The sequence below is a fragment of the Hesperophylax consimilis genome, chromosome 3 (assembly GCF_061612785.1).
Source record: "Hesperophylax consimilis isolate HC1 chromosome 3, BYU_Hcon_1.0, whole genome shotgun sequence".
NCBI lineage: Eukaryota > Metazoa > Arthropoda > Insecta > Trichoptera > Limnephilidae > Hesperophylax > Hesperophylax consimilis.
In genome coordinates this window covers 31,743,222-32,305,144 of record NC_142838.1, presented here as the reverse complement: position 1 = coordinate 32,305,144, position 561,923 = coordinate 31,743,222, and the positions used below count along the sequence as shown (strand labels likewise).

Genomic DNA, 561,923 nt, shown 5'->3' with positions numbered 1-561,923 from the left:
TTCTAGCCAGCTTCTAGTAGAGATGATTATGGAATATTTGTAAGTGTAGATTAAAATTTAATAGTAATTTCTAGTACCTACATTACAAAATATATTATCTAAAATAAGCTTAGCAAACAAAATACAATATGTCATTTTTTACTTAAGAGGCCACGTTCCTATCTCATCAGGAGGCAGAGCGGCGATTGGCTGGAAAGTCGTTATATGGCTTGAAGTCTATTTTCCACTGGGAGATTCGAATTCAATCCATTTACAAAGATTTTTTTATAATACGTTGGTAAAACTATATTAAAACTAGTGTTCGGAATAAAAGGAAAAACTCTCAGTTTGAAGTGTAACTTATGCATTGATGATTTAGAATCAAGGTTATTAGCGCCTCGTATATATTGCCTTAGGAGACATTCAAATTTTCAAATTGAAAGTCTCATTTAGAAAACTATCATGACATATGACATGGAAAATGTTGAAAATTATTATATTCATACAGAGAGTCGCTCATGGTGGTAGATACTCTCAGCATCGCCTTGTTGAAAGTCCACCGTTCGATCATTCGGAATCGAAGCGTTGCTTGAAATGGCTTTAGCCGTATTTGGTGACCATATTTGAATAACCAGGTGCTTCCTTACCTTCCTCTTCCCCATTCCCTTACCCTCCCCATAGCGAAATAGCTCTTTTCACTACAGCTAAATAGAATAATACAATTTGTTTATAATGCAACACAATTATACAAAAATAAGACAAATTTCAACATGTAAAAAGAAACAAGTATTTTTTAACACCTACTCCAGGAAAATAAATCCCTCGGGACTTATGTCATCTTTGGGGTTGCTGTGCAAGTGGCTTTTTGAGAAGATTATGTTGATTATGATGAAAATGGGTCTTGAAGAGACCCATATTATAGAAAGGAGGAAACAAGAAAATCTTTCCTCGGCTGAACTGTTGAACTCAAGAACGAGTCTTATGAACGAGTTCTTATGAGATAAATAAAATAAACTAGGGGGAGGGGGGGGCACATTGATTCACGGGGCACATTGGTACATTCTAATTCCGTTGAATAATGCACGTGTGTACCTATATTGGCGCACTTTTACAATCACAACGAAATGGCACGGCACCATTCGTCTCATTTTTAACTATTATTATTTAGTGTGTGCGAAAGAGCGAAGACGCTTTTCGACATACTTGCTTATAACAGCTGTTGGACACAAAAAGTAATGCCAATGACAGTGATGTAGTATGTAAATTTATAATTTTTTTGTTTTTAATTGAAAAAAAAATGCTACCGGACAGCAAAAAGGCCCATAACATTTTTTACTCCAAATGTGCTAAGGAATAGCTGGTTAAAGTTTGTCGGATTAGTGCCGATACACCCTGTATTGCCAGACGGGTTCTCAAACTTTGACAAAGGATAAAACATTGGTGACATGTGGTGAAAATATGAATGGTAAATTTTTTAATAAAAAAAAAATGTTACCGGACAGCAAAGTGCCCATAACATTTTTTACTCCAAATGTGCTAAGGAATAGCTGGTTAAAGTTTGTCGGGTACGTGCCGATACACCCTATATAATAATATTTGGATGATTTATATAGCGCCGTTTTTGTGCAAAATCACCTCAAGGGCGCATGGTTCATTTCATAGGCCTAATCTTACCATACATAAGTATTTGTTTCACTTGATCGCGCCATGTCTTCCCCAGACGTTCCCGACTTGTTCACTACTGTACACCATATTGTTACTGTTTAAAAAAATGCATTACATTGACTATAATTGGACTCCGTTTATCATTTCAGTGCACAGATAATGCGTTAAGTCTTCCTAGGGCGTCCCCGGCTTTTTCTACCATTCACTACTGATTATTAAAAACATTTTATCGTATTTAATTCGACTCGTATCCACAAACATAAGTACGAGGAAATAAACTTAGATTTACCAAGAAATAATATTATATAGCTAATGAAAAGCTATGTCACGAGCTTGCGAGCGGCCCGATGCGGTTTTTTACGTGAAGTGCCTGTATGGGCGAACTTTGTTAAATGCCTTTTCTACGAACCTTAGTACAAAAATCACAATATTGCATAAAGCAATAAAGTTACTGTTGGGAAGTAAGAGCTTCATAGATGCACGCACAGATGGCAGTGCATAGAGCTTGCGTGGAAGTCCGCAAGATGGAGCCAGTGACCGGTAGTCGTCAGGGCCATTGGCAAGGCTCTCGGAGAAACTTACTATTTCGGATTCCAATTAGCCAGCTACTAGTCGACTATCGAGTCACTTTTATAATACGCGAAGTATTAATAAATCCCTGATTAATCTAAAAGAACCACTTATTTAGTAACTCCTTCCAAGACGAGTTGGAGACCTGTTTGTACGAAACTAAGTAAAGTGGATATTTAAACTTTACAAATTACGAAAATTAAATATTATGATACACGTATTTCATATCTTCTTTTTTTAAATTTGAACACGTTTTTCTCTAAATTGGACGGTACCTTTTTATTAAAATATCTCCAATGTTATATAACTTTATATGGCAATGAATTCTGTGTTTTTGACTTATTTTTAGCTGAAAGAAAACCTATCACATTTAAGTACCACCACTTTTTGTAACACTAATACGTTTAGATCCCTTAACGTATTTTTAATTTTAGAATATTTTTCATAAAAAATTCTCGTGGCTTTGTTTTGCTTATTCTTCTTAACTCCTCTTTTACAAAGAACAAAAAACTGCTGCAACAATTAATATAACTAACTGTAATGTTGATTTTTTTAATGTAACTAACTTTAAAACAAGGGCGTAGCTACAGAGTGCCTACGAGTACCATTCTCTTTTCTCCTATGTAGCCAATGGAGGTGGCAGGGCCGGCTCTATGTGAGCGCAATTAGAGCTGCCCGCCCCGGCGCGAGATTACCTAACACATCGCCCTTATGACTATCTCTCATAAAATTGGCGCTACACATCAATACAAACCATCTAATATTATTGATTACAGTAATTACCAACTTAGGCATCTGCTGGTTGGATAAAGGGCGCTAAAATCTTAATCGCGCCAGATGCCGCTTGACTCGGACCGGCCCTGGGAGGGGCAGTTTGAACTCCCCCTCCTCCCTTGTATACGCTTTAAGAACAATATATACTATTTAAATTAACAGCTTTAAATATGGCCAACATAATGAATGAATGCCATAAATAATGAAGAAAAAAAAACTATTTAATAAATCCTTCGTTTTTTGAAGGCATATACTAAACATCCAATGTGTTCATTCCTACGACTACGTTGAAACGCAACGGACTAGTTATTGCAAAATATGATTTTATATACTACTTTGTTATTATATACCAGTGGCGGGCCGTGAATTTTCAATGAGCTAGAATGGGTAAGATTGAATTATTGATGTTGTTTTTTTTCATTATTTCTTGGCCATCATTTAAAATTATGGAGAAATGAAAGGTGAATTTACATATAAATTTTATTTAAATAGGAAAATTTCAAAATTATAATGAAAATTGGAGTTCAGACTTCGAAGAGATGAGATGTTGAATGGAGGGGAGGCAATTTTAGATAAGACTTGATAGAAGAGAGGATGTTTGTTTAGAGAGGGACAGCCAAAAAAATTGTGATCTAAAGTTCCCACTTCTAGACCATAGAATATACAATCTGGGGAGTCAAGAACGTGAATTTTAAAAAGGTGGGAGAACAATGTCCGATCCTCATTCGAATAAGTGAAGAAATTTTATTTTTTCGAAAAATGGAGATATTTTTGAAACCACGGCTTTGATGGGATAGTCCTTTGTATTGAGGCATAGCAGGCTCCATCGCAGATGAAAATATAATAAAAAATTTCAATTATGAAATTTGAAAAAAAAAAATCCAAAAATCAGCTACATTGTTCAAATCCATTAATTGCAACACACCCGATAGAAAAGTGCACATGTGAAAAGTGACGTTATTAGGTACGAACCTTCATCGATTCAACGAAAACACACTGTTAGCCCAATGCATGAAAAAGTTACACCAATCGTATGTAGTTGAAGCCGAATAATAATAACATAGCATTTATATAGCGCAGTTTAGTATCATTTCACTTCAAGTGCGCTTTACTTTACCAAACTTAAGAGATTATAAATCATAAAAAAATATCTATGTATATTTCAATGCATTACACAAATGTGACAATATTTTTGTAAGGCGGCTGAGACGATAGTCATCGACGACTTTTAATCCAGGTATCAAATACTATTTCCTGATAAAATATTAGTCATTCAAAATATGTCTGAACACGTGTTCACGCAGGTAACCTTGTCCTAATAAATATAATAGACGATATGCAAAAGTATTATAATTTCTAAGAACACGTATTCCGACTTCCTCATAACATATTCGTGCTTTAGTGATCGTTTGTTATGAAATTTGTCAATTCATTCGTAATAGGCCTGCATTCCCGTTTTTAACAGGAAAACGAATAATTTTACCAAATTTTTATTAAATCAACGATATTTTATATCAGTAAGTTTTCTGTGTGTATCTTTTAAAGACATACCAAAAATGTCTGTTATAAAAATATCATAACAACAGAAATCAGCAAAATAAACAAGTAGCTTACAGAAAACATCTGCCAATTTAATAAAAACAATGCCCTCCTTATTCGCACCACAATAGATATATCCGAGATGATAAGACAATGCAGTTCCTTAATCAAAACGAATACAACGGAGAAGTCTGCGAATTAATTATAATATGGCGTTACTAAATCTTAGCCGAGGGTGAAATACGTATGTAATTTTTAATCCCATCTGTTATTAAAAGGTTCATAAAACTTCAGACAAAGAGCTTTTTCTCTTTGAAAATTGCTACCACAAACCTGCTGCAGGATAATTAGATTGTTCTTTGTGTAGTGATATAAATTAATTGAATAAAGTACTGTTTGAACCAACAATCATCTTAGTTTTTCAGTAGGGAGTGCCAAATATATATTTGTTCAGTTTAGTTGTAGATATATTAGTGATTATCGCTGTTGTTAGTGTTGTGAAGATAATTTGTTTTTATATATTGTCATTTATTTGTGTTTTTATGTCTTATTTTATTACTTATTTAATATTTTAATTTTGAAATTATGTAAATATTTTAGCCCACAGGTCAGTACCTACCCTACTAAAAAAAGTATGGGTCCAGTCCGTTAGATTTTGTTTGTTATAATTTGATGTTTATGTGAAAATCTCTCATTAGATTTTATTTGTATTTTTTTTTAACTTCCTATTTTATTGTCCGGGTTAAATCTTCCCCATAGGAAAAACTAAACCCCTCCACACACTTTTCCACAAATGTTCATCTAGTCAATCAACATTATGCAAGTGCATTATACACGGTGTCCGGAAACTCGGAGTACAAGCGGGAAACTGGAGAATCTACACCACATGGGGAACCCAAAAAAACATAAAGTTTTTTGATTTGAACATTTTCAAAAAAAAAAAAAATATATATATATTTTTCGGCTATTTTAGGGTTAAAGTTTTTTCTGGTGTTTAGGGTTGAATAACAGATGTTTTAACACTGCAGAGCAGAAATATTTTATGATTACACCGGGTTAAATGAAGGGTGATTTCAAAATAATGCTTCAAATCCGAGTTTCTTCATTTGTTTTACTTTCAAATAGTTTTAATTAGTTGGGTACTTTGATCTTCAGTAATAATTTATAAGAATTTGATTTTAGAAAAAAAATAAAAAAAAAATCAACTTCAAACTCGATTTACTCGATAACGAAAGCTCAAATAAAAAAAAATATACTACAAAATCGACTCCAAATGTGATGTAGATTCACCAGTTTCCCGCTTGTACTACGAGTTTCCGGACACCCTGTATAAGCAAAATAAATACAAAACAATTTTTTTATTTTTTTTTATTATATAAGTACATTTTTGTTTATTTGTTACAATATATGATCAAATATTTCAAGACCCCTCTTCCATAGAAGCATTAGCTTGTGGCTGGAAATGGAGTGTACATTGTTTTATTACAGTATGTAGGTAATTAAAAATAAAATGATTTTAAACTTATTTGAAGAATGGAATATTACTTAAGGAAACTAATTGAGATGAGTTATTCTAATACAATATAAGAAAAACACGTCAACTCACCAGAGATCAAATGGGAAAATAATTCACCGACTCCAGATATTTTCATATCAGAGGGTTCGGCTAGGTAGAACTTCTAACAGGGCCTATAAATCCTACTGATCCCTTAACATAAATATTTAAAAAATCTTACGTTATCCTACATGTATTCAAAATGACTATTTGTATTGTTAATATGTTTATTTTTTATAGATGTAAAAAATATTTCGGTTTTCCTAAATAAATAAATATGAAATTAGTAACAGATCATACATCCATGCATGGTGGTTCAAAATAAAATTCAACTTTTTTTTATTTGACTGGCGCCTAAATATAAAAATATAGGCAATTTACAGTGCAGGTAGACCAGGTCGATATGTTGAACTACAGGGTTCTCCAATAAGAGGTGTTATTTTGATATTCAATCGTAAAAGATCAATGGTTTTGTTGCTTGTGTGGCACGTAGCGCTGTTTTGTTGAAAGTAAACGTTGTCTAGATCAATACCATCCAATTCTGGCCATAAAAAATCATTTATCATCTCTCGATAGCGCAATCCATTCACCGTAACTGTTACTCCAGCCTCATTTTCGAAAAAGTAAAATCCAATAACTCCGCCGGACCATAAACCGCACCAAACAGTCACACGTTGAGAATAGAGAGGCTTTTCAACAATAACTCTTGGGTTTTCCGAGCCCCAGATGCGACAATTTTGCTTGTTGACGAAGCCACCGAGTTGGAAATGGGCCTCATCACTCAAGATGATTTGCATTTGATTCAATCAAGTGAATTTTAATAATTTCAATGTGTTGTTGAAGCGTGTATTGTTCCATTTTTATTAATGGAGTAGTTTTTACTTGTCAAATGTCAAAAAATAACAGCTTCAAAAGTAACATCTACTGAAATAGCGGGCTATTCAAATAACACCTCTTATTGGAAAACCCTGTACAACCTAAATATCTTTCCAAATCTTAATGTCAAATAATTATTATCTGGAAACGACATGAGAAAGTATAATGTTACCAAATAATTCATCAAATTTCGTAAAAGCTATAAGGACAGGTTGTTTCAGAGAATTTGAACGTTTCTTCAAATTTCAAAGTTAATTTTAAAGTTCTGTTATTATTTCAGTTCTGTCTAGTAACTGGCCTATAATAAAATATTAACAGAACTTGAATAGGACATTCACGGAACTCGCAAATGAACGTTGAAATTTGATAAATTTTTCAATTTATATGAAACAAACCCGACCTATCAGGTAAGTATGGTACTGTATATTATCTTCATATATCGTTAGTAATAACATAGATCATTGCAGAAATGTATTATTGTATCACTTTGAGGTGATTTTGCAAAAAAAACTGCGCAATAAAAATCATCCAATTATTATTATTATTATTATCGTTAGTTAGCTATACCTCCGATGTATTTCAATCATGGTTTTAGGAACTTATAACTTTTTATTTTTTATAGTTAATTCTGTTTGTTTTTTTTAATGTGAATACCTACCGCACAAGAGTCCAACTGTTCCCAACCGTCTGGAGCCAGTGGAACCAGACTATGGCATCCCCAATAATTGTAATATGTTGTTAGGCTGGAGGTAGTGGGGAGGGGAAGGAGACGAAGGGGAGGAAGGTGTGGAAGTACCTGGATATTCAGACCTGGTCACCAAACATGGCTAAGGCCATTTCACACAATGTTTCGGATAATTGTCTTTCACCTGGGCAATACTGACAATGTCTGATCCATTTTAAAGTGTACTTGCTGACGTGTACCCTGGAGTAAAGTTTTGAGGTTTTGAACTGTACCTGAAAGCTGAGTAAAAAAATCTATTAAAAAACTACAATATGTCGTGACTCATTCCATTGCAGAAATAATACGTTAAGTCTTCCTCGGACGTCTCAGACTTTTTCTACCATTCAAACTTTCTAAACACTCCTGACACTAATAAGAACAAACTTTAAAAAAAATTATAGGGACAAACAAAAAATCATTCATTTTTATATAAATCGCGATAAATTAGCGAAATCGGTCCAGTAGTTTTTGAGTCTAGGGACAAACAAACAAATATTCATTTTTATATTAATCGGATAGATTAGCGAAATCGGTCCACTGGTCTTTGGGTTTAGGGACAAACAAACAATTATTCATTTTTATATAAATCGCGAGAGATTAGCGAAATCGTTCCAATAGTTTGTGAGTCTAGAGACAAACAAACAATCATTCATTTTTAAATAAATCGGATAGATTAGCGAAATCGGTCCACTAGTCTTTGAGTCTAGGGACAAACAAACAATCATTCTATGATTTATAAAAATCGCGATAGATTAGCGAACTCGGTCCAGTAGTTTTTAGTCTAGGGACAAACCAACAATCATTCATTTTTATATAAATCGCGATAGATTAGCGAAATCGGTTCAGTAGTTTTTGAGTCTATATGGAAAATAAAATACTAATTTATATATATAGAAGATTTTTCGACGTATTTCTTTTCTTCTTTCAAATAATATATTTTCTACATTTCTTATACAAATGAAATGAACATTAGATTATTTGATAGTTAAGGAGGACCCTTATATTGTACACATTGGCGGAATGTCAGTGATGCGCGTTTGAAGTCGTATATCACAGATCTGTCAGCGCGCTGCATGAATTCCTGAAAGAGTTTTTTACTCTGAAACTATATCTCGGCAAAACGTTTGTAACATTCCTCCTCCGCACGTCTATCACAATCCCGTGGTGACTAAAATATGGAGGCGGACTTGCTAGCCATTTTTATTTTTTAAAGAATGCATAAACTATTATTGTATGCTCTCATTTTTTAATAAGCCTATAAATCCTTTAACCGCCCACCCATTAGAATCGGCATTTAATGGTGCATATGTACAGGACAAAAAAGCACGGACCAAACCACGAATTACAAGAAATTTTCTCCTGTTTATATGCAGTATTACGGGGACCTTTCAACTGTCAAAAAACAAAATGGCGCTGAGTGTCCATTTGAATTTCTGTGAAACAAACCGTCGTTATTAGAAGTTATAATAGCTTTTCAAAAAAATTGTCGCTAATCCTTAATATATAAAAATCATTCCCGACCGATTTCAAAGAAAGTTTGTGAATGCGTATGGTTGGTTCCAGCTTGAAATATAGGATAATTTTGGACCCCAAAAAAATTTTTTTTTCAACGTTTTTTTTCTGATTTCTCATCAAAAAATATATACAACCACACATTTTAACTTCCCTACATAGAATGCGGTCTTTAGCAGGACAACATCTTATATTATAAAATGCATTCCAAATGGTTGAGTTAAATTCTAACTGGTTTCTAAATCTTAATATATAAAAATTCAGCCTGCAAATATTTGTTCTCGCAAAACTCAAAAATTAGTCGACCGATATCGTTGAAAATTTCAAAATTTGTTGTTATTAGTGCCAGGAATGTTTAGAGATGTTTGAATAGTGAAGAAGTCGGAGACGCCCCAGAAATACTTAACGCAATAAACAAAGTTGTTTAACAGTAACATTGTGGTATACTGCAGTGAATGGTAGAAGTAGTCAGATGCGCCCGAGAAAGATATTAGCAATAGCGAAGCATTGTTTATAATGATATTTATATATTATCATTGGGGATCCAATGAAAATACATAAATTTCCCAAGTATTGTATAGTACTACCGCAGACCCGTAAAAAAATCACGGAGATATCATTATATTATTATTATACAGGGTTTTCCAATAAGAGGTGTTATTTTGATATTCAAAGAAAAATGCCATTTTTTAATATAAATGATTAAATGTTTATTTCATTATAAAGAAGAAGATTTGCCGTTAATAGTGAAAAATAACATCGTTCAAATGACCACCACGACCAGGACCATATCCTTTTCATGAAATTTTCCATAACCAAATCGCAAAGTGGCTGCCTTATGTCCTCGATAGCCTCACGAATTCCATCTTTGAGGTCTTGAATCGACGCTGGGCTGTTGGCGTAGACTTTCTCTTTAACGTGGCTCCAAAGGAAGAAGTCGCAAGGAATTAAATCACAAGATCTCGGTGGCCAATTGTGATCACCTCTTCGAGAGATAACACGGCCCAGAAACTTTTCCCATAAAAGATCAATAGTTTCGTTGCTTGTGTGGCACGTAGCGCCGTCTTGTTGAAAGCAAACGTTGTCCAGATCAATACCATCCAATTCCGGCCATAAAAATCATTTATCATCTATCGATAGCTCTTTGAATATCAAAATAACACCTCTTATTGGAAAACCCTGTATTGTTAAATATTATTATTGTATAGGAGTTGTGAAGCCGAAAGTATTTATAAAAAATTATTTACCTCAGGATCGTTGCATTTCAAAGGACGGCGTTATTAAAAATGAAAATGATGATATCTGTCAAACATTTTAACAACAGAAATACACACATAAAATACAGAATTATTAAAATCTTAATTCATCCATGAATTAATTAAGATAAAATAAGTTGGTACATACTTTATCACTTGTCTGAATTGTTCCCATAATCAGTTCCAATTTTGAAATAAATTCAAAGCTAATCCAATAAATTATTGAAGAGACATAATCCACCCGAAATTAGTATTATGTCGTGTTTCTCTCCAATTCTCCACAATGGACGGCGCTGCGCAAGACCCGGACATTGTTTTTATATGTACCAATCATTTTTCTAAATCGGTTTATTATTTCCACGAATAACCAAAAATAATAAAACTTATAAATAACAAAATTGGACGTTTGTTCTGAATATATTTTTAAATTGTCTTTTTTTCTCTCGATTACCTACCTTACGTTATGCTTATTGTGACGACTGGGGTATTAGATTTTCCAAATAAAGTGTGGTGTTTTCTTAAAGACTACTGATATATAATAAATAAAAATGGACTGATGGCCCCGCCAACTGATTGAGTAAAGCGTGTCTCATTTCATCTTTTAGGGAGGAATGCGCGATGTTTAGTGCCCCCGACTACTGAAGCCCATAGAGAGGTGTTGAAGCATAATTCCCTACGTTTAAATGCTGATTACGAACTAAATAACGGAAAACGAACAGCCATAAAAAATCTGTAAAGAACAGAAGGTTCCTACTTATGTATAAAAAAAAACATTGCAGAAGGAGGATTTAGAAGCATTTGCATGTGGATATTACCAAGGTATGCATGTATGTTTAATACTATGTACAATCGGTGTTCATATTTTGCTATTGGAATATAATTTTAGATAACTGAATGTTCAACAATATCTACACCAGATATGTGCTTTATTTCAAATAAATCCATTTCAAATGGAAATGCAAAATGCAAAATGGGTATTTTCCATTTTGCATTTTAAATGCTTTTCTCAATGCATTTTCCATTTTAAATGCTTTTTTTGCAACATTCTTCCTACTATCTCCAGTCATCTTTTTTTCATAAGCCCCAAATATCAGTCGGTCCTCAACCTCGCTATGGGAGATAATTTACATTTGTCAAGTTTCTCCCTGGTATAATATCATACTGATGGAGCCATGACGCTGTAATATTAAATGTTAGATAGCAGTTTCTATGTTTTTACGTTGGCAACATTAGTCCCGCGCAAATTCTTTGTGGTTTCATAATCTGTAGTCGTGGTGTTTTTGGGTTTACCATCATGTAATATGTTTGTTCTACATTGATGTCCATTATTAAATGACAAAATTGTTTAAAAATTCTATCATTATTTTGATTGTTTGACTTGAGAAACCATTTTGCATTTTCAATGCATTTTGAAAATAGGTATTTTGCATTTTGCATTTGAAATGCTTTTCTAAAAACCATTTTGCATTTTGCATTTTCAAATGGAAAAGTTTAGACCCATTTCCATTTTGCATTTAAAATGGTTTTGGATACCCATTTTGCTCATCTCTGATCTACACTTACTAGTAGTTTTATATTAGACCTCAATATATTTCATAATTATCTATTATATTTATTTCTAATTATATATTATTTAATAAATCTAAACAACAATTTCCTCTGAAATCATAAGATTTGTAAGTAGGTACTTAACATTTTTTAAATCTATATGAATACAAAAAGTAAATGCTCGTTTGTTCAAAATGTTAAATCTCCCAAAGTTCTTCACTGATTGCTGTGAAATTTCGACACAACGATGCATTCGAATACGCGTGCGTTTTTTCACCTATATTATCTAGATGTCACCTGTAAAACAGCGATGTAAGAGCAACGCGTGATATTGTTTCTCTATTTGCAAAGACAGACTGAGCCACAACAACGCATGGCGGAATACAGCTAGTTCCAAATAAGGATACAGTTTGTCCAAAGAAACATCATAATCTCAATAACAATATTCCTTTTTCAAACATTCTCGATGTAGGTAGGTACCGTAGAAAAAAGTCTAAATAAACACGACGATTTCACATTTGAAAAAATAATCTTTACTGAATTATTAAAACGGCCACCATCTTGAATCGGAAAAGGAGCGTTCGAACGAATTTACAGAAATGCAAAACCGAAATATGTAGGTAACACAGAAGGAAAGTCCAAATAAACACAGACATTTGAAAAAAATAATATTTACTGAATCATTAAAATGACCACCATCTTGAATGGGAAACGGAGCGTGACAGAGAGACGAATTTACCGAAATGCAAAACGGTCGAGTTAAAATGAGGCTTCACTAAACTCGGTCAAAACAAAAGAGTACCTAAATATAAAAATGAGAATTTGAATGTGAATGAAGCAGGGAGTGCGTGCCATGACAGTTGTATAGCGGTTCATCTTATCTGCCTACCCCTGCGGAGAAACGGAGTGGCGATTAGTCAATTAATTAGTTACCTACCTAATTACCTAAATATTTTATTGAAGAATCGATCACCTGCCTACTACAGCCAACTTTGTGCGTAAAAATCTTTTTTGTGGGGAATTAAATGACAGTTTTTTTTTTTACTTTTGACATCACTCAACTCATATGTTACTTCGTTGTAATAATTTCTGATTATTAGAAAACATTTAAAATCGTTACAGACTGTCATTCGAGAGTGAGTTTCGGGAGTCTTGTAGATATGAAGTGGAATCTGTTCCCTCGGCAAAAGTGACAGGAAGATGTTGTACAGATTACAGACAAACCGAATAAGTGAAATACATAAATGTATTCGACCGGAGTGTAGTGTTAATGGAGATTAGGGGCTCCGATGTTACTTGATGATTTGGGACACTTTTACTTTCAAACATATTGTGCTTTCCTAAGTAAGTACCTTTCTTCTATAACAGTGATGTCTATCAGCTGATTCACCAGAACGGGTTATTCATAAATAAACCACTCACGGTTCTTACATTTAGAAATTGATAAAACCTTTTTTTTAATATTTGTTAATTTAAGCTTAAAAATGAACATTCGTAGGTTATTAACAGTGGCGTGTAATGATCTATGACCAAAGGTAGGCTGTGTGTAGTTTTTCTAGTTCGTGACGTTCGGGTTGTGATGAAAAACATTGTACCAAGATACTGCAGCGCCACGGAAAAGGGACGAGTGCACTCTTTTAGAAGATTTCTTCGCCACTGCATGAGAAGTTTATGGCTCAGATTATGCCAATCCAAGAATACCATCATCACTGCCATGGCTGTCTGGAGTCCCCCTGATGACCCTCTGGTGCCGGGAGACAGTCGAAATGCTCCGTATACAATTATTTGCATAATTTATATTTAATATTGATTCACTTCTTTTTCTGTTTTTATTCTATGCATTGCATTGACCTAAAAAGCCCTTTTTAGGTCAATGATGGATTGCTTAGACATAGACATTCAAATTTAGATGTCTATTTATATTTTACTTATTTCATCTATTTTGTTGCTCTCAAATGTGGAATATATCGCATAGCGCTACCCCTGTATACCTTCCGAAATATGGAATATATCGCATTGTACTATCCCTGCATACCTTTTGAAATATGGAATATATCGCATTGTACTACCCCCGCATACCTTCTGAAATATGGAATATATAGCATTGCGCTACCCCTGTATACATTCGGAAATATGGAATATATCGCGTTGTACTACCCCTGCATACCTTCTGAAATATGGAATATATAGCATTGCGCTACCCCTGTATACATTCGGAAATATGGAATATATCGCATTGCACTACCCCTGTAAAACTTCTTAAATATGGAATATATCGCACTGCCACCCCCTGCATACCTAAACCTGCATACCATAAAATAACTGCTGTTCATAAACCTACAAGTTAAAAATTCTAATACATAATTGTGATTTATTTCCTTTGCTTTAAAAGTAAAATATCTATAACCGTTCCAGATTCCGTAAAAGATGTCCACCCTCTTAGCTACTAGCTGTAGTGGTTACACGGCCGCTGGCTGCGACACCAGGACATGTGTTTCTATCTCCATCACCATTGTCAGTATTGTCACATTCAGCATTTATCATCTCGGAATATCCGATGAGTTGAAGACGCGCCCTGTCACTCCTTCGGTTACTGTCTCAAAATATTGTTATTTATATTCGTCTCGTTTGTGCTTTGTGGACATTCCTAAAATAAGTGTTCCTCTTGACATTCTTCAAAAATGTATTTATTTTATCTTTTTTAAAACATTGATTTACATTTTTTAAGACTAGATTCTCAAATGGGTACCTACTTACTTGCCTAATTAAGTTCGTATTTTTCATTCGATTTCTCTCTATAAAACTAACGTTGCTAGGAAGTCAATGTACTACGATTTTTCTTCTGTTTTCCAGAACAAAAACATTTTCGTTGGTATACCAGACTCATAATTTTATATAACGTATATTTTTTTTAGATTTCGACTATTCGTAAAGTTAGTCGCGCATATTTATCAGATTTTGTTCTTTCATTTTCTAGGTAGGTACCTAATCTAGGTAGGTAGTGCGTTTATTGAATATGTACCTACCTACAATCACTTTTAAGATAGGAAAATGCAGGTAAATACAGGCAAATCATTTACAGAAGACGTTTTAATGTATTTGTGCATACCGATATTATCTGACGAAAGTCTCATTTATAAAAGGATTTTCGAACTAGTTTGGAATACCCGCCCGCAGTCCTCTCTTACAAATGTCCAAATATACTTGGTGCAATTCAGTTTACATTTAAACTGACGATTTAATTCGACAATGTTATTTTTGTGCTTTTTTGTTTCATTCTTCAGCTTCCTAAGAAAACAAAATTAAAAATTATTTTGTATCCTTTCAGTACACCACTTAGGCAAGGGTTTCTGTAAAATGATTTACCATAAATGGATTAACAAAATCCTAAATTATTACAAATCTTGTATTTATCGTTGTACCTACGTATTTACGACTGCAAACGATTAAAATTACTAATACCTATAGAATATTATGATAATGATTAAAGCTAATTTATTAAGAATCTCTTCAAATTATTCGTAATCAAAACCGGGATTGCCGGCCCTTAACGAATAAATTGATAGGTTTTCTTAATAAACTTTTAGTAAAATATGAATCTATTATCACGATTTCGAAAAAGGTTTTCATAAAAAACTCAATATTTCCGCTTTTCATCATTGTATATTATCAAGACAAATGCAGATGTAAGAAAACGTGTTCTTATATAGGTACTGGGAATTTACTAAAAGTTTTCCAGGAAACGCCCTTCAATCCCGTTTTCAACCGGATTACCAATCATTTAGAGAGATTTTTAATAAACTAGCAATACTCACTTTTATCCGTGCAGGATGCCAGTCAATAGAGAAACTAAAGAAAACAAAATAAATATATACCTATGTAGGTACTTATCCACAATAGATATCTCCAGTTGCCGGTTTCGGGCGGTTGGATCTCTTCTGTTGAATTCACATAAAAAGGTATTTTGTGCGTGGTTACAAGAAAGAATTACCTACATAAAACTTTTTCGAGCATAATTCTTTTTGTTAATGAAGAAACTGACGAAATTTTATTTAATGCACCAAAATGATTGGGGAGCAAGATCTTGAAACAATATATGTATTATTTATATAATAATGCATAAGAATTAATCTAAGAATTGTGGGTACAAAATGTAATTTACTCGATATAAAACGTAACGGAATTACACGGGTTCTGTTTGTCGAAGAACAGGGGTATTGTGTGTCGTTAATTTGAAACTGATATCGAAAAAAAGATTCGCACAATAAAAATAGTTTATGATTGTTTCCTAGGGGGTGGCAACTCAGGTCACTGATCGGTGACCACCGTGTCCAGTCTCCCCGTGCCCCCGGGTAGGTACTGAGCAGGTACTGGGTAGGTACTGTAGGTACTGGGTAGGTACTGAGAAGGTAGGTACTCGGGGTGGGAGTGAACTGGTCAGCAGAGATACATTTCCCATCGAAGGGGGATCAGATTATTAATCTCATTTGGTGTCAATTTCACGTCTCCAACACCCGAGGCTATGCTACAGAGAGGTGCTGATTCAATGATCAGCGACATTTTTGATACAAAAAAGATAATGAATTGTTTTATTTGAAGTAGTTACTAGGTACCTACCTACTTTACATTTTGAATGAATTTTGTGAAATCAGTAAGCATACCCGAAAATATATGGACTAATTATAAAAACCTTGTTTATAGTTAACCAACTAAAAATATGGGATGCTATATATTACAATCTAGATAGTTAGAAAATAACGCTTTCTTGTACATTGAAAAGTTGTCACCCTTGAAAAATTGCGAAATCCGACTTTACTTGTCAAGATTAACACTAATAAATTTAATCAAAAAATACGCATTTCAAATATAGAACTTAAATGTTTTCCTGGTGAAACAAAATATTACCTACATTATAGGTAGGTACTTTATCGCTTCTCTGAATTCTTCATCAGTTTCAATATTAAAAAGGAAAAAAAAATTCTCTCAAAATATTATATTATTGGTTGTTACTTTATCGCTTTATATAGGTGATACAAAAATAAAACAGGAAAAATATAATTAGGTAGCTAGGTATCTACCTATCCAGGTTTTTTTAAATTAACCTCACAATAGTGCCTCTGTCTGCATAGCGTAAATTCAAAGGAACTCTATCACCACCCGGTTGGGCAGTATTGTGAGGCGGGTTATGGTAGGGGCTGCATGGAGGAATTTATTAATGTGGGTCTTGAAAAGGCTCGGAATATATGAAGAAGGAAAAACAGATGCCGGTAGCTCGTTTCACATACGAGCCGACTTACACAAAACAAGTCGAAGAAACTACCCGTTCTTATGAAACCAACATCAATGGTGATTGACTTAGCAATGAATGATTTTATTTTAACCACAATTAATAGCTTGTTCTTCTTCCATTACAATTTTTTTATAACAACAATATGACGTTTTCTAACTAGACCGCCCTTCCACGCGCCGACCAATCGGAAGGCGTGTTTTCCTTTCAGCACGCCCACGGAGTTTTTTTTCCCGCTCCGCCCAACAGATCATCTCGCATTATGTCAAGTAGCCAGTAGCTACCCAACTCAAGTCAAACACTAATCCCGACGCTCAGTGAACCACTGCGACCGCCGAGATAACGAATAACTTCAAACGAACTATTCTAAATAAATTCAAAATTGTTCGATTTGCATAGATACTTTTTGAATATAGATTGGTAAATTATTATTAAATAAATAGTGATGAAATTTAAAAATACAGTAAAAGTATTATTTAGTACTTGCCTTCGAGTTCCTGCAGTACGCGAAAAAGACGATTCGATGTACATTACTGTGCTTTACATTCATGTGCTTTAATATGAATAGATTAGTAATGAAACAATACTACAAAAATCTATATCCGACGCTGAAATAGAAGCGTATTGATAGGGTGTATTACAAATTGTTCACGAGTGAATTAAAATGTCTTCGGAGCCCCGTTCTCGGAGGCTTTTGCGAACCCCAAAGTGCGCCCGCTGCCGAAACCATGGGGTGATCTCCTGCCTCAAGGGTCACAAGAGGGTCTGCAGGTGGAGGGATTGTGCCTGCGCTAGCTGCAGACTGGTGGTCGAGAGGCAGAGGGTTATGGCCGCACAGGTAATAATATTCGATTATTTTTATTATAAAAAATGCATAAATCTCTCCTCATACATTTCGACAGATATTCAAGGATATAGGTACCTATATAAAGATAAGGACGACCAACGGAGACCAAATTTAACCATGACAACCATGTATGGTATATCGACGTACCTGTATGGGCTATTGTAGATTCGAGATGGTCATATTGGTCATCGCCGCATCTGACATAATAAATGTGCTTTACATTTGTTTTTAGTTCAGTTATGAATTTTATTTTGTGGGTAGATCAGGGTAGTAGTACATAGGAAGGTAACTACTAACATTTATGGTTTATGGACTAATTTATTTTTATTGTAAATAAATATCAAAACGTATGTAGGTAATACATGGTTTTCAGAATAAAAAATAAGTGATTTACGCAAAGTTTCATTTTCATTGCTTACAATTTTAAAATATTTTGATAGTATTTACAAATTATTTTACTGATGAAGATTAGATTACGTTCAAAGCTAGATACAGTTAAGTCTAGTCAATAAGTAAAATCGTTGGAAGCGAAAGTACCCACTTACATCCCACTTTAAAAGATTTTATTAACGAAGTCATTAAAACCGATGATGCAGCTCTTTCAAATCAAAATAATTTCAATCGTACTGTAAATCGTTGGCTAGATCATCTAGGCTAAGCAGAAGAGACTCCAACTGTAGGAACAAATTGGCATCTATTATTATGTCATCTAGGCTAAGCAGGAGCGACCTCAACTGGAACAGGAACAAATTGGCATCTAAGGTAATCAGGAGAGACCTCCAACTGTAGGAACAAATTGGCATCTGTTATTATGTCATCTAGGGTAAGCAGGAGAGACCCCCAAGTGTAGGAACAAATTAGTATCTGTTATTATGTTATCTACGGTAAGCAAGAGAGACCTCAACTGTAGGAATAAATTAGCATCTGTTATTATGTCATCTAGGGTAAGCAGGAGAGATTTCACAATTAAATTAAAGTAATTATTTTTATCGTAAATATAACATACATCAATCCTTTACCAAAAACAAAAATTCAAGTTTTAGTAATAAAAAATATTAAGTCACGATGAAAAGTGGCGTCCCTCCTCCAATGTGTGGATTAGACGCCGTGACTTGGAAGTGATGTCGGAAGCCTTTTTTCCCCGTTGCTGCAGTATCGGAAGAACATAATTCACATCAGGTTGAGTTATATTCCCGGAAAGAAACAAAACTCAGTAACATTTCTAAAATGTCAGCGAGTATTAGATTCCAATTAGTGACTTATACAATCAAATAATACCTGTGTTATTTAATCATTAGTAGCTAATAAACTAATGTTTCATACCTTTCTCTGTCAGGTGGCCCTCCGCAGACAGCAGTGTTCCCAGGAAGGACTGGCGGCACTCCTGGCACAGAAGAGGCATTACCAGAAGCAACTGAGATCCCTGCAGCAGGCCAACCTTGCCAACGACATTATCAATGGTTAGTTAAAGCCTCCATCACAGTAAATGCGTTCATATTTTATCAATTAACATCATCACTTACTACACATTACTGCAGTAATACGAGGTAAATGGGTGATTTTTATGTTTTCTTAGAACTGGAAAATGACCCAAATTTTTTTTGTCACAAAATTGGACACAAATGGAATTCACAAGATCTAAATTTTAATAGATTGACAAAAATCAAGGTAAAGGTGGAATAAAATCCATAAAATTTCAAAAAACTTTAAAAAGAAAACGAAATTTCACTGATAATCTTCCTACATTGAAGAAGAGTCTTTCCTTGCCCGGAAAAGCCTTTCCTTGAGAGATACACGACAAACTAAGCTAGCTAATAATACCTTTCAGTTAATTTTAGTTGACCAACTTTTATTGAACGACAAGATTTCTAATAAAAAAACTTTGTTTGAAAGAAAGTTGTCACAATATGCTTTAAGGTGTCGAGTTGATCAACTAAAATCAAAACGTCTGAAACCTCTATAAGAAAATAGCTGTTAGTTGAACCAGGGTATGCGGTAAGGTTGCTAGGTTTCAAAATATACTGGGCGTTGTAGATTTTTGTTCACAATCACACACAATTATCGTAACTCAGCGAAATGGCCATTTTTTAAAGGATTTTGTGGATAAAACGAAAGAAAAATTTTGCGGTATTTTCAACACCAAACCTGTAAGTGGCTAAGCTATAATATATTATGCTGATAACACCAGGAGGGGGATTTGCAAAAATGCAGTTATGGCAATCTTATTTTTCAGTTTTTTTAAAAAGGTTTTTTACATAAAAAAGTTATGCATACCAACTAATGTGACCGGCTTTAACAATATCGTAACACATTGCTAGCAGAGAAGCTGCTATTTCGTTTATCATTATTTTACGACAGAAAACAGCGTGAAAAAGTCATAAGTAAATCGCATAAATAGCATAAAGTAGGTAGTCACAATGGTGATGAAAAGTATTGAAAATTTGACTTTTAGGTTTTTCGGTTATGAAAATATGTACTTTTTCGTAGGTAGAAAAAGTACATTTTTTTAAATACCTATTATTTTTAAAAAAATTGAAAATATCGCTTTTGCGTACTTTTGACGACAAAAACGCTATTTCAAACGAAGATGAATTATTAATGGAGTGAAGATATGTTACTAAGTCAACGTGCGTGATTTCACTGAAATAGCTCCAGTGGACATACTTTAAACTTTCAGAGGACTATTTTATTCGTGCACATGGGTGCTGAATATTTCGTATTCTTTGAATGGCTATCCTTAAAAGTACGAATATAACATGTCTTTTATTTTATAATATCAAAGCAGTTTTTATAGAGCTATTTTTTTTTATTTCATTACGTCTTATGGACATGAGGATGATATTTTTTTCATTTATAGTTGCAGTCACAGATGTTATAGTCATAGATCATAATATTAATCGATTTTTAAAAAGTTAAGATTAGACCACTCCAGCGGTAGTAATCTCTACCTAATTATATTTTGAAAGAATAAATATAGTATTAAGACGTTATCTATTGCTAATAATTTCTGTCGCTAATTTATATTTTGAAAGATGGCGCAAGATTTAGGGTTGGTGTCGTGCCGTCGCGACGCTAAACGCAGCAACAACTCGGAAACTTTGACACACAAAATCATCATTGTAAAACCAAGATGACTTCACAAAAAATATTTTTTTTTAAACTTCTCACTCTACTCACCTCAAACGAAATTACATAAATCAAATCTGAGAAAACTAATAAAGGGTATAATAGTAGTTCTTTGATCAGTAGACTTCACGTCCAAAAAATGTTGTTTCTAATTTGCTCTTGTTGATGAAACACCACTATCTCAATGACAATTATTTTTTAAACTTTCTTCAGGCAGGTAAGCACCATAATAATTAAAGGCCCTGTCAAAGTAAGTCACATAATGGAAGTTAGCCATCTAGTCAAAGTAAGGCGCACTTGAATAATAAATAGGATTCAGCAGATTTTCGAAAACGGAACATGAAGGCACAAACAAATTTATGGACTGATGAAATGCCAATCGAATTAATATTGGACATCGCTACGCTCAGTCAATACGTGATTGATTCACCCACCTCAAAAGAAGGGTAGGTACCATCCAGATTATTTATAATTATTAATTTGGATTACTCTTCAAAAGAATATTTCGTCAAGTTCGTGATTTTTTCGCGTGTTAAAAAACGAATGGATATATATGTCTAATTGAATCACAGAATATATTTTTGCTTTGCCCGTGTTTTACTACCAATAAAAATAACATTTTTGACTACTGCTCAAAGAAAGTGTACAACGCCAAATTGTTGGAAACAATGATATATCTAGGTTGTTTCATTTGAAGAAACATGCAAAGCGACGGGAATGCTATAAAACAAGAATAAAGCATAGAATTTAATTGTTAATCGGCAATAAATCACCGGGATTGAGTTTGCTGGCATTACATGTATCGATTTCACAAAAGGCAAATGGTTTTATAGTTGTGTAAACACTGCCACGGAATAAGTATTAGTTGTGTTGAGTAAACAAGGCGAGAGAGGAACAACTTGTCTTTTATTACCGACATTTCCATTCTGTCTTCTTCGCAGTGCCAACAAACACAAAAGGCAGGGGAGGATTCCACCTAAAAATTATAACTAAACACGTAACAAGTTAATATTTTGTCGACATTTGGGTAAATAATGTTGCCTCCGAGGTAATGTTGTGTCCAAATAATGTGTTTGTGTTTGTGGCGGCCGGATGTCGCGACGTGCGCTCCGCTCAAAGTGAACCAACGATTATCAACTTTCCGGATTCGACACGTATCCGTAAAAGGGATCATATCTTAGAGACTAATTATTCGATCCGAGTGAACTTAGTGTTGATTTGAAGAGGAATCTATTAAAATTTGAGTAAAATTTTCAAAACTTCTTATAATGTCGCGAAAACTTGTACAAATTTGTCATTTGCAAGAGGTATTAAAATAATGTCAAAGCCATAATAATATGTATCCTACTTCTCATAGCACTACCCAGTACCCAGTATTCAATAAACGTAAGTTGCAAATGAATTAGACAACTCAAAGTAAAAATGTTACATAATTTATATTGCAAAAATTTATACGCATCGACCTAGAACCTGGACTGATGACGTTTTCACTGCCCATAATATTTTTATCACAGTTGCGATACGCAAATAGTCTTATAATAATGTAATAGAATATTTTCATAAAAATCAATTTCTTACATCCAGGGTTATAATAGTTAAGAGATATTTTTTAAAAGCCTATTCTATTCTGTCCAATGATTTTGCAAGCTCCCATTCTTCACAAAGACAAAATTCAATCTGACTTAATATTTAACTGCTTGACTGGATGTATCTTTTAATAATTTCATATTTAACGTACCTAACCAAAATATACAGATGGAGGAAGCGTGCTTCGGAAACCGATCGACGGATTAAATAAATAATGTATTGGTTAAATAAATAATTATTCATTTGCTTTGCCGATTTGATGATAATAATTATTATATGAATGGCCATTATAAAATATTCATCGGTATGAAGAATTTAAAAAGGGGTTTGAAATAATGAACGCAAATAAACAATAGTCATCATTAACTCCTAGCTGCAAAAATATATTTTTTTTTAAATAATTCGTTACAATGATTAGCAATAGGAAACCAAAAACTGATTCATCGATCAATCCCGCGTGAAAAATAATCAAACAGACTACTTTCGATTGTCTGTACTATGCGTTGGTCCTGCGTGAAATATGGTTCAATCAACTCAAATTTGATTTGAATTTAAGGGCCATTTTCAATATTAGAACAGACTGTTTCAAGAATTCAGACTAGCGTTACCGGTAACGATTCAGATAACGATTCCTAAAATATAATATTTTAACAGAAAATTATTTTAATTCTGTTCTATATTTGAAGAGTGCATGCATTACGTAAGAATTCAGACAAGTGATAAATCAAATCAAATCAAAAATTATTTATTGTAAAATTAAAATTACAAAAGGTATAGCTTATGGGTAGACCCCATTTCTTCCAGCTAACCACATTTATTTAATTACAATGTTTATACAGATAAAATAACAATATACCAATGAAAAAATAAAAAATACAAATATATATACCAATAAAAATAGGTGTTTCATTTACGTGAGGTATTCACTCAACGTGTAGTGACATTTATTAACAAGGAAAGTGTTTAGTAACGATTTGAATTTGTGTGTATCTTGTATTTGTTTAATGTTATGTGGAAGGTTGTTATATACTTTAATGGCCATGTAGTATGGTCCTTTTTGGAATATTGTTTTGTTTGCTTTTGGTATTAGTAAGTTTTCTGTGAGCCTTGTAGCGTATTTATGTGTTGAGTTTTTTTAGCGGGAACTTGTCTGTAGATGATCGCACTAACATGCATAACTCCAATATATATATGTCTATGACTGTCAGAATTTTCAGATTTTTAAACATAGGTCTACATGAATCTAAACGATCAGAGTTTGTAATTTTTCTTATGCATCTCTTTTGTATGATGAAAACATCTTTAGCGTTTACCGAGTTTCCCCAAAAAATAATACCGTATTTTATTATTGAGTATACATAACCATAGTATGCGGCTATTACTGATTCGGTGTTTAATATTTTTCTTAAGGTACCCAGAACATAAGAAAAACTACTGGTTTTTGCTACAATTTTTGAGACATGTTCTTTCCAGTTTATGTTTATATCTAATTCCATTCCCAGTAGTGAACAGGTTTGGGAAGGTTCGATAATATTATTATTAATGTTTACATTTATATTCATAGGTGTAGCTTGCACTGGACAAAATTTTAAAATTTGGGTTTTGTTTGTGTTGAGATTGTTGATAAAGTAGGTCCTTACCAATAATACAATATTTTTAATACGTCTTCTAAATTGAAACTGATTTGTCAAGATTTCAGACCATCCCATGATTTTTCATGAGCCTGCGCTGGTAAAATAATAAAAAAATCTAAAAGAATCACAAATCTTTACAGCAAAATAATTCAATTTTCGAATCAAGCTCATGAAATAAAGGCTGAAATATTTCCTTTCGAGCTGGTCCAGTGCGCGCCTGCCGCACCGGCTGCAAACACCTGCTCGGCAGTCATATACACCACTCCACATAGCCCAACCAACTCTACTCAAGCGGGGCTCAATAAAAAATCCATTACATCAAACAAACTAAAGATACATTAATGCGATTTTAAATTCTACATTAGTTGAGTAACAGAAGTTGAGAGTCGATTGGTGAATTTCTACGGAGCACAGAAATAAAGTCTTCATTCTCTAGGTACTCGGATAGTGTTATTTCTTAGGAATAGTCGCTACGAATACGATGACTTTACTTTTGTATTGGCCCTCGATACTAATGACCTAATTATTAATCTTAATTTTGTAAAAATATTTTTATATTTTTACAAAATTAAAAATTTATAAATATTTTTTATGCCGATTTCAGTGTTAATTTAATGTTTTTACATGTTGGAAAAACTATCCCTAAGCTAGCATACAAACTTAATGAATCACCTCTAAAAGCAGAGACCACAACAAGACCCAGGAGTTAACCAACTAACTAACCATCACGCCGTTTCCCCGCGGGGGTAGGCAAAGAGGACGAACCGCTAAAAAAACTCGGTCTTGGCACACACTCCTTGCCTCATTCACATTCATACATCGTATCATACATACTCTTCTATTATTCTAACTCTTAACATGGCCCGACTCAAGTATCTGATTTACTTGGTCGTGCCATGTCTTCCTCGGGCGTCCCCGACTTCTGCTACCATTCACATTTGCATATATCATAAGACTTGAAATGAATGTGAATGAGGCAAGAAGTGTGTGCCAAGACCGAGTTGTTTGGCGGTCCGTCCTCTCTGCCTACCCCTGCGGGGAAACGGCGTGATAGTTAGTTAGTTAGTTGTTCTAATCGATAGGCGTACTACGCGAAGTAGGTACCTTGTAAAATACTTATAAATACTATAAAAAAATTATCGATGGAAGCGATAGAAAATGTTAGGAAAATCTTTTTTCAACTTATTTTGAAGTCTTTTTTTTTTTTTTTAATATCAATATAAAGTTTTTTTACAGTTTTTTTTTTCGATGTCTGTCTCACTGATAAACCAGTGTCGAGACAGACGTATTTGATACATACATTAATGTTTACATATTTTTTGATACATAAAATATTTCATTACATTAAATGACATTGTGAAAAAGATAAAAAATAATAAATAATAATAATAAATGATAAATTTGTTAATCAGCATCTAGTTGGAGTACATACTTATGAGGGGATTTTTATAAAATTTTTGATCATGGATCTGTCTTGGCTGATGATCCAAGACTTGATGTCTGTTTTATATTTCAAAAAAAATTCGTTCAGTCTACCCATCAATTTAATATATTATTGAAGTAGAAAATAATACAAATAATAGAAGATAATTCTAATACTAATAATGACCGGTCGGTGGCTGAGTTGACATCGCATTTGGGTCCCACTTAGGCGTAGTTTGTTCAAGTCCTCTATCACAACACAAGAAACATTTTCCGCTTCGTGTAGTAGGAGATCTTCAAATATTTTCAGGTTATTTGTAACCCGGGAATAAAAAAAGTAAATTAAATAAAAAATAAAAATCAAATGAAAAAAGTCTTTCTTTAAAAAATCTTATGATAAATCTAATAAAAATATCTTTAATTCAAAAATTGAAATGTGAGATCAGGTCACAATGGCCGAGTGCTTAGAGACGTTGTGGGTTATCCTGGGTTAGATTCCCAGTTGCCACCGTTACCTTTTTATTTTCTATGTCTTGTTCTGTTTCATCTTTCGTTTAGATTTACTAGTATTATGTTCCTCTTCAATGATTAAGTATTTATCTTGGGTTAGCCGAGGTAAATTACCGATTTTTACGATGTGTAGCAAAGAAGCAGTTTGAAATAGATATTTTGAGTTAGGTATGGCAGTAAAGTTGAGGTAGTGCGATCTACTCATTATGTTGTGTCAAAAGTCACATCAAAACAAAAACTCACATTTAAATGTCACGCAAAAATTTAAATGCGGGTAGATTTCTTCGCCAACATTTGAACCCAAAAACAATATCATTTGTTATTTCTAGCCACCCGATAGTGACATCCCCGCTCCAGTACAACAGCTCCCGGTACAGGGTGTCCCATGGTTCTCATTTACAAACCCAACACCCATTCATATTATATTTTTGTTTACTCTACTCCGCGTGGTGTCGGATATCCTATCAAAACAATGTTAGTCCCAAATAGAAGTCCCGAACTGACCAAATGCTTATAGTTAAATTGAGCCAACGAGTCAAAAGAGACGTAACGATTATCGAAAGCTTAATTAAACACTTATTGGTAGTGAACCCTTTTTATAAAGTTCGATTGTACTAGGGTAGTTTTTCAGGAATTTCAGGAGCTATTTTGAGACTTGGAGCATTTATTTTTGTTTTTGTTTGGAGAAGTGATTGAAGCTCGTTTGTCTTATGATAGAATAAAACTCAACAGTTGGTTTATTTCCTTTACTTTTTAGTGCAAAGTGCAATATTGTGATTGTTAGTGATAGTGGACTGGAACATTTTATAAAGAGACGAAAGAGAATAAAAGTTTAAGTTAAACAACAGTTTATTTATTATGTTATTTAGTAATACCTATCTACTAGTCCATGGTTTTCCAAACTATGATCGCGACCCCAAAAGTTTTTCAAGTTCAATAAAATTGTATATATATAGGATCGGACATTGTTCCGTTCCTTCCCATCTTTTTAAAATTCACATCGTTGACTCCCCAGATTGTACATTCTGTGGTCTAGAAGTGGGAACTTTAGATCACATATTTTTTGGTTGTCCCTCTCTAAACAAATATCCTCTCTTCTATCAAGCCTTATCTAAAATTGCCTCCCCTCCATTCAACATCTCATCTCTTCTAAGTCTGAACTCGATTCCAATTTTCATTATAATTTTGAAATTTGCCAATTTAAATAAAATTAATATTTAAATTCACCTTTCGTTTCTCAATAATTTTAAATGATGGCCAAGAACACCCTTGAAGGGTGAAAGTCAGAAATAATGGAAAAAAAAAATTGTAATGAAAAACATATTTTCAATGTGTTTTTTTATCATATTTAAATACATCATGGTTGTAGATCACTTGATTTCTATAAAATTTAATTGAGCTTTCGTACTGGTGACTTTGACTTGATGTTTCGTTCCCTGTCCTGGCAGTCGTTGTCCCAAACCAGTACTAATAATAATTGTCAATCGTTTTAAATCTATTTGCACCTGCATGTTTTTGTCTCGGGTCATTTGGCTTCTTTAAAATGGAGTCGCGACCCGAAAGAAGTTGGTAACCACTGTAACTGGTAAGTTTTCAGTAAGACAGGTTACCGTTGTAAAACTATACAAACAGTCCTGCATAATTTAAATAGAAAATTAGCAAACTACCTACTAACATGACACGCATAAATAAACTACTCACATGACATGTCATTTAGTATAGTCGTGTTATTTTAACGTGAACGTTTAATTTACCTATATTCTATTTTTATTGCACTTTATATTTAATTATTTCTACTTGTTGTTTATCATACCTACATAGTGAAAGATAAATCGTAATCCATGTATTCTGTAAAAACATGAAACTGGATTATTAAAATTTACGCACATTTCAATGCTAATTTTATAACTACCTATTTATAGCATGTTAATACTCTGTAAACTTTATAAACAAAAAATAAATCACTTGGACCGATAAATCATTAGGGGAGAATAACTTTACTGGACATAAAAAATGGTGGGTATAAATGTGTACAACATTACCAATATGCAATAGGTGGGTAATACAGATCATGCACTTGTGCCATTACGTTTTCATGCATTTGGGTTATTGTGCTTAAATGTTAATAATCCTCTACACAATATGAATAATAATTCTTTGTGTTTTTCTATTTCAATTTATTGAAAGTTATTTATCGCGTAATAATGAATACGATATAGTAAATTAATTTATTTTACCCAATGATACACATAATATAATTGGTTTTACGGATTTTAAAAATCTTTCTATTCCTACCTATTTTTCATCGATCAAATCTACTCCTTCAGCTAAATGGGTTTTGTAAAAACCAGTAGGTATATATTTTTTATTTATATAAATCACCATTCCAGATATCAGCAACACATTCGCTGTCTCTTAACAAATTCCTGTTACAAATTCCACAGGGGGAGGAATGTCTCACCAAAAACCTATATTTTCATTGCGAATGTTGAAAAAAAGCCCCAAGACCCCAGACTGCTTGGCTCCGAACTCATTAAGGACCGAAGAAACATTATTTTTTGCTGCAAATGTTTGTCGCTTCAAATTTCTTGACACTTCGGCCCATTTCTCAATGGTTCGAGTTACGTTTCAGGGAGTTGAGGAAGTATCTAGTTACGTGTCTCTTCCTAGGTAAATTTGAAATATTTTGCTATTATTTACATCGTGCTTTGAAGAAATGTCAGCCCAGGTCGAAGTACAGACTAAAACAATGAAAAACTATACTGAAAATGCCTTAGCCCTCCATACTAGCGACCTCGATTCAATATAAGATATTATAAGCTAAGGGCCGTCCTCTGCCTAACGGCGCCTGGCGCCTGGCGCAAGTAACACTATGGCGCCCCTTATCAAAACCAGTAGACGCCTAGGTATAGTAGGAGATTATCTTTATTCCAAGCAAAGTACGGGTGTAACAGAAAAATATATTTTTATTCAATCTTTTATTACGCCGCAAAGGGGAAGACTCATCGACCAATACATCAATGGCCGGCCCTGTATAAGCTATCGAGAGTTAATCTACTTTAGATATCATCGGCAGTTCTGCAGTGGTTTGGTGTAATAATAATTGTTCCATATAATAGATAAGAGGTAAATATAAATATTCTCAAAGGATGTTCCCACCTAAAGCATGAGCTTGTTTTTAAGGTTACCAAAGATGGGTCCCCCTGACAGGAAACCCCGAAATGAATGAGCGCCTCCGCAAGAGGAGGACGTTCGCAGACAGCGCCCTGGAGTCGGTGCCCGCCCTTCCCGCCCTGCCCTTGGCCCCGCTGCGCGCCCACACCGCCGCCCTGCTGCGCTCCCGCCTGCTTCAGGACTGCGGCGCCCCGGCAGCCGCCCCCTCCCCCGCCCCCGCCTTCCTGCACCAAAACCTCAACAACCTCGCTGTCAGCTCCTTCGTCAGAGACTTCATCATCAGAACGGAACAAATGAGAATGTTGCCATACGAAAACGCCTTTTCCATCTACAAAACGGATCACTTAAATTTCTCTGGGGGGTTGAGGGAAAACACATACGTGCACAAGTCTTTTGGATTGAGGGAGGACTTGGAAGAAGACAGAGAGACGAATGCCAGAGACCTCGAGCTGGAATCAGGCAAACTTTCCATTTGTGAAATAAATAGTTTGCCCAGTGGATGCGACCGACAAACCTCAGACGGGGCGGCAAAGAATAAAATTTCGTTTTCTATAGATTCCATTATAGGCTTCAAGTAAAACTTACATGTACACGGAGAAAAATGATTACTGCTGATTAATTAAAATCCTGTATAGTGACAGCATGCCATTTCCCAATAAACTATCAGTACCTTCATAAAATATCGGAACACGTGTTCACACAGCTGCGCTTATCCTGTTATTATGTAATGACGAAATACGAAAATATTAATATTTTTATGACACGTGTTCCCTAGTACATTCGTGTTAATTCGTGGAAATCTATCAATTAATTCATTAAAGATATGTAGTTTTTAACAGGAATACGAATAAATTGAAGAGATTTTCAAAAAATTTGTAATATTTTTTATCAGATAGTTTTCTCCGTGTATTAAATAATTGTGTGCTAGCCTCCTATATTTTCTCAAAATACATGTAATTGTTTATAAAATGTAAATAAAAATCAGCCCCTTGAAAAAAATTGTAATGTACCCATTATTTATTAAGGTAAGTGATAAGTAAGGTATAACAAAGGTTATTATTGATACTTATTAAAAATTCAATTCTTATCAATATTTATTCATAAAAACTCAAGTGCAATAAAATGAATTCAATTAAAAACAATTATTTATTTATCCAAGCAAAAGCTAAAATATTATAATGAAGCAGTTTTGTTCGGGAGCGTAGGCAAATAAAGCCTGTGACAGACATATCATATGCAACATATCGCTCGCCATACATTCCCATTGGTAGTATGTGACCAAGCCATGATGCGTACAGTGCAACGTGTCGCCTACCTTATACGCATAAGTTACGAGTGCGATACAAAACCTTGCAATGTAGAAAAAAGTCAACTCAACAACTGGGGAATATTTTTATATCGTTGATATACTTCTGTGAAAACTTGGAATCGGTTATTCTGGCCGTCTACGGCGCTTGTTGGCGAAATTCATTTTGAAGTTGTTACACCTTCGTGATGATTATCTCATTTTGAAGACATAACCTTTTACCATGAATCTAAAGACATGCATAATTCATAGCATAGCTATAGGGTGCATGGTGCAAGCATTATTGTTGTATTTTCCAGGAATGTAATCTACTAGTAATTTAATATAATGTCTACGTTTTGCCAAAAAAAGATTAAAATATTTCTTCAACATTTGATTCCAGATCAAAACGGCTATTCTGGTTTTCCGGCATTTCAATTTTGTAATCAGCCCTCTTGTCCCCTGCCAAACTCAAACTGCACTTCACTTTCTTGTGGATAGCTGAATCTAATGTTAAATGCAATCCCCTTTTAAAGATATGTGCATCAACAACCATTGACCCGGATAAATTCAGAGTGAGATCATTTGTTATATCTAAAGCTAGATCAAATTTAGAAAGTGGGGATTCTCTGTTATCAGCGGTGACGTTAAATTTCGGCACCAACAGTATTGAAGCGTTTGCACCTATCTCTATCGGGAACCCGGTAGATGTGGGAAATGTGTAGGATTCCTTTGCGTTTATTAAAGCATGAGTTTCTATGAAGGTTCCAGATTCTAAAGTTCTCCTCAAATCTAAGTCTTCGTTAAATCGTTTCATGTCTGCAAATAAATCATTAATATCATATGCGTAGAGTTCGTTTCCGAAAATCCTCACAGAGAGTTGTGCTTCTAGTTGTTTAGTTGACTTAATTCGCTTTTGTTTAGTGTCCTCATCGTCTGTTATGATATTATTTTCGTGATCTTCTTGCGACTTGTCTGAGTGAGTCTCAGGGCTGAATTTCTTGAGAACGTTTTTACGACCAAATGTTGCTTGTATCAGAGAATTGATGTCTTTCAAGTGACTGTGGAATTCTAAAATCTCAGTCTTATTGGAAAACATCGAGAGTTCAACATTGAATGCGGCGGCCCATGGGAGTCTGTTCTTGTTGATGATCTTCCTACCGGCAGCAAGGTGAGTGTGTAAAGTGGGGAATGACGTGTTCATGCCTTTGAAGGATGCGGAGTTGCCGATATCTAGCTGGTACTTGGAGCGGAAGAATTCGTCATGGAATAGTTCTGTGATGTTTTCCCTCAAGAATTCTGGAAGTTGTGAGAGAGTCTGGGCTAGATGATTCCACATGAAGGATGTCACTGAAAAGGAACATAATATTTGTCACTGTGCTTAATTGTTTGTAATCATAAATACGTAAATTGTTACTCCAAGACCTTGAAATATTAAGTATTTATCTCAGTGAGCAACAGGTACCTACCTACAGGTATGTGGTAATAAAGATATGAACTCTGTTATTTGACAAAGCGAAAATTACTTTATTTTATCGTGATTTATTTTTGGGGTATTATGTCATGCTGCGCAACATCTTACTTTGGCCAACGTTGTGTAATTACACTTTTGCCCTGATGATGGACACTGTAATGCTGTCCGAAACTTTAGTTAAAGAAGGAAGTGGTGCAACACGGCATAATACCCAAAAAATAAATCACAATAAAACTGAAAATCTTAAATCAAATCGTTACCTTCATTTGTTTCTTCGTATTGCAGTTGGAATCTTATTATCTCGAGCAGATTGGTAGGCTTGCAGTTGAGTGCTATAAGATACGAGGCTATGCGGACTTCAACGTCGTCATTCTAAAAAATACAAGCAAATTCATTAGATATAATTTTAAAATTTCTAATTAGAAATTTGATACATATTTTGAGGAATTAAAGTGACTTACTCCTTGCAAGAGTTTAGAGAGGTCTTCACAAGCCATTTGGATAATGTTTGGCATTCTCCTTAGAGATTCCATCGCCGCAATACGCACTTTTCCCGGCAATTGACGGTCCTGTAAGAAGGAGAATAATTTAATAAACGATTCAGGTACAATATTATTCATTTATTTGGATCATTAACGCCCTTTGTCTTTTACATAACATAACTGTAAGTATAACCTGACCGGTTCTGAGCCAAACGGCGCCCGGGACTAGTATAAACCTCAAGGACAGGGGCGGATCGGTCAGCATTTCAGAAAATAGGATACTAAGTTTCCGAAAAATAAAAATCGAAAGCATTTTTTTGCCCTCCGACTTCGAAATTTTTTCGTCTGCCTTTGGGAATGTAATAATTCATATTCCATTCCATTCACCCACACCGCACAAGAATGGGTACCCCAATTGAGGATACAATGTAAAAAAAATCCATGTCATTGTGGAGTTAGGTATAACATATTTTCTACTCACTGCGCATCACGCACCGCGCACAAAAAATATAAAAATCAACCCACGCACTGCTAATTTATAATATGTTCTAAAATACCCAATTTCTAGTGATAGTGTGCAATGCATATAGCAAAATGCTTGACGAAGACATGGTTAAAGTCTACAGTAAAAGTACACTAAAATAAGCATTGGGTAATTCCTATTCGTTATGATTTAAAAAAAGCTTTATACACCGTGAACATTTTTTTATATTTTTTTTTTTTTATTATTTTAATATACATCATATGGGTTACATTAATACATACATATTTTGCAAAATATAATATTAAGGTTCATAATTGGTCATGTATACCTTATCAGAAAAGAGGAGCTCTTGTGCCTGATAAGGGAGCCACGATTCTTACTTAGATTCATAATTCATAATGATATATAATAATAATAATATAATAATATATATTATAATAATAATAATAATAATTTTTGTTTAATATAAGTTTTTTTGGAAAAAAAATTTGATTTTATTTATTTGTTCTTGTTGGTTCGTAATACAGCGCAATTCGGAAGGGAGATTATTGTAGTTTTTTATGGCTTGGTAAATATAATGGTTTTGCATTTGAGTTGTTTTAAAGATTGGCGTAATAAATTGATTTCCATTTCTCATGAGTTTGTAAAATTCTTGATATTCTGTGTTATTTTTTTCTTTACACATTTTTATAATGGAAGTTTGCTTAAATATATCATCAATATTTGGTACTGGAAACAATTTAAAAAGCAATTTTGTTGGGAAAGTAGAGTTTTTTTTTAAGTATTACTTTTATAATATTTTTTTGCGAGACTTTTACTGAGTTTAGGTTGTTTTTATAAGATCCTCCCCAACCTATGATTCCGTAAATAAGCAGGGAGTGGACAAGAGCATAATATACATTTTTTAGTATTTTCACATTTAAAATATTTCTTAACCTAACAAATATATATATACATTTCCTTATTCTCTTTACTAACTCCCTAATATGGCTTTTCCATTTCAGATTTTCATCGATGATCACACCAAGATATTTGATTTCAGAAGAAGAGTTGATTACAGTACACATAGAATTAAGTAGTTTACAGTTGACATTGTCACAATTTTCATCATGGATTATGATATTTACTTCGTGTTTAGGTATTTTTTGTAGTGAAAATAATACATATGTTGTTTTTTTAGCATTAAGTGTGAGTAGGTTATTATCAAACCATGATTTTAAGATATTAATACATTCATTTGCAAGTTTGTTAACTAGTTCCCATGTTTGACCTTTTATTAATAAAACAGTATCATCAGCATAAGAGATTAATTCACCTTTGATTTTCTGTTGGAAAATGTCATTTACATATATTAAAAATAGTAATGGTCCGAGGACCGGCCTTGAGGAATGCCAAATGTACTTGTTAGTGGTGTACTAAAAGTTTGGTTTAATTTTACAATTTGAGGTCTCTCTGTTAAGTAGCTTTCTATCCATTTAAGGGCTAAGTGGTCAATGCCATTTTCTTTTAATTTTAATATAAGTTTTTCATGGGAAATGCTGTCAAATGCTTTCTTTAAGTCAATAAAAATTCCTATACATTTATTTGATTTGTCCAGGGTACTCTGAATACTAGATGAAATTTTTGCAATGGCATCTTGGGTACTTTTTCCCTCTGTGAAACCGAATTGATTTTCATTTATAATTTTGTTTTTATTTAAGAATGCAGTTAGTCTTTTTTTAGCAATTTTTTCAAAAATTTTCGATATATTAGATAAGAGTGAAATGGGTCTATAGTTAGAAATGTCCTCCGGGCTACCGGACTTAAATATTGGAGAGATTATGGTTTTCTTATACGTGCTCGGGAAAACTCCTGTCTTAAAGCTATTGTTTATAATATGAGAGATTGGTGTAGAAACATAATTTTTAATGATTTTTAGTGTTTTTACGGTGAGACCGTCAAATCCCGGAGCAGAACCACCTCGCATTTTTGATATAATTTGTACAATTTCAGACGGATTGGTTGGTTCGAAGAGTTCAAGTTTAGTTTCTATATTCGGAATATTTTCAATATACATATTATTTATTTTTTTTCACGGTAATTTTTTCTGCTAGACTCTTTCCTATATTTGCAAAGAAATCATTAAAAGCGTTTGCTCCTTTTTTAGGTTCTTCTTTTTTTTTTTTAAACTTCCGATTTAGTTGTCCGGGTTAAGTCTTCCCCAAAGGAAAAACTTAACCCTTCCACTCACTTTTCCACAAATGATCATCTAGTCAATCAACATTATGTAAGTGCATTATATAAGCAAAATAAATACAAAACAATACAAGAACAACACGTCAAATCACCAGAGATCAAATGGGAAAATAATTCACCGTCTCCAGATATTTTCATATCAGAGGGTTCGGCTCGGTAGAACTTCTAACAGGGCCTATAAATCCTACTGATCCCTCAACATAAATATTTAAAAAATCTTTTGTTATCCTACATGTATTCAAAATGACCGACTTTTGCATCTTTATATATAATTTTTTTGATAGATCTAATACGCCTAAATTTTTAATTAGAGAGCTAGGTATAATGCCAGTAGCCGAAATAACGAATGGTAATATTTTTATAGTCTGAGAATGCCAAATTCTTTTTATTTCATTTCCTAAATCTGTGTATTTTCTTATTTTTTCACTAACAGATTTTTGAATATTACAGGAATTTGGAATAGCGACATCAATGATATAAGTTATTTTTTTAATTTTGTCATGTAAAACTATATCGGGTCTATTATGACTAATCGCTCGGTCTGTTAGTATAGTTTTATCATAATATATTTTATAAAATTCGTTTTCTAAAAATGAATTTGGTTCGTATTCATAATATGGTACTACATTACGGCAGTCAATCAAGTTATGTTTAATTACCAAATTTTGGTGAATTATTTTTAAAACTTGATTGTGCCTAAATGTATACTCGGACGGTGCTAATATAGAACATCCCGATATAATATGTTCTATAGTTTCCGGAAAAGCCAAACATTTTCTACACAAATCATCAATTTGATTTGTATCTTTGATTATATGCTTTCTATAATTTTTAGTATTAACGACTCTATCCTGAATGGCAAGCATAAATCCTTCTATTTCTGCGCTCAACTCTCCAATACTCAACCATTTGTTTGACGAAATTTTGTCAACATACGTTTGGTTATTATTATTATTATCTTTTTATTGTTTTGTATTACACTCTTAATAGTATTACTTTTGGTTTTTTGTTTATTTTCCATGATTTCATTGATTATATTCCAAACTTTTTTACTGTCATTTTCAGAATCATCAAGTTTGTTTTTATAATAAATTTCTTTCGTGTTTTTTATGAGCGTGGTTAATTTATTTTTGTATTCTCTAAAATGAACATTTAATTTATTGTCTAGTGGTTTTTTTTTGTTTCTTTATAAAGCCATTCTTTGTGTCTTATGGACACAACAAGCCCATGTGTTATCCACGGTTTGATTTTACGAAATTTTGCTGTATTTCCTTTTGGAATAATTTTTTTTGAATCATTTATAAAGTTTGTTAATCTATTTTCAAATATTTTACAGCACTCGTTGACGTTTTCACTTCGGAGAATATCTAACCATAATTCCGATGACAATTTATTTTTCAAAGATTCGATATTAACAATAGATATTTCTTTCTTATTATTAGCAGTTTGTCCGCAATGTTGGTTTAACGCCTGAGGTATTATTGAATTGTAATGTAGCAAAGTCATGTAATGGTCGGTAATTGAGGTTTTTATAATTCCCGAGTTTAAATTATTTATATCCTTGATATTTGTGAAAATGTGATCAATGCATGATGGACGTTGCCCATTGACGTTTCTGGTGTAAGAGTTAATACACGATACATAATTCAATTCCGCCATCATATTTAAGTAATTATCTTTATCGTTCGATGTATAATCGTGCGATATATTTAAACTAATGTCACCTAAAACTATTTTATTCGCGTTTCTGTAGTTTAATAACACAAGTCTTAATTCTTCTATAAACAAACATACAGTAGACGAGTGCGTTCTGTATAGAGAGATAATATCAATTTTTTTGTTATAACACTTCATTTGTACATGTAAGCAGTTTGTTCCATTCACATTAATTTCTTCCTCGCACAATATGTCACAATTATTTTGTAGGAACATAACGATTCCACTGTTTTTGTTAATTCGGTTTGTAGTAGATACACAGGTATATCCCGGTATATAGTACGCCACTTCGCCACTTGAATGTGTTTCCGTTAACACAATGCAAGCGGGCTTCCTGAGATCATTATTTACTGTTGTCAAAAATTCATCCATGTTTCGTTCCAAACTTCTTATATTCATGTGTAGAATTAAAGGACTGAGATTGAGGTCGTTTTGGTGGGTACGATATTCTTGATAGCTGCTATATGTTTTTTCGTCAATATTATTTTTTTCGTCTAGTGCGTTATATAAAAATTCTGTCATTTTTCTTCGAAGTCTATTCTGTCTCTTGCTACTTTCAGCATTTTATTTTTGTAGGGACATAAGTTGCTGAAAGCTGTGTGGTCTGTTTTATTTTTCTCGCCATATTTCTTATTTTGCGATGTGCAATTTGCACAAACCGGTGTTTTTTCTCTTTCAGGGCATTTAGCAAAAGTATGATCACCCGTGCAATGCGGGCACACCGATAGATTCATTCGATTTAGGGGGTATTTCACTATCTCTGATTATGTTCTGACCAAGCACTAATCCGCGGAATAGTCATTTTTTCGTTTTCACTATATCTGAATAACGCTAACGCTCGGGTTAAAGTTAGATTTGACTAATCAGTGCTCGAACCAGACGTTAGGCGCTATTTCTCGAATCAAAGATGGCGTCAAAACATTCCGAGTTTAACAGCTGAGAAGTGAGTCGAATTTTGTAGAATGAATTTGAACGCTTGTATGATCCATCCTGAATTATTTGATTGTGTTCAAAATAAGAAACAATGTATTAATTCGACACGAATCTATCTAAAATGACCTGATAATCAACATAACATAACCAAACAAATGCACACTTCGCGGTGTGCGGACTGTGACGCATGACAGCCGTGGCAGTAGATGAAGTAACTCAAACATTTTGCGATGTTGCCAGACTATTTCGAGTGTTATCTATCCGGAAGCTAAAAAAAATGGTGAAACGGTCGCCGTTGAATAACGAAGTTATTCTGATCTTTAAATCTAGCCAACGGATAGCTAGTCAGATATTTAGCCCGACATAGTGAAATACCCCCTTAGGCATCTGGCGGCTGTGTGCATGAATTTGCAGCAGTGGTAGCACTGGGTTAAAGGATCACAATCCACTATGTTAACCCTTTGGTACTGGATATTTATCTTTTCTAAGGATAGCAAATTTTTTCGTGTTGTACCGCCGGTTTCCACGACATAGTTCGAGAATTTGTTTTGTTCTTCATCTTCTTGATCCCGAGTACCACGTTGGTATTTCTTAGAATGTTTGTATTTTATTTCAGTAATCAAATTTATTTTATTTTCTTCGTTTTTCGTTACAATGTCTTGAATCCCTTCGTTTTGTGTGAGTATCCCATTTACTATTTCCTCTTCCGTCAAGTTCGATTTGAGTCCTTTCAAAATTAATTTGGGTTTTTTCTTTTTTATTTCATTTATTTCTAAGTTATAATTGAGTTTTTTAATTTCCTCCGTAAGAGTGTTGGTATATTCTTTTTTTGGGCAGGATATGATTACTTGCTCTTTATTTGTTTTTCTTAATCCATTTATTCCAATTTTAAGTTGGTCTAGTTTGATGTCTTTCTGTATCTTATCACATATTTCTGCAGCTTTTGTTGTTTTTTTAGTTGATGATATTATTATAGAGAACCTCTCTTCTTTTGAAATTTCTTTTTTATTTGCTGTTAGAACTTGCGTGTAAGATGGTATTTTATTGTTTTTTTCTACGACTTTTTCAATTTTCTTCGTAAGTTCTTCGTAATTTTCGATAATTTTTTTTTGTAGTTTGATTATTTCTTTTTGGTGTTTAATTTTTTCAGTTTTCCAAAGCTCCTCTAATATATAAACATTTTGTTCTAGGTTCGTTTTTGCTTTCGAATCTTTCACTGTTGTAATTTTTTGTATTTCAGTTTTTATATTATCAATGGCCGTGTCCATAATGTGTTAAATCGCTGCGCTCGGCGCAAATCGCTCGGCGCTCGGCAGCGCTTGCAATTTTTGCGACAATACTTTACTTCGCTGCGCGCGACCGTTCACGTTGATTATAGAACTAATACTACATGTAAAAATAATTTTCAAATTTATTGTAAAAAATATGTGATTTAAAATTTTAAATAAATAAAGAGCCCTGATTAACGTGTACAAAAGCAAAATATATTAAATAAGTTTTGTTAAGAATATGTGTAAATTCTAAATAATAAAGCAAAACGAGATCCTGTCTAAGTAATACAATATTGGAATGATAAACAAAATTATATTTACATGATTTTCCAATAAGAGGTGTTATTTTGATATTCAATCGTAAAAGATCAATGGTTTCGTTGTTTGTGTGGCACGTATCGCCGTCTTGTTGAAAGTAAACGTTGTCCAGATCAATAACATCCAATTCCGGCCATAAAAAATCATTAATCATCTCTCGATGGCGATCCATTCACCGTAACTGTTGCTCCAGCCTCATTTTTGAAAAATTAAGGTCCAATGACTCCGCCGGACTATAAACCACACCAAACAGTCACACGGTGAAGATAGAGAGGCTTATCAACAATAACTCTTGGGTTTTCCGAGCCCCAGATGCGACAATTTTGCTTGTTTAGCCACCGAGGTGGAAATGGGCCTCATCATTCAAGATGATTTGCATTTGATTCACTCAAGTGAATTTTAATAATTTCAATGCGTTGTTGAAGCGTGTATCGTTCCATTTTTATTAATAACGTAGTTTTCACTTGACAAATGTCAAAAAATGACAGCTTCAAAAGTAACATCTACCGAAATAGCGGGCTATTCAAAATAACACCTCTTATTGGAAAACCCTGTATGTACCTAACTGACAAAGACGAGGTACATAGTAAATGCTTGTGGGTAGGTTTATAATACGTAAAATATATTTCAAGTTGATAAAATGTCTACATATTATAAGGAATGAACCTAATTTTCAATGAATGTATAAAATACCAAAGAAAAAATTTAAGAAAATATCTGTGAACAGCAATGGAAGTATAGCGCCTATTACAGGTCCCTATGTAAAATTGCTTCTAACCAAATAATAACCGTCTGTTTTATATTTTGATTTATAAAACTATGTAAACATAATTACATATTTCAATGTAATCACCGCTTGTTATATTATTTCTAAAATTCTAAATTAGATAGTTATATTTTTACCTGAATAATATCCATGATGGTATTCAAGTTATTGGTAACTCCAGCATTTCCCACAGCTTTGAGGGAAAGCATTATCTCATCATAGTCGTCGGAATTCTCGTAGGGCGCGGCGGACCCCCAATGTACTTTATTCCTCAGTCTAAAGATAATAAACATTGAACCATTAAATCGATATTTTAACTAATAATTGTAATGTAAACAACTAAAATATGACTAGGTATTGTCGCCTTGTCCTCAAAATATTAAGATAGTTCATAAAATAAAATGATGCCACGAGCCATGCGAACCGCTGCGTCCGGAATACTCCATTTTACATTGTTTTTCGACTAGTAAACGTCATCGAGCATGGCATAACCAGATCTCCGTGGTCAGGTACTTTCTCCACCTTGATCTTCCCCATCTCCTTTCCTCCACACTACCTTCAGCCTCGCATTTGGGATGCCGTAGTCTCACCGAATTCAGACGGTTTCCCAACCGCATTTGGGATTTGTGCGGTATTCGCATTTAAAAAATCAGCTAAGAGTGACGATGACTTACCGCATGGATGTAGCCCTGCGGGAGAGCGGAGCCTCCCAGCGTCCTACGAGCGCAGCCACCGCTGGCTCACGGGAACAAGCGTCTCTACCTGCGCAGTAAGTGTACACCATGCCTGAGACGCCAAGGAAGGCCGAATTCTTGCAGGCTTCGATGTTAAGCGCAGGCTGTAATTAGTCAAAGACACACAACATGAGGCTGCAATATACGAATCAAATTTTGGGTAAATACACAAAAAATACGGATACGCTTAAAATGCATTTAAAAAGACACTTTGTAGTAGTTAGATAATAATGAGAAGTAAGTATTTGTTTCCTGAAATAAAAAAATAATGTATTTTGATAGTTATTTCTTTAAAATTAAAATCGGTTGTTAACTTTGCGGCCATTGTTATTGACGTGAAAGTTTTCAGATGAATATATTTCTTCGCTTGCTTAAACCAAAATATTAACATGATCCTAAAATAGGTTTTTAGTTTGGGTTTCACTAAAAAAATAAATAATGGAAAAACCAGCAAAAAAAAACTATTTTAATATTATTTTGTCAATACATTTTCAGTTTTTTGACAAAATAGCTAATAAAATGCACTGTTTTCCATTTCCGGAAACTGAAATACTTACTTCTCGTGATTATCTAACTGATACAAAGTGTGTTATTTTTTATAAAATTTGAATATTAAACTTGTCAAAATGTTTTCCCATATTTCAACAGGATTTCTTATTTATTTATTCACATCTATTCTCTTACATTCAGTTTACATAATAAGTACAAAAAATGTTAGTAATCAACTGAAGTAACTGCGGGGTTGTGTAAATGTTTTTTTTTAAATTTAATAATATTACAAATAACTTATATCATTGATGTCGCTATTCCAAATTCCTGTAATATTCAAAAATCTGTTAGTGAAAAAATAAGAAAATACACAGATTTAGGAAATGAAATAAAAAGAATTTGGCATTCTCAGACAATAAAAATATTACCATTCGTTATTTCGGCTACTGGCATTGTACCTAGCTCTCTAATTAAAAGTTTAGGCGTATTAGATCTATCAAAAATATTATATATAAAGATGCAAAAGTCGGTCATTTTGAATACATGTAGGATAACAAAAGATTTTTTAAATATTTATGTTGAGGGATCAGTAGGATTTATAGGCCCTGTTAGAAGTTCTACCGAGCCGAACCCTTTGATATGAAAATATCTGGAGTCGGTGAATTATTTTCCCATTTGATCTCTGGTGAGTTGACGTGTTGTTCTTGTATTGTTTTGTATTTATTTTGCTTATATAATGCACTTACATAATGTTGATTGACTAGATGATCATTTGTGGAAAAGTGAGTGGAAGGGTTAAGTTTTTCCTTTGTGGAAGATTTAACCCGGACAACTAAATCAGAAGTTAAAAAATATAAAAGAAAAACAAAAATTTAAAATGGACAATAAAAACTGTACTGAGATGTTTTCATGTTTTAGGTAAATTATGTATATTTATTGTAACTTACCCCATTTTCTTTTCTCGTTTTTCAGCATCACAAGAGTCCCAACTCTCCGATGCCCGAAAAGATTATAAATGAATGTATTTAGGAATTCTGCATTACCTGTAAGTTGTCGATCATTTCGATGGTGGGGTTTCTCACGAAGGGGAGAGATTTGAGCCAAGAGTTCAGCATGGGCGCATCGTCTTCCTGATTTGTAGCCGCCAATACAAACTTGATGCTCGCTTCTGTCTTTATGAGGAAAAAGATTTCCAGCAATTCCCTGAAAGCAAACAATTGTTAGAGCATACTTTTTGGTCGAACCTCGTGCTGGCACTGTTGGTGGACGCGGTGGTCTCTTTCGTTGCAGCAGCTGGTCCAGTTTCTTCACCACCTAGGATTCTTGCTGCAGAGTCTCCATCTTCTATCTTCGTGTCACCTGTTCCTATACTTCATTTTACTTAACTTAACTTCACTTTATTTTTGCAATATTTATATTTTTGTAAAACCTACATCAACAAAGCGCCCCCTCATATCTCACAAAAGCAGTGCTATACAAATTGTCTAATAAATAAATAATTAATATTATTTTTATATAGGTGCTATATTATCCGAGATCCAGAGTCCGTTTCAACATAGCGCCCTAATATTAATATTCCACTAAAATCTAACATCAGTGTTTAGTAGTTAGTTGTTAGTTGTAATTTATATTTTATACCAATACCATCGATGTGTCTAATATTAGCAGAGATGTGCTTTATTTCAAATAAATCCATTTCAAATGGAAATGCAAAATGCAAAATGGGTATTTTCCATTTTGCATTTTAAATGCTTTTCTAAAAACCATTTTGCATTTTGCATTTTAAATGCTTTTCTCAATGCATTTTCCATTTTAAATGCTTTTTGCAACATTATTCCTACTATCTCCACTCATCTTTTATTCAAAAGCCCCAAATATCAGTCGGTCCTCAACCTCGCTATGAGAGATAATTTACATTTGTCAAGTTGCTCCCTGGTAGGAGCCCTGGCAATTGAGTGATACCATTACAAAAAATACTGATTCAAACACTGGACATGGGGCCATGACGCACAGTGGGCTAAAAATCGCCTTTCATAGACATAAAGACTTGAGTTTTCAATGGTATTTTTTTGGCTAGAAATGGATTCTGCTGATCATTACTATGCTATAAAATTTCATACGAAGCAATTGCGTGTACAAATGAAGGAGTTATCATTTTTTTAAGAAAAAATTGTATGGCACTGACATTAAAAATGAGGCTATCTCTGGAATCATAAGGTTGACCATTCTATCCTTACACACAGATATACTACTATTTATTTGTATTTTTTGACATACTTCGTATTGTGGCGCAACTTGCGATTTTTTTGAAGTGAAACTTCTTTAGGCGCGTAATGGATTTTCGTGGACGGAGTAAAACCGAGTCAGGATCGACACGAAAATGCGGGTACCCCCACCACCGCTCACCGTTCACCGTTCACTGTTTTCAGTAAAAGCAACAAATCATTAGCATGCGCATAAAAGTTTTTATGTGTTTTATTTAAGTACTTTTTTACTCGGTAGTATAATTTTGTTTGGCGCATGCCTTAGCTGTGGTACAGACGTGGACAGGGCTTTCCTGTACCGTCCGTCCGCGGTTCAGTCTGGTTTAGTCGTCCGTCGAGAGCGCTCGCGTCGCGCGCTTTGCCGTTCCATTCGTATTCCAGTATATAAATATTGTTTACTGTCGAGGAAGTTGTTATAAACTTTAAAAAATATGTTTAAAATGCCGTGTAAATATACGTGTTGTGCGTTCAGCTTGCTGCTGCTGGTTTTAGTGAGTAGTGCTGCCTCCAAAAATGTGGATAATTCCGATAGAACCTTCGAGGAAAGCAATTGCAGTAAGGTGAGACAGTTCCTCGAGACCAGGAACATCTCGGCTGTACCGGCTCGAGGCGCAGACGACAAAGGTAAGAAACCGACAAACCAACAGAACCCACATTCATAAATTGTGGTTCATACGGTTTGGTACAGAATTTCAGTGTTAAAAATGAGTAGTGACGAGATATTTAATTGTAATATTGTTATTTATGTAATATTGTATACTTGTGAATAAATTGAAAATTTTTGGAACTATACATTAATCGAACGTCATTCATCTATAAGAAAATATTAGAAAAAGCAAATCCATGCTTCGTCGTTGAATTATTTAACCTCTAATTTTCAAACTAACCTAAGAGAGAAAATAGAGATGATGAAATGAAAATAGAGAGAGAGGAATACTAGAAGTTTCACTTCTGTCTTGCGTAGGCTTGACACACCCATTTTTTTTTTAAATCCTTAAGTTCAAATTTTTTTCTTTCTATGTTGATGATTCATTTTAATGCTTATATGCTTTACATATGAGTATGCTTTGTCTAGTTTACAATATTTTATTTACACTGCAAGCCAAAACACTGTGCACAGTGGGCTGAAAATCGCTTTGTTAATAATGATAATAAAAATGTTAGATAGCAGTTTCTATGTTTTTACGTTGGCAACATTAGTCCCGCGCAAATTTTTTGTGGTTTCATAATCTGTAGTCGGGGTGTTTTTGGATTTACCATCATGTAATATGTTTGTTCTACATTGATGTTGATTAAATGACAAAATTGTTTAAAAATTATATAATTATTTTGATTGTTTGACCTGAGAAACCATTTTGCATTTTCAATGCATTTTGAAAATAGGTATTTTGCATTTTGCATTTGAAATGCTTTTCTAAAAACCATTTTGCATTTTACATTTTCAAATGGAAAAGTTTTGACCCATTTCCATTTTGCATTTCAAATGGTTTTGGGTACCCATTTTGCACATCTCTGAATATTAGTCTATGACAAATACGCATGTCGCATTCCAAATCTGTGCTGAAATAGACAAACCGATGCTATAAGACATAATAATAAAACTCAACATTCGGGGGTTCTTGCTGATTGTTATATTTAGGTTAATAAATGCTAAGAAAGAGAACCGGACCGGCTGCGCCAATGTTATGTTACAGATAAGAGTGTAGGAAGTATATATACTTTTCTGTGGGTTAACAATAACTTAATACAATGGATGTTACCGAGACTGCCGTCTGTCTATACTAGCTGAGATTCAGAGATGTGCAAAATGGGTACCCATTTGAAATGCCAAATGGAAATGGGTCAAAAGTTTTCCATTTGAAAATGCAAAATGCAAAATGGTTTTTAGAAAAGAATTTCAAATGCAAAATGCAAAATACCTATTTTCAAAATGCTTTGAAAATGCAAAATGGTTTCTCAGGTCAAACAATAAAAATAATTATAGAATTTTTAAACAATTTTGTCATTTAATTATGGACATCAATGTAGAACAAACATATTACTTGATGGTAAATACAAAAACTGAAAAAAAAATGGTGGTCGACTACAGATTATGAAACCAGTTGCCAACGTAAAAACATAGAAACTGCTCTCTAACATTTAATATTACAGCGTCATGGCCCCACCCCATGTTCAGTTTTTGAATCAGTATTTTTTGTAATGGTATCACTCAATTGCAAGGGCTCCTACCAGGGAGCAACAAGTTAATAATAATTAATATTTAACATTTGTAATATTAATAATTAACATTTGTCAAGACAAATGGAAATTATCTCTCATAGCGAGGTTGAGGTCCGACTAATATTTGGGGTTAGTGAAAAAAAAATGAGTGAAGATAGTAGGAAGAATGTTGCAAAAAAGCATTTAAAATGGAAAATGCATTGAGAAAAGCATTTAAAATGCAAAATGCAAAATGGTTTATAGAAAAGCATTTAAAATGCAAAATGGAAAATACCCATTTTGCATTTTGCATTTCCATTAGAAATGGATTTATTTGAAATAAAGCACATCTCTGCTGAGATTTGGGATGAGAGAAGAAAACTTGAGCAATTGCAACTACTTCTTTACGGTAAACTCTTTCTGTCTCAATCTAACACTACTCAAGTCAAATTAACATTTTAATAATCACACAAATATAATTTCAGTTGTGTCGTGTAACATGTATAACATTCTAAATTTAAAAAAAAATAATACTTACTATTTGCAGAACACACGATAAATGATAAATTTATGCGGCCGCTCGCACAATATGTGTTTTTATTTTCAAAAATATATATTTTTTTTTAATCTTATGTCCCGTGCTTTTTCACGGTAGAGTAATATATATTTGAAAATATACAAAGTTATTATGACCATGGTAAGGTTCTGTATATATATATATATTTTTTTTTTTTATTTGGTACAATATTTTTTTACATTTCAAAGTTTTCCAGTAATGTTGGCCTCACTGGGTGACTTGCCCGTGCTGAGACCTTCATTTTATAATATGAAAATATAATCTAAATACAATCTACAACATAAGATAAAATAATACATTTAATATATAATCTTGTGTGTTTGTGAGTGATGTGTGTTTATATTGGTTTTGTGTGTTACGTGTAGGTATTATTTTTATTTTATGCTATGGCATTTTGGTAATATTGTCTTTTTTGTTCTTTAATCCATTTTGTGTGTGAATTTATTTTTATTTTCCTCAATTTTAATTTCAATTTTTACACTGTTGAAAGCTTTTATAGCATGGTATTGGTAGTGTCTTTGTCCAAAGCTTGAATTTACATACCTCAATTTTTATCAATTTTTATTAATATAAATACCACACAAGAGTCTAACCAGCTCCCTACAAACTGTAGACAATTGGATAATGAGCCAGTATTTTGAGAGGAAAAGAAGATGAGTAAGAGGAAGGTAAGGAAGTACAATTTGATCTAACTTAAGAATAATAAATAAATATAAACAAACCATCTAGCTGCGGTATTAGAGTAGAAGGCGTGTGCAAGCTCTTCGTAGGTTGCATTCCTAAAGAGTGCCATGACGTTTGGTGAAGTGAGAAAAGAGTGTTTCAGTGTACCATCGACAGTTTTCAACTGCGCCACTAAATCATTTAGACTCTCCAATCTGATTAATTGTCCATTTTGATTTTCCATCTCGAAAAACAGACTTTCTTTTCTTAATTCATCTGAAAAATGAAATGGGCTCACATTTATTAGATACTTCATTTCAGATTATTGTTAAGTACCTACAGTTGAGTTTGATGGTCTCTGTGGCCGAGTGGTTATGTACAATTGTTAAGTTAAATTGTCAAGTACAATTGTTAAGTACAGTTGAGTTTGATGGTCTATGTGGTCGAGTGGTTATGTACAATTGTTATGTTAAATTGTCAAGTACAATTGTTAAGTACAGTTGAGTTTGATGGTCTATGTGGCCGAGTGGTTATGTACAATTGTTAAGTTAAATTGTCAAGTACAATTGTTAAGTACAGTTGAGTTTGATGGTCTATGTGGTCGAGTGGTTATGTACAATTGTTATGTTAAATTGTCAAGTACAATTGTTAAGTACAGTTGAGTTTGATGGTCTATGTGGCCGAGTGGTTATGTACAATTGTTAAGTTAAATTGTCAAGTACAATTGTTAAGTACAGTTGTGTTTGATGGTCTCTGTGGCCGAGAGGTTAAGGTCTTCTTCTTCGGTTTCAGATCCAAAGACCGGAGGTTTGAAACCCGATGTGCATAAATAAATTTTATTCAATACTAGCTGTACCTCACCACGCGTTGCTTTGGCTCAGTCTGTGCAGATAAAGAAACAATTTGATGACTGTTTTTAAAAAAAAAACATGTTTGTCCGACAGATGGCGCAGTTTTTCATAAAAGCATGGTTTTACCTATCGCAGGTAATATCTATATTATATATGTAAATAAAAACACCCTTGTATTTGAATCTAAAGTTTTGTCAAAATTTCAAAGCAATCAGTGAATAACTTTCGGAGATTTATGATTTTGAACAAACGAACATTTACATTTTTATTTATATAGGTAAGTTTTCATTTTCGCGGGACGCTCCAAAGTGGTAGATGCTCTTAGGGGGTATTTCAGTATCTCTGATTATGTTCTGACTAAGCACTAATCCGCGGATTAGTCATTTTTTCGTTTTCACTATATCTGAATAACGCTAACGCTCGGGTTAAAGTTCGATTTGACTAATCAGTGCTCGAACCTCACGTTAGGCGCTATTCATCGAATCAAAGATGGCGTCAAAACATTCCGAGTTTGACAGCGGAGAAGTGAGTCGAATTTTGTTGCGAATTATTATGGATACCGAGGTTTTTGATTTACAGAAGCAGGTGAAAGGGCGGCGATGCGAAGGCCGCGAGTTTTGAGAGCTCGAATGAATTTGAATGCTTGTATGATCCATCCTGAATTATTTGATTGTGTTCAAAATAAGAAACAATGTATTAATTCGACACGAATCTATCTAAAATGACCTGATAATCAACATAACATAACCAAAAAAATGCACACTTTGCGGTGTGCGGACTGTGACGCATGACAGCCGTGGCAGTAGATGGAGTAACTGCAAACATTTTGCGATGTTGCCAGACTATTTCGAGTATCTATCCGGAAGCTCGGAAACAATGGGGAAACGGTCGCCGTTGAATAACGAAGTTATTCTGATCTTTAAAGCCAGACAACGGATAGCTAGTCAGATATTTAGCCCGACATAGTGAAATACCCCCTTAGTGTCGCCTCGGCAAAAGATCACCACTCAAAAATGTTGCTTCAAATGACTTTAGCCATGTTGAGTGACTAGATCTGAACCAATACACCTATGTTGTGAGGCTGAAGAGAGAGAGCAAGGGAAAGAAATGGGGTAGAGGAAGGTAGGGAAATAGCTATTCAGATCTGGTCATCATATTTATAAAATAGTAAACAATCATATGTTTTCAAACATTGTTATTTTTAAATTATATAAAAATTAAATAATCGTATTTTGTTGTACCTTTAAAAGCAGGCATTTCTTTCAGGATGACTCTATCCAAAGACAATATCTGGTTGATACTGGTCACAAACATACTCCAGGCCGTGTAAACTGGCAAGAACCTGTGTCTCTCTTTGCACGTGATCATGACGGGCTGCTGTGTGTCTCCCAGCACATATTTACATACCCGAGAACTCCTAAGAAACCAATGGAACTAATAAGTATAGAAAGTAAATAACTTAATATTGTAATGTAAAAATAATCTTCTAGTAAAACATATTATGGGTATCGCAACTAGAGTTGACTCGAACTCGGTACCATTGCGTTGCTTGCATACAGCCTGTTTTAATCTTTAAAAACACAAACTCATATATTCGAATACATGCACTTTATCACTGGAAACAATAAGCAGGTGCATATACGAAAAAATGTCATTTCTCAGTGAAGTTTGTCAAGGAAATAACTTTCAGAAGTGAATACAATTCGCACAATCATATGTGCGTGTTTTAGGGCAACTTTAAGAGCTTATAAAAAGGTCTGACATTCAGGAAATTCTTTTTCTTTTGTTGCAAAGGTTGTTAGATAATTTTGTTATCTTACTTGAATAAATCCAACGGATAAATGTTAGTACTGTATCGCTTTTTATTAGTCATGTAAACATTGGGGCCTCCTCTGTTGAGGCACCTACTGAGGTCACTTCTCTTCTTTACTATTCTCCAACCATCCACTTCCTTGCTAGTGTACCGCTGCTGACAAGTTCCTTGAATATCGCTCTGTAACATTTAATATTCATCATTGGTCATTGGACATAAAGAAGTGTGTGCAAACTGAACCAATTTATTTCCTTAAAAATCTAAAAATACAGCTGTCCACCAACACAATGCACACAATAAAACTGAACTAAATAGGTACATTAAACAAAGAAATTAAATATATAGATGAAAACATATTATTATGCGATAATGTACAAAAGAAAAATAAAAATATTAAGTTTAGGTGTATCCCACCGTGAACATAAATATGATATAAGAAGTAATTTAACATAAAAATATTGTGAGAAACAAAAGAAAATAAATGAAAAACGATTTCTTTATACATAAATGAAATACTTTGTTAATACCACCAATAATAATACATATTTCAAAGCCAGTGGCTTCTTCGTCAGGATTATTTTTCCGACTTTAAGTCTGGGTTAAATCTTCCCCACAGGAAAAACTAAACCATTCCACACACCTTTTCCACAAATGATCATCTAGTCAATCCACATTATGCAAATGCACTATATAAGCATAATAAATACAAAATAATACAAAAACAACACCTCAAATCACCAAAGATCAAATGGGAAAATAATTAACCGACTCCAGATATTCTATCGGTAGAACTTCTAATTGGACCTATAAATCTACTGATCCCTCAATATAAATATTTAAAAAATCTTTCGCAATCCTACATGTATTTAAAATGACTATATTATATACTATATACCGACTTTATGTCCGGGTTAAATCTTCCCCACAGGAAAAACTAAGCCCTTCCACACACTTTTCCACAAATGATCATCTAGTCAATCTACATTATGCAAGTGCACTATATAAGCATAATAAATACAAAATAATACAAAAACAACACGTCAAATCAAAGATCAAATGGGAAAATAATTCACCGACTCCAGATATTTTATCGGTAGAACTCCTAATTGGACCAATAAATCCTACTGATCCCTCAATATAAATATTTTAAAAATATTTCGTGATCCTACATGTATTTAAAATGACTATATTATATGCTATATACCGACTTTATGTCCGGGTTAAATCTTCCCCACAGGAAAAACTAAACCCTTCGAGACACTTTTCCACAAATATTAGATTATTATTTATATGTACATATTTTATTTTAATAAATGAAAAATTACACGTCACTGTGTTCGTACACGTTAATCTCCGAAACCGCCCAACCGATTTCAATGATTTTTTTAGTTTGTATGGTTGATTGCAGCTTGAATTATAGGATAGTTTTGAACCCTAAAAAAAACTTTTTAAAAAATCCTTTTTTTTATTTTCAGGTGTCTCATCCAAAAAAACAAAATTTTTAAAATACAAACACAAATTTTAACTTACCTACTTAGAAGGCGGTCTGTGGCAATACAACATCTTATATTATAAAATGTATTCTAAATGGTTGAATTAAATTCTAACTGGTTCTTAATATATAAAAAATCAGCCTGCGAATGTTAGTGCTCGCAAAACTATAAAATTAGTAAACCGTTGTTATTAGTGCCAGGAGTGTTTAGATGCTTAAATGGTAGAAGAAGTGTGGGATGTCCGAGGAATACTTAATGCAATATCTCTGCACCGTAATGAGATACGGAGTCGAATTAATGTCGATGTAAAGTAGTTTTTTTGAACAGTAACATTGTGGTATACAGTAGTGAATGGAGGAAGGAGGCGGAGGCGCCCGAGAAAGACATTTGCAATAGCGAAGAATTGCGGCGGATCAACAAGTAATATATATAATAATAATATTGGATGACTTGTATAGCGCCGTTTTTGTGCAAAATCACCTCAAGGGCGCTGTGAATCAAATATATATATAATCAAAATTAATATACCTAATCAAAAAGACGCCACACAAAGTAATTTTCCAACTATTGAAGAAGGTATTTCTTTCAATTACTTTCAGTTATGAGAGATTTGCTAAAGAAAACATAGTTTTTTAGCTCTCCTTGTACATTTAGTATTTGGAGTTGCATCCGTATGCTTCTCGGGTGCAGATAGTGAAAACGCATTTTGATAGTGCGACCGAGCGTCGAGAAAAGCACTGAGAAGTTTGCACATCAATACAGCACCTTTAAAGAAAATGGTCTAAGATTGGTACCTACTTCAACAACAGTGTAATTAGCATCCTCCGAGCTATACTGCAGAAGAGACACAATACCTCTCTTCACATTGAGGACCCAAGATGGTTCTGAATCTCTGACACATATCTCTGGAATGCTTCCATTGCTGTAATGTATATGAACACTATTCTTTGTCAATGCATCTGAAAAATCTTTCGCTTCAGTGTCATCTCTGTTCACTGCGCCTGAAGTGTTTGTGCAGCTTTGCAAGTTTGCATTTTCAATCTAAAAAGTCAGAAAGAAATAATCTGTAAATCTCTATATTAGATTTATAATAATAATCGGATAATTTGTACAAAGCCGTTTTTGTGAAAAATCTCCTCAATTGCGCTGAAACAAATATGACTACCTACCGACCAAAAACATCCCAACCAAGGCCAAGACACTGAATCAAATTGGCGTGCTATTTATATGTATAAGATCGTCCTATTTAATTCGACGTACCCGAAGAACCATGTCAGAGATGTGCAAATTTGTAGTTTTGCAGTAGAGCTGTTTAAAGTTTCGTCTCTGCATTTTTATTTGAGTTAAAGCAAAATATCAAACACTATATTTCTTGATCTCAAAAAAAGTAAAGATTCAGAAACGAAATTAGAGCAAAACTACAAATTTGCACATCCGACATTGTTCTTCGGATCCGCCAAATTATTTTATTACGAGTCATTCTACTTTATATACCTAACTGTGTACTTCATTTAAAGATCTAAGGATCTTGCATAAACAGCAGGTCAGGGTTGAGGTGCTTTTGGTCTAACTCATAGTTCTGGTAAGGTAGTAATGTGAACCACTTATAAGACTCCAATAAGGGGGGTTTTAATGTATTACTAAAATTTCAAAGGTTTCTAGAGGGATCCCTACGGATGTAAGTTATTTATATTAAAGATTAATAAAAAAACGACTTTACAACAAAAATATTTTTTGGAAAGCGGTTTGAAAAAATTTATAAAACGTTTTTCATCTATAAAATAAACGGTAAGCACCTGCTTTATTTTTCTAGACGACGAATTAGTAACTTCCCGGGGGATCCCTCTAGAAACATTTGAGATTTTAGTAATACGTTCATCAGAAATAATTCAAATAAACTCCACGGAAAGATATATTTTCTAGAGTGACCGGACAAATCATCACATATTTAAAAAGTCATGGAAAGTGATGAAACAAAAACTTTATTAACTGAGTTAAGTAGGTTAGGTTAAAAAAAATTTCATCGTTTCTAATGACTTTATATCACTTTTTAAAAGTGTGTTAAATTGTCACTGTGTTCAGTTATCATAGAACCATTTTCTAGGCCTGCTAGGGCAAAGTCGACCGTAGGTCCATCCACGACGCCGGCCCGCGAATGATACGAGTATATGTCAATACATCAGGACCGCGCATCGCATATTCTTGTGCACGGCTGCTTCACTTACGTCGTTAAGGTTCTGGGTTTATTTTAGGGTATTGTCTCGTCTTAATCATAAAACTATAGTCACTTAAAAATGATTAGCGTGTACATTCAATTTAATTTTAAGAGAAACTTTTATGGTGATGTTGCACACAAAGAGTAAAATTAGTGCACAATTTTCTGACAAGCAGCTTTAAAACTCACTGATAATTGCAACCACGTGCAACAAACAAAAAGCATTGACACAAACAAGGTCAAATATCCCTCACAAACATATAAGTACAGTAACTTATTATAAATATATGTATATACTTACTTTCATGATAAGTTCACATGGTGATAGAATGTATATTTCAACATCAGAAGTAAAGGTGAACCCTGAGTCTTTGTTTTGGGTGGCATCGTCAGATATGTTAACAGAGGTGATGACGTCACTGGCGTATGCATACACATAAGTATGTCCAACTTTAAACACAGTCTGCTGCGAGGGATCGCATGTTCCTGAGCATGGATATTCCTTCCCAGATAAAACTAAGAAAACAGAAGAATATGAAAGAGTTTCATTCGGAACGGTCCATTTGTCCTCACCTTGGTAGGTATTATGTCAAATGTGCTAGCTAAATCTCCAGCATCGCACAAGCAATGTTTTCTGCTTATTTTGATGAGAGCAGGATGAATTCAAATATTGTCACGTTATTCTTACTCTGGGTGTTTGTCTTTCTTTTTAAAGAAAAAAAATATATTTTGAAAAAAGTTCCATTAAAATATAGAGTAATATGTACTCTGTATTTCTTGACTGTCCTAATATTTGAAAAATTTCATAATTAGACGGTCAAAACAGTTTCATGACAGTATTAATAATTGTCAAAACATTCAGCCTCAAAAGAGCACACACAAGAAATGGAGAGATTGGCAACACATTGTTATCAATGACAGTAAAAATGCTCCCCCCAATACTGCAAATAAAAGAATTACCAAGCAAACCAAAGCTGCGGAGAATATAAAAAGTGGTGAACGAATAAACGGCATTAAAAAAGTGTACTATGCTTTGTGTTAATCACTAATAGAGTACAGGATAACTATAAAGGTCTGCCTTGAGCACTCACATAGAGCGGCTCAAGATAGCCCAAAAAGTAGTACTAAAGACAATTCTAAAAGTTCCGGTTAGAACTCCAAACGAATGACATTGGGGAACAGTGTCACTAACGGTGCCTCCAGGATATAGGGCCTAATCTCCCAATATTTAGACCTTACCCCAGCACTCAGGGCTGTGACACTCGTAGGATCAAAAATGAACCATTCAAACAAAAAACCAGGGGACTTCGGGGAACTTTAGGGTAGTAAGGAAGAGAGCTGAAGCCACTTCGTTGGACTTTCAGGGCATCCAAACACTTGCCTCGTGGGGCTTTCAGGGCATCCAAACAAAGAAGGAATTCCGATGAGAAAACCCTTACCCCTACAGAAAACTCCGAGGGATCCATTCGCGTGAAATCACAGACCCTCACAGGACATGGAAACCATCTTATAGTAATGAGGTGAAATAGGAGATAGGCACAATGGCCCTTGATCTGAGTGCTCAAGTAAATTATCCGTGTACTCTGAATGTTATAATATATGTGTGAACTATAAATAGGGTACTATTGGGAAAGAAGTTTGCGACCAACATATCACACGCAAAGACCAAACCAAAATTGCCAAGAAAACTGCAAAGGGATCTGCAAGCGAACATTTCATTATACGAACAGCCGTACCATATAAAAAATGTCCACTGTGACTTCTTTTTAAATTATGAAACATTAAACACAAATTTAAAACCTTTTAGAACGGGAAAAAAAGTAGGGGATCCTTTTGTCAACAATATACTTTACAAATTAGATCGGTAGAAGAATTGATTAGAGTTGCTTCAACGCCGCATGAATGGCGGCTATGTAACTCGATTGCCTTTGTATACCATACCCTTTTACTTGTCTAATTCCAAATTCAGGCATTTGCAATAATTAAAACTTGTGATAGACAAAGATCATCACCCTTTTTATGATGCATTATCATATTTGTAGGAATCGTAGACGCAAAATCATTATTTAATTTTTGTTGTACTGAGAATTGTGTTCCAATTGATAATATCAATTTTGTTTAAGAGAATTTATTTTCAAGGGAGATATGTAAATTATTATAATATGATATACGAATGTTAGAGGGAGCGTGCTAATTTTAAAAAACGATAGTAATTAAGCGAAAATATTTAATAAAATACGACTCATTTGAAATAGAGCAAAAATCTGTAGATAATTGCTTTAGTTGCATTTAAAGATACATTGTGAATTTTTTCATGCCTATAGCATATTAAATAACAGAACAAAACGTGTTTTTAATAATTTTCGGAGATCACTTTGCGATTTTTTTCTATCTAGGGAACTTCATATAATTAACGTTTCGGTATAACAAATGTACAGATATTATAATCAAAAATAACTTTTGTTTTTGGACCTTAAAAACTTAAAGAGTTAACGCGAAGCTTTTTATAAATCGTTAGAAATTAGGTATGCGGGGGCTTAAAAGATACGAAATTCGGTTGTGGAACGTTAAAAACAATTCAGATTAAATATAAATAGAAGTATTATTTTCACTTTCGATATTTTTTTTTAAACAGTTTTTTTCGATTTTCTTAGAATGTACTCAGAGTCACATAGCCCATATTTGATGTGCAGCGGTGATATTATATATTTGTGCAGCGCCTTTACAGTACATCCAAAAATTATTATTGTGAACAGCACTTTATAGGGATATCCAAACAAAACCATCACGACCGCAACCTCCGAAACTGCGGCCCTCATGATATATTACTTGAAATGATAACACCGTGCAAATATAATTTTTACACTGCGTCAGGAATTGAACTCACATCCCCAAGACTCAAAGTTGTTTGAACCATTGTACTACAAAGTACCACTACTATCCAAAGTTGTTTGGACTATTGTACTACAAAGTACCAACTACTATCCAAAGTTGTTTGGACCATTGTACTACAAAGTACCAACTACTATCCAAAGTTGTTTGGACTATTGTACTACAAAGTACCACTACTATCCAAAGTTGTTTGGACCATTATACTACAAAGTACCATCTACCATCTAAAGTTGTTTGGACCATTGTACTACAAAGTACCACTACTATCCAAAGTTGTTTAAACCATTGTACTAAAAAGTACCAACTACTATCCAAAGTTTTTTGGACCATTGTACTACAAAGTACCATCTACAATCCAAAGTTGTTTGGTCCATTGCACTACAAAGTCCCATCTACCATCCTATAAGTATTATTATTTTTATATTAAGAACACACTGGAAGCCCTATGAAAAATCGTTTCCCTTTAGACCTGTAAATTATTTTTAAAATACTTGTTGATAAGTACATAATTATATTCCCTTCATCCTTTTCACTGTCAAAATATAATGAAGACTTACCAGATTTGATAAACAGAATAACGACAAACAATTCAAAATACAGAGCTCCCATGATACGTGTCATCTTCACCTTTGTGTTCACAACACACTACGCTTTATGTTTGCAAAAAGATATTACGCCTTGATCCTTGATCGCTAACAGCTAAGATGACCCTCAATTTACCAATTTAATCTTTATTGAATAATAAGACGAATACATCACGGTAATGCAAGTGAATACTCTGCAGCAATGATATATTTATAAAGTGATATTTATTGCAAGTGTCAACTAAACAAGTTCACAAAGAAATAAAAGACTTGTTTTAAATAATAAATCCATTTCCTCAGCTTAACGAAAACCTTGTCAATATTATTAACAAAGTTAAAAAGTTAAAGGAACATTTGATTGTTTGATTATATCATGGAATGTAATGCAATATTATTAACAAAGTTATCATCGAACATTGGATTGTTTGATTATATCATGGAATGTTATGAATGTATTGGAATTATATTTTTACGTTAGCTCCAAGCAGGAGACCCTGAGGACAATAATTTCCCTCAGGGCCCATGTCATCTTTGGGGATGCTGTGTAGAGGGTATTTTTAGTAAATAAAGAAGAGGATGTTCTGGGAAGGAAAAAGGTAGAAGGGGTGGATAGGAATCTGCGGGTCTTGTGTCCAGGATTGACAGACTTTTGAATCCATCCCTCCCACTAAGGGATGTTCTAACCCCATGAACCCAGGAGCTCCTGCCAAATCACCAAACATAGCAAGCCACGATGACCTGGGGTGACCTATGGTAGAGGTATTGGTTTTGATGTTGGTTTTCCAATCAATTTTTCCCTGGGCGGCGGTACACATACCCGCCTCCTAAATTGTGTCCATGTAATATTTCTTTATTTAATAATTTACCTAATCTACACACATAATTTCTTCCTTCTTATTGATATTACTTAAGTTATGAAGCCTTCTTATTCCAGACAAAATTAGATATCTTACAGACAAGTATTTATTGTTATCAAGTTTAATTTGTAGAACTCCATTTTAAATTTTTTTTATATATTCAATAATATTGTTATTGGGTTTATAAAAACAGTTTATTTTTAAACAAGTTCTGCTGTGTAATTATTATTACGCGTGACAGATGAAAAAGAAAAAAAAACTTACAGACAATTTTAGAATAATAGGTACTATAACCTTGTAAACTTAGTATATCTAAACCTATCTTATAATTAGTAACAACCTGTTTACCTATGTAAATAAATATGAAACTTTGAACATTCGTAGAAAATTGTGGATGATGAAATAATTAAGACATTTTGTTGATAATACTGATGATAAACAAATCACTGACGGCCTCCGTGGTCAACCATTTAAAATGCTCAACTAATAATAAGGTTGCAGGTTCGAATAACGGGGCGTGGGCAACCAAATTTTATTTAATTAGTGACATCCCCAATTGGTGTATGTTGTGAGGCTGAAGGTTATGGGGAGGGGAAAAAGATGAAAAAAGGGAGAAGAAGTTGGGGAAATATCTGGCTATTCAGATCTGGTATATATCTGTTATTGTTTTGTATTTGAAATACATACATATGACAGATTTACAGAAGAAAAACATTTGGTTCTAAAACAAATTACAATAAAATATTTTCTTTTTAACGCAACTACCCAATTCAATAAAGAAAAACGTTTCTCGTGTTTGAATTGGGGAGTAGTACCATTATAGCAGAGATGTGCAAAATGGGTACCCAAGACCATTTCAAATGCAAAATGGAAATGGGTCAAAACTTTTCCATTTGAAAATGCAAAATGCAAAATGGTTTTTAGAAAAGCATTTCAAATGCAAAATGCAAAATACCTATTTTCATAATGCATTGAAAATGCAAAATGGTTTCTCACGTCAAACAATTAAAATAATTATTGAATTTTTAAACAGTTTTGTCATTTAATAATGGACATCAATGTAAAACAAACATATTACATGATGGTAAATCAAAAAATGCCACGACTACGGATTATGAACCACAAAAAATTTGCGCGGGACAAATGTTGCCAACGTAAAAACATAAAAACTGCTATCTAACATTTAATATTACAGCATCATGGCCCCATGTTCAGTATTTTTTGTAATGGTATCACTCAATTGCCAGGGCTTCTACCAGGGAGCAACTTGACAAATGTAAATTATCTCTCATAGCGAGGTTGAGGACCGACTGATATTTGGGGCTTATGAAAAAAGATGAGTGGAGATAGTAGGAAGAATGTTGCAAAAAAGCATTTAAAATGGAAAATGCATTGAGAAAAGCATTTAAAATGCAAAATGGAAAATACCCATTTTGCATTTCCATTTGAAATAAAGTACATCTCTGTATTACAGTATACATAAGGTAAAGAAAAGAAAGAAAGTTTTTATTTATAAAGTAAGAAATAAACAAATTTATATGCATGATAACAAAAGTATATTTAATGAAATAGACTAATATAGCAGTTACTAAGTTAGATACACAGTAAATGTAAATAAATTTAAGAATATGGATGTAGTAAAATAAAAATAATATTCTTACATTCGATTAATAAGTAGGTACATGGAGTTATTCTATTCAGTTGGAATAGAGCATTATCCTACCACTCTCGATATAAGTTTGGGAAACACTTTGTTTAAATCTTGTATATATTAATTTATGACGATACCTAACAGCTATATAGTCATTAGCACGTACATGAAGTTCGTGTGATCATAGATAGATGCAGATAGTTTCTCCATTCTATTGAATTAACTTTTTTTCGAATAAGTAGTACTAACGTATTTTCGTGCAAGTATTAGCAAAAAAACTAATTCAAAAGATTGCAAAACCCTTCTGAACGGCTGAAAATCCCATTTAAAAGACCATAATCGAAATATCCGAGATGGTTCAATAAAGAACTTGTTCAATAAACTGCCCTTAAAAAAGTTTTACATAAGAAATATAAAGAAGACAGGTCTTTATCAAATTATATTGAATTTAAAAACGTTAGAAAAGATTGTAAAATCTTATCAAAAACGTGCTAAAATTCTTTTATTAATAATGTTGAAACTTCAATAAATCATAATGTAAAGTATTTTTGGAACTATGCAAAATCAATGAAAAATAACAACTTTGGTATACCCGCCAACTTGGAATATGCAGTTACAAAGGCCAAAGACACTCAAAATATCGCTGACCTTTTTGCTGATTTTTTAAAAGCGTTTATGAATGTGAGCCACCAGTTTCTGCTAGTACAGTATCAAATTTTACTACTGATCATAATCTTAATTTATCTTTTATCCACATAGAATATAATGATATATTGACTGAACTAAAATTACTAGATCAAAGCAAAAGTGGTGGACCAGATAAAATACCTCCTGTATTTTTGAATAATTGTGCTACCAATCTGGCGTATCCTTTATATTTGCTGTTTAATCAGTCTTTACGAACAGGATGTTTTCCTACTAAATGGAAATTCAGCTTTCTTAGGCCTTTTTTTAATAAAGGCGATAAACACGAGGTGATTAATTGCAGACCGGTGTGCCTTTTATCAACAATTCCTAAAGTTTTTGAAAAAATTCTTCTTAAAAAAGTTATTTTCCAATTAAACCACGTAATTTCTCCTAAACAACATGGTTTCTCTACTGTAAAATCTACCCTTACTAACTTGTTAACCTATCAAAACTATATATATGATTCCATGTCTAGTAAATGTCAAATTGAATCTATTTATACCGATTTTAGCAAGGCGTTCGATAAAGTCAATCATGAGTTATTGCTGAATAAACTCCATAAATTCGGTATAGGTGGTTCACTATATAAGTGGTTTAATAGTTACTTGACCAACAGATTACTGGCTGTTAAAATTGATGGTACATTTTCATACATATTCACTGCTACGAGTGGTGTTCCCCAGGGGTCACACTTAGGTCCAATCCTGTTTTTATTATTTATAAATGATGTATTGTATATTTTCAATGATGTTCAAGTGTTAATGTTTGCAGACGACCTGAAATTATTCAAAGCAATCAGAAACATTAACGATTGCCATATATTGTCAAATAACTTGTCAAGATTAATTATATGGTGTCGTGATAACCGCTTGCAACTTAACATAACCAAATGCCAAATTATGAGGTTTCATTGAATAAAGAATCCAATATTTTTTTATTATTCCATTAACAATATGTCGTTAGTATCTGTCTCGGAAATTAATGACTTAGGTATTTGGTTTGACACGAAACTTAACTTTATTAAGCATATTGAAATAATAACCAATAAAGCTTTGAAAATGTTGGGATTTATTTTAAGGGTACCTAGTGATTTCAATAATATAAATACTGTAAAAACATTATATATGTCACTAGTAAGGAGTCATGTAGAATACAATTCCACGGTTTGGTCCCCAAATTATGAGTTTCATTCACATGCGATTGAAAGGATCCAAAATAAATTTTTAAGATATGTAAATTTTAAAATGGGCATTCTTAGAGAAAACCTAAATTACGATAACGTACTTTGTTCATTAAGTTTAATAAAATTATCTGATCGCAGAATTATTTCCGATTTAACCTGTTTGTATAAAATTATTAATTCAATGTTTGATACCCCTGATTTATTATATGTAATCTCTTTTCATACTCCAAGCAGGTCGGTTACAAGACAGTACCTACCATATTATTGTAGCAATTCTATATCAACGTCCCAATATCACACTCCTATGCGACGGATTCAACAGCTAGGAAACAAATACTACGATGTTGTTGATATATTTAGTACATCAATTTCAATATATAAGCATACCCTATTGAAGTTTTTTTCATCAAGTAGTGGAATATTTTAATAAAGGTATTTAATTTGATTTGACTAACACATAATAATTTTGTCAACTGAAACAGAAAAAAATATTTTGTATTTTTTATGTTTTGTGCCTGCATGCTGTGTGATCAAGTTCAGTGATATTTTGACTTTATATTTATTTTTCTGCAATTGTTTTAAATAGTCGTTTCCTGCACTATTTACATGTATAATTTCGTAAATATTTTTTTTATATATATGTATGTAAAAGCCTTAATAGGCGTGAAATAAATAAATAATAAGTGTGGCAAAGTTCATATCACATATTAAAAAAAAATATGCCCTTGGACCATTGTGCTTTTTTAAATTTAGGTACAACCATTTTCCTGTGGGCTATTAATTTTATAATAAAACATTTTAAATGTTCAAATCAAATGAGCTCTCTCAATTTTTCCGCCCATCGTGACACGGTAAGCGAATCCCGTTACCGCTCATTAAACATTTTATTTTGTTGTGTTCGATTAATACTTACATATTTTGATTATTTTATCCAAATACACAATATTTAGTATGATACGGTATTCGTTTTACCTAATACATTAACGGCCCTCGCTATTAAATGTTTCCAGCGCGAATTCGAATATTCAACTCACTGCGTCTGCAGCTGGCCAGTGCGTTCCATTCAATACAAGACACGCACAGAGCAAAACAAATTATTATCAATTAAAGATATTGTGATTATGAAAATTATCTTAAAATATATTTTAGAATGTTCGTGGAGGAGGTTCTCAGTAACAACATTTAATATAACGTTTTATTTGGATTTATTTTTTTTGATAAATACAATTATAAAGAGTTACAAAAGGCTTCCCTTTGTTCCAGCCTGGTTTCGCAGTGCGGCGGGGCACTGTTAATACTAAATTTTATAGTTTAATTTGAGGTCACGGGTTCAAAAGCCGGCGAGGACAAAACAAATTTAATTTAATTTATATAAGTATGTCATATTATAGAATTAAAATAAATTTTATATAGTTACATATAATGAATCTGTACCTCGTTCAAAAGTGGAAGATACGTTCAGTATCACCCTGGTGAGAGACCATAATTCAGGATTGAAAGTTGCTTGAGAACGGCGTAGATATGTTTAGTGACTAGATCTGAATAGCCAGGAACTTTCCAACCCTCCTTTTCCCTATCTCTAAAAATGTAGACCACATACATAAGGAATATAAATGAAATTTCTTTTGAAGACACTTCAATGAAAATGTTATTGATTTCTTCTTAACAATTCCTTCTCACATGTTTTGGTTTTAGCTGAAACCAATTTTACTTTATTTCTTTTCGCTATTATGCACTTTTCTAAATACTCAGGATTTCTAATAGGCATGCAGCGATTATGTCGAGGATCAATTAATTCGGGTAGCATGCAAAAATTGTAAAAGCGTTTCAGCTGTTCAACCATATTAGTTTGCCAAAATTCGTCATCCCTTAAAATTTTTTCGATTTTTATTCCGAGTTCAGTCCATACAACAAACATACAAATAGCTTTTTTTGTTACATGTAATTGGCCCTGAACCTGGTAAAACCAATCGTGGGATGTATTTACCAGCATTTCTCCATTTTTGTTAAGTTTCCAAAAGGTATTTTTTTGGATTTTACTGCTTCATATATGAGCATACTGCGTGCTGCGAAAGGACATTTAATTTCAATCACGGTGTCTTCAGAAGAAATTCCATCTGGGGTCGCACCCATATAAGTATACTCTTCATCTATGAAAATACCACACTTTTCTATGGTAATGCTTTCTAGTTCTGCAAGCTCCTTCAGGACATTGTATTCATGTTTTTGTCCGTGTTGAATTGAAGGAATATTTGATAAGGATTGCTGGTACAGTATATTTTTGACTAATGGAGCGCAACTGATATTTTGCCGCCGTTTCCACACTTTTCCAAACCACGATGTCGTAATCATATTGCGGCGCATCTCGATCCACTTTCCACTAGATGCTTGAAGTACTGTCGCCCTTTCAATTGCTTGCCTATCTTTGGCTATGGTAAAAAGCCTTTCCAAAAAATCATCTTTAGCTGCCTCATACGATGCTTGGTCCATATCAGGTTTTTCTGCATTGGGACCATAATGCTGATCTTTTGCTGGAGCGAGCTGCAGGGTTTTTCTTTTCTTTTTTTTACTTAATGCTTGTTGATTATTTTTCTGCAATCTTTTTATTTCTAATTGCTTTATGAGTTTTCCGGGACTATTACCGGTTGAAAATTTATGCAAATAATAGTGTGGACGATTGGTGTTGAACGCCACTACTGCTGCAGCGCACCTTCCATTGTAGGACCGTTTCAAAGAATAGTTAATACGCTTTCCACCAACAAATTAAGCCACAACATTATTATAGCACTCCACAATATTGCTATCTACATCATGTATTAAACTTCGAGCATTAGATGCCAAAAGTCGAACGTGCTGCATGATTCTGGACATTATCAAGCTCGAAGTCATATTGGGTACGTAATTAGTGTCGCCAGTATCGCGTTTGCAAAAGTATGCCCGTTCCTTGCATAGTGAGTGGTCTCCAAATACATGTTTTGGACCATTCAATATATCCAAATATAGCTGCTTTATTTTTTCCTCTAGACTACAATTCATAGCCTTCCGGTACGTTATTGCACAACGTACAGCCGTTCTCAGGCATAAAATACGGCTTGACACAATCTTCCTCAATGCTAAGGGATACTTTGTATCTTCTGACAGTGATCTAAGTTTTTTGCAATAATTTCGAAGTAAGTGATTTCGGCATTCGATCTTTTCGACTGAAACATTTTTATACGATGTGTTTCTTTTATTTTATTGTAAGTGCTGGAATATTTTATATACTTTTATATTTTAAAAACATCAAATTGTTTATTACTTTATTTATTAGAAACCCGAAAAAAAGTTAACAATAAATTAATTCTTAATAATATCAAATTTTTTATTACCTAGAAACCCGAAAAAATGTTAAAAATATATTAATTCTTAATAATACCAAATTGTTTATTACCTAGAAACCCAAAAAAATGTTAACAATAAATTAATTCTTGATAATACTATTTGACACTACACAGCTTCGACGGAAACGCGCAGATGAAACATAAAAAAGGCGACACACTATTATAGTCCCTACGCGCAACGCATAGAGTGGAATATTGTTGAAACGTCACATGGAAGTGTAATAATTACGCGGACTTTCGAACTTTGAAAAAAGATTGAAACGACGGACCGTAGGAAGCGTGCATTCACGGCCACCTCATAGAGCCGAATGAGTAGGAGAATTCTTAGATGTTCATTATATAGTATTTAACGAAAATAAATTGTTAGTAAAAACATATATCTCGACAGAAAAATGTATTTATGATAGCCTAGCGTGGCTACATTGTAGATATTTTCACGATTAATAACTTAGATTGTCGTTTGAATCTGACAATTCATGATTCTCCATACAACGATTGAGATCGCTAGTAAGGAAGGCCCTTAACGCATTGTTGAGGACCACTTGAACTCTGTGTTTAGTATATTTACAGAGATGGCGTGAAATCAGTTGATAGCACCGACAAGAAAGGGTTAAACCACCATTGGTTCGATGGGTTAAACCAGTGGTCGGCAAACTTATTGGCCAAAGAGACAAATATGTAAAGTACAACGATTCAAAAAAAAATCTGAGAGCCAAATCTGTTTTTTAATTTAGTAAACCTCTGTTATAATTTTAGACCTTCATTAAATTACGGGTACACTGAATAAAACTTGATTTCACCCTTAATAAAAATTTATCCGTTGATAGACAATAATATTAAAGTAAGGTACCTATCCATAAATTTAAATTATGTCAATGACTGACAAACACTTAATGCGAACAACGTCCTTGTATCTTCTTGGAAAATGTCAGTAAGTCAGGTTTTTATGTTGTTGTTTTTAATTTGAAGCATGATTCCAAGTTCTCATCAATAAGACGACTTCTCAGTTTACTCTTGATAAAGTTCATGCTTGAAAAAGATTGTTCGCATGCATATGTAGAATTGAAAAGGGAAAAAACAACAAACGCGAGTTTTTTCAGCTGATCGTAAGAGTCAGGAATACTATTCCAGACGTTAAAAATGATCATGTCTTCCTTCTCCAGGTCTTTCAAAACAGACCACTTGTGTTGTGAACTAAGATCACATTTGTTCTTCTCCAATATTTCCAAATCAATACAAAGACGTTGAAATTTAGAGCTCCATATTTCCTTGTTTTTAAAATCCTTCAATTGTATTTCAAATTTACCCATGTAAATAAGAAGATTTTTGACGAATGCTAAGGTAGCTCTGCGGTTTTTAAACTTCTGAAACCTGCTGAGAAATGCTTCCCTCATATTTAAAATTGTTGTTTTGAATGGTGTTTGTCAATAGAGGAATTATTTCAGGAGTTTAAAAACAGCAGAGCGACCTTAGCATTTGTGCCAGAACCGCACTCATGGAGCCAAAGAGTCGCATGCGGCTCCGGAGCCGCACTTTGCCGACCACTGGGTTAAACGAAACAAAAGGAACCGGTTCCTAGTAATAATATCCTGCAATCCAGTTGTTATAACTATACTCAAGGGAGTTAAATAATTAATACTATTCAAGCTAAAGAAAAGGAGGAACGAGTACAAGAAAAAGAAGTTACTTAGTTACAAAACACTCTTAAAATTTATTTAATAAAAAATGTATAAAGAAGGGTTAGTCTTAATCTAGGCGTAATTTATAGTTCTTATCTTGAACCGCGGATCTCCACGTTCGCACTTATCACCGACATCACACAAGCGGCAACTTGGGTTGGATCCGAAGGGCGGAATTAGTTCAGCCTGGGCCAAGGCTCCGAAGGGCGGAGTCGGCAGGCAGCGACTCCTGAGAGGGCAGCTTCCTCGTAGGGATATCCTCAGCGCCGCTCCAAGGGGGAGAGCAGGAAGTTTCTCGGCGGAGGCGAGACGGTAACTTCTGCTAGGGCAGCTCCCTGGTCGGGAGAGCCTCGGTGCCGCTCCAAAGGGGGAGAGCAGGAAGTTTCTCGGCGGAGGCGAGACGGTAACTTCTGCTAGGGCAGTTCCCTGGTGGGCAGCTGCCTCGGCGCCGCTCCAAGGGGGAGAGCAGGATGATGACTCCCAAGATGATGACTGTCGAGTGCGGAAATGTGAACTGTCGAGAACTAGGCGAGATCGTGACCGCCGAGAGGGCAGCCTCCTGGGCGGAGGCGCCTCGGCGGCCGCCCCAAGGGGAGGCGAGATGATCACTGTCGGGTGCCAAAAAAAATCAACTGTCAACTGTTTGACTCGGGACTGTTGGTTGCGGAATCTGTCTTCAGCTGTTGAGGCGAGATGAGAACTGCCGAGAGGGCAGCTTCCTCGGCGACCGCCCCAAGGGGCGGGCGAGATGATCACTCTCTGACTGGGTACTGTTAACTGTTTTTGGTTGCGGAATCTGTTGAGCTGCGCAATCCGGCGACCGTAACGCGCCTGTCGTGGGGTGCTGGAACTAAAGTGGTTCCGCTTTACACCACTTCGCAGTGCATTTTCTCGAGTCCGTGGCGCTGGCATCGCCATTCTCACCGTAGTCGTTATTATTATTTTAAAAGATGCTAAAATGACATTTGTACAAAAGACCTTCAAACAATTACAATATAGCCTAGCCTTGGGCGAAGGTTTTTATTGCCGGGTCGCTGGTTTAACAATACACCCATTCGGATTACGACTTGATGGGTCTAGAGCTAAATCTGCCGACTAATTAGTGTATTTCTAAGTTGGCTTTCTATTTTTTTTTTTGCGATTTCCGGCGAAACTATTGACAAAATATTTAGGGTCTAATAAAATCTGAACTGCCGCCTCCATCTGCGTGTAAAATCACAGAGACAAATGCTGGAGCACGTGTTCACTTTGGTCTTTCTGTGAATTCAAGTCATGTATATACCTAGGGACATATCACAGTGATAGCAAAGTTACAGGGACAAAGTAACCGGGAAAGAAATATTGAATATATCTATATTCTCTAGTTTCTCATCAGTGATGTCATTCCTACCAAAATTTCGGTAGATCTTCCGATATTCACAGAAAATGGACCTATTGTAGGGATTTTATATATATGTACTTATTAAATTTTACCTATACTGTAGATCTTTGGCGTATCTTATATCTAATTAAAATCTATTCTAGTATTTACGCTTCACCTCTAGTTAGTTTATGATCATATGTTTATTTGTGATCATATCTATGAGTGGTTTATTTATGTATCTATGGTTCAAACTTCAAACCGCTTCAAACGTATTTATTTGTTATTTATCTTCAAACGTCAACTCATCGTCAGCTCAGCTGTTTAATTTATTGTAATCTCACTGATTTCGATAATTCACTTTTTTTAAATGATAATAAGGTTTGTCCATATTTTAAAATTTTGTGCGAACCATTTTCTGTAAATTTAATAATATTGTACAGGTATGCAATCCATCTGTCAACTAGAAATGTCATCTAGTGTGTAAACATAACCTATGTGATATAAAATGGTTTATAATTTAAATAACAAAACGTTTAATTTAAATAACGAAACATTTAATTTATATAGCGACACATTTAAAGAAATTGTTCAAAGGCCCAAAGGGCAAATGCTGTTTAAAAAAACAACACTTGATTTCAACTTAAATATCGAATGGAGACATATTTAAGTTGGGATTTGTAAACATTCACAAAATAGGTTTTTAGGGTTTATTTTGGGTAATTTTTCATCGGTAAGTAGAGTTATACCATATTCAGTAGTTGTGTAAATTAATTTTTAATGTTAAAAACTCGTGGAGCATTTGCGTGGCCTTCTATGTAACTTCTATTTATACATAGCTCAATGTCTAAATGCGCTTAAATTACAAAATTAACCCAACTAATAACCAATTTTGTGCACGTTACTAGTTTCTTGTAGTAGTTAAGGAAATAATTACCCGTTTTTGTTATAATGTACATTACGGTACATCTTTGAATAGGCATAAACAGTTTTTATTTTTTCATTTGAGAGTACCTACTATCACTTGAACCCTCAGATCATAAATTCTCAGATCAAAGATTCTTAAAATAAAGGCACTAAAATGGTGTGTACTGTTTCCTGGTCAGTTTCAACCTCTCAAAAACCCAAGCGTGTCTGATTTCGGCAAAGGGGGAGTTCATTGTCTGGTGCAATTTGATGGGAGAACCCTCCCCAATAAAGACTCCATTGAAATGCTTGGAGGAAGTATCTCAGACCCGCTCAAGTATCGAGACTTCGTAGAAGCCCGAGTAAATCTGGCTTCCACGAAACTGGGCATCTTGTACATAGCTAGCAGATTCTTCAATAGTTACCAGCTGCTAACTTTTACTTTTACTTTTGCTTTAGCTGGTACTTTTGGTCGGAAATTGAAGTCTGTTTTCTTATAAAAAAAAATAAAATGTGTACTTACTTCATTCACTATACTCTTTAAGTACTTTTTATGATTTATCTCTAAACTTGTATAAAAAATATTTGTACACTTTTATTAGACACTGAGCATTATCTATATACAAAATAATTTTCTTTTATACTTTTTCCTTATTTACATGTAAAAAAATATTTTAATTTGTTATCTACCCAGTCAATCTGTGAGAAATAGTTAGGATACAGGCGAATTCTCAAGTTATTGTTTTACAAAATTATCTTTTAATTTCTGTCTGTATCTGTGTTTTCTCCTTAAATAAATAAAATAACTCTGTACAAATCTCAAGTACGTCCAAAAATTGAATTTAAGGGCCACATCCGGGCTGGATTCTGCCAGGAGGCCGATCCGTTGTTAACAGACCGATTGCCATTTCTAATGAACATGTCTGTTCTGGATTTCAATGGAGCTTCTCAAAGCACCGTTGCACCCTGTGCACCGGTGTGCACAGGGTGCACATGTGCGCGAGATGTCTGCTTCAAGAGAAGTATAGTTTCTTCATCACATTTTTATGTAATATATGGAATGAGCTACCGGTGTCTGTTTTTCCTCCTTCATATAAAGTTCCTGCCTTAACCCGCCTCACAATGCTGCCCAACGTGGTGATATAGTTCGCCTGTCTTTAGACAGACAGGGGCGCTCTTGTAAGGTGTCATGTTTAAAAATACAATGTAAACATGCTCATGAAATCGATAGATTTGTTCTAAATAATAATTTTCTTTTTCAGATAAAGTGCCACGATGACTTCCACTAAATCATTCTTCTATTTTGCTTATGGCAGCAACTTACTAGAAAAAAGAATACGAATTCAAAATTCATCAGCCACTCGCAAAAATATTGGGCAACTGAAAGTAGGTTCCTAGTTAACACAAAAATTCTCCTGAAATCGACAGCTACTACACAGGTCTTAATTATTTATGAAATCCCTATTGGTTCCCTATTTATTCACCCGCAGTTCTCGGTGGTGGGAATGCATATAACTTCTTTTTTTTTTAACCCCTAGGATTAAACTGGACTTTAAATTGCACAATGACCCCCCCAAAATTATAGGAATAATTTAATAAATATATTAATATGATTATTTTAATTATAATTATTTTAATATGAATAATTATAACTTAAATTTATAATTATTATGCATATAAAATATTATACAAAAAATCTGATCAAATTGTAAATTGAAATTTAAAAGCTATATTGACAGGTGGCAAGTAGCGACATCTAACATTTCAGTTTGAAGCCATACCCATTCTATATGTACTTATGCTCGGTCAAAAAGTCCGCTGACCCAACTCCTGTATCAATAAGCACCATACAATAAACGAGATGAGACTATGGCCTAATATTATGCTTATGAAATTTCGCTAACTGGATGTTTGGGTCATGTCCGAGACGGTGACCACCCGTCAAAATGACAATTCAACACACCTCCAAAAAGTGATATAAAGTCATCCAAAGTGATGAAACAAACACTAAGTCAATTAGGTTACATATGTAACTATTAAATCTAGTTTTTGTTTCATCAATTTTTAGAGGTGTGTTGAGTTTTCATTTTGATGAAATATCAGGGAACCGTCCGAGACAGACTAACAGAGGCAATACGATGAATATAATTATGTGTTTAAAAACGTAGGTCGGTTAGTTAAATATAGTGTTAATGTTTTGAATTTGAACAGTTTTTAATATCTTGCCGTTGTCTATAATTCGTGACGAATCATATTTTTAGAAACCAGTTGATGTCATATTAAAAGAAAAAGATTAATTTAACCAAGTTTATGTCACTAACCACTTCTCAGCAGTTACATATGGAATAATGGCTTCATTTAAAATATGTTTTCTTTGGTTTTTACTATTCTTTATTTGTATAAATATTGCAGATACAATAAATATAATATATTGCATAAAATTATTGGTAAATGATTTTTTTTGTGGTTTACAAATAAATATTACAGGGTATATTAAAGGTAACTCTGCATTCCTTATTCCTAGTAGGTAATTAATTATTACTCACACAGAGTTAAAACCAATGCTAAGTGACTTATTTATTAATGAAAATGTTAAATTATGTTTAAAAATATATAAAGCATAATTTGAGTTCCGTATTCATGAGGTTCCTACAAATTCATTGGAATATCAATTAAAGATTCGTTACAAATATATTTTTTTATGACCTTCGTCGTCGGACCCCAAGAGCCGCCTCTGGTTGATGGTGATGTCGGTGGGTTCATTTAAAAACTGCTCATAATTATTTGTTTTCAGGATCATAAATTGGAATTTTTTGGCTTCAGTCAACGCTGGGGGGGGGCTTCTGCTACCATAGTACCGAGTGTGGGCCACGAAGTCTGGGGTGCAATATGGGAAATAGGCATGGAAAATATGGCGGACCTAGACAAGTAAAAAATGTTTAAATCCTTTTTGAAGCTTGACATTGTTAACTTTACTGGCGTCCAAAAGTGGAGCTAAGGACACCATATTTTTTTCTTATTCGGCTCTCAATAAGATAGAAAAAAAACTATGATAAGTGAAGCATGGAGCATTACTCTGATGGTTTTGGCATTCATTGACTTTGAAAACTTATAAAAAGTCATGTAGAGAGTGACCGGGTGTGTCATCAAAATGACAAGGCCATTTTTTCTTATGGGTCCTATTTTATAAAGAACTAGCTGAAGTCCCTTTTGTTGCCAGGGCTTTATGCAGAGTTCTCAAAATCTCATCTAGACATTGACCTTCCTCATGTTTTGATGGTCATGGGTGCAAAATTCCATCAATCTTGGAATAAAACTGTAGATTAGTATAAAAATCAGATCCACGCTGCCCGCCTGGAGTCCGCCCACCACAGGCACTTCTTTAAGAAGATTAACATTAAGAGATTGTACATCATATTATCGAAAAACATTAAATTGTTTTGTTTGTTTCAGTCAAGAAGGTGTTGCAGAAAATATATACTTTCCCAAGACTGTAGAGGTGGAACTGGCTGATGGTGGCAACCTGCAGTGCCGAGTTTACCAGCGTGCCGTGGATCCCTCTCTGGTGAACCCCAACAACAACCTCGCACCAGATAAGCCCTCGCTCCTCTACAAGGAAACCATACTTCAGGGAGCCGTAGAAAGCAATTTACCAATAGCCTACTTGGAAAAGTTAAAGGCTATATCCCACAATGGGTACCAAGGACAGGCGCAAATGGGACATGTCCTTAACATTATGTAATATGAGGATGATTATGACCATGTTATTATCTTTTTTAGGGTTGACTTCTTAATTATGTTATTTATTCATTAAACAACCAAATAAATCCCTTATTTTTCTTCTTAAACTAGGTGATTTCATTTGTTTTTAATGTTACCTAATCATTATCTTAATATATCCACTAATGGGAGGTAATATAATTTAATTTGTAATAATGTACCTTTTTACACGCCGAAAAAGTATACTTTGGACAGATATACTTTTTATACAGTTTGGATCTCATCGGACCTAACTCCCTCAGAAAAAAAAGGTCAACACAAAAAATTCAAACAAAGCAAATCCATAGCTGATTATACAAACTTTAGGGAAACTAGGAAAAAATGTAAAGATCTTTCTAAACATTGCTACAAAATGTACATAACTACCATTGAGAATAATGTTTTTAAATCCAAAAATCCCTGGAAATTTCTTAAAAAAATAAACAATGAAAACACGGATTACCCACCAATAATGCAAATGAATGGAATCAGTGCAAACAATACACAGGACATAGTAAACCTTTTTTTCAGATTTCTTCAAAAACGTATTAGATGACGAAACCCCCGATGATAAAATACCCGAATACAAATTTAGTAATACTACACACTTAACAAATTGCCATATCACACAAAAATCTTGCGAACAGAAATTACTTTCCTTAGACACTGACAAATCTGCTGGCCCAGACGACATTCCACCAATATTCCTTAAAAAATGATCCAATGCATTATCTAAACAGCTTACAGTACTATTCAACAGCCTCTTGTTCCTTGGATATTTTCCAAGCCGCTGGAAATCGAGCTTCATTACACCCATCCTCAAAAAAGGAGACGACACTGACATAGCCAATTATCGCCCCATTTGTATACAGTCAGTACTTCCTAAGCTTTTTGAATCACTGATCCTTGATGAAATCTATCCCAAATTAATAAAACTAATTGACCAAAAACAACACGGTTTTATCAAAGGTAGATCAACCGCAACTGACGTAACAATATTTCAAAACTTTATATTAGATATAGAATCTTTTGCAAAAAATAAACAAGTCGACTGCATATATACAGACTTTTCGAAAGCATTCGACAAAGTATCCCATAAACTACTAACCCGAAAACTATTTGCCCTAGGAATAAGAGATAACATGCTAAAATGGTTTACTAGCTATTTATCAAATCGTAAACTATTTGTTAAAATAAAATCTTTGCTATCGAAAGCTTTCTGTGCGACCAGTGGCCTACCGCAAGGAGATCGAAGTCACCTTGGTCCGGTTTTGTTTCTCATTTTCATTAACGATATAACAAATTGCTTCGACGATGTCGAGGTATTGCTCTTTGCTGGTGACATCAAGCTATACAAAAAAATAACTGATGTAAATCATTGCCAAATACTACAGTAAAATATTAATAAGTTTAAAGATTGGTGCGTACAAAATAATCTGTTTTTAAATGTAGACAAATGCAAAACTCTGACTTTCTGCAGAAATAAAAATCCTATTTTATTTCAATATTCCATTAACAATACAGCTTTAGAAAGAGTCACGGAAATGAGAGATCTCGGAATTATTTTGGATGAAAAACTAAGTTTCGCCAATCATATCCACCAAATTGTAAACAAAGGCATGAAAACACTAGGCTTCGTATTAAGAACAACTAAAAACTTTAACTTCATACAGTAAACTGTTATACATATCTCTAGTTAGAAGCATAATTGAATACAACTCAGTAGTTTGGTCTCCCTCTTATAAAATTCACATTAATAACCAGAGATGTGCTTTATTTCAAATAAATCCATTTCAAATGGAAATGCAAAATGCAAAATGGGTATTTTCCATTTTGCATTTTAAATGCTTTTCTAAAAACCATTTTGCATTTTGCATTTTAAATGCTTTTCTCAATGCATTTTCCATTTTAAATGCTTTTTTGCAACATTCTTCCTGTTATCTCCACTCATCTTTTTTTCGTAGGCCCCGTATATGAGTCGGTCCTCAACCTAACTATTAGAGATAATTTACGTCTGTCAAGTTGCTACCTGGTAGAAGCCCTGGAAATTAAGTGATACCATTAAAAAAAATACAGATTCAAATAGTGAACACGGGGCCATGACGCTGAAATATTAAATTTTAGATAGGAGTTTCTATTTTTTTACGTTGCCAACATTAGTCCCGCGCAATTTTTTTTGTGTTTTCAATGGTTTCATAATCTGTGGTCGTGGTGTTTTTGGATTTACAATCATGTAAGTACTGTAATTAATATTATTATATCTCACATCGAACTATCTACCTATGCACGCTTCCTAAAGAAAACCAATATATTATGCTAGAATTGTAGAATGCTATTTTAGTATTTATTTATTTATGTCTATTCTTGGATACACGTTTTACAAATGATTACAGTGGTTTATATTGTAGTACAGAGAAAAAGTACAGAAAAAATGTATAAAAAATAAAAAATATAGGTTGATATAGGTAAAACTGTGTGTGGGTGATATTGTATGTAACGTGAACACCTCACTAGGAGAACCTGTGCTGAAGTGTTAACGTGTTTGAGATTATGGGTGACGGGTATATGTTATGTGTTGTGGTAGAAAGTTATTATTATTAATTTTTTTTTCACAGACATATATTGAAACATGAAATCACACTTTTATATGTGAGTGTATGTATTTTTAGATAATTCTTGAAGAACGTGTATAATATTTAATTTTACTCATCATATTTTGGTTATGTTGGGTTTGGAATTATAATCTTTTGAATAAAGTGAATATCTTGATTTTTTAACCAGGCAACGATATGTTTTTTGAGAAAGTTTGAAGATGTGTTTGTAGTCAATAATTGTTTCAAAGTAATGGGCATACTGTTAAAAAGTTTGGTTGCATAACTGCATTTTAACCAAATATATTTTTCTTTCAGGGTTGTGAGAGATTTCACAATACATTACCACAAAAATGAAGTATTTCCTTCAAAGATGTTGGAAATGTTCCCGCCACTTACTCAACTTGTTCAAAGGTTTTAAAAGGAAACATGGTCGCTACTACAAGTACAATTTGCGCTACAGTGTCGTATCCATTTTTTAAAATGAAGTGGACACCTAAAGAACAGAAGGACATAGTCCGTTCACTGTTTTTACTACAAATAAGGAAATTAAAAGAAAATACCAAAAAATGTTATGTAAATCCACAAATTGGAACTAATAGTCTTGTACAGGATGAATCTTATTTTTTTCGAAGATAATGAAGATTCATCTGATTCTTCCGCAGCAACAGCAGGAACTCCAGATTTAGAAGCCTTGCAATACCTTCAAGACAAATTAACCGATTTTGAAATGTTCCATGACTACTCTACTGTTAGGCACATGTTCATCAAATGCAATACTTGTCTTCCGAGTTCAGCACCATTTGAATGTCTCTTTTCAAATGGAGGTATAATCACGAAACCTCATAGAAGAAAAATGAGTGATGATGTTTTTGAGAAGCTCGTTCTTCTAAAATCTAATAATGGCTAAGGCTACATAATATAGAATATATATTGGTTTTCTCAAAGTTGTATCATATTATCTGTGGGTTTTCTAGTGCGCCTGCTTAGAGTTTTCTGTGACAATCTATGATCAAATATTGGGTGCGCACTAGAAAACAACATTTTATATTGTCTGATTGTCTCACTGTCCTGTATTTCTTTACTGTTCACTGGTGGATGTCCCCTCACTAGAGGGTTACTACACAAATTAAAAAATCATTAAAAATGACAATTTTTAGTTAATTATAGATTCTATTATATTCCACTCAAATTCAATTGTTTTTTACACAGTACATATCAGTATGTATGATTTGTTATTCCACAAGTTGTTCTACATTGATGTCCATTATTAAATGACAAAGTTGTTTAAAAATTCTATAATTATTTTAAACCTGAGAAACCATTTTGCATTTTCAATGCATTTTGAAAATAGGTATTTTGCATTTTGCATTTTAAATGCTTTTCTAAAAACCATTTTGCATTTTGCATTTTCAAATGGAAAAGTTTTGACCCATTTCCATTTTGCATTTCAAATGGTTTTTGGTACCCATTTTGCACATCTCTGTTAATAACATTGAGCGAATACAAAAAAAATTTCTACGTTTTATAAATTTTAAATTAAATATCCGACTAGAAGACTTACAATATAATTTCTTATTAAATACTATAAAAATACACACATTGGAAGACAGGCGTAAAATAGATGACTTAACTTTTTTATTCAAGATTCTAAACTCTAAATTCGACTGTTGCGAACTTCTACAACTCATAAACTTACGAATACCTACAATAACAACACGACAAAATACACTATTCTACTGCAACACACATAAGCGCAAATAAATACAACGGTTTCACGCTATGGGAAACCAATACTTAGGTGATGTTGATATATTTATATAACTTTGCGAATTTCGTGGATCACATAAAAGACTTATTTCAATACTATTCCTAAATGGAAGTTATATTTTTGTTAACCAGTCAAATCGCTGTATTTTTTAATTTATGTTCATGTTATTTTTAATTTTGTTTCTTGCATATATTATTTTTTAATGTAATTTTATTTTCACTATTTCTTTCTCATGTTTCAAAACTGTCTGTCATTAAAATTGTACCACCTACATGTAAAAGCCCTCTGGGCGTTAAATAAATAAAAACATATAAATTTATATTGCAACAGCTATCTTACATTATTATATTCACAATGAGCTAGACAATATTATTTAACCCAGATGTGCCCACCAATGTCTAATCTCTAAATAGTATAAAACAAAATCGCTATAGACATCTGTCTGTTTGTACGCTTACTTCTTCTAAACTACGCAACGAATTTTGATAGTGTTTTCACTATCATTTAGAGAATTTTTTCCGGAAGGTTTATATATATATATATATATATATATATATATATATATATATATATATATATATATATAATACATGCATATTTTATTTATAGAAAGTAGAGGAAAGTCGAGTAAAGCCGGGTACACGTCAGTTAGTAAATATATATGTTATAAAATATGGGATAAAATGTTAAGTATATCAACTGTGATGCATGTATAATTTTATGCAAAAGCAATAAATCAGAAATTTTTCTCAAAATCATTCTCAACCCCAAGTAACGACGTGTACCTACATGTCAGCTAGTAAATATTTATGTTATAAAATATTATATGTTTTAAAATATTATTGTTGGTTGTACATCAGTTGGTACACCTAACTGCACACTGCGCTCGCGGGTGGAGCGCAGTGTGCTCACCATAGCGAGCACTAAGGGCGGATCCGGGAGGTCGTAGCTGGATACGCGGTTACCGTGGACGAGCCGTACCCACTTGCAGATTGATACAATATCAGATACGTTACATGCTACACTCTTGGTGAGTACCCTGCTTAACATTTTATCCCAAATTAACATCCATCAAGAAAATCTTTAAGGAGGATGATTTCAATATTAAAGCCTACCACACAAATTCAGAATATTTCTCCCTTGTACCTAGAACATTAAGAAATTATAAAACTATACACTGCTCCAATAATGAAATAGACATTTTTAATGATCAATTTAATCACTTTAAAAAAAAAGTTTAACATTTTCATATCAAGCATTTTGATGAAGCCCTTTATTTGAAGACAGACAATATTGTACCTACTAAATCAGTACAGATGACTATCAAGGTTCATAGAAAATGTATTTATCGAGGTTGGCTCATACATTGGCCGTTCGCCAGCTCGTGACGTAGATCGATGTCCAGTTGGAGTCCGAAAGGAACGATCTCTTTCACTTTTCACTAGGTATATAATTTAATTTTTTGGTAAATCTAAGTCAATTTTCCCGCACTTATGTTTGTACACGCGAGCCGAATTAATGTGTATAAAATGTTGTTTTTTAACAGTAAAAATGTTGTAATCAGTAGTGAATGGTAGAAAAAGTTGGGGACGCCCGAGGAAGACATGGCGCGATCAAGGGAAACAAATACTTATGTATGGTTAAATTAGGAGTGTGTAATGATCGAAGAACAGGGAGTGAGGAGAATGTATGACGGGGAAGTGAATGGTAGAAGACGTAAAGGACACCCGAGAAAGACATGGGACGATCAAGTGAAACAAATACTTTAAAAAGTATACACCAGCTATTACATATAATTTATATACTTTTAATACTTGAAAAACACCCTTGACTCGGTACAGAAACGTGTGGTCCGTTTAATAGATCAAACGGATTGGATTCTCTAGAGCTCAGTCGTCAGGTGGGAATGGTGTCCTTGTTCTACCGGTATTTTAATGGAAAATGCTCTGAGGAACTAGTAGCATTTATCCCTTCGGTATCGGTACATAGTCGGAGAAATATGACAAACATTTATACTTGGTTAACTTTAATTATCTCAGGAAAACGGGTCATTTCTACGACTCGTTCTGGAGTTCAACAGTTTGGCTGTGGAAAGATTTTCGCGTTTCCTCCCTCTACAACATGGATTCATCTTCTCCAAAAAATCCTCCGCACAGCATCCCCAAAGATGACATAGGCCCTGAGGAATTTATTTTAGCTGTGATAAAAAGAGTATGGGGAAGGGAAGATAATGAGGAAAAGAAAGTGGGGAAGTACATGGCAATTCACATACGGCCACCAAATACGGCTAAAGCCATTTCAAGCATGCTTCGATTCCGAATGGTGGTCTTTCACGACTTTCACCAAGGCGATGCTAAGAGCATCATCTACCACCATGTTCGACTCTTTGTATTAATACAATTATTTTCAACACTTTCCCTGTAATATCCTTGTCATGATAGTTTTCTAAATGAGAATTTCCATTGGAAATTTTGAATATCTTTATAGGCGCTAATAAATAACTTCGATTCTACGACATCAATGTATAAGTAACACTGCAAACATTCCTGGGATTTTTTCATTTTATTCCGAACATTAGTTTTAATATAATAATTAGTATAATGTTACCAACGCGTTATAAATAAATCATCGCGAATGCATTCTGAGTCGCTTGACGCCACTTGTTTTGCAATAAATTCATATATCCCAGTGGGCTTCTAGCTACGTCACGATTTTCTAGCCAATCACCGCTCTACCCTTCTCACACAAAAAATATTTACAAAATAGCACTTATTTTATCTGTAATTGGAGACTATTTTGGTATAAAAATAATCGCCTTTGATTTGATTTTATTTTGATTATGATTCATTGAAAAAGTTAATATTTTACTGATTTTATCAAAAATTTACACAAACACAATTGCGCCTGTATTTTCCTCATTAAATTATTTGATAATATAATTAGCATCGATATTATATCATCGTCAACAAATATATTTCGATATAATAAAAGAACTATCCTAATTTTTTTCTAGCTTCTCTTTTAAATACGTCCATGTGATTGGTTTATTTTTGACGTCCATTTTCATTACCATTTTGTTCCACGTGCGCACGTGCGTCAGTGATTTGTTTATCTGCCAAAATAAAGATCTGATCAAGGCGACTGGCGAACTATTTTGAGGGTCTAGGTTTATCCTAATGTTCGAGCGCGGCAGTAAAAATCACATCATCAGTAAACCGATACTTTTCTTACTGCCGATTGCCGAATGGAGACTGAGCGTGCTAGACAGAATCTGCCGGATAAGGTCGTTGTTTTGAAATTTGACGTTTCATTGAGCGCATTCAGCTGTCAAACCCACATGAAGCGTAGATGACAAGAAAGCAGAAATGTCATGTTTTGACTCTCTCCGGTTTGTTAATAGGAATAATATTCATCGTAAACATCTACTTCCTTCATGTAATAAGCAACGAACCCGTGAGCGCGAGAAAGTCCTCGACCCAACATAATCAAACCCCAATAAAGACAATTAGTGAAAAGTTCATTCCAGCGTACTCAAACGTAAATACTCATTTTTATTCGATATTTTATGAATTAAAAAGACAGTTAACATCGAAAAAAACCGAAAACATTTCCATTTCCACTATATGGACGGCAGCCAAACAGGTAATGATTTTTTCTAGAGTATTGTCTTTTTATTAACATGGATAATTATTAATGATACGCGTCGATTAATTGCAGTGGCCTTTGGACGGGTTTATATATTCCACAATCGACCCACTCTTTGCCAATGTCCTGGACGCCCTCAGGACCTCGAAAATAATTCACGCTGAGAATTCACAGAAAGGAACTCAACTTAAGTTGTTGCTTACACTCGAGGTACGTCCACTTATTGCACTAATTGGTCAGACATCATAATAATAATATATTATGTCTAATCAGATTCACTGCATTCTTACTACATTCAAAATTAGAACCGCCCTTAACAAAAACAGTCCATCTTGTGTTATCCTCAGTCATTGCGTAAAAATGATAATGTTATCGACAATCATTATTTAGAAGAGTAATAAAATATGCATTATTATGTATCACCTAAATGTCGCTTGTAAAACTTTTTGAAGGATTCTATAACGGAGCCGACAATACATAGCTATATCACACGTTCATACTCGACGGTTTGGCTTTATCGAACATGTTGACTTAGAAGAACCGTGCCTATCATTACATCTACACGCTCAAGCAGCTCGACACAAGATGGCATTCCAGCCTTTACCCGGCACCACCAAGACGCTCAGTCAAATTAAATAGTTTAATTTCTGTTGAACATTGAGCAAGAATTATGGACATTGAATCTTTATCGCATCGAACGAGACGGTACATGCATTGAGACATGTTTGAAAGGGCGTAAAATCACTGAGCATGAACGAGAATAATAAGAATGCCTTATTTAATGGGCCCATATCTCTGAAAAGTTCTCTTCCAAGCATCAATGAAATACATCGCTACTTAACCTTTAGGCTGCGTTCAAATGTATGGGTGATTTCACCTCCACGCTACACATTTTTTCATCTCGTTTCGCTGGCCAATAATACTTTTTAAAACTAATTAAATATATTTCACATGATCATTCTTTATGTAAACCTTGCTAAAATTACGCATCCATATCTTAACTAATCATAAATAACTTAAAATAATTGCTTTGGCGTGATGTTTATATTACTGAATATCAACGCCAGCCGGGCCATACCGCCTGGTGCTTACGTCTGCTTGCATTTGAATTTTTAAGTCACATTACTTGATCTATGCGCCGATTTGTTTATTATTTGTTAACTTATTTACCACATGTATGCAATCTTTCAAACATTTTTCGTTTTAAACTTCGAGAGTAAAGATGATTTTTTTTGTCTTATAACGATAGAATAATCATATTTTTACAAATATTAATCAATTTAAAATTCAGTTATTTAAAATACTTATTAAATTTTTTGTACAGGATATACATATTATAATTTTATATAAATAAATTAAAATATTATATTTAAATTAAAACACATTGTGTTCCAAAACATAAATTCTCTAAAACACGAAAAAGGAAACACGGCTTCCGTGGTGGTTGAGGGGTAATGCTCTCGACTAACAATCCAAAGATCGTGGGTTCAATCCCCGGCGTGCTCAAATAAATTTTATTTGATTCATTTGAGCTCATTTAAAAAAATATATGGTATATTTGCTGCACGTTCCAGAGTGGATACTCTCAGTACTAGTAAGACTACCATTCTGAATTGAGACATTGCTTGAAATGTCTTTAGACATATTTGGTGACCAGATCTGAATAGCCAGGCACTTCCCCACCATTCTATTCCCCTTCTCCTTCCCCTCCCCACTACCTCCAGCCTCTCAACATACCTCAACTGGAGATGCCATAGTCTCACTGGCTCCAGATGGTCTGGAGCAGTTGGGACTCGTAGTATACTCGGAGTGCGGTATTCACATTAAAAAATATATGGAAAGTAACATACACTGCTTGCAAATCTCAAAAAAAATAAAAAAATTTAAGTTTAACAGCTCTAATACCTAAATTAAACATTTTCTTAAAATATCTATTTTTATTCCAGCGAAATGAGATTGTCAAATGAAATTCCTAAATTCACAATTGCTGAAAAACCATCACAAAATCAGCCTAAAATGATAAACAGCGAACGATTCCACTGATGTCGCACTAATCGTCTATTGCGCATGCGCGCCTAACAAGACCGTTTGAACCGGCGCAGCAAATTTGAAACATGCTGAAGGGGAAAAACTGTCTCGTGTGCTTGAAATCCTTACCCACGATAAACAAATTAATTTGTAGAACATACTTCTAGAGATATGAAAGGGGAATTTTTTTAAATGAATTTCGGTTATGTATCGCGCTTTTGTAAGTGAGTATTCAAACCTAGAAATAAGTGGTTCCTGCGTGAGAGGCAAGCGCGATAAAATTAGTGTAGATGCTTCCCGCCGGCTGGGGGTTAATAGGTCTCAAATTTTAGTTCACACAAACGGAGCAAATTTGAACGACTCGGATTCAAATATGATTTAAGATTTTCACGGCCAAAAGTATTTTTGTTATTTGTTTTTGGGGTATTATGCCGTGTTGCGCTAACTCCTTCTTTAGCCAACGTTTCGGACAGCATTGCAGTGTCCATCATCAGGGCAGATGTCTTATTTGAGGTTGTGTTAAAATGTGAGCTTAAGTATGAGGTTGTGATACCGTGTTGCCAGCTCCAACCCTCTGAGCTAACATTAACGTATCATTTTTTTATTTAAAGTGGTTTTCTTCGTTTAGCTCTGGTGTATCCGTCAATTACCGGATACCAAGAACTATTAAGCTTAGCTCCATCGTCTCTATTAATGTTTACGGGATTTTTATGAATTTCAATGGCCTCCGTAATCAGCCGTGCTCTATAAGTTTTCGGTCTCCCCAGGATTTCAGGAACAAATCCAAAGTAATGCCCGGTGTCAATCAAATGCTCGGCAATTGCCTAGGGCATACTGTATATAGGAAACCAACCCATACGAATCGGTACTTACACGCTGATTCGCACCACCACCCAGCGCAGAAGAGAGGACTTATCCATACATTGGTGACCCGAGCGACCAGAATATGCGAAGAACATAAAATCGGAGCGGAACTTACGAAGCTGACCGATGCACTGGAGCGTAACGGCTACCCAGCAAGTCAGACAAGGCAAATCATAAGAGCCAAATCTGCACCAAACGAAGACAAAGTTGAACAAGAGTCGAAAGGCTGTGCCTTCCTGCCTTATGTGCACAATGTGACAGACAAAATTGCCAAGCTTTTGAGAAAGGAAAATATCAAGACTGTCTTCGGAACAACAACAAAGATACAGGACTTACTGAGGTCTGCAAAGACTAAGTTTCCTCTGGAAACAGATGGAGTGTATAAACTCAGCTGTTCCGGATGTGACAAGGTCTATGTAGGCCAGACAGAGCGGACTATCTCCAAAAGAATTTCGGAACACTTCAGAGCTTGTAAACTCGGCCACCCTGACAAATCGGCAATTGCCGAGCATTTGATTGACACCGGGCATTACTTTGGATTTGTTCCTGAAATCCTGGGGAGACCGAAAACTTATAGAGCACGGCTGATTACGGAGGCCATTGAAATTCATAAAAATCCCGTAAACATTAATAGAGACGATGGAGCTAAGCTTAATAGTTCTTGGTATCCGGTAATTGACGGATACACCAGAGCTAAACGAAGAAAACCACTTTAAATAAAAAAATGATACGTTAATGTTAGCTCAGAGGGTTGGAGCTGGCAACACGGTATCACAACCTCATACTTAAGCTCACATTTTAACACAACCTCAAATAAGACATCTGCCCTGATGATGGACACTGCAATGCTGTCCGAAACGTTGGCTAAAGAAGGAGTTAGCGCAACACGGCATAATACCCCAAAAACAAATAACAAAAAAAGACTCGGATTCAAGTTACGCGCAAACCACGGGTTAATTGAACATACATCCAATAAATATTTCTAAAAACAGCATCAGTCCCCACAGAAACTATTTACCTATTGGTTCCTTGTAGTATTATTATTTAAAATAAAACAATAACTTCTTCAGATCACTTTAAATCATATTTTTACATATGGGTCACTTATTGTTTATACATAGCACATACACATCTTATAACTCTCAGCATGGGAGATCCCAGTGAGGATATCATTATCTCTATATGTTACTAAGAAAAGAAGACAATAAATCATTATTATTATTATTATAAGCACCATTAATTTTAACCATGAGATTTTCACAACATAAACTCTCTTTACAATTCACCAAACGAGAATAATGAACCTAGGAATTATACTTACACTATTTTACGGACTTTTCACGTGATTATCTATACGAGGAGCGAAATAACAAGCACTTTAAACAACAACGAAAATATAAACCCTAATACAAATGACACTAGCGTCGGTCTTCTTTTTTCAGATTTTCTTTCTTCCAAGGTAAGACTATTAGGAATGGGACAAAAAGCATGGGAAAAGGCAATTTGAGTAGGTACTGGATTTGGAATAATCATAAAACTCTTCCAATGTTAAACACCTGTCTTTTACAGGGTGGGCAGAATGTGCTCTTCAAGCCGCAGTGGTACGCTCGAGATTTTGTCATCCGAGGCTCCGTGTACTCGGGGAAGGACCGGCACAATGCGGAGGTGGTGGCGTCCTACCTGTCCATGCTGCTGGATATCCGATGGGTGCCGCTGGCCGTGCTGAGAAGACTTAACGCCCGGACAGACATCTACGACGTAGCCACGCCGCAGCTGAAGCAAACCATGTTCACTAAAGGTGGCCTATTAACTTCATACTTAATAATGCCATACACACATGTGTATATTGTAATTTCTGTGTGATTAAGTATTCCATGAGTAATGGTCTTGATTTGTCCAGAGAACGGGACCATGTGCCTGTACGGCAAATGTTTCTACTGCCGTCGTAACGAAACAGTGTGCGGAGATCAACGTGGTGAGGTAGAGGGCGCCGTGATTCTGGTTGTGGAGCAGCCCTTCAAGAAGTACCGCTCTCCGTGGCAGAGGACCTACAATGCCCAGAAGCAGGCAGACTGGGAACATAACACTGAATACTGTAGGTTGGTAATAATAATATGGCTACATAATCAAATTACTTGAAAATTGGGTTAAAGTGCTAAAATATTAGAATTCTTCATAAAACAATAACTTGGTAACCACCACTTTTATTTTGTTATACTACAATGGCAGCTTCTTCAGGGCTGTATAATACAGTATTAACCAAAGCAAGAAGCTACGGCTGTAGCGACACCCGTTCGGCATTAAGTATAAAAAATTAAAGTGGTGTTTACTAAGTTATTTTTTTATTTTAAATTATCACATCACAAAGTATCGGCTTATGAACAAATAAGAATTCTTCTCTTATCCCTTTTTATTAAGCATGGGTCTGTGGTTTTTATCAGATTATTGCTTTAGTCTTGTATATTAACGAGGCTTCTTACTAACGAAAAATGTTCAAGAAACACCAACTATAATTGTAAATGAATCAATTATCTGTCAAATGAGAACTTTAGTAAGAAACAATATAACTGGCACACTAATCAAATAATAAACAAAACAGTTAAAATACCTGGATCAAAAACAAGAAATACAAAAGACTTAACAAACATTGTCAAATCGAACAACTATACTTTGCATATGCATGAAGACATTAAGAGTTTGCATCGACTATGCGGTTTGCATTTATGCATTACATATTATAATATATTATATAAACAAAATTAAATCGATTCAAAAAAATAAATCATGAAATCCATTTCTTACAAATTGCACAATCGATCTTATAATTATCATCTTGCAACTGTGATTTTCAAAAATTGATTCATTGTGTGTACATAAACAGTTTTCTGATTTCGCATGGACATAATCAGACAGACAGAAAAGTAGTTTTAGCCATTGTAAAAAAATATATTTTTTTAGTGAATACCGCACAAGAGCCCCATCTGCACCCAAACATCTAGAGCCAGTAAGACTATGGCATCCCAAATTAGGATATATATTTTTATTTATTTTGGTACAATATTTTATATTTCTTAGTACAATTTAGTAATGTTGACCTCACTGGGTGGCTTACCTGTGGTGAGGCCTCCGTTTTATATAGGCTGAAGGTAGTACGAGGGTAAGAGGAAAGTGGGGGAGTACCTGGCTATTCAAATCTGGTCACCAAACACGGCTGAAGCCATTTCAAGCAATGTTTCATTCTGAATGGTGGTCTTACACCAAGGCAATAGTGAGAGTAACTTCCACTCTGGAACATGCCGCAAGTATACTATATATAATTAAAAATTGTGAAATAACACAAAGTTATTTTTTTATTATTATATTATATATTATTTTGTTATGTCTTAGCTAAGCACATCCGATAGCCACGGTGACTCCACTATCGCTATTCAAGAACAGAGTCAAAAATTCCTTGAATTCCTTGAATTTTTGACTCTGTGTATCTATCATAAGCGACACAGTAGTCATTACGATAATTTTACAGATCCCTACAATGTTCTGCCTAAACAAAATTTTAGACCACTCTAATATACGAAAAACGTGTACAGGGACACAGAATCCAATTTTGGCGTGATAATTTGGTATTCTCATTTAGGACGCTTATAATTTAACCTTACGATACAATCTTTTGGTAATCATGGCTATGTACGTTATTACTATAGCAAACAATATAAATTAAAACATTGAAATCCATATAAAAATGTATTTATGTACAGGTAGGTAGTGCTGCAATTTCGATTTATTTGCAATTTACAGCAGGTTGTCGCACACGCCTCACCCAGGCACCAAATCAGCATCACCTCAGCTCGAGCCGTTCAGATTTCTCTGTATGAATGTCCATACTGCAACGCACACTAATCAATATTGTAAGGCATCACCCAGCCTCGGGACAACCTAGTGAAATAAGGCAAGGCGGTGCCGATCCGATGCCAAGATGAAATGTGTGCGAACATTAAGTCTTCATTTGAATCATAGATTGTGAGGTACAAAGCGCCCTTGGGGTGATTTTTCACGAAAAATTATTACATATTTTATTGTGAATTTGGTGGCTAGTATGTGATGGAGTACTGTTAAAATAATTGAATATTTAGTTTATTGAGATATTTATTAGATTATTTTTCATTCTATTGACAGCATAGTGAAGAAAACGCACACCCTGTCCCGAGTGTTGGACCTGGTGGATGCGGCTATATTCGACTTCTTGCTGCAGAATGGGGACCGTCACCATTATGAGACTTACCTGGACCGCATTGTTCTCCTGGACAACGGAAAAGGCTTTGGAAATCCTAATAAAGATTTCACCGACATTCTTGCTCCGCTCTACCAGTGCTGTGTGTGAGTTATTTTTTTTTTTTTTAATTTTTATTCCAGATCTCGGGGAGGGTGGTGCAATCCCATGAGCTCCATATTATACATAGAATATATATAAAGTAAATATAACAAAATATTGTAAGATAATACATACACAATAAACGAAAACATAAGATAATAATAATAATAACACAAAAAACATAATGAGATTAAAGTTTTTTAAAAAGAAAAAATATTTAAAAAAAATATATATATATTTTATCTATAACATCAGGATTTGGCTCCATCGCTTTTAAATAGGTCCCTGCCAGAAGTGCAGTGCTGCCATCACAAGACCGTTTAATAATCGCATTATATTATATTTTTTGTCAATGGGTGCTTTTAACGTTGAAGAAAAACTTATTTTACTTAGTTAGTTTAAGGGAGATATGTACATATATATAACATAGACGTAAATGTGCATACATATATTATGCAATTTATACAAATACATAATGTCAATAAGGAACTGCAATGAAAAATATTATGGTTTAAAAAAATATACATTCATATCCCCTCGAGTGGTCACGTTTATAACTGGAATATGAGTTAAGTGATAGGCGTTCGAGTTGGACACTTCTCACCTTCATTTAAAATAAATCATACCTCTGAATTTTAATACAGAGACATATAAACTTTTATTGTATTATTTATGTTCTTTTACAGTAAAGTTAATTCGTTGTATTTTCCATATTTTTGGATTACACACTCCCTCAAATAATACCTTTATATTAATATTTGCAATATATGCATTTAGATTGAGGAGATCAACCTGGGAGCGACTCCTGTTACTCCCCGGGGGCTCCCTGTCGGAGGCCCTGAGTTCCCTGTCCACATTGCCAGGGGCCCAGGGGCCTCTGCTAGCCCCCGCACACCTGGAAGCCCTAGATCGGCGGCTCCTGACAATCTACTCCACCGTCGATACCTGTGTTCAGAAGTACGGAAAGTATGTTTTAAAAAATAAGTGAATATGTATTGTATTCCAGATATTTTTTTTTAAATATATTATAGTATTTATTTTTATCTGAATGTGGTGTTTTATTATCAAACATTATAATGTTTATTATCTTGTATACAAGGTAAATCAATACATGTTTAAAAAAATAATAATTGTCCATACCTAATTGGGGTATGTTGTGAGGCTGAACGTAATTGGGGAGGGGAAGTATTTGGCCATTTAAATCTTGTCATTAAATATGGCAAAAGCCATTTCAAGCAACATTTCAATTATTCTGGACTTTCATCAGGGATCGTTCCACTCTGGACCGAGCCACAAATCTTAATACATAAAAATTCAGCCTGCGTATGTTTGCGCTTGCAAAACTCGAAAAGTATTCGACCGATATCGCTGAAAATTTCAAAGTTTGTTCTCATTAATGCCAGGAGTGTTTAGAGAGTATTTGAATGGTAGAGAAAGTCAGGGAAGTCCAAGGAAAGCTTAACGCAATATCTCTGCACAGGAATGAGATACGGGGTAGAATTAAAGTTGATGTAATGTAGTTTTTTATCAGTAACATTGTGGTATACAGTTGTGAATTATGGAAGAAACTTCCAATAAAGACATTAGCAAAAGCAAAGCATTGCGTCATTGGTCCACTTGTATACTAAATATCATGTTATTCTAAATTACTTAAATGTGAAATAACACAAATTAATCTGTGTTAAGTCGTTGGCGTCCGAATTGTTGAGCTAAAAATTGGCCCTCACTAGTGGCGGCTCTTCTAAGAAGGTCATTTGGTCAATGACCTCCCAAAAATATGCTGCAAAATAGTATTAATATAAAAAAAGGATTTAACAATCTACCCGATTATTAATTTAGTTTTATTCATACGTTTTTTCAATTCGTTCCAGTGTCCAATTTAGAAGCTATTGCATGTCCTAGCGTGGGTCACTTTCTTTCTCTTTGCTATAGAGACAAAGGAGGTAAACACTATCATGTCTGACGCATGCTTAGTATCATACAAAATTTATTTTTAAGAGTCTTTCGGACATGACCGCGGTGAAATAGATCTATGACCATAATATTAAGGTATTAGAAGAAGGTGTGAAAAAATGTCAGTCGAAAGTTTTTGTGTAATAAACGATAGCCATCTTGAACTTGAATATTAGTTTGCGAAATTATGTTTATCATAATTGACGTAATTTGCATGGAATAATTTAAAATGTCAAATTCTGTGGATGTCATTGTGAAAGAAATTGCAAACAATTCATTGAATGATGACAAACATATTCAAATAAAGTGACAACTAGTTTATTTTACAAGAGAGGTTAAAAATAATATTACAAAATGAAAAGTTATAATTTTTGTCAGTGTTTTGCGGGTGCAATAAAATGAATGTATAGGTACTTTTTTATTTATTTATTTTTATTTATTTATTCTTTAATATATTTGTTAAACAATGGTATAGTATATTGTCCTCCACGCTAGGAGTTCACCTGTGCTGTGTTCACCACTTTTGCTTTCATTGTTTACTTTTTCAATCTACTTATAAACAATGGACTGAGGTTGGAGTTAGTTATTTAAAAACTTTTAGGAGGAAAAGATCTTTCAAAAGAAAAAAAACATCAATTAGTTATATGTGTAAATAATTAGATAAATCATCTTAAATTAAACAATATTGTACTACCGGTTTCAGAATATGTGAGTATTGCATTAATATTTCTTATTCTTTTTTTTATTGACCTTCTACTTCTGGACTCCTAGAGCCGCCTCTGGCCCTCACATCTGAATTAATTTTGTATCAAATTGTTTAAATCTGCAGTAGTTTACTAAATCTAATATAACTTTTAAACCCTATGTTAAACGTAATAAAAAAATTATAATAATGTGAGTAAATGAAGATATGAAAATAACTATTTTTTTTACTCAAAAAAGTTGAACGTTATTTACGTGTATAATATATGTATAATGAAAAATTTAATTTGGTATGATAGTCCTCAAAGCATCACCATAACTTTTTCGATCAATGTTAACGATACCAGAACCACTCGCCATTTTGAAAAATCACTATGATGCTGATCGCTAACGAAACTTAATTTGTAATTATCAGGAAAAAACTTTACCGACTTATTATTGCCAACAATACTCAATGAATGCTTCATTATCTTTAGAGCGATTCGCATTTAAAATTTGAAACTCAGATGTCACCTGTTCGACCGTTTTTAAGCTGACATACTTCAGACCCGCCGTGCCGGCGTGGTTGGAGTTTAAGACATAGCGATACACCATGGTTTGATGCCAATGGGTTAAAGGGATTTGAATCCGGAAACTCTGGATTCGTAGTCGGGAGCCTTACCCCTTAACCACGGAGACGGTCAAAAATTAGAAAAAAACTAGAAGATAAAATGTGTTCAACTAACGGTGTTTCTATTTGCATAAAATGGCTAACCTCAGTGCTCAGAATGCAGCAAAACATTTTAATATTATAAAATATTTTAGTCAAGAGTTGCAAAACCCGTTGTGAAATCTCTAAATAGTATAAAATAAAGTCACTATCCGCGTCTGTCTATTTGTGCGCTTTATTCTTTGAAACTGCGCAACGGATTTTGATAGGGTTTTCACTGTCATTTAGGGCATTTCCTCCAGAAGGATTATAGGGTAAACCACCCTATCATTGGCACTCCACCAATTTATTGGCATGCTCTAGTTTTTAAAAAAAATTAAGATTTTTTGTAGCCAGATCTTATATTTTTTAGTAGAAATTAAACAGTAGTATCATTTATTACTCAACTGGCAACACACGTTTTAATTTTTTTCAAACATGGCGGCGCATTTACCATCTGTTTGACAAGCCGCAACCTGTGCGACAAAAACAATCAAAATATTCGTTTTTTACTAAGGTAAGAGCTATCGTAATCTTTTAAAAATTGCAAATCTATTTTGTTTTTCTTATACCTAATCATTTTGTTTTATTATTGAATATATTAACTCCCTTTTTAAAACATTATTTTATAATTTAACCGCCAACTTTTAGTTATTTGTGGGGTGCCAACATTTGGTATGCGTAAAATCGGTTTATCCATTTTATTGGCACACATGCCAATAAAAGGGTATTTAAAATAATTTGAGTTTATTAAAAATTATACCTTGTTTGTCTCAAAATTCAGTTTAAATTGCATTGAAAATATTTTCTAACGTTTTGAACACACCAATCCAAAAGTTGGCCCACTGCCAATTATATAAAATCCATTTATTGACACGGGTGTCAAACATTGGGTAAAAACGTGCCAATAAAAATATTGTCTTTTCAGCCACTTTCAAAATGAAGCCTAGTCAGAAGAAGTCTAGAGAAAAAAATAGTAAAAAATGTTTTTAACGGAAAATTTATACCTACAAAAAGCTCTCCACGAAATATCAAAAGGCATGAGCAAAAAACTTGCTGCAAAAACCTTCAGCGTACCACGGTCTACTATACAATTCAGATTGGAACATCCTGATCATCGCTCTAAGCCCGGTCCGTCCACAATTTTAACTGACGAAGAAGAACAGCTTTTTGTTGACTGGATAAAAATCAGTAGCAAAAAAGGGTTTCCAAAGAGGAAAGAAGATTTGATAAAGAGTGTTTCAGACTTTATCAATAAATCGGGGAGAGCCAGCAGTTTTAAGAATGGTGAGAAGTGGTTTAAATTGTTTTTAGCTAGACATCCAACAGTTACATTTCGAACACCAGAAGCCGTAACAGCTGCCACCTCCACAGTCTCTGCATCTGATGTAAGAGGCCACAGAGAGATGGCCACAAATGGCACTTGACGTATGCTACCAGTGAATTATGTACTAATTTAGGTATAATTCTCATAGCGTTATACCCTAACTGCACTAGGCTCCTTCAACCTGCAGACGTCGCCGCATTTCATGTCGAGACTTGTCAACTCACTGTCAAGTCAAAGCATTGAATTTTGTGGTATATGCCTAAATGACTTTCGACAGTCAATACGCAATGTCTAATTTCTAATGCCCTTTGAACCATCTTCATGCTTTGACTTATTATTATCTCCCATTCTTACTTTTATATTATTATTGTCATTGTTATTGTCTTCGCTCCTCATTTATATATGCTCTCCTTTCACTGTCATCTCTGTTTATAAAACTTATTCGTGTAATTAATATGTTGTTAATGGACTAATTGTCCGTAAATAAATAAATAAATTTCAACCATTCAAAACACAATGGCAGAAAACTGTCCTAATCCATCTCAAGCGTTAACGAAAGATGTTTCACAAGATGTTGAGGAAATAGTCCAATGCTCTGAATTAAATTATTTTATAGAAGATACATCAACCCTACAAGAACCTATTCCAGAAACAGTTAGCCAACAACCACACAATCATCTTTCACCCACTCAACAAGCATTCATTCAGCCAGAATCCATAGAGCAAGTATCCTCCCAAAAAGCCTCTACTTCCTTACAGCATGCTTCGATCTTACAGCCATCATTCACTTACGTACCAAGCAACAAACAACCATCCACACAACAAACATTTGTTCAACAAACATCTATCTACGAAGCGTCCGTTAGCAGTCAGCAGCAATCATCAATATATTCAACTCCCCAAAAACCGTCTATCAGAGTAACTGGAGATGTCAAAATAGGTGCAGATCAAAATAATTTTATGCAACTGAAAGTACCACTGGTTAAGGAAGATAATATATTAAAATTACAAGATATTTTGGTACTTCCTAAAACGCCACAAAGAAAAGGGATAAAAAATACCAAGAAGACGCCTTTTGTACTAACATCTGCCGAATGGAAAGCTCAGGAAAATGAAAAAAATAAAATTAAAGAAGAGAAAGCAGAAGGTGTTAAAAAGAGAAAAGAAGAAAGAGAACAAAAGAAATTGGAAAAAGAGAAACAAATGGTAAAGAAAAACAAAAAACAAACTAAAGACAATGTGTCTAAAATTTTGTTTCCGGATGATTTCTATAAACTTGAAAATGGCAAATTGAAAGCTGCACTTAAAAATAATAACAAAGAAAACCAAAAAGCAAGTGGGTACTAGCAAAAATTGCAGTGCTGCTGAGATAGAAAAAATGTTGACTGAGGATTCAGATGACTAACGTGACTTAAGAATTACTTATGATCTTAATCAATTAGATTGTGATTTAATTAAATATAATTAAGGAAATTAAATAGTCTTAAGCTAAAATTGTTCTATTTTTCGTTCAAGCCTAGGTAGAAGGCTTTTTTGGTTTTGTTTTAATACTTTATGGAAAGTTTATTTAACTATAAGCGTTTCAACTGATATGGGATGTTCCTATATAAATAAATGTTACTTTTCTCAACAAAGGATTTTATTTTGTTTATTTCTATTAAGAATTATCTTAAAATAGGTACCAACATAGACGATGTATAATACATTTTAAAACCCCTACATAAGACCTAGCAGCCATTTTTCAGTCTCGGGAGAACAGTGACAATAATAGGTAATAATCACTGCCAATGAAAGGTTTGGCTATGCCAGAAACTGGTATTTGAGGTATTTTTTTAAAAGGTACACTATATTGAAGAAAACGAAATAATTTATTAATGATAAGTACTTTATAATATTCTGCAGAGATTAGAAGACCAATATAAATGCTTTTCTCTTTGTTAAAACATATTTTTACATGCAAATTTTACCGGTTTTGTGAAGTAGCTGCTTAAAGTGCCAATAATTAGGTGGTTTACCCTATATAAATAATACATGTGTATTATATTTGTAGAAAGTAGAGAAAAGTCAATGTTTATCCTAGAATTCACAACGTCAAAACTTTACTCCAAATCATTTGCAACCCCGAGCAATGCCTGGTCAGCTAGTAATAATATATATCGAATTTCATTTATTTACTCCCGTAAAAGGCTGTTACATATTATACATTTACATAATTTATATAATCTACTCATAAACAGTGCAGTGGATAAGGATGACTGATGTAAAAATATTGCAAAATATTTTACTAAAAAAGATAAAAATTTATATATACAAAATACAGGGTGTCCGGAAACTCGTAGTACAAGCGGGAAACTGGTGAATCTACATCACATTTGGAGTCGATTTTGTAGTATATTTTTTTTTTATTTGAGCTTTCGTTATCGAGTAAATCGAGTTAGAAGTTGATTTTTTTTTTTTTTTTTTTTTTAATCAAATTCTTATAAATTATTACTGAAGATCAAAGTACCCAACTAATTAAAACTATTTGAAAGTAAAACAAATGAAGAAACTCTGATTTGAAGCATTATTTTCAAATCACCCTTCATTTAATCCGGTGTAATCATAAAATATTTCTGCTCTGCAGGGTTAAAACATCTGTTGTTCAACCCTAAACACCAGAAAAAACTATAACCCTAAAATAGCCGAAAAATATTTTTTTGTTTTTTTTTTTTTTTTTGTGAAAATGCTCAAATCAAAAAACTTTATGTTTATTTGGGTTCCCCATGTGGTGTAGATTCTCCAGTTTCCCGCTTGTACTAAGTTTCCGGACACCGTGTATAGTATATTTGCAGCACATCCCAATGCAGGAACTTCAACACCATTCAACTTCCCCACCTTCCTCTTCACCATCTCCTTCCCCCCCCCCCCACTACCTTCAGCCTCACAACATTCCCCAATTGGGGATACCAGTCTCACTGGCTCCAGACAGTTGTGAGCAGTTGGGACTCTTGTGCGGTTAAACATTTTTTTTTAAATGTTAAATAGTATAATTAACAAATTGTGTAGATTCTCCAGTTTCCCGCTTGTACTACGAGTTTCCGGACACCGTGTATAAGTAATATAATAAAAGTATCAATATAATTGGACACTTTCAGCTATTGAACTAACTTTCCTTTAGACAACTAGAGTTAAATAAATTTAGGGATAGCCGCGAAAAACTGCTGTGACTTTTTTTATGATGTATTTGTAATATTTATATCTAAAAAGATTTTTAGCCGTGGTAAAATCCTAGGTAGATTTGGCAAAGATAGGACTGCTCATACGAAATATGAATGGTAAGTAAGCAGCACATCTTTCTCGGCCACTATAACACTGTTTTAACGACTGGCCATGACATACACAAGGCTGAAGAATGAGGCCAACCACTAATTGAACTCAACTTTCTTTAAATTACAGGAAAAGCAGAGGAAAACTTACTCCATTGTCCTTGACCTCTTTTTCACTTGTACTAGAAAAGCTACAATATTATAAAAACTGGCCTTGGCCCGAAATTAGATTTTTTTTCAATAAATTTATTAAAAAGGATATCTACAAACATTTATGTATGACCCAATAACATTTTACTTCCACGACTGACTTGTAAAATTTATCTGTGATAATATGAAACCTTATAACTCAAGCATTACAAGAGATGGTACCGAATGCTCGCCAACTAGCTTGCCGGTTTTTTTGTGAATCGCCTAATTCAAGGTTTTGTGAATCGCCTAATTCTAGGGCACGGAGCGGCCAAACCGTATATTTACGGGGCAGCTCCTGGCCCGGCACGTTACGGCAGGAGTGGGGAAAGAATTACAACATCGCTTGACTAGCAGATCTAGGAATGCAAACTAGGACTTGCCCAAACTAATTAAATTAGTCATGTGCGGCGACCATACAGCAAGCGATATCATGTCACACCCACATGCATTTTCATATTATGATCTGTAAAGGGCTTAAAAGTTTTCACAAATGATCAATTCTATTTAGGTAGCATTAAATATTAAATTACATACATGTATGCTATACAATCAACGAATTTTTATGCAAAGCAAAAATCAAACTTCTAATCCCATGTAAGTCAATACATACAGTTTCACTATGAAAGCTGTTTTCAGTGCAGTAAAGGGTGACAGAAAATAATGATGAAATCTGTCTATTTAGGTCGAAAATTAGTTTTGAATGCCATCGTGCGCATTTTCACAATACGAATGAAAGATGTATTCGGTTTTGGAAAGATCCCTGCACCTGTAGATAAATGAAAGAGAAATATATGCCACCTAAGGTCAGGATCAGGGGTCCACATGCCAGTACAAGACCAAAAAACCCCTCCACCCGCTACTTGCTGAAGGTCGTCTCTTCAGGACATTGAACAGGCGGCAACCAGATTCTTTGTATTTTCTAAGAACAGTTTTTCTACTTTAAAAAATAATGCAAACTTCTATTTTCTGAAACAAAAGGTATACTATAAATTTAAAACAATATTATCAATACATATAAACTAGTGTAATATAAAATACTGCATAAAATAAATAAAAACTGATCTTGACCATTATCCTTGTCACCCCGTTTTCAAGGTCAACAGAATAAACCCACTTAGGGAAGATGGGTGTGCACTATATAATGAAAGGCAATGGTAAAGTAAAATTATTTGTACTTTATTAAATTAAAAAAATTATAACAAAAGATATTCGATCATTGGTAGGAATGATAATGAGAACAAAAAAAACCTTAAAAGCTAAAATGTACCGCTATAACGAGGCTTTCATACATCATACCCATGTAAATACTGACTAGTGGTACATGCGTAATCAAAAGCCTAATCAACTTCTTCCATTCTGGAAGCATCCTCAGCATCTCCGACTAGTGGGGGTACATCCCCAGGAGCGGCTTCTTCAGCCACCATGGGTTCCTCCTCGTCAATGCCCAAACCCAGCTTGATCATCCTATAGATGCGGGCAGCATGAACCTGAGGCTCATCCAGGGTGAATCCAGAAGAAAGTAGAGCAGTCTCAAATAGCAGGATAACCAGATCCTTTACGGCTTTGTCGTTCTTATCAGCATCAGCCTTCTGTCGGAGAGTCTCGATAACTGAATGGTCGGGATTGATTTCCAAGTGCTTCTTGGCGGCCATGTATCCCATGGTTGAAGTGTCTCTGAGAGCTTGGGCCTTCATGATACGCTCCATGTTGGCAGTCCAACCGTACTGCGAGGTGACGATGCAGCAGGGGGATTCCACGAGCCTGTTGCTGACAACAACCTTTTCTACCTTATTGTCCAAGATGTTCTTCATCACCTTGCACAGACCCTCGAACTTGGTCTTATCTTCTTCACGCTTCTTCTTCTCCTCCTCATCTTCGGGCAGCTCCAGTCCTTCTTTGGTCACTGATACTAGCTGCTTGCCATCGTATTCTTTCATCTGTTGCACAACATACTCATCGATGGGCTCAGTCATGTAGATGACCTCGAAGCCACGCTTCTTGACCCTCTCTACAAAGGAAGAATTGGCAACTTGCTCCTTGTTCTCTCCAGTAATGTAGTAGATGTGTTTCTGGTTCTCCTTCATGCGAGTGACGTAATCCTTGAGGGAACACGCCTCATCTCCGGATGCAGAGGTGTGGAAGCGAAGGAGTTCGGCCAGCTTGGACCTGTTGGCAGAATCTTCATGGATACCCAGCTTCAGGTTCTTGCTGAACTGTTCGTAGAACTTCTTATATCCCTCCTTGTCTTCGCAGAGCTCATCGAAGAGTTCCATGCATTTCTTCACCAAGTTCTTCCTGATGACCTTAAGGATCTTGTTCTGTTGGAGCATCTCACGAGAGATGTTGAGGGGTAGATCCTCACTGTCTACAACTCCCTTCATGAAGTTGAGGTACTCTGGAATGAGGTCCTCGCAGTTGTCCATGATGAATACCCTCCTAACGTAGAGCTTGATGTTGTTCTTGCGCTTCTTGTTTTCAAAGAGATCGAAGGGGACCCTGCGGGGCACAAAGAGCAGGGCGCGGAACTCTAGCTGACCCTCAACGGAGAAGTGCTTGACGGCAAGGTGGTCTTCCCAGTCGTTAGAAAGGGACTTGTAGAACTCTCCGTACTCTTCCTGGGTGATGTCATCAGCATTCCTTGTCCAGATGGGCTTTGTCTTGTTGAGTTCCTCATCCTCAGTATACTTTTCCTTGATGGTCTTCTTCTTCTTTTTCTTGTCTTCCTTATCTTCGTCCTCATCCTCTCCTACATCCTCAATCTTGGGCTTGCTCTCATCTTCCTCTTCTTCTTTCTTCTCCTCCTCTTCATCATCCGAAAGTTCCTTCTCGCGCTCTTTCTCTACCAGCAGCTTGATGGGGTAACCAATGAACTGAGAATGTTTCTTGACAATCTCCTTGATCTTGCTTTCTTCCAAGAACTCTGCCTGGTCCTCCTTGATGTGGAGGGTGATCTGGGTTCCACGGCCCAGGGGTGCCCCGGTGTCGACAGCTACGGTGAAGGAGCCTCCAGCAGAGGACTCCCAGATGTACTGCTCGTCATCATTGTGCTTGGAGATGACGGTAACCTTATCAGCGACCAGGTAAGATGAGTAGAAACCTACACCAAACTGCCCAATCATGCTGATGTCAGCACCGGCTTGTAGGGCCTCCATGAAAGCCTTGGTGCCGGACTTGGCGATGGTTCCCAGGTTGTTGACAAGGTCTGCCTTGGTCATGCCATTACCGGTGTCGATGATGGTCAGTGTGCCCTCGCTCTTGTTGGGGATGAGCTTGATGAATAGATCCTTGCCGCTCTCCAACTTTGATGGGTCTGTCAGAGATTCATAGCGGATCTTATCTAATGCCTAATGAAAACAAAATTGTTTATTAGTATATATTCACAAAAGAAATCAAGCTTAAACATTAGATCGATTGAATTTAATGCAGTAGTTATTTAAACTAGAGAGTAAATGTAGAAATAGACTTGTGTTTTGAACACATGCAAACTCATTCTACTCGTGTATTTTTCTTGGAAGCACACGAATTTATTCATACTAAACAAATCAGAATAATAACATTAATTAAAAATAATGATTCCGAACATTCCGAACAATAGACCTGAACACAAGAGCTCAGATTTCAGCCGGGAACAAAAGAAAAAATATAGGTACTTACATCAGAAGAGTTGGAAATCAATTCTCTAAGGAAAATTTCTTTGTTGGAGTAGAATGTGTTGATGATCAAGCTCATGAGCTGGGCGATCTCGGCCTGGAAGGCGAAGGTCTCCACCTCGGCATTTTGAGTTTCTTCAGGCATCTGAAAAAATATTATACATTATTATTGAGTCAAATCGTACGAAAAAAACAAGCATGTACAAGAGGATGTTGTCAGAAAACGATGGTTATATGAATCTATCCAACAACGCCTGTATTGGCGAAGGCTAATCAAAGGCGCAATTGCAGAATTCCTTCGAACGGAAAAATGCATTTCCCAAATTTTGTAAAAAATCGGTAAAATATAAAGCGGGGGACCACTTTAACGGAGACACTGGAGTAAAATCAAAGAGATGCACGATATAACACACACCTTTTAATAGTATTTGTTCACTTTTTAGATACAAACGCCTTAAGCCGGCTTGCTTCGGGTACAGAGAGAAACTAACAACCTCTCAGGGCTAGCACAATATTCAAATGACAACATGTGCGCGCCGAAATCCGCTTTTATATAGACATGGACGGATTCTCCAGAACAATCCAGCGTATTCTAGAAGGTACTGTTTGACTTCCGGACAATTGGCTATTTGTTTAATAGATATTGTAAATAATTCCTCTAGGGTAGGTAAAGAAATTATTCCAAAAAATGTTTTTTTATTAAATACTTTGTTTTTCTTATTTTTTTTAACTATGTACAATAGTTTTAAAAAATAAGACAACTAGTTGTTTTGAAGTAAACATTCTAGAAAATACCCGACATTTCTCGGTGTTGCTACTGTGCAGAATTATTATATGGTTGCGTCAAATAGGTAGATACTAACATCGATTTTGGTGTTTTCAAGATTATTCTAGAATATTTTTCAGTGTAACTACCAATTGCATGCGTTTCACTTTATATAATTTTATTGTATCTAGATATTTTTTTTAAATATGTCTTCGATAGTTTGATACATTTTTATTACTTCAAACCTATCAACCGATTTTTACATTAATAGTATTTTTTACGTTGCATTTGAAGTAACATTTTACATTGCTTTTCATTTTTTAATATTTTTTGCTGTAGGTTGCTATAATATGCTTTACATAATTTTTGGGGATTTATTCATCACAACTAAAAGATTTTTTTGTTGACTGTAATTTTCTGTAAGTTCAACATTCGATTGATTGTCAAAAATCATTGTGACGTTTGTGCATTAGTAAAATATTATTGTCATGCCGCTGTCAGTTTATTTTTAATAAATTTATATCTTAATCCGTGGAAACATTTCTTAAAAACATGTTAGACTTGCATTCACCATGTGTTGTGGTTGTTAGTGATTTTACAAATCCAGCCTCCATTGTGAAACGTAATTTTGATATTATTTGTTTGCTTATGTTCTATAATAATTTTGCTTATTTTCCTAATTGACTGGCATTCTTCATAGTTTAATATTTTACAGAAATTCTTAAATGTGATGATTTGCCAGAGCCCGTTTGCCTAGCAGAAAATGTCGAGGGATATTCCTGGGAAATTGACACAAAGTATTACAAAGCATGTGTCAACATTTGTCCGTTGAAAAATGATGATGTGCTCCCCGAAAAATTGTGTAATTCCACGGAAGGACTTATCCTATACTTTGACAGTCAAAATGTAAGAAACATAGAAAATATTAAATTTTTATATTAGGCGGCTACCTCATGGGTTGGTCCTTACCATCATTTAGGTATATAAATAGAAGGTTAATTATGTACCTAACCGCCGCAATTTAGGCACTGATTATAGAAATTACACTTTCTTTCAACAGTTACTACAAGAAACAACTATTCACATGCACAAAATAGGTTGTTAGTTTAAGTTAATTAAGTAATTTATGCATATTTAGATTAAACGAGATTTTAATCCATGCTAAAAAAATACTGAATTTCAGCAAAGTGATTGTTTTGTAAGGGAAATTATCTTTGATTGAATACAGATGGAAACATAATGCATCTTTTTTCATCTCTCTGAAAATAAATGGTCGTTTCTTGTAGGAGTAATTAAGTTGAAACGAAGTTTAATTTCCATAATCTGTGCTTATGAAAAGTGCAACTATTTTGTAAATATTTTCAAAATTGTGTCTACCTTCCTTGCAAAATGTGTGTATAATATTATTACCACAGGGAAAGTAGGAAAGGGGCTGAGACTATCTTTTCCAGAGTGACTTGTGCAGTATCTTAGACCCGTACCCGGCGAGCGCTTGTGGGCTTGTTGACTGAAGCCCATCTTATCTCTATGTAGCCAATTAGCCCAAAGTTGTTCATGCCCATAGATACCTCAATGTAAGGAATCGACATAAACCGTGTGCAGTTAGAAATCATGATACTGAGAGTCCTCCGTTCCATATATGTATTTCTATTGGTGCCTGTACGCCGGGCGATGCAACGTGGTAGCGCTCTTGCATATTTCCAATCCCCGCATTCTTACTGCCCCTGGTTTATGTTGATTGCTTACCGACTCGTGAGGGAGTGGGTTAAGTCACTACCTGCATTGGAATATTTGTGATGAAGAGGAAGATAGAAAAGTTTTATCTATTTTCGCTAATTGTTATCCTTCAACTGGGAATAAAAATAACATTCCCGTGATAATGAAAAGTAATCAGAAATGCTTAGCAATCAAATTAATTTTTGTGAATAACTCTTTAAAAAAAAAGTGAACTGAAAAAGTTTGTAATTTTTTTTATTATAAAAAAGTAATAATTTTCAAATAAATTCCAAAATGTCCTAGATATAATGTTGTTGTTTTTATACAGAATTTGTGGTTTTTGTGAAGCACACGGAACTATTTCTGTTAAAACCATAATACAATCACAGTTCTGGATATGTCTGGAAATAATTATTATTTTTCTTCATTAACATATAAGTTTCTTTGTGGTGATATTTCACAAAATGGCACTATTTATACTAATTAGCAAGTATTATTATTTCAAGTGTTATTCCAGTGTTGTGTAAACAATAATATTACATAATTGAAATATGAAACAGTCCTGCACGGGCTTTACACAGCATTTTTTAAAATTATATGTAGACAGTAATTTTCCTCTTAACACAATGTTTGCGGGGTTTTTTTTAATCAATCTACGCCGTAAAGCGGGCATTTTTTATCGTGTTCGCGCGCAAAATTACGTTTCATGTAAAATAGCTATAACTGCTGAACTATTGATCAAATTTAAATAAAATTTTCAGTATTTTACCTTATTTGAAATCTTTCATTACGATCAGGTCACAAATTTTTATATTTTTGAATAAACAATTACGATATTTAAGTTTAAATTAAAAAAAATGCACTTTTGTCGTATTGTCGATTTAGTCATTTTATGCACATTCAAGGTGGTATATATATTTTGTAAAATACACACCACTAAACACTAATATTGTTTGAAAGTATGAAATCGTTGGATACAATTCCCTTTATGTAAAGGTACATCACAGAATTTACATATGTACCGGGTTTCGCTACGTATTTTGTGTACCGCGCACACACGACATCGCCTTCGTAGATTCTTATTTTTACCAGGGCCTTCAATCTTTTTCATTATATGTTTTCTCATATCCATCGATAGTCTTCCTGGAGGATCAGATTTTTAAGATTTTTTTCGGATACCAGATGTTGATGGTGTTGATTCCGGGTCTTGACTATTATCTGACGAAATCTGATCAGCCACCCAGTGTTCTGCGATTTCCTTAAAAAAATTATATTTTATTTTCCTTTCTTTTACGGAGTTGTACACAACAAATGAGTTGAATAATGCACAATTTATTGTATACATCTCTAGCCTTTTTGTCCATTTAGTGGTTTTTCGTAAAATAGAATAATACGAAAGATATTGGTCTGCTCGGTGAACGCTTTTCATATATTTATTGTAATCGATTATCATTACCGTAGTCCATTTTTTATAGGGTATTTTTTATGAAAAAATATCCCTTTATTATGTAACAAATAACTAACAAATATGTAACAAATAACTTTTCGAGCACAGCACACAAATACTTTGTAAGAAATTTTTAAAGCGGAATGTAGGCAGAAAAGAAAAGAAAGAACGTCTTGAACGAAACAATATCGCTTTAACACTGAAGAAATGTAAAGATTTAAAAAAAAAACGAAACATTTATCTTACAGTTATTTTATTTCAAGTGCATGTTTTATGACCACAGTCGGCTGGTTACCCGACCCTAATTCCACGAATTGCCAGGAACGTAGTACACGTCTCACGAGAGCTGACGCATAATTTTTACTTCACAGAGTAACCAACATCATACGTTACTCGTAATATATTGTTACTCTAAGTGTACCTACAACGCATTTTGGAGTCTTCCGCGCTTTACCAATAGTGTACAAATACGAAAAACGCTTTTAAGCGTCTCCCGCTCTCTACCAACAGTACGCAAAAGACGCTTTTAAGCGTCTCCCGCAAACAATGTGTTAATAAGAAGTAAATAAAAATCATAATTATTGGATAACTTGTATAGCGCCGCTTTTGTGAAAAATCACCTAAAGGTGTGTGTCAGCTCAAGCTCAGATTAAAATAAGATTTTTATAAAAAACAAAGCCACGCCACCACAGACAATCTAGCTGAAGTCCCCGGTGTTGCCCAGACTTACTTACACAGCTTTTCGAAATCTATTTTAGTGAGTGACCTTTCCCTTGTTTTGAGGATCAAGTTGGCAAAATTTCATCAGTATCTGTATAAAACTGTAGGTTTATATACATATTAAATCCACGCCGCCCGCCCGCCACAAACACAGACACTCTCTTTTATATACCACTTGGCATATATTGGCTGTTGCACGCGTTGGCTGCCAATGTTGGCCGGCCAACCTGATTATTGTCGGTCTTTCAGTATTCACACGCTCAACGTGTCCTAGGGGCTTAATACAATTGTATTATTAAGGGTTAAACAATAAGGAGGCTAAAATAAATTGTTACAGTAGCCCATACTTTCTTTTTATATTCTAGGCAGACTCATTTGAGAAGGTTAAAAAATGGAGTGATTCTATGAAAGAGGATCCAGAAATTCTACTGCTGATCTGCGACAGTTTTGAAGACATTTGTGCGCACGGAGTTAGTAAATCGGTGGCTCTGAATTGGTGTTTGGAGAATGGCTATGAGCTAATAGAGCTTCAGGACACTGATACGGAAGGCCAGGAATATAATGACATCATTCCTGACAAGAAGGGGGTGGACAGAATCATCGAGGCTTTGGAGGCACACACCTGGTCCAACTTGGAGATGAAAACAACTGGCAAATCTAACGGAACCCATCCCTCAGGTTATTATTATTATCAATACATATATTTTTTTTTATCGATTAAAAACCTTTTTAACTTTCTGACCGTTCAAGCCGGACAATTTTTAACATTTTAACGGGCATCTTCAGACTGGTACAATTATAACATCTGTAAATAGTAAGTAATAACATAGATCACTGTAGAAATTTATTTTAAATTTGTACAGCGCCCTTGAGGTGATTTTGCACAAAAACGGCGCTATACAAGTCATCCAATTATTATTTTTATTATTATGTATGTCAGGAATGAGCAGTAAGAAATGAATGCATTTAAAATTTTTTTAAATCATTGTGTACCACCACCAAAAGGTGGCTGAAGAACATGCTCTCAGGCCGGATATTTACGGTGACAAGGGGTGAGGTGAACATCAGAGTACTGGTGACACGGGGGTGTCCACAGGGAGGGGTCTTGTCACCCTTGCTGTGGAGCCTAGTGGTGGACAACCTCATCCGGAAACTCAACAACAGGGACCTCTATACACAAGGGTATGCGGATGACATTGCGACCATAATAAGGTGTTGGGATGTAGACACAACCAGAGGCCTCATACAATCAACACTGGCAACAGTGGAAGAATGGTGTGAAGAAACAGGGCTGTCGGTCAATCCAGACAAGACAGAACTAGTAATGTTCACACGCAAAAGAAAACTAGAGGGATAGAACAATCCATCCTTCTATGGAAAGGAGTTAGACCACCATTCAGAATCGAAACGAAATGGCTTTAGTTGTGTTTGGTGACCAGTTCTGAATAGGCAGGTACTTCCCCATCCCTCCCCCTCCCCACTACCCAACATAATGGAAAAATGGAAAAATTAGAACACTTGGGAATAAGAGGCAACTTACTCGAATGGCTTAGAAGTTACTTATCATACAGAAAATTATCTGTAAAAATTACCTCCACAACTTCTTACACTTTTTTTGCCTTATGTGGGGTCCCCCAAGGTTCCCACCTAGGACCAATTCTTTTCCTACTATTTATTAATGACATTTCACTAATTTTCGATAATATTCACTTTCTTCTATTCGCCGACGATCTAAAGATGTTTAAATCGATCGGTAATTCTTCTGATTGTTTAACTCTACAAATGAACTTAAATAAACTTTATGAATGGTGCATCGTAAACAAATTACATCTTAATATCAACAAATGCCAAACGATCAGTTTCCATAGATCTAAAACCCCTTTATTATTCGACTACTTAATTAACAATGACAATCTAAAAAGAGTTTTTGAATTCAATGACCTTGGAGTTATCTTTGACTCCAAATTACGCTTCTTGAATCACATTAATAGCATTACCAGTAAGGGATTACAAATGCTTGGATTTATTCTCAGAATCGCTAAAGACTTTAATAACATAAAAACTATAAAATTACTATACACGTCTCTGGTTAGAAGTCAGGTTGAATACAATGCAACCATTTGTTGTCCTCATTTCAACTCTCATTGTTTACAAATTGAAAAAATTCAAAATAAATTTTTACGTTTTATTAATTTCAAAATTGGTATTCCTATTATTGAAATCAATTATGTCAATTTACTCAGTAAACTTAACTTATTGAAATTATCTGTAGGGCGAAAAATATTTGATCTCCTTTTATTATATAAAATTGTTCATTCAAGGTTAGACTGCACTGACACTATATACTTGCTATCTTTACATATACCTCCAAAATATACTAGACGGAATATTTTATTCTACAACAATAACTTCGCTACGAATTCTGTGTTAGAAAGAATACATAGGTTGGGCAATGAACTAAGCGATGTCGCTGACATATTTAATTTAAACTTCTATACATTTAAAGCCAAATTAGTCCACCACTTTTTAAATGTAAATAATGTATGAGAAATCATACATATTTTTTTTATTTATATTTTATTTCGATTTTCTATTGTTTGTTTTATACTGTTGTTAAAAATGAAATTTGTAATTTTTATGTACTTAAAAGCCCAATAGCGCGTCAATAAATAAATAAATAAATAACCCAATTGGGGATTCCTGTTGACAAGGAGCAGTAGGGACCATTGTGCGGATTCACATGATGATAATTGAACTGTTCCAGATCTGAATATAGAGGGAGACAACGCAGACTTCACAGAGCTGTTCTCCCAGCTGCAGTCCATGAAGGAAAGTATCCAGTCCCTGCCGGCGCGGGACCGGCGGAACTGTGCCGAGCAGGTGGTCGCCACCTTCTGGAAGGCCATCGGGGGGGATGATGATGAAATTGATGATATCTTACCTTAAACTGCTACTTACCAATAACCTTCCTTTCCTTTTAATAAAATTAGATAATCTATTATTTAGATGGTGTTTTTATTTTATTTTAAAGCCCAAGGCCTACAGGCATCAATAATAATATAAACTACTTGTCACAAATTTTCAAGGTGAATGTGGACCATCTGTGGAGTAATTTCATAACTCAGCTCCCTATCTAATTCCGTTGCCTTGCTTCGAAAGACTAGATCTTTTAACACTTCTTTCCAAAATAACACAGATCAAAATTAACCCAAAATCATACAATATAATTTTATTTTTGAAGTGAAACTTCTTTAGGCGCGTAATGGATTTTCGGGGACGGAGTAAAACCGAGTCAGGATCGACACGAAAATGCGGGTACCCCCACCACCGCTCACCGTTCACTGTCCCTCTCTCACCATATGCGCTTGTTGAGGTGGGGGAGCCGCTCACGAACGTTCTCTCTCTTCTCTTCTTTCCTCTCTCTCAGACACCAGCGAACTGCGCCACGCCAAGCATCAGCTGCTTGGTTAGTATACTGCGTCGTGAGTGTAATACGAGTGAAATACGTAATTGATTGTGGTTCATACGGTTTGGTACAGAATTTCAGTGTTAAAAATGAGTAGTGACGAGATAGAGGTGATGAACACATCATTGTCATTGTAATTTCTTTGTAATTTTTAATTGTAATATTGTTATTTATGTAATATTGTATACTTGTGAATAAATTGAAAATTTTTGGAACTATACATTAATCGAACGTCATTCATCTATAAGAAAATATTAGAAAAAGCAAATCCATGCTTCGTCGTTGAATTATTTAACCTCTAATTTTCAAACTAACCTAAGAGAGAAAATAGAGATGATGAAATGAAAATAGAGAGAGAGGAATACTAGAAGTTTCACTTCTGTCTTGCGTAGGCTTGACACACCCACTTTTTTTTTTGTGCATTACAGATTGATTCAATCCTATTACAATACACATGAAATTTACAAAGATTTAAATGAAACATTTTACAATAACCGATATTTTAGAGTTCTTGCCTAAAATGACTATTGAAATCTTTAAGGAAATGTTGAAAATGTCAAGGGACCTAGAGGTATCATTTAGCAGCACCATACCTCTTGTCATGCTATGCTGGGTCATAATGTCCGTTCTTCCGTGTGGAATACAGAGCAAGTCGTGGCGTCGACCCTGACGGTAGTTACAGACGGTAGACGGTTAGACGGTACAAACAATTTATAGCATTCCAAGAGGTATGGGCTGTCAATGTAATCGAGTCAATCAATCTTAATCTGAGCAGTTTAAGATCGTCAGCAAAAAGCAAGCAAGTGGTACTTTGGATGCATTCTTGAATATCATCTGTTAATATCAAGAATAGTAGAGGTCCCAAGTTTGACCCCTGTGGTATTCCTGAAAATGCCGGGAATTCCCTGGACTCATGGCCACCTATGAATACATGTTGTGTTCTGTTTTTTAAATATGTTGCAAGAAATTGTATTAGAGGTCGGTCAAAGCCTATTCTACAGATCTTTCGTAAGAGTACGTCGTGATCTACACGGTTGAATGCTTTTGCAAAGTCAGTGTAAATCACGTCAGTTTGATATTGTGCGTCTAATACTTTTACTTCTTAATGTGAAAGTTCGAGGAGATTGGAAACAGTATATTTTTTGACAGAAAACCATGCTGATTTCCTCCTAAGAATGGTTTTATTTTATTTGTCAGTTTTTCACAAATTGTGTTTCAAAAATTTTTGGAAAAGATGATAAGACCGCTACCGGTCTATAATCATGTACCTCAGTTTTGCAACCCAATATCTCTCTCTCTGGTTTCAATCCTGGGATTGGTTTGCAGCAATTTCATCTAATCTCCTCTTCCATTCTTCCCTGTCTTGTGCGGCTCTTTTGACTTCTGCATATGATGAGCAGTGCACGTCCACCAGCAGGTCCTCCAGGTACTCTCGGCGTGGGCGTCCCCTAGAGTTGGTCCCCTCGGTCATACCCTCCATTATGAAATGCAAGAGGCCTTCTTGTCGTATAACATGGCCGATCCATCTTGCACGCCTTTCGGACAAGGTCCTGAGCAGGTGCCTTCCTCCTTCGATTCTTTGGAGAACCTCCTCATTTGTAATATGGTCTCTCCAGGAAATTTCTAACAGTCTTCTATAGGACCACATCTCAAAAGCCTCTAGTCTCCGTTTATCTCTTTCGGATAAAAAAGATAAATAGATGATAAATATAGCCCAATATACGACTTGTATATTGGGCTCACCTTGGTGAGTTTTCATTTTTGGGGAAAGGTGGAAGTAGCAATACTGAAAATTATGTAGCATAAAGGTTTGTATAAATATTCCCCTAACATGATAATTACATGAGGTGGAATTCCATCCGGTCCCGTAACCTTGTCGGGTTTTTGGTTATGAATGCATATTTTTACTTCCTTGGGTCTAAATTTTTTAAGAGAGATTGAATCTATAAATTTCGGCACCTCTTGCCGGAGACTTTCCGCACCTAAGTTGGGACATACTTGGTTGTCGACCGATTTAAAGTATTCCGCAAATTTCTGAGACACTAGTTGGGGATACTGGATGATTTCATCCGCGTCCATGAGTTCTATAGAAGTACCCCGACTTGATTTTTGTGACCTGATATATTGCCAAAAGTTTTTGACATTGCTTTTAATCCCATTTTTAACATTAGTCAAGTAAAGTTTCTTTTTTAAAAACATGTCTTTTTTTAGTTCAGATCTTTTTGCAAAGAATAATGAGTAATCTAAATTGCTTTTAGTTGCTTTATATTTTCTGCGAAGAGATACCTTGAATTTAATTTTTATCAATTATACATTTGTCAAACCACACCGGATAGTTGACATTTACTTTGAGTGGTTTTTTTATGGTTGCACACAGATCAAAAATACTACTCAATACCGAGTAAAAATATTCCACTGTATCATCAACAGATTTTATGTCATGTAAATATTTCCAGTCAAAAATATTTGTTTACACAGGTTAATGTTTAAATTTTAATTTGTTGAAGTGAATTCTTTCCAGAAAAGGTTTTTGATTTGCGTAGTTTGTCGATAGATGGCTCCGCTAGTCCGGCCGGGCGTGAGCGAAGAGCGTTGCGCCTGACAATGGCCTGGCATTTCGACGGCCGTACGTTGATTTTGATAGTTTTATTCGTATATCTAATGTAGGGTGGTATTTATCTTCTAGAACTAAAGGCTCATCACTTCGACTGACGTCACAAATATTTGAGTTGTTTAAAACAAGATCGAGTATATTGTTGAAATAATTTTTTATAGCATTATATTGTCGGAGACCATTTGAGCTTAGGAAATATGAATGTTCACATATGATCCCCTTGGGCATTTGTCATTTTATACATAATATTATTCATTTGTCAGCCGATAGTAAGCCAGATAGGTACTCGTCGCAAAGATGATACTTAACAATCCAACAAACTTGGATTTGATACGGATAGATTCTAGGGTACAAAAAATGTATTTATATTTTTAAATACATATATCTATTTATATGTATTTAAAAATATATGTATTTAAGTCATAATACAAGACATGCAAAAAAAACCCAACAGTTCCGCCCACCACTTCCTCATCTTTAGCACAGAGACAATTCTCATACTTAGGCCCTAAACTGCTCAATCTCATACCTGATGCATGGAAGGCAAAGAGTACTAATATTCTGCGTATGCAGGTAAACAATTGGCTTCTGGTCTTGGGGAGAGTTGAATGCGAGAATATGCTAAAAAACAGTAATTAAATTGTAAATTTTGTTTTTCTTTACATTCTTCTTTACATTTTAACTTATATTGGTATTATATTAGCATTACAGGAATTGTATTTTTACATAAAGAAAGTTCGAAAATTGTTCAATTCTTCGTGATATTTCTCCTTAAAGGAAAAGTTCCTTCTTTACTTTCATTTTTTATTTTTTGTTATTTTTCATTTCCTTTTTTTATATATTAATATTTCTTTAGTTTAATATATCAGCTAAACAATAGTAAAAAAAAAAAATGAATATACATTTGTATTACTTTACCAACAGAATTTCTTCAATTCAGTTTCATTTTCAAATTCATTTTCTTGTTTTTATCTATTAATTCAGCTTATGTTATGTTAATTCAGTTATTATGTCAGCTAAATAATAGTAAAATATGTCGTGATATAACTGGAAGTATTCTAGAATATGAATATACATATGTATTTTTTTTTTAACAACAGAATAGTCAACACTATAATGTACCATAATTTACATGTAAAAACATTATCATATTGGAATGTCCTAAAACGGGCAATCGCCTAGTTGAACATTTTAAGTTCATTAATTGTATTATGTAATATTTACAAACAAACAATAAATAAATAAATAAATATTTGAAATTCAATTTTGTTTTCGTGAATGAATGAATGCAAACTTACCGACATCCAATCGAGCTGAAACTCAGCAGATAGACTCGTTGTCGATGACAATGTAATCTATCAACTTTTCGTGACCATGCATATATGCGTGTGGATAAATACGCATTTCTCTGAAATTGGATGACATTACAGCAGTTAGCACAATGTTTGCGGAAGACGCTTAAATGCGTTTTTTTCATACTGTTCGTAGAAAGCGGGAGACGCTTGAAAGCGTTTTCTGTATTTAGATACTATCGGTAGATGGCGGCTAACATGTTGTTACGTTGTTGTAACGAGTTGTAAGTAAAAATTATGCTTGAGATCTGAGACGTGTACTAGGTACCCGGCAATGGCAGACCGTGCATGTATGAACTTGCACATGAAACAGCGGTAACATTTTGTTTTTATGGCAACATTCTTCGGTTCTCTGTTTTTGTTAAGACATTCTCTATTTTTGTTTCGGCCTCCATTCCGCTGTTACAAATTACCATAAACAATTTTTAAAGGACACCGCAGTTCACTGGGTGACCGATCAGATTTGGGCGGATAATATTCATGACCCGGAACAAACACCATCAACATCTGGTATCCAAAAAAAAACATAAAAATCAGATTATCCAGGAAGACTTTCTATGGATATGAGAAAACATATGTTGGAAAAGATTGAAGGCACTGCTAACAAATAATAATATACCAAGGAGATGTAGTGTGTGATCGGCCCACAAACTAGGTAGCAAAACACAATATATATGTAAATTCTGTGATGTACCATTACATAAAAGGAACTGTTTCCAACGATATCATACTTTGAAATAGTATTAGAGTTAATCCTTTTATATTTTACAAAATACATATTATGTTGAACGTGCATAGAATGTATAATTGTTAGACAATATGAGAAAAGTGTAGTTATTTCAAAATTTTTAAATTTCACATAATGAATATCATAATTTTATATGCGAAAATATAAAAAATTGTAACAAGATATAATAAAAAATTTCATTTGTAAGATACTGAAAATTTTATTCAAATACAATCAATACTTCAGAAGTTATAGATATTTAATGTGAAACGTAATTTTGCTTGAAAATCTGAAAAAATCGCCCGCTTTATGGAGGCGCTTGATAAAAAAACTAGCGGCAAATATTGTGTTAATATATGAAACAAATTTCGGTCCTACCCAATCGGTATTTAACTCTAGTCCCTGTGGAAGAAGGTTTAATCCTCGTTCAAACCATTTTTTATTTTTTTTTTTACACAATGCAAATTAATGCAAAATTGTGTATTTTGGTTTGAAAATCTGATCACTCGGAAATATTATAGACGTTTTAAGTAAATACTGCAAGTAAAACACTTCTTGGCCTTAATAATCGAGTATCTTTTTAAGTCTAGAAAAAATAAAGTATCAGACCTATAAAAAATACTTTTGAAGTTCAAAATTTCCTACTTACAAATCACTTTTCTATTGTAATTTTATTGTATAATGTGGTAAATTAAGTTCTTAACAAATTAACGAAATAATGGAAAAACATTTTATTATTTGTGCCTGAATTTCATAAAATAAAATAAAACGTCCATTTTGGCAATGTTTTTTTGTAATGAATTAACACAAACGGCACACAACGAATTTGTAATTACGAATTTAAACCTTATGCCACCTACCGAATTGGCCCAATCAGTCAGTTGTTCGACGACATTTGTGAAGTTGTGTTTCATTGCAAATCCTTACCCGAGGTACCCCCGAGAGGAAACCGGCATTTTACAGTCAATGTCACTGGCGTAGGTGTCCAGTACACATATAATGTAAAATGTGCTAAAAAAAGTAATTAGATATGTTTTAATTTTTGCCCTTTTGACTGCTAAAAAAAATTATTTGTAGGTTGGTAACTGCCTCAAACACTAGGAGCGTGGTGTGTGTGTACGTATAGGGCTAATATGATTTAAGATTTTCACGGCCAAAAGTATTTTTGTTATTTGTTTTTGGGGTGTTATGCCGTGTTGCGCTAACTCCTTCTTTAGCCAACGTTAGAGCAACACGGCATAACACATAGGGCTATTCACATTCATGCATCGTCTTATGTATAATCTTCTTTGAGTGTTTAGGGGCTTTGGACTTTCTAGCAATGTTACTTGTAAATATGTGTTAACCTAATTATACTAACTCGGAAGATACTTCTGTAGATGTAATGAAGGACGCTGCTGCTGAAGAGCTTGATTGGATCTTTGGATTGAAATGGTGTTTTTTTTTAAATATATTTTATTTAGTTATTATAATTATTATATTATAATATTTACCATGACCCCCACCCCCACTATCTTTCGCGGAGTTACTTTGGACAGGAGCTTGAACTACCGGCAACACATGGAAACAGTGGGAAAAAAAACTAGGACATGGCTTAACTTGGTTGATAAGCTAGCTGGAACTAGTTGGGGATGTGACGCCAACACGCTCAGAACAGCATCCATTGCCCTGGTTTTCTCAACGGCTGAATAATGTGCTCCAGTAAATAAATGCTAGAAACGCCCACACTTCAATGGTAGACGTTCAGCTTAATGCCACAATGCGAACCATCAGCAGGACTTTAAAATTTACTCCTCTCCCTTGGCTCCCCGTACTTGCAAACATAACCCCGCCAAAAATCAGGTGAGAAATTGCAACACTGAGGGAATACAAGAAGGCGCTGCAAAAAAGCGCAATACCTTTGCACGAAGATGTCGTCTCCCACCCGGCATGCCACTTGAAGTCCCGAAAGTCCTTCTGGGCGATACCCCAGAAGATAGGTGGAAACTTGAGTGGCAAACGGCCAACGTGGGAAATGCCTATCTCATACAGGACCCCACCGAGAGACAGCCTGGGTTCTCATTGCCTCGCTAAACCTGGTCCGCCATCAATAGGTTAAGGTACTCCCATAGCCGCTATGCCCACATGATGCACAGATGGGGCCTTAAAGAGTCGACGATGAGTGAATGTGGTACGGTGCAGGCCACCGAACATGTGGTCAACGAATGCCCGCTCCATTCATTCCCCGGCGGGATTGATGAGGTCCACATGGGGACTCCTGAGGCCCTAGACTGGCTTGCAGACCTAGATGTCCCCCTCTGACCCACCCACCATACGAAAGAAGAAGATTTAGTTATAGAATTTAGTCCTATTAAATCTAGTATTTTCCATTTATTAATCTACTACAACAGTGTATAATCACTTATTCCCTTTTCCTACCAATATTACCTGTGTACTAAAAATTTTACTTCACAACATCCCAAGGCTTTCAGCTTTTTTCAGATTTATCCAGATTAGTAATGATCGATGTCATTGCAGACGGCTTAAGGGGAATCATTCCAATGTCAACAGACCTATTGCCATATCTAATGCACAGCCAAAATGTAGGAATGCTCAGTCTCTAGTTAGTTAGTAGTCTAGCTCTTAGTCTCAGGCTCAGTTTTACAGGTATTTCAATGGAACCTGCTCTAAGGAACTAGCAGTATTCACCTGTGCACAGGCAAACGTGCATAAAACTCGACAGATGTGAGTGGAATACCCGTTTAACCTTAACCCGTCCCACGACGCTGCCCAACCGGTGGCGATACAGCTCCCCCGTCATTACACTGTATAGACAGAGGCATTCTTGTGAGGTGTCGCATAAAAATTTTAAAAGCTATTCAGATTTGAAGATAATGAAGATTTCTTAAATCGTTTTTTAGTGAGAATACAACTAGACCATTTCATTCCTTAATATTTATTATAATAAAACCTTATTAAAATACATCCCTTGAGTTCCGGGATACAGAAAATTTTATAAAAAAAAAAACATGCAAAAACACCAAATAAGTATCTATCAAATTACTACGATGAACCGAATGTACATTGTTTCTTTTGCTCTTTTATTTAAAAGAAACAGTTTTTTGTTATCTGTCTTACTTACTTACAACTGTCGGGTTCACTCGTTGTTGTAAGACTTTTTACAAGGTTAGTTAGCGGCCAGGCAATGTCGGTTGGTCAATTACACTTTCCAGTGTTCGGTAAATATGTTTGCATGTTGTTGCGAGACTTTCTACGAGGTTAGTTACCGGCCAGGCAATGTCGGTTGGTTAGTTACTCTTTCCAGTGTTCAGTAAATATGGAAGAAAACAATAAAAATACAGAAATATATTTTATATTTATTCAGAAATGTACATTATTTGTTTGTGGTACAAAATATAATAATTAGGTAGTAGGTACTTAGTTTAGGATACATTACACATGATGATAATTGAAATTCACGCTTGCTATACAGTATTATAAATAATAATAATAATAATAGGTACTCATTGCAAATGATTGCTGCGTGGGGTGGTTGGTTGATTGATTGTTTGATTGATTGATTGATTGGTTGGGATTGGTGGTTGTTGGTTGCGTGGTTACAGAGGAACTATGATCAGACTGGGGTGCTGGGATAGGGCTCCACTACCCCCGCACTGCTCGGTATGCCGTATGTTGCTCTCCGACACACAGACAATATGTATGACAAACTCCGTGGCGCCCGGTCACTACCCATTATACTAAGACTAGTCTAAATGAATTTCTTTACCACTTGTAGCGTTCGCACAACGCCTCGTCCTAACCTAAAAGTTCACAAATTAAGAGAGAAAATTATAATTTAATCAACACACATAAAATGTACAATTATCTTATATTCAATGTTTCATCACAGTCGCAAACTCTTATGCGTTATATATGTTTACTGATAAGTATTTCAAAATGGCTAATTAGCACGGAGAAAAGGCACATCACTCTTTCCTTTCTCTTCTAATCTTTCCAAAATTCTGCTATTTGCTATTTGCTATCTGCCATCCATGCCAGAGTTGTACGTCTATAGCTATAGCTACATCAACATCGACGTTGGCACAATCATACTACATATCAATATAACAAACAAGTACATAAACGTAATCCATAAGTCCTATCCAAGTCGTCCCCTCTTTCTCTGGCAATTCACTTTAATTATATAAACCATACATCCAAATCGGTATAATTTCTATCAAAATAAATTGTGATGTAATAAATTGCAATAATTTAACTAAAATAATAATATAGAACACGCGGATTACGGATTTTGTCAAAGTATAAAATAAAAAGATTGTAAAAGTAGTTAAAAAAGCTTCATTATTAATTGTGACATAAAAATAAAACATTGGCTTTTCATTCCATTCTATTAGCACTTCCTTATTGAATATTTCAATATGTATTACAAATTCATTATTGTGGTAATATAACAGACTTAAATAGGAATATACATTTTTCTTCGTTGAACTTATTTATTCGTAAATTTAGTGTAAAAATATTTCACGTAATATGCAATATACAGTAAACAATTAAAATGCATAATTAAATATACAAAGAAATGAATAATATTCTAAAAGTGTAAATTTGAATAGTTAACAAACAAGCGTCAGCTAGGATCTGCCACTACTCGACGTACTTGTCAATAGAGAAGTTTGCCTCTGAAAATTCACATTGAACACAACACATCTCCTACTACATTCAGGATTCAGACTCATCAAGACATCAGATACCCGGTTTAGACTTACACATTAGAATTACACACCGCATGCACCCACACACACATGCACACACGCACACACATTCAGGCTCCTGCAAATCTTATTTAAATAATAATAGTGGTTTTGATTTTTCAATGAGGTAATATGTTAAGGATATTCTTTTTCAATATTTACTCGAGTATATCCGACGAGCGCATCACTTTTCATTTCTCTAAATTGTCTATTCACTGGCGATAAGTAATAAAATAATCGCACTGTTATCGCGAGTGAATAAAAGCATAATTTGTACATCCGGTTTTATAAATATAACGATTCGTCAAACTTATCCACGACAATAGCTTAAATTAAATAAAAAATATTATTTATTAAATTAGGCATTCTTTATTGTTGTTCCGCCGAGATTTTTCTTTATGCGTTTTTCGACTGACGCGGAATATAATTTCACAGAAAAACACCGAACACTGCACTGCACTGGCACTGACAGCGGTGGCTGACGGTGATCAAAGTTAGTGTTTGTTAGAGCACTTAAAGTCACGGCTCGGCGCGGGGCTAACAGCGCGAAGTGCTGAGCGAGGAGGGGTTGCCGTTGTTGCTGGCGCGGGGAAGGTAGCCGTTGGGGGCGCTCTGCGGCGGAGACACCTTGGGCGCTTGGGGCGGGGGCACCGACTGCGAGAGTCCTACGAGGGCCTCCGTCTCGCAAGGGTCGGCGCGCTCCCAGTCCTCACAGGGGACCAAGCTGATCATATCCCGGTAGGGCGAGTGTCGTGTGGAGGCGGCCGGAGACACGGCGGGGGAGCTGTCTATGTCGGCGGAGAGGGGTCCTCGGGCCCACGAGTTCAGCTGATTGCCCGAGGCCGACGGCTCTGGCTCTTCCACCACTCCTGCTAATTTATAGACAAACACACATATTATTATATACTATCAGTTGGATTGCAGTTAAAGTACCATTTAATGGAGATGATGTGTTGTAAGGAAAGGTGCATTATACAATCTGGCCGTGCATGCAAAACTATTTTAATTTACTTACATATTAACTCTATTCTTCTGCCGCATTTAAACAGTGTTTTTATTACTTATGATGTACATAAACGATCCAAAACAATTCACATCAAATTCTATACCTAAGTTAACTAGGTCTACTATCATCTCGTTATGTTCTATCTAAGTATTGACTCTTCAGGCCTCAGTCATATTTTGACGGAAGGTCGGAATATTTACGCTTAGCAATAACCAATATTTCTGAACGTATCCGAAAACTAAAAACTGTTTTTGAAAGGTGATGAAATACGCTTTCAAATATTGTTATTAGAAATAAACATATATTTTTTGAAATGTTAAAATTTTGAAGGCAGAAAATTTTGAAAATGTTAAAGAAAATAAAAATACAACTTAAGTTTTTTGTAACTAAAAAAAATTAAAAACAAACATTTTATTAGACAAATATACTACAAACGTTTTTGTCACCTTACTTTTTAGTAATTTCATATAAAAATAATTAATTAAATATTCATTAAGTATCATAATTTTTTTTTCAAATTGCATTCGGAATCCTTGGTTTCATAGAGGTGTAATTTTTAATTCTTCTGTGGTTAACTTCTAGATTTGAATTTAAAGCGTGATGTTTTCTCTCTAATACAGTTTAGATTATATCTGTCACCATGACAATAAGGGAAATATAACGATTTCTGTGAGACCATGTGAGTTGTTCCCTAAAGCGAATTAGCCTGAAGGGTAAGGGTGAAAGAAACTGTGCTGTGAATTAACATAGCTCCTACAGATAGGAAGGGATAAGAAATTTTTTTCTTTTTTTTGATACTGAATCAACTCAAATGCGTTTGTTGTGGTTAGTAGTACCTGATTGTGGTTGAGCAGCGTGCAGCAAGTCTTGGCCCTGCGTACTAAAGTAGAAGGAGTTCATGCGGAAGACGGCGTTGGCGTCGGCGACCAGAAATGCCACGAGCTGCAGGAAGGAGGGTCGGGTCAGGGGGCGGTGCTGCCAGGTGAGCTGCATGAGCTGGTAGAGGCGGTCGGGGCAGTTCTCGGGCCGCTCCATCACACCTCCATCTATCACGTAACGGAGGACTTGGTCGTTACTCAGACCCTGCAAGAATAAACAAGGTTAATACATCAATCCAGCTAAACTCCTTTCCTTGTTAATCATGTTGTTTTGAATCATAATTACTTGATATGGTTGTGAAGCTAATGTAGCCATTTCCCACAGAACAACACCATAACTCCACACGTCGCTGCTACTTGTGAAGACCTGGGAACAGAAATCATTTATAATAATGTCTACCAAAATTAGACAAATAAAGCAAATAAGAAAAAATTAACCAGACATTGGATTTTTATTTGCATAGTGTATATTATAGTACATAGTACATAGTGTATATTTCTGATAATTAGAGATTGCCGAGTGAAACAGAAAAAGTATTCGCGTCACAATCGACGAGTTTTAATAACTATTAACACATTTCTGTCGGGTATTTTTTGCGCTGGCGCTACACAGTCTCTGGGCGAAAATAAAGGTCCCATGCGAATTTGTTTTAAATGGCTATATTTACGAAAATAATTAAAATATTTTGATGAAAATGTCAACGTAGTAACTCAGCATAACCAAGCTATAAAAGTACTAAACGAAAATCGAATATTATTTGAAATGCAACTCAATTAATCTTGTAATATGTTTATTACGGTCTGCATATCGGTATTTGCCCATACCTGCTTTCTTTCTCAATACGCCCGATATCTCTCGCTCGCTTGCACATAGGTTGAGTGGGATAGAGATTCGAATCGAATTTCACATTCATAAAATCCCTCATTCCAGGAATCGAATTATTACCATAACAAAATATGTTATCTAAATAATATACTATCCTTTTGTTGAAATACCGATGTAAAATATAAAAAGATTTCGATTTAATAATTATGTACATATAGTTGGGACCTTTACAAAGAAATTGGTATATAATATTCATATAAAAACATTGAATAATTCCACCTTTTCTGCCATTGAAATGAGGCCGGCGCAAAAGGTAGAACTACTCTTCCCGGCGTTAAGCATCAATTGACCGAACGGGTAGAACTACCTTTCCCGGCCTAAGTGTGTTAATAAATATAACACGAGTAATATGTAGACCTGAAATTTTCGCATTGCAATAATGCGATTTTTTATGCAAAATATGTTATCTTTTGCGAATTGGCGTTTTCAAATGAATAATGTGAAATTGGTGGTTTCAGATAAATAATGCGAAATTTTCATATGTAAAAAAAAGCAATAGTATAATATATGTTCTAAATATTTCTTTGTTTCGACAAACTTGAATACCAATAAAATGAAACGCGGCTAACTTTAAAACTGTCGCAAACTATAGTTATTTTTTTAATTAAAATAAAAAACATTACACCACTTGTTTGTTCAAAAATATCAAGATGTTAACCAAAAATAATGTGAATTTTGCCAATATTAACACCAACGTCCAAAGTAATGTGCCACAATTTGATAAAAGGGTTGATTTGTATGAATTTGTACACCGGAGCTTGCAATGCTACTTCCCTTATGAGGAATAAAAATTGTTTAAACCTTTTACTCTCAAGGATTTACTACGGTACATAATTCTATAATGTATATGGTCGCTGGACATATATGTGAAAAAAACTTCAATTTGAAGATTTTAAAAATAAACCAATATTATAAATAAATACATAATAACTATTAATATCTAAAGAATAATCTCACCCCGTCCTTTAAACTCTCGGGGCTCATCCAGCGCACAGGCAGCAGCCCCTTAGAACCCTTCCTGTAGTAGTCCGTCTCGTAGATGTCCCGCGTCATGCCAAAGTCGCCCACCTTCACAGTGAGGTCGTGCGACACCATGCAGTTGCGTGCGGCTAAGTCACGGTGCACAAACTTCTTAGCCGAGAGGTACGCCATGCCGTCCGCTATCTCCATGGCCATCTGAACAATTATCAACCCATTCATTAAAAACATTCTATTGACTGTTAAAAAGATGTGAATGAAAAACAAATTGGAAAAAAACTTGTATGTTCCAAATTAGGTTACTTTTAAATTAAAATTTTTAAGGCACTAAAAAATAAAATATCATGGGCATGAAAATTCATGTAGGAACCCCATAAAGGTGGCGATCGAGCATTTGCGCGATGTGAGCAAGTTACAACACAAATATTCGCCCCGTCAGTAAAACGAGTCGAGCTTCTCAGTGTAGGCTCAAACTTTTTTAAGCAAATACCTATTCGGCGCATGTTAATCACTATACGAGCGCCTCGCGCGCAGGAGTATTTTTATTGGTGAAAGTTACTTTTTTTATTCATGGATAAATACCACGACCATCCACTACTGAGGGAGTATAAATAGCAGTATCGTATTAGAGGGAACGCAGCACACACAACCAGCATGTCCGCCATTTTAACTCTAGTGGAATATTCATTGCATTATATAATAGCATTGCTCAAGACAAGCAAATATTCAATTCTAGGTATGTTACAGCCTTGGATATAAACAGAGTTAAGACTTTATTTTATCTGTATTATGTGACTGTAAAAGCCCTATGGGCGTTCAATACATAAATATATATGTATACTATTCCTCCATGGTTTCAGTTTTCTATCAAATAGTAATAAGCTGATAAGCTTAAGAACATGATAGTTCTCCTCTTGCTGATCACAATTTAGTTCAAAAGCTGAAACGGACTTAGAATCGGAATTTAACGGGAACCTTTTAACTTTCAAAAAACCAAAATGGCGCTGAATGGCCATTTTATGACAATGTTACATTTGGATTTCCGCGAAACAACTGGGCCTAAACTCAGATGATTTGGAGACGAACGGATGCAGGGATAAAGCAGTTTCAGGAAGGATGAAGGAAGGGTCAAGTGGATGGAAAAGAAGAAGCCAGGGGAGATATGGCACCTCCAAAGATTATGTAAGACTATGGATGAAGAAAGTAATAGCTGGCAGAAGAAGAACTAATTGAGTTAGTACCTGCAGTATTCTCGAGAGGGAAGGAGGTTGAGCCTGACGGGGCTTGTCTGTGTCGGGGCGGTGTGATCGCAGGTAGCTCTTGAGATCTCCATTAGCCATCAGCTCCATGACCACGAGGGTTGGCTGGCCGCGCGACACCACGCCCAGCAGCCGCACCACGTGCGCCGTGTCAAATGCCTTCATCACGCTGGCCTCGTTCAAAAAGTCTATTCTCTCCCTGAAAGAAACCAATTTCATTATCACAATCATCAAACATTAACAACAAACATTATCAGTCACAGTAAATTGGACAGTTAAATAAATGATGAGAGAATAAGAATGTAGTTTTACCTATCTGTGGCGTGTTCGTTCACAGTCTTCACCGCGCATCGTATTTCAGTATCATGCTTTCCCAAACCTTGCGCTATTCCTTCGTACACCTGAAGCATAAAACTTGTATTATACAATCTGCAATATTGGCGAATAGATGACGCACGCAATGAAAGTTTTCATTGCGTGCAGCATCAATCATGGTAGTCAAGCGTATGAATGGTTAGTGAACATTCAGTAACATACACCCTAATAAATAAAATCTGTATTTTGACACACCGATCGGAATAAACTTAAACTTGGCGTTACAACCCAACCCAACCGCCCGTGTATAATAATCAAATGTGCGTGGCGAACCAACTACGTCGGCAGTGTTTGATTGTTCTAAAATTAAATAACCGCAACTGGGGTGGGGATACTGCGGCCCGCGAGGTCGTTTGGTGTGGCCCGCAAACACTTTTGGTGCAGTCTGCTGAAAGCATGGCTAACAAAAAAACATTCAGAACTTCACGGTGTGTCAGATGCATTTTTAAGGAAGTTATAATAATAAAATTTGGCTAATTTATATAGTGCCGTTTTCATGAGAAATCACCTCAAGGGCGCTGTACAAATATATTTCTTAAATAGTTAATACTAGAACTACTGACTTATCTCTAAGACTTATATCTAGTGACTTACGACTAAGGCCTATAACTACTATCTTAATGACAAATATACGAGTATTTACATATTTAGCAACTTACAACTAAAATTAACATTAACAATCTAATCTTACTAGCCAGAAGAAGAAGGAAGTTCTATTATATTAGGGTGTTTTTATTGTTAGCTGGATATATATGTTAAATGAATGAAATTAATGAATAAAATCAATCGTCAATCTTAAACGCATTTAGATGATTCATCTGCCAACAATTAAACCGATTGACTTGTTATGTTCCCGCTGATATTGTCCATTGTCCATTGGTAGGCAAGTCAATAGCAAAATTGAATGAACTAGATCTGTAATTTAAATCGCTAGTTAATTATAGTTAACCGTTATAGTTGACCGCCGTTAGTTATAGTTGACCGCCACAACTGTTTTACGAAAAGTACCGACGAACTTATCTTGTATATAGCTCAGAAAAAGATCCAAGAAAATTTGATGCATAATTTGAACATTAGATAGTATCGCCCTGCCGCTGAGAAAGAGTTACTTTGTAAGGCTATATAATCCAACAAGAATTGTAGAAGCCTTACCATGCCGAAAGAACCTTGCCCCAGCTCCTTGATCAGGTTGATGCTGTCTCGCGTGACTTCCCACTCGTCCGGCACGTACACGGAGCTGACATACTCGGGGTTGACGCTGGCGATGAGCTTGGTGGGTGGCGGAGGCGGGGGCGGCATGCACTTGCGCTGCACGTACAGCGCCACAAGGATGAGCCCCACCATCACGATCACCGCTCCTAATACGCCCCCCACTATCTCCTGGGTGGTCGCTCCTCCACCTGAATCCTGCAAATTTATTAAAAAATTAATAAAAGTTTGAGTTGAATTACATACACATTGTCTCGGAATCTGTCAATGGAGACTTATTAGTATAATTTATTAAACACCACCTCAAGGACATCAAATCCATAGAATCCTGCAAATTTAATATAAAATAATAAATGTATCGAAGTTCTCTGTCTCACAATTTGACAGTGGAGACTTATTATCTGCTAAACACCATATGAAGAACAATCAATTTTTTTAAATAAGAATGACCTTGTAACAGATTTATCTTAATATGTTTACATTTCCAACGCCCAATAGCCCCTTTAGGCGGTGCCAATGCAATTCTAATGCTGTTTGGTGAAGGCGATAAGGGATAAGGAATGACGTAAGTTCGGGAGTACTCAACAATTCAAATCTAGTCACTAAACCATCTAAACATAGCTTTAGCCATTTCAAGGATAGTTTTAGATATAGCATATACCAATACTTACTGCTACCTGTGTGTTGGTATAGTTTTATTTTGAATAATTTAGCCACAAATAATAATCTATTCCGAAATGAAAATTATGCTTTGTTTGTTTTCTAAAAATTTTTTCTATCCATTTATTTATCTTAATTTTGTTTAAATAGTTTCATTCTATGTATATTATTTGTGATGAAAAAACACATCAAAAACAACTACCAATAATGTATGTATTTGCAAATACTATCCCAACTAATTTTTTATACTTATCATATGCAGGGTGATTGTAAACAACCCGAAAAACTTATTTCAAATGTTGGTAGAGTTTGGGGAAAAATTATATTTCTTTGGGAAGAGAAAACTTTAAGAGCACAAAGCAAATCACATCCGTGCTTTCTTTACTAAATCAAGCAAATAAAAATTAATGCAAGAAATGCAAAAAGGTTTTTTCAGTAAATAAAGTTTTAAAAAGTAGCCTGTCAACTTGCGCAAATTAAATATTTTTTGTTTCTATTATCTATAAGTCATTTGATACTCTGTAAAGTTAGAGTATCAAATGACTTATAGTTCTTAAATTCATTTAAATATAAAATGTTTAGTTCGGAAAAAGAAGTGTTAAAATGCTACGAAATCTAAATTCTACTGGGAAGCACTTTCAGTTTTTCGGGAAGTTCAACAAAAACTTCGCATTGGGATAATGTATTATTTTCAAAGCATATTCAGAAATAATAAAGAAAACACAAAATCACAAATAAATAAAATATTTTTTATTATTTATTTACATATTCACAAAAAAGAATCCATCTTGCAATTTAGCAAGAAGAGTACCAAGTAGTGGTAATTATAAGTCTGCCCCTGCCGCTGCTATTGAAGTAATATATCATCATTATGGTCCAGGCTGTCCACGTCCAACCTATGTCGTACTGTACCTCGGGAAGGGGTAAGAAGAGCAATTAGAAGTGTGTGGCCAGCAGTGTGTACGGTCTGTCTCTGCTACTGCTATTGAAGTAATATATCATCATTGTGGTCCAGACTGTCCACATCCAACCTATCTCGTACTGTACCTCGGGAAGAGGTGGATGCTAAACGTCGGTTTATCCACCTTTTTATGTGAACCCTTTTAGTACTTTTTCCATTTCCGTGTATTTTCAAAGGCAAATAAAACACGGGCAAATCCTTGTCTGCAGGGTGATCTCCAGTAAAAGTATTGTATTCAACTTTGTCTATAACTCTACTTAGCATATTATTTTCAACAATTTTCTTGTTTGACATGGTTTTATTTGACATTTTCTGTAAAAAAAAAAATATTATATGATAATACATCTAACTAACCAAAAAAAAAATATTCATACAACCTAAAGGGTGGTCCCATCGGGTACGCAGGATTTAAATTTCCCTCCATTTTTTTTGTATTTAAGCTGGCAACTCTAATGTTTGATAGTTGTCATCTGCTGTTATAGAGGTTAAAAAATGAGTGACTATTCAAAAGAACAACGTCTTGTTATTGTTAAAACGATTTAATTTCTAAATTAAATCCGGCGTATCTGATGGACCATCCTATATTAGGTACTGCAGAATGGATTGAGAATTTTTTGAGGTTCCTTCCAAATTTCTAAATTTATCTCTATGTGTCAAGTTATATGAACTTATTAACTGGTATTACATTTGAATAAACGCTGGAAGGTTAATAAACAATATGTGACATTTCCGAACCTTCTCCTTGTGGTCATATACTGAATAATACAATACAAGCCTTGCTAGGCAATACAGCTGATTTACAAACAATTATTAAACTAACTAGTGATAAATAATGGGAAAGATGACACTGTAAAAGTTGACACAACCACTATCGATATTTTAACATTCTTAAAGTAACATTATTACTAATAGGGTACATGCAGTGTATGTAATATAGTGTTTTAAAAGCATTTAATATATTTAAAGAATCTAACTAAACGTGAATATCGTACTTAAAACCCCAAAAAGTTTTAAATAAATTATTTCACTTTTAAAGTTGTTTGAAAATTTAAATACCAATAAACGAGTCATTATTGGCTAGCAAAATTGTGACATCACAACCTCCTCAAGTTAACTTGCTTTTAGGTATTTTTGTTCCCGAAGCTGATTTGATTGCTATAAAAGTTTAGTTACGCATTCTAAACCGATTTGCTTTTGTAAAACATAAGTGAATACCTGCCATCATGACGGACAGTGATTTTCTACAAGGACAGTCTGATGATTTGCCAACAATCGACGCAATTATCTCACAAATTGATTTTTTGGTACACTTTTAAAGTACCGTTTTTAATACGCATTTTTTAAAAACAAACCTTTTGTTCACACTTAATGACAATTACAGATGAGAGATGATGGAAAATAGTGCTATTTAATATTATTATTATTATTAATTAATGCACGCAGAAGCTGATCGGTGTTAGGTTCAATAGGCAGGTACTGCCAATCTAAAAAATAACTTAACCAGGGGTTATAAATGCAGGATCTCCGTATCTCGAAATTAGGTGCGAAAATATAAATATAATAAAGGATAATAATAAATGTTTTATAGGTCCAGTTAGGAGTTCTACCGAGCCGAACCCTCTGATATGAAAATATCTGGAGTCGGTGAATTATTTTTCCATTTGATCTCTGGTGATTTGACGTGTTGTTCTTGTTTTGTTTTGTATTTATAATGCTTATATAATGTGGATTGACTAGATGATCATTTGTGGAAAAGTGTGTGGAAGGGTTTAGTTTTTTCTGTGGAGAAGATTTAACCCGGACATAAAGTCGGAAAAAATAAAAATAGCAAACAAACCTCTACTCAAAATAACTCTAAAATTATGTAAATAAAAAAAAGATGATATAAATAAATTATGCATATTATTATAATGAATTACCCCTGGTTTTTCATATGAATAAATTACATGTATTATTAAAAAAATGCTTTATTGTAATACATATTATTTATTTATATTATTTGGGAGGCGGATATGGGCACTGCCGCCCCAGAAACTATTCATTGGATAACCAACACCTCTGCCACACTTCAGGTCACTCCAAGTTGTTGGCTACGTTTGGTGAGTTAGCATGGTGCGCGGGTTCATGGGGTGAGGATTGTCTATGTCTTGGGAACGGATGCTTCTGCCCACCTGGAGAGACTGGTTGAGGGATACCTTTTTGCAGCAGGACTCTCTCGACCCATCGCCGCACTGCAATGGGAGGGATGAATTCAAACGTCCATCACTGCCGGACACTCCTCAAATATGACATAGACCCTGAGGGAAAATATTTTCCTCCAGGAATATGTTTAATGTATTTATAACATTTTTTTCTTTGGTTATTTTATTTACGTATTTGAGAGAGATTTTTAGTAAACATTTTCGTACCTTATTTCAAACTAGGGGGACCCTGCGTTTATAGCCACTGGTTAAGTGATTTTTAGATTGGCAGTACCTACCTGTCGAACCTCACATTGATCGGCTTCCACAATGTTTTGTCAAAAATAAGGTTTTAGGCGTATATTAATATTTACGAAAATAAAATTAAATAGCACTATTTTCCAAAATTGTAAATGCAGATAGTCACATATTACTGTCATTAAGGACGGGTTGTTTCGGAAAATTTGAACAATTCATCACATTTCAACGTTCATTTTCGGGTTCTGTGAAAGTCCTATTCAAGTTCTGATATTATATCATTGTAGGCTAGTTGCTTGACAAAACTTAAATAAAAACAGAACTTGAAAAAATCATTCACAGAACTTGAAAATGAACGTTGAAATTTGATGAATTGTTCAAATTCTCCGAAACAACCCGTCCTTAGTTAAATTAAAGTTTTGTTTTTGAAAAAAGTGCCTTAAAACAGTAGTTGTAAGTAAAAGTTTACTCAATTATGTAGTGTAGGCGGTTGAAAGAAGTAAATACAGGCACAGTGATGTCATAAGCAGCCATTTTCGGGCCTAATTTGAAATGTGAATATTCAAAACGTTGTTGAAAGACTATTCCAGAAGTAAATTTTTTTGTTTGTTTGTATATTCCAGTTTCTAACTCTTTACTTTAATTTTTGGTAAAAAGAGGTTCGTCTAGGTCTTGGCGGCGGATGCATCCACTCCACCAGCTGCGAGGCGGGCCGGATCAGGAGAGGTCGAGGGAGACCCTTTGACTTCTCCAGCCAGACTCTCTCAATACATTGCCTTGCACCGCAGTGGGAGGGACGGATTCATACGTCCGGCATTCTGGATACTCCTCTCGTTCTTTACCTTAAAAAGACCCTCCACACAGCGCCCTCGAATATATCATAGGCCTTGAGGGAAAGTATTTTTCAATCTTAGCACTCTAGCTCACTTAAAAGTCAACTATGTATACATGTTTAAAATATTGTCCTTCTGGTACCCTCACTTGTCCAAGGATTAACCGGGAAACCATTACCCAGACTTTGCGGGCTCCAGCTGGAAAAGTTGAACTCACTAGTACAAAGCCATGATAGTGTTTTAGACACTTAACTTTTTAATAATGCACTTTAGTGTTTGCCCCAGAATTAGATGTAACTAACAAGTAATTCTCTCAACTTCGTTTTCATTTAAATTTGTACATCGTTCGCTGTGATGTTTTTTTAAAATTGATTAGTTAATATTTAATAATACAAATATATGGTGAGATCTCACACTCCAGTGAAAAGTTTTTAACTTTTTACTTACGAGGCATCATGTTGTCAACCCTCCGTATAAGACTACTTTATAACGAGGAATTCAAATTGAATTACAAAAAAAATTACAATATTCACAGATTATTATGCCAGTTTTATTTTTAAATTTAATGCAGATTTTAAAAATCCTTCAAAAGGGTCCTTTTTTTCTGGATAACGTTGCATAGTAGTCGTTAATATTGTATGCGATGGTATGGCAGTATCGGATAAACTCAGAGCCGAACTGGAGTATTTAGGTATGGCGGTTTTCAATATTTTTTTCAAAATCACTGTTTAATAAATGGCCTCAGCACGGGTAAGCCACCCAGTGAGGCCAACATTGTACTAAGAAATGTAAAAGATTGTATCAAAATAAATAAATAAATAATAAAATTATTTTACAAATAATCTTATTCAATAAAAGTTCATAAATTCAAAACGGGGTTCATAATATGAAAATTAATTTTTTTAAAGCCATAATTTTTTTTCATTGAAATTCCTCATTACAATATTGATGTAAAACATAATGTGTATAAAGAAAATAAATATTTAGGAATTATTTGACTTGTAATTAATCTGTAATTTGTATATTATTTGTAATCTGTATGTATGTATTATGAATAAAATGATACAAGTCTGCAAAACATCTACGTATTTAAGCAATAAACAAAGATAACTTACCAGTTTTTCCAGAAACTGCCAACACGGGTTCATGTCCCATATATTCATGATAGTAGGATTTATTCTAAATAAATATTGCATATGAATATGTATAACCTTTATTAAAAGTGGCATGAATGTACAATGGCCAATACCCCGAGTTTAACCTCTTGATGAGTGAGTTTTTGCAAACAAAACTGCATATCATAGAAGTCGTTTTTAATTCAATATATATTTACTTATCTGCAGTATCATTGTTATCAAAACAAAAAACAATGTTTTTATTATGACATTTTTATTATGGGTATACCTAATGTGTACATTACAAACACATTATTTTATATAGTTAAGTTTTATTTACATGCATAAAATTTTGTATTTTTTTTTTGCTAAATCTAAAAGCAATCATCACCTAAATGATGCGAACGAACCTTCATTTCATTTGAACAAATTTTTTCTTTTGAAAAGTATATTATATTATTTGACATATTTAATATAAGTTTATCATTATATAAGACATACCTCAACGATTATACCATGATATTATTATTTAGGAGCATAGCATATGAGCGATAATTTTTTTTTTTCATTCAGTTTTTATAGTAAATTACTTGTATTCACTAGTAAATTACGTATTATAAACCTGTACTATTTTAATTTATATTATTTTTATGTCATCTGCACTTTTTACACCATTTTTTTTCTTCTTTCATTATATTATGTACATTTAAATGAAAAATTATGTGTACATATGCTATGTTCATTTTTTAAATTTTGGTTTGTTTATTTTGCTGTTTTTATTCTCTGTTGTTGTTTTAAAAATAAAAACCTTTTGTTGTCACTGTTTTATGCAGTAAATCTTGTAAAATATGTACTGAAGAGTCCCGTTAATTTGAAAAAACGCGTAATTCGAAACATTCGCTAAAAAAATATCCCCAGTAAATTTTTTTCATACAAAATGGGTTTTTAATTCGATATTTATTTTTGTCCGTGCACGAAAATTTATTCATGTAATTCGAAAAAATTCGATTATTGCGAAAAAAATCATAAAATTTCTTAAATCTGAAATTGAAAGACAGCCGTGGCGGTAAAACGCCGAAAAATGTATTTTTACGTGGTTATTATTTTGAAAATCTGAAACGATTGACACTGAAAGGTTGTTTTTATTTCAAATATCCGAGTTCGAAGGGCCGACAAAAATCGTTTTATGCGGAAATATGTCGTATTTTTACAAATTTACAATGTGAATTTAAACGGCCGCGAAAATTAAACTTAAGCAGACTTTTACAAAATTTACTTCGAATATCTGAGTTTGAAGAACCGGCGCGACGGAAATCGACTGTGGAATCTCGATTTATGCGGAAATATTAATAGAACTGAACTTAAAGGGCCGACCGCGACAGTAATCGGCTGCGAAAATAAAATGGATGAATAATTTGTATTATTACAAATTTACTCCAAAGATACTACCCGAATTTGAAGGTGCAGCCGAGGAACTTGATTCTTGGCGATTTTTTTTTTTAGTAAAATTTCGAACTAAGGACGGGTTGTTTCACAGAATTTGAACAATTCATCAAATTTCAAAGGTGATTTTCAAGTTCCGTGAAAGTTCTGTTATTATTTCAGTTTTGTGAAACAACTGGCCAATAATGATATAATAAAAAAACACGAATAGAACCTTCACAGAACTTGAAAATCAGCTGTTTAACTGTTATGATGAATTATTCAAATTCTGTGAAACAACCCATCCTTAGTGGGAATTCGTTAATTCGAAATTTTATTTGTGATTTTCTGTGGATTTCGAATTAACGAGGTTCTACTGTATCATGTAAAAGCCTATCAGGGCGTTTAAATGAATAAATAAATAAAAAATAAAATAAATAAATTTAATTTTTTATGCATGCCAAGAGGTTAAGTACTGTCCCATTGTCCCAAATCAGGTAAAAAAGGAAAACAATGTTTTATAGTAGAAGAAGCTAAGGAATCACATAGAAAGAGTCGGGAAAGCTTGAAACTAAAAGTAGTGAGATTCCACTACAAGTGACATTGCCAATTACTGGGCCTGCAGCGTCTATCTGATATCTCCAAAGTTCTTTAGTACCATGCCTAGTTCACTACAGTTAGAATGCTCCTTCTGGTAGCTAGCTGGTAGCCGTTCTCTCTGCCCAGAAAAAGTGTTGTTACCCTTAAACTGCATCAGTTGCAGTCACAGCCGCTGATCATGCAAGAGGCGCCAATGGAGCGTCACGGAGTACTGCATACTGACTGTGGGCAAGTACAAACCTGGGCACATATTAGTATTGATGCATCTTCACTACATCAGTTCCCCTAGGGCAGCTCTGCATCCCAATGTGAAACAGAGATAGTCCAGGGTGAAAGTAATGGATGGTTTGGGGAGAGGTAAAGACGTATGAAATAGTACAAACCTCGATGAAAAAGTACTTGAGAGCCGTGTAGTTGCCATTGCCTGCGAGAGAAGTGGCCATCACCCTGACACTGTAGTTGCCGGCATTCAGGCCCTTGATGGTGTAGGAACCCCCACCCATCATGAACTGTTGCCGCGTTATGCATTCTGTGGTCGGACTATGCTGCAAGTCCAGAGAGAACACTGATTATAACACTGATGTTATTACAGATAACCCTACACAGTGATATAGCGTAGAAACAACAACAATGATTGCGTGACTTCTTGTTCTATTTGTAAATTGATTACTAACTTAACGATTGTGTTGAATGTATTAATAAATAGTAAGATAAATAAATAGCACTCACATTCTCAATATCGATCCTCTTGTATTGTATGTGAAAAGTGACGACGAGGCCGTTGGGCTTGGGTGGCTCCAGCCAGTCCAGGCGCACCACCCCCAATGACTGGTTGGCCTGCTGGACCTTCACGTTGATGTCAGTGATGTTATCTGCTCCCTCTGCCACAACAAACAAACATGTTAAACCAAAATTCTATTTTAAACATTCCAGATAAACATATTAAAGAAGACCTGCTTGTCTGTAATGGAAAAAATCTGTAACTGATTGATTCAAAGTGCAACGGGTTCAATCTAATTTAGGCAGCTAGATCGTACAAAACCTAAAGTACCTTTCAGATGAAGGGAGATTTTCTCTCTAATTTGGGCAGCTCGGACGCTAGAATGGGCTAGAAATAGGCAGTCGTTTGATAGATTCCTCTATCTTAACAAACGGATTGTAAACTTTACACAGCAGCGGCACAGTCTTCAGGCAGGAATGCTGAACTTGTTCTACTAGTATTTCAATGGAAAGGCACCGGTGCATAGTCGGGAAACATGCCAAATGCGTACCCAAGATTTGAACACGGTTGACATTTGTAACATGAGAATGGATTGTTTCTACGACTCGTTCTTGAGTTCAACAACTCAAAAGACTAAAAAGACCCTCCACACAGCGTCCCCAAATATGATATAGGCCATGAGGAAAATTATTTTCTTCGGGCCCTCCTTTGGAGTTATGTCATAAAAAGGCTAGATAGAAAGAAAGTTTAATGAGAACCTCTAGAATCATCGAGGTTTTCACTCGGCAGCAGGTCAGACCCTTGAATACACTCAATAGAGAGAAAGTTTCACGAGTGTGCCAAGAACCTATAGAATCATCGAGGTCTTCACTCGGCAGAGAGAGTATATGTAGTATGACGACGAGTGTGTAATGTTACCCAGTTTCATGGTGCGAGCCGTGACGATGGACTTGATGCTGCAGTTGCTGGTGTCGATGTTGGGGTCATTGAGGTCCAGTTCCTCTTTCTCCATCTCTCGACAGGCGCACACGCTGATGGAGTGAGAGGCGTAGTGGCGCAGGTCACTGATGTTCAGCGCAGTCTTCTCCACCACCTTGAAGTACATATTGTAGGTACCTAAATAATAAAATATAATGTAAGGATATGTATATTAACAGTACAAATAACTGCAAGAATTCAAACAAGGTTAACCTCTAAAGCCTCTGTCAGAAAACAGATTCTGTGGAAAATATTTTCGCATTACAATTGATTCCAGGTAAATTGGCTGTTTTCGAAAGTATTTCAAAATAAATATAAAAAGTTCTTGAAAGCAGATGAAAGACTCTAGAGATTTTAGTATTGCAAATCGACATATGCAATTAAAATATTAAAATTTTTATCGCAAAGAAAGATAAAGTTTTTGAAGTCTATTGTCCACTGATGGTTTTTAACGTATAAACTGTAATTACTAATTTACACGAAACAAAAAAAAAAATTTGACACTTTTTCGTTTTATATAAAAATATTTATTTAGGACGGGTTGTTTCGGAGAATTTGAACAATTCATCAAATTTAAACTTTCATTTTCAAGTTCTGTGAAAGACTTATTCAAGTTCTGTTTTTATATCATTGTAGGCTAGTTGCTTGACAAAACTGAAATAAAAACAGAACTTGAAAAAGTCTTTCACAGAACTTGAAAATGAACGTTGAAATTTGATGAATTGTTCAGATTCTTCGAAACAACCCGTCCTTAATGTTTTTGCAAATCTTGTCTAATATTTTTTGAATGCTAAATGTTGTTTCATAGAATTATTTCAAATTAGGTGATGTGTACCCGGAGTTTCTGGGGGTTATCCTTAGGAGATAGATATATAAAGTAGGCCTATTCAAGATGTACATTTCTATAGTACATTATTTTGGTGAAATCTTATAAGATTTAGCCAGCGTTGGCAATGTAAGCGCCCGAAAAATATTTTTTACGGCTTGATTACAAAACATTGACTTTTCTCTAGTGTCTATAAATATAATTTACATGCATTATATATATAAACGTTCCGGAAGATATTCTCTAAATGATAGTGAAAACCCTATCAAAATCAGTTACTTAATTTAGACAAACTAAGCGCACAAACAGACAGACACGGATGGCGACTTTATTTTATACCATTTAGATATTTTTCGAGAGCATTTATGGTAATTTTTTAATGCAAACTGAAAGTTTGAATCATATTTCTCAGTGTAATACAAAATGAGGTAGCATAACTTTTGTGATACTGTTCAGGCTGGGAGACAAATCTCCCAAAAATACTCTACGTTTGTTTGGGTCTGTAAAAAATATCTTTGCCCAAAATTGCCCAAAAGGGGTTAAGAAGAATAAGAATAAGGTGCTGGGTGATAGAGACTATTTAAGATGAAGAAGAGGTTCAAAGAGAGGAAGAACTAACCATTAACTTTGATGATCTGCATGTCTTGGGGGCTCTGAACCTGGGCATTAAGGTTGCCTTCGGGGAAGGGGTGAGTGCCATAGCGTTCTTTGGTGGCCTCCACGTCGCGCCGCCGCCGGTTGTCATCCAACACCACGCGCTTTGCATAAACCTGCGCAACACAATAGTTAATCACTAATTTATTAATCATCCATTATACAGGGTGTCCGGGGGTAAAGTGCACCGTCCTGGGCCTAAACGCTGCCGTTTTGTCAGTCTACTCAATTGCCGTGCCTCGTGTCGATAACTTTAATTTTTATTTCCAATGGATCTGATAATTTAATGTATCTAGCAGTGTTTAACTTTAAAAACTTGATTGTTTTAATCAAAACTTGTTAATGTATTATGTCTTTATCTTAATGTGCATTTATTAAGACCTACTTGAAAGAACATATTTATTCAGTGCATGTTTTCTCCGAAGACTTACTTTTAACATTGTGTTAATTTGTACATAATTTTAATTACTGTGACAATATCTGGCTTCACCCACTAAGAATGGGAAAGAGGACATTTTGGAAATTCATTAAATTACTCAAAAGCAGTTAATTGATTAATAGTTAAATAATTTTATAATTCAAAGTGTACCTATATTTTGTTAATTTTAGTACAGTTCCCTTATTGAATTTGGTTTAAAACATATAAAATGTTGCATAATTGTAAACGTCAAACTCTCGGCCTAATGTTATTGTTTACATGTGGTTTCACAACGTTGCCACCTCGTTCTCGGCAAGCTCACAAGCGTAAGTATTCGCTAAACTCAATACAACAACGGCACAACACCATTGCACATATGCAGCTATTAAATGTTTTAACAAACTTCATAAAGATATACAAGCTGAAAAAATTAAGAAAATTTTAAGAATGAACTTAAAATATACCTTACCTATGACTAATTTGGTTATTATAAAAAATCAGTGTTAAAAATATATGTATAAATACACAGACAGGAATTAAAAAAAAATATATATTTTGTGGAAAATATTTTTTCTATGTTTGCAATATTTAGCGTATTATTTGTAGCGTGTTATTCTGTGCACCTATGTTCATAATTTTAAAGTTTATATGTATGGTAGTATTCCTAAAATGATTCAATGTTAAAACCTTAAAACGACACTCCCTCGCTAAACACAAGTTATTCTCAATTAGAGAGGTATTAATTAACAGCTTGGAACATATACTATATACTTACCCTTATGTAGATCATTTGAAATAACGTACTGTTGTTCACCATCATTGGACGGTTGGTATATATATTTTATTATTACTTTGCAATTTTCTTAATACTAACCCTTTGTCTGCTGTACACTTACTGATGTTCTTACTTACTTCTATCAATATTTATTATTTGTTATCTTATATTAGTAAAAAAAAATTTTGTACCTCACACAAAGGATTTTTAGTAGGTATGTCTTTTTGTGTGTGAAAAAAAAGTTATATATCTTTTTTACTCCTACCATCATGTAGAATCACCTCCCAAAGTTAGTGCACTACACCCCCTATTATTTAAAAATAATATTGTATTATTACGCTAACGTCTGTCGTGCACACTCTCCACGTGCTAGCTACAAATGGAAATGCTGCCATCTATAATATAAGTTTTCCTTGCATTTACTTCTATTAATTATTATGTTAATTACAGACTCTAGTGAGGCGGGTAAAGAAAATTATGTATTTATAATTTAATACAGTAGAACCCCGTTAATTCGAACCCCGATAATTCGAAAAAACGCGTAATTCGAAATTTTCGCCAAAAAAATTTCCGCAGAAAAAATTTTTCATACAAATTTTTTTTTAATTCGAAATTCGTTAATTCGTAATTCGAAATTTATTTTTGTCTGCGCGCGAAAATTTGTTCTTGTAATTCGAAAAAATTTGATTTTTGCGAAAATAAATCATAATATTTCGTAAATCTGAATCTAAAAGTCAGCTGTGGCGGTAAAACGCCGAAAAATGTATTTTTACGTGGTTATACAACGTCCTAATTAGTATTATTATTTTGTAAATCTGAATCGATTTACACTGGAATGTTGTATTTTTTCAAATTTATTTCGAATATCCGAGTTTGAAGGGCCGAGAAAATACGTTTTACGCGGATATATATCGTAGTTTTACGAATTTACACCAAATATCTGTATTTAAAGGGTCGGCCGCGACGAAACTCGGCCGCGAAATTTCGATTTACGCGTAAATGTATCGTATATTTACGAATTTATTTCGAATATTTGAATTTAAATGGCCCGCTGCGACGGAAATCGGCGGCGAAATCTCGATTTACGCGTAAATATATCGTATTTTTACGAATTTATTGCGAATATCTGAATTTAAAGGGCCCGCCGCTACGGTAATCGGCCGCGAAATTTCAATTTACGCAGAAATATATCGTATTTTTACTAACTTTACTTCGAATATCCGAGATAAAAAATACGGCGCGACGGAAATCGGCCAAAAAATTTCGATTCACGCCGAAATATGACATATTTTTACGAATTTATTTCAAATATCTGAACTTAAAAGGCCGGCCGCCACGAAAAACTGCCGATAAAATTCGATTTACGCGGAAATATTTCATATTTTTACGAATTTACATCAAATATCTTAATTTAAAGGGTCGGCCGCGACGGAAATCGGCCGCGCATTCTCGATTTACACGGAAATATATCGTATTTATTTCGAATATCTGCATTTAAAGAGCCGGCCGCGACGGAATACGGCCACGAATTCTCGTTTAACGCGGAAATATATCGTATTTTTACGAATATCTCAATTTAAAGGGTAGGCCGCGACCGAAATCGGCAGCGAAATCACGATTTACGCGTAAATATATAGCATTTTTACGAATTTATTGCGAATATCTGAATTTAAAGGGCCCGCCGCTACGGTAATCGGCCGCGAAAATAAAGAAATAATTGGTATTATTACGAATTTACAGCTAAAATACCACCCGGATTTGAAGTGGCGGCCGAGAAAATCGATTTTCGGCGTTTTTTTTTTTCATAAAATTTCGAATTACGTGGGAATTCGTTAATTCGAAATTTGATTTTTGATGTCCCGTGGATTTCGAATTAACGAGGTTCTACTGTACACACCCGGGTTTCCGACATTGAAACTGAATTTAATAATTTATTTATTTATTCACTTATATTCTCTTACATACAGTTTACATAATAAGTACCAGTTATACAAACAATGTTAATATCTGTATGGGTTAGTAGTAGTGTTTTGTGAACACTTCACTAGGAGAACATGTGCATTAATTACTCCGCAGGTTTCCGCTATCAGATTCTAGAGTGCTAAGTGAAATATAGAGAAATGAAATGAATGGTACTGAAACTAATTACTACTTCAGATTTCCATTTGTGTTGGATGGATTACAAAGGTCTAAGCTTAGGTGGCTGAATGGTTTGGAGGCAAAAACCGCACCTTAAGCAGTTATACAAACTGGGGTAAATAGTAGGAGAGCGGTAGGAGTGGAGACATTTCCTGGAGGAAACCAAGACTCTACGAGGGTTGTAGCGCCGATGATGCAAGGTGGATTACAGTAATCGATTAGTAATACTGTAATGAATAGTTTTACAATTAATGTCATTTGTACCTGATTTTGTAAATTGTCCTCAAAGGTGATCTGGCCAATAACTTCTTCATCATTCCACACCTTGTTGTCGCACTGGCAATTCTCCTCCTTCTTGGCCTTCTCCTCCTTCTCCTTGGGAGTCTCCTCTTGAGGTTCAAACGGCTTGATCACGGTGGCCACCAGTGCTGGAATTTATGTTAGTTAAGAAAACGTTAAGCTGCCTTTACACTTGGAAGTTTTTTCCTGTAAGTTGCTCACGTAAGCGACTTACGACAAATTTACCAATGTAAACGACACCATAAGTCACTTACCGTAATTTTTACCAAGTTAGGGGAGTTTTTTTTACGTAAGTTTTTGACAGGTCTAATCGCTCACGCGGGAATTTACGGCTCTCTCACAGCTTATCAAAACAGATTGATAAGTTGAGACGCTTACGGTAAGTTTTGACGTCACTGTCTGGATGGTAAAACAGAAATCTGACAGGTCTTTCTGCCGATGCTCCTCGGGACTTGTTTATTTGTCGCCATGAACAGCTTTATGAAATAATACACTGCAATAATCTATGGAGACTAACATAACATTATTTATCATTAACACAATGTCATGTTTAAATGCCTGTGTAAATGTGTGATAATGATTCTAGTATTCGACTTCACGAACTGATGGATCAGCTATCAAACTTCAAAACAAATTAATATTTCCAGTGAATACATACACAAATGCAATATGAATACACAGAATACATTACCTGACGCAAAAATCGAAGAGTCACCATTAATTTTTTTAACTAACTAACCATCACGCCGTTTCCCCGCAGGGGTAGGCTGAGAGGACGGACAGCCAAACAACTCGGTCTTGGCACACACTTATTGCCTCATTCACATTCATACATCGTCTAATACATACTCTTCTATTATTATGACTGTTGACATGGCCCGATTCAAGTATCTGATTCACTTGGTCGTGCCATGTCTTCCTTGGGCGTCCCCGACTTCTGCTACCATTCACATTTGCATCGTATATTCTCCTTACACTCCTTTCTTTGCTCATTCGCTCTACATGCCCAAACCATCTAAGCGTCCCTTTCTTGATCTTACTCATTACGCTTACATCAGCCTTGTACTCTTTGCGGATCTCCGCATTTCTCACACGATCGTACATGGTGTTACACACATACGCCTCAGGAATCTCATTAATTTTTCAGCTGGCGAAATAGCATTCCGAAAACGAGTATCATTCTTTTTAATTAGCGGTCCAACCATTTCCAAAGTTAGAAGTCAGTTTCTCTAATTTGGATAAAATTAAGTAATTTTCGTTGACCCTCAATTCTTAATTCTGCCGTTAAATCCCCATCAGTACTTTTTCTTTGAAGCCAACTCCTAGTCCAATACTCTGCGGGCCCTTACGTTTTTGTTTGACAAAATTGTGCATATTATCGCAGCGGCAATCCGTTGTGTGCGGAAATGGGTACTATATGGGGATCCATGATCTAACCGTAAATAAACAAATCCCTTATCAAATATTACTAACTGACAGCTGTCAAAGTCGGCGGCAACGCGTTGTTGTCAGGAAGCCATCTTACCAAAAATAGAATTATTGGTGTAGCGGTCTCTGTGAGAAGTTCGTAAGTTAAACTTCCAAACAACTTCCGTGAGCATTATTTACGATAAGTTGGATGCATATGTAATCGCTCCCGTGAGTAACTTATCAAAAATTTACGAAAGTCGTAAATTTTACTTACAAGTGTAAACCTAGCCTTATACTTATTTGTGCATACTTACACAATAAACAAAAATATCTCAATACTTTTTGGGTACACATATATTTATGTAATATATGTGTATGCCTAGTAGGCACCTAGTATGTACCTCTATATATGTACAGCGTTATGTGAAAAAGTGATATTTGAGATATGGGGCTGTTAAACATTTCATTTGACTGTAGTGAGCGTATATATATTGAAAGTCAAATAAATTTATATGTAATAAGGTATTTCAATTAACATTTTACAACATATTAACAAATAACATAATGCGGAAGTAAAACATTATCACCATAATAATGGCATATGCCAAGCGCAGATCGCACAAACAGTCAGTCTCAATTAAGTAATGGCCAACTTGTATTGAGAGCGCGCTACTACTGTACATACTATCATTGTGGTTGAGATTATAAAACGATTTTTGCTGTGAATGTAGTTCGATGTATGGCGTATATTTTTAATGGATCTGCACAAAACAGCGTTGTTTTTCCACATAAGGGCTCGATTATAATGTACATTTGCTCGATATAATCCTTATTTGTGCATATAGTTTGAAGAGTTAGGAAAGAACGTACATAAGCTGTTTCAAAATAAATTGCAGCAAGTTTGTCCCACAGCATCATTGAATTTTACAACTTTTATCAAATTCATATTACATTATATAATTCACAAGATAAATATAATATCTATTAATATACTCACGTTCGTTGCAGTAGTTCCTCTGCATAAAGAAATCCTCTTTATCCTCCTCCCACTTGACAGAAACCCGGTACTGTGTCACGTTTCCATGAGGCGACGCTGGGGGCTCCCACTTCAGGATGAGAGAACCGGGGCTCAGAGAAATGGCTTGGGTTATACGAGGCGAAGAGGGCTCTGAAAACCAATCATTTGTTTTGATATTGTTTTTAATTATAAATCCATCTCATTATTTGTAATTGTAATGATTTTGCAAATTATTGCAACTGCGGGAGGGTGGAATTGGCAATATCATTTGAAATCTTTTCTATGGGCTACGTACTGTTTCCAGAATTCTCTACGAATCGTATAAGAGAAGCTTTAATTTAACCCTGTCGTTTAACCAGTGGAATGTTTATCCGTTCCACTTTATATAACCGTGTTTGGCGCTTGCGCACTTGTGTGAGCTTTAGTACCATCCACACTAATTTTAACTCTTATGCTTTGAAAATGTATAAAGGAAAAAATCAAAATCACTTGAGCTGGAGATTCTACTGTTTATTTCATGAATGTAAACCTCTTGTCAGAGCTTATAAAATAATTTGTCTATGAATGTCAAAATTCAAAGTAAAACGGTGTCGTAAAAATGAGTTTTCAAAGCAGTATAAAAGTCATTATTCTTTGAAAACACCTTTTGATAATTGTTTTTTTTTGTAGTGTATGTATTAAGGTATACGTAGAAATAATAAAACCGGTTTTTTTTTTCCAATGTTAGGTATTCTGGGGAAACGTCGTATGATTTTGCAAACATGAAACAAATATAAATAATAAGATACATTATCTGGTAAACAAAAAACTCGTCAAGGCTATTTGCGCGTATTTTCAAAAATTCTCACCTGACAGTTGGGGGTATTTTGACCTAAAAAAACAATTATCAAAACATTCCACTTTTTCCTACTCCTAACCTTGGTTAGATAGTTGAGCAATCAAAAGCATCAAGTTCCCACCAAGCATCAAGCGTCGAGGGTTCAACATTTTCCGCTTGTTGTGATGGAAGTACGAGAAATAAAAATATTGCCAGGTTATTCGTAACCTACGAATGTATGTATTTCTTCAAAACAATAAATAAAAAAATAACCTACTGATGAAAAGAAAGTGGCTTGCTGCATAGTTCTCAGGTAAAAAGTATTCTTGTTGTGTTTAATCTCTTGTGCGCCGCGCGGTTAAATAGCATTTCAAAATATAATTTAAAAAATCATTTCTCTGAATATAAGAAGCTTTTCTGGGGAAACTACGTATGGTAGATTATATACTATTTTTATAAATACATAAACAACTTATCTGGTAAAAAATGGTAAAAAACGAATATTTCATTTTCATAATAACGAAGTTATTATGAAAATAGAATATGCAGGCGCATGACAAAAATTTAGAGTCAGCACACAAAGAGCTAAATTACGTGGCTTTTTACAGTAAATAATGTTACAAAAATCATTATAGGTAAACTTACGTCCAGGCAGTGTCCGCACATACATCATTTGACTCTGAGCGCCGACACGCTCGGTGGCTATAGTGTACGTCTTGACGTAGATGGCGTATTGCGTGTAGGGCTTCAGATGTGTTAGCAGATGGAACACTTTCTCTTCCTTTTGGGAGGCCTGGATGTCGTCCAAATGCCACCTGTAAAAATTTAAAAGATTACGTTGATGATTCTGATAATACTGGTTTTCAAAAAAATTATACAGATTTTTTAATTATTTTACTCAGGGAGTTGGAAAGTTCCGCTTCACCTCCACTCTAGTAACAAAATATCTGCACCATGCTTAACCTGACGGCATCACCCGTTGCCAGGAAATTAAAAAAATTATTAGTGTCAAGCTTTCCTTCACAAATCTTTCATTAGATGTCGAACACTGCGCATTTTACACAATCCATCGTGAATGAACACAGCACATTGAATTATGCATGCAGTTTAGATAAATAAATAAATTAAAATTATTAATCAAAAACACTGTTTTTATAGATAAAAGTTTTTTCTTTTGCAATTAAAATGACCCCATATGTAGTGGTGCGATTCTCAACAATTTGTAATATTTTTTTTTAAATACCAAAATAATTAATTTAATTGAATATCGACAGTGTTTTTTGGATTTTTTTTTTTTCTCAAATTATGTTGTTAAATGATGTCTCCATCAAATAATTATTTTTTTTAACTCTAACCTATCAGAATAGTAGATCTTTTGTTTTGTAGTAATATTTATTTCTTTAAAAATAAAATCTATCATTCGAATGATGCTGCCAAAAAAAATATGTACCATAGAAAGTTGAACCAAAACTAAAAAGATCTGCAATTTAAGCTGATTCCAGCGAGGTCACTCTCTAATGAATGATTATTTTTTTAACTACTCTACTTTAGTCTACTCGTGTTGGCACGGTAATATGGAATACTAACCCATCGCCTCCGCAAGCGTCCCTGCCTTCGTACAAGGAGATGTTCTGGTGCTCCGACTCGATGCTGTGCACCACGTAGCCCAGCAGCGAACGAGAGTCATCATGCACAAACGCCTCCCACGACAAAAGCATGCTCACTTGCATGCGCTTCTCAACCGTCACGTTAAGCAGGGTCACATTGCCTGCAATACACAATAGAACACATTAACAAAGTTAAAATTGTAACTTATTAACCTTTTTGCACGGGATCGTGTAAAACATGTGGTGCAGCAAGAAATTAGCATTCACACTTAGAGACTCCTGGTAGTCTCTTGGAAATATCCCACTCCTCGTCTCACGTCTCTCGCTGTCTCTTTCCTACTCTGTCCCGCCACCTAAGTTTAGGCACCCCAACGCTATGTCATTTTGCAAGCTGATGGATGATAGAGCAGCCTCTTTGGTGAAGGTCTATTTGACTATATGAATGTTTTCCAAAGGGGCAATATTCCACAATGTAATTTTGCTACAAAATAAGTTCTTTTATTAAATGATGCAAAATTGTTAAATTGTACTAGCTTCACAAAGCAGAAAACTCCAATATCTTGGACTTATTACGAAAAGTGCCAAATTTAAAATTGTCCACTCGAACAATGGGGTATTTACAAAATAAATGCCTTGAGCAATGGAGATTCCCGGTCATTCCGTTTTGGATTCGGCCGCATTCATTCAAAAAATTATACCTCCGAATATTAATATGGAAATAAACAAACTGCTCACTGTGTTTAAAGCCAATGTATCCACCTATATTTCATCGTTTATCAAAGAAATTCGAATAAATCGTTTACCTAAATTTAGGTAGCAATCGTTCAAGGCCTAGAGCGATGAGACCTAAATATGGGTAGGCATCATTCAACTGGCTAATGATAAACCGGGGAGAGTTTGATGGCAGACAATCTGCCGATTAGGCAGATTACCCTGATGGTAGGACAAAGATAATAGGGAGATAGGAAAGAATGATAATACGTACATGCCACCTTGTCCCCGTTGGAGTTCCTGGCGACCTCCAGCTCAGTGAATTGGGACTCGCGTGCCATCTTCTGCAGCGGTTCAATCTTCTCGATGCACAGCTTGGGGTTGAAGTGGAAGAATAGCTTGCCATGCATTATTTCAATGGGGCCATGCATCGTCCAGTCCCACAGCTCCTGCAGGTTCTGGTTGTCCGTCACCGTCAGGGCATTTCTACAAAGAAACATATAGGCCCATTTAAATTAATGCTTATCCACTTTATAACAGAACTACAAGTTAATACCCCTCCGGCTTCAACCTAATAGGAAAATATATATTTTCAGTATTTAACGATAAAAAAATTGAACTAGCAACATGGAGTGTTGACTTATTTCAGTAGCTCATGGTTGAAAATATTACTTTGGAACAGCAATCACGCATGTCTTCAAAAAGTGAAATGGCTCTCATCAATTAGAATAATTGGAGATTGTATTCAATTTAAAACTGTATCTTGAATAGATTGATTTGAATTTTACTTGCATTTCATTTAGTTATTCCACTGGTTAAATGACACTGTGTCCAAGAAATAATGTTTTTGCAGAATAAATTGTATAAATGATTGCGACATTGCGCAGTAATTTCATTTAATTTTCCTTGTTATCGTACCCAGTGGTGTAAATATTTTTCAATGTTTACAACATTGACCGGTGCCATTCTGCATACTTTCTACAGATGTCTTAGCGACGCTTAAGCCGCTCGGCAATCAGTTGGCGCCGCATGCTTGCTTTTATTGGTATTAGTTGAGAACTTTGACAAAAAAAGGATTTTTATTAATGTGCCAATCATTATTATTTGTAAATTTATAAAATTACATTTTGATAAATGTCTCGTGATAACAGAGTTCCTAAGGAAATACCTCAGATTTTGTTGCTTTTCTGAATTCATTTTTAAAGAATTTTTAGACCTTTTCGTTTCTATTTTATAAAGTTTTATTGACATATTAAGCTTTGTACATTAAAGTTTTTTTTTTTTTAAGTTTTCATAATATTAAAAATATACTTGACGTCCGGGAACTCGTAATACAGTCAGGAAACTGTTCTAATCTATATGTAAAAATCTACCAAAAAAATTAAAAAAGCCAATCTTATCATTTCAATTTAAAAACAAAAAAATGACTTTTTCAATTTTGGCAAGAAAAGGGTTAAAAAAAACTTTTGGAGTCGGGCCTAGGCTTCGACTCATTTTAAAGAGATTAAACAGCTGAGAACCTTCTAGTGAAAGTCAATCTCTTTGTAAAGGTCCCAACTATATGTACATAATTATTGAATCAAAATCTTTTTATATTTATCTTCGTGCCTTTCGTTTACATCGGTATTTCAACAAAAGGATAGTATATTATTCAGAAAACATATTTTTTTATGGTAATAATTCAATTCCTGGAATGAGGGTTTTTATGAACGTGAAACCCGATTAGAATCTCTATCTCTGTTCCGCACCCACTCAACTCCTATGTGCAAGCAAGCGAGAGATGTCGGGCGTATTTAACCTGTTAACCGGGGATTCCATTTTGAATTACGCAGCATATAACAGGCGCGAACTATTTCACTAGGACGTGTCAGTTATGTCACGCCCGGAGGACATAATTTCATATTATTATTTTTTTTATTTATGCATTATAAAAATGGATACATTGAATTAAAAAATTAGAAATTTTACAAACAATTATAAAGATTACAAAAAATATAAAAAAGGTAACAATTACAGAACAATAAACAAAAGCACACAAATAAAATAGAAACATTGAGTTTAAAAAATTAAAATATGTAAAAATTCAAAACTCAATTTCAGTGTGATATGCTCGGAAATATATGTACGTCCCGCCCGTTCCAGGGTGCAACATATATTTCAAGGACGTATTCATATATCCTACCCGTACCCGATACTGTTTAAGTTTAACGTATTTATACGTACCGCTCGGTTAACAGGTTAAAGAAAGCAGGTATGGGCAAATACCGATATGCAGACCGTAATAAACATATTACAAGGTTAATTGAGTTGCATTTCAAATAATATTCGATTTTCGTTTAGTACTTTATAGCTTGGGTATGTTGAATAACTAGGCAGAAAATTTTAACGAAATATTTTAATTATTTTCGAAGATTAAAAATTTAATTTTATCCATTTAAACAAATTAAAGAAATTTGCACGGGACCTTTATTTTAGCCAGACAGCGTAGACACTAGTTAAGAGGAAGCTACAAGCCAAAAATGTGTATATTATTGGTATACCTTATATTGTAGGTAATAGGTATTAGATCTCTTGACAAACGGAGTCTAGAAACGTTCGATTTCAAGCACAAAAATGGTTTTTATTTATTTTGTAAATAATTTTATAAGAAAGCAAGAAAGTTAATCAAGTGAAACTGTCACAGATAATCTTAGCTATAATAGTATTTTTTTAAAGTAGTTTCATTTATGCGTTCATTTCTATTGAAAAAATTTTTTTTTTAGTAGTTTACATTTATTATTAATTTATTTTTTTATTTGTATTCTACTCAAGCAAAACGATAGGAAAACCTTCAATTTATCGAAAGCATATTTTTTGGTATTTATAATGTACACCAATTCGTTATAAAGATTAATCAAAATAGTGATTTAGCATTAAGCATTCGCCTTAAACTCTTTTTTCAACCTCCTCAGTATTTTTCTAAAAATTTAACAAAACTAAGAGGCTGAGAGCCAGTAATTTCTGTTCCTGATGCTGGCTTCGCGGAGAACAATATTTATATCAAAACACATTAATTGCCAGTTTGGCCAATACTCACTGATAGAATTCAGTCCTCTCGGAGCCGTACTTCTGCTCGCCCCTGATCACCTTGAGGCTTTTGAGGAAGTTGAGGGAGACGAGAGGGTACGAGCGTGCCACCTTCAGAGAGCCGGTGATCTCCTGGATGAGGCCGAGGCCCTCCTCCAGCTCCCTGACGATGCTGCCGCCTCCTCGGATGCTGATCTCCAGGGAGCCGATGATGTGTGTACAGCCCTTGAGCTTCTCGATAGCCTGGATGGAGTCCACATTCATGCTGGGACATTCCTTGCGACAGGCGCCCTTGCACTCCACGCAGCGGTACACACCATCCTTGCCTCGCTCCTGGAAACCAACACACAACAAATTCATTATAAAGGTTTCACATTTTTTATATCACTCTTTTCTTGATACATGCATAATCTGTTTAATTACTACGTTATTTTTATTCTACTTTGTTTTAAGAATAGTATAAAAGTACAAAACATTTTATTTTTTTCATTTGTGATTTTATTATAACAATATATGTAAAATATTTAAATGTTTGAAATCAAAGCCTTTTGAAATATTTTTTTTTAGATTAGTGCTCCATGATTATTTTACCCTTATATAATACTATTATATTAACAAAATATTAGTGATAAAATTTTTTATTTCTTTAAACATATCATTTCGTATAAAGAATAAGATTCATCCGATAGGGTATTTTCACCGTTTTTTTTTATTCTCGAAAAAAATTACGGTAATGTAGGTATATTTTCTATAACGATTTGAAATGTGCCATTTTCGATTTGCTTGCCAAAACGACATGTTCGTTTTTATTTGTAAATATTGGCGGCGTTGACGTCACGCCGGGCAATATTGGTGACAGCCATCTTACTAGCCACTGGCGTTTTCTACAACATAATAACTTTGTAGCCAGTTGGAATCGTTTCAGCATGTGCGTTTTTATATCGTTTTTGAAATCAATAATATTATGGATGAAAATATTAAAATGACGTAATTTTTGGGATGATAATCATAATCAGAAAAATAAACTTTAAATCTTCCAAACATTTTTAACGGCATTAATAGTTTGAGAAAACATACCATTCAGTCGACTCTCCCATAGCCGGGAAACGTAAAGAAGTTCATAGAGTATTTTTGTAAACATAAATAAGAAATGGGTAAGTATTAATTTATTTTTTGCGATAAATAATGTATATCTTCGATTGAAACATAAATTTAGTAAAACTTTAATAAGAATTTGGTGGCTAGTTTGGAGGACAGTTAAAGGTATTAGGTGCATTATATAATAAGAGTGTTACCTCGTCAAAGTTAGGTGGACACTGCAGCATGCAGGTGCCGTTGATGGGCTTGTAGGGGCGCTCCTGCTTGTCGGCCCCAAACTCTCTCGGGGGCGGCAGCTTGCGGCACTCCTCCTCGGAGATGCATCGCCTTTCCTGGTGCTGAAACCAAACATTCAACAAAAACATAAGTATCTTTATATTAATTATACAATAAATTGTCCAAAGAGGCGTTTAATAGTAGCTTCGTCTTAAAAGCAAAAATAGAGTCTTGACGTGAGAACCGATAGAGGGACCCATATGATACTAAAAACTCCTGATGTATGGCAGTGAGGCATGGAACTGCCAGTGGAAGGACAAAAGTAGAATGAATGCTGTGAAATCATATATTACCGTGTGAAAACTGCGGAGGAATGCTAGGCTGATGTAAGCGTAGTGAGTAAGATTCATAAAGGAAAGTTTAGATGGTGTGGGCATGTAGAGCAGATGAACGAAGAAAGAAGTGTAAGGATAATATACAATGCAAATTTGCTAGAAGAACGCCCGATGAAGATATCAAGTGAATCAATTACTGTGATATTAACTTTGTGTTTTACATATTTTCTGTAAACACGTATCTTATTCTTTTTCAGGGTATTCCCCGAACACAATTTTTCAATAAATACTGTGTAAAACTGTCTTAAAAAAAAAACCTGTGATTAGCCAATACAGATTCTCCTGGTAAGGTGCTCGCGAAACACTATAATATATATATTTTTTAATCAGTTACACACATCATCAGTCTGTATTTTGTTGCTTTCTTTCTTATAATATTATTTAACCTAATAATATAATCAAAGCACAACAATACTACCTGCAAAAATACGGGAACACCTCAGAACGGGTTCTCCTAGTGACGTGTTCACGAAACAATATAATATTTATATAAGTTACAGTATAAATCATTCTTACTTTAATATAACATTAGGTATACAAAATCTATGTACATATATCGTCGCTGTTAAATCAAACCGGCATATGTGCAAAAATGGAGCTTTTGAGTTATTGGTGTCAAAAAATTTCTTTTTTTCCCTTCTATTTTTATGTCGAACCGGCATGTCGTATAGTTGAATAAAAATCTGTCAGATGGCGTTGGGCCGGTATGCATTTACGCGGGAATCGCCATTTTTTTTAGCAGAAGACAGACCTATTCCGCAATACGCCAGTTGCTTCAAAACTTTCAAGGGGGAAAGGCGTCCATCATGTAAGTAAAACTGAATTATCTCACAATAGTACATTTTTATTATTACCCAGATATGACTTATTGGCAGATAATCCGGTTTGCACTTAACAAAAGCGTTTATAGCAGCCTCAACTAAAACAAACCGGCATATATGCCAAAATGTCTGACCCGGGTAAAATATCTCCCGGTTAAAAAAATAAATTAAAATAGGCAAATTTAATAAAAATAACTTTAGCAAACTGAAAGATGCGAAACTGCGGTGAGGAATACGAGTCTAAAACCCGTGGAAGAGTGAACCAACGAAGCATGAAGCCTCCTTGCCACAACTGTAAACTCAAGTGTTCCTAGTCATTACTACAGATCTCAAAGTTCTCGGGAGTATATCGATGGTGGAAAATCTATCGCCGATCACAGAGATTATCTAAAAGAAAGAAAGGAGTGAAACCTTGCAGGAATCAGCTACAACCAGTACAGAGGTTTTTTCAAGTCATACAAACTTTCACGCCGAAGAAAGATCAGAGTGATGTTTGTCTCATTTACCAAAATACGAAACAAAATACGACAGAATATGAGAATCATATTCTAGAAAAGGACTTGTCCAGACTGGAAAAGGAGAATGACAATAAAAGCACAAATTCAACCGTCGTAGCAGTATAGGACCTACAGGCAGTGCTGTCATATCCGCAGGGGGAGGCGTTTTCCTACTACTACATTTCAAAACTAGCCGTTTATAATTTAACAATTGCTCGACTGAAAGGCGACAAAACAGTAAATTTTTACACTTAGGATGAGACACAGGGAAAAAGAAGCGTTATTGAGATTGGGAGCTGTGTGCTGAAATGACTGCAACATTTAAATGACAGAGCTGACTGTCCAATAGACGTTGTCTTTTACAACGATAATTATTGTGGACAACAAAAAAATAACTTTATGATGGCAATGTACAAATATGCTGTTACAACATTAAAAAAACATAAAATCTATCACACACAAATTTTTAGTAAAGGGCCACACCCAAAACAAGGTGGATTCGGCTCACTCAACCATTGAAAAATAAGTTAAAAGAGCACTCCGAAGCAGACCGATATACTTACTTTCCCACTACGCCATGGCCATGAAAACGGCAAAGAAAAGTGGCAAGCCTTACCTGGTTCATGAGTCGAGTCACGAGGACTTTTTGATATAAAAGCTCTGAAGGACCCCCAGGTAATTTTACCCATTTTGGACATTCGAATGTTTAAAATAATTAAAGACGACGGCAACTTTTACTTCAAAACATCCTACGGATCACATGCCTGGGAGGAGGCGAAGAAAAGGAATAAACGGGGCAATCGGGGAATCCTGTTCTGATGCAAGCTTATTCCAAGAGACCATTGATGAGAAGAAGAAAAATGGTATCCTAAAGTTAGTCAGATTGTGAAACTTTGAAGTTACCAGCAAAGGGAAGAGCAGTATTATATAAAAAAATTGTGAAGCAATAAATTATTTTTTCATTGACAACATTATCTTTTTTTTATACCTAAAACAGGTTCCAAAAGAAGAAGCCACAAATGCAAATATTACACTGATTTTAAATCATACTATCATACTGGCATATCTGCATTTTACTCTTAATTTAAGTAATTTTCGATTTATTTGCAACTACTACTTCAATAAGCAGTATTCGTCTAAATTTTATTCATTAATAAGGTGGCTTTGAGGTGAACCAAACGGACGTTAAAAGGAAAATATCATATGCGAAATCTTTAAAGCGCTCTGGTGAAAAACAAGCATTTTGCAGATATGCCGGTTTGATTTCACAGCGACGATATGTATAAGGAAATATTTTTTTTTATTATTATTGTTATGTAATTGAAACAATTTCAGTATAAATAAAATAATATGCAATAAATAAAAATAAATAATTAACTTGAGTCGGGTCACGTCAAGAGTCAGAATAACATAAGGGTATGTTGAGACGATGCATGAATGTTGAAAGACCGAGTTGTTTGGCGGTCCGTCCTCTTTGTCTACCTCTCCGGCGAAAGCAGGGGTAAGCAGAGGGGATGACGAAACGTACGTCAGTTTTCAAATCAGCGACCTCTGGATCCGAAGTACACTCGGCCATTGAGGCCCTTGTCTCCCAGTGCCGACAGTCCTCAGTGGAAATGTAGTGTTTGTTACCTTGAAGGTGTTGTTGGGGCAGTCCTTGATACACTTGCGGTCTCGCAGGTCCCCGATGGAGAGGTCCCGGCACACGGTGCAGTTGAGCAGGCCCGAGCAGCCGCCCAGGCAGCTGTTATCGCAGCACTCGCCGCTGGCCGAGCACGTTCTAGTCCCGCAGATTGGCGCGCACACCTTCTGACAGTGATACTTGTCCCAGCACACGTGCCGCTTGTTGGCCAACGGGCAAGACAGCTCGAAGGGGCACACACTGCACTCGTTCTCTGGTTTGTTTTCCTGCAAACAACACACAAACACGCACTTTTAATAACATTCTTTGAAACGTGTTTAATATCGAACACCTTATACTCTTCACAGAAAAGTCGGACACGAAGTGGCTTAAATTTACGACTTCCTCACATCTCCTTGCAATTCCAGAAGGAAGACGCCGAGTTGATCGCCCTAGACAAAGTTGGACAAATCAACCCTAGAGGTTGTGTGAGAATATTGGGCCTGCAATGGTGAAAGTAGTAGCCTGTGACAGGAACGCCTGCAGGCACCTTGCTGTGGAAAAGGGATCCCAAAAGAAGATGATTAAAAAAAGCACTCAAAGTGGCTTGAATTTACGACTTTCTCACATCTAGTTCGAATTTTAGAAGGAAGACGCCCAGTTGACCGCCCTAGACAAAGTTGGGCAAATCAACCCGAGGCTGTGTGAGAAGATTGGGCCTGCAATGGCGACGGTAGTAGCCTGTGACAAGAACGCCTGCAGGCGCCTTGTCGAAGCGATGGATCCCAAAGAAGATGATACATTCTATAAATGGAGTGTAGTAGTGAAGAATACAGTCGATGACCAAGTTCCGGAGAAAACATTTTATTCAGTGATGATAACAGATTGAACTAAAATACAAAACTCTTTAACAAACCTAACCCATAAATCCCATTAAAGCACTCCACCCACGGACAATTATTACATTAAATTTAATAACTGTAAAAAAAGCTGCATAACATCTACCTTTAAAGAATCTGAAGATAATTTACCAACACGCAAACAAAAAATAAATAGATCAGAAGACTGGATAAAAATTAAAGGTACTACCTACATAATTTTTCCAAAACCTTTATTTAAAAACATTTTATTCACCCCAAATCAAACAACACAATTTAATAAATATTTAAATTATATAATTAGATCTACTTATAAATAGATTATTATTGTATAAAGAGTTGACAATGTTTTAAAATCTGGCATTAATACTGCCATCTTTGATTTGTTTTATTCTCTATTAGTCTAAACTGCGTCAGTAATGAAGTGTCATTTTCTTTTCTTTTCATTGCATTGTATCTATTTAAAATTATAATGTATCTGCTACTAACCTAATATAGAATACTGCCGCCATCGAGAGAGCCTCAAGTAGGATAGTGCGTTTTTACTTACGACGGCAGAATAACACTTCATCTAAACCAGGAGTGGGGAACCTTTTCGCCGTCAGGGGCCATTTGGATGTTTGTAGTATCACCCGCGGGCTGCACAAAGATTTTGCTGGTGGGGGGGGATGGGGTGGAATTCTCGATATATATTATCAGCAACTGAATATAGATATGATTCTGCAACTGCACACAGTCTGCATCTTGGATTTTAAAAACTGCACTTGAAACATGATAATGTTTTCCTTCAAAATGCGTCCGCAGATGAATCCAAAATTGGAATTTTATCGTTATATTCTGAATACCATACTGGTTTTAATTTAAGAGTTACTCCCTTGGCGAGTTCCCAAGAATGATTAACCTTTAACTATGGACGTCGGGTCTCAGAGGCCCAACCCCTTCTTCAATTTCTCGGAATAAACACCTTCCCCGCGCGTGCCATCCCCGCGCGTCTCAGTAGCTTCAGTTTTGGTTGTGTTATGACGAAGGAGGGAGAAGGTCGCGTCATCCGGCACTTATTACGTGAGTAATAATCATTTAAAATTTGATCAGGGCCTGGGAGACCCGTTGACTATAATTTCCATACAAATATACTCGGGCCTATGTGACCCGTCTACTATAATTTTCTTACATTTTAGTATTATAATCTTTTTTAATTTGTTCTAGATTTAAGTGGAGTAAATGCTTACACCTTGTTCAATCAGGAACAGGAAAAGAAAATAGAAAGAGGTGATTTTTTGAAAACTTTAGCGCGGTCTCTAGTCCTGCCACATGCTCAAAGACGAGTTTAATGCACAAAGTTGCCTAGAGAATTGAGGTTTACAATTACTCGAATATTAGGTGCAGATGTGCCCCAAGCGGCAATACAGGCTGAAGAAGTTGGTCCTAAAAATCGTAAAAGATGTAGATTTTGCCCATCAAAGCTCTCTAGAAAGACAACCCATGCCTGTATTAACTGCAAGAAGCCAGTTTGTCTTCAGTGTTCCAAGCCTCTATGTTCTGAGTGCCAGTAATTTTACATAAGTTTGATCCTTGTGAGAATTTTTATTTTATTTCTTTCAGAAGTTTTTTTTATGACCTTTTGTTACTGTTTCTTTTATTAGCTAGGAAAAATGATTGGTTTTGATTTTTGTAATACCTACTATAATTAAGGAGCCTTAATATGATCTCAAGTCGATTAAGACTGAAAACTGACTAGGTTTGTTAAATTTGGAGATAATTATTAAAATATGAATAAAAGTTGATTATTTTTATTACTCGATCTTTTATTTATAAATACTTTATACATATAAACTCCTTGCTAAAGTCAGATTGGTCCAGGTTTGAAAATTAGAAGAATTTTATGAAGGGGTCTGTGTGACCCGACGTCCATGGGAGTGTGATTTTTTTTCACGTCCATAGTTAAAGGTTAAAACTACACCCAGAACACGAAAACGGTTTCTTCCGATTTTTGCAGCACATGTATGCAACAAAAAACTTACTGCACTACAAACACGAGAATGGCTTCAGGGGCGTCGCCAGAATCTAAGCTAGGGGCAGCTTAATTTATTTATAGAGCTTATAGGGAAGGTACAAGGATATAGTCAGAATAAACTAGGAATATTTACGTACCCGGCGAGGCTTGTGGTTATGCACAGGGCCGTTTTAAGCCATGTAGGAGCACAAAATATTCTTTTGCATTTGGAATGGTCAAATAAAAATGAAATGTATTTTTTGTTCCAACTCCCTAATAATCTCGGAGCCCTGTGGAACTATGACATCCCTAATTGGAGTAAGTGAAAAGAGCCAAGTGAGTGGAAAATTAGTAACTCTCCCAAATACGTGGAAAAGCACCGAAGGCGTAATTCCCTCCATGGTATTCCATGGGGTAGGTATGAGATGTGGGTGAAGGGAGCGGAATATGAATTGCTATATTCACAAACACACAGAAAAAGCACCACAGGTGACATCTATATAATATAGGTACATAAAAACACACGTGTATTCGAATGCAATGTTGTGTCAAAATTTCAAAGCAAAATCGTTGAGGAACTTCGGAGATTTAAGATTTTGAACAAAAGAACATTTACATTTTTATTTAATTCAAGTGATAAATATGCTTTGTTTTATTTTATTTTCAACTTAATATCATGTAATTTATTTTGATGTACGCTTTTACATGGCATACAGAGTATTGCACTCGCACCGCTGTGTTCAGCTGAAATAATATTCTAAAATGAAAAAATTATTAACATTATTTATATAGATATCGAAGACGGGTCATTTTATGTAGCGATGACCAAGGTAAAAAACGGATTATTTTATTATTAAAAAACTATTAATTTCTATATTGTTAAGTAACATTTTCGTAATCTTAGCAGGAAGATTTTTTCATGTCATTATAAAATGCATGCAAGTGGCCTATTGTGCATAAAAATGCGGTACAACGCGCACCGCGCACCATCACCAGTTGAATTTGAGCAGCCGTCGGAGTTGTGTCTCGCTCGCTCTAACGCAATCGAATTCCGAAACACAATTGGGATATTATGATATATGATAATATTTTTCAAAAATGCACGAAAAGCACTTAAATTGGATTTGCTATCAGTAGCCACCACCGCTGCTAGTGTTTTGTTTTTATGAAACTTGAAGAAACAGCAGCAAGAAGAATAGTTTTTATTGAACCTACATATTCCAGGAGAAGTATATTCAGTCATTCTGAATTGACAACATCGGCAGTACCTACCACAGAACAGTAGTTTGAAGACAAATAATATCAACCAAAAACGGGGTGAACTACTTGACTCGTTATCAAGTGTATGTGAATGTACTGGTTATGTTATCATCGGTAGTAAGGAAGAATAACGATGTTATTGTACTATTATTTTGTAAGTTTGTCGTAACATGTGATTCTAGGAATTCGGCGGCTTCTAGCGGAAGTGCGACGTACGCGGCGGCCGTGGGGCACACCGTCCCATCCGGAATCAGTTGATAACCGGTTGTACATATATATGTCGGTATGCCGGTAGCGTCATGGAAGCGGATATTCCCCATTCTCTGTGTTATTTATTTATATTTGCGACGTTATTCACAAAAGGTTATCATATCATTCATCATTCATCACCGTGAATACGCACTTCGCTTTATACATCTGTACCTGTACCTATAGCTACAGGCGCGCTAACGAATTTGGACTTGCGATCCGAACTCTGATAAGAGTACGAAAATTGTACGTAATTTTTTAGTAAAGTTTTGAGTCCTCTTTCGTTTCTTATAACTACGATAACTCTATCGTATCAACGTAGTATATATACACACAGAGTGGCGTGCACATATTTTATCAGGAAAGGCAGTAGAAAGTAAGTTTTCGCTAAGGGCTTTAGCCGATGTTGGTTTGGATTATCTGAGCCCCTGTATTGTACAAATATCCAAATAACCGCTTCATTTATGCGTATTACAACCCAAATACTACATTATTAAATCTGCATATTTTTTCTACCGCACAATTGCATGAAAGAAAGCCAACATAACGTGATAATCATTTCGTTAGTAGAGTTGTACTAATCAATAGAGGTACCAACAGATGCCACTGACTGCCAAATTTTGTGATTTGTACCGAAAGGCACCGCAAAACAACGACAACACAAACGAGACTTCCCTTGAAAGAGCATGGCGCACCAATGTAGATTTTTGTCTCGAATGATGACAACGACTGAATATATGTGCGTCATTTTGCATAATTAGTTCCTGCCTACGATACTTTATGGTAGAACGATCGGAGCCGCGCTGTGATTATAATGTTTACTTGCGTATTTTTTTAAGTGTAAATTAATTTCTGGCAATAATTTTCCAAATTTTTATTTTATTTTCATACTAAGGTAGGGTAGGCAGTGCTTATATGGACCGCACTCCCCTTTATTCAAAAATGGCTCATCCAACCAAAGACACATCTCATGTTTCTATTTATATGAAAAATAAATTCATTATTGAAACGATCAAACTACTCTCGCGATAAATTTTATTTTAGAACTCATCACATTTTGCGCAAAGAACACGGATATAATAATACATTAGTAGTTATGTGTCCACCTGTTTGTAAACAGGCGAAAAACCATAAAAACGATTATAGTTAATAAATAAGATACTCAATTAAAAAAGGTTTAGCAATCGTGCATTAAATTTCATGACCAAATAAACATCAAGTCATCTCTCGAACTAAGTCGTAATCTCTTCAATAAAGTTTCATTAATCTTATTTCAACAAACTTCCGCTGCGACCTTCCATTCCTGTCCGCTTTCTTGGTTTGCCAAAGGAAATCTGCCGACTGCCAGTGGCGCGGTTTCCTTGAAGATGAGACTTGATTTTAATGTCACAGAAAAGGCACGAAAATATCAAATAACACGCGTGTATGTGCATCTGGTACTCGAGCTATGCTAGAGACGTGGGTGTGAAAATGGTTGGATTGTTAATCATTATCCTTTCATTCATTACTAAGTTAATACATAAACTTTCACTTAATTTCCCCGCAAATAGACAAAATAGAACGTAACCCAAGTTTGTTTTTGTAAAATACTCATATTGGTCATATTGTACATCGATACACTCATAATAACATACGTTATTATTGTTTAGTTGTACCGACTCTTGACATGACCCGACTCGAGCATTTGATTTAATCAATCGTACCATATTTTCGTAAAGCCGCCCTTGACTTATTTTTCCGTTCACTCATTCACTGGCATTCACTCAAAACTAAAGCTCCAAACTTTGATAATTCTCGTTATGTAGAGGTTAATTAAGAGATTGGGTCGGCGCGCGGCAACTGTAAGGTAAAACCAAGTTTGATCGTGTGAGAAATGTGGAGATTTGCAAAGATTGCTAGAATAAGAAAGGAACGCTTAGATGTTTGGACATGTAGAGTGAATGAACGGAGAAACGAGTGTAAGGAGAATATATTCTACGGATGTGAATGGTAGAAGAAGTAGGTGTCGCCCGAGGAAGACATGTTGCGATCAAGTGAACCAAATACTTAGAATATATAAGAGATGATGTATGAATGTGAATGAGGCAAGGTGGGTGTGCCAATACCGAGTTGTTTATCGGGCCGTCCTCTCTGGCTGCCCCTGCGGAAAACAGCATGATGATTATATAGTTAACGACGGAAAGATTGGGTGCCTACGCCACTGCATACTATTATCTACACGGTGTGTAAAAACATATAAACATTATATTCTCCTTAATAACAAAATCATTAGTCGGAAAACGGTGAAGATGAATGGGGTATGATGACACCGCGCGCAACAATACTCGTAAACCGAGCTAATGAAACGTAAGGTCACTGATTGCTCTAAGCAAGCGCTGCGCTGTAAACAAACCGCGTGAAGGTCTGCCGTAGTGCCGTGGCCACGTGGCGAAGGTACCGCCCACCTATGGCCATAGTACTGTTTCTACAGCCCGTTACTTAGGTCAGGAGCTTTCGAGGGCCTGAGATGAATGTATCTTGGACCGTTTGCAGTAAAGTAAGAGACCCGGCTTGATTGATAATCAAAAATACTGATTTCGGTTGTTTGTCTGTCAGTGATATTAATCGGATTTGTTTAGAATTTGGATATGCGCTAGTAAATAATAACAGTACTTTATTAATGTAGCAGAAATATAAATAGCAACAGTAAATGATTTTAGAAAATAAATACGGGATTCGTATTGTTGTTATTTTTAAATTAATTATATTGTGGTGTGTAGTTTGTGTAATTGTTTTTTGCAAGCTGCAAGAAAAACAATGTTGAAACTGGTGACAAATGTCTTGAAAAGAAAAAGAGCACAACATGCTTGAGCTTGATTGTAGATTCTCAGCTCTCGTGGGATAATAATAATAATATTAGACAATTTTTATAGCGCCGCTTTTGTGAGTTATCACCTCAGGGGCGCTTTACAGTTGATGCAGGTATTACAAAAATTATAAATATTACCAAAATAAAGTGAAGTTAAGTAAAGTAAAATGAAGAACAGGAACAGGTGACATGAAGATAGAAGATGGAGACTCTGCAGCAAGAATCCTAGGTGGTGAAGAAACTGGACCAGCTGCTGCAGCGAGAGAGACTATCTTGCCCACCAACAGTGCCAGCACGAGGTTCGTCATCCGTTCAGGTATGTGTCTGCTGCTAATAAAGCGCTGACACCATATCCTCACATAGATAACAGACCTTGGCAGCACCGCTGTGACGATGTGATCTCCAAACAAATCGTCCAAAGGAGAAAATTACCACATAATTGGTGAACTATATAGGCTTCAAGGATTAATACCCATTTTTTAACAAATTTCCTGGTCCAAAACCGAGCTCTCAGAAATGTTCTTGGTCTTCCATAGGACAGTGTCAGGAACATCTATTCAGTTTCCAGTATCCTTCCAATCACAATTCCTAAACATGAAATCAAAAGCACCATCCTACAAATTACTCAGTAATCAACACACACTAAAATCAAGCCACTTCACAATCAAGACATCCACAGCCAATTGTGGTATTGACTCGAAATAACAATAGAATTCCTCTAATGGTACATATACATTTGCGAACTTAAGAGGAAGCTACAAGCCAAAAATGTGTATATTCTTGGTATACCTTATATCGTAGGTAATAGGTATTAAAATCGCTTGACAAACGGAGTCTAGAAACGTTCGATTTCAAGCAAAAAACTGGCTTTTACTTATTTTGTAAATAATTTTATAAGAAAGCAAAAAAGTTAATCAAGTGAAACTGTCACAGATAATCTTAGCTATTAAACTGTATTTTTTTAAAGTTGTTTCCTTTATGCGTTTATACATTTCTATTGAAAAGATATTTTTTGTAGTAGTTTGCATTTATATTTTTTATTGAGTAATTTATTTATTTATTTGTATTCTACTCAAGCGAAGCGATAAGAAAACCTTCAATTTAACTAAAGCATATTTTTGGTTTTCATAATGTACACCAATTCGTTATAAAGATTAATCAAAATAGTGATTTGCCATTAAGCTTCGCCTTAAACGCGAACCGAGCCACGAATTACGGGAAAGGAATGAAGCAACTGCATGCTGCGTTTCGCGCCATTTGCGGTTGCTTCGTCCCTTTCCCATAAGTTCTATAAGTGGTTCAGTTCGGCAGTTCGGCTCGCGTTTGATTGAACATTTACCACAAAATGTTCAATCAAATCTCTGAACTTCTATTGCCTACACACAACATTATATAAATCTCTTCCAGATATATGAAAACAGCCATCGTAATGAACCGGTTCCATGCTAACTCAACACAGTGACTATTCAACATACTAAAAAGTGATATAGTCATTAAAAACGATAATTTTTTTTTAACTTAACCTAACCTACTTAATCCAGAATAAAGTTTTTGTTTCATCACTTTCCATGACTTTATATAACTTTTTAAAGATGTGATAAATTATCATTTTGATGATTTATCCGGTCACCAATGAACCATATCAAAGTAATTCTTTAATTTTCTTGCCCTTTTTTGTTTGTATTGTTTTTTTTTCTCTCCTTTTATTTTCTCTGTATTTGTATTCATCCATAATTTATTTTTACCTATGTGCAAGGAGATAAATGAGTTTTGCTAATTTATTAAGAATCTCTTCAAATTATTCGTAATCCGGTTAAAAACGGGATTGCAGGCCCTTAGCGAATGAATTGATGGGTATCCTTTCAATCATAATATTTTCGCATTATATATTATCAAAGCAAACGCAGGTGCATGAAAACGTGTTCCGAAATATGAGGAATTTACTAAAAGTTAATCAGTAAACGACCTACAATCCCGTTTTTAACCGGATTAAGAAAAATATTGAGAGATAATAAATCAGCAATATCCATTATTAACGTGTGTGACTGGATATGCAACTTTCGGTAAATTCCTACTTTGGGTTGGTGCTCATTATACTATATTATGTAATTGCATTCTTGTATTGTTTCACTTTTTTGTTTTCTCTTGTTTGTTCTAATTAAACTCTATTTTGTATTGTACGTGAAACATATATTTTTGATATCAAAATACCTATGTTAAATTGTATATATTGCCTCCCACTTATATATTGTTCATTTCTCCCGTCCTGAAATGAATTTTATAACTCGTCGAAATTACTACTCGAGCAATAAAAAAAGAATTTTATAACTCATCGAAATTACTACTCTAGCAATAAAAAAAGAATTTTATAAACCATCGAAATTACTACTCTAGCAATAAAAAAAATAATTTTATAACTCATCGAAATTACTACTCTAGCAATAAAAAATGAATTTTATAACTCATCGAATTAATAATAATATTTGGATGATTTTTATAGCGCCGTTTTTATGAAAAATCACCTCAAGGGCGCTGTACAAGTATATAATACATTTCTACTATGTTATTACTAACTATGTATGGAGATAATAATCGAAATTACTACTCTAGCAATAGAAAAAAATTGGGCGTGAAGCGAAGGAAACATACTTCAACGAAGAATCCGATCAAGGACTGTTTTAGCGAATAGGCGTTCCACACGTCCAATCTAGTTTAAGGCGATGCCATACGTAGTAATGCAAAATCATGTGTTTTTGGTTTGAAAATTTAATCGCCTAAAAATGTTTCAGATGCTTTAATTAAATACTGCGAGTAGAAAACATCTTGGCCTTTGAAATAATCGAGTATTTTTTAGATAAGTCTTTTTATAAGGCCAGAAAAAAATAATGTAAAGGTCTATGAAAACTGCTTTATAATGATAATAAATAATAATAATAATACCTGGATGACTTTTATAGCGCCGTTTTTGTGCAAAAACACCTCAAGGGCGCTGTACAAACTTATAATACATTTCTACAGTGTTATTACTTAACTATTTATGGAGAAAATATACAGTACAATACTTACCTGGTAGGTCACTTGAGATTAACACTTAAAATTAACATTATCTAATTGTTTATTGGCGAAATTTAGATACAGGGTTTAGGACTTTATTGAAAAATTGAATATAACTGGACTTTCTCTTAGGATTCGTATATTTAATAGGGTACGACAACTTAAAAAGGTAAGTTTTTAGTTTTAGTTCAAAATCTCCTACTTACGAACCCATTTTTGGTTATAATTTTATTGTATAATGTGGCAGATTAAGTTATTTATAAAATGATCGAAAAAAAAAATTATGCCTGAAAATCCACAAAATAAAATAAAAGGCACCTTTTGGTCATGTTTCTTTCTTGCATAAATCAAAACAGGCGGATGGTGTTAAGCGGGAATTTAAACCTTGTCGCCATCTACGTAAGGGTTTTTATTGATAGAAATAACGCTCAATTTAAAATATTACACGACGTAGTGCATCACCTTAATACGTCATAATAAAGGTAGGTATAGTAAGTTAAGTAGGTAGTCCGCGAGTAGGTGTTAAATGGTGTTGGTTCGAGTGGCGACTAAAGTAAAGATGAATCAGGGGGTTTGCATGTTTGCCGAAGTAAACCATCAATCTGTACACCTTTTACTGCAATTTGGCGAAAATAGAAGTCAAGAAGGGTGTACATATATCAACAATAATTGTCTGTATAAATTTTCTACACCAATTTTCTTTCTAAATATTTTTTCTTTAATTTAATTTTTGGTATTCTAAAATATCTAGTTAGGTGTACTTATTTATTTGTCAACAATTTATTTATTATAATTCATGTATTTGCAAGTGCGTTTATATGAATCACTGTTGTTGACCTTGGAGGAAGAATATAATGTGCTGTTGACAGACCAGCATACACTGTTATTGAAATGACGTAAACTTCAAGTAAAATTAAATAGTAAATATTGTTTTATGATTTAATATTTTATTTTAAGCTGCCCATGAAGTATTTTCAAAAATCCCAAAAACCATGTTCAGAGATTTTTCTGCTCTATAATAATAAAAATAAACCATAAATAGTAAAAAAAAAAGTTTGGATAAAGCATCCATACTTATCTATATTGAAGTAATAATGTAGGTATTATAAATAGAGTAGGAATAGTAACATTGATGAATGGTTTCGGGCAACAGTAATAAGTAATAAGAATAAGAAGTACTTATGTATTATAAATAAGGAATGATAACTGGGACAAGTGGAATGCAGCTACACCCTTGCTAATGAGCGCGAAAGAAAAGACAATTTCCGGCGAATAACGACCGCGCACATGCGATATTACAAACACATCTGTTCCGAGAAGCCTGGTTCAAAGAAGGAGTTGTTTTAGCGCGATGCTATTTTCCCCCACATTTCGTACCTACGGAATCTAACGGGAGTGTTCTCAGGCGGTAGTTAATAAGCAGAGTTATTTATTTTATTGTGGTATTTTAAATAGAAAATAAAATATATTAATAAAAATCTGACGGCTTGAAGGGTAATGCTCTCGACTAGCAAGCTGGATGTCGCGGGTTCGAATACCGGCGTTAGCGCACGTGAAATCAACTCGTTGGAGAAGGGACGCTACTCCCTCCATCTTTCACGTCCCATGTCGATCTTGATATCCCAGATCGGCGAAGCGATGAAAGCGTGGGTTTGCGTTGCGCGTGACAAGTATGTTTCTAAAGCGTCTATTTCCATACAAAATGTATGGATTGTAATTATTTCAGATATCGTAATGCATTGATTACTTAACGTACGTCGACCCAGTGTGTTTCTACCTTAATAATGCTCGTGTTATCGATGAAGCCACTACCGCTCCCCTGGATTTCTCAGGCAACCTCAAGGGTGCTAGCGATATCGCAAACTTTGAGAATCATTGCTCTAGAGAGGCTGAAGTTAGCTACAGTCCAAGTATGTGACTTAATATTTATTAATAATACATGTTTTTTATCAATTTTATGCGGATAATTTAAAAAAAATGTTTAAATTTAAAAGTAAACAAATACTGTGGAATTTGATCGTATTGGCAATCCAACTCTTCGCCCGTTCTAAAGTCCACTATTAAACATAAACATCGTATTCAAGAATTCAAAAATTGCTAGTGCTATGATTGCTAAGTGAGAGAATGGTCGATCACCGACGTACTAGTGAAAAAGCTGGGATCGGAACTTTTTACTCCCGATTTGAAAGCAGCTTTATACAGAAAACATATTGTTTTGTTATCAAAATAGGCGAAAAAAAAATAATAGGCACATATTATAATATGAAGTAGCCTCCGGCATTGCGATACTGCCCGCCCTGTCAATGAGGTGATCACATTAATGAAAAGATGGCGCGATGAATGACACCGAAAACGTGGACCAAACAAAATAAAAAAAGTTAAAAGAATAATAAATAGATGTTTCCCTAGAGGCGGCGAGAAGCGATCTAACGAATAACGAGTTACATCTAACGCGGCGTATTAATAGGGAGTTATAAATAGGGTGAGTAATATATTGTTTACACGAGAGAAGCATAAAAAGTCGGATGATCAATCGATGGAATAGTTCCAAGTTGCGGAATGCGGATGTGGAGAGGAGTCAGTGAACGGGGCCCGCGGCCACCTAGACCAGGGGTCGGCAGACTTTCAAGAGAGAAGACCCATACAATCTGGGAGGGAAAAATAAACCAGTTATACAAATCAACAGTTTTCGAAACCACCCCAATCTCCTTTTCCCACCCCTTAAAGCAAAATTTTGATACTTCCTAGTGAAATTTTGCACACCTTGACGTTCAAAATAAGAAAAAAATTACCGTTAGTACTAATTTAGAAAAATTCTGCACAAAGCCCGGACAACGACGGGGACTTCAGCTAGTTCTGAGATAAAAAAAAAAACAAAGATTTTAATAGAAATAACCTTGGAATTATCATTTTTGTACTACTTGAATGAGTTCAGTATAAAATAAAGTGCTAGAATATCTGAGCTAAACGAGCTGAGTTGGCAACAATAATGTTGTTAAAAAATAAAATTTCGTTCGGCGGCTCCGTCTCATGGCGGCTGGTTGAGTGGAGGTGAAATTGGTGTTGATGTGTGAAGAGCTGAAAAGCCTATGCAAAGAGCCGCATACGGCTCGCGAGCCGCGATCGTGCAATCCCTGAACTAGAATCTACAATCAGTGCCACTATACCACCATACCGCCGTACTACCCCCACCGTACCACCGCGCACCGCCGCGTCAGCCTCCAAACGGTCCCCGCTCTCAAATCCCTACTCTGCGGTACTACAGCTGCGGTATACACTAGACACAGACACATAGACAGCAGTGGCCACTGTCCTCTCAGCTCCCTGACTGGCTACAGCCGTACTAGGGATTGCAATCAATGATTATGTAGATAGGAGAAAAGGCACTGAATGAGGCTCCGAGTTAGTTTCCCTTCTTTATTTATTATCTGAGTACCGCATAAGAGTCCCAACACAACTGTTCCCAACCGTCTGGAGCCAGTGAGATTATTGCATTCCCAATTGGGGTATCCTGCGAGGCTCACGGTAGTGAAAGTCAAAACATGGCTAAATCCATTTCAAGGATGAAATGTGAAATAACACAAATTAACAAAATTTACTTGCTCACGCTGGAATTTCAATCCACGACCTATGGATTCGCAGGTAAGGATTGTAACCATTCAACCACGGAGGTCAAAAACATTTTAATCGCGCGCAAAGACTAAAAAGCTGCATTATTTAGAACAAAGACGTTTAAAAGCTACCTAGGTATAGGTAATCGAATCATTTCAATGTTCGGTAATGGAATCCTAAGCATGAGATTTGGTGGATAGAGAATAGCTACGAATTGCTGATAAAGCAATATATGCAACTGCACGATAACAAATATAGGAATGTGCTTAAATTGTCGGAGAGAAAGATTTGGTATATCTACATAAAATTATATATGATTCATTAGATAGTCCAGAATTGCTCGCACTGATAAGTTTTCAGATTCCACTACGTAATAATAGAAGTCCGGATTTATTTCAGTGCAGAAATTCTGGGACTAACTACCATATGCATTCCTAATATAATAATAATCGAGTTAAATAATTATACTGAGTGAGTGGACATCTTCAATGTATCACTAAACAATTAACAGGATTTTAATAAATCAGCAATACTCATTTTTCTCCATGTAACAATACTTGGATAATAACAGAAGATAATAGGAATATGTGTGTACGATTGTCTTGTTCTGTTTCATGTTTCGCTTATATTTATTAGCATTATCTTCTTATTAAGTATTTAATTAATTAAAGCATATAATATAACGATTTCCACAGAAGTCGTGGGTTGGTTCACACAGAGTCAATCTTTTCTTTCCAATACTCTGATCTTTTGTAATTTATTTTACTCGTATACTGTTTTTGAGTAAGGATCCACTCGTCTCTTGAAGTTACAGAAGAGTTTTTTTTTCCTATAGGACCTCTCTAATTTCCGCATAAGTCTCTTTTGGTTTAGGCATTCATCGTCAAACCAGTCGTCAGACTTTCGAACTTTTCATGTTTTTGATGTTGTTGGGGCATATTTATTTAACAGAAATGAACAATATGTCTCGACAATTTCTACCTTGTCTTGCATTGCCTTAGTGCGGAGTTGTGGATATATTCAAGGTTATAATCATGTCCAGAAGTTAGATTCCTGTAGTAGCCACACAGAGGCCACATGAACTTTCTGTCGAATATATTATGTTGACAGGTATATACAAACACATGCCCGCGAAATAAAGCTGTTTTGATTCGTGCTTTTTACCTTTGACATTCTGCGGTTTTGTTTACAAAGATTTAGGAAAATAATATGTCTAAGTAAACGTCCAATCTGCAACCGTTGGTAAGGAGTGAACAAGATAGGCGTTTTGACATCGAAAATACGAATCAGGACGACAAAAATTGAAAATAGACGTTAACAGAATAGTTTTGATTTTAATCTGTTAAAACAAGTTTTAGAAGCTAGAAGCCGTTACAAAAAAACGTGGGAAAAATTAAATATCAATACTTTCAGATTGTGTCGAAAAAATTAATAGTTCATCGTACGCTCAATTAAATTAGCAATTACAGAAAATTGCGATTTTACAGGGATGATGATCCGCAACCTCCACCTTAACTCGACTAGTGCGATGAGGTGCGGTGCGGTGCGGTGCGGTGCGGTGCGGTGCGTTGCGGTGCGGTGCGGTGCGGTGCGGTGCGGTGCGGTGCGGTGCGGTGCGGTGCGGTGCGGTGCGGTGCGGTGCGGTGCGGTGCGGTGCGGTGCGGTGCGTTGCGGTGCGGTGCGGTGCGGTGCGGTGCGGTGCGGTGCGGTGCGGTGCGGTGCGGTGCGGTGCGGTGCGGTGCGGTGCGGTGCGGTGCGGTGCGGTGCGGTGCGGTGCGGTGCGGTGCGGTGCGGTGCGGTTCGGCGAGGTTCGGTTCGGTGCGGTGGGGACTATTTGTAAAGGGGTGAGCAGCAATAGAATGTATTTCATCCCTGTCTAAATCTATTTCATATATAGAAGGTTAATTAAATCAATCTGTTTTTACTGGTTTTCGTGTTCCTAACAACCCACTTTTTGAAGCAGAAAAAATCATAATAAAGAAAAAATGGTTGCAGTTACGCGCGGTACAAATTATGTCATCCGTAGGTAGATAATAAAATATAATATAATGAAGTAGCGAATTTTCAAATCGATGTGAAGTGGGAATGTGGGAACCAGGCGCGGGCGAAGGGATTCCAAGAGCTAGACACAATAATCATTAGGAATAAGCTGACCACAAACCACGCTTGTAATTCACAATTCGACAGTCATTACTACTGCCAGTACTGCCGCTGGAAATGATCTCGGGTTACGAGTTCTGTCGACGTATTCACATTATTACAACTACTATAATCCGAGAGTTACAGTGAACATTTAGTGCTTGGTATGATAGTGTCGCGGAATAGGAACTCGTCAGCATGAGTTGATTCAAGATTAATGTTTCTGACGCTTACAACTAGTAGGATTTTAAAGATATATTCATTTACTAGCTGAAGTGAACCCGGAGTTGCTCAGAGTTATTAATGGTTAGGTTAGGTTATGTTTTGAGATTGTGAATTCTAGTAAACTAGGTGTAGTTTTAATGTGGAAATAATAATATTTATTCCGCCACATTACATGACAAAAATTACGTACAATTACATTTCACGAAAAATAAATTTAAATATAAAAATAATAGGTAATGATTATTTAAAATATGTAAATAAATTAAATACAAATTAAGAGTAAGCTACAAGCAAAAAATATGTATATTCTTGGTATGCCTTATATTGTAGGTAATAGGCATTAAACTTGCTTGACAAACGGAGTCTAGAAACGTTCGATTTGAAGCACAAAAGTGGTTATTATTTATTTTGTAAATAATTTTATAAGAAAGCAAAAAAGTTAATCAAGGGAAACTGTCACAGATAATCTTAGCTATAATACTGTATTTTTTAAAAGTTGTTTCCTTTACACGTTCATACATTTCTATTAAAAAAAATGTAGTTTACATTTATATTTTATATTGAGTAATTTATTTATTTCAAGGGAAACGACAGGAAAATCTTCAATTTATCTAAAGCATATTTTTGGTATTCATAATGTACACCAATTCATAATCTATTAATAAATATAATAATTAACAGAAAAAAAATTCTGATTAAATAATTCAGGAACCGAATGGAGTTTTCTCATTAACCAAGCTCCATCGGCCCGAAGAACCAAAGAACCAAAGAACCAAAGAGCAGAAATCATAACGGGCTATAACGGGCTCACTTGGTGATCTCTCAGTTAATTAAAGGTTACAATTACATTCTTAATTGATTTATAAATTACGGAAGAGATTGACTCTATTAAATAAACTGTTTTAACCAGTAAAATTTTAATCGATTAAAGCTATTATTAATCGTCGGAGTTTAGAAAGTGTTCGATTCGGGATAAGTTTCATTTAACTTAAGCCTGACTTATTCGTTATTTATTAAATCATAAATAAATAAATTTGGTTAAAAGATGAGATATTTTATTTGCAGGTTCCTTAATGTTAAAAGATGAAATATTGTATTTGCAGGTTCCTTAATGTTAAAAGATGAGATATCGTACTTGCAGGTAGGTTGCTATGTTAAAAGATAAGATATTGTATTTGCAGGTTCCTTCAGGTTAAAAGATAAGATATTGTATTTGCAGGTTCCTTAATGTTAAAGGATGAGATATTGTATTTGCAGGTTCCTTCATGTTAATAGATGAGATATTATATTTACAGGTTCCTTCATGTTAAAAGACGAGGTATTGTATTTGCAGGTTCCTTAACATTAGAAGATTGCTTCCTTCTTTAGTCAATTTTTCACCTTACAGAGGATATGGAGAATATTGCGATTTAGCAAAGACCAATCTCGTGAATTATAAATCAATGCATTCACACAAAGTAACAAAGTACAGAGTGAACCACGCCAGAGCGATGTTCAACCCAACAATTATTTATTTTAGTCAAGAGTGGGTGGGGGGGAGGTGATCTGTCCTGAGCGAAAATATCAAAACATCACGTGACGTGGGAGGGAGAGGAGGATTGTTGATGTTCTCTCGTCATAGGTCAGGGGGCGTTATGTTTGTTTCTGTTACAAATATACTGCTTGCTCTAAGCAAGACATAAGACAGTCTCTCGATAAATGATTGGATGAATTCGCATTATTATGTGTAAAGATAAAAACATTATTACTAATACACGGCTCAGCTAACCGAACCACACCACAGTACTGTCAACCTAAGAGCACAAGGAACACGATAAATATTTTTATACTGGAATAACTTGATGACTAAAACCTAAAATTGTAATATTTAACCATTGCATAATCAATAAAGATAGCAGCAAAAAATGTCACGCTCTCAGTTGAAGTACGATACAGTTATACGATACGGTCGAATTAGCTCAGTGTACAGAGCACTTCTCGGGCAAGGGAGAGGTCCTGGAATCAATTCCTAGTTGCGACTGAATCTTTTTCTGTATTTTCTGCTATTCATCTTTCGTTTAAGAGTTGTTAATATTGTCTTCAATGAAAAGACGAAAAATATTTTTGACAAAAAGAGATTCTAGACATTTATCCAACAAAAAATGAGTCTTAAGGTGGAAACACATTATTAAAACCCGACGCGACCCGATGAAACGCGATGCGTGTTGAGTCGAATCAAATGTATTGTTTTCTTATGACCAGAATCACACTATGAACATCCGACGCGACGCCATGTCGGGTGTTCATAGTGTGATTCTGGTCATAAGAAAACAATACATTTGATTCGACTCAACACGTATCGCGTTTCATCGGGTGGCGTCGGGTTTTAATAATGTGTTTCCCGCTTTAATCTTCTTAACTCAGTAAAAGTAGACTCAGTGACGTATGAAGCGTATGAAGCGTATGAAGCGTATGAGCCATGAGCATACTGTGCTCGCCCTATCGGCTCCCCCGCTACGGAATTCCCCCGATACGGCTCCCAGCTACCCAGCGTAAGCGTATGAATGATCGTACGACTCTTGGTACGCAGGTGTAGAAACATATGTTCTAATCCAGATGTCGTACTAGCAGACGCCGTTTACGTCTCTGAGTATGTAATAACACTAATAACAATCATTACTTGGATAATTTTAATGGTGCTATTTTTCCAAAATATCTCTCGAAAAAAAGTGTTAACGTTCAATTGAGCCGTGGTTCTGTTCACGTGAAGTCGTACGAATACGGCGCATGTAGCGAGCTCAATTATGCGGCTCGTTCATGAACGACTCATCGCTAGAGGGTACCTATTTAAGAACGATGTAAAACAGTGGGAAATGTCCAACCCAAGACAAGATCGAGATCGGTTGACAGCGACATGGCCGACATGCGACGCGCTGCGGGCTGCGGCTGCGTTCACACAGGAACAGGGAGAGGAAACAGGCACTGTACGTACCTACAACCTACTCGTGTGAACGTTGGACAATCATGTATCGTACTGCGCAGAAGCCGCCACGTGTAGGACGGCGCACTTCCGGAAAACGTGTTTATCCGCCATTCGGGAAAGTGGCACCACTGGTAACCGATAGCATGTTTACATTTTGACGTTGGTTGGTATGCAAGTCAACTTATGTTTGTGCATTGTAGCGGTTGGACATACTATTATACTACGTGTACCTACAGAAGAGTAGCTAAACAAACAAAAACACTGTAACATATTATTACATTGAATAAATATGTAGAAGCCCTTTTCGAACAACTCCTATGTTCTAATAGAAATCGATGTATCTCCCTTTCTGTCATGGTGAGAAATATGATCTAAATGGAGTGATAATTAACATTTGTCTTACCAAAGGTGTCTTTCTTTCCTTAAGAGTAATTTTAGTAACATAAAACGTAAGAAAAATATTTCTAATAATAATTCAATTTAAATCGGTGATTTAGGCTAGTATTTGTATGCTTTTCTTGAAAAAAATATTTACGTACGAAACATAATATTGAGTGTGTACGGGCGCAAACAAATAATAAGTCTTAATATTTTAAAACATAACTTGTAAAAGTGTATTTTCATAAAATAATTAAATTAACGCCATCTGTTAACGCATAGATTATAAATTATAACATATGGAAAAAATACTTAAACGGTGGAAAAGCGAGATTTAACTTTTTTTTAAAACCTTTCATATTTTTATTTTAACATTATTTTATAATGGGTCCTAGACATTGGACAGCCACTTTGTTGGTGAATACGCCATTAGGCGTAATGTTTACGAGGCGTCATATTTCCAGATAACAAAACTCCATTCAACATGGCCAACAGGACGTAATAATGTGGCTAATATCGCGTACGGCCAAAAATCATTCATAAAAACGGCAGCGGTGCGTCATCAGTGAGCGTGGCGTCTTATCGGCACATTCAACCTCACGGGGAACATCCTTCAGTCGTCATTGGGACTTGGGACTTGAGTTGGAGGTTGGAGCCTTCGGCGACCTCCAAACAAACGACAACACACAACACAACTATGTGTGTTATCCTTATAAAATAAGGTTCTCATTCTAATTATTGCTTGGGGAGGAGCAACAAACTCGGCTATCAATTACATAGAAACCGCACAGAAAACGATCTTAAAGGTAATACTAAAAAAACATAGACTGACTGATACAGACCAAATATTCAACAGCTGTGACGTACTAGATATACGCCAATTATACGTTAAAACACTACTAAACTACATTTTTGACAAAAAAATAAATTTCAACATACACAAAATAACACTAACAGACCAGTTAGACAAGCGTACAAAGAAAACATAAAAAACTCCGACAATAAATTCAAGCTTTGGACAAAGACACTACCAATACCATGCTATAAAAGCTTTCAACAGTTTAAAAATTGAGGAAAATAAAAATAAATTCACACACAAAATTACAAAATGGATTAAAGAACAAAAAAGACAATATTACCAAAATGTCATAGCATAAAATAAAAATAAAACCTACACGTAACGCAGAAAACCAATATAAACACACATCACAATTTGTTATTTACAAATCACATTAATTAGATAATGGTGAGGGCAGAACTTTTAGAAATTTGTTATTTACAAATCACATTAATTAGATAATGATGAGGGCAGAACTTTTAGAAATTAATTATTTACAAATCACGTTAATTAGATAATGATGAGGGCAGAACTTTTAGAAATTTTGGAAAGTATCGAATAGGACCGAAGATATTATAAGCCGTCAAAACGTAGATATATAGAAAAGCGTGTGATATCACGGGGTATGCCATTTGAATTATGAATTGGACTATGTGTGCCATCCCGAGACGACACAATTGCACACGTATTAACAAATTTATCTCTGGAAGCTCATAACTTCGCCATATGTAGAGATATCGAAAAACTAAATTTACTATCGTTATTTTAACTCTATGAATACGTACATTTTTTTATCAAAATTTAAAAAATGTAGATATCCTCACTCTGTCATGCAGTCATAAATTAGTAGACATCCTCACTCTGTCTTACAGTCATAGTGATGGGAAATCAGTAGATATCCTCACTCTATCATGCAGGAATAGTCATGGGAAATTAGTAGACATCCAAACTCTGTGTTGCAGTCATAGTAGACATTAGCAGACATCCTCACTGTGTACTGCAGACATAGTCATGGGAAATCAGTAGACATCCTCACTCTGTCATGCAGGCATAGTCATGGGAAATTAGTAGACATCCTCACTCTGTATTGCAGTCATAGTAGACATCCTCACTCTGTATTGCAGTCATAGTAGACATCCTCACTCTGTATTGCAGTCATAGTAGACATTAGTAGACATCCTCACCTATACTGCAGTCATAGTCATGGGAAATTAGTAGACATCCTCACTCTGTATTGCAGTCATAGTAGACATTAGTAGACATCCTCACCTGTACTGCAGTCATAGTCATGGGAAATTAGTAGACATCCTCACTCTGTCATGCAGGCATAGTCATGGGAAATTAGTAGACATCCTCACTCTGTCATGCAGGCATAGTCATGGTAAATTAGTAGACATCCTCACTCTGTCATGCAGGTATAGTCATGGGAAATTAGTAGACATCCTCACTCTGTATTGCAGTCATAGTAGACATTAGTAGACATCCTCACCTGTACTGCAGTCATAGTCATGGGAAATTAGTAGACATCCTCACTCTGTATTGCAGTCATAGTAGACATTAGTAGACTTCCTCACCTGTACTGCAGTCATAGTCATGGGAAATTAGTAGACATCCTCACTCTGTATTGCAGTCATAGTAGACATTAGTAGACATCCTCACCTGTACTGCAGTCATAGTCATGGGAAATTAGTAGACATTCTCACTCTGTCATGCAGGCATAGTCATGGGAAATTAGTAGACATCCTCACTCTGTATTGCAGTCATAGTAGACATCCTCACCTGTACTGCAGTCATAGTCATGGGAAATTAGTAGACATCCTCACTCTGTCATGCAGGCATAGTCATGGGAAATTAGTAGACATCCTCACTCTGTATTGCAGTCATAGTAGACATTAGTAGACATCCTCACCTGTACTGCAGTCATAGTCATGGGAAATTAGTAAACATCCTCACTCTGTCATGCAGGCATAGTCATGGGAAAGTGTCTTTAATGAGACTGATACATATATTCTTATTACTATTGACAATAATATTGGGATGATTTATATAGCGCCGTTTTTGTGCAAAATCACCTCAAGGGCGAATGACAAAATAGTTGAAAATCGTCGGTTCAACCTATAAATAAATGTCAAACTTCATGACGCCAGAGCTCCTTTACAGGAAAGATATGATTTTATTTTCACTCAATAAAAAGGTACGATATTTTTTATATTATTTTTTAAGTCCTTTTAAAAAAAACGAGTCCTTCAAATGAAGAGGTTCTTTTGTAGAATAAGAAGGGATCCAAGAAATTTTGAAGTCACATTTTCATGTGAGTCCTCGTCTTGGCCCCAGGTCCCGGTCGGGAGCCCCTGACGTACGCCTATCGACCCACTGGAGAGTGGAGACATGTCTGACCTTCGGGCGAATAGGCGTGGGCAACACTTTCTGAACATTTCATTTCATTATTGGTTCTATTCAAAACAACAACTCTATTGAGATAGGCAGGCCTGACTTCTTTTTGTATCTATGATAACTTTTATGACTTTTATGACTTTTACAACATCTATGACTTTTTGTATCTTTTGTATCTATATAAATAAAGGCACAGAATGAACTGAGTATAATTAAAACACATATTTAAAAATCAGAATCTCTCTTATATCAATCTTCTCAAATAATATTTTATTTATTATTTAAATTATCTAGTTTTAGTAGGATTATTCGAAAAAATTGTTACCGCAGTGGGAGTGGGAAAGTATCGATTAGGAGGCGGTTATGGGTACCGCCACCCCGGGAACCATTCATTGGTTAACCAACACATCTGCCATCAGGATGTGTCTGGGAGGGGTCGGTTAGGTAGATCCTTTGACCTCTTCCCCGCAGTGGGAGGGATGGATTCATATATTCCTCTGCATACATTGACCCCACCTTCTTCTTACTCTAGTCACTCTCACTCTCACTCTCACTCTCCACTCAACCACTCTCCTCCTTATCCAAAAAGACTCCACACAGAGGGAAATTATTTTCCTCGGGGCCACCTGTGTGGAGTTAATGTAAAATAAAAATCTGGACACTAAACACCACTAAAGCCATTTCAAGCAATGTTTCTATTCTGAATGTTGGTCTTCCAACAGGGTGACACTGAAAGTATCTCATAATGTATCTAGCACTCGTTAGTTGGAAAAGTATAATGTTAACTGGTTTCATTAATTTCATAGACTCATAACCTCTTATTGACCAGCGTATTCGTAAGCATATTATAGATAGATTAATATGATAGATTATATACTATTTTTTGTAAATATAAACATATTATCTGGTAAAAAGACACAATTAATTAACAAAAACATAATTATGAAAAAATCAAGTAAGTTATGACGAAAATAAGATCAGCACGGTGAAAATTCTTCGTCGGCGATGAAAAAGTTAATCGAGAACCTTCATTATTATGAATTATCATGGTCATAGACACAGAAATAGAATAGCAAGTAAATAAATTTTAATAATCACACATCTAGGACACAAATTCCAAAGCGGTGACATATCCAATCAGGCGAATCACTGAGGAATGCGGTGATGAGATGATGCTGACTGCTGACTACTTCTAGGAATGATCCTAATAAACCGCTGTCAGTAGGAATTTCAAATGCTCGTTTTATTGATGAATTGAACTGACAACCGACGAACAACAATTTATTGAATTTAAAATTGGTTAGCAATTCAATTTCTCCCGCATCCATAGTATGTCATTCAGTCACACAAGACTCGTACTTGTCTGCGAATTATAAACAACAAAGACGTAGTCAAAGCGAACCAAGGGACTGAACTGTGCTCATGTATGAATGTACTTCAGACAGGTGAACCAAACCTCAATTGAAAGTCAAACTAAATCAAAAGCGCAATAACAGTCGGCTATATTGGCTGAGGGACCAGGAGTAAGAGCAGAGATTCAAAGGGTCAAGTCAATGACTAAAGAAAATACCTTAAGCATTGTTATTCTATATTCAATGGGGTAAAGCATTGTTGCATTGTGATTTGTTCTTGTTGGTAGCCCACCACTGGAGCAGACGCGCCGGCCTGGCGCGTAGTTTGTAGCTTGTGGGGATTGGTGAGGGGTGGGGGGGGGGGGTTGAAGGGGTCTGTCTGGCCACTGATCCCCCCCGAGGAATTCTATCACTTATTATTGTATGGCACCCAAAAAATCAAGACGAATCAAGCCCTCTGCGCCCCTGTCTAGTGTTCTGTGTTTGCAGCGTTCCTGTCGTGTTTACGTTTCACCTGCCAATAACTCCGTCGTATCAGAAATCTTCATATCGCTGCATTGACAGAAGCGCGATCTGCGGTTATTTGGCAGCGGAGCGATGACCTTTTGGCCGTTTTGAATTTTTGCGAACACAAACAGGGAAATCATTATTATATAGGGTTTTCCAATAAGAGGTGTTATTTTGAATAGCCCGCTATTTCGGTAGATGTTACTTTTGAAGCTGTCATTTTTTGACATTTGACAAGTAGAAACTACGCCATCAATAAAAATGGAACGATACATACACGCTTCAACAACGCATTGAAATTATTAAAATTCACTTGAGTGAATCAAATGCAAATCATCTTGAGTGATGAGGCCCATTTCCACCTCGGTGGCTTCGTCAACAAGCGAAATTGTCGCATCTGGGGCTCGGAAAACGTTAGTTTTCGAAAAACCAAGAGTTATTTTTGAAAAGCCTCTCTATCCTCAACGTGTGACTGTTTGGTGCGGTTTATGGTCCGGCGGAGTCACTGGACCTTACTTTTTCGAAAATGAGGCTGGAGCAACAGTTACGGTGAATGGATTGCGCTATAGAGAGATGATTAATGATTTTTTATGGCCGGAATTGGATGGTATTGATCTGGACAACGTTTACTTTCAACAAGACGGCGCTACGTGCCACACAAGCAACGAAACCATTGATATTTTTACGATTGAATATCAAAATAACACCTCTTATTGGAAAACCCCGTAGTAAAACCTAAACAAAGCTTCAATTTACGAGTCGGGAAATTTTTTACGCAGACCCGTTTTACGCAGCATAAAACGCTCTATCGCGGCTGAAGCAACTCGCCCCACATCCATCAGTATCGGTGACATTCATCGGGATGAATTCGACGCCTGCCCGATGACCTTGACGTCCTCTTTAGCGACCTTGACGTCACGTGACCTTGCCACCGCAGCGGCCTTGCGTACAATAGACGAAACATGCCCACTCGGCGCGCCGCTGTCCAGTCCCAGTCCACTCTCCACACTCCGCGCAGTGGTAGCGCGCACTGTCAAATCAGCTGCACTAATCGGTACATTGGGTTAGCGAAGTCCGCCAAATGCCATACGGATTATCTGTTATAAATATGAATGGACGAAGCCGCACAGTCTAGCGGGACCTTAATCGCTACGTTTTTTCAAAGTGTATATTAAATAACACCGGAACACCGAATTTTGAAGAATGATCGTTGAATTAGATGCATTCAAGTCACCGAAATTAAAATTTTAATGTTCATTTAAAATAAATCAATCATCTTCAAAAGAAGTTATGTTGATTAGTTATGAGCATTTACGCTACATCATTTTAATACTGAATATAGCTGACGTGAACCCGGCGTTGCGGGGGGTTATCCTTAGGAAATAGACATGTACCGTAGAGGATTTTTCTGTAGGCCTTTTTAAGATATACAATTCCGTAGTACATTATTTTGATGTATCTCATATCTTAACCTTTAAGCCAGCGTTAGCAATGTAACCTTACCTTTCTCTACTTTCTATAAATGTAATATGCATGTATTGATGTATGATGATGATGATGAACTATGTAATGGATTTTGAAAACCCTGTCGAAATCCTTTGCATAGTTTAGAAGAACTAAGCGCACAAACGGACTTTAGTTTTTACTATTTATAGAAAATATATATTCTCGTTTAACTTCAATTAAAATGCAGTCTCGCAGTAAGTGCTGCTAATACGGATTTATGTTCTGTCCTCATTGACAAACAAATAAAATGGTTAAATCGAATAATCCTAGACATAAAACAACAGCAACAATATTAATGGTGTGGATTAAAATACAAACCTTGATGTAGTGTGCTTCCTTCCCGTTAGCGGCTATGATGTCCCAGTCGACAGTGCTGACGTAGCACATCTTAAAATTCTTCTCAATCCTCACTGAGCCTCTGGTGATGTCCGTCAAGGAATAGAGCCCGATTTCCTGAAAAGACATTCACTTTATTCTTTGTCGCTTACGGAACACTGAACATTCTCGAAAGCTCCGAGTCTGAAGACCGCATGAATGATTCATACAAGATCAAACCGTAATGTCATCTAAAAGGGAATTTTTAGATTTTGGATCTTAATCAATCTTCCGTCAAACGGCGTTCTGTAGATGAGTTTAAATCACTCAATAAGCTACTGAACACATTCATCATAGATTATTCGAAGAAACTTAAAAATTACAGGTTATAATTTTTACTGACCAAATTTACACATGGGACTACTAGTAGGTATTAGATTTTTAAGTGGGTTGGGTACAAATGCAAACAGATATGGATTTATCGTGAATTTTATGCACCCTGGCCGCAGTCGACAAATGAACGAGATAACAACATAAGCACGCCGGTGTTATCGAGGGAACGAGGAGAGAGTTATTAGTGACTAATGTCGGAGGGTATAAAGCATGCGTCGCCAATGATTGTGTTGTTTTCGCCAAATCCGCCAAAGGCAGACGAAGTTTTCATACCAAGGTTAAAACGAAAAAAATGTCGTCTAGACACTGAAGATTATGTTTGCGGTTAATTCATATAGATACCTAGATTTAGTAAAAACGTCACAATAAGATAATTTTCACAAAATACTCTATGAATAAGGAGGAGCCCATCATTTAAATGAAACCTGAAACCTAGTCCGTCAAATTGATATCGCGGAAGACGTTTCTGTAACGCCAAAAAAACACAAAATATTACAGAGATAATTATTCTTAATTATTTTAGCAATTGCTCCCCATTAACGAGGTTGTTTTTGTGTATTTTTAGAGCTGCCATGCCTACTTAATAACACCTATAGCGAATAGGGGAAACTCCTGAAATTCAGAACATAGCTATCTATTTATAAGAGTCTACTATTGATAAATAACCATGTGCCTATCCTCGATGTACGTTTTAGCCTGGCGGATACCAGAGGACTTCATTCAGTGAAGTTGAAGGAATATTACTAACATTTTGTAAGATTTAATGTTTCGCGTTGTCTTCCCAGCTCACCGCCCCGACCCCTGTCCCCGTCCCCGCCCCCGCCCTACGCGTTCTGATACTTAATGATTATAGTATCGACACCGCGAGGAGCTCCGTTAATGGACCAAGTTAATGGTAGTAAAGCTCCTCCAAATTGATGCAAAGCGATGGTTGAATGTTGACAGATTGCCGCTTTAGTGTTTAGTACCGTGAGGAATGGGCGCGCATTCCGTCATTAATTCGGTCGACCGGTTTCACAACAACGGACAAGTGTGTGAACTGCGGACGCGCCGAGAAACAGGGCTGCCATACCGTGGTCGGGCACGGCTAAAGATTTACCTAAGACACTACTTTCTGTGAATCCTAAATGAGGTATGTATTCGATCAAACTTTCTACTATACAGGGTAGGAGGTAAATTTAAAAACAATGATGCCAAAAGTCACTATTTCCTATATTAGCCGCGTGCAGAAATTAGCTACAGATCCGTGGAGGAGTACCAAAAGGGTTGTAAGAGAAGCTCACAAAGAAAGATGTTAGGCTAAACTTGTTGATTACCACATATTTGCAAGACAGTTCTAAAACTAAACCCGTTGATTAGCACATCTTTGCAAGACAATTCTAAAATAAAGACCTTCAAAGCGGCACAAATTCCGTTATTTTATATTTCACTATAAAAACACGAGGCAATTAATAATGAATATTATAATAACAACAAACCAATCTTTGAATAAATGATGTTGAGTATTTACAAAATCGAACCTGGCGATGAAAATAGATTCAATAAACAAGCCTAATAAAACGTAGTACAAAGTGAAGCCCATGAAGTATGTTTTGAAAAAAATTTCAAACATACTATTTCCGTTGTCTGTGTTATTAACTTAACTTATTTTTGAGCCGTCAAAAAAGTGAGGTGATATTGAAGTTTGTTATACATTTGTGTAATAAAATACGTGCGCTTTTATATATTTTTTCGTTTTCAGTAATTTTACTTACAAAATAACGTAAAAGAAACATTTAATTTTTTTTATCTTTTTACTCAAAATATAAATATTAATTAATTTAAAAATGTATAATATGTTTATTTTTAATAATAAAGAGTGCAAGGCCTTGATGTAAGCGTAATGAGTAAGATCAAGAGAAAGGGACGCTTAGATGGTTTGGGCATGTAGAGCGAATGAGCGATGAAAGGAGCGTAAGAAGAATATACGATGCAAATATGAATGGTAGCAGAAGTCGGGGACGCCCGAGGAAGACATGGCACGAACAAGTGAATCAGATACTTGAGTCGGCCCATGTCAAGAATCAGAATAATAGAAGAGTATGTATGAATGTGAATGAGGTAAGGAGTGTGTGCCAAGAGAGAGTTGTTCGGCGGTCCGTTCTCTCTGCCTACCCCTGCTGAAAAAACAGTTTTCGGATTCGTTCAGAAATATTCCATTTATTTGGATTTAATTGCAATATAATTCGAACAAATATTCCGACCTTCTAAAGAATATGTCCGAGGCCTGAGTAGCTATATATATTATACTCTTGTCCAGCCGATGTGGCAGCCCTGCTAGGCCGAGGCGGCTATGGGCTCGGCAGGGAAGGGGAGGGGGGGGGAAGAGAGGGCAATCAGAAATAGACTGTAAACAACAGAGTATAACATTAAAATCAGGCGGAGGGCGGGGAGCGCGGGGAGGGGGAGGAGGGCGGGGACAGCGGGGCCTTATATGCCCCGTCACAACTACTAAACTCTAGTCACTACTCTCTACTCAAAACACACTGCTAACAAACAGTAACAAGTGGACAGAATCAAAATTTAATTAGAATTATATTAAATTGTGGGGATTATCAACACACCATCGAGAATACGGGAGGCTGTCTGTTTGCTCAGAAACGATGGACACTGAACGGTAGGAGATAATTACAGATTAAAAATAAATGTGTAATATCGGTGTGAGATTTTCAATGACTTTATTCCTAAAAGGTCAAACCGAAATGTGTCATAAGTCAATATTAACGATTCTGAATATAAACGACAGATACCGAAAACAGAAAAAGATTCAGTCGCATCTAGGAATTGAACCCAGGTCCTTTTCCTTGCCGGGGAAGTGTTCTGACCACTGAGACTATAATTCTAATTCGACTATATCAATATCGACCGAGAGCTATCATTTTCTTATAATCGAATATGTTTTGGCTGCTATCTTTACGCAAGATTCTACCCGATAGTCGAATAAGCTTGATGGTCAGAATACTTTTCCAGCAAGTAAGAGGTCCTGGGTTCAATTCCAAGATGCGACTGAATCCTTTTCTGTCTTTTCTGTTTCACATCTTTAAGTTATTGCACCGTAAAATTAATTTATAAATCTGCCCTGATGATGGACATTGTAATGCTGTCCGAAATGTTGGCTAGAGAGGGAGGTAGCTCAACACGGCATAATACCACAAAAATTAAATCACTATAATATTACAGTTGCTATTGAAACCTACATTTCCTACAAGCTTGATTCATAAATGAAAATGTTATTTTTTGTGTGTTTTTGGTCTTTGGGCGGAATGTTAGCGGAAGTCGCGCGCCTAATAATTGTTCAGAAGATGACTGCCCACAGAAATATATAATATTGTTGAACCTATGAGAATACATCATAATAATATATTGTAAAATGTTAGATTGGATGACGTAAGAAATATTGACCTATAAAAGCGCTGCTCATCGAGTTGTCTCTTGCTCCGATAGCAGAACTAGCTGATGGGCAGATAGCCTGGGCATTGGGCAGTTGGCAGTGGGCAGTGGCCACTTGGACAAAGAGCGGCTATCAATACCTACTGAATACACATCCGAACTTCGAATCCACATTCCGTAGTAATGGCTACTTTCCATCCATAAAATAAAATGACTGAATGAATATTTATATGTGGTCAAAGCGGCGAAGGCGGCTGGTTACTGGCTTATGTTCGGATCGTTACTCATTAGAACGGACCCAGCAACAGAATAGGCTCGGAATAAGGATCAAATAGTTTCTGGCTACTGGCTGCTGCAAAAGGAGGAATGACCTAAGATCGCAAATGAGATCATACAGAGAAAGGCATCCAAGGCAATATCGCGAGTATGCCATTCGTAAACAACATTACAGACGCATGTTATTATTCACTATGGATACCTCACCATACGGAGAAAATTTACGGATATAAAATACACATTTTTTTTTTAAATTTTGGTTTTCCTGTTAAAAACGGGACTGCAGGCGTTTAACAAATAAATTGGCAGAGTTCCTAACAAAGTATCAGTTAAAAGCGAGTGTTTTGTGAGGAGGCGAAATAGGTGTCGTGATATTATGATCATATTGACATACTTATATTGTCGCATTCTTCCATGATATTTACTAGGAAGAGATCACGTGTTCTCGATATATTCTGAATATTGATTAATAATTTAACGGGAAATTGGTATGCTATTACTTTTTAATAATTTTTCTCAATTTATGAATACGGCTACGCCAGGCCTTCTTGGGAGACTGCGACAAATTATTGTCAAAATCTTAGATATCATTGCAATATTGCAAATGAATTTTAATGTTACGTTTTATTTATGTTGCATGCAGAACGTGTATGACAAAATACTTAGAAAAAACATAAGCTATGCAAGTAACAATGAATATAATGAAAACAATTTTATGCAGAATCACAAAGACCTCCATGGTACACTGTCATGGTCATGAGCAATTCTGTCCCACAACAACATCCCCCTAATAATGAGAACTATTGTATGCAGAATCACAAAGACCCCCATGTTATACTGTCATGGTCATGAGCAATTCTGTTCCACAACAACATCCCCCTAATAATGAGAACTGTTTTATGCAGAATCACAAAGACCCACATGTTATACTGCCATGGTCATGAGCAATTCTGTTCCACAACAACATCCCCCTAATAATGAGAACTGTTTTATGCAGAATCACAAAGACCTCCATGTTACACTACGATGGTCATGAGCAATTCTGTTCAGCAACAAAACCCCCTAATTAAAGTACCTACTTGAAGTAATAGTAATTGAAGGTAAAATTAGAGAAAAACCAAGTGCTGGAAGTGAAGAACATTCTGGCCGAAGAAACTTCGAGAATGATGATATATTAGTTATAGGAGTTCTTTGTTGGTAGCGGCTCCCCAAACAAAAATACGGTGGCGCTCATTAGAAAAGTTGGCAACAAGTCTTATATTATACATACATCACATACCTATAATAATAAAAATAGTAACATGTCAATTTGGAAGTTTCCACTGATATTAAATGATAAATGTGTTTTTTTAGTTAAAGTAAATATGAAGGTGGGTGGGGAGGGGGAACATAGGATTAGGATAAAGGGACGAAGGATGGGAGTAGAAGGGAAGGTAGATTGAATGATCTACTTTGAATCAAGGTGGGTGGGGAGGGGGAACATAGGATTAGGATAAAGGGACAAAGGATGGGAGTAGAAGGGAAGGTAGATTGAATGAACTAGTTTGAGTCAAGGTGGGTGGAGAAGTGGAACATAGGATTAGGATAAAGGGACGAAGGATGGGAGTAGAAGGGAAGGTAGATTGAATGATCTAGTTTGAATCAGGGTGGGTGGGGAGGTGGAACATAGGATTAGGATAAAGGGACGAAGGATGGGAGTAGAAGCGAAGGTAGATTGAATGATCTGGTTTGAATCAAGGTGGGTGGGGAGGTGGAACATAGGATTAGGATAAAGGGACAAAGGATGGGAGTAGAAGGGAATGTAGATTGAATGATCTAGTTTGAGTCATGTTGTGTGATGAATTTTCGTTTTATGTAATCGAGTTAAAAATGTCAAAGTGGTTATAATAATTTGAGTTAAATGAACTTGTGGATATGTTGATAAAGGAGTTCTGTTTGGAATTGGTCTTGCAAAGAGGGAGATGAAAAGTAAGCGACTGTCTGCTGTTGCTATTTGGAATATGGAGTGTTAGGCGTTGAAGAAGATCAGGACTATCAACTAAGTTATGTGCGATTTTAAATAACATTACCGAATCTGCTATATATTTGCGGCAAGTTAATATCTGTATATTGAAGAACTTTGCAGAGTCTTCATTGCTAATATGAGATCGAGAACAGCAGAAGTTAAAAAAATCTATTTTGGACGCTTTCAATTCTATTTTTTCGTAGTGCATAACCCGGGTTATTATATGAACACCTGAGATGCATATTCCAGAATACTACGAACATACGAGATGATGTAATGAGTGTGATGCTATATATTAGTTACAAAAGAATAAACGAATTCTTACCTCCATATCAACCATCTCGTACAAGATGAAAGCGTAGTTGTTGAAGAGTTTGTGTCCGCGGATGACGGCCAGATTTGGGAAGAGCGTGGAGAGGGTCTTGAGGCCGTTGACTCGGTACATCATCAGGTAGCCGGTGATCTCGCGCAGCTCGGGAAAGCTTAGGTTGGTGAAGGCCGTCTCGTTTAAGCGGTCGAACAGCAGGATCTGCAGGAATCCCTCCACCACGCGGCATCCCGATAGCAGATCGAACATCTCGGGGCCGTTGCGGATGTCCAGACTTTGGCAAACTGCAAACACACAACACAACAAACACTGATGATGATGGACTGATGTTTCGTAAAAATAATTAACAACATTTAAAAAAAATTACAAACAATAAACGTGTCTCGATTCACAATAGAAACGAATTGAGGTATTATATAAAAGCATTCCAACAGGCACCGAGTTACACGGAGAACAAAATAATATTACCGATTTATTAAGAATCTCTTTAAATTATTGGTAATCCGGTTAAAACAGGATTGCAGGTCCTTAACGAATAAATTAATAGGTTTCCTGATAAACTCTAGAATTCAGATTTGCTTCGAATTTATGTGTCATTTTCAATTTGGCAGAGTTCATTTGAAGCACCTACCTACAATATAATATTTTTTAAGGAAATTATTTTAATTTATATTTTCAAAATTGGAATTGATTTGTCGAAAATTCAGGCTATCCATGGTCTTTAATTGATTCGCGCAGTATTTCATGAAAAATGCCGAAAAGACAAAATACCAAGAGCACAGAAATTTCATTGGGTATTTCCATTTGGTTATTATTATAAACTTTTGTGGCTCAGTGATAGTAGTTTTAAAAATAACATAACACCATTTGTATTTTTTAAATACTTACTAAAAATATATTTTAAAATTTTCTTCATATGAAGCAAGTAACCGCTTAATATGAAGAAAAAATATATTTATTTATTTTAATTTACCCGCGATTTTTCACGGGTCTGCGCTATTATTATATAAAAAAATCCATTTATTAGTCACAATACTTACTAAAGTTTGTTTATCGTAGAAAATGTGGAATTACTCGCTTTTAAATTTCCGCAAAACTAGACATTAAAATAAATTTAAGAGACAAACAAATATTCGATAAATGGAAAATGTATTTCCATTCCAGACCTTAAGACAAAAATAAACGGTACCAAAACAGCTTATATTTTCAGAAAGCCATCAAATATGAAAGTAAAATGAATTCCTTAAATTTGATCAAGCTGCAGAGTAAACTCGCTGTAAATACTTCCTTAGATTTTCAAATTGACGAAGAACCGAGTCGGAGGGTTCGTAAGAAAGTGAAATGGGGGTAAACAAGGGGTGAATTGGCAAATGGCGATGTGAATTTGGAATGGGAAATATATGATCGATCATCGGAGTAAATAATAATACGTGAAAGACGGAGACACCCTCGCAATGAATCCCGGCTCGGCAGGAGGCCATAGGCCATCCTCGTGTGGGAATGTTAATCCAATTGGTCGGTCACTCGCTCTTTCCGGATTGGATTCTCCCGGTGCAGTGTAATAACCTGTCCATGTTTTAGTGACCGACCGAAATGTCGCTTTCGGCCAATTCGGTCATTAATGGACTATAGAAACATCGGCTCAGTTGATACATGCGTTCGTGATGTTTTGGATCACCTTCGGCTTTATATAATTTAAATACTATTTTTAAAGAACCTGATTTATATCAGTTCAAAGTTTTTAATTTGTGAATATTATTATGGAAGGGGAAAGTGTTGCTTGTGCAATGATGGAGGATTTATCTAGCAGTGGTTTTAACTCGCGACGCCTGGGTGGGAATCTGACGCATTCCACGCAGGTACAGCAAAGGTTTTTCTAATATAACTTTCATTAAAATTTCTCTTAATAGTTTTCTTTTAAGGTCTTTAATTAAATTGATTTTTTATTTAAACTATTTTTAATATTTTATTTTTTTATTGTGTAGGTTAGATTGTTAAGTGCAATTGAATTATATTTAAAATGTAATATTGAGGTGTTGCATATACGGCGGAAGACTGCAGGTTTTCTCCGGCCTTGGTGCTCGTCTACTGTCTACTTATTATAATATGTACACTATATCTTTAGTACATCTATTATAATCATCAGGACAACAGACACAGCGCCGTGTAGGTAATGCTTCCACAATAAAAATCGTTTAACTTTAAGCCCCCTCATTCCCAATTCTACCGATTTATAACGAGTTTCCCTTTGACTCTTTAAGTTTTCAAGTTTAAAAAAAAGTTATTTTGAAGATAATATCTTTACATTTGTTAAGCTGAAACGTTAATCGTACGAAATTCCCTCGACAGAAAAAAAACGCAAAGTAAGCTCCGAAAATTATTGAAAATTATTATAACACGTTTTGTTCTGTTATTTAATATGTTATAGGCTTGAAAAAAATCACAGTGTATCTTTAAATGAATCTAAAACATTTTTCGAGATTTTTACTCTATTTCAGAAGAGTCGTGTTTTATTAAATATGTTTTACCATTTTCGCTCAATTGTTTTCGTTTTTTTATATAAGCGCGCTCCCTCTAACATTCGTATATCTCCCCTTAAAACCATCTTTGAACGCTTACTACGGGGCCATAAAAGAAAATCGTATTTTTACATTTAAAGGTAAAAGTTTTACTGCCATATCAAACAGTCCCATTTACGTAATTGACATTACGAATGAAATTTTAAAACGGATCGAGTAATTTGAAATAAATATTTATAATATAGAATCAAAGAATAAAATTGTATTATATTCAGGACTGTAATTTTTCAAGTAATTAATATGTTTATTGTCTGTTACAAATGGGCCATTAAAAAAGTGAAAATATCTCATTAAATTTACGTGTTAAGAAAAAGGATATTTAATAAAAACGAATGTGGAGGTGTGTGGCGAAATTCACAGAAGTGCAATTAAAAACCATCATGAAAATAAACGCCAGTAATCAAAAAACATTTTCACATATAAAAATAACGTCGAAATCATCAGTCTACAATAACATTTCTCGTTTTTTATATCTATTTTATTTAGTTTCCATTTAAATGAAACGACGGATATATCATTCCGCGATGATGAAATAATGACAGACAGAGCCAAGAATGCGTGGCATTTACCATTTACCGAAGTAGGAAAGCAACAAAGCAACAACGAGGTATTGATTGCGCACCGGCCTATAAATATGCGTATTCCTGGAACTTTTCCTGCTATGAATGTATGTAAACACTATCTAGAATCTAGAGATGACGTTGGAGACTGTAATACATTGGTACTTATTTGTATATTGGTATATTGCGATGCGTGAGACTATCAAAGAAGGAGGTGAATATACTGATTTTATTGATGATGATCTTAAAATTTACAAAACTATTAAGTACTAATCTTAACGATTGTTATGTATTACAATTAAATCTTGCAAGGTTACAAGAGTGGTGCGCCCATAATGAACTATTCCCAAATATTGAAAAATGTCAAACGTTAACTTTTGGCCGTATCAAAAATCCTATCATGCATCAATATACCATAAATAACATTATTCTAAAAAAAGTCGAGCAAATCAAAGACGTTGGCAGTAAATTAACTTTTGCTCCTTATATAAATGAAATAACGAACAAGGCCATGCAATTTTTGGGGTTTATTTTGAGGACAGTGAAAGATTTAAAATTAATTCATTCAATTAAATTACTATTCACTGGGTTGGTGAGAAGAAATTTACAGTATAATTCGACAGTGTGGACTCCATTGTATAAGATTCACCTACTTAAAATTGAGAGAGTGCAGCATAAATTTCTGAGATTGATTGATTGTAAATTAGGAATTCGAGTCGATGATCTTAATTACACATTTTAAATGGACTTACTAAACTTGACCGACTTATCATCAAGGCGCAAAATGACTGATTTAGTTAGTCAAAATAGCAAATGGCAGATTAGATGCCATGGATTTAACGAAACTTGTACCCACGCGTAAGACAAGACAAGACTGCTCTCTATAATTTTCCAAAGTCTGCTAATAATTATTTCGCCAATTCAAAGGCTGCACAGATTATACACAGGTAATGAGTATAGTTCAATCGATGTTTACAGCCACCACTCAGTGACCAAACTAAAAATCTAAATGATTTACAACATTCTTTTTTCTATGTTTCATAATAAATGTTTGTTGATTACAAATTTGATTTATAACAAACCGTTCTTGTTAATTCTTATAATACTGTTAATATATGTTCTGTATAATACCCAATATGGCATTATAAAGGTTTTCTAAATACTGACATGCCCAAAAATAAACATTTCATATTTATTTTACTAATATCAAGATCGTTACTAAATATTGTTCCACTACTACTTTCATAGTGCCTTAAATACCTATCTTGTACTCTTATTATTATATTTATTTATTGAACAACTGTTTCTTGAATGTACAACAACTCTCAACGATAACTTGTATTGTACATGCTTATATTGTCCGTACTCGGCCTAATATGTTATGTAATATACACTCTTTATTGTACGCTTGATCAGCTTACCTTAAACAATATATACATGTAAAGGCCTTCATGGCGTGAATAAAAAAAATATATATTTTTAAAAATACACTTAAAAGTTTCTTCTTTAATTACACACCTAAATGATCTCTACGTTGGCATAAACATCTAATTAATGTGTCAATAATTAGGAATGGCACTGTACCTTGGTCCCGCGGATTTTCATGTACGGGATTGAAAAAATACTGAATTTACACCAAAAGCTTTCTGTGATGATAGTCCTATCAATTTGTGCGGAAGCAGAGAGCGTGTTTTCCGCTGTGGGGCTTTTCTGCACAACTTTTCGTTCCCATATGGGTGACCGGCATAGTCTGTGTTTTTAACGATTTTTTAATGTTTTAAAATATTCATTACGTTACGTTTTCAATGCATTTTTTCATAATATTACTACCGCCAAAAATGATCTCTAATAACTGTAGAAACCTGTCCTTTCCTGTGTGAAAGTTATGTTATTATATTTTTTTTTTTAAAGTTTTTTTTTTAAATACTTAATATGCTACATTTTCTGTTTTTTTTAATAATATTACTAGTTCCAAAGATGATTGTTACGAAAAGTTGTCTTAAATGACTTACATACTATGTTACCTTTTTAATGTCTTTTTTATACTATATTAGAATCACAGATAATTGATACTAAATAATAAAAAATGTATTATTATTCAATTTAATATCCCGCAAACCCGTAGGATTTTAAAAGGGTGCGGGGTTTGCAAACCCTAGCTAGCACCCCTATTCCAAAGTAGTTGTTTACAGAGAACTTCAAAGGCGATTGAAGATCAATCCTATAAATTGTTGTTATCAACGAAAGCTAGAATATTATATAAGTATCGTCTACCGTACATAATTATTATGACTTTGATAATAATCAGTTAGTTGACGATGTTCGAAACGGGGAGTTTTTAAAAGATGTTTTTCAGTCCTCACATAAAGATGGTTTGCTAATAGTTTGAAAACTGTTTTAAAAATAGTTGGTGAAAGCCTCAAGCTAAAATCGTACGTTCGTCGAGAGGACTTGCAACGCAAATAAAAATCACTCGTCAATATTAGGTATTATCTATCATTCACACCATTTGCATCATTTCGACGAGCTGGATACAAACCACCATGTTTTTGACACCAGGAGTGTTCGAGAATGCTTTGAATATCTGTCGCACTTTTGACTACCGAAGAGCGCACATTGAAAAAACCTGACCATGCGCAGAAAAGCAAAGTTCGCTAAAGCAAGGCAAAGGTTTGCAGCGCTGTTTTCATGGTGGGACTTTTCAGGGCAGGATCTGAATGCTTTTTTTTAAACGCTTGGCTTATCGACGCTAAACTTGGGTGAGGTGGGTAAATTATAACACATTTATAAAAATTTAATTTTAATTTAATTTAATAGAGTGAATTTTGGAAACAAGCCCGAACTTTATTTTACCCGATTTGGGATAAATAGTTAAGTTTTTACGCAACCAGCATTTGCCAATTTGCGCGCTATTATAAAAAAGGATTAGTAATTCCTAAGAAGATTTTATTTTCGAGGACCGAATGGTGATATTACAATGCGAATTGCCTGTATACTGTCAGATTGATTTATTGACAAATCACCGAAAGTGGGACGGTCGCGTCGCCTCCCTTGGTTGGTTTGTCCCATTTAACGCCTCGTCTATGAATTTGAATGTTTAGGGGTATTATCATCTATTTGATCCACTTGGTGCCGCGGTGTATAAAAATTTATTTGTGTATTATTTTTATTATGTACTATGATAACTAATAGGCAACCATATAAAATCTGGTTATATGACGATATTACATAGGCGTGAATTTCACGTATCAATATCACACTGCCCATATTAAACATGGATGAAATGAAGAGAATTACACGTAGGTACCAGAATTCATCAAAAAATCCTATCCTGTTTTTTTTTCCCACTATGAAATTCATTTAGCAAACTCTAAAAACCTATTAACCCCTTCGATACCAGGGTTCTTCCTCAGGAAAATTAAGAAAATAATGCAGATTTATTGATCTTGTGAAACAAATGGCACCGTATTTTGCGTATCGGTTGTGAAGTATATTCATCATGGCGTCTATTTTTTCTGCTAGGTTGCAATCCTTATTCCAGCGACAAATACCATAAACAAAAGGAAAAATTCCGTTTCGACTGTTTTGCTTGGACTATGATTATTTTGATGTTATCTTTATATTTATGTATCAAACAGTGTAAGCATAGACATATGAATTAATATTCATATGTCTGTGACTTTAAGTTAATATATTTTTTGATTAAACAATTTTTTGAATGATAGTTGTTTTTCTCACTAATAAAAAATAATTCACTGAGAGCTTAAAATAATAAAAATCAATTTAGAAAATATCTAAATTTTTAAGCAAAAAAAAATCTCAAATAGTTATCTAAGGTATTATCAAGCATAAAATATGGCATGGTATGGAGGAAACAAGTGATGTGAAGAAAGGGTTAAAAAACAAATTTTTCAAAAAAACAAGTTTGTAATTCCGGTAGGAGTAATTTAAGTGGTTATAGGTGTATATCTCCATATCTAATATCGTCCGAGTGTAATTTTGAAGGTGCGTAATTTTGTCCATGTGTATTTTGTCCGCGTGTCATTCAGGGAGTGTAATATTGGTAGGTACGTGATATTCACACCTGTTAAAATAGTCCTGACCCCGTAAAATTTCAAGTAAATGATAATGAGTTGTTTTAAAAATAAAAAATCGTTCCGCAAAGTGGTGCCACACGCAACACGCCACACCGTAAAGAAGTGTTAGCCACTCCGGACTCTGGGTGAGATAGTTGGGCGCGCCTGTCGGGTGGCGGCGGCACAGCGCAACATTACCCTACGCGGCGGCACTTGGCTGTCGCCCTCGTAGAGTGGGGTTGGCCCGCCTTGACTGCCCCAATCTTTACACAACCATGGTGTTGAAGATTTGTGAAGATTCCCTTGTTCACACATCGCATGAATGGGCGATTCTGGGATGCGTACAAATGTATGTTAAATGGTTTTCGAACAAAAGTAAACTTTGTTTAATTCAAGCTAGTGTTATCCGCACATTTTTTTACATAATAACAACGATAACACGTTCGCTACGTATTATTATTTTAGACCACCGTAGATGTACATTGGCAAAGCAGATTAGTTGGATTTGGATTTTCTGTTATACCCCAGGCACCCAATTCCGACAGGCACCAATAACTGAACAGCTGCTAAATATTGGAAGGGATATTTGATATAATTTTCATTTTTTGTTTTTATTTTTTTTTGCTATCATTGTTAATAAATTGTTGCTATTTTAGCAAATAATTAATTACTCGCCTGACATATCCGTCCAAATTGAAAATCTCTCCCGAGTAAAAATAAATAAATGCCGCCGACGGGAATTGCACCCGTAGCTTCTGATTGCCGGTCAGGTGATCTGAACCACTAAGCTACGTCGGCTTATTCCCAACCCGCCAAATAATTCAATACGTACTAGTATTTCAATCAAGAATTACATATTTGGTAGGTCACTTAAAATGAATTAATTGACTAAGTTTGGTCCTGTTGCAAACTATGTAAAAAAAAGTTGAAGAGTGGGGCAGAACTTCGAATGAAATAAATGGATATAGACACTTTCGGGGTGTTAGGACCTAAAGCCTGGAATGGACTGCCATATGATTTAAGAACGATCACAGACTCGACAGAATTCAAAGCTAAACTTAAAACTCACCTTTTCAGACAGACATATTCATAAAACCTTTCACCTTCACAGACCGCGAAAAAATGTAAATAACTACGAATTTGTAAGCTTTTTAAAGTCATTTCATAAAAATTCTCCAGTCCTAAAGAGTCCTAAATTCTCCAGTCTTTAAAAAAAGCTGCCACCGTAGTTGTCACCACGACTTGTTTAAGATGTCACACGGCAGAAAAGATGTTCTAGCACAACATAGCATGACACGAGGAATGAAATTACTGAAACAGTAGACGTATTCTAAAATTCTAAAAGAAATTCTAAAAATATAGTACTATAGGATTCATATGACTTATACTGATTTGTAAATGTGGAAATTCTAACTATACAATTGTAAATGTTCTCCAAAATGCCCTGGAAAGAATCTCAGACTTGTGATGTCCCGAAAGAAACCATTCATCTGTTCTGAATGCAATTACTAATGTTATCCCAATTGACCCTGGTAATAAATTACATCTTTGCGATTCTTTCAAGGATAAAGAAACCATCCTGTCACTTCGAATGCAATCAACAATGTTCTCAAAATTTGTTTTGACAGCATTCCATTGTAAGAATATTATGTACTAAATACACAATTTGGCTGTCCTGAAACAGGGAATCCTTCCCAGTTGTTTGTATTGTTTGTAATTTATGTATATATATATATATATATATATATATAAAATAAATAAAAAAAATAATTCCCCTTTAAATAGAATTAACCATCTTCCCAGATGTTAAGAGTGTCAGAATGAGAAGATTGTACTGTAATTAGGTGAATAATCTGTTGGGCAATAATAAAAAAATAAAAATATCAACTCTATTTTTGCCACTAATCTTGTAATAAAGTTTAATGTTTAATAGTAATGGAGGGGGAGCAAATGTAAAATCGTCCAGTACTTTTAATATAAGTGCATGCAAAGTAGTATCTTCTTGAAGCTTAAACTTTCTATTAAAAGAGTGTTTATCTAAAGTAACATGCCAGGTAAGTATGTTTTCATCAGTCTAGAAACAATATAAATAACAATAAATTGTATAGCGCCCTTGAGGTGATTTTTCACAAAAACGGCATTGTAAAAATAATCCAATTATTACTGTTCTTCAAAAATTAAAAATTAATTTTCATGTTTGTGAAAGTTCTGTTATTATTTAAGTTGAAACAAAAAAAGTTCAACTCGCCCATAATGATATAATAACAGGACTTGAGTAGAACTGTCACAGAACTTGAAAATGAATTAATTGTTCAAATCCACTCTGTGCAGAAACGGGTGGTCCGTTTGATAGATTTCCCTATCTAAACAAGCGGATTGCAATCTTTAAGCACAGGCGTCAGGTAGGTATGCTGTCCTTCTTCTACCGGTATTGAAATAAAAAAGATGCTCCGAGGAACTAGCTTCATTGATCCCTTCGGCACCGATGCATAATCTAGAAACACGCCAAACGCGCGCCCAACATATGTACACGGTTGACATGTCACATGGTTCCATGGTCATTTCTACGATTCGAGTTGAACAGCTATAATTCTTTAAGACCTGTGTATATTACATCATTATTATTTTCCTCAGGGCCTCCTGTGGAGTTGGAAACAACCCATCCGCCTGCCTCACATTTCTTGAGTCAAGACGAGCATAAGTTACACAGAGTAATTGAACGTGAGCCATATTTTCAGTTACGCATAATTAAAATTAAAGAGAAGGTACCGGAATACCAGCCTGGAACTGTAAACAACAATACAAACAACACAGATAAATTTCAACAATAACGTAAAATAATGATAGTCATATTTCCAGTTGTAACTAAAACACAGCGGTCATGAGCCAGTTTTGTGGCAGTACCAAGGAAAGGTTTTCCCGGTTGCCCCGGAACTGGCGGCCGTCGACTGGCAGCTAATTGCCGGAAGAAATATAAATGAAAAAATACAAGTGTATTCATAAAAAAAACACGCGCAAGAAATACATTTATAGTCAAATATGTGAAATACATTTTAAGTCAAATATGTGAAATACATTTCAAGTCAAATATGTATTTAGGTTACAGAATTCTAAATAAAATTAGCGAGTAATGCTGGGAGGCAAATCCTCAAATAACTACTAATGCTTATATTAAAATAATTTTCCTAAAACCCACGAAGAGCTTTCCAAAATAATTTACTAGCTAGAGTTTTATAAACAGGATCGGGATATATAGGGTTGGATGTAGCAAATATTTTAGGTAGCCGCCAAAGAAATATGTTTTATTTATGATATGCATAATAGAGTGCATTTTCAGTCCCGTGCATTAAACCCAGCCGCAGCACGTTTCCTCGATGGATTGCTTGCATGTCACGAAGGTAGAAAGCAGGTAGGTACTCTGGCCGACAATTTGAATAATATTCACATTATCGGCTGTTAAAATGTCTGAACAATAAATATCGGCGCGATCTTATCTGCAAGTAGTGTTGACAGCAAAATAGCAACTAAATTTATTACCATATATTTTAGGTATCTACGTATGGAATATCCGTAGAACGTATGAATGAATACTATTGAATGCTTACAGAAACATACCAAGGTATGGTCTGATGTGGAAGAGATACGAGATTCTACGAAGTTGTTTTTTTGGACCAGATAAATATTTAGTAGAACAGGAATATAAAATACATTTTAGCGATCAGCCGACGGATTGATCGTTAAACTGTGTTGTGTGGATAGGTATTTATACTATAACAAATAATTTAATATAACACCTACCTTTTATTTATGAATTTGTTACATTTTCTCAGAGTCTTTCTCGACAAGCATTATATGTAAAATAATTCACGCTTGAATTTCCCAATAAGTACCACGCCTCGCCACGGTTTATTGTGCAGATTGAAGTGACTCTAAGTGAACAACAACAGTACGCTGATATTGGTGACATAATGGTATTGACAGGGCCGTGATTGGGCGCCATCCTGCTACATGTCTCAGTCGGGACACAGTGTACACTAGCCGCCCGTCACCCCGTCACCCCGTCATCCCTATATCCATGGCAAATAGCACACTAATGATATCCCCGGAACTCCGGCTTTCTAGTGTCCAGGCATGGACGAAGGCAAACACTCGGATATATTAAGGTTTGCTTTGCCGTATTGAGTGATACTTTATGGAAACGTAACGTTGAGCGACAATTATTATTACATATTTGTAATAAGCACTTACTTCGTGGCTCGTTATAATTTACAATAAAAGATATACATTTGTTTTAGACCACTTTAATTTTAATTGCACTCCACCGGTTTCGGAAGTACCCTTCCTTTAATTGCAATTGCACTCCACCGGTTCCAGAAGCCTTCCTTCGTCAGGAGAATATGGAAACTTTTAATATTCTCGTAATTTCTTTAATATATCTCGTTTTAATATTCTCCTGACGAAGGAAGGGTACTTCCGAAACCGGTAGAGTGAAATTAAAATTAAAGTGGTCTAAAACAAATTTATATCTTTTATTGTACAATTATTATTCTCTGAATGTCTCGGCCATAAAGAAACGGACAGAAAACAAAGATGAATATTGGAAATTATAGAAGAACTAATAAACTAATATCATCAAACTATGGTTAGGTTAGGTTGTATCTAAAGAAACTTATTATCCACTGGTAGTGTCAATACAAGCAGTAGGGTGGGTCACGACTGTATGAGAAAGAAAATCCAGTAAATGTTAAATGGAGATAAAAAAAGTTATTTTTTGTAATATCATTATCTTTTACCTAAGGATTGACATTGAAATTTCCCACCCTTGTTCAATCTTAAAAATGAGTTTGGTAAGACATTCGAAATGCACTATTTTTTAAATAATACACATAACATAGGGAATAAATTGATTTATGAATAAAAAATATAAATGATTTGAACCCAAATACTCTCAAAGCATTGTACCCAAATATCAGCAAAAAAACTATCAGATTTCAGCAGTATGTTTCCCGACTCTTGCAGACTTTATACATAAAGTACTCGAGGGTCACAGTCTTCACTGCTTGGGTATGACATTGCAAACGTACAAGAGGCAATTTACGCGTGCTACAAAAATAATTTAGTCATTTTCGTCAGATATATTATTCAGTATTGGGATATAGTGATGAACGTTTTAAAGTTAGAACAGCAACCTGGCTTCATTTGATTTCTTACTGCATACGACACACACGATACAGAACACGACGCGCAGCTAATTCTCGGACATTCTACGCTAAGCTCCTTAGCGTAGAACGTAAAGTAACAAATTATCGGGGTGTGCGAAGTAGCTGTTTCTTTTGATGACAGAATCAATTATTTAGTTTTTAGTTCAGCTGACAAGAATCTATCGCTATATACGCCGAGATTAACTACCAGGGGGACTGCTCCATCTTTACAAGTGGGTTGAGTTTTAATGCTGAACCTAGTGGGAGTGTAAAATAACAACATAAGATTTTCTGAAGGAGCTTCCGTTGAAACATAAAGAATTCGGTTAGCACACGTAGCCATCTAGGATGAGACGTTTTTCCTGGTGATCTGTTGCCTAAATCTCCAGGAAATTCCCCCACCGTAACTGCATCAATAGTCAATACGAATTTATCGATGCTGTGCAGTCTAAAATGATTTACATACATTTGTTTCTATTTTTGGTTGCTAAAATCATAAACAACAAAAAACGAGTTGTTGAAAAAATAAACCAAGAATGTCGTTTCTGACAACTTTAGCACACTAAAATGTCACGAGCCGCCACTGGTTCCGGGGTTAAAAAGTTAAATAATAAGCTACTGTTACTTGAAAAACAAGCAGAAATTTTCATCACCAACTTTCTCGGATTTAACGATATGATTACCCAAAAAAGTAGCTAGGACATCTTAATTAAGTAGGTATTTTGCTAATTAACATTAATAAGTTATGAAACAAAACGATTATTGCATTGAATGCTATACCGAAATAGCACATCATAATATTTTGAAACAGAAATAATCTTGATAAACAATTCTTGCGCACAAATTAATCATTCAAATCTTCGTGTGTGGGTTTTTTATTCAGGGAAATGGGAACCTGTTATTGTATTGTATTATTTGTTCATGAATGTATCATGATTTTGTCGAGTTTAAATCCAAGTCAATATCCTCAAGTGTCCATTGTCTGAAAGTTAGAATAAAAAAGGATAAACTTTTGTTAACTCGTTTGAGGTTGCATTTTAAGACGAATTTTGCGGGAAGTGGAAATTATTGAAGGTTGTAGAATAACATGCGAATTTAGAAAAAAAATCGTATTACAATGTGAATGTGTACATACTTACTAAGAAAATAATGTTAAAGGTAAAGTATTCAGTATACAGTTTTGGCCAAAAAAGTGTCTCTCTTACAAGTTTATTAAATAAATAAAAACGCCTAATTTCTGGGTAAATGTTTTAAACTTATCTAAATAAGTATTGATTTCGGTTTCAGCTGAAAATTTAGTTTCGGCCGGAAACTACCTACATCTATGTAAATAATGAGAGACTTCTTTCAATCAAGTGAATAGGTACTAGGACTTATGATGAAATATACGTGAAAAAAATTGTAGAAAAATTTTAAACTAAGATTTTTTTTAAATATGTATATTACTTAAATGAAAAGATCAACTAATGAAGGTCCACGTACTACTAGGCATATGAATAAACACGTATTTATACCCTACAATAATTAAATTTGAGGCGTGTAATCTAAATCCCATTGAGTCGGAATGCCGAGAGCACCAGACGAACATCTTGTATTAAAATCAAGAATACATCAGATTTAACAGTCGTTATAATTATTCAAAAAGAGTTGGGAAATTGAACGAACGGTATTTTTCCTAAGCTCCGGTGGTCACGGGTTCATAATCCGGCGGAGTACTGTAGAGGAGTGATGGTGACGTTAGAGGGGGGGGGATTCATCACCGAATCATTGATGAACCCTTCAACGGTAGGGAAATGCGTGCGTAAATGTGCGTGTACAAACGAGCATATTATTATTTCAGAAAATAATTTACGACATATTACATTGATGGATATAACCTTTAAAGGTTAAAGATAAGTTGATTCAATAAAAATATTAATTCCTACCAAGACGAGATGAATATATAATATCTAAGCCTAAATGTATAAAAAAATATTAGAAAATAATACCAGATTTGAATCATTAGGTTGAGTTTATTTTCATGTCGAAAATTAAAGCAAAGTATAACGCGAGGGTTTTGTTATGATATGAATCAGGCCTCTTTAATGAATAACTAGTAGTTAAATCGGCAAAGATGTTTGGGAGAATCAGAAAATGAGCTAGAGCAAAAATCAATGGAATTAGAATATCTGCGATTTGACGACATTCCTTAAGTTGATTTGTAGAGATTTCGCCTTTAATATTGGTCAACATCCACTGTTGCTTTCTATGACATGTGCGACCTAGATTTTTGATCACCATGTTCGTTTCACGTCTTAGATATAATATAACGAAAGACGTCCGCTTTCAATATAAATTATATTATTCAGTCCTAGTACACTTCGGTTTAGTATTGAACCTTAGAGTGTTCTGTTCCTCCCCCACAGCCACAGTCTGCGTCCGGCTTACGGCCCGAGGCCGCATTTCCATTACATCCGGTCTACTTTCTCCGCATTCCTGCCAAATCCATAAAGAATTCCTCCGGTCAAATTGTTTTTTAACATTATCGTGATCATCGAGCTGTATCAATCAATGATCTCAGTCTATTTTCACTGCATTCTTTGTTATAGATCCGAGCACGAACTGTGCTTTGAATATTGAATCGAAAATAGTGGATACCTACAAAAAATCGTACACTTGCGTAGTAATTTTGCGTTTTTTTTACTGTCGTCAATATTGTGACATACAATATAATCTGATGTTTCCCTTGTCATACTATGCCACATTATTTCGCCCGGGGTATACCTACATAGCTAGTACCGGGGTTTAACCAAATTTACTGCTTTATTACAAACCTATTCAACTTCTTGGTAGCGATTTTATCGTCAACTTACTGTGTCAGATTCATGATTTATTTAGAAATATTCACGGTTGAGATTAATTTTCAAATAGATTCGCTATTTTTTTTAACATATTCCAAAATGAAATATTGTTTTTGAAATCAGATGAAAGACTCTTTCAGATTTTAGCCGTTTGAGTGCCAAAAAATTCATACAGTTTGCTTGTAAAATACCACCAAAAAAACATTATTTTTTATGAAACTATATATTTTTTTAAAACCCCATAAATTCTTTGAATTTTCAAGGATTTCGATGATTTTTTCGGTGTTTTATTAAAGAATATTGGTTTAGAATCACGCGGAGGAGGATCCCGAAGTCCAGGCGTTTCGAAAATTTTACGTACCGACGTACGCGCGAATCAGACACGACTGACGCAATCGACGGAAATCGACGATCGGCAATCTTCGTTAAAACACGAATCGACGAAAGTCGACGATTGGCACTCAAACGGTTAATAATACAAAGGAAACTAAAAACGTATGTAATTACACAAACGTATTAAAAAAATTATTGTCACTTCACTTTTTTTTTATTTGCTCAAAAATAATTCATAAAAATATCACAAATCTTACGCGAACATGCAAGCAATGGCGATCGACGACTTTTTGGAATATATTACAATTATCTTGAAGTGTCTGTATTTTTAACTTATAAATACAAATTCAAATGGTGGTGTTGACACTTTGCAATACTGCTTAAATTATATATCTCACATTTATACAAGAGAAGAACGACTTTTATAAGGCCGTATCTTATTGTGCCGTAAGTACACAAGAATACTCTACTACTGTCAGTCTACTGTGTACTGAGGGCATAAAAAGACCCCGTGCAGAACCACATCTAAAAAGACAGAAGGGTGCAGAACCACATCGCATCAATCTAGTAAAGCTCACACAACTTTGCATATTTCAATGTTGAATTAAAGTAACTCATGAAAAAATCTAGTTCGTCCAATTACGAATAGACGTGTTTGAAAACTGTTAACATGCCACCAAATTCATTGTTGTCAAAGTCTGGCTCATAAAACATGTTGCATTAAATTATATGCAACATTCTCCGGCCCAACTCCTTCGGCCGAACAATAGTGTGAGTCACGATTCGTTACACCGGTCATGGTGTCTTTTGTATGTTGTCTGTGGCATTCACTTTACCAAATAGGTACATAACCTGCCGCCGTTGCATGGACGAATTCACCAACTTATTTGCGTTACATTGACGCCAAATTGTCCTAGAAGTTGCCACTAATATGGAAACTGTTTAGATTTTTAAAATTATATTTAATCAACTCCACACGGGAAGACTGTTACAATGAGGAGCTTTGCCCGTTTCGTAGGTGTGGGTGAGGATGTTGCGCTGTATACTAAACATGATACGTACTTTACAATGAGGAGGTTTGCCCGTATCCTTATATTGCGCTGTATACTATACATGAAACGTACTTTACAAATTATATAATCGAATTATTAATATTTTTTATATTGAGACCGTGCATTGAGATAAATGTCGTAAGTGATCTTTGGGGATGTTGTGTTGTGGTTTTAAGGGAAGGAAAGACCCACATTTTGAGGAATTAAAAAATATTCCTCAGTCGAGCTGTTTAGGTAAAGCATCTGTTCTCATGTAGAAAATGAAAATGGGAAGATTGGGAAATCTATAAAACACCAATTTCGAGATATATAAAGGGTTTCAAACCAGTGGTGGATGCCAAAATCTTGACTCCGAACAGTGGGGCATCTTCATTTGTGTCAGTTTTCCAATATCCAGAACAGAGCCAAGGCGCAAATTTTATAAAGCGAAACAACATATTTTATTATTACGATGCGAAAAATCTTTTTCCCGGAATATTTTTCAGAGTAAAGTTACTGGATATGTGAACAAATGACACTTGGCAGAGGTTGCCAAGGAACCTTAAGATAGTTGGTTGCGCAGGATTCTCCATAATAATAATCGTCAACGATAAAAAAGTTACATGTTTTTCACATGAATTATCCACAAGCATTACTTTCAATAGTATAGGTATAAAATTTAACACAGTTTCTGTATTCTAGCAACAATTGAATAATCGATATTAAATTACATTTATTTCGGCTTTCAACGACTCGCATTTAATCTTGTGTTTAAGCTAGGTAAAATTAATAGTTCAGATTATGAGTAACTAGTAGTTCTGTGAACAGTAGACCGAGCGTCCAAAAAAGTTTTTTCTAAAAGATTAAAAAGAATTTTCTCTTTAATAATCAAAACAAAAATTCCTTCTGAAATCATAAAATATGTAAGAACGTACTTAAATACCTACCTACCTTATTATAAATAAAATATTAAGTAACATTTTTTTAAATTTCATTAAGGAATACAATTAGTCCAAATAAAATGTCATCTCAATGATTATTCATTTTTTAAACTTTCTTCATGTCTGTAGGTACCATAATATTGATTATTCCGATTTGACAGCTCGTGGTAGGTACCACGATCATGTACACTCTAGTGGGATAAAAGATAGTATCCAACACGGCTACCATCTTGAACCGGAACCGGAACCTGAACATAACAAACAAATTTACAGATATATGAAAAGCCGTGTTGTTCGAGTTGAAATTTTCGAGCATTATATTCGAGCAAATATCTGAGTAGGTTGTTTTGAGGTTATTTTTGACTTGTTGGGGAATGTTGTGAGGATAGAGAGTGAATAACCTGGATTCAGAAATAAAGTAAAATTAAAATATTAACTTCGATTTGAAATATATATATTCGAGGGTCCCAGAACAACGAACGAAACGAAAACTAAATAAAAAGTCATCCAATTTCGAGCTAATAATGTGTTCAGCACTCAGTGAAGGGCTGGTGGCTGTTTCTCTAGCTGTTATGGTGCGTGGTTCATTCTCATATGTAATAGCATCGGTAGGCGTCACCGGATGCCGTGTAATCCAAACATCGCCAAATAACAACACACATAATATTCAGGGGCGTTAACTAAAATAGTACCTACATATTGCGATAATAACTCTATGAGCGTCGAATGCGAAATTGAATGTAGTAATAAACAACATAATTTATTATTATGTGGTGTTACCGCGGAAAAACGTTATCTCGACAGTAATAACCGACCTAATATATAGACCACAAAACTAGTGAATTACAACGCTACCAAAGAATAGTTAACAAAGTCCAGGGCCTCGATTCTCGACCAAGTCATTCCACTCGAACAACGAGTGGTTCGACCTACTCGTTGTTCAAGGGGCATGAACGACGTTTGGCATACGTATGTACCTCCGACGAGACTCAAGAATAAGAACTTCGACCAATTGATGTACTTTCGACGGCGATTGCGAGCGGCCTAGATTGGAGAATCAATACCCAGAAACCTTATCGCCTGAAAGGGGGGGGGTTGAAAATGTGTATTTTGGAAACTATTTGGTCTACAGAAACGGTTCTAAGATCAAATAATAGAAAACTAGTAGGGGTTAAAATCGGCAAAAAGTGAAGGTAGAAAATTTCCGAGGTTTTTGGATTGTTGATATTGTTGCGTTCGGCGCTCCAGGTCAGAAACTTGGATTATTCATTGGGCTAACGTGATAAACAACACACCAAAAAATCAGAACTAGCGGATCTGGCGCAAGGTCTGATGTACATGATTACTGGACTAATATTTATACTGAAATTATTCTTAACAATAATAAAACATAATATATTCTTAACAATAATCAGTCATAATTGGATTGAAACAAATAAAATAAATGTGATTAAGATTTAAGAGACGTGGATATGTAGTTAACGTACAAATTGATTCATGCCTAACTTATTGGTCCTTTGGTGATAGTTTATAGGTTTAATGGCAGAGAATTCGGCGCACCCCAAAGTACGTGGCCCCCGGCACGTAGCACCAACACTTACCATCTAAGCTCTAGCTAACGGAAATCAGCGTACACCACCGTGACACAAAGACCGACACGATCTAAAATAATGAAACTTAGAAGTAAGGATAGATATGCCCCTTGTTGTGAATAAGCCCGTGTCTTCATTTCGCATTCGATGGTATCGAGACGTGTGACAAACATTGACAACACGCGTGTTCTACGAAAACATTCCTCGCCGATTTGGGCTCAATGGAACCATCCGCGTCATCGGGTTGTCATCGTAAACAGCGAGGAATCTTCCGCGAAATGCCTCGGCTCGGTCAAAACAACAAACTTCTCTGCTAGCCGTGCTGTGTCCCTGGTATCTGTATGGTTACAGGAAACTGCGTGGGAGAAGAGAGGCCGAGGCAGAGGCAAGGGGACACGTGTATCGCCAAGTGATGTGATGCCTTATTAATCGTTTTGTTTATAAAATAATCGTAGAGTAATAGTCGTGCGTGCGTAATGCGTAGGTAAGTCCACGTTTTCCTAATCTAGTCAGTTGAACGACTGGATTAGTAAACTAACTGCATAATTTAACGCAGCCACGCAATGGCTTGTTGACTAAATCGCAATCGATTATTATTATCGAGGTTGGCAAATCGCCGATAGACCACCTACTTACTGCCAAAAGTCAACCGATCTCAATTGTCTAACAAAAAATATATATATTTATAACATCAAGATATAAACAGGAACATTGTCCGTACGAGGAGCCTGCGAAGTTGATTATGAGAAAACTAACATTTACCAATAATCTTTTTTTAAATTGATCTCTCCTATGGTTATAAAATAAATCAAAATAATGTTATTATTAACAATTGCAATCTGAACTACCAAAATCTCACTCATTTCAAAGAAAAGATCGGACGGGTTTATTTAGAGGAATGTAATTAGTTAAAAACGAAAACATTCCCTCTAGATAACTCTTTTTACTAACCTTTAGTTTTTAGTATATAACCTTTAGTTTATGGTTTAGATTTAGTGTTTACCTATATTTTTAGTTACCTATAGGCTGTAGATACCTACCTATGTAGATGATCTACTATACTATGGACTACACAGGAATACATAAAATATAAACAAATTAAACAGTAGACGCAGAGAGACATCAGTGAAAACCCAATCTGCGTAAACTACCCGATGAGCTTGGTTTAGTGTTAAGTCAATTCGAAAATGGTTACGGGGCGATCGGATCCACTGACTGCCATAAGTAAAATTACTGAAGGGGGGAAATCGGCCCAACCGGTGATAAAATAATACACTAAACACTCACTACCCTTTCAGCAGTTTAGGAATGACACTACTAACTGCTTTTAGAGCAAGAAGAAAAGAATGCTTTGATTTCGTTTATTTACACTTCATGTAAATTAAAGAATACAAAATTTGAATAGGTATTACCAGCAGGTCCTTCCCGGCTTCATCCGAGTTTGAACGGTGACCGGATAAATCATCAAAATGATAATTCATCACATGTTTAAAAAGTTATATAAAGTCATGGAAAGCGATTAAACAAAAACTTTATTAACTGGGTTAATTAGGTTAGGTTAGGTTTAAATTTAATTTTTTCATCGTTTCTAATGACTTTATATCACTTTTTAAAGGTGTGTTGAATTGTCGATGTGTTGATTTATCACGGAACGTTTGAACACTATGTTTTCTTACAGAACAAATACTTTGGTGTATTAAAGCAAAAGGGTTGACTTTAGATAAATTAAAACGTCACGAAAAATTGGTTCTGTAACTTAAGAAAGATTTAAACTATACGTTTTTATACAACAACAAAAATACTTTATTTCATGCGTATTACTCTGTGTAGGAGCCGTGATACTCAACTACTACATTTCCCAACCGCAACCAATTCCATTCCGCCCCCGCCAACCCGCCACCGATGGGAAAACGTTATAAATTGCCACTTTTATTTGAATACGGGACACGGAACCACCCGCCCCCATTTCTGGGCGGCAGATATCAAGATGGGTCGAGGCGGAAATAAAATAAAACCAAAAAAGGAAAACCCCCATTTAATTTCGGTTATCGCTGAGAGCTTCGGAAGCTGCTTTTCATTAGGGAAATCGCTTTGCCGATCTTCGACGAATAATAATTATTTTCTAGGGGCCTTAGTAATAAACGTGTTTTAAATTTTATAATGCTGATAAACAACAATAAATGTATGGTAAATAGTTGTTTATCAGTAGTGCATACATCGGGGGTGACTAAACCTAACCGTTTGGTGAGCCACGCAGCGAAGATTGCGAATAATTCGCATACGGGGGAGGGGCTCGCTCTTTCGATCCCCACTACAGGTCCGAGAGTCCGACGTCTAATCACAACAGTTTCACAAAATATTATGTTAATGTGATAAATTTACGAGAATTTTTTTTAAAGAATACCTACCAAAATCCAAAACATTCTTTTGGGCCGCAAAAAATCTTCAGTTGGGCCGCAGGTTGGTGTAAGAAATAACGTTAACATACAAATAAATGGTAAAACACTGGAAGATACATAATTTAGGTAAATTTTTCGCGTGCCATATTGGAAAATACAGTTTCACAATAATATTAAAATGAAAGCACCCAAAACCGTAAAATCGATACATATATATACTGTAATCTTCCTATATCAATAAAATCGCTACCATAAAATGTTAACTGTACGATGTATTACTATGAATGAAGCATGGAGTGTCAAGTGCCAAGACCGAGTTATTTGGCGGTCCGTCCTCTCTGCCTACCCCTGCGCGGAAACGGCGTGATGGTTAGTTAGTTATTGATATATAATAAATTAATGTTTATTGATAACTAAAATACCAATCTCTTTTCTAAACATATGCATGTATTTATTTATTTATTCGACCAATTTGTTTAGAATTTATTACACACTTGGTTGCATGGCCCAGAACAAACGTGATTTATGCGTACTTGATTTTCTAGTAGGATAACAACTTATGCATTTTCCATTTCTTGTCCGATATTCGTGTGTCCCAAAATTATAATTAATTTTTGTTTTAAATTTATCTTATCGAATTATTACCATCGTTGTCAAAGAGAGCCTTATCGCCCCGCTTTATTGCAACATTGATTGGTATATACAGGATGTATCGGCACGTACCCGACAAACTTTAACCAGCTTTTACTTAGCACATTTGGAGTAAAAAATGTTATGGGCACTTTGCTGTCCGGTAACATTTTTTAAATTAAAAACAAAAAATGATAAAAAAAATCCACACTCCGTCACTGTCATTGGCATTGTTTCTCGTGTTCAACAGCTGTTATTAGCAAGTGTGTCAAAAAGCGTGTTCGCTCTTTCATACACACTACATAATAATAGCTAAAAATGAGACGGATGGTGCCATGCCATTTCGTTGTGATCGTAAAAGCGCGCTAATGTAGGTACGTACGTATATTATTCAACGAAACTCGAATAAAATATTGCCAGGTGGGTTTTCAAACTTTGACAAAGGATAAAACATTGGTGACATGTGGTGAAAATATGAATAGTAATTTTTTTATTAAAAAAAAATGTTACCGGACAGCAAAGTGCCTATAACATTTTTTACTCTAAATGTGGTAAGAAATAGCTGGTTAAAGTTTGTCGGGTACGTGCCGATACACCCTGTATACCATATCGGTATATGGTAATATCAAGAACATCCCCGATATTCAAAATATACCAATCTGCACTGCTGAGTAGGCACAATGTCTACAAGTACCTGAGTGCAGTATTGAATGGACCTGCATAATAAAATATACCAATTTGCCCTGCTGAGTAGGCACGATGTCTAGTGCAGTATTGAATGCACCTGCATAATAAATCTCATTTATTATACTTCCCATTACAATGATAATCGTAATTCACTTCTGCAATACACTCACTTTTAGTGCAATCGATTAAAGTAATTAACCTTTCCCCTGATCCAATGGCGTTACAAATGTGCAATTCTAGATTTATTGAACTGGTGGGCACAGATTGCAGGTTTATGTAAGCAATATCCGGGTTTAAGGAATCGGAGATTACATACATCGTATCAAAATGAAAGTAAGAGGGATGATAATGTTATATCCTAAGTCGACGTAAATGCATCATTAATTCACAGCGGTAGAGCTTTTGATAAAAGCACATGACCTCAAATTATTTCCAATCGAACAATTAGGTGTTGTGTTTAAGAGTAGGTAGGTATGTAAAAAGGGGATTTAAAATAATTGAATTAATGAATTACAAACTAAATTATAATGCTGAAAATTCAATTAATACCATTATAAGTGGGTACCTAAATAATTAGTGTCGACAGTCATTATATAAGCACAAAATATCATCATTATATAAGCACAAGATTTCACAACGATAATTCGTGTTCAATTCTGTTATGTAGAATGTAGATTGGGAAATGAGCTAATAGATGTCGCTGATATTTTCGATTTAAATTTTGACATAATGAAAGCCAAATTAGTTTAGCACATGTATTAAAAGTAAATAATGAGTAATCTTAATTTATGCATATGCTTAGTATTCACAATATATAAATGTACAAATTTCAAGGGTTCTTTAACGTTAGTGTGATAATAACATACTAAGTATATTGAAATTTATGCTTAATTTTTTGATTTTTTTATATCATGTGCTAATACTTTTAGAAACATATTTATTATGTAAAAACTGACATTATATAGCAAACATAATAGTATATCTTAAAATATTTTAAATTCAAACATATTAAAAAACACAAACAAAACATCAATATTTGCGGTGGACCACAGAAATAGGAATTAATAGACGAGAAGATAATGGCGAGGGGTAAAATCAACTGTTGAAGAACGAAGGGCGTAAGGCTGACTGTGATTCGTCAATAAATCAATTTGACAGTAAATAGGCATCTCGCATTATAATATCACCATTTACTTCTTAAAAGTAAAATCTGCTTTTGAATGAATAGACATTTTTACATGGGAGCGCAAATTACTCGCCACGTTATGAACAAATTTGCGAAGTCCAAATTCGGCAAAAAAATTCGGTTGTATTTTCAGAGTCGAATATTTCGTTTAAGTATTTAGTTAAGACACTTTTATAAATGTTCATAATTTACTTCCCAGCAACCAACCAGCTTTGTGTTTCGCGTCCAGACGTTTCTCGATATGATAGTATAATATGTTTCTAAAACTGATCTATATTATACGATGTGAATATGCTTAAAATAAAGTAAAATAATGCTTATATATGGAATGTAATACGACAATTGGGTTTATTCTCTTTTTCACATCTATTTTTACAAGTTTTCATAGTACAAGTCAACATTTTGCCGTGTTATTTCGTAAAATGAACCGATGATGCCTCGACCATAGTTCGCACAAGAATGATGACGTCACGTTTTCAAATTTCACTTGAGGCCATACGCCAGCCCAGCCGGTTCCAATGGAACCGGTATGGGGAGTGGGGATAATACGCTTTTAATCACTTAGGGCAGGTCTACTAATATTCATATGTCTATGCGGTGGACATACTTTCTTAATTCCCCTTTGGAGGATTGTGATTATCGCCAATTTAAATGGGTTGTTGGCTGAATGATTCTGTGGTTCTCCAATCCGCAGAATCCAAAGTTGCGTGATTACTCTCGGTGGACAATAATGAGAATTCGGATATTTCCAATTTATTAATTTTATTTTAACAAAACTCACGTGACAATAATTTTATGAACAAAAACAGATCGCGTACGCTAGAGGAGATTTTAGGGCTAAACAGTCGGCTAGACCGCTGGAGACAGAATGAATTATTTGCCGCGCGAGAATATTGTCATATTTTTAATCTCAATTATTTCATTTTTTTTATGTTAAACTGTTGTTTTCAATTTAATTAATAATCATTATGTAAAAGCTCAATAAGGCGTTAATAAAAAAAAAACACAAAATCAGTTAATAAACATAATTAAAAATGGTTTTTTTTTATCCGACTGACAAATCCGGATAGTTAAATAAATAATGAAAACCCGGAAAACACGGAAAATTAGGTTAAAACTGTCACTGTGCGCATAATTAAGAGGGTAGCAGAGATAACGATTTTGTCGAAATTTACTAAAATAGTTAAAAAATTGGTCAACTGTGTCGCCCTCATCGTATTTTGTAGACAATTCCGCCAAAACTTTACTGAACAAGTGGTTTGTTTATACTATCCGGGCATAAACACCCGAGGTCTCCCGATCGACAACAACGAACATTCCCGATGACAAATTCAAAATAGCGTGTTTTATCTTAGCCGTTTATGTGGTAGCTGGCTTTCAATTTTTCCCTACAATGTGGGAATTTTCCCTTGAGATTCCCTAATGTGTTGATAAACATTATATGAACGGCTTTTTAAAAACTGGCGGATATCCACGATTAAAATAATTTGATTTTATAAGTAAACTATGAGCTTTTTACTGAGTTTAACCACTACTATTTATGCTTATTTTAGTTTCAAAATACATAAATGTCGAAAGAGATCTCCAAGTTTTATGTAAATCTGCATCTTCTCCATATGATATAATTATTAGAGAGGTATCGATTTAATTAACATGTAAACTAAAATTCCCTATAAAATTGTAAGAATTTAGGAAAAAATATTTTTTCCCCAAATATTGGATATATTTCAATTCGATGAAAACACTCACCAACGGCCGGCTCTCTTGTGACCGAGTAATAAGCTTACGACTGCTGCTATGGTTGTTAGGGCTGTCACAACATTGAAATATAAAACACCGTTGAGAATACATTTATTTAATTAAAAGTTTAAGTTTTTACAGTGAGTAGGCTGTCACAACATTGAAATATAAAACACAGTTGAGAATACATTTATTTAATTAAATGTTTAGGTTTTTACAGTGAGTAGGCTGTCACAACATTGAAATATAAAACACAGTTGAGAATACATTTATTTAATTAAAAGTTTAGGTTTTTACAGTGAGTAGGCTGTCACAACATTGAAATATAAAACACAGTTGAGAATACATTTATTTAATTAAAAGTTTTGGTTTTAACAGTGAGTAGGCATATAAAAAACAGTGTTGTTTGCTTTATCTGGTGTTTCTGATGTGGGAAAATTAATTTAAAGGATATGTATATGATATTGGAATATTCCAAATAATAGAATTTTTGTGCTATTCTTTTTTTGCCTAGATCGTAATAGTGAAAAAGTTTGGCGGTAAAATGATTTACGATTTTTTTACAATATTTATATATGTATTTTTATAACGTCCCGATAAACCAATTTTTGGCAGATTGACTAACGGGTATTTTAAAAAAAAATCTGATATTAATATTCCATATATTGTACTACATAAATATATAAAATAAAACATAAAAACAACAATAAAACATTGCATAAAGTAGTATTTCAGAACTTAAACCAATAAAAACAATTTCTTTCAGCTAGCATGTCTCCAACAATTATGTTGATTCCGTTTATAATTTCAGTAGCTAAAATATTTAAAGAACTAGAAATCTTGTAATTGAATGTTCTTTATTCACATTTATGTGTATGCTGAATTGCTAAGGTACAAGTGATTTGAGCTCTTTCGTTTATTGAATTAATTCGTGTTATTTCACAAATAGATACACGCATTTTTCATATGAACATAAAACTCAGTTCAGTAGTATATTTACCGTACTTTCCACAGTGAAATGTACTTTCCACAAAAAAAAAACGATCCTTAAAATGGCTTTAGCCGTGTTTGATGAACTGATGTAAATAGCTAAGTAATTCCCCACTTTACTCAATAAAATAATACCATACGATACGATGCATGAATGTAAGTGAAGCTCTCAAGATATGAAATAAATGGTGTACAGTTATTGTAGGGTTTTCCAATTTCAATAGAAACAACAGTTTTTTTCATAAGGAACATAATACAACATAATTTAAAGAATGTATCAATATAAAAAATATGTGCATGGCGGGCAATTGGAATATAATGTATTTGTTTTGCGCAATGTTACAAAATGGTACATAGTTCAGGTAAAAGACACGAGTAAAAGACATTTATATCTAAGCACAATGAAAATAATTTCAATAAAACGCAAGTTAAGGTTGTAGCAAGCATAAGGAAAATAAAATCAGATAGCCAATAACCTCACAGACGCGATGTTCTTACGTTTTTTTTTATGGCTTGCTCTATGTAAGGAGGATTTCTAATATCCATGCCTCTTTCGTATCTCGGGTCAATGATTTCTGGCAAGTAACAATCAAAGTAGAAATTTTGAAGGCGTTTTAACATTGAAAAGTGAAAGAAAGAGTCATCTCTTCTTATGGTTTCAACCTTTAATGGAATGTTATTCGAGGTCCATACACCAAATATACATATATCGGACTTGGTGATGTGGAGTTGTCCTTGAATTTGGAAATACCAATCATGTTTTTGGTTTACTTTAACTTCACCGTCTTTGTCAATATGCCAAAACTTAATTTTTTTTTTCTTTAATTGCTGCTAACGGCTCCATACCTCGAGCGCTAAAACAGCATTTAATCTCGACTATAAAATTATCTCCTTTACTATCGGGAGTGGCACCTAGGAAAGGATGACATTCATCTAAAAACAAACCGCATTTAGTAAATGTCAAACCTAATTGAGTGGAAAGCTGCATTAAGGCCTGGGCCTCGTTGTCATTACCAAAACGCACTGATGGCACCCCTAGCGGACTTTGGTACATTATACTTTTAACTAACGGTCCACAGCTGATGTTTAATCGTCTTTTACAAATTTTCCCGAACCAAGATGCTGTTAGCCGCTTTCTCCGGAGTTCCATCCATTCTCCTGACTTTGATTGCAAAACGGTTTCATTTTCAATACGCGAACGATCGGCGTCTGAGAGATTCAGAGACTCTAAAAATATTTTTTTGGATTCCGTGAAAAGCTCGTCATCCATATCGGGTGAGTTTAAATGTTGACCATAATCGCTATCTGCGACAATATGGTTAAACCCGGAAGAAAGTTTTTTTTTTGGGGATTTTTTTTTCCTTGCAATATGTGCACGCTTCGCTTCCATTCTTTTTGACCACGTACCTGGGCTGTTTCTAAAAACCTCTTTATGTACGGAATAATGAATTCTCCTGGAATTAAACGACACCACTGCTGCGGCACATCGACTCTGGTACGAATTTCGGGACGTATAATTTATTCGCTTACCTCCAGTCATTTTGGCAATTATTTGGTTAAATCTTTCAACCACGTTGCTGTCAACATCACAAATCAAACTTCGAGAATGTGATGCTAGAGTGTTTACATGCAGCATTATTTTATCAAACATCTTGCATTTCTCTAATAGGGGTGTCCAATTGGGTTCACCGTTTTCAGCACGTTTGCAAAAATATCCGCCTAAGTGGCAGGATTTGTGATCGCCAAACACATGCCGGGGTCCATTTAATATGTCAGAATTTAATTTGAAAATTTTGTCAGCCATTGTTCCAATTTCTCCTTTCCTATGCGAGATGGCACATCGCACAGCAGTGCGAAGCCGCAAAATTCTGGCTGACAAAATTTTTCGTGAAGCTAGAGGATAAAATGTTTCTGTTGTAATCTTACGTAATTTATTACAGAAGTTTCTTAAAAGATGGTTGCGGCATTCAATTTTTTCCACTGTAAGGTTTTTATAAGGCCTTGATTTTAAAATTTTTTTGTACGTGCTGGAATCTCCATCGGCGATGAGTTTGGAGTATATAATGCCGTGTGTGCTCATAGAAGACATGAAACCTTCTACCAAAATGTCTGACTCCATGCTTGTAGAGCTGCCGGTGTGGTTTTTGAAACACGTGTGTTCTTTGGCAGCTTCGCCTTTATTTTCAGCCCTGGTACATATTACGCAAAACTTATTTTTTACTTTGTAAAAAAGGACTTGACCAAATTTTTGGCCAACGATTGCCGCAGCCCCAGAAAGGGCAGAGTAGTTAGTTCCATACGATCTTTTGGACCAACATCCATCCGCAACAACCGTTATCAACGGAGTACCACTCGAATCTACACTTCCTATTTCTCTCGCATATTCTGCCTCTCTCTGTGCTGCTTCTCTCATTTTTATGATAGCTGTGGATTCATACCACGAAGAAACTTTATTTTGAATTTTACGAAATGTTGTTCCAGTCATGGACGGAATTTCCATGGTTTCAGCAAGTTGCTGCAGGTTTGCGAAACCTATCCCAACGGTTACAGCTCCAGACACAGCAGCATGGTTTACATCTAGAGGTATGTTTTTGTCGTACGATGAAATATTCATTTTGAGGTGGCACATATTACATTGGAAAAAAAAAGTTGATTGGAATCCTTTTCTATTTTCCTTATAAATATAAATATTGGACAGAGTACATCCTAAAAGTGGGCAATGATTATTAATTTTCTGCAATTCCGCAAACATGTATTGGAAATCGACAATCCTCCTTCCATCAATGGCAAATGGTTTTTCTGGTGGCTCCATTGCAGGAATGTCGTGATCTGCACTATCCATGAGCTGATACTAAATTAGATTGAAAATATAAAGTAGTTAGTAATTATATATAAATTTATAATTCATAATGCGTGCTAAGAAAAAAAAGCTTCATCGTATCTCTTACTTCACCATTGCCGGATTCCATTGATTGTGCGGCTGTAGTAGATTCGTGAATGTCATCCACACTTTGTTCCTAAAAAAAACAATCTTATGTGAACAACTTATACATTCAATTATATAAAAAAACCCATATAATCACTAGTTGATGTTGCTTACCGCTAAAACAGATATACCAGCCGCAGCCGTGGCAACTATATTCGTGGTTAGTTCAGTACTGAAACTTTCAAAGTTGTTATCCACCAAAACCTCCATTTCCAGAGTTCTCAGAAAAATTGGTCCTTACAAAAAACAGTCAAATTTAAACTAAGAATACAGTGTATTAACAGACATAACCAACAAGACAATTACTGAGATTATTTGGAGTGAAAAATTTTGATGTCACTTTGGATCGGTGACATTTTTTTTTCAATGAAAACACATGTTACCACTGGTTACAAACTGATGCAAGTGGTACGCACTATAAACTAAATAGACTAAGCGCATACCACGTGATGCATACGGTTGAAACTGGTGGCGTCAAGTTGAAGAATTTTGTTTTTTATTTGAAAACATGTCAGCGGGTAGCAAAATGAAAACTACATTTTTAACGTAAAATAATCTCAAGAATTTCTGGGTAAAGTCTTATAGTCCAGTCAGTGGGGGATAAAAAAGGGGTTAGGTAGTAGCGATTTTCACATATGTTGTTAAGAGACCTTGGGAGGGTCGAGCTCGACCCGCCATCTTGGATTGAAGGTGCCAAAATTTGGTTTTTTCAAAATAATTATGAAGTGGTTGATTTTACAACCAAATTGTTGAAGGCAAACTTAAAGACAACTAAATTACCTACATTTTTTAAAATAAAGTTTTTTTTTGTAAGTCTAATAGGTAACGAGTTACAGCGGTTGAAAAAAGAAAATTTTGACAAAAAATTGTAAAACTCCAGTTTTCTTGATAAATTTTGTACGAACATATTACACAATATCATTTTAACGTATTTCTGCGTTACAATATACTTATATAGCATCATCCGTGTGCTCGATGACGTTGATTTGTTATAGTGGGATCCTAGTCTACAGCTGACTTGGCAACACTGATTGAGTCCTGGTTACAGGACGTTGCCTGGATGCTCATGTCTGCAGATGTTATTTTCGATGAAACAATGCCAGTTCAAGTTTCACAAGAACGATTTTTAGCCAATGAAAATAACAAAGTCCGTCTGATTTCGATGCTTACAAAGCAATTTATACAGGATGATTTTACAGTTAAGCAGGCTGAAGAAGATGCTGATGAGTTGATTGACAATACTGCGATTTCCTTGTATTCATCATATGACGCTGTTTTCATTATTGGTGAAGACGTTGATCTCTTAGTTCTGCTGACAGCATTAGCACCACCCAAAAGTTGTATATATCTTCGCAAACCCGGGAGAGGCAAAACTTTTGAAAGACTGTATTCCGCGAATAGTGTGAAATACAAAGAGGCGGCTGAGAATATTCTGTTTCTTCATGCTTTTAGCGGCTGCGATACAACATCGTCCTTCTTCAACCAAGGAAAAACAAAATTTTGTTAGATTAAATTAGACTTACAAAAAAAAACTTTCTACAAAAAATGTAGGTAATTTAGTTGTCTTTAAGTTTGCCTTGAACAATTTGGTTGTAAAAACGACCACTTCACAATTATTTTGAAAAAAACAAATTTTGGCACCTTCAATCCAAGATGGCGGGTCGAGCTCGACCCTCCCAAGGTCGAAAACTTTTTTTTTCTTTAGAGTCCCAATCTTAACAACATATATCAAAATCGCAACTACCTAACCTTTGCAAGGTAAAACTCCCCACTGACTGGACTATTAGGTCTTGATATGGTATTTATTAATAACAGTAGTCTTAATATATTTAAAGTATTTATGTTATAAAGATATTAAAAAAATCATACTTTTTCTTCTTTCTGTTGAGCTGACGGAAAGTTTTGGAATGCCATTTGTTTCCCATATTTATACACTGAAAAAAAATTAATAAGCTAATTTTCATTTCTTCAAAAATGGCAAATTCTAAATAAAATTAACAAATATATTCAAAGAATAACTAGGGTTAGATATAATTTAACAATATTTTTCACCTCTAATTAATTTTTCAAGAAAACTTAATTTAACTAAGCAAATCATAAATAATAATAATGGTTATAGACAAAAAAATATTGTCAACACTTAAAACAGTCATATATTTACCTGTTACAAAAAAAAATATATATACATATATTATTTTATATAATTATATTATATTTTCATTTGTTCAATTCACGAAGAACTATAATAGCCAAATTAAATAATCAAATTATTATTATAATAAAAAATCTATTTGCACAGCCCTATAACAGGAGTCACATGAAATACGATACGTCTGTTCGTCTATCCTGCTGGAAGCAATTATAATACTGCTGTCTCGTTCGTACATATCCACAGCGGGCGCTGGCAAATGAGATGATTTACAATAATTAAGACCTGCTACATATTGTTCAGCTGGATGGTAATATATGAGAAAGTACAATCATCTCAACAACGTTTGCCTCCGCGCGATTCACATCCTTGTTCACCTTTGACTCGCTCCCTTCAAATTACATGAACAAATTCTACGTTTTGATTTTATGTCTACAATATGTACGTATATCGAAAATAAACTAATACACTTACGTTTTTTAATACTACTTCACAGAAAACAGCGTCGCGAAACAACCTCTTGTGGCGAACGATATTCGCGTTATGATTGAATATGTAAAATGCCAACATTTATATGTGTTTGGGTTTAAATGAATATAGAATATTACTAATTAAATCTTTAAATTAATTTTATTTATTTATCAATTAAGATAGTATAAATACTGTCTAATTATACAGTATATTTTTTTTGTTCAAATTGCTGTTTTTTAATACATAAAATTGACTTCAAAGTAAGTTGATTTACATAGTTTTTCCAAATAATATCACACAGTTATTTAGCTATTATACAAACATATAAAAATTGGGTCCTATAGGTTGAGATATGTTCTATTACAAAATATTTTTTATATATTTTTGTCATGTTGTATGTAGTAGCAGATGAAAGTAATGTTGAGGTCGATTGGCGATTTATTGAAAACTACTATTTTATAAACAGCTGTAAAGTAAGAAAAATATTTTTTTAGATTATTTATTTTTAACAGGTTGTATAAAACATACATTTATCTAAAAAACATACACAATAAATATTTTTTTGAATATGCTGTTACGGACACAAGTGACTTCGAAAATACGAAAAAAACCGCAAAAATAGAAAAAGCCCTCTTGGACTGTTAACGACAACTTCAAGGAATTCAGTACCTACGTAGTGATAATAAATCCATCAGCGGGTGCTAAGAACACACATGCGCTGAGTTCAAGCGGACACAGGATGTTTACAGAGACCGAAGCTTGATGACTTCCGTATCCACCTAAATACTTATGGCGAATAAGAAACAACGCTTTCACTTGTGTGCTGCACTTTCCCGGAAAAGCTTTGTTTTAAATCAACGCATGTCGTTGTATTTATTTTAATATTACTTTTATTTCATTATCATATCTATAATAAAATATGGTCGTTTAGACAGTGTTAACTTAGACATTTAAAAAACATGGCGTTAATTATTTGTAAGAAAAGTGCGATCACTTCAAAGAGCAATGTTGTTTCTGCTGTAAAGAAATTCAACTCTTGCGCAATATAAATATATTAAAAAAACACAAGCGTGCAGTCTGAAGAAGCGCTCGGTTTGGCAACGAAACTCCGGGAGAACTGCGCGCGAAAAGGTTGTCGAACCTTAGGGAAGACCTCTCACACATACCTTCAAATGTCTCGGTATATATGCAGAATACAACGCACCCATACTAGAGCGCCTCGCTAAACTATCATGGAACAGGGGCAGACAGGTTATTCCCAGCCGTATGTCAAAACAACCGTGTGTCGTGCGGCTACTGAGCGAGGTATTTTTACATTAAACAACGTTTTAATTCAAATATAAACGAAGGGTTCTATCGTCTTTAACGGCATCTTTGAACGAACTGGTTTCGTATAATTTGCATTGTAAATGCATAATTTATAAATGAATCTATCCTAAATGGACTTTGAAACTCATGAATTGCTGCAGTTTTAGTTTAAACACGGAGAAAAATGAGTATTGCTGATTTATTAAAAATCTAATCAAATTATTGGTAATCAGGTTAAAAACGGGAATACAGGCCGCTTCCTGATAAACTTTTAATAAATTCGTAATAATAACACATGTTTATGCACATTCATTCTTTAATGGCCTGCAATTCCGTTTTTAACCAGATAACGAATGATTTAAAGATATTCTAAATTAGCAATATGTTTTATGAGTAAAATTTCTCCGTGTACTTAACTAAAAAAATGCTTGGGTAAGTTTTTAGATTCTCACGGCCAAAAGCATTTTTGTTGTTTGTTTTTGGGGTGTTATGCCGTGTTGCGCTAACTCCTTCTTTAGCCGACGTTTCGGACAGCGTTGCAGTGTCCATCATCAGGGCAGATCCGGTAGATCCGGTAGACACATCTTCGGATCTACCGGATCTGCCCTGATGATGGACACTGCAACGCTGTCCGAAACGTCGGCTAAAGAAGGAGTTAGCGCAACACGGCATAACACCCCAAAAACAAACAAAAAAAAAAAACAAAAAAAAATGCTTGTTCTAATGGTGGTAAATTCCTAATATACCCCTACTTCTACTAAATTTTTTGAAGTTACTGAATAATAAAATGGAGAAATTATATTAAAAATGGAGAAATTATATTAAAAATAATAAATTATATATTATACTAACGCCTAATTGATGCCTACCCCAGGAAAGCTTCCCAGGGGTATGAAACTGAGCTAAAAATGACAAACAAAAATAGTTACCAATCCAAATATGATTTTTTTGTATTGCCGACTAACTAACACACCATCACGCCGTTTCTCCGCAGGGGTAGGCAGAGAGGACGGACCGCCAAACAACTCGGTCTTGACACACACTTCTTACCTCATTCACATTCATACATCGTCTCACACATACTCTTCTATTATTCTGACTCTTGACATGGCCCGACTCGAGTATCTGATTCACTTGATCGTGCCATGTCTTCCTCCGGCGTCCCCGACTTCTGCTACCATTAGCATTTGTATCATATATCCTCCTTACACTCCTATCTTCGCTCATTCGCTCTACATGCACAAACCACCTAAGCGTCCCTTTCTTAATCTTACTCATTACTACTAGCTTGTCATTGAATTTCATGCAGTAACCAAAAAATTATCCTACCATGAATACGATAAAATGCCGTATAAATGGATGTTGCATTTGGATTAAGACAGTTTTCAGCTTGTTGTAAATAATAGCTCTCCTTAATTTCGATTTTCCTGTTTCTAGTAAAGTTTGTGGCGGGTTCTCGTGTTTGTCTTCCGAGAGAACAAAGGACGCTTGTTGCTGTGACTATAGCGAGGAGACCTTCGTGCCAACTGCGACTGCCGGAGATCATATACCCGATCTGTATTAAATTAATGGAGTATTTATGTATCAATTGTTACTATTAGATATGAGGGGAATTACTAAGGTTGTTTCGGAGAATTTGAACAATTCTTCAAATTTAAAAGTTAATTTTCAAGTTCTGTTATTATTTCAGTTCCGTCAAGCAACTAGCCTATACCTGATCATATAATAACATAACTTGAATAGGACTTTCTCATAACCCGAAACAACCCGCCCTAAATAAATAAAAAAATCTTCACTTTGAATTACATTATTGAAATGTTGACTTAATAGAAAGAACGGTTATTATTTCCCATTTTTTATTAATAGGTTTTTACCCCTCGAATGTTACGTAGGATACTCTGTAGGAGGTATGTAGATAAAAGAAGGTAGAGACGTGTAGAGACCGGTGGACCGTACAAAGCCGTAAATCAATCTAGAAACCAACGTCTAAATCACAGCAGCCGTCGAGTTAATTAGGTCGATAGCAGTACACGATCACATCCCGATCGAGTAGGTATTATTAATGTTAAATATAATAAAAATGAAGCCGGTCGGGCGGTAGAAATTACTACACGTCGCCATGCAGACTAGTGACCGTAGCTGCGGTCGTCTGCTTCACGACCATTAATCACCCGAGACTTGGACGTTTTACCAACATAACATAAATACCGCACTCCAGCAGACTGCGGATTGGCTGCCTGCTCTGCCCATGGTGGATATATCTTGCTTGGTCTGTGCCCTCCGCTCACTGCACTCACACTGCACTCACACTGCACTTACACTGCACTCTACTGCACTGCGGCCGGGAAAATATGAAAATGTCCTCAGAAGCTTCTATCAGCGGGTAGGTTGATTAAAAAAATAATTTAAAGTATTTATATTACACGCAGTAAAATAATTGACAGTCAATCAATAAGCTTGATTTATGGCGCAGATTGAGACATTTACAATGTTGACTAGTAAATCTCTCCAGCAAATATTGCAAGAAACTGTCCTGTATTTGTAGGTACTGGGCTAGGTATTACCCTCGTGCCTCATATCGATACAATTATATCACGGAACACGGTTACTTTATACCTACCAACAGAGATGTCGGTTATTCGAATACAAGTTATTGTTCTGTCCGTGCAAGTCAATTACTCCAATATTGTCCTCGCCGAAATGAATAACTCCAGACAGTAGACACTGACTTCAGATGCATGTATTACTGGCACTACGGGTGTGACATGACAAATTAGATTCCGTTTGAAGGAACTGTGAATTTATGAACAGTATTTTTGCACCAGTGTGTTGGCTTGACTTCCAGCCGTTCCGGTCGTAAATTACGCCTTTGAAGTTTTCGTCCGCCTGTTTCAGACTCTCGGGAGGACCGTATGATAAAAGTCGTTAGGTGTCTCAAGGTTAGGGAGGTCCGCTGAAGCGTTGCCTGCTCCGTGGAAAACACATTATTATGGATTTCCTGAATATTCAGATAAATAAATATATAGTCAAATTAAATTTCTAAAAGCAAACGTTTTAATGATTAATTAAAAGTCAACAATGCTCCGAGAAATCTATTACTTGCTAAGCCCATTAACGATGTACGAGGAACGAGGCGACATTCCGACACACGAGTCGCGTTTAGTCTCCGATGAGAAGTACAGATCTATTTCTTGTCGAGAGACTTTGACAGAGATAATATTCTGTACCCGAGAAGCATACGGATGCAAGTCCAAAAAGCTAAATGTTCAGGAGAGCCAAAATACTTTTTTTTTCTGTAAGTTTGGTCTCATAACTTCTGCGGATATTCATGATAATTGATTTTTATTTTTTATCCTATTGAATCAATTAATTTTGAATCGAAAATGAGAAAATAAAATAAAATATTTTATATGCAAAGCCTAAAAAAATGTTTTAAAAAAAGCATTGTGGACTTGAGTCCTTCTGCTTCAAAATGATATTGAATATTTTGGTATGACACATGGTATATTATAAAGGGATCAATGTTGAAAACTTCACTCGGAAGTAAAATAATAACTATATAACAGGTAAATATAAATATCTATTTTATTTATATTTATATTTCCCTATAAATAAAATAGATATTTATATTTACTAGGTAAATATAAATAAAAAGACAAATAGATATTTATAGGTAAATATAAATATAAATAAAATAGATCAATGTTGAAATTTCATTTGGAAGTAAAATAATAACTATATAACCGGTATATATAAATATCTACAGTGGTGCCTCACACAACGAACGCCTCGCACAGCGAATGCTGCACACAACGAACTTCCTTTTCGTTCATTTCACGATTCATACAACGAACTTCGCTTCACACAACGAAGTCGCCCGATCTTCTACGATCACTGCCGATTAATTGCATCCTCCCGCGCAGGCAGTCGTTAGACTCGTTAGTCACTGCGTAGTACGCTTAACTTACGCACGTATCGTAGCAATCGTTCTTCATTACGAATTATTTTTTTTAACATGTATTGTTATGGGAAAACGCGTTTCACATAACGAACTTTTCGCATAACGAACTTGCTCCTGGAACGAATTAAGTTCGTTGTGTGAGGCACCACTGTATTTTATTTATATATTTTTTTATTTAATTATAATTATTTTTACAAATTATTGGTATTTTCCATATCTTCGTCATCTGACAGAGAAAAAAAAGATTTAAAAAAATAAGTGTAAAAAAAGTGCAGTGGCTCTGGTACCCACTGTAACATCTTTTGTAGGACACCAAAATTTGGTGTATTTAATGCGATTGGAATTGTATTTACCTGGGCAATACCTCCGGGGTGCTCAAAACGGTTCCATGATAAATCGACAATTCAACACACCTTTAAAAAGTGATATAAAGTCATTAGAAACGATGAAAAAAATAAATTAAACCTAACCTAACCCACTTAACCCAGTTAATAGAGATTTTGTTCTTCACTTTACCATCACTTTTCATGACTTTATATAACTTTTTAAAAATGGGAAATTATCATGAATTATCATTTTGATGATTTATCCGGTCACCGCTCAAAACACCTCTCCTTTTTCTTCTAATATAATAATATTTCTTCTAATATAATATAAGTCAATCAGTGAGAAATAGTTAGGATGCAGGCGAATTCTCAAGTTATTGTTTAAGAAAATTATCTTTTAATTACTGTCTGTATCTGTGTTTTCTCCTTAAATAAAAAAAAAAAAAAAAAAAAAAAAAAAAAAAAAAATATTTAAATTCAGTTTCCTGAAAACCATTTTTATATTACGTCAGCTCGTAGCCATAATACCGTTGATATTAGGAAACTCTTACCATTCATATTCTTCTTTCGATATACAAAAGGTGATTGTGAACCAGTTTTAAAGGGAATTTAAATATTTGAAATTTTATAAGTTCATTGAGTGTACAATGTACTGATTATTAGTTTTGCAATATCTGATGAATTCTTACCGTTAATTTTTTTTGTCGTGCGGTAAAATATTTGGAATTGGGTAGTTTTTTTTTGCCCTTTCAATCGCTGAATGGACAGAGTCTACTTCCAGGTAATAAAAATTTAAGATGATTGATCTTGAGGTTTTTAATTTTTTATAAAACCTGCCATACGTAGGATATGGCTATTGTTATATTTCTATTTTCACCTGCACAGTTGTCAGACCATACGGTTATTTCTTCAACATTATTCCCCATATCGCTGTATATCCACTTTAAGAGGCAAGAAGCTACTTCATTTGCCCCCTGTTTTCCATCCCTATACATATAGTCCATTCAGTAGTATAATGATGAGGTAAGGTAAATGTAAGTAAATAAATAAATAAGTGACATGGTCAGGTCTTCAATAATAATATCACCACCTATGTTTCCATCAGTCTTTTAAGAAGAATTCTGTTTCTTGAGCCTCGTCATACATTCATACACGGAAATACCCTTTTTCATCATTATTTATTGCAGGAATGCAATAAATAATGATGAGAGCACTGGGATTGTTCTGTTTAGTTCCACAGAAAACATAGAAATTAGAGGCAGAAGGACTCAAAATGGACTTGAGTCTACATTCGAATATTTACTTCCATGGAAAGCTTAGTAATGTTAGAGGCAGAAAGATGCAAGTCCAATGTACATCTTTATGCTTCTACGGTGTGAATGTGCTAATGGTTCTTGCATCCTTATAATATTTTTGAAAATACCATAAATATTCAAGATAGGGCTTGCATCTTTCTGCCACTAATGAACATGATAATTTACTTCATGTCTTCATCAAAAACTCATTTCTTCAAATTTTGGACTTGCATCCGTATGCTTCTCGGGTACAGATATGTCCCCTGCCTATTAATAGGAGTCCATCGCATTGTTTTGGTGACACGGTCCAACGCACCCAGACGCAATCATGATGCAATAAATACAGCACGGACTGCATTAATAAACGTCCATTATTTTAAGCCTAACTTAAACAAGCCTCAGGTATCTACTGCTTTAACTTTTGCTAATAAAAGCTAAAGACTTTAATAACATAAAAACTATAAAATTACTATACACGTCTCTGGTTAAAAGTCAGGTTGAATACAATGCAACCATTTGGTGTCCTCATTTCAACTCTCATTGATTACAAATTGAAAAAATTCAAAATAAATTTTTACGTTTTAATTTCAAAATTGGTATTTCTATTATTGAAATCATTTATGTCAATTTACGCAGTAAACTTAACTTATCGAAATTATCTGAAAGGCGAAAAATATTTGACCTCCTTTTATTATATAAAATTGTTCATTCAAGGTTAGACTGCCCTGACACTATAAACTTGCTATCTTTACATATACCTCCAATATATACTAGACGGAATATTTTATTCTACAACAATAACTTCGCTACGAATTCTGTATTAGAAAGAATACATAGGTTGGGCAATGAACTAAGCGATGTCGCTGATATATTTAATTTAAACTTCAATACATTTAAAGCCAAATTAGTCCACCATTTTTTAAATGTAAATGATGTATGAGAAATCATTATATTTTATTTCGAATTTCTATTGTTTGTTTTATACTGTTGTTAAAAATGAAATTTGTAATTTTTATGTACTTAAAAGCCCAATAGGGCGTCAATAAATAAATAAAAAACCGCAAGAAAATAATTGGTCATAATCAGGAAATTTCTAGGAGGTATATGTGATACCTTCGACTTCTGGGGCGAGACAGAATGAAACAATATTATCAATAATAGCGTGTGGAAAAGAGAAGAAATCAGGAACTGTGACACAATTAAACATTTGTTTCCACTACCCTCTTTCCACACAACATCGTTTAACGTTGCGTAATGTAAGATCTAAGATAATGTGTTCGGCACCTAATAAAATTCTTTGTGTGCAGGGCATTTTACAATTCCACGGGAGATGCATTATCAGTCGAGCTTTAAACAATAATAAACATCGACATACTCTCCATATCAGAGTGGTCTTAGGTCCGGTTCTTTTTTTCGTGATATAGCCTAAAGTCGTAGTTAAAATCTATGGTGATACCCATTATTATAAGAATGTGCCACCGCAATTAGGAGCAATCCTGTCCCGGTTTACTACAGCGCACAGAATTGTAGGACTTAAAACACGTTAATAAAGTTAATCATACGGTGTACTTGCACAGCAACCTGGAGCGACCATAGAAATGTAGATATCAAGAGATTTTTCTTTCTTGTTTATTACAAAAGCCTATGCTACTGAACAAATAAATAATAATCAATTTAAGTCAAACATATTCCGTAAAAACTTGGAAGTTAATCCGACGGTTGATGCGGGTTCAAGTTCATGAATGTAATAAAATAATATAATGAATAGTTAGATAATTGATCAAGTGGGGTGTAGGAGATTTGCCCTGGACCCAGTACACCACAGAATAGGAGCGCCACGCCAGGCCGCCAGTACAAAGAGGATGCACCAGAAATAGAGGCGCGAACAGCCGACATTCCCGCGATGGGCAGGACAGGGAGTGCATCTCCATTATAAATAAACGGAAAGACCATCATAAATGGGCGATACGAAAGGCGTTACGCGTCTGACAAAAGCGCGGGATAATCGCAAACAAAACGAGGCCGAGACAGTCTGGAGAGCGGGAGAAGCGCGAGGGAGGAGATGAAAAGAAAGGTAGCGGTGGAATGCGATTCTACAGGAAATACCACGTCGCGCGTCAACCCGTGCAGTGAGTCCAGGGCCTCATAGGCGATATTATTATTCTCAGACAAGAATGCGCCCTCAAGGAAATGACCTGAGAAATAATCTATATACCTATCTACTAATTGCTGGCTAGGAGTTACGCAATCGTTTAAAGTTTAAAGGATGAATACAACTATTTTAATATCAATATTGCCTACACACTCTATAACTCTCTTCCAGATATGTATAAAAACAGCTAGAAAAATTCAAAGTAAGGCCTTAAAAGAATATTTTTTAAAAACATATAAAAACGAAAATAGGTAATTCTTGTCGTGTTGTGCTTTGTTTTGTTTCTTTATCTCTCCTTTTCTATCCCCTGTATTTGTAATCGAGCATAATCTATTTTTACCAATGTGTTAGTGGGTAAGTACGTTCATCTAAATTCCTACCTTCACTCTGTACTTATTTGTATATCCCTGTCTGTTTCTTTTTTGTTTATTCTTGTTTGTTCTACTTAACCTCCGTTTTTCTATTTTTGTACTGTTTCGTATGTGAAACTTATAACGTTGATGTTAAAATACCAATGTAAAATTGTACCTATTAACTCCCACCTATGTATTGTAAGTTCTTCTCGTCCTACAATGACTTTCGTAACTCATAGGGATTGCTCTAGCAAGAAATAAAAAAATAATATTTTTAGTTATTTATTAAACTTAAAATATTACCACTTCGTGTGGTCTAATATAAACGTACATTTCAATTTACACTTTGCTTATTTCAAACACTTGGATCTGCTTTTGTAAATTGAAAGGTGCAATAGAATATAGACTCCGATAGTAAGCATATTATATTTAAAGTACAACTGGTAACGGTCAAAATTTAAGAGTGACTAATACGCGAACTGGCTTTTTATATTCTCCGTTCGCGTCGTACATTCATCAGAGACATACGTTAACTTTTGTTCCGTAGTAATAGTAGTTTGTTCCGACCTACGTTATTTCACTTATTACATATTTAAATTTTTCTTTAAATACGCATAATCTCGGTACATTTTTTTAATTCCACAGAGAACTAACCTAAATATTTGGATGCCTTTAGACAGTAAACAATTCTGTGTTTCGAAATCTTTATTGTAATGTAGTTTGTTTCTAAAGTAAGCCGGTAGAAAATATTTTTGAAAACTTTGTACACAAAAATTAAAACGTTATAGAAAACACTCATTATATCTTTTTTTTTTTTTAAAAGAAAGACAAACATTTCCAGGTTACGAATAACCCAACAATGTTTGAAAATCTCCTACTACCACCACAGAAAGCCGAAAATGTTGCTTGTGTTGTGATGGAGGACTTAGCCAGCCGAGGAATCGAACACGCGACGCTCGGGTGAGACCCAAGCGCTATGCCCACTCAACCACTGACCGGTCGTAAAACTAATCTACTTCTATCTATTTTGTGGTTCCCTGATAATTCATCAAAATGAAAATTCAACACACCTTTAAAAAGTGATAAAGAGTCGGTAAAAGTGATGAAACAAAAACTAGTTTTAATAGTTACTTATGTGACATATTTAACCTAATTTTTGTTTCATCACTTTTCATGACTTTATATCACTTTTTTGAGGTGTGTTGAATTGTCATTTTGATGACATACCCGGTCACCCTATTTTATATAAACCAATTAATTATTTTTGAACAAAAAACTATCACCACGACATTTTTTTTAAATGGAAAAAAGATGAGTGCAAAAATTAAAAATAATAATTTTTAGTACTTCTTTCTTCGTTGAATATGACTTTGATGACTATTGAATAATGGTCCATCAAACCAAAAGAGTCATAATACCTATGTAAAGAGTCGTTCAAAATTATCAGTCGTACACTTCGCGTGTTACTATTTTGACCACAAGATAAAATAAGACACGGATTTATTTTTAGGCTTGACGATTGTGGTCCCTTCCAAAGGCCGACGCAGTGTTCTGATAATGCATCAAAGGCGAAACAGCGATCATAAAATAATTGTATCTACCGTCTGATTTATCCAAAGCATTTGATAAAATCAAACTTTGGTCCATCTAACTTGTTTCGTTGAGTAACTTCCTATATACATCACAAGATCACAAGCTGTAACAATAGAGGGATCTAAATTTGAAATCAAATTCAACGGTATTCAACGATCTAACAAGGGTCCCATTTCGTTTCGTTATTTTTTAAAGTTTTATATATTAATGATTTAGAGAATGTTGTAAAAAAGATGGAATTATTTTCCGTTGATGCCAAACTGTACTGACCCACAAATAACCTAAATGATTGTATCAAATTGCAGGAAGACTTAAATAGCGTAACCGTCTATTGTCAGAATAATCAGTTATTTTTAAATGGTTCAAATGTCGCAAGGATATTAACAAGAAATGAAAAAAAAATCTACATCAATTTATGTTATAGAAAATAAAATTGTAAACAGCTCCGCGATCTAGGTTTCATTCTCGATAGTAAGTTACAATATAAATAAAATGCTTGGTTTCCTAATAAGAAATACAAAAGAATTCACAAACATTGCCCTTATCAAACTTTACTTTGCGTACGAAGCCATCTAGAGTTTGCGAAAACTGTGTGGTCTCCATTTTATGCACTACATATAAACAAAATTAAAATCAATTCAGAAAAAATCATAAAATAAAATTCTTACTAATCGCACAATCGATTTAATATTATGTGGATGCAACTGCATTTTTCAAAATTGTTCCGTTGAGTGTACGTAGACAATATTCGGACGTGATGTTGCTATACAAAATCGTAAGCAACTTTACTGACTGTCCGGATTTATCAACAATTGATTCGGGCGCGATGTTGCCATACAAAATCGTAAGCAACTTTACTGACTGTCCGGATTTATCAACAGAATTGATTCGGACGCGATTTTGCTTTATACAAAACCGTAAGCAACTTTACTGACTGTCTGGATTTATTAAACAGAATTGATTTAAAAGACGTCACGTACGCTCGCATACAATCGTTTTAATGAAAAACAACGTAACGTAACATAACAACAACGTACTAATTCATACCAAAATGCTTGCCTTAAGAGACTGTTCAACATATAATAAAATTGTCTCTGATGTAGATATCTTCAATTGACATAAAAATAAATATAAAAAACTGTATTCACTTGTACAATAACTAAACCAAACTACATAAAATGTAATGATATATTGTGTAATGAAATATATTATGTAATGACATATATAATATCTGCTAATTTTATAAATGTAACGATATTATAACTGTTTATTTCCCTAAAATAATAAAAAATATAATAATTAAATACTTTCATAAAAAACTTACCAAAACAGTTACACACGTTATTGCAATCTCGAAAGTAAAATACATGTAGGAAGGTTGTTATGCTAATGTGTGTTGGTTGACTTTAATTTTAGATGATGACTATCGATGATCAATATTATTAGTCTTATTATGTACGTACAAACGAATAACATTATTTTTTAGAAAACAACCTCCAACACATCCTGTTTCCAACATAATGAATCTAACGAGACCACTCAACTAAAAAAAACTAGGATAAATTTTTAGGATTTATTAATGTTATAAAAGCATATTAAGAGCGAACTTAGGGGAAAAGTTACTAGTTACGAGGCACTTTTATAATTTTCATGAAAAACATTCCAATTCAAAACCAGAAATTCAGATTTATTTAGCAAAATCGATCAAACGCCTCAATAAAAGCCAGTTCACCAAACCACCAAAGTTAAATTTGAAAAGGACCAAATTAAAGCGAAAAACACACGTGAGTAACTAAAAGGGAAGAAAAATCGACAATTCAATATGCCTGTAAACCGAGGTTTAGCCAGAAAACATTCAATCTGGAGAGTAAATAGTAATATTAATTGGATATTTTGTATGGCGCCGTTTTTGTGAAAAATCACCTCAAGGGCGCTGTACCGTAATATCACTATTTACAAGCAGATACCGAAAACATACTAAGCTGGCAGCTTACTTCACATAAAGACACTTTCATTAGAATGTTTATTTATTTATTTATTTGGAAAAGTTGACAGCAAATCTTTAATTATATAATGATACAATAATAATATTATCAATTATGCCAATTATGAACTTTCCACTGATGAATAGTTAATGGTGTTACAATGGTGTACAATGGCATAGAGATGTTCTCTTAAATTAATTTCTTGTTTAGTTAGGAAATATTAAAAATATTAAAATAAAGGAGGGTGGGGGGGAGGAGGGGGAAATATAGGATAAGGATTAAGAGGCAAAGGACGGGAATATATAGGAATTGAACTTCTAGTTTGAGTTTTGTTGACTATTGAGTTTTTGTTTTATGTCGCGTATAGTCGAGTTAAATATGTCAATATGGTTATAATTTAAGTTAAAAAAGTGTGTGGATCTGTAGATAAATGAGTTTTGTTTGGAATTTGTCTTACAATGAGGGAGATTAAAAGTAAGCGACTGTCTGCTGTTGCGATTGGGAACATGGAATAATAGGCGTTGAAGAAGATCAGGACTATCGATTAAATTGTGTGTAATTTTGAATAACATTACCGAATCTGCTATATTTCTTCGAAAAGTTAACGTCTGTATATTGAAGAACTTTGCAGAGTCTTCATTACTGATATGAGATCGAAAAGAGCGGAAATTAAGGTACCTTAAAAATCTATTTTGAACACTTTCAATTCTATTTTTATGTATTGCATAGCCTGGGTTCCACACTTGTGATGCGTATTCAAGGATACTACGAGCGTATGAGAAATACAGTGTTTTGAAAGTAGCAATGTCTTTGAATTGTTTACAGGAACGGATTATGAAACCCAGCATAGAAGATGCGTTAGTGACTACGTGGTCAATATGTTTATTGAAATTCAGTTTACTATCAAGTATAACCCCAAGGTCCTTAATTTCTGATTTGGTAGATAAAGGTTGATGATTAATTGAGTATTCGTGTATAAATATGTTTTTGTTTCTAGTAAAGCGTACGATGAAGTATTTGGATATATTTAATTCCAGACAATGGGCATTAACATACGCGTTTAAACGTTGTAAATCCTTTTGCAGCTTGTGACAGTCTTCGATTGATTTTATAGGTGAGAAGATTTTCATGTCATCTGCATATAGGATGGTCTGCGAGTGAGCTTGAGCTGCGAGTGAGTTTAAAAGCTTGGAGAAGATTCAACTTTGCACAGCTATTATAGGAGACAGATTAGTAGCAATAATACATGAATCACTGTTAAAATGATTTTTTCCGCAATCATGGAAAACTTCCACAATAACAATCTTGCCCAAAATAGTTAATGCTAACATTTTGAAGACTTCAGACCAATACATGGATTATGGAAATATGAACAACTCCTAGAATCCATAGTTAAAGAACAGACAGAGAAATTTATTATTTAGTTATTTTATAAACAACAATCTGGGTTCAGAAAAAAATATTCCTGTGAAACAGCAATTAACATAAGAAAAGCACAATAGCAGTGTTCTTGGATTTTAGACGTGCTTTTGCAGCGATAGACAGAGAAAGACTAACAATGAAAGTGAACGACATAGGAATTCACGGCAATGAACTGCAGTGGTTTATTGATTACCTAAAAATATAAAACAAAGGACCAATATTGGAGATCTATCTATCTTTGAAGAACAACAAGTAAACCTTGGAGCTCCTCAAGGATCTGTTTTGGGGCCGCTCCTTTTTATTGTATGTATTAATGATATAGTGAAGTGCCCAAAGCACTGATCCATTAAAAGTTTTGCAGATGACGCACTTTTATACATTATATGATGATGTACATACGTGATGTAGTGATAACGACGCAGTGTCAAAAATACAAGTAAAATTCATTAAATATCTAAATGGTTAAATATAAATAAACAGAAATTAAACTTACTAAACTAAAAGTTAATTCATGGTGTTAGGTAAAAAAAAAAACTAACCGTACTTATTACCCTACATATAGACTGTTAAAATATTGAAAAAGTAAAATATATTAAATACTTACTTCGGGAATTCTAATCGATAACAAAATAAAACTTAACACTACCTTTGAAATGTTAACCAAAATAATTTCAAAAGGGGTTAACTTATTAAGTAGGATAAAGAGAAAATTAGACCTTGAAACAAGGAAATTGCATAATTTGACATTATTTGCTATTTCTCACTCCATTACCTACTATTGAAATTACATTTATTAGAAGATTAGTTGCAAAAGTAGAGTTGATATTTATTTTTAGGAATTAGAGAAATCAGGACTCTTTAGGACTGGAAAAAAGCTTACAAATTCTTAGTTGTTAAATTTTTTATACATTGTTATTTACAATGTCGTGGACTGTGAATGTGAAAGGTTTCTAGCGCATTATTTATTAGGTACTAAGACCAAGAGCTTGTTTGAATTTTGATTTCTTATCCGAAGATGTTGTTCATTAGTCAATTTGCCGATGAATTTTTTGCACGGTTGAACTATTATCAATACCCCGCGACACAGTTCAGAGCCATGGACATCCATTAGCCAGTTTATCCACATCCACAATCCAGTTGAAGCAAAACCTCCTAGATCGTTGAAGCGGCTGATGTCTGTGAATTCAACTCTTAGACGATGCGCCACGGGCGGGACGCAAATACCTCCGCGGAACAGATGACTCAGTGGTCGGGCACGTAGCTGCATCATCAGGGAACGGAGATACTCGGCATATCAGGCCGGCTGCGAATGTGGTAGGCAGAGCAGATAGTAATCAAACTAACCCAGGCGGTGGTCTTCTAATTATACGAATCCCGTGGACTTTAAGCCAATGCACTTTATTTATAGAAGCTACACTGAATGTTTGCTAACCAAAGATGATGGCATTACCAGGTACCTAGTTCGATTGACTAAAAACGATTGAAAAAACAAATGTTTTTCAACATGTTTGCACTCGAAAAAATTCCGTTAGTAATTTAGTTGTCCACTAAACTTTTGAAACAAAATTGACCCGCAAATCTGATTTCTAAAGTGGAACTTTGCTGTCTGTAGGTTACAGCTAAAACTCTGGTACGGTAAGCTTTGGCATCATTAAATTTTCATACCTTTTTCTGCCTGGAATTGGGTCAACGCAATTAATTTCAGCATCATCTCCACCAGGAACAATGGAGCCTTGAAATATCCATCAAATTGTAAAAAAATAATAAAAGACGTCATATTGTTTGTTCCGTATACCTTTCATTTCAAATGTGAGGTAGTAAAACCAGTTATTTTTATAGAAGTTCTATAAAGAATTTGATTAGTAGGTAGTATGACGTAATTAGTACGCTCGCTTCCAAGGAGTGTAAAGAAATGAAGTTCTTCTTGAGTTGTTTTTTGTATAAATGTTTTCCTTATGTTCGGATCATTAACCGCATTCGTACACCTTGCGATTGATACTTCCGAGAAAGACGTCAGACGAGAATGTTTCCACGCGCCGCTGAAGATACTGTAGAACTGTAGACGCGGGACGCGGCCCATTGATTCGCTTTTGAGAGTCCAGGAAAATGTCATGGATTTTTCATATTCATACAGGAACAAAAATAGCAACGGTGAAAATAGAATATCCAAAATAGTGTTCGTTTACGAAATGGACCGTTTGGGCTCGCCAGTGGGGCAGTGGGGGCGGACTATGCCGGCTGGCGAACCCTGTAAACAACTAATTATAGAGACAACGCAGGACCGCCCGCCACTGCACAGTGCACGTCTTCTCTAGTCAGCCAAAGCCATAGATAGATTTGTCGCTCTACTTCTGTAACTCCTATTTTTTTTTATATTTGAAGAGTGAATTTTTTCAGCGCTATTGTTTTTTCCAGTTGCATTATTCCAGAAATGGTTTCCGCTGTTCGCAAGCAGTCAAAACTCTGGAACAGTGAGATCTGAAGTCAAGAAAAAATTTAAAAGCTTTTCTGTGATAAATTTCTGAGTTAACGAAAATACTTTCATATAGTAATTCATTTAATTTAGGCGTGAGCTGTGAAACATCCATCTGTCAATATAGCAAAACAAGTCACCATATTATTTGTTTCATATTTTCAACGGTCCAATAGTAATAACTAACCATAAATTGTCAGTATGCTAGTTTGTTAGGTACGTAGCAATGCGAATAAAGAACAGAATAATCAAATAGTAAGTAATTCAAAATAATAAAAAAATATTTATTGCACAAAAAGAGTACAAAGGGTATAGCTTATAGGTTACATCCTATTTCTTCCAGCTAACCCAACAAATACACGTACGTTAGTTACATTTCTCGAGTAGTCCCTAATGCCGGCATGTGTAAGTCATTATTAGGCATCAAAATCAACAAAGTAGCGAATATTAAAAAAATAATGGAAATAATCCGGGCCTACGACGTATCGGAAGGTGTAACGAGCGGCCAGCATGGCAGTTTAGTGTTTAGAATAAATAATAAACATGCCTTAATCAAGGAGCGGTGAGCTACAGACTCAAGGCCAGCCGATTTCGGATCACGAACCTCTACATAACACTTCTCTAATAGGTGCTGGGTGCTGTGCTGTGTTGGGGGTACCCACTTAGGGTACGTATACATTTGCGAACCGTACCGCGAATTACGGGAAAGGAACGAATCAACTGCAAGCGGCGTTTCGCGTCATTTGAGGTTGATTCGTTTCTTTCCCATAAGTTGAGGTTCAGTTTGGCAGTTTGGCTCGCGGATGTATACGTAGTATTACACACCGAGCTATAGCTTTGGCTTTGGCGAATAAACCAATTGTTTTACGTGTTTACACACCTGGCCAAATATTATTACAAGAGTAATAATAAAAATACTGTCCGAACCGTTGGCTAAAGAAGGAAGAAGCGCAATAATAATAATTGGATTATTTGTATAGCGCCATTTTAGTGAAATATCCCCTCAAGGGCAAATATGACTTCCTAGACTTATCTAATTATTTACAAAGATATACGGGAAACATAATTACCTAGCAGATAACTTTAGATAAACACATCAGTTTTGTTAGATAGTTTAAGCTTGAAGAAGATATTATGCGGTAAACATTATTAAAAATACTGCACATTACACGATTTTACCGTTACTATTTTATCCTCATTCACTATTGATATAACATTTATTAGAAAATTAGTGGAAGAAAAAGAAGAGTTGATATTTGTTTGAAATGTTAAAAGTGTCCGTGGGTAAAGTGTGCTAACTTCGGGAGGTGATTCTACGTAATGGTAGAGGCAAAAAAGATAATACGATACCATTGTACCACCCCAGCCAGGAGCACTTCTATCCCGGTGCGACCGGTACACCAGGGGGCACTGATATGTTAGGACTTGAAACACATGCTCTGAGGATTGGAAGGAGGTTGGAGTTTAATCGACCGGTATAAAGGCAACCTAATAAGTCAATATTGGAATTTAGGACGGGCAGGAATAAAGGAATTGATTGAGCGTTATTTTTTCTTCTTTATGTCTTCAATCTTTTTGCCTCTTCTTACATTTCCTTGACTCTTTTGGCTCTTCCTGGTTCACCTTGCCTCTTTTTGTTTATTTCTTACAGTTTCTCGTGGTTCTTCTCGCCTATTCTTGGATCGCCTTGGTTTTTCTTATATTTTTGCATCTTCTCACCCCTGCTTGACTCATCTTGTTTCTTCTTGCGTATTCATATCCAAGTCCTTCTGCCCCTTTTTGCAACTTCTCGTCTCTTCCAGGCTAGTCTTGTCACTTCTTAGCTCTTCTTGAATCTTCTTACTTCTCAACGCCGCTTTTTGTCTCTTTTAGTCTATTCATGCCTCTTATTGCATCTTCGGGCCTAGGCTCGTCATGTCTTTTCTAGTATCTTCTTAGCTCTTCATGCCTCTTATTGCATATTCTCAACCCGTCTAGGCTCGTCTTGTCTCTTCTTGTCCCTTCTTGCCTCTTCTAGTGTCCTATTGCTTCTTCTTGCAACTTTTCGTCCTTTCTTAGCTAGCCTTGTCTCTTCTTGGCTCTTCTAGTCTCTTGTTGGCCCTTCTAATCTATATATGGATCTTCTTCTTTCTGCATCTTCTTAATTATTATCGACCCTTCTCGGAAAATTGATCGGGAAAAAGTTGGAGAAAATTAAAAAAAAAAAAATAATTTGCATATTCGTATAGAAACTTAAATTTACATTTTCTCATGGAAAATGAAATGTTTTTCTCCTGTTCTTTTTGAAAATAATAGAGGGCGCCATTTCCGTCTAAAATAATCAAAACTGTTCAGGCATTCAGATACTAATACTATCAGATGAAGATCTCCCATTTTGTTTTCAATAACAACACTACGCAGGTGATTTAGGGGCAGTTGCTCGGCTCAATATTCTCATTGTTGAAATTCTCCTTGTGGAGCAAACATTAATAGTTTTACGATTCGACTCCAATCAACATCTTTATTAGAAATGATTATTACAACTCTCGCTGTATGTTTATTGCGTTCCCAGGTCATTGTTCCCGCACCAAGCAGAACATAACAAATATTATAATGAAACACCAAATAAATCTTACGTATTAAAATGGTTAGTTGTATTCCAACTAACGTTATATCTGCATTAAATCTCTCCCAGGATATATACATTTATTTTTATTTATATACATATAAATAGTAAACTTTAAAACACGTTTATTATTAAGAACCATAGCCTTTAATAATCACAACTTTTATTGTCTACCATAATTGCGTAGATTGATGACACGTATTAACTGAAAGTCGGAACGTGTTCCCGCCAAAGAACGAGCTGCTTTTGACCAGTTAGTAGCAGAGTCGACTAATACGTCGGGTTCACCCAGGCGTCGTTCTTTTTTCGCTTGTAATGATGGCAGAATGAGTTTTCAAATACCGTTGTTATTCGTAACCCGGGAAATTGTCTTACATAAAATTATTATAAAATAAATCATGGACGGGTTAAATCTTCCCTACAGGAAAAACTAAACCCTTCCACACACTTTTCCACAAATAATCATCTAGTCAATCCACATTATGCAAGTGCATTATATAAGCATAATAAATACAAAACAATACAAGAACGACACGTCAAATCACCAGAGATCAAATGGGAAAATAATTCACCGACTAAAATAATAAATCAAAAGAGATCAAATAGGAAAATAGGGTTCGGCTCAATAGAACTTCTAACTGGACCTATAAATCCTACTGATCCCTCAATATAAATATTTAAAAAATCTTTCGTAATCCTACATGTATTTAAAAAAAATTATTTAGAGTTTTGCATTTTTATATATAAATTCTTTGCCAGACCTAATACGCCTAAATTTTGAATGACAGAGCTAAGTATAATGCCAGTAGCCGAAATAACACATGGTAATATTTTTATAGTCTGTCTTTTTATAGAAGTTATTATTTTAACTGTCGAATTAAAATGCCTAATAATTTTAATTCACATCGCCTGCATGACGTTATGAACATAAATGTAGTTTCCTTCAATGGCAGCGGGTAAAAAGACGTAGATTTTAATGTTGGAATGAGTTGGTTAAATGGATTTTTTTGATTTATTTGAATGCTTACAATATTCAAGCGCAACTAAATGATTAGGACGTGAAATTAATCTAACGAGACCTAACTTGAATTTACAAAAACTTGTAAATTGATTACGTATTCAACCATTAGGAAGCCTTATGGTTCTCACTTGCAAATTCATTTTTTATGTGAATACCGCCGAGAGTCCCGACTGCTCCCAACCGTCTGGAGCCACTGAAACTATGGCACCCCAATTGGGAAACTTGTGCGGCTGAAGGTAGTGCGGAGGGGAAGGAGATGGGGAAGTACCTGGCTATTCAGACCTAGTCACCAAACACGGCTAAAGCCATTTCAAGCAACGTCTCAATTCTGAATGGTGGTCTGTCACCAGGGCGATATCTGGGAGTATCTTCCACTTTGGAACGTGCCGAAAGTATACCATACATTATTTTAAATTAATAAATTGTGAAATAACACAAATTCATCAAATAAAATTTAGTTGAGCACGCCGGGATTTGGACCCGCGACCTTCGAATTGCAAGTCGAGAGCCTTACCTCTGTAATTTTTGTTCATTGTTATTTTAACCCTTTCAGACCTAAATTGAAACTGCCAGTGATAAAAAATGAAGTGATACTCGATACCTTGTAAAATGATTTGAATATGTTAAGTGTAGTTTTTTTAATAAAGAAGATATTGCTATTTTTATTTTTTTTTAAATTTCTAAGGACGTGTTTTACAAGAACTGACAAATAATACAATGTACTTATACAAAAGCTACAACATTTTATTAAATAAAATATACCTTCAAAACTTACATTAAAATTATCTTTAACTTATTTATAGAGAGAAAAAAACGAGATTTAACACAAAAACCACATTTCAAAATATTAAATTGGCGCACAAAACCAGTGATGTCAGCAATCGAAAAACAAAAAACAAAAACCGCAAATCTTTATTCGCCTTATGTAGGGAGGAAAAAAATCTGATATCTATATATTTAAAAAAAACGTATGGTACGAAAGGGTTCAGTGTTCATGACGTTTTTTTAAAACTTTTTTTTGCAAAATTAAAATGAATTATAAACAATTAAATTTAATTGGACTAATTAAAATCAACGAAAAACATAAATTCATTACAAATATCACATTAATTAATTAATTAGTAATTTAAAACCCTAACGCGCACTTTGTTTGGTGGGGATAAGTTCCTTTGAGCGAGGGAGACGTCCTCTTCTCCACTTTATCAATGAAGTTCGTTATGAATGCAAAAAATTGCAGTCATTCATTCAACAAGGGACAACATAGCGAGCGCATTCTGAGTAGCAAATCGTACTACTACTATTATTACTATACTACGGTGCACCATACTCCGCCACACTCGCCGCTATCACCATTTGTGCACACACTACCAAGTACCGTGCGCGAGTATGGGAGAAGTGGCATGGAGGAGCCGGGTTTCGAAAGGGTAGCTTTACAACGCATTGGTTTGTATTAACGACGATTTTTTTAGTAGGAATACTGTCCATAGACATATGCAGTTGAAAAAATAATGCGCTCGTTAAAAAGTAAGTTTTTATTATGACTTGTTGATTTATGACATAATTCGTGGTAAGTTGAATCTATTACTGCATTAATGGATATAATTAGAATATTGTTATTAGTACAAATTAAAATAATATAATTTTGTTAAATATATACGTATAAAATAATTACCAAGAGTGTGCTTGATTTTGAGGAAATTAATTATATTAGCAAATGTTACGAAAGAGTCGAAGTTAATTTATTTTTTCTGAATAAATTTTTTTAATATATTAACAATGTATTTATTTATTAAATAATTAATCAATTTACAGTATAATAGTATTACAGAGTATAATCAATAATGTTAACTAAAATAATTCATACAATTAGTTTTCACTGCTTTTGATTTTTTTAATGTTCCTCTTCTATAGAAGCTGGCGCTTGTGTCTAGAAGAGTGGTGAGCATCAAGCATCAAGAATATTTAGGACGGGTTGTTTCGGAGGATTTGAATAATTCATCAAATTTCAATGTTATTTCCGGGTTCTGTGAAGGTCCTATTCAAGTTCTGTTATTATATCAGCATAGGGTAGTTGCTTGACAGAACTGAAATAAAAACAGAACTTGAAAAAATCTTTCACAGAACCTGAAAATTAACTTTGAAATTTGAAGAATTGTTCAAATTCTCCGAAACAACCCGTCCTTAGTGTTTGTAATTATGAATAAAATAATTACTCGGCATTGAAGAAGACGGCAGAGTTCAGGGGACTGGTTCAAATGTACAATATGTAACCGATGGGCCCATGAATACTATGCCGTTAGGGGTTTTTACAAGTTTTTTGTGTAAATTGCCGCTGGAGATTTTTTTGTCTTCTAAATTTTTACTATTCTTTTTTTCTTTTCTACAAATAGTTAGATTTTAATGTTTTTTAAGTAAAACATATTAGCATTTCGAAAAGATTAAAAGAGAACTTCGTTATGTAAATTTTAGCTTAATTAGTAGATTTTTTACTGGCAGCATATTTTGCCTTCATAAAAAATACAAGTATAGAAAAAAGTAGCCCCTTTATGCCACCTCTCCCCTACTCGGAAGTCGGGCGTCTGAGTCTATGGGTTTACAGCACATACTGTGTGCCTTGTATACTGTGACTTCACACGACGCCATATGGCTCCGTAGCGATACTATTACAAGGTGATTGTACTGGTAGGAACAAAAGCCTCCGAAGTGTGGAGAATCAAGTCGCGAGGCTACGTTTCGTTTACCTTTGCTTCATTTGATTTCGCATTTAATGAAACTGCTCAACGAACGGACATACATGAGAACATAATATAAAAGCGTGTGCGTGGGTAATGAATCGGCAAGAGGTTCCCAAACCAAATCATTAACATCTTAAATTAGATACTTGTTATTTATGCAGATATTATTGAACCTTGCATTCCCGGTGCATGATAAGGCTAAAATTTAAAAAAAAATTAAATCATTCATATGCACGTTTCAATTAATTTGGGGAGAAAAGTGAATAATACAGGTACGTGTTTGGTTTTGAAATGAGAATAGGGTTGGTTCACACCGGAATGTCATTTATCTAGTTCCTACCTTTTCCCTACCAATCACTAGCTGGAAACTATTCGAGTAATGAAACTTACTATTGCAAGAAAATTGTGCAAGTCAAGTGTTTTGGACCAAAAGAGGAAGGATTCGGAGTATCATTAAAGCAGGTTGTTGGTGTTGTTCGTGTATATAATCTCGTTTTAAGTACTCTTTCGTTTCGTTGTGGCAATAACTGCCTCGAGGTACGCGGTGATCTAGCTATATTATGATTGCGTTGACATTGTGTGCTCCTTCGTACAGAGGTAAGTGATTGGTCTTCCTTCTTCCTTCTTCCTTACATACCTTGTTGTATCCTACATACTACATATACCATTACATAATTCCATCAAGCACCGTTTCATTTAGTGTCAGAAATCCATTTTTAAGTTCATCTGAAGCCGTATAATTCATATGCAATTTTGGATGCAACAATATTATTAAGTATAGCAGTAGTTTGGGAATGTTTGTCATTTTGGAAAACTTTAGGAATTAGGAACCTCTGGGATAATAATATATTTTTTGGATGATTTCTATATTTTTTTGCAAAAAACCACCTCAAGGGCGCTGTACAACCATAAAATATACTTTTACAATGCCTCTATCTTATTTATTACTAACTGTAGACAAGACAATCCACCGGTTTGTCGATCACTAATACAACTATATGTACAATTAATTTGAGCAATTAACGTGATGCTGCGTAGAATGCACATTTAGCATTATTTGTTTATATTCTGTGCAGGCAAATAATATACAGGACCATACTTACCTGGGAGGTCACTTGAGATTAACACTGTTTATTAGAGAAATTTAGATACAGTTTGCTAGATACAGATAGACTGACGATAATTTATTTATTTACAAGTAATTGCTTTGAAGAGAACTAAGAGAAAAAAGATTACTTTTGTCGACCACTAACGGTATCATATTATAATGATATTCAATGATCTCATTCCTAAATTGATGTTCCACGGATATATCAATAACTTCTGCAGCACGACACATTCCTATTCATTCCTGAATTACGCTATAAAACACTTTGAATTGGACTCATAAATTAAAGTACACCTTGTGCATAAAACTAACGAGTCCACGAATAAATTTAAAAGATTTAATATTTTGCATCTCAGTCGACAGATTCCCGGGATTTGCATGCATCTCATTTTATTACCGCGCATAGACCAATTACCATTCAGACGTGTCGATGTATTGCTCTTTTAAATGACTATATTGAATTTTTTAATGAATAACGAACACGGGCACACGGTGATATGAAAGGAAGAAAAATCGTAAAAGACTCCCACGCACGAGGACGTCTGCGCGATACCCTCGTTGTACTGTCAAGCGGGGTCGAAAATTTGTATTTGTATTCAACGGTCACCGTGGCGTCTGCTTGTCTGAATACGGTGGACGACAGTTAAACTGACATTATTTAAATAGTTTATCCCCCCATGTACCAACAGTATAATAAATCTATAAGAATACAATTTGTGGCTATACTGGCAAAATAAAACGTTAATTCTAAAATGGCTGTTTGAGAAAACGAAGTTTTGTACCAACTTAAAACTTTTTTTATCAAATTCAATTGCAGTTTTTGTTGATATAAAAATGCAATATCATGATGTGTGTTTATTTAAGAATGTCTTTTTCATTTTTTTCCTTGTTTATTCCAGATCTCGGGGAGGGTGGTGCAATCCCACGAGGTCCATATTGTACATAGAATATATAAAGTAAATATGAAAAATATTGTAAGATAATACATACACAGTAAACGATAACAAAATAAAATAATAATAATACAAAAAAACACAATGAGACTAAAGTTTTTTAAAAATAAAAAAATATATGTATACCTGTATTTTTTTTAATCTATGACATCGGGAATTGGCTTCATCACTTGTAAATAGGTCCCTGCCAGAAGTGCAGTGCTGCCATCACAAGACCGTTTTTGCTCGTGGCTATGAATTTTAATTACGAATAGACGGTTTTGAAGTTATTTCCAAAATGGTAGCAATTAGTATATTTTGCAAGACGTTTTTGTTCTGACAAAAATTACTAAGTGCTTTGTGTCCGTCAGGTACTTGTTTCAAATTAACTGCTTCACTTTCTTTTCAATGCATTACACGTTTGCATTACATCTGCTATAAAAAATAATATTCCACTCGAACTGTCAAACAAAAACAAATATGATAAATGTTATGTGACGTTTACTTCTGTAAACATCATATCACATAATATTTATAATGGACACACGCGAAACGCCTACAGTCAATAACAATTAGATAAAGTTGAAATTTTCTGCCAAAAATTACAAAAGCACACAAGTACACATTCATAGATATAATATAAGGCTGATCGATTTAACGCTTTTTTTTCAGTACAAAAATATACGTTTTCGACGATCGTTAAATTTATTTTTAAAATAATGGAAAATTATTATGTAACGTGACTTGGTGTGTTGTGTAAGTTTATAGAGCGTAAATAATTTAATTGTACTGCATTCTTAAGTCAAAATGTCAAATGCTTACGAAATATAATAATTATACCGGTCGTCTGTGGTTAAAATGCGCTAACTTCAAGGGGTAATTCTACATGATAGTAAAAAAGATAAATAAATCAAATTAAATTAATTTCAATTTAATAAAATAAAATAAATTTTATTTGATGTAACACTAAATGTATAAACTATATTTAAAAATAATATATAGGGTGTCTGGGGGGGGTTAAGTGCGCTAACTTTGGGGAGTGATTCTACATGATGGTAGAAGTAAAAAAGATAAATAACTTTTTCGAAATTCCAACGTTTTAAGGTAGTTAGTTTATAGGTATAAAAAAGTTGAATAGTTTGTATGGAAAAATAAATATTGTTCTATGGAAAAACATTTTTTATTGGAGAATAAACATTGGGATTTAGAATAAGTTACTTATCGTTTTGCTTCTACCATCATGTAGAATCACCTCCCGAAGTTAACCCACTTTACCCCCGGAGACCCTTTATAATAAACATTGGGATTTAGAATAAGTTACTTATCGTTTTGCTTCTACCATCATGTAGAATCACCTCCCGAAGTTAACCCACTTTACCCCCGGAGACCCTTTATAATAAACATTGGAATTTAGAATAAGTTACTTATCTTTTTGCTTCTACCATCATGTAGAATCACCTCCCGAAGTTAGCCCACTTTACCCCCGGAGACCCTTTATAATAAACATTGGAATTTATAATCTATAAGTTACTTATCTTTTTGCTTCTACCATCATGTAGAATCACCTCCCGAAGTTAACCCACTTTACCCCCGGAGACCCTTTATAATAAACATTGGAATTTAGAATAAGTTACTTATCTTTTTGCTTCTACCATCATGTAGAATCACCTCCCGAAGTTAGCCCACTTTACCCCCGGAGACCCTTTATAATAAACATTGGAATTTAGAATAAGTTACTTATCTTTTTGCTTCTACCATCATGTAGAATCACCTCCCGAAGGTAGCCCACTTTACCCCCGGAGACCCTTTATAATAAACATTGGAATTTATAATCTATAAGTTACTTATCTTTTTGCTTCTACCATCATGTAGAATCACCTCCCGAAGTTAGCCCACTTTACCCCCGGAGACCCTTTATAATAAACATTTGAATTTAGAATAAGTTACTTATCTTTTTGCTTCTACCATCATGTAGAATCACCTCCCGAAGTTAGCCCACTTTACCCCCGGAGACCCTTTATAATAAACATTGGAATTTATAATCTATAAGTTACTTATCTTTTTGCTTCTACCATCATGTAGAATCACCTCCCGAAGTTAGCCCACTTTACCCCCGGAGACCCTTTATAATAAACATTGGAATTTAGAATAAGTTACTTATCTTTTTGCTTCTACCATCATGTAGAATCACCTCCCGAAGTTAACCCACTTTACCCCCGGAGACCCTTTATAATAAACATTGGAATTTAGAATAAGTTACTTATCTTTTTGCTTCTACCATCATGTAGAATCACCTCCCGAAGTTAGCCCACTTTACCCCCGGAGACCCTTTATAATACTAGTGGACCCCGCAATGCTTCGCTATTGCTAATGTCTTTCTCGGGCGTCTCCGACTTTTTCCACCATTCACAACTGTATACCACAATGTTACTGTTAAAAAACTACATTACATCTACTTTATTTCGACTCCGTATCTCATTTCGGTGCAGAGATATTGCGTTAAGTTTTCCTCTGGCGCGCCGACTTCTACCATTCGAACAACTCTCTAAACACTCCTGATACCACAGACATAGGAATTAATGGACGAGAAGATAATGGCGAGGGGTAAAATCAACTGTTGAAGAACGAAGGGAGTAAGGCTGACAATCTGACAGTAAATCAATCTGACAGTAAATAGGCATCTCGCATTATAATATCACCATTTACTTCTTAAAAGTAAAACCTGCTTTTGAATGAATAGACATTTTTACATGGGAGCGCAAATTACTCGCCACGTTATGAACAAATTTGCGAAGTCCAAATTCGGCAAAAAAATTCGGTTAGATTTTCAGAGTCGAATATTTCGTTTAAGTATTTAGTTAATACACTTTTATAAATGTTCATAATTTACTTCCCAGCAACCAACCAGCTTTGTGTTTCGCGTCCAGACGTTTCTCGATGTGATAGTATAATATGTTTCTAAAACTGATCTATATTATACGATGTGAATATGCTTAAAATAAAATAAAATAATGCTTATATATGGAATGTAATACGACAATTGGGTTTATTCTCTTTTTCACATCTATTTTTACAAGATTTCATAGTACAAGTCAACATTTTGCCGTGTTATTTCGTAAAATGAACCGATGATGCCTAGACCATAGTTCGCACAAGAATGATGACGTCACGTTTTCAAATTTCACTTGAGGTCATACGCGAGCACAGCCGGTTCCAATGGAACCGGTATGGGGAGTGGGGATAATACGCTTTTAATCACTTAGGGCAGGTCTACTAATATTCATATGTCTATGCCTGATACTAACAACATCAAACTATATATTAAGATTACAAATTTAATAAATCAGTTAAATTTATAAACCAATTAAATAAATTAGTGCGTAGACGCGATTTATGTTGTGGGTACTTTGTTCCATTCGGACTTCGTTAAATCTAAGGTGGAGTCTTTGAACTTGAGATATTAATCTGCAATGTGCCATGCTCTGGTATTTGCTATCAGTGACAGGATCGCAGGCTCCGGGTTCACCGAACGTTTTCTATCAAGAGACGCATACTATTGTTTATTTATGGACTGTCAGCTTATTATAATAGTATATACACCAAAGCGACCATTAACAATGTCCCTGAAGGTTTTGCACGGGTCTGAGCTAGTATCTACATATTTCGTTTAAAACTATAAATGTTGGGTCTTATTTTAAGGGTATCTAGTGATTTCAAAAATGTAAATACAGTAAAAACATTATATATGTCACTAGTAAGGAGTCATATAGAATACAATTCCACGGTTTGGTCCCCAAACTATGAGGTTCATCCACATGCGATTGAAAAAATCCAAAATAAATTTTTAAGATATGTTAATTTTAAAATGGGCATTCCTAGAGAATGCTTAAATTATGATAAAGTACTTTGTTCATTAAATTTAATAAAATTATCTGATCGTAGAATTATTTCCGACTTAACCTGTTTGTATAAAATCATTAATTCAATGTTTGATACCCCTGATTTATTTTATGTAATATCTTTTCATACGCCAAGTAGGTCAGTTACAAGACAGTACCTACCGTATTATTGTAGCAATTCTACATCAATGTCCCAATATTACACTCCTATGCGACGGATTCAACAGCTATGAAACAGATACTACGATGTTGTTGATATATTTAGTACATCAATTTCAATATAGAAGCATACTTTTTCATCAGGTAGTGGAATATTTTAATAAAGGTGTTTAATTTGACTAACACATAATAATTTTGTCGACAAAGGAAAAATAAATATTTTGGATTTTTTATGTTTTATGCCTGCATGCTGTGTGGATCAAGTTCAGTGATATTTTGTCTATCTATTTATTTTTGTGCAATTGTTTTAAATAGTCGTTTCCTGCACTATTTGTGTGTACAATTTCGTAAATGTATTTTATATATATGTATGTAAAAGCCTTAATTAGAGTGAAATAAATAAATAACGCTATCTGATGTAGGTACATTAACATTCCAGACACATAGCGTTTGGCGGGTTGGAAATAAGCCGACATAGCTCAGTGGTTTCAGAGCACCTGATCGGACATCTGAAGGCATGGGTGCAATTCCCGTTGGCGGCATTTATTTTTACTCGGGAGATATTTTCAATTTGTATTGATATTTCAGGCGACTAATTATTGCTTACAATTATTTGAAAATATTATTATTAAGAACACGTATTCCGACTTCATCCTAACATATGCGTGCTTTACTGAGTTTGTGAATTCGTTCGTTATAGGCCTCCAGTCCCATTTTAAACAGGAAAACGAATAATTTTACGAGATTTTTAATAATTGACAATATTTCATATCGGTATGTTTTCTCCGTATTATTTTTTAAAAGCAAACAAGACACAAACATAGCGTAGGTTGAGTAAATTATTGACGACGGTTGTTTCACTGAATTTGAACAATTTTTTCAAGTACTGTGAAAGTCCTATTCAAGTTCTGTTATTATATCATTATTGGGTAGTAGCTTCACAGAACTGAAATAATAACAGAACTTGAACATTACTTTCACAGAACTTGAATTTTAACTTTGAAATTTGATGAATTGTTAAAATTCTGTGAAACAACTGGTCCTCAGAATTGGTCGTTTCCTAGGAATTCGAAATTTGGCCTCAATAAATAACATAAGATTAAATACCTTTCATTATTACCAAATGAAAATAAATAGGTTGGTGACGCCATGTACGATAATAACGCGGGCTGTTTGAAAAGCTAGCGCTATGTGAGGAATTTCAGGAACACGAATATTTAATATATTTGTTTACCAGATATGGAATGCGCTGCCGGCAAGATTGAATCTGGCATACTCACCTGTAACAACAGAAAAATAAGAATTAGACAAACATTTGGGTAAACACATGAATAATTAACATTGGATTCACATGTTTATAGGGTGTACATACATAATTAAGATTAGAATTAATTTTATATATACAATCTATTATTAATAGACTGAATGAAGTAGAAATGAGATCCCTTAGGCGTATGTGCGGTAAGACCATGTATGATCGTCTGAGAAATGCGGAGATCCGCAAAGAATGCAAGGCGTATGTAAGCGTAATGAGTAAGATTAAGAAAGGGAAGCTTACATGGTTTGGGCATGTAGAGCGAATGAGCGAAGAAGGGAGTGTAAGGAGAATATATCGAGTATACTCGAGTCGGGCGATGTCAAGAGTTAAAATAATAGAAGAGTATGTATGAATGCGAATGAGGCAAGGCTACATAAAAAATACTTTCTCTGAACAGGTTTTGTATAAATATTTTGAAATATTCTTTTTCCGTATTTATTGTAATACCGCACCAGAGTCTCATCCATTTGGAGCCAATGAGACTAGGGCATCCCCAATGGTGTGAGGCTGAAGGTAGTGGGGAGGGGAAGGAGATGGGGAAGAAGATGGTGGAGGATGGATGGGGGGTGGCTATTCAGATCTGATCACCAAACACGGCTAAAGCCATTTCAAGCACGTTTTAATTCGGAATGGTGGCCTCACACCAGGGCGACATTGGGAGTATTTTCCACTCTGGAACGTGCCGCAAATATACCAAAAACCTAAAAAATAACACGTTATTCGTTAATCACTTACATTATTGACCAAATTACTCAATAACACGCATGACATCATGTCTGAAAATAAAAATAAATAATACTCCGAGTAGCCCCACACGTCCCACACCCATCCAATGTCCTTCGGCCGTTAACTTATCAATGTAAATACATTAATATCGGTGTAATATCAAAAAATAACTCTTATCACGAATTACTTATAAAGTACCCACCTTTATAAATGTACATCACAAAAAAGTTACACATTTTTCAGCATTCCTTTTTTTAGCTGTTTTTATCGGTCGGGGCAAAGAGTCAAAGTGAAGATTTGAACGCAGTGGGCGAGATTGGGAAGTGAGCGAATGTTTTGTTGCTTTTGGCGAGGTAAAGTCGTTTTGCCGGCCATTGGCCGAAACGCGGACGGGTCATTACTCTCTCCAATACAGAACAGAGATGGAGGCAACGGGCAGTGAGATCGCGCAGAGGAATGTCGAAACCCGTTTCGCACGCTATCCACCGGGAGAGCTGGGATAGTTGGATAGCTGAAGCTGGATACACACGGCAGAGCCATTTGGCTGAATCCAGAAGTTAATCAAATATTTGAGTCGGGCCATGTCAAGCGCCAGAATAGTAATAGTAATAATAGAAGTGTACGTATGAGACGATGTATGTATGTGAATGAGGCAAGGAGTGTGTACCGAGGCCGAGTTGTTTGGCGGTCCGTCCTCCCTGCCTACCCCTGCGGAAAACGGCGTGATGGTTCGTTAGTTAGTTAGCAAATTAGGGGGCCACATACGACCGAGCCGAGGAACCGAGCCAGTTTGATCTATGTAAAGTGGATACCATGGAGCAAAAATGAAAATCGGTAACAATATTCAACAGAGAGTTATTAGGACGGGTTGTTTCGGAGAATTTGAACAATTCCATCAAATTTCAACTTCATTTTCGGGTTCTGTGAAAGTCCTATTTAAGTTCTGTTATTATATCACTATAGGCTAGTTGCTTAACAGAACTTGAAAATTAACTTTGAAATTGAAGAATTGTTCAAATTCTGCGAAACAACCCGTCCTAATTAAAATAATAAATGTAATCAGAATAGCTTCTATTTGCAAATATTCAACAAAGAAAGTTTATTAAAAATAATATAGGTACATAAAATCGTTTAAAATGTTTTTCTATAACATCCAGTACAAAGTTCGTGTGCCATATTTTGCCACAGAGCCTAAATTCATACTGAGCGGATTTTGGCTAGGGGATTGCACACACGACAAAGCCGGCAAGCCACTGGCTCGGGAATTTGCCACATACGGCCGGCGCGCCGTTTTGGCTAGGCTCTGTGGATTTTGGAGTAGCCGAATATCAAAAGGAGGCTGCCGATTTTCGGGTCCGGGGAGAGGATTCCTAGCAGGAAGCCAGCCATTTCTAGCTCCCGAGATAATATTGTGTTTAATTGGCTTAGTCCTTAGTCTATTCATCACCAACCTAAAAGGTCTCGAAGTAAGATGCTTGATAATAATAACAATAAAACAGAATAATAATAATAGATATATTATGTTGGATAATTTGTATAGCGCCGTTTTAGCGAAATATCAATTCAACTTTTTTTTTTCTCCAAGGCGTAATTATGTAATGTACCAATGGTGTGTGCTAATTATGTTGGTAAAATATAGTGTTGTGAATACTAGTTATGCATTATAAAACAATATCATTTTTTTTCTAAAGCTGTACTGCGCGGGGTATTTGATCCCACAATGAGTTTATTAACATTAAATTATAACAATAGTATAGATTTTAACAAACTAAATACAGAAACAATACCATGATAATAAAAATACATAAAACCTTCCGAGATTGTTATCAACTGGCCGGAGACCCTGCGCAGAAAAATCCCAAATTGAGTTTTCGGTTTTTTGTTGATTCCTTACCGTTACCGATTACAGAGCCAGTGGGAAGAGGGCTCAAAACGCACATGCTGCGTCGTTGATATTCAACGACTCTTTAAACGATTTCCTATTACCGGGAATTAAAAGAACCAATTTGGATATGATTTCATCTCTCTTCTTATTCTGAATTTCACAAGCATCTATTATTTCAGAGGAATTGCTAGCAACGTCAAATTTCTTACACAAAAAGTCAATTTATTTGAAATCATTCTCACTTATCTGATCCTTTTTACGGCGAAACACAAAATTTAACCTCAACCAATAGATTTATTAAAAAATGTATTGTCGGGTCATCACCACTCTGTTTTGCACGCTTTGTTTTACCTAAAATGCGAGGATTATTGATCAAAGCTTTTGGAATGTCTGTAACCAGGTTTTACTTTTTTATCGTAACATGCTAGCTTTTAAAGTTGTTTTCGAGGAATGGATTATTCCTTGCTACAATTCTAAATTTACGCCTATACGAAATGATTTTATACGAAATTTCAACAGCAATGTAGGCGTGGGCATAACCTAGTTACTACGGAATAGCAAAAACATGGGATTTCAAAAATTAGTCTCTTACTTGATTATATTCTCCCCGAGACTCCTTTCTTCGTCCATTCGCTCGACATGTCTAAAATAATCGAATTAACCTAAAATTTCTTCGTTAAATACAATACGGTAGTTATTTTTTTAGGAGTGGACGGACGGACACGAGTGAAATCTTTTGTATGCAGATTGGTGAAGTAATGCCATGCCATGTCCTGGTCATGGTGCTCAGTGCAGTCAGTGCAGTGTCAGCGGGATCAGTGAGAGGAATTCTCGGTGGTTCCGGAACAGTGTGTGAACGCGGCCCCGGTCGGCTAACGGACCGCATTCCGTGGTCGAGAACGCTGTAAAGCTTGTTACACACGAGGAATATAATGTACTAGTGTAGACCCGTGAAAAGCACGGGATAGTCATACAGTCGCTATTGCATACTAACTCGTCTTAACGTGTTTCACTATTGTGCGGGGACCGGATTCGGTAGTTTCCGGTCGTTCGGCGTTAGAGCGTTGGAAGCCAAATTGGTCTAATTGGAGGTAGAAAGTCTCATCTAAACATAATAAAGTCAATGGGGATAGTCTGAATTCTCGACAAATCAGTTCCAAGTTTTTGGTTAAAAATAAAATTTAATTGGTTGGTACTTAATCGCCTGTCTGAATTCTCCAAACAAACGCTTCCAATTTTGAAAATGATTTTTTTTAAATATTTTTATCATATATTTGTGGGGGTGGTCTACGCTCGACATGCAATCCATAGATATACTCGTCAGATATATTATAAATATTAAATTGCCTGTGACGACTGTACGGGATTGTATAGTGAGCTATATCGTAAGATAGGCCAAGCCCACAAATATTTAATAAATATATACACATAATATTGTAATCCTCGTGTGTAATAAGTTTAAGCCGCGCTCGACGGCTGTACCACTGGGCGAATCTCGTTCGTCTCCGCAGTTTATCTCTCTTCTACAGTTAGTGCCTACTGCGAGCGTGTACCTATTTCCTGCCTTGCAGTTCTTCCGCATTCTGGACGCAGGGCAAGGAACACATTACGTACTACTTACTTCAGGTAAACGCGGCTTATTATACTATTTAAACCGAATTACCGCATAATATATAAATATATCCGAGCCAAATAGTGCGTACACACGACTATTCGGTCAGTACTTACAGAAGCCACCACGTTGAAAGTTCGACCGTCCTTTCCGAAGTCAGCCCACTGTTCGATCCCTTCCCAAATGTTTCTTAAAAACCGTGGGCAAGTCGGATGTTTGTTTAGGAGGCTCAACAAGCAATTTATGTGAATATACTGGCCACATTAAGGGATGTTGTGTGGAGAGTTTTTTTTATATGAAAGGAACTAGTGAACATGGGTATTAAAAATAACCACGTGTAGAAGGGAGAAAATACGAAAGCCGGCCAATCATTCTACATTCTACAGCCTACATCAGAGTCATAAAGAAAACCCGTTATCGTGCGGAAAATTTCAACCGTGTGAACATAAAATATAATGGGCCCGAGTTTGACGTAAAAATAATAGCGTTATAAAGGATTGCTCGTTTTGTACAGAGTCAAAGGGTTGTTTTATGCAGAGTCCAAAGTGATATTTTACTAGTTTGATTTCAACCAAGGTTGTTTTAACCGTGTTTTCCCTTCGTCGAATCTTTCCCCACTTGAACTCCGAACACAAAAGACTTCAACAGCGTACAATAATTATTAGTGTTGTCAGTATTCGGTCTAAACGCAGGGGAGATAAAACGTTGATGATTATTGGCCCTTGGCGGATCTGCTGGAGAAGCGACTTCCTCTTCCTGGTTTGGTGTACTCCTATTCAGATATTATGATGCCGAGAGGGAAATGGAAGTAAATTGAATGTTTGCACGATTCTAGTCGAAATCAGATTCCATGCAACTCACAGACATTTTGCCACAAAAAAATTGCATAGTAAATAATAAGTAACACGAGGGATACATTTGCTAAACTGGCCTAAGCAATAAGTAGGTATGGATGTTTCATCCGTGCTATTAAAGCGGTGTTTAATATCTATGGCGATTGAGAGTATTGAGACAACATGTCCTGCTTTAAAACTTTATATATTATAATAATGGTTTGGAATGGAACTTCAAAAACTGAATGATTTTAAGTTCTAAAGGTTTTAAGTTTAAACAACAGCTTCAGATACACCACGAAAGGCCGCCCCTATGCGGGCGCAATTGCAGCAATCCGCTCAGGGCGGCGGATTGCCAACGCGCTGATAACACCTCATCGCGCTTGAGATTATTTATGACAAAACGGCGCTACACAAATATACAAATCAACCAAGTATATTTGATGATAAACATTTCTCACAAACATGACGGCATACCAGGGAAGCAAAGTGTAAGGGTTTGTATGACGATGCTTTTAAGTTACCTTTGCCGTTGACTTCCGATGGCAGACGGTCATGCAAACTCACACTTTTATATATCTTGTACATATTTTGCCCTGAGGAAGGAACGGTTGTTCGAAACTGATCGGCGTTTATAAATAAATATGTAGTGGTTCAAACAAAGTTACATTGTTTCATTAACTGATACATTTTATTTCCCTGTTATTATGCCAGTATGCCGTCATGCCGTGCCTTGCTGTTGCCGTAGTAATTATACTCTACAAGTCCTATCACTACACAGCATACATTTATGTAAGATTAAACGCTGCCTAGAAGATCGATAATTAGTCGTAATTTGTAGTCCCGCATACTCGGAAACACTGCATAATAAAACTTCTAGTTTGTATTCAATCAAGACTAAAATTAAAGAATTTCATTCTATTTTAGAATATGTTTGTTGTTGACTTTGTCATTTTATTCCGTAATCATTTTATTTAAATAAAATAGACAATAAATACCTCGCGAAATTATTTACAAAACACTTCAATAAAGGCGGATTTTTTTAAAACGTGAGTTCTATTCATCCTTATCCTTTCGGGAACAGGGTACAAAAAAAACAGAAAGAGAAGTGCCCAAGTCGGATTTTGGTATTTTGAATTAGCTATCAGAAACAGTGGCGGCTCGTGACTTTTGGATGTACTAGAGCGCTAAGTTTGAAAAATACGCTCTAGATTAATGAAATCGAGGTTTACCTGTCTAAGGTACGAAATAATGGTTCGATAATAGATATTCATAATAATAAAACATGTTCAATAATAAATATTTACACCCAAGAAATCGACTAGCGACAAGCGCATCCCTTTCCTACACATTTCATATATAAAATTTGACATGCTTAGGCTAACATTAACCTATGAATTATATCCGTAATTCGTGAATATCCTCGATATGTAAGTGCAAATGGGTTACATTCGCAGGCCATTAATAAAACAAGGAAAACTTTCAAACATCAAAAAGACCTCAAAATTAACAATCTACTTAAAATTAAAAGTTGCCAATTTCTTTTCGATCTCAATTATTGCGAGGGCGTAAGAAAAACCTACACCGGAGCAAACACGAAACTCATTATTTATATTGAAGTTGTTATCATCAGCCATCAAAACATAAATGATTATCATTATAATTGAGTTACCAAAGAACCGTGACACCGCTGCAGAAGAAAAGGTGTTTCGCTTTGGATTACGGCTCACGTCCTACCTCCGATACAGAATGCACTAGAAGAGTTCTTATCATGAATAACATACTAAGGAAGTGAAGAGAACTATAACCAACTAGGCCAAGTTGTTCGGATCCCGTCACATTCGACATCGTCGTCAAATCGGCAATCGGCATCGTTTACAATTTTACCTTGGTCCCCGTTAACCAGCCATGTTTGGCCTGTCAGTGTATGATAAAATGTTAAGTAGGGTTGTTTGATCAGTCGTCAAGCATGACTGTAATCAAAATGAAAGTAAACGTTGTCAGGCTGAGAACACGCGATTAATGGGAACCAAATAAAAAGTTCAACTATATTTGTGCAATGCAATGTAGAGATGCAGATGCATCACTTACTGACGATTTGGTGGTTTGAAAGAGCTGACGCGATAGTCCTGTTTATTTTGCTATCGGATTAGGGAGCGCCTGAAAGGCCAATCTGGTATTTTCTTTACGATGGAAGGAATCAATGGACTTAGGCAATTACTTCGTATCACGATCGGACACCTTGGGGATAAGGTAAAGTGCCAACACAGAATATAGACGGAACAAAAAAAGTCGACTCGGGAAGTGGCAGTAAGCGTAGGGGAGATGCATCGTAAGGAATGGATTATCCAATGATTTAGAAACAGCGAGTGCAGAAATAGTTAATGCAACGGAAAATGTGAGTTTAGTGAATATTCTGCGCTGGAAACAATTAGTTCAATAGGTAGAGTAGACGGGGACGATTGAAACGCGTCATGGTTGAACTATGATACCTACGAATATTGTGACAGTTTGGGACATGTCCTAATGTCGTTAGTAGCCTTCAAGCGACACAGTCGTGCAAATAGACATTATTGAATATCGCTATTTTTTTCATAACTTCTTGTAATCTTGTAGCTTCACCAACATTTTATTATATTATCTGTTTACGAATATTTGTACTGCAATTACGTGCCGTTAATGTCTAAAAATACTTATTTTTAACATTGAAGTAGATAATTCGGCATTAGTGTAACTAAGAGTACTCTAACGCACATAATAAAAAACATATTTTAAGTTGTTTTATTTCAACTCTGGTATTTATATTCTTTTTAAATATTCATGTTATGTTTAATGACTATTAACGATTTCATTGAGCACTATTATTATAGCGAAAATGTTTAACACTGATTAAAATTACTTCAATTATTCCAAAGATATTTGAGTGTTTCAATCAACCCCACTATGGGGTTCATCAGTCCCCCAGACCCGACCCCACTACGTGGTCAATTGGACCAGAATCAATACCCTTACAACGGACCCCACTATAAAGTCAATTGAACCACACTTCCCCATCTTCTTTGAGTGTTTATTGCCTGTACGAGTTGTCGCCACCCAACAAATTTTATTTAAGAACTAGATAGATTATAATTGAACTTGTATAAACATCTTACCTGTTAATACAAAAGATACTACACGCAGTTAATGAAAAAATGTTTTAATTATCCCATACTATGTCAACCATATCAGTCTACTATACTGTGCAAGAAACAATAAGTTCCCATCGGAATTGTACGGTAAGCAATAATAGGCCAAGTCCACATATATTATGCGAGTATAGGGTACGTATGAGACTAGCATTAACAAAAATGTAAAGCACCCATGAGGAGATTTCATTACAAAACGGCGATCTCAACTTGACCATCTGGAGGCTACGGACGCATGTAATACCTGCCAATTCTGCATATAAGATAGATCCAGTGACCTTAAACCCCCGATACCTAATATAATATTTGGCTAATTTATATAGCGCCGTTTTCGTGAGAAATCACCTCAAGGGCGCTGATACCCTGATGACCTAGTTACAGATCTAGAAATAGTGAATATTGTATTATTTTCCCGACATTTTCCCAAAAGTTTGACGGACTGACGATCGGGTACCTTGCTGACAGCGAGCCAAAAAGTTAATCGTGCGCGGAACGTTAATTTTATTACTGATTTCTGACGCCTGCTTCGTGTAAATATGACCGGATTACTACACGAGTACAACATTTAACTAATTGGCTACTTAATTATAAGAAAACATTTAAATACGAAATGAACACATTAAATCACGTCGTATTAATTTGAATTAGGAAAGTATTAGGTAGGTTGGAATTTAGAGCGTTGCGATCTTCTCCTACATAGGTACTACGTAAGAACAGTACTGGTGCAGAATCTACCGATTGAGAAAGAGCGAACAGTGGATATGCTAAAAGTGATTGCACTATTATAGTGACGATACAGAACACAATGCGCGGGAGACATGGATCAGTCTTTGATGTGAAAGACACGCCATATGAAAACGGTTTTAAAAAAACGCGATGCAGTTAATAAAAAACAGCCCGTACTCTGTTATACGACCTCACGAGAGATACAAAGCTTTCAGTACAGGACACTCAATTCATTCTTCAACAAGCATAGACATTTTTACATCTTTCTTAATTGTACAGAGCACGTTTCGTAAGTAAAGACCTACTATATAGCTTTTTCGTAGACTGCACACATCGTGCTAAACCTATCAACTGAATACGAATTCAATAAACTATTCCACGGGTTTCGTAACAACCACTTATCTTCGCCAGGAAGCAATAAAAATTAACAATTATTTTACAAGCAATAATTATTCGCCTGAAACACTCATCCACATTGAAAAATCTCCTGATAAAAGATACATGACGCCAACGGTCCCGTTGGCGTCATGTATCTTTTATCAACGGCCCCGTTGGCGTCATGTATCTTTTATCAGGAGATTTTTCAATGTGGATGAGTGTTTCAGGCGAATAATTATTGCTTGTAAAATAATTGTTACCCTTTGTGCTATGCATAAAAAATCTTGTCTTAAAACCATTAGTTTACCAAAAAAAAAAATAATCAATAAAAATTAACTTATTGTTTCGCTCTAATAAAATGTTAAATTAAACGGAAATATGCCTGCCGAGGGTAGGTGTAGGTAGAGGCAGTATCAACCTAAACTACCAACCACACGAGCATTTCTTGGAAGCACACCGGTTTAAAATTATTTGAAGGGGAAAAGGGCAATCGCTCTTCGAATCTACTTCTTTATGGCGTTATTATTATTAAATCCGTTGGGTTTTGCTATGGCCATTATTTCCCAAAGTAGTTTTTGCAGCTTTTCATATTTTATAGGCAAGTCATTAATTTAATTACTTGATTATTTTTAGGAAACCTACGAAGGCAAAGGCAGTACAATTTTTATTAAAACAATATTTAATCGGATGAAATCATGTACATATTATGTCGATGTAATGCACCGTACCGACTACATTCTTACATTCAACTGCAGCATAAAGCTGTAAGGCCCCATACGGCGTAGGTACACTGCTATCAACATTCAACATTCCACATACTGTGCACAAGGTCTACTAGAATTAATCAAATTGCTTTACTAATGTATAGTGAGCTTATTGATTGCACGTTATGACAGTGCCAGGAAATGCGCGATTTAAATATTTTTACAATATATATACAAGTTATTTGTACGTGTTACAAAGTATATTTATTACAAAGAAAAGCTTTTTAGCTTTTCCTCGCCATAAAGATACAAAGTATTGTGTTTGGTGAGGGGATTCAAGCACAAATAATACAATATTGTAAATAATAACGAGAATATAATTTAAAAAAAAAGACAAGATTTATCGATAACAGAACAAGAAGATTTAAATAAAATAATAACAAAATATGGACTCGTAGCAGTTTTAAGTAATTTTTCAATTTAATTCATGAACATTTTCGATAATCTTTAGTTTTTAAGGAAGTTTGTTAACCCCTCCAGCGTTTTAGCGTCATTTATGACCGGGTGTCCACATTTTGTTAGTGTTTTATCCTTTTTTGTATCATGCGGAAGTACGTAATTTTTATGATGTTAGAAAGAGAAATAATAATTCTTTACAGTTTACCTCAAATATAGATGCCATTAATAAAATCCTAAAAATGGCCAAAATGAATAATTCATATTTCACGTTAAATATTATAAATTAGCATTTTTAGCATTTAGCATTTTTGACAACATTTTTCACGTTTGATATTAAAATTGTAATATTTATAAATATTAATGATTATTTTAAATGCATATATACCGGAAAGATAATTTCATCTAGTTTCTAAAACATTTTTTTTAGGAAAAAAGAAAAGATGTATGTAGCGCATTTGAAACACAGAAAACATTGATTGCAAACAGAACATGTTGAAAGGTAGGTATTTTGAACGTGCTTGGTGTTTAATTTCGGGATTTTAACGTTATCCTTAGTCGTAAGTCACTAGATATTAAGAATCTTAATTGTAAGCCAGTTATATTTATTATGCAATACATTATAGCTATATATATATATATATATATATATATATATATATAGGTCCCACAACATTTATTGCGTCCGTGCGTAAATCCGTCTTTGGGCGTCCAGCACTTCTAGTTCTTTTTTTTAGATTGTTTTTGTGAATATTGCACTATGTTTTACTCACGATAATCGCTAATATCATATTTTTTTAATATTCATAATAATGCAGGTTTTGATGTTTATTACACTCTCATACATTTCTAGCGTCACGTACATACTCACGTCCGGGTGTATATTTTTTGTATATTGAAGGTTCCTTTTAATATAGGTTTCACGTCCGTTCACTCTAATTTAATTGTTACGTCTGCCGTATATTGCTGACTATTCTAATAAAGGTTTCACGTCCATACTGAATAATATATTCTTGCGTCCGAGTGTATATTATTTGTTTGTTACATGGCGTTTTGAAGGTCGATTTAATTTTTACGTCTTCCGTATATACGGCCCTTAAGACTCTTGGATTTGTTTTGAGAGTTTCAAAAGGTAAATTTAGGCCGTTGTTATGCCCCTTATATTATTAAACCCCTTAGGATTACATGACTTATTCTGATATGGGAGATATATTTCACCTTAAAAATAATTAATATAAATATTGTTTATTTTAATTCTTTTATATATCGAGACAAATAGACATCTATAATTTTTGCAATCTTTTCTTTATTTTGAATATCTACTTATGTGAGACTTCTTATCATTTTTACCAATGTATCTTATTTTATTAAACGCTTTTGCTGTAACATTTTTTATTCATTCTATTTTGTTTTCTCTATTGTTTTAATTTTGAAGAATTTATAATAACTGCGATACTCAATTATTAAACTAGAATGTAAATGTCTATTAGGTTTAATAAATAAATTAACAAATAAATAAACAGCACAAAATATTTTTTACTTTTCTAGTGAAGTTTTCACGTTCATAGTGAATTAATTAATTAATTACAGCATCTGTGGTTGAGAGATAAGACTCTCGACTCGCAATCCGAAGCCCGTAATCTGACGGTCAAACCCGGCGTGCGCAAATAAATTTTTATTTGTTTGTGTTATTTCACAATTAATACATTAAACATAATATAAAGTGTGTTTGCAGCACGTTCCAGAGTGGAATATACTCTCAGTATCGCCCTGGTGTGTGACCACCATTCCGAATGGAAACGTTATTTCCAAGCTTTTGCCGTGTTTGGTGACCAGATATAAATAGCCAGGTACTTTTCTACATTTCTCTTCCTCATCTTCTTCCCCTCCCCAATACTTTCACCCTAGTACTCAGATTGGGGATGCCACAGTCTCGCTGTTCCAGACGGGAGCGGTTGAGACTCTTGTGCGGTATATAAAAAATATATGTATATATATTTATGTTTTATTTTTTTGCCATCCAGAAACACACCAGACCTGACAACAAACTGTCTATTGATAGTGAGAACTTTTAATGAATATCTTGTATACAAACGTACCTACTGGGCGCAGGCGTGCGACAATTTTTTTTACAACGATATCCTTAGTAAAAATGTATCATTTCATAACGCGCCAGTTCGCTCCATTGCAGAGGGCGGTCGGACATTTTTAGGTCGGGATATCAATTTACCGTCCACTGTAAACCATCTTACAAAAATGTCCACCCGCGCAAGGCGCTTTTTAGTTCTGAGTGCTAAGTGGCAACGTTGTAAATGAACTGAATGTTGCCAAATCTGGGATTTTGCTTCACCAAGGACTCAAACAATACATAAAAATGTACAAATTCGCCAACGACCATGGGGACGCAATACTATCGACGAAATGCGTGGACGCAGCACGGCCGTCGTTATGTATACAAAATAATATCTACTCGTGATTGGTCACGAGGATACAATACCATCGACGCAGAACTTCTGTCGTTACGTATTCAATATAATAATATCTGTTTTTATATTTAACTTAATTAGTTCAACCTCAAATTGCAATATTTTAATTAATGAGTTAAACTTATTAATACCATTAAGTTCAAAATAAAAATATATTTTTTATTTTTATTTCTTAACATCTTTAGTGTTACAATATTTACAACATAATATTAAATAATATTTAAATCACTTTTCTGATAAATAAGATGCTTGTGCTTAGGAGAGGACAACAATATATTTTTACATATTTATATTGCAAATATTATTACAAAAACTATTAATAACCTTACAAGAAAATACAATAAACGTAATAAAAACAGGTTAGTCATAAATAATACCAAGGAATGATAAGCAGAAACATAATATGTGGAGTTTATTAAGCAGAATTGATTTGAAAGTACCTACACGGCACACACGCTCATGTAATCTAGTAAAATAAAAATGCTTGTCTTAGAAGAATATGTTCAACATATGTATAATAACATTCTCTCTGATTCTATCTTCGATGTAACCAAAATAAATATAAAAACTATATTAAAAATGTATTAAACGTGTACCAAACTGCATAAAATGTTATTATATTATGTAATGACATATATTATGTAGTATTACGTTATAATAATCTTCTGTTTTAATAATCTCCTGTTATAATAATCTCCAGTTAAAATAATCTCATGTTATAATAATCTCCCTCTTGAATAACGTTATATTTTTTACAAAATGAAACAACACTATGTTTTAAACCACTTTATATTTATTTTATACAATATTTGGGTTCAATCCAAACCGGTCGACGAAATATAAATAAAAATAAAGTGGTTTAAAACAAAGTATTTGTTTCATTTTGTATAATGTCAAGCCACTAAGTGTTTGCTTTCTTCGATAAATTTAATATTTTTTAGTTCTTGTAAGTATAGTTTTTAAATTTTTACATACATAATAGAATAGAATATTGCGGAAATCTGCAATTGGTTTCTCAGTTAGGTAAATTACACGTGTATAAATGAACCACATTGTAAACTGTTGATTTCCCTGAAATAAAATAAATAAATAAATAATTTAAAACAATAAGAAAATTTATTAGGTGGTATTAGAGAATTTTAAATTGTTTTTTTTGTAACTGTCATAATTTTCCTCAGATATATCCAGGAGTAATTTATTGAATAATTTTATACCGTTAAATAAATAATGATGTTTTGCTGTTGTAGTTCGAACTAGTGGTACGGTTAGTCCTCCAATATAAATAATTATTTAGCTTAAAATTAATTATGGAATATTATTTTTATCAAATAAATCTTTATGTAATTGAAGTTCTTAATGTACGAGTATTTTGTCATAAATTTTTGTGAGAAGGGGAACCGGGAAACCTTGGAAAACATTTATTGTTGGATAGTTATATGGCTTTTTTAAATATGATTTTTATTAATATTTTTTGAACTGTCACAAGTGGACGTAGGTATGAGTTATACGCACCCCCCCCGCAAACCACGATTTCATATTGTAGTAGTGTAGAATGTGCAAGTGCAAAATAAATACCTTTAAGTATTTTTAATGATACAGTATTTCTAAGTCTAAAAAACATAAAGATGAGTTTTCTCATTCTGTCTACTGTGGAGTTTATTTGACTTTTCCATTTGATGTTATTATCGATAATTATTCCAAGATGTTCACAGCCTAAGCACCCTGATCAAGTTTCTGAAAGAATCGCTTGGGTACCTACTGGATTATAAGGGTATAACGAGCTATGTATTCGATACATGCGATTATATTAATTGGCTCATTATTTAGATTCACTAATTGACAAACAGTTTGCGTTACATATTGGTATTTCGTTAACATTGATATCAGTAAATTTTTCTTTAGCATAGACTACAATTCCACTACTTTTATTTTTGTGATAATTTGTGACATATTGTTTGTAGTTTGGAATACTTGGTATATTTTTATGTATTGCATGCGAGTGTGCCTCGGATAGTATTAAAAAATCTGGTTGTGGACATAATGTTAAATACATAGGTATACCAGAAGTTCGTCCATGTTTCAAATTATAATCCTTATGTTTAAGTGCAAGATTGTTAGTAGATTTATTATATTGTTCTAGATTATAGTGCATTCGCTGTATGTTTCACATACGTATTCTTCTATATTTAGATTTTTTGTTGATTTCATTTAAGTTAAAGTTTTCATTGCATTTATGAAGGTGTGATAAAATATATATTTATAATTCTATGAATATATTAATAATATTCCTCACAATTTGTGTTACGATATTCTTGCTAGATTTCAATTCATATCTTGAGGTTTTTATTTTATTCTATAAGATTTATTTTAAATTCAGATAATATTCGGGAACTTATAAATTGTTTGTTTAATTGACAACAATATTTAATTTAAAATAAAACAATAACTTTGTAAACACCACTTTTATTTTTTATACTTTGTGCCGACCGGGTTTCGTTCCCAAAAAAAACGCTTTTTCTTTTAAAAAAAACACAACGGACGCAATACTACCAACGTAATGCGTAAACGCATCACGATCGTCGTTATGCATTAAAAACTACGCAGGATGCTTCTTAGTTCTTAGTGTCAAGCGGCATCGTTGTAAACTAACCCAACGTTGCCAAATCTGATGATTTACTCAAACAAACGCTCAAATAATTTATAAAAATGTACTCGTGAATGGCCATGGGGACGCAGTACTATCGAAGTAATGGGTGGACGCAGCAAAATCGTCGTTATGCATTAAAAACCACGCAAGACGATTCTTAGTTCTGAGTATCAAGCGGCATCGTTGTAAATTAACCAAATGTTGCCAAATCTGATGATTTACTCAACCAAACGCTCAAATAATATTTAACAATGTACTCCGAATGGCCACGAGGACGCAGTACTATCGACGTAATGCGTAGACGCAGCAAGACCGTCGTTATGTATTCATAATAATATTTCAACGTGATCGGCCATGGGGACGCAATACTATCGACGTAATGTGTGGATGCAGTACGACCGTCAATATGTATATAAAATAATATCTACTCGTAATCGGTCTCGAGGACGCAATACTATCGACGTAATGCGTAGACGCAGTACGATCGTCATTATGAGTTAAAAATAGTATATTCTCATGAGCGGCTACGGGGACGCAGTACTATCGACGTAATGCGTGGACGCAGCACGACCGTCGTTATGTATATAAAATAATATCTACTCGTAATCGGTCTTGAGGACGCAATACTAACGATGTAATGCGTAGACGCAGCATGATCGTCGTTATGTATCGAAAATTATATTACTTCGTGGACGCGGCAAGATCGTAGAAATGAATAAAAACATACACTGCTCGATATATACATCGTGTAGCGAACCTGTCGGCAAAATGTCAAACGTTCAATATTCGTTTCCAGACATTCTGAGACATTTTTTGCTTCCACAAAAATTTTTGCCATACGATTCTACATGGGGTAAGCATCGTTCTGGCCAATTTTGAGGTCAAAACATTGCAGCGTCCGTATATCGGACGCTGTAAGTCGGTGGACGCTGCAATGCTATGGAGTTTTTAGGGGTCGGACGCAACAAATGTAGCGGGATATATATATATATATATATATATATATATATATATATATAGGGTGTATCGGCACTAACCCGACAAACTTTAACCAGCTATTCCTTAGCACATTTGGAGTAAAAAATGTTATGTGCACTTTGCTGTCCCGTAACGTTTTTTTTAAATAAAAAATTAATTAAACATATTTTCACCACATGTCACCACTGTTTTATCCTTTGTCAAAATTTGAAAGCAACGTCGCAAATCAACCGCGTGTCGCTGCGAACGAAGCCCGTATTACATAATCCAGTACCAGAAAATAAATATTTTATTTAACAATAATGATTATTCACATTTTTCGTATGCGAATCACTGATTGTCTTCTTGTATTGTACACATCAGTTTTATTTTTGTATCTAAATTGTTTCACCTCTGGAATGCTCTGGTTTCACCTCTTACGCGTTTCACGTATTAAATAGTCTAATTTTGAAACTAAGAAACTAATTAGTAGGTTTCCTGAATTTATAATCGAAGTCCAATAATTCTGAGCACTTTTAAAAACAATTTTCCTCACTTAGGTACTTATCAATAATAATAATTGGATTATTTGAACAGCGCCGTTGTTTTTTAAATCACCGTAAGTGCTCTGTCAAAATGTTACTTGCTAGGCTATCCTACAACGTATATTTTTTAATAAATTTAGTTATTTACAACTTCGCGGAATGTGATTTATGAATATTATTGCTTATGTTAAAAGCCTTCCAGAATTACCGGAACATAACGAGCAGCTTGACACACTTAAGTTTATTTCCACTAATTTGAAGGTACAAAGAATGTATAGTTTTAAAAACAATCCTGATGAATCAAAAAACGGTTCATATAAAACTGCTGCGCAACACACTCACACAAAGGAAAGCACTCACACAAACGTCATGACTGCATTGGATTGACCACCTGCAAATGAATGCTGCCAGATTGCTAATTTGTTTACATAATAATTATTAAATTTTATTTAAAACATCGCAAATTTTTTAAAAACTCGACAATAAATTACAACTATAATTTAAAAAAATATTCTTAACCCCACGCTTTTTCGTAATTGATTAATTAATTCAGAATTTAAACGTTGCTTGAAATGACTAGCCGTATTTGGTGACCAGATCTGAATATCCAGGTTCAGAATTTAAACGTTCCTTGAAATGACTTGCCGTATTTGGTGACCAGATCTGAATATCCAGGTTCAGAATTTAAACGTTCCTTGAAATGACTAGCCGTATTTGGTGACCAGATCTGAATATCCAGGTTCAGAATTTAAACGTTCCTTGAAATGACTAGCCGTATTTGGTGACCAGATCTGAATATCCAGGTACTTCCTCACCTTCCACTCCTTCCCTTGGCCATAAAACTTACCCCAATTCAAAATAAAAATTGTGTAGATTATCGGATGTAATGAAATGCATAATAATTAGACCCCAAAATACTTAATTATTCAGGGAAATAAACCCCTGAGTCATCAGTTGGAAATACCAACGACATTAAGTCAAATTTTAAACAATGCAATAATAGGTATTAGCAAATAATAATTTACGACAATTTACTCGGAAATCAATAAAGCCAGGATAATAAAAATAGAAAGTTATCACTTACGTCGTCTGTAAGTGGCTTTACCAAAGTTTGATAATGCCGTCAGAAGGTGAAACAGCTGTCACGCGTAATAATAATTACAACTAGCAGAACTTGTTTATAAACACACTGTTTTTATAATTTTTTTAATAAGACTGTTAAAAATAAAATAAAATCTCTAAATTGAAATGGAGTTCTACAAACTAAACTTAAAATCAAATAAATTTATTGCGAAGGTTCAAAGTACTGTACTGTAATATTATATTAAATAATTTTTACGTGTTTAATTATTGTTTGAAGTCAGATTAAAGCGATTAAAAAACCCACCTGGCAATTCTTATTCGAGTTTCGTTGTATACTTACGTATTGGCGCGCTTTTACAATAACAATGGTATGGCATCATTCGTCTCATTTTTAACTATTATTATTTAGTGTGTAGGAAAGAGCGAAGATGGTTTTCGACACACTTGCTTATAACAGCCCACACGGGACTTGAGACAGAATACGTGTGAAAGAGATGACAGTAGCGCGGCGTTGCCAAGTACTTTACCCCTATACTGGGAGCAGTAACGGAGTGTGGAAATTTTATTTATTTTTTGTTTTTAAAAGAAAAAAAATGTTACCGGACAGCAAAGTGCCCATAACATTTTTTACTCCAAATGTGCTAAGGAATAGCTGGTTAAAGTTTGTCGGGTACGTGCCGATACACCCTGTATATATATATATATATATATATATATATATATATATATATATATATAGGTCCCACAACATTTATTGCGTCCGTGCGTAAATCCGTCTTTGGGCGTCCAGCACTTCTAGTTCTTTTTTTTAGATTGTTTTTGTGAATATTGCACTATGTTTTACTCACGATTATCGCTAATATCATATTTTTTTAATATTCATAATAATGCAGGTTTTGATGTTTATTACACTTTCATACATTTCTAGCGTCACGTACATATTCACGTCCGGGTGTATATTTTTTGTATATTGAAGGTTCCTTTTAATATAGGTTTCACGTCCGTTCACTCTAATTTAATTGTTACGTCTTCCGTATATTGCTGACTATTCTAATAAAGGTTTCACGTCCATACTGAATAATTTATTCTGGCGTCCGAGTGTATATTATTTGTTTGTTACTTAGCTTTTTTGAAGGTCGATTTAATTTTTACGTCTTCCGTATATAAGGCCCTTAAGACTCTTGGATTTGTTTTGAGAGTTTCAAAAGGTACATTTAGGCCGTTGTTATGCCGCTTATATTATAAAACCCCTTAGGATTACATGACTTATTCTGGATATGGGAGATATATTTCACCTTAAAAATAATCAATATAAATATTCTTTATTTTAATTCTTTTATATATCGAGACAAATAGACATCTATATTTTTTGCAATCTTTTCTTTATTTTGAATATCTACTTATGTGAGACTTCTTATCATTTTACCAAGGTATCTTATTTTATTATACGCTTTTGTTGTAACATTTTATTTTTTTTCAATGTATTTTGTTTTCTCTATTGTTTTAATTTTGAAGAATTTATAATAACTGCGATACTCAACTATTAAACTAGAATGTAAACGTCTATTAGGTGTAATAAATACATTAACAAATAAATAAACAACACAAAATATTTCTTACTTTTCTAGTGAAGTTTTCACGTTCATAGTGAATTAATTAATTAATTACAGCATCTGTGGTTGAGAGGTAAGACTCTCGACTCGCAATCCGAAGTCCGTAATCTGACGTTCAAACCCGGCGTGCGCAAATAATTTTTTATTTGTTTGTGTTATTTCACAATTAATATATTAAACATAATATAAAGTGTGTTTGCAGCACGTTCCAGAGTGAAATATACTCTCAGTATCGCCCTGGTGTGAGACCACCATTCCGAATGGAAACGTTATTTCTAAGCTTTTGCCGTATTTGGTGACCAGATATAAATAGTCAGGTACTTTTCTACATTTCTCTTCCCCATCTTCTTCCCCTCCCCAATACCTTCACCCTAGTACTCAGATTGGGGATGCCACAGTCTCGCTGTACCAGACGGGAGCGGTTGAGACTCTTGTGCGGTATATAAAAAATATATGTTTTATTTTTTCGACATCCAGAAACACACCAGACCTGACAACAAATCTTGTTGCATCTTGTATACAAACGTAACTACTGGGCGCAGGCGTGCGACATTTTTTTTTTACAACGATATCCTTAGTAAAAATGTATCATTTCATAACGCGCCAGTTCGCTCCATTGCAGAGGGCGGTCGGACATTTTTAGGTCGGGATATCAATTTACTGTCCACTGTAAACCATCTTACAAAAATGTCCACCCGCGCAAGGCGCTTTTTAGTTCTGAGTGCTAAGTGGCAACGTTGTAAATGAACTGAATGTTGCCAAATCTGGCGTTTTGCTTCACCAAGGACTCAAACAATACATAAAAATGTACAAATTCGCCAACGGCCATGGGGACGCAATACTATCGACGAAATGCGTGGACGCAGCACGGCCGTCGTTATGTATACAAAATAATATCTACTCGTGATTGGTCACGAGGATACAATACCATCGACGCAGCACTTCTGCCGTTACGTATTCAATATAATAATATCTGTTTTTATATTTAACTTAATTAGTTCAATCTCAAATTGCAATATTTTAATTAATGAGTTAAACTTATTAATACCATTAAGTTAAAAATAAAAATATTTTTTTTCTTAATATCTTTAGTGTTACAATATTTACAACATAATATTAAATAATATTTCAGTCACTTTTCTGATAAATAAGATGCTTGTGCTTAGGAGAGCACAACAATATATTTTTTACATATTTATATTGCAAATATTATTACCAAAACTATTAATAACCTTACAAGAAAATACAATAAAAGTAATAAAAACAGGTTAGTTATAAATAATACCAAGGAATGATAAGCAGAAACATAATATGTGGAGTTTATTAAGCAGAATTGATTTGAAAGTACCTACACGGCACACACGCTCATGTAATCTAGTAAAATAAAAATGCTTGTCTTAGAATGTTCAACATATGTAATGTATAATAACATTCTCTCTGATTCTATCTTCAATGTAACTAAAATAATTATAAAAACTATATTAAAAATGTATTAAACGTGTTCCAAACTGCATAAAATGTAATTATATTATGTAATGACATACATTATGTAGTATTACGTTATAAAAATCTTCTGTTTTAATAATCTCCTGTTATAATAATCTCCAGTTAAAATAATCTCATGTTATAATAATATCCCTCTTGAATAACGTTATATTTTTTACAAAATGAAACAATACTATGTTTTAAACCACTTTATATTTATTTAATACAATATTTGGGTTCAATCCAAACCGGTCGACGAAATATAAATTAAAATAAAGTGGTTTAAAACAAAGTATTTGTTTCATTTTGTATAATGTCAAGCCACTAAGTGTTTGCTTTCTTCGATAAATTTAATATTTTTTAGTTCTTGAAGTACAGTTTTTAAATTTTTACATACATAATAGAATAGAATATTGCGGAAATCTGTAATTGGTTTCTCAGTTAGGTAAATTACACGTGTATAAATGAACCACATTGTAAACTGTTGATTTCCCTCAAATAAAATAAATAAATAAATAATTTCAAACAATAAGAATATTTATGAGGTGATATTAGAGAATTTTAAAATGTTTTTTTTTGTAACTGTCATAATTTTCCTCAGAAATATCCAGGAGTAATTTATTGAATAATTTTATACCGTTAAATAAATAATGATGTTTTGCTGTTGTAGTTCGAACTAGTGGTACGGTTAGTCCTCCAATATAAATAATTATTTAGCTTAAAATTAATTGTGGAATATTATTTTTAACAAAGAAATCTTTATGTAATTGAAGTACTTAATGTACGAGTATTTTTATCAAAAATTTTTGTGAGAGGGGGAACCGGGAAACCTTGGAAAACATTTATTGTTGGATAGTTATATGGCTTTTTAAAGATGATTTTTATTAATATTTTTTGAATTGTCACAAGTGGACGTAGGTATGATTTATACGCACCCCCCCCCGCAAGCCACGATTTCATATTGTAGTAGTGTAGAATGTGCAAGTGCAAAATAAATACCTTTAAGTATTTTTAATGATACAGTATTTCTAAGTCTAAAAATATAAAGATGAGTTTTCTCATTCTGTCTACTGTGGAGTTTATTTGACTTTTCCATTTGATGTTATTATCTATAATTATTCCAAGATGTTCACACCCTAAGCACCCTGATCAAGTTTCTGAAGGAATAGCTTAGGTACCTGCTCACGCACTCTACACCTCCTTCCTTGACTGGACTATAAGGATATAATAGAGCTATGTATTCGATACATGCGATTATATTAAATGGCTTATTATTTCGATACAATAATTGACAAACAGTTTGCGTTACATATTGGTATTTCGTTAACATTGATATCAGTAAATTTTTCTTTAGCATAGACTACAATTCCACTACTTTTATTTTTGTGATAATTTGTGACATATTGTTTGTAGTTTGGAAAACTTGGTATATTTTTATGTTTTGCATGTGAGTGTGCCTCGGATAGTATTATAAAATCTGGTTGTGGACATAATGTTAAATACATAGGTATACCAGAAGTTCGTCCATGTTTCAAATTATACTCCTTATGTTTAAGTGCAAAATTGTTAGTAGATTTACTATATTGTTCTAGATTTTAGTGCATTCGCTGTATGTTTCACATACGTATTCTTCTATATTTAGATTTTTTGTTGATTTCATTTAAGTTAAAGTTTTCATTGTATTTATGAAGGTGTGATAAAATATATAGTTTTAATTCTATAAATATATTAATAATAATCCTCACAATTTGTGTTACGATATTCTTGCTCGATTTCAATTCATATGTAGAGGTTTTTATTTTATTCTATAAGATTTATTTTATATTCAGATAATATTCGGGAACTTATCAATTGTTTGTTTAATTGACAACAATCATCCAACAATATTTAATTTAAAATAAAATAATAACTTTGTAAACACCACTTTTATTTTTTATACTTTTTGCCGACCGGGTTTCGCTACCAAAAAAAAACGCTTTTTCTTTTAAAAAAAAACAACAACGGACGCAATACTACCAACGTAATGCGTAAACGCAACGCGATCGTCGTTATGCATTAAAAACCACGCAGGATGCTTCTTAGTTCTTAGTGTCAAGCGGCATCGTTGTAAATTAACCCAACGTTGCCAAATCTGATGATTTACCCAACCAAACGCTCAAATAATTAATAAAAATGTACTCGTGAATTACCACGGGGACGCAGTACTATCAAAGTAATGCGTGGACGCAGCAAAATCGTCGTTATGCATTAAAAACCACGCAGGACGGTTCTTAGTTCTGAGTGTCAAGCGGCATCGTTGTAAATTACCCAAATGTTGCCAAATCTGATGATTTACTCAACCAAATGCTCAAATAATATATAACAATGTACTCCGAATGGCCACGGGGACGCAGTACTATCGACGTAATGCGTAGACGCAGCAAGACCGTCGTTATGTATTCATAATAAAATTTCAGCGTGATCGGCCAGGGGGACGCAATACTATCAAAGTAATGCGTAGATGCAGCATGACCGTCGTTGTATATTCAAAATAATATCTACTCGTGATCGTTCACTGGGACGCAATACTATCGACGTGATGTATGGAAGCACCATGATTGTCATTATGAGTTAAAAATAGTATATTTTCATGAGCGGCTACGGGGACGCAGTACTATCGACGTAATGCGTGGACGCAGCACGACCGTCGTTATGTATATAAAACAATATCTACTCGTAATCGGTCTCGAGGACGCAATACTATCGACGTAATGCGTAGACGCAGCACGATCGTCGTTATGTATCGAAAATCATATTACTTCGTGGACGCGGCAAGATCGTAGAAATGAATAAAAACATACACTGCTCGATATATACATCGTGTAGCGAACCTGTCGGCAAAATGTCAAACGTTCAATATTCATTTTCAGACATTCTGAGAGATTTTTTGCTTCCATAAAAATTTTTGCCATACGATTCTACATGGGGTAAGCATCGTTCTGGCAAATTTTGACGTCAAAACATTGTAGCGTCCGTATATCGGACGCTGTAAGTCGGTGGACGCTACAATGCTATGGAGTTTTTAGGGGTCGGACGCAACAAATGTAGCGGGATATATATATATATATATATATATATATATATATATATATATATATATATTATGCAATTTGTGTACAGCGCTCTTGGGGTGACTTTCACGAAAACGACGCTATATAAATCAGCCAATATTATTATTCTAATATCTTGCTGATATATTAAATTTTAAGTTATTTAACCGTTTTTCTTTTAAAAAAATGTATTATTGATTTTTCTAACATTTTGTCTATTGTAGGTAGATAGGTGGGTACCACATTGAATATTGTAAAAAGGTACAGGTTGTTACGCTCCTTAGAATTTATAAGTATGTAATTTTATTTGAATAAACGTAAAAAAGTATGTTAAGGCATGGAACGCATTATGGTATTTTACATTGATTTATATGGGAAAAATTATTTTCCTTAAGAGCGTTGTTTTCGCGGACGAAATTTCGACTCCCGCAAAAATAATTATTGTCCTGTGTCCCTCTCTAACGGAGCGTGCAGCGGGGAACGGAGAGGGAGTACCTGGCTTTTAGTACGGCTGACGTTGCAAGCGATCAAAAAAAGTTAGATAATATGAGATTAAATAAAAAAGAAATTAAGTTCAATGCTTGAATATTTGCACGAAGTCGGTGAAATGTCCCTTTCGTTTAGTTCATTCCATTAGCAGCACAGACATACAAGGGCTTCCGACCTATTATTTAATAGTATTGGTATATGCGCATGTACACGTTAGGCACTGACAATATCACGCATAAAAGGCCAGTAAAAGAGAAATGCTTTTTTTCTTTAGTGCGTGAATATATTTGCATCTAAACGGGGAATCACCCTTTTGTTTAGTTCATTTAAATTAGCAGATACGTGTATTATTGTAGGAGATACGGAAATTGTACACGTGCATCGTACATGTGGCCACAGACGAAATTATAATAATAGTAATAATAGGTGTATAAGTTTATAAATTAGATAAGTACATAGAATTAACAGCAGTAAATAATATATGAACAGTAAGTAATATAATTGTAGAGAATAGAAATATACACTTACTTAAAATTTGTGTAAGTGCACCGGTAAAGGCCTTACCTTTGACATAATCATTTATTTTTTTAATTTTTACATTACCTTTGAAATTTTTGTGAATCACATTTTTTTTATTTTATCTGGAAGAAAGTTATAAAGTCGTGTCGCTGTGTATATAATTCCGAACACGCACTGACTTTATCACTGGGATTTTGGTCGAGATTATTTTTAAGTGTTGTGTAAGAAGAATATTATGTCAACAACAAAATTAAGTAATACAACTATAAATAAAAATAACCATAAAAATAGCAGCACAATAACAGCAAGAATAATAGCAACAAGCATATTTTATTAAAAAATGTTCAATGAATCGGTATAATTATTTCCGTCCATTCTAGGCAGTGAGGAATACATTTATGGTAGTTAGTCCCAGATTTTTTATACTGAAAAAAATCCTATTTTATAATCTACACAATACATGTGCGCAAGGTGAAAAATAAAAAAAAGTCGGACAGGTAGTAGTTGTATAGTAAGAACAGACTCCAATATAAATAAGCAAATAAATAATTACATAAATAAAATTTAATTAAAAATTTAATTTCATAAAATTTGTCAGTCAACCACAAAATTTTCCAATTTCAATTTTCTAACTAAAGGCATTACTTATATGTTATATAATGTCGGGTGATACGTCTGACATTTTCTGCGACGATATTTCGGGTTCAATCACATCGGTACTAAAAGAAAAAAAAACAGGCATCAAACTGTGAAAACAAAAACTGTGAAAAGCTGAACGGCAATAAAATGAAACTCTCACTACTAACCAAAAGATGATATCTTGATGTTATTGTGTACATTCTCGAGAGTTTGTTCTTGTGAAAATAAAATTATTTGCTTACCGTTTGCTCAAAATCCCACAATTCACATCGATGTTTTAGCATCGAAAAAATCCTTGTTGGCAAATTTAGCCTGACAATCTTTAACATCATTTACGGAACTGAATACAACAAAAAAACATTACATTTTTACCGTAAAAAATAAATACTTATAATAAATATTGCATTTAATTTTCACCTGTTCCGAGTTCTTTCTGTCTTTTTGACATTGCACTTCCTCTTTTTCCGGTGCATACTGGGTGGCTTACCACGTATCCACTTTCGACCTAAAACACAAATAACATTTTATAAAAATCAATAACGTAAGTACCCTAATTCATAATCTAATTATCATTGTTAAAAATGCTCAAATAATGATTACTTACCCATGTTGAATGAAATAAATTATTTGGGGATGCTTCGGTTAAAAACTGTGGAGTTTAAAAATAATATTATTCGTAAACAAAGTAACAAATTCGTCAATTATATGTCCGCGCGGGCTGACTGCGAATGTCACATATACATACACTAGCAATAATAATAAAAAATGAAGGACGATTGACGTAGGTATTTATGCATGTATTTGTTAGGCAGGCGATCTCTCCGGGGCCCCTGCCCCCCGGCCCGTGCTTCACCTACTCTAGCCAGCCCGACTCAAGAAAGTGCGAATGAGACAATAACAAAAAAGCTAGTTAAATATACGTTGAATTTGTGGCCACCAAATTCGGCTTTTGAAGCAAATAAAACTTTTTTCAGTGAAGATTCAAATTTTATTGTATAGTTCATTATATGCCTGAGACGGGATATGTGAGATTTTTTCAAAAAATATCTTCCATTTGGTCACAAAAAATTGCCAAAGATGCCTCGTAAAATCATGTAAAATCGTCATCTTCTGGGGCCTATATTCTATAATTTAAGGCAAAAATCGAAAATCTGATCCATATGCGTACTTTATATATACCATGTCTTTTAACTTAAAAAAAAATAAAAACAGTTTACTCTAGTATTTTAGCCGTAAATCCAAATTAAAATTTTGTATGAAACAGGCACCGCAGCCGTTCCTCTTAACGAGTGTTTCACATAACAAGTGAGATTCTGGAACGAATTAAACTCGTTTTGAGAGGTTCCACTGTATTATAATCGGTGGCGCCTAAAGACTATAGACTATGGCTGTAGGTGTAGAGGCCGTGATAGACACATTATGTAGATAGAAAAAAATACGATGTAGACACGCACTGTCGTTGTCGTGGAGCAAATTGAATTACTCGCCACGTCCGTACACGTCAGAGTGACGTCATCGGGTGTTCTGCTTTCAATTTGAAGTTTTCAAATAAATAATTACACACTAAGGACGGGTTGTTTCGGAGAATTTGAACAATTCATCAAATTTCAACGTTCATTTCCGGGTTCTGTGAAAGTCCTATTCAAGTTCTGTTATTATATCATTATAGGCTAGTTGGTTGACAAAACTGAAATAAAAACAGAACTTGAAAAAATATTTCACAGAACTTGAAAATGAACTTTGATGAATTGTTCAAATTCTCCGAAACAACCCGTCCTTAGGATGGGTTGTTTCATCGAATTTGAACAATTCATAAAAATTTCAACTTTCATTTGCGAGTTCTGTGAATGTCTTATTCAAGTTCTGTTAATTAGAGGCTAGTAACATGACAGAACTGAAATAATAACAGAACTTGAAAAGAGCTTTCACAGACCTTGAAAATTAACTTTGAAAGAACCCATCCTTAAGATTTTACTATATCATTACTGACAAATAATAACAGAACTTGAATATAACCTATACAGAAACCTTAAAATCAACTTTGAAAATTTGACGAATTGTTAAAATTCTGTGAAACAATCCTAAATATAGTACGATGTGATTATTCAACCATCTTTCAAAGATTTGAAAGATTCATCAACATTTCTTACCACAGTCTTATTAATAAGGTAAAACTTCAAAGATCAACATAACATATTATATTGACAACACATTAACCCTTTGACCTCTTCCACTGGTCTCTCGACCCATCGCCTTGCGCCGCAGTGGGAGGGATATATTCATACGTCTGTCACTCCTGGACACACTGATACCTATATTCCTACCCAACCATAATACCTCTAAATTTTCTTTTATGTGACAATCATACCTCCTTATTTTCTTGTACAATTGTTTCCTCATTCACTTGAAGTGAAGAGTTATGATCACAACGCCATCCTATCTTTGTTTTGATGGAATTTTTTGAAATATTGTGATACCGATAGATTACACACACACACACATCCATTTCACAATAGCTCGAGGCCGGAATCTTAAATAAAAACAATATTTTTTTTTACAAATAAGGATTATTATTTTTTATGTGAAATCGCACAACAGTCCCAACTGCTTTCACCCGTCTGGAGTCGGTGAGACTATGGCATCCCCAATTGGGGTATGTTGTGAGGCTGAAGGTAAAGGGGTAGAAGGAGATGGGTAAGAAAGTGGGGAAGTACCTAACTATTCAGGTCCGGTCGCCAAACACGACCTAAATGGTGGACTTACATAAGGGCGATACTGAGAGTATCTTCCACTCTGGAACGCGCCGCAAATATAATACATATTATTTCAAATAAGTAAATTTGTACCCGCAACCTCCAGCTTGCTAGTCGAGAGTTTTACCCTTCGACCACGGAGGCCGTCTGTTTTACCTTCCCAGAACTTCCTTTCTCAAAAAAAACCCACCACGCAGCATCCCAAAAGGCCCTGAGGGAATTTTTTTTCCTCAGGGCCTCCTGTGTGGGGGTTAATGTAAAAAAATACAACGAATAATATAAGTTTTTGTACACAGTTTTTCAATGCTTTTTGACTACCACACTAGGCATATGGCCGTATTATGATAGTCGAAATTTGTGTATATGATTATATACATCTATGTAATACCTGTTAATTGTCAAATACTCGTGTACTGTTTTTTAAAACAATGTATTAGTACAATGAGGAAATATGTAATTGGTTTGATTTGGACGTATTATTTTAGGTACCAAAGGTACGCACACGGAAAATACATGTATCGTTTCATTAATATATAGGTTCCTACATAAATATATAATCTTGCCTAGAACTGACGATGATAGGTAAGTAAATACGAATTATGAGGCGAATCTTGTACCAACTACGTCACTGGTCACTGGTACCGAAATACTAAAATGGGTAAAATAAATATAAAATCTATTCTTGTCGGAATTAGCAACCCGCAATTCTAAATTAGGTACTTAATAGAGCCTAATTTCCCTTTCAATATTGACATGTGACGAAAGGAAACGGAACTTCGGCAATATTCAATATTATGCTGGAATTATTTAGTCCGTATTTTTGTCAGTATTTTTGGTGAGTTGCAATTGTCAGGATATTTTTTACATGAGTTATGAATAATAATTTTAGAATTTATCGTTGAAAGGTTTTTGTCCGTTAGTGTAAATGTTATGTACTAAGTTTTGTCCGAGTTTTAGGATAGGTAATTGTCATCCAACCATTGTTTTAACCTGTTTATTTCTATATTCGCGCTTCGATATGCTTCTTCCAGATTTTTTTTGTATTATATATCCAATTTAATAACTGTACTGTGCATAGTATTCATATACGTCTAATGTATATAAATCGTCATCGACAACATCGAATTTCCACCAATAAAAGGTTTTTCTTTTAATTAGTTACGGAATTACGCAGGAAGATGAAAAAAAAATAGCTAAAAAAACATTGCCTGAAGGATGTTGAAGGATTCGATGGGAACTGAGAAGAAATCGTGGATAATGCCGGGTACGAAAGCCAGAAACATCTAATCAGCTGTAAAAAAATAAGATTAGACTTCGTATCGGTTGTTCGATAATTTTCAATTGTTCGGTAAGAAAAGTGTTAAAGCTCAGGCTAAGACGTGTAGAAACTTCTAGTAGGTCGGTACTGAAGAGTTTCTTCCGACTGGTGTCCGGAAGGTTCCAGGAGCGGAGACACAAGCAGGAGTGTAATGTATAATACAATCACTAGAGCTCGGGATATAATTGGGAGGAGTGTAGGGAATGTGGGTAGTTTAAGTAGCCGTGTCAATGACCACGCGACACGCAAATGCATGGGAGTGCCAAAATATACACAAAACAATACAATAGCCAACTATTTCTATGATATTTACAAAAATAATCTGTCCACACGGAGTCCTAAAATATGCCCAAAATAGACGCGCCTAGGCGTAAATCATTGCGATAGCGTAGGTCTCATGCGGAAGTTTCTCACGGTGCGGAGCGATGTGGATTGCGGTCGCGCGGCGGTGATCTGGGGAAGCTGGGAATTGAGAACTGGGAACAGTCACAGTGGGAACTGAGAATACGACGCATACACGTTACATACTACGGTGACGTAACGTTATTCTTATTATTTTATATAACTGCGCCCAAATTACTCCCCGTCTATTATTAGTGACGCGATACTGAGAGCCTGACTTCCGTCCATTGATGCGTTGATGGAAAACGCACATATAGGTATCATAGGTACGTAATCGAAGATTAAGAATTACAGTTAGTAAATTGAGATCTTCGCGGATTTATTTATTTTATAAGTTTTATTTAGAAACCGCTACTGGGGTAATTCTGCAAAATCAGATAATTTGCAATGCTAGGTATGATACACCTAAGAAGTAAAGTTTTAAAATGTCAAACCTACCTAATTATCATTAACATGAATTGATGAATTAATAAACATAAATGCGTGCCTGTACACTATCGGATATTCACAAATGGTTTCCATAAATTTTGATATACAGAGGCACTCTCTCAGTAATCCGCTGCACGCTTATCCGGTAACTACTACAGGGTGAATAAAAAAAAGACAGTTCCGTTTTGAAAAGCCGGTACATCCCGTGTGGTGGGGGTAGGAGCCTGGAAGGGATCACATTGTGTAGGGGGGGTCTTGCCGTTTTCAGTCGTTACTATTCGCCGTTATTTTGACTAGTTGAAAGCACAAAATGAAGCTACATAATTGGCCGGTATTCGTATGTCAAATTCAGTAGTCCGCCGCTTGCGCCAAGATTTGTACACCGACGGTTTGGGTTATCTTACACTCGTATCTGAGTACAATACCGCCATTTAACTCGCTCTCGCTGACCATTTTTCCAGTCACCAGGGTTAATAACATTGTTGTTTTAGGACAATTCGGTTAGTCCTGTCACTGTGTATTCTAGAAACGTTTCGTTCTGCCACGTTTTTCTTTGAACAAGTTTACAAAATTAAGTCTTCTCGCGAGTGTAAACATGACAGCTTTACTATAAAAGAAAAATGTTAATTTTACGAAATACCTTTTTTAAATTTTAAACGTATTTGTAAGTAATGCATTGTAATCTGCCACTTTACTGTATTTGTTTTTTTCTCATTCAACGCGCTTTTTCAAACGCAACCAAAATAATAATTATTTTTGTAATGATCTAAGAGTATAAAAACACCTTACAAATACTAATGGAAATCATATTTTACCATAAAATGCTAATGCTGACATCTCCACTATGCTGAGGAATTTAAAGAGAATTATTAGACAATCGTTGTTAGCAACATAGCAAAGTGAGCAGACAAACAGGACTCTCCGAGAGAAATGAGCAAATAGTTACGTATAAGGTATAAAGATAGATATATATTATAACGAGTCCGATAAACAAGAAGTGTATTATCACTTTGTCCGTTGATTTAGTAGGTACTCTTGGTACTAAATCAACGGACAAAACGGAGAGCTCATTTCATAAAATAAATTCAAATCAATAGCATTAATTAATCAGTTTGACTAAGGGCCCAGAAAAATTTACCTGTCGTAAATATTTTGAATCAGCCGCCCGAAACCTTTTTTTCTTCAGAAGATATAAAAAGAAATCGCTTGGGGTCATTGGTGTATTTATTATATTTATTTAGATAAGACAGAACTGGAAAAATAGATTCCAATTTCGTCCGTCCAATTACTCCGATTTGGCCTTCCAGCGCTCCAACGCAGACCGAACGGAAACTATAAAATCCGATCTACGCGCAGTGCGCACCGATTATCACTAGTGGAACACGTTATAGTTAGCAATGTCGTCTCTAATTGTACAGCTCTGTGCTTGCGGCGCATTCTTTGAGCGTTCCTGTATTATTGTTACCGTTTTACAAATGTAAAACGTTACTAGACCAAGTTTTATTTGAAAAAAAAAAGAATTTGCATTAAGTTATTATAAATAAATAAAAAAATTATACATAATTGCAAACCATTTCAGAAATCTTTTATAATTTATTTTTTACAAAACTAACTTGCACATCATCACGCTAGGGTACAACGCCAAAAATCTTATGGGTAAAAATTCTAGCAAAATGTTAAATAAAAATGTGGTCCTGTAGTTATTGTAATATCGCACTGTATAAAAAAATATACTGAGGCGAAGCACTACAAAGTAATGTATGTAAGTAATGTAATCACGTGTTTTTGGTTTGAAAATTTGATCGCTTAGAATTAATTTAGATGCTATAAAATACTACGAGTAGAACACATCTTGGCTTTTGAAATTTGAAGTATTTTTATAAGCCCAAAAGAAAATAAAAGTATCAGGCCTATAAAAATTGCGTTAAAGTTCAAAATATCCTACTTACGAACCACTTTCCGGTTATGGTTTTATTGTATAACGTGGTAATTTAAATTCTTTGGAAAATTATCGTAAAAAATATAAATATTTGTGCCTGAACTTTTTTTCTCGCACAAATTAAAACCGGCGGATTGAGTTAAGCGGGAAATGAAACCTTATCGCCATCTGCATAAGGAGTGTTATTATTAGCGACCTGATTCCAAATGTTACACGGCATGGTGCATGGCTACATAGATTACGACATATTGAGGATAGGTCGTCAACGGTATCCTAATGGATAGGTGATATTCCTTATCTAACATTTAATGAAACCATTCAACATTTCAAACATTGGTCCGAAGAATTATTGCAATCGTAAGTAGCTGATAAAACACCAACCGGCGACAAAGCGGCATTCCGGTTATGACTGGTTAACGAGAAGTAATGTATGTTTACCGATCGTCAAGGAATAACAACACTTTTTATCGCAAGCGGTACCTGCCTCCACCTACATCATTTCGCCATCGTAGTGTTATTAGAGTTTTATACATGGAATAAAGAAGAACACTAAAAATGCCTTAAATTTGTATCAAAACAAATATTGCCACTGTCTTAGTATCTTTTAGTTATAGCACATCTAAAACGCGCTATGTCTCTTTTAAACTTACCTGACTGCCCATATCATCATCCCATATGAATCTCAAACGGAGAAAAAAAAGTATTGCTTATTTATCAAGAATCTCTTCAAAGTATTAACATTAACATTGAGACATTATCTACCGTATTACTGCGACAATTCCAACACGGAATCGGAATTGTATACTCCAGTTCGCCGTATACAGAATTTGGGTACTGATTATAAGGATGTTATTGACATATTAGACGTATCAACCACTAAATTTAAACAGGTCTTGGTTAGTAGAATTAATTTTGGCAAGCAGTTGTTGGACAAACTGCATTTATTAATTTACTTATTGTGCGAATGATACCTGTATAGTATGTACATACAATGAAGTATTTAAGTACGCTAAGGATTTTCTATCGACGTATTTGGTGTTTTCAGTAATGTTTCAGATTCTTTTTATTATGTTATCTACTATTTTTCCATATTATTAAATATTTTGTCTTAAAAAAAAACAGTAAAAGTCTCAAAATATCAAATTAAAATATATATATATTATATATTAGTATCTAGTCCAGTTAAAACTTATTATCTTATAAGTTAAGGTATTACATTCAGACAATCCTGATCCCTTCAATGTGATAAGCCTCTATCTGGCGTGTTTATGAGGGCAAAAAACAATCTGCCATCAAACTGGCAATTAGGATACGGTGCGGACACTGCGGAGGTGCGGAGAGCGGAGCGTGCGGATGCTGGCAGAATCAGCGCGGCGCGCGGCGAGGAGGGGTTTGTAATCTGCGCTGAACACTGGACACTTGGACAACCCAACATAAACTAATCAATACAGAATGCCCTCTTAAATGTAACAACAAATAAGTATTATATTATTATTCTGATCTGATTTGTCCCTGGTGCGGGCTAACCAAAAAATACGTCGCTGAAACACAACAAAGAATATTCTCTTACGAAGTTTTTGTGTATGGGCCGATCTGGGGATAAAAAGTTAATTGGTATTTGACCACAGATATACATTATGACAATAGCTAAACAGTCTGAACCCCCACAACAATGACACGGTATCATGATCCGGGTTCTACGTTCTTCGTCTGTTCTAGGAAAAGCGAATTGATGGATTGATGACGCGTTTGAGAAAAAACAAACAACTGACTCGAGATTAATTTACAATTGTACGAGGAATTCAGAAACACGACGTTATAGAATAATGATACCACGTTGAAATCTAATTTCTGTGAGACAAAACAAATTATTTAAGTAATCTCACGCTTGGGAAAGAGCAATTAAATAAAACTGGGCCAATTTTGTTAAATAGGTATAACCTCAATCTTTGGACGCACTTAAGTTCGGTGAGATTAGTTACGCCCTGCTAAGGGCTGGTATTTTATTAAGCCCAGGATATTATATAATGTTCCGTACTGGAGGTGCTTGCAGATGGGTGAAGTCAGCACGATGAATAAGCAGAAAATATTATTACTTTACACATATATCAAAAATCCGCTACGAATTAATAACATCAAAAATAAACACGTTATATACATAAACAGGCGCGGTCCCTTCATAGATACCTTCATGGATGCTGCGCTTACCTTATTTTCTAGGCTTAAAATAATATAATTATTATTATCACTTATTTAATCAGAATTAAAATAAGCATTGGTTTTTTTTCTAGCCGTAAACAGTACTTGGTACTGTAATTTTATGATAACACGACGCGACGCACGGAGCGGTTCGAAACACATTATTATCAATGTCGAATGCCACGTAAACACAAACACAAGCAACAGTGTGGGGTGGATTCTCTGTTTCATTTCGTATCTGGACGAAGACGAAGCTGGAAGAGTTTGTATATTCGCGCATGCGCATTCAGTCCTGCCTGCCCAGTATGCCTAGGTCGAATACATCTAGGACAAGAGAATCCAAAGCACAAAATGCTTATAGGCATAATGCACAGAATAGCATACCCGAAGCGAGTGGATTAATACGATTATACATTTGTTCGCCTGACCATTTTTGGCGGTTTGGCTTGAATAACTGAAACCGATTGAATCGTTGAATATCTTTCGATTACCTATTTAATTATGTCATATAATTTTGGATCTGTAATTGATGTTGTGTACTATAATTTATGACATACTATTTTTGTCAGTAATTGCATCTAGTTGGTGCGCTAATCTATAGATTTGTATATTTGATAGTAGGTATACACAGAGTTTTCCAATAAGAGGTGTTATTTTGATTTTCAATCGTAAAAGATCAAAGGTTTTCGTTGCTTGTGTGGTACGTGGCGCCGTCTTGTTGAAAGTAAACGTTTTCCAGATCAATACCATCCAATTCCGGCCATAAAAAATCATTAATCATCTCTCGATAGCGCAATCCATTCACCGTAACTGTTTCTCCAGCCTCATTTTCGAAAAAGTAAGGTCCAATGACTCCGCTGAACCATAAACCGCACCAAACAGTCACACGTTGAGGATAAAAAGGCTTTTCAACAATAACTCTTGGGTTTTCCGAGCCCCAGATGCGACAATTTTGCTTGTTGACGAATCCACCGAGGTGGAAATGGGCCTCATCACTCAAGATGATTTGCATTTGATTCACTCAAGTGAATTTTAATAATTTCTTTTCGTTGTTGAAGCGTGTATCGTTCCATTATTATTAATGGCGTAGTTTCTACTTGTCAAATGTCAAAAAATGACAGCTTCAAAAGTAACATCTAACGAAATAGCGGGCTATTCAAAATAACACCTCTTATTGGAAAACCCTGTACTTCAGCACCCCTTATACAAAAGGTCACCGACCGCCGCTGTTACGTGGGTATATAGATGTATAATCACTGAATAGATAATAGGGTAAACCACCCTATCATTGGCACTCCACCAATTTATTGGCATGCTCTAGTTTTTTAAGAAAATTAAGATTATTTGTAGCCAGATCTTATATTTTTTAGTATAAATTAAACAGTAGTATCATTTATTACTCAACTGGCAACACACGTTTTAATTTTTTTCAAACATGGCGGCGCATTTACCATCTGTTTGACAAGCCGCAACCTGTGCGACAAAAACAATCAAAATATTCGTTTTTTACTAAGGTAAGAGCTATCGTAATCTTTTAAAAATTGCAAATCTATTTTGTTGTTCTTATACCTAATCATTTTGTTTTATTATTGAATATATTAACTCCCTTTTTAAAACATTATTTTATAATTTAACCGCCAACTTTTAGTTATTTGTGGGGTGCCAACATTTGGTATGCGTAAAATCGGTTTATCCATTTTATTGGCACACATGCCAATAAAAGGGCATTTAAAATAATTTGAGTTTATTAAAAATTATACCTTGTTTGTCTCAAAATTGAGTTTAAATTGCATTGAAAATATTTTCTAACGTTTTGAACACACCAATCCAAAAGTTGGCCCACTGCCAATTATATAAAATCCATTTATTGGCACGGGTGTCAAACATTGGGTAAAAACGTGCCAATAAAAATATTGTCTTTTCAGCCACTTTCAAAATGAAGCCTAGTCAGAAGAAGTCTAGAGAAAAAAATAGTAAAAAATGTTTTTAACGGAAAATTTATACCTACAAAAAGCTCTCCACGAAATATCAAAAGGCATGAGCAAAAAACTTGCTGCAAAAACCTTCAGCGTACCACGGTCTACTATACAATTCAGATTGGAACATCCTGATCATCGCTCTAAGCCCGGTCCGTCCACAATTTTAACTGACGAAGAAAAACAGCTTTTTGTTGACTGGATAAAAATCAGTAGCAAAAAGGGTTTTCAAAGAGGAAAGAAGATTTGATAAAGAGTGTTTCAGACTTTATCAATAAATCGGGGAGAGCCAGCAGTTTTAAGAATGGTGAGAAGTGGTTTAAATTGTTTTTAGCTAGACATCCAACAGTTACATTTCGAACACCAGAAGCCGTAACAGCTGCCAGCTCCACAGTCTCTGCATCTGATGTAAGAGGCCACAGAGAGATGGCCACAAATGGCACTTGACGTATGCTACCAGTGAATTATGTACTAATTTAGGTATAATTCTCATAGCGTTATACCCTAACTGCACTAGGCTCCTTCAACCTGCAGACGTCGCCGCATTTCAACCATTCAAAACACAATGGCAGAAAACTGTCCTAATCCATCTCAAGCGTTAACGAAAGATGTTTCACAAGATGTTGAGGAAATAGTCCAATGCTCTGAATTAAATTATTTTATAGAAGATACATCAACCCTACAAGAACCTATTCCAGAAACAGTTAGCCAACAACCACACAATCATCTTTCACCCACTCAACAAGCATTCATTCAGCCAGAATCCATAGAGCAAGTATCCTCCCAAAAAGCCTCTACTTCCTTACAGCATGCTTCGATCTTACAGCCATCATTCACTTACGTACCAAGCAACAAACAACCATCCACACAACAAACATTTGTTCAACAAACATCTATCTACGAAGCGTCCGTTAGCAGTCAGCAGCAATCATCAATATATTCAACTCCCCAAAAACCGTCTATCAGAGTAACTGGAGATGTCAAAATAGGTGCAGATCAAAATAATTTTATGCAACTGAAAGTATCACTGGTTAAGGAAGATAATATATTAAAATTACAAGATATTTTGGTACTTCCTAAAACGCCACAAAGAAAAGGGATAAAAAATACCAAGAAGACGCCTTTTGTACTAACATCTGCCGAATGGAAAGCTCAGGAAAATGAAAAAATTAAAATTAAAGAAGAGAAAGCAGAAGGTGTTTAAAAGAGAAAAGAAGAAAGAGAACAAAATAAATTGGAAAAAGAGAAACAAATGGTAAAGAAAAACAAAAAACAAACTAAAGCCAAAGACAACGTGTCTAAAATTTTGCTTTCGGAAGATTTCTATAAACTTGACAATGGCAAATTGGAAGCTGCACTTAAAAATAATAACAAAGAAAACCAAAAAGCAAGTAGGTACTAGCAAAAATTGCAGTGCTGCTGAGATAGAAAAAATGTTGACTGAGGATTCAGATGACTAACGTGACTTAAGAATTACTTATGATCTTAATCAATTAGATTGTGATTTAATTAAATATAATTAAGGAAGCTAAAAAGCTAAAAAGCTAAGCTCTAAAAAGCTAAACTCTTAAGCTAAAATTGTTCTATTTTTTGTTCAAGCCTAGGTAGAAGGCTTTTTTGGTTTTGTTTTAATACTTTATGGAAAGTTTATTTAACTATAAGCGTTTCAACTGATATGGGATGTTCCTATATAAATAAATGTTACTTTTCTTAACAAAGGATTTTATTTTGTTTATTTCTATTAAGAATTATCTTAAAATAGGTACCAACATAGACGATTTATAATACATTTTAAAACCCCTACATAAGACCTAGCAGCTATTTTTCAGTCTCGGGAGAACAGTGACAATAATAGGTAATAATCACTGCCAATGAAAGGTTTGGCTATGCCAGAAACTGGTATTTGAGGTATTTTTTTAAAAGGTACACTATATTGAAGAAAACGATATAATTTATTAATGATAAGTACTTTATAATATTCTGCAGAGATTAGAAGACCAATATAATGCTTTTCTCTTTGTTAAAACATATTTTATATGCAAATTTTACCGGTTTTGTGAAGTAGCTGCTTAAAGTGCCAATAATTGGGTGGTTTACCCTACATAATGTACAATTATTTACTCATTCACTTCAAGTGAAAAATTATGATCACAACGCCATCCTATCTTTGTTTTGATGGAATCGTTTGAAATATTGTGATACCGATGGATTACACACACACACACACACACATCCATTTCAAAACAGCTTGACCCCGGAATCTTAAATAAACATTTTTTTTTACAAATAAGGTTTATTGTTTTTTATGTGAAATCGCACAAGAATTACAAATCCTCTCACCCGTCTGGAGTCAGTGAGATTATGGCAAAGCCCGAATTGAGGCATGTTGTGAGGCTGAAGGTAATAGGGTGTTGAAGGAGATGGGTAAGCGGAAGGTGGGGAAGTATCTCGCTATTCTGGTCTGGCCGCCAAACACAGCCAAACCCATTTCAAGCAACATTTCAATTCTGAATGGTGGACTTAGACCAGAGTGATACTGAGAGTATCTTCCACTCTGGAACATGCCGCAAATATACTATATATTATTTAAAATGAGTGATTTGTGAAATAACACAAATTTATCAAATAAAATTAACTTGCGCACGACGGGATTTGAATCCGCGACATCTTACCTCTCGACCACCGAGACAGTCATCAATGAAGTTTTTACAATTAGGTAGTTATTATAATGATAACGCCATGAGTGTGCTGCCGGAGATACAAGCGGAGACCAATGGCCCACGGCGCAATAGTGCAACTTGTCACTGATAAGTTATGATATAATGCGAGCATTATTGTGTGGATCGATGATAATATACAATGGGAAGTTCACCGCCTGACAGGGGACAAACACCGGCTATTACAGTTCACTTATTTACGATCTTGCAACGAAACTGATTAAGGATTGTCTTGCGAAATGCACGCTCCACGCCGCAGTCTACATGAAATGCAAGCTGGAGCGTTCGTGATAATGCATTTGCATGTAATAATAAATCCAACTAAATCTAATGCTATATCAAAACACATTATTTACACGTCGGATCGTACTTAATGTTTTATTGGGGGGATTACTCAAGGTGATTGCACGTACCCACAGAGTATCAAGTACCGACCATGCTTGTTAGATTGTACTAACTACCAACAAAGTAATATTTGGGTACTATTTTAGAGTACATTTAGTTCTAACCATAGACAATAATATTGACATTTGACTATTTTGTGTGCCATTTTCGTGAAATCAGTTGAAGTTCGAAAATAGCATAAAATTAAATATTTAAAATACTGTATCTTTTATTTTATTATTTTACACGCCCGTGGGGTATACATTAGGTAGATACATAGAATTTCATACAAGTGTATTAGTAAGAAACAATGGTTACGTATAATAATCACTTAATATAATAAAATACTCAGAAATAATGTTGTGACATGAAATAATTGTTAAGGTGTGTTTAAAACATCGAATTTGTCATGTTAGAAATATCGATATCACTTTTGTACATAGGTACTATAATATAATCAAGAGCACTAATCCGCCACCACCAAGCTTTGGCGCCGACTAGGCCAATCCAAGAATGCCATCATCTCTGCCGTGGCTGCCTGGATGGATTCCCCATTATGTCCCTCTGGAGACGGTCAAATATCATCAATATATATTGTTTTAAATTTCTGTTTTTATTTTACGTATTGTTATTTTGTTTTACTCTGAATTGTGGAATGTATTGTATTGCGCTATGCCTGCATACCCTTCTGGATAAAAAGATTAATATTTGTACCTTTATTCGTTTGCTAAACTTTCTAGGCGAGGAATTGACGTTAATTTGTATAAAAGTAAACAAATATCGTGCGCTTTGTGCGAAACTTTCAGATTTGCGGGAGTACTTGTCAATACCCAAAAGGCAATTTTTTTATACATACACAAATGAAATTAGGTGGCATACTCCGACCTATCCATGAAAATAAGTTTCAAATGGCTGAAATTAAAGAGACAAATCATTTATTTTAGCTTGCTTATATTATCTTGTTAAAAAAACTACCATTTCTAGGTTAAATGATTATAAAACAAAACTTTTGACTCCGCGAATGGTGTTAAAGTTAATTTATTTCTTCGATAGTTTTCTTTTGGACACTGCCATAAAACCATAAAGCATCAATCTAATCATTATGTTTTAACCAGCTCTCAGCTTTTAAATAATGTTGAAGAGTGAAATCTTACGGTTTCAGAGAACCTACGTAGCAAAACAATATACTGGAAGGACTGAAATTGGATCAAGGTCATGCCAGTGGGTTTGTTTGTTTGTTTGTATTTTTGCGTTCCTTCCATTCCCAAGCAAAACAGGGCATGACCTAAATAATACTTGGTATAAATGCGAAAAAACTTAAGGTTACTAGAAGGGCATACAGAAAATTTCATTAGAAAATCAAATCGAAGGTTGGTAAGATAATATTGATTTGACTAACCAATAGATAGATACAAAATTAATATACAGATATTATTTCAAAGAACGACTATATCCTTAAATAATATATCAAACTTTTATTTAACTCACTGACGTGTTCTAGAAGTGATATATACATAATTATATCACATTAATACACAACTTTGCAAACACAAACAAATGGTTGCTTTACACTATCAACCTAACCTAACCTACAATATGCACAAGTTCTTCGCATGCGAGATTTATTAATCTTCGATTGTTTGAGTGTCTCAGCACATTCTCGAATCGCGCCGAAGCGAAGTCGAAACGCGTTGATGTTGAACAAGGGTGGAGAGTGGAGAGGGTGCAGAAGGTGAAGAGGCAGGGGTTGGTTGGGTGTGTTGGGGGGTACGCTCAAGGCCGACGACCCCGACGCCGCCTATCGATCGCCGCCACCGCCCAAACAAAACTGCGTTTTTACGCGTCGCAATAAACCCGCCCATGCTTTTTACTGCGTAAAATCTTCAACAAAACCAAGTAAACAATGAGGATGGACGAAAACATGCAGTAAAAGGCTTTACCATGGAATGTTTGAATTGATTTAACGCAGAATAAGTGTGAAAATAATAAATATACCCAGGATTGTGAAAATACCACATGACGATCCGATATACCACGAAACTTCGAAAAATATTTATGTTTCAGTACATGTTTACATCATGGAAAGTGTTTTCATGTTGTTATTAATGAAAAATGAATCAGAAATCATTGTTTCAAAAAGAAAAAGAACAAATAATTTAAAAAGAGTTGAACGAATGATTTTCCAATAATTTATAATTTATTGTTCGTCTTCAAAAAGAAACCATATTTTAGTTGTAAGAGGAGAGCGAAACGAGTAGAATGACAAGGTGAAGAATAAAAAACAAAAAAAAGATATGTAAAGTTCGCGTACATTAATTAGAGGGTTAGATTAAATAAGAAGGTGAAGGTGGATAAAAAAGAGGGTAAAAAAACGAAAGATTTACCAGTTTACAATTAGTAAAATTCACGTTCCAAAGCCCATGTAAGGAATACAATCATTTCATTAAAGGGTTTTTAGTTTTTAGTTTTTAGGTAACAAATTTTTCCCTACCGTGAAAATACAAGGACTTTCTATAATAGCCAGGTAAAATTTTAAACACACATACGAGGTAAAAATTGATTAGGCGCAATGACGCCGTTCTGTTTTGTATAAAGAAAGTAAATTTAAATTCAGTAAATTTAAATGATTCACCACTTCATGGCAAATAAGAATTTAGAAAAAGAAAATCATTTGATTAAAACATACTATCGTCTATGACGACCTTTCCGGCTAACTTATCTCCAATGAGAATACAATAAAAAACAAACCTAACTAACTTGGCTTTTGAAAAGACAAATAAACAAAATTTACCGGTTTAATCGTTTTTACTGTCGAAGCTTTTTTAATAGATTCACAAACTATGGAACGTTTAATACTCGAAGTAAGAATATTCAATTTTTCAATTGAGTCCTAAATCCTGTATCTAAATTTCACCAATAAACAATTACATAATGTTGATTAAGTGTTTATCTCAAGACTCGTGACTTACCAGGTAAGTATTGTACTGTATATTTTCTCCATAAATAGTTAAGTAATAACATAGATCACTGTAGAAATGTATTATAAGTTGTACAGCGCCCTTGAGGTGTTTTTGCACAAAAACGGCGCTATACAAGTCATCCAAGTATTATTATTTATTATTATTATTAAGAAATCTAATCAGGGATACTAATTATTAATGGCAGTAAAAAAAGGTTTTTGTGAACTAGCAATCAAAGTACAACTTTTGAGTAGATATGTATTTATGTATTTGCAGACAAAAAAAGAAGTAGGGACCATTTGATGAGTTCGTACAATTATCTCATTCAAGAGTTTGGATCGTTTAACATACTTTTATAAAAAATGTTTTAAGTCTCCGATTCTATTGTCACCATGCGTTGGAGGGGTTTGGCAATTCGAGCATTTATGATTAATATGTGAATTATTTCAGTCTTTGCACTTCATCCACCATTGCAGTTTTTTGGCAATAGTTAACTTACCCACGCGAAACCGACAGCCCGCTATCACAACAAATTAGTCAAGTAGGTATATCTAACTGATTTTAATGTTGCCAAATCTATTCTACACGATTGAAATAGGGAAAATTTTGGCTATATATTTTGTATTAAAAGAAATGTTAAGGCATTTCCATTTCAAGTTTATTCACGAGGCTTTCAATATTATTGTACTTTATACTTAACTTTATATTTAACCTTTAGACTTTATTCCGTATATTTTACTTTAAACTTTATGCTGTATACTTTTTAACTTTATATTTATGTCAATGGCACGTATTGTGCCGTTTCTATTTAAATAAATAATTAATCGAACTGTTTCTCTTGCAACCGAAAAATAGCACCATTATACAGGAGGTTTTCGGTACATGGCTGTCGTCTTCATCAATTAAAATCAATTATATCATCATCAATTATAAACGTCAATAATATATAATGTTTTTAATTATTTGTAAGAAACATTAATGCAACAATAATTATTTAAATAAATAATTATTTTTCTTAAGACGGCTAATGCAACGTTATTGTGAATAAGATATATAAAACTAGGTTCTACAGTAACTTGGCTGTAAATGCCGAGGTATTTTTATAGGAATGTTTTGTCAGCACAGGGTTGATATTGGCGGTGCGTAGACTGAGTACAGGTAAAGCATTTGCAGAAATCTATATGAAAATAATAAAACCCTTATTGAACAGAGAATTACTAACCTTAGGCAATTGTGTTCAATTGTAAGATGTGACAGATTTAACATTGATTACCAGAAGTGCATTTATAAATGATTGTTATTGATGTCACGAGTGATCGCACTGTGGTGGATCCGCCGCACCGCACCGCTCCATTCAGTTAACGGTTATGCGGATGTATTGAAAGATGAATGCAATGCACCTTGCGTTGACAACAACATTTAATTGAATTAAAAACATTTATTTTTATAACAAAAGTCTGCATAACAAAACACATGTACTTATTTGCGATAAGTTTTCTGTGATAACGGTAAAATACATTAAATTGTCTGCATATAGCAGTTGTATACTAAAATTGTAGATGAAACGTCAAAATCACAATAGAGATTTTATCGACAGTAAAAGTAAATAAAAAACTGTATGGTTCGTACATAAAATGAGTAGAGTTTCGGTTACAAGAGTGGATGGAAGATACTGTTTTCAGAGGTAGACATAATACAGAGATGCTCGCACGCAATGGACATGTGAACATTTCATGTTGATTTACTTTTTCAAAAACGTGAGAAATATACTAAACATATTTGATATAAAGAATATATACGTCGACATTGATTTTACACTTGCTATTTTGCCCCCATTACTATTGATATTACATTTATTAGATGACTAGCTATACCCCGTCACGCGTCGCTGTGGCTGAGTCTGCCTGTGCAGGTAGAGAAACGATATCGCGTGTTGCTTTTACAACTAACAGATAGCGCTGTTTTTCAAAAAAACACGTTTGTCCAACAAATGTCTGGTGATGTCCTTTAAAAAAAACATGATTTTACATGTCACTGGTGACATCTATATAATATAGGTATATAATAACAAAAGCATATTCGAATGCAAAGTTGTGTCAAAATTTCAAAGCAATCGGTGAAGAACTGTTGGAGATTTAAAATTTTGAACAAACGAACTTACATAAGTGGCTTAAATGCAGATGGGGAGACTTGCATATATTGCATTCCAATAATCTAGTCGTGAAACAACACAAGAATTGACTAGCAATTTAGTCGTCCTTGTTGGTAGGTTGGTCCGCAGTGTTTTAAGTTTCCAATGGAAACCCCGTGCTTTACAGTTCTGTTCACTTGAGTTTTAAGGGACAAATCGGCGTTTAGATTGACACAAAGTTAAAAATAGTAGGTAAATATATGTTAAAAATACTAGGTAAATGGATACTAAAAATATTAAGTAAATTTATATTAAAAATAGTAGGTAAATGTATAAATTATTATTTTTTGGTAAACTAATGTTTAAGACGAGATTTTTTTGCATAGCACAAAGGGTAACAATTATTTTTATAAGCAATAATTATTTTCCGTTGGCGTCATGTATCTTTTATCGGGAGATTTTTCAATGTGGATGAGTGTTTCAGGCTAATAATTATTGCTTATAAAAATAAAGGTAAATGTATGTTAAAAATAGTAGGTAAACGTGTGATAAAAAACTTGGATCCCTAAATCTTCTTTTACGGAGGAGTTGTTATCACGGAGAAAACTTCCCGATACAAAATATTGCTAATTTAAAAAAAAATCTATTCAAATTATTCGTATTCCTGATAAAAAATTGGACTGTAGGCTATGGCAAATAAATTGATAGGTATCCTGAAAAACTTTAAGTAAAATACCAATTTTTTGTTACAATGTCTAAACACGTGATCATATAAGTCCTCACATTTTTGCATTTCGTCCTGATATATTATTTAAACCAACGCAGGTGGATGAACACGTGTTCAGATATTATTACGAATCTACCAACACTTTATCTGAAAGCGGCTTACAGTCCCGTTTTTAACAGGATGACTGAACATTTGAAGAATTACTCATTTGTCCCCGCGTGTTAGACAAGCTTTTACGTTATGTGGGGTAAGACAAATGCCAATCCCACGGCCATCGCTAATCGGAAATACCACGAGATTATGAAATCTGAGATAATAATTCAATCATTTGTCAAAACAACATTATCCGCCGAATAGTGCGGTTATTTTTCCGATTATATATTTTTTATTATTTAGGAAAACCAAAAGATTTTTTTTACATCTACAAATAAGAAACTTATAAACAATGCAAATAAAATATAATGACAGTTTTTTACGCAAAAATTAAATTATAACAAAAATCTAAGGGTTCAATACCCGTGGGCTAAAATATTTACAAAAATTTAAAATTGTAAATATTAGATATATAATAAAATAAGATTTGAAACTAAATAAATAACAACATATAAAAAAAAATTATCCTCCCTACACTACCAACAGCAATAATCACTAATATGGTGACCGGATAAATCATAAAAATGATAATTCATCACATCTTTAAAAAGTTACATAAAGTCATGGAAAGTGATGAAACAAAAACTTTATGAACTGGGTTAAGTAGGTTAGGTTTAATTTTTTTTTCATCGTTTCTAATGACTTTACATCACCTTTTAAAGGTGTGTTGAATTGTCGATGTATTGATTTATCATGGAACCCACTAATATATACCTACAACTAAACTGAACAAATATTTATAAAATGAATGGTATGCAACTGAACAGAATTCATAGAAACAACATGATAACTTGCAGTAAGTTATTAAAAAATATAAATTATTCAATGTCAACTAGGATATATTTTTTAAATGTTCTTGAATTACACGAAAATATGTCAATATCATTAAAATTCTTATTAAATAAGATACACGCTCTGATTATAAAAAAAGTTGTGTCTGTTATTATTAGTACAGCATTTATACAGATGATTTATTAATTGCATCTCATTGATTGATGTATTATCTCTAGTTCTCGAGCTTGGGACTCAGAAAATTAATCTCTGACAAAAGGGGGCGAACAATCAATAAAGCGATTGATAATTTCATGGAGATATATTATATCTGCGGAGTCTTTTCTGGTTTTTATGGCTTAATGATTATCAATATTTATCTTAAAATTTAATTACTGGACCAATTTTCTTTGGATGGCTTCAATGCGCTTTGTGTAAGTATTATATTGAGGATTCCATATGGGAGAAGCAAATTTATTATGACTGCGCATATAAGAAAAATATAACGTTAATAATAATAATAATTGGATAATTTGTAGAGCGCCGTTTTTGTGAAAAATCACCTCAAGGGCGCTGCACAATTTATTTCCTAGGATCTACATTTGTTATTTAGACCAACTGTGCCAGCACGAGGTTCGTCATCCGTTCAGGCATGTGTCTGCCGCCAATATAGCGCTGACATGTGTCTGCTGCCAATAAAGAGCGCCGACACAACATCCTCACATAGACAACAAACCTTGGCAGCACCGCTGTGACGCTCGACAAAGACAGAAGATGGAGACTCTGCTGCAAGAGTCCTAGGTAGCGAAGGAACTGTACCAGCTGCTGCAGGGAGAGAGACTACCCCGTCCACCAACTGTGCCAGCACGAGGCTCGTCATCCGTTCAGGCATGTGTCCGCCGCTAATATAGCGCTGACATGTGTCTGCTGCCAATAAAGAGCGCCGACACAACATCCTCACATAGACAACAAACCTTGGCAGCACCGCTGTGACGCTCGACAAAGACAGAAGATGGAGACTCTGCTGCAAGAGTCCTAGGTAGCGAAGGAACTGTACCAGCTGCTGCAGGGAGAGAGACTACCCCGTCCACCAACTGTGCCAGCACGAGGCTCGTCATCCGTTCAGGCATGTGTCCGCCGCTAATATAGCGCTGACATGTGTCTGCTGCCAATAAAGAGCGCCGACACAACATCCTCACATAGACAACAAACCTTGGCAGCACCGCTGTGACGCTCGACAAAGACAGAAGATGGAGACTCTGCTGCAAGAGTCCTAGGTAGCGAAGGAACTGTACCAGCTGCTGCAGGGAGAGAGACTACCCCGTCCACCAACTGTGCCAGCACGAGGCTCGTCATCCGTTCAGGCATGTGTCCGCCGCTAATATAGCGCTGACATGTGTCTGCTGCCAATAAAGAGCGCCGACACAACATCCTCACATAGACAACAAACCTTGGCAGCACCGCTGTGACGCTCGACAAAGACAGAAGATGGAGACTCTGCTGCAAGAGTCCTAGGTAGCGAAGGAACTGTACCAGCTGCTGCAGGGAGAGAGACTACCCCGTCCACCAACTGTGCCAGCACGAGGCTCGTCATCCGTTCAGGCATGTGTCCGCCGCTAATATAGCGCTGACATGTGTCTGCTGCCAATAAAGAGCGCCGACACAACATCCTCACATAGACAACATTTTTACATTTTAAATTTTACAAATCACGGGGGGGTTGCAATTGTAGCGCAAAATGGTATTCGCTTAGACAGTATAGGAATACGTCAGGTGTATACCACTTTTGAGTTTGTCGGCTGCAAGGCTTCAGCTAATGGTGCATCCCTCGTGATAATTTCCATCTATCGTCCCGGGTCATGCACACCGACTGCAATTTTTTTCAATGAATTTAGATCTCTCCTGGAGTGCACCTCCAATTACAATTACGACGTTGTTATTCTGGGAGATATAAATATTCATTTGGAAAAGACAGCCAATCCCATGACTAAAAAATTTAATAAAATTCTGCGTGACTTCGGCTGCGACCAGTGGGTTAACTCACCTACTCATGATGCAGGAGGCACACTTGACGCAATAATTTCCCGGGTCGGTTTTCCTCCGAAAATCGTAGATGTTACGGACATTGGACTATCGGATCATCGTCTCGTCACATCCGTGTTTGCGTTCGATCCTCCAAAACTGGAGTTTAAATCTATTATCTCCAGAAATTGGAGAGAATTCGACTTCGAGACATTTTGCATCGAATTAAAAACCTCGCCTCTCTGTGATAAGGAAAAGTATTGCGAAATGCAGGTAGAAGAGTTAGTTACTCTCTATAATTCTACGCTACTGGCATTAATTGATAAAAATGCTCCTTTCACAGAAAAGATCTGCCGCATTAGAAATTGCAGTAAATGGTTCGATGCAGAATGTCTTCAAAGGAAAAGGGAAATGCGTAAATTGGAGAGGGCTTACAGACGGAACCCAACTCTCAGCAATCGGCAGCTTTGGATTGCAAAGCAAAAAGTGTATAAGGAAGAAGTGACGAAGAAAAAATCAAACTTTTGGTGTGACCAAATTGAGTCAGAAAAGGACCCTCGAAAGCTCTGGCAAAACATAAAGACTCTGTCTGGAGAGAGCAACATCAAGGTTGATTCCTCCCTTGAAGCAAACAGCCTCTCAACACACTTCAGAAATAAGGTTGAAAACATTCGGGCCCTCAGTGTAGTAGGATCGCCTTCTGTCGCAGCACCAAGTCCGCTCTCTGGTGACTTCACTACTTTCGCAGCTGTAACGGAAGAAGATGTCACGCGTGCTGTGATGTCTTGTCCTAATAAACAATGCACACAAGACCCCATACCTACCTGGCTCTTAAAGAAATGTCTTCCGGATATAACGCCTATAATTACCGCAATTATCCAGAAGTCACTAGTAAATTCACTTGTACCGGGAACACTCAAAAAATCAATTATAACTCCGATTCTAAAAAAACAAAATCTTGATACAGACAATACGGATAATTACAGGCCAATATCTAACCTACCATTTCTGTCAAAACTGCTTGAGAAAATCGTTGCCAAACAATTGGTGGGGTACTTGAACTCGGCCGGTCTATTTGCCAAAAATCAATCTGCTTATCGACAGTTTCATTCAACGGAAACTGTCCTTTTGCGGGTAATTTCAGATTTGATCATCGGGATGGAAGCAGGTAAGTTGGGTTTGGTATCTGTTCTTGATATGAGTGCGGCATTTGACACTGTAGATCATAGTATTTTATTAAATGTGCTTGAAACCGAATTTGGCGTTCGAGGTGATGTACTCCAATGGATGTCATCGTACCTGTCTGGACGAGTAGCTTCAGTAACTTTCAATAAATATACATCACCTGAAACTCCCATCGAATTTGGAGTTCCCCAGGGTTCTGTACTGGGTCCCATTCTCTTCATTCTATATACTAATCGTCTCGAACGACTCATTCACTCAGCTGGCTTTGAATCACAAGGCTACGCGGATGATCGTTTGATTTTCAAGTTTTGCTCCCCGGATGAAAAAGACGTCCTTAAAAACGAGGTGGTTAGTTTCATTGACACGGTTTCAAGTTGGATGTCTGTTAATAAACTCAAACTTAATCCGACAAAGACGGAATTTATTTGGATAGCTTCTCCTGGAAGACAAGCCCTCATCGACTCCAGTCCAATCCGTATTCAGAATACAAATATAATCCCTTCTACGGAAATAAAATTTCTAGGTTTCACTTTAGACAATTGTCTTTCTCTTGAATTGCAAGTTTCAAAAACTGTAAGTGCTGGCTTTTTCCATCTAAGGCAGATAAAATCAATTAGGAGATGCCTTCCCTTTGATGGAGCAAAATCACTCATTAATTCGTTCGTTGTCTCACGTATGGACTATTGTAATAGTGCATATGCTGGCCTACCTAAAAAACAATTCAACAGAATCCAGTCCGTTTTCAATGCTGCGGCGAGAATGATTTTTGGTGAATCTAAGCATTGTCGTATAACCCCGCTTCTAAGGGATCGTCTTCATTGGCTTCGATGCCCTGAAAGAATAGAGTTCAAGATCTGCTTAATGACCTTCAAAGCATTGCAGGGAATGGCGCCAGCCTATATATCGGAATTATGTGTCCGACAAAACCTAAGCGATAGACAGCTTACTCTGAGGTCAGCAGATCTAGATGTTACCAATCGTTTAATCGAACTTTCTCGGTCAAATCGAGCTGTTTACTATGATCGCTCTTTTCGTGTAGCTGGCCCACTCATTTGGAATAAACTTCCCCCAGCCCTTACCAATATACAAAATTTGGCTGAATTTAAACGGGTTTTAAAAACAAAATTATTCAAAAAATCATATTTAATAATTTGAAATCATTTATATTCTCATGAATCTAAGCTTCTTTTTAATATACTATAAAAAGCCAGGTTTTGAAGTTTTCCGGTAATTGTTTGGTTTCGGTTTCCTCCTTATTGTACTTTTATGTTTAATGTCCACCTATTATATAATATTTTAATGTTTTCCTGTTTTATATAATATTTTAATTTTAAAGTTCTTATTTTTCGTGCACTGTCACTGTCTTTTATTGTTGTCCACTACTAAAATGGCACTGTTATTGTTAAATTTTATTCTCTGCTTTTGTGTAAACCGTTTATTCTTTATTTCATGTTATGTAATTAATTTTTTTAAAGGAACACAATAGGAAATTTTATTTTAAGTTTATTATAGTTAAGCGCACTTGAAGTGAAACAACACAAAACTGCGCTATATAAATGTTATGTTATTATTATAACAAACCTTGGCAGCACCGCTGTGACGCTCGACAAAGACAGAAGATGGAGACTCTGCTGCAAGAGTCCTAGGTAGCGAAGGAACTGTACCAGCTGCTGCAGGGAGAGAGACTACCCCGTCCACCAACTGTGCCAGCACGAGGCTCGTCATCCGCTCAGGCATGTGTCCGCCGCTAATATAGCGCTGACATGTGTCTGCTGCCAATAAAGAGCGCCGACACAACATCCTCACAATAGATAACAGACCTTGGCAGCACCGCTGTGCAAAATCACCTCATCCTAGTCTACCCTAGTCTCTCCAGTCACCTCCCAGCCTTTCATGCCACCTAGTGCATCCTCTCGACCCTTTCAGACTCCTTCCTGGCTCCAATACCTAAATAAAATCCAGCAAAAAAAAAAAAAAAAAATTCTTTCTATTGTCGTGATCCGACGATTTCACACCTCTGTCTCAGACCCTTAGGGCTCGCTTATCGCAGGCTATCATAAGCAAAATCTTGAACCAAAGTCAAAGTGAAGTTTATGTGTGTCATCTGTAACAAAATACATAAACAAAAACAGAAAATAAAAACAAAAACTTTAAACAAAATATGGCTTATCTGTCCTCCACGCAGACATCCTCGGTTGAAAAGGTCCCGTAAATCCCGACACCACTTGACACTTGAGTCAGGTATTAAATCTTCGACTGCACTGAGAATCTTTGTTCTAGGTTCACTTTCAAAAATTAATCGGTTTAAAATGCTATAACAATAGCAAATTCCGGCTAAACGGTAGAAGTTACGCGCATTTCGTGAAATAAGAAGGTAAGCACTATATAAAACACGGATGCTGAACATTTTTCAGCGATCTCTTAACAAGGGAAACCTTCTGAAAGGATTAAACAAACCGGAGCGGTTAAAACACGTCCGCTCTCTTAAAAAGAGTGTAATAATGTATATAGTTTCTATAATATTATTTAGCTTGAATTCTTTTCCAATAATGATGAGTCTCGGAAACCCAGATCGGGATGACATCAAGATGTTTATATTTCGTCAGATGTTCGGACATCGCAGCTTACAGCTTCCGTCCGTGTCATTTGTGATCACACATGACGCGCATTATGTATGTGTGTAGTCACTGACAACTGACACGGTGCAGGTACAATAAAAGACAAATTAGACCAAATAAGATGTTCACTTTTTGTTGGTTTAACTAGATAAAATGTCGACCTTTAAATACTTTATTAACATAAATTGGCAATGAGAATGGCAAAATAACGATTGATTGATTAAATAAAATATTTAAACAATAATTTTTATTGTGCGAGATTTTCAAGACAATATAATTTCATTACTTGAAAGGGGAATTTACCTGGGGACCGCAGAAAAATATCTTTGAAAAGGGTGCACTGAGTCAAATATGTTTGTGAAACTCGCATCTAGAAGATCGTCAATGTTTTTAAAGGGACCTTTTAAAAATAAAATAAATTGACCTTATTACCTTTTATGGTACATTAATTGAATAGAAGTGTTTCAAGAAAGAAGAAGCAGCTATCAACGAAGTATAAATGAAATTGAAATATGCACCGCTCGGCAGTGCATCAGTTAGCAGAAGCCAAAGCGGCTGCATAACTTATGCTAATGCTCGGATTAGCATAAGTTATGCATAAGTTATTGATTAGCGGATCTCGGCTCCCGGCGCCAGCGACTCGGCTACCAGCTACCGGCTTCCAGGGGAAATGATCACCGCCGAGAAGCTAGTATCTAGTAGAGCAGCAGTGAGTGAGGTGTTGCACTGCACAGCACAGCACAGCACAGCACAGCACAGCACAGCACAGCACAGCACCGCATCGCACCGCACTGCACGAGACTGCTCGTACACGCTGATTGAATAAAGCTTCTCTTCAACAAAACATTTCGCTTTATGGAGTGCACGGATTAAAGTAACCTGTAGGTAGAACTTGATTCGTATGTATGAAATAAAACTGAAAATCTCTTTATCGTCATTTATGTTTGGGGCATCATGGCGTGTGGCGTTTCCTCCTTCTTTAGCCAACGTTTCCGACAGCGTTACAGAGGTCATCATACACTGAAAAAAATGAGTTAGCTAAAGTGTTAAGCTAATTGAAGTTGTGTAACCATCGCCTAAAGTTCAGCTACTTTACCTAAAATACTTTATGTGCAGATACCGTCGTTGTTTAGTAAAATGTGCTTGAGCTAATACAACTAAACTTTAATAATAGCACACTAAAAGCATACTTACCTAAACAAAATAATCGGTTTGGTTAATCAAGCTAAAGTAATTTACTAAACCTATTTCACTTTAGTAACTTAAGTTTATGTGTTACTTCCCAAAGTATTTAGCTAAATTTAACTAAACATCTAGTTTGGTTAAATGTTTTGTTCATATAGCAAAACTGAGGTTGGAATATCTAAATTTGGTATTTTTACATAACAATTAGTTGCTTTGCACAAACTTAGGCAAAGTGCAACAAAACTTTAGTTAAAATGTCCCGAACTTTGGTAGATCTTTTTATCGTCGCTAACGGTCGACGCGCAGGTGTTCATTTACGACGCAGTTCTCAGATCGCCACGATTCGCACCATACGCATACGTGAATTGACGTTCGTTGCGCGCGTTGCGAATTTATTTTTGAATTGAATTGAATTTATGTTAACCGCTGTTCCTAGTTCCTAGTGATAATGGCAGACAAAACCGTGGAGGATTATTTAATTTCTTGGAATCTGGAGGCTTACATAGAAACATTTAAAGGTGAGTTTTCTTTTTTCATTTTTTTATTGATTTGGAATTTAGATCATGGAACTATGATATTATATATTATGATAATATCCATTCTATTTGATTTAGAAACTGGCACCTTCATTATTCCATGACTCAAGTACCTACGCAATAGATTTAGAAGATTTGTATTTATTATGTACCTAGTTTGAAGAGTGCGTGTTGACGCTACAACCAAGATTGTGTCAGGAGTCATGACACAAATTACAGAGAGTGGTATATAAAAAAAAATAATAATTGGATCACTTGTATAGCGCCGTTTTTGTGCAAAATCAACTCAAGGGCGCCTTTATTTCTTTGTTTGTTTCCGCCAGTATTATTTTGTATTGAACGAATGTTGTTTGAAACTGTAGTATTTTCTAAGTTACAATTTTACCCTAGCCAGAAACTAGAACCAACCAAACTAGCTTTGAAATCGTATATATTATATTTTAATAAATGTGTATTGCAAATTATTAATTCGGACATAACATTTTGAACATTGAATTCTGTTGTTTTTTTTTTTGGGAGGGATATTTTTTTTTAAATACAGGGTGACCACCCATTGTTAATGTTTACATTTGAAATTTTCATATAAATGAAATAATTTCATTATTAAAACTATTTTATCTCCGCTTGATTCATGATACAGGGTGTTCGGTATCTGCTGTTGTATAAATATACATTTTTTTTAATGAATAATTTTCATACCTTTGAAAAATAAATTTTTATTTTCTTGTTTTGAAATTTTTTGTATTATCTCGTCGTTTTTTTTCTTTATTTCAGACTCAAGCCATAGACTCGAAAACACTCCTGATAATATCTCTAGATGATATTAAAGAATTGATTCCGACTGTAGGGCACCGGGCACTGCCTACAGCACACATTAATGCGCTCAAGGATGTTATTAATCCACCTGTCATAAGTGTAAGTTTTTAAAAGCAGTAATGATGACCAGAAGCGGCCCGTGACTGTAATTACCAGCAGTGCATTTCACTTTTAAAATATACCTAGTCTGTAATTTAGGTGGAGCAAATTAATGAATGGGAACACCTACTGCAATTCATTCTATCTTCTAAGTTATATTTGTAAAATAACTGATTAAATAATACAAAATTATCTCGAAAATAAAGGACTCTCAATTCATCGTTGAAAATATAGCGAAACCGTTTGATTTCACCGCGAACGAGTTCCAATGTGTTAATGTTGTTGCGTTAACATTGAACATTAGTATTTCTAAGCGAATCCATTCCAAACGCATTGGATTACGCATGATCAAAGTGATGCAAAATTCACTCGCCGTCAAAACACTTCGATAATGCACGGATGGGTTATGTATCTGCACTGCTCTAACACGTAATTTGACGTTAAGAGTGTAATCTGTCTCGCTCATGTCACCGTTTCGGCTACTTCGGGCTGTCTCGATACTGCCCGACGCTGTTTTAGTAGTATGGTAAAAGTTGGTTTTGTGCATATCTGGGTATGCACGACCGCTTGCTCTTGGACGGGATTTTTTTACTAGAAGATAGCTCAAATAATGACCTGACGGGAATTACGAATTTCTTACATCGATCACTGGGGCACAGATGTCGTTGTAATTTGTTATGTGGAGATTGAAGACAAGCAGTGCAATGCACAAATGCACGTACCAAGGAACCGCCTCTGATGATGACATATTGTATACCTAGGCCTTTTTTGGCTAACCATTTGGAAATAGTTGTACCGGACGCGATTTTGATACAAAAATAATAGTATTTAAAATAATAATTCCTGTAATTAATGAATAAATCGACTGCCGGGGGGGTCAAGCAATTCCAAAGGGATAAAAACAAAGCTTGACCCCTTCACCCTTTCTTTCCCCTTTGTGTACATACCCGCTTTTTGTTTCAGATTGAAGATATACCTTCAACTAGCAAACAAACAACGCCCATATATTATCAACACGATGACTTCCTTGTAAATGACATTTCCTTGTTGGAAAATAAAAACAAATCACAAAGAATAACGCAAGAAGCTTTTGAAGAGCAAATTTCGAATGTAAGTTAAATAATTTTAGTAAGTTTCAGATACCTAAGTAACTTAGGTTAATTGTTTTATACATTCCGATATATGTATTTTAGTAGTGGCAGCGTAGAATAGCCATCCTGTGACTGATATTATGATGATTATAGAAGTGGTTATTAGTTATTTATTTTTCGGAATAACTGTATTGAGTAAAACCTCAAATTGTAATATTTAAATATTGAAGACAATATTAGTGATTTCTAAACGAAAATCTGAAACAGAAAAATCAGAAAAGGAAACGGTCACATCTGGGACTCGATGTAATCAATATGCAATTTAATTTTGTTTTCCAGGACTTACGCAATCATCTCCTATCAATCAATGAAGGGCAAGCACTTTTAATGCAGTTTGAGTCAAAGGGTCTGTTGGACAATTCTGCCAGACTGTGCAGTACTATTATAAGTAAGGAATTGCAGGGTAATCCAGATAGATCCATTACAAGCAAGAGATTTTATGAATTTGCTTTTCAAATCACCAAAGTCTTTAATAAAGAAAGCGCAGCTGTATATTTCACCCCATATGTGTGTTTTGGGCCTACCCAAAAAATTGCTGCAAAAGGTAAATTACTAGACACATACAGGCAGCGCCGAAAAGAATTTGCCAAATCAGGACACAAACATCTTTTACTATATTTAAAAAAAAATTATAATAAAAAATGATAATATAAATGTGTGTATGATCAAACGTGTTTTCTTTTTTGAGGCTTTGCTGGTAGCTGGAAACAATATTTTGAGAGACGATTCTTAACAAAATAACTTTTATATGAATGAGGTTTTTAAAAAGTACTTTCTAGTCTTACAAAACATAATATTTATTTATTTAGGTTTCATCTCTCAAAAGGGTTGTAATAAACTACCTGCAACTCAAAGTATTTAACCCATGATTCTGAATTATGGGTATAATCCTTCGAGTTGATGGTGGTTACATTTACACCCTGTATTGTTTTCAGCTAAACTGCAAAGCTGCACTTCCTATTTAATTTAGATAATCTAACCAAAAAGCTAAGCTACAGTACCTAAAGCTAGCTAGCAGTAGAGAGCTAAAACACCTATATCGGTAGGGCTATTCCAACCGAAGTTTAGTTAATCAACCTAACCATTTTGTAATATTAACTAAATAATAAGGTTACTACATCTAAACAGTTAAGTTTTTCTAACCGAACACTACAAAATGGTTTAGGTATATAATTTTTAGTTTAGGTAACACAACTAAACACAAAGCTGTCTCAGCCGATTAGTTTAGCTAGAATACCTGAATCGTTAAGCTGTCATAAATACAGTTTAGGTAACACAACTAAACACAAAGCTGTCTCAACCGATTAGTTTAGCTAGAATATCTGAATCGTTTAGCTGTCATAAATACAGTTTAGGTAACACAACTAAACAAAAAGCTGTCTCAACCGATTAGTTTAGCTAGAATATCTGAATCGTTAAGCTGTCATAAAGACAGTTTAGGTAACACAACTAAACACAGAAAGCTGTCTCAACCGATTAGTTTAGCTAGAATATCTGAATCGTTAAGCTGTCATAAATAAACTGCTGTTTAGCAAACAGTAGCTAAAAGTTCGGCAGTCACCACAGCAACTAAACTGTTTAGTAGATAATTACTGAAAATTTGGTAAATCGTACCTAAACATTTCTTTCAGTGTAAGCCGTGAAAATCTAAAATCATACCGAGAAATCTCCTTTGTCTCAATAACAACTGGTAAAATGAAGGTCTGGCGTGAATTTTTTTGGCACATCTATGGGTATTTAAATAGAGTTTACACATATATTTTACTGCACCTGTCTCACTAGGGATATCCAGCGTTGAGACAGACTTGTTTACAAACATTTTATTTTCACATTAATATAGGTAGGTATTATTATTATTACTACCAGAGGCGGCTCGTGACAGAATTTGCCAGCAGTGCATTTCACAAATAATGGTAACATGTAAAATAGGAAAATAAAGTGATTTAAAGGGAACTACATACCCAGTACAAATAATTCATTTGTAGAGAAAATCTATTCGTCGCTCTTTCATTTGAGAAAATTTTATTCTTCAATTACAAGATTATTAAAGTCTGGTATAGACGAGATCAAACTTTTTTCGATGCTCATCATTGATAAAGCATTGAGACGATCTTGGGACATAGTATTCCTCAGAAATGTTTTTACACGTTTCAACGTAGAAAAACACCTTTCGCACTCGATAGTTGTCATCGGAATAGTACAAATTATTTTTAACAGTTTCACTATTTCACTAAAACACTCCACCAAGTTACACTTGTAAAATAATTGTAAAATTGATATTGCTCCGTCAGCATTCGCGAAATCATCTCTAGTTTGTTGGGATTAAATGAACTTCGGTTACTTTTGATAAAATCAATGTTAACCGCAATGTTTTCATTAGCACTCATTTTGAAAAAGCTTTTTGCAGAGCAAAACTCGTAAAAACCGTTAAAACTGTCGCGTCAATCGCCAATAATGAATACTGTCAAGTTTGCAGATATGTAGATCGCGCCGGTAACGCTAGAATATTATAACATTGTTAATTAGTTCGAAATCTGTCAATCCTAACTAATGCATTCCAAACGTTTTACGCATGTTTAAGGTTTTTGATATATATCAGGATGTTTCGGCGCATGCGCCGATAATGCACAGACCAGCTTCTATCTCCACTGCTCTAACACATCAACAGCCGTTATGGGTCTCTACCTGTCTCGTTCATTTCACGGTTCCGACCTCTAGAGACAGTGCCTATAGAAGGTACATGGCATGTCTCGGGCAAAGCCGAAAATGCACGGGTTGATATATTACACTGTTTTTCGCATGCGCGGGAGTCTAGTACAAACTTTGATTGGTAAGAAGATTATAATGATCAGGCGTGAATTCTTGGTGAGTGGATATACGAATTTACATTTCTAACGTATATCGATGTTTGGCAGTGCAGTGCACAAATGCACTAAGGCAGGGACCGCCTCTGATTACTACTATAAGATATGAAAAGTATGTAATACCGTATTTATGGTATCTTAATTTTGTATATGAAATGTTTTCAGTCTCCTTTATTTTTTTTAAATAAATATTTTGACGTCCCCCCCCCCCCAAACAATGATTCCATATTCTATTATCGATTGACAAAGTGCAAAATATATTGTTTTCAGTTTACATTTAAGATTTAGGAAAATGTGTATGGTTTTTATTTGTGATGTGTCCATCTGAGGTTGTGGTCAGACATGATTTCTATCTATTCTATTCCTTAATAGATATGTTTTTGATAGAGTAGGGCAATCGCAGATGTCGGTGTCTATGCATTCGTGTATTTTTATGGTAGTTTTGCCTGTCCCAAAGTAAGCTGTAGATTGCTGAATCTATGTTGTGAATTTTGTTTTCGTTATGTTTTTAACTTGCGTGATTCCTAGCTTAGTTGAGTTATATACATTATTCCAGTCTTTAGCCTTAAATAAATCGTTGGGGCATTTGATTTTCTTTTTACTATAAAGTGCATAATATTATAGTTGTCGGGTAAAAGGTTAAACAAGTTATTTGCATACAAAAACTAGGCACCAACCTTCAAATGAATAAACAGTTAATTAAAGTGCATATTATAAGGTCGCAACATACGATTTTAATAATATTTTCTAAGTGCGCATTTAAATAAGCCGAGAATATTATAAAGTATTGAATAATAAATGCGCAAAACAGGACACCACGCTACTGAACAATGTTCACATATCACTTGTCTTTAGGTATATAACTATTAATGACAGATGAACCTCGAAGTTGCCATTGTCCGTACTCCGTACTCCGTACTAGTACTACAATTATTTAGAAGGATTAGTCTGTGCCTAAGTATTAAAGAAACTGCTAAATGCAAATGACTTCGATGCGTTTTAATCGCAAGTCGTGAGACTGAAGAGAGTAGATTGTAATTCGTTCGTGCGGACTAGAAACTCTCGAACCTATTGTAAGTTTTCAGCTCCGTTCTATCGGGAACAGCGCACAAAATCCTTTCATCGCTCTACAGCTTACAATATATTATTATTCAACTATTCCGTTAATAAAGTACTGAAGGGTCATCATTACTGTTGCCCTTAGACTTTTACACTACCAATTTAATGTTTTGTATTTATTTATGTCGGAGTAATCGCATTGCTAATAAACTGGAAACGTTCAAAGTACCTACCATCTATCAAATCAAAAGACACACTTGAAGAAATAGCGGCAACTACAAATATTAATTAAATATCTTGAGTCAGCCATCGAACAAGGGAGAAGAGATGTTCAGAGAGTTCAGGCGTTTACAAAGGATGATGTATTCCCATACCACGAACAGACTCATCGAATCTTCAATGAACAACGGAGAAGAGATGTTCAGAGAGTTACGGCGTTTAGAATGGATGATGTATTCCCACGCAACGAGCAGACTCGTCGAATCTTCACAAAAGGAAGGAAATAATCCTACAATTACTGATCTACATAATTTTATTAAAAGACACAATCCTGGAATAAAGAATTGATTGATTAGACTCGAGAAAACATGAAAAAGCGTTGCGAAACAAAGTTCTATCGAACGAGGAAAACCGGGGTGGGAATAGGAACATAGTGTGGGTCGATTTCCTTATATTTATGTATATTTCTACCAAAAAGAATTTAAAAATCTAGATGAAGTTAGATTAGACAAACTAAAGCGATACTGTCTTATACATTCGGTTTCGAATCACACAAGTTTGTATTTTTGAGATACGAATAAAACTTGAATTCACCATTTGCCAGTTTCCGGAAAAATATGAGAAATATACGAGACTCGCTTGGGAAAATTGATACAAAAATTTTCTTTATGACACCCGATAAATATTCTAAATGGGACGTTAATCCGCCAGTAGCGACGTCAGCGGTAATAATTTATTTCCCGGGAGGCACGGAGCACAGAGTAACGAAGGAGCAATTGAAATACAAACTTACTGAAATATACAGCGCGAGTGCACATAACTGAGCAGAATACTACATTGTTAAGTATTATTATACTCCAATGTATCTGGCTCTCTATGTCCTCACCGAAGCTGGCAAGGATCGCGGCATTGAATCTAGCGAGTAGGACAGGGAACAATACTTCCTCTGGGGAGGCTAGTTATTAGTTGACTACAGGAGACGCTGCCAACTCATACAATAGGAATCGGACACTGGACTGGAGAATGATTCTTGCTCAGATGCTTTATGATGTTGGCGATTGACGATAATAAGGGTTGTGGAAGAATTAAAGACTTATATTATTAAAAAAGGGGAACATTATTTCCTCACCGTCATGGATTTCCCATCATCAAGAATACCTAGCCAAGTTTAGATAGTCAGAGTAGCTCATAACACGGTCGATCTCGGGTGAGTGTCTTAATTTAAATATTGATATGATCAGACAGTTAAATATATAATCAGTGTGCAATTTAAACAATTAAACTGTTTTATTTAATCATCACATCACCCTGTGACATAATAGCATGACAGCAGTGCCCACCGCCCGAGAGGTAAGTCTTTCATGATCCGAAAGGAGCTGGCGACGCGTCGGACAGACATAATATCATGCTTTGGCGCTCTATTCATTAGAAAAGTTTGTCCGACGTGTCTTTAACTTTAAACCAACATAATATTTGGCGCGCAACGTGGTTTGGCTCGATTTTGTCATGTTATTGTGTGTAGAGTGATTGGTAACATAATGTATATTATCTATAGTGTTATATTCATCTGTTTTGCTGAAATTAAACATAGTGCACTAACATTAAACATAATAAATGTCGTGTCGACGCGTTCTATCCTGGGAGATTACTTTTTGTTTAAACTGTGAATAAGTAGTCATGCCTTAACCTCATATATAATGTTGTATTTCTGTTATTCTGACGTTTCGAAATACTATGGATGACAAACGTTTTATTTACACTGGTATGTCAATCTGTCATCACAATAGATAATACTATGAATAACAAGTGGGTAGTGTTGTTTATTATTGGAATTAACACATAGATATTTCGGCATAGATGTGTCATTTGTCATACAATACAATGTTTATAATATGTAATATCTACATAATATCTTCATATCATAACCTATAAAATAACTGTCAAACTGGTACAAACCAAATACATCTTTCATGCAACAGAATGACATAAACAACAAGATTTCATTCATGTGTTATTTGTTTACGGTTATTTTTCAATACGTATTAAATAGACTTTCTTCGACGTATGATAGACGTATTCGGAACATTAATCTTGTATCTGCATATCAAATTCATGTAATAACAATGTTTATTAATGGTGAATATTATATTGTTATTATGCCGTTCACGAGTAAATTGCATCGCCATTGTTCTTACGCCAGCAATTCCATAGAAGTTTTAGCATAGATGCATAATTTGTAGAGATGTGCCGATTATGACTTTCGCCGACTAGCCGATTAGTCGGTTGTAATAAGACCGACTAGTCGGCCGACTAGTCGGCTAAGCCGATTACGGTTTCGGGGATAGTTCTAGGTACCCTGAAATGTCGCGCATGGCCAAAGTGTACCTCTGCTGTCCCGCAAGTTCTGTTTACAGTGAGAAGCTGTTCTCAGAGGCCGGAAACATATATGAAACAAAAAGAAATCGATTGCTACCAGAAAGGGCAGAAGCTTTAGTCTTCTTACATCATAATTTACCCTCAATTAAAAAATATAAGTAAGTTATAAAAAATATAAGGAGATTATGATATTTTTGGTTGTCACAATTGTGACTTTGATTTGATTAGATTATGTAGGTATGGTTATAAGAAATATGTTTTTTTGCATTTTTTTTTGTTTTTATCAAACAGTTCATGTTTAGAATTTTTGGATATATATATATATATATATATATATCCATATATATATATATATATCCCGCTACATTTGTTGCGTCCGACCCCTAAAAACTCCATAGCATTGCAGCGTCCACCGACTTACAGCGTCCGATATACGGACGCTGCAATGTTTTGACCTCAAAATTGGCCAGAACGATGCTTACCCCATGTAGAATCGTATGGCAAAAATTTTTGTGGAAGCAAAAAATGTCTCAGAATGTCTGGAAACGAATATTGAACGTTTGACATTTTGCCGACAGGTTCGCTACACGATGTATATATCGAGCAGTGTATGTTTTTATTCATTTCTACGATCTTGCCGCGTCCACGAAGTAATATAATTTTCGATACATAACGACGATCATGCTGCGTCTACGCATAACATCGTTAGTATTGCGTCCTTAAGACCGATTACGAGTAGATATTATTTTATATACATAACGACGGTCGTGCTGCGCCCACGCATTACGTCGATAGTACTGCGTCCCCGTAGCCGCTCATGAGAATATACTATTTTTAACTCATAATGACAATCATGATGCTTCCATGCATCACGTCGATAGTATTGCGTCCCAGTGAACGATCACGAGTAGATATTATTTTGAATATACAACGACGGTCATGCTGCATCCACGCATTACTTTGATATATATATTTTTTTTTTCCCCCTTTATTTTTATTTTTGTTGTATTATTTTTTTCTATTATTTTATACAATTCTTTTATTTTATATAATTATAACTTCACATTTCTCATAAATTTAATTATTTCTTCTAATGCTGTCTTACGTAAAATCACAAGGAGGAAATCCGTAATTGGTTTTATTTTGGCTATATTACTTATGTACAATCTGTAAAAATGTAAACTGTTGATTTTCCCAAAAATGAATAAATAAATAAATAAATTATTGCGTCCCCCTGGCCGATCACGTTGAAATATTATTATGAATACATAACGACGGTCTTGCTGCGTCTACGCATTACGTCGATAGTACTGCGTCCTTGTGGCCATTTGGAGTACATTGTTAAATAATATTTGAGCGTTTGGTTGAGTAAATCATCAGATTTGGCAACATTTGGTTAATTTACAACGATGCCGCTTGATACTCAGAACTAAGAATCGTCTTGCGTGGTTTTTAATGCATAACGACGATTTTGCTGCGTCCACGCATTACTTCGATAGTACTGCGTCCCCATGGCCATTCACGAGTACATTTTTATAAATTATTTGAGCGTTTGGTTGAGTAAATCATCAGATTTGGCAACGTTGGGTTAATTTACAACGATGCCGCTTGACACTAAGAACTAAGAAGCATCCTGCGTAGTTTTTAATGCATAACGACGATCGTGATGCGTTTACGCATTACGTTGGTAGTATTGCGTCCGTTGTTGTTTATTTTAAAAGAAAAAGCGTTTTTTTTGGGAGCGAAACCCGGTCGGCACAAAGTATAAAAAATAAAAGTGGTGTTTACAAAGTTATTGTTTTATTTTAAATTAAATATTGTTGTCAATTAAACAAACAATTTATAAGTTCCCGAATATTATCTGAATATAAAATAAATCTTATAGAATAAAATAAAAACCTCAAGATATGAATTGAAATCTAGCAAGAATATCGTAACACAAATTGTGAGGATTATTATTAATATATTCATAGAATTATAAATATATATTTTATCACACCTTCATAAATGCAATGAAAACTTTAACTTAAATGAAATCAACAAAAAATCAAAATATAGAAGAATACGTATGTGAAACATACAGCGAATGCACTAAAATCTAGAACAATATAATAAATCTACTAACAATCTTGCACTTAAACATAAGGAGTATAATTTGAAACATGGACGAACTTCTGGTATACCTATGTATTTAACATTATGTCCACAACCAGATTTTTTAATACTATCCGAGGCCCACTCGCATGCAATACATAAAAATATACCAAGTATTCCAAACTACAAACAATATGTCACAAATTATCACAAAAATAAAAGTAGTGGAATTGTAGTCTATGCTAAAGAAAAATTTACTGATATCAATGTTAACGAAATACCAATATGTAACGCAAACTGTTTGTCAATTAATGAATCTAAATAATTAGCCAATTAATATAATCGCATGTATCGAATACATAGCTCGTTATACCCTTATAATCCAGTAGGTACCCAAGCGATTCCTTCAGAAACTTGATCAGGGTGCTTAGGCTGTGAACATCTTGGAATAATTATCGATAATAACATCAAATGGAAAAGTCAAATAAACTCCACAGTAGACAGAATGAGAAAACTCATCTTTATGTTTTTTAGACTTAGAAATACTGTATCATTGAAAATACTTAAAGGTATTTATTTTGCACTTGCACATTCTACACTACTACAATATGAAATCGTGGTTTGCGGGGGGGGGGGGTGCGTATAAATCATACCTACGTCCACTTGTGACAATTCAAAAAATATTAGTAAAAATCATATTTAAAAAAGCCATATAACTATCCAACAATAAATGTTTTCCAAGGTTTCCCGGTTCCCCTTCTCACAAAAATTTATGACAAAAATACTCGTACATTAAGAACTTCAATTACATAAAGATTTATTTGATAAAAATAATATTCCATAATTAATTTTAAGCTAAATAATTATTTATATTGGAGGACTAACCGTACCACTAGTTCGAACTACAACAGCAAAACATCATTATTTATTTAACGGTATAAAATTATTCAATAAATTACTCCTCGATATATCTGAGGAAAATTATGACAGTTACAAAAAAAAACAATTTAAAATTCTCTAATACCACCTAATAAATTTTCTTATTGTTTTAAATTATTTATTTATTTATTTTATTTCAGGGAAATCAACAGTTTACAATGTGGTTCATTTATACACGTGTAATTTACCTAACTGAGAAACCAATTGCAGATTTCCGCAATATTCTATTCTATAATGTATGTAAAAATTTAAAAACTATACTTACAAGAACTAAAAAATATTAAATTTATCGAAGAAAGCAAACACTTAGTGGCTTGACATTATACAAAATGAAACAAATACTTTGTTTTAAACCACTTTATTTTTATTTATATTTCGTCGACCGGTTTGGATTGAACCCAAATATTGTATAAAATAAATATAAAGTGGTTTAAAACATAGTATTGTTTCATTTTGTAAAAAATATAACGTTATTCAAGAGGGAGATTATTATAACATGAGATTATTTTAACTGGAGATTATTATAACAGGAGATTATTAAAACAGAAGATTATTATAACGTAATACTACATAATATATGTCATTACATAATATAATAACATTTTATGCAGTTTGGTACACGTTTAATACATTTTTAATATAGTTTTTATATTTATTTTGGTTACATCGAAGATAGAATCAGAGAGAATGTTATTATACATATGTTGAACATATTCTTCTAAGACAAGCATTTTTATTTTACTAGATTACATGAGCGTGTGTGCCGTGTAGGTACTTTCAAATCAATTCTGCTTAATAAACTCCACATATTATGTTTCTGCTTATCATTCCTTGGTATTATTTATAACTAACCTGTTTTTATTACTTTTATTGTATTTTCTTGTAAGGCTATTAATAGTTTTTGTAATAATATTTGCAATATAAATATGTAAAAATATATTGTTGTCCTCTCCTAAGCACAAGCATCTGACTTATCAGAAAAGTGATTTAAATATTATTTAATATTATGTTGTAAATATTGTAACACTAAAGATGTTAAGAAATAAAAAAAAAATATTTTTATTTTGAACTTAATGGTATTAATAAGTTTAACTCATTAATTAAAATATTGCAATTTGAGGTTGAACTAATTAAGTTAAATATAAAAACAGATATTATTATATTGAATACGTAACGACAGAAGTTCTGCGTCGATGGTATTGTATCCTCGTGACCAATCACGAGTAGATATTATTTTGTATACATAACGACGGCCGTGCTGCGTCCACGCATTTCGTCGATAGTATTGCGTCCCCATGGCCGTTGGCGAATTTGTACATTTTTATGTATTGTTTGAGTCCTTGGTGAAGCAAAACCCCAGATTTGGCAACATTCAGTTCATTTGCAACGTTGCCACTTAGCACTCAGAACTAAAAAGCGACTTGCGCGGGTGGACATTTTTGTAAGATGGTTTACAGTGGACGGTAAATTGATATCCCGACCTAAAAATGTCCGACCGCCCTCTGCAATGGAGCGAACTGGCGCGTTATGAAATGATACATTTTTACTAAGGATATCGTTGTAAAAAAAATTGTCGCACGCCTGCGCCCAGTAGGTACGTTTGTATACAAGGTGCAACAAGATATTCATTAAAACTTCTCACTATCAATAGACAGTTTGTTGTCAGGTCTGGTGTGTTTCTGGATGTCAAAAAAATAAAACATAAATATATATACATATATTTTTTATATACCGCACAAGAGTCTCAACCGCTCCCGTCTGGAACAGCGAGACTGTGGCATCCCCAATCTGAGTACTAGGGTGAAGGTATTGGGGAGGGGAAGAATATGAGGAAGAGAAATGTAGAAAAGTACCTGGCTATTTATATCTGGTCACCAAACACGGCAAAAGCTTGGAAATAACGTTTCCATTCGGAATGGTGGTCACACACCAGGGCGATACTGAGAGTATATTTCACTCTGGAACGTGCTGCAAACACACTTTATATTATGTTTAATGTATTAATTGTGAAATAACACAAACAAATAAAAAAATATTTGCGCACGCCGGGTTTGACCGTCAGATTACGGGCTTCGGATTGCGAGTCGAGAGTCTTATTTCTCAACCACAGATGCTGTAATTAATTAATTAATTCACTATGAACGTGAAAACTTCACTAGAAAAGTAAGAAATATTTTGTGTTGTTTATTTATTTGTTAATTTATTTATTACACCTAATAGACGTTTACATTCTAGTTTAATAGTTGAGTATCGCAGTTATTATAAATTCATCAAAATTAAAACAATAGAGAAAACAAAATAGAATGAAAAAAAAAATGTTACAACAAAAGCGTATAATAAAATAAGATACATTGGTAAAAATGATGAGAAGTCTCACATAAGTAGATATTCAAAACAAAGAAAAGATTGCAAAAATTATAGATGTCTATTTGTCTCGATATATAAAAGAATTAAAATAAACAATATTTATATTGATTATTTTTAAGGTGAAATAAATCTCCCATATCAGAATAAGTCATGTAATCCTAAGGGGTTTAATAATATAAGGGGCATAACAACGGCCTAAATTTACCTTTTGAAACTCTCAAAACAAATCCAAGAGTCTTAAGGGCCGTATATACGGAAGACGTAAAAATTAAATCGACCTACAAAACGCCATGTAACAAACAAATAATATACACTCGGACGCAAGAATATATTATTCAGTATGGACGTGAAACCTTTATTAGAATAGTCAGCAATATACGGCAGACGTAACAATTAAATTAGAGTGAACGGACGTGAAACCTATATTAAAAGGAACCTTCAATATACAAAAAATATACACCCGGACGTGAGTATGTACGTGACGCTAGAAATGTATGAGAGTGTAATAAACATCAAAACCTGCATTATTATGAATATTAAAAAAATATGATATTAGCGATTATCGTGAGTAAAACATAGTGCAATATTCACAAAAACAATCTAAAAAAAAGAACTAGAAGTGCTGGACGCCCAAAGACGGATTTACGCACGGACGCAATAAATGTTGTGGGACCTATATATATATATATGGATATATATATATATATATATATATATATATAATATATACATATATTAATGTGCATCTTGTACATACAATCTTGATTTAATACATATAACTCAGTTTGTTAATTTAAAAAATCTACTTTTTATTTTAATAATAAGAAATACTTTTAAACGTTCATTGAAGATAAGAAGATATTATGTTGTTTTTTATGTTAATTAGGATAGATACTAATTTTGTTCAATAAATGTCATAATTATGTTTTCTTTACAAGCAAGTAATTTTAAAAACTGATTACCAAAGGAAAGATTGCTTTACATTTTTTAATGTATAAGACTGATTATAAAAAAATTTTTATATAATCAAGGTTTTTATTTCATGTAGTTCCCCGCATTCATATTATTGAGAAATACATACAACGTAAGAAGCCGGATAGTCGGCGCTCTTTGCCGATTAGTCGCCGACTACAATAGTGGCCGGATAGTCGGCTTTACCGACTAGTCGCCGACTAGTCGGAACATCTCTAATAATTTGTTATACACAAAAAAATTTCCATAGATACTCCAGCGTAGATGGGTAATTTGTCAACATTTCGGCGAATAATTAATTTATGAACTTCAATAGATACTTACTATACTTGGAACAACCGATTAAGATGACATACTTAACTAAATTTCATCGATTATTTTTATTGATTTAAAAAAAAAATGTATTTCTCCAAAGTTTCTAATATATTTTTTTTAAATAACGATTCAAATCAAATGTACGTTTCAAATTTAACCTCGAGTATACAGACGATTATCTCGAATTTGAATTTAATTACCACTTTTATAAAAATAATTGATATTAACATTATTTTGGTTTCAATTCAAAACTATAAATATTTCATGAATATATTTTTTTACATTTATGTTTTTCAATGCTAAAAATATTCATCGAACGTCAATACGCTTTCGATTATTTTCGAGATAATTCGAGTTTTTCATATTAGAACTTCACGTACAATTTGATAAAAATGTCGACTCCAATTGCAAATATTAACAATGCCTCTAAAGACGACCTTACCAAGGAACTTACAACACGATCTATCGAACCAGCGTCCACCTTTCACGCGCTGCGTTCACAGGCGCGCGAGTACAATAAAACGTTAAAATCAACAGCTAGTACAGAAATGGATTCGTCAGATTCAGATTCGGAGACAGAACTAAATACTGTTAAAAACCCAACAATTATTAAACATACAAAAATTATTTATAAAGAATCATCATCCACAAATGTTACTAATTGGAACATTAAATACGACGGGAAATCGAGCGTAAGAGAATTTCTCCTACTTATTGAGGAAAAATGTAGAACCAGGAATTTTCCTCAAAATGAACTGGTGCGCGTTTTCCCTGATCTTCTGGATGGCCTGGCGTTGTTGTGGTTCAGATCCATTTACCACCCAGAATTGAAGTGGGACGAGCTGTCAAAACTTTTACTTAGCCAATTTGAAGCAAGCGACCTTCAAACCGATTTAAAAATAAAACTTTTTAACATGTCTCAACAAAAAGGAATGTCAGTACTAGAATTCACGCTAAAAATGAAAGCACTAAACAATATGCTCGAAGCAAAACTTCCCGAGCAGGAACTGCTGCGGCTAGCAATGAAGGCTTTGCTACCGATGTATTCAAATCTATTAGTGTCAAGAGACATATTTACTTTTGAGCAATTAACAACTTATGCCGGTAAATTAGAATCTTATGCATTACCGCCAGAAGAATTTGTGTCATCGTCTTCATTTTCTAAAGCATCAGATGTGCACAGTAGCTCGAATAAAACGGAGAAATTTGTGCCTATTAGTAAAAATTTTAATAATAATAATAACTTTAGACGCACTGGTTATACCCAGAACACTTTTAAGCAGTCATACAACAATAAGAATAATGATAATAGGCGTAATTTCGGTCCATCAAATACAGGTAAACACTCAAATAAACCATCTTCGTCTTCTTTTAATAACGGTAATCTTAATAATCAGGGAACTTCTAAAACTTTTTATAAGACGCCTATTTGTCTTTATTGTAAGACACCGGGACATGTCGTGGCCGACTGTAGGAAAAAACCCGCGGTCGCAGGAAATTCAAAACTGGGTGCTTTTAATGGACATAAGTCAAAAAACTAGTTGGGAGTCAACCTTGTCGCGCTCCTTCCTTTGCGCAGAGGAAGCGAGAGTGGCACAGTTGGCTCCGTCTAGTTCACCAGTTCTTTTCAGTCCCATCATCTGGAACAGTGGGCCCGCTGCCACAGGAGATGGAAATTGAAAACGATGGTCGTCCTTATGCCAATGTATATATAATAAATCATTTTTACAACGCACTGTTGGACAGTGGCGCTACATTATCATGTTTGGGTGGAGATAGTCATAAGATTTTTAGCAAATTAGGAATAGAATTAGTTAAGTCCAATCTTTTTGTATCGACAGCTGACGGTACAAATCAGCCTGTCAAAGGTACAATGTCGTTGCCGGTGACGTATAAGGGAATTACCCGGGAGGTTCTTTTCTACGTCATCCCGACATTGTCGCCTTCAATTATTCTAGGAGTTAACTTTTGGAAGGAGTTCCACATCGCACCGGAACTTTTTTCAAGATTTACTCTTCCTGTTTCGGAAGGAAATATAAGTGGGTTGCGGGCTATTCGGCCAGCCTCATCCCTAACTATTGAAGAGAACAGGGAACTCTCTAAAATAGTTAAAAAATTCGAGTCAATTTCTTTTGAAAAGAAGGGGTTAGGTCTAACACACTTAGTTAAACACAAAATAATTACAACAGGACCACCCATCAAACAGCGGTATTACCCTCTCTCACCCGCACGGCAGAAACAGAAGTTGATGAAATGCTAAAATTAGGGGTTATTCAACCTTCTCGTTCACCATGGTCCAGTCCAGTAATAATTGTAACAAAAAAAGACGGAACAGCTAGATTTTGCCTTGATTCGCGAAAAATTAATAACGTCACGGTACGTGATAGTTATCCTCTTCCCTATATTGCGCGTATCCTAGATAAACTCGGCGGTGCCAGATATGTTTCCTCGATTGACCTCTCCAAGGCATTTTGGCAAATAGCCTTAGACAAAAAATTATGCGAAAAGACAGCATTTGTTGTTCCTGGGCGGGGCCTCTTTGAGTTCACTCGCATGCCGTTTGGTTTGAAAAATGCTCCTAGCGAATTACAAAGACTAGCGGATGCATTGTTTGGACCTGATTTCGATGATAATGTTTTTTGCTATTTAGATGACCTTATATTAGTATCGGAAGACTTGAAATCACATTTAAACTTGTTAAATCGGGTGTACAAACGTCTACGAGACGCGGGTCTCACCATTAATTTAAAAAAATCGGAATTTTGTAAAGCCGAGCTTAAATACTTGGGCTATATGGTAGATTCCCAGGGACTTCGCACCGATCCAAGTAAGATTGATAGTATTAAAAATTTTCCTATACCGAAAAATGCTAAACAAATTCGGGCATTTGTTGGCCTGTGCGGTTACTTTAGACGGTTTATCAAGGGATTTTCAAGCATTGCAGATCCTTTAACAAGTATTACTGGTTCAAAAAAGGGAATTAGTAATTTTAAATGGTCACCGGAAGCTGAATCCGCATTTATTGCACTAAAGCAAGCACTTACTTCTGCCCCAGTTTTAAGTTGTCCAGATTTTTCGAAACCCTTCGCTATACACTGTGACGCAAGCTCCGTAGGCATTGGGGGGGTATTAATTCAAACTATAGATGGACAGGAGCACCCTATTGCTTATTTTTCGAGATGCTTAAACGTTCACGAACGTAATTATGGAATAACTGAGCGTGAACTTTTAGCCGTACTAGACTCCGTTACACACTTTAGACCATACATTGAAGGAACTCATTTTACAGTTGTAACCGACCACTCAAGTCTAAAATGGTTAGGTTCTCTGTCCAACCCCAGCGGTCGTCTCGCGCGTTGGAGTTCACGTCTATCCCAATTCTCGTTTGATGTAATCCATCGTAAAGGTACTCAGCATATAGTCCCAGATGTCCTTTCGCGAATGGATCTTGCCGAAATCTCCATTATAGATTCAGAAAATATTCAAGATGAGTGGTATCAAAATATTTGGAAGGGTTGTCAAGAATTTCCCCAACGTTTTCAGAACTTCCAAATTCGGGAAAACGAACTATTTCGTCACACGAAGACTCGTTTAGCACTGTGTGAAGACACTGCGTGGAAAAAAGTAATTCCTCAAGAAAAAAGATTAGACATTTTAAGTAGTGTTCACGAGTCTATTCGATCTTGTCACCCCGGCGTTTTTAAAACTTATAAAAAAGCACAATTACGGTATTTTTGGCCAAATATGTACAGAGACATTAAACAATTTGTAAATCGCTGTACGGTCTGTAAGGCGCATAAAATCAGTACGGCCTCACCTAACGGTATTTCATCACATCCTAAAAAAGTTACACGTCCAATGCAGATGTTGTCGTTGGATTTGGTAGGTCCATTACCGAGAAGTTACTCTGGTTTTACCGTTATTTTATCCTGTGTCGATGTTTTTTCAAAGTTTACCTGGCTGTTTCCGCTGCGCAAAGGTACCGCGCGAAGCATTGTGAAAAATTTAGAAGAAAGTATCTTTCTTGTACATGGCGTACCGCGCACCATTGTTTGTGATAACGGCCGTCAGTTTGTATCCAAAGAATTTAAGGACTTATTAAATAATTATAATATACCACCTCCGTTTTATAACTCTTATTATACCCCTCAAAACAATGTGGTAGAGAGATATAACCAAACTTTGGGCACCGCATTATCGATATTAGTTGAATCAGACCACCGTAATTGGTCAAAATTTTTACCACAAATACAATCAGCTATGAACAATTCCGTAAAATGCGCTACGGGTTTTACACCTTATTTTCTAATGCATGGTCGGGAGCAAATATTAGACGGTGATTTGCATCGTAACCCTATAGCTGATATTGAATCTAATTCACAAAATTGTACTAGTCAGAGAATCTACGCACAAAGATTAGAAGAACTGTCATCAGTTTATGAGCAAGTCTCAGATGCTTTACTAAAAGCTTACCAAAAAGGAGCAAGCCATTATAACCTGCGGAGAAAACATGTTAGTTTTCAAGTCGGAGACAGAGTTTGGCGTAGAAATTTCGTCCAATCAAACGCTTGAAATTACTTTGCACAAAAACTAGCCCCTCGCTTTGTACAAAATGTTGTTGTAAAGAAAAAATCAGACCTAATTTATACATTAGCTGACATGAATGGGAAAGTTACCGGTGATTTCCATATAAAAGATATTGTAAAATCGGACAATGTCCCGGTATAGTCCTATATTCTTAAGTACTTTGAAGGATCTGGCCATCCCTATAAAGTGCTGTAAATAAAATATTATTTAATGCTTGGGAGTTTCAACCCGGCCTGATCAACCGAGTTGAAGCAACCCGACATTGACAATCTATGATTAAATCAAAAAACGAGTAGTAATTGTTTCTCACAATTTTTATTTAACTCTAGTGATAATGCTCGAGTTCATTATTTTCCGTGTTTATTGAAATAATCGTTATATTAAGCTTTAATATGTTAAAGAACAATTCAGCAGAACAGATGAATAAAATTATGTTATGTATTTGGTTATATTGTCTGGAAATGCATGGTGATACTTGTCCACTATCCCCTTGTATTTCAAGCACAATTTTATGAACAATGTTCATATTTCGTTAATATTATTATTCTATGTACTTTCAATATGTATACCATCCCAGTACCTCTTGGTACTCTGAGTACTTGGAAAATTTAAATACTCATCTACGCAAAAGTTGGGTAAAATATTAATCTTGTTTTGCTATCTAGCTAAACTAAGTATAAATTGCTTGAAAATTCTTCTCGTATAGTGCAATGTTTAATTATAAGAACTGATTACAAATATATACTTATTATATAAGATATGTCCATCACATATGGGACTCATACAAAAATAACACCATTCAAAACAATGGTTGTATACTTTACTAATTACACCATTCATAAAAATGGCGGTATACCTCTACTAATTGCACCATATCCATAGGAATGGTTGATGACGTTTTCAATTTATTAAACCACCTTACACACCTGTGAGAGTGTAAAGGTTATAGTTTTCTCAAATAAGATAAAACTTTATTGCGATGATGTTTTGCTCTTAAATTTATAACTTCCCTTCGTGAACTCACCTGAGCGACCAAATTAGGTAGATTAGTTACAACTCTCCGGAGTGAACATTTTTCCATCTCCTAAGATGTACATTCAGTGCGTAAAATCAGTGAAAAGTGAGGGCTGGTTTTCCACCCTAAAGTGTTGCCTATCGTGGCTATATAAACCCTATTTTAGGGACAGTGTTGCCAAAGTGCATGTTGTAATATTCGGATGATATGAGAAGGAGATATAAATATATATAAATTGTAATTTTGTAGTAATAATATATGAATTTTTAATTTAAGTTTATCTGCTTTATTGTAGATGTAACGTCAACGGCAGTTCTTGACGATAAGTCAGTTTTTCAACACCCAGCTTCATCAATGCTGTGGGTGCTTGTGGACCCCGTTTACGTAACATTATTTAGATATTGTTAATTTTAGGATATTTAAGTTAAAGTTTTCTATATTTAAGTGTAGTTGCTATGGTTTTTGTAAATTTTCAGAACGGAGAATGGTTGCTTCGCAAGCCCAGCCATCCTGCCTTACGCAGGATGGGTGCGATTGGAGTTGCGGCACACCCATTCGGTATAACTTATTAATTTTATTCTATTTTGTAGTTTTATAACAATTGTTTGAGTTACCTTCTTCTTTTTAGTACCGGGATCGACATGGATCGGTTTTTATAGTTCAGGTTTGTAGGTAAATTAATGTTTGGGGGCAAACATTTGTGTGGTGACGGGGGTAATGTTATGAAATATTATTTCATAAACTCAAGTAGGCTCAGGTAGGCTAATTTCGAAAGGGTAATAAATTAATTATGATTCTTGACAGGCAACACAGAGATGAGCGGTCAGGAGAAGGGGGGGGGGCGTTTCCTCACTCTTGTTAGAGAGCCGGCGGGACCCCGGTTCGGTAACGACAGTCGCAGAGATTATTAATTTAAAAACCGGATTACGGAATGTAGTACAGTCAATCGTGAATCGATAGATTTTTACCCTGATGGGTTTGTTATTTTAAATATCCAACATGATATTGGAGTTATCGAGAAAGTGCGTGATTCACATTTTAAAACCATAACGGAGACATTTTGAGAAGCATGTCGGTAGATTGAAATCGACAATTAATCGGAGCCATCTCTGGGTTGACCGTGGTCGCGGATATAAATTCATCATCCTGGGCCTTGTGCAGGCAAGTTATTAATATTCTGGGCCGAGCCTTAATTAATCTCGCCGAGCAAATCTGTGGGCGGATGTCGATTGGTGCCTAACACACGAGAGGGCCAGCGCGCAGCAGCAGAATATTCCGGAGGAGGGATGAGAGGCATCCGACTTGCCTCGGATCGTACCGATGCATTCCTCACCGTCATGGATTTCCCATCATCAAGAATACCTAGCCAAGTTTAGATAGTCAGAGTAGCTCATAACACGGTCGATCTCGGGTGAGTGTCTTAATTTAAATATTGATATATGATCAGACAGTTAAATATATAATCAGTGTGCAATTTAAACAATTAAACTGTTTTATTTAATCATCACATCACCCTGTGACATAATAGCATGACAGCAGTGCCCACCGCCCGAGAGGTAAGTCTTTCATGATCCGAAAGGAGCTGGCGACGCGTCGGACAGACATAGCATGATAGAAATATCATGCTTTGGCGCTCTATTCATTAGAAAAGTTTGTCCGACGTGTCTTTAACTTTAAACCAACATAATACATTTTATTAATTTCTTAAATAATATTTATTTTTACGACAACCCTCGTACGTTCACACAGGGATAGGAGATGGATTTATAAAATCGTCTCGTTTTGCACCTTCCTACCTCTTTGAATTTCAGATGTTCTTTTTTTTAATATTAGACCTAGGCACCAGTACCTACTTCCTATCTGGAAACATTTTTCTACAATATCGAACTAAAGCGTACTGCGAGTGTGCAGTCTAAATAAAACTAATTGATGACAAACATAAAGATCGTAAAATACAGTTGTGATACTGCCTCGTAAAGTACAAAGTATGATACTGGAAGCAGAGATCAAGGAATTTACTTCAGACACTAAGCCTCCACCGCGGAAGCTGAGAGTATTTGGAAGCAGCCCAATGCAATGCTAATAAAAAGTTACACAGGCGCAATGCCCTCCGTATCTTATCTGTAATTCCGGATCTATCTGTCACAGTTTTTCTTGCACCGAGAAAGTTTAATTGAAATTGGACAAAGCGCTGGCGGCACCGATGACGTGAAGAATTTTCGGTAAAACCAGCTATTCGTCTCGTGTCGTTTTTCCTTATCGGTTAACTACCCATTTCGGTACGGTAAGTTCTAAGCAGAGATGTGCTTTATTTCAAATAAATCAATTTCAAATGGAAATGCAAAATGGGTATTTTCCATTTTGCATTTTAAATGCTTTTTTAAAAACCATTTTGCATTTTAAATGCTTTTCTTAATGCATTTTCCATTTTAAATGCTTTTTGCAACATTCTTCCTACTTTCTCCACTCATCTTTTTTTCATAAGCCCCAAATATCAGTCGGTCCTCAACCTCGCTATGAGAGATAATTTACATTTGTCAAGTTGCTCCCTGGTAGGAGCCCTGGCAATTGAGTGATACCATTACAAAAAATACTGATTTAAAAACTGAACATGGGGCCATGACGCTGTAATATTAAATGTTAGATAGCAGTTTCTATGTTTTTACGTTAGCAACATTCGTCCCGCGCAAATTTTTTGTGGTTTCATAATCTGTAGTCGTGGTGTTTTTGGATTTACCATCATGTAATATGTTCTACATTGATGTCCATTGTTAAAAGACAAAATTGTTTAAAAATTTTATAATTATTTTAATTGTTCGACCTGAGAAACCATTTTGAATTTTCAATGCATTTTGAAAATAGGTATTTTGAAATTTGAAATGCTTTTCTAAAAACCATTTTGCATTTTGCATTTTCAAATGGAAAAGTTTTGACCCATTTCCATTTTGCATTTCAAATGGTTTTGGGTACCCATTTTGCACATCTCTGGTTCTAAGTAAATAAAGAAAGCATTAAACTATTACGTCTGCAAGGAAGATGTCGACGAAATCGGGGTTTGGAAAACACAAATCTAAGAAAAAAATTCTCGCGTGTATCAAGAGCTTTCACAAAATAATGACGATGTAATCCGGAAGGTGGAAATGCGTTATTCTATACAGGTACGTAAACATGAATATATGTTTCTCCAAAGTACACAGACACACAGTACAGAGTCTTAGGTCGTGATTCGTGATATCAAAGGAAAACATCGTGATACGTTAGGACTCACGCAAACGGAAAGCCTCTAACTAGGCCAGGTATTCAAGTCGATTTCTGAAGTTAATTTGAATACTCAGTTCAATACGAATAATAATAGATAGCACTTACAAGTATTATTTTGGTGTGTGTAATTCATGACGATAAAGACGATTGCATCGCACCGCAACGTTTTTAAATGATAAGGATAAAACGTAAATATGCAAGCAAGGAACATTGTTGCCTGTTGCATAGAATTGTGCGAGTTGATTAGTGTCCCAAGTATGCGGGTGGTGAAGGGGCGTGTAGAGGTATGCAGGGAGGAACAACGGTTATCAGGTATCGGGCGCGTGCCGCCGGGAGATGTTGTGTCTGAGGCAGATAAGGAGGCACCTGATACATCGCAGATGTGCACTCGCCCATTGTGACGGCACAGACGAGACGCCATTCTTGTCATTACGTTAATCTTAATCATGCATACATTGATTACCTACCGCGCGAAACACTCAAACAATCAATGAAGATGTGTGTGTGTACAACGGTATTAAATTCTTTATTTTTCTACTTAGCGGAATTGCATCGCAATAAGCATAACAATATAGTTAATGGATGCAGAATGTTAAGCAACTTAAAAAAAATAATAGTGTAACCAATTTTACCTTATTTTATTTTTTCTGACTACACTGATTTCAGATAATCACGTTCATCTTCGGACTGATACATTTTTGCTAAAGTAAATGCATTGAAAAATAATATCAAATAAATAATTTAAAATGATACTCTATTTAAATTCGCACTAATTTGAAGTACCTTCCATCAATTCTATTGAGGCACTGACCGACACTGTAAACATTTGAAAAGAATCGCCTGTAATCGGAGCGATCACCGATCACCGTACAGTGGCAAGCGAGAAGTGGCAAGTTGCTAGTTGGCTAGTCGGTTGATTGTTGGTGGTTGGGTGGTTGGTCGGTTGATCGCTTGATCGGTGCGTACCTCCAAATAATTGCCCCCGAGGAATGCAGTTAATGTAATGTTTGGGTGAGTCAGTTAACTCGTTAACAGGTCGCGTCTCGGCAGAGACCTAGACCAAAATATACGTAGGTACAAGAGGCAAGAAAGCGCCTGGGAATGGGAATGTTATCAAACACCGAAAGCCTGAGATTGTCACGGACGGCTGGCGTGAAACTATGCTAATTCGAACGGGTAATGAAATGGCGTGGAAATTGCGCGCTCATGGATTTATTACTTTATTTTGCGACAATTCGGGACGATGTTTAATTCTGTCTACGGCAGAAGCTATCTAACAGAATAAACTTAAAAAACGTAGTTTCTTATAACAGGATGGAGAATAAGCACCGGTCGGTAGATAAGTACCTACCTCCATATCATTCACTTATTTTTTATTGTTTCAGCTTACTGAACCGCATTTAAAGATTATTTTCATAATACATTGTTTCTATTCGGCTCCGCCTGTGATATGGAATAAACAACATTGTATCTTAATTTTGTACCCCAGATAGATTCATGGAAATATTGAAAATGTGCAAAAATTTCAGGATAAATTCGATAATAATTTTTAAATGTATTTAGTTAATTTATTATACATATTTATAAGTATTTCTCCGTATGACGACGAGTAGCTGCCACGCGTAAAAACGTCCAGCCTATCTTAAAAAATATTAATTTAACATTTTTTTATATATTCATTTAAATGATCACCTATATAGTTCTATTCTAGTCAATGATGGCGTATGTTTGTTTGTTTAACACCGATTGTGGAAGCTGTGTGCGTTGCGATGAGAGGATGAAATAGAACAGGGCCAATTCCAATGCAACGCTGAGGCCAACGACGTAGTGGCAATCAATACTGCCACTTCAGTTCACTCACTTCGGCACAGAGACCAGACAGAACCAGCTACAGAGTGTCAACATGCATTATTTGTAATAATCACTCATCAAGCGCTTCATTCAAAACAATTAACCTCATAAAACATAAAACCTCAAATTGTAATATTTAATGAAGAAAATGTTAGCGATTCTTAAATATAAACTTGAATACGATAATATATTGGTTACCTGTATTATTAGTTGTACAACAAGGTTCGTATTAAATGAAGTTATTGTATCAAGCTGATACTATATTATATTGGTTACCTGTATTACTAGTTGTACAAGGTTCGTATTCTTTAAAATATTCATTTCATATTACCTTACAATCTTACATTACACTAAAAAACGAATTAAAAAATAATCAAGTCTATGGTCTCAGTATATACATACGAGTATAAATAAATCATTTTTCATTTAAAATTTCTTTAGCTCATTGTGGAAATATCATGGCGAGTTGAAATTTGTTGCATTGACCAAGAAATGAGAAACAACTGTTTGAATTTTATGCCACTAGAGTTCTCTCCATTCGAGATAATGAACTTCTTTGAACATAGTGTCTTCTTTGAGTCATAAGGAAATACTGTATTTTTACTTACCACATAAGTATAATTAAAATCATGCAGATTGAGGATCTCCGAAAATATAAAATGTAATAATACGCATGTCGATTCTACAAAAACTAATTTTCAAATTCTATCACCAATATTGTCGAACATAAAACAAAAGGTACTTAATGGTTGTACACGTAAACTTTCATATCAATCATATGTTTGTACCTTATATATCCTGAGTTGAATTGCAGCATAAGCTATATGATTGGCAACAAGGTACCGCGGGAGCGATTCCTTGTCAGGACATACTCGTATGCATTAATAACGTCATCCAAGATGAGATGGAGGCTGCTAACAATGGACCCTATGGTACAGTAGAGACTGCTTCTGCATAGTAGTAAGTAGGTCATCTGTTTGAAGGTTGAATATACAATATGTAACAAAACGTTACAGATCCTGAGGCACAGAAAAAAATCATAATAGAATATTTATTTACAATTTATTAACGTAGAGCAAAAAATATTTCTATGTAAGGCGCCTTTGAGTATTTCTTTTACAACACAGAGCCACGAATAAATAATCAAATTTTTATTTCTTAGAGCAAGCAGTCGTATCTCTATCTAACGATAATATCTACATTACTGGAAAACACACTTACACACCATTATCTTCATCATTTAAAAATATATATTTTCCGTTCACTTTAAAATCATCTTCGACCTACGAGTAGTTAGTGTAATACCAAAATGCCTGCATCTAACAAAAATCTGTTAACATATAAAATAGAATAGTAGATACCTACTTGTTGAACAACCTTATTAAATCAAATACTGATATCTGAAAGTATCATCTGAGTAGGTGAAGTAAATTGCTGAAGGTAGGTAGAACGTGTATATCTCGTAAAATGAAATATTGCCAGAATGTACATGTATGCACTCGTACATAAATAGATCCATGAGCAACAACATAATATAATAAATATAACGCAACACTTAATGAAAACATTAACTCAATGTGACATTTGAATATTAATATTATCGTAGTTTGCTTTGAACAACAATCACACTTATATTACGCCGTACGCGTCGTGCTTACTGTGTGATACGCCATTTTACATACGAAAGCCTATTTATAAACTTTTGGGATATTGATACGTACTTTAAAATGAACAATGCACAACTAGGTCGGATTCTCATGCAAGGTGAATGGTAATTGATGCGAATCATTGAAGACCGTAATAGATGAGGTACGTACAATTGGAAAAACTTATTGAGTTCATAATATGAATGTAGTTTCAATATTTGACAGTTCAAAAGATAATCACCTGAAAATATTACGTGTATCCCACGGGATGGATACGTGCATCACAATGGGTGGATACGTGCATCACATGGGATGGATACGTGCATCGCAACGGATGGATACGTGCAACACAACGTATGGATACGTGCATCACAAAGGATGGATACGTGCATCGCAACGGATGGATATGTGCATCACAACGGATGGATACGTGCATCACAACGGATGGATACGTGCATCACAGGGATGGATACGTGCATCGCAACGGAGTGATATGTGCATCACCACGGATGGATACGTGCATCACAAGGGATGGATACGTGCATCACAACGGATGGATACGTCCATCACAAGGGATGTATAAGTGCATCGCAAGGGATGGATATATGGATCACAAGTAATGTAATGTGAGAAGGATATGTTCAATTATAAGACAATCTGTAATTGATATCTGCTACAAAAACCACTGCCACTTTTTTACCAGGAGAACTATTAATGGGTTCAATGACAACTCAGGACAGTGGAAATTCAACACACTTTTGAAAAGTGATATAAAGTCATTAAAAGTATTTCACATATTTCGTAGTTTTTATTGTATTTCTGTAAAATGTTTGTAATTTTTTTATATTTATTATGTTTGTAAAAGCCCTAATAGCATTCAATAAATAAATAAAGGAGTTTAATAACCTACAAAAGCATTCATAACTAGGTAAATAAATAGTAACTAATTAATCAATTATTGTAATATTTTTGTTTGTAGTTATTTATTTGTCTATACTTATTTATTATTCTTATATACCTTCAGTATACTTCAGTTTGTATCCTGAAGAAGAAATCTTTGGTTTTGAAACGTCGCAACCTGCGGGTTGTAATGTCTTCGAGAAGGTGTATACCCATTTCGATGAAAAAATGTAATTATTAACAAGCATTTAAACAGAATACGTAATATCCAATAAGAAAGACAACTAGTTCCCTCAGTTTACCAATACCTACTGTAGACTCCGCCCCAGCATCCGTTTTCGGCAGCGAAACGAGCTGTTTTTATCTGTTATCTAAATTGCTTTTTACATCTCCGTAATGGTTAAGAAATTGCACTACGTCCAAAACCTCTTTTTGTTTTATTGTATATAAAGCATCCATACTACACATCAGGAATCAATGAAAATGTATAATAATATTATATTTATAAACAAATATAAGTGTGAACTATTATATTTATTCTCTTTGCGTTCAAATGCAATCAAAAGGTGATACCAAACATTTTTATCAAATAGACAACATTTACCGTAGCGGTCAAAAGAATTAAAATATGTATTGTACTGAACTTCAGATATGCGAAACCTCTAGACTGGTGAGACTGCTTCCAGATAACGGTCAGATAGACAAAAAATAAATATATTTTTATGAATGAATGTATTATGTTCTGATAAACAAACAAAAAAATGATGAAACATTTGTACGTCTATCACTGTTAGGCAACTTCATGACAACTGCTGCCAGATTTGTCGTTTTTTAAAGTTATGACTGGATAATTTCTATAGCGCCGTTTTTGGGAAAAATCACCCCAATTATTTTTAAGTGTGGTGAGGTTGGTGGGGCGAGGTGGTGGTGAGGTGGTAGGTCAGGTGAGATGGTAGGTTTTTGTAGTGAATACAAATTATTTATGACTTTTACTTATTGTGAAAAATATTTTAAAAAAATACAATCAATCACATAATACAATATAACTGTAGAGTTTTTATTTCGCTCTTATAAAATAAAATAAAACAAAAATTGATCTAAATACCTGTATATAATCATTGAAGACAATGTTAGCGATTCTCAAACGAAAATTTGAAACAGAAAAATCTGAAAAACATAGGTCGCATCTAAGAATTGAAGCCAGGACTTTAGGCTAAAGTCCTGAGCTCAACCATGCGACCGTATCTTACGAATACCTTCAGCTTTACAACATACCTAATTGGGGATGCCATAATCTCACTGACTCCAAATGGTTAGGAGCAGTTGGGACTCTTGTGCACTTCAACGGTGATGATAAATGTAATATTATAATATAAAACACGGAAATGAAATAGTGTCCGTCGTAAAGAAAAGGAGGGAATGAACAGTAATAAAGCTGTGTACTTGTTGAGATAGGTTATGATATTGTTGCAAAACAACATCCAAGGATTCTGTCAATACTTTTTATAATACATTTACATAACTTATTTCTAAACTAAACGGCATACGCTTACATCGACAATATCATAATAAATATGTATTATATAGATAAATTATAATTATGCTCAGTTGTTAGTGCGTGATCAACATTGATAAGACCTGTTGTTTATTAATAAGCAAAGATATTAGTATCTCGACCAAAGGTCAATTAGCTGATTAATATCGCCATGTTAGAGTAAGAACAACAAATACTTGTGCTATGACTTAATAATATACAAACTGTAAACAACAAATAATGTGATATGAAACAAAGTTGTAGTTAACAAATCACTATTAAATTATCATTACAGGTTGATTATCATACGATTTAGAAACGACCTAGAATCCAATTGGCGGGAAATTATTACATTTTGAGAACATTTCTGATAACATAAAAGTAAGAATGAAAACAAAAACAATAAAACGTAGAAGTTGGTTGTAAAATTGATTGTAAAGTGTCGTAGTAATAAACGATGGAAAGCTGTAGAAGCGGTGCCGCTACGGAGACAATGACAGCATTTAGTATAACGAAGGTGCGTGGTGCGGTCATACGGCGGACGATTTGTTGTTTTGTACAGGACAGGTGGTCGGTGTGGGTGGGCCTAACTGTGTGTGTGTGTGCCAGCGGCGTGCGTAGTGGACTACATACACATACAACACTATAATGCGGGTCGGCGGAGAGCGCATGTGCCAGGACCTTGGGATGGAAATACCGGACCGAAATACCACCGGCTCCTCACACACGCACAGCTATTACACACCGTAGCCATTGGAGCTACGTCGCTAGTGCCAGTAGCCAGCCACCCTGTCAGTTGTCAGTATGTAAACCTGCACTCTGTACAGCGCTGCGTACCAACATGCGTATAAAGCCCGGCCACTACACCCCACCCAACAGACAAAACAAACGCACTCGAAAAAAAGACCGAAGCGTTTAAACTGGACTCGAAAAATGAAAATAGGTTGTGACGATCCTTTCTACAAAAAAGCAACAAGAAAATTCCGCTCGACTTGCGGGGCTTGAGGAAGATAGGCGAGCAGCACGGTACCGCGCAAAAAGTAAACAATAACATTGAGCATTGTTTAGCAGGATGAGAACGTCGATATATATTTTTAATACGGTGGTTTCTTTTTACGCGTCGCTTTTCCTATAGCGTCCTCGGTGCGGTTGATTCCAGGTAGTATGAAGATAGAGTGGAGGTATCTAGAACACGCCACACGGTGTATTGTGATATTCAATACTGCCGGCTACTGGCGCTAGTTCTTGTTTCCTTTTGTTTTATGTAACCGCTGGAAAATGGCTGAGGATTGTTCTACGTTACATCGCGACCGTAGGACAACAGAAATACGATACAATGAAGCAAAGGGTGTCACGTTATTTCGGTCGCAATGGAAACAACATTGCGTGTGAGGTATAAAGTGACGTATAAAGAAAATGGCCTCAATGACGTAGAATGACGAGGACAAGTCATCGAATGCTAATAAATAATAAACAACGTCGATTGTCTTACCAAATCAGGAATATAATAATAATAATTAAATTTGTAGACAAATGCTTCATATTTGGATAGTCATTGTTACGCCATATGTAATATCATATTATGATAGAAGCAGACTAATGTACTAACAATCGGACGCCACAGATTGCGCAATAAGCTACAAAAACACTTGACGTGCGCAATCAAAAAGGTATCTATTTACGAGTTACGGACTACGGAGGACAAATATGTTCACGACGCGTAAACATGTTACGCGACACTATTGCAAACCTACCTCTCTCTACCTGCCCGCTAAATTATTCCGGTGAATTGATAATAAATAATTATTATCAGGAAATACAAACAATGAAACCCGATGTTATTAAATTAATACTTACAATTATTAGTAATTTATAAATTTAAATGTACAAATAATTAAAAACATTAATTAGTTAAACTCTCTGTCAAATAAAAAAATAAACTTAAACGAAAGCGAATACCTTTGTCCCACTAGGCTGGTGACAAATGAACTGGTGTCAAGTAAGAACGGAATCGAGAAGGACAAGGAAAAGTACAAAATTATCGCTTGGCTTCGAGGAAAAGATCAAAAATCAATAATTAAATCATGTATGCAAGAATCCTCTTATTTTATGGACATTTCTCGGAAAGATGTGATCAGAGTAAAAATATGGGAAAAGTGTTATTTCAACATAGCTTGAGCTCATAACAAATGAGCAGGTCAAAACCAGACTTCACTATAACACATGTATCTTGTTATGAGATAATTGACTTCAAATATGCAAATCAATTATTAAATTAATGTTAATTATTCATTACAATCGATGTGTATTATACATATTTAGGTTTGCGAAGAATTATTGCGAAGGCAGCATATACCAATAAAATCAGGCATTTTTGGTTCTAACATAATCAGGGCTGCGTGGGTTGGGCAAGGGTGAGGCATTTTCGGCACTACCTACTTTTGTAAATTAATAAAAACCAAAGTTATAGTAATGACATGACATTTAGACAATTTTGTATAAAATGTAGAGCCAAAGATGACTAACCGCATGTAAATTTAAATCAATTTTGCCATTATGCTTGCCTAGTCGCTATTAATTCCTAACTAAACTAGTCCCAGTTAGAGCTGGTGTGGACGTCATCGAAGTTTTTCCGCTTCCTTCTCACGCGTATTGTTTGAAAACGAAAAAGACAGAATATACTAGAACAATGACGTCATGCACGATCTCTCGCTGCAACTAGTATGGACATAGCCTATTCTACGGAATTCATTTTTGGGTGGGTATAAAAATATTAAGTTGAGTTTTAAGGTGTTTTATTTTCGTAATTATTATTATTTTTTAAATGCATTGTCCAATTTATCGTTTGTAACTTTACATCTTTAACTTTATTATCTGTAACTATGTTTAATAGAAATAAGAAGAGAATATTATTATGAACAGTGATAATAAATAGGCTTCTGATCTGCAGGAGCAATCTGCCATTGATCATGCCTGTTAGTAGAGATGTCTCTAGCCTTTGACGTTGCCGGTACTAGTGGAAAGAGCTAATTAAAGAGAAATAGAGGGAAAGTTGAAGCTAAGGTTAAAGGAAATGAGGGATGTTACGTAGGAGATTAAAGTTAGGAAGCACCTGGCTATTTAGATCTGATTCCCGTTGTTTATCCTTCGCTAAGGATAATTCATCATTAATAAAGCTTAATCCGCCTACAGGTCACTAAACATAATGTTTGATGACTCAGGCTAATTTATTTGCTTTTGAGAACAGCTCATATGGTCTCATAGAAATCATTGTGTCTCCCTTACAATCATGGCGGGAAACATAAACTAAACGGCGTTAGAAAGAGAAAACACTACGCTTTATATTCAAATCAGAAGTTAACCATAGAATAATTAAAATGTACGCCTCAATGAAACCAAGGGTTCCGTTTGTGACTCCAAAAATTATGTTTATTTCTAATAATATTCCTCTTATTTGGATTTCATTGCAAAGCGGTCATACTCGGACCTTCTGACAGAATATGCCAGAGGCCTGAGGGGTTTACCTATTTCCAGAGAGGTTTTGATTCTGAATGGTGTTCTCTTGAGACAGGGTGAAAATGAGAATATCTTCCAACAGCATTCTTGATAACATTTTCCTAGCTGATGGTGCATCTAGCTAATAACGTGTCTGCTGTGCTGCTAGGAATGTCTAAGTACGTTCGAATACGCCAGGTTAATATTATTGTTTACGGAAATGACAAGCAGAATAATTAACACGTAAATACTATGGCGAGGTGGTGGTGGTGGGAGCTGTTAAGTTATTCAGCATATTATTATGTTCTTGTAGTAATACGGTCGGATGTGCCAGGGCAAACGTTAAACGCGGTGAAAGGGCAGCAAGGCACAAACACTCACTGTTGAGTGTTCACCGCAATTGCTTGGAGCCGGAATAGCTCGACAATAACCCACTAAATAATGCTACTTCACGGCAATAAAACCAAACTTGGAATCATTAAATATATCAATAATGCAAGAACAATATTAAACAAACTTTATTTAAGTGGGTTTAGAAATCGTTTTCAATGACTTTCGATGAAATAAATACATAGTAATCTTTAAAACGTCGAGGGAAAACATTTTATCCGTGCATACTGCAAATAAACTAATATTAGATACATCTTATCATGTAAATGTTTTAGGAAAAAGGATTAAGAGATTGCCGTGTGTACCAGCTTTATGTATAAATTGAAAGTTCCAATTAAAGATGACAGGTGAAATGAACAGCATTAATTACCAGAACTTGGAAATAACAATATTGATAACTTTTCATGTTAACGACTCCTTCTCAGTAAATAGTGTAGATCCTTCTCAGTGAACAGGGAAGAAAGTTTGACGATTATGAGAAATTCAAACGCACCATTTTTGGATCGAATAAATATCATTGCATTGGTTTGGTTTGATATTTGGATACATTTGTATTGTAACATGAATGATTGCAGCGCACATAATACCGGCAGCAAATATCCAATGACCTTGCATAATAAGTATAATGTTGGAAAAAACATTCTCCCGAAAGTCAGACTAATAATGGATGCACCGCGCCGACTTTATATAGTGTGCGAGATAGTATGAACGGTTGTTAGCAAACAAAAAATACAGCGCGCATGGACAAACAACGAGAAAAAACTTGCAATTAAAACTTATATTTTCCGTTGCGTCTCCTTTAACCAACGTTTGCAGTGCACATACATCATCAGGACAGCTTTAGAATTGATGAGGAGTGCAATACGGCTCAATACCCTAAAAGACAAACAACATAATATAATATGAATATTCATGTTGTCCATAGACATATGAATATTAGTAGACCTGCCCTAAGTGATTAAAAGCGTATTATCCCCACTCCCCATACCGGTTCCATTGGAGCCGGCTGGGCTCGCGTATGGCCTCAAGTGAAATTTGAAAACGTGACGTCATCATTCTTGTGCGAACTATGGTCGAGGCATCATCGGTTCATTTTACGAAATAACACGGCAAAATGTTGACTTGTGATATGAAAACTTGTAAAAATAGATGTGAAAAAGAGAATAAACCCAATTGTCGTATTACATTCCATAAGTAAGCATTATTTTACTTTATTTTAAGCTTATTCACACCGTATTATATGGATCAGTTTTAGAAACATATACTATCACATCACAATGTAGCGATTCTCAAGTGTGCTCATCGTTGTTTACTGGGGTAAGTAAATTATGAAACATTTGTAAAAGTGTCTTAACTAAATACTCTGAAACTAACTACGACTCTGCAAACAGAAGAAATTTACTTTGCCGAATTTGGACTTCGCAAATTAGTTCATAACGTGGCGAGTAATTTGCGCCCCCATGTAAAAATGTCTATTCATTCAAAAGCAGATTTTACTTTTAAGAACTAAATGGTGATATTATAATGCGAGATGCCTATTTACTGTCAGATTGATTTATTGACGAATCACAGTCAGCTTAAACCCCCTTCGTTCTTCAACAGTTGATTTTACCCCTCGCCATTATCTTTTCGTCTATTAATTCCTATGTCTGTGATGTTGTCCCTACCTACCTTACTATTTTTATATTCTATTACCCGGTGTTGCTGGGGGTTATCCTTAGGAGATAGACATATACCATCGTGGACTTTTCTGTAGAACTTTTTAAGATATACAATTTCGTAGTACTTTATTTTTATGTATCTCATAAGGTTTAGCCAGCGTTAGCAATGTAAGCGCCCGAAGATAAGTTTTTTACAATTTGATTGCAAAACCCTGACTTTGCTCTACATTCTGTAATTATAATAAATGTGTATTATATAGACATATATAAACCTTCCGGAAGAAATTCTCTAAATGATAGTAAAAACCCTATTGAAATCCGTTGCATGGTTTAGAAGAACTAAGCGCACATACAGACAGACTCGGATAAGGACTTTATTTTATACTATTTAGAGATAAATGGAATTGCATATCCTATTCGTGTAGCTGGGAATGAAAATATTGTTATTTATATTATTATTATAATTTTAATGCAGTTCAATGTAATTTATAAACACTTGTTTTATGTAAAACTCTTAAGGGCGTGAATAAATAAATATAATGTTACTGTGTTTGGGGCGTCAATATTGTTATCATACATTATTTTTATGTAAAACTCTTAAGGGCGTGAATAAATAAATATAATGTTACTGTGTTTGTGGCGTCAATATTGTTATCATACATTATTTTTATGTAAAACTCTTAAGGGCGTGAATAAATAAATATAATGTTACTGTGTTCGTGGCGTCAATATTGTTATCATACATTATTTTTATGTAAAACTCTTAAGGGCGTGAATAAATAAATATAATGTTACTGTGTTTGTGGCGTCAATATTGTGATCATACATTATTTTTATGTAAAACTCTTAAGGGCGTGAATAAATAAATATAATGTTACTGTGTTTGTGGCGTCAATATTGTTATCATTATTTTTATGTAAAACTCTTAAGGGCGTGAATAAATAAATATAATGTTACTGTGTTTGTGGCGTCAATATTGTTATCATACATTATTTTTATGTTTAAGTATTTGATTTAACTGGTGACCGGATAAATCATCAAAATGATAATTCATCACATCTTTAAAAAGTTATATAAAGTCGTGGAAAGTGATGAAACAAAAACTTTTTTAACTGGGTCAAGTAGGTTAGGTTAGGTTTAAATTTTTTTTCATCGTTTTTAATGACTTTATATCACTTTTTAAAGATGTATTGAATAGTCACTGTGTTGAGTTATCATGGAACCGATTTAACTATTTGCTTAGATCAAATAATATAAATGACACTTTAGACAATGAAGATTTTAAAAACTTAGTACAATGGAATAATATTATTATTGTGGATAAGAATCAAAACAAACCCCTCCTAAACGGAAGGTTTCAGCCACGCAAATATAGCGGGCTTATAGCGTGGTATGTCACAGGCTTAAAGGTGGAAACACATTATTAAAACCCGACGCGACCCGAAGAAATGCGATGCGTGTTGAGTCGAATCAAATGTATTGTTTTCTTATGACCAGAAACACACTATGAACATCCGACATGGCGTCGCGTCGGATGTTCATAGTGTGTTTCTGGTCATAAGAAAACAATACATTTGATTCGACTCAACACGCATCGCGTTTCATCGGGTCGCGTCGGGTTTTAATAATGTGTTTCGACCTTTATCCTTTTTTGGTAGATAATATTGTTAACTTATTAAAAATCTCTTCAAATTATTGGTAATCCAGTTAAAAACGGGATTACAGGCCGTTTCCTGATAAACTTTTAGTAAATTCCTAAAATATGCTCCTTCATTTGCCTTGATAATATGCAATGACGAAATATTATAATTAATACGATATCGTGATAACACGTTCGTATTTTACGAAAAGTTTATTAGGAAACCTATCAATTCATTCGTTAAGGGCCTGCAATTCAGGATTACGAATAATTTGAAGACATTCTTAATAAATTAGTATCAATTTTTATTTCTCCGTGTGTTATCCAAATTAGTTAATTTAACATTTTAGTTACTTGTGAAAATCTATTTCTTTATCATATAGTAGAAATTCTCATTGCCCTAATGTGGATAATTTGCAACTTATTGTGTTCTCTGTCGTTACACAAGAACATTCGATTACACTGCATCCCAATGGCATAAGCTAAAAATCGCTCACGATTATGCTTAACGCCAACTATTCCGCCTACCGAGATACTGCAGCGCCATGGAAATGTTCCGGGAGGGTCGAGTGCACTTTTTCAGAGCACTTCTTCGCCACCGTATGGGAAGCTTATGGCGCAAACTACGCCCAACGAAGAATACCATGGATGGAGTCCCATCTGACGGCCCTCGGGAGACGGTGTGTATGTTTATGTAAAAGTTCTATGGTCATTTGCAAAAAAAATCAATGATATATTATAAAATATAATTGATAAATTTGTTTGAATTTTTTAAATATTTATGTAAACTTACTGAAATATTAAAAAAGCTATGTAACGTCGGTTGCCATTTTGGATGCTGGAAGGTTAAAAGCATGTCGTCGGTAATCAGTATGTAAGTTTACTGAAATATTAAAGAAGCTAGGTAATGTCGATGGCCATCTTGGATACGGGAAGGTTGTAATCAACTCGTCGGTAGTCAGTATGTAAGTTTACTGAAATATTAAAGAAGCTAGGTAATGTCGATGACCATCTTGGATACGGGAAGGTTGTAATCAACTCGTCGGTAGTCAGTATGTAAGTTTACTGAAATATTAAAGAAGCTAGGTAGTGTCGATGACCATTTTGGATACGTTTAGGTTGTAATCAACTCGTCGGTAGTCAGTATGTAAGTTTACTGAAATATTAAAGAAGCTAGGTAATGTCGATGGCCATCTTGGATACGGGAAGGTTGTAATCAACTCGTCGGTAGTCAGTATGTAAGTTTACTGAAATATTAAAGAAGCTAGGTAATGTCGATGGCCATCTTGGATACGGGAAGGTTGTAATCAACTCGTCGGTAGTCAGTATGTAAGTTTACTGAAATATTAAAGAAGCTAGGTAATGTCGATGGCCATCTTGGATACGGGAAGGTTGTAATCAACTCGTCGGTAGTCAGTATGTAAGTTTACTGAAATATTAAAGAAGCTAGGTAATGTCGATGACCATCTTGGATACGGGAAGGTTGTAATCAACTCGTCGGTAGTCAGTATGTTAGTTTACCGAAATATTAAAGAAGCTAGGTAATGTCGATGGCCATCTTGGATACGGGAAGGTTGTAATCAACTCGTCGGTAGTCAGTATGTAAGTTTACTGAAATATTAAAGAAGCGAGGTAATGTCGATGGCCATTTTGGATACGGGAAGGTTGTAATCAACTCGTCGGTAGTCAGTATGTAAGTTTACTGAAATATTAAAGAAGCTAGGTAATGTCGATGGCCATCTTGGATACGGGAAGGTTGTAATCAACTCGTCGGTAGTCAGTATGTAAGTTTACTGAAATATTAAAAACGATAGGTTGTAACGTTTTCACCTATTCCCATCATATTTTACTACACATCTGTGGGGAATGAAATAAAAGATGATGACAATTTAAGCTTTTATTAGCAAGTGAAACATACTCGTGTTTTTATAAACTGATACACTTCAAAACCAAGACTCTATATTTTATTAAATGAATCTACCTTAGGGCAAGTACAAGGTTCCAAGAATCGCTTGTAAGTTGGTGACAAACTGCAAAGCATTTACTTCGTGACATGTGACATTATTAACGTGAAGTACTAACTTTAAAATAAATAGTCGGGCGCCACGTGTATCATATGATTGACATCACAAATTGTAAATATAATTAGAATTAATATAACCAGTGGCAAGAAAACTCCTTTTACGTGTCGACTGAAGATTCGCCCATCAGTCCTTCCCAGGATTCACTTCCACCGTGGCTTGTCCGATGTCCAGTGAGCACTGACTAGCTTCAGTTGCCGGCCGATGCCGCTGCTCTCTTTCCTTTCACACGAGCGGTTACACTCACGCTAAAGCAAGGCGCTCGATGAAGTCAACATCCATTACCTATCAGTTACTATTAGAGTCAACATTCAAATTACCGGGGTTGCAAGTATAACTGCTACAATGTAACGACGATCGCTATCTTCGATGCGAGAAGGTTAAAAGCAACTCATTGGTATTCAGTATGATGAAATAGCAGGCAACATTTTTGTGCACTGCGGTAGATACCAGTATGCAAATGTTTGAATTGGTGGCCTAAAAATACACAGTTGTTTATCAAAGCTCTACCCTATCAGCATGACTCACGGAAATTATCTTTGCTGTCTATTTTATCAATAGAACTTGTCACGTCCGATGTCATCCTGATGAGCGTCTGATGAGCGTCTGATGAGCATGGACCCTTGTCAATCACCAGGGTTATTATGGGGCTAAGGCAAGAAGACATAATGTGTAAAAGCATTAAAGAACCTTGATCATGTTGTCACGTCTGAAGGTGTTTTGAGAGTCCGCCAGCGGTGAGCAGGTTGCGCCGGGTAGAGATTCGTCTGATGGAGTGCGCGAGGCCATCCTCAATTAAACAGCATCCATTGAACGTTTAACGGAACAATGATGATTCATCTTGGTGTCACCTCGACAGCATGCTTGGTAATCCAGTGTAGTCTCCAAGAAATTACGCTTCACAAATAAAACTATTTTTTAATCCAAATAACCGATTGTATATTTTCATCTCTTCAAGCCACAACACTCGAACAAGCACAGGCCGATCTCACACAGGAGTCGAAACGTTGGTTATGTGTTTTGTAAATTTAAACGGAAAGTCTCCAAAGGATAAGTTCAAGGTATCCGCGCGATCTTTTTCTCAAAATTTCAATCTCCATTTTTTCTCGCCTAACGCCACGCGCACCGCGGAATCGTCCTCCCGCGTATTGTTGTCAATCTCCCTACCCGCGTAATTTTTGCTCGCCCCCTCAAACCGATCGCAGGGCAGCCACCCGAAAAACTCTCAACAAAACAATAATCAGGCACTACCGTGGCAATCCAAACTTGCACAATTCTTTGACGTTACAAACTGAGTATTATAATCTTACAGCTTTTATTTCGCGCAGCATCACGTTCATTGCTCAAATGAATTGTACATATAGTTGTTGCATTAGTGATCGACAAACCGGTGGATGCAATTTTTTTATAGTTTGTTTAATCTACAGTTAGTAATAAGATAGAGGCCTTGAATTAATATATTAGATATTTGTACAGCGCCCTTGAGGTGACTTTCCACAAAAACGGCGCTATACAAATCATCCAAATATTATATGTCTGTCACTGCTGGACCCCCAGATTCCTACCCACCGCTGATACCTTTTCCTTCCCATAACTTCCTCTCCTTTCTTTTCCTAAAAAGATCCGCCCCACAGCATCCCCAAAGATGAGGAAATTTTGGTCCTCAGGGCTAATGTAAAAAAATATCGCATTATATTGAACCCCATAATAAGTGTGGACCATTACTAAACTTAATAAACTGTGCAAACTGCATTATTGTATTCCGGAGAGCCGTTGAAGATTAAATAAACCATAATTCGATGTTTAAAATATACATTGATTTTCAATGGTGAAATTATCTACGACTTAAGGCGATGCACTACGTCGTGTAATATTTTAAATTGAGCCGCTATCAATAAAAACCATTACGTAGAAGGCGATAAGGTTTAAATTCCCACACAAATCATAACCGAAAATGGGTTCGTAAGTAGGAGATTTTGAACTTTATAGCAGTTTTCATAGGCCTATACATTATTTTTTCCTGGGCTTATAAAAAGACTTATCTAAAAATACTCGATTATTTCGAAGGTCAAAATGTATTCTACTCGCAGTATTTAATTAAAGCATCTGAAACATTTCTAGGCGACCAAATTTTGAAACCAAAAACACATGATTTTGCATTACTACGTATGGCATCGCCTTAATATGTGATTTATTTCTGATATCCAAGGTGATACGATCGCCGGGTGTCGCAAACGTCGGAAGTATCGCGTAGTGGCCGGACACTGGCGTGAGGCGCCACGACCGTTCCCCCGCGCCGGCGCTACGGCAGCCCGCGCAAAGCCTGCACCACAATCGCGACGTACGAGTCTTGCCTTCTTAATGCACTCGTTAGACCGTGCCCGGCTTTATTATATTTATTCAAGTGTAAATGACCTTAAGATTTTAATCGTGTTTTTAAGACACATTCACCCCAGAACGTGATTTATAGAATTAAGATTTGCATTATTCAATTCAGTTTATTATTTTTATAATATTACAAAACTGTACATTTAAATAAATACATAATTATAAACAGTAGGAATCAACTATACAGACAAATCAATTGGTAATTTCCGAAAAAAATTTTAACAATGTGAAAAATTGTTTATTTTTATGCTGGCACCAAATTTGGTGAGGCTTTCATTTCACTTTCGTATTGCGCAGTCGTTGCTTGAATTATTTAAATCCGGTTAAAAACGGGATTTCAAGCTGTTTCGTGTTAAACTTTTAATACATTCCTAATAAATCGGAAGACGAGTTCATGCACCTGCATTTGTCCTGATAATATACAATGACGAAATGCGAAAAATTATTTTTTTATCATGTTCTAAAAATAACCCATCATGTCAAAATTATACCACATATACTTATGAAAAAGCCCTACGGGTGTAAAATGAATAAAATAAACTGATAATATATATTTTTTTTAATTGAAGAGGTAATATCATAATAAATTAGCAATATTTCTACCAGTAAGTTTTCTCCGTGGGCGTCTGTTCATTATCATTATTATTCGCCTATTTCCACTTCAGCGGTGATAGTTCGGTATGCGCCTTTTGACTCGATAACAACAAATTGTAACTCTCTTTGAACTGCGAGGTGACACCAGAGCATCTAATACACTTTCGCCTTTTTACAAGTTTCGAGGGTTGGGCAAGCTAAACAAATTTAAAAAAAATAATAAACGGATTTGTGGTTGTTAAATTTTTTTTAATGAAAATTGCAACTAACAATATTATCTAGTTGCTTTCCCTTTGTAAATGTCGATAGGCGATGATAAACTCATTGCGTACCTAATTAGGGTGGTATCACAACATTCATGAGTATACGGGGATCGCCTAAAGTAGGAGAGACGTGGATTCCGTCACGTGTCAAGTGAAAATTGCAAATATCATTGACCACAAGAGAAAATTGGAAATGTGATTTACAGGGTTTTCCAATAAGAGGTGTTATTTTGAATAGCCCGCTATTTCGGTAGATGTTACATTTGAAGCTGTCATTTTTTGACATTTGACAAGTAGAAACTACGCCATTAAAAAAATGGAACGATACACGCTTCAACAACGCATTCAAATTATTAAAATTCACTTCAGTGAATCAAATGCAAATCATCTTGAGTAATGAGGCCCATTTCCACCTCGGTGGCTTCGTCAACAAGCAAAATTGTCGCATCTGGGGCTCTGAAAATACAATAGTTATTGTTGAAAATCCTCTCTATCCTCAACGTGTGACTGTTTGGTGCGGTTTATGTTCCAGGGGAGTCATTGAACTTTACTTTTTCGAAAATGAGGATGGAGCAACAGTTACGGTGAATGGATTGCGCTATCGAGAGATGATTAATGATTTTTTATGGCCGGAATTGGATGGTATTGATCTGGACAACGTTTACTTTCAACAAGACGGCGCTACGTGCCACACAAGCAACGAAACCATTGATCTTTTACGATTGAATATCAAAATAACACCTCTTATTGGAAAACCCTGTATAATAAAAAAAGGCGTTAGTTAGGAGTTAGAATCACACCATGTTGATTTTTGTCGTGGCTAGCTGCGAGTGTGTTGTGTGCGTCGTGTAATCGTCGCGTCAATGTGGTGTTATTTATCAGACGCAAGTACCCACCGTACAACGTAGCCATCTTATTACAATTTGAAATCAATAAACGCGAGGCCATTCAATTAATCCCAAACAAATTGTTAAACGCTGACGTTTTATATTTAAGATATCGAGAAGAATGACATGCGCAATAATAACACGTGCACTGTGATCATGTTATTAAATTCAAAAGTACGTAAGTGCACGTTGGGCATGTGCAGTTATTACCTTTTAAAGGAATTATATATTCAAATGAAAAGCGCATATAAGCAATATAGAATTACAAGCCGTAGAATGAATTAAAGTTGCGGGTTCAATAGTCTGCAAGTTTCTTCATCTCTGCACAAAGCTCCACCACTGCACAAACAACAAATTTGGAGTCTATTATGAAAAGAAAAAAATATATATGAAATCGTTACGTTGACCTAGAAACAGTTTTGCTATGTAAATTTACAACGCCGAATTCTTTGCTTAATAGTAAAGATGAATTAATAATCATAACTTTGGTGATACTAAATATTTAATATGATTTTCCAAAATGGTAGGGATCCCCGATTCAAAATAAATAATTTTATTGCAATTATTTTGTAAATTGGTCAAATTGCTGTTCCTAGTTCTAATCAGTTATGTGGGAGACTGAAAAACATCGTCAGCCTGACACAGTGACCATCGAGCCACGCAATGTTGGCACGGTCCTTGTTTACAAGTTTACTGACGATTTCTTGGTATATTATTATTAGTATCGCCGTGTTGTTATTACTGTCATGCAGGACGGATACAGATGCACCGGGTAAATGTTACGCAATACGCAACTGACTGAAGGTGAAATACGTAGGTACAGCTCGATACAGTGAACTTAAACTTAAAGACAATTATTATTATTTACAGAATGAAATTATATCGTTCATCATCGACTCATCTTCAATGATGCCCTAGCGGCTGTAATGAATGTATGGAGCTGTTCATACTTGTCCGACATAATTTGAAAACGGATCCGGCATTTTTTGTCGGATGGATCGCCAGCGCAGCGCGTCCGTTTTCCCAAGGAAGCAGGCACGCTGCGTGCTTGTATTTGGTTATTTTGTTAAGTAAATAAATGAAAACGTATTTTTTATCCCAGCAATCTAGCTCGCTAAAAATTCACGGACCGCCACTGGAACAGCCAGTAGCCAACAAACTACAATATTTTATTTTTAATTAAATAAAAACTAAACGCTTGGTGTGCACAACTTTTTACATCAAAATTATCAACATGTTACAAATTTTATTTTATTTTATTTTTAAACTGCATAACTACTCCATGTTTCGAGATCAATCGAGTAGTATTGATGCATTAGAAATGCAGACAACGGATAAACTTATTTGCTACGATGCCAGAAATTTTCACCTACGGCGCCAGACCCAAGCCCGATCCAGATAATATATTACGAAAAACAGCGATGATGAAGACAAAGTGATAATACTTAACTATTTATTCTAATTCATATTGCGTTTGTACTATGAAAGGGCGCAAACAAATAATTCAAATTGCGTATGTACTATGTACGGGCGCAAACAAATAATTCAAATTGAGTATGTACTATGCACGGGCGCCAACAAATAATTCATATTGCTTATGTACTATGTACGGGCGCAAACAAATAATTCAAATTGCGTATGTACTATGTACGGCCGCAAACAAATAATTCATTTAAGTAAACCCTTAAAGTGGTCGCTTTTCGTCTCAACTCAAAATTAACACCCTTATTTAAGTTTTACGATAAAATATTATATACCTACTAGCTGACATGTACCCGACGTGGCTGGGGGTTATTCTTAGGAGATAGACATATCTTGGCAGACTTTTCTGTAGGCCTTTTTAAGATAAACAATTCCGCTGTACATTATTATGTGTCTCATAAGGTTTAGCCAGCGTTAACAATGTAAGCGAACAAAAATATTTTATTTACGACTCGATTACAAAACATCGACTTTTCTCTACTTTCTGTAAATATAATATGAATATATTATATATATAACCCTTGCGGAAGAAATTCTCTACATAACAGTGAAAACCCTATCAAAATCCGTCGCGTAGTTCAGAAGAACGAATCGCACAAACAGCTGTACGCGGATAGCGGCTTTATTTTATGCTATAGATTTTTCACTGAGCAAGGGAATAATGACTTTGTTTTCATGTACATACCTACTATTTTCAAGCCACAATATGATTGCTAACAATCATGTGCTAGAACATTACGATCTTCCTGTAATACAGGGTGCGGCAAAATGGACAGTACAGTTTTGAAGGGCTATTAAAAAAAACGGCCCATTTTACAGAAATGGGGATTATTATATTTTATTCGGTACATGCGATACATTGATGAAGGCGATTTCTGAAGTAGAAAATTTGGCACATCTCGACGGGAATAGCGGCAATTTCCTCCCGAATTCGATCCTTGAGTTCTTCCAAGATGTGAGGCCGATGTTTAAAAACATTTTTCTTCAGGTAGCCCCACAACAAGAAGTCGCTGATTGCAGGCCGGAAGGCCGCTGGGTGGCGACGAAAGAACGCCCATTTTCAAGAAACGTGCGGACGACAAAGCTCCGGTGTTGTCCGGACCAAACCATGGTAACGACTGAAAACGGCACGACCCTCCCGACACAATGAGACCCCTCCCAGGATCCTACCGCCACCGACCGGATTTTTTATTTTTTTATTACGTTACATTAGATACATGTATATGGCAAAAATGACAAGATAATAATATCGCAATAACTGTATAAGTATATTCAAAATAAGTACAAGTGTTATTATGAATTGTAAGTCGATATTAGTTCCTAGCTAGGCAGATTGCCCGTTCTAAGGAACCAAATGCTGTTAAATTGCTAAAAATTTATTCTGTAAAATTAAGTGTTTTTTTTCATAATTGAATATATATATATAGTTTTTACTAAATGAGCCATTAAAAGGTAACCACGTAAATTTTTAAGTGACATTATTGAATGGTTTTTCAGACTCCACCCTCCCCAAGCCAATCAACCATTTAGTTATTATTGAACCGATGAAGGACATTTTGCATGTTTTAATATTTAATTCTTGGAGGATTTTATTATATAATTTAGGTCAAAGATATGTATACGACTTTTGATACTTTGCCGTATTGCTCCCTGGGACTACGAGATACTTTCGGGTGTGACTTCTTGTGATATATTTATGATGAATTTCATCAAGAATTTCGTGTACCTGAATAATAGCCCTTTTTATGTAATTTTGACGAACATCAAGTACATTAAATCTGTAAGTTGCGATATAGCTTCGTCCGTTCCTCTCCCCGGCCGAAAGCCTGAACTGATTTTTGCTTAGAAATTTTCGGCCCTACATAGTTACTAAATCTATTTTTAAAGATTTTTACTATAATTTTTGAGATAGCACTCAACATGGATATTGGTATATAATTGCCCACTTGGTTTTTGGGTTCGCTTCTGTAGATTGGTACTACTAAAGACTTTTTAAAATGGTGGGGAAAAACTCCCGAAGAAAAACTTTTATTGAAAATGTGATGGATGCAATATTGTGTTTGATGATTTTTAGTGTATGAGTGTTAAGACCATTCGGACCTTTCGAATGTATATTGTTAAGATTGTCAATAATTCGAATGTGTATTGTAAAGATTGTACCGGCTTTTCAAAATTGCACTGTCAGTTTTGAAGCATCCTGTAAATGCGACACATCAGAGATGATGAAATGTGGAGTTTTGTGTGGTAATGGTAACCATTAACGCTTTGGGAGAAAAATAGAGCCGAAGTAAATACGAATGGGGGTATTAGGGTGGGACCGTTTTCTTGTTGTTACGATTAGCAAGTTAGGGTGGGGATGCAACGTCCCGTTCCAAAGATCTACGTCTTACGATTTGCCACCTATTGGAGAGATAGTTGGAGAAGATTCCGCCTATTGATTAACTGGCTTTGAAGCAAACTAATTACGTAATACTTTTTAAGGCGTCTTCTTATTTATAAAGACATCTTTAGCACCAACTAAGAAAAATACATTATGTAAAAGGCACAAATAGCCATTACACAATTACAGCCTTACTAAAAAAACGTGGTGTAAATATTACGCGGCGCGTAAGGTCAGAACAGTGAAAAACTTGACTTATTAACATGGCGTTTGTTGTTCGTGGCCGGCTTTACCACACCGACGTTGAACGGGCGCGTAAGAATCTAATTAGTAATGCAATTAATATATAGCATAATTATTTATTTACAAATGTTAATTAAAAAAAATAAGCGAATTTAAACCATTCGACGGTAACAGAGAAATAAACATAAGTTGTATTAAATAGTCTCAATTATAGAGGTAGAATATTAATTACGAGAATAAAAACAAGGTTATAATTTGCAAGACGTTTTCATGTATTAAATGAAACTAAAATGACTCTAATCATTGTTAAAACTCAAGTTGACATTTTTTTTATTTGAGCAATGATTTTGTAAAAACATTAAACAGCATTATAAAACATAAACGCACAATAAGGCAGTTAAATAACGTGAATAAAAGGACCCAACTTCAGATGAGACACTATTATATATTTACTTCTAGTTAAATAAATAGCAAGAAGTATAATTTACAGTGACACTGCCGTTATTCGGCGGTGAGTTATGCCTGTGACAGATTACGCTATATTCTCGTGGCTTGGCCTATTACAGCGTATCGCGCGCCATACATTCAAATTGGTAGTGTATGGCGAGCGATATGCTGAAATAGGCCAAGCCATGATGCGTACAGCGTAATGTGTCGCCTACCTTATGGAAACCCACTCGTGTCACTTTATTTGAAGATCAAAGATAAGCGTATTTTATCATCTTTGCAATAAAATACGAAATATGACCTTTTTAAAATTGTTTCACATTTGAAGATTTTGCGATCATGGCAGTGTACTTAATGAAGAAAGCACTTTTTTGAAACGTTGATTACTTCGAGTTCTGGCGAATAGCTCTTCCCAAGGAAGAATAATACAATTCTTTGATAAATCATATCAAATTAGTTGAATTCATCATTTCGTTAACAAAGAAGAGAAACTGGGAACGAGGCGGCTGTTTGATATATCGAATATGCGTTCAGTCACAACTCCACATTAATAATTACAAAAGAAAACACCATATTCAGGTAAATAAATGAGTATGCTATTTACGTGATAAATTAACTTTTATTAAATAATTCACTTTATCAGACTTCAAAATAAGTGTTTCAATTTTTTTGAAGTTCAAAATACTTGCATCATTATTGACGATTATGTATCATAATCATTTTGTGTGGATATTTCCGATACCACTTATCGTGCTTATGACGTAGCTGTGTACAAAAAACATCATTATTGGTTGTTGTTTCACCTACTGAGGGCTTAATCAGACTGTTTGAAAGTGCTCTTTAAAATCTAGTAAAACCATAAAGCCTCGTTTCAATGATAAACTGTCGAAAAAGACAACAACAATTAATAACAGTTCGAAGTTGAATGTTGACCCGATGTTGCGTAATTTTCAGACAGAGTTCTGGGAAGACGTGCTCCTATACGAATACGTCAATACGTTGCCATGGTGATGTATCCCCTTCCGACCAGCCCCCGCCACCCCCTCCCCGCCCACTGCTGTATTATCACAAGCATTTAACTAACACAAGGCCACATAGGGCGTATCAAAAATCATTGTTTTCTTACAAAAAGATTTAAATAATTAAAAAGAAGTTCATTCCATCTCGAAATAGTTTTGTAACTACACAAATAATCGAATGTATAATAGGACAATTGTTGTTGAGGCTTCTCTAGGGCAGATGTTATATAGATTTGGATATTCTGATTTAATGTAAACAGTTTCCAATACGTTATAACGTGTCAAAAAAACTCCACACTTCTGCGAAGAATATTTAAATGAATACCTACTTAAAACGCGCGAATTCGGATAAATTATGTTAAAACAGTGCCTATTCCTCGCGTGAATAAAGAAAAAGGTTATCTACTTTGCTATTTTTTTTACCAAAAGTGGTGATCAGCTAAGGCAATTTGCTTTTAAAAAGTACCAAACGGCAAAAGGATATTTATATTTAAAGCTGGAATTAATTATTAAAGTGATTTATATGTTTTTTTTATTCGGTGTCTTCGTTTTATTTGACATTTTTCAGTCGGTTTTAGCTTTGTAGATCGAACAATCCGAGGGGCCCGCTTGGAGGCGCTTGTTTGTTCGACAAGCGATAGCAAACACCGAATCCAGTGGACATGCGGGACAATATACCGCCAAATATCGTCCCACAAGGTCGCGGCAAGCAATTGAGAGAAATTTGTTGCCATAACAAGCGGAGTATAAATACAAACGAGGTTGCAAATTGTTTATTCTCACAAACAACCCGCCAAATACAGTTGGCCTATTGTGCCCAAGGAAACTCAACACTTAACACTGTATAAATACAAGTAAGTGCGTAGTTATGTGCGGTCATTAGTTATTTTATGTCAAACAGATTTTAAATGGCGGAAAACTTCGACACGTGCCTTTGGCGGATATTATTGGTCAGCCACGCTCTTTGGATTTACGTATGTTTTCATCTTAAAGCTAAAAGCGACTTTATGTTAACTCCAGAGTGAAGCACACATTAAAAGACATCTAGTAGTTGAAGTCTGATGATTTGCCAAGCGATTCGGCCCGGATTTCGATGTTTACGACTGTTGACGAATTTAAGAAAATGTGCGTGTTGATTTAAATGTCAACTGGGCTCTACCGTCTACTATTTCGGAGCAAATGAAAGTGTGTTATTTATCACTTCATCATTCGGTAGTGAGTTCTCAATAACATCAACTTAAATACCTGACGATTTATTATTAAACGAGTTTTAGAAACACTACACACTGGTAGGAATGTATTATCCCGTTTTACTGTTTTTCATTCATGGAGATACTGAAAGTACACAATGGTGAAATTGACGCATAAAAAACGTAGAAATAAAACAGGAATGAAGCGAAAATACTTGAATAGAATCTGCCTCCAAGAAAACATTTTAAAAGTCCGTGCTAAGAAATCCTGACGGCCGACATGATTCGGATATTTAGGCACAAATCTTCCGTTGAACTTCAGAATTCTGCCTGTCTGTCTGTAAAACTGACCGTCTAAGAATTTAAAACACATTAGTATAAACATAGAATTAGAGTTACAAATGAAGCCTGAAGTAACTGTCTTTTACTAACACGTAACAAAATATTTGTTTGATTATTCCTTTTCATACTACAGGGGCTGAAAGTTGCCGAATAAATTCTAATTATTAATTCTAAAAGTCGAAAATAAATATTTCATAAGAACAGAGTATGGAATAAAGATTTCCCGAAGTTCGACACTTTCCTTATACTCATTTCCAGGAAGAGGAGGAAGCTACAAGCGAAAATTAACTAATTATTACTACAAACTGACCAAAATATTCTTAATAAAAAGGTATAGCAAATATTGAAATTGGATATGTGCTACTTTATTTATTTGTGTTTAAAATTATGAAATATAGATCATTGAAGAAGTCGATTTTTCATGATTTTAGGGTCATATTAATTGTGATTACTAACAATTATTTCAAAAATATTCAGAAATATAAAATATAATAATAAAAATGAATTTAAAAAAAGCATTTTGATGGGCGTAAATCTAAATTACAAACGACCGTTTTTCGTTGGAACACAAATTTTTCGTAGTTAGAAGTATGTAGTTATATTAAGTGCATACCCCAAACAAGCATTTTTAAATGTTTTAATTTATTTTTTATAATATTAATTAGCACAGTAGGAAGGGAAATACTATTTTTTTGTACTTACAGTTACCCGACAAAAAATATCAAAGTTGCTCCTAAAATCAAGCAAAACTGGATTATTTATTGGTCTATAATAATTGAATGACTTGTATAGCGCCGTTTTTGTGCAAAATCACCTCAAGGGCGCTGTACAAACTTATAATACATTTCTACAGTGATCTATGTTATTACTTAACTATTTATGGAGATAATATACAGTACAATACTTACCTGGTAGGTCACTCGAGATCAACACTTAATTAACATTATCTAATTATTTTACAAGCAATAATTATTCGCCTGAAACACTCATCCACATTGAAAAATCTCCTGATAAAAGATACATGACGCCAACACAAGCAGTAATTGTTGAATGAAACACTAGTATATATTGAATTATTTCGCGGATAAGAGATAAGCCGCCATAGCTCAGTGGTCAAAGCTGTCGACCGGAAATCGAAGGGACACGGGTTCGCGTCCCGTTGGCGTCATATATCTTTTATCAGGAGATTTTTCAATGTGGATGAGTGTTTCAGGCGAATAATTATTGTTTGTAAAATAATTGTTACCCTTTGTGCTATGCATATGCGAAATTTAGATACAGGATTCAGGACATAATTGGAAAATTGAATATAACTGGACTTTCTCTTAGGAATGGTATATTTAAATTTAAGGGTACGACAGCTTAAAAAGGCAAGTTTTTAGTTAAGACCTGAATTCTGTTGGACTTGTTATGGATCTTAGTTCCGGAGGGAGTTTATTCCAAGCCTTCGGCCCAGATACTCAGACAGCGCGATCACCAAACTTAGTATTTGGCTTGCGCATAGGTTCTATCAGTTTGTCTACAGCTGATGATGTTGCTGATCTAAGAGTTGACTGCCTTAGACCAGTGTTTTCCGGGACGCATAGTTCAGAGATGTAGGGTGGGGCCATTTCATTGATGGATTTAAACACCATCCAGCACAGTTTGTACTGGATTCTTTCAGGGCACTTGAGCCAGTGAAGGTTACGAAGGTGTTCTGAAATGTGCGAATATTTTGAAACCCCGGTTATGAGCCTTGCTGCTGCATTGAAGTTGCTATTTGATATTTTGGAAGGCTAGCATAAATGCCGTTGCAGTAATCGAGACGTGAGACTACGTAAGAGTTGATAAGTAGTTTTGTTGCTTCTGTAGGAAGGTTTTCTCGGACAGACTTGAGTTGTGTTAGTGAAAAAAACCGGTGCTTATAGTCCTATTTATTTGACTTTTAAACGAAAAGTCTGAATCTAAATTGACACCGAGAAGTTTGACTGTTGTTTTTGGGATGATATCGCTGCCAGAAATAGTAATAGGTGAATCGTCTATGAAATGTTGACGTTTGTTTGTGGCTGCCCAGAGAAACTCAGTCTTAGATGGATTGAGCTTCTAGACATTGCGTTCTAGAGTTATTGCTTCTAGACATTCAGTTATACGGATCTTGAGACTATTGATTTCATTTGAAGCGCAGTAAAAATAAACTTGCTGATCGTCAGCGTAGCAGTGAGACAAGAGATCAAATGACTCGATTATTTTAGCGCCATCATTTGTAAAAAGGATGAAGAGAAGTGGATCCAAAACGGATCCCTGGGGTACCCCTGAAGAAAGTGTTGCGAAGTTGGACAATTTATTTCCAACCCTTACGGCTTGTAAGCGATTGGATAAATAGGATACCAGCCAATTTTGCCAAACCAAATTCTAATCTCCTAATGAGGAATTCACGATCAATCGTGTCAAACGCTGCACTCATGTCTAGGAGTGAGATAAGTGATAACTTACCTGACTCTACGGCCAGAGTTATGTCTGATAGCATACGAAGTAGTCCGGTTTCAGTTGAGTGGAACTTTCTGTACGCAGATTGACGTTCTGCGAATAATTTATTTGAATTCATGTGACTGGTTATTTGTGCGGCAGCAATTTTCTCCAGGATTTTTGAAATAAATAGTAAGTTTGAAACGGGTCGATAATTACCTAAGTTATCGGCGTCTAGTTGTGAATTTTTCAGTATTGGTGTAACTACAGCTGACTTGAGTGGTTCAGGAAAGTCACCCGTGCTCAGTGATTTATTAAAAACGTGAACTAGGAATGGAGCGAAAACAGTAGAGCATTGTTTTAATAACCATGTCGGTATAGGATCAAGACTGCACTGTTTATTAGGTGTGCGTGAAATAATTTTTATTACTTCTTCCAGCGTTGTGGGTTTGAAGGAAGACAAAATTCCTTTAGAATTTAAAATGAATATTGGATGGATTCAATTTTTTCTCGAATATGTCATAATTCAAAACACAAATATATAAATTAGCACACATCCGCAGTATCCGTACTAGATAATTGCTACACCTTTTGATTAAAACATAAGTATTCAGTTTGGTTGGGCATTTTGCCCTCAAACCAAAATTTACATTTTGTATGAAAAAGGCCGCGCAGCCGTTCCTCTAACGCCAATTCCGCTCAACGAGGCGATGCAGTAGGTATTGATGAATACTGCCAGTCATTCTGCGCAAAGGATGATATTACGGGAAAATAGCTTAAAAAAACAGGGTGATGAATTAAAAATTGATAATTTCGCGTTCCGCGCTGGCAAGGATGGCAAGTGCCCGTGTTTAATTTAACGAAAAGGGTAACGAGAGGGCGGACAAAGACTCACGTTGTAAACGGGGAAGATTTGAGTGATTGGATCAGAGGTTTTCTAGAACAAGTGATTCAAGATACTCGGAAGGAAACTGATAAAATATACTAGGTAGATAACTATATACTAGGTAGATACCTATATACTAGGTAGATACTTATATAATATATACAGTCTGCGTTTCACAATGGTGTCTGATTAAACGGGAGGAGGGTACAGATGGGACAGTGTAATGTATTTCATAATAATAATACTGTAGTGAGGAACTTTCATATAATATGTATGCCGGGCATACAAGATTTTTTTACAGTACTTCAAAAAAGGAGTGTTGGTACCTACCCTGATGTATAGCAGTGAGGCATGGAACTGGCAAAGGGTGAAGGTACACTGAAGCTGTACGTGTGATAAAACTACATTTGATCGTGTGAGAAATGTGGAGCTCGCAAAGAACGCAAGGCTGATGGAAGCGTAATGAGAATGAGCAAGTTTAAGAAAGGGACGCGAAGAATGAACGAAGAAAAGGAGTGTAGGGAGAATATATTACGAGAATGTGAATGGTTGGGGAAGTCGGGGACGCCCGTTCAAGTGAACTAAATACTTGAGTCAGGCCATCTCAAGAGTCAGAATAACAGAAGGGTATGTATGAAACGATGTATTGGTGGGAATGAAACAAGGAGTGGGTTCCAATGTCGAGTTTTTGGCGGTCCTATCTCTGCCAACCCATGCACGCATGGATCGACGTGATGGTTAGTTAGTTTAGTTTTTAGAAATGATCTTTTAGACGGTGGCTGGGTAGATATATATTTCATTAAAATAAATAATATTTAATTTAAATAAAAATATTTCATTTAAGTTCGTTTAATTTAACATAATTCCGATACATTTCACTTACATACACAATTTGTCACATAAAATTGTAAAATGGTGGCTTCAGCACGGGTAAAGCACCCAGTGAGGCTCACATTACCAAATAATACTTATAATGTATGAATAAATAAATATTATATATCGGTAGACAGTAGGCACCGGTATCACAATAGTGTTTAAGTGGCCCGCAACGCCCACGGAATTTTCCTACGGTACTGACTATGCCATCGGGACAAACACCGTGAATTAACATAAAACGGGAAACCTTATTTTATTGAAAGGCTAGGAAGGTTTTACAAACCACAATGCTTTTCCACCAGGCAATGGGAACAACCGCATAACAGGAAAAATAATTGAGTTGTTTGTTTTCCACGTGGACTTTATGGATGTGATGTTATTATCATTTATTATATTGTATTGATGTTTCTAAATCCCACATTTTATATATTTACGAAGGATAAAAGAATTACATTCCCGATGGATAAAATATCAACAATATTGAATATGACTTTTCACAAATTGAAACAACTTTTTATTTATGACGGGACAGGTTTCACCTTATGACGAGCATCTTCAGACAGACTGTCTGGCGAAGGTGGAACCGGTTCGGTCATAAATAAAAAGGGGAAAAAAGAATATAAAGGTGTTTAATCGATTAAAATATCATATTAAGAGGAACGGCTGTGCGGCTTTTATCATACGAGTAGGTAAAAAACTTAAATTTGCATTTGGGGCCAAAATACACAACCCAACTAAATAATTATTTTATTAATCAAAAGGTTTGGCAATATACAATAGTATACATACATAATACAAAATAGTACCTACGGATATGTAATATTTCATTTATTTGTGTTTTAAATTATGCTTTATAGGCAATTAAATAATTCGATTGTTCATGATTTTAGAGGAAACTTTGGATTTTTTGTAACAGTTAATTTAAATGTTGAAAAAATAGTCTTGCCCTACATTCTTTTTAAAAATAAGAAAAAATAACACATCATAAAAAAGGCGTTTTCTTGGGTAGAAATTTTAATTTATATATTAAAAAAATGTTTTCTAACGTACCTAATTTCGTTTATAATTTAAATTTACGCTTATTTTTATTTTATACTAGCCGTACCCCGCCAAAAACAATAAGCCAGGTTGGGTGTTGTCCAGCAGATGGCGCCGTTTTTTTAAAAAAAGCTTGTTTGTCCAACAGATGGCGCCTTCTTCCAAAAAAGCATGTTTTTACCTGTCACACGCTGTATATAAAAACACACGCGTATTCGAATGCAACGTTGAAGAACTTTCGGAGATTTAAGATTTTGAACAAATGAACATTTACATTTTCATTTATATAGATTTCATCATATTTGCATAGTGTATAGGGCAACCTTATTTTTTCGGTATTTTACCCACAAATCAAAATTTAAGTTTCGCAGCCGTTTTTCTTAAATGGAATTCCACCATGAAAACAGTTTTCAATTGAATATTTTCTGTATAAGCATCATCAAACGGAGATGACGGTGTTTATACTAAATAGTAGGCAATAAATATAATTATAGACGAGAACAAACAATTTAAGTGGAATGAAAATACTTATTTTGATGTAAGCACCTACCATTTACGACATGTACATGAAAGTATTCGTATGTACCTACATATAAATTCATTAAAACAAGCAATATGGAGTTTGTTATTATGAGTAAAATCATACTGAAAATGGGTTCAACGGGTTAATAATTAGCATACGCTATGATGTCGGTTGTATTTTCCTACAAGATTCTGCCGTTGAGAGCTCCATTATTATTCACTCTTTCCGATAAGTGCGTTTTTCAGAAAGAGGGAGATCAGGGATTACATATTACTTTATACATTTTCCTGAGAACTGTCCGATTGCATTGCATGGTAACTAAATCTTGACAGCTGGAGATAATTGTCTCACTGATGAATTAAACGAAACCAGAATCGATAAAATCCAATAATATTATTAGTAATTATTCAGTATTACAGAAAAAAATAAAAGGAGTTCTACAAATGAAATCTGATGACAATAAATAAAATGTTAAGGTTGGTTGTCAAACAAAATAGTACAAAAGATAAATTAAAAACATTGTGAATAAATGATTTTTCGTGGATTTTGAAAGAATACGCTATGCAAAGGTAATCATTCAATGACGGATAAATAATTAAATGATTTGTTTTCAAGGAATAACGTTATAAAAAGAACGCCATAAATCCATTATAACAACACAAATGCTTTTATTTAACAATCGATAATATTTTGAATGCTAAAACAATATCTGCCTCAGCAACTCCCAACGAATAGCTGATATGTATTGGAAATCGTATGCAACTTTATATAACATCCGAGTCGTGAGACTGGAGTCAGGAATGTCTGGGCTGCGACCTACGATCAAAGCTGTAAAGGTTCTAGAATCAACTACACTGGAGACAAATTATTATTACAGTAAAACGCGTTGAAATACATTCAGGTGGGGCAAGCAGGCAAGCATCTGTACCGACAAATAATAATACTTTAATAATAGACTGGAAAAAGCAATAAAAATGCCATTCTTGACACAATGTTGCTGCTGGTAGTCAGTGTCAGTCAGTTAAATCGCGTAAAATAAGATTATTTACAGCAAATAGTTGCCATATTATACATAATATTGTTACAACAAAAATAAATTATATTTACACAGATTGTTGCGTAAAAGTTTGGGTTATTTACTGGAGATCTGCCGAAAATTATACAAGTTCAAATTCATATTTTAAAACGATTGAGTTTAAAAAAAAAACAATTGGGTATTTACGCATTATATAACACTCTCAATGTGAATACAATTAATTCGTCAATATAACTTGTTAACCCTTAATTTGGCAAGGATGTCAAAAATGACATTTTATTATGTCAAAATAACATAGTCAAAGTTACGTATACAACAGCATCTAAGTGTTAACTATGTGTAGTTATCTATATTTTTTAATAATAATTACAAATATGCCAATGTACCATTATTTATTTTGACTAAAATAATAATTTCTCGGTTTTTTTCGAATAAAATCATAGATCGTACCAGGAATTGCAGGTCTTACGTAATTTTTAAAGCCCTCTTGTTCGGTTATAATATACTGTTTCCTATTCCCTGATTTTTTCTCTATACGGGATCATCATTTGGTCAGTGGTAAATTCATTTTCCTCTCGTGCTGCAGGCGGTTCATGCTATTTTTAGTTCATTAGTTCTTAATTATCTATCAGAATCATCTAAATTATTAATGGTAAAGAGTAAAAATTTCCTAATTTGCTGATATGGCTTTAAGAGCATTATATCCGCTCTTTAAGCATAACAAAATCTATGACTCCAGGAGTCGAGGTTTGGTGGTATTTCAACAATACCAATAATAATATGGATGGCTAGAAAATCACGAAACTCGAGTTCAATCGATTTAACAGCTTTTACAATGCGTTGAACGAAATAAAATGTGTCTGTCTTACTATTACATGTCTGCTATTATGTAGGGAGAAAAATACTTAAAACATTGGAGAAGAAAATCACCATCAGGCCAATCAATGTAATATTAATTACTTCAGTGGCAGCCCTGTGATAAAAATCACCCCTTTTCAGATGACCTGCGGCGAGCCAATTTTTTGCTTTCGAAATGATAGTTAAAAGAGTTGTTACTAACAAGATTTTTTATTCACCAACTTTCCTAAGGATAAACATTATTGAAAAAAAAATCCGTCAAAAAGTCAGGTAAGTAATGATATTTCAGTGATTAGCCTATAGAATTCGAGTTTCAGTGTTGTATACATATATATATATATATACGTGTATAAAGGCATGTGTAAGTTTGCAGTGCGGAGAACCTTGTGTCTGTTTGAGGAGAAAAAATACAGAACAAACATTTTGGACCGGTCCAAATGGCTGATCGAGATTATCAGAAGAAAAGTGTTTTGTACCTATATCTATACGTATTATAAAGTTAATCGCTTCATTATGCCGGCCTCTGTTAATGACCTTGTGGCCGCCGCGACCGGTGTCAATACTCGATATAATATACGGCCCAATTCGACGGCGGCCACAGGCGAAACTTTTCTTTATGGTATTGGTCTTTTGTTGTTTGGGAAATTTTTGGCGCGTCTTCTGCTTCGGGGACTAGGGAGACGCCTGGCCACGTGAGGAGGGGTGGTGTTATAAATCATGTTGTCGAGAGCATTGACACGAGTGCGTCAGCGGCCAATGTGGAAACATGTTTACTGTCAGTGTTCGGCGGGCAGCGGGCGGCGGGCTGCGGACTGCGGGCTGCGGGCTGCGGGCTGCGGGGCCACGCGAGGAGAACCCGACAGGGGGCAAGGGGCCCCTCTTCCGTCCCGTCCCAAACAACCAACAGCAGACTGAATGCACTTTTAACATCACTATCCATAATCCACTCCGTGTCGGCAATAATTCAAGTCGAGACACGAGGCTAGGGCTGCTGCTACGTAGATTAGATGGGGACGTGTATATTTACGTTCGCCATGTTTTCCAGCAGTGGCAGTGTGACAACAGTATAAGCGAGGTCATTCGCCGCGATGCCTTTACTTTCAATTAAATATACGAAAAGCGAAATCACATTACTTTTGCACGTGTATTAAATACCTTTCGAGAAAAATAAACTAATTGATACTTGAAAAAATATTAATTTTTCTCAGTTTAAAGTACAAATTAACAGTTTATTTTTAAAATATTAGACTACAACGTCATTAGACATTAACTTTAAAATAACCGTTACATCATCAGGGTTGTAAAAGTGTGTTTCGCGGTCAGTGTCCGATGTAGGGGTCAGGGGCAATCGGGTCGGCCGAGGGGCCCGCTATGGGATCATTATAATATCCAGAATAGTCGATCAAGGCAGGGCTGGCACGATTTTATCATATCAGGCATTGTGATTCCGTCGGATAAAGTTAAAATAAAATCTACCTAATTAATAGACTGGCAAAGTACATCATGTTTGGCTGAAGGATCGTTTCACTAGGCAAAATCTACCTAATTAATAGACTGGCAAAGTACATCATGTTTGGCTGAAGGATCGTTTCACTAGGCATATTATTGGTATATCCTCACACTGAAATATTTCTGGATACAATAAACATATCTGGGGTGACATCTGGTTGCAGGGAGCTTATTATAATAAACATTGGGGTTATCAGGGATGTCAACTAGCTACAAGGACCGTCTCCAGGTATAATCGGGATGTGATATTGGTTATATGATATAACATACATTTTGTATCTCTTATCCATTTATTTATTGTTTTAAAATAAATACATAGTTACCTATGTCGTAATACAACCCTTTAATACATACCTTAAAAAAGTGCATTTTTATCAGCATTTGGTATCCTTCCTTTTAAAAATCCTACTATAAATGGAGTTGTGCAAAAACAAGCATAGGTACATAATGTAGGTACCTATACTAACAAAGTACGTAAAAAAATAAAGATGCCCTCATCCCTTTCTTCAACGCACCAAATCAAACGTTCTGAAAAGCAGAGAAATAGCAACCCATGTTAGTAGTCACTTCTTGACTTCCCGAATATATTTAGGGAAATAATTTCATAACCTCTAATGGTACGTATACTACATTTGCGAACCAAAACACGAACCGAGCCACGAATTACTGGAAAGGAACGAAGCAACATCAAGCGGCGTTTCGCGCCATTTGCGATTTCTGTGAAGGTTCAGTTCGGCTCGCGTATGTATACGTACATAAGGTAATATGGAGGAGAGGCACTTTCTTTAAAATAAGATATGTAGTTAAAAACATACCTTCCATCCGACATTTTCAATTACATAAAGGTAATTTTAAATCACAAAAATGTGGAAAGTTGTAATTCGGTTGTTTATTTTTGGATGCGTGCAACATGGACCGCAATCTTAAATACTAGGTAATATATTTACTGTACTTTGACCATTTGTTTCTCAATTTTGCACACTTAAAAAGGTTTACTAATTTTTTTACTTTGATACCGATCTAATCCTCCACAGATTAACAATGTACCTTTGAAGTGCATCGCGTCTTGTTTTTACAAAGTGTTTTTTTAAAGTTTTTTGTGACTAAGGGTTATGCATGTATGAATTCAGGAAAGAGTGTGTGCCAAGACCGAGTTGTTAGGCGGTCCGTTCTCTCTGCCTACCCCTGCGGTAAAGGCGTGATGATTAGATACTTAAGTTTTCAATAATACTTACTGCCTACATGGAAATGGTAAATTTATTATTTATTTTCTTTTGTCCACGTAAAAATGCGCAGTTGTTATTTGTACTTAAGCATGTAATAATAATTGTCAAGCAAAGTCACGAAATTATACAATTTTGAAATGAATAATAATACCGTGAATGTATGTCATCGCACACCACTGCCATTTCGATATGTATGTCAAGGGTCCTTGTTTACTAAGGTAACCATCCGAATTGTTGTGATGTGCCTATAGTTTACCCAGAAGGAACTACATATTATTTTAATACTAGCTGAAATCCCGGCGTTGCCAGGGCTCTACACGGAGTTTTTCACACAGAGATGTTGCAGTAATTGTTAATTAATTAAGTTAATTAATTAGTGTAGAAGTATCAAAATTCTTCTTTAAGGGGTGGGAAAAAGGGATGGGGTGGTTTTTTGAAACTCACGAAGACAGTCACATTCCTCTTGATTTGAAGATCAGGTGTACAAAATTACAACAATCTCGGAATAAAACTGTAGATTTGTATAAAAAACAATTCCACTCTTTTTTATATAATACGAGTCTATAGATATAAGATAGATTTACAAAAACCGTTTCCGTTCTACTCGTATAAAGGGAAATTCAAAATATGGCGGTCTCTGAAGTGGCATATTAAAATATCTTTGTTGTGTTATAATTTACTGTGTACATAATTTTTATCATAATATTTAATTGGTTCATATTGGTTTCTAGACTTTTTACTTTTAGGTTTCATTGTAATAATACGTTGCAGACAACTGCAGGCTGGTGTATCTATGATACAATCTTACCGTTTGGTTTGTCCGCTTCCCCTTTATTCTTGAGACATTCGGCTTTGTCATGTCTCGCACATAACAAATGAGTAGGTAACTTAAACAAACCTGGCTACTAGCAGATTATTCCAAAATCAGATGTCGTTCAGTCACTTAAATGTATTTAAATTTAATTCAACCAAAATATCCGATGGCAACATTGGAGGTCTAGCGAAGACGGAAAGCAAAAGTCCTACCTAGACAAATGGCACATAAAATTTATTAAATCGCCTGAAATTGAACCAGAACTAGGCATTAGGTAGTGGTAGTTAGTTAAAAGGGGCGGCCGCGCCGTGGTATATCGCCAGTAGCCGAAATAACAAATGGTAATATTTTTATAGTCTGAGAATGCCAAATTCTTTTAATCTCATTTCCTAAATCTGTGTATTTTCTTATTTTTTCAGAAACAGATTTTTGAATATTACAGGAATTTGGAATAGCGACATCAATGATATAAGTTATTTTTTTAATTTTGTCATGTTAAACTATACCGGGTCTATTTTGACTAATCGTTCGGTCTGTTAGTAGAGTTTTATCATAATATATTTTATATTTTAAAAGATTTACCCTTACCTAAGCCAAAAGTCGCTAAGAATATTAATTACTAAATAAAAATGTCACGGCACGTCCCTGGTAACTAAATGGGGAACCAGCAGAAAAACACATTTTGTGTATATGTATTTTCATTGTTCTCCACACACCAAATGGTAGTCATGCGAATTTAACGTGGTAATTTACAATATAGTGAATAATTCTTCAAAAGCATCTTGTCTACCGGATATTCTTAAACGTGGACGACAGTGGATACACAAAGGCAAACAAGACCAGTGTCTCAGGTCTCATGTCACAATGGAACACGGTCAACGCGGACTGTGCTAGTGTGGTTTGACGAAATAAATTATGTTCAGTATTCAGAGATATGGTAAAAAGATTGGGACCAAATGTTTGTTACCTATGAATTAGGCAAAAGGCTGCGGCGCTGGACAGGCGGCAGGAGAAGAGAAGGGCATGATATGAATATTGTAATCTAGTTACTTCTAGAGGAGGATGTGACTATCCCACAGCTGATTCGTCACATTGTCATGGATAAATTCTAGCTGTCGTGTAAACTGTATCATTATATTTTCAAATCTGATTACATTGGAGAGGTTTTCATTTAATTTACTTTTAATATAATGACAATAACAAAATCCCTAATATCAAAATAGTATATAACATAACAGTTTTTCCTCGTTCCTCGCCATAAAGAGACAGGGTTCTTGTGTTTGGTGAGGGAAATTAAGCCTAAATAATAAAATAAAGTAATAAAATTATGTATTTAGTATTTACAGCGCAGCAATGAAAAATTCGAAGCAATTGTGTAAAATTGGTTATTAGATTAGTAAATAAAAGTAATCAAAGAAAACGCAAGATTTGTGGAAAAAAGATATATTTTTTTAATAATAACAAAGAACTGTTTTAGTAGTTTCCCAAAATGTATACGTATATGAATTAAAAAAATGTTCAGTGTTCAATTGGGATTTTAATGCTATTGTCACCAGAGTCCACAGTTAGTCAGATAATAAATTTAACATTAGGTTAAGTTCTATCCACCGCTCTTCTGTTTACAGAAAACCCCCATACCCTTGATGATACACGGCCACTGAACAAAATTAATGATTATATCATGTTCAAAATTCGCTAGATTTGGTACCTTTTTCCGAACAATCCTTTTCTAAATATAAAATTAAAAACTCCCAGATCTGAGGACTTTTCCCCAGACATTACATCACGAGACAATGCTTGACAACAACTAATCGCTCATCATAATGACATGATGTATCTTGTATCGAAGAAAGCCGAAAGCGGAACATTGGCCGAAAAAAGAGTGCATGTTAAATTGAAGACTCGATATAAATTAATATACGCTTTCCCGTTTAACATGCCACTTAATAAACTGTTCCTTCCGACGTGGTGGAAAAATCAAGAACGACGTCCGCGATAATTGGAAATAAACATTGGGAAAGAATCGTTTGTACCCAAGCTTTCGACTGTTCACATATATTATTATCCAAACAAGGTAGTAAATTTCTGAATCGCAATCGAAAACGAACTGCTACGAAAGCACAGTAGCAATGCAAATTGCGCACGCTTAGTATGTACCTATCGTATAAGATCTTGTGTGGGATGTTATAACCCAGTGAAGAACCTTTTCGAAGTCGGGGAATATTTGAATTATCACCCGAATTATATTATCACCTGAACGCACTTTGGTAGCGGGGAGGGGGTCGGAGTCCTGGATATATTACCAAGTAGAAACTAGAAAACTCGGAACGCGTGAATGGTTTCCACTGAGTTACGTCTACAGATGAGTCCGCAAATCGGTTTTTAAGTTGCATTAAAAAAACAAACTTAAAATGTTGATCAATGTCTACATACACAAAGATATATAATTTTGGGAATGGACTAAGTATAAAAACACGCTTGATTGAAATTACTTAAGTAACATTTACTTTGGTGTATTATAATTTTCAATTCTTGTTTTGATTTAAATTTATTGATAGAGAATAGGAAAAATTCAGTTTTGTTATGAGAAGAGATCCGTTTCAAAACCTCCGGGCAATTTTGAGAAAACAAACGGAAATGATAAATAATCCAAGTATTTTAAAACATTGCCAGAAAATTATTAATTATTGAACATTTATTTGCTTTTGAATGTTTTGGATATCAAAGCATTATTTCGATATATTTTTTTTAACCAGTTATTTGATTTTTATTTTATTTATTCACGTTCTCCATAAAGCGGTTATACACCAATATATTACCGAGAGAATATATCAATATCAATATTTGCTTCAATCTACGATATTTTCAATTTATTGCAAAAAAGGAAATAACCCAATGAATGTAACATGGGAATTAGTTGACGATAATATTGTTAATTCTTAAATCAGGCTGACAAAAATAATCAGGTCTCAATAGCTCAGTGGTTAAAAAGCGTTATACCGGTAAGACAGAGTTTCGATCCTCAGTTGCGACCGCCACCTTTTTATTTCATGTTTCGTTAAGATTTTTTCAAATAATCTTTTTCTTCAGTTGGAATTATTGTATTTGGGTCAATCTGTGTATATGAGATTGGCAAGATTTTTCCACGTGTTTGCGAATACGGTGTTAATTTTATTTTTTTTTATTTATTTTAGACACAAACAGCACATTTAAAGTTCATTCTTGTATAGTATAAAATAAATTTACATACAAATATAAATGTCCCTAGACTAGAGAATTTCCGAAACGTTCAAAAACTTCCGTACATTTAAAAAAGAAATCGCTCAATTTTCAGAAATTCATAAAGTGTCAGCTACACTACTCGCTTCGACGCTTCGACGAAGTCCTCGACGAAGTTAGCCGAAGTTCGAAGTGCGTGCCCACACACTCGTGCAACTTCGCGAGTAACGCTTCGAGTCCTTTGACTCGGGCGCATTTACCGACAACAATCGGAAGTCGGGCGAAGCGAAGCGAAGTTGCCCGAAGCGAAGTGAAGTTCGTGCCCACACTATCGTATTCGGTCAACTTCGCGAGTAGTGTAGCTGGGCTTTTAGATTTTCTACGAATATCAGTGGATCGGAAGATTTAGTCGGTAGGTGTGGCATAGCTGGTGAGGGGTCACATAAAAAAAAGGAATAATTGACTTACCACCAGTTTCTTGTTGTGTGTTGAGGTCGGTGACGGGTGAGAAACTTTGAGCGGGGGACGTGAGCGAGAGCATCAGTATCCCGAGCAGGAGCGGCCGGCATAGATACGGGGGCACTGCCGCAGGAGGGGCGCGCACGCTCCGCGACCAGTTTGCTTGCAAGCTCGAGCTCATGGTCGCCTTACGATGGAAACATGCCCCCGAGGGGGGCGGATGGACACCGCTACGACCAATCCTGTAGACAAATAAATAAATTAGTAAAAAAGGCAAAACTCTGTTTGATCTATGTTGGAACCGTTTCATTGCATGCGTGAGAGAAAGGGGGATACTTTACTGGGCTGATTCCAAAATGCTGGCACGAATCTTCTGTTACAAAGAAAAAATGTGGACTTTTTTGGACATCAAAATTTTTAGGATGCGAGTAAATCTTAATATACTATTACTGTGAATACCTATAATCACGTCTTGGGACCCTTTACGATACACTATTTATCCACTTACAGAAGAAGATTTTTTAATTTTGATATTCGGGAAAATAGTTATCCAAAAAAAGTTTAAGGCTATTTAAAGAAGTGGGAAGGAGTTCATTAAAAAAAATGAGTGCCCTCAAATAAATAATGTGTATTCTTGACAAATTGGTTTTTAGAGACCGAAAAAGTTTCTAATTTCTAATGGGATAGTCGTAAAATTAAAACATAACAAAAAAGAGTGGCACATATAGTTCGTGTAACTAATAAGTACAGTCACAGAAGACTAAAAATATTCATATGAAAAAGGATAATATTCATAATGTTATGGTATCGGTTAGGTTAACCATATGACTAACAGAACCGCGATGTTAAAGAGTCGTGTAGCGGTCGTTCAAAGCGCAGCATCTAGCCTACGAATCTAGCGTCGAGCTGGCCAATATACCTGCGCCTAACTTTGAAACAAAAGTTTCGCGGATTGATTGTAAAATATTGCAATGATACCTTTCAGAGTATTCGATAGCGCCCAACATTCATTTCATATAGCCAACGCCTTCATTCATGCGTTTTACATGAATGAGAATTTCCGACATTTCCGACATCATTAAAAAAAACATTTGGGTTATGGTTACGATCGTAGCTTACTATCACCGTGACCTGAATTCCTAGAATATTTGGAGATAATATTTATTATCTATTTGGAGCTATAAAATACGGCACTACGATCCATTTGAAGAGGCACCTAATTTAAGTACATACTGTTGAAGACAAATTAATTTCCATGCAACTAAATATATCGCTATTTACATTATTTAAGTAACAAATCATGGATCTGAAGAAAACGCTTAGTAAAAATTATTATAAAAAAATCTTATTAAAAAAGTAAGATGGTGAACCAAATAATTAATACCTAAGTTAAAAATATTTTTAAAACCTTGTTTCAAGCATATTTTATTTACATGTTAATGATTTGCAAAACAGATTTCCTTGCTGAATTTAATAACGCGGCCATGGAAAAAATCGTATACGCTTGCTTCCCCAATAAAATAATATTGGTATTTGAAAAACAGCCATTCACTTAATCATAATGATGATAAAACAAATACACGCGACACGTTCTATAAATATACTGTTTATAATAAATTCAAGCTGGAAAGTTAATTGGGTTTGGATTATATGCAAATGTGCGTTTTTTATTGAACTCAGTATTGAGATAATCGGCCACATTTTAATTCGGACGATTGCGACAAATAATATCGCCACATACTCATACAAACGTATTGCTAGGCCTGGCTGGGAAAGTGACAATCCTCAGAATTTCTTCTCGATAAAATTGATCTGTTCAAAGAATAATTTCCATGTTTGAAAAAGTTTGATCCATTCTCACTCGAAGGTCAATTGAACTTTCTGATTAATTGCGCATTATAAATAATGAGAATTTAATTCAACTATCGCAAAGTTACTACTCCAGTCATACCAACACTATCGGTGTAACTCTTTAGCGTCAATACAATACACCGACCCTTCCCCGGCATAATATGGTAAGCGTACAGATTGCATTTTACAGGAGAAAGTTTTATTCTAAATATCTATATTTGTATTTAACAAAGTAATTTGAAATTAAAATCGTATATATATAAGTGTTATTTAGGAACGAAAAATATGATAATTGTTTCAAATTGAAGTACTTTTGGCTCTTACGAGGTTGTGTGGTGCCCCCTTCAAGAGTTCCATGTTAATGTGTCGTACGCTCACGATATCATTTTCAATGTTTTGTTTGGTACAAACGAATGTAGTTTTCAAAGGAAGCTGAATAATAATTAAGAGATTTATTTCATACATTTTTATTCGTAATAAAAATTATCACTACTTCGTTATTAATTTTAATTTACAATTCAGTAATTGCTTACAAAAATAAAATAATATAATTTGTAGAGCTCGACCTGGTAAAAATAATAATATTCTTTTTAAGGCACCGGTTTGTGGAAAAAGTACACTCCAAATATGTATGTAGACTTAGAAACTATTTTTGCGTCTTTTTGTATCGTTGAAATACCTATCTATACCATTTTGTTACTAAATGAACTGAAAATGAAAGAATGCACTATTTATAATTAGTTTTTATAGTGTGAACATAATAATAGTTTGTGAATAAATAATCTTTGTTTTAATAATTATTATTATTGGTCTTATTTATCACTTTCTGGTAATCATGGCGCTTATGTATCAGCGTTATGGGGAAACGCGAAATATTCTCCTCTGAATCCAAAATTAATGATATACCCTTGGGACAGAGGGACTTAAGATCGTTGTTTTTCATATTATGCTATTTTCAATCTGTCTATGGCTGTAACGGGCCAGATGAACAGACAGTATCATTTCGACGTGATCGTTTCAGAAGATCAAAGTTGATTACGTCGCACCTACATATCGGTAAAGAATCCACAAGTGAGTGGGATTTTTGAGGATTCTATTACCATTGCACTTCGCAATTCATTTATTTTCTAAAATTTTGCTGATAGCAAGTCAATGAAAATGACTTCCAATCCAAGAAATCTTCATTAGACATCTGACATTTTCGTACATGTAATATACGAGTACAAAATGTAATTTTTTTCGATCTACGCCTTGGAGCATTTTATAAAAAACATTTTAAACTTTTTCCTTAAAAAGCCTTTTTTTTTCTTTTTTTTTCCTCCTTTTTTTTCTTTTCTCATTTCCTCCCCAGCGACCGATTTTTTTCACATTTAAGATAAAGAAATTCCAACTTAGTTTTTAATTTAAATTTACTCGAAAACTAAACATCAAATAAAAAAAATATATATTCAACGGTGTATACGCTTGTACTAGGAGTTTCATACGATAAAATGAAAAATGCATTTTTTATGGACTCCAGTTGCTGCATTTCTTGCGATATGTTGCGCCAGTCTGTGCGGGAATGTGTTTTAAGCGGATTTAATAAAACGAAACGAAAATCGTCAAATTGCAGCTTATGATCTTCTGCCGGGAGAGACTATAACGTAGTTTTAATTGGAACCCGATTATAATGCTCGTACCAGTAATGATACGTATACATTTGCGAAGTTGAACGAGAACCGAGACATGAATTACGGGAAAAGCGTTTCGCGCATCGATGTATTATACTAGATTAGCCCTGTCTAGTTAAATTCATTTTAAAAATAACGCCACGTAGCGTACGTCACAAAAATGGAGATGAACTTAACAACCCAACTCTGTTTAAACTCCTTGTACAAGCGTTCAAACTCGTAAGCGAAACTATGGAGAATTTGTTGTTAGAGGTGTTATAATATGGACATAATTCAAATTTAAATATTTGGAACAGCTGGGTTATTTTTGTGATTGAAAAAATGAACCTACCTAGCATAGCTGAGAAGCAAAATAGCTTAACTCTAGACCAACAAAAGGTAAAACGCAATGCACAGTGCCCATTTCGCATTGCGACACAGTGCGTGGGCCTTTTCATAAATGTGCACGTGAACCAAACCAAAATTGTGTTGGGGTTATTTTTAAATGAATATGCCGTGTCTAGTCTAATTTAGTCTATGGTTTCGCGCCATTGCGGTTGCTTCGTCCCTTTCCCATAAGTTGAGGTTCAGTTTGGCAGTTCAGCTCGCGTATGTATACGTAGCATAATATAATAGCCGCCACCAACATGGTGGTGGTAGTCATCGCTCAGTGGGAAAGAAGCTCAAAGGGTATTCTAATAAGATACATTACTAAATGTGTCGGTTGTACTTTATTTTTCGGATATCTTTCAAAAACGAGCCAATACAGAGAAAACCATTAGTTTTTATGCGTGAGACGATATAACTTGCCGCGGTTCTTATGCAATTTCAGAGTGAATTTGGGATGTTTAATACTTTATTAAACGAAAATCTACTTCAGAATGTTAAAGTCAAAATGTTTAAATACTTTCTAAAAGAATAACCCCACTTTCAAATAAATAAAATCAAGACTAAAAGGTATCGTTTAACAGAAAATATCACGCATACTAACCGTTGGTACGAAGATGCAACCAGCTAAAATTGGTTGGATGTGTGTATGTTTTCGAGACACTCCCAAGAATAAATTGTCGCCTTTGTCTTATTTTCGTTGAGTGAAAACACACGAAATAAAGTGACACAACTAAACAAAAAAATCAGGTTATTTTTGGAAATAGCATTTCTTTGTCCTCAATACCTACGTGGGTACGCTCCATCATTATTTTTTTGTACATTTAATTTATTCTCTCCGATACAATATATTCTTAAAAAATACATATTTATGAAAATATATCAAGTGCACTATTATTACTACTTATTATCTTATGTACGCTACATATTTATTAAAAGCGAATCACGTGTCTTATGCATAAAAAAGCGTGTACGACATCTTTGTTCCTACAGAATGCTTCAACAATTATTACAACGTCCAAAGGAAATCGATTATGCTCTAGGAAAACTTAAGTAAAATATTATGTTCTTGTTGTTATCAGCGTTTATTGCGATTGCACCCAATTAAATATAAATAATATGTGGACACGCGTTAGTTCGACGAAACGCAGAATAATAAAGCAAATGCGCAGTCAGGCTCGTTAACGTTCGTTTCTTCAATGCAAGAAGAAACCATCACCCTCACCGCTGCGCCGCACCTCTACTGGGATATTGGTTCTGAACTCTTCATTATGGAAAATGCAAGACTCTTCGTTAAGGCGATGCACTACGTCGTGTAATATTTTAAATTGAGCCGCTATCAATAACAACCCTTACGTAGATGGCGATAAGGTTTAAATTCCCGCTTAACACCATCCGCCTGTTTTGATTTGTGCAAGAAAAAAACATGGCCAAAAAGTGCCTTTTATTTTATTTGGTGGATGTTCAGGCATAAATATTTAATTTTTTTTCGATCATTTTATAAATAACTTAATTTGACACATTATACAATAAAATCGTAACCGAAAATGGGTTCGTAAGAAGGAGATTTTGAACTTTAAAGGAGTTTTCATAGGCCTTTACATTATTTTTTTCTGGGCTTATAAAAAGACTTATCTAAAAAATACTCGATTATTTCAAAGGCCAAGATGTATTCTACTCGCAGTATTTAATTAAAGCATCTGAAAAATTTCTAGGCGACCAAATTTTCAAACCAAAAACACATGATTTTGCATTACTACGTATGGCATCACCTTAACTTTACAAAAGTACAAGAGATAAATAAATCTACGAGAAGATATAATGTTTTTGTAGAGAATATAATACATGTAATTTAGTAACAGGTGTTTCGTTATAAATCAAACGCGCATTTTTAAATGAAAACACCACAGACATAGGAATTAATAGACGAGAAGATAAAGGCGAGGGGTAAAATCAACTGTTGAAGAACGAAGGGAGTGAAGATGACTGTGATTCGTCAATAAATCAATCTGACAGTAAATAGGCATCTCGCATTATAATATCACCATTTACTTCTTAAAAGTAAAATCTGCTTTGAATGAATAGACATTTTTACATGGGAGCGCAAATTACTCGCCACGTTATGAACAAATTTGCGAAGTCCAAATTCGGCAAAGTAAGGCAGCTTCTATATTCAGATTCGTAGTTAGTTTCAGAGTATTTAGTTAAGACACTTTTATAAATGTTCATAATTTACTTCCCAGCAACCAACCAGCTTTGTGTTTCGCGTCCAGACGTTTCTCGATGTGATAGTAACAACTGATTCATATTATACGATGTGAATATGCTTAAAATAAAATAAAATAATGCTTATATATGGAATGTAATACGACAATTGGGTTTATTCTCTTTTTTCGCATCTATTTTTACCAGTTTTCATAGTACAAGTAAACATTTTGCCGTGTTATTTCGTAAAATGAACCGATGATGCCTAGACCATAGTTCGCACAAGAATGATGACGTCACGTTTTCAAATATCACTTGAGGCCGTACGCGAGCCCAGCCGGCTCAATGGAACCGGTATGGGGAGTGGGGATAATACGCTTTTAATCACTTAGGGCAGGTCTACTAATATTCATATGTCTATGGAAAACACCAAATATTTGCAGTAGTAATAATTAATTCTTGATTGCCATCTTCGAGACTTATGGAAGTGCGAATACAAAAAACCAAGCATTTTTACTGCTTTCTATGGACTTTGAAATGCTCGAGTAAGTGACGTTTTTATTAAATTTACTTTTAGGGTCTTTACTTTTCAGACCACATCTCAGTAATAACAATTTTTTTAGAAATAATTAGCTACGTTGACTTGGTAACTAACAGATGCAAGAAGAGGGTGTAACAGTACATAACAAGTATGGGAGTTAGCTACACTTTGAAAATGAAACATATTTAAAGATCGAGGAAAAGGTTGTTATAATGTTGCCAACGGAACACTATTTGTTTTTCTGCCATGGTTATATCGCTAGGTGTTGTGGAGATAATTGATTACCTTAATTACTGAAATCATTCATAAATAATATCTTGTTATGCCTTCAACGGAGCGTATAAAACACGAACACAAATCATTAATGTCTTATTTCCCTTGTTAATTATTACCTTCGGCCCGTCCGTCATTGTTTTTCGTCGTTTCTGAGGATATAAATTATCCAGGCTTTTGATTTAACTAAGAGTACTATTGGAACTTGACACCTGCAAACTGTGAACACTATTACTACTACAATCATAAAAAAACACTAATAAATCAAGACATGATTGTGAGTGCTATGTTCTAGTGTATAATGTAACTTCTGATCTGTGGTAGGTACCTACTATCAGTGACTTTTTCATGCTATGATTTAAACTAGATACAAGTTTAAAAAAATATGCTCTTGGGAGGGTCTATGTGGTGAACTGGGACAATCCAAGAAATGCTGACATATACAGGATTTCACGCAGTCTACTTCACATCCGAATTCAGCATCAGTAGTGTTATCTTCATGGGACCACGTAAAATGTGGAAGATTGTAAACGCCAGTCTGGATCAATTTTGTCATAGGGTATTGAGCGCAATCTTAAATATAGTTTTTATAAATCTGCAGTACTGATAAAGGTGGTATATAAACACAACTAATTATTATTTTTGTTGATTGCACTTTGAACATGATAAATAATTGTTCCACAGTCTTGTGTTTAAGTCGTAATTTAGAAGAGAAAACTTATTTTAAATGTCTATAAGTATAAGTCCGCCTCTTCTGGTTTAGATGCTGGTGAAACTGTTTCGGTCTAGTGAAATATATTATGGTGTGTAAGTTTTAATTCTGAAGAGCCCGTATCTTGATTCAGCAAGGTTTTTCAACGATAAAACACAAATATTTAACTCAATGAAAAAATATTTTAGAGAGATCAATCGCTTTCTCTAATTTCAACTGAAAACAATACAAATAATCCAACAATAATTCTACTTATGCCCCCCATAATATTTTTTTTTTCTTATTTCCTAAAACATAAATACGAACGTCTTTTTACTTCATAATCATGATTACGATGTAACCAAAACTTAATATATACATATACATATTTTAAAATCCTTAATTCTCACAGAGATTTATACTATTTAAAAAATATTTGACAGGTACGATACATTTTGTTAAACCGTTATTTTTTATCCAAATGTACACCCCTCTTCCTTCCACAAGTAAATGCTTCTAATGGAAGAGCAGTATAAATCATAAGATACAAAATAACCCATTGTAAAACCTGTATTATTGTATCATGTACAAAAGATTCATTAATAAAAACAATAATAAAAATCGCGATGGGAAATTCTTACCGCATAATTTGACGATAACCGTATTTTTTAAGATCTCTGGCGCAACTTCATCGACAGGCATAATAATCCTGTGCTCATCATCAATGTAATTTTCGAATGCAAAACCACATTTAAACGAAAAATGCTTGAGCGCTGGAGATTACCAAACGTTTGGTTTTGGATTCGGCCGCGCACATTCAAAAAATCATACCTCCGAATATTGATACGGAAACAGATAATCTCTTACTGTTATTTAAAGCCAATGAGTTTACCTACATATGATCATTTATCTTATATTTGTAGGTTTCATATTTATATTTTTTTTAAATCATGAAATTTGTATGTTTCTTTTCAGAAATCGATCCAGATTATATTTATTATAGGATATGGTCCTGAAATCAAAAATGTTTTTAATTTCAGGACTTTGAAATAACTTTAAATAAGCGGAGATAAAAAAATTATATAATCGATAACGGATACCAGAGGCGGCTCTAGGGATTCAGTCGTGGTAGGTCATTTGAAAAAAATGTGTGACTAATCTTTATTTGATATTGTGAAAAATGCCCATATATTATTAACTATATCAATTTGTTATAGAGTTTTAGAGTCGCGGACTCTAAATAAATATTATGTTAATATAATAAATTGGAAATAAATACACAATCCATGTACTTACGGCAAATTATTTTTAAGATATTAAGTTTTAATGTAGTTGTCCACAACATTAAAATAAATAAAATCAGTGTTTGATTCTATTTGACAATGATTTTTTACGTTTTTTGTTTTGTTTCATTCTAAATCGATAACAACATAAATAATTATTCTAATCCTTTCCCGAACTATGCAATTGAAAAACAACCATTGTTCCACACACTACAAGCGTGTAAAATGAAAAAACGACATTTGTTTATGTCACCATCTCTGTAAAACATATAATATTCACCGTGTTGTCTCCCCCACGGTCATGACCTAAGCGTCCCTAAACTTTCTTCGGAAGCTAATTTTTACTTCGACGAAAAATATAGTGCCATCTCGTTTATTCTATGGCGCGCGTAGGGACAGAAGATGCCAAATTGGACATTCTTTAAATTGACCCAGCGAATCGTGTGGACTTGTGAATGAAAGCTTCTATTAGAGACAACAGATGTCACTGCTAGTCACTCGCCGCCGCCGCTGTTTCGCGTTACATTTTAAATGTTTTGATGCACATAATTGATTATTATATTTATTATTGTTGTCTTATAATTTTGGGGGGTCAAACACCAATTGACCTAAGGGAAGAACCGCCACTGACGGATACATTGATATATAATAACACACAACAGAAATTGCCTAAAATAATCAACCGCGGGTTTTAAAAAGCAACATGAATGAAAAATGAAGAACTTTCTGGAATGTTCCAGAATGGTTTAACAAGAGATGGGAGACATCTCCTTGTTGTGTGAAACTACCATGTTAGCCGTGCGATTAAACGAAGATTTCAACGCGCGCAAACTTTTGAAATAATTCCAATAAATGTTTTAAAATATCTCTTCAAATTGGCCATATTTTGGCCAGCGGACGCTAGCGGGTGTTTTTAAATTGGCAAAAATGTGACCAAAAATGTTGCAGTGGACGAATGATTAAAAAAAAACATTATGTGAAAAAAAACTTAGGTTATTAATAAAAGTGTATTTATGTGTGTTAGAAAACAAAAGGATGAGATGAAAACATGTTTGGATTATTTTCACGTCAGAATTCTAAAACACGATATCTTGAAGAGATTATGTTGTGGACTAGGGTGGCAGTCTTGTAGGAAAACCCACACTAAATTATATGATAAATCTAAACGTTTCTCCTGTTGTGTGATCGTCAGCACTAATAGTATTAGTTTATGTTAATAGCTGATCAATAACGACATGAATACGTTTGCGGTTCACTCATCATAACATCGCAAAATAATAATCATTTCTAGTGTCACGAGTTGGCGAGACTAATCGTAATTCATGACATGTGTATGGATGTTATGTTAGGGCCGTCTGTTTCAACGCTAGCTATAGTAAAAGTAAGAATAAAAGTAAATGCTAAAGTTAAATTTCACCAAAATGCGTTTTTCAATCAATTTAACTCCTGGTTTTACGTCACTTTTAACTTTTGTTTTAACTTCCCGAAATCCGAGAGTTACTCGCGAGTTATTCGCGATTCTCGAGTTACTCCGCCATTTTGACATATTTGACAGTTCTATACGTAAGGTTCTTCTGTTGAGTGTTGTTACGAAACGATTATTAATCATGATTAATATTATCGAAGATGACAGTAGTGAAGATGAATTCGTCATGCAATATGTTTTACAGCGAAAGCCAAAAACATTTCGACCCCGTGTTAATAATATGGTCATTTGGGATGATTCCGAATTTTTGGCACGGTATCGCATGTCGAAAGAGCTTGCAAAATTTGTGACGGATCAAATTGAGGGAGATATTAGGACCACTGGAAGGTAAATTATATTTTTTCCGTGTAATATCGTATATATTATAACAGGTCGTCATTTATTTTTAAATACTCACAGAAATATTTTTCTAGGAACAAAACAATGTAATAAAAGTATACCTTTTTTCATAAACTTGGTTATTATATTAAACCCTGTATATAATGTTTCAATATACATATTATAATTGAAAATAAACTATGTAATAAATATATAAATTTTTTTACAAAGTTTGGTTGGAATTATTAATCAAAGGAAACTAGCCCCTCCAATACTCTCAAGAAATTATTCCTAAAACTATAAATCGATCTTCATCATAGTAACTGTTACTTTTGCATAAAGGCACTTGAAACAGCGCGCGGTCCGATTTAACATTCCTGTTACTTTAACTGACGGTTAAATTTTTAACTTAGCTCACGATTTAGCATTCTGTTGAAACAGACGGCCCTTAGAAAATCCTAACAAAGGATGCCTCCAGTCACATTATAATATGTATTACATTACAGCGCCCCTGAACTGAATTTTCACAAAGAAGAAATATTATACGAACTACCGAAGTTTTATTATTATTGCAATAAATACCATTGTCTATTGCTAGAAATATATTTCAAAAATAAATTAGAATTACTCTACTAAGTAACATTACAATAACGATAGTAAAAGGATCATTTAGGAATCCAACCTAATAACGTGAGACACAATCTTAAATGTTTTCCACAAAATTAAAATTCGTAAACAAAATACAAAACGTTTATAAGGAATTTTGGGAATCAAATGGATTAAACCATTTCTTGCCTAGTTTCTGTGGGAAAAATAATCATTTTTCGTTCAAAAACTAAATATAATCGACCTTCTGTGTTTACAACGTGCAACAAAATAATTGCAAGAATGCTAGTGGAAACAATAACTCAGCCACTCAGTAATGGAAAAGTTAAATGACAAAAAGTCTAATTACTATAATTTAATTCACACTTTTAGTGGTAGTGCTCTCAGTAGCCAAAATAAACGCTACCAAAGTTTGTCTTTTCGATCATATAGTCACAAACAACACAATATTCATCTTGAATGTAATAAAACATTTAAAAGTTTTTGATATTTTATTTTCACTATAATAATAATATAAACTAAGCAGTAAACATTATCGTTGTTGGAGTGATGAATTTTAAATTATTGCAGTTGTGTATACTCACACATCGCTGTTAAAAGCAGTAGTATGTGTATGTATATATTTAATAAACGATTACACAGTTTTATGTCAGAGAACAAAGTAACAAACACAGAACATCGAAGTTTGCTTATCTTTTTCAATACACAACAATAATGATTAACATATATTATCAATGACATTACAATGCATATAGACGAGTTGCAGAGCTCTCAAAGTGGCAAGCAAAAGAAACGCTAATTGTCGTGCTTTGGATTTCGTAGGTTTAATACCAAACTGTCACACGTCGCGTAAGGTCGTATGCTACCTCTAACTAAATTGAATAAAAAATGCCAAAATGCCCTCGTACGTGATGAGAACGTGTTTGCATTTCACGGCAAACACTAGAGGCTAAGGAATAACATTTCAATCGTAAATACACACAAACAGTACATATAGTAAGCGAATCTTGTAATCTTGGTTACACCCGTGATATAGAATGTGGTATTCGACGCAACTTTTAAATTTGAAAACGCCGCCAACCCATACATATTCTTTGAATGTCTATCTTTGTCATACATAAGCAACGTTTGAATTAAGCGTTAACTGGAATAATGTTTCTTACTTGCCACATTTTTTCTTAATTTTGTGGGACAATAACAAGTCTGTTGTTATGTGTTGAAAACGTTATTGCCTATTTTACTTTATTTATTTTGCGCGTGAGAAAGAAGAAGGTACGATTGTAAACGTCCTGTTCCCGAGAATGTGGTTACTGCTTACCGTGCACTTCACGTACTATGTTAAACCTTCAAAGCATAACGTTTTATGAGTTTAAAAAGCCATCCCTTTGAGTAGTTATTTATTTCCCTCAAAAACAAGAGATTCCGCGTATTATTAGATTCGTATCTCCTCAAAAAAGAGAACTTTTTATCTTTTTTCAACATAAGTTTAAAGGAAAAGGGGTGTGCGAAACATACCATATTAAAAAACATAAAGCATGTTCAATCTATGCAAAGTGTGCAATTATTATTTGTAAGTCAGACCCTACTGAATAGCGTATAACAAAGGTACGACCAACGGTTGTGTTCAGTCTACTGTCTGGTATTTGGATGTATGGGGCCCGCACTGCCTCACTCCTCGGGGGTAGTTCCGGTCGGGAGGGTCGTTGGCACCAGCTGCAGGCCACCCCTTACTAACACACGTGCACTGTGCAGTCGCCGTGTGCGCTTCACACGCATACGGCACACAAGAGCCTACACTGACTCACAACAACACTGAACACTCGCCACACTACTTGCACACGGCTATGACCTCTGTGTTGTGTGTGAATATGCAGCGTACAGCGAGGGTATCTACGTACCTTCACACGCCACGTGGGGATCACCTCGCTAGATATAATGCGATGAAACGTTCCCGCTTTCCGTATCAGATGAATATATTTTTGCACGCTAAAGCGGGGGATTGCGCAGCTATTATTTTAAACTTTCGAATGTTCCGACGCGACCGAAAAATACGTTTCGCTGATTCTACGCCGATGAAAAACGTTTTTCATGTAGCGGGATAATGCTACAAATATCAGATTTTTTTGTAAATGGAGTGGCGATAAATTGTGTCTTTCTGTAAATATCAATGGCGTGGAAAAATAGGCAGCAATTTAATAAGTAGGAGCCAAATTTAACTAACTAACTAACTAACTAACCATCACGCCGTTTCCCCGCAGGGGTAGGCAGAGAGGACGGACCGCCAAACAACTCGGTCTTGGCACACACTCCTTGCCTCATTCACATTCATACATCGTCTCATACATACTCTTCTATTATTCTGACTCTTGACATGGCCCGACTCGAGTATCTGATTCACTTGATCGTGCCATGTCTTCCTCGGGCGTCCCCGACTTCTGCTACCATTCACATTTGCATCATATATCCTCCTTACACTCCTATCTTCGCTCATTCGCTCTACATGCCCAAACCATCTAAGCGTCCCTTTCTTAATCTTACTCATTACGCTTACATCAGCCTTGCACTCTTTGCGGATCTCCACATTCCTCACACGATCAAACATGGTTTTACCACACATACGCCTCAGGGATCTCATTTCAACAGCATTTAATCTACTTTCATCCTTTCTTTGCCAGTTCCATGCCTCACTTCCATACATCAAGGTAGGTACCAGCACTCCGTTGTGGACTGCTAACTTCGCTTCTTTGGACAATTTTTTGTTAGCGCCTACGGCGTTTAGTCCTCCATTAACGGAATTACCTGCATTTACCCTTCTTTCAATATCTCTGTCAGCCTTCCCATCTCTCGTAAACATACTTCCTAAATACACAAACTCATCCACCTGCTCCAAGTATTCCCCATTCACAATTATATTGCACACTGTTTTCGTACTCTCTCTTTCAAACACCATTACTTTAGACTTACTTACATTCATCATTAACTTATTCTTCATGCATACTTCGTTCATCCTAGACACGAGAGACTGTAGATCATCTATACTATTAGCAATCAGCACCGCATCATCAGCATACAACAGGCAACATACTTTCAAATTATTCAAATTCGCGCCCAGTCCCACCTCTTTCAATTCTTGCATACAATTATCCATGTATAGATTGAATAACCACGGTGACATTACGCAGCCTTGTTTAACACCTTTGTGATATCAAACCACCCCGTAAAACCACCGTTTACCCTAACACATGCAACGCTTCCCTCATACAGAGACGCAATTTCCTGAGTCAGATTCGTATTCACTCCATACTTGGACAACACCTTCCATAGCTTTTTCCTGTCGACTCGGTCGTATGCTTTTTGTAAATCTACAAAGGCACAGAAAAGTTTCTGGTTTTTTGCCAGAAACTTCTCAGTGAGCATACGCAATGAGAAGATCTGGTCCATGCACCCCCTTCCACTCATAAAAGCACCTTGCACATCCCATATTTTATCCTTTGTTTCCTTTCTTACTCTTTCAATCAAAATTCTACCATACAGCTTGCCAACTGAACTAAGCAGGCTAATAGCCCTATGATTCCCACATTCCATACGTGACCCTTTACCTTTGTATAATGGCATGATCACAGCCCTTCTCCAATCTAAAGGCGTGTAACCTTCCTTTAAACATTGGTTAAAAAGATTGCACAACCATGTGAGAATTACACGGCTACCTCCTTTAAAATATTCAGCAGCAATATTGTCAAACCCAACAGCCTTACCATTCTTCATACATTTAATCGAGCTTTCTATCTCATCCATGCTAATTTCGGTAACATTCACTCCATCGTCATTCATATCTGATTCGCCGCTGGAATCACTGTCACTCACTTCGCTTTCGAAGACTTCCTCGAAATAATTCATCCATCTCTCTTTTATTTTTTCCTCATTCGTCAACATTTTTCCATCTTTTGATTTTATCACTTTCATGCTTCCGTTTTCTGGGCCACTCCGGGACCTTTTGACTTCTTTCCAAAACAACTTAATGTTTTCTTGGAAATGGTTTGTCATTTTCATTCCTTCTTCCTCTTCCAGGCGTTTCTTTCGTTCTTTCACTCCAACTCTTACTTTTTTCTTACATTCCTTATATACTTCTTTCGCTCGATACTTCTCTTCGCTGGAAGCACTGCCAGCCGCAATCAGACACAACCATGCTTTCTTCTTCTCTGAGACCAGTGCTTTAATCTCATCATCCCACCATGCATCACCTTTCTTCCTACCTTGCGTACTTATTCCACAAACCTCCCTAGCAGATTCACAAAGACACACTTTTATGTGGTTCCATGTTTCGTCTATGCTTAGACCATCCATTTCCTTCGCATTCAATCTTATCTCTGCACAATTCACATACTTACTTCTCACATTATCGTTTTGCAGTTTTTCTATTTTGACTCTTGTCGGAGTTGGTACCGTTTTCACTTTAGAGCGCCAACCGCGAAAGAGGTTTACTCTCGACACTACAAGAAAGTGGTCAGTTTCGACCTCAGCCCCTCTGAAAACTCTTGTGTCCTCGGTAACAGCTCTCAACCTAGAGTCAATTACTACAAAATCAATAATTGACCTCTCACTTCCTCTTTCCCACGTATATTGGTGGATACCTTTATGATCGAAGAAAGTATTCGACACAAACAGGTTCCACTCTAAACATACTTCAAGCATTCTGTTCCCGTTGTCATTCGTTCTTTTATCCCCAAACATACCTAAGACCGAATCAAATCCGTCACGTCTAATTCCCACCCACCCATTCAAATCGCCTGCCATTATAATCCTTTCGTTCATATTTTTTAGTCTCATTACAACATTCACACCAGTCCAAAAATCATCTTTCACTTCATCGCTTTCAGAATTAACAGGGGCGTAGCAAATAACAAGAAACACCCTTGTCAAACCGATTTTAAATCTGATCCACATTATTCTCGGACTTACACATTCATACTGCAACATACATTCAATCATTCTGGGAGACAGTAGCGCTGCAACACCTTGACAAGCCCTCTCCGTATCTGGTCTCCCAGACCAAATGACGAGCCTATCATTATGCTGCATTGTACCGCTACCTTTTCTCATACTCTCTGTTATACAAAGTACGTCCAAACATTTGCTCACCATAGTATCACACAGTTCGTTCATCTTTCTTTCCATTCCTCCTCTAATGTTCCATGTACCAATTCGACATTGATCACGTTCCGTCCTCCTCTTTGCGCCACCGAAGGGTTGGCGATGTGATGGATAGCGAACCTCATCGACATCTTTGTCGGCCATTCCCTTCCAAGTACTACTTAGACATCTTACTTATACAACTTATCATATCGTTACACACATAAAACAAATAATACATATTTATACGCTTAATATAACATTTAACTTAAACAAATAAACTACCACTAAAAATAGATATTTTATCACTGTATAATTGTTTTAAAACACTCCATGTAGACAGCAAACCAAAGAGCGCGGGTTCAGTCCGATTTCATCCTTCATTTCCGATGTCATCATTCCACGCGCGGAAGGGCACAAATAGGGCCAAATTTAAGCTTTTAGAATATAATGAATAAATTAGAATAATTATTAATTAATTTTGACACTAGCCCAGAGTCAATGGGACTATTGCATTCCAGTTTCTTCACCACCTAGGATTCTTGCTGCAGTCTCCATCTTGTATCTTCATGTCACCTGTTTCTGTTCTACATTTTACTTAACTAAATTTCCCTTTATTCAGTAATATTTATATTTTTTGTAATACCTGCATCAACTGTAAAGCGCCCCTGAGGTGATATCTCACAAAAGTGACACTTTACAAATTGCCCAATTATTATTATTATTATTCGAGGAATATCGCTTTACCGGAGGAGTGGGCATATGCATTAAATTATCACCAAGACGCGGAAAGCTGAGAAAAATTTTCAACATCAGGATTTGTTTCCCGATCCAATGGGTCTATGGCATCCCCAATCGGGGTACGTCGGGAGACTCAAAAGAGAGTGGCACAACAAAATATAAATTAAAGAATGCGCAGCAGGACAAAACTTTGCGGTTCTGTATTTCTTCTTCGCGTTCAAATCAATAAACGGTGTCAATTTTTATCCTTCGAAAGGACAGTTTCCAATAAATATTTAGTAGCCAAAACTGACAGTATTTTTTAAAGCGATATATTACTATCAAAATAATATATACCAAACATAAACCAAGAAAAACGCAGCAGCCGAAATTTTTATTTATTTTCCTCATCCCGAAATAAGACGTGTTGAATATTTTACTATATTCAATGCCTAACCAATAAAAATAAATAAATACAAATATATGTATATTTATATATATTTAAAGTGAAACCGCACAAGAGTCCCAATTGCTTCCAACTGTCTGGAGCCAGTAAGACTGGCACCCCCAATTGGGATATGAAGTGATGCTGAAGGTAGTGGGGAAGGAAAGGAGATGGGAAAGAGGAAGGTGGAGAAGTACTTGGCTAAGAAACGTTTAAATTCCGAGTGGTGGTCTTACACCAGGGCGATACTGAGTCTATCTTTCACTCTCGAACATGCCGCAAATACACTATATATTATTTTAAATGAGTTAATTTGTGAAATAACACAAATTAATCAAATAAAATTTACTTTCGCACGCCGGGATTTGAACCCGCGACCTCCATCTTAGTAGTCAAAAGCCTTATAGACGATGAAGTCTCAACATATTTGAGTATTTTTTAAAGAACATGGAGGTATCGGACGATTTACTAAAATTATTTTACTGATCAGAGCAGGATCTAAGTTCTTTACATTTGGTTTGAGAGTGACGATTCAAATTCCATTGCTACCCAAATATGTTCACATTTTCAAACATTTTTCTTACATTTTCAAAGAAATAATTTAGTCCGCTAAGTTTTCCTGGCAGCTGAATTGTTAGTTTTGTGAAACTGTCGCGGAGACCGGGCAACTGGCAACGGCTCCGCGGAACACAGATAGGAAACCGCTGGCTTAGAGGTATCGATTATAGGTGAAGTTGTTATTATGTATATTATTTAACTGCATAGACCATTTAAATGAAATGTCACGGTTTTTAGCGCGTTGAACTTTAAACAGTAATTAATACAATGTATGTTATTTTTCTTTACAAATAAATAATAACTACCTACTTATTGAAGGTTGGAAAGCTGGATTCATAATACATAAGATTAGGCGCATAAGGGAAAACACATCATTTCTACCTTGCACTCGCGAATGACATTTTATAGCATAACAATGCGAGAGTTTTATTCTCATTCTATCTTACGAACCTTGAAAATAATACGCTTCAAGAAAATAGATAAACCACGTTGATGCACCAAGCAATAGTAAAATATTTAATACGACTTTTTTCCACTTTTTTATAAACAGAAAAGAGTGTATGAGACGATATTTGAAGGTGAATGAATGAGGTGGAAAGGGGAGGTGCTTAGAAGATCAAAGACAAAAAATTACAATGGAAATATGTTTAAAACAGGATCTTTGATCTTCTGAGCACCTCTCATTTCCACCTCTCACCCCTCCCCTCAACCCCCCCCCCCCACACTACTTCCTTTTCTACCCACACCTGTCTCTATATACTTGACAATTTAGTTTTTAGTACATTAATTGTCCTGATGAAAAGAACATCGTTCTCAAAACATGTTGACTTTATATAAAAAAATAAAGATTATCGTGGTAAACACAAAGTGTTTTAATTATTTTATTAATAAAATTGTGCCACAAAGTGAATTTGCAAAATTTGAAGATATATAATTTTCTTGGGTACGCCTTACCTATTTATCTATTAGCAAAAGTCTTCCATTCTTTTTTGTTAAATTTTTATAAGATGTATTTATATTTACACATCAAAGACACGCAAAAGGAAATAAAATTACTTTAAACTTAATTTTAATTATATTCAAAATGTTTCTTGAGTTTTACTTAGTTGTTTTATATAATATACATTTTGCATATTATATCGTATTATGGTAGATATTTATAATATAATATTAATTAGAATGATATCTACGGTTGACATATTAACATAAAATATGTGTGTGGGGGGGGAAGGGGAGTTATGCATCCCCGATGGGGGGAACGCACTCCCCCCCAAGGCTGGGACCGGAACACGGAATTTAGTCGCTAGAGGTTATTGAACTACAACACGCACTAAAGTGTTTCCCCCAAACACGCGCTCACACAACCAGCCGTGTGTGCACTGTGTATACATATATAAGCATGCATCACACATACATACCTACACACGACACACGGGAAGATTCTAGATGGTAGCTGCGCCTCACATGACTGATACGAACGATTTACACGATACTTTTTTTCATACAAATTCCACGCAGGTCGTCATTCCACGCAGGAATTGGGTCTGGAATATAGCACTGGTTATATTTTTTTATAAGTTTGCGGGGCTATATTTGACAGCGGAGCTGTCTATAAATACTTCCACATGATCTATGATAGGTAATGTTAAATGTGTTGGCAATGGCAACAATATCTGCAAATCTGTATGAAATCGAAAGTATGAAAATAATTACCGATATGGTGTGCATACAGGGATCGGTATGTAAATACATATCGTGTAGCTAGCTTTAGATTACAGAATGAGAATAGAGGGAATAGTACCGTAAGTATTAGGTATTTTCTACGCCGGTGACAGTTTTATTGCTAGGAGCGTGCGCCCTGCTGCCAGGGGATCTATTCCTGAATCGAGGGCGCTCGTAATCGCCGTCGAAAGTACGTACGTTGGTCGTCGTTGCTATTCCCGAAATTGGTCGAAGGTACATACTTCGACGCCAAACGTCAAAAGTCATTCCACACAACAACTACTGGGTATAACCAGTAGAAACAGGGCAGCGAGTGGTAGGTTGTTGGCGTTTCTATGGAATTGGCTGTCAAAATCTAGTCTAGCTGTCAATTTTTGTTTTACCGCGCGGATTCCGCAAATGTAAAAGTGGGTGAAAATTTCCCACTTACTAAGTCTTTATCGGAGCTTACAAGCTCAATTAAGAGTTGCTTTTGGCAATTTGTAATATGTCCCTCAGCCATTTCTGTTTTGAATAACGAATAACTGTTGTCTGTTTGACAGTCACACCATAGAAATCCCAAAAACATCAGGAACATAGACGATATTCACAGGGGTGCCAATATAATCATCTCTTCTACCAACTTCGACCGTTCGACGCTCAAGAATACGTAAAATTGAAACATTCGAAAAAGTTAGTCGCGACGACTAGTAGTTTTTCACTCGAAGACGGCGCATACGAAAACGATTGATCGTTTAACTCCAAAATCGCAGGCCAGGACCATGAGAGGAGTTACGCCCATCGTGTTGTGTATCTGTCGCGTGGAAATACTACACTGGAGACGGACGCGACCAGGTACTCCGAAACTTAAAACAGAATATTAAAAACGTTTCTTAGAAAGCATATTATACTTGTCGACAGCGATAAATAATTCAAGTTCCCCAACTATGATATTAGTGAGCATCTACGAATAATTAACTTGTTTGAGAATTGATCTAAGAATTCGATTTTGACTAAGTTGCATTTTAATGTAAGTAATGAAAAGTTGCCTAAGTTGTTAAAAAAAGAGTATTCACTATCATTTGAAGTTGTCATTGACAGAATCCATATCTATATGCATAATAGACATATATACAGGTCTGGCTACACCAAAGTCGAAATAAAGGTACCTAATAGATAACTTAATAATAGAAAAGAATTTTTATCATCATCTGACCCCGCGTGTCGTGTGAAGCTGGTGGGGCGGTGTTACTGAGTTAGACGGGAAGGGAGATGCGGCAAGCCTCGGTCTAATCTCGCATAGTGCTCCGTCAAATGATGCGATACGTCTTCCTTCCTGCCGAGCGCTTACCACGACTGTTCGGAAGAAACGATGCTGTTATTTGTTCAGAGATTCTCAGTCCAATCCTACTACCTTTTCATATCTCGAGATCTCAACCACAGTTTTATAAACCCATCAATCCTTTGGGTAATTCTTTACCACCGGGACGCGCGAACGTGGCATTCGGAGCTTTAATGGACAAGTTACAGGAAGAAGATCGAGTAGAGGAGATGAAACCAATAAATAAAAGGTTTAAGGCGAAGCCATACATAGTCATTCAAAATCATGTGTTTTTGGTTTGAAAATTTGGTCGCCTAGAAATGTTTCAGATGCTTTAATTAAATACTGCGAGTAGAATACATCTTAGCCTTAAAAAAATGAGTATTTTTTAGATAAGTCTTTTTATAAGCCCAGAAAAAAATAATGTAAAGGCCTATGAAAACTGCTTTAAAGTTCAAAATCTCCTACTTACGAACCCATTTTCGGTTATGATTTTATTGTATAATGTGGCAAATCAAGTTATTTATAAAATGATCGAAAAAAAATGAAATATTTATGCCTGAACATCCACAAAATAAAATAGAAGGCACTTTTTGGCCATGTTTTTTTCTTGCAAAAATCAAAACAGGCGGATGGTGTTAAGCGGGAATTTAAACCTTATCGCCATCTACGTAAGGGTTGTTATTGATAGCGGCTCAATTTAAAATATTACACGACGTAGTGCATCGCCTTAATGATATTAAATTTTTTATTTTAAAAGTGAATCTTTTTGGTGGCGACAGTATGAAAATATCTTTAATAATACCCTAGGTACACGGGGAAAATAAGTGTTGTTAATTTATTAAAAATCTCTTCAAATTATTGGTAATCCGGTTAAAAACGGGATTGCGTTTTCTGATAAATTTTTAGTAAATTCCCAATAATATCGGAACTGTGTTCATGCACATGCCTTGATAATATACAATAACAAAATACGGAAATATTAGGATTTTTATGAACACGTGTTCCGACATCGTGATATCTATAAATCCCGAGAAAAACTATGTTCTATACAATAAATCCCGAGAAAAACTATGTTCTAAACTATGAAACAGCGTATCCGGTAGCCTAACATAAATACGTTTTTCCAACGACTTGCATGTTTTTTATTACTTTCGAGGTGTGAGAATGAGGGGTTTCCGAACTTCAAATATCTCAAACCATGGGGTCAACGAGCGTGACCAGACAAACATCGCCGGAAAGGACGCCATAAGACAAAAGAAAATTGGCTTCCGGTTTAAGTTTCCGCCACAAGCGCCGGCTTAAAGCTCTTCATCTGTATAAACATATTTAGTCTTACTTATAAAGATTCCCTAATACACCGGTGCAGCGCTCGTATAACTAACTATTTAGTGTTATATTATTAGATCTGTTTTGGTTAAGGCACACTGTGGGTTAATTTTAAGATACTACTAATTTTGTTATAGTAAAGCGCACATGAAGTGAAATGATATTAAACTGCACTATATAAATGCTATGTTATTATTATTATACGGTGAAGAGGCCCGTATACTGCTCGGGTTAAAATTTTTACTCTTAATAATATTCAAGCAAGATTTTTAAAACACGGTCCTTTTTGCATTTTTGCAAACTTCACGTTTCTTCAGATGACATTTGCGATGTCATTGACCATTGAGTGGTTTATTTATGTAATTTACCCGGTCTCCTTTGAATTGCTTCGAAATTTGGCCAATTTGATTATGCGTTCGTATTTGCTTTGGTAAATCGATTTAAAATATTCCTCTGATAGTGCGTATTAATGCTTTTTTACATTTTCTTTACATCGATATTTGTCAAATCAATCAGATTGTTAACAAAGCCCGCGATCTCCATCTTAATACGATAGTAATACGTGCCTAATCCTGGGGGTCGGGCGGTTCAAAAATCTTCCACTAATAATACTGTACTATTAAGACCGGTATACGCAGTACACATGCGCGGGATTATGCGTAAACTATTCTTATCCCTCCGTATTATCTATTATGAGTAAGACGGAATAAGTTCACAATTCTTGTAAATTAAGACGACAATAAATACGTAAGTGGTTAAATGCCAAATTTTTCAGTGTTAAAGCTAGGTATACATATAAACGATATGTAGATACTTATTTTATACAGTATGTTTTATCATTCATTTATACTATGTTTCGCGGACAAAGGAAAATAACAATATTCTAAAATTAACCACCGATAAATAGCGCTAAAGGGAAACACTTTCATATTACGGTATCTAAAATTCCGACGGGTGGATGGCCCAAGGTATAAAAATGTTTCAAAGTCTGGCAAAGGGTTGAAATTTAATTCAATTTTCTCGTTTTATAAGTGGTGTTCGGCAGTGTAAAGTTAAATTAGGCTAGATCAAATGGCAACCCTTAGAGATCGACAATCCCGACACTGCCAGGGCGGCAGGAGTACCGAAGGGTTGGCGGATATTTAAGGGTAGTACTTCATTTGAGGGTCGTCATCGTTCACTGAATACTGATGTGGGTAAACAATTTTTCAAATACATTATTTTTAATATGATTTGTGAAGTTAAAATAATATTTCTCGTACACACATATCAGTGAAAAATTGGTAAGGGTTAAAAAAGTATTGACAACTGGATGATATTATAAAACGCGTTTGCAGTTATTATTAAATACTAAATATATATAACAAAATTGACGAAATGACAGAAGGTACCTACAAAATATCATCTGAATATACAGCTGAATGTAATCCACAATGTAGACAAACATAAATCGGGTATATAATTTCTGTACAATGTTTCGATGGAATGCATGATAACCTAACGTACCTACATATTTCACGCCTCCTTTTTACTTTCTACGTGGGTACCAATTTGTAAATGGCATTTATTTTCTGTAAAAAAATACATATTAATTTAGCACTCATTAAAAGTAACTCGACATTGTCATCCATGAAACATGATGAAAAAAACTTGCATAGAAAAGAATCAGTGCGAATTAAGCAGGGAGTTCAAAATCACACTTCCCGATTGCCGATGCCAGTGAGAGATTCGGCCTCCCCCAGCTCTATGCAGCCTCCCACGCAAGGGGAAGGGGTAGTTTGTAGTTAGGACTTACCCAAAGGGCATTACATATTACACGGTACGGAGGTGATGTGTGTAATTAGGGTAGTGGGGTTAAAGAACCAAGCAACGATAACAATACAGTAATGCAATGAACCGTGAAGGCAACTGAATTAGCTCTAGTCATGGTGCAGTGCATCCTGTAAAACAAAACTGTAAAATAAAATTGCTAAGCAACGTTCCAATTATTATCCAAACATTTAGACAAAAGAAGTTTGTCTACGAAAATCATCCGAGCATACCGCAAGACATTTTTGAACTTCACCTATTTCAGCATTTGGTCTTGAATGCTGGGTCATGCAAAATATTGCGCAAAACAGAATTTTAAAAAGTTTTATCATATTCTTCTCCATTGATGTGTGCTGCTCGTTTTGTTCTAAGCCTGCAAATGTAACGCATAAAACAGCGAATATCTCCACTATAAGTATGTGTGATAGTTTACGACTATCGAATAAGACACGCCAATAATATTTTCAATTCGGTAGGGTTTTTTTTTAAATTATCTTCAAAAACTGTGTCAAGTTAATCTTATACATACGAATACATAGTAGCAGCGAGATTAAAACTAACAAGATACGTATTATTAATATTTAACAATCGATTAGTTGTATTTTACAAAAAAATAATTATATTTTGTAGAAGAGGTAATGAGACATATACATCGAATGAAATAATGTATAAAATAATTCCACAATATTGTACAAATAATACACATTAACATATTAATATACTTCAAGTCACCACTCGGTGCTTCATGGCGCCAACATCTTATCAAGTTTTTACAAGACAACAAATAAAATTATATTTACAAATTATACATACATGCGTGCGGTATTCCTGAGCGAAAGGTGTTTGATATATATATATTTTTTATTTCACATCGGGAACAACTTCTTTCTATCCATTCAAATAGAATAATTCTAAATTCGAATAATTTACAGAAGGACACGGCACTTCGCAACTTGCAATGCGCCTACTTTTACTATTATAAATGATTAACTATTACTGTGGAGATTGTGGTGAGGTAATTGTAATTACTGATACCTACATAAACTAAGGCAACAATATCACTTGCCAAATTACAACTTAAAAATAATTATCTATGGAAGTTAGCGGAATAGTCATTTATTTTATATACCACCGTTTATCATGGCACCCTGACAGCTAAACGTATGTATACTCCAAAATGGAATTATTATTAAATGCAGTGATGAAACGTAAACATTTCTTTAGAAATCTGTTATCATTCAAGTACGGGGCTATCTGAATGTAGAAAGCTAAACAAATATTCAGATCATAGCATCAGAACCACATAAATGACATCGATTTTACAATGCAACATTTCAAAGATTGCTTTGTATTGTTATCTAAACAGCGTTTTCAGGAGATTTTTTTGGTAAATATAAATAATAATATTGTAGCTTGTCAAGAATGAATAATTATTTTATCCAAGTTTATACTTGCGCATGAGAATGGAAATTTTCTCGTGAATCGTGTGGTGTTTGTGTTGATATGACACCAGTTTATTATTCATTCTGGAGGTCGCAAGGTCGTGTAAAACAAAATATTCAGCTGTGATACGCCGCGGCGAGCCCCACTCATTTGGCCTGCACTGCTCAATAGTACTTGGAACCAATACATGTGATGTATCGGCAGTGTTAAGTGTGACTATTGCAGCCAACTGGCAAACCATTATCGAATGTTTGACAAGGAGCTGTTGCAGGCCTATCAACATTGAGTGCACGGTTAAGAGCTATTGTAATATTTGACAACACTAGGAGAATATTCAATGTTTTATAGAGCAGACAATTATTGCGGCGCGCGGCGTGTCAGACAATTTGATTATATACAAATAATGCGAGACGAAATATATTTATCGAAGAAAGCAATCAGTTCGCGGCTTGACATAACAATTAAATTAAATGTTGCTTTGTTTTTAACCAAGTTATTATAAACACAAATGAAATATTAAGTTGGAAAACAAGAAAAAAAATAGGAAAAGAATTGGCAACATTATTATAACCTATTGCCATTTTTAACAGTACATATCTGTATCTGCATTAGGTAGAGACTTTTTAAATTGTTTTCGCTGGCATTATAAGGAAGTGCAAAGCATTCCATATCAATGGTAGCCAATCACAGCCCTAACTATTGGCATTCTTCTTTCTTATACACATTTATTTTATTGTTATAAATTATATACATTCAAAAAAGACGCATCATTTTCAAAATTTTTCAAATGTTACCATAAATTCGTTGCTATGATAACAGTATCGGTTGCCGAAAGGCCTATAAAAAAAAGACTACTTTTCTGATTTTCAAAAAACACAAAAACTGCGTACATAACCTATTGTCCATTACCTAAACCTGAGACTCTGAGACCTGACCGGACATCAGAAGGCGCGGGTTCAATTCCCGTCGGTGGCATTTATTATTACTCGGGAGATATTTATTTGTATGGATATTTCAAGCGACTAATTATTGCTTATAATAATTTATCATCATTTGTGATATGCATAAAAAACCTTGTCTTACAAACATTAGTTTATCGTTAAAAAATATCGTAAAAATAGTTCACCAACAAATGTAGATATAATGTCTCGACGCCATCAAGTGGGAAATTTAGCACTAAAAAGCCTTTCCTACAAAATAAAGTTGGTTGTTTACAGGTGAAAAAATATAATAAGTACTAGTACATATTGAATTATTTGGCGTGTTGGAAATAAGCCGACGTAGCTCAGTGGTCTCAGAGCACCTGACCGGACATCAGAAGGGGTACATTGATAATCTATCTTGTTACAATTAGTTACTGGAGTACTAGGATAATCAATTTTGCATTTGTAACTTTGAAATGTTTTTTCACTGGCGGCAATAGGGGATGTTTTTTGTAATATACATTGTACACCCAAAAGTCTCGAGTCGCCACTGGCGGCAATAGGGGATGTTTTTTGTGATATACATTGTACACCCAAAAGTCTCGAGTCGCCACTGGCGGCAATAGGGGATGTTTTTTGTGATATACATTGTACACCCAAAAGTCTCGAGTCGCCACTGGCGGCAATAGGGGATGTTTTTTGTGATATACATTGTACACCCAAAAGTCTCGAGTCGCCACTGGCGGCAATAGGGGATGTTTTTTGTGATATACATTGTACACCCAAAAGTCTCGAGTCGCCACTGGCGGCAATAGGGGATGTTTTTTGTGATATACATTGTACACCCAAAAGTCTCGAGTCGCCACTGGCGGCAATAGGGGATGTTTTTTGTGATATACATTGTACACCCAAAAGTCTCGAGTCGCCACTGGCGGCAATAGGGGATGTTTTTTCGGAATCTCATGTAGACACTGACCTTCCTCTTTATTTGAATCTCAGAATATAACTGTATATTTGCAGAAAAAACCCAAACCCTCTTCTTTACATTTTTATAATATATAAAAATTCAGCTTGATTATGTCTGTGCTAGCAAAACTCGAAAAGTAGTCGAACAATATCGCCTAAAATTTCAAAATATGTTTTTATTAGTGCCCGGAGTGTTGAAAAAGTCGGGGATCCGCGAGGAATAATACTTAACGCACTATTTCTGCACCGGAATGAAATGAATTAAAATCGATGCAATATAATTTTTAAAAGTTATATTATCGAAATATCAAGATATTTTTACACAGTTGCGTTGCGTTCGACAAAAAAATTGAACCGATAATGAAACCTTTTTGTTGCACAAAAAGAGGCAGGTATATGGGACCCTTCCTGTACGCACACAAGGTCCAATGGCTGGGACCCTTCATTTCAAAACAGGAGCAAAAATCTCTTCCAAAAATAGACAGGTGCGATGTGCGACGCTAGCGAGGAGATTAATCCCTAGAAGATGTTCCTAAAAGTTCATTGTTGTTATTTAGGTACAGCCGAATGGAATTTTCCCTCCAAAATTTTAAAATGATGTTTGGAATAACAAAATAATATTGGCACGCAGCGGCTGTTAGCTATTTCTCTACTTAAATACGGTAACATCTTTACACTTGTATATTGTTCAGATTCTTGACTTGATCCCCGCCCGATTAACTTGATCGTGCCAAACGCCCAGAGTTATTTATTTTGATTACGGACAAGCGGTAGATCGGTTGGGAATGGAAATATTTACATGTATTTATTTAATCAAGACAGATAAGATAATTCATTCCGCCGAATTATATTATTGTGTACACAGAAAAACAACTTTGCGCAATGTATCGTAACACTTCAAGGTAATACAGCCGTAAGATAAAGTTAATGTAATGTAATAATAAAACATGATGTAGGTTTGTTTGTAACGATGTTATTTAACGCGTGTGTTGGTTGGCGTTCTAAAGATAAGATGAATGAATTATTATAAATATTACAATAACATGCTTATAGCTTACCGCACGGTGTACAAGACGTGGCGCCCGGAGTATTCCCGGTAAACCCCGGGTAAATCCGGCGGATCGCGGGAACACTTCCCGACAACTTCCATTCAAACGAAGTAAAGTAAACAATCTTAACAAACACTAACAATGTTCACAACACGGAACCACAATACTCGGTACATAATACACATGAAATCATCTGAATGTTACACTTTTTACGCGCTATTTTAGTGTGGGGCCGCGTCATAACAGGATGCGTGTGCTGACTGCTGTGGCTGTGTCAGGGTGTATGTGCTCGCTAACTATACTATAGTACTCTCTACACTAGTAACTAGTAGAGACAGAGACAGAGGAGCACGGCGTGTGATTCTACAAGGTGATGTAAACACAGGCCATGCCGGTTGTGGTTGGCTGCTGCGCTGTGGCTGCTGTAGGCTGCTCTGGTCTACCTCCGCGTGGCCTGCTCCGTACGAGCACTCCTCACTCTCCACCGATTCAACTGCACACACCACTCACTGAACTTGTGTTGTTTTTGTTGTTAAACACTATCCCGGACGCTTGTGCTCCGGCTGACTGCTATAGCGGCAACGGGCCGAGAACCACAACAATGGCCGCCGCGGGGAGGGCCGCACGCACCGCGCAGGCGGGCGACAGAATACTTCTAGTATAACAAACACTTCCCGCCAATATCACGGGAGAGGCGCAGAATGTCGCCTGGCGTCGGACCTAAACACGACCGAATTCATCAAACAAACCGTGAGAAGCGAATTATTCGCAGGGGCGCACAAGGTAAACATGTTAATACACACGGACGTCCAATTGACGAAATCGAACGAAAATTTTGACGTGAACACATCCTCACTGCTCGCTCGTCGAGCGTAAACTGCGGGAGGGGCGGGGACCCCGCCCCGTCTCTACCCGCACCGCCCCACTCCAAGCCAAAGGCCCACGCTACTACAGTCTCGTAAATTTAGGAGACGTAAACGAGAAACTACGTACTACGCGCGCGCTCGAAAAGGGCAACTCAACCGCCGTACCACAACAATACAAAAATAATTTGTGCAATTTAAAAATTATATTTAATCTTTTAACTGAATTTCATCGTATATGGATATCGGCATCGTATATATAGCCGCATTAAATAATTGTATGATTTTTTTAAATAGAAATTTTATAATTCATACTTTTTATTTGACGTAAAATCCTAAACTTGTACTTGGCAGTTTCACAATAGTATAAATGTTCGAATAAATAAGAATTTAAAGTCCGTCAGTCCTGTTGGGTAGGTAAGAAGACCCTGCACCCAAAAGTAAAGTTCACTACGATTTACAGCGAGGCCGTTGTGAGACTTTTCTGCACAAGGCTTCGGTTTATGTCGATTCCTTACCCTTCCCGACTCGATGGGACGACGGCCTAAAAGTGGTGTTAATAAACAAATCAAAATTACTAACTAAAAAAATCCTATTAGAAGTAATATACATACTTAATAACCGGGTAACCACCGTTCACTTGAAAAATATAATAATAATAATTGGAAGATTAGTACGAACTGATTTATATGAAAACTTGTTAGGATTTATCCTATTATGTGCAAACGGATACGGAACATGCTTACCAACGCTATTATCAATAATTCTTTACATTTAAGTTGTATAATATGTGTACTGCATGTACGTGACTTTTTAATCTGTTAACCCTGACATTTAAAACATGGACAAAACTAATTTAAAGAGCGTAACTTGCTGTGGAAAAGAACTTTTTTAGCATCCGCTATGAGATTCTAATTTGATTCATCAGACTTCTAGCTTAGGATCTTACACACTCAGGTCGTACGTTGCCTCAAACGAAAACAAAATAAACTTTTAAAGGCCTCAAGTATTAAAAAAACCGAAACATTTATAAATTAATTATAAACATCAACAACAACTTACAAAAAATAAATGATTGAGTTGGGTACTGTCCAATTTATTAACACAGCTGATTTTTATTTTTTTATATTCATCCTTCTAAATACGTTTTGATTTAACATCAAATCAGTTATTAATAAGATCAAACAATTCGAATTAGAATGGATAAATGCATTTTAGCTTGCTTTCAACTATGAAAAATATATATATTAAGCCATTTACGCGCATTTGAGGCGATATTTCACAAAAGCACTGTAAAAATTACCCAAGTATTATTATTATTATAAAGAGTTTTCTTTTGTCGATGACGAGTGTGACTTTTTTTAACACACTTTTAGGCCACTATGGGTCCGCGGCCGCCGATTGTCTCGCCCCGCTGCCGGCATGTGATCGGTCCGCGCATGCGCAGCGAACTCCCCGCCCAACTCATGAATGGCTATAATACACTACGGCCGTCGCTTTACAACTGCAAGCTACTCTTGCACGCTGCTATTGCTCTCTACCTCTACAACCAGTACTCTCGCCAACTGCCTATTGAATACCAACTTTTGTTTTTTTTATTAAATTGAACAGTACCTTTGATTAATTATTAGATATTTTCAAACATATTAATAAAATATCTTGATTGGTATAGAGCTTACAGGGAAGAAACAAGGAAGTAGTCGGAATAAACTAGATATATTTTTATACAAGCTTACGAGTACCCGGCGTTGCTCTGGGTTATAAACAGGGCCGCCACAGGCCGTAAAACAATATCCACGTAGCACTGATTTATACATTATTCTGTGTCTATATACTAAAGTCTACTACATCAGGTACCTAACATTGGGATAAAATAATACCTACGTCTAGTAGCACTGATAGATACTTTGTTCTGTGTCTATATACTAAAGTCTACTATAGTAAGTACCTAAGAGCGGGAGCACACAGAGAGCGAGAGAGCGGTCAGAGTTCTGCGTTCTAGTGACCGTTGACCGCTCAAGAGTTCCAAAGCACACAAGCGGCGTTCAAATTCTCGCGTTCTAGTTTCGTTTGGGTCTTTACATATTATGCAACATGTCACTAGAAAGTTCATCATCCGATGAAGAATTATTGCTCTTGTGGAATATAAATGTATATGAATGAATGTATATGTGTTTCCTTTCTTTTTTTTTCTTTCTCTACAGATGGCCTAGGCTTTAAGCAGTTATTTCGTCCTGTATTATTTTTATGCCTATTTTATTTTACTATACCTGTACATATTTTAATATTGTTATTTGTGTTTTTGTGTAATATTGTAGGCATCCTGCAGCCTAACCACTATGTAGGGACATTGGAGGTCTAGATTCATTTTATAATAAATGTAGAGTCGTTAAACAAAAAAAAAATTAGAGTCCTTGTGAGAGCCCTGAAGGAGTAACCATCTGTTACTTATACCAGGGCGGGTAAGCGGTGGTTAACCTCCAGTGCTCTTGTGGAGCTTAGCAGCTTCTAAAAAGAAAAGGAAGTATTGGGTGCACCCAATCAACACAACGCGAGAAGAACAAGGCGAATTTACTAGTATTTTTCAGGATTTACTTAAAGATGAACAACGATTCTATATTTTTATAATTTACATAACTTAAATCGTATAATAAACTCATTTCCCTAACCAATTCAATTAACTTTTCCGTGTTTGTAACCTCAGACATCGCGGCGTTCTGGCGTTCTCTGCCTCGGCGGGAAAAGAACTCCTAGAACGCGACGTTCCGTTTTGACCGCCGCGGTCTGACTGCCCGCTGTGTGCGTTGTTGTTATATTATCAGTACATTCTAATGAACGCCGAACGCGGAACTCGGAACTCGGAACTCCTGACCGCTCTCTGTGTGCTCCCGCTCTAATAATAATAATAATAATCGGATAATTTGTAGAGCGCCGTTTTTGTGAAAAATCACCTCAAGGGCGCTGTACAATTTATTTCCTAGGATCTACATTTGTTATTTAGACCAACTGTGCCAGCACGAGGTTCGTCATCCGTTCAGGCATGTGTCTGCCGCCAATATAGCGCTGACATGTGTCTGCTGCCAATAAAGAGCGCCGACACAACATCCTCACATAGACAACAAACCTTGGCAGCACCGCTGTGACGCTCGACGAAGACAGAAGATGGAGACGCTGCTGCAAGAGTCCTAGGTAGCGAAGGAACTGTACCAGCTGCTGCAGGGAGAGAGACTACCCCGTCCACCAACTGTGCCAGCACGAGGCTCGTCATCCGTTCAGGCATGTGTCCGCCGCTAATATAGCGCTGACATGTGTCTGCTGCCAATAAAGAGCGCCGACACAACATCCTCACATAGATAACAGACCTTGGCAGCACCGCTGTGCAAAATCACCTCATCCTAGTCTACCTTAGTCTCTCCAGTCACCTCCCAGCCTTTCATGCCACCTAGTGCATCCTCTCGACCCTTTCAGACTCCTTCCTGGCTCCAATACCTAAATAAAATCCAGCAAAAAAAAAAAAAATTCTTTCGATTGTCGTGATCCGACGACTTCACACCTCTGTCTCAGACCCTTAGGGCTCGCTTATCGCAGGCTATCATAAGCAAAATCTTGAACCAAAGTCAAAGTGAAGTTTATGTGTGTCATCTGTAACAAAATACATAAACAAAAACAGAAAATAAAAACAAAAACTTTAAACAAAATATGGCTTATCTGTCCTCCAGGCAGACATCCTCGGTTGAAAAGGTCCCGTAAATCCCGACACCACTTGACACTTGAGTCAGGTATAAAATCTTCGACTGCATTGAGAATCTTTGTTCTAGGTTCACTTTCAAAATTTAATCGGTTTAAAATGCTATAATAATTGCAAATTCCAGCTAAACGGTAGAAGTTACGCGCATTTCGTGAAATCAGAAGGTAAGCACTATATAAAACACGGATGCTGAACATTTTTCAGCGCTCTCTTAACAAGGGAAACCTTCTGAAAGGATTAAACAAACCGGAGCGGTTGAAACACGTCCGCTCTCGTAGTAGTTCATCGGGATAAAATAATATCTACGTCTAACAGCACTGATAGATACACTATTCTGTGTATATAGGTATACTAAAGTCTACTACAGTAGGTACCTAACATCGGGATAAAATTATATGTACGTCTAGCAGCACTGATAGATATTTTATTCTGTGTCTATACAGGGTGTATCGGCACGTACCCGACAAACTTTAACCAGCTATTCCTTAGCACATTCGGAGTAAAAAATGTTATAGGCAATTTGCTGTCCGGTAACATTTTTTTTAATATTTGCACAGCAAAGCGCCAATAACATTTTTTACTCCAAATGTGCTAAGGAATAGCTGGTCAAAGTTTTTCGGGTACTTGCCGATATACACCCTGTATACAGATATGTTTTGCGAAAACAAAATAATTAAGTACCTTCTTAGTACGTAGGTACTTACTTGAAGTAGGTATGTTATGTAGTACTTACCTCATGATGATTCGTAGCACGTAGTAGCACACACATAAAAAATACGACAATTAAGATATTAAAGAGAATGTGAATTTATATATTGAAAACAGGTTTACTGGTAATTTTCATAAGTTTTAAGAAAACTCTATTTGCGGTTGATTGCTTTTCAGACAACCTGTCTAGAAAATTGACTCTTTCTCAGTGAACTCAATCACAGCAATCGGGAGTATTTAAAGATTTTGTATGTTGTTATTGCGAACTGCAAGTGTCATCATAATCATGACCCTTCCATGAGGACAGGGGAACAATAAACATATTATAATAAATTTATTGATATGAAAACAACAGCCGGCATGTTGTTTTCCTGTGATAAAGCTGTTTTTGTCCCGTTGAGTTGGGTTAGATACTTTGCACAAAAATAATACACATGCATCCTTCAAAATCGGTCATTGGGTTTTTCCAAAAATATTATTTCATCACAGACAGTACACAGTTTAGTACTAAGTTAACATACAGAGGCAAAATTAAATATTATTATGCCATTATGTAGTTATCATAAAGATGCAAGTCAATATATTTTTACAATTTATAAATTAGTCCAAATAACAACGTTGGTTTATTAAGTCAAAATATAAATACGAAAGTCAATAAACCTTATTTAATTCATGTACATATGCAATGACGTGCAGTCCACAAAGATTAAAAAGCTGTGCCTTCATTAAACCCGATTGTAATTACTTACGTAACAATCGTTCATCTTTTCTATTTTCTTCCTAGGATATATCAATAATATATTTAATAATTTTGTACCGCAGATTTGTTAACTATAGGTACAAACAGGCAGAGCCGGCTCTAAGCAAAGCGTCGCAAGGTGCGAGTAAACTTTTGGCGCCCTTTTCAAAACCAATAGAAGCCTAGATAGGAGATCATTGTATGTAATATAATAATATTATTATATATTATATAATAATATTCGGATGATTTGTATTTTGGTCTAGGGTCGATTTTATGAAAAATAATCTGTGTTAGGACTGTTAGATGTTATGTATTATCAACGCCTTGGTAATTCGGCGCCCGGACTGCTCTGCACCGGCCCTGCAAACAGGTACAGAGTACAGAGTGTAGGTACAGGGTGCAGCGTAGTAAGGGGCAGGGGTAAGTGACATTTATCAAGTGATCCGAATAACCCAACGATAGCATCGTACTTTGGATGAGATTATTTATTAGTTCTTGGAACTCGTTATGCACCACGAAACAAAATAACAAATCTAACATTTCATATATTATCTTATAACTTATCATAATCACGTGCAATTCTATGTTTACGTCGTGCACTAACTTTTGCAAACGGTAGGTACCTACAGATCGACACACATTTGCAGTGTATGTGTATATTTTGTGGATACAAAAATCTATGGTTTTCAAAACAGTTTGTTAGTTACAGCGATACAGGTTTGGCCGCCTGAAAAGCTAAGGATTTCAGAATTGAAAATACTCCAGGGTACTTCTCCACCTTCCTTTTCTCGTCTCATTCCCCTCCATTAATATCGTTTTATGTTCCCCGGACACAAATTTGTACTTATGTGATTTGATGTGTCATTATTTGTCATCGTGATTTAGGTATCTACGTGTTTGACAAATTGTCAACGATATAAAATGACTGGAGATCAGAGGTCAATGAAATAGTTGTACTACTATATGCCTTCGTAATCTGTCTACGATAAGAACTTACCGGCAGTATTTTTTTTAAATACATGAGGTAAGTCATAAAACCACGATACTATATACGGACGTCTCAAGAACAGTGCCCCCCAAAGTTGATAGAATTAGTAAAGATCACATAAAAATTTGGAATATTTTAGATCTTTTTAAGACGCGGATCTTCTGTTTCCCGCAATCATCCCCCGCCCTAAGCCAAATGGCGCCGGAAACAGCTTGAATTTTGTCGTCGCGCCGTTTGAAATTTTTAGAATTATTAATATTAACATCACTGCTTTCAAGTTTTCGCTGTTTGAACTCCTTTCATTTTCCTCTTTCTTCTGCAAAATTACACGCAACAAGAAGAAAGAAACCTAAAGAAAATTGTTAATTGTTAAAGAAAATTTATATTAAAGAACTAAATAATCAGATATTATAGGCTCCGTGTGTTTTTACGTTTACTGATTTTTATTATTTTTATTTAGGGCATACAGTAACCGTCTAACATTTTTGGTATTCGTTAAGTACCTACCCCAAAACAAACATGGCGTATTATTGGTACGAGTAGAAACGAAGTTTTTTCCCATCCAGCCGATATAAAATGTACACATTAAAAAAGTTGATAAGTCGAAGCCCGATAAGCCACCGCGGGCAAGGGGATCGGGGAAGTGGCATGTTTTACTAGAGATAAGACGGGAAAATAATACGACGGAGTCATTAATAAAAATAATATCACTATTTCATTCATATTGTCGCCATTCCTACCTACGTCAACTGCCTAAATGTAGGACAGACGAGGACAGCTCAAATTTACAATAATACCGTACAAATCTTCATGGGGGTAGGTACAAGAGAATGTTTACTGTGTGAACGAACCCACAAAACATCGAGCTCATTTTGTAGCTATTTTTCAACCCACAATCATTACAAGGTAAGTGTAGTTACCTGTTACCTATATAAAAAGTTTGGATATTTTTTGCGAAATAAAATAATAATAATAATATTTGGATGATTTGTGGAGCGCCGTTGTTGTGCAAAATCATTACAAGAGAGCTGTATAAATATATAATACATTTCTACAAATGTACATAATATGTTATTATTCTTATTCATTTATATTTTGTACAGACAGATAATATACAGCACCATACTTACCTGGTAGGTCACTTGAGATTAACACTGTTTGGACTTTCCGGTATTTATTTTAATAATATGTATTGATAATAAATATCACCACAAGGGTGTTATCGCTGTGTACCTACGTATTGTATATTTTTATAGACAAACACAATTGACTTTGTATTCGGTGGTGAGGCTACTGTACATTTTGCGGTGTAAAAAAAAAGTTTTTTTTACTCTAATACATCTATTTTAAAACATAAAAAACTTTAAAAAATGGTTTAACTTACGATTGAACTTTCCTACCCAGGTACTGGAGTAGGCAATTGGGTGGAGCGGTATAGTATGGAGATTTGTTAAAAATAATAATGAATTCAGCATCATGCTCTAATGCTATGTATTTCAAATAAAAAATATCAACTAATTATATTAATATTTATTACTCCCACAACGGAAGCTGTTCCTACGTTTGGTTTAAACTTCAGACTCAAAAACGACAGAAAAAATGTATTTCAAACGCAATTGCTCAAGAATAAAACCAAAAGAAAAAATATGCTGAACTGTTCTACGACTCGTTTTCGAGTTCCAAAGCTCGGCTATGGAACAATTTGCCGGTTTCTATCTCTTAAAAAAAAACTCCACACAGCATCCCCGAAGATGACAAATTATTCCCGACGGAAATTATTTTCCTCAGGGCCTCCTGCGTGGTGTAAGATTTCCCTGTTGTGACGAGAACTTAGATAGATTTTGTGTTTCGGCTCAAACAGGAACTGCTGCTATATCTACTATAAGATGTTGACTTAATTTCACAGAGTGATTCATCTCGCTTTGTGAACAGGGGTCAAATTCGCCTAGCTCGAATAAATAAAAGGATTGCCCTTACTAGTAAGCGGTTAATAATCGATTCCAATTAATTTTGGTACATATTTCGACAATGTAATGCTTATATGTTCGCGTGTTTGTATGCATTATCAACCACAACGAGTCGATTTGCCGAGTTTCAGATATATCAGATGTCGGGAAGTGGGTTAATTTCCGTTTCCAAGATTGGCATTCATTCATTACGATGTCTTTTCAAAATAGCAAATGACCGATTGGAGACCGCAGATTTAGCAAGCCTTATTACGCGCGAGACACGACTGACTGCTCTTTATTATGTTCCAGTCTGCTAATAATTATTTCTAAAATTCGCCAATTCGAAGGCTACACAGACTTGATAACAAGTATGGTTCAATCGAGGTTTACCGCCACCACTCAGTGTACAAACTAAAATTCAGTATATTAGATCCAAAAAAAAATTCATATGCACATTTTATCTTATTAATTTTTTCTATGTTCTGAAACGTGCTTTACAACAAACTGTTCAAGTTTTTATTTAAGACAATTATCTAAAAAAACTTACTTAAACTAAGTTATTATATTACAATAATAAACTTATCAAACTCCATTGCACAACTTTCGATATATCTTTCATACTTCTTCATGTGCATATTTTAACGCTGTATTAATTTAGTTATGTGCTGAAAAACGCAAGAGAAAACATATTATTTTTAAAACAATAATAATTACTAGACGAAAACACCTACATAAATTGAAAAAATCTTCCGAAAAAAATACATGTCGTCGGCAGGAATTGAACCCGCAGCGTTCTGATTGCCGGTCAGGTGCTCTACCAATTGCGCTACGTTGGATTATTCAAAACCCTTCAAATTATCAATATGTATCGGTATTTTTCATTCAACAATTATTGCTTATTAGATTTTTTTCACTATAAAACAACCAAATTTATTTTTGCAGGAAAGGCATTGTGATAATGCTAAATCTCCTACTTTATTGGTGAAAATATGTTGACTTCTCAAATAATTTTAATTTATAAACAAATTTTTTAGGCAAGGTTTTTTAGCACAAAGGATAACATAGTATTTTCAAACAATAATAATTATTATGAAACACCTATATAAAATCAAAAAATCAGAGAGACAAAACGTGCCGTGCATTGATCGTATTGAAAATATACAATCCAAATTTATTGATCATGATCATCGGTTTGACCCTACCGCTTTATATAAACGTAGAAAATTTTTTGATGCCCTATTCTTATACAAAATCGTGAACAGTCTTGTTGATTCATCATATCTGCTAGCAAAAATTATCTGCTAAAAAAAAAAAACACCAGATCGAACGACTTATTTAGAACACCATAATGTAAAGCCAAATATGCGCAAAACTCTTTAATAGGACGTAGATATCTGTAAAACTCATAATGCCTCTAGAGATGTAGACATTCTCAAGTGTAACTCGAAAACATATAAAATGCAACCTACTAAACTGATTACTTAATTTTTTATTTTGTGAAATAATCCTATCAACAGTATCAACTTAGTTTATTTTATTGTTTTTATTATAATCATGCGAAAACTGCAGTACTACTAACTGTCTTTAATTGTTTTTATAACATTTTGTAATTCCTTATAATGTTTATTCTTTATATTTCTTTGTCATATATACTATATATTGTATAGGTGCAAATATTGAATCAACGACTAGAATTAATGGAACATTATTGGTCTAATATTGTAAATATGCTGTTTATGCTAAATATATGAATGACTGTCGGCGTAAGGAAAGAAATGACGATGTTTATGTACCTACCTGGTTATTCATTAAAATCTGTAGGCGTATTCCCATTCTCAAGGACATGTTCTTTAATATACCCAGCCTTGGCACAAACCGAAGCGCTAGCGATAATCTCACTCGCTCCTGTCTATGCCAAAGCCAAAACGAGAGGGATAGGTACACTAAGGACAAGTCCCTAGCCAAGGATAAAGAACGGGAATCTGCTTCCTGGTTACTAAATGCCTAAAGCTCCTAGTACACATTGGCAAAACGCATGGGGCCAACGTTGGCGCCAACGTGAAAACGCTGTTGTCGGGTTGGCGCCAAGATCGACGTGCGCCCGAAAACCGACAATAATCGGATTGAATCGGTGGCAACGGCCAGTACACGCCAAGTGGTCCTGTACGCGTTGTGCAATGCACATTGAGCCAACGTGTACTAGAGACTTAAAGTCGTTGCAAATAACGTTTCGGTTCCGAGTATACATAATAATAATAATGATATTTGGCTAATTTATATAGCGCCGTTTTCGTGAAAAATCACCTCAAGGGCTCTGTACAAATATATCTATTGTTCTTGGCGCGTTACTGTGAGCATTTCTATGCCAACTGCAAATTATGATTTTCAATGTATTGAAAATAGTGTAAATGTATTAAAAAAAACTAAATCAATACCTACAAATAAATTTATTTTTTACTACACCTGACTTTGAATCTGTAACTTGACTGTAACTGAAAGACAAGCTACCCACTAGTTAAAAATGTGCAAAATCGAAAACACATTTTCTTTGAAATCTTTCGTTTTTAACGGACACGCTAACCCGTAGGTGGCAAGGACCTAGATCCAGCTCCAAGAACCTATCCACGTGTATTTAAATACTTCAGTTATAAATGACTGTGGTAGTCGATTCGTGTTTTTGAACAGGAATGCCAGAATTATAAAAATTACATTCCTACGTTCCTTTCTATAGGCCATCAAGTAACATCCGTAGGTGTACAACGTTCCCACAGCTACCTGCCAACTATATGCAAGCAGTTATTAAAATTCTAAGCACGAGGATTCTCCACAATGACTAGGTCATAATTTAATCTTACTTTGTTTTATACCTATCAAAATACTAATGTACCTAAATTAATGACTTTGTTTTGTTTGGGCTTTCACGTAGGTACATACGTATGCGTTGAAAAGGGTATTTATGATTCATATTTGCATTTCAAGTTCGACGGTAAATATTTTAGATTTTTAATGGGGTACATTTCGAATAATCTTTTGCTATAAAGCATGCTTTTAAAGATAGAATAACATGTAACCAAAACTTCTGAAAAAGTACAATGAATTAAGACCCTAAATATTATATTCGATATCTTCCAAAGTAAATAACACATACCTATTATATAATATTTCCAAATTTAAAACCAAAATATTAGAACTTTTAAAATAAAACAAAAAACATCTAGCTATTGCACCTTTTATTGAATTATTTCCTCAAGATTGACAAAACAGGCTTATACCTACAAACTATCATGTTTAGATTTGCTTTTTGCTTGGTTTTATATGTCTAATGGTGAATGTTATATTATTGCTTTACTATTCTATATTTATAATCCTCACAATATTTTTTTATATAAACTATGTAAAATGGCTGACCGATCGCCCTCGATTTAGCAGGCCACTACAACCAGTCAAACGCAGTATATTTGTTAACAATACTGCCAATAATTATTTCGTTAGCTTTCTAACTCAAAGGCCTCATACACTATGTGTCGTATTGTATCATGTTACTGCTGCCACTACCTAGCATTTACATATAAATTTTACATTATTTATTAACTAATTTAAGTCTGTATAACTTAGGAGTAGGAATATTCTTATTTTTGTATTATTTACTTGCTGTTATAATATGTCAAATGGATATGGTTATATGTATTTTTACTATTACTTTTGTGAACTTGCAATCTTCAGAATATTATTTTTTTATGAACTATGTATGTAAAAGCCCAATGGGCGTATAAATAAATAAATAAAATAATACTTATCTAAGAAAGTGTGCTCATTAATTTCTGAGAATGCCGATTTACCTACTATGTTATTACGCTGAGTATGATTTTATATTGAAAACAGGATATAAATATCAGTGGAGTATGTTTGAGTATGAAAATCCTTCCAACCGTATTTTTTTGCTGTCTCCGGGGCCGAATGTGTTTACCGCATATTTCCGATGGTAAACAAGGCATCCGAATACGATGATTTATTCACATCAATCAAATCTGTTATTGGGCTTTTTTCAAACCATCCCATTGCAACAGTCCAGACACCTATGCAGTTTTTTCTATAACATGTTCATATATCGGCTATCAGCTCTCCCAGCCCGGGCGTTTCCTAAAAGTTGTTATAAACGATTTTAGCTCGTTCAAAGTAAACGGAGCTTTGTTCAAAATACTTTACACGTACCACTGTCTTTTATACTGTCCTTAGAATTTTACTTATTATGTCCTTAGAATTTTACTTATTCTCTACGTTTATATTATTTAAAATACAAGTTAGCAACTTTTTATATCAACCAAGAAAACTTTTCATATTATTTATAAAGTGCAATAACTAAGTAAAAGTCAATACACTAGACTAAACATGAATCGCTTTTAATAAATATGCCTATTTCTGACTGTCCTAAAACAGGAAATCTCCTAGTTGGACAGCCAAAGATCACTGTAATATGTAATATGTCATGTTTAAAAAAAAATTAATAAATAAAAAAAATAAATGTTATTCATTTTCACGACCCATTAGGAAGGTACTCTCAAGTACAAATAGACCGTCGTTACAATATAATCTCTCCCCCTTTCTTATAAAAGACGAATGTCAGAATTCGCATTCAACAGAAAGAGAGGTTACAAGTTAAAAAGAACCCCTAAGCAGAAGGACCATGCCTATGTAAATAATAATAATAATATTTGGATGCTTTGTATAGTGCCGTTTTTGTGCAAAATCACCTCAAGGGCGCAGTACAAATATATAATACATTTCTACAATGATCTATGTTATTAGTTATTACTAACTATATATGGAGATAATGTACAGTACCATATACTTATCTGGTAGGTCACTTGAGGTTAACACTTAATTAACATTAACTAATTGTTTATTAGCGAAATTTAGATACAGGATTTAGGACATAATTGTATATAACTGGACTTTCTCTCAGGAATGGTTTATTTAATTTAAGGGTATATTTTAGTTTATTCCAATCCTTCGGCCCAGATACTAAGAAAGCGCGATCACCAAACTTAGTATTTGGCTTGCGCTTAGGTTCCATCAGTCTGCCTCTAGCTGCTGATGATGCTGATCTAAGAGTTGACTGCCTCAGACCAGCGTTTTCCGGTACGCATAGTTCAGAGTTCATAGTTGTAGGGTGGGCCATTTCATTGATGGATTTAAACACCATTCAGCACAATTTGTACTGGATTCTTTCAGGGCATTTGAGCCAGTGAAGGTTACGATACAAACAAACAAATAAAAGTAAGGATGGGTTTGTTATCTAGAAATAAAAAAAAAAATTTACGAATACTAAAATGTATTACCACAAAAAAGATACAATAAAAAAGAAATTAATTAGCATCCTACTATTAAATCTGTCAAAGGCAAATCTGCATCTGTCATCTGGCAAAGGGCTTGCATAGATAAAATGAAGGTGTCATACCAGTTCGTTCTTGATGTGAAGTAGTAGATTCCGGTTCTTCACAGCAACAGTTGCAGTTTATAATTTATCCATAAAATAATGTTGTAGTCCAATACAAAACAGCCTCACGATGCTGGTCTCCAAAAGGGTCCCTCTTAACCAATCAGGATCGGCAGATGCTATCCGATTCCATCAATCTAATGGCCAATGCTCCATGTGCAAAGCTGATTCTCACAAAAATTGGCGAATTTGTTAGTCGACCATCAGCCAAGAGGAATGACCGCTGCTCTGGGCTCGTGATCAAAGAATGGCCACTGCTTCCAGTGCAAATCACAGATTCTTTCTTCCTCAGGTTTGGCAACTCTCCGAGTCAGAATTCCAGGGCTGTCATTTGACCAATAGCAAAATGACAATGTGTTCTTAAAGTATTTCTTACAATAGGTCCTTAAAAGTCCCACACACTAAGACCATAGATGCGATGTAAGTAAAGTGATGCACACACACCTTGTTACAAATCTTATATGTAACAACGTTAGCCGATAGTTTGCCAGATTAAAGAAAAAATAATTGGTTGTTACAAGCATTATAATACTTTTGTTGTAATCTTAGTTCTACAGCATTAAAATCATTGTATGAAGTTATGTTCTTTTTATTACACTTAATTAAGGTGTTATGTACCAACTAACTACACGGAGATACCAATTACCAATAATTTCGCACTTCGGCAGATAGTCATAATAACGTTTTTTAAATATTTTTAATTGGGTGTTAAAGAATCATAATTTAATCAATTATCAAGAACTATACTCTCATTGTAGTGAGTAAAATAATTAATTGAATTAACCATATCTTCGTTTTTTATTTTTTTATTTGCGACTACATAATGAAACACGCGAAGATACAAATATTGTGTAGGATGCGTATAAAAATGTTTTAAGAATAACAGTTTAAATTGTCATCTATATATATTTGTTTTTTTTTCTTTTATAAGGGTGAACGTAAAGAACGTTAATATATATTTTTTTATATACCTACTTAATGCCAATCGTCTTAAAGTCACATCACAAAGCATCTGTTTCATATGAACAAAATAAAGTTATTAATTAGGAGCGTTTTCTATGTCGTTTTTACTGATGTTTTAAGGTTATTTCACTGACCTCTTTCAGCCAGAATTTTGACTTGTACTCATTATTGCATCTGGGGGAACCATGTTGTGGACTTATATCTATCTTAAAACCATTAATTTATTTTTCTATTTGTTAAAAAATTGTCCTATTACTATGTACATTATCTCCATTTACCAATCTTTGATCTATCCATAACTTTGCTTGTTTTGATTCATATTAATGTTCAATTAGACAGAGAGATTGGCGGTTTGTAATTTTATTTACCGCTTTTCTATAATTTTATATAAGCACACACTACACACCACACACCTAATGCACTAATATTTGCAGTAACTCACACTGGAGTGAAATATCGGTAATTTAAAAATCTAGGTGCCGATTACTGATATCTCCCAGATCTACACTTTTATGATTGATCAAAAACAGGTTTTTCTGTAAAAAAAAACCATTAGAACCCACATTAAAAGGCAAAATATTTAATTATAAAAATACACAATAGTGATAATATAATATTATGCGTCTTTGCAGACCTTTAGCAATTTTAAACATTTTAACGATCTTTTATTTAATTGTAGAAAGCTATAAAATGCTGCATTTTTATCACCTAGCACAGACCCCTGAAAAATCAAGAGTTTGAATACTTGAAAAATCAGTTCCAATTTTGAAAATAAGAATTAAAATAATTTTCTGTTAATAATATTATACATTAGGTAGGTACCTACCTTATGGCTTGTTTAAAATTTTCACGCAAACAGTTCTAATTTAGAAAATGACACTGAAATTCAAAGCAAATTTGAGTACATTGAACCAGATTTCATCTAGGACTAACGCACAGACAATCGAAATTAGTATGTTTGACACTTTTGATTTGTTCCTGGGGTTACCTCATTGCTATTGACAGTGTGAGCAGTGTCCTAAGACGGTAGGTACTACTATTGATGCTATTTTTTATATTAATAATGATTGGATTATTTGTATAGCGCCGTTTTCGTGAGAAAATCACATCGGGGGCTCAAAACTATGTGGTATTCATTGCGCTCCATTATTATATAATCTAACAATATTTATGTGGAACAATATAGGCCTAGGAAAATATGTCACTCATGTGCATATTCCAACTACAATTTTACTATTGCTTTCCTTATAATTATTACCATTATTGGAGGGAACTAAAGACAAATATTTGTGAATACCGCACAATAGTCCCATCCTTCTGAAACTACAAGGAAGGAAGACTACAACATTCTAGTAAGTTGTTGTAAGTTTCTACATATGTAAATATATAATATATGTCATTAAGATAGTAGTTATAGGCCTTAGTCGTAAGTCACTAGATATAGGTCTTAGAGGTAAGTCAGTAGTTCTAGAATTAACTATTTAAGAAATATATTTGTATAGCGCCCTTGAGGTGATTTCTCACGAAAACGGCGCTATATAAATTAGCCCAATATTATTATTATATCGGCCACTGAAGCTATCTATTTATTACGATAGGGACTAGCTAGTAGGCTAGTAGGGACTTTGTATTTTATGAAAACTACGTTGAACAAGTTAGAGGTTCCGACCACTACTAATAGTAAATAAACGTTCCAAGGTCGTTATATACGTAGATACCTATATAATGGTAGGTGTAGTTTGTTACACGTGGATGGAGGTAGGTAACGGATGTTTACTAGCGAAGCTTTTGGCACGTGTGCAGAGGGCACCGCTCCGAGGACCTAAAATAACACGCCTGCCGCCTTTTCTGCAACTTCCAGGAAAGGTATTTATTTCCAGCACTTCTACCTATGTACCTACCTGTGCCGCTTCCGCCGATCTTCAAATTATTATTTTATGACGTATTTAATAATAATAACATGGCATTTATATAGCGCAGTTTAGTGTCATTTCACTTTAAGTGCGCTTAACTATAAACAAACTTAAAAACGGTAATTCAGTATTAGTGGTCAAGTTCTTAAAATTATTCCTACAGCGTGCCTTACCCAATACAGACCTAATATTATAACACTTAATACACTGTTTATACAAAGTTATGACAAAACTTAGAATAACATGAACAGCAGGACTGGACAAAACAAGAATATTAAAACTAAAACAAAATAAAAAAGGCGGCAGTTTGTGCTCAGAAATGAGAACCTTCTGAGCAGACATTTTAAAAAGGTACAATAAGGAGGTAACCGAAACCAAACAATTATCGGAAGTTTTAGAATATGGCTTATTATAAAATATTGAAAAGAAGTTAAGATTTATGAATGGTAATTTTTTTTAATAATTTTGTTTTTAAAGCTCGTTTAAATTCAGCCAAATTCTGGAGATTAGTAAGAGCTACCCCCCGCATAGACAACTCATAACGTTAAAAACGCATGCCATACATATTATAATTATTGTAATGAATGAATTTGAAACATCCACTCGCAGCGCCTATATATGCGTACGTGCTAACTGTCAGGCGCCAAGCTCTTACTTGAGCTTTGAGGCATACTGTATGCTGTAGACGGTAACGGTCTAAGCACCTAAGTAAATAGTCTAAACGTGTAAGCAGGTTCGGAGATTTCGTTATATTGTGTAGATTAAGTTTTTAATCATCATGATCAGACGTGCAATGATACTCAAATTATTACTGACACACGTAACAAATAGAAAATTAGTTTATGACTAGACAATTCATAACGTTAAAAACGCATGCCATACATGTAATGAATGAATTTGAAACATCCACTCGCAGTGCCTATACTCGTACTATGCGTACGTGCTAACTGTCAGGCGCCAAGCTCTTACTTTGAGCTTTGAGGCATGCTGTATGCTGTAGACGGAACGGTCTAAGCACCTAAGTAAATATGTAGTATAAACGTATAAGCAGGTTCGGAGAAATCCCATGGTGAATGGTTCTAGCAGTTGCTACAATTCCTTGTAATGGCCTGTTTGATTTAGTTATAGTGAATTTCATTAGATTAACCTCCAAGGTGCCAATCCATTATGAATTTGATGCTGATTTGTTAAAATCCGGTTAAAAACGGGATCGCAGATACTTTTAGTACATTCTTAATAAATCGGAATACGTGTCATGCACCTACATTTGTCAAGATAATATACAACTAGTTAATCGAGCCAGGAATGGCCTGAGCATGGGCCCAGTTTATAGAACCTGTTAACATTATGAGATTAATTAGACTCTGAATAAAACAACGTGCTCGGCTAGGTTGACAAAACGAAAGAAGATATTATTTCTTATCATGGACACTCTACATTATAGGTGGCGTTAGTGATAAGTAAAGACATAGTTTTTTGAGTATATTTCAACATTTATCTTTTAAATATTATGTGAAGTTTGGACATTTTCTATGTTGAGTAATTTTTTATTTTTCTGAAAAAAATTCTTTCGGGAAAATTAAAAAATCGGATATTTAAGCTCGGAAAATGGGTCAGGTATTTTTTTATAAAAACATTTATCTTTCTGATATCATGTTAAGTTTGAATATTTTCCATGTGGGGAAAATTTTATTTTTATGTAAAAATTCTTTCGAAAAATCGGAAAAATTAAAAAAACATATTTTTAATTTTTATTTTGGAATGTGAAATTTGTAAATTTATTTAATATCGGATTTTAAATTAAAAAAAAATTGTAAAAAAATCTCGTAAAGTGGGTTCGGAAATTTCATTGTGATGCTAATACTATCAGATGACAAAATGCGAAAATATTAGAATGTTTATGAACATAACGTGTTCTGACATCGCGATAGTTAAGTGTTTAAGGCGATGCCATACGTAGTAATGCAAAATCATGTGTTTTTGGTTTGAAAATTAGGTCGCCTAGAAATGTTTCAGATGCTTTAATTAAATACTGCGAGTAGAATACATCTTGGCCTTTGAAATAATCGAGTATTTTTTAGATAAGTCCTTTTATAAACCCAGAAAAAAATTATGTAAAGGCCTATGAAAACTGCTTTAAACTATGAACTATAAACTATGTTGCTATGGAAATAAATAGCGAGCGATATGCTGAAATGTATGGCGAGTGATATTTTTCAATATGCGAGCGATATGCTGAAATATATCAAAAATATCACTCGCCATACATTTCAGCATATCGCTCGCCATAAACTATGGTTCTATGGAAATATGGCGGTATGCTGAAATATGAAAAATATCACTCGCCATACATTTCAGCATATCGCTCGCCATAAACTATGGTCCTATGAGAATTTTTTTCTTTAGATTTGACGGTAAAAGCCCTAAAAATGCTCCTAGCTTTCTAAAATATATTTTACTCGCTTGACAAGGATAGTGAAGTAAAATTTCATAATTTTTGACTAAATATATATTGTGAAAAACGATTAATTAGCTGGAAAATATAACAAAACTGAAGAATATTTATTACCTTCATTAAAGATATTTTTGAATAATATTACAGAGATTTTTTTCCAGAATATAAGTAGCTATCCTGGGGGAACTACACAAGATACATATATAAAAATATGTATATAAACACATTATCTGGTAAGTAAGAAAAAGAAAATAGTCTCAGTCGGCCTAAGGCGGCCGATTGGCATTTTACCAATGGCATTCCAAAGGTTACGTAGGTACCAATTGCCGTCTCTATTGCACAGCCGCGATGTAGGCATACTGAGTCTATTTTACAGGTATTCCAATGGAGCCTGTTCTAAGGAACTACAAGCATTGATTATTGTTTTTGTGTAAGTCGGCTGGTATGTGGGACGAGCTATCGGAAACTGTTACACCTCCTTAATTTATTCCGGACCTCTCTAAGACCCGCATTAATAAATCTCTTTCTACAGCCCCTTCCTAAACCCGTCTCACAACGCTGACCAACCGGTGGCGAGATAGCTCCCTTGTCTTTACGCATTCCTCTAATTATGCCGTTGATGTATCTATAGTTTCATTGTATATAGTTTTTCAGCGTATTTTATAATCCTAAATAATTATTTTATATGATGTATATTATATAATTTATAATATTTGTATATTTTGAACAAATTTTACCAGTGTGCGTTTAAGGGCGTAACTGCGAATTGTAAGTTTCGGTGCGTGCTTTCTTTTGATTGGTTGTTAAATCTTTTCAAGTAGTTTATAACCCCTCATAAAATTCCGCGCCCCTTCCCATTCCGAAATAATCGTACGCGTCATCTTCTAGTATAATCTGTCGTTTTCAAGATGCGTTAGAAGGAAGAGGACGAGCTCTCGTTGGGAATAATTTACGGTGTTAAATTGCATGTAGTGAATTAAAATGTTTCCCCCTTTTCAAGAAAATTAAAATTCTAATTTCAGAATGAAACCAGCCTACCGAAATCCTCGCATAACCTTAAATTAAGGCCCGGAGCACGTCACAATGCCCAGTATACTATATAGTACAATATACTATGGATAATATGTACTATTAACTACTAACTAACTGCTACTAGCTACATACTACGTTAATGCGTTATCTATAAGTTATCTATACGGTGGACTATCACCTTCTCCATTCTCAGTAACTAGTAAGCATTTGCGTCTTCAACAATAACATGTTGACGTTGACAGTCAAATCCGTTTATCCCTTATCCATGGCGTGAACATGTGAGAAGCAAACACCCTTCGTTTTATTTTTGTGTTAACCGAGCATAATATTCAGAAAATCATGATCAAATCAATTTTTTTTTTGCTGAGCCACTGTTTAAACAATTAACCTTCTTATTACAGTCCTCAAAAAGTCCACATCATCATTAAAACTATTAACATAATCGGGTTAACATCCTATATTTCTTATCCATGAGCATTGATTGACTCTTGCGATAATTGTTCATGTTCATTTGGTAGAAAGCTAACATAATTACATAAGTTATTTAAAATAAGTCTTTATGGACAGTTCTATTAAAGGGCTATCAAGGGCTGTGGGTAATAACCGAATGCGGTAAGCGGTATTCTCACAGTTCAAACCTATAGGCGGATTTCGCTTCTGCGATGTGTAGAGAAACGTTGTTGATTTTCACATGTCTAGTCAAGTCATGTTCGTGCCGTCCGAGAATAAATACATGAACTCTAATCGGGCGTGTCCAGTGAAAAAATGATCTTTTATTGAAATGGATAGTGATAGCTCCTGTTTCGCAAAATAATTGAAATGATACCGCCTAAAGGCCGACGGCGGAATTGGCGGGGTTCTAGTTTCGCGCTAGCCGTGAAAGCTCATACAAATACCCGGCGGAATCCCGCTTGATGTTTTTCGCTACTCACAGCGGCATGTAGCTAATAGGATGTAACAGTCCCATAAAATCGACAATAATTCAAACTTAACTGTACCATATTGAAGTGAAAAGTCAATAAAGTTTTTGTATTTCTTTAAAATTAATACCAATACTAGGTTCCGTACCGCGTAATTTTCTTGGCTATCTAGCAATAAAGACACATTTTTATTATTACATATAAAAAAGCGGAAAGCTATAATAATTCAGCCCAACCTCCACACGCGTCATTATTGAGGCACTTCGAGTTAACACTTCGGAGCGACGACGGTACTACGCGAACGTAAAGTCCGAAAGTAAGATAACATTTGACGGCGCGTGGTACCGCCACTCCGAAGTGTAAGTGTGGCAGAGCCTAATGTGAATGATCTTACAGCAGGAATGTTTTCGGTTTCTGGTCGCACTTCGCACCTGCCCAGCACCAGCGGCCGATAAGTTTAGAGGAAGTCCGCTAATCCTTTGATTTATACATTTGTTTTATTGTCTTCTTGTTTACAGGGTATTTTCAGTTCAGTCGCGGTCATAGCAGATTAGCGTTTAGCGATTAGTTGTTGCTACATTTATCCGCCTCCGTCCACTGATTTAGCGCTCCTTCAAGAACAACATCGGCATAACATTTTAATTACACAATACGTTTGTTTTCCGAAACCGTCATTAACTTTTAATACTGTGGATTATAACGCTATTTAATTATGCTCCCGCGGATATAATATAATATGTATGTTTCACTATTTCATATAACAATGGTAAACGCTTGTCGGTTATTCTGAGGCTTATTTAGGGTGAAATAGGTTAGAAGCTTTATATAAAAAGGCCGACATTATCTTATATGGCAACTAGCAACCATTAAAATGAATGTTGGACATAAACCATATGACTTTTGACTTTTTTTGACTTTTGATTTAATTATTTTTCAGAGTACCTAAACCTAAGTTTACTTGCTCTAGCGTAATTATAAAAGGATTATCTAATGATGCTTTACTTGATTATTAATGTATTTGGAGTATTTTACTAGAAAACTTAAAAACTATACTGCGGCTGTATGCAGGAAAATTCTGTACGATTTATTTTTAATATTAATTTCTACGTAAGATTGATTTTGGCTTTTTAAATTTATGGTGTTCATTCTCGCTGTATTTAGCGAGAGAGTTTATCGTGGGATTTGAGTGACTATCTAGGCCAGCGTAAAACCTAGTAGCCTGTGCAATAATAAAATCTTTAATCAACGGTACGTTAGAGTCATTGTGGAGAGTAGAGATTCTACTCCACTTGGGTGCATTTAAGGCGAGTCCAATGCATTTATTTTGAAAGACTTGAAGTTTATTGATATGAACGTTTGCTGCATGACCCCAGATTGGGCAAGCGTAAGAGAAACATGATCTGATTGTTGACTTGTAAAGCAATAATTTGTTGTCTGCTGATAGACGGCTATTTCTACACATCATGGGATATAGGGCTGATAGATAACGATTTGCAGCTTTTGTTTTTTCTTCTATGTGTTTTTTCCACGTGAGTTTATAATCTAGAGTGACACCGAGGTATTTTAATGATGATTCCCATGGTACGTTTTCCCCAAACAGTTTAATGAAACGGGGTCAGTTAGGCCGTGACTTGTGAAACACGGTCGCGACACTTTTGGTCGGATTAATTGAAATTCTCCACTTTTTACACCACTTTTCTGTTAGAGCGGCTTGTTTCTGAACGCGGCTTGTAGCAGTGGCCACGACAGTTGAACTTGATATTATGTTGGTGTCATCAGCGAATTGAGTAATAATGATGTTATGATCTATTGGCTTTGGAATGTCGCATGAATAAATGTTATATAATGACGGCGAGAGTTGACTGCCTTGCGGGACCCCAGCTGATAGGGGGCGCGTAGTGGAGAATGTGTTATTTATTTTTACTTTGAATGTGCGATCTCTCAGGAAACTATTTATAAGTTGAATGATTCTAAGTGGGTACCCTAGTTGGTACATTTTATATATTAGGCCATTGTGCCAGACTTTGTCGAACGCTTTACTGACGTCTAGAGATAATATTACTGTTTTCTTATTAGTGTTGAAGCCCTCCGTGATGTGTTCCACGACACGGAGGAGTTGATGAGAGGTTGAATGACCTGCTCGAAAACCATGTTGAAAGTCTGGCAAGAATTTACATTTATTTGTGATTTCATTTAATCTTACAAGAATTACTTTTTCCAGGACTTTTCCCAAGCAAGGAAGGAGACTTATCGGCCTATGGTTCTCCGTTAATAATGGATCCTTGCCTGGTTTAGGAATTAAAATGACATCAGCTTCTTGGAAGTCCTTTGGAAAGCAACGTAGTCTAAGTGCTGCGTTGCAGATGGCAGTCAGGGCGCAGATGCCCTTTTTTGGTAGGTATTTAAGGATTTTGTTAGATATTCCGTCAGGACCGGCCGCTTTCTTTTTCTTTAGACCCTTGATGATTTTTATTATTTCTTCTGGAGAAGTGGCTTTAATGGGCGGGTCCTGAGGGTCGAGACTTAATATTGCTTCTACTTTAGAATCCACCTTAGCTACGAAGGCTGGGTCGTCGTGTTCCGTGTTTGGAGTGAATTGAGCTTTAAGGCTATCTGCGAAGGCTTCAGCCTTATCGGTTGCAGAAAAAACTTTACCGTTTAGGCCTTAAAGCGGAGCTATTTTAGTTACTGGACGTCTGAGGCTTTTGGAGAGTTTCCAGTAAGCGTCTCTGTCGTCTTCGAGGGAGGAAATGAATTCATTCCAACGCTCGTTACGGTGGTCGAGGAGTGCGTCGCGTACCTCTCTGTTTAATCTATTCAAGTGTTGCTTTACAATGGGGTTAAAAGAACTTTGCCACTCCTTACGCACTTGGTTTTTTTCCCTAATAAGGTCTTTGACCTCTTCGGGAATACCGTATTTCGCTGAGTTGAATTTCTTTTTAGTATTTTCTAATGACGCTTCGTTGATGCAAGATTTGAAGGTTTTAATTAAGTTGGAGGTGGCAGTATTTAATGCTAATTCGTTAGGTATTGATGTCGGTATTGTGATTTTACTTTCTAATAAATCGCTGAGTTTTTTCCAATTAATTTTCTGTTTGATAGGCACGTGGGGGACCAAAGGATTAGAGCCTCCTGATAATGTTAGAAGAACTGGATCGTGGTCGGAGGTTAGTTCACTAAGTACTTTTAATGAGTGCAAATGATTTGTTTCTTTTAAGATGACTATGTCAATCACGTCCGGGATTGAGTTAGCTTGATGAAGCGTTGGTATGTCCGGCGCGTCTACTACAATTGATTTAGTGCTAGCGTATTTTGCCAGCACGTTACCTTTTAGGTTTGGACGTTGACTGTGCCACGATCCATGTTTTGCGTTCATGTCCCCGGCTATAATGGTGGGTACATTTTCTTCTAATAGACTGTCCAGTTCGGACGGGATCAGTGGACGTTTTGGTGGTGAGTAAACGGAGATGAGTTTAAGTGGTCCTGAAGATGTATTTATTACTACCGAGGTGGATTCTATGTTATAGGCCAGTGCAATTAGCGATTCGCGATCGAAGTAATTCCGGTAGTCCCAATTTTTTTATATGTTATATAAACTGATCCCCTGATGTAAAATCTGAGTTTCCGACCTTGGCAAACCTGTGCTCGCGCCGCCATTTTGAAAAAACTGGCCGAAATCGGGCAAAAATCTAGTTTTTCCCAAATATCTCATTTTCAATGCAAATTTTGGCTAAAGTATATTAACAAGTATAATAGAACATAAAATAACCTACAACTTTTGTAAGAACAAATTTCTTCTATCTCTAATAGGTACCGAGGTAGAAAGTCGTAAAGGTGCGTATATTTTTGAAAAAACAAGTTTTTTGCGCGACTAGGTTTGTTTTTTTATAAATACCTCGTTTCCAGTACAATTTTGTGAAAAATTTATTGATAATAATTTTGTAGAAAATAAAATTTCGTTAAAGAAATAGGTATATAATTTATATTTTTTTATCTCTATTACGTATCCAAACTCTAATCCACCAAAACCAGGCCAAAAATTGAAACAGAGGTTAGGTGTTTTAAACTTGGCATTCCTTGATTTTATTTTTCTTTAACAAATTATTGTTCTAAGAACATATACGTTGACAACAATCGTCATGCCTGTGTCAGACCTAGCTATAAATATAGTAGATAGACTATTTCAGCATATCGGTCGCCATACATTCCTAATGGGAAGACCACTAAAATTGGCCAAGCCACTACATTTGTGCTCGCAGCTTGGTCTGACATGCCTATCAACGTAATCACAACATACATTTAAGATTATTAATACAATTAAGATGATAAGGTACATAAAAAAGATAAAAAATTGGTATTTTCGTAAAATTAACATTTATTGACATTCTTTTCTTTATTAGTTAAGTTGTCAGCATAACAAAAAAAAATTAATGGTAGATCAGTTTAGATAGAAGTACGAGCCCTTGACTATAGTTTCTTACTTCTGGCCCTGCATAGCTTCTTCATCTGTCTCATCACCCAAATTTGTGGCGACTGGGTCATCATATTCCTCGTCATCGTCATCAACGAAGGCTTCTACAGCATTCTCGCAGGAGTTGCCATTGCAATTAATGCAGAGTAGGGAACATTTCAAACCCGACTTTCTGCAGGTGCACTTTCCAGCGCAACCTTTTTTTGCATTGACATGATATGAAGTTCAGCAAGGCCTGAGGTGCAGCTTCCTTCAACATTGTTACTGGAGTAAGTAACCCAACAGCATCCTTTTTCCACCCCCATTCAGTCGGATCTTTATCGTGACCAAGCCAAGTCTGCACTTGCAAGTATGTTCTTGAAGCGTGTTGCTGGACTGCATCTTTGGTGGGTGGTAGCCTGGATAAATTGAATTTGTTCTTTTTTACTCCTTTACAAAAACGATGTACCTTAAATTTTCCAAATTTGATTTCTCGTTGCCGCCATACAAAAGTGCAAATAGTTGTTCGGCAGCCAAAGTGATTGTTTCTGTCTTTGCTTTTGGGTCTTGAAATACACGAACAAGTTCATTCACTGAGTGGTTCTTGAGAAGAATATTACAAAATTTGTGTTTGCCTTGACCGAACGGAGCTCCAGTTGTATCGCAACCACTTATGGCATGAAGGAATAAAATGTTTTCAACTATTTCAATGTGTTTAAAACATTTGTTAGAGTACAACGCGTTAGATGATTTACCTTTTCCAACTTTTTGGTAATATACGTTGGGAGGTGAGAGAGGTGTAAGGAGTACCAGCAGATCAATATCCTGACCAACGATTATGACTACATCATGTTGAGATGACAACGAATTTGCTGTGTTCACTATGAGAACGTCAGCATCCTCTTCAGCTTGTACTGTCGTTATGTGGGATCGTGCAAATGAGGTTCTGAGTAGGGAAATAAAACGAGACTTGTTCTTCTCATTTCCCAGAAACTTTTTATGTGACACTTGTGGGTGCATGCTTTCAAAAAACAAAACTTCAGCAGAAGTTGTAACTCTGGCACGCCGTGCTCTTTCCACCCCTTTAGTGCTTTTCTTTTCCATAGAATCTGGGTATCCATCGAATACCACTACTGCATTGGATCCATAATGATTTTGTACATACCAGACATATTGCTGGAAAATTACTGAAAAATGTTGAGCACGACCCCATACAACTTTGTGCAGTAAATATCCTCCATCAATTACGTGTATTTTACTGCTTCCCAGTTCTGTATTATTTGGTAGAGGGTTGAATGATGAATAAAATATAGACTTCGTTCCTTTGCACATGCCTTCCTCTGAGAAAAGAGACAATGGTACAGGAGAGAGTTCATATTGAATAGCATTAATGGATGTATTACCATAGTCACACCCTGATTTTTGACACTGCTGGTCACCGCCGCAAGAGAAACTATCGCATAATTACGTTTTAAGTGTAGGTTTCCAAAGTTCTGGTTGATAACTTTAGACATAGCTAATTTCCCCATATTTTCAGCCATGTGACAAGTGACTTTGCTATCCCCGATTGTGCCACTGCTAATAGACATAATCACGTTTGTTTTAGGAAATGGTTCATGGCAAGCAAACCAATCAATGAGAGTTTGAACGTCTCGATCATCCCTCTTAATTCTTGTAGGCCTCATCTCTACATGTTGCTCTGACGTTCCTGATTCAATCCCACAGAATGACTCGATACCCTCACAAATGTTATGCAGATAAACGAATCCAGCAGTCCAACGAAGAAGGGAACCGGAGGGAAGGAGTAGAAGGGTGGGGGGTAGCCCCCCCCCCATACCGAAGTGCCCTCTAGTAAATTTATAGATGTATGTATTTAAAAATGCAAACAAAAATTTAATAACGTGATAATAAACCGTGATAGATTTTCTGTGCGTACCTACCTAGATTTGTTTATTCTTTATATCGGTAAAAAAAACTATATAAACATAAAAACTGCACAGTTTTTTTTGAAATTTTATGTTCTACATAATTGGTATCAATAAAATTTTCATGAAATTCCACTGGAAACGAGGTATTTATAAAAAACCAAACCTAGTCGCGCAAAAAACTTGTTTTTTCAAAAATATACGCACCTTTACGACTTTCTACCTCGGTACCTATTAGAGATAGAAGAAATTTGTTTTACAAAAGTTGTAGGTTATTTTATGTTCTATTATACTTGTTAAGATACTTTAGCCAAAATTTGCATTGGAAATGAGATATTTGGGAAAAACTAGATTTTTGCCCGATTTCGGCCAGTTTTTTCAAAATGGTGGCGCGAGCACAGGTGCGCCAAGGTCGGAAACTCAGATTATACATCAGGGGATCAGTTTATATAACATATAAAAAAATTGGGACTACCGGAATTACTTCGATCGCGACCCCCTTTTTGGCGCTAATTGCACTGGCCTATTAGGGGAGACCTAGGAGATTTGTGACAGAGGAGAGTTGTGACAATGACGATTTCTCCCCACCTATAATAGTTAGCGAGATGGCAACAACGCTCGTTTGTCGCTCTAGAGAAGCGCTACTTCACTCAGTACACGCCGGTGGCGCACGAGAAGCGGTCGGCGCGGTCGCGTAGTTACGACGTCTGCGTGTAAAAAAAAGCGAAAAGTAAGTTTTTATTCAAAATTTTGATTGTATTTATAGCATGTCTTATTACATGTGTGTTGTTGTGTTATCTATTCTTAAGTTGTATGGTTATTTAAGTCTCAAAGCGTTACATTGATATTTTGTGTTTGCATCGTGTTTAGAAAATATGAATCATTATTCGGACCAAGTCGGAATTTTGAGCACCTAGGAGGGTTGTGACAGCGTGTCACAACTCTCCTATTTGACTTAATTTTTCTGCTGGGTTATTTTGACACTTTTTAATTAATTTGCGATGTCTGTATATGTGTTTGTGCATTAGTGTATTAAGGTCAAATCTTGCAAGTACAGTCCGCAATAAAATCATGTCCCTAAAAATTCATTCTCGATAAAAAAATATTTCGTCTTGTGGTGTGATATTGCATGCTAAATGACTACTTTTTTGTTACAGAATGCCTAATAACTACACACGAAAGACTGATAAAGGCACTGCTAGTGTCGAAATATACGAACTTGCCTTTGAAGAGGTTACGTTAAGAGGTAAAAGTCTAAGAGATGCCGCGTCCTCTTACAATCTGAACTACATGTCTTTATCAAGATATATTAAGAAGAAAGTTGATTATCAACCAAACCCAGTAGGCGAGGCTCCATCTATGGGTTATACCAGTCCGACGATATTTACACAAGAGGAGGAGAATATATTAAGCAACTATTTGCTAACATGTGCAGCAGCTAATTATGGACTGACAACAAAAGAAACTAGAGTCATTGCATATAAGTTAGCCAAAAAATATAATAAAAAAATTCCAAAGTCATGGAAGGAATATAAAAAGGCAGGAGAAGTGTGGCTTAAGCTATTTATGCAACGACATCCCAATTTATCTTTAAGATTGCCTCAATCTACTAGCATAGCTCGCGCTACCAGCTTCAATAAAACAAATGTGGCCACTTTTTTTGAAAACTACACAGGCGTCTTAAGAAAATATAAACTTGATGCAAAAGATATTTGGAATGTCGATGAGACTGGAATAACTACCGTCCAAAAGCCTGATAGGATAATTGCGTGACGCGGAGAAAAAAAGGTCAGTGCCATGACATCGGCAGAAAGAGGGACCTTGGTCACACTGGCTTTAGCTGGAAATGCAATAGGTAATTACATACCACCTATGTTTATATTTCCTCGTAAACAATTCCAAGAGCATTTAATTCGGGACGGCCCAATTGGTTCAGTCGGAACAGCTAACGGATCAGGCTGGATGCAAGAGGATGATTTTCAAGTTTTCCTTGAGCATTTTAAAAATCATGTTAGACCATCAAAAGAGCAAAGAGCTCTGTTGCTCCTAGATAATCATGCCTCGCATACAGCTCTAAAAACATTGAATTCTGCAGAGAAAATTGCATAATTTTGCTCACATTTCCCCCACACTGTACGCACAAGCTACAGCCACTGGATCGTGCCATTTTTGCCCTGCATTCGTGCCCCTTAAAAAAGCAATTAATACAGCTTGTAACAATTGGATGCGAAGCAATGCCGGGAAAGTCATGACAATTTATGACATCCAATCTATAACAAAGTCTGCATTTGATGTAGCAATCACTGCAAGGAATATCAGTTCTAGTTTTGCTGCAACTGGAACATGGCCGGTTAACACAAACATATTTGGAGAAGCCGATTTCCTGCCAAGTCAAGTCACTGATCGTCCCAACCCAGAACTAGAGCAATCCATTTCAGAAATTTTGGACAATCCAGCAGAAAGAACCATAACTCCAAATCTCAACACCGGCACAGTTGATAACGTTGAAGCAAGATCCATTACTCCAGGTGCATCTATAGATCAGACCATGCCATCTAGCAATTCATCAGTTGTTAACAATAATGCCAATGAACCTGTTGCCTCCACGTATATAGCCCATACCCCAGTTCTGAATAATAATGCCATTGAACCTATTACATCCACGTCTACAGTCTATAGCACAATTGTGAACAATAATGCTCATGAATCTGTTGCCTCCACTTCTTCAGCACATAGCCCAGTCCTGAACAATGATGATAATGAACCTGTTGCCTCCGCGTTTACAGTCCATAGTCCTCTTGCCACTGTTTCTAATGTGTTCTCGCCAGAATTAGTTAGGCCGTTGCCAAAAGCTCCGCCACGAAAAAACTGCCAACCAAACAGACGCAAAGTCAAATCTGCTGTGCTTACTGACACACCTAATAAGGATGAAATAGCTGCTATAGAAGCCAGAAGGAAGTCGAAGAATGTGAAAAAGCGTGTCTTAAGCGACGATAAGGAGAATCCTAAAAAAGCCATGAAGACTAATAAGAAGAAGAGAACAGGTGATGACGAAAGAAATGCCGAAGAAAATAATTGTGTTTGCTTGGTTTGCCTTGAAGCCTATGCAAACAGCAGATCGAATGAGGAGTGGGTGCAATGCCTAGAATGCAAAGGCTGGTCACACGTAGATTGTACTGGAGGCGAGCTGCAATACATTTGCCATAATTGTCCATAATCAGTTTAAATTAAGATTTTTGACTGTTTATAATATGATTGATCTCAAAGCCATACCATAATTACTTATAAGATATAATTACTTGTTATGGGAATGCCATGTGTTGTTTATGTTGGTACTGAATGTACTAAAATATGATTACATTACTTTTTGCAAAAAAAAAACATTTTTTTATTTATTTATAATATGTGTAATGGTATTTTTTATAACTTAAATAGTCTAAATACAAAGCTGTCACAACTTACCTCGGTACCTGTCACAACTTACCTCGATGATAGGGGAGTTGTGACAGAGGGAGTAGTTTTTCTTTTTGTTGATTTTCTCGGAAACTGTAATACTTTTATTAATTTTGATAATTGTTTTGGAAAGGGAAGGAATGGTGCTACATTAATTCATAAAGGTCATTACTGTGGAACGTTTATTGAGCGAGATATATCCCTTAAATTGAAAATTGTCACAACCCTCCTCGGTCTCCCCTACTGCTAGAGAATGAATGCGCTAGACGGTGGTCAATATTTTGTTTTACTAAAATGGCCGTGCCGCCGCCTCTATTGGTTAATCTGTCATCACGGTATGTGATGTAGTTTGGTAATTGAAATTTCTTAGATGGTTTGAGCCATGTTTCATTAATGAAGAATACGTCGATGTTGTATTCTTTAAGAAATTCAATTATTTCACCTTTGTGGGTGATGACAGAGCCATTGGCGTTCCAATAGGCTGTTTGTAAATTGACTGTTTTATTTTGGTGTCTAGACATTATGATTTCTTAAAGTGGCTTGAATTTTAAACATTTCGTCAGTAGCGAGTTTAATCGTGGCTTGAAGAGCTTCTAGCTGCTCTTTGAGGGCTTTAACGTGAGCCGGGTCCATCGGGGACGAGGGTAGTTGGGACTCTTGGGTGGGGGCTGGACCTCTGTCTAGTCTGTGCTGCTGAGAGTTAGAGTGATACATGTGGTCTTTGGGCTGATTACTAGGACCCCTATTAGCTTGATGGTGCGGTCTTTGTTTATAAAAATGAGGCTGAGGCCAGCTACGGGGAATTGGATTTGGAGAGTTGCGTGGGAGTTGGGATGCGGGCTTGCGGGCAGTGGGGGTAGGGTTAGAGGTGGGGGGAGTTATGGGGGGGGGGGGAGATTGGGACAGATGGGGTTGGAAGGGTGGGAAACTCCACTAGGGAGGCTGCGGGAGCTGTTACCTGTCTGGGGGGGTTTAGATGTGAAGTTATATTTACCGATTGTCTATTATTATCATGTTGAATTCTGTGATTATTACATAAACCATATTATTTTGTTATAGGTATATATCTAATAGTAGGTACCTTGACTTTAAGTTCATTCAACTGTTGATACCTATCTAGTAGCATTGAGTCAACAATTGTTAATGTAATAATTAAAATAAAATAACTTTGTTTGAATACCACTTTATTGTATATATTTATAACCAACCGGTTTCAGTTCAACTTGAACCTTCACCAGGGTTAATAAAACATATTCAAACAAAGTTATTTTATTTTAATTATTATAATAATGTATACCCACACAGTGTTTGCTACAAGTGAAGAATTAATTGTTAATGTTTTTAAAAGTAGAAACATCGGAAGAATTTTCTCACCAAGAGATCGTGGATGTTTACCTGTATTATAAATGTGTATTATTTGTAGGTACTTATACAGTCTTACTAGCTATACGATGACCTACGTAGGCATATATTGACCCGGTCTGTTTTGAATTGCTTTGAAAATCGGCTAATTCGATTATGCGTTCCGTATTTGCTTTCGTAAATCGATAATTCGGTTTTAAATATTCCTCTGATGGTGCTGCAAATGGGTATTACAGCTTTTTTTTACAAATTTTACGATCGATATTTGTCAACGGATTAATAACAAAGTCCGCGATTTCCGTCTTACTAAGATGGTAATACGCAGGGACGGTTCTTACCTTAGGTCAATTGGTAAAATTATATGACAAAATTATAAGACATCAATATTAATAAATTATGTGCATCAAAACAACTGGTCTTAATCTTAATTTATTTTAAATGTATTGCGAAATAGATGGCGAGTGACGAGCAGTGACATCTATTGTATCTAATATAAGCTTTCATTCACAATTTAAAGAATGTCCATGGCTTTGGCATCTTCTGTCCCTATGTGCGAAGAAGTAAATATCTGTTACTTATACCAGGGCGGGTAAGCGGTGGATAATCTCCTATCCTATCCTTATTGTGCGCCAAGGTGCGAAAGATTTGGAATAATGTTTTATGTTGTTATCGATGCAGAATGAGGCTGAAGAATTAAACAAAACAAAAACGTAAAAGATCATTGTCAAATAGAATCGCAAGTCTATATTCAAATGGAATTGATAATCGCACCATGGAACCACCATACTCGCATAACTTTGCACCCAGTATCTGTGAATACTGCGGACGGGCATTACAAACTCTAATTATAAGACTATTTTATGGTGTGCACAACTTCATTAAAACGTATCCTATTAAAAATAATTAGTCGTGAGTACATGGATTGTGCAGTTATACCCAATTTAATATATTAACATAATATATATTTTTAGTCGCGGACTCATGACGTACCTACATACAAATTGATTTATAAATAATATATGGGCACTTTTCTCAATATCAAATATAATATAAATATCTTTACTGCTCCTTGGTTCGCCCCCATCTTGAATATGCTTGTGTTATTTGGTCTCCTTTTTATGCTGTCCACATTCGACGCATTGAATCTGTTCAACATCGGTTCTTAAGAGGGATTGCTAGGAGGCTAGGTTTAGAAAAAGGCAAATACTCATATGATGAAATTGAACTAACTCTAAACCTCTCTCCTTTGGAAATCCGTCGGGAAAGAAATGACCTCATTTGCTTCTTCAAAATTATAAATGGTATTATTGATTCACCTACTCTACTGCAACTCATTCCCTTCAATATACCCTCATACACAGTGATGGTAGGTACATAAAAAAACTTTTTCAGGGAATAGGGAAAAACACAAAATATAGACAAATTTTCAAATTTTGGTTTTGTAGCCAAAATTCTCATGACAATATGGGGAAATTTGAAATATTTTTGAAATTGATTAGAAACTAAAAAACGACCCCTCCTCACCAGATCTATTTGTGAATAGGTAAGAGCACTGAGAACATCAAAAAGTTACTTGAGATCCAATCTCTTTCTTCCTCTCCATCATTTCTTTCCACCGCATAATGGTACGTATACATTTGCGAACCGAAACGCGAACCGAGCCCCGAATTACGGGAAAGGAACGAAGCAACAGCAAGCGCCGTTTCGCGCCATTTCCGATTTCTTAGTTTCTTTCCCAGAAGTTGGGGTTCTGTTCGGCAGTTCGGCTCGCGGATGTATACGTGGGATAACACTCCCCAATATTGAGGGATGCAGAATGGATGCAGTTGAAACTGCTTTGACACCACAAGAGAAAGTTTTCTTCTTTTTCGTAAGTATTAGGGCAACAGGACCTAACTACATATCTGGTTTCTACTGGAAATGGACCTGGTTGGTAACAATTTTCGATCTATTATTTAAAGTTAATAGATCGATCATTTTTAAGTGTCAATTGAACTTGAGTTGATTTAACGTTATAATTAAGCATCAGACACGCCCACACTCAATTCGTAGATCACGACATGATTCGGAGAACTAGGCGAAGGCGCGTTGCAAAGGACAATCGGCAGCGAATTTACATGAATTTAAGAAGTGTGTAACAATATCACCTTTGCATTAATCGGTTCAATGCGATTCCCAGACAGTGACACATCTGAGCCAAATATTAAACATAATCATGTCAAATGAATGACATAACCAGGTACCTTAATGTCTTTAGGAGAGTACATGTTCTGTTTTCTTACTTTTTGTATCACAATTGTTTATTTAGCTCATTTTATGCTATAATAATACTAACTTAATGGATATTTTATAAAAAAATAAGTAGATAAGCCAAATTGCGCAAATGATTACGTTTATGCCCTTTTCAAAATGAGAAGATAAGCCAAAATGCGCAAATAATAACTTTAATGCCCTTTTCAAAATTTGATTACTTTTTGTTTTATTACATAAACTATAATATTACTTATTGTTTGCCATTTTACTTTTTTCTTCAATTTTCATTTATTCTCTAAGAACGGGTGTTTCACAAAATTTGAACAATTCATCAAATTCAGTTTTGTGAATATGAATGTGATCAATAATGATATAATAACAGAACTTGAATAGAACTTTCACAGAACCTGAAAATTAATTTTGAGATTTGATGAATTGTTCAAGTTCCGTGAACGGGAGGGTTAATAATAAACAAAATAATTTCGGCTGTGTATAGGTAACATAAAACAAAAACACATAATTAATTTTTATATTCTAAGGACGGGTTGTTTCAGAGAAATTGAACAATTATCAAATTTCAACGTTCATTTTAAAGTTCTGTGAAAGATTTTTTCAAGTTCTGTTTTTATTTCAGTTCTGTCAAGCAACTAACCAATAAAAATATAATAACAGCACTTGAATAGGACTTTCACAGAACCCGAAAATGAACGTTGAAATTTGATGAATTGTTAAAATTCTCCGAAACAACCCACCTACGTAAATAATATAATTTATTCCGCCGTTCTTGCAATCGTTCACGGTGAAGTGGTCAGTATAGTTGCCTTCCAAGCCAGTGATCGGAGTTCGATTCTCAGATAATTATATATTTTTAATTTTACTTAAATTTTTTGACACGTTTTAAAAAATACATATTCTGTAATTTTTCACGCTACTAAATAAATAATAAAAACCGATGAAAAGCAACTTGATAAATAACATGTTGTTTGTTATTAAAACATGTTAGTAGGTAGTGGTACTTACTACCAATAGGATAAAATACACCTAATTGCCCGTAACCAATTTAAATAAATATGACATTCAAAACACCAGAGATCAATACTGATCAATTATATTACTATTATTTCATGTACATAAGTAAAAGTAGGTAAGTACCTATATTTTTAATTTATTTATTTACAAAATCTCCTTACGACGAATTTAGATAGACTTTGTAAGGTCAAACATAAAAACCAGCATCAATCAAACTAATAACCCATATCGAAGTAAATAATATTCGTTTCAATATAATCTATTTCCGCAATCCGCAACCTCCTGGTTCAAAGTTAAATGTTTGAATCTTAGGCCCAGTTGTTTCGCAGAAATTCACGTGTTACTAGGTCATCAAAGGGCCATTTTGTTTTTTTGACAGAAGGAAGGTTACCGTTAAGAGGAAGCTACAAGCCAAAAATGTGTACATTCTTGATATACTTTATATTGCAGGTAATAGGCATTAAAATCGCTTGACAAATGAAGTCTAGAAACGTTCGATTACAAGCACAAAACTAGTTTTATTTATTTTGTAAATAATTTTATAAGAGAGCAAAAAAGTTAATCAAGTGAAACTGTCACGGATAATCTTAGCTATAATACTGTATTTTTTAAAGTTCTTTCATTTATGCATTCATACATTTCTATTTAAAAAAAAAGATTTTTTTAATAGTTTACATTTATATTTTTTATTGAGTAATTTGTTATTTTATTTGTATTCTACTCAAGCGAAACGATAAGGAAACCTTCAATTTATCTAATGCATATTTTTGATATTAATAATGTACACCAATTCGTTATAAAGATTAATCAAAATAGTGATTTACTTAAATTCTCAATTTGGTAGGCGGGAATGGGTACCGCCGCCCTGGGAACCATTTATTGGATGACCAACACCTCTGCCACAGGTCACCCCAAGTGGTTCGCTACGTTTGGTGACTTAGCAGGGGTGCCCGGGTTCATGGGTTAAGGTTTGCCCAGGTCTTGGTGGCGGGTGCGTCGGCCCACCTTCTGCGTGGCGGGCCGGTTGGGAGATGCTGGTTGAGGGAGACCCTTTACAACCGGTTACCGCTGTCCGGGCCGCTCGATAGTACAGGGGCCCGACCCTCAGGCTCACGACTAAGGGTGGGCTGCCCCATCAGCGAGTGAAAAAACCCCGCCACTGCTGTTGTGCCGGTTCGTGACCGGAGGGGACCCAGCAGCAGCGTTTGGGGCGCATTGGATGCCCTCTCCAGCCGGACTCTCCCAGCCTATCGCCTAGCACCGCAGTGGGTGGGCTGGAACCAAACGCTCATCACTCCTGGACAGCCTGAACCCCATATTCCTACCCACCCCTCATACCTTTCCATTCCAGACCTTCCTTTCACTTCATACCCTTAAAAACAAAAAAAAAAATTAAAATAATGAATATACATAAAAACAAACTTAACATCTTTACAGCGGCGAGTAGCAGGCGTCCCCGGTGCGGGCCAAAACTGTTGGTAAATTTTGCCAACATTCGCGGCCTGCACACAAATTTAAATTCCGTCCATCACCATCTTTTGTCCCAACGTCCCAACCTTCTTTTCCTATCCGAAACTCAGATAGCCGAGCCGCCAGACTCCTCCTATCTGGACTGCCCGGGCTTTACCCTCGCAAGCAAATTCCGACTGAAAGGAGGAGTCTGCCTCTATAGTCGAGCTGACGTCAACTGTGTGCGACTATTGAGTCTGGAAAACTCCAGATTCGACGTAATGTGGGTGCGCGTCAATCTTGCCAGTACGGCAAGATTCTACGCATGTCTATACCGCTCACCAAACCATAGCGAATCAGACACTTCCGAACTCTTCAAACATTTGAGCGATACTATTGATGATCTCTTGCCCCGCTACCCTTCGGCCGAGTTTGTTGTTCTGGGGGACTTCAACGTTCATAACGAACCATGGTTGAAGTTCTCAGGCCCAACGGACTCGGCTGGCCGACAGGCGGAATCCTTTGCCATTTGCTACGGATTAGAGCAATTGGTTCAGGAGCCTACAAGGGTTCCTGATGTCCAGACTCACCGCTCCAATCTGTTAGACCTATTCTTAACTACTGTGCCACACGGTTATAAGATTGACGTCACAGCGCCTCTGGGATCATCTGACCACTGCCTAGTGACGACATCAATCCCCGTTAGCCTCAGACCAACCAATGAAAGGCTGAGGAGAAAAGTGTGGCACTATAGGTCAGCAGATTGGTTCGGTATGCGGGCCCATTTCAATGCTTTTCCGTGGTCAGCTGTTTGTTTTCGGACTTCGGACCCTTCAAGATGTGCCCAGGAGATTGGTGAAGTCATCAATTCGGCGATGGATGGCTTCATACAATCGACTACTAAAGAAACTGGTGTGGGCTCAAAGCCGTGGTTCAGTCGACAATGCTCCGAAGCAGTTCGACGAAAAAACGCGGCTTACCGAGCCTACAACACATCTCGAACGCCCGAAAGCAGATCAGCATACAACAAATCGGCAAAGGAATGCAAGAGAATCATCAATAGGTCAAAATTCGAACACGACCTGCAGATCAGCAAAAAGCTGGCTGCCTGCCCGCATGGCAGCAGAGCATTCTGGTCGCTTGCGGGCTCAATAGGTCGAAATTTTTGCAAACCCAGTTTGCCACCTCTTACCAGACCTGACGGCTCACTAGCAAACACCGCCACCGAAAAGGCAAACCTTTTAGGGAAAATGTTTGCGGAAAACTCGACCCTCGACGACGGGGGTGCTGTTCCGCCGTCGGTTCCTCACTGCGGCTTCTATATGAAAAAGCTGAGGATCCGGCATCGGGATGTACTCCACGTCATACGGGGGCTCGATGTTAACAAAGCTAGTGGACCTGATGGAATACCTGCCCTGGTATTGCAGAGGTGTGCTGCGGAAATAGTTCCAGTTTTGACAAAGCTCTTCAAAATGTCCCTGAAGTGTGGCACTGTGCCCTCTGGTTGGAAAAAAGCGGTAATTCACCCTATTCCCAAGAAAGGTGACCGCTCCAACCCGGCCAACTACCGCCCCATAGCGATCACATCAGTTCTGTCCAAAGTGATGGAACGTGTGATCAACGACAAACTGCTCACATACCTCGAGAAGAACAAAATTATCAACGACCGTCAATACGGATTCCGGCGGAACCGCTCGTGCGGTGATCTTCTCGCGTATGTGACGCATGTTTGGGGGCGGTGCCTGGAACGTCACGGTGAGACCCAAACGGTCGCACTAGACATATCCAAGGCCTTTGACCGGGTCTGGCACCGAGGACTTGTCAACAAATTGCATTCTTACGGACTTCCCGCATCCCTGTGTACGTGGATTGCTGACTTTTTAAGGGATAGGTCGATTCAGGCGGTTGCTGACGGTTTCACCTCTTCCTCGCACTCCATAAATGCTGGCGTCCCACAGGGATCGGTTCTGTCTCCAACTTTGTTTTTGTTGCACATCAATGACCTTTTGACATGTGCACCGATTCATTGTTACGCGGATGACAGTACAGTTCATGATAGCTTTTTGTTTGACAAGCCCCCAAAGGGCACACAAACTCCAACGGCTCGGAGGGCTTTGAAGCAGAGAATGGACGGTTATCTCGAGAGTATTTCCTCCTGGGGTAAAAATAATCTCGTCGAATTTAATGTTTCAAAGACCCAATCCTGTCTGATTACGTCTAAAAGGGATCCAAATGATAATCTAGTCTCCTTCAACGGAAGCAATCTTCCGAACAGGCCTTCCATTGATATGCTTGGTGTAACTATAAGTGACCAGCTCAGGTACGGGGGCTCCATCGAAGCTAGAGTAAAGTTGGCCTCTCAGAAGCTGGGCGTACTGTACAGGGCCCGCAGATACTTTAATAGTACACAACTGCTCACCCTGTACAAATCGCAAGTGCGCCCTACTATCGAATTTGGCAGCCATCTCTGGTCTGGAGCCCCAAAATACCTGAAAAAAACCCTTGACTCTGTGCAGAAACGGGCGGTCCGTTTGATAGATTCCCCAATCTTAACAAACGGACTGCAATCTTTAGAGCACAGGCGTCAGGTAGGTATGCTGTCCTTGTTCTATCGGTATTACAATGGAAGATGCTCTGAGGAACTAGCGTCATTGATCCCTTCGGCACCGGTGCGTAGTCGGGATACACGCCTAACGCGCGCCCAACATTTGTACACAGTTGACACTTGTCACATGAGAACGGGTCGCTTCTACGATTCGTTCTTAAGTTCAACAGCTCGGCTGTGGAACGAGCTGCCGGCCTCTGTGTTTCCTCCCTCCTACAACATGGGACTCTTCAAGACCCATGTTCACTCCTTCCTCTCCACAAAAAGACCCTCCACACAGCATCCCCAAAGATGACATAGGCCCCGAGGGAAATTATTTTCTTCAGGGCCTCCTGTGTGGAGTAAATATATAAAAAAAAAAAAAAAAAAACCATTAAGCTTCGCCTTAAATGTGAGTTCCTATGAAAGTCCTTGTCAGCTTTTCAACAAATTGTGATCTGTAGAAGAGGAGAATTATTATGTTTGATGCTTGTCAGCTTATTACAATTTGATAGAAAGCTAAAACATATCTAGCATTTAACGGGGATCTTTGAAAGGTCGCTGCATGGTCATTTTTGATGACAATGTCACATTTGAATTTCTGCGAAACAACTGGGTCCATGTTGGGATTTGAGAGGCACAACTCAGGAGAAGGAAGGATGACATCACATGACTATTCAGACCTGATAACTAAACATAGCTAAAGCTATTTAAACAACGTTTCGTTTCTGAATAATAGTGTTTCACATCGGCGATTCTTAGGGTGTTTTTCTCCTTTTTGATACCTTCAATTTTCATATTAGAATTGGGTTTTAGAGTCAAACAAAAATCTGCTCAGAGGGCTATAATTTTATCAGTGCACTACGTACGAAATATAATCTGGCTCCTGTGTATACTGCGAAGTGCTTTCTTTGCACACGTACTGCATATTCGATAATAAGCACATTGCACATCCGAACGAGTGCCCTTTGAATTTCTGTTTCTGTATTTCTGACAGTTGATGCTGCTGACAAAAAGGGTGACCAAAGTGGAATTTCGTTTTACCGATGTCGGTTCGATAGTTAGTTTCGGTGTTCGGGTCAGGGTTCCTGCGTGGGAACGAGTCCAGAATAATTGACCCCGGTCTCCGAGAGGCGGACTCCGAGCGGCTCAGGGCGAACCCGCGCAGCGCCGCACTTCTCGAAGCTGGCATATTTCAATTATTATTGCCTCGATAATTCAACCAATCAATAGGGTCAACCTTCGTTGGCTTCTATCCCAGTCGCAGTCGCCATGTACCAGGACACGCAGGCAACAGGGTGCTATGAATGCTGACCAGTGCCCAGCAGTCGGCGGCCAAAGTGGGCAGCGGGCATGACGCCGCACCATGATCAATAACAAATTAATATTTCATCGCAAGTTCGAACGCATTTTTTTAATCGCTGAGTTAGTAGGGCCGCTTAGAATTTAAATTAATATTAACAATAAGAGTTTATTTCAGAACGTATGCAGGGGTAGTGCAATGCAATACATTCCATATTTTAAAATGACAGACAAATAATAATAAGAATACACAGGTAGGCAACGCGGAATAGAAGTGAAAAATGTGTGTAAGCAGCCGTTTATGGAGGGTATTTGAACATCTCCCGTCTCCAGAGGGCCATCAGGGGGACTCCATCCAGGCAACCATGGCAGTGATGATTGTGTTACTTGATTGGCGTAGTCTGCGCCATAAGCTTCCCATGTGATGGCGGAGAAGCGCTCTGAAAGAGTGCACTCGTCCCTCCAGGAACATTTCTGCAGAACTTCAGTATCTCGGTAGGCGGAATAGTTGGCGATAAGCATTATTGTAAGCGACTTTTGGCTTATGCCATTCGGATGCAGTATAATCTACCCACACTTATGTCGTGTACAGCGAAGTCCTTTTGACGTTTGTACTGTAAAAGTAAATACGCATTGACAGCATACCTCCTTTAACGGATATAGCTCTTCTTTGTCTTTCTATATCCTCGATGTCTTTCAGGTCGTCTGTGATAATATGTCCCAGGTATTTGACGCTACGACTAACATCCATTGTCCTTCCGTCTAGCCATACTGAAGGCGTTTGCATGATTTAGTTTTTACATTTGAAAACCTTAACGATTGATGACAAGATTACGATTTTTTGCAAAATTTTCACAAATTTGGAGTAGTTTCATTAGTTGTATGTTACCTCAGGGACCAATGAAATCCGGATTCCTAGTAAAACAGGATCACTTCTGCAAGTAAAATAGAATATCAGGCCTTATATGTCATAGAATCTGTGATTAAGGTGAAATACTTCCTGGGTAGGTATATCCACGGGTATGGTAGGTATCTACATATATGTGTATTTAGTTGTTAACAATAATCGAAGCCTATTTTCCTTAAAAAGGTTATTCCTCATCCATTGCTACTTTCAGTGGTTCAAAAAGGGAAGCAATAAAATTCCGGAATTGTTTAACTCATTACCAGAAGATATTAAAAATGAGACATGTCATTCAAAAATAAAAACGAAAATTAGATCGTTCTACCTCCGTCAAACATAAAAACAATTAATATTGTGGTACCAAGATATCAAGTTGAAATTAAATATATTGCTATAAACTAATAAATAGAAAAAGTGAGAGATTTCTTACAATTAAACTGATTGATCAGTTTTGTAAGATCTAAGTAAGAGAAAATAATGTACAAATAAAAAAAAACTGAATAAACACATATAAAAAAAAAAAAAAAAAGATGGAATCATGACCTCAATTTTATTTTTCTTTTTTAAACTTTTCCTAATAAACAATAAAATAATGCATAGGAAATGCTGCGACCATTTCTTCTCCTCCAATATATATCTAAACAAAACTAATAAATATTGAAGACAATATTAGTGATTTCTAAACGAAAATTTGAAACAGAAAAATCAGAAAAGGAAACGGTCACATCTGGGACTCGAACCCAGGACTCTTGTCTTTCCGGGACAGTGCTCTACCAACTGAGCTAATGGGACCCTATTCCCCTCGGTCACTTTTAACTGTATCATACTTCGAATAAGAACTACTAACATTGTCTTCATCTTTTCACCGCAATTTTTATTGGCAACTATCTTCAATATTTAAATATTACAATTTGAGGTTTTACTCAATAAAGTTATTCCGAAAAATAAATAAAAACACTAATAAACTTCTTCAGTAATTGCAAATTCGCTTTGTGGCGTCATTTTAATAAATAAAATAAATAATTTTGTAAACACCACTATCAAAATAATCAAAATGTTTCGAAACCTTTGTTTTTTTAATTTTTTTATTTATTTTTATTTATTTGTTAACATGTTGGGTTATGTGTATTTGTTCGGTTAGCTGGAAGAAATAGGATGTAACCTATAAGTTATACCCTTTGTACTCTTTTTGTGCAATAAATATTTTTTTAAATTTTGAATTTTGAATGGTTTCTTCGCCATGATAAATATATAACGGATATTATTAAAAATAGTATCAAAAAATTATAAAAAATAAATGATTATGGAAAAAGAAAGATATTAAACAGAAAATAAATTAAAGAAATGGATATTTAAAAAATAAATTATTATATAACTGACTGTGGGTGAAATGCAGATCACGCCAAACTCTGGGAATTGAATAAAAATGCACTTTCTAGATGAGAAAAGTGTGTAGAAACTCATTAAAAAAAGAATTAAGGCGCGGAAGAATAAATTGAGGGAGATACAGCCGATCAAAGTTTAATAAAATTGCACTTCGCGATCTGAGGGTAATATTCGGTTTATGGGAGTATAACCGAAATTGAACTTGATTTAGACTAATTTAGGGCTGGGGAATCCGAATCTGAAAGAATTAGGTGGGGGTCGGCACTATTAACTGAGTTATAGGGTTTTGAAACTTCGTACGCGATACATAGGAACCATGTTTTATTTATCAATTATGACTTAAGAAAATCAAATTAGCAACTATTTAATTTTGAAATTTCAGTAGTGCCAACCAAAAAAAGAAAAGTGTTGCCATATAATAATAATATTTTTTTACAAAATAGGTTAGGTGTTTAGTTTGGGTTAGAGTAGGCAGAAGAACATGGGAAAAAGGTATTAGAATTAAATCACAAACCAGTCTATACAAACCTAGCGTAGCCCACAAACTACTTGAAAACTGGGATATAACTCTAAAGGGGACGCGAGCAGGCGTTATTAAAGGGGCAATTTTGTGTAACAGGAAATAACATGGAAAAAAAGTATTAGTATTAAATCACAAACCGTCTATACAAACCTAGCGTAGCCCACAAACTACTTGAAAACTGGGATAAAACTCTAAAGGGGACGCGAGTGGGCGTTATTAAAGGGTCATTTTTTTGTTATAGAAAATCACAGTTAGGTTAGGTTATATGTATACATAAATTAAGTATTTACAAGATTTTAAATAATAAACTACCAATCTGGCAAATGATATTTAATTTTCAGAATTTTCCATGCATTGATATTATTATATGGCAACATTTTTTATTTTTTGGATGGCACTACTGAAATTTCAAAAGTATTAAAAGTTTTTAATTTGATTTTCGTGACAAAATATGGCGGCGGACTGTCCGAATATGGTGATAATATCAGATCGCGAAGTGCAATTTATTAAATTTTGATCGGCTGTATCTCCCTCAATTTATTCTTCCGCGCCTTAATTATTTTTTTAATGAATTTCTACACACTTTTTTCATCTAGAAAGTGCATTTTTATTCAATTCCCAGAGTTTGGCGTGATCTGCATTCCTCCCCTGACTGTTAACACTTTCCTAATTTTATAGTTATCTAATTGTAAATCCATTTTATTAATACGTAAAATGGATATATAATTAGTATAATAAAGACCCATTTTATAATTATTATTTTTTAACAGTAACTGGTCAATCACGGTTAATTTTCATACCTTTTGTCTGCAGGTTCTTATTTGTCTATTATTATTAATTTTCATCAAATGTTTGTCTTGACGGAACAACCATTGGTTTCAAAACATGTCGATTGTTTTGAGTGGTGTAAACAAAGTTATTTATTTTCTTTAAAACTAGTTGTATTTTGAAGGTAATTATCATAAGTATTTTTTTGATTAGTTGTTATTATTTATATGTTTATGCTTTGAATATTGCATCAATTGTTAACTCGTGAACTGAGCGGTGTGATATTAATTTGTGCACAGAGGTCATGTACTCAAAACCCGACGGGCGTGTAAAATGTTTCCATCTATGTTCAATAACCGGATTAACCTTCCCATACCCCTACCCTACTTTGGGTCTCACAACATTTATTGGAACACAAAGAGCCCATTATCCTTCATTGATTTGTATGGTGTTTACCAAACATAATGGAAAATAAAAAAAAATAAAAAATGTTTACGATGACTTTTTGGCTTTATTAAAAACTTGCCACAGTAATCAATATGAGTACCTACCTACATACTTGGCAGTTATTTATTTATTTATATTTTAAATGTATATTTACAGAATGAAAAATTCCAATAACAAAGATACATTATACAATCATAATAATATTTAATAATATTTGGCTAATTTATATAGCGCCGTTTTCTTTAATTTAATTAGCGATTTAAATTTACTAATATGCTCAGGTGGAAAATGTCGATGTCAGAGGCTAGTGAGTTTAGATGGACTATCATTCTTCCGAGAGGCATTGCTAATGGTAAGTTATTCCTACATCTCGGAAGAATGAATGGTTTGTGTCTACGCGCTCTTGCGAAGTTTATCAGGGACGTAAAATAAAATTTTATTCAAAATTTCTGGATTGTTGATGTGACCGTTCAACAAGTTATAGGCCATCATCAGCAACGCAGCTTTCCGCCTGTTGACAAGACTATCGATACCTAGCATTCCGGAAAGGAAGGCTGATGGGTATAAATAGGGATAGGACCCGAAGTCTCTAAGATAAAGATAACGTAGAAACTTATTTTGTACTTTCTCTACCATCTTTTGTACGTTGCATCCCCTGGTCCCCATATTATATATCTACTATATTACCACGTTTACTTATAACTTGAAGATATTGTATTCAGTAAGATAATATAGGTATGTATAGTATTTTACACACATGTATAGTAGTTCACAACGTGAACCGTGAGCCGTAAGCCGTGAGCCGTGAGCCGTAAACCGTGAGCCGTGAGCCGTGAGCCGTGGCAGCAGACAGTAGGCGTAGTATCGTGGTGGCGCCTTGTGTTATCGCTCCTAGATATGTATTACGTACACGTGCCGTCAATAAGTTTTCTGTTTTCGCCAAAAATATTTATCTACTGTTATCATCAAATAATAATAATACAATCCTGTTGGAAATGTGATAAAGTTTTCCTATGCTGTCGGTGTGTAACGTAACTTATCCCTTATCTGAGCCTACGCGGGTGGGGTTTTAAATTTTAATGATTGTGAAGATACTAATTCGTGCGAGACATAATGGAAACTCGGACTTTATAAATAAATAAATAGAACATTTTGACGGTATCTAAAAAAATAACCTTTAGAATCAACCAACTAAAATTTTCCTATGCAGGAAACAGGACACCGGATACCGTAGTCACAATAAAAAAAATCAACCGGTAATTTTTTTGTTTTTTTACTATCTATACATAATACACCTATTTTAATGTCTTTAAAAAAAAATTTTTTTTAAGCTTGTTTGACTGAGGATTGAACCTTCCTACCCAGGAATTGGAGTCGACAACTCAGACAGGACCTACATTTATTTCGTATATTAACTGCTGTAATGGCATCCTAGAAATTCGTGAGTGTGTATATGAACGTGATAGCGACCATAAGTTGGTAGAATGCATTTTCATCGACAGTCGAGCTATAGAAAACGAGTATATCTACCGAGTTTCAACTCGATCGGATTGTTTTGATTTCATTTTCAAAATTTGCATTTTGCAACAAAAGTGAAATTCAAATAGATAGATGTATTTTAAAATAGCCAGAAATTATATTCTACAAGTCTCGGATATAAGAAATAAAAATAACTTTTAATTCAATGTATTATTCCTTAGACCTTTTCTCGAACGACTTTATGCGCTATTTATTATTAATTAAGTTTCCCAACATTTTGCACTTTGGCACGATCAGCGAAGAAATTATTCATAAGTACCTACTACAAAGCGTTACGCAAATTTAGAAAGTTTTAGAAGAATTTAAAACCTGCAGCGAACATACTTGTGTTCTTATTATCAATAGATAATATAATCCATTTAAAAAAAAATGTTTTCCTTTTTTTCGCTTTGGTAAAAATATTAAAATTATGAAAACTAAATAATAAATAAACTAATCTCGGTTGTCGCGTGCGTGATGTGAAATTCTGTATTTTTGTGGAATGCGTAAATTCTTCAACTTTCAATTTTGTAAATTGGAACTGATAATAAGTATCAAATCATTTCAGCCAGCGTTAAAGTAGGTACAAAAATGATTTAATTTTTATTTTTCAAAATTTGTATTTGTTTGGTTCAAATGTTTGAGAGTGGACAGATGTGGCAATTTCTTCTTTTCAAAGGAAATGATCGTGACGCAAATTTAAAAACTATACACATACATGAGCTTCAAAATTAGAATATCCCACGATTTTTCACTAGTCTGCGCTAGTTTGGGATATTTTCATGCCAAGATCAGGAAAGTTCATAAATTTATCATAGAAAACTACTTTCAACCAGATCTAGGTAGAAGTAGATAAGATTGTCTACGCTATGAAAAATGGTAGAAGATTATCGATAAGTATAGGGTTTTCCAATAAGAGGTGTTATTTTGAATAGCCCGCTATTTCGGTAGATGTTACTTTTGAAGCTGTCATTTTTTGATATTTGACAAGTAGAAACTATGCCATTAATAAAAATGGAACGATACACGCTTCAACAACGCATTGAAATTATAAAAATTCACTTGAGTGAATCAAATGCAAATCATCTTGAGTGATGAGGCCCATTTCCACCTCGGTGGCTTCGTCAACAAGACGGCGCTACGTGCCACACAAGCAACGAAACCATTGATCTTTTTCGATTGAATATCAAAATAACACCTCTTATTGGAAAACCCTGTAGGTATATAATATAAATACAAACTTCTAGGTTCTGTGTATTCAGTTTTCGGATATAATAATTACATAAAATCAAAACACTTCCTGTTGTTTTGAAGATGTCAAAAAACGTTGTTATATGAGTTCATTAAATCCTAGCAAAGAAAATGTTCTTCATTACATCAAAGTGGATTATGCCATGAAAAATTTAAAATTTGAAGGTTAATTCAGCAAAGATGTGTTAGTTCCTTGTACCAATCGTTTTTCAAGTTGAAGCTATAAATCATCGTCAATGTTGATGCGCAAAACACATTTTTGTAAAGTGTTTTTAATTATTAAATATATAAAATATTGATAAATATTATATTTGTGTGCATTCATATTATTAAATAATAAATTGATTTTTTTTTGTAAAATTTCTCACAGTTATTTTGTCACACAAACCATTAAAGACGGGTATAGGCATGTCTATAGGCATTATACAAACAGATGATTTTTTCACCATGGATGTTATATATTACATCTTATTCATGTTATTTACTAATGATTATCGAGTAGTAGAGTATAGTTTTTGAAATTGTGTGTGAGATTAAAAATATTGAAACCCATGTAACCATGAGTTTTTTTTAGCAAGATTAACAGAAAAATGTCAGAATTCGACTGTTGTAGATAAGCACAATCATGGTTGCAAATTTTCTTCTGGGTTATTTTCGTTTCATTCATTTATTCGAATTTCTTGTTCCTTTTATAAGGAAATTTGAATAATTCATTTTGGGTTTAAAGAACGATACATCGTTTTCACACGATAGTCCATTTTCTCATGACAATGCTTTGTTAGATGGAAACTTGTCATTAGGAAAGATTTCGATATTTTTCTGCTACAAGGGCGTTTTTATATTGAAAATAGTTTTTTGGGCTAAATAATGAATGGAGTAGACTGAGTGCAATTATATTGTCTATGGTCGCACCTTTTTTGAAATGGCCTTGAGTTTCTCTACCTTGTCTATCATCACCGCTACGTAGGGCTGGTATATCTGTGGTCAAGTTGTGTTCAAACTTTTTTCAAACAAACAGCCCGAAGATATCGATCTAGTGAGTGGTTTATTTATGAGCTAGTATCCTCAAACAAAGCGGTTTTGCTCTATTTCTGTGAGTGATATTAATTCAAATTAGTAGTTTGTCAGCGGGTTTCACACATCAAATATTTAGAAAATTCCTACTTCTCCGCCTATTATTTATCACATATTATGAAACTGTTGAACCACGTAATAAATAACCACGTAGTAAATCCAACGGTCTGTCGTTGCGGGGCTTGTAGTCGCACTCTTCATTTTGATTGTTTCGAACTTTACCACCTGAAAAATAAGTTGCCCATATTCGGCTATAATTTGCCCAGGGGGTTACCTCCAAGCGTTACATTCAGGCATCAATTTTCTAGACGCTCTGGTGAGAGGGTGTGTGGGCGGAAAATTCCAAAATTGATTTCGATCTCTCCGTTAGTCAATAATATCAAGTCAAGCATTATATAATGATGATTCCAATATTTTTAAATTCAAAAATTCACGGAGGTAGGTATTTAGATTTTTTCAATTATTTGTAACTTTGCCATAAATGCTCATATAATATCCCCAAATTGCGATTTAGTGGCAAGGCACTGTCTTGCACGAACCTCGTCAGTAAAATTATAGAAAAAATGTTGTTTGTTGTTTTCTTGTAGGTTTACGGCTTTTAAAATGCCCAAACTCCTGTTCATAACCCCGAGCAACACCGGGTACATGTCAGCTTGTATCTAAATATATTTAGTTTATTCTGACTATTTCCTTGTAAGCTCTATAAAAAATGAACTGCCAACCCTCCCCCCCCATCTTGGAAGCTGGCGACGCGTCGCCCCTGATATTACATTTGAATTTCTGCGAAACAACCCGTCCTTGGTAATGAAATGAGTACGTAAAGCTGGCTCTACACTCGCGCGCGAAGTCGCGCCGTGAATTCACGCCGTGAATATACGCCGCGATCCGCGCGTGATGAACTGTGTCCATCCACACTCGCAAAGCTTCAGTCTTATTCGCCGCAAACCCTTTGTCGCGGGCCAAAAAACCGACAAAAATCGGGGAATGGCGCAAAGCGCGAATGCGAAGATTGCGAAGGCGTGAACAAGATCCACACTCGCGTTTCGCGGCCTTCGCGGCCGTTCGCGCCGCGAGTGTAGAGCGCGCTTTGATAAAAACGATAAATAAATATTATTGTTGTGCGTGTAACGCACGTGCAGATAAGATCTATTTTTGAGGTAAACTTTATTTTCCCTGTCTTGTTCTTTTACACGTTTCGTTTAGATTCAGTAACCGTTTTAGTGCTAATCAATTTTTGCAAAAATAAATGTAAATTGCTATACACATATTGATTAATTTAGAGGAAAAAATAATGGTGTCAAATAAAACACTCTAATTTAGACAAATATCAATCAATTTTATAGAATTCTTTTTGCATTATAAAGAAAAAATGTTTATTGATATGAATATGAAAAAATAAGCATAAAATATTAATTTTATTTCTTTTTGAATTTGAAATTGATCGTTTGTTGCTTTAGAAAACACTTTTGTCGGAGGAATTTTGGCAAAATTTGGTGTTTCTTCTGGTTCTGAAGATGAAGAGGAGATAGAAGGTTCACTTTCAATCCTCAATCTTTTTCTTCAATGCATTATAATACTGCTATCGTCACTATTTGTATCTGTTGTTTCACCTCCCGTAGAATTACTAGGAATCGAATCAACTTTCGAAATAATAGCACATGACATAGTTATTTTTTTAAAATAATATAAAAAATGGAAAAAAGTTACTTTTAAATGTATAAGAACGCCGCAATTTTCGATACAAACTGTTGTTTTCTGTGGCAATCTTCAGGGATATTTCAGATTTTTCCCGCTGTGTTTTTTCATATAAACACTTTGTATTGTAGATACACATTGCGGTTAGTGCTGGGATATCGTAAGGAAGGCTTCTTTCGTGGCGAGGAGTGATCTGCAGTTCCTGAGAATCCTATAATATTATAACATTTAGTATGTACTTATATAGAATAAAGAAGAAAGTGCCTTGCGTATAAATTTGAAAGAAAAAAGAAAAATTTAGCCCAATAGCCCACCGCTCTCTCCTTACACTCGCCTGACATTGTAGATCTCCATCCCATTTGAATTTCGTAAACATAGTTTTGTATTGGAAATTTAAACATCGCTTAGGCAAATACTTGGATCACGAAACACGCCCACGAGGCATTTCTTGTGTTATTCTTTATTCTATGAATATGTACGATGTACGACTGTGAACAGACTATATGTATATCTATTAATACCTTTAAAAACATAAATATTTTTTATTAAAAAAGTTTACAAAACAAGTTTACAGTGAAAAACACCCATTTGATTCGAATTAACTAACCAGTTTATTTAGTTAATCAGTTATTTATCAAATCGTAAAGTGTTCGTGCGACTAGTGGCTTTCCGAGAGGTGGTAGAAATGAATTCTATGTTTCATAAATTTTAAATTAGATATCCCGCTAGAATACATACATTATCCTTCCATATTAAATACTCTTAAAATTCATACATCAGAAGACAGACGCAAAATAAATTATTTAACTTTCTTATTTAAAACACTAAACTCTTAATTAGACTGCTCCGAACTCCTGTAACTTATACACTATAGTATAATATAGTGACATTACCATGCAAATTATTAATATAATACATAATATAATTCTCTGAAACAGCTGTTTGACACTGTGGGAAATCAATACTTTGTGGATCATATAAAAAACCTATGTATTTTATAACATCAATGATTCTTAACCTATTCTTGAACTTTTGTTTGTCACTTTGTAAATCTATCTGATCACGGTAATTTTAAAATGATTGTTTCTTGTATTTATATTTTTACAAAAAATGTCTTATGAACATCAATATTGACGATGATTTATTATAACTTCAACATGAACACAGAATGCTACAAGGAACTAAACACAGCTTTTCTGAATTAATATTAAAATATGTATAATCCAGTTTATATGTAATCAAGAACATTTTATTTGCTATGGTTTAATAAATTCATATTATATTTCACTCACTAACATAGCGTTTTTTGGCACCCCAAAAACGATTATTACACCCGTTAAGTGCAGTGATGGGACATTTTTTATTCATATTTATATTTATAGATATTGATCAAAATACAAATTAGGAAACGCAAAACACCGCCACCAAGTAGGTACTAAATAAATTCAATTTGCCGCCATTGAAAGGAATGTCAAAGTCAATATGCTGCACTAGCGCCTCTAGAGGCTTGGGTTGTTGATATTGCCACTATTTCACTGGAGTTGGACGTATTATTAATATTATAGGGTATTTGGTTATACTGAAGTTGTCTCCAGACTAACGATGTATACAAAAAATGTTAAGTAGATTTATTACAAAGGTCTTTGGCAATTCTTATTATGAAACCGAGCACACCGGGAGGAAATGTGTGGAATGCCGTAATATTTCATCGTAGTTTACCGCTCGGCGATCGATGGACTTTATATAATAATTTAATTTTGTTTGACCGTGAACCTTCATAAATATGTCATGATTGTGTAGTACGGGCACCGGCAATAGGCAATAGGCCCATCGCGAAGTACAGTATCTGTGGTGAAGAGTGGAGGGTTACCCATTTACCCAACCCAGTGCTAGTGGTGCCGCTACCACTAGCCATAGCTGGTTAAGTAGCCACTACCCGAGGACGGAATGTTCACTGGCTAGTAGTGCCAGTAGTGGCTAGTAGGAAGTAGGTAGTGGCGGTGGGCACATGGCCATGGTACTCTGCTAGCACTTTAGAGGGCGATGGCCTCATGTCCTACCCATCCAACAACTGACCTCTACTATAAATGTTATATAAATCTGCCTACCCATTATAAGTAATAGGCTTGTTTGTTTTTGAGGTAGCCACGAATTTTAACTAGTACCTGACACCATGGTGTTCTAGAAAAACAGTGACCTCCACAAATCAGCCTATTAAACTATCATATAAATATAATTTCATTAGTAATGGGATAGGCTTGTTGTTTATTTCGTGTGTTATTTTTTGAGTAGGCAACCGCCGTTTCGTGACCACGAAATTCAACTAGGTACCTACCTACCACAAATCATGACAGGTTTTAATTAATATAAACTATTTTTGAGAAACGTCTTCTAATGCAAATCGGCACATCCTTTTGAAATTTTAACAAAAAAATTCCCTGTATACAAATACTGTATTATGGAAATTTTTATTCTAGAAATATTCAAAAATCGTAAAAAGTTTTTTTTTTTTGTATTAGGCAATTCACCCTATAGTGGGAGCCATCACTAAGGAAAGCTTGTAATGTTTATATCTTCGAGGAATGTATAATATTATCATTCCTCGAGAAGTGTAGGTGTATACATATATATAGGTACCCATTCATGTGGTGTTTTTCTTTAATGTAAGTATCTAGATATAGGTTAAATTTTTTTAATGATTTTAAATTTCTCTTAAAAGATTAATTATATTAACTGATATCTGATGAGACCAGTAAATGAATACCATTTAATTCAAATTGTAGCATTAAAACATATTTAAATAAACACAAGATTTACCTTACAATACTTCAATTGACTGTAAAAATTATCAGATTCGTGATAAAAGAAAAAAACAAACCATTTTTCCCTCAAAAATGTAATGACTCTATAGTAGGTTTTTTAGTAACACTTTTTTTAAATCCAAAAAACACAAATCTTTGCTACCCCGTCAATGTGATTGTTGAGATATAAAATCAATGTGAACTTTTCTGCGCTTTGAAACACGTAGAGTCAGTGTGAAAAAAAATCAACCACATAGCTGTTATGCAGTTCTTATAATTTTGAAATAATCTGCTTTTGTTCATTCATTGGGGGGTGTTTATTCGCTGAACTGTTTACCCTTGGCAATTTCTTACACAATTGAGAAAAATGGTGACCGGATAAATCATCACAATGATAATTCATCACATATTTAAAAAGTTATATAAAGTCATGGAAAGTGACGAAACAAAAAATATAGTGGATCAAGATATTCAATATAGTGTAGTTCACGGCGTAGCCAGGAGAGGGGGATGCTGGGATTCCCCCCCCCCCTTCTCCAGGAAAATAAAACATAGGTACTATAATCAATTACATGTGCCCAATATACTACAGATACTATGCACTAAAAATGTTATGTTCAATTAAATGTGCCTACTATACTACAGATACTACGCTCTAAAAATATTATGTTCAATTAAATGTACCTACTCTACAGATACTACGCACTAAAGAATATTGTAATCAATTAAATGTTCCTTCTACGAGTATACCCCAAATACTACGCACTAAAAATATTATATTCAATTAAATGTAGGTACCTACTATTTTACAGATACTACGTACTAAAAAATATTGTATTCAATTAAATGTGCCTACTATACTCCAGATGCTACGCACTAAAAATATTATATTCAATTAAATGTGCCTACTATACTACGCAATAAATCTCGATGTACGGGACGGTCCTGTGATGGCGCAAGTGGGGCTGTCCGCTCCAGGCGCCGACTTGCCAAGGCGCCAAAGAGCTAAGGAGTCAAGGCGCTGATAATACATAACATTTAATAGAGCACCCTTCAGATTTTTATTAGCGCCAGGAGTCGTTTGGTTCAGGGCTTTCCCTGTGTATTGTAAAAATGAAATGGTGCGCCCTGTTTCATGCCCCGCAAAATCAGAACCAGGCTAAGCCCGTGAGAATACGAAAGCAAAAGAAAAGAAACATTAATCGCTATTTGATAAAAATAAAAATTGTAATTGACTGATTTACCTTTTTAATGTTTTAGTTAAAGCCCCACATATGGAGTTAAGGGGGGGCTAGGGTTAATTCGTACGAAAAAAGGCATTTTTTTGTGAATTTTTTGTGACAACACAGTTAAAATCTCTTTATTAAATCTAATAGTACAGTAAAGTATGAAATTTTAAGAATGTTGTATAAAATTTTCACGGAGAAATATTAAAAAATACAGCAATGGCAGCAATTATTCGGACGCGTCTCAAAAAAAAGTAGAATGGCGGTGCCCCTCATAACTCGGTGCTGGGTCATCTGAAATCAAAAAATTAAAGTTCATTTGTTAGATAATAGTTTTTCCCAGGTAACGCTGGGAGGGTTTTTCTAAATTTTAATTTTTCACTTTTTTGGAACACTTTGAAGGGAAAAACGTTATTTTTAGTGAAAAAAATCGGCTAATTTGTTATTGTAAAATAATAATTATTAACAAATTTGAAAAAAACTCTCCAGTGTTACCTCGTAAATTATGTACAGAAATAGTTTAAAAAATTTCAAAAGGATCGGTGCAGTAGTTTTGAAGTTATGACGGGCACCGACTTTGAAAACGTGAGTTGTGGGAAAAACGCTTTAAAGTTTTGAACACTAAAAAATCTGGTATTAAACGTTTATAAGCAAATTTTATCGGCTTACCTCACACTGAATCATCATTGCCAGGTCCATAAAGGATGTTGCTATCATCCATGATGTCTGAAGCACCTTTTTGCTCCTGTCTACGACGAATTCGGCCTTCTTTAGATTGTCTCTCAGCTTCCTGCTCTGCTCGGCTTATACGTATGGTCGGGTTGGGGTTAAAATCCGACAGGTATAAAAATACTCGTAACTTCGTCAATTTTGCTCCAATCAACTTGAAATTTGAACACAATATTCTTAACATATTAAGCATTTATTTTAAAAATTAAAAAAAAAATGCAAAAAAAATAATTTTAAAACCGTAGCCGTAGGGAGAGAATATGGCACCTGGACAACCGGGCACAAAACTTAAAATAAACTCAACCTGCTAAAATGGGCGCGGTTTACTAGGTCAGTATAATTTCACCGATCGGCGCGAGCAGACTGTTCGTTCATAAACTATGATTATAATTATTTTTTACCTTTAAACGATGAAGTGCAGTATGAAATTTTGTAAAAGCCAAACAGGAAGAAAGTAAAAAAAAACTAGAGATGTCAACTTCAAGAATGCAATTGTAAGTATTTTTACTATTGTTTTTATAATAAATTGCTCGTTTCCGTCACGTTAGAACACAGACAATATTCATATGTCTATGGTTTTGAAGTATTTTAATTTAGAGATTACAATCGCATAGCATTGGTTTGTCAGATGCAACATTATTGTTCAAAAGAGCCGATACCCAGTGTCGATTTTTTTGAGTGTCTGGATGGTACTCATAGTGACATAAATTAGAACAAATAAGCATTAAAATAAATGTTTACTATCGCCGTCTATGTACGTCGCCTTGTTTGAATAATATTATCATTTAAATAAAATCTTGTTAATTTCTTTTGGCGCATGTCACAATTAGGTTTATTCAAAGTTGAAATTTTATTTCTATTTAAAATTTTAAATGTTTAGCCGTGGTTTAGCCGGTGAACCGCTCAATGGATGGGCGTGACAATTTTAAATAATCCCACAGGCCCCGCGTACCTCGTACTTCTTTACCGCAAGTTGGCGACAAAAGTCTCGTAGAAAATGTTCGTATTGACATCTCCTCTCCTTGCTTACTTACCGGCATGGTCTAACATATTATTTATTTATTGCTCTCAAATCATTGGAACAGGAGTTCATCAAAAATTGTTATAACATAACTCTTCTACCGTAGAATATATAACATACCTAGAAATAGATTGAAGCTGAATCTGTCAAAGACCGAGTATCTCTGGACCGCCACAAGCAGATTTCAGACATCAGCTGTCAGCATAACATCAACTCCCCAGTAACCATTTCAGGAAGTTACATCACTCCAAATACATGTATCAAACTACTGGATGTCGATCTGGACGCCGATTTGTCCCAAAACTCAAGTGAACAGAACTGTAAAGCACGGGGTATCAATTGGCAAATTAAAGCAGTGTGGACAAACCTACCAACAAAGGCAACTAAATTGCTGGTCAATTCTTATGTTGTTTACGACTAGATTATTGCAATGCAATATATTATGCAAGTCACCCCATCTGTATTTAAGACCCTTAACGGAATGGCTCTGGCATACTTATCGGAAATGTGCATTCCGGAAAATGAAAAAGCACAACAGTCAACCCTTAGGTCAGCAGCGTCATCAACCAAAGCACACACCAGATACTAATTTCAGTGAGCGTGCTATCGGAGTGTCAGGACCTAAAGTCTGGAATGGACTGCCACACGATTTAACGATCACAGTCATATCCTTTAAGTCATTTCACAAAGATTCTTCCATCCTAAAGATTCTAAAGAGTTCTAAAATATCCAGTCTTTAAAAATAAATGTCAACTCTACTTTTGCCACTAATCTTCTAATAAATGTAATATCAATTGTAATGGAGGGTAAAACAGCAAATCATGTAAAATCTAATGTTTTTTTAAATATAAGTATCCTCCGCGTGCAAAGTTTTCTCTTCTTCTTTCTTATAAAAGAGTGTTTTTCTAAAGTGATCTGTCAGGTAAGTATCGAACGAATTAAACACGTAAATAATTATTATGTAGGTAGAAGAAACGTTAATTTCAGCTAGTGGAAACAATTATTATTACAGTCCTTTATTACTAGAGGTCAGATTCGACAAGTTTTTTCCGCATTCTGTCAGCTGTTTATTGATACAGATGACGAGCAATTAATGTTAACCAGTCAAGGATCAAAGGTCGTTTCGCGCGTATCTAGAAAAGCGCCCAAATCAGAAAGGTTTTCAAAAGCTCTGTCTATTTGTACAATTAATTTGTGAAAATTAAAAATATATATTTTACTTATATGAGTATTGGAAGCTAGGTAGATGGTAGGTACCTACCTACTACTTAATTTGGAAAATAACACTTATTTATTTCCTACGCAAGGGTATTTCAGTAAGTTGTGATTTTCGTTGTCACACTTGCAATGCAAAAAGTTTGTCTTTTTCCTAACAAAAAAATGTTATTATTATACTAGCAGTACCCCGCCACGCGTTGCTGTGGATAAGTCTGTCTGTGCAAATAGAGAAAAGCGCGTTTTGCTTTTACGTCCAACAGATGGCACTGTTTTAAAAAACATGTTTTAACCTGTCACAGGTGACATCTATATAATATAAGGTATATAAAAACACTCGCGTATTCAAATTCCACTTTTGTCAAAATTTCAAAGCAAATCGGTGAAGTACTTTCAGAGACTTAAGATTTAGAACAAACATTTACATTAAAATTTTTATTTATATCGATAGTTTTAGTAGCTGGCCTCACAAAAAACCTTTTTGGCAATTAAAAATTAAGAAAAGCGTAGACACAAAAAAAGAAATTTAGTTTGAAAAGTCAAATCAAAAACAAAGGATTTTTTACTGTATTTAAGGCATCCAAGTGCAATTTAATATTAACCACACATCATTTAAAAAAAATTATGTGGTTAATAAGTGTTAGAAATATGCTAAGAGTAGATTAAAATGTACTTATGTTTATATTGACCACATGAAGTAGGTCTATTTTAAGTTTAATAAATAAATAAAGATAAAAATAGGTTCGACTTTCGATTAGTATTCTGTAGTTAAAGGTTACAGGCCTTTGATTTGATAAATACAGATTGATCGGTTGACAGGTCAACGTGCCAGCAGCGCCAGCAGCCAGCAGCATTCCACAAAATCCAACAGGAGTGTCAATTGACACGATACAAGTAGTTATCTCGATGTTGTAACATTCCGATTGTTTTAATGGAGCCGGACACGTCGAGTTCCATGACCTGAACTGTGGTTGGGTTTCACGGCATCATCGTCCATCGCTATTCAGGATTAGGTGTCCAACATCCTCAACACACGAAGGCATGTGGGAGGTCAGGGACAAACAAGCTCATTATAATACAAACTATTATGGCTCGTTTACATACAGTTTTTTAGGTTTTGAGTGTTTAAACTCCCCCCATTGACGTCGGCCTCAGTATTGTCAACATAAATTACATTCCCGGAAATACAAAAATATTATTTGCACCGCTTATTTTATCAATGTGATATAAATAATCAGTGGTGAAAGTAAATTCCCCCCCCACACCCATGTTTGAATGCTATAGCTACGCCACTGGGAATGGCTGTATATAAACGAGGCTTCAGTTGTAGGGTTCAGTTCAGTTCAATTGCAGGGTGACATAGTTAATAAAATTTCAATTATTTGAATAATAACGAATTGATTACATTATTTATTTATACGGCTAGTTTCATTAAATAATATTATTGTTAATTAATGGAAATTTTCAGCGAAAAACCGAGCTTTCATAATAGTAATATTATTAAGAAGATTGTTGTTGTGTTGTAATGAAGACCATCACTCCAAACTTGGGGGACAATTGGACGGTTGTTGGTTAGATATGGTGTGGCTTTGAACCCAAATATCGAGAATTCAACCCAAATTCTGAGAATTTGTTGTTTACATTGGGTTCGAAAACGATACGTTTTTGTGAAAAGTGATATTTGGTTGTTTAATGGATCCAGCTTAAAACCATGCGCCGAGGATCTGACATTTTTATTGCGTTTTTAAAACTAAAATTCAATTCAATTCAAAATGTATCTTCACCCATACAGATTCGAAGGGTGAGTACCCAAATATTTGGAAACCTGCAATTCTACTTAAAATAATTAGAAATGTTAAATTTGAGGTAGCCAAGGCAGCAAGATTCTTAGTTGTTTATATTTATTTATGCGTTTATCCTGGCAAAGAAACCATTGGTTTTATTAAATAGGTTCACAGAGTTATTTATTTAATTTAAATTCTTCTTTGTGTGTATAACAACGTTTAAAATCCATGCTGTTTTAATTAACATATGATTTAATAAATTTGAAGAATACGGATTTCAATGTAGAAGTGATGTAAAACGAAAAAGTGTTGGCATTATGCTTTTATCTACATTTTTTTACATGACACTTCTCAATTATTTTAGTAGGAAATCAGTGACCTTTAGGCAGAATTGAGATAAAGTGAAATGTATATTTAAATAATTTACAAAAACCTGCAACTTTGTTTCTACCGAAAACAAATTTTTACACAAATAAATAAAATTGCGGTGTAAACGAGAATTATTACAGAAATGTTAATATACCCTGTGTATTTTCATTTCACTTATGGATAAAAAACAGCCAATTAATAGGAATTAAATGCTGTCACATTACGTGTTGAAGATTTCGGGATCGTTCTTAATAGCATTAAGGGTGTAAAAGGGCTATCGATGTTTTCCGGTTTGGCTAAAATAGTTAAAAAATTGTCACAATTTGAAGACAATTCCACCAAAAGATTAACTTGAAATAGATTTGATCCTAGTATATCCCATCGTTAAATCCGAAGTTACAACGAACATTCCTGAACATAAATTAACAATGGCATATTCAATCTTGCCCGTTGTCGTAGAACGCTGGATTTCGATTTTTCCCTTTAATGTAGGAAAATTACCCTTGACATTCCCTATTTTGTTGAAAAATGAATTGTAAATATTATATTATGAACAGTTTTAGAACATACGGATATCCACTATTCAAATATATTGATTTTAAAGGTGAATTGTGAGATAATTATGGGGTTATAACTCTACAACCTGTGTTTATTTTTATTTAAAATGTTTATTTTTATTTAAAATAAATATGTCAAAATGTTATATAAAAATCTCCTTCTTCGCAATATGGAATTAAAAGTAGAGACGTATTGATTCATTTTAATAATATTCATATAAATTAATATTCCCTGAATAATAAGAATGTGAGAATAATAATATTTTCCACAAATACAGGGAATTTTTCTATGGTCTGACAACATTTTCATTTCCTCGTCAAAAGACACGTGTAAGTTTGCAAGAAGAGACATAGGGAAAACGGTTTTACTTAATATGAAGAAGAAAATACAAAACGAACATCTCAGTACAGTATTATATTTTATTTCCATAATTATTATTTCCTACAAAATATACATATTATCCAATTTCCACTGGATACTTATGATTTAATTTATCACTTTTATTTAAAATACTTTTTGGGCGTATAAATAAATAAATATTTAAAATCCATCCAAATTTCGATATGGTAACGATCATTTAAAAAAAAAAATTACAAGAATATTCCTTCACGGAACGAGCGGGTATTTATTTATCGTGTGATAGTGTGTTGATGGCCTCCTCGGTAGAGGGGTGAGGTTCCAGAGGTTGTGGGTTCAAATCCCGTTCAATTCAAAATTCAGTTTTCCAAACCAAAACGCGTAAAATTTAAAAATCAGTAAACATCATAAAATCAATAATGATGAATCCGTGAATATTTTTAATTTAGGGAAAGTATTCATTATCTAGAAGTCTTTTTCTGTTGTACACATTTTTACATCTATATATTTTATGTCTATCGAATAGCTGTAAAACCCACAGCTAATAATAGCAAATTCGAAAACAGATACTCATTTTAGTAATATTAGACAAACGGTTTTCTTGAAAATGCAATTAAGACTTTAACGGTTGCTAGAAGCAGTCAAACGCAATTCATAAAGACGTTAATCTGGTAGTTAATTTAATAAAAGGGGCATCAGCGGTTTGCGTGAGTTACTACCTACACGGAATACAATAATTAAAAAGGTGTAATAAATCAGGGGCGTGCGATTTTTTAAATGTTTTTTCGTTTGTTTATTTGTCGAGTTATGTATTTACAGGAGAGCAATTTTATTTAAATGCGTATCACATGATGAATGAAAAAAACGTAATTTGTTTTAGTCTCATGCTATTTTTAATTTTTTTCCAGATTGATGGAAAATGACAAAAACTATTAGATACTGCTATTTTAGTAATACATCACAATATATTATATAGATTTATGAAATGCTAAAAACTGCACGCCACTGGAGAAATTCTCATTATATTACCTAATTTATGAGAAAACTTTCCTTTTAGAACAGCAGCAGATGTTACGTAGATATAATACTAATGTAGGAATATTTGAAGAAGGGGCCAATTCCTTCATTTTAATCTTTCGGTAAGAACATTAACATTTTTATTACAAAATAGAATAGATAAAGGTTATATTAGAAGGTACACATTAATAATATTATAATTCACTGTAGATTGGAGTTGCAGAGGCTCAATTTGCCCAACTATAAGCAGTGACTATTTGGGAAGCGGGTTTCGGTAACGCCAACACCTCTGGTGACTCAGCAGGGCAGGGACAGATCGGGAGAGGTTGGTTTGGGGAGAACCTTTGACCTCTTTAACTAGTCTCTCTTGACCATCGCTTTGCGCCGCAGTGGGAGGGATAGATCATATGTCCGTCACTCCTGGATACACTGAACCCTAGATTCCTACCCACCCCTCATACCTTTTTTCTTCCCAGAACTTTCTCTCCTTCCTTTTCTTAAAAATATCCTCCACACAGCATCCCCAAAGATATACTCCCGTGTAATGTAAAAAAAAATACATTCATATTCAATTTATTATGGAAACCAATATTTTGCTTTTACTTTTTTAATGTGAGACCTCACAAGGGCGCAAAAGCAGGGGAGCTATGTCGCCACCCGCTCGGGCAGCGTTGTGAGGCAGGTTAAAGTAGGGGCTGTAGGAAGGGATTTATTAATGCGGGTCTTGAAGAGGATCGGATTACATAAAGGAGGAAAAACAGATGTCGGTAACTCGTTTCACATAAAGCCGTCTTACACGAGAACTTCTTTCTTTCTAATGTCTTTATTGGGGAGAGTGCTTCCATCAAACAGTCATCGATCTCCCTTTGTACGTAAATCAGACTCGCTTGGGTTTTTGAGACGTTGAAACTGACCATGTTGGTCTTACCCCAAGCACGAACCTTCTCGAGGTAGTGGTTTCTTTTTGTCTCAAAACTTTCCGAGCTGTATGGACATCATAAGTGGAAGGGGACTTGTATAAAATATAACCCTCGTGAACGGTGCTGTCGTTAGAGTAGCAATTAATTGCTACAAGTTCAACAAAATCGTTGATGTGCAGCACAGATCCTTCTGGCACTGCAGCATTGATGGAGTGGAAGAAGAGCCGTCAACTATGGCTTGAATTGTTCTTCCTTTGAGAAAGTCCGCAATCCAACTATGCAGAGTTGAATACCCATACGATGGTAACTTTCCGACAAGCGCCCGGTACCAGAACCTATCAAAAGCTTTGGAGATATCCAAGCCGAAGGTTTGCAGCCACGATCGGTTTTGACGAAATCCATATTGCCGATCGCTTAGGATGTTGTTATTCTCGAGGTATGTCAGCAACTTGTAATTTGACCACCCTGTCAACCACCCGTGAGTATAGAAGTGATGGCTAGAGGGCGGAAATGGAAGGATCGTAGCGGTCCCCCTTAAGCAGGGTACTCATCTAGCCGTGTAACGTAACTGATACTGTATCAAGTGAGTACGTAGGCGCAAGCCTACTGCGAGCCGCTCGCGGGTGGAGCGCAGTGTGATCGCAGCGAGCCGCCGACGGCGGATTCACTGCGATCACACTGCGAGCACTAAAGGCGGATCCGGGAGCTCGTAGTTGGATACGCGGTTACCGTGGACGAGCCGTACCCACTTGCAGATTGATACAGTATCAGTTACGTTACACGTTACACGGTGCTACACTCTTGGTGAGTACCCTGCTTTAGGAACTTGCTTGGACTATCGCCCTTTACAAAGATCTGTCGGCTCCAAGGAAAGGCGCTGAAGAATGACCGCATGCCATCCCATTTTGCTGCTCTATAGTGCCATAACTTCCTCTTTACATGATTATCGGGTTGTCTGTTCGTGGAGGATGGGGCAAAGGTGGTAATCAGGCAGTGGTCGGAGGATCGGAAAGGCGCCGTAACCCGAGTGGCTCACTGGTAAGAAACAGATCGATCAAGTTGGCTCGATGTGATGGGAAGTCAGGTACTCAGGTATTCTGTTTGGAGATTCTGCGAGTTGGTTTTATCCGTGGATAAGAGCATAGGATTCCGCCGATCTACCAGCCCAGCTTGTTGGCCCGAGAACTTCAGCCATTGTTCATTATGAACACTGAAGTCACCCAGAACCACACTCGGCCGATGGGTATCGGGGCAAGAGAATGTCTACGGTGTTGCTCAGGTATTTAAACAACTCAACAGTGTCTGGTTTGGCATTTCAACGGTTTGGTGAGCGATATAGGCACGCATATATTCTACGCATAGATCTCACCGGAACGATTCCGGTGAGATCTATGCGTACCCATAACACTTCCTGATTGGCGCTCTCGACGTTTGCGAGAAGAGGAGATGGGGATATTGGGAAAAAGGTGGTGAATATCTTACAAATAAATAAATAAAAAACATTAGAAATAATTGGAATATAAAAATGTATGATATTTTATAATTTTTTTCCTACCCAGTATTTTATCTGTAATTATTACCAATAATTCCAAGGAAATTTAAATTTTGATATACATAGATCTTTTACGAAAAACCAGGTTTGATGCTTATTCAAGAAAAATAGTATAAAAAATAAAGTGATTAAAAAATAAATATTTACTCAATATGATATTTATCAGTAGGGCGAGTATTTTTTTCATGTGTCGTTTTACCTCCAAAATCGTAAATATTGTGTTTTTAATAATCACTTCTTCATTAATTAACTTATTTTAATCGTCATCATCCATGAGATAGTGTAGGATAGGGCTGTCTGTATTGAAAACATCCTTCAAGTGCATCAACACCATGGTCTGAATGTCCTCTACCTGCTCTGGGGGGCAGTAGTCGTCCTTGGAGGACCTGGAGATGGTGATGGCGGTGGGGGGCAGGGGCAAGGACTCCAGGAAGAGGCGGAAGGGGCCCCGGATGGAGGCCTCCAAGGCGCGGGGGTCCGACACGTGGTGGGGCAGCTCCGTGTCGTCGCACGTGCAGCCAGCGTCGTGCACCAACAGCCAGTCTACTTCCTTGTCGGGGTAGTGGCGACGGACGGAACGGAACAGTTCACAAACCTGTGTAAAACAACAATAATAACAACTATACAGTTCAGACCTTTCTACTTGTGTTGAAAACGGAGTAATAGAGTTGACACACTTGCGTAATTCTCTCGTGGTTTGTCCTATTTCGGCATATCGCTAGGCGATCGATATGCTGAAATAGGCAAGCCATGAGAGTAAAGCGTGGTCTAACACAGGCATAAGTCGGTTACCTGCTAGTATCGAACTAGTGATGTGAATCAACTTCACCGACCGCTAGTCAAGCGTTCTATCCACCGGACTATCGAACACCATGAGTAACGTTTTCATTGAAATTAAAAAATCATAAACGGAGACAAATTACTATTGCCTATTGGTAATTCCGGTTAAAATGGGATTGCAGGCCTTACAAATGAATTAACAGGTTTCATGGTGAACTTTTAGTAAATTACGAATATATTTTTAGTATTTTTAAAGAAAGACACGAATTACGAATAACCTAACAATATTTGAAAATCTCCCTACCACCACAGTAAGCGGAAAATGTTGCTTGTGTTGTAATGGAGGACTTAGCCAGTCGAGGAATTGAACACACTACGCCTGGGTGCGACCCAAACGCGATGTCAACTCAGCCACCGACCGCTCATGATGTCGCAACACGTGTTTCTGAAAATCCGAATATTTTTGGATTACAAATTATTTGCATCGTCATTATCAAGGGCACAAGGCAAATCGATAATACATTCTTTAATTGATGCATTATTAATAAGGCCTGTTAATTTATCGTGAGGGCAAAAATCCATTTCTCTCCGTGTAGGAAGTTGCTGTGGGCCAAAACCGGTATTTACGTGGTTTACTGAAAGTCAAAAATTGAACGACTTAGATTTTGTATAGATTCTGTAACTATTATTGGGGTTCAGGCTATAATAATTCATGAAAGTAACTGAAATACGATACTAAAAAATATTAGTAGAATGGAAGGCATTAAAAAGGTATTTTTATCAAGACTTCTATGTAATTATTATTTTTATTTATTATATTTTCTATTAATTATTGTAAAAGCTCAATAGGGCGTTAATAATTTTTTGCTTGTTTATTTTCATCCACAAGTTCCAGGGTATTTTCCGTGTAAAATGATTAACACTATACATATTTTTTAAATTGTGTTGACACTTTCTTCCGCAATAGCCTTGAAATACATTTTTTAACCGTACACTGGACTTTATTTCAATAATAATATCATCGATCAAATAAAGTTTTATGGAAAAAAAATACATCAAACATTAGAATGTTGCGAATCAATTCATGTTATTAAACTTGAACTACAAAAATAGGAATTATTAGAATTTATAGCTTAAAAAGTTATAGCAGTCATAAAAACAGAGCTAAAAATAGAAACTTGGTATGCAAACCATTGAACCAAAGTGGAATAAAAAAATTAAAAAAAACTATTGCCTGGCTTGGGATGGAATGACAGGTTGATTGGTAATAAAGTAGCACGGACGGTTGCGAGTGGCGAAGAGTGAGCCGATATATACCTAAAGGCACACTACTTAATAATAAGAATACAGTATTATGTTTTGTGCGAAGTGAGGAGGTATACACCTAGGATTGTTAGAAAATGTGTAAAGAGTAGCTGGAAAAAACCAAACTAATGATGTGGATTAAATCCATCATTGTGTAGTACGAGTGACAGGTACACACAATAATAATAATAATACTTGGATGACTTGTATAGCGCCGTTTTTGTGCAAAAACACCTCAAGGGCGCTGTAAATGTGTGTATTGTGACAATTGTGTCAACATTTGAACAACTCTATGAAATAATCGTTTAAAACCTGGAAGAACTGATCACTTGAATAAGTTTAGGAATTTGGAAGGAGGGAATTCTTCTCATTCAAACATGACAAATAACTATAATATGACTACATTTGAGGTGAATGACACGGCTTCAAAATAATGGGCAAGTATTTGATATATTTTGTCAAATAAAGCTTACACACTGAAGGTATTATAAAAGAGAAAGCGAAAAGTTCTCACCTCCCTGTACACATGGTCTCTCTCCCCTGACCAGTCTCCGAGGCTCCGGTGTTCCTCAAGGTGCTGGAACAGAGCTTTGAGGCGCGCCAGTTGTTGCTCCCTGCGTCCCGCCAGCTCCACCAGCCCGGACTCGGAGGGCACGTCCGGCAGCGAGAAGTTATACAGCTCCTTCAGCCTCTCGTACAGGTCACTCTTTTCATATAGATTCTTGAACGGGTTCATCGTACTGAAGAAGTCTAAATCCACGTCTAAAATGTATTCTTGCAAAGTCTTTAAACCTTCCACGATGCTTTCCACTACCCTCTTGGCTGTGTTTGATTCTTCCACTTCTTCGTCTTCATCTTCTTCGTATATTCCTAAAGTATGTACGGATAGCGTAACGTCTTTCCTATTATCTAACTTATCAGCGGGACAATACAAACCATCGGACAAGAAGTATGATTCTAAACTATCTAGTCGTATTTTTCCTTCGGAGTTTCTGCCGATCGTAAAGTGTCTAGTTCCCTTTTCCATCTGATTGGCCCAGGGAGGCTTGACCCAAACTACTCTAGTCAGGTGTCCAGCGTACGCTGCGGGAAGAATCCAGTTTTCTATGCTTAAGGAATCAAATAGGTCATACTTCTTGCCGACGGTTTCAGCGGACAGTTCCCTAGAAACGAGGAGGTCAGGGTGAGAGTCGAAGTGGATGATGGTATTGTTGTAAACTGGCAAGTGTTTGGAGCCGATACAGCGGTATATGAAGGGCAGCACGTCGTTATGGTCCTCAACAACAAACACTGGGATCTTTTTGTACTTCTTGAGGGGTATGGGAACATCATCCTCTTCCATTATGACAAGTTTTCTCGGTATAATTTCTGATTATATAGCATACGCCTGAATTCACCCTAAATACATGATAAGATCCTTCTATAATGCTTTATTATCTATGAATGGTAGCGATTAATCTGTAACAAAGGAAAAAAAAACAATTATTGTAACACTAAGTTTAATCATTAATTGCGCAGATTAAATAAACGGTAATAAACATCACTAACAGAAAACATTCAGTATACTGAAAGTTCCATCGAGGATTGGATTATGCATTCGTTCGTATGTATGTACATACGAACATACATCACGTTAACTCAATATATCAAAGAATGCATTCAATGAACGGTAAAATTGCATTCAAAGCCCCATACAGCTGCATTCCGCGCCGTTCAGGCCGGGGTTAAAGAAGCACCTTGACTTCCCGATCCGGCGAGCTTGCAGAAAGGAAAGCAGAAGTCAGGCGCGTAAAGCTAAGCCAGGACAGCCCCCGCTACTCGGGGTGGTCGCTCTCGACACCGTCACACCATCACTCTTCGTGGCGCAGCGCGGGCGTGCGAAGTCCGGTATGTGCGATGTACTCGTACCTACCCCGTGAGTCTAGCGGGTGCAGTCGGCTGCGCGCATTCCGCATTGCAGAACCTTCTAGAGGTCTGGAGAAATCGATGGGAGATAGGGGCTTAGAGTAATAATATATTATTACTCTAAGGATAGGGGGCGCCGCAGGAAGGCGGTCAAATTTAGCACAAGCACACACACACGCTCAGTCTGACGTCACAAGAATCTAAGAATGTTTTAGAAGTCTGGAGCGAGGAGCACACTACAACCTTGCCGGTGCAAAGACTTCTCCGTAACAGTCGAGGTATTGAAGTCTAAACAGTAAGCACTAAATTTAATGATATTCAATGGCTAGTAAGAATTCGTCAAAACTAGCATCATCCGGTGAAAAACAAAAAGTTTTATTGTAGTATTAATTTGTACCCTGATGATGCTTAAGTAAAGCGAAACCGGTCGGTTCTTAAATTAATAAATATCGTGGTTTTAAAACAAAAAAGTATTTTATTTTATTAAACAAAAAGTTTCCCTAAATTTCAAGTCATATTAACGCCGCGTGCCTGACGTGTCATAATCACATTATCACTATCAGAAGAGGAACCAGGAAAATCACTTTTGATGATGTTAGAATAATTTACCAACAAATTTTTACAAAACAAAGAGTAGGCAAGCACTCTTGTTAGGTATTCGGGTTTTCTGTAAAAAATGTTGACATTATATCATTTCACCCCTATTTATCGATTCTAAAACTTATCGGGGAAAGATAGAAAATAAAATTGGCACAATCAAAGGGTTCGTGGAAACTCGTGTTTACTCGAAAACAGACTTGGGAAAACAAGGTATTTTCGCAAAAGGTTCACGTCGCGCTCGTCACTACTCGGAAGGAGAGTTTAAGCTTCAAGGGCGTCTGTACTCTGCAGTCTGTAGTAGATTTGGGCAAAATTGAATGAATGAATTAAATTAATAGTCAATCTTGTGACACACTCGATCTGATTCTCAATTTCAAACAGAATTGATTCTTCGTTCTTTACCCTTACATCCTAAGATTCTTTTAACGGCGACATAATTATATATTTTTTTTATTTTTTTACGGTAAAATTATTTCGATGTATAATATTATATTAAGGTAAGAATGATGTTTACTGTAAACGGTTTAAATTTTATAATGTTTCGTAAGTATTCAAATATTATAATTTTGAAAGTAGCTATCCATTAAATTATTCTGGATAATATGCGCGCAGATATTATGGGCGGTGCAGAGTGAAGTTGCCGGAGTTATTGTGCAGGACACCATCACGTATAGTAGTATCCCACGCCGTGATTCATAAAAACCGGGTTCACCTTTATTCCCCAGCCCAAGCGACTGCGCAACGCGTCTCTTTCGCAGTCTATATCTCACTTATTCAAGAAATTAATAAATTTATTCCGTATTCAGTTGTGACGTTGTATTCTTAGAGGTCCGTCCTAGGTCACAAGTTCTACGTCGGTCAGTACCGAGTCTATCTAGAACGCTTAGTTTCAGTCTCTCATTCAAGGAATCAAAACGTTTTTGTCTTTTTCAGTTGTGACGTCCAAGGTTCTATCCCAGTCTGTTTCAATGAAGTTACCAGATAAGCAGATCGTGATTTAGTCATGTCACTGCTAGAATTCATGCCTCAATGCCTTTCGGCAGTTCCAGGGGTCCCTTCTTTCTTGCACAAGCCAAGCTGTCAATTTCTTTACATAATCGGGCGACATACTTGAGTCCGGCCATGTCAAGAGTCAGAATAATAGAAGAGTATGTGAATGAGGCAAGGAGTGCGTGTCAAGACCCAGTAGTTTGGCGGTCCGTTCCCTCTGCCTACCCCTGGGGAAACGGCGTGATGGTTAGTTAGTATTTTTATCGGGCGACACATTCCGATTTCAAACCTGTTGTGTATGCGTGGACACATTGATCATAATTAGGTATATTGTTTTTTTTTTTATTATGATACGTACCTACCTACTTTTAGAGGTAGATCTCGAGTAGATGTGCGAGGTCGCTTCATTGCAAACATTAAATTAGTTGTTATTTTACTATTTACATAGTTACATATTATCGTTCTATTTTATGTTACTGTTACGTTTTACTATGATTGTTTCATGTAAATTTGTTATTTTTTTTCATCATATTCTCATTATACTTGTAATCACAGTTCTATATTTGTGTATGCATAGATCTATTTAGTGACTACTAAAATGGATTACATCTACATTCTGTTACTATTTCCTATATAATACAGATATTTTCTATGTACACTGTATCGTGTATCACTTTTATATAAAAGCCCTTTTAGGCGTATAAATATATATTATACAAAAATCTATTAATATAAAGTACTGAGTATTATATATTTCCATTAAAACGCTCTCAATAAATCAAAACTTGTATGTTCATATTAGACCACATGAAGTGTAACTATTTTAAGTTAAATAAATAAAATAAAATTAGTAAAACATTAGGGGAGAAACAAACAAACAAACAAACTGTTTATGTTAAGATATAATCGTAGACCTTAACTATACAACGCAAAAAATCTTAAATTTTGCTATTCTAGCATAATATAAATGCATTTTTCTATCGATTTATATGTTTGAAAATCCACCTTTATCATATTTTTGTTTTTTTTTGTGAATTAAATGAATGAATACAAAGAATCAAAATCATAAGAATATGTGAATCAGACTGAATCGATTCACTGCTGTAAATAAACCTGCCTGTGTCTACTATGTAGGTAGTAGGTAGCCGTAGAAGCTAGGTACAGGGTATTTAGAACAGTCAATATATTCGTAAGGGATTTATCGATGATGTCGATAATTTTTCGTCGTTCTCGAGCTCGACCGCAGATCGCTAACGTAAAAATTTCTTATTTATTTTAATTTGATACAACAACTTTACATATTTTAAAACGTTATTTGATAGTGTGGGCCTCACTGGGTGATTTACCCGTGCTGAGGACCCCATTTTACAATTTAATAAAATTCAAGAATATGAAATAATACATTTAAATAAAACTAAGATGAAATAAGATGAAATAAAAGGCGGTAATGAACAAAATAAATCGGAAAATATTATGAAGTACGCTGTATATAATGAAGTGTGAATTGAAATGGTAAATTGTAGAGATGTTCCGACTAGTCGGTAAAGCCGACTATCCGGCCACTATTGTAGTCGTCGATTAGTCGGCGACTAATCGGCAAAGAGCGCCGACTATCCGGCTTCTTACGTTGTATGTATTTCTCAATAATATGAATGCGGGGAACTACATGAAATAAAAACCTTGATTATATATTATTTTATTTTTTATTTTATAATCAGTCTTATACATTAAAAAATGTAAAGCAATATTTCCTTTGGTAATCAGTTTTTAAAATTACTTGCTTGTAAAGAAAACATAATAATGACATTTATTGAACAAAATTAGTACCTATCCTAATTAACATAAAAAACAACATAATATCTTCTTATCTTCAATGAACATTTATAAGTATTTCTTATTATTAAAATAAAAAGTAGATTTTTTAAATTAACAAACTCAGTTATATGTATTAAAGCAAGATTGTATGTACAAGATGCACAGTAATATATGTATATATTATATATATATCCAAAAATTCTAAACATGAACTGTTTGATAAAAACAAAAAAAAAATGAAAAAAAACATATTTCTTATAACCATACCTACATAATCTAATCAAATCAAAGTCACAATTGTGACAACCAAAAATATCATAAACTCCTTATATTTTTTATAACTTACTTATATTTTTTAATTAAGGGTAAATTATGATGTAAGAAGACTAAAGCTTCTGCTTCAAACCGTAATCGGCTTTGCCGACTAGTCGGTCTTATTACAACCGACTAATCGGCTAGTCGGCTAGTCGGCGAAAGTCATAATCGGCACATCTCTAGTAAATTGTTATAATATTGCCTTATTCGTTTCCATCATCTTTGTATCGAGTGAAAGATTGTAAATGCGTTGAACGGTTTTATTGCCTGGTATTTGTGGTGTCTACGTCCAAAGCGTATGTTAATTAATTAAGAAAACTTAGTCGTTTCGAACCGTTCTTTGTTCGTTGGTGATCTACAGTCACGTTCGGGAACGATGACAAGTTACCGACATTTCAACAAAACTAGATACCCAGGAACAAAATACTTGATGCTAAATCGATTAAAAGATTGCGTAACGTAAATAAATAATATATCATTATTGTGAGTAATAATTTGTAGAACTCCATTTATTTATTTACTTATTTATTCATTCACGCCATGAGAACTTTTACATGTATACAATGTTAAAGGTAAGCTGTTCAGAAGTACAATAATGAGTGTATGTTACATAACATAATAGGCCGAGTACGAGATATAAGCAGGTACAATACAAGTAATTGTTGAGAGTTTTTGTACGTTCAAGTCATAGTTGTTCAATAAATAATATATAAAAATAAGAGTACCTGATAGGTACTTAAGGTACTATGAAAGTAGTAGCGGAACAATATGTAGTAACTTTGTTGATGTTAGTAAAATAAATATGAAATGATTATTGTTAAGCATGTTAGTATTAATCAAACTTTTGTAATGCCGGATTAGGTATTACACAGAATATAGATAAACATGAATGGTTTGTTGCGGAATTTGTAATCAACAAACATTTATTATGCCCGATGGGGTGTTAATTAATATTATACATATTTAAAAAAAATAATGTTATTAAAGTTCTGCAACTAAATAAGGTTTATAAAAAAAATTGTAAAAATTAATAATAATACTACGAAATGAAATTCAACTAAAATTAATTTAAAAAAAACGAAGGGCGTTTTTTGAAGATATAGCAGATATCTAGAACAGTCCAGAACATTCGAGAGCATTCCACAACGTTCCAGAACATCCCAGATCATAATGATCTAAAAACGGGATTACTGGCCTTTTCCTGATAAACTTTTAGTAAATTCGTAATCGTTACAATAAATTGGTATCTCTAAATAGTATAAAACAAAGTACATATCCTCGTCTGTCTGTTTGTGCGCTCAGTTCTTCTAAACAATCCAACGGAGTTTGATAGGGTTTTCACTTTTCATTTAGAGAATTTCTCGTGTATAATACTCGTATTTAGGGTAGTACGTTGGGTAGGTACAAAGTTGAACTACAAAGTTTGTAACTATGTATGAACCTATAGATGCATAATAAATATCAATGACCAAGATTATTCTATCAATGAGTGTACCGGCAGATATAGAAATGTGCGTTTGGCTATTGCTTCATATAGCTATTGAAAATGGGTAGTGAGCCTAGATTTAAATAAAGCCGATAGAAAACTACCAGATACGGAATAATGCACCCTTATTAAATCCTTTACAATGAACACATTCAAACAGCTGTAGATATATTTTGCATTATTGTAATTCTGTTGCCAAACAATTCGGTGAATAATAAATAATAACAGTTTGCCATGCCGTGTTGCCGGAAACGATATGTCAATAAGTCCAACGTGTCACTAGTAAGTAAATGCAAATAACAAACAGAATGTATTGAAAATAGATTCCATCATGTTCGACTAATAGGAAGAAAGTAAATAGAGGGAGCTTACCAATTCGACAACTTTACTGTAGCTATTGGAGCATAGAACAAAGGGGGCGCATTGGGCTTCAAGCGCTTCAAGAGATGAAATTGGAATTACGTAGGTTTATTCAGTGATTTTTTTATTGAAAAAAACTGTAGTGTTTGGTGTTTGCGCTCGTTTAGCTTCGGGCTCTACCGAAGATAACCGAACGCTACTACAGGCCTTGTATGACATCGTCGGCTGGCGCGAAGTCATTCTCTCGCTAGACGGCCTTTAGGCCACTTGTTACTTGTATTGTCAGTATATTATATTACGATTAAAACAACCTCCGTATATCAGAATCTACGACTTTTAATAGAGATAATACCAGATCCCTATCCTCGATAGAATACTGGAGATTGAGGGCCCAGTATTCTATAACCTGTTAACATCAATACGTTACAGTGGCGCAGCTTAAAAAGGAGTATACGGAAACAGTTTTTCGGATTGCCGGCAAGTCGGATTATTTCACACCAGTGACTTGCGAAAAAAATCTCCGGGATTTTATTGTCGAGGTGACAATAAATGGAGATAAACTGGGCATAATAAGGACAATTGGAAGTAAATAACGTGGCTCTGGGTAACAAAGACCAGACGAAGAATCCAGCGAAGAATCAATAATTTCGTGGTTCTGGGTAACAAAGACCAGACGAAGAATCCAGCGAAGAATAAATAACCACGTGGTCCTGGGTAACAAAGACCAGATCGGTGGTCCTGGGTAACAAAGACCAGATCGGTGGCCCTGGGTAACAAAGACCAGACAAGTTTTACAGAAGAAGAAGATTTCGAATTCCGGGAAGCGGCTGGGCGCTGGACTGCATCGGCGCCGGTTCCTGGAGTCAGGTTGTCTTGTTTCTTGTTTGTTTCTGGAAGGTGTTATTGTTGCCGGGTGGGTTTTCTTTTTGTGTTGTTGTCGTTGCAATCATGGAATCGGGCGGAATTTCCAGGTTCTCCCACGTTAATGGAGATTGGAGTCTATTCCGCTTGAGGTTAGAACAGTTCCTTCTAATTCGTGATGACATTAAAACGACTAAGTTAGATGCTTCACAGAAACGCGCTTATTTGCTGAATCTTCTGGAAGCGGAGACATTAACTCTGTTGATCAACTTATGTTTCCCTGCTAAAGTTACAGACGTGGCATTCGATCAGTTAATAGAATTAATTGAGAAACATTGTTCCAGACCGCGATCGGTATTCAGGGAACGAGAAAAATTTTATCAAGCCAAGCAATCGCATGGGGAATCGGTTAGAGATTTCGCGGTCCGTCTAAGGGGTTTATCTTCTTTTTGCGAATTTGGAACGCGCTTGCCAGAAAGCTTAGCGGATGCCTTTGCAATCGGTATTTTACCAGGCCGGGCTAAGGAGAAAATTTTTCTAGAGGGAACTAAATTAACATTTAACAAGATGGAAGAGTTAGCAATAACGGTTTCAGTTTTAGACAATCTGGTTCCGGAAATTAAATCTGAATTTTCCGCAGAGAATTCGGATGTGAACGCCATTTCGATTCGTTCAAATTCGCCCGGGAGACATTCGTCGCGTTTGGGAGAAACTCAAGGTTTTTCAAGGTTATCTCGTTCAAAGAGCCCCGAACCGAGGAATAAAAAATGTACGATTTGCGGTGAATATCATGTAGAAAAATATTGTAAATTCAAGAACGCAAAATGTTTTAATTGTCACAAGGTAGGGCATTTGAAGAAATTTTGTAGGAATAACAAGGTTAATCCGATTTTTGAACAATCCCAGAATAATAGTATTTCATACATTAATCCGTTTAGGGCTAATGTGGTAATTAACGAAGTGAAATGTGCTGCTATGATTGATTCAGGGGCAAGCATGTCGGTCATGCCGGATTTTATTTTCAATCGTTATTTTAGAAATGTAACATTGTCACCAGATAAGCGTACTTTATCAGGATACGATGGCAAACCACTTAATCTTGTAGGCAGTGCCTGTTTTACCGTGGAATACAATAATCTTAAAAATAATTTATTATTTACTGTTGTGGTTAATGGCACGGAATTGATAGTGGGTAGGGATTTTATGGAGATTTTTAATCTGAAGATAGTTCCTGTGATGAATAATTCGGTTTCATCAATCAAGGACAAAATCTGTTTTATTGAAAATTGTGAGCATGTAAATTTTCAAGCAGTTGTGGTAGCCACCGCAGCGGACAGCGAATTACAGCTGGTATTTAGGTATTTGCGGCAGGGCTGGCCCAAGCGAGTAAATCGTGACAGCAGTATATGGAAATATTGGCTAAAAAGGAACGAACTTTCTATCGTAGGAGATTGTTTGTTTTTGCAACACAGAATAGTTATACCTTTTTCTCTCCAAAAGCAAGTGTTAGATTCATTACACAGGTCACATTTTGGTATTGTTAAAATGAAGGGAATAGCTAGAGCATATTTTTGGTGGACAGCTCTGAACAAAGACTTGGAGGAAGTCGTTCAATCATGTTCAGATTGTGCGTTGTCAAAACAGTCAGCACCAAAAAGTCAATGGGCGGTTTGGCCAAATCCAGGTAAAGCTTGGAGTAGGGTACACGTAGATTTCTGTGGGCCTTTAGCGGGGAAGATGTTCCTCGTGGTTTGTGACTCATTCTCGAAATGGTTGGACTGTATTGAAGTACAGAAGGCAGATTCAACTCATACGATTTTGGAATTGAGGAAAATTTTTTCTAATTTTGGCAACCCTGACTTAATTGTGTCTGACAATGGCTCAGTTTTTACAAGTGAGGAATTTAGAGGGTTCTTAAAGGAGAACAATATTAAACTTATGACTTCTCCTGTGAAACACCCCCAGTCAAACGGATTGGCGGAAAACGCTGTTAAAACTTCGAAAACGTTCCTCAAGAAACTGTTAGTAAACGGTAAATTCCCACTAAATTTTAATGTCAAGTTATTAAATTTTTTAATGGACTATAGAAATTCTTTGCATTGCTCGACAGGTATTGAACCAGCGGTATTGTTATTAGGAAGGAGGCTGCGTTCTAGTTTCGACAATTTAATTCCAGTGAAAAATGGTGATGAGTTTTCGGAAAAAGTCAAGCAAGCAAACGTTAACATTTCTAAAGCTCAATCTGATCAGGTTAAGTTTTACAAAGGGGTTAAAACCAGGGTTTTTAAAGTTGGACAAAAGTGTTTAACAATAGATTATCGTCAGGATAATAAAGTAGTTTGGGCTAAGGGAGTAGTCTCTAGGAAGCTAGGTAAAAAAGTTTATATTATTAAGATAGGGAACACAGATGTGACATGGAAGAGACATGTTGATCAAATGAGGGAAGTGTCAGAGAGCCGGAAGGAAGATGGCAATAGTGCACAGCATCCCGCGTCTGAAATTTCGAGGAATGAGCCTCATGAGTTAGAGACTTCAACCTTATTGCGTGGATTCACTGGTTTTCCTCCTGATTTCAGGTTGGCGGCAGAGGAGGTGGTGTCGGAGCAGACACAGGCCCGGCAACAGAGACCATGGTCGGGGAGATTGCGGCCAAGACGCGAGACACCTACATCTTCCAGAGGAAACGGGGCAACTTGACCCAGGCACCGCGGTTATTAGTCTTAGGATTATTTGTTAGCAAATGTAATAACTTCAATTGATGATTTAATCGTGTTTGGTGCTTAATATTTTAAATTTCTAAGTTGTCTATCTTTAAGAATCATTGTTAAAACCAAATGTAATATAAAATGAATATCTATGTTGTGATTTATATATATGTGAAATATTTATGTTGGTTTGTAAGTAGCTTCAGAATTGAAGGAGGGAAGGTGTAGTGTTTGGTGTTTGCGCTCGTTTAGCTTCGGGCTCTACCGAAGATAACCGAACGCTACTACAGGCCTTGTATGACATCGTCGGCTGGCGCGAAGTCATTCTCTCGCTAGACGGCCTTTAGGCCACTTGTTACTTGTATTGTCAGTATATTATATTACGATTAAAACAACCTCCGTATATCAGAATCTACGACTTTTAATAGAGATAATACCAGATCCCTATCCTCGATAGAATACTGGAGATTGAGGGCCCAGTATTCTATAACCTGTTAACATCAATACAACAACAGATCAACGTGAACTAAAGAGTAAAGGAACGAAAAATCTCAAAGGTGATTCAACTGAGACACAAGTGTTGAAACTGTTTTATTATTCACGAAGCTCTTCTTTTAGTGAATCTATGAAAACCTGCGTTCAAATGCATGTAATAAAGGAACGGTATTTAAAGCCAAATATAAAAATACATAAATATTTTTTAAAATGACCTTGGAAAAGTTGAAAGTATCGGAACGCCGTCCCGGCATACTCCCCATGTCAGCAAAAGCACTGGATTTTTATAGAAATTGACACTTGTAATAAAATAATGACGTTCCGACACGTGTCGTAGCTAGCCTTGACATGCAACCTGATATACCCCGTATGTAATGACGTTTCTTCTAGGAATAGTATACAAGCACACGGAAAAAAAGTATGGCTGATTTATTGAAATCCTGTTATAAACGTGATTGCAATCCATTTCCTAGTAAAATATTAGTCCACAATATATCGGAAGACGTTTTCATGCAGCTATGCTTTTCTTGATAAATATATTAATGATATGTGACAATATTAAAATTTTTATAAACACGCATTCTTACATCTTAATAACATACTCATGTTTTACAGACAGTTTGTTAGGAAACCTGTCAATTCATAAGATAAAGGTCTGCAGTTCCGTTAACAGGAATACGAATAATTTGACCAGATTTTTAGTAAATTAACAATATTTTATATCAGTAATTTTTTTCCGTGCAGTATTTCCTCTTTACGGTTCACAGTACACCGAAAACAATCAACCCATATAGTACTACGTAATATAAAGAATGATTCAGTTGCAGTAGCTTCGTTTACAAGCACTTACAACTATTGAACAGGTTGCATGATGGCATTACGTTAATTCACCATAATAAAACACACTATGATAATGCAGTAGGTACTAAAATAGAATAAAATAATAATTACCTCAATGTTGTCTAAACGAGAATATATTATTGAGAATTGTTTATAAAATAAGGAAGCATAGTTGTATTCTTTAGTAGATAACCATATAAAAAATAAAAATTAACACCAGAAAGCGATAACTTCTATACCATTATATAATTCTTTATGAGCACAAATGTTTGGACAGCATTTTTCCTTGTTACTTCATAATCAGGACATAAAATATGTTTTTATAATAGGTAGGTACCAATAACCCGTGTATCGGTACTGATATGTTACTGCTGATGGCAATTGGCAACTCAATATCTATTAGATGATGAAGGATTATGATTTATTTTATGATTACGTTTGAATGACCCAGTTAGCTAAAAAAAATTTTTTTGAGATCCTTTAAATTACTGCAACTTTTAGGGGTTCAAATATTACTTTTAATGGCAAACATTTAGGTATCAAATCACCATTATTTCGGTGATTGGTTAAGAGGAAGCTACAAGCCAAAAATATGTCTATTGTAGGTTATAGGCAATAAAATCGCTTGACAAGCGGAGTCTAGAAACGTTCGATTTCAAGCACAAAACTTGTTTTTATTTATTTTGTAAATAATTTTATAAGAAAGCAAAAAAAGTTAATCAAGTGAAACTGTTACAGATAATCTTAGCTATAATATTGTATTTTTTAACGTTGTTTCCTTTATACGTTCATACATTTCTATTGAAACAATATTTTTTTAGTTGTTTACATTTATATTTTTTATTGAGTATTTTTTTTTTTTTATTTGTCTTCTACTCAAGCGAAACGATAGGAAAACCTTCAATTTATCTAAAGCATATTTTTGGTATTCATAATGCACATAAATTCGTTATGAAGATTAATCAAAATAGTGATTTGGCATTATGCTTCGCCTTAACACTTTCAATAGCAGAGTTCTTCACCAGGAACACGAAGAAAAAAATGAATATCTCTTTATTTAAAAAAAAGCTATTTAATTATAAAAATAATAACTGTTTTCCCAGTTCACATTTTTAGGCACTCACTGGGCACGTGCCCGCATTGGTGACGGTGATCGAGATGGTATCGATATTAAGTTAAACAGTATTATTGATCACAAAATTAGTTGGTAGATAGAGACTTAATTTATTTATGTATTACACAAAGTGATTAGATATACATCAAAGGTACTTGCACCGTAAATAAGGGCAGACCCGAGAGAAATCACGGGATTTCATAATTCAAATTTTTGAAAAGGCAATTATAATAATTTTCTGTTAAAATATTATATCGTAGGTAGGTACCTTACTTTATCGCGTGTCAAAATTGTTTTCACAATTAATTCCAATTTTAAAAATGACACTTGAATTCCTTGAACCAGATTTCACACAGGAATAACAACGCACATCAAAGAGAACCGAAATGAGTATGATATTCTGAAATTCCCTTCCAACAGTGAAAAAACTTTGCACTTTCCTCTAAAGTCAGATTGTTTTCAAGGACTTTTCAAACTAAAACATAGTTGAATTGTCGTGTTTCCATACTGCTTTATATACGCTCAAATTGACTGAATTAAGTGAAGGGTTATTATATATCATTCTAATAGATTTTCCGCGCACTTACATTGATAATGATAGCCAGTGGCCACACAAAGGCAATATCTACAATATTATAAGAAAGATAATCATCGGGTGACAACAGCCGGCCCTTATTGTCATTATTTACACAGCACCAGCGATTGAAACTTAAGTGGACCCTTTGTGCTGGAAAAACCTAATGAGGAGGCTCTTTGGGACATATTATTTACTCCAAATATGTAGACCACACCTCAATATGTGTCGCCACACGGAGGCAACTTAATGGTATTCCTGTTAAAAACGGGACTGCATAACTTTAATGAATGAATTGACAGGTTTCCTAATAAACTGTCAGAAAAACACATATGTACTAAAGCGATATAGGAACAGGTGTTCATAGAAATTCTAATATATAGTAACAAGATAAACGCAGCTGAATTATTATGAAAGTACTAATGGTTTATTAAGAAATGGTCTGCTATCACCTTTCCAACAGGATTTTAATAAATCAGCAACACTCATTTTCTTCTTGCAGCAATACGTCCTATCAAACAAGCGTATTCAGGTGATCAAGAAATAAGTGGAAAGCAGGTAGATACTCCAACGGGATTTTGATGATCCCGAACCTTTTCTACCAAACACGTTATACTTAAAAAAATAAAAATAAAATAAATAGTTATCATAATTAATTATCATATAACATATTTACCATGAATTCAAAGATGGAATGATTAAATAAATGTTAGGTACTAATTAATTAAAAAATACTAATTTCGGTTCTGTCTGGATTCTAGATAAAACTCAAATTTGCTTTGAAGGGTGACATTTTAAAAATTGGAACTGGTTGTATGAAGAATTCGGACAATCGTTTAAGTATGTACCTACCACAGACATAGGAATTAATAGACGAGAAGATAAAGGCGAGGGGTAAAATCAACTGTTGAAGAACGAAGGGAGTGAAGATGACTGTGATTCGTCAATAAATCAATCTGACAGTAAATAGGCATCTCGCATTATAATATCACCATTTACTTCTTAAAAGTAAAATCTGCTTTGAATGAATAGACATTTTTACATGGGAGCGCAAATTACTCGCCACGTTATGAACAAATTTGCGAAGTCCAAATTCGGCAAAGTAAGGCAGCTTCTATATTCAGAGTCGTAGTTAGTTTCAGAGTATTTAGTTAAGACACTTTTATAAATGTTCATAATTTACTTCCCAGCAACCAACCAGCTTTGTGTTTCGCGTCCAGACGTTTCTCGATGTGATAGTAACAACTGATTCATATTATACGATGTGAATATGCTTAAAATAAAATAAAATAATGCTTATATATGGAATGTAATACGACAATTGGGTTTATTCTCTTTTTTCGCATCTATTTTTACCAGTTTTCATAGTACAAGTAAACATTTTGCCGTGTTATTTCGTAAAATGAACCGATGATGCCTCGACCATAGTTCGCACAAGAATGATGACGTCACGTTTTCAAATATCACTTGAGGCCGTACGCGAGCCCAGCCGGCTCAATGGAACCGGTATGGGGAGTGGGGATAATACGCTTTTAATCACTTAGGGCAGGTCTACTAATATTCATATGTCTATGGTACCTACCTATAAAAAAATATTTTAACTGAAAATTATTTTAATGGTAATTTTCTAAATTGAAACTGATTTGTCAAGAATTCATAAAAACCCGTGATTTTTCATGTAGTCCAGTCAGTGGGGAGTTTTACCTTGCAAAAGGTTAGGTAGTAGCGATTTTGATATATGTTGTTAAGATTGGGACTCTAAAGAAAAAAAAAAGTTTTCGACCTTGGGAGGGTCGAGCTCGATCCGCCATCTTGGATTGAAGGTGCCAAAATTTGTTTTTTTTTAAATAATTGTGAAGTGGTCGTTTTTACAACCAAATTGTTGAACGCAAACTTAAAGACAACTAAATTACCTACATTTTTTGTAGAAAGTTTTTTTTTGTAAGTCTAATAGGTAACGAGTTACAGTGGCGGAAATGTAAATATTTTTCAAAAAAGTGATGAAATTCCCAACTCTGTAATTTTTGCGGGTTATTCATTACATAATTATAATAATTTTGTTAACTCATTTCCACACCACCATGAGGTAGAGAACATTGCGCATTTTTTTTATTGTGGTATCCCCAGTAGGTCAACTCCACAGATATACCAGCGTTATGCTACAGTAAATTATGTTACATTACTGTGAATTATGTTACTATAAATTATGTTACTTAATAACAGTCTTCGTCATCAATGTCATCATCTAACTCATTGCCTGTGATATTTGGGCTTCCATTGACAAAATCTCTTCTTCTTCGTCCTCGACATCGATGTGAACCTCTGGCGAATTTCGGCATGTTTGACCATTACAGCACCCACATACAATAGAACACTTAAATCCAGCTTTCCTGCAGCCACATGCAACGCCGCATCCTTTTTTACTATTGCATGAAATAAATTTTAAGTCTCGGGTGCTGGTTTCTTTGTCATTCTTACTGGAACAAGCCCGTTGATGTCACGTTTCCAGGCCCAGTTTTCTGGATTTTTTTGGATTCCATACCATTTTTGGACTTGATGGTACGTTCTAAATGCATGGTACCGTGTAGTCGTTCGTTAGTGGCAAAGAGGCAAGATTGAATTTGCTTTTTGTTGTCGACAACGACAACAATGGCGAAACGTTTGTAGAGGACTTCTTCCAAGGTTTCCTTATCCATGTCACCCCCGTATAAAGCAACAAGAAAGCGTGTTCCTGCAACTGCTATGTCTTCTGGTGTTGCATCATGTTGTTTGAAGATTCTTATCATGGCATTGAGTCTTGTGTCGTTTTGCACAAGCGAACTAAATTTATTTTTTCCTTGGTTGAAGAAGGACGATGTTGTATCGCAGCCGCTAAAGGCATGAAGAAACAGAATATTCTCAGCCGCCTCTTTGTATTTCACACTTTTCGCGAAATACAATCTTTCAAAAGTTTTGCCTCTACCGGGTTTGCGAAGATATATACTATTTTTTTGTGGTGCTAATGCTGTCATGCTGTCAGCAGAACTAGGAGATCAACGTCTTCGCCAATAATGAAAACAGCGTCATATGATGAACACAAGGAAATCGCAGTATTGACAATCAACTCATCAGCATCTTCTTCAGCCTGCTTAACTGTAAAATCATCCTGTATAAATTGCTTTGTAAGCATCGAAATCAGACGGACTTTGTTATTTTCATTGGCTAAAAATCGTTCTTGTGAAACTTGAACTGGCATTGTTTAATCGAAAAGAACATCTGCAGACATGTGCTTCTTCGATCGGCGAAGTCTTTCTGCGGTTTTCGTATTTTTTTCACCATCATCAAGCGGATATCCATCGAAAACAATGACTGCATATGATCCATAGTGATTTCTTACATAGTGAACGTACTTCTCGCAAATTGACCCAAAATAATCATTCCGATTCCATACAACTTTATGTAAAAGATATCCTCCATCTACAACATTAATTTTGCTACCTTCAAGTTGCACGCCTTCTGGAAGTTGTTCGAAAACACCATAAAATGATGATTTCGTACCTTTGCGCACGAGCACACTGTGTGACCGAGCATCCAGGCAACGTCCTGTAACCACCCCGACTCAATCAGTGTTGCCAAGTCAGCTGTAGACTAGGATCCCACTATAACAAATCAACGTCATCGAGCACACGGATGATGCTATATAAGTATATTGTAACGTAGAAATTTGTTAAAATGATATTGTGTAATATGTTCGTACAAAATTTATCAAGAAAACTGGAGTTTTACAATTTTTTGTCAAAATTTTCTTCTTTCAACCACTGTAACTCGTTACCTATTAGACTTACAAAAAAAAACTTTCTACAAAAAATGTAGGTAATTTAGTTGTCTTTAAGTTTGCTTTCAACAATTTGGTTGTAAAAACGACCACTTCACAATTATTTTGAAAAAAACAAATTTTGGCACCTTCAATCCAAGATGGCGGATCGAGCTCGACCCTCCCAAGGTCGAAAACTTTTTTTTTTCTTTAGAGTCCCAATCTTAACAACATATGTGAAAATCGCTACTACCTAACCTTTTGCAAGGTGGAGCCCTTTTTTATCCCCCACTGACTGGACTAATGGGTCTACGCTAGTTATAATAAAAAAAACATTGATTTTATTGAAGAACAATCAGCCATGAACCTATGTAATTACTTGCAATTAGTTCCAAAATAAATTATTAATTATTCATCACTGGAATGGCTTTAAATTCCACACTACATTCATAAATTATTCGCCTTCACCATCTTTCAGTCCAACAGCCTTATCTTATAATTGGAATACTTATATACAAGCGTTGTACCTTAACACCATTGTTCAACATTCGTTAATTAAAATGCATGTGTAAGTAAACATGCTATTGAAAAGTGGGATATTGTGACAGTGAACAGTGTTTCAAATGATAGTGCAATGATCGTTTTCAAATTTGAATTGTCCAATTCTGTGATACGTTCTGGCCTTCTTTACAAGATCGAGATCGGTGGGATTGGGAATGGACGAAACTATAATAATTAGTAATTACATCATCATCTTCAACTAGGTTCAATCATTAACACTGTAAGTGTGGTGCGTAATTTTATCATTAACGATGCAATGCAAATCAATGCAAAATCATAGAGTTTTTGGATTGAATACTCGTATTTCATCACTTAGAAATATTATAGATGCTTATATAATTAAATACTGCGAATAGAACACATCTTGGGACTTTGCTACAGTGGAGCATTTTTAGTAAGCCTATAAAAAATGCTTTGATCTGAACAATCTTCTACTTACGAACCCCTTTTGGACTATGGTTTTATTGTATAATGTGGCCAAATATGTTCTTTAGTTTAAAGTTTTTGGAAAACAATTTTAAATTTGTGCTTGAACTTCACAAAATAAAATAAGACACGCATTTTAGCGATGTTTTTCTTGCATAAATCAGAACAAGCTGAGAGGTAAATTTAACCTTAACGCCATCTAGGTATGTAAGGAGAGCGAGGTAGATCGCCTTAATAATGAATTCAATTCTCCGTAAGTCCATACGCGGGTTATAACAAAAGTTATAACCACTCGTGCAAGGTAATTTAACCTTAACGCCATCTGCGTAAGGAGAGCGAGGTGGATCGCCTTAATAATGAATCCAAATCTCCGTAAGTACATACGCGGGTCATAACAAAAGTTATAAATACTCGTACAAGGTAATTTAACCTTAACGCATCTGCGTAAGGAGTGCGAGGTGGATCGCCTTAATAATGAATCCAAATCTCCGTAAATCCATACGCGGGTTATAACAAAAGTTATAACCACTCGTACAAGGTAATTTAACCTTAACGCATCTGCGTAAGGAGAGCGAGGTGGATCGCCTTAATAATGAATCCAAATCTCCGTAAATCCATACGCGGGTTATAACAAAAGTTATAACCACTCGTGCAAGGTAATTTAACCTTAACGCCATCTGCGTAAGGAGAGCGAGGTGGATCGCCTTAATAATGAATCCAAATCTCCGTAAGTACATACGCGGGTCATAACAAAAGTTATAAATACTCGTACAAGGTAATTTAACCTTAACGCATCTGCGTAAGGAGTGCGAGGTGGATCGCCTTAATAATGAATCCAAATCTCCGTAAATCCATACGCGGGTTATAACAAAAGTTATAACCACTCGTACAAGGTAATTTAACCTTAACGCATCTGCGTAAGTAGAGCGAGGTGGATCGCCTTAATAATGAATCCAAATCTCCGTAAGTCCATACGCGGGTTATAACAAAAGTTATAACCACTCGTACAAGGTAATTTAACCTTAACGCATCTGCGTAAGGAGTGCGAGGTGGATCGCCTTAATAATGAATCCAAATCTCCGTAAGTCCATACGCGGGATATAACAAAAGTTATAACCACTCGTACAAGGTAATTTAACCTTAACGCCATCTGCGTAAGGAGAGCGAGGTGGATCGCCTTAATAATGAATCCAAATCTCCGTAAGTACATACGCGGGTTATAACAAAAGTTATAACCACTCGTACAAGGTAATTTAACCTTAACGCATCTGCGTAAGGAGTGCGAGGTGGATCGCCTTAATAATGAATCCAAATCTCCGTAAGTCCATACGCGGGTTATAACAAAAGTTATAACCACTCGTACAAGGTAATTTAACCTTAACGCCATCTGCGTAAGGAGAGCGAGGTGGATCGCCTTAATAATGAATCCAATTATTCGTAAGTCCATACGCGGGTTATAACAAAAGTTATAACCACTCGTACAAGGTAATTTAACCTTAACGCATCTGCGTAAGGAGTGCGAGGTGGATCGCCTTAATAATGAATCCAAATCTCCGTAAGTCCATACGCGGGTTATAACAAAAGTTACAACCACTCGTACAAGGTAATTTAACCATATAACCACTCGTACAAGGTAATTTAACCTTAACGCATCTGCGTAAGGAGTGCGAGGTGGATCGCCTTAATAATGAATCCAAATCTCCGTAAGTCCATACGCGGGTTATAACAAAAGTTACAACCACTCGTACAAGGTAATTTAACCTTAACGCATCTGCATAAGGAGAGCGAGGTGGATCGCCTTAATAATGAATCCAATTCTCCGTAAGTCCATACGCGGGTTATAACGAAAGTTATAACCACTCGTACACGGTAATTTCACTTTAAAATAAGTTAGGCACAGTGAGATAGCCGACATAATATAATACGTTTTTAAAGTATGATTGATACGACACTTCTGATTATTACTTTTCAAGACTAATAGATTTTTATTACCCATATATTACAATACATTGATACTTGACACGAAATAACATTCTCGTTTGATCCCAAAATAAATTATTCATAATACACTGGTACGCACTATTAAGGTACAGATACATTAGCGAACCGAAACGCGAGCCGAGTTTCGAATTATGGGAAAGGAACGAATTCCTTTCTTATAAATCGAGTCTGGGCTCGCGTTTCGGTTCGAGTATGTGTACGCAGAATAATCAGACTATACACTATATAGTATATAGTGCAATGTACGGTGTTCTGGTGGGGTATAAAGTAACGTCTGTACACAAGAGTTGGGTCCATTGAGAAGGCTTTTTCTGACGTCAATCGAGGCTCTGACGTAGGTGCTATTAGTTACTAGAGGGCGTAAACATCACCTGCTCCTCGATTCATTGAATGTAATTTGATTTTAAAACCATAGCAACGCGGAAAAGCGAGAAAACTGTTTGGGAAGATAACAGAACTGGGAAAAAGCACGCTCGCATTGGCTGTGACTAAATCTTCGCGCGTTGTTCTGGTACTTCGTCGCTAGTGCTAGTGCTAGTACACGCACTGTAATCTTTTGACAATAATATACTGCATCATTCATATGATCTACCAAATAATAATTTATTGTCATATAGCGTTTAATGTCACGTGCAATAAAAGGGGCCAATAATGGGGCCGAGTAAAAATCATTATGTCATAATAGAACTACACACTGGCGATCAAAACAACAAGTACCTAACGAACGAATTAACTAAATTGAATAGTCCCAATATCTACAGTGGCAACTACGCCCCAAACTTCACAGTTCTCAGTTATTATCTGTATTTTTATTACATTATGCAGATACATTTATGTAGCAAATAACATAGTAGAACGTATATAATATTGTATAATATCTAAAAATATACAAAGTGTGCATATGTGCTACTTTGTCTTATCAGGTCGATACTGGTTCCTAGTTAGGCAGATCGAATGTTCTAAGCAGCTTTTAGATCAGGGCCCGCGAGGTTTTTTGGTGATGACCACAAAAAAATAGTGTATTTAAATTTTTATTTTCAGAACACGAAAAAAACGGCGTTTCAGATACATTTTAAGACATTATTACAAAACTTAGAGAAAGGTATAGCATAACTGACAGGTACGTACGTATGCACCTATGTTACTGGAAAGCAGTTTAGACACAGATAGACTATCTGACATTCATTTTTAATTTCTGATTATTTTACTAATAACATTAAATGTGTAATAAGAAAATATGAGTGCAATGCAAATTAAGCTGGGGACTTGCTTATAGATAAAATTACAAATGTGGATTCATCTGCAGACGAATTTTGAAGGAAAACATTATCGTGTTCGACGAAATGCAGTTATAAAATCCTAGATGGAGACTGTGTGCTGCGAAAATCGGAGGAAACAATTTTCATGTGCTGGGTGTAGTTTTAATCAAGGGGACTCGCACAAAGATTCAATCCTTAGTTTAAAGTAATTTCGCATTTCCAGAGAAACCATTCACATGTTGCAAGTAGAGTTTAAACTCTAGTTTCACACCGCATGTTGCAAAATTCCGGGGAAAACCATTTGTTTGTTCCGCGTGTAACTATTATATAAAGCTAACGATTATATAAGCTGGCGGACGCTTGTGCAGAATTGCTATAATAATTACGGTACTTGGTAAAATTAGGTTATAATAATGTATCCAGGGTTCCGACAGCCCACCCCTAAGGAAATATAAGTATAATTACGACTTCCTTAAGCAACTGAATGATTGATTGATAAATCGTCAGATCAGGGGGATAAAATCAAAGTATACATGTAATTTCGATACGGGAGGTTACGTATTGCACACAACCAAGCTGGAATAAAAATAAAACATAAGCAAAAAGGATTTAAATATCATATTACCTACCACATAAATGGCCCACAACATACTAGAGCTAATTTGGTTATAGGTGATTTTGATAGTGTTTTTCGGAGAGAGAAAGGTACGATGGAACATTTTTTTACCTCGTAGAGTTTAAAATATGTTTTATTTATTAATTTTTAAGAAAATATATCTTTCTATTCTATCTATCTAGCTTATGACTTTGTCATATCATTATTTATTTATTAGAAATACAAATAACTTTGTTTATAACACTTTTATTTATATACACCTTCTACATGTTTCGTGAACGATGTTCACATCATCAGGATTAAATGTATACTAAAGCTAAAAATTAATTATAAATCACCTATGGAGAGGAGGGGTAGAAAGTAGATGGGGAGGGTTAAGAAGTGGTGAGAGTTTCAAAGAATCGGGAATTAACAGTGTCATTAGAAGGGAAAGTCCGGTTAAGTGAGAAAATATTTAAAAGAGGGTTTATAAATTTGTTTTGCTTATTAATGATATCTGTTTTGGTTAGATGTACATTTGAGTGTACATTTAATCATGATGATTTGAACATCGTCCACGAAACATGTAGAAGGTGTATATAAATAAAAGTGAGTTATTAAGTTATTTGTATTTTTAATAAATTTAATTTATTTTTGTTAATTCGCTGGGGAAGCGGTAAATACTAAAGTAATACATATAATGATTTAATAAAATTATAACTTCATTACACTTTATAACCAGATATAAGAGAAGGTTGAAACCCGGGGTGGGTCGGTTTACAATAAATAAAGAGGAGAAAAGCAACAGATCTTTAAATAATATACCCAAAATCATAGAAAAAGGAATAATAATAGAAGTTTCTTTCATAAAAATTTGAATGGAAACAAATGTTCCATTTAGCCCAACAGCCCAGCGCTCCGTCTCACTTACACTCGCCTAGCAACGAAGATCTCCATCCCATTTGAATTTCGTTAACACAAATATTTGGAACGCGAAACACGCACACAAGGCACTTATAAAAGTGATTTCAAATGCGAATTATATTATGGAAATCCCCAAGAACCGAGTTACGCGGCCTTGGCCATTTGAGGCGAAAGCAGTGGTAAGGGTAGTAGAGAGTCAACGAAGGAATGTGTAGTGAAAGTGGCCTGATGCAATGCGATCGGCAATATACTAGCTATTTATATCGCCCTAGAGAAAGTTGCAACAACTTTGCAACAAGTAGGTACCATGAACCGAGGAAACATTTTCAGAAAAAAATAATAGGCAGTAATTTATTAGTTTTATTATTGCCAGTCACTGCATTTATTTCAATTTGGAAGACGGATATGGGTACCGCCGCCCTGGGAACCATTCATTGAGTAACCAACACCTCTGTCACAGACGTGGTTTGTACACAAGTGGTGAGTGGAATCTGTCCCCGTGCCACATTGCCTGTATAATTTACACTGTACAAAATCTGCGGAGGAGACATGCGTCCGCGCAACGTCTCAGTATAAACCACATAGAAGGTTACCCCTCGTGATTCGCTACGTTTGGAGACTTAGCAGGGGTGCCTGGGTTCATGGGTGAGGTTTTTCCATATCTTGGTGGCGGATGCGTCTGCCCACTAGCTAGAGACTCTTTTACCTGTCCAGCCAGACTCTCTCGACCCAACGCATTTCACTGCAGTGAGATTCAGATTCTTTCCCATCCCTCACACATTTTCCTTTACAGAACTTCCTCCCCTTTAGTTACTTAAAATACCCTACACACGTTAACTAACACTGCTTACAAATGAAATCTGGACTTAATTCTGTAGCAGAGTGTTAAAAAAAACATGCTGGAAATAAATATGAAATTGTGTAATAATGCGCATAACCAGAAGCCCATAAAGTCAGTAGCATTAAAGATCTCGGTATCGTCTTTGACCCCAAACTAACGTACTCGGACCACATAGCACGGCTCTCTCCAGCTTGATGGTCGGTTACGTAATGATCCGTACAGGGATGAGCGGCTCATGGCTGCTGCACGAAGGGTGGGGGCGGGTGCGGGGCCGGAGGGGGTGTTCACGCCGCCCTGGGTATTGACTGCGCCACGCCCTCGGCCGTACTACCGCCACGACTACCAGGGCAGCGAGGGCGGGAAGGACGGCAAGGGCGGCAGAGGGCGGGCGGGGGCGCCATTAAGCAGCATGTTGTGACTAGAGCCGCAGCGACCGACCTTGGGGGACGAGGGCGGATTGAAGTACCGACAGGGCGGTGGGGCTAAATTTAGCAGATCGGACCACGATACGATGTGTCGGTAGTCATGGTAGGATAGATTGTATGTCTATGGGCGAAATTAAAAATACTAATTTCTGTTGCGCCTCGTTCTGTTACTCCGGTTTTATGAAATCTAGAGTTTTTGCTTTGAATAAGTTTCATTTTTTGTTTGTTTGGAAAATTCCGACAAACGATAAAGTACCCATCAATAAAACAATATTATAACTAATTTGTCGAGAATTCAGACTTTCCTCATTGAAGTATTATATTTACATGATACAAGTAACGTGATGATGGAACACGTTTCGATGAGATATTAGTACGCAATAGCGCCTCAATTTATTGTTTATTGGAACTTTTCTGTTTTTTTTCTGTATTTTATTTTATTATTTACTGTAATATATATTTTTGTCTTGCTTTCTTTAAATAAAAAAAATAAAAAAATAAAATGTCTATCCCTTGATTTTTCACGGGTCTGCGTTAGTACCTATATAATAATCATTTACATTACTACCATACAAGGCATTAGACTAGTATGGTAGTTAAAAAATGTCTAAAAATGTAACATGAAAACATTTATTAAATAATAAAAAAATAAAATAAAAATACTATAATTATGATATTAATGATTATCTATCAAAAAATTTATATATAAAGATGCAAAAGTCGGTCATTTTGAATACATGTAGGATAACGAAAGATTTTTTAAATATTTATGTTGAGGGATCAGTAGGATTTATAGGCCCTGTTAGAAGTTCTACCGAGCCGAACCCTCTGATATGAAAATATCTGGAGTCGGTGAATTATTTTCCCATTTGATCTCTGGTGAGTTGACGTGTTGTTCTTGTATTGTTTTGTATTTATTTTGCTTATATAATGCACTTGCATAGTGTTGATTGACTAGATGATCATTTGTGGTAAAGTGAGTGGAAGGGTTTAGTTTTTCCTATGGGGAAGATTTAACCCGGACAAAAAAATCTGAAGCATAAAAAAAATAAATAATAATATTATGTATGTAACCCAATGGGTATGGCATGAGGATGTTATTGAATACGAGTAATACGTAGGTACCTAAATAATCTACGGAATATCATAATATCTCTAACTGCCCTACTTATTTCAATAACGTATTAATGGTTTTCCGCGGTTGGTTGAAAGATGCTTTAATATATTGCCAAATAAATATAAAGCATCAATCAACATTGAAGGGCCGTGAACACGATTAAATTATAGACCTGAACTAATGTAACATGGCATAATGTGGTGCGATATTGATAAACTTTGAAACTGTGTAGGTCTTAAAGACAGCCTTGGAACAACACCATACCGAGAGAATAGTCAAAAGCTATATAGGTAATAGTGCGAAGGAAATACACATAGAAAATATTTAGTATCCACTTTAACGCCATGGGATAATCTTCAAGATAATCCGCGAAGCTTCTAGATAAGTCTTAAATCTTATTAGAGAATCCCTGAACACCGTAAAAGCCTGTTAAAAATAACCTTGAAATAGGATTGAATATTATAAATAAACTTGGAAACAAATTAAAACTTTGATGCCTTGAACGCTAAAACGGGGTAGAAACTTTGTGGACAAACAAACTTCCATCTAAATTAAAGAAATATTATATAGGTACTTACCTATTGCTTCTATTACAGCGTTACTCTTGGTCATGGGAAACTTGAATAAAATGAAAGCCCACGAAGAAACTTTTTTATAATAATAATATGACCATGGAAAATTATTTAGATATCACGTGAAATTGGTTGGCAACCAAATGCTAGCGGGATAAATAAAAGTTACATAAACTTTTACATGGATTTTTTATAGCGACATTATTTTGAAGAACTCATGTAAGAAGCTTTCTAACCAAATTAAGGCGAAGCTTAATGCTAAATCACTATTTTTATCAATCTTTATAACGAATTGGTGTACATTATGAATACCAAAAATGTGCTTTAGATAAATTGAAGGTTTTACTATCTTTTGGCTTGAGTAGAATACAAATAAATTACTCGATAAAAATATAAATGTAAACTCCTAAAAAAAATTTTTTTTCAATTGAACTGTATGAACGCATAAAGGAAACAACTTTAAAAAATTCCGTATTATAGCTAAGATTATCTTGTGACAGTTTCACTTGATTAAGTTTTTTGTTTTCTTATAAAATTATTTACAAAATAAATAAAAACCAGTTTTGTGCTTGAAATCGAACGTTTCTAGACTCCGTTTGTTAAGCGATTTTAATGCCTATTGCCTACAATATAAGGTATACCAAGAATATACACATTTTTGGCTTGTAGCTTCCTCTTAACGGGAACCTTCCTTCTGTCAAAAAACAACAGCTTCCTTTTAAGGATCGATCTAGGTACATTATTATACAAAGTGTCCGGGGGTTATCTTCTGAAGGTGATACGTAAAAACGTTTTTTTCCCAAATTCCACTGTCTTTTCACCCATACGCAAACATTTTTCTGCGGAAATTTTTTTTTACGTATAAACAATTCAACTTTTTACCAGAAAACTACCTTTAAACCTTGGAATTTCAAAAAAAGTTATTTAATTAGTTTTACATAATATTAATAATTGGCTAATTTGTAAAGCGCCTTTTTGAAAAATCATCTCAAGGGTGCTGTACAATTTATTATGAGTTCACTTCAGATAAACACACTTTTATTAAGAGTATACGACGCAGAGACACTATATGTAGTAAAAACACTGGACATTACATGATATTACATTTGCCGTTTTACCCTACATTACTATTCATATTACAATTATAAGAAGATTAGTGGCAAAAGTAGAGTTGACATTGATTTTAAAGACTGGAGATTTTAGGACTCTTTACACATTTAATTATTTACAATGTTGAGGGACTATAGAATTGAATGAAGACTGTGAACCTTTGTGGATATGACTGTCTAAAAAGTTAGTTTTAGTTTAGCTCTCAGTTCTACCGACTCTTTGATCATTCTTAAGGCGATGCACTACGTCGTGTAGTATTTTAAATTGAGCCGCTATCAATAACAACCCTTACGTAGATGGCGATAAGGTTTAAATTCCCGCTTAACCCCATCCGCCTGTTTTGATTTATGCAAGAAAAAAACATGGCCAAAAAGTGCCTTTTTTATTTTGTGGGTATTCAGGCATAATTATTTAATTTTTTTTCGATCATTTTATAAATAACTTAATTTGCCAAATTATACAATAAAATCATAACCGAAAATGGGTTCGTAAGTAGGATATTTTGAACTTTAAAGCAGTTTTCATAGGCTTTTACATTATTTTTTCTGGGCTTATAAAAAGACTTATCTAAAAAATACTCGATTATTTCAAAGGCCAAGATGTATTCTACTCGCAGTATTTAATTAAAGCATCAGAAACATTTCTAGGCGACCAAATTTTCAAACCAAAAACACATGATTTTGCATTAGTACGTAGTGCATCGCCTTAATTCATATGGTAGTATATTCCAGGCTTTAGGTCCTGACACTTCGGCACTTAAAGCACGGTCACCGTGTCACAATATCTGATGTGCGCTTTGGTTCCTTCAATCTTCCGATAGCTGATAACGCTACTGAATTAGCATATCCGATGAATAAGTAAGTAGCCGGAGCAATTCCCTTGAGTGACTTAAATATCCAACAGAGCTTTACCTGGATTCTTTCATATTTGTACTACATAGAATAAAGAATAACACAAGAAGTTCTGGGTTATTGGGCTAAATAGAACATTTGTTTAAATTCAAATTTGCATGGTTGGCACGTCTACTGTTATTATTTATTCCATACTGTACTACCTATGATGTAGAATCACCTCCTGGAGTTAGTGCACTTTACTCCCGGACACCTTGTATAAGTTTTTATTTTTTATTTTGTGTTCTTTAATTATAATGTGCTTCATTGTAATATGTTTCATAAAAATTTAAATGGTTACAGTTTTGTTTCTACAGCCACCATAGCCCGTACTATGGTAGTATGCCACTGTAATATGTATTGAATGGAATGAGAACATGTATGAAAGCCCGAAAGCGTAATAACAATAAAATAACAAGGTTTATAAGAAAATCTTTACCCAAATTATCGAGGCGTGAGGAGACTGGTAACCGTTGGATAAATTGGAATTCCCGAACAAAAATACATTGAAACATGTCTATATGTATATATTCTATTACATTTATCTATTATATTTGATGAAAATATGATAATGTTGTCAAATTGAAGTACTTTGGAACTTACGATGTTGCGTCGTGCCCCTTCTAGAGTTCCATATCAATGTCAATGCGTCGTACGCTCATGATATCATTTTCAAAGTTTTGTTTGGCACAAATGAATGAAGTTTTCGAAGAAAGCTGAATAATAATTGAGAGATTTATTTTACACATTTTTATTTCTTATAAAATAAGTTTCATTTATTAAAGTTTCGTTATATTTATACATTTTAATTTTCAATTGTGGTTCAAATAATAATTTTCTTACTAAGGCACCGTTTTGTGGAAAATGTTCACTCCAAACCAGTGGCGGCTCGTGACTTTTCGGGATTCTAGAGTGTTAATATTACAAAAATTGCATTACTTATGTTGTTGTAGATGAAAACGATTATTTTTTTTTTCGAAAATTTGATTTTTTGTATGAAGATTTTCGGGAAATTTCAGTTTGGCCGTGATTCTTTACAGGTCGCTCTGTTGCTACAAATCTCATAATATTTACAAATTTCTTGTCTGCCTGCATGGATAAACGTGTGCAAGTTGATGCAGTCTATACCGATTATAAGTAAGGCCTTTGACAAGATCAACCACAACGTTCTGTTTAGAAAACTTGTTAATCATGGTATTCATGGAGATCTCCTTCGTTGGATAATTCTTCATACGTAACGAATAGGTCTCAGGCTGTCACAATGGGTGGATTTTCCTCCATCTGGAAAATTATCACTTCCGGTGTACCTCAGGGGTCCATTTTAGGTCCATTGCTTTTCTCTATCTATATAAATGATATTACGATGTTTCCACAACGCTCAAATTTTACAATTTGATGATGATATGAAGATAATATATCTTCCTAGAAAGCTCCCCCGACTGCTGTTTGTGTCTGCAAGCGGACCTTTACCGACTGACTGATTACTGTCTCAGAAATAAGCTTTTTATCAATACACGTATAAAAATATCGCATGATTTCGCCATTTCTGGATCGCTACTAAAAATAAAGATTATATACGTGATCTTGGGTTCTTTTGGACTCTAAACTCACCTTTGAGAAATACGTTGATCATATTGTCACCAAAGCAACCAAAAGTCTAGGTTTTGTACTGAGAACATGCAAATACTTCAACAACACTAAGACTTATCTGGTTTTCTATAATTCACACGTTCGTCCACACCTGGAATTCTGTTCACAGGTTTGGAATCCTCGCTACATTGTTTATATTAACAGGTTAGAAAGAGTTCATGGGCGATTTATAAAATTTCTCAATTTTAAATCATTCAACATTTACAACTCTTACGATGAAATCGAGAAACGCTTTAAAATCACGAAACTACTCAACAGGAGGCTTGTCGCTGATCAGATGTTCCTTTACAAAATTATTATCTCAAAAGTTGATTGCCCGGAGTTTTTATTAATAAATATATATCTAGATTTTACTAAATAATAAATCTTCCTCCCCAGGGACTGGAGTCAACCACGCTAATAAATGAGCCAAATCCCAATTTGGTAGGACCGACATTTATTGCATTTATTAACTGTTGTAATGTCATTCAATTTCAGATAAATGCGTATATTCGTATGTCCACTTCTGTGCCACCAAAATGCATTATCATCGACAACGATCTGCCGAGTTTCAGCTCGATTGGATGTCGGGTAGTTCATACATACTTTCAAGAAAACGAAAGTGAATTTCAAATAGATGTTTTGAAAAGGTATAATATTTTGGTCTCGAAAAATAATAATATGAGAAAAATACACAAGATTATCCTCACGGTTTGAGAACTTAAAATGCCCCTAGCTAAAATCATGTCACCAGGAAAGAAACCATTAAAAATACTGGCACAGATCTGACGTCTGTTCGATGCCGCTCTCCGCGGACTTCTGAAGAAATAATAGAATTCCATTCAATGTTTCACTCAAACAATTATTACGTAAGCGCCAAAGTGGATTTTAATTTTTTGTGAATAATTTTATAAAAACGGAAAAAAGTTAATTAAGTCAAGTGGTAGCAAATAAACATTGCCATAAAACAGTATTTTTTAAAAGTTGTTTCTTATACGAGTTCATAGTAAACTCTTGAAAAAGAAATCTATTTAGTAGTTTACGCTTATATTTTTCATCACGTAATAAACAATTTTATTTTAATTCTGATCAAGCCAAGCGATAGAACAAACTTCAATGTATCCATAATATATTTTTGGTATTGATAACCTATACCGATTCGTAGTAAAGATTAATCTAAATAGTGCTTTCACTTATAGCTTCACCTTAAGGAATTTGTATCACTTTTTAAAGGCGTGTTGAATTGTAATTGTGTTAAGTCATCATACAACCGAGACGATGTTTAAATGAGGCAAGGAGTGGTGGTCCGTCCTCTCTTCCTATCCCTGTGAGAAACGGCATGCTGGTAAGTTAGTTATAATTTAGTAACTGGTGGCTAATGGCTAACGGCTAGTGAGCGGTGAGGGCAGGGCCGGCCCAAGCCAAATGGCACCGGGCACTGTGCTACGTGTTAAGTATTATCAGCACTTCGCGCCCAGGCCGGCCCTGAGTGAGTGCGAGGGTGAGGTGAGGCTGTGTAAGTATAGCGACGCGTGTTGTGACGTTGCCTATCGATCCCCGCCCTCGCCCTTGTGCTCGGCTCCTGTGACGTCAGCACACCCTCGCAGATACCAAATTAAGCCTCTCCTTGAAAATGAGATGAATCCAAATGTCCAAAAAAAAACTATGATATTATTAGCCCAAAATTGTACCCACACACGTGCAAAAAAAGCTGCACATCTTTTATTTATCAAAAATTCAAATAATTCATCGACTCTAAAAAAACTGTTTTATCGTGAAATAATTACTTTTGTGTTGGCGCGAAATATGTGGGTCCTGGTAAAAATGTACCGCCCAAATAGCAGTGGATAAATTGGTCGTAGCAGCGTTCCCTTTTTAGGTTACGTCGATTTGCCAGCATATTGGGCAATCTCTTGCGCCATGGGAAAGGGGTTATATTTCGACGCAGTTCTCTCAGAGTAGGCCGTGGGGTACGTAAAGGGGGGGGGGGATGTTTGCCCCTCACCAACACTATCTTACGAAAGGATTCTGCCTATGGTCTTGCCGCTGGCAGCTCCGTTGTAACCTCTCCCTCTCTCTCTCTCGCACAGGGGGAGATGTTTTAACGGAGCTATCAGCGGTATAGCTAAACTGTGCCAAGGCAGCTAGATTTGAAATGACGCGGAGTAGGGCTAGATTGTGGAATAATGGAAAAGGTATCCCCTAACTAATGGGTCACCCGCATGGCCATATTCTGATCGAGGAATCTAAAATTAACATTGTCTCGCTGGGTCACCGGCACTTCCATAGCGTGGAAATCAATATTGTGTTGTTGAATGTAGCACGTGGCTTCACGTTGTTGAGATCACACTAATCGATTAATTTGAACCAAGTAATATACAGAGGCAGGTAAACAGGCTGTGTTTTCCATGTATCTGGAAATATGTACCTACTGCGGATTCTAAAGCAGTAAACCGTGTGTTTACTTATGACGCTGTCAACATTTATCTACGTTTTACAAGTTGTTATCACGGAGTTTTGGATCGTTAGTCGAAAAACTAACTCTAAAAAACGATAACATCGCGATTTACTTTCAAATTCAATAAGACATGTGCCTACCTAAAATTTAATTTATGTAAGTACACAACCTGTATACCTACGACAAATTTAAGACACCTACCAAATTCAAACCTCAATAAAGTTCATGTGGGGAAAAATATATACAAATTGAACGACGCGACGACACAATGAGATTTCGCTGCTTCAAACAGATTCTCGCTTTGTAGTTACGATAAGGGGGCAATATAATGATATTTGTAGTTTAGACTAATTAGACCTGCAATACGTTACAAAAAGTGCAAGTGGAAATTCAATATTCAATACCTACCGAATGATGCAATAGCACGGATCCATTGTGGCATCAAGGGAAGTAAGTAGGTATCCTATTCATTAGTCTGTTGTTGTTCTGTACTGTTGCAAAATGTACCTACAAACAAATACTGCTGGTAGATTCGTCGTAACTCCTCTTTCTTTATAATGAACGACGCATGTAACAGGAAGAGCGGATACAGCAAGGCTCTCAGTGGCAGGACAAACAGTTGTACGATAAGGTGGTCTGTCTTAGTTGCAAGACAATCGTTTTTTTAAAATTAATTACTGGTCGGAAGTACGGAGTAAGTCTCTACAAGGCAGGCGGTTCCGGCGTGACATTGGATTCGGAAGCTTCGCCTTGCTTACTTCAATAATAATTATTATTTGTCTTGACGAACGAAGCAACGAAATGAGATGGGCACCCACCTACCACGCGGTACTAAGTTAGACGGTGTACGATTTACTAAAACGTATTACATAGGTATTTGAAAGATTATAATATAATATGGCACGTGACGAATTACTTCTAGCCCATAGCTGTAATAGGAAGGTAACGGATTCCTTTTTCGGAAACCTCGATTGGGAGTGTTTTGTGAAAGTAAACACATCTCACGTTAAGGCGGTTTTCAAGAAGAATCGATTTTTGGCTTATCGTTACATTTTATTTAAATATTTTTAGCAAACGTGGGAATTATTTTCATGTTCGCAATGACAGTTTGATAATAAATATATTATTGCTTGTCTGAATGATTTTAGTTAACGTAGGTTTTAGTTTCTGACGTCCGCGGTCGCGTGTAATTATTATTTATTGGACAATTTGTATAGCGCCGCTTTTGTGAGATATCACCTCAGGGGCGCTTTACAGTTTATGCAGGTATTACAGAAAATATAAATATTACTTTATTAAATATAAAATATAAATATTACAATAATAGAGTGAAGTTAAGTTAAGTAAAATTAAGTATAGGAACAGGTGATACGAAAATAGAAGATGGAGACTCTGCAGCAAGAATCCTAGGTGGTGAAGAAACTGGGCCAGCTGCTGCAGCGAAAGAGTCCACCGCGTCCACCAACAGTGCCAGCACGAGGTACGTCATCCGCCCAGGTATGTGTCTGCTGCTAATAAAGCGCTGACACACTATCCTCTCACAGATACCAGACCTGTACCATTCATGTACCTAATACTTTCCACTTAGACATCCCACTGTTGACCTTTGCACTCTACTTACAATAGAACATATAAATATGTGCAGCTTAATTATACGCGACAACACAATAAAATGATTAATTAAAATTATTAAAAAAATAAACACTGCTCGGTTCATTACGGCGAGCACCCTTTGTGTAATAATAAAGTCACCCTTTACAATGATGAATAAATAAGCAGCATTGTATAAAAGAGGGGGTGAGTCGGGTGAGTGCATCATAACAAGAAACGTGGCTTTTATTTAATTATAATGAAGAGAGGGGGGTATTCATGACTTAAGACGCCCGCGTCTGTCTTTGCCGAGATGCGAGTTCACACCGAACCCAATTTACTGCAAGGCGGTAAATTGGGTTCGGTATGAGACTAAAGCTGCGGGATCAAAGTTAACCGTCACACATGGCAGAGGAATTAAGTATCAGTCATTGATGAAAATAAATTAAGTTAGCTGTAATGAATACTAATAAACTACTACTTACAATAATATATAATATAATATATCCACATTGACAGAATTCAGAACGAAACATAAAACCTTTTCAGAAAGTCATATCTATAAATTGATAAAGAGTTGCAAACCTACCTAAATTTCATAACTAACTCATAAGTCATAAGTATTTGCACTAATGCCCACATTCTGGATTACTGTAACAGATACCACAAGTCCTTTACATCTATACAGGGTGTATCGGCACGTAAGCGACAAACTTTAACCAACAAACTTTAACCTTTCACCACACTCCGTCACCGTCATTGGCATTGTTTCTCGTGTTCAACAGCTGTTATTAGCAAGTGTGTCAAAAAGCGTCCTCGCTCTTTCATACACACTAAATAATAATAGTTAAAAATGAGACGAATGGTCCCATGCCATTTCGTTGTCATTGTAAAAGCGCGCCAATATAGGTACGTACGTACATTATTCAACGGAATTTGAATAAAATATTGCCAGATGGGTTTTCAAACTTTGACAAAGGATATAACATTGTGGTGAAAATATGAATAGTATTTTTTTATTTAAAAAAAATGTTACCGGACAGCGAAGTGCCCATAACATTTTTTACTCCAAATGTGCTAAGGAATAGCTGGTTAAAGTTTGTCGGGTAAGTGCCGATACACCCTGTATAAATAAAAAATGTAAATGTTCGTTTGTTTAAAATTTTAAATCTCCGAAAGTTCTTCACAACTGTCGAATAGCGAGTGTTTTTATATACCTATATTGTTATTAGCGCCCCTGAGGTGATATCTCACAAAAGCGGCGCTATACAAATCATCCAATAAATAAATAAATAAATAGATGTTACCTGATGATTTATTTAAAAGCGTAATCTGTTGGATAAACATGCTTTCTTTGAAAAATAAGGTCCATATGTTGGACGTAAAAGCAACACGGGCTATTGTTTCTCTATCTGCACAGACATACTGAGCCACAGCAATGCGTGGCGGAGTACAGCTAGTTTGTAAATCATTATTGTAATTTATTTATTTTATTAATTATTTATTCAACGCCCAGAGGGCTTTTACATGTAGGTGGTACAATTTTAATGACAGTTTTGAAACACGAGAAAGAAATATTAAAAATAAAAGAACACAAATTAAAAAATACAGCGATTTGAATGGCTTTTTTTTTCTTATTATTTCTGGCTTTCACCCTTCAAGGGTGTTCTTGGCCATCATTTAAAATTATTGAGAAATGAAAGGTGAATTTAAATATTAATTTTATTTAAATAGGCAAATTTCAAAATTATAATGAAAATTGGAGTCGAGTTCAGACTTAGAAGAGATGAGATGTTGAATGGAGGGGAGGCAATTTTAGATAAGGCTTGATAGAAGAGAGGATATTTGTTAAGAGAGGGACAACCAAAAAATATGTGATCTAAAGTTCCCACTTCTAGAGCACAGAATGTACAATCTGGGGAGTCAAGGACGTGAATTTTAAAAAGATGGGAAGGAACGGAACAATGTCCGATCCTCATTCGAATGAGTGAAGAAATTTCTTTTTTGGAAAAATGAGGGAATTGCTGAAACCACGGTTTTGATGGAATAGTCCTTTGTATTGAGGCATAGCAGGCTCCCTTGGATTGACTAGCAATGTGCCAATACTCAGACCAAACATTGCGGGATCTATCTTTGATGATGGAAAAAATGTCAGATAGGGGAATGTGGTTTACGAGGGTAACAACAGGGTTGGACGCTCCTTGTTTTGCCAAGGAATCCGCAATATCATTCATTACCCATGATACCAACATGTCCAGGAATCCAAATCAGAGTTACAGTTTTACCAGAGCTTTGAATGGAGGCTATCATCTCTCGAATAAGGCATACAAAGTGATCATCAGGATGAAGAAGAGGACTGGATTTAAGTTTTTGGAGGGAACTGAGAGAGTCAGAGAGAACGAGGGAATGTTCGAAATTATTTTTGATTATATATTTGAGAGATTCTATTATTGCAATGCACTCGGCTGAAAATATTGAAAATTGATTTGAAATTGAATGAAATATTCTGTCATTAGAATTATTGTGGTAAACGTTAATATCTATACCACAGTTAGGAGAGTCGGGAGATTTGGATCCATCAGTAAATAAAAGAGAAAAGTTGGGCCATTTAGATGAAATAATGTCATTGAACATATTATTGACAGTTCGGGCCGGGAGATTGGAATGACTTTTAAGGATTCCGATCCCTTCTATTATTGTTGGGGATAGGGTGACGTGACTATATTTTAATATGTACAAGGGAAGTAGATCATTTTGGATGATGTGAAGCTCTGAGAGAGACTTAAAATTTTTACAGATGTCAGGAAGAGTTTAGTTGAAGCTCTGATTGTAGATGAATGGGTTGAGTCAATGAACAACGAGACGCTGGGGATAACCTGATGACATTTAGAATTTAAACATTTAAGAACAAATTTGTCAGCAAATAGTTGACGCCTTAAATAAAGAGGAGGATCAGAACATTCTACTTGAAGGGAATTGATGGGTGACGATTGCATCGCTCCAGTTATAATTCGCAAAGATTTATATTGAATTTTGTCTAATTTATCAAGTACATTTTTCGAGGCAGTACTAAAAAGTGGGCAGGCATAATCGAGATGGCTTCGAATAAGTGCGTTGTAAAGCAACTTAATGCAAGTAGGGTGAGCACCCCACCAAACGCCAGATAATGATCTGATGATATTTAAATTTTTTTCGCATTTAGTAACTAAATTATTAATATGGGAAGACCATTTAAGTTTCCTATCAAATGTTACTCCCAAAAATTTTACTTCAGAAGCGTTGGGGATTGGAGAATTTTTAAATAAAATTTGAACGGGGGGGTTTTTATGGCGGTTTGAGAAGGTGACACACTGAGTCTTTTGGATTGAAAGTTCAAGACCATTTAACATGAGCCATGTGCAAAGGGCATTCATGGCTTCGTTAAGATATTTGACGGCGAGAGGGATGATTTTGGATGATAAGAAGAAAGCTATGTCATCTGCGAACTCAATAACTTTTACTTGTGGGGGAATAGCGACATGCATATCATATGTGTATATATTATACAGTAAGGGGGACAATACATTGCCTTGTGGTAAACCCTTCCAAATAGACCTACTTTGAGGAAAAATATCTGGAAGTTCAATAAAAAATTTTCTATCTAGAAATAGATTAATAATAGATTGGACAAACATGGGGGGAAGGCCAAGGCCTAGAAGTTTTTTTTTTCAAGATTGGGATGGAAACATTGTCAAAGGCGCCTTCTATATCTATAAAGACGGAAAGACAAACTTCCTGTTTAGAAATTGATAAATTAATATCAGTACTGATGATGGCAAGGTTATCTTGAATGGATTTTTTTTTCCTAAATCCAAATTGAGATGGAGAGAGAAGCTGTTTACTCTCGACAAAAAATTCTAATCGGTTTTTAATTAATTTTTCATAAAGTTTACTGAGGGTGGATGAAAGAGCGATTGGCCTGTAGTTGGATCCAGAATTTGGTGATTTGTTTGTTTTTAAAATAGGGATGATTATTTGACAACTCCAGTCATCAGGCATTATACCAGTCTGGAAGATTTTATTTAAGATGCTTAAGAAGTGGTTTAGAACATTATCATTACTATTTTTGATTATGCTGTAAGGTATACCATCTCTGCCTGGAGATGAGTCCTTGACTGTTGATAAACAATTTTTTAGCTCAATTAAGGTGAACGGAGAGTCTAGCCAATGATTAGACATAGGAGTATTATAGATGGGCGTTATTTCATCTAAGTTAGGTACAGAAGGGGGGGCAATTTTGTCCAAAAATTCATCGATCCATTTAGAATGAGACGCTCGAGGAGATGGTGAACTGAAGGAGGATCTAAATCTTCGGATCATAGACCAAACTTCCGAAATTGGAGTGTTCGGAGATACTGAACTGCAGAAGTTGTTCCACCCGGATCTTTTTTTTGACCTCAATACCCTTTTGGCATTGGATTCAGCGTTTTTGTATATAAGATAGTTCTCCATAGTCATATTGTAACGATAGGAAAGAGATTTAGCTTTCCGAATTCTTACTACTTTAGAAGATTCCTCATCCCACCAGGGAGTAGGAGGGAGTTTTTTGAGAGATTTAGTTTTAGGGGGAGGATTTGATTTATTTATTGCAGTTATGAGCATTGATTTGAAGTTATTATAATCATCTTTGACGGAAAATATATCGGTGGCGGGTGAATTTAATAGGAACTTGTCCATATGAGAGTTAAATTCATCCCATTTGGTGTGTTTCGTTTTAATTTTTGTCGAAATATGAGACTTGTCTGATTGGAAAGAAGTTTGATAAGAAATGGTGATCGGGAAATGATCACTGGAGCAAGGGTCGGGGGACACCACCCACGAGGAGAGAGAAGCCAGACTAGTAGAACATATCGATAGATCCACTGCACTGGGGTTTGTGCTGGGGCGTGAGATCCTAGTAGGAGATCCGTCATTCAAAAGGAAAAGGTTGGATTGATCTAGGAAATCCATCACACTTCGACCATCTCGGTCGGAGAAAGCAGAACCCCAGACGGGGGAATGGGCATTAAAATCGCCTAATATAAAGAAAGGAGGGCTTAGTTGACTTACAATTTGCAACCAAGTTTGTTTATTGAAGTGGGCTGTTGGGGGAAGATAGACTGAAATAAAGGATGTGTCCTTTATTTTAGCTGCAACCATTTGGAAGTCAGCATTGGGGGGTTTGATATTATTTATTGGTGAAAATGATATGGATTTTTTAATAAAAAGGGCAGCACCGCCGCCCGAACCTTCCGGGCGGTCGTCGCGGAGACAGGAATACCCTCCCACATTAAAGTGGGTGGATGGAGTAAACCAAGTCTCCGAGATAGCAGCCAAAGAAATAATGTTGGAATTTAATAGGTTAAGGAGATCAGATTTGTTAGAAATAGCACTTCGGCTATTCCACTGAAGTATTCTGACATCCTGAAGAGTCATTTTGAATAAATGATTTTAATGTGGAAATAATAGTAGCAGCGTTGGACGGTAGATTAGTTTGAGAAGAAATAAGGTCAATTAGAAGCATAATAAGAGTTTGGATAAATGAAGAATTGTCTTGGGAGAGTTTTTCAGAAAGTTTAAGAGAGTTCATTGAGGACGGATTATAATTATTTGCACACCCATTTGTGGCATTTGAAAGAGATGAACCATTGGGATTTAAGAGCAGTGAGTTGTGTTGTTGCTGATCGTATCCAGGAGCCGGTTTAGAGATAGCGTTTTTGTATGTGAATTTAGTTGAACGAGAAGAAGTTGTTGTAGTGGAGGGAAGAGGGTTGGATGAGGAGTTGCTGGATAAAGCCTCAGCAAATGATTTTTCGACAGGCGGGAATAGTTTAGAAGCTTGCAGAAAAGACAAGTTCTGAGAGGCCATAGAAATTTTAATATTTTTTTGGCGAGATTGTTCTGGGCAAGATGTGTTGATAGCTGTATGTGAGCCTGAGCAGTTAAAACATTTAGGTGAGGAGGAAGAAGGACATTGGTCAGCTGCGTGGTTTTCTCCACATTTAAAACATCTGGGTTGAGATCTGCATGCAGCTTTGGTATGACCAAAACGGCAGCAATTGAAACATTGAGTGGTGGGATAAGTATACATTTCAACTGGTAATGAGTTGAAGAATAAATATATATGGGAGGGAAGAGATTGACCTTCAAAGGTGATAACGACAGATTGGGAGGGCTTCCAGGAAATTATACCCTCAGAGGAGTCCTTGTAATTTAGCCTCCTGGCTTTTATGGGATTGCCAATGTGTTGGGGGGTTGAAAGTGAAGACAGAATTTCTTCGATGGACAGATCGGTCGAGATACCTCTGACCAGGCCCATGCGAGTGACATTGAAAGTAGGGATATATGCCTTAAACTTTGAATTAGATGAAATGAAGATATTTTTGATGAAACTGTTGGCAGCTGACCCTGAGAGGAATTCGACGGAGATTCGGAAGCGAGCCTCGGCTTTTACACCTCCAGTCTTGATTGAAAGATTCTTGCTATTTGATAGGAATTTGCCAAATTCAAGAGGGTGGATGGTTTTTCCTTGCTCAGTTTTTTGGGCGTATACTATGAATGGGCCACGGGAATGAGGAGAATAAAAGTTTGTTGGAGGAAGTTGAGAAAGTGCTGGTGGGGACTGTGAAGTCGAAGGCGAGTCAAGTTTTATTGGGGAAGAAGGAGTAAATTTCCTTTTTTTGGTAGAAGTCAAAATGACAGAATCACTGTCAGAAATTTCTACATTTCCCCCGTCTGGGGGGTCCGGAGAGGGATCTGGGGGCTTTGTAGGGGTCCAGGAGGGAAATCTTCCTCCATTATTCACAACAGTAAACAACTACAATATCTCTGTTACAGGTCATTTGTAAGATTTCATAATTATGCAGAGGCAGCTTCGTACTTTAAAATTGATTCATTAAGTGTACGAAGACATCATGCAGATGCTCTATTCCTATATAAATTAATTAATAATAATATTCAATGCCCAGAGTTGCTAAATAATATTAAATTTAATGTGCCTGCACGTTTAACACGGTCTTCTATCCTGTTTAAAATCGATCAAAGCAAAACGAACTGTAGACAAAATTCTTGCCTGAACAGAATATGTAATAATTACAATAACATATTATTCAATATCGACATCTTCAATTGCGAATTTACTAAATATAAAATGACCTTAAAAGAGTATTTCACTGATGTTTCTTGAATTGATGTTTCTGATGTTTATGTTTCTAGTATTTATATATTTATAATCCTGTTATGGTATGATTTATATGCACAACATTGTCTTCTTATGGTTATGGTTATGATATGATTTATATGCACAATATTGTTTGTATTCTTATGGTTACCAATGTATCGATAATCTTTTATTTTATATAAATTTTATTTATTTATTTTTTTTTTTTTTTTTTTCCCCCCTTTATTTTTGTTGTATTATTTTTTTTCTATTATTTTATACAATTCTTTTATTTTATATAATTATAACTTCACATTTCTCATAAATTTAATTATTTCTTCTAATGCTGTCTTACGTAAAATCACAAGGGGGAAATCCGTAATTGGTTTTATTTTGGCTATTTTACTTATGTACAATCTGTAAAAATGTAAACTGTTGATTTTCCCAAAAATGAATAAATAAATAAATAAATAAAAATACAATAATAGTATGAAAAATGACAGAAGTAAAAAAGTTTATAAATATCTGGAAATCAGCAGCGAAAAGGGACTCCTGGAAGATCAGAAGGGAGAAGAAACCTCAAGGCACAACACACTACACTTTTTTTTTGGCCAGAAAACAAAATAGAATGGTAAAAAAATTATTTTAGATAGAGCAAAACAAAACAACTGATGACAGCCAAATGTTATTGTTGCAATCATTTGAATGGCTTACAAAAATATAACTTCCATTTAGGAATAGTGTTTAAATAAGTCTTTTACGTAATCCACAAAATTCGCAAAGTTAATATTAGATATATCGACATCACCTAAGCATTGGTTTCCCATAGTGTGAAACCGTTGTATTGGGGAGTTCGCAATGTAATTGCGCTTATTTAGGACGGGTTGTTTCGGAGAATTTGAATAATTCATCAAATTGTAACGTTCATTTACAAGTTCTGTGAAAGATTTTTTAAAGTTCTGTTTTTATTTCAGTTTTTTCAAGCAATTAGCCTACAATGATATAATAACAGAACTTGAATAGGACTTTCACAGAACCCGAAAATGAACGTTGAAAGTTGATGAATTGTTCAAATTCTCCGAAACAACCCGTCAGTCTTCTAGTGGGATATTTAATTTAAAATTTATAAAATGTAGAATTTTTTTTGTATCAATTAAGTAATTAATTATTATTGTGTTATTAATTTGTTGTCATTAAATATAAAACATATTGTTTCACAACAATTACTTTGTATTCAATTTTGTCACGGAGAGGAATTAACAATGTGGCAATGAATTAACAGATGTCGCTTTTATTTTAGTTTCAAATTTTGATACATTTAGTAGAGCCAAATTAATTCACCACTAGTAAACGTAAATAACGAGTTATCTTTATGCGTGTATTCATAATATCTTATTATTTTTTATTTATTTCAAGGGTTCTTCATTTAGCGTGTTATTAAGTTCAGTACTTTCGTCACTTTTCTTCAGTTTGCAATGTTTTCTGTGTATTTAAAATTATCTTTCCGGTTATGCATTTAAAATAAACATTACTATTTCTAAACCATAAAAATTTATTATCAAACCTGAAAAATGTTGTCAAAAACGTTAACCACATTTTTACTTAATTTTTTACTCCAATCATTGAAAAATTGAGAGAACTCGATATTTCGAAAACACATTATTTATTTTTTGGGGAATTTGTTAGAAAACTGTACCTTTGCTTTTATCTCGTTCACACAATAAAAAAGATTTTTTAAAGTTAAACCGATAAAGTTAATTGTTACGATAGCGGCGCGAAATATGAATTATTCATTTCGGCTATTTTTAGGATTTTATTAATGGATTCCAGTACAAATATTTGAGGCAAGCCGGAAAGAATTATTATTTCAAAAAATTATATTTTTCCGCATGGTAGAAAAAAGATAAAAATATTTTTTTTTTAAATATGGACGCCCGGTCATATATGACCCTCAAACGTTGGAGGGGTTGTTATGATGCAGGGCTAGACTCCTTTTGTTTTAATATTTTATTCATTAATTTATTCTGCATCATCACATTTATCCTCGCCGATTCTCTAACCTAGTTAGGAACTGGGCGATTGTCGCGGGTATTGGTTTTGGTAAAATTTCGAATCATAATTTAAAATTTAAAATCTGTACCGGGCGGAAACAGAAAAAAAACAAAAACACTTCCTTGCCTGCAGAGAAACCGGAGAGTGGGCCTGATCTCTCGGCAGACGACAGTCACAGTTTTCCGGAGTGAAATTGTTTGGGAATGGTTTCTCTTTAATCGGAGTGGCGAAGTCTAGTTTTATAGAGTCGTATAAATGGAGTAAAATACGAGGTTCCATAGTGGAATTGGTTCCGTGGCTCGTTCGAATATTGTAACCACGCGGCATCATGAATCGCAAACGGAGTCAGACGTGTGATCTGCTTGAATCCGACCCATCCTTTATGGGATGAAGAAGCCAGTGGCTTGAAATGTTGTGCCCGGTTACCGGAAGCCTAAGGATGGTATTCTTTCTCGCGGTTTGGCACTACGCCGACCGCATTTTCACCAGGGCCGTAGGGAGGCCTATTTTTCCTTGCATAAAGGGAATCCTCGCCAGGATACACGGATGCGACCGCGGGCACCAGATTCCTCTTCCTCAGTCGCCAGATTGCCAGTTTCCTGCCACGGACAGTCGCCAGGAGGCGGAACTGACTCTTCCTCTTGCTCCGTCTGGAGCCCCCTGGAGCTCAGCCTGATGAGGTGCTGCTCCAGCTCGAGTGGGATGTTACATTAGCTAGATAGATAAAGCGTGGTCGGAACCTTGGGGGTAAGCTTGTATCTAACTTTTATTATATTGTTTTCGTTATAACTCACACGGTAGAGTGTATAGACTTGTATTGTATTCGAAATAATATACATTAATGTTACTCTAAACCTTCTTTCCTTGACTCTAAATTACACATTGTAACCTGACACATTTCTGGTTTCGAACCCAACCCCCTGAGAACCCTGGGATCACAAACATTCTTGTGGGTATCTGACCCTCAAGAATTGGCGCTTCCAGTACTGGATAAAGTTTGTGATTCCACATTCATTATTATAACCTGAAATGTCTGGTGAGTATTGTAGGTTGCACGTAGCAGGTAACCATAGCAACTACTCCACGTAGCAATTGGCGACCCACTTAAAACACGGCTATAAATGTGTCAGGATTGTGTTTTTTTTGGATGGTTTAGGGTTATTTTGTTCTCTTGGAGCTCTGATACATAACCTAAAATGTTAACCTTGTTTGTTAAATGTTAACCCGATAACTGTAAAAGTGACAGCAGTGAAATTGTTATCGCATGATTGTATGAATTTCTTATGTGCGTTGTTTTAAGGAATTGTGTGAATGTTAGGGATCATTCCTCCTTTATGGTACCGTTAAATAATAAATTGAAACATGTTTATTTATTAATGCAGTTGAAAACTGAATATTATTATACACAAATAACAACGCATATCGAAGTAACGGGAGTCGGTTCATTGCCATTAGTTCATAGCATGGGTTGCGTTTTCGCAAATAATTTCAAATAAAAAATGTATATTCTAATTAGGTAATTGTTTTCATTTTGAAAAGTGATTCTTTTTTTTTATTCTCGTGTGGATTTAATACGAGAATAAATAATATTCTACGGAAAAATATAATAATATAAAGGGTAAGCTTCGGTTTATGGGTGAAATCCCTAAAAATTAAAACTAGTTATTTTTATACTAACTTTGGGCCGGGGAATCCGAATCTGATACGAATGTTAGCAAAATTAAAATATAAAATGCATATTTTGTCGTCTCCCCCGACATAAAAACTCACCTTTCGTGATAATAAACCTAAATCTAACTGTTTGAATATGAAATATTACTGAAATTATAAACATGTTATTTTACGTTATTGATATTATTGCTTACTAGCAACACTTAATTTTATATATCTTTGGTTATTTTTCTATGGATTTATTGTCAAAAAAACGCATCGACCATTGCGTTATATATTGTTTGCATGTAAAATTTTTAAGTCATGTATTTCAGTTTATATTGCTTGCCCCAACCTAATTCTTTCGGATTCGGATTCCCCGGCCCAAAGTTAGTATAAAGATGTATAAAGATAACTAGTTTTATTGTCAGAAAGCGTTCAAAATGGCCAGTTAAATTGTTTGTGCGTCGAAATTTTAAAGTCGTGTAATTCAGTTAATATTGCTTGCCGCCACCTAATTCTTCCAGATTCGGATTCCCCGGCCCAAAGTTAGTATAAAAATAACTAGTTTTAATTTTTAGGAATTTCACCCATAAACCGAATATATTCCAATATAAATATAATAATAGTACGGAAAAACCAGGGCTGGCAAAAGAAATAAATATTTTATCAAGGTTGCCACAAATTTTATCAAGGTTGCCACATATATTTTATCAAGGTTGCCACAAATTTTATCAAGGTTGCCAAATATAATTTAATAAAGGTTGCCACAAATTTTTTCAAGGTTGCCACAAAATATATATTTTTTTTTTACCTTATTTATCAAGGTTTTTATCTTATAATCAAGAAAAGAACATCTTGTTATTTTTAAATCAAGGGCATCATCATCATCATCATTCATAATAACAATTTGGATAATTGTTTTGAAATTAAGTTCAATAAAGTAAATGTCAACGGTGACACAAGAAATTATTCGATATTTACTATCAATTTTTGAAATAATGGACAATTTACACGCGACGTGTCAGACTTGGAGAATTAAGGAAAAAAAAAACACAATTTTTTTTTGTGGTATGGACGATGACGCAACGTTATCATTGGAGGGAGTTGATGGAGGTATATTCGGTCTGATCAACTGGGTCCTGGTATCAACTCGCCATCCATTAGGTCCATGAGTTCCGAATGGTGAGGATGGGTTTGTACCCCAAACGCAACGTATCGATCCGGAGTCGATCACGTTCACCAGACATGACAGACAGAGGGCGAGAGAAGCTTGCTGTCTGATCATTATACTTGAGCTGCTGGTTCAAGTACGGAACACTGTACTGCATCATCAGTTGGAAGGCGGGGGATTCGTTGCCTGTGGACGGTTTTTCCTGCAGGAGGCGAAAGGCCTGTTGTCCAATGATCTATGTACGTACGTTAGTATTTCGTAGTGAGATATATGTTTGAGTGGTTCGGGTTGTTCTTGGAGGTTGATGATCAACCCTAATACGACACTTAACACATAAAATTCATAAACTCTATTTGAAATCGAGTTGTATGTTCTCTTTCACACGATACTATTTGTAGTGATTTATTGGAAATCACGCTATTATTCTCAAATGTAACAAGTCTAAATTGTAAACATGCACGCCTTTATATTGTCGTACGTTATGCTCATGAAAAGAGCCACCCATAAACAAAGTCAAGGCCATTCGATATATAAAGGATCTCATTCATTCAAGATATATGTATCAAAAGGTTCGTGCCATGCACTCACATAAATTATTATATATAAAATAATTTTGTCTCAATTCTCATAAATGATACAAACTATTAACAAGAAAATGTCTCGTAACTAATTTTCAATTGTAACCATCAACTCCGGTATGAATACTCGAATTGAATGGACTAGAAATGAACCTTATTAGAATTAGTAATAGTTAATGTCGTATTTATTTATTAGTAATGGTTTATTTATTTACTTAAACTTAAGTACACAACAGACTCCAAGTGAACAAATGAACACTCATTTAAAAATATTATGAATTTTGTATAATGAAATTGGCTAATATACCTTAACATGTAGTATGTGTTAGGATATAACATCTTGAAATGTAAGGAGTTACATTCCCACTGTCTCTTTCGTCTCATGATGGTGAAAACAAAGAAGCATTGTCTATAAATTACGTGCTTGAACACTGGTTGTTCTCGTTTCATCATTAATATGTAAACGGATATTTTTGTTATTGTTTTACAGTAAATGTCTTGATGGGTCATGAAAATATATTAAAGACTGCACCAAGCGGTGCACTGAACATTTAATCTCCTAGTGATAAAATGGAGCTGTTCGCTTTATTGCTGATGAAACGAGACATAACTTACTTGTTTTCCTTTATAAGTACGGTTCTGACTTATAATGTGGAACGATATCCCACCACCGATCCTTCCACATTTTAAGCCACTTCGTTGATATGTTGATCCTTGAATCATATTTTCTTATATTTAACCTTAAGACCAGAACATGGGGAGATGTACTGAGACCTTTCCTTATGTTCTGAGTCAATTTTTTCTCGATAAACGTTAATTTTATTTATTGTTGATCCATTTACTTCTCAACAGTCATTTCTGTGTACACACTTGTTGTACTTGTTACAAATAATTTTTTTTTAATTTTAAAAATTGCATTGCATTAAATCTTGCTACCATGTAAGTAACCTGGGATGTTCCTTTCCTATTGTTTTAGAATTTTTATTATAAACTCTAAGTTTATTATACATAATTGTTGTTACAGTCCTGCGAGACTTATTATTAACAATTTTTTTTTTGAACAACTGTTTACAGAGAAAACCATAAGTTGTTTCATAAAAATATCGATTACGCCTTCGTTACTGTTGGACGTATACCTAGATCACTGCACTAATAATAGTTGCATATCACTTAACCCGATTGCACCTTCTATATTGATGGCTGTATACTGTATTAATTTGGCTCCATTCTTATGCGATGGTTGTTGACTGCTTAACACTCTTGTTGAATTAAGATTGTGTATTTTCATTAACTGCTCTGTTCTCTTATGGATACCCCCATACGACCTAGTTAGGTAGATTAGGTATAAACATCGACAAAGTGTTTTCTTATCTCCTATGGAGAAGTAGAGTCAGTGATAAGTGAGGGTTGCTATACTCCCTAAAAAGTGTTGCCTGACGGGCTTATAACCCTATTTTGGGCTAGTGATGCATTATCGCATTTGGTTGTATAAAATGAATGTGATAGACAGTCAGTTATTTGGTTCGTTATAAATGTGGCGTCTGTATTAATTAAGTCTTACTTTTATTAATTATGTACTAATTATTTTTATAAATGTAACGTCAACGGTTGTCCATGACGCTAAGTCAATTAGTCTTCACCCAGCATATTCAAACTGTGGGTGTTGGCGGATCCCGTTCACGTAACATTGGTTGTTATGTTTAGATTAAGTTTTTAAGTTTAGTTCCTACAATATTATAGTTATTTAAGTAAGAATGGCTGCACCGCAATCCTGTTCATCCTGCCTTACGTTCGATGAAGTGCGACCGGATTTGCGGCACGCCCATTCGCTATTCTCACTTTGGTTTAATTTTGTTATATGAATACTTCCTATTGATGGTTATTATTATCTACTGGTATTTTATTGATCACTTTGTTTTTTTTTTCTGTTGTAGTAGACTCTTGGACCGACCTAGAAAGAATAGGGTTAGGTTATTTCGACAATTTTATATGTTTGAGGGCAAACATTTGGTGGCGAGGGGGGTAATGTTATGATGCAGGGCTAGACTCCTTTTGTTTTAATATTTTATTCATTAATTTATTCTGCATCATCACATTTATCCTCGCCGATTCTCTAACCTAGTTAGGAACTGGGCGATTGTCGCGGGTATTGGTTTTGGTAAAATTTCGAATCATAATTTAAAATTTAAAATCTGTACCGGGCGGAAACAGAAAAAAAAACAAAAACACTTCCTTGCCTGCAGAGAAACCGGAGAGTGGGCCTGATCTCTCGGCAGACGACAGTCACAGTTTTCCGGAGTGAAATTGTTTGGGAATGGTTTCTCTTTAATCGGAGTGGCGAAGTCTAGTTTTATAGAGTCGTATAAATGGAGTAAAATACGAGGTTCCATAGTGGAATTGGTTCCGTGGCTCGTTCGAATATTGTAACCACGCGGCATCATGAATCGCAAACGGAGTCAGACGTGTGATCTGCTTGAATCCGACCCATCCTTTATGGGATGAAGAAGCCAGTGGCTTGAAATGTTGTGCCCGGTTACCGGAAGCCTAAGGATGGTATTCTTTCTCGCGGTTTGGCACTACGCCGACCGCATTTTCACCAGGGCCGTAGGGAGGCCTATTTTTCCTTGCATAAAGGGAATCCTCGCCAGGATACACGGATGCGACCGCGGGCACCAGATTCCTCTTCCTCAGTCGCCAGATTGCCAGTTCCCTGCCACGGACAGTCGCCAGGAGGCGGAACTGACTCTTCCTCTTGCTCCGTCTGGAGCCCCCTGGAGCTCAGCCTGATGAGGTGCTGCTCCAGCTCGAGTGGGATGTTACTTAATTAGCTAGATAGATAAAGCGTGGTCGGAACCTTGGGGGTAAGCTTGTATCTAACTTTTATTATATTGTTTTCGTTATAACTCACACGGTAGAGTGTATAGACTTGTATTGTATTCGAAATAATATACATTAATGTTACTCTAAACCTTCTTTCCTTGACTCTAAATTACACATTGTAACCTGACACATTTCTGGTTTCGAACCCAACCCCCTGAGAACCCTGGGATCACAAACATTCTTGTGGGTATCTGACCCTCAAGAATTGGCGCTTCCAGTACTGGATAAAGTTTGTGATTCCACATTCATTATTATAACCTGAAATGTCTGGTGAGTATTGTAGGTTGCACGTAGCAGGTAACCATAGCAACTACTCCACGTAGCAATTGGCGACCCACTTAAAACACGGCTATAAATGTGTCAGGATTGTGTTTTTTTTGGATGGTTTAGGGTTATTTTGTTCTCTTGGAGCTCTGCTACGTAGAGTAGTTGCTATGGTTACCTGCTACGTGCAACCTACAATACTCACCAGACATTTCAGGTTATAATAATGAATGTGGAATCACAAACTTTATCCAGTACTGGAAGCGCCAATTCTTGAGGGTCAGATACCCACAAGAATGTTTGTGATCCCAGGGTTCTCAGGGGGTTGGGTTCGAAACCAGAAATGTGTCAGGTTACAATGTGTAATTTAGAGTCAAGGAAAGAAGGTTTAGAGTAACATTAATGTATATTATTTCGAATACAATACAAGTCTATACACTCTACCGTGTGAGTTATAACGAAAACAATATAATAAAAGTTAGATACAAGCTTACCCCCAAGGTTCCGACCACGCTTTATCTATCTAGCTAATTAAGTAACATCCCACTCGAGCTGGAGCAGCACCTCATCAGGCTGAGCTCCAGGGGGCTCCAGACGGAGCAAGAGGAAGAGTCAGTTCCGCCTCCTGGCGACTGTCCGTGGCAGGGAACTGGCAATCTGGCGACTGAGGAAGAGGAATCTGGTGCCCGCGGTCGCATCCGTGTATCCTGGCGAGGATTCCCTTTATGCAAGGAAAAATAGGCCTCCCTACGGCCCTGGTGAAAATGCGGTCGGCGTAGTGCCAAACCGCGAGAAAGAATACCATCCTTAGGCTTCCGGTAACCGGGCACAACATTTCAAGCCACTGGCTTCTTCATCCCATAAAGGATGGGTCGGATTCAAGCAGATCACACGTCTGACTCCGTTTGCGATTCATGATGCCGCGTGGTTACAATATTCGAACGAGCCACGGAACCAATTCCACTATGGAACCTCGTATTTTACTCCATTTATACGACTCTATAAAACTAGACTTCGCCACTCCGATTAAAGAGAAACCATTCCCAAACAATTTCACTCCGGAAAACTGTGACTGTCGTCTGCCGAGAGATCAGGCCCACTCTCCGGTTTCTCTGCAGGCAAGGAAGTGTTTTTGTTTTTTTTTCTGTTTCCGCCCGGTACAGATTTTAAATTTTAAATTATGATTCGAAATTTTACCAAAACCAATACCCGCGACAATCGCCCAGTTCCTAACTAGGTTAGAGAATCGGCGAGGATAAATGTGATGATGCAGAATAAATTAATGAATAAAATATTAAAACAAAAGGAGTCTAGCCCTGCATCATAACATTACCCCCCTCGCCACCAAATGTTTGCCCTCAAACATATAAAATTGTCGAAATAACCTAACCCTATTCTTTCTAGGTCGGTCCAAGGGTCTACTACAACAGAAAAAAAAAACAAAGTGATCAATAAAATACCAGTAGATAATAATAACCATCAATAGGAAGTATTCATATAACAAAATTAAACCAAAGTGAGAATAGCGAATGGGCGTGCCGCAAATCCGGTCGCACTTCATCGAACGTAAGGCAGGATGAACAGGATTGCGGTGCAGCCATTCTTACTTAAATAACTATAATATTGTAGGAACTAAACTTAAAAACTTAATCTAAACATAACAACCAATGTTACGTGAACGGGATCCGCCAACACCCACAGCTTGAATATGCTGGGTGAAGACTAATTGACTTAGCGTCATGGACAACCGTTGACGTTACATTTATAAAAATAATTAGTACATAATTAATAAAAGTAAGACTTAATTAATACAGACGCCACATTTATAACTAACCAAATAACTGACTGTCTATCACATTCATTTTATACAACCAAATGCGATAATGCATCACTAGCCCAAAATAGGGTTATAAGCCCGTCAGGCAACACTTTTTAGGGAGCATAGCAACCCTCACTTATCACTGACTCTACTTCTCCATAGGAGATAAGAAAACACTTTGTCGATGTTTATACCTAATCTACCTAACTAGGTCGTATGGGGGTATCCATAAGAGAACAGAGCAGTTAATGAAAATACACAATCTTAATTCAACAAGAGTGTTAAGCAGTCAACAACCATCGCATAAGAATGGAGCCAAATTAATACAGTATACAGCCATCAATATAGAAGGTGCAATCGGGTTAAGTGATATGCAACTATTATTAGTGCAGTGATCTAGGTATACGTCCAACAGTAACGAAGGCGTAATCGATATTTTTATGAAACAACTTATGGTTTTCTCTGTAAACAGTTGTTCAAAAAAAAAATTGTTAATAATAAGTCTCGCAGGACTGTAACAACAATTATGTATAATAAACTTAGAGTTTATAATAAAAATTCTAAAACAATAGGAAAGGAACATCCCAGGTTACTTACATGGTAGCAAGATTTAATGCAATGCAATTTTTAAAATTAAAAAAAAATTATTTGTAACAAGTACAACAAGTGTGTACACAGAAATGACTGTTGAGAAGTAAATGGATCAACAATAAATAAAATTAACGTTTATCGAGAAAAAATTGACTCAGAACATAAGGAAAGGTCTCAGTACATCTCCCCATGTTCTGGTCTTAAGGTTAAATATAAGAAAATATGATTCAAGGATCAACATATCAACGAAGTGGCTTAAAATGTGGAAGGATCGGTGGTGGGATATCGTTCCACATTATAAGTCAGAACCGTACTTATAAAGGAAAACAAGTAAGTTATGTCTCGTTTCATCAGCAATAAAGCGAACAGCTCCATTTTATCACTAGGAGATTAAATGTTCAGTGCACCGCTTGGTGCAGTCTTTAATATATTTTCATGACCCATCAAGACATTTACTGTAAAACAATAACAAAAATATCCGTTTACATATTAATGATGAAACGAGAACAACCAGTGTTCAAGCACGTAATTTATAGACAATGCTTCTTTGTTTTCACCATCATGAGACGAAAGAGACAGTGGGAATGTAACTCCTTACATTTCAAGATGTTATATCCTAACACATACTACATGTTAAGGTATATTAGCCAATTTCATTATACAAAATTCATAATATTTTTAAATGAGTGTTCATTTGTTCACTTGGAGTCTGTTGTGTACTTAAGTTTAAGTAAATAAATAAACCATTACTAATAAATAAATACGACATTAACTATTACTAATTCTAATAAGGTTCATTTCTAGTCCATTCAATTCGAGTATTCATACCGGAGTTGATGGTTACAATTGAAAATTAGTTACGAGACATTTTCTTGTTAATAGTTTGTATCATTTATGAGAATTGAGACAAAATTATTTTATATATAATAATTTATGTGAGTGCATGGCACGAACCTTTTGATACATATATCTTGAATGAATGAGATCCTTTATATATCGAATGGCCTTGACTTTGTTTATGGGTGGCTCTTTTCATGAGCATAACGTACGACAATATAAAGGCGTGCATGTTTACAATTTAGACTTGTTACATTTGAGAATAATAGCGTGATTTCCAATAAATCACTACAAATAGTATCGTGTGAAAGAGAACATACAACTCGATTTCAAATAGAGTTTATGAATTTTATGTGTTAAGTGTCGTGTTAGGGTTGATCATCAACCTCCAAGAACAACCCGAACCACTCAAACATATATCTCACTACGAAATACTAACGTACGTACATAGATCATTGGACAACAGGCCTTTCGCCTCCTGCAGGAAAAACCGTCCACAGGCAACGAATCCCCCGCCTTCCAACTGATGATGCAGTACAGTGTTCCGTACTTGAACCAGCAGCTCAAGTATAATGATCAGACAGCAAGCTTCTCTCGCCCTCTGTCTGTCATGTCTGGTGAACGTGATCGACTCCGGATCGATACGTTGCGTTTGGGGTACAAACCCATCCTCACCATTCGGAACTCATGGACCTAATGGATGGCGAGTTGATACCAGGACCCAGTTGATCAGACCGAATATACCTCCATCAACTCCCTCCAATGATAACGTTGCGTCATCGTCCATACCACAAAAAAAAATTGTGATTTTTTTTTTCCTTAATTCTCCAAGTCTGACACGTCGCGTGTAAATTGTCCATTATTTCAAAAATTGATAGTAAATATCGAATAATTTCTTGTGTCACCGTTGACATTTACTTTATTGAACTTAATTTCAAAACAATTATCCAAATTGTTATTATGAATGATGATGATGATGATGCCCTTGATTTAAAAATAACAAGATGTTCTTTTCTTGATTATAAGATAAAAACCTTGATAAATAAGGTAAAAAAAAAATATATATTTTGTGGCAACCTTGAAAAAATTTGTGGCAACCTTTATTAAATTATATTTGGCAACCTTGATAAAATTTGTGGCAACCTTGATAAAATATATGTGGCAACCTTGATAAAATTTGTGGCAACCTTGATAAAATATTTATTTCTTTTGCCAGCCCTGGTTTTTCCGTACTATTATTATATTTATATTGGAATATATTCGGTTTATGGGTGAAATTCCTAAAAATTAAAACTAGTTATTTTTATACTAACTTTGGGCCGGGGAATCCGAATCTGGAAGAATTAGGTGGCGGCAAGCAATATTAACTGAATTACACGACTTTAAAATTTCGACGCACAAACAATTTAACTGGCCATTTTGAACGCTTTCTGACAATAAAACTAGTTATCTTTATACATCTTTATACTAACTTTGGGCCGGGGAATCCGAATCCGAAAGAATTAGGTTGGGGCAAGCAATATAAACTGAAATACATGACTTAAAAATTTTACATGCAAACAATATATAACGCAATGGTCGATGCGTTTTTTTGACAATAAATCCATAGAAAAATAACCAAAGATATATAAAATTAAGTGTTGCTAGTAAGCAATAATATCAATAACGTAAAATAACATGTTTATAATTTCAGTAATATTTCATATTCAAACAGTTAGATTTAGGTTTATTATCACGAAAGGTGAGTTTTTATGTCGGGGGAGACGACAAAATATGCATTTTATATTTTAATTTTGCTAACATTCGTATCAGATTCGGATTCCCCGGCCCAAAGTTAGTATAAAAATAACTAGTTTTAATTTTTAGGGATTTCACCCATAAACCGAAGCTTACCCTTTATATTATTATATTTTTCCGTAGAATATTATTTATTCTCGTATTAAATCCACACGAGAATAAAAAAAAAGAATCACTTTTCAAAATGAAAACAATTACCTAATTAGAATATACATTTTTTATTTGAAATTATTTGCGAAAACGCAACCCATGCTATGAACTAATGGCAATGAACCGACTCCCGTTACTTCGATATGCGTTGTTATTTGTGTATAATAATATTCAGTTTTCAACTGCATTAATAAATAAACATGTTTCAATTTATTATTTAACGGTACCATAAAGGAGGAATGATCCCTAACATTCACACAATTCCTTAAAACAACGCACATAAGAAATTCATACAATCATGCGATAACAATTTCACTGCTGTCACTTTTACAGTTATCGGGTTAACATTTAACAAACAAGGTTAACATTTTAGGTTATGTATCAGAGCTCCAAGAGAACAAAATAACCCTAAACCATCCAAAAAAAACACAATCCTGACACATTTATAGCCGTGTTTTAAGTGGGTCGCCAATTGCTACGTGGAGTAGTTGCTATGGTTACCTGCTACGTGCAACCTACAATACTCACCAGACATTTCAGGTTATAATAATGAATGTGGAATCACAAACTTTATCCAGTACTGGAAGCGCCAATTCTTGAGGGTCAGATACCCACAAGAATGTTTGTGATCCCAGGGTTCTCAGGGGGTTGGGTTCGAAACCAGAAATGTGTCAGGTTACAATGTGTAATTTAGAGTCAAGGAAAGAAGGTTTAGAGTAACATTAATGTATATTATTTCGAATACAATACAAGTCTATACACTCTACCGTGTGAGTTATAACGAAAACAATATAATAAAAGTTAGATACAAGCTTACCCCCAAGGTTCCGACCACGCTTTATCTATCTAGCTAATTAAGTAACATCCCACTCGAGCTGGAGCAGCACCTCATCAGGCTGAGCTCCAGGGGGCTCCAGACGGAGCAAGAGGAAGAGTCAGTTCCGCCTCCTGGCGACTGTCCGTGGCAGGAAACTGGCAATCTGGCGACTGAGGAAGAGGAATCTGGTGCCCGCGGTCGCATCCGTGTATCCTGGCGAGGATTCCCTTTATGCAAGGAAAAATAGGCCTCCCTACGGCCCTGGTGAAAATGCGGTCGGCGTAGTGCCAAACCGCGAGAAAGAATACCATCCTTAGGCTTCCGGTAACCGGGCACAACATTTCAAGCCACTGGCTTCTTCATCCCATAAAGGATGGGTCGGATTCAAGCAGATCACACGTCTGACTCCGTTTGAGATTCATGATGCCGCGTGGTTACAATATTCGAACGAGCCACGGAACCAATTCCACTATGGAACCTCGTATTTTACTCCATTTATACGACTCTATAAAACTAGACTTCGCCACTCCGATTAAAGAGAAACCATTCCCAAACAATTTCACTCCGGAAAACTGTGACTGTCGTCTACCGAGAGATCAGGCCCACTCTCCGGTTTCTCTGCAGGCAAGGAAGTGTTTTTGTTTTTTTTCTGTTTCCGCCCGGTACAGATTTTAAATTTTAAATTATGATTCGAAATTTTACCAAAACCAATACCCGCGACAATCGCCCAGTTCCTAACTAGGTTAGAGAATCGGCGAGGATAAATGTGATGATGCAGAATAAATTAATGAATAAAATATTAAAACAAAAGGAGTCTAGCCCTGCATCATAACAGGGTTAAAAAGTATGCTTTATTTTTCAATTTTTTTAATTTATATGTTACACTGTTGTTGTTTTTATTTAAGTATGTTATACTGTTGTTGTTTTTAATTTACTCTCGTTATGTTTAAGTAACTGATGTTTTTAATTTAATTTATAATTTTATTGTAAAAGCCGAATAGGGCGAATTTTTAATAAATAAATAAATACATATTATCGTAATTTCATACAGCTTGTTTAAATTTAAAATGGAGTAGAATTTTGAAAGCAATTTTAGCTATGATTTCTATTTACTTTCTAGGATTTTAAGCGCCATGTGGTGATATTTCACAAAAATTGTGATGTATAAATAAGCTTAGCATAATATGTAAAAGCGTATTAAGTTATATTGTATTTTTTCGGATAAGTAAATACTTAACTTTGATAATTTTTTAGTCGTTTACGGAATATCGTGTTGTTATGGTAACTATATCCTTCCCCCTGATATGAAGCGTATAGAAAATTTGAATGATAAAAAAACAAGAATAAAAATCTGACTGAAAGAGATTAATGAAAAACTCTGAAAAAACATTAAAAACGACATAGAAAACCAACAAAACAGAAATGAATAAGTTTAGTCCGCCTCAGCACAGGTCACCCTAGTGAGGAGGATTAAGAAATAAAACTTACTATACATATACACGGTGTCCGGAAACTCGTAGTACAAGCGGGAAACTGGAGAATCTACACCACACGGGGAACCCAAATAAATATTAAGTTTTTTGATTTGAGCATTTTCATCAAAAAAAAAAAAACAAAAAAAAATATTTTTCGGCTATTTCAAGGTTAAATTTTTTTCGTCATTCGATCTGAGACGCCGACGCAACGGATAGAAATTATTATTACCATAGGTAGGTACCTACTCACAATATGTAGCGATGTTCCGATCTCCAATTCAAACACACAAACACGTCACATAAATTATTTTAAATGTTCACCGTTAACTTCCAAGCACAGTTGGGTCCGTCTGATGATTGATTATCGCACTATTTGAATCATGTCGGAGTTAATTTTTACCTCGTTGAAGGCTGGATGATAAGTCTCAAAATCAAAACATTAAAAACGTACAACTGTTTTCAAACACGTCGAATGCATCGATTCACTATCTAAACAATAATAACGCGTATTAAAACAGAAAAAATTTCGACCACAATTCGCTTTTATGTTTAAATTAAGAAAACTTCGTAAACAATAACATGAATACAGCCACGTGCGGCGACCCGTAAACCAAAACTGACCTACCTAGTACCTACTTACGATTTAACAGAAATGAGACATCTGCTTATCGTGCGTCTCTTTCCTTCATATGTTAGTTGAACCCAGAAAACAAGAGAAAGCTATATTTTGCGAATATGTCAGAGATAGGTATGCAATTCAAAACAACAGAAGTTTTAACCCTGCAGAGCAGAAATATTTTATGATTACACCGGATTAAATGAAGGGTGATTTCAAAATAATGCTTTTTTCCGGGTTTCTTTATTTGTTTTACTTTTAAATAGTTTTAATTAGTTGGGTACTTTGATCTTTAGTAATAGTTTATAAGAATTTGATCAAAAAAAAATCAACTTCTGACTCGATTTACTCGAAAACGAAAGCTCAAATAAAAAAAAAATATACTGCAAAATCGACTCCAAATGTGATGTAGATTCACCAGTTTCCCGCTTGTACTACGAGTTTCCGGACACCGTGTATATATACAGCATATTTTGTATGTACAATGTTATATTCGCTATTATAAAAATAAATAAACTTTAGGACGAGCATACTAGCATTATCATTATCAGTCCCATCAACACAACAATTTGTCAAATGATTGACAGTTAGCAGAATCTTTCTTTCTTCCGAGAAAGGTTCCAGGGTGAAGGTGAAGGGTGGCTGTGGTATATTTATTCCAGAATTGTTCCGTCATTTCGTATTCAAGGTACCGACGAAAAATATTATTTTGCGTTAACCATTCACATCCTAACAATAACAAAACTGAATATTAAACCACATTGCGTGGGTGATTGGTACTCAGAAAAAATAATATTTAGATATCTAAAGTTAGGTACCTACTTTAAATAAAATATACAATGGAAATAGATCGTGGTGGGTAGATATTATTAAATAAAGGTCAGAGTCACCCATTTTAAATAAATACTAATACAGGGTTTTCCAATAAGAGATGTTATTTTGATATTCAATCGTAAAAGATCAATGGTTCGTTGCTTGTGTGGCACGTAGCGCCGTATTGTTGAAAGCAAACGTTGTCCAGATCAATACCATCCAATTCCGGCCATAAAAAATCATTAATCATCTCTCGATAGCGCAATCCATTCACCGTAACTGTTGCTCCAGCCTCATTTTCGAAAAAGTAAGGTCCAATGACTCCGCCGGACCATAAACCGCACCAAACAGTCACACGTTGAGGATAGAGAGGCTTTTCAACAATAACTCTTGGGTTTTCCGAGCCCCAGATGCGACAATTTTGCTTGTTGACAAAGCCAGCGAGGTGGAAATGGGCCTCATCACTCAAGATGATTTGCATTTGATTCACTCAAGAGAATTTTAATAATTTCAATGCGTTGTTGAAGCGTGTATCATTCCATTTTTATTAATGGCGTAGTTTCTACTTGTCAAATGTAAAAAAATGACAGCTTCAAAAGTAACACTACCGAAATAGCGGGCTATTCAAAATAACACCTCTTATTGGAAAACCCTGTACAACAAACCCTTACTAGCTTTCTAAATATCACCCCAGAAAATGATAAAAATAGTTTCCAAATTTGAAAAAAGTAAAATATTTTGTTTCGTCGTTTTACATTTACGTTTTTTTGGTTTAGCCAATTTTATATAACTATGTAGGTACCTACTTTATTCACATTCGTACACCGTCTCACACGACATACTGTTCTATTAATCATTGATCATACCATGTCTTTGTCGCGCTTTCTTCTTCCATCCGCTTGCGCGGGGTCACATTCAAAATGATCCGAAAATATAATGTTTGCGAATTTCTTAATTATTACGCGAAAACGCGAATTTTACCATTTTCAGAACAATAACGTGAATTTTCGTATTTTTCACACGAATTTCTAATGATTAATTCTAATGGTAGGTATTTAAAATGAATAAATAATAATAATAATTGGATAATTTGTAGAGCGCCGTTTTTGTGAAAAATCACCTCAAGGGCGCTGTACAATTTATTTCCTAGGATCTACATTTGTTATTTGTTATTTATTAATAAAGTAGATTATATTAGTTTATTCGTTTAAACAAGCGCCATACACAGCCATAAATAGGAACGCAGTTAACGCCGAAAACACCGCATACTGTCATTATTTTTTCCAAAAACATTTTTTTTTGCTGCAAAAACTTGAAAGTCAACATATCACTTTTGTCACATATAAAATAACGCGAATTTCGCAAAAAAAAGTCCCTACTTATAGATCATAAGCACTTATTTCTCAATCCAATCGGTCTACATGTCCCAACCGTGTAAGTATCCCTAACCTAAAAGTTTTTTTTACAACACACCTCTTACTGCATTGTCCTCACAAGAGCTAAACACAATATTTTGAATCTCCAACCTCTGTCACAAGTATAATCATACTACTCAAATAACCGCTACTCATAATAATATAAATAATAATACCGGACATACAACAGCCCTTGCTGTGATTTTTCACAAAAACGGCGTGATATAAATTATCCAATTATTATTATTTTATTATATTATACCTATTTTTTTGTATTTATTTACATATATATTTCACTAGTAATAAGATAAAAGATACTATGATATGATTAATATTTATTATTTTTCAATGTTCTCCCATAATATATATTTATATTATTATTATACCTTATTGTACCTATAATTATATTTTTATTATACCTACCACTATTTATAATAATTCATTTATGCCCACCAATCTGGTTTCAGCGGTTGATAAATATACCATTTAAAAATCATTAAGGGTTTACACCACCTTAGAGCTCCGAAAAATATGTATGATAAAAATAAATTTTGACGCAGCTATTAAATTTATACATATTTTTTTTACACACACATATACATAGTCGTTTTATGAATAATTTGAAATAATAACGAATATAAAAATATTAAAAAATAACGGAGAACTCTTTTGAAAATACTTCCTGATGGTGTACTTGAAAATAAATAAAATAATTTTGTTCTTATTTAGAAAGGTAATAGCTAAGAAGTTATAAAAAAGATATTTATCGAAATTTTGAGTTTAAAAAAATTATAATTTATGATCGCGGCATACCATCAAAAAAATCCTACGCAACATCTTAGATAAAGTTATAAAGAAAACATGTTGTAAATTTTAACAACATCGGTTTAGTAGATGTTGAGATATTTTGTAGACCAGTTGAAAAAAGTAGTTTAGATTAAAACGAAAAAGAAAAAACAGTATGGCGTCTTAAAACCAAATATTTTTTAATTACCCTCTACGATTCCTGGATCGTACATGAGGTCTTCCTTTGTTGACGCGATGTCCTCTGACTCCTCTCGAGCAGCTCTTTTCAATTTGCTGGCATCTTTAGTCTCGTGTTGGCTATAGATATTCGTCCGATCGCTACCTGAGTTTCGGGCCTGCATGAAATCTGGGTTGATTAACTCAAATTAGCTTTGAATTTAAGTGTCACTTTCAAAATCATTCATCTGCCCTGAACGATGGATCCTGCGATTTTATTATGTTAGGTTTATTATTCTTCTATTCTGTTTTTTACAGATAAGTTAACATCACGTTTATCATCTAGGTTTATTATTATGTACTTTAATTAATGTAATTTTTTTAAACAACCTTATAACTATAATGGCGCCACTCGCCAATTCAAACACGAGAAATAATTTCTCAATTGAGTTGGGCAGTTTCGTTAAAGAAATGCCATTTTCGCAATTAGCCTCGAAATTTCTGTATTTATAAATATGTTTGTATATTTTAAAAAAATACCCAAAATAAATATCTATGATTTGTCAAGATTTCGGACTATGCCGTGTATGAACGGGTCTGAGCTAGTTCAGATAAATTTTATAAATTGGTTTAACTGTGAATTTTTTAAATGCGACGTTAAATTATTTTGTTAAAGGATACACAGCAGTAGGTATTAATAATAATAGGGTAAAGGTTGACTATATCGTGATAATAAGGAAATAGTAATAGGGTAAAGTTTGACTATATCGTGATGATAAGGAAATAGTAATAGGGTAAAGGTTGACTATATCTTGAAAATAAGTAAATAATAGTAGGGTAAAGGTTGACTATATCGTGAAAATAAGGAAATAATTTTATTTATTTCAGAATACAGCTTTATTGAGGAAATATTTTAAAAAAGAATGCCATTCTTATTATTCTTCTCCTTCAACATAAACATCACACATTAGTCTATTGGTCAACAAGTTATAATAAAGACGATTTAATCTGTACCTATTGAGTAATATCGTCATGTCTTATTGGCAGTATCGTGTTATACTGAGGTTACTAGAAGGCAGTTTTAGATATTTTTAGGAGTCCGGTCACTATCATCACCCGACAAATCTATATTGTCACAACTGTCGTATAGAAGTATTATTGAGTTGATATTATTATGCATGGCTTCTCACACAGACCTGATGAAACCATTTTCCACATTCCATGCATACAACTCCGTGTTCTCTCATTATCATTTTTAACCTACAATATGACATGTTTCAATGTAGAAATATCATAACTGCGCCGTTTATCGCCTTCCATTGCACGTAAACGCACGCCACAGAAAACAAGATTTATTAGCCTTTTCAATTATGAAAGTTAACACGTTTCAAATAATTATTAAATTTTGTATAATATTATGATAAAATAATGAAATTCATTATAATTTCACTCAGTTGGTAATTTAACGGTAAAACTAACTTTTATTCTCCTGATTCTACATTATTATGCGCCATAGAAGTCGTCAAACAAACCCGAAATTACCCTACATCACGGTTTAGCCAACCTTTACCCTTCAGGTAGTTTTTATATATTATTTGTAAGGATCTTGGAATTGGTTGATACGATATGACGTATGAATAAAAGCATACCGCTGATAGAATCTTTGCAAATTTTTTTCTCTCATAAAACTCGAAAACAACTCGAGAAATAGAAATAGAGATTACAACGAAGCTGTCACACGGAGAAAACTTCCTGAAAAATATTGCTAATTTATTAATAATCTCTTCAAATTATTCGAATTCCTGTTGAAAACGATTGTAGGCCATTCACGAATGAATTGAAAGGTATCCTGATAAATTTTAATTAAAAATATCAATGTTTTGTCACGATGTCCGTATACGAAGCATAAAATTTTGGATTTCGTCATGATATATTATTAAGACAAACGCAGGTGGATGAACACGTGTTCCGATATTATTATGAATTTACTAACAATTTATCAGGAAGCGGCATGCAGTCCCGTTTTCAACTATACCAATAATTTGAAGAGATTTAAACCAGCATTATTGTGGCAGAAGACACAGTCTCCCTCTCAAACAAAACAGATTACAATACATAAAAGTAAAATCGTTGACCTTAGCTTTCCACAGATTGATACTGGTAGTATCAATTATTATTGATTATCAATAAAGACTTTTATTCTCAAAGGCTGATCGCCCGTTTATTCAATTCGTTAATATTGCGGTGGGTTCAATGGATTGCTTCATTTAAGTTCTTGCTGCGGGTGACAATCCAACAAATCCATTTAATTTGTTATGTAGGCATATTATTTTTGCTTGGAAAATTATCACGAATGACGATATATTTTTACTGTAGAATGGTTAGTCGGAATGCCGAAGAATCTTCGCATTGCAAAATATCAAAATGAATATGGATCATAACACAATAAATAAATTTTTCCTACTTTAACCGGTGGAACGCTAAAATTTTAACATCCTTAGGAAGCCATACGACTTCCCAACTTAAGAGTTATTTCGGGACCAACTATCACAGAATTGTATTAAAGAAACGCCTTATATCAAATTTATAAAGAATATTTCATCAATAAAATTCATCCCTTAGATAACACACGCAATAGATTCAAGACAAAAGGGCATAATAGCCATCCCAATGCTAAAAACGACCACGGCTCAGCACGACTACCTGTTTTAGGTGTGAAATGGTACGATATATTATCGTTCAAAAAACAAAATTGAGATAACCGAAACTTTGAAAAAGCAAATAAATCCCAGAAATTGGACAATGATACATTGTACCCAATGTACGTTTACTTAATCTATGCTACCTAAGCATTTAAAATTTAAAAAAATTAAATTGGATATTGTTATAATTCATTAAAATTGTGGGTGTTGAATTAAGTTTGTAGTTATTTAACAAGTCTTTGAATGTTGTGTACGCATCTCCTTTTAAGCATTTTTTTATAGACGTACTCCTCCCATAAGCAAGAGCTCCTGGAGCTCATCTTATAGAGTAGTAGAATAATTAGGAAAAAAAATGAATACTGTTATAATTTAAAATCTTGTATTATTTAGTTATAAATAAAAATAAAAATAAAATTATTAGCAACTTATTGCATCCACCGGTTCGTTTCTTGGTTGTCTGTTATAGAATGAAGTATCCGTGTTGTTAGGCACGTAGGCATATTATATTAACCCCTCGAATGCCATTCTCCCGCCACCAAGAATAAAACATATAACATTGTTCATTTCTATATGATGGTTTGTATAAACATACTATATGTATAGATACCATCGTGGAAGTAATTTTAAGTAAGAGGAGTTCCCCTAAACATATTTGGATTTATAGGTAGGTAGTATTTATAGTTTCGGAGTAAAGAGCGATAGGGTTGAAATATTAAGCCCCCGCATTCCGAATTAATAATATAACATATTTTTCGAACACTTTTAAGTTTTTCAGTTACTAAAATAAAATATTATTATTGAAGATAATATCTTTACAATTGAAAAATGTTCTCCGAAAAATATTAAATAATAGGTTTTAAAAAATCACAGTTTATCTCTATATGTAAGGCATTTGTCGAGAGATTTTTGCTCTATTTTAAACGAGTCGTGTTGTATTTATTAAATATTTTCATAATTTTCGCTAAATTATTATCGTTTTTAAATACAAGCGAGCTCGCTAAAACATTCGTATTTACATGTTTCCCTTTCAAACTATCTCATTCTTCTTTTTGGACGCTTACTACGGAGCCTCAATAAATTGCGCTATTTATTATTCCAGCAAATGATATATTGCCAAACATAGAATCTGTATAAATAAAAATGTACACGTTCGTTTGTTCAAAATCTTAAATCTCCGAAAGTTCTTCACCCATTGACACGATGTTGCATTGGAATACGCGTGTTTTATATCCCTATGTTATACAGGGTGTATCGGCAAGTACCCGACAAACTTTAACCAGCTATTCCTTAGCACATTTGGACTAAAAAATGTTATGGGCACTTCGCTGTCCGGTAATATTTTTTTTCCATTAAAAACAAAAAATAAATAAAAAATGCACACTCCGTCACTGTCATTTGCATTGTTTCTCGTGTTCAACAGCTGTTATTAGCAAGTGTGTCAAAAAGTGTCTTCACTCTTTCGTACACACTAAATAATAATAGTTAAAAATGAGACGAATGGTGCCGTGCCATTTCGTTGTGATTGTAAAAGCGCGCCAACGTAGGTACGTACGTACATTATTCAACGAAACTCGAACAAAATATTGCCAGACGGGTTTTCAAACTTTGACAAAGGATAAAACATTGGTGACATGTGGTAAAAATATGAATAGTAAATTTTTTATTAAAATAAATGTTACCAGACAGCAAAGTGCCAATAACATTTTTTACTCCAAATGTGCCAAGGAATAGCTGGTTAAAGTTTGTCGGGTACGTGCCGATACACCCTGTATAGATGTCACCTGTGACAGGTAATTTTTTTTTTAAATCAGCGCTATCTGTTGGACGTAAAAGCAACACGTGCTATTGTTTCTCTTTCTGCACAGACAGACTGAGCCACAGCAGCGCCTGGGAGGGTACAGCTAATAAAGAATAACGTAAGAAGTGTATTGTAGGCGTGTTTCGTGATCCAAATATGTGCCCGATTTGGGCCTATATTTCCATAAAAAACTGTGTATTCGAAACTCAATTGGGATGGAGATCTACGATTTCAGGCGAGTGTATGGGAGACAGAGCGCTGGGCTATGGGCTAAATGGAACATTTGTTTCCATTTAAACTTGTGTGGAAGGCACTTTTTATTTTATGTTGCCAAACAGTATATTCTATGATATAACTTGTACTTTTTACCTTAAATGGGGTAGTTTTAATAACGATTTCCAGTGAAAATGTATCTTCTAAGTTGACAGTTATTTGATAAATTGATGTGAGTTTATTTATTATTTCTGTGGGCCATGGATTCGGCCTTTGACCTATGGCTATTAATGTACATGAACTGCAACAAGCAGTCCATATCGACAGCAGTGACTGGATAGTTTTTATGAAAAGAAAAACATTAAGGACGGGTTGTTTCGGAGAATTTGAACAATTCATCAAATTTCAACGTTCATTTTCGGGTTCTGTGAAAGTCCTATTCAAGTTCTGTTATTATATCATTGTAGGCTAGTTGCTTGAAAAAACTGAAATAAAAACAGAACTTGAAAAAATCTTTCACAGAACTTGAAAATGAACGTTGAAATTTGATGAATTGTTCAAATTCTCCGAAACAACCCGTCCTAAGGCAGTTTGTATTTTCGACGACCTCTGTGGTCGAGGGTTAAGGCTATCTACCTACATAGCTAGCTGGAGGTCGCGGCGGCAAATCCCGGCGTGCGCAAGTAAATTTTATTTGAAAGTAACACAAAATGACCATTTAAATAATATATAGTATATTTGCGGCACGTTCCAGAGTGGAAGATACTCTCAGTATCACCCTGGTGTAAGACCACCATTCAGAATTGAAACGTTGCTTGAATGGCTTTAGCCATGTTTGGTGACCAGATCTGAATATCCAGGTACTTCCCTCACCTTTCCCTTCCCACTACCTTCAGCCACACAACACACCCCAATCGGGGATGCTATAGTCTCACTGGCTCCAGACGGTTGGAAGCAGTTGGGTCTATTGTGCGATTTCACAATATAATTTGTAATTTTTTTTAAACGTCCATGTATTTCCAGCTTACTCCATACACACTTCTCCTCTCTCCTATTGTATAGACTAACGGTCTGGCTACCTGGCTATTCTGGATGGTGGTCCTTTACCAGGGCGACACTGAAATCTACCATATACCACTCTGGAAACATACCTACTAATGTAGTATTTGCGGCAAGTTCCAGATTATATAAATTAAGGTAACCGGATAAATCATCACATCTTTAAAAAGTTATATAAAGTCACGGAAAGTAATGAAACAAAAACTTTATTAACTGGGTTAAGTAGGTTAGGTTAGGTAAAAAAAAAAAATTTTCATCGTTTTTAATGACTTTATATTACTTTTTAAAAGTGTGTTGAATTGTCACTGTGTTGAGTTATCAAGGAACCCTACATTAAATCTGTTATCTGGCCAGTCAATTGAAATCATCATAAAAGCTCGTTTTCCAGTAGCCAGGAAGTAGGCGTTCCGGTTCGTAAAAAAACGAATACGAATGCTGAGGAATTTGAGAACCTAAAAATGCTTGAGAAAGAGATTCGAGAGGAAAGCTGGCATTGTTGTGAGTTTTTTTGGGTTTCTCACAAAACAAATTGTGGTTCGTTATCTTGGGGAGAAGTATACATATACTCCGGTGTCAATACACCATAGGCACTTTTCGATAAAAATCACTAGTATTTATAATAAGCTTCATATCTGATGACTACTGATAGATAACTAACTGAAAAGTTATTACTGAATTAGTGTTGAAAGACAAAATCGGTGAACCAATAATCAAAACATTTTTTTGTGATTTTCATAAATAAATTTACCCTAGATTCAAACCGCAAAGATTGATCAAACCGAAAATCTGTCTATTCAGGGGGAAAAGGCTGTGCAAAATTCATGACACCAGGGCTCACCGTTTGAAAGATTTTGCTGCTTCATTTTCTACTAACAGGTTGCCGCAAAGAAGGTTTGCTTTTGGAATTGATTAATACATGTTTATTATATGTATGTGTTGTGTCAGGTGATGATAGGCAATTTATGCGTAGACATAATTTTAATAAAATTACGTACTTTTTAGAATTAGTACGACTTAAACATTCAATCCATTTGGTTAAAATGGGATAACATGTCGATTTTTATGTATTTCAAACAGCGGCGTCATACCTACTAACATTATAACATGTTCTACGACGTAGGGTCTTGTTATCTTGCACTACTCTAGCTTCAACGTGGTTCAACTTAGATAAAATTACAATAACAACAACAAAATCATGTAAAATATCAATTTCAGGGTATATTATTGTAGGCGTACAGCTGATAGCATCATTGGAACCTATCCATTTTCTCACAAACAACGCATGTAACAGAAAAAGAGACGTAAGAAAAACAATAAACAATAATAATAGTTTTAGAGTAAATTATCGGCATGCCGCTGATAGTTCCATTGCAACTTAACCCTATTAATTTATCATAAGGCGCACTGTAGGAGTAATTTTAAGAACATGACCACTAATACTAAATTATTATTTTTCAGTTTTATAGTAAAGCGCACTTGAAGTGAAATAACACAAAACTGCGCCATTTACTGTTATGGTTTTATTATTATTATAAACAACGCATGCAATTGTCAATGTGCTTACTTTATCGTGTGCATCATGTGCATGAAGTGCGATTGGTGGAACTTCAATCAACCCGACAATATTTTCGCCCCAGTTGCTTTGTGCACGATTGCGAAAACATAACCGAAAGTGTGCTATATACTGCTTCGATGAATTAAAATAGGTCAATGGAATACTGTGATAATCTTTTGATTTTACTTTCCATTTTATTCTGGACAATCGCGATACAATGCAAACAAAACCACATAAAAAATTAAGAAATCAAATTTTTTTAAATACTGTTTTTTTAACTACTTCATTTATTTCAAGGGCTTCTAAATTATTTAGTCTGTTGCCATGACCATTTTTGAACAGAATATTAGCATCGGTGTTTTGATTGAAGGTGATCTGTATCAATAAGATGATTGGCGAATTCGAAAAAACTATTTAGTCATGTCAACAGACTAAATAATTTAGAAGCTCTCTCTCTAATCTAGAAACTAATAAAATTCCCCGTAACCTGTTTATATTTAACTATTTATACCTGTTCAAGTGATGCTTTGTCTCTTTAGATATAATATTTATCCCATTATGTAGGCCCACGACATTATCTGTTTTCTTTCTTTCTCTCTATTACTATGTTAGATTTTAAGTTCATGCTTTCTCACGTTATGTTTTGTCTCACTTTTATGTATATATGAACACAAACATTGTATTTATGATTAGTTTAATTTTTTACCTATAGGACCTATTAATTTAGGAGCCTAGCAGAAATAGAAGACGAGGAAGGGTTTCCGACTGCTATGGCAACGTTACTTCCGCCTTTTTCGAGGGAAAAACATAAAACCGAACTGCTAGTAACGTCAACTTGTGCTTGAAACATGAATAAAAAGTTATATACAGATTTACAGACTATTATTTGACATTCTCATGCATAATAAGATACCAAGTGTTACAAATGATTTTATTTTAATACACATTATTCCCCAGTCAAGAGCGAAAGTCTCAACTGTTTCAATCGTCTCACTAAACGATCAATTAACAATATTGTCAATCGCATCAATGATGTAACTACTGACAATTATTGATATTGATCGTCTCCGGGGCGCTAAATAGAAAGAGAGAAAAAGGGATCTTTCAGGGGCGTATTTTGGCTCAAGGCCGGCCCTGCTTGCAATATCGATCAAAGTGCATCGCAGCGCCATAACAGAAAGTGCAGAGTGCGGCCACGGTGCATATTAAAGGCAGGAGGCCGGGAAGGTGGTTGGGACGGGGGAGAGACGGGACGATGGGAGAGGGAGGAGGTCACCGACCCAACCAAAACACCCGCCATTCTGAATAGGCGCCGATTCACTTCGGTGGCAGGCCGAAATAGGTGACCTCGCGTTAGAGTGCGGTAAGAAAAGCAGTTAACATAATATTATTTGGTAAAAATACATCAAAATTATTTTGATTTTTTTTAAAATTAACTCCACACAGGAGGCCCTGAAGAAAATAATTTCCCTCAGGGCCTATGTCATCTTGTTATTCTTAAAATTAAATGCGATTTATTTTTACGCAAGACATGTTTCACTAGGGAAAAGAAGGTGGTAATCATCAATGTGTATAGAAAACCAACCCATACGAATCGGTATATATATTTTATATAAGCTGAATCGCATCACCATCCAGTGCAGAAAAGAGGACTAATTAATAAATACGTTGGTGACCCGAGCGACCAGAACATGCGGTGAATCGAAAAGCAGATCGAAACTTATAACGGTAACAGATGCATTAGAGCGAAACAATAGTATGGAATGGAACGCAGTTTGTGGCAGTTGGTGACAGTTTGCTTACCGTACGAACTTATGTGCGATACTAAGGGGGTATTTCACTATGTCGGGCTAAATATCTGACTAGCTAGCCGTTGGCTGGCTTTAAAGATCAGAATAACTTCGTTATTCAACGGCGACCGTTTCACCATTGTTGCCGAGCTTCCGGATAGATAACACTCGAAATAGTTTGGCAACATCGCAAAATTTTTGCAGTTACCCCATCTACTGCAACGCCTGACATGTTTTGCCGCAATGTCTATGGAATGCTAGCGTCAACGCCAATTGATCTGTGGTCAACGCCGTCATCCAGTTTTCCGCCACAGTCCGCACACCGCAAAGTGTGCATTTTTTTGGTTATGTTATGTTGATTATCAGGTCATTTTAGATAGATTCGTGTCGAATTAATACATTGTTTCTTATTTTGAACACAATCAAATAATTCAGGATGGATCATACAAGCATTCTAATTCATTCAACAAAATTCGACTCACTTCTCCGCTGTCAAACTCGGAATGTTTTGACGCCATCTTTGATTCGAGGAATAGCGCCTAACGTGAGGTTCGAGCACTGATTAATCGAACTTTAACCCGAGCGTTAGCGTTATTCATATATAGTGAAAACGAAAAAATGACTAATCCGCGGATTAGTGCTTAGTCAGAACATAATCAGAGATAGTGAAATGCCCCCTAAACGCAGTAAATCTAAAGCACGTCAACTGGACCTATAGCCCAGTCAATGAAGGGAAAAAAAGACCCAATGTCGGAACTAATTCCCCGGAAGCTGAATTTTTCACAGATGTTAGAAGACCTTTAGACATGTATTTTTACAAAAGTCCCCGACTTTCCCCCTTGTGCTTCCTTCCCCACCCCCCTTGAATATATTTTTCAAAGCCTTTCGGAATACGCTAATATCTCCTTAATGGTTTTATAAAATCAGATTATTTATTTTTTGTTTAGTTTTTTATTAGTTATTCTAAAAAATTGTATTCTTTCATTTTTCCAAGAAAAGCTTTACAATCTCTACAATTTATTAGTAAAGGAAAAATATCAGTTTTTAAAAATAGTATTTCAGATTATATTTGCACATAACTTTTTTCTGAGCCTGTTAACGAAAAAAAATAAATCAACAAAACTTGTAGACAATATTTCTAGCTATAAAATAATGTATATAATGATGGGTTTTAATTTATAATAAGGCACGTAGGCTATTAATAAGGAGCACGGCGCGCGGCGGCTCGAACGCGCAGCGGTTCGCGGCACAGCGAGAAATTACAAAAACCTTAGGAAAGTAATGATTAATTCATGTGTTTGCTTTTTTATAACAAATTCATCTAACGTTGAAGAGTTTTATTGTTATTTACCAGTTTTAGTTCCGAGGGGAGTGGGGGAATATAAATATTTTCCCCTGCCCAATGAAGCGCTTTCATTATCCACCAACCGCCGTGCCCAGGTCTGGCTAAACAGTCATATTATGTTGTATGATTGTTTGTAACTTATTATTTAAATAAAGGTATGTGGGAAATTTATGGGAATCAGTTTACGCGTCCTCAACAGTAACCCAGATGCTCCAGGGACATGAATATTCTCGGGCAAACAGAGCCTACACTTTAACAGCAGCGTCTCTTGTCCACGTAATCAGAGAAGAATACCGAGATATTGATGGGAAATTAAGACAAATAGAAAATTTGTATCAAGATTTTACGTGATTTGTATTGAAGAATATAAACTATTCACTGAAAATGGGTACTTTACAATAAGAAGAAGCGACAGATATTGGTCCGGTACGTGGACGGACATGATCATCGAGCAGTGTCTCATGCGACCAATGAAGTCAGTAGGAGGTTTGACACATGGGCGTGGAATCACTGACAGCGCTTTGTCAAAGTGGAAACTTGGAACCACTTACTGCGTGAAAGTGCAACAGAGCATTGAAGAATTCATCGGAATAGAATTTAATTTTACTGAACAGCATGTTGAGCTGCGCAAATCACGGAAGAAAAGGGATGAGATAGATATAGGAAAATATACATCATGGCTAAGACAGCACAGCCCGTTCACCAAGCTCTCGGGGGAGCTGGTGTCTTTATCTTTAGGGTTTATTTCGGATAATAGTGTCAATTGTGATAACGCTTATGAGGTGGAACTGGCAGCTATGCAAAAAATGAAAGGATGTCATTTTGGAGATATACGACTGAAAAGGAAAGACATGGTGACTACCCAGCAAGATTCAAATCCGCAACTGTTAGGACGAGACAAGTTGCAGTAAACCCCCAGCAGCTATTTAACAGAATACTGTGCATTAGTGATAGTCCTAGCAAGCTTCAGACCTACTTAGGATATGAATTGGCTTCAAGACCCCTTTTATTTTTGATGAAGTCTCCCTTCGTAAAGGAACAAAATCATGTATGGCGAAAGTATTCATGACGAAGTTGATTTGGAAAATGCTGCAATAGTCATCGATGGGGGATACCTCCTACACTCTGTTGTTTGGCAAACTTAAACTACTTACGGAGACATCATTAAATCATACTCACGTTTCGTCCATACTAAATTTGGCAAACATTCTATTGTCGTTTTCGATGGATACCCTGAAGAACCAACTGTAAAATATGAAGAGCAAAGACGAAGGTCGGCTAACAACTTATCGTGCGATATTGAATTAAACTGCACTACACGTTGTTTGACTAAGAAGGAAACTTTCTTATCTAATAAGAAAAACAACAAAAAAAATGATTGAAGCACTGTGTCATGAATTTAGTGAATCTGGTTTGAAAACAGTCACGGCCGCAGGTGATGCCGATATTGACATTGTACTAACCGGCATCAAACAACTCAACATCTTCTCAAAAGTGATTGTTGTTGGCACGAATAGTGATCTTTTGGTATTACTTGTAAGTCTTGCTCCTGGAGGAAAATCTATTTTTTTCTGTAAAAATGTTGGTGGAAAGGCCCCTTCAAGAACTTTCTACATCATAGAGAAACCTATAATGTTACATAAAGATATTCGAAAACACATGCTATTTACCTATGCCATTACGGGCTGTGATACGACCCCATCTTTATATGGGTTAGGAAAGATAAAAGTTGTTGACATGATGAAAAACAATCCCGAAGCAAAACACGCAGCTGAGGCATTTCTGGAAAAAGATGCAACTGAAGAGAACTTGTTGCAAAATGGAGAAAAATTCGCTCTTGCCATGTATGGTCTTGGTAGCTACTCTAATTGAAACGAAGCTCGATACTATAAGTTTACCAGACTAACGACAAAATCAGCTTTTAAATCTAAATTTGACTTGGCAAAACTACCACCGACTTCAGAATCGTGTCATCAACATTATTGTTGAGAGTTTATTTGCAAGTACAGTTTTGGTTACAAAACAAACTAAACCCTATAAACTGTGGATGGAGGTATTGCTCCTAATGACCTTCTTTCTCTGGTGTCCTATTCCTGCAAGTCTGGATGTGGAAATTACTGTGGCTGCAGAAAATCTGGATAAACGTAACGGATTATCATGTCTGAACACACCCCAGTATGACGAATAAATGGAAGACTTTCTTGACTAGAAAATTATTTAAATATTTGCCTAATTTTTTCATAGATAATTATGATAAGTATATAATATAATTTACAAACCGTTTTGTCATTATAATATTTTTTTAGGTATATTTTAAGAAGCTTGTTTGAAAGTAAACCATTTTAGATCTATGCACTATTTTAAGTGGTTCGTTGTTTCGGTATTTTATTGTTGATAGGTGCACATAATAAAACAAGTGAGAATTTCCACAAAAGATTTTTTAGAACTTCGCCATAACATAAGGTCTGCAATATTTTAATGTTGTGAAAGGGTAGTCCTACGATGTTGTAGGTATTTTTGGGTTATTTAAATAATAAGTTACAAATAATCATACAACATAATATGACTGTTTAGCCAGACCGGGGCACGGCAGTTGGTGGATAATGAAAGCGCTTCGTTGGGCAGGGGAAAATATTTATATTCCCCCATTCCACTCCGAACTAAAACTGGTAAATAACAATAAAACTCTTCAACGTTAGATGAATTTGTTATAAAAAAGCAAACACATGAATTAATCATTACTTTCCTAAGGTTTTTGTAATTTCTCGCTGTGCCGCGAACCGCTGCGCGTTCGAGCCGCCGCGCGCCGTGCTCCTTATTAATAGCCTACGTGCCTTATTATAAATTAAAACCCATCATTATATACATTATTTTATAGCTAGAAATATTGTCTACAAGTTTTGTTGATTTATTTTTTTTCGTTAACAGGCTCAGAAAAAAGTTATGTGCAAATATAATCTGAAATACTATTTTTAAAAACTGATATTTTTCCTTTACTAATAAATTGTAGAGATTGTATAGCTTTTCTTGCAAAAATGAAAGAATACAATTTTTTAGAATAACTAATAAAAAACTAAACAAAAAATAAATAATCTGATTTTATAAAACCATTAAGGAGATATTAGCGTATTCCGAAAGGCTATAAAAAATATATTCAAGGGGGGGTGGGGAAGGAAGCACAAGGGGGAAAGTCGGGGACTTTTGTAAAAATACATGTCTAAAAGTCTTCTAACATCTGTGAAAAATTCAGCTTCCGGGGAATTAGTTCCGACACAAAACCTTCATTGACTGGGCTACTAGTTCAGCGAAACCACACGCGTTATCTCAGTAAAATATCTTCTTTCTTAATTCATCTAAAGAACCTACACACGTTTTATAAAAGATCGACGAGAATAAACACGTAGGTATTATTACGTTTTAAAAAAAACCTTCTCAATATTGTGTTAAGGTTGGTCTAAATTGAAATAAGAAAATATTTAGTATTTACAGAAAGTATGTTAGGAAGATGACGCTGTTATAGTATGTATAATAGTACGACAGCTTGCTCTATCCAAGGGTTTTACGCCATCGAAAACCTTATCTGAACATTATAATAATAAATAACATTAAATCACTTTCAAAACCTTATCTGAACATTATAATAATAACACTGTAATTTAAACTCCACTAACCAGGCAACACTTTACCTTTTTTTAAATATCAATAATATTATTACTACTAGCAGGACCATGCCACGAGTTGCTGTGGTTCAGTCTGTCTGTGTAGATAGAGAAACAATAGCACATGCTGCTATAACGTCCAACAGATAACGCTGTATTTTTTAAAAGCACGTTTGTCCAACCGATACAAAATTACTTAAAAAACATGTTTTTACTTGTCACAGGTGACATCTATATTACATAAGTATATAAAAACATACGAGTATTCCAATGCAAAGTTGTGTCAAAATTTCAAAGGAATCGATGAATAACTTTCGGAGATTTAAGATTTTGAACAAACGAACATTTACATTTTTATTTAAATAGATAGATAGATGACATGAATTTTTTTAGATCAGTTTTAGTCAGATTTTATATTAAAACTTAGGACAATGAATGGCTCGATATTATTTTAATTAAAAATAAATGGATAACAGCGTTTGTAAATTTCTTCAGTCATTATATTTCTAAATAGTATAAAACCACAGACATAGGAATTAATAGACGAGAAGATAATGGCGAGGGGTAAAATCAACTGTTGAAGAACGAAGGGGGTGAAGCTGACTGTGATTCGTCAATAAATCAATCTGACAGTAAATATGCATCTCGCATTATAATATCACCATTTACTTCTTAAAAGTAAAATCTGCTTTTGAATGAATAGACATTTTTACATGGGAGCGCAAATTACTCGCCATGTTATGAACAAATTTGCGAAGTCCAAATTCGGCAAAAAAAATCGGTTCAATTTTCAGAGTCGAATATTTCGTTTAAGTATTTAGTTAAGACACTTTTATAAATGTTCATAATTTACTTCCCAGCAACCAACCAGCTTTTTATTTCGCGTCCAGACATGTTTCTACAACTGATCCATATTATACAATGTGAATATGCTTAAAATAAAGTAAAATAATGCTTATATATGGAATGTAATACGACAATTGGGTTTATTCTCTTTTTCACATCTATTTTTACAAGTTTTCATAGTACAAGTCAACATTTTGCCGTGTTATTTCGTAAAATGAACCGATGATGCCTCGACCATAGTTCGCACAAGAATGATGACGTCACGTTTTCAAATTTCACTTGAGGCCATACGCGAGCACAGCCGGCTCCAATGGAACCGGTATGGGGAGTGGGGATAATACGCTTTTAATCACTTAGGGCAGGTCTACTAATATTCATATGTCTATGTATAAAACAATGTCGCTATACGCGTCTGTCTGTTTGTGCGCTTAGTTCGTAGGATTTTGATAGGGTTTCACTATCATTTAGAGAATTTCTTCCGGAAGTTTTATGTATATAATACACGCATAATTTGTAGAAAGTATAGAAAAGTCGATGTTTTGTAATAAAGTCGTAAATAATATATTTTCTGGCACTTACATTGCTAACGATTATTAAACCTTACGAGATACATCAAAACAATGTTCTACGGAATTGTATATCTTAAAAAGGTCTACTGAAAAGTCCGCGATGACATATTATGTCTATCTCCTACACGTCACCTGGTTTAGTATAACACTAAATAAAACATTAGCCCATGGCCTCAAGTTGAGACTCTCAACCCAATGAATTTAGACAGACAAAGAGGTACATTATATGGATTTATGTATTTAAAAGAATCAAACAACTGGTTTACCCAGCTGATGTTATGTGTGCATTTCAGCAAAGGTCCATGGATATGGCACATAAATACTGGCTGGTTAATATTATGCTACGGATAATTCGTGGCTCAGCTGGCGGAAATTTTGTCCTGTTACACGTAGCATTATACAACGCACGAGAGGAACTCAATGGAGAGACATAACTTTGTTGTTATTGTTTTGTCTTGTCAATAGATAAAAAAAATATATACCGAATTATGGGGCGACTTTTGAAAAGGGTGCGACTTTGATCATCGCGGATATCTGCATAATTAATAATTACTCGCTTATTTTTAATGATTTTTTTGATGACGCTTCTAAAATAGGAGTCAAATTAGTTGGTTTCCAGTTATATTCAAACTTATTGTAGGTTGAATTTCTAAAGTTGTTTTTATAGACATTTTCAGATAGAGAAATGTAAATACATTTTATAAATTCCTCAAATATAATTGTTTCGTGTCATTTATATTGTGAAATATAACAGTGTCTATCGATATTATACAGGGTGACCGGGGGTAAGGTGCGCTAACTTCGGGAAGTGATTCTACATGATGGTAAAAGTAAAAAAGACAAATGACTTTTTTAGAAATTCCAATGTTTATTTTCCCATACAAAAATGTTTTTCCATAGAAGAATATTTATTTACTCGTACAAACAATTCATTTTTTAAACCAAGCATAGAAATTTCGAAAAAAGTTATGTATCTTTTTTACTTCTAAAATCATGTAGAAGTTAGCACACTTTCCCGGGACACACTGTATAAATAACTATACTACATAATATTCGAACTCGCATTTTTTAACAAATACTTTTTGGGTTCATTGTTGTAAGCTTATAAAAATGGAAGGGGAGGGTACGACTTTGATCACCAGTTTTTTTTCACCCCCAAACGCGTATGTATATATTTTATTTTCACCCCCAACCACGTATATACGAGTATATATATTTTTTCACCACCCAAACACGTATATATATTTTTGAAATATAAGTTAGTTATATTTCGATAGTTGAAACATAATATTACACAAAGATTTTTTGTAAAAAAACGTCATGAAGTTTCAGTTGAAAATTGATAAATTCATCCCATTTTAAAGTACATATTTATTATCTTTTTTTATTACTTTTTATTTAGGAAGCAAACAGTCGTACAGTAAAAAATTATAACAATAAACATTCATATGTTCTAGACTAGACCAATTAAGTTCCATTGAGTTAAATGTTGATTTAGTATTTTTTACCTACACAACATATTAAATGGCAAAAAATAAACATAATAAAGAAATACATAAAATTAAAAACAAATAGAAAAAATACAACTTTTCGGATAGCTATACTATTCACTACGGGTGATATTAATGTAATTTTCACAACAACAAAAAATCGAATAAAATAAAAGTATTTTAATTTATTAAGCTGAATTTTATATGATATCAAGTTATGGTTGAAAATGTCTACATCTCTAGAGGCATAAGAAGTTATTATATTATATTATTATTATTTATATTAGGTAAACAGAATTAGTCCAGTTTTCAAAACAACTATACTGATCTATATAGAAGCATAGATAAATCTTTTATGTTTGAAATAAATTAAAAAAAAATCAAAAGGGTCTAAAAATATTTCCAATAAAACATTGAATACCATATTTCCTCACAGCTGGATTGTCTAGTGTCTACTCTACACACTACATACAAGAGGGAATTATCAATGTCATCATCATCATTAATCATGGCCACGGGTTCTGTTCTGATTCCAGAATACATAATATATATTGTATCGGACAATGTTGATTACTCAAATTATGTTTGTTTCAACTCAATATTATTCAAATTGGCAATGCCAAATTATTTAATTTTGAACAGATATTTATTTTGAAGAATGGTAAGCATACATGTATTGTTTGTTATTCGTGTGTACGCAGGTGTTATGGAGAATTATTATCATTTGATATGAGGGTTAAATGGAATAATTGAAAAAAAACATGTATCATTGGTAATCACAATCATCAACATTATAACCTGATTATACTTAGTTCATTCTATTATTCTACTTATTTTCCATCTTTCAGTATGTTATTTAATTAAACAGATTTATTAGGTTTATATTTTTCTTTCCATGCCTCTTTCAATATAAATTCATTTTCAAAAAAATATTTATTGCACAAAAAGAGTACAAAGGGTATAGCTTATAGGTTACATCCTATTTCTTCCAGCTCACCCAACAAATCACAGTATATTACATAACCCAACAATTACATGTTAACAAATGTATGTAAATAAAAAATAAAATAAAAACAGAGGTATTTAATTTATGTAAGGTATTCATTTAAGGTGTAGTGACATTTGTTTAAAAGAAATGTTTTTAGTGATGATTTAAATTTAAGTATGTCGGTTATTTGTTTGATGCTACGTGGAAGGTTGTTATATACTTAAATGGCCATGTAGTGTGGTCCTTTTTGAAATATAGTTTTGTTTGCTTTTGGGATTAATAAGTTTTCTGTGAACCTTGTAGAGTGTTTATGTGTTGAGTTTTTTTGTGGGAACTTTTCTGGAGATGATCGAACTAACAGGCATAACTCCATTATATATATATATATATATATATATATATATATATATATATATATATATATATATATATATATATATATATATATATATATATTTATCCCCTCTCGTACTATGTTGATCTCGCGCGACGGTACGCCAGGTATATGTTGATCCGTTTGCATTTGTTGATCCACCCCGGATATGTTGATCCACTACCCAAGCTGGCATACATATGTAAATCCCTACAGATCAACTTGTGTCATCGAGATTTTGCTGTAAGCCACGCCAATTTTTCGGTCGCATATACATTTTACACGATTTATTTTGTTGATCTATATATTTCTGACAAACTTGACCGCTTGCATGTGTTGTAACTTGTAACCGCCAATTTCGCGCGCGTTGTGGTACTTTTTAGATTCCGTTAGAACATCCATATTCTATGAAAATGACTCTGTACTCAAAGAGGATAGACTGCCTCACGCGTATTTATATTGAAATGGAACTTTCAAAAACGTCAAATCCATGCTTAAAAAATCTTTTGAACTTGATTAAACAAAAATGTAATTTTAATGCATCATTTACTACGTTTCGTGACTTAGCAGGGGTGCCCGGGTTCATGGGGTGAGATTTGTCTAAGTCATTTTATAAGAGAAATTTTGAACATTGATTGAATAAAATTTTATTTTAATGTATCTTTTACCATCTCTCCCGACGTAAGTTTCTTGTAATGATTAAGTTGAAACAAAGCGTAATATCCATAATATGTGCCTATTAAAATTGCGGCGATTAGATTGGTGAGAATTTAATTTTTCAAATTTTAAATTGAAATTGCTGAAAAATTTATTCCAATTTGTTTTTTACTAAACATGGCTAAAGTCATTTCAAGCACCGATTCCAACCAACGATGTTTTAGTATATGTTCGTCAATCAACAGGAGCCATAATGTCTGTACATCAGAGCCCTCGAGAATTATTACAATTATGTGTACCGCCGCCCCGGGAGCCAATATATTAGATAACCAATACACCTACCATTAGTCACTGCCAACGTTTTAGCGAGATAGTTGTTTATTTTTTGTATTTTTTTACATCGTCTCCACACAGGAGGCCCTAAGGAAAATCGTAACCCTCAAGGCCTATGTCATCTTTGTGAATGCTGTGTTGGGGGTATTTTGAAAGAAAGGAAGGTCAGTGAGTTCTGGGAAGGAAATAGGTATGGATGGGTGGGTAGTATTCTGGGGGTCAGTGTGTTCGAGTGATAAACATAAGATTCCAACTCTCCTACTGCGTTGCAAGGCGATGCGTTGAAAGAGGATTAATCGATCCGGCCCACCACGCATTTGGTAGGCAAGCGCATCCGCCGCCAAGAACCGAACAAACCTCACCCCATAAACCCGGGCACTCCTGCTAAGTCACCAATAATTTCAAACTACTTGAGGTGGCTCTCGACTAGCAATCCGTAGGTCGCGGGTCCAAATAAATTTTATTAAAATTATTTTGCACTATTTTACAATTAGTGTTTGGTTATATCTGAATAGCCAGGTACTCTCCCATCTTCCTCCTCGTCATCTCCTTTGAGGTCTCCTTTGAGGATGCCATAGTCTCACTGGCTCCAGACGGAAGTTTTTGTAAGTCTCCATATTCAAATTCGGCGGTATGATTTTTTTATGTGACACCTCTCACTAGAGCGCCCCTGTCTTTACACGTTAAATACATAGAAACTATGTCGCCAACCGGTTGGGCAGCGTTACGAGGCGGGTTAAGGTAGGGGCTGTAGGAATGAATTTATTAATGCGGGTCTTAAAGAGGCCCGGATTATATTGATAGCTCGTTCCACATGCGAGCCGACTTACGATAAAACGAGTCGGAGAAACGACCCGTTCATATATGTATAGATAACATCAACTTAACTGTGAACGTGTATTCCGCTCGGTCCGTCGAGTATCAAGCACGTGCACGGTGCACCGGGGATCAATGCTGCTAGCTCCTTTTAACAGGCTCTAATAAAATATCTGTAGAATAGACACAGCATACGCACATTTCGTCATACATGATTTTATCGCACATATGCCTCAGGGATCTCATTTCTACAGTATTCTGTCTACTTTCAGCCTTCTTCTGCCAATTCCATGCCTCATTTCCATATATTAGGGTACGTACCAGCACTCCATTGTGGACTGCTAGCTTCGCTTCTTTGGACAGTTTTTAGTTAGCTCCAACCGCGTCCAATCATCCATTAATTACCCATTATAACCAAGAACCCGGCCTCCCCTACTAAGTCACGAAGCGTAATCAGGAGAGATGGTAAAAGATACAAGTTCAAAATTTTCTACATAACATTATTCCTTTTGCCGCCATTTTGGATTTTTATGGTCGAAAGGTATCCCTCAACCAGTCTCTTTCGATCCGGCCCGCCACGCAGTAGATGGGCAAACGCATCCGCCGCCAGGACTTAGACAAACCTCACCCTATGAACCCGTGTACCCCTGCTAAGTTATGATTTTTTTATGGATTTGTTTTTGCGAAATTTTCGTTTCAATCTAAATACGCATACATTTCTTATAAACAATTTAAGAAACACACGTCATTTTGATTTGAAACGGTACCATCTCACAGTCATTTCATGCGATATTCGACTCTAGAGACTAATACTTTTAGTTCAATATCACAAAAGATTACGGAATCACATAAAACCTTGTGATGAACAGTCCACCGATTGCCCCCTTGATTGGTTCATTTAGTAAAACCATATATAGGGACACAGATCAACTTTGTCTAATAACTTCTTACCTGGATCAACATACTACGGGAATAGATCAATATATATGAGATCAACAAAATCTTTTGAACTTGATTAAACAAAAATGTAACTTTAATGCATCATTTACTACGTTTCGTGACTTAGCAGGGGTGCCCGGGTTCATGGGGTGAGATTTGTCTAAGTCATTTTATAAGAGAAATTTTGAACATTGATTGAATAAAATTTTATTTTAATGTATCTTTTACCATCTCTCCCGACGTAAGTTTATTAAGTTGAAACAAAGCGTAATATCCATAATATGTGCCTATTAAAATTGCGGTGATTAGATTGGTGAGAATTTAATTTTTCAAATTTTAAATTGAAATTGCTGAAAAATTTATTCCAATTTGTTTTTTTACTAAACATGGCTAAAGTCATTTCAAGCACCGATTCCAACCAACGATGTTTTAGTATATGTTCGTCAATCAACAGGAGCCATAATGTCTGTACATCAGAGCCCTCGAGAATTATTACAATTATGTGTACCGCCGCCCCGGGAGCCAATATATTAGATAACCAATACACCTACCATTAGTCACCGCCAACGTTTTAGCGAGATAGTTGTTTATTTTTTGTATTTTTTTAAATCGTCTCCACACAGGAGGCCCTAAGGAAAATCGTAACCCTCAAGGCCTATGTCATCTTTGTGAATGCTGTGTTGGGGGTATTTTGAAAGAAAGGAAGGTCAGTGAGTTCTGGGAAGGAAATAGGTATGGATGGGTGGGTAGTATTCTGGGGGTCAGTGTGTTCGAGTGATAAACATAAGATTCCAACTCTCCTACTGCGTTGCAAGGCGATGCGTTGAAAGAGGATTAATCGATCCGGCCCACCACGAATTTGGTAGGCAAGCGCATCCGCCGCCAAGAACCGAACAAACCTCACCCCGTAAACCCGGGCACTCCTGCTAAGTCACCAAACATATCATACTACTTGAGGTGGCTCTCGACTAGCAATCCGTAGGTCGCGGGTTCAAATAAATTTTATTAAAATTAATTTGCACTATTTTACAATTAGTGTTTGGTTATATCTGAATAGCCAGGTACTCTCCCACCTTCCTCCTCGTCATCTCCTTTGAGGTCTCCTTTGAGGATGCCATAGTCTCACTGGCTCCAGACGGAAGTTTTTGTAAGTCTCCATATTCAAATTCGGCGGTATGATTTTTTTATGTGACACCTCTCACTAGAGCGCCCCTGTCTTTACACGTTAAATACATAGAAACTATGTCGCCAACCGGTTGGGCAGCGTTATGAGGCGGGTTAAGGTAGGGGCTGTAGGAATGAATTTATTAATGCGGGTCTTAAAGAGGCCCGGATTATATTGATAGCTCGTTCCACATGCGAGCCGACTTACGATAAAACGAGTCGGAGAAACGACCCGTTCATATATGTATAGATAACATCAACTTAACTGTGAACGTGTATTCCGCTCGGTCCGTCGAGTATCAAGCACGTGCACGGTGCACCGGGGATCAATGCTGCTAGCTCCTTTTAACAGGCTCTAATAAAATATCTGTAGAATAGACACAGCATACGCACATTTCGTCATACATGATTTTATCGCACATATGCCTCAGGGATCTCATTTCTACAGTATTCTGTCTACTTTCAGCCTTCTTCTGCCAATTCCATGCCTCATTTCCATATATTAGGGTAAGTACCAGCACTCCATTGTGGACTGCTAGCTTCGCTTCTTTGGACAGTTTTTAGTTAGCTCCAACCGCGTCCAATCATCCATTAATTACCCATTATAACCAAGAACCCGGCCTCCCCTACTAAGTCACGAAGCGTAATCAGGAGAGATGGTAAAAGATACAAGTTCAAAATTTCCCATATACCATTATGCCTTTTGCCGCCATTTTGGATTTTGATGGTCAAAAGGTATCCCTCAACCAGTCTCTTTCGATCCGGCCCGCCACGCAGTAGGTATTTTTTATGGATTTGATTTTTGCGAAAGTTTCGTTTCAATCTAAATACGCATACATTCCTTATAAACAATTCAAGCAACATATATTAGGGTAGGTACCAGCACTCCATTGTGGACTTTTGGAGGAGGCCCACCACTTCCCCGCCCTGTTTTAGGTACTGATGGTACCCCTTCAGAGCTCTCGCAAGGACGCTAATTTTTTTGAAAAAACGAGTCTACATTTAAAATTTCAAAACAAGACCTCCAAAATGTCCATGCATACGATGTTATTCGCAGTATGCAAGTGCTGTGTTTTAATAATTTTAGTAAGTTCTATTCTACTTGGTTAATATAATAAAAACACATTTACAAAATGTCAACAATAGGTAGAGAAGAATTAAAATAATACACAGCCACCTACAAAAAGAACAAAAAAGAAAAATGGTAAAGTATGCGCCTCTTTCTGTGGTGAAGGGGGTGTCGATACCCACTAACAGGCAGACCTAGGGAGAGAAAGCTGGGCGTTGGATTGGCTTCACGAGAATCAGGTTCCGCGCCCCTAAGCCAGGAAACCGGTTGTGCCTCGACGAGAAGTGTGAGTTGGGGTTGTGGACTGCTAGCTTCGCTTCTTTGGACAGTTTTTAGTTAGCTCCAACCGCGTCCAATCATCCATTAATTACCCATTATAACCAAGAACCCGGCCTCCCCTACTAAGTCACGAAGCGTAATCAGGAGAGATGGTAAAAGATACAGGTTCAAAATTTCCTACATAACATTATTCCTTTTGCCGCCATTTTGGATTTTTATGGTCGAAAGGTATCCCTCAACCAGTTTATTTCGATCCGGCCCGCCACGCAGTAGATGGGAAAACGCATCCGCCGCCAGGACCTAGACAAACCTCACCCTATGAACCCGTGTACCCCTGCTAAGTTATGATTTTTTTATGGATTTGTTTTTGCGAAATTTTCGTTTCGATCTAAATACGCATACATTTCTTATAAACAATTCAAGCAACACACGTCATTTTGATTTGAAACGGTACCATTTCACAGTCATTTCATGCGATATTCGACTCTAGAGACTAATACTTTGAGTTCAATATCACAAAAGATTACGGAATCACATAAAACCTTGTGATGAACAGTCCACCGATTGCCCCTTGATTGGTTCATTTAGTAAAACCATATATAGGGACACAGATCAACTTTGTCTAATAACTTCTTACCTGGATCAACATACTACGGGAATAGATCAATATATATGAGATCAACATAAGTATGCCAATTTGGGTAGATCAACATAAATTATGCATCCGATTTCCATACAAATTTTGAAAATTTTATTAACAGTATATCAAATGTTTTTTCTTGCAAACTGGCAACATTGATAATTATTGTACCACTGTTGTCAATTCATTCAGATGTATTCCATAATAGCCAAGTTATATGGTGTTAAAGGTGGATCAACTTAGTCTAACAACTTCTTACTGGATCAACATAATACGGGAAGAGGACAATATATATATATATATATATATATATTTATCCCCTCTCGTACTATGTTGATCTTGCGCGACGGTACGCCAGGTATATGTTGATCCGTTTGCATTTGTTGATCCACCTCGGATATGTTGATCCATTACCCAAGCTGGCATACATATGTAAATCCCTATAGATCAACTTGTGTCATCGAGATTTAGCTGTAAGCCACGCCCATTTTTCGGTCGCATATACATTTTACACGATTTATTTTGTTGATCTATATATTTCTGACAAACTTGACGGCTTGCATGCGTTGTAAATTGAAAACCGCCGATTTCGCGCGCGTTGTGGTACTTTTTAGATTGTGTTAGAACATCCATATTCTATGAAAATGACTTTGTACTTAAAGAGGATAGACTGCCTCACGAGTATTTATATTGAAAAACTTTCGCAAACATCAAATCCATGCTAAAAAAATCTTTTGAACTTGATTAAACAAAAATTGTAAATTTAATACATCATTTACTTACTACGTTTCGTGACTTAGCAGGGGTGCCCGGGTTCATGGGGTGAGGTTTGTCTGGGTTATTTTATAAGAGAAATTTTGAACTTTGATTGAATAAAATTTTATTTTAATGTATCTTTTACCATCTCTCCCGACTTAAGTTTCTTGTAATTATTAAGTTGAAACAAAGCGTAATATCCATAATATGTGCCTATTAAAATTGCGGCGATTAGATTGGTGAGAATTTAATAATTTCAAATTTTAAATTAAAATTGCTATAAATTTATTCAAATTTGTTGTTTATTAAACATGGCTAAAGTCATTTCAAGCACCGATTCCAACCAACGATGTTTTAGTATATGTTCGTCAATCAACAGGAGCCATAATGTCTGTACATCAGAGCCCTCGAGAATTATTACAATTATGTGTACCGCCGCCCCGGGAGCCATTTATTAGATAACCAATACCCCTACCATTACTCACCGCCAACGATTTAGCGAGATAGTTGTTTATTTTTTATATTTTTTTACATCGTCTCCACACAGGAGGCCCTAAGGAAAATCATAACCCTCAAGGCCTAAGTCATCTTTGTGAATGCTGTGTTGGGGGTATTTTGAAAGAAAGGAAGGACAGTGAGTTCTGGGAAGTAAATAGGTTTGATGGGTGGGTAGTAATCTGGGGTTCAGTGTGTTTGAGTGATATACATAAGAATCTAACTCCCCTACTGCGTTGCAAGGCGATGCGTTGAAAGAGGACTAATCGATCCGGCCCACCACGCAGTTATTAGGCAGGCGCATCCGCCGCCAAGCCCCTCACATACCTCATCCCATAAAATCGGGCACTCCTGATAAGTCACCAAACATATCAAACAACTTGGGGAGACCTATGGCAGAAGTGTGGGTTATCCAATAAATGGTTCCCGGGGCGGTGGTACACATACCCTCCTCCCAAATTGTGATAAACGTCTACTTTCAAATGTAAAACATAATTTAAAACGTACCTAAATGACGGCCTCTGTTATCGAGGGGTAAGGCTATCGACTAGCAATCCGAAGGTCGCGGGCTGAAATAAATTTTACTAAAATTAATTTGTACTATTTTACAATTAGTGTTTGGCAACCAGATCTGAATAGCCAGGTACTATCCCAACTTCCTCCTCGTCATCTCCTTCGAGGTTCACAATATCTTCAGTCTCACGACAACCCCGATTGGGGATGCCATAGTCTCACTGGCTCCAGGGACTCTGGTGTGATATTCATATTTTTTTTTTTAAATGAAAACAGAAATAGTGTCAGTGAATAACATTCATTTAACATGACCACCCAACGAGAGGCTGATTTGTTTCACAGTTTATGGATGACACGTGCAGTGCTATACTAATAATAATACTCCAAGTCTCTGGCCGCCGGCCGAGATATAACGACACCCTGATTAGAATACATTTAATTGTTTTGTCTTTGATATCATAAATATTTTTAATAAATTAAAAACGGCTATGGAATTCCACGTTTTGCCACCGCGATACTATTGATTACTTAACACGGCTAAATATTTCATAACGACTTATTAACGATTCCAGAATGTATTTTATTTATTACTGTTTTAAAAAATTTTCTGTTTCTTTAGACGATTTTTTTTTATAAAGTGCCTATAAACTACATTTTATTATTTATCCACTGGAGCGATTTCTGCCATATTTTAGACCGGTCGGTGGCCGAGTTGACATCGCGTTTGGGTCCCACCCAGGCATAGTGTGTTCAATTCCTGGGCTGGCTAAGTCCCCCATCACAACACAAGCAACATTTTCAGCTGACTGTGGTGGTAGTAGGAGATTTTCAAATATTGCCAGGTTATTCTTAACCCGGGAATGTTTGTCTTTCTTTTCAAAAATTAGTGTATATTGTTTATGTTTTTATGTTTTCGGGGGATACCAGTACAATTGACCCAGTACTACAACTAAACGTCAGTTTTTTTTTTAAAGTTTCTGTGAATACAGCTCCCAAGTCTTGCTCAAGTGCATGTCCGTCCGTAACACTTAGTCAATGTACTTATTTGTTGGTTGTCCTCTCGTTCCTAATGTGAAGTTGCTATTTTAATTTGAATTCATAAATGAGATCCCTGAGGCGTATGTGTGGTTAAACCATGTTTGATCGTGTGAGGAATGTGGAGATCCGCAAAGAGTGCAAGGCTGATGTAAGCGTAATGAGTAAGATTAAGAAAGGGACGCTTAGATGGTTTGGGCATGTAGAGCGAATGAGCGAAGATAGGAGTGTGTAAAGAGGATATATGATGCAAATGTGAATGGTAGCAGAAGTCGGGGAAGCCCGAGGAAGACATGGCACGATCAAGTGAATCAGATACTCGAGTCGGGTCATGTCAAGAGTCAGAATAATAGAAGAGTATTATGAGACGATGTATGAATGCGAATGAGGCAAGAAGTGTGTGCCAAGACCGAGTTGTTTGGCGGTCCGTCCTCTCTGTCTACCCCTGCGGGGAAACGGCGTGATCGTTAATTAGTTAGTTAAATATACACGTTGTTTGGGGGAAAGTTTTATCTCATTCATAAAAAAAAAACTTTTTTCCTTCTTTTTTATTGAGATTAAAGCAAACTATGATATAAACATAATTTTATTTTTTTATTTTATTACACTAAATAGTTACGGTTCGTGACTAGACTGATTTTCTTGATGCCAGATAGTGTATTACGTTAAACATAATTGAAATTTTGAAAAATTATTATTCAACTAATTAAAAAACTTCTTTTCCTCGTCGAAGTTATTAAAATTGGACAACTTTGGTTGAATTGGTTCAATTGGCCACATATAGAATTCATTTGGGCCACTGTAAAAAAAACTTCATATAAAATATAATCGAACAAATTGATTAAATATAATTGCATTTGTAACCACCTTGTAGCTGTTTTTTAGTTTATGATTTATTTATTTCAAAGAAAGATGCCGACTTCCGGTCATATTGTTGTATAATATTAAATATGAGATGTTTCTTTTAAGAGCATTTCATTTTATTTAGAGAACTTTAAAATATAAACATTTCCGGTAAGGGTTCCATGATAACTCAACACAGTGACAATTCAACACACCTTTAAAAAGTGATGTAAAGTCATTAGAAACGATGAATAAAAAATTTAAACCTAACCGAACCTAACCTACTTAACCCAGTTAATAATGTTTTTGTTTCATCACTTTCCATGACTTTACATAACTTTTTAAAGATGTGATGAATTATCATTTTGATGATTTATCTGGTCATCTCCGGTAAGATGTAACAATCGTTTATACAGAATATTAATATTTGAAGTTGAGTTGAGTTCTGCGATTATTAAGCTTACGAGTTTTTTTAAATTCTAAAATAAAGTGATAATCGATAAAAGATGGGTGGATTCATTGCTTATAATATAGATCATTTTGTATGTCTCTATATTCAAATTCGGAGGTATGACTTTTTTATGTGACACCTCTCACAAGAGTGCCCTTGTCTTTATACGTTAAATACATAGAAACTATGTCTCCACCCAGTTGGGCAGCGTTATGGGGCGGATTAAGATAGGGTCTGTAGGAATGAATTTATTAATGCGGGTCTTAAAGAGGCCCGGATTATATTGAGGAAGAAAAACAGATGCCGATAGCTCGTTCCACATACGAGCCGACTTACGATAAAACGAGTCGGAGAAACGACCCGTTCATATATGTATCGATAACATCAATCCGCTCGTGTCCGTCGAGTTGTCGAGTATCAAGCAGTTGTCGAGTATCAAGCACGTGCACGGTGCACTGGGGATCAATGCTGCTAGCTCCTTTTAACAGGCTCTAATAAAATATCTGTAGAATAGACACAGCATACGCACATTTCGTCATACATGATTTTACCGTACATATGCCTCAGGGATCTCATTTCTACAGTATTCAGTCTACTTTCAGCCTTCTTCTGCCAGTTCCATGCCTCACTTCCATATATTAGGGTAGGTACCAGCACTCCATTGTGGACTGCTAGCTTCGCTTCTTTGGACAGTTTTTTCTTAGCTCCAACCTCGTCCAATCATCCATTAATTACCCATTATAACCAAGAACCCGGCCACCCCTACTAAGTCACGAAGCGTAATCAGGAGAGATGGTAATAGATGCAAGTTCAATATTTCCCATATAACATTATGCCTTTTGCCGCCATTTTGGATTTTGATGGTCAAAAGGTATCCCTCAACCAGTCTCTTTCGATCCGGCCCGCCACGCAGTAGGTATTTTTTTAATGGATTTGATTTTTGCGAAAGTTTCGTTTCAATCTAAATACGCATACATTTCTTATAAACAATTCAAGCAACAAACAGTCGAATGAACACGTCATTTTGATTTGAAACGGTACCATCTCACAGTCATTTCATGCGATATCCGACTCTAGAGACTAATACTTTGAGTTCAATATCACAAAAGATTACGGAATCAGATAAAACCTTGTGATGAACAGTCCACCCATTGCTCTTGATTGGTTCATTTAGTAAAAGCATATATAGGGACACAGATCAACTTTGTCCAATAACTTCTTACCTGGATCAACATACTACGGGAATAGATCAATATATATGAGATCAACATAAGTATGCCAATTTAGGTAGATCAACATAAATTATGCATCCGATTTCCATACAAATTTAGAAAATTTTATGAACAGTATATCAAATGGTTTTTCTGGCAAACTGGCAACATTGATAATTATTGTACCACTGTTGTCAATTCATTCAGATGTATTCCACAATAGCCAAGTTATATGGTGTTAAAGGTGGATCAACATAGTCTAACAACTTCTTACTGGATCAACATACTACGGGAAGAGGTCAATATATATATATATATATATATATATATATATATGTCCGTCACTGTCAGGAGCACAGACATAGGAATTAATAGACGAGAAGATAATGGCGAGGGGTAAAATCAACTGTTGAAGAACGAAGGGCGTAAGGCTGACTGTGATTCGTCAAAAAATCAATCTGACAGTAAATAGGCATCTCGCATTATAATATCACCATTTACTTCTTAAAAGTAAAATCTGCTTTTGAATGAATAGACATTTTTACATGGGAGCGCAAATTACTCGCCACGTTATGAACAAATTTGCGAAGTCCAAATTCGGCAAAAAAATTCGGTTCTATTTTCAGAGTCGAATATTTCGTTTAAGTATTTAGTTAAGACACTTTTATAAATGTTCATAATTTACTTCCCAGCAACCAACCAGCTTTGTGTTTCGCGTCCAGACGTTTCTCGATGTGATAGTATATGTTTCTAAAACTGATCTATATTATACGATGTGAATATGCTTAAAATAAAGTAAAATAATGCTTATATATGGAATGTAATACGACAATTGGGTTTATTCTCTTTTTCACATCTATTTTTACAAGTTTTCATAGTACAAGTCAACATTTTGCCATGTTATTTCGTAAAATGAACCGATGATGCCTCGACCATAGTTCGCACAAGAATGATGACGTCACGTTTTCAAATTTCACTTGAGGCCATACGCGAGCCCAGCCGGCTCCAATGGAACCGGTATGGGGATTGGGGATAATACGCTTTTAATCACTTAGGGCAGGTCTACTAATATTCATATGTCTATGGTCAGAAGCTATTAAAAGCTATATGATTAAGTGAAATTTATATTGAATTAATAGCTGTCTCCGAAAGTACCCGGCGTTGCCCGGGCTTTACATATAGTTTTTACAAATACACGGGGTTACTCATCTTTACATAAGTATATATAAATGTGAATAGATTTTTTAAAAAAAGCTAAAAAAATGGGTTGAAATTAAATAGATAATCTTAAAATTAAGATAATATCCAAAGAAAACCCTATCTTAAAGACTGTGAATTGTTAAGTGCATAAAAAATTAAATACCTGGATTAAAATGCACAAAAACAAAACACAATTAAGTACTTGTATTAGAAAAAGGACAAGGTACGAATCCTAGGAAGAACAGCACTATAAGCATATAATGACAGTATTATCTATTCTGTGATGTGCTTTCCTAACTGAATATTGACACAATAATCATATGAAAGAGATGAGTAAATACTCATTTATTGCACTTTGATTTCAAAACTCCGAACCTACTCAAATCACATAATTTATTTGCCTACAGATCTTCTTCGGGGTTTTAAGAAAATCAAAATCAGAACTGTGATCAATTTTAGAAATTTTAATCAAACCACGGCTCTTATATTTATATTGTGTCAGTAAAGAACAAATCTAGCTTTAAGAAATTGAAGAATTTAAATTTAAGTTTTTTCGGAATAACTTTATTGAGTAAAACCTCAAATTGTAATATTTAAATATTGAAGACAATATTAGTGATTTTTAAACGAAAATCTGAAACAGAAAAATCAGAAAAGGAAACGGTCACATCTGGGACTCGAACCCAGGACCCTTGTCTTTCCGAGACAATGCTCTACCAACTGCGCTAATGGGACCCTATCCTACTCGGTCACTTTTAACTGTATCATACTTCGAATAAGAACTACCAACATTGTCTTCATTTTTTCACCGCACATTTTTATTGGCAACTATCTTTATGTATGATCGCAAGATTCAACCCGAACTAAATGCAATCCAGACAGCGTCTTTTTAGATAAACCTATCTTATTTTTTATTTTTAATGTGCGACATCTGTTGACTTTTCTGCAAGTCTAGAATGAATATTAGGTTTTTTCGGAATAACTTTATTGAGTAAAACCTCAAATTGTAATATTTAAATACTGAAGACAATATTAGTGATTTTTAAACGAAAATCTGAAACAGAAAAATCAGAAAAGGAAACGGTCACATCTGGGACTCGAACCCAGGACCCTTGTCTTTCCGGGACAATGCTCTACCAACTGCGCTAATGGGACCCTATCCTACTCGGTCACTTTTAACTGTATCATACTTCGAATAAGAACTACCAACATTGTCTTCATTTTTTCACCGCACATTTTTATCGGCAACTATCTTTATGTATGATCGCAAGATTCAACCCGAACTAAATGCAATCCAGACAGCGTCTTTTTAGATAAACCTATCTTATTTTACTTAATATTCATTCTTAATATTCTTAAAATATACATTCTTAATATAATATAAGCATACCTACCTGACGCCTGTGCTCTAAAGATTGCAGTCCGTTTGTTAAGATTGGGGAATCTATCAAACGGACCGCCCATTTTTGCACAGAGTCAAGGTTTTTTTTCAGGTATTTAGGGGCTCCGGACCAGAGATGGCTGCCAAATTCGACAGTAGGGCGCACTTGCGATTTGTACAGGGTCAGCAGTTGTGTACTATTAAAGTATCTGCGGGCCCTGTACAGTACGCCCAGCTTCTGAGAGGCCAGCTTTACTCTGGCTTCGATGGAGCCCCCATACCTGAGCTGGTCACTTATAGTTACACCAAGCATATCAATGGAAGGCCTGTTCGGAAGATTGCTTCCGTTGAAGGAGACTAGATTATCATTTAGATCCCTTTTAGACGTAATCAGACAGGATTGGGTCTTTGAAACATTAAATTCGACGAGATTATTTTTACCCCAGGAGGAAATACTCTCGAGATAACCGTCCATTCTCTGCTTCAAAGCCCTCCGAGCCGTTGGAGTTTGTGTATAATATTAATATTCGGTTGGTTGAATATTATCACTCCATGTTATAAAAAAAGCCACAATTTAAAAATTAAGTGTTTTGTGTAACAAACATGATAAAAAAACAGTACACGCGGGTTCTGTTCTAGAAATTATCTTGTTAAATTTCAGAATAATGTTAGGGTTTGTTCTCTTAACCGTCAAAACTTTTTGGGATACTGGATTTGGTACTCAGAGAATTCCTTGGTCCGTAGTACGCTGGAGAGTGAGTGAGTGCTCCCTTATCAGAGAGGGTTCAGAAAAAATCTGAGAATTCTCTACATGAGAGTGTGCGGCCACTATTCATGGCTCTACCCGATGAACTTTCTTCTGGGCGTGATCAGACTAAAAAATCTCTCCATAATGAAGTGATATTCACCCCTGCCTATTTTTTTTTGTTCTGGGTACCTACTTAAATATTTGTAAATCTCTTTTCATTTTTGCAAATATTATAATACATGTCGTCACCTTAAAGCAATAGTGGGATATCTTAAAAAATGCTGTTCTGAGATAATAGGACTTTTAGGTTTGCGTGAGCTCTAGCAGCATCAAATTAACTAATCTTGCAGATTAATGATATGGTATAAGACAGGCAAATTATTTTACAACAACACAAAATTGGAATAATAGAAAAATAATTAATTTTTTCATACTAATTTTGACAAAGTATACGTAAATCTGGAAATATCTCACTGTTGCGTGGAGTGTTTCGTAATCATCTCAAATTATCTCAGTGTAGCATAGTAATAATATTACGAGTTTAGATGGATAAATGAATAAATAATTGTTTCTCGGGAGATTTTTCCAATGTGGACTGTTTCAGGCTAATAATTATTGGTTAAAATAATTAATAATTCTTATTTCTGCATGTTTTTCCATGCTGTTTATAATCATAAATACATTTTCAACAGTACACACCCACTCACTCCTATAGTTTGTCAATACGACAATTGTATGGGAGTAAGGTGGAATAAAAATGAAAAAAATATATATTTGTGTTTATAAATTTATTTATGAGAAGCGTGATATAATGTATGTGACAAAAATAACAGAAAACCTTAAGAATAAAAGTATGTAACAAAATTAACAGAAAACCAAGAATAAAAAGTAGGTATGTATCAAAAATAACAGAAAACCTTTAGAATAAAAAGTATGTAAATTTTTTTACAGAAAACTTTAAGAACAAAAAAATAAAACAAATATGTGTTGATTCCCTGAAAACCTACAATGAACCTTCATCGTTATTTTCTTCTTGTACATCGCGGTCTGTATTGGCAGTATAATTCAAAAAAATGAGGAGGTTTTTTTGGTATAACACCACTTTGGCAAAAAATAAGAAATCACGATTTTTATTCGGTGGAATTGTAGGTGGAACTGTATAAACTGGTCCTGGAATTATTCTATTCTGATTCCGAACATTCTTTAGTCGCTCTCTCACATTAATACTCTGATTAAATGGATCCTCGTGTAGGTGCTTTGGTATTTGATAACTGACGGTTCATCTTTAGTGATATATGTAAAATCTTAACTTTATTCCAAATACATTTATTTTTGTCCATGTTTATTGAGAAATTTTTTCCAGCCTTCTCACATACCTTCGTCCAGTCAATGAAGTCCGTTGTTTCCATTTCTGTTAACTTATAACGAGGTTCATTCTTTTTGGAACACTTTATGACCATCGCTAACGCCGTTGGAATAAATATTAGGCCTTCTTTTAAAACCCTGACCTTTTCTCTATCGATGCAATAATGAATGGAGTCTCCTTCGTTCTCTGAGTGCCCAACAATTAGATATTTATGGGTAATGATTTGAATATCAAGTGTTCATAGTGCATGCATGTACATGGAAAATAAAAATTTGTTTTTATTCTGTGCCACACAGTTATCAGAATAAAAGATCACTTCCCGTTTCCCTTGGCATAGGTCTTTTAAAAATGTGTACACGCAGGTAGACATTTCAATTGCGCCTCTTTTAGCTACACCCTCATGCCGCATGTAACAATGGCCCTGTCGTGTTTTGGTATTATAAATACAGAAGTTATAACGCTTAACTTGCTCTTATAAAAAATAGATATATTGCCATTCGGCAACGCCACAACAGCTTGAAAGTCATAAATGGCAACTACAGTAACATCAGTGGTCTGGGTAATGTTTTTGTCTTTTTCTGGTCGAGATAGCTTTACATTCTGAATGTGTTCAGAATATTATTATTTTTTCTAATTTCTCATTTGCAGTACTATAGTTGTAATATACACAAAATGCGCAAAGGTTCTTTTTTGGTTTAAAAAAATATATATTAAATTTCGTATTGAATATTTTCCTGTATGTAAAGTGTGTAACATAGAGATTACCTACCGAGACACGCTTCTACTTGTACAAATTGAACATCTTTTGGATATTTGGAGATCCGAACTGATCCTGCACGACAATAGTGCGATTCCACTCTACTAAAGCTGTTGATGTGATTCATAACACCATCAACTAAATCATCCTTTTGCAGGAAGCTGTCTGTTTTCTTTTTTAATGCAGTGCTTATGGTATTATTGCTTATATCTAAGGTTGCCATAAAAAAACTTACATACACGTATGTTATGTCCATCTCTCTCAAAATAATAAACACTATTAGCTAGCATTCATGGAATCATAAATACTAAAATATTTTAATCGATTAACTTCCAAAACAGATTCAGAACATTTGTATTTACAATTAGTACATAGTACAGGCTTAATTTGTTTTGCTCTGCGTACCTTTGCTGACTTTGCTACATACTCCTGAACAGTATTCACTTTCAGTTTCTTTATGTTTCTCTTCCAAGATCACCCAACTTGTTGAAAACTATAGAGCTACAGTGAGACAATGAATTTATTTCAGTATTTTAAACGACCTTTTGAAAGCAACAGTGGGACAACATCAATATCTCAGTGTTGCTCTGAGTGACGGAACATTTCAATACTGAGATTTTACTTGTAACACTGGCATTTTTTTTTTACAAAATATCTCAGTAATGCATCATGTAGAGCTCACAATTTTACATCGAACTGCATACTTATCTCAAAAGTGTATTTTTCGAAGATATCCCACTATTGCTTTAAGGTGACGATGTTATATTTTTATAAGGGTAAATACATCCCCCCCCCCACTTTTAAAAGGCAAAAATTATGAAAATGGCAGTTCGTTGCAACATAATTACTCAAAGATTATGAAAATGGCACTTCGTTGCAAAATAATTACTGCAAAGATTATGAAAATGGCACTTCGTTGCAACATAATTACTGCAAAGATTATGGAAATGGCACTTCTTGCAACATAATTACTACAAGAAACAACGATTTACGTCGGGATAGGTGGTGAAAGATGCATTATAATTCCATTTTTATTCAAAGTTCAAAATGTACGTTAAAAACACATTTGCTGACATTTTGTACTTATTTCTGATACTTGCAAAGTTTAGTTTCAGTCTAAATACGAATTAATTACTTAATTAACCCAAACTAAGAACCTAATAACCTATTTTGTGTATGCACATAGTTGTTTCTTGTAGAAATTGTTGAAAAAAAGTGTAATTTCTATAATCTGTGCCTATAAATGCGGCGGTTAGGGAAATAATTACACACATAATTAGGTAAATATATAGAAAACAGTGACATGCTTTAGTAAAGGGTAATTAACAAATAACAATGCAGAAGTCATCGTTTTCCAACATTACTAACCTAAAATACAACAGCGCGCATTATAAAGATAATGCATAGGTAATCCTTATTAAAATTACGGTTATTGCGGGTTATTACATTTACTACGTTCAAAATGACTACATATGTAATATGAAAATATTTACTTACATAAATGTGAATAAACAATAACGACAACTTCCACGGCTTTTTGACGTTTCACGTTCATTTCATAGTCAAACTCAAATGCTGCCAGTATACAGAAAAAATTCCAGCATTTCAATGGAGGGCAGGCACTCGACTCGGTTCTTACCGACCTGAACAAACGGCGGGAATTATTTCCCCAACAATCAGACCCGGGGCCCGAGTAATCTTTAAAGCGCCACTAAGACGATTTTGTCAAGAAAACGGCGCTTTACAAAGAATCGTATTATTATTAAGGCATTATCGCTGTCAGGGCCAGACTTCAACCTAGGCCTGAGAGGTCCCGTCCTAGGGCCCACACCTCGGGGGAGGACTGATTTTTTTTTTTAATATTAACTTCACACAGGACGCCCCGATAAAAAATAAATTTCTTAAAGTTTTATGTCTCCTTTGGGGATGGTATACATTGAGCACATATGAATCAAATTTTCGATAGGGTCCCTAAAACTACAGATTTAAATGTTGCTTGTGCAATGATGGAGGATTTAGCTAGCATTGGATTGAACTCGCGAACCCTGGGTGTGAATCCGACGT

General features: G+C 35.3%; 8 protein-coding genes across 10 annotated transcripts; 4 read left to right on the top strand and 4 right to left on the bottom strand.

Moving 5' to 3' along the window:
* The first annotated feature begins 17,949 nt into the window (after nucleotides 1-17,949).
* On the top strand, nucleotides 17,950-30,413 carry dmrt11E (doublesex-Mab related 11E). The gene is made up of 3 exons (XM_089650757.1): nucleotides 17,950-18,123; nucleotides 19,469-19,592; nucleotides 29,595-30,413. The coding sequence occupies exons 1-3, from the start codon at nucleotides 17,950-17,952 to the stop codon at nucleotides 30,161-30,163; spliced, it is 867 nt and encodes a 288-aa protein (XP_089506883.1). The 3' UTR covers nucleotides 30,164-30,413.
* Nucleotides 30,414-30,574: 161 nt separating this feature from the next.
* Nucleotides 30,575-57,407, bottom strand: LOC149425288 (protein APOLTP-like). The gene is made up of 12 exons (XM_089650373.1): nucleotides 57,297-57,407; nucleotides 54,149-54,363; nucleotides 52,431-52,673; nucleotides 50,147-50,319; nucleotides 49,568-49,743; nucleotides 47,535-47,751; nucleotides 42,816-42,975; nucleotides 41,224-41,387; nucleotides 40,687-40,825; nucleotides 32,806-32,913; nucleotides 32,605-32,716; nucleotides 30,575-32,220 (listed from the first exon to the last, which is right to left on the bottom strand). Exons 1-12 carry the CDS (start codon nucleotides 57,358-57,360, stop codon nucleotides 31,244-31,246), a joined length of 2,748 nt encoding a protein of 915 aa, XP_089506499.1. The 5' UTR covers nucleotides 57,361-57,407; the 3' UTR covers nucleotides 30,575-31,243.
* A 4,503-nt stretch (nucleotides 57,408-61,910) lies between these two features.
* LOC149425287 (gamma-glutamylcyclotransferase-like) lies at nucleotides 61,911-72,874 on the top strand. 2 transcript variants are annotated; one of them, XM_089651064.1, is made up of 4 exons: nucleotides 61,911-62,133; nucleotides 70,289-70,412; nucleotides 71,821-71,954; nucleotides 72,480-72,874. In XM_089651064.1, the coding sequence occupies exons 2-4, from the start codon at nucleotides 70,302-70,304 to the stop codon at nucleotides 72,766-72,768; spliced, it is 534 nt and encodes a 177-aa protein (XP_089507190.1). In that variant the 5' UTR covers nucleotides 61,911-62,133; nucleotides 70,289-70,301; the 3' UTR covers nucleotides 72,769-72,874. The 2 variants fall into 2 exon arrangements, with proteins under 2 accessions (XP_089507190.1, XP_089507189.1); XM_089651063.1 differs by lacking the exon at nucleotides 61,911-62,133 and adding an exon at nucleotides 68,385-68,501.
* A 7,330-nt stretch (nucleotides 72,875-80,204) lies between these two features.
* LOC149425286 (glycosaminoglycan xylosylkinase homolog) lies at nucleotides 80,205-89,096 on the top strand. Its single transcript, XM_089651062.1, has 6 exons — nucleotides 80,205-80,789; nucleotides 80,865-81,002; nucleotides 85,254-85,482; nucleotides 85,585-85,783; nucleotides 87,858-88,058; nucleotides 88,831-89,096. Exons 1-6 carry the CDS (start codon nucleotides 80,496-80,498, stop codon nucleotides 89,039-89,041), a joined length of 1,272 nt encoding a protein of 423 aa, XP_089507188.1. The 5' UTR covers nucleotides 80,205-80,495; the 3' UTR covers nucleotides 89,042-89,096.
* An 8,279-nt stretch (nucleotides 89,097-97,375) lies between these two features.
* Hsp83 (Heat shock protein 83) lies at nucleotides 97,376-100,443 on the bottom strand. The gene is made up of 3 exons (XM_089650369.1): nucleotides 100,286-100,443; nucleotides 99,875-100,015; nucleotides 97,376-99,564 (listed from the first exon to the last, which is right to left on the bottom strand). The coding sequence occupies exons 2-3, from the start codon at nucleotides 100,013-100,015 to the stop codon at nucleotides 97,558-97,560; spliced, it is 2,148 nt and encodes a 715-aa protein (XP_089506495.1). The 5' UTR covers nucleotides 100,286-100,443; the 3' UTR covers nucleotides 97,376-97,557.
* Nucleotides 100,444-101,000: 557 nt separating this feature from the next.
* LOC149425284 (alpha- and gamma-adaptin-binding protein p34) lies at nucleotides 101,001-107,524 on the top strand. The gene is made up of 4 exons (XM_089651061.1): nucleotides 101,001-101,258; nucleotides 101,352-101,542; nucleotides 104,885-105,197; nucleotides 107,284-107,524. The coding sequence occupies exons 1-4, from the start codon at nucleotides 101,189-101,191 to the stop codon at nucleotides 107,463-107,465; spliced, it is 756 nt and encodes a 251-aa protein (XP_089507187.1). The 5' UTR covers nucleotides 101,001-101,188; the 3' UTR covers nucleotides 107,466-107,524.
* An 8,490-nt stretch (nucleotides 107,525-116,014) lies between these two features.
* LOC149425283 (insulin-like receptor) lies at nucleotides 116,015-397,630 on the bottom strand. 2 transcript variants are annotated; one of them, XM_089650360.1, is made up of 23 exons: nucleotides 396,725-397,630; nucleotides 368,041-368,273; nucleotides 185,076-185,362; nucleotides 178,651-178,785; nucleotides 152,149-152,424; nucleotides 148,785-148,925; nucleotides 147,500-147,822; nucleotides 144,698-144,909; nucleotides 143,693-143,873; nucleotides 142,751-142,920; nucleotides 141,268-141,438; nucleotides 138,825-138,988; nucleotides 135,194-135,344; nucleotides 133,689-133,886; nucleotides 132,779-132,930; nucleotides 132,433-132,594; nucleotides 123,964-124,218; nucleotides 122,749-122,837; nucleotides 122,419-122,635; nucleotides 121,157-121,375; nucleotides 119,600-119,680; nucleotides 119,272-119,518; nucleotides 116,015-118,298 (listed from the first exon to the last, which is right to left on the bottom strand). In XM_089650360.1, exons 1-23 carry the CDS (start codon nucleotides 396,814-396,816, stop codon nucleotides 117,967-117,969), a joined length of 4,488 nt encoding a protein of 1,495 aa, XP_089506486.1. In that variant the 5' UTR covers nucleotides 396,817-397,630; the 3' UTR covers nucleotides 116,015-117,966. The 2 variants fall into 2 exon arrangements, with proteins under 2 accessions (XP_089506486.1, XP_089506481.1); XM_089650355.1 differs by having other exon boundaries at nucleotides 116,015-118,301; nucleotides 396,725-397,629.
* Nucleotides 397,631-461,392: 63,762 nt separating this feature from the next.
* On the bottom strand, nucleotides 461,393-561,431 carry MESR6 (misexpression suppressor of ras 6). The gene is made up of 3 exons (XM_089651059.1): nucleotides 561,357-561,431; nucleotides 464,015-464,958; nucleotides 461,393-462,010 (listed from the first exon to the last, which is right to left on the bottom strand). The coding sequence occupies exons 2-3, from the start codon at nucleotides 464,840-464,842 to the stop codon at nucleotides 461,672-461,674; spliced, it is 1,167 nt and encodes a 388-aa protein (XP_089507185.1). The 5' UTR covers nucleotides 464,843-464,958; nucleotides 561,357-561,431; the 3' UTR covers nucleotides 461,393-461,671.
* Nucleotides 561,432-561,923: the final 492 nt, after the last annotated feature.

Coding starts and splice junctions, on each gene's coding strand:
- dmrt11E (XM_089650757.1), top strand. CDS start 17,950: ATGTCTTCGGAGCCCCGTTCTCGGAGGCTTTTGCGAACCCCAAAGTGC. Junction 18,124..19,468: donor AGAGGGTTATGGCCGCACAG/GTAATAATATTC, acceptor TTTCTCTGTCAG/GTGGCCCTCCGCAGACAGCA. Junction 19,593..29,594: donor TGCCAACGACATTATCAATG/GTTAGTTAAAGC, acceptor CTTGTTTTTAAG/GTTACCAAAGATGGGTCCCC.
- LOC149425288 (XM_089650373.1), bottom strand. CDS start 57,360: ATGACACGTATCATGGGAGCTCTGTATTTTGAATTGTTTGTCGTTATT. Junction 41,388..42,815: donor AAATGATCGACAACTTACAG/GTAATGCAGAAT, acceptor GACTAATTACAG/CCTGCGCTTAACATCGAAGC. Junction 32,717..32,805: donor TCTCTAAACTCTTGCAAGGA/GTAAGTCACTTT, acceptor TGTATTTTTTAG/AATGACGACGTTGAAGTCCG.
- LOC149425287 (XM_089651064.1), top strand. CDS start 70,302: ATGACTTCCACTAAATCATTCTTCTATTTTGCTTATGGCAGCAACTTA. Junction 70,413..71,820: donor AAAATATTGGGCAACTGAAA/GTAGGTTCCTAG, acceptor ATTTGTTTTCAG/GATCATAAATTGGAATTTTT. Junction 71,955..72,479: donor AATATGGCGGACCTAGACAA/GTAAAAAATGTT, acceptor TGTTTGTTTCAG/TCAAGAAGGTGTTGCAGAAA.
- LOC149425286 (XM_089651062.1), top strand. CDS start 80,496: ATGACAAGAAAGCAGAAATGTCATGTTTTGACTCTCTCCGGTTTGTTA. Junction 85,483..85,584: donor GCAAACCATGTTCACTAAAG/GTGGCCTATTAA, acceptor TGATTTGTCCAG/AGAACGGGACCATGTGCCTG. Junction 85,784..87,857: donor CATAACACTGAATACTGTAG/GTTGGTAATAAT, acceptor TTCTATTGACAG/CATAGTGAAGAAAACGCACA.
- Hsp83 (XM_089650369.1), bottom strand. CDS start 100,015: ATGCCTGAAGAAACTCAAAATGCCGAGGTGGAGACCTTCGCCTTCCAG. Junction 99,565..99,874: donor TGATTTCCAACTCTTCTGAT/GTAAGTACCTAT, acceptor TGTTTTCATTAG/GCATTAGATAAGATCCGCTA.
- LOC149425284 (XM_089651061.1), top strand. CDS start 101,189: ATGTTAGACTTGCATTCACCATGTGTTGTGGTTGTTAGTGATTTTACA. Junction 101,543..104,884: donor TATACTTTGACAGTCAAAAT/GTAAGAAACATA, acceptor TTTATATTCTAG/GCAGACTCATTTGAGAAGGT. Junction 105,198..107,283: donor TAACGGAACCCATCCCTCAG/GTTATTATTATT, acceptor GAACTGTTCCAG/ATCTGAATATAGAGGGAGAC.
- LOC149425283 (XM_089650355.1), bottom strand. CDS start 396,816: ATGGAAGTTGTCGGGAAGTGTTCCCGCGATCCGCCGGATTTACCCGGG. Junction 138,989..141,267: donor GAGGAACTACTGCAACGAAC/GTGAGTATATTA, acceptor CATAAATTCCAG/CACTGGTGGCCACCGTGATC. Junction 119,519..119,599: donor TAGCTTCACAACCATATCAA/GTAATTATGATT, acceptor TTATTCTTGCAG/GGTCTGAGTAACGACCAAGT.
- MESR6 (XM_089651059.1), bottom strand. CDS start 464,842: ATGGAAGAGGATGATGTTCCCATACCCCTCAAGAAGTACAAAAAGATC. Junction 462,011..464,014: donor GAGACCATGTGTACAGGGAG/GTGAGAACTTTT, acceptor TGTTTTACACAG/GTTTGTGAACTGTTCCGTTC.